General features: G+C 40.0%; 4 protein-coding genes, 1 long non-coding RNA gene and 1 other non-coding gene across 42 annotated transcripts; 3 read left to right on the forward strand and 3 right to left on the reverse strand.

Moving 5' to 3' along the window:
- Positions 1 to 1,821: 1,821 nt before the first annotated feature.
- On the reverse strand, positions 1,822 to 113,486 carry LOC113891607 (multidrug resistance protein 1-like). 5 transcript variants are annotated; one of them, XM_027539862.1, is made up of 28 exons: positions 113,242 to 113,481; positions 112,599 to 112,672; positions 107,221 to 107,281; positions 93,716 to 93,887; positions 81,910 to 81,970; positions 79,422 to 79,613; positions 78,819 to 78,990; positions 70,752 to 70,876; positions 58,161 to 58,332; positions 57,023 to 57,136; positions 56,769 to 56,879; positions 56,556 to 56,681; positions 56,246 to 56,449; positions 55,234 to 55,404; positions 53,078 to 53,239; positions 51,853 to 52,029; positions 49,890 to 50,036; positions 48,585 to 48,692; positions 44,943 to 45,020; positions 42,166 to 42,249; positions 39,092 to 39,295; positions 30,390 to 30,490; positions 28,825 to 28,965; positions 25,684 to 25,840; positions 25,003 to 25,200; positions 17,064 to 17,270; positions 12,426 to 12,572; positions 10,951 to 11,565 (listed from the first exon to the last, which is right to left on the reverse strand). In XM_027539862.1, exons 2-28 carry the CDS (start codon positions 112,664 to 112,666, stop codon positions 11,344 to 11,346), a joined length of 3,882 nt encoding a protein of 1,293 aa, XP_027395663.1. In that variant the 5' UTR covers positions 112,667 to 112,672; positions 113,242 to 113,481; the 3' UTR covers positions 10,951 to 11,343. The 5 variants fall into 5 exon arrangements, 4 of the variants coding, with proteins under 4 accessions (XP_027395664.1, XP_027395666.1, XP_027395667.1 ...); XM_027539863.1 differs by lacking the exons at positions 10,951 to 11,565; positions 12,426 to 12,572 and adding an exon at positions 1,822 to 2,024 and having other exon boundaries at positions 113,242 to 113,483; XR_003510806.1 differs by lacking the exons at positions 10,951 to 11,565; positions 12,426 to 12,572; positions 28,825 to 28,965; positions 30,390 to 30,490 and having other exon boundaries at positions 17,132 to 17,270; positions 113,242 to 113,486.
- On the forward strand, positions 2,997 to 22,343 carry LOC113891611. Of its 3 annotated transcripts, XR_003510817.1 has the most exons (3): positions 2,997 to 3,442; positions 3,549 to 3,637; positions 21,688 to 22,343. It is a non-coding gene; the product is annotated as an uncharacterized LOC113891611 (long non-coding RNA). The 3 variants fall into 3 exon arrangements; XR_003510815.1 differs by having other exon boundaries at positions 2,997 to 3,637; XR_003510816.1 differs by having other exon boundaries at positions 2,997 to 3,637; positions 21,717 to 22,343.
- A 40,089-nt stretch (positions 113,487 to 153,575) lies between the features above and the next one.
- LOC113891609 (phosphatidylcholine translocator ABCB4-like) lies at positions 153,576 to 257,807 on the forward strand. 15 transcript variants are annotated; one of them, XR_003510807.1, is made up of 16 exons: positions 153,576 to 154,084; positions 182,725 to 182,810; positions 184,844 to 184,894; positions 194,662 to 194,795; positions 204,947 to 205,060; positions 207,587 to 207,697; positions 207,912 to 208,037; positions 211,132 to 211,335; positions 211,692 to 211,862; positions 219,077 to 219,238; positions 244,167 to 244,234; positions 246,281 to 246,405; positions 247,021 to 247,194; positions 253,834 to 253,914; positions 254,253 to 254,423; positions 257,541 to 257,807. XR_003510807.1 is itself a non-coding variant. In XM_027539878.1 (14 exons), the coding sequence occupies exons 1-14, from the start codon at positions 182,741 to 182,743 to the stop codon at positions 254,363 to 254,365; spliced, it is 1,704 nt and encodes a 567-aa protein (XP_027395679.1). In that variant the 5' UTR covers positions 182,535 to 182,740; the 3' UTR covers positions 254,366 to 255,677. The 15 variants fall into 15 exon arrangements, 7 of the variants coding, with proteins under 7 accessions (XP_027395686.1, XP_027395685.1, XP_027395681.1 ...); XR_003510809.1 differs by lacking the exon at positions 182,725 to 182,810 and adding an exon at positions 187,620 to 187,782 and having other exon boundaries at positions 153,580 to 154,084; positions 184,844 to 184,972; XR_003510812.1 differs by lacking the exon at positions 182,725 to 182,810 and adding an exon at positions 187,620 to 187,782 and having other exon boundaries at positions 153,580 to 154,084.
- Positions 163,087 to 163,158, reverse strand: TRNAC-GCA. The gene has a single exon. It is a non-coding gene; the product is annotated as a tRNA-Cys (tRNA).
- A 362-nt stretch (positions 257,808 to 258,169) lies between the features above and the next one.
- Positions 258,170 to 425,926, reverse strand: RUNDC3B (RUN domain containing 3B). Of its 5 annotated transcripts, none has more exons than XM_027539886.1 (12): positions 425,364 to 425,903; positions 400,972 to 401,087; positions 360,636 to 360,686; positions 352,631 to 352,764; positions 343,091 to 343,176; positions 330,743 to 330,832; positions 328,518 to 328,598; positions 312,521 to 312,689; positions 304,493 to 304,650; positions 282,784 to 282,930; positions 275,222 to 275,343; positions 258,170 to 260,565 (listed from the first exon to the last, which is right to left on the reverse strand). In XM_027539886.1, exons 1-12 carry the CDS (start codon positions 425,480 to 425,482, stop codon positions 260,420 to 260,422), a joined length of 1,419 nt encoding a protein of 472 aa, XP_027395687.1. In that variant the 5' UTR covers positions 425,483 to 425,903; the 3' UTR covers positions 258,170 to 260,419. The 5 variants fall into 5 exon arrangements, with proteins under 5 accessions (XP_027395687.1, XP_027395688.1, XP_027395689.1 ...); XM_027539887.1 differs by lacking the exon at positions 425,364 to 425,903 and adding an exon at positions 423,632 to 423,770; XM_027539888.1 differs by lacking the exon at positions 360,636 to 360,686 and having other exon boundaries at positions 425,364 to 425,926.
- Positions 425,927 to 450,795: 24,869 nt separating this feature from the next.
- LOC113891612 (multidrug resistance protein 1) lies at positions 450,796 to 553,600 on the forward strand. 13 transcript variants are annotated; one of them, XM_027539892.1, is made up of 26 exons: positions 450,796 to 450,950; positions 451,512 to 451,582; positions 457,298 to 457,358; positions 470,638 to 470,809; positions 482,588 to 482,647; positions 484,942 to 485,130; positions 485,529 to 485,700; positions 494,351 to 494,475; positions 506,923 to 507,094; positions 508,031 to 508,144; positions 508,288 to 508,398; positions 508,486 to 508,611; positions 508,718 to 508,921; positions 509,765 to 509,935; positions 514,419 to 514,565; positions 515,769 to 515,876; positions 519,518 to 519,595; positions 522,296 to 522,379; positions 526,105 to 526,308; positions 535,794 to 535,894; positions 537,814 to 537,954; positions 540,544 to 540,700; positions 541,184 to 541,381; positions 549,080 to 549,286; positions 551,861 to 552,007; positions 552,859 to 553,600. In XM_027539892.1, exons 5-26 carry the CDS (start codon positions 482,640 to 482,642, stop codon positions 553,063 to 553,065), a joined length of 3,171 nt encoding a protein of 1,056 aa, XP_027395693.1. In that variant the 5' UTR covers positions 450,796 to 450,950; positions 451,512 to 451,582; positions 457,298 to 457,358; positions 470,638 to 470,809; positions 482,588 to 482,639; the 3' UTR covers positions 553,066 to 553,600. The 13 variants fall into 13 exon arrangements, 12 of the variants coding, with proteins under 12 accessions (XP_027395693.1, XP_027395696.1, XP_027395695.1 ...); XM_027539895.1 differs by lacking the exon at positions 552,859 to 553,600 and adding an exon at positions 550,521 to 550,573 and having other exon boundaries at positions 551,861 to 551,942; XR_003510818.1 differs by lacking the exons at positions 535,794 to 535,894; positions 552,859 to 553,600 and adding an exon at positions 550,521 to 550,573 and having other exon boundaries at positions 551,861 to 551,941.
- The last annotated feature ends 14,287 nt before the right edge of the window (positions 553,601 to 567,887 follow it).

Genomic DNA, 567,887 nt, shown 5'->3' on the forward strand with positions numbered 1-567,887 from the left:
GTATGGATAGGACGTATGTTGGGGCCATGCAAATGGGTGGGGGGCTGTTGCCCAGGCCAGCATGGGTGAGGGGAGGGAGAAGGTACCAGGTCACTTATGAATGTCACGTAGAGAAAACTGCTTTGAGAAGGGCAGTGATCCCCTCCAACCATACCCAGGTCTTCCTTTAGCTGAACCCACAGAAGTCAGTCTCCCAGGGTGGAAAGCCATGTAGAGAGAAGGGAGGACAGCTAACACACAAGGGCGGAGGGAAGATATCTGGCGCTCGTCTCATGCGGAAGAATCTGGAGACTGGTGACTCTGCCATCTCCTGCCCAGCTGTGTCTATCACGATTCACACAGTGCTTTTGCAGAAGGCACGTACTAGGCCAAGCTCCTGCATCGAGCACAGAGATGTGCAGACGACAAGATCAAGCGCTGGCTGTCAGATATGTTAAAAACTGATAACCAGAGAAGGAAAGAAAGCAAACAATTAAAATATATTGTGAAACACAGAAAGGTGTAGAAAGCATATGGTAGTTTGATGCCAAGAATTTGCCAAGCTAACCTGTGACCTTGTCCTTGATATGCAATGCTAGTATGTAAAACTGTCAGCCAACGTGGACTTTCTGGCATAAATGCAAATTTTGAGAATCGAAAAGGTACTTGAAATTTAATTCCGTTCATTAATAGCCAATAAAAATTTTAGCTTCTCCAAAAAATTGCCTTCAGAATTGAAGTACATGCAAAAGATTTATTCATGAATTTGAACTTTCATGAAATGTCCAGTATTTTGTATTGAGCTTCTGACACTCTTAAGTATTTGTTCTCACAGAGGAAATCCAAAAAATTGTTTTTTTCACTTTAACCCAACCATTTCCCTTTAGCATATTGCTCTCCAGGTTCTATTTACATGTACAAGTTCCAGACCTGGGCTCCCTGATTCCAAACAATTTCACACCATTTTTTAAATTAATTAATTTTTATTGAAGGATAATTGCTTTACAGAATTTTGCTGTTTTCCATCAAACCTCAACACAAATCAGCCATAGGTATACATATATCCCCTCCCTTTTGAAGCTCCTTCCCATCTCCCTCACCATCCCACTCCTCTAGGTTGATACAGAGCCCCTTTTTGAGTTTCCTGAGCCATACAGCAAATTCCCATTGGCTGTCTATTTTACATGTGGTAATATAAATTTCCACGTTAGAGTATAAGGAAGCAGATTATTGTGCCCTTAGTGTTTCCCAAATAATTCAGGTAGGTTTAGCCATAGCCTGGCAAGAACTGCCAGTCTTCCAGGCAACACAGACCATCCATGGAAAAAATGACTTATTGCCTGAGTCATTTATTTAAAGTCTAAAAAGAGTGGGAGCAACAGGGTCATTGCCACACTGACAGACATGTTTTGCATAAGAGGGGATTGGATAGGGACAATGAACTCTTTGAAGTGTTAGTCACTCAGTCGTGTCCGATAATTTGCGACCCCATGGACTGTAGCCAGCCAGGCTCCTCTGTCCATGGAATTCTCTAGGCAGTAATCCTGGAATGGGTTGACATTTTCTTCTCCAGGGGATCTTCCCAACCCAGGGAGTGAACACAGGTCTCCCTCATTTCGGGCAGATTCTTTACCATCTGCGCCACCAGGGAAGCCCAATGCACTCTTTAGGAAATGCAAAAACTGTCATACTCAAATTCTGATAGAAGAGAAAAGCTTCAAATGCCATTGTTTAATGATAAAAATAAATATTAGAAGTATGATCTTGATAACAGTGTTTAGTTTTTCTACCTCTTCACTAAAATGGAAAAAAAAAAAAAAAAAGCCCTCTTCCCCTCACCTTGCCTTTCCCCTTCTTCCCAAAGAGAACACTGTGATTTTTGGCTTGCGATGCTAGAATGCTGTGGCTCCTGATGCTCACGGTTGAAATATTCCAATAGCAGAAGCAGTAGGTTACCCACATGTCCAAGGGTAGCAAGCCAGGTCTCTACAGTGTGTTCTTTCCTTCCTTTAGGTAAGGCATTTGTAAAAGGGTGATACGTCCATCTGCATAACAGAAAGCAAAGAAGTTAAATCTGATTTATTTCATAAAATCTCACTGCACAGGTACCCTTGTAGGAATGTGGACACCTGAAAGTAAGGCATATCTCAACACTCTATTTTAAACAAACTACAGCAAGAATAAAAATATATCCGTTTTGGGACTTCCCTGGTGGAGCAGTGGGTGGGAATCTACCTGTCAATGGAGGGGACATGGGTTCAATCTCTGGTCCGGGAAGATCCCACATGCCGTGGAGCAGTTAAGCCCCTGCCCACAACTACTGAAGTCTGTGTGCCAAGAGCCTGCGAACCGCAACAAGAGGAGGCCCTGCAATCATAAGTCTACACACCACAAATAGAGAGTAGCCCCTGTGAGCCGCAACTAGAGAAAGCCTGCACACAGCGACAAAGACCCAGCACAGACAAAAATTAAAAAACAAACAAATAAATAATAGCAATTGTGTCATTAAAAAAAATTACACCTTTGCTGGCACACCTGGCCCTTCAGGCTGTTTCTGGCTTCCTAGCCTCACCCCTGTGGTGGCCACCACCCACTCCTCCCAAGCCAGCACCTGAAACTGACCATGAGTCACTTCTGATGCAGTCTTCTGGGATGTTTACACACTCTCCCTGTGCACAGATTTCCTCTAGCATCCATCTGACAAGTTGACACTCAGTTCTCCAAGAAACGTTTTTAACCCTCAGAGCACTCCCAAGAGAAGTGCTGGCGTTCTGTTTAGTTTCCCCAAGTCTTGTGTGATGGCACGTACACATTACTAACCTTATTTCTTGTCTCCTTAAACCGTGAGCTCCTTATCATCGTGCTCCTAATATCTAGCCCATAGGCACTTAAGTAGTTGTTAGGTGAAGAAACACAAAACAGAACTTTTCATGCAAGAGAACAGGTGGCCTTGAAGAGCATGAAGTGAAGGCAACCAACATTATTATTATTGTTTTTGCAATATTCTATCTGATAAGCATTGTCCTAAATATTATAATATCCAGTGTTCAAGTAATCCAGTGAGGTAGCTATTGAAATTCCATAAGGTCCAATGAGGAAATAAAGACTTAGAGACAATCAGTAACTTGCCCAAAGAATGACATATGTAACAAACAGCCAGCCAGGAGAGAAACCCAGGTTTTCTGGCTGGAGAACTTTGATGGTTCTCCACAGAACAACCGACAATCAATAAGAGGGAAAACATTTAAATTGAGCTGCCTAGCACAGAAAGCAAAAATGTTCCATTTCCAATTCAAAGGTCACTTTTCCTTATGACCCAAACTGGCTCTTTTGAAAGAGTCCTGGTGAAAACATTTCATCATGTATCTTTGCCTCTTGCACACATCAGTGAGCATTCCCGCTTTTCTCTTTGCTCTCCTGATTCCTCCCGAAGCCAAGAGCAGAGGTCTTTCACCTTGGTGTTGTAAGTTCCAAGTGGGACAAAGGACTACAGTTACAGATGGCTCCTGAAAATCTCATCTGATCTCTTTCCTAAGATCAACAGATCTTTTGTTGTTTTCACTTAACAGATGTTCTTAGTGAGGACTTCCAACGTGCAAGATGCTGACTGGGGTGTGTTACAGCCTACAGGATACTTTTGAAGTTTTCAAGAGTTAAGGTAAGTGAAAGTCCTTTATAGGCTTTCCAACTCAGAGGGCTATTACTTGCTCTAGTTATCAACTGGCTTAAAATACTGGATTTTTATGACTCATGGTTCTGTGGATTGACTGGGCATAGCACTGGGTCTCATCTCATGAAGATGCAGTTAGGTGCTAGCTGGAGCTGGTCATCTAAAGGCTTGAATGGGTTGAAGTCTGTGGTACCCCCTCACGTGGCTGCCACTTGATACTGGCTGTGGGCTGTGCTGAGTCAAGTCATGTGGCCAGCCCACATATCTCAGGCTGCTTCCTATGGCACGCTGGCTAGGTTCTGAGAGGGAAAGGCAATCATAGCTCAAGATCTGATCCTCAGCTTACAACTCCCAAACTGCATTTTGTCAGTAGGGCTTCCAGAGGAAGCAGGCCAGCGCTTCCTGCCTTCATGCCACTCTCTGCCTAGCTCAGCCAGCTCCAACCACAACATCTTTCTGTGTGTACTTCAACTACTTTTAAGTAGGCGCTGAAAGGCTCTACTGAAATGAGAGCCGAGGCTGAAATTTCTCCACCTGAAATGCTGTCCCTTCATCCCTAGGGCCTGTCTTCTCCAGTCACACCACTTCTTAGGTAACTCATTTTTCGTTTTAGCCCACATAATTAGCACTTGAAGAGCAGCAGATCTTTAAGTTTCACCATATGATTCTATCTTTAACCTTTTGTTGTTAAATAATCATAGACCCACAGCAAGTTGCAAAAATTGCAGAGTCCTGTGTACCCCTCATCCAGCCTCCCTAAATGACAGCAGGTAACAACTATTACAGGGCTTCCCTGGTGGCTCAGACAATTAGGAATCTGCTCGCAACGCAGAAGACCCAGGTTCAATCCCTGGGTCATAAAGATCCCCTGGGGAATACAAATCAAACCCGGGACGTTGATATTGGTATGATACTGTTATTAGACTACTCTCACTTCATAAAGATATTTTTTCTTTTACAAAATTATGGACATAACTCCTAAAAGGCTTCCCCTTTTATTTGGTAGAGTAGATAAAGCTGGGTCACAGGTCTTATGATAACGATGGGCTTTCCTACTTATTTTTTATGTAAAACTATATGGCCTTACATAAGACTACTCTTAATATATGTTATATTAACAAATCACTTTTCAGATCCTAATTTTTGATAAAACAAAACTAATAGAGAGGAGGTACATACTAGATTTTTAAAAAAGCTTAGCAGAAGAGCAGACACTTACTGAACCTGACTGAGTATATACTAAAGACACCGCCAGACAAAAGAACAAAGTGATGCAAAGACACAATCCTTTCCTCAAAAGGTTCATAAACTAGAAGCAGGCATCTGAAATGAAGATGTGAGTAAGAAAAAGGAATCAAAAACACTTCTTCTTACTGAGACCTGGGAACAAACGGCTGCTGTGTGCATCAGGAAACAGAAACAGAAACACAAAAATCATCATCACTGTTTAAAGTTGGACAGAGCTGGGTAATCCTAGGATGGAATTAAGAAAATAAAAGAGCTGATTTCAAGCAAACAGCACACAGTGGGACCCATCTGGGTTTAGTTAGTACCAGGGGCCACACTCTAAAACACCTTCTACTATGATGTCACCTTCAAGCCATGCGAACAAACTACCTTCCTCCTAAGAGAGCTGTTCACCTCCACCCGTGTCACGGCATTCTCCTAGCCAGTTTCTTCCCCTCCCTCCACCGCTCACATCTAGACTCTGGATATTTCTCATAGCCACTCGTTCTTCTCTCTTCTCACTCATCTCAGAGCCTCATTACCCTTCTTTTTAAAAAGTAAAATAAAATAAAAGCATCATGTTTAGCTCCCCCATCTGAGGTTTCTATTAGTTCCCCAAGGCTACTGTGACCAATTAACACAACTTTGGTGGCTTCAAATTAGGGAAAACAATGTGAAGGTTTCTCAAAGATATAAAACCAGGGCCTTCCCTGGTGGCCTGGTGGTGAAGAAGCCACCCTCCAACGCAAGGGGCGTGGTTTCGATCCTGGTCGGGGAACAAAGATCCCACGTGCTTCGGGGCCACTAAGCCCGTGCACCACAACTAGAGAAAGCCTGAGCGCTGCAGTGAAGACCCAGGGCAGCCAGAAAACACATTTTTTTAAAAAATTAAAACTAGAACTACCACGTGATACAGCAATGGCACTTCTGGGTATGCACCTGAAAGAAACAAAATCAGCACTGTATATTCACTGTCACATTACTCACAACAGCCAAAATACAGAAACGTTAAGTATCCACCAAAGGACGACCGGATAAAGAAAACACAGTAAATACTTAGAATGGAATACTGTTCAGCCATAGGAAGGAAATCCTGCCGTTTGTGGCAACACAGATGAATCTGGAGGGCATTATGCTACATGAAAGAGGCCATGGAGAGAAAGACATTTTTTGGTAGAATCCGTAGGATTTTCTGTATATGTATACGATCATATCATCTGCAAAGACAACCTAACTTCTTCCTTTCTGATATGGATGCCTTTTATTTTCTTGCCAGATTACTCTGGTTAGAATGCCCAGTACTATGTTGACTAGGAGTCAAGAATGGGGACTCTTATCTCATTCCTGATCTTAGAGAAAAAGCTTTCAATCTTTCACCAATGAGTATGATGTTAGCTGTAGGCTTACAACATATGGCCTTTATTCTGTTAAGGTATGTTCCCTCTACGGCTTCCCTGGTGGCGCAGAGGTAAAGAATATGCCTGGAATGCAGGAGACATGGGAGATGCAGGTTCAATCCATGGCTCAGGAAGATGCCCTGGAGAAGGAAATGGCAACCCACTCCAGTATTCTTGCCTGGAAAATCCCATGGACAGAGGAGCCTGGCAGGCTACAGTCCATGGGGTCACAGACTCAGACACAACTTAGTGACTGAACAACATATTCCCTCTATATACAGTTTGTTGAAAAATTTTTATTATGAAAGGATGTTGTATTTTCTCAAATTCTTTTCTACATCTCTTAAGATTATCTGATTCTTATTCTCCATTTTATTCATCTTATTTAATAGAATTAATTTATTAATAAACTATTGATTTGCCTATGTTGAACTATCCTTGTATTCTAGGGATAAACCCCCTTGATCATGCTGTATGATCCCTATATTGTGCTGCTAAATTCAGTTTGCAAGTATTTTGTCAAGAATTTTTGCACCTATATTGATCACCCATATTCATCTGTAGTTTTCTTATAATGTTTTTATTTGACTTTTTAATCAGGACAATGCTGGCCTCATAAAATGACTTTGGAAGTGCTCCCTCTGCCTCCATTTCTTGAAAGAGTTTGAGAAGATTGGTGTTATTCTTTAAATATTTGGTAGAATTCACCAAGGAAGCCATCTGGTTCTGGGCCTTTCTTTGTTGGGAGGTTCTGGTTTACTGACTTAATCTCCTTACTCATTATTGGTCTATTCAGATTTTTGATTTCTGATCCGATCTTAATATGGTGTATGTTTCTAAGCATTTATCAGTTTATCCTAACGTTATTCAACTTGTTGGTGTATAGCCGTTGATAGTAATCTCTTATGAACCTCTTTCTGTGGTATCAGCTGTCATTTCTCCTCTTTCATTTCCAATTTATTTGATTCCTCTGCTTTTATTTCTAGCTAAAGTTCTGTCAACATTGTCACCCTTTGGTGGTATCATGTTTCCTTAATTTTTCACGTCCCTTGAAGTCTGCATTGCAGTCCTCCCATCTGAACTATATTCACCTTCTCCTGTCTTTATTAACTGGTTCAGGAGAGAAGTATCTTCCTTCAGCCCTGCCAGTGATTCTGAGGCTTTCTGACTTCCTCTGATTGTACCTCATCCACACTTCTTGCTCCCTCTTGTGGCAGAACCCTTAGGCTTATATGCCTTCTCTTGATCAGCAGTGCATCTGGCCACGTACTGGCTGTCTTCCTCCTGTTTTGCCAAGTGAAGTTGTTTGTGTCTGACTCTTTGCAACCCCATGGACTGTAGCCCACCAGGTTCCTCTGTCCATGGGATTTCCCAGGCAAGAATACTGGAGTGGGTTGCCATTTCCTTCTCCAGGGGATTTTCCTGACCCAGGGATCAAACCCAGGTCTCCGGCACTACGGGCAGACGCTCTACCATCTGAGCCACCAGGGAATCCCAGAGGTGGCACTAAAGCTCAAGTTTGCAATTTCTCCCTAGCCGGTAGATTTGGCTCAGCCGTCTGTGTGTGCTCACCAGTCATCAGCCAGGTCCTGCTCTTGCCACTGCTGTCGGGAGCACACAGGGAGCCGGCCACAGGGTCAGGGGCTATTTGTGGGTAAGGTATCCTGAGCGCTTATGGCCCAGATAGTAAAGAATCCGCCTGCAATGCAGGAGACCTGGGTTTGAGCCCTGGGTCAGGAAGATCCTCTGGAGGAGGAAATAGCAACCCACTCCAGTATTCTTCCCGTGAGAATCCCATGAACATAAGAGCCTGGCAGGCTACAGTCCATGGGGTTGCAAAGAGTCAGACATGACTGGGCGACTAAGCACAGCACAGCATATGCTGAGCACTGCAGGTGAGGCATCCCCTGCAGCTTCAGGACAAGCTTGTTGAGTGCAGTCAGCTGGACCCGTGTGCCTTCAATGCCCTGAGGGGGCTCCCTGCCATCTCCATCTCTTCCTGCCTCCCAGTCATGCAGTCCATGTTTCAGGACACCGGATGTGGGGAGAGAGAAAGAAGCTTCTTTGACAGCCTCCCGCATGGGCTGGGAAGCCACGTGTCACCCACAAGCTCTCACTTTCCCTGAGAGAAACTGCAGGATGAGATCTCTCCTGGCCCTAAGCTGGGTCCCCTTGGGGGCAGGGTGAAGCTGCACCTCCCGCTCTCTCAGTGCATCCAAACTCAGTTTTGGGCTCCAAAGGCGGGCTGAAACTTCTCTTCTGGAAGCCCGGACTTCTCAAAGGCTCTCTGGTCGGTGGGTGACTGTTTCAGACAGTGTTTTCCAGGGGCTCCTGGACCAAGGCTGGTGGCGGGGGGAGGGGGCGCTGCTCGAGCCAGCTCACAGGCTATTTCAGGGTCCAGTCAGGGCCAAGTCTGTATCCCTACCAGTCGACTTGCAGGGAAGCAAGACTCCTTCCTCTCAGGGCCCCTTGGCACAGGGTGTTGGATGCCACAGCTCCCAGACGGTACTCCTGTTCGTGGTTCAATGCCAAATTACTGTCGCTGAGGGCAAAACAAAGAGGGCAGATGCCTTATTCTGTCGCAAGGCTGATGTCACTCCTCAAGGGCTTGTCATTTTAATCTGCATTTCTTTGGGACTGTGCACTTTCTTTCTCCAGCGTTTCTTCTTTGGGAGTTTCTGGACCATGTTCTCTTCCCATTTTTCCTTGGAGGGGATGGCATTTTTGTTCCTTTTAAAATTCTTCGTATTTTCAGGATGCCAATTGTTCATAATAAATATGTCAAATATTGCTCCCAGCTTGTGCCTTTCAGTCATGTTTATAGTGCTTTTTGGCTTGTCTTTTTGTAGTCGGAGCACCATTTTCTGATTGTATTTAAACTTACAGCACATTTTAATCATCTGCCACCAGAAGGATCAATTTGGAAGAGACCAGTTTACTGGGAAAAGTGATTCAATATCAAAACAGAAGAAGAATTTTATTGTGAAAAGTGCAAAAAGGAACTTCTTGGTGGTCCAGTGGCTAAGACTCTGTGCTCCCAAGACAAAGGGGCCAGGGTTTGATCCCTGGTCTGGGAATTGGATCCCACATGCCACAACTGAGAGTGGGAATGCCGCAAACAGAGATCCCGCATGCCGCAGTGAAGATCGAAGGCCCCATGTGCTGCAACCAAGACCCAGGGCAGCCAAATAAATACATGCAAATGTTTTTCAAAAGTACAAAAAGATGAAAATTCTGTAAAAGCCCTCATAACAACAATGCAACACAGTCAACACACATGACAGTATGTGCTTCACAGCTTCCATCCTCTGCCCCCAAAACCCTGTACTGATCCATGTGAGTGGTCAGAGTCAGCATAATGCGGAAATACAAGAATCAACAGGATCAAGTTCAAGAAGAAGCCACATGGCTTTGTAGAATAGAACCCAATGTGAAAAGACATGTACAACAGGAATTAATATACAGCTTAACCATTCTTACAAAATTAATGGGCGTTTTTTTTTTTTTTCTAATTTTATTTTATTTTTAAACTTTACATAATTGTATTAGTTTTGCCAAATATCAAAATGAATCCGCCACAGGTATACATGTGTTCCCCATCCCGAACCCTCCTCCCTCCTCCCTCCCCATACCATCCCTCTGGGCCGTCCAGTGCACCAGCCCCAAGCATCCAGCATCGTGCATCGAACCTGGACTGGCAACTCCTTTCCTACATGATATTTTACATGTTTCAATGCCATTCTCCCAAATCTTCCCACCCTCTCCCTCTCCCACAGAGTCCATAAGACTGTTCTATACATCAGTGTCTCTTTTGCTGTCTCGTATACAGAGTTATTGTTACCATCTTTCTAAATTCCATATATATGCGTTAGTATACTGTATTTATGTTTTTCCTTCTGGCTTACTTCACTCTGTATAATAGGCTCCAGTTTCATCCACCTCATTAGAGCTGATTCAAATGTATTCTTTTTAATGGCTGAGTAATACTCCATTGTGTATATGTACCACAGCTTTCTTATCCATTCATCTGCTGATGGGCATCTAGGTTGCTTCCATGTCCTGGCTATTATAAACAGTGCTGCAATGAACATTGGGGTACACGTGTCTCTTTCCCTTCTGGTTTCCTCAGTGTGTATGCCTAGCAGTGGGATTGCTGGATCATAAGGCAGTTCTATTTCCAGTTTTTTAAGGAATCTCCACACTGTTCTCCATAGTGGCTGTACTAGGTTGCATTCCCACCAACAGTGTAAGAGGGTTCCCTTTTCTCCACACCCTCTCCAGCATTTATTATTTGTAGACTTTTGGATCGCAGCCATTCTGACTGGTGTGAAATGTTACCTCATAGTGGTTTTGATTTGCATTTCTCTGATAATGAGTGATGTTGAGCATCTTTTCATGTGTTTGTTAGCCATCTGTATGTCTTCTTTGGAGAAATGTCTATTTAGTTCTTTGGCCCATTTTTTGATTGGGTCATTTATTTTTCTGGAGTTGAGCTGTAGGAGTTGCTTATATATTTTTGAGATTAGTTGTTTGTCGGTTGCTTCATTTGCTATTATTTTCTCCCATTCTGAAATGGGCGTTTTTAAAGAATTCCTTTTTTTTAAGTGCAGAAATGATCTTCAATAGTCCAGGTGAGAGATGACAGATTTACAGGCACTTCAGACAAGATGACTCCAGTCATATAAAAGTTTAGTTTTATTATAGGCACTACATGCAAACATTCAGTACTTTTTGCTACTTCTGTAATCTTTTAGCAGGGCAGTCAGTTACAGTTCGAATAAGAAAATATAAATAAAAATTATACACTTTATTAACAAAAGCTACTTTGAATGATTCTATAACCTTTTTAATGCAATCATATCCACTGATTTACTCCTGTCGATGATGCTTCTTTCTGTTCTTTCAATTATAAAGTCTCTGAAGACCCAGAACAGAGTGCGATGGATCTTCCACTGTGGCAGGAAATGTTAAATAAGTAACTCTACATAGTTTCTCTGTTAAGTGTTTGCTTTTTAATTTTGATTAAATGCCATATTTTAACACAAATACTATAAGACAATATTTGACAGCTTATACAGTCACTGTTGATTGGCGCTTTGTCCCAGCCTGGACACTGACCATGGTGAAATAGATGCCTTTCTGTGCCAGCAGCTGCTGGTGTGTGCCACGCTCCTTGATTCTGCCATTCTGAAACACCACTATCAAGTCTGCGTTCTGGATGGTGGACAGCCGGTGAGCGATCACGATGCAGGTGCGGCCTTCTCGGGCTTTGTCCAGGGCTTCTTGGACAACCTGTTCAATAATCACACAAATTACCTCTGGTCATGATAATCCTCCCCCTTGAATTCCTCCTTCATAACAAGCCTCACCGTTAATGTATCCAACGATAAGTGCTTCTTTAACAGTGTCAGTGGAATACAACACATATTTCACAAAGCAAGGGATCTGTTATACGGAAGATACCGAATCCTAGTTTGGGTTAGTTCTCGGGTAGGGGCTATCTCCAAGTTGTGACTATAAATACAGCCCCTGCGATCATTTAAAAGCATTCAGTAGTGGGCTTATCCAAGCAGCATCCTTCTGGTCTAGCACCACAGTTAAGTCAGGAAGCCTAGGCACGGGCCAAACACAGCTTCTCTGAATTTTGGTATTTTTAAAATTAAAAAATAATTCTCAGTATAACATTATAAAACAACTATATTCCAATAAAAGATTAAAAAAAAAAACCTCAGAATGAGTTTATCATTCAGATACCTGAATACTCAACTTTTTCTCAAACTAAAAACAATAGCTAGTATTTACCTAAGGAACAGCCAGGTTTAAACATTTTTCTGTGCTTCCACTTTTTGCTATAGTTGTTGAGGAGATGCTGTCAGTAGAGATGGGACCATGCCTCCTGAATGCAGCTTCTTGGATCAATACAAAGTGATCCAGGGCTATTTTTTGGAGCACACGTGCTATAAGACTAATCTGCCTCATTTCATCTTAGATCTCTTGAATGACAGCTACAGAAAGTGTTTAAATTCCACTGAAAGTAACAAAGTTTGTTATCAGCCTGAATTTTGTTCTTTACCGTAGAAGACAGTAGTGTGAATTTAAACCGTCTAAGGACAGCTGCTTCAAGTGTGAATGAGACCAATTTAAATTCTCACCTTTTCACTTTCCGTGTCCAGAGCCGAGGTAGCTTCATCCAGAAGCAAGATGCGAGGCTGCCTAACAAGGGCGCGAGCTATGGCAATGCGCTGTTTCTGGCCACCAGAGAGCTGAGTTCCTTTGTCCCCTACTCTGGTGTTGTATTTCTGTAAACAGGGGTTTGTTATTATGAAAAGCAGAACTGATAAAGCTGTGAGAAAGAGTCTGCTTGCAGAAAATAGGATAACCACTTCCATATACACAAAAAGGTTGAGGTTCAGAAGCTAAGAATGGGTTGATGAGTTTAACAGCAAATTCATAGCTCTAAATGGCAGGATTAATTTCTCTTCTTGAAAATAGACATTTGTGTCTTAAAAATTATGTTTTAGTGTGGACAAATTAACCTGAGGAAGACTACTGCTGCAATGTTAGTCTCTTCAAGCCTTCTGGTTTCACTATATTTGGGACAAAGACTGGTCAGAGGAAGGAAATTTGATTTTAACAGGCTATGCAGAATAATATAATTGAAGCTCATTTTATTTATGACCAGTAGGTGATGCTCTCTGCATTATTTCAAAAAGTGAGGAAGGGAAGATTCTTAGAACGCTAACCTTTTGCTGTCTGTTTTTATAAGACTATTTCCAAAGCGTCAACAATTTTAATGGATGCCAAGAAATTCTATCTTGGTATCTAACTTGAAAAGCTGAAATCTCCTGATTTACTTTTGTTTTTAGAATTCTCCTGACAGTAGATAATTAAGTATTAAATATGACGATAAGGACTGGAATTAATAGGGTAAATAAGTGAGAGCAGAAATGCAACGTATAACCTAGAAAACCACATTATCCTTTTTCATTCTCAGATTCTTGCCAGGCTGAAACTTTGTAAACTGTGGGCTCTGATTCTGACATGCAGAGTTTGATTTTAAATCATGTCCTACCTCCTACTCTGCTGGTGAGAACGTAAGCTGGTGCAGCCACTATGGAAATTCCTCAGAAAACTAAAAATAGAATTACCATATGATCTAGCAACACCACTCCTGGGCACACATCCAGACAAAACTCTAACTCAAAAAGATACGCGCACCCTATGTTCATAGTAGCACTGTTCACAACAGCGAGACATGGGAGCAATCTAAACATTCACCAGCAGATGAACAGTTACCAAAGGTGTGGTGCGTACATACGATGGAATACCACGCAGCCGTAAAAGAGAATGAAATAATACCATCTGCAGCCACGTGGATGCAACTAGAGATTATCACACTAAGTGAAGTAAGTCAGAAAGAGAAAGACAAATATCATATGGTATCACTCATGTGCAACCTACAATATGACACAAGTGAACTGAGCTGCAAGACAGACTCGCGGACACAGAGAACAGACTTGTGTCGCCAAGGGGAGCGAGGTGGGGAGCGATGGAGAGGGAGGCTGGGGTAAAGCAGAAGTAATTACTGTATACAGGATGGATCCACAGCAAAGTCTAGTGTGAACCACAAAGGTGAAGAAGTAGGTCCTTGGGGCAAGATACACTTCATAAGCTAGATGATAATCACTCTCAGTATTTGTCTTTGTTAACCCCTATCCCAGTGGTTCTCTAACTGTACCTGCATCCCTTATCACCTGGGGTACCAGAACACAGATTCCTAGACCCCAGTTCCAAGTTTCTGGTGCAGCAGGTCTGGGGTAGGGCCTGAAAATCTGCATTTCTCACAGGATCCCAGGTGATACTGAGGTGCTGGCCCATGCCCAGACTAACTGACCTCATCATTAGTGAAGGGGATTAAAGTTATGCACTGAATGTTCCAGCCTTGGGAAGGGCCCATTATCCACAGATGGGCTAGAAGGTTAAAGCAGGGGAGAGAGGGGACACTGCTTCTTCCTGGAGGACTGTGATGTGTGGTGCCGGCAGTGATCCAGAGAAGAGCCTCAAGCAAAGGCAGTCTCGGGAGCGGCCTAGGGCCATAAGGCATTGTCATCTTTCCCCACGAGGAGAGGACCTTCTCTGCTGGCTTGAAGCTGACCTTTGTTTTCAGGGGGCAATTCCTTATAATAAAGAACATAACTTGTGATAATGGGGGGGCATGAGATAAGACAGGTCTAGTGTATATGTGTTCTCGTGTCTGAGTCTTGCAACCCTGTAGACTGTAGCCCGCCAGGCTCCCTTATCCATGGGATTTTTCCGGGCAAGAATACTGGAGTGGGTTGCCATTTCCAACTCCAGACAGTCTAGATGCACTTAAAATACAGGACCTAAGCAGCTTAAGAGAGGTAAGAGGCTCCATTTATCTAATTTCCTAGGAGGAATTCGGAAGGCATCCATGGGACAACAGCCCAGGGCGGGCTTCAATATCAGTCCGGCAAGTGGAGCGTGGGACCCATGTGAGAGATGACACCATACCACGGACACTCCAATAACTCACCCTTGCTCAGAGCCTTTTTTATGAATGGGTTCAGTCCCCTGGCCTGGCCTGACTCCACAGAGAGAGGCTCAAGGCTTGGGGCAGAGCTGCAAGGAGGCAGAGGGAAGGAAGGTTGGGAGAGAAATGATGGGGAGGGTCACACCTGCTTCTGTGGGCTCCGTGCCCTGATGTGGAGGGCAAGGCCTCCCAGACGTGTACTTTTTAGTCAGACTGCTCACAGGGAGTCAGGCAGGTGGTTGGGTAAACATGACATAGGATGGGGAGGGGAAGTGTCGGAAACATGACACAGACGGGGACAGGAAGTGTCCTGCAAACATGACATAGACAGGGATGGGAAGTGTCCTGTAACCATGACATAGACGGGGATGGGAAGTGTCAGAAACATGACACAGACAGGGACGGGAACTGCCCTGCAAACATGACATAGACGGGGATGGGAAGTGTCATATAAACATGACATAAGACGGGGACAGGAAGTGTCAGAAACATGACACAGATGGGGACGGGAAGTGTCCTGTAACCATGACATAGACGGGGATGGGAAGTGTCATATAAACATGACATAGACAGGGACAGGAAGTGTCAGAAACATGACACAGACGGGGACAGGAAGTGTCCTGTAACCATGACACAGATGGGGATGGGAAGTGTCCTGTAACCATGACATAGACGGGGATGGGAAGTGTCCTGTAACCATGACATAGATGGGGACGGGAAGTGTCCTGTAACCATGACATAGACGGGGATGGGAAGTGTCCTGTAACCATGACATAGACGGGGACGGGAAGTGTCCTGTAACCATGACACAGATGGGGATGGGAAGTGTCCTGTAACCATGACATAGACGGGGACGGGAAGTGTCCTGTAAACATGACATAGACGGGGACGGGAAGTGTCCTGTAAACATGACATAGACGGGGACGGGAAGTGTCCTGTAACCATGACATAGACGGGGACGGGAAGTGTCCTGTAAACATGACATAGACGGGGACGGGAAGTGTCCTGTAACCATGACATAGACGGGGACGGGAAGTGTCCTGTAAACATGACAGACGGGGACGGGAAGTGTCTTGTAACCATGACATAGATGGGGACGGGAAGTGTCCTGTAACCATGACATAGACGGGGACGGGAAGTGTCCTGTAACCATGACAGACGGGGACGGGAAGTGTCCTGTAACCATGACAGACGGGGACGGGAAGTGTCCTGTAACCATGACATAGATGGGGACGGGAAGTGTCCTGTAACCATGACAGACGGGGACGGGAAGTGTCCTGTAACCATGACATAGATGGGGACGGGAAGTGTCCTGTAACCATGACAGACGGGGACGGGAAGTGTCCTGTAACCATGACATAGACGGGGACGGGAAGTGTCCTGTAACCATGACACAGATGAGGACGGGAAGTGTCCTATAACCATGACACAGACGGGGATGGGAAGTGTCCTGTAACCATGACATAGACGGGGACGGGAAGTGTCCTGTAAACATGACATAGACGGGGACGGGAAGTGTCCTGTAAACATGACAGACGGGGACGGGAAGTGTCCTGTAAACATGACATAGACGGGGACGGGAAGTGTCCTGTAACCATGACAGACGGGGACGGGAAGTGTCCTGTAAACATGACACAGACGGGGACGGGAAGTGTCCTGTAAACATGACAGACGGGGACGGGAAGTGTCCTGTAACCATGACATAGATGGGGACGGGAAGTGTCCTGTAACCATGACAGACGGGGACGGGAAGTGTCCTGTAAACATGACATAGACGGGGACAGGAAGTGTCCTGTAAACATGACAGACGGGGACGGGAAGTGTCCTGTAACCATGACAGACGGGGACGGGAAGTGTCCTGTAACCATGACACAGACGGGGACGGGAAGTGTCCTGTAACCATGACATAGACGGGGACGGGAAGTGTCCTGTAAACATGACATAGACGGGGACGGGAAGTGTCCTGTAAACATGACAGACGGGGACGGGAAGTGTCCTGTAAACATGACATAGACGGGGACGGGAAGTGTCCTGTAAACATGACAGACGGGGACGGGAAGTGTCCTGTAACCATGACAGACGGGGACGGGAAGTGTTCTGTAACCATGACATAGATGGGAAGATGCTTGTCCACAGCAGGGGTGTGTTTTGGTTGCTCAATTCTCTTCACCTTTGGGATCCAGCCCTTTACAAATCACAACCACAGGCTCCCAGGCACTGCAACTGGTGAGAGACTTACGTCTGGCAGCATCTCGATGAAGGGGTGGATGTTGGCCTCCTTGGCCGCGCGCTCAATCTCCTCCTGGGACACGACCCGGCTGTTGTCTCCGTAGGCGATGTTCTCGCCGATGCTGCAGTCAAACAGAATGGGCTCCTGGGACACGATGCCCATGTGTGCACGCAGCCACTGGACATTCAGCTGCTTTATTTCCTTGCCATCGATTAACTGAAAACAAGAGATCATGGATCAGCCTCAGAACCAGAACATTTTTGAATTTAGCAAAATTAATGTTGTTATTTCCTACATTAAGACTGCAAGTTGTTATGAGACTGTTGTTGTTGCTTTATTTTGGACTGTCGAGGTTAACTGAATCAGGTTATAACTGCATGCTTTGGGGAACTGTCATGTTTCTTGCATTTTAACTCTAGCTTCTGATATATGCATCTCGAAGGCAGAATAATTGCTGTCCCTTGGACCGCAAGATCAAATTAGTCAGTCTTAAGGGAAATCAACCCTGGATCAACCCCCCACCGCCATTGGAAGGACTGATGAAGCTGAAGCTCCAGTATGTTGGTCATCTGATGTGAAGAACCGACTCACTGGAAAAGTCCCTGATGCTAGGAAAGATTGAGGGCAAGAGGAGAAGGGGGTGACAGAGGATAAGATATTGGATGACATCACCGATGCAATGGACATGAACTTGGGCAAACTTCGGGAGACAGCGAGGGACAGGGAGGCCTGGCATGCTGCAGTCCGTGGGGTCACAAAGTCGGACACAACTGGGTGACTAAACAACAGCAACAAGGCATAATAATGCCCGAGTCCTCCATCCCAGATATCCACATTCTAGTTCACGAAACCTGCTCATATTATTCACATGCAGAGAGAATTATGATGGGAGGCTGCTCATCAGCTGAGCTCAAGATGAGGAGCTTATCTTGGATTATCCAGGTGGACCCAACATAATCATAAGGGTCCTTAACTGTGGGGGGTGGAGGGCAGGAGACGGGATCACAGTGAAGCAACACGAGGAGGACTCGATCAGTCGTTGCTGGCTTTGAAGATGGAAGAAGGGGCCATGAGCCAGAAAAGATAAGCAAGCAGACTCTCCCTGAGGGCCTGCAGAAGGCGCACAGCCCCGCCGACACCGTGCGGTCCACTTCGGACATCTGACTTCCAGAATGCATAAGATAGACCTGTGGGGTTTTACTCCCCTAAACTGGCTGTAATTTGTTGTAGCAGCCACCAGAAACTAATAAAACATATTCTATTTCTGGAATGTATTCTGGCATTCTTTTTTTTTTTTTTAAATAAGATGACTTTTTAATTTTAGTTTTCTGGCCATACCATGTGGCACACAGGATCCCAGTTCCCCAACCAGGGGCTGAACCCTAGTTCAACTGGAGTCTTAACCACTGGACCAGCCAGGGAAGTCCCCCATCCTTACCGCTCTGTATCGATTTTTCACAGGAAAAGCATCCACAATTCGATTGGAAATAACTAACTGCTATCACCACATAACAGGCCTGGAGGTCACATTTCTGATCTGACCTGTTAGTCAGGATCAGCTTTTTGAGGACTCAAGTGAAACAGAAGTGAGCGTGGGAGGATGCCGCTATCTCTCTAAATAGTTGTTGACCTTAGGAAAGTGAGTTAGTACCTCTGTTTCTTTGCACATAAAATGGGAATGATTATAATCCCTAAACTCCGGAATTGAGGATTCAGCGACGTCAGCAGGGACCCCACTGAGCACAGTGCTGGGCACAGAGTGTGTGAAGGACTGTCTGTGGTTTGGAACGGTGCCTGTGTGATGCACTTGGAACCACAGCAGAGGGACAGATGTCTGAGGGGATGAAAGGATGGACAGACATCTATAGCTTACCCAGAGCAGCAGGAGGGAGAGCCTGGCCTTTCTCTAGGAACCTGGTTCCCCTTGGATCACTCTGCAGAAGCCTGGGCATGCCCATTACAGCCTCGCAGATAAAAATCCTTCCTTTCTGATGGAGATGTATCTGCCCCAAAGATCTACTTTGCAAGAGAACGCTGGCATTCAAGTGAGAGCTGCCATAACCGCGGAAGAAGACATCAGTGACTCAGCTTCGAGCTTTTCTAATACTGATGAGTATATCCCAAGCTATAAATATACTCTGAATCCCATGTGCCCAGCTGCCCGCCTCTGGGAGACAGCTGGCCAAGGACAGGGTACATACGGGCTTTGCTGCAGGAAGGTAGCTTCTATTCGTGAAACTAGCAGGTGCAAAGATGGATGGAAAACACAGCCATGACCTTATTAGCACCCAGCCCAGTTGCCATGGAGACTATTCCAAGCATCTATGCTCCAGGCTTCCTCGTGGTGTTAAGTGAAAGTGGAAAGTAGAGGCTGAAGAGAGGAAGGAAAAACCACACAAGGATGGTTACAAACCATATAGCAGGTCAGGCTAGATGGAAGACTGCGCACTTCAGAAATGGAGAACTGAGGGAAGAAAAAGAATTTTTTTCCAGACTTATACCCCTAGGGGGCTTCCCTGGTGGCTCAGATGGTAAAGAATCTGCCTGCAATGCAGGAGACCCAGGTTCAATCTCTGGGTTGGGAAGATCCCCTGGAGAAGAGAATGGCAACCCACTCCAGTATTCTTGCCTGGAGAATTCTATGGACAGAGAAGCCTGGGGGCTACAGTCCACGGGGTTGCAAAGAGTCATACACAACTGAGCAACACACACACACAGACAGACAGACAGACAGACATGCACACACACACACACACACTACTAGGAGAAAAAAAGACAGTTTAATATAATCAGATGAATATGACTGATCCCTGCAAGCTTCAATGAGTTTTTCCACCAGACATATAATAAGATGCTTAGAGCTCCTCATCCCCACACTATACACAGCTACTGCTAACTATTTAAAACTTGTGTTTCCTAAAGGATCCTTTCCTGAGGGAAAATATGTTTAAACGTCCAAATGTAAAAAGATCAATGCACATCTTCTTTGGCTGAGGCACGGGTGGTGATCTGAGGAAGACCAAGGAAATCCAGTGAGTCTGTGAACACTGCTCAAAAGATCCTGGCCTAAGTGAAAATCTCAAGTAACACACTGACAGTAACAATGAAAGGCTAAATTAAAATGATGAGCTATCCCTATTCTAGACTTAAATCTACTGCCTGATTTCAGTAGCACAATCAAATGTTAAATATGTATCATTTTCCTGTATGTATTTACTCTGAAATAATCATTTTAGACAAGTTATTGAGCACTGATTATATTATAGGTCCTGTGTTGAAGTATGCCTCATGCACTCTCTCATTTAATCTTGACAAAACTTGCAAGATCGGTGTGATTTTAATCCCCATTTTACTGATGAGGACATGAGCAGAGTTCCGTCGCTTGTGCAGGGTCACGTTCTTAGTGGCTAAGGGAGCTCAGGTCTGCACACTACAGGTTAGATTTTGGCTACACAATGGTTGAGAATTGAAAAATACTTTCTGTCTTCTTTCAAAGGAACAATGTGTCCATCTTAGCCCAGGCACCCAGTGGGTAACAGCCAGACGACAGGCTTCTAGCTGTGTCCTAAGAGGGAGAGAGGACTCTGATGGTGGTGTGAAGGATGGGCAAGGAGAGAAAGGAAAGGTCAGGGGAAGACCAAAGACTCGAGTGAGTCTCAGTGAAGCTAATGAATGTAAGATTCAAGGACCCTCATCTGCAGGCAAATGCTAGGAGTTACACAATGTCCTGGGTGAGGGGAGGCCAGGCTGCAGTCAGGGGGTTTTCTGGCTAAGCCTTTAGGATAACTTGCCTAAAAAGGAGAGGGACCAGAATCCTTAAGGCTTTAATATTTTGTTGTGAAATTTTTTCATTAGAAGTAAATATTTACGCTTGTGACTAATTCTGTGTTCCTAACTCTTTCAAGTATAGTCCCTGAAACTGTACAACTTTCGGGCCCCACGAAACTCAGAGCCTCTACTCTCTGAACAATCCCATAGCTTCATTTTGTAAGACTCGCCACAGTGTGACCTGAAACTTGCAAAGTTACCAGTTCAGTGGTCCTCAAAGTCTGGTTGGCATCAGAATCATCTGGGAAAGTTTAAAAAATGAAAAGGCCGGGTCCTAACCTGTGTGAATGAGCCAGGGTGGCTGCATTCTTTGTGAGCTCTCCAGACCATTCGGACCCACACCAGTCTGAGAACCAGCACTCAGGTCAACGTTGCTAAGTGTGACTTGAGGCTTGCTGATGGTCACGAGCATTTCCTGACCTCAGGGTCAAGTCCTTGCTTCAGTTCTTACAATCAAATGACGCTCCGGTCCCCAGACTCATTTTTTTTTTTTCATGGCAGTAAGAACTAATTGCTAATAACCTATTGACTTAGTCTTTATGATCACCAACTGATGTTCATAAACAGAACCTGGCACATTTACTAGCCTTTACTGGGGCACTTCCACTAAGAAGGCCGGCCGCTGTGTAGCACTTGGTGGCATCTCAAAGCTCTAGCGCAAACACACAGAGCAGATCATCGTGTTCCTCCAACAGATGAGGGCGCTTTGTTTGCAGTGTATCATCACTGTAGTCCTGAGAGGGTTATTCTACGCACTCAGCACTCATTTCCATATTCTTGTGTGTCTGTCCTTTCACCTATCAAGGGACTGCAGGACTAAAATCTATTTCCTAGGCTCCCTTCTGCCGCCAGCAGTAACTGAGGTTCTACCAGTGAGATGCCCGGTGCAAAACCTGGAAACCAGAAGCTGTGGTAAACCGTCACCCGTGTTCCGGCAGAAAGGAGCTTTTGCAGCAGCGAGACTCTGTCCTTGTGTCTTCAGGCTTGGAGCAGCTGTGACATGGGCACCAGTCCCGGCAACTTCCTGGCCACAGGATCCCAGCTGCGGCGCTGATTTGAACGCTGGGAGCGCTGATTCTGACTCCCCTCTGCCAGTGATGATGTGAGCGCTGAACCCCCTTATTAAACGAGCAGCTGCTTGGATGCCCACAGAGCTTTGTTTCCTATGCTGAACCATAACTGGTACGGTTCATGCCTTTAATTTTGCTCCCCTGTGTTAATGGATGTGGAGAATAACCATTTATTTCTTTACTTTCTTGTAGTCTGATTATTTTACTGTTACCATTATTGCTGTTTTCAACTCCAACGTTTTGTTATTACCAAGAGTTTTTCCCACTACAGAGACTATGAGAGCAGTTGTGGGGGCAGGCTGGGGAATGAAATTTTTTGCCTTTCCTAAATGGGTTATAATCAAACAAGTTTGAGAGTCATTATTCTAATTAAATCTGCTATTTCAGCCAACTTGTGCTGCATGTGTGCATGATTAGTTGCTTTTGTTGTGTCCCACTCTTTGTGACCCCGTGGACAGTAGCCCGCCAGGCTGCTCTGTCCATGGGGATTCTCCAGGCAAGAATACTGGAGCGGGTTGCCATACCCTCCTCCAGGGGATCTCCCCGATCCATGGACTTTGCTCATGTCTCCTGAGCCTCCTACATTGGCAGGCGGGTTTTTTACCCACTTGGGAAACCCAACTTATCTTATGCTACATTAGGGACAAATCACTTATCAGCCACAGCTCATATTATCTTTCATCAAACAACATCTTGACTGCACATTCGTATAGCCTTATGCCTCTAGTTCTAGTTTTCCTTTAAGAATCAACTCTAGATTTATCATCTGTTTTAAAAAATTTTTTGACCACACCAGGTGTCATGTGGGATCTTACTTCCCCCACTAGGGATCAAACCCACGTCCCCTACATTGGAAGCATGGAGTCTTAACCAATGGACCCCGGCGACGTCCCAAAGTCTATCTTCTTTAACTCATGGAAGGATGTGCCCTATCTCTTCAGTTAAATTCTTTAACTGGAAGATGGTTAAAATTTTTAATCATCCTCTATAATTCATTAGAGATTAGCATATAACATGCTGCTTAATAAATGTCTCTTAAGGACCATGATCATTGTCTCAGAGTCAACATTTCCTCCTCTGATGGCTTCATTTGTCAGGAAGGTCTTCACTGAGAGTTCTCTGTCCAAACCTTGAACATAAAACTGAAGCATAAAGTCAGAATTCACAGAAGATATGTGATGAAGTAGTAAAAATAAGGAACCAAGCTTAAAGAAGAACAAAGCGTACATAACTGTCACAGAATAGACTCACTAAAGGCACAACTGTCTTTGGATACAGTAAGAGATATTTATGATCACTGTGATTACTGTGAGGAAGTGCAAAGAGCCCTCACCTACAGGTAGAAAATGCTATTTCCATGTCAACCATTAATACAAGCAGGACCCATAAGGAGCTGGCGGGCATCACCTCACTGTACAAAGCAGGTGTCCATCCTGGTTGGGCAGTGCCCAGGCCATTCCAGTTGTTGAATATTTTGAATGTCACCCCTGAGTATAACCGATAACTCAAGGCCTACATAATGGAAATGTTTTGCTATAAACTTCACTCCTTCCTAATATGATTCTTTTCTAGTCCCCATTACAGTCATTTCAAAATTTACTATTTTGGGGAAATCTCTGGTGGTCCAGTGGTTACAACTTCGTAATTTCAGTGCAATGGCCCAGGTTCCATCCCTGGTCAGGGAACTAAGATCCCACAAGCTGCACAGTGCGACCAAAAAATAACAATAAATAATGTCCCTACTCCCTTCACAACGCCTATCTCATTCCCAGTGCCTAAGATAGTCCCTGACAGGCACTCATTGACAGTTTACTGAATGTCCCACGAATCAATCTGACCCTTCACTTACCCTTTTAGTTTAGAAAGAAAAGAGAATCCCTCTATGTTCTTTATTTACTTCCCAAATTTGCTGATATTGCTTTTTTTTTTTTCCTTAGAAGGTCTCTGAATTTCCTTTCTCCATCAATGGTTTTATCCCATCTTCAGCCATAAAAATGTTCAAGATTCCCCGTGATGAAGGTCTTCCCTGGGTTCTGCCCAGTCGTATTTTCCTTCCCTCTCCTTTGATCTGCTGCTAATCTCCACACACCTCGTCTCCGTTTCCCTCCTAACCACACCTCAGCCACGCTCAACTGTTTTCTCCCACCATCACTTCACTCAGGAGACTGTGAAAGGTCAGAAGCAGCCCATTAACTGCCAGCCCCTCCCACGTCTTTTCAGTCTTCACCGTACCCCGTCTCTCCACGGCGTCTGCCACTGGGGACCGCCTTCTCCTTGCCATCCCGGGCTTCCATCTGGCTTCTCTCAGCGCCCCTCCTCTGCCTTTCTGGATGTCCACCCCCCCACCCCCCAGCCCCCACTGATCCTCTCATGTAACTGAGACCAAGGGAAGGGGGACGGCAGGCAAAAAGGCTGCCTGTCGAGGAGGGGAAGGTAGTAGAGTTGAGGGAAAAGTTGGACAAATTGGCTGGAACAGTGGACACAGCTTTGAGACTATGTCAAGGAGGTCAGGCCATTGTTTAAAGGTTTATAAAGCCATGGCTTATGGTCGAGAATTAAATACATCTAGGCATTAAGAAGACAAAAAATTTGGAATGAGCTGAACAAGAAAGGATGCTCAGAAGGACCTAGAGATTATTATACTAAATGAAGTAATTCACACAGAGAAAGGCAAATATCATATGCTATCACTCACGTGGAATCTAATTTTTTAAAATTATACAAATGAACTTTACAAAACAGAAAGAAGACTCTCAGATTTCGAAAACACACTTATGGTTACCAAAGGGGAAACATGTTGGAGAAGGATAAATAAGGAGCGTGGGATTAGCACACACAATCCTCTATATATAAAACAGATAGCTGACAAGGACCTCCTGTTGAGGGAACTCCACTCAATATTCTGTAACAACCTGCATGGGTAAAGAATCTGAAAAAAGCGTGGATATATGTATATGTGTAACCGAACTGCTTTGTCGTACACCTGAAACTAACACAATATTGTAAATCAACTACATTCCACAAAAAAATAAAGAAAATAGTGCGCTCACCACTGTGCCAGCCAAGGGGTCATAGAACCGCTCCAGGAGCTGGACGACTGTGCTCTTCCCGCAGCCGCTGCTGCCCACCAGGGCCAGCGTCTGGCCCTTCTTCACCTCCAGGCTCAGCCCCCGAAGCACCGGGATGTCTGGTCGAGTGGGGTAGTTGAACACGACGTCATTAAATGCCACGTTTCCTTCCACTGTACTCTAAAATCAGGACAGTAACAGTAAATTTCATTGCTGCAATCCTGAAAACTGACTTTAGAGCCAATCCTCTGTACTGCCAGGTATCAGAGGGCAGCGACCTTGGATTGCAATCAAGCTTCAGTTGTAACTGCTAGAAAGTAATACAGATCTAAAAGGGTCAGCGTTTCCACAGCATGTCTCATTAACATAATACAAACGTGATAACCCAAAGCTATAACAGAATTACCTACACATAATAAAACCTGATTCGCAGGATTTGTGTATAAAATGGGCAGTATTCCTATATCCCTGTGGCTCTGTTATATAGAAGTACTAGATGTTAACATGTATCAATATTATCAGCATTTATTAAAATGAACCCCTGATCAAGAAAGTTTCATTCTACTACCAGCAAGTAAAAGCACAGATTTTATTAAAGTTCCACTTAGAATACATTCATTCATCAGTTAGGAGCAGGTCACGTAATCAAAACACGAAACTGACCGGCTTTAGGCCTTCTGTGCTGTAGCTGTCGATCAGAGGAATTTTTTCAATGATATTGATGACGTGGGCTGCTGACACTTTGGCCTTGGCATAGTCAGGAGCAAATGAACTGACCTGTCCCACAGCCATGGCACCAAAGACAATAGCTGAGAACACTCTGCCAACAACAAAGACAAAATGTGTCAAGAGTTAACGACTGCAATGCCCAAAGGGTGGCACTTCTACAACCTGAGAGCGCTACCTCGAAGAATCCCAACACATTAGTCAAAAAATAAAACAACCGTTTCCTTATAAGTTCACATCAGTGTGGTTAACTGATTGTAAAATGACCCCACGTTTCACCTCTCTCTGGGTTTTCGCCTTCTTATAATGTGACCTTGCAGCCTCTCCATGGAAGAAGTGGAATTTGTCTTCCTACCCTTGGAATCTGGGTTGGCCTTGGGACTTGCTCTGGCCAACAGGATGTGGTGGAAGTGACCGTTTCCAGCTCCAAGCCTACAATTCAGTGCTCCTGTCTCTCTCATTCCGCCACAACCACAAGCCCGGCTGGCTGGCTGGAGGACAAGGCACGGACAGAAGAGTGTTGTGTGGGCCCCACTGCTCACTGCACACACGCGTGAGCCCAGCTGAGATCTCCTCTGCCTAGGCCAGACAGCAGAACTGCCTGGCTGACCCCAGACTTCAGAGCCAAGAACAGATGTTCACTATTGTACATTCCTGGGGGCTAGCGGGTGGCTGTCTTGCAGCAGTATCTGTGGCCATCAATAATGGATATAGGCAGTTTTGCTGGAATTGGATCAGAGTCTTAGAAAAGCCGTGAGCCATGCAGCAAACAAGAGAGTTCCTTAAACAGCCACATAGTGTGCTGGTCTCAAGATGCACTGAGTTCTTTTTGGGTTTTTTTTGGCCATGCTGCAGCTTCTGAAATCTTAGCTCCCCCTAGGGATCGAACCCAGGCCACAGTATAGAAAGCAACCGAGTCCTAACCACTGGACCACCAAGGAAGTCCCTGCATCGCCATTCTTAATCTACATCATGGGAATCATAGCAGCTTCAAGTCGGGAAGGACTTCACAGGATGTCAAGTCCAGCTCTCCAAGTTTGTGCCAGGGCGCACACCCCAGGCCAGCTCCCATCCTTTGTTTCAGGAAGGAGGAAGTTTGCTAGAGGAAGTCTTTTGTTAATCAAAGAGAAATGTACATCCTTTTGCCTAATACTGCCCTTCAAAGAACTGGAATATTATTTAAAAAGCCCTTTGCATCTTTGGTAACTCCTTTCACTCCCAACATTCCAGGGGCCCTTCTCTGGACACACTGATCAAAATGTCTTTTTAAACAGTAGGCCTAGAACCAATACAACACTGGGGATCTTCCCAGGATCATACCATGAGTCCATCAGGTCTGTTTCTTTGGGCTCTATGCCTGAGCCAACGGAGCCCACAGCGCTGTTTCTACACACCTCTGAACAAATCACTCAGATGGTTCATTTGGTCTGCTTATCTAGACCTGTGGGATCTTTTTCAAACAGATAACTCTTCAGACAGGTCTCCCCTATCCCTTACTCAGAAGACTGATTTTCTGAATCTAACAATCCAAGAGTCAGTAACTTCCATCAGTTGAATACCTTAACCTCAGAGTAAAGCACTAATTTGGATTCTCTGGTGACTTAGACAGTTAAGAGTCTTCCTGCAATGCTTGTGAACTGTGGTGTTGGAGAAGACTCTTCAGAGTTCCTTGGGCTGCAAGGAGATCCAACCAGTCCAACCTAAAGGAGATCAGTCCTGGGTGTTCATTGGAAGGACTGATGTTGAAGCTGAAACTCCAATACTTTGGCCACCTGATGCGAAGAGCTGACCCTGATGTTGGGAAAGATTGAGGGCAGGAGAAGGGGACGACAGAGGATGAGATGGTTGGATGGTATCACCGACTCAATGGACATGGGTTTGGGTGGACTCCAGGAGTTGGTGATGGACAGGGAGGCCTGCGGTTCATGGGGTCGCAAAGAGTCGGACATGACTGAGCGACTGAACTGAACTGAGTTCAATCCCTGAGTCCGGAAGATACCCTGGAGATGGACATGGCAACCCACTCCAGTATTCTTGCCTGGAAAATCCCATGGACAGAGAAGCCTGGTGGGCTACAGTCCATAGGATTGCAAAGAGTCGGACACGACTGAGAGACTACACTTTCACTTTCAAAGAAATAATTATAAAATAATTATCTAATCGAAGCACCAATACCAGTGAAGCCTGATTACAATCCTTTGGCCATAGTTATAAAGAGCACCTGCATATCATGTGTCAGACAAAGGTTGAGTGGAAATTTTACAATCTTCTGTTGGGGTCATCCTGAGAAACCTGGAATGCATGCACAAATCAATGCCTAAATGGGATGTAAATATACTGACACATCCTTCCAAGTTTCAATGATGCTGGTTTAACTATAAAACTGTGTCACCACTGATTATGGTAGCTATCAAAAGGCAGCTCAGACATCACCAAATGAAGACACTCAGAAAAATTACACTCACTTTTCACTACCAAACCACATATTTTAGTTTAACTGTATATTCAGTATTTTAGAAGGAAGTCCAGGCCTGTCTTCTGACTCAGGTACAATCTTCTGCATTTCACAGTGATGAGCCAGATATTTCCATAGAGCTTTCCTTTTTCATTCCTCAATTTCTCCAGCTCTTACCTTCTAATTCCTTTTCTCTTATTAAGCAAAGCAAATGTATCCTAGAATATTCCAGAGCTCTCAGAACTCAGTGCTCCACATCTATTCTTTAGCTGCCCTGTTCAGAATCTTCTCAAAGGAACTAGGTACTTGACTCTGGGTGAGGCTTCTTCCCAAACACCCAGACCTGCTGGAAACCCCTTGATGAATCACAACCCCACCAAGCCATGGATTTGAGAAGGTCAAATGTGTGAGTCAGTACTGGGGAGAAGGGCAGATGCCAATTCTCCAAATGAAATGGGATGCTTTCAGAGTAACACACGGAAACTCAAAGGCAAAACGCCAACTTCTGAATCACCAAAATCTCTTCATGAAGCTCCACAGTAAGGCTTCCTATCCAGGCATGAAGCACATGCACCTTGGTTTCATTTCTAGAGCCCGACTGTCAATAGGAGCCCCGTACTTACAAGAGAACATCCTGAAACTCCATGATGCCTTGTGCCACCAAGTAGGCACCAAACCGGAAACAGCCAGCATAGGAGAAATACATCATTGCCTGGGTGAAGGCAAATGTAATTCCAAAGACATGTGCTTTCCTCAAAGAGTTTCTGAAAAGAAGACATTCTGACATTTACTTGACTTTCATTTCTCAGTCCTTAAAACATAATCTTTGATGCGTTAGCAGTAGAGGATGGTGGCATAGCAGACAAAATGGGTTTCATTTCCAAAACACTAAGTTTGGTCATCACATCTCCACTTTAATGGAGAACTAACCACACCTCGAAGTGTTGAGGTCAAGGTAAAATAAGCCAAGGACAAGAAGAGTTTGTTAGGGGTTAGTGCACTCCTTCCCTCCTCCCCACCCATGGACATGTAACATGTACGTACTCTACACTGAACAATTGCTCAACACGTGTTGACCCAACACCCATGAGCTGCAGGGACGTGAAGGGCCACGCAGAGGTGCCAGCTGTGTTCTTGACCTTGGGGACCCAGGAGCTGAGCTGGATGATTCATGCAGTGGAAGTTTCCCTTGTAACATGTTACAGCAAGAAATGAGGAGGCACCAGTGGCACTCCACTCCAGTGCTCTTGCCTGGAGAATCCCATGGATGGAGGAACCTGGTAGGCTGCAGTCCATGGGGTCGCTAAGAGTCGGACACGACTGAGCGACTTCACTTTCACTTTTCACTTTCATGCATTGGAGAAGGAAATGGCAACCCACTCCAGTGTTCTTGCCTGGAGAATCCTAGGGACGGGGAGCCTGGTGGGCTGCCATCTATGCGGTCCCACAGAGTCGGAGAGGACTGAAGCGAATTAGCAGCAGCAACCCTCTGGGGGTTTAGGGAAGGCGCCCCCAGGGAGTTAACACGTGTGGTTTTGAGCCACATGGAGCTGGGTGGTGTGGGCGCAGACTGGTGAGTGGGCCTGTTTCAAGCAGAGCAGCTCAGCTTCTGTTTTGAGGACTGGGCTTTAAACAATTTTTTTCCTATAAAAAGGGTCTACTATAAAACCCAAATCTGTTCATTGTATAAGAAACAAAAGAGTCAAAGAGGTCGGGCCTGCTCGTATCCACGTCACTTTTTAGAGCACTCACCGTGAGTTCATTAAAGGACAAAGGGTCTGCACTGGAGACAGGTACAGAGAACAAGGAAGGGAGGGTGTCCTCAGGAAGCACCACACCCTCAAGCCTCACAGACACCCCAAATTTCACGTTCCACAAAGAACTCATTCCCAGCAGGATCATGTAGTAGGGTCATCACGCAAACACAGGGTCAGAGCCATTCTCAGTATCCTGGCTCCCTCCCCTGCCCTCGGTTACCTGTTCTCACTGGATCTACCTCAGAGATGTCCTTGCCTTAGGTCAGGTCCTGTGATTCCTCTCTTGGAGAATTACAACTGCTTCCCAATTGGTTCCCTTTTAGAAGTCTCTCCACTAACTCCCTACCTTCTGTCAAACTAATTTTCCTGAAAACAAACCTGATGATTGAAAAAGTCCCCATACTCCCCTCCTACTCGTCAGTGGCTATTACCTGTATGGTACCTGCAAACTCTGGGCATACATATATTCAAACCTCTCCTCCCGAGTCAAAGAAACAACAGTCCGGAAGTTTTCTATCGCTTCAGTGGCAATCTGTAACAGAGAACACTCCGTCACTAAAGGTACAAAAGCCAGCAGTGGCAACGAGTTGGAATTCCACTAGAGAGATTAATATTATATATTAAATAATATTTATTATGACCTCTGAGTTTCTTTGCTATGGAAAGAGATACTAAGTACGTTATCAAATTGAGTTTTAGATCTGGAAAGAACATGAGCTAATTTAAACTCCTCTCTGCAGAAAGAGATTCTCAAGCGTCAACAGATGAAGGCCCTTACCTAAAGCCACACAGCTTTACAGGAGCGAAAGTAACCTGAGAACTCAGTATTTTACCTCTATTGAAGTGCTCTTTCTTCTATGATGGTCACATTTTCAGTTCATAATTATTATATATAAATTATTATAGTATCATTATAATTGCTATTATTAAAAATATATAATGTTTATATTTTTCTCTGCATAATTGTCATTTGAGACAACTAAAGAATATTTGGAAAATATTGAAAAGATAAAGAAGGTAATGAAAAATTACGTATTAGTGTATTTTACATAATACCTTACATGCTGTTATTTTCTAAAAATATACCTGTTTAACAAAACTGGGCTGAGGTTCTATGTTTGGCTTTACAGCCTTATTTTTTACTTTAACAAATATCAAGAGCCTTTTCCAAGGTTATTAAATATATATATTAACAATGAGTTGTTTAAAGGACCACTGAACAAAGCTTTTACTGAACTAAGTTTTCAATTCTTACTAAAAAGAATGCTGTGAAAACATCCTTGCACATTTATGTCCATATTAAATTATTGTCTTAGACATTCTTAAAAGTGAGTTAACAAGATCAAAGAAAATAAACTAATTTTTAAGGAGTACAGCACATATTAACACTTTGTTTTCCAGAAAGTTACTATCATTCGATTATGTTTTAGTTGAAAGTTAACTTCTAACAAGGCTATCTCATTAGGACACAAACATCATTTACCACTTTTTAGAGTCTGGGTAAAAAGGCTATAGAAAATACAGAAAACACCAGTATACAATACAAAATGATACTTCAGCCTGCTTTAGCGTGGGACCTTAAAACATCTCTCTGTCTGCAAAATGAGGGTAGACAAGAGGGTCTCTGGAGTCCCTTTTAACTCTAATTTTAAGAGAAATAAGTTTCAGATTGTAAGTCTAAATTATAAATCACTATGAGAAATTACCCATATTAAGATGTTCTTCCTTTCTCTGGCCTCTTCCCTGATCAGAACTGACTCTAATACAGACAAATTCAATTATATTATAGTGATTTATGGCAAAACAAAAATCACAAACCTAAACTCTCACTGATTCTTTACTGAATCCTACACCAATACCTACCTTTAAAGATAATAGTGAATATTTGATATGATGTTGTTGGTTTTAAAGACTAATGCAAAAGGCTACTAGAAGAAAGAAATTAATACCATATTCTTAAAAACAAAAAAAGTATTTTAAAAATAAAGTTAAAATTATTATGTTCTGACCCAGCAGGCCAACAAGAATGAACTAAGTTTACCATAAGCTACTAACAAATACAGGGAAATGTCCAGATTCAACTTATGTTAAAATATTTTATGCAATTATTTACATATTATAAAAATTATACTTATTTTAGAAAACACTAACACTGCAGAAAGCAAAAAGTTAGAAGAAAAAAATCCACCTCCAGTCAAACCCTCAGTGATGACCTCAGAGTAGAAATATTTTCATTTATGAGGCTTCAAACAAAGAAAAGAGGCTTTTTTTGCATTAGTTAAGAAAATTCAGCAAACTTTATAACTGTCTGCTGGAAAAAAACAGACTTTACTGTGAATTTCAATGTAATGATTTTAAGAAATACTTATTTCTGGGCACATTTTTTTCTAACGCCAGTGTGTGTATTGTTTGGTTTGTAACGTCATCACTTTATAGTGTGTGGAGAGCCCAATAAAAGTGAGAGTTCATGAGCTGCACACCTTGAATAGTGAGTAAAATAATATAATCACTGCAAAATCATCTTCATCTTGTCACACAAGAAGAAATTAGGAAAAGGCTTAATTACTATTCTGTACCCTCGCAGGTTCATTTACTCCAAATTTTACATAGAGATTCAGTAACCACTATGAGGAAAGGGATGTTGTAATTCAAGAGGAGGAAATATCAATAGCACTGGGTTTCCCTCAGAAACCATCATGTACTAAATGATTTTTAGGAATGCAAAAAATATGCACAGGTTTCCTGAAAAACCTCACACTTCTCCTCCTACCCTTGTAGAAACTCAAGTGTGATTACAGCTTTTATTTCTAAAAAAGAAAAAGCATCTATTCTATAAAAATGTTCATTCGTGAATAATATGACAGAAATCAATGGAGCAGAGACCACGAGCAGTGTAGTGGTTTTAGGAGCCGGCTCTGACATCACACAGTCCTGCTCTGTAATCCTGGCCCTGCTCCATCCTTTTAAGGGGAACAACAGATATGATACTGGTCCCCACCTTAGTAGGGAAGACGGTCATTAATCAATAAACAAGTGGGAAAGAAACATTAAGTGCAGAAAAGTGTCAGTAATGAATTCGAATGTCAGGAGAGACCTCTCAGAAGAGCTATGAAGACCAGAGGGAACCAGCTTGGAATTTTGTAGGACCGGAAAGAAGGCCCATGAGGCCAGGGCAGGTGGATGAGGGAGACAGCAGAGCAACACAGGGTCAGAGAAGTCATCATGGGCTGAGTCATGCAGAGTTTAATAATCCAGGGTTGATTCTATTGCCAGTGTGATCAGAAGTCACTGGAGGGGTGGAGGTTCAGTTCAGTTCAGTCGCTCAGTTGTGTCCAACTCTTTGCTACCCCATGAACCACAGCACGCAGGCCTCCCTATCCATCAACAACTCCCGGAGTTCACCAAAACGCATGGCCATCGAGTCAGTGATGCCACCCAACCATCTCCTCCTCTGTCATCCCCTTCTCCTCCTGCCCTCAATCTTTCCCAGCATCAGGGTCTTTTCAAATGAGTCAGCTCTCCGCATCAGGTGGCCAAACTATCAAAGTTTGAGCTTCAGCATCAGTCCTTCCAATGAATGTTCAGGACCTCTTTCCTTTAGGATGGACTGGTTGGATCTCCTTGCAGCCCAGGGGACTCTAAAGAGTCTGCTCGAACACCACAGTTCAAAAGCATCAATTCTTTGGTGCTCAGCTTTCTTTATAGTCCAACTCACATCCATACATAACTACTGGAAAAACCATAGCCTTGACTACACGGACCTTTGTTGACAAAGTAATGTCTCTGCTTTTCAATATGCTATCTAGGTTGGTCATGACCTTCCTTCTAAGGAGCAAGTGTCTTTTAATTTCATGGCTGCAATCACCATCTGCAGTGATTCTGGAGTCCCCCAAAATAAAGTCAGTCACTGTTTCCACTGTTTCCCCATCTCTTTCAATGAAGTGATGGGACCAGATGCCATGATCTTAGTTTTCGGAATGTTGGGCTTTAAACCAACTTTTTCATTCTCCTCTTTCACTTTCAGCAACGGGCTCTTCAGTTCCTCTTCACTTTCTGCCATAAGGGTGGTGTCATCTGCATCTCTGAGGTTATTTATATTTCTCCCGATAATCTTGATTCCTGCCTGTGCTTCCTCCAGCCCAGCTTTTCTCATGATGTACTCTGCATATAAGTTAAATAAGTAGGGTGACAATACACAGCCTTGACATACTCCTTTTCCTATTCGGAACCAGTCTGTTGTTCCATGTCCGGTTCTAACTGTTGCTTCCTGACCTGCATACAGCTTTCTCAAGAGGCAGGTCAGGTGGTCTGGTATTCCCATCTCTTTCAGAATTTTCCACAATTTATTGTGATCCACACAGTGAAAGGCTTTGGTATAGTCAATAAAGCAGAAATAGATGTTTTTCTGAACTCTCTTGCTTTTTCCATGATCCAGCGGATGTTGGCAATTTGATCTCTGCTTCCTCTGCCTTTTCTAAAACCAGCTTGAACATCTGGAAGTTCATGATTCACGTATTGCTGAAGCCTGGCTTGGAGAATTTTGAGCATTACTTAAATTGTGTGAGATGAGTGCAATTGTGCGGTGGTTTGAGCATTCTTTGGCATTGCCTTTCTTTGGGATTGGAATAAAAACTGACCTTTTCCAGTCCTGTGGCCACTGCTGAGTTTTCCAAATTTGCTGGCATATTGAGTGCAGTACTTTCACAGCACCATCTTTTAGGATTTGAACTACCTCAACTGGAATTCTATCACCTCCACTAGCTTTGTTTGTAGTGATGCTTTCTAAGGCCCACTTGACTTCACATTCCAGGATGTCTGGCTCTAGGTGAGTGATCACACCATCATGATTATCTGGGTCGTGAAGATCTTTTTTGTACAGTTCTTCTGTGTATTCTTGCCACCTCTTCTTGATATCTTCTGCTTCTGTTAGGTCCCTACCATTTCTGTCTTTTCTTGAGCCCATCTTTGCATGAAATGTTCCCTTGGTATCTCTAATTTTCTTGAAGAGATCTCCAGTCTTTCCCATTCTATTGTCTTCCTCTATTTCTTTGCACTGATCACTGAGGAAGGCTTTCTTATCTCTCCTTGCTATTTTCTGGAACTCAAATGCATTCAATGGGTATTGAATGCTATTCTTTGGAACTCAAATGCATTCAAATGGGTATATCTCTCCTTTTCTCCTTTGCTTTTCGCTTCCCTTCTTTCACAGCCTCCTCAGACAGCCATTTTGCTTTTTTGCATTTCTTTTTTTTTGGAGATTGTCTTTATTCCTGTCTCTTTACAATGTCAGGAACTTCCATCCATAGTGCATCAGGCACTCTGTCTATCAGATCTAGTCCCTTGAATCTATTTCTCACTTCCACTGTATAATCATAAGGAATTTGATTTAGGTCATATCTGAATGGTCTAGTGGTTTTCTCTACTTTCTTCAATTTAAGTCTGAATTTGGCAATAAAGAGTTTATGATCTGAGCCACAGTCAGCTCCCGGTTTTGTGACTGTATAGAGCTTCTCCATCTTTGGCAGCAAAGAATATAATCAATCTGATTTCATTGTTGACCATCTGATTATGTCCATGTTAGACTCTTCTCTTGTGTTGCTGAAGAGGGCGTTTGCTATGACCAGTGCGTTCTCTTGGCAGAACTCTATTAGCCTTTGCTCTGCTTCATTCCGTATTCCAAGGCCAAATTTGCCTGTTACTCCAGGTGTTTCTTGACTTCCTACTTTTGCATTCCAGTCCCCTATAATGAAAAGGACATCTTTTTTGGGTGTTAGTTCTAGAAGGTCTTGTAGGTCTTCATAGAACTGTTCAATTTCAGCTTCTTCAGCATTACTGGTTGGGGCATAGACTTGGATTATCATGATATTCAATGGTTTGCTTTGGAAACGAACAGAGATCATTCTGTCATTTTTGAGATTGCATCTAATACTGCATTTCAGACTCTTTTGTTGACTAGGATGGCTACTCCATTTCTTCTAAGGGATTCCTGCCCACAGTAGTAGATGTACAATGGTCATATGAGTTAAATTCACCCATTCCAGTCCATCTTAGTTCACTGATTGCTAGAATGTTGATCTTCACTCTTGCCATCTCCTGTTTGACCACTTTCGATTTGCCTTGATTCATGGACCTGACATTCCAGGTTCCTATGCAATATTGCTCTTTCCAGCATTGGACCTTGCTTCTATCACCAGTCACATCCACAACTGGGTGTTGTTTTGCTTTGGCTCCATTCCCTCATTCTTTCTGGAGTTATTTCTCCACTGATCTCCAGTAGCATATTGGGCACCTAGCAACTTGGGGAGTTCATCTTTCAGTGTCCTATCTTTTTGCCTTTTCATACTGTTCACGGGGTTCTCAAGGCAAGAATACTGAAGTGGTTTGCCATTTCCTTCTCCAGTGGACCACATTCTGTCAGATTTTATTGCCAGTGTGATCACAAGTCACTGGACGGGTGGAGGTTAGCAAGATCTTATTTATGTTTATAAGAGATGACTGTGGCCTCTGTCAGACAAATATAAAAAGTGGACAGACAGACCAATTAGGCTGCTGCTATGCGACTTTGGGCAAGTTACCTGACTCCTCTGAACCCTGAGTTTTATGATCTAACAGAGTAATTCAAAAGGGTTACTGAGAGTATCAAGTGAGAACATGTAGCATTCTTAGCATGATGCCTGGTATATAATAAACCATCAACAAGTGGTAGCCTGAGAATGACGATCAGATGGGAGCTGACTTTTACTATTTCATAGACTGGTTGGTGCAGCAATCACTTCCCTTATCTGCTTTTATCTCTCTCTCATGAACCACCGATTTAGAGCATTTACCCCACTCCCGACCTTTATCCAGAAAACCTGCTATTCTCAAACATATGTTTCCATCTGCACCCCTTCACCCCCCCCACTTCCAACAAATGACCAGAGTTTTAAAGCTAATGCAATACCTCGAAGGTGAAAACCTGTGGCTTGCAATGAATCAGCTTCCGACTGGTCATCTTCCTACAAACAACCTAAACCTCCGCTCTGGGACACTCTGAACACCTCCATAAACGATGACACTAGAAACAGTAATGCACTTGCTTTGTATGCACATTTTTTCATCTTCTCATTAGATGAATCAACACCATAGGGGAAAATCCCACAAAGTACAGGATTAAATGAAGTGACTGGTCACAGGACGGACTCCCTGCCAGGGGCTGACGTCACCTGGGCCTGACCACAGCCAACGTCTGAGGGCCAGCACCATGCTGCTGAACTTCAGGACCAAAGGAAACCTCACATGAGGACTTTCTCCCCCAGACAATCACTGAGAAGCACTAAAGCTGATCCAAAGAAGTTTCCTGAAGGAATCCCAAGGACACAGGGTACAAAAAGTCAGAGGAGATAGCAGAGAGGCAACGGAAACAGTGAGAGTGCTGATAACCAACCAAAGGACCCTTTTCATCATCCTTATTGGTGAGGTGCCTGGTCCAGAGACAAAGGACCCAAGGCCACTGGATCTGCCCAGGTCGCTGCCTTGAATCTTAGGCACCTTGGAGGGTCCACGGGTAGATGTCACCCTATCCTAGACGGTAGGCCTAGTTCTGAGGGAGCTCGGCTCTGACCGCTCGTTTCTGCAATGATACAGATCATGTGATATCAGACTATGCCCCACCATCAGCAGACCTCTGTTTTATTTTTCTTTAGTGGAGGATAACTGCTTTACCACCTTTCTTCTGAGCCTCCGCTTCCCCCCTGTCCTACTCCTCTAGGTCAGCACAGGGCACTGCTGTGTTAAACAGCAGCTTCCTACCAGCTATGTATTTTACACATGGTAGTCTGTATATGTCAAAGACCTCTTTGTTTCTTAACTGAGGTACAACTTGGGAGCATGACTGTCTGCGTTTGAATCGTGGCTCTGAAACTTATGAGCTCTGAGGCACTGTGGCATTACCTGCCTGTGCCTCAGCCTCACCTGCGAAAGGAGCTAATAGAAGAACCTATCACACAGGCCTCCCTGAGGAGTAGAGCAACTGCCATACATGCATCTGTTCAAAACAACAACTCTACTCAAAACTCGGTAATAACCTAAATGAAGAAAGAATTTGACAAAGAACAGATACATGTGTAACTGAATCACTTTGTTGCACACCTCAAACTAACACAACAGTGTTAATCAACTATACTCCAATATAAAGTAAAACTTTTTGGGAAAAAAAGGGGAGATTCAAAATGCAAATCAAGCAACAATAACAAATAGGCAAGCACGCAACATGGTTCCTCCACCCCCAGCAAAATATGTTAGGATAAAGGGTAAATGGGGCTTCCCAGGTGATTCAGTCAGTAGTAAAGAATTCGCTTGCCAATACAGGAAGCATAGGAGACGCAGGTTAGATCCCTGGGTTGGGAAGACCTCCTGGAGAAGAAAATGACAACCCACTCCAGTTATTCTTGCCTGGGAAATCCCATGGACAGAGAAGCTTGGCAGACTATAGTCCATGGGGTTGCAAACAGTTGGACATGAGTGAGTGACTAAAAACAACATTAACAGATGGCAAACACAAGTAACGTGAAGGGAGGAGGTGTAATGAAAGGGAAAGAGGGATGATATTTTAGCCAGTTAGAGTGAATACCTTTAAGACTTTTCAAGTTTTTAAAATCTCCCCTCCCCACATCTAATTAAATAGGCCTCCTTTCCTCAATAAAGCAATGGATTTCTGGAGAAAGGGGAAGGAAGGAGAAAAAGTGATATGAAAACAATTGTAACTAGAAAAGTCCAACAAAATTAGTCTTCAGTCTGTGAGTCTAAGAATTTGTTTTGCTACTTTTCTTCAGTTTGCAATCTGCTGAACAAGTGTCAAATAAGACTGCTTTGAGAAATGGTTATAAAAACATTCTCAGGGACTTCCCTGGTGGTCCAGTGGTTAAGACCCCTGTGCTCCTAATGCCAGGGGCCAAGGTTCAATCCCTGGTCCAGGGACTAAGATCCCACACGCTGCAACTAAGTTCACAGGCCACAACGAAGACTCAGCACAGCCAAATAAACAAAAACAAAAGCCATCCTCAGAGCACAGAAAGTAGCCACGACTAACAGAACAACACTGCTTAGAATATTTTACTTACCCAGGTCAGAAATGTTATCTCATTTGACTCACCTTCCCAGCACCTTCTAGTTCTTTCTTATCTTTCAGGGCTTGTCCAGACAACATTTTCATTTCAATAACTCCTGCTACTGCAATGATGGGTACAATTGCTAACAGGAGAAGTGTTAACTGCCAGCCATAGATGAGGGATATAATAATGCCTGTGCCAAGATTTGCAATATTCTGGGTAATTATAGCAAGCCTGGAGCCTATAGCCTGCAAAACAAACAGAAAACACTGTTAGAGAGACACCTTCCGATCATCTCTAAAATCCACGCTTATGCATTTTCTTAGGGATTGTGAAAATTCAGCTTTGTGAAAATCTCATCTCCTCGGTTATGATCTAATAAGTTAGTAGTAAAAGTTTACATGTAACTTTATTTGGTTTCCCAGATGAGGATTTTCATGACCTCCGAATAAATATTGAAAGTAGGTCAATAATTCAGAGTTCAATTACATATTTCTATCTCATTTGATTTTTTAAGACCACAAAACTTTTCATTAAAAAATGACACCATGATCCCTAATGCAAGCTCTGCAAATTAGCAAGATTATTTTATCTTGCTGACAATTACGTTCAACTGGGACTGTTGGAAATTTCCAATGTTAGATGTATAACTACCCATAATTTAAACCTAATATTGATCATTGAGGGTATCCAGATATTTTGTGGCTTATTTGAGATGCTTATTGTGTTTACAGGGCTTCCCAGGTGGTACAGTGGTCAAGAATCCACCTGTCAATGCAGGAGACTGCGGTTTCATCCCTGGGTCGGGAAGATACCCTGGAGTAGGAAATGGTAACCTGCTCCAGTATCCTTGCCTGGAGAATCCCATGGACAGAGGAGCCTGGTGAGCTATAGTCCATGGGGTCGCAAAAGAGTTGGACACGACTGAGCTAGAGCTAGAGAGACTATGTTCAGAAAAAATACACAGAGCTGAATGTTATGGAATTTAAATTTACGATACTAAGCAGGCATCAGAACCTTCCGTTTACATGCCAGGAGGAGTCTGAAGCACAACTGTCAGAAGCATTCAGTTATTTCCAACTGAAAAGTCAGAAGTCAAAATACAAAGTCAATTCACTTCACTGCTCTACACTTCTCTTCCTTACCCTGGAAATGCCCCACAACCTCAAGCCTTTCCAAATTCCTGCTCTGGCCCATGTCTTATCAACTTTCCAAATTTCCTCTGCTTGAGTGGGGCCATTCTCAGGGAAAGATTAATGATGGAGAACAGTCTAGAGTGGTCATTTCCACCTCTGGGGCCCTGGTCAAATTTTTCCCAACCCCAAAATGACTAGGTACATTGATTAATAACCAAAGCTTCTGGCGACTCTGAGTTTTAAGACAGAATTCTTTCCCAGCCCCCTGCCTCAATGTCAACCTTCTGAAATCATTTGAAACTTATGTTGATACAAACACCAAACCAGTAACTAGGGGGAAATAGTATTACAAAACTACCAATAGCTCTAGAATTAAATTCCATACCAAGGAATTGCACCAGGGCTGCAAGAAACGGCATATATAACAGAGCATTTATTTTTATCTGATGCCATCACTGAGCTTATATAAAGGGAGGTTTAGCCGTATCTGGCATAAGTCAGAGTGGAGTGGCCTTTCAAATCAGCTCTGTATTTGCACATTTTCAATTTCAAAGTCAAGGGTTATAATCTGGAAAGAGTCTGTGGCACAGGCAAGATGGAGACTGTTCCTTTTTCAGTATCCACAAGCCCTACTCAGAACTCATTTCCCACAGCACCCAACTGCAAGAAGCACTCAGAACATCCCCCAAGTTCACAGCAGACAAATTACTCCAGTACCTAAGCTTCCATACACATAAACGTTTCACTGAGGATGGCAGCCAAGGCCACGGAAATAAGTAAAATGGATTAAAGTGCTTCTTTAATGTACATGAAAGATGATCCAAAAAAACCTAGAACCTTAAGCTGGCGGGGAAGTAAGCCCCTTGGCATAGTATGATTAAATGCTTTTGGTGACTTTGCACTGGTTACTGTTCTTTATTCTAATGACACATTCACCATCCCAATATCTATTCCTCATACAGAAAAAGAGTCTCTAGAACACTCCATGGGAGAGCATAGATTACTAGAAGCCAGAAGTTTTTCAACGAGGAGGAGGGTAGGTAACATTCTAAAGCCAGAGCCCAAGAGTGCAACAAGGTTAAGACAAAATCCATCATCCTGTGGATTTTTGTCATAAATAGACCAGGTGGCACTAGTGGTAAAGAACCCGCCTGCCAAGGCAGGAGACGTAACAGACGTGGGCTCAGTCCCTGGGTCAGGAAGATCCTCTGGAGGAGGGCATGGAAACCCACTCCAGTATTCTTGCCTGGAGAATCCTCATGGACAGAGGAGCCTGGCGGGCCACAGTCCATAGGGTCGCAAAGACTCAGACACGACTGAAGCAACTTAGTTTGCACACATGGTGCAGTTAAAGAAGAAATTATCACTTTACCCACCAATCAAAACCTGCTGGTCTAATAGTTTCTAGTTATATTAATTAAAGAGATTCATGTAGCAGCAGAATTTAAGTTTTATAGTCTGATACAATTGTTCCTTTTACCCTTGTTTTAATTTTTTCATACTCGTTTCATTTCTTTCAACCTTTGTCTAAATTTTCTTCCCTCCCCTCTGAATTCAGTGCCCCTAAATTTTCTTACAGCAACTACACACACTTTTTTTCAGTAGCAATTACAATTTTCTGGGGATTAGCAAAGCATTAAAACAGACTGAAAAGATTAAAAAAAAAAAGACTGGGCTTGCATGATACACTGATAAATAATTCCTTTTTAAATAATTATCCTTCTACATATATTTAGATTATGCCATGAATAAGATGGAAAATAACAAAACAAAGCTCAAAATTCATCACTGTTATAGTGATACAGCATATGATATTTAAACAGATAATATTTTTTCCATAAGACACATGCTATATCGCATAGGTTAAAGGTTTGACATTTTCTAAATGATGATGAGAATTAACTGTAGCGAGAGAATTAGTTTCATGCTCAAATTCTAAATGGCCCATTAGGACAATCACAGCAGAAAGGAGGCAGTCATACCCCTTTAACTTGAGCGGCGTCATTGGCAAGCCTGGTCGTCAATGCTCCCGTGGTGTTTTTAGGGTCATCGAACCAGCTCACATCCTGTGGCAGAGAAACTCATTTCATTATCTCAAAGCCTGACGCATGAGACCTTCAGCTCAAGAGACTCACAGGGTGCCCTTATCCCCTACATTAAGCACTTAGGATTTGACACTGAATAGATAAGAAAAGGACTTAATAAAGTCATAAACAGAACATTTCTCAAATAAAAATTTTTGAGTGCCTACTCTGTTCCAAACATAATTGCCAGGTGTTGGACCTATTCAACAGTGAACAAAAATGACAGACTTGCTGCTTTCATGAAGCAGATTCCAGGGACAGACGCCACAAATTAATATACACCATGCCAAGGGGTAATAATGCTAGGGAGAAAACCAGAATGGGGTAAGAAGGGAAAAGAAGAGGGGGCGGCACCATTTTATAGACTGGGGAGGTGAGCGAGAAGGCCTTCTCAGGTGACCTTTGAGCAGAGACCTGAGTACGGAGAGGGATGAGAGTATCTGGACAAGGAAGGGACAGCACGTGCAAAAGCCCCGAGGCAGAGGCATTTTTGATCTGCTCACATACAAGCAAGAAAGCGTAAAGGTCGTCACCAGCCTTAAAAGCACCTCCATGTAAATGTACAGAAGCTGCCTCTTCCTCAGGACAGACATCCATGCTCACTGGGCTCTCCCTCTTCCCTACCCCCATATCCACTTACGTCAGCCAAAGTGTAGAGAGTAGACTGTATATGGGGAAGGAGGTGAAGCTCTAGGAGGTGAGGTCTGGGGAGGTAGTGGGGACACAGAGTTTGTGACTTTACTGGCAAATGCAAAGATTCCAAATTTGGGGAATTCCCTGGTGGTCCAGTGGCTAGGACTCCACGCTTTCACTGCTGAGGGCCTGGGTTCAATCCCTAGTCAGAGAACTAAGATCCCACAAGCTGCATCACATGGACAAAAAAAACAAGATACCAGATTTTACCCTGAGAGATATGGGCAACTTTCAGCAGCTTTTAAGCAGAGGGATGTGATTTAACTTTTATTTTAGAAGAATGATTCTGGTTCTTGGGCAATGAATGAGTGAACTAGGATAACGATTGAGGCAGTGAGACAGGTTAGGAGGCTGTTGTAATATCGGACAAAGAAGAGGAGACAAGGACAACTCCTAGGACTTTAACCTGAGCAACTGGCAGAATGGAGGGGCCATTTACTGATATTGGGGAGGTCTAGGTGAGGAGTAAGCCCTTTGGCAAAGGGTGGGAGGGGTGTCCAAAGCTGTTTTGGAGACATTTGGTATGAAATTCTTAATAGACATTCAAATAGAGAAGTCAAATAAACAGCTGACTATAGTTTATGGCCAAATAAATGAATCGGGTTAAAAAAAAAAAATAAACCAAAGAAGTCTAGATTAAAGTTTAACACTCAACATAAAACAGGATTTTCTTTATAAAACCACTTACACTTTTAAATACAAAAACACTAAAAATATTGTGAGTGTCTCAGTTTTTGTCTGTTACAAAAATAACTAAGGTCCTAAGAACTTACCTTAACTGTGATTTGCAGTTAAAGCAGCATTTATCAAATATTTAAGAAAAAATGAATTATAATGCATTATAATTTATTATAGTACATATCCATTTGGTTTTTTAAAATTGTTAAGTGCTTAAGTATCTCCCCCATTGGAACACAGCTGCCACATACACAGGCACCACTCTGACTTGAAGACCTTACAATACCTAGTATTATGCCTTGTAAGCAGAAGGCACTTAATGCATGATGGCCGGACTGAATAATTGGTAGAGACGGTATGACACAAATCCTCAGCTCAAATCCAAAGTATAAGGGGCCTAGGAGTCGGCCTACGGCCTGGCAGGGGAATGGGGCATTTTAGCCCTGGGCCCAGGCCCTGAGTCTAGTTCGGATCTGTTATAAATACCGTCTGACTGAAAATCCTGACAAGAGGCCCTACACCAAACAGTGCTCTCTCACTCACCGGACTTGGTCCTGGCTCTGTCAGTCCCAAGCCAGCAATCCCCATAAACAGGGCTTGTTTTTAAGCAGCAGGGGGTCATTATACTTATGAGCCAGGGTTTAAACCCTGCCCCATCTCCCCAGGTATATCTGAGGCATTCTTCTGAAGTATCACCGTATTAGTGCTTTTAAAATGTAAAGTTACAAAGTCACAGGCAAAATGTGCGTGATTGTTAAAGACCCTTTGAACTGATCTGCTTTGAGTGACATGTGTAGGACCCCTCTCCCCCTTCCCCTGAGAAACATTCACATCCACGTGCTGTCAGGGCCTGGGAGGTGCCCAGTGTGGGAGACCTAAGTCACTATCCGCTAGTAACAGTGCAGCTGGAACGAGTCTATCAGCCAAGCCCCAGCACAGAAACCAAGCAGCAGCAAGTGGGCCGCGGGGCTGACTTTTGATCTGTGGAAACAAAGGGTTCAGAGGGCACCTCTTGGCAGGAATAAACACGAGCATCACGGGTCTCCCGGGGAGAGAAGGAAAGAAGGAGAGGAGAGGGATGTGGGGGCACGGAATATTGCTTCCATCTCCTACGCCTGCAGCTGCTGAGGCGGAGGGTGGAGGGGAGCCCGCCTGGGAGACGCCATCTGGCGCGCGGGGACCCTGGTCCCGAGCCCATCCCCAGCAGAGCACCCCGGGCTCGCTCTGCGGCCCCAACAGCAATCCCAGCGCCTGCCCACAGGGCACAGTGCACACTCCCCGGGCGCCATCCCCGGCAGACCTACCTGCCTCAGCATCGACCTGAAAACCAGGTACCGCAGCCGCCTGGTGAGGATCTCGCCCGCTTTGCCGAAAGTGAAGCCCTGTGGGGAGGGACACGCCACAGGGAGAAGGCTGGTCAGAGGCCCGGCCGCCGGCGACACCGCGGGAAAGGGACGTGGGGTCAGCGCCGGGGCAGGACACCAAAGTCGGAAGCCCGGTTTCAAGGCTTGGCGGCCCTGCTCCTCAAACAGCGACCACGAGAGCGTGGCACACCACCAGCAGAGCTGGGAGGATCTGGTTCTGACATCGACACTGCCGCGCCCCAACCAGCCGGCGGGCCCATTGCGGATCTACAGGAAAGTGGTTCCTCTGTCTCCCTTCCCACTCCCGCTTCTCTCTCTCAGGAACCATGGCCTGCCACTGAGGAAGTTGGGGAGTTGTTCCCATGGCAAGGGGAATTCGACCCTAACCCAGGGGTTTATATTATGAATCATCCCAAGCAGGAAAATTTTTGAGAGTGAATTGCGGGGGGTGAGGGGCGGGCACTGGTCACAATTACACCAGACCTGAGGTGCAACCTGGAAAAACAGGAATCTGCAGCCGCTCCAGCCATACAAGATGCAGAGAACAAAGATATCAAATGCTTTGTTTCCAAGTCAAAAGAAAAGGCAAAGTCTAGGAAAGAAATAGGTTGGAAAGGAAGGCTTACTGGAGACAGAGTTTTCTGCACTGATCTCCCCCCTTTCCCAAGGATATGACCTATGCCTGGGAGGAGAGACGAGCATAAGATGTGATTGTATGGCCATGCTGGGCCACATCTGGGGAGGAAGGAGGACAGACCCTCGTCCTGGGAGCTTGGGGATATACAGAGCCAGACTGAGGCACTGCGCCACTTTCTCTCTGGAGCTCCGGGAAGGGAATTTCACAGATGGAGCCTGCCACACAATGGCCCAGGGAGAACAGAATGGAAATGGCTGGATGGTGCTTTGGAAGATGGGAAGCCCTAAGAAGAGCCCAGAGTCTCCTGCAGCATCTGAGACACGATGGAAGGCAACCGTAGCTCCTCCACACTCCCAGGGGGCAGGCTGGACATCATCGAGAGAGAGACAGAGAGAGAGAGAGAGAGAGAGAGAGAGAGAGAGAGAGAGAGAGAGGAGAAACACAGGCAAAGAGCCCAAGTGGAGAGAAAGCGAACTCTTCCTCGTGGTCCTGATCAAGGGGGACAGCCAGGCTGGACCATGTAACTGCAGGCCACCAGCCCCTCCGGTCACCAGTGTGAAGCGGGGGGCAGGGGAGGTGCACAGACCAGCGCCCCCCACCCAGTGCTGCAATACTGCGTACCCTCTCTGCTAGTACACACCACCAGGGACAAGGGGGAGAGAAAGAGACCCTGGATTAACTGAGTTGAAGCCTGTCGTTACCAAAATGATTAACTTTACTAGGAAATGACCAGATGAAGGTTTCTGCTTTAAACTGAATGCAACCTCAACTATCTTGCCCACTATGAGAATACTACTCTTGTCATTTGGTTGAGAACTAGCCAGAGAAGGCAATGGCACCCCACTCCAGTACTCTTGCCTGGAAAATCCCATGGACAGAGGAGCCTGGTGGGCTACAGTTCATGGGGTCGAGAAGAGTCGGACACGACTGAGCGACTTCACTTTCACTTTTCATTTTCATGTATTGGAGAAGGAAATGGCAACCCACTCCAGTGTTCTTGCCTGGAGAATCCCAGGGTCGGGGGAGCCTGGTGGGCTGCTGTCTATGGGGGTCGCACAGAGTAGGACAAGACTGAAGTGACTTAGCAGTAGCAGCCATTGTAAGTATGTCAGGAACATTATCTCTACAAGTCCTCAGGACAAACCTATAATTACCACTTTACAGAAGAAATGGAGGTTGAGGGAGGCTGGGAAGTGGCCAGAGGCTACAGTTCTAAGGTGGCAGAGCTGGAATCTGATGTGCATCTAAAGAATCTTAACCAGAATGAGCACCCAGAGCCTGGACTATCCCCCAGTGAGCTCCTTCCTTGCTTTTCTAAATGAGGGGCTAACACCATGTTCTAATCCCATTGTTGGCACAGTGCCACCTCTGCACTTCTGAGGTCCTGGAATTCAGAGCCTTTGTTCTCACCCCGGTTTGCCAGGCAAGCCAGGCTCCACTCTCCCTGGGCATCACTGTGTGACAAAGGTACCACTTTGTCTGCCTTTGCGTCACCAATTCAGATTTCCAGCTCAAAGCCTATTCTGCTCCCAACTCCTTAACCAACTGCACCCTCAGCAACCTCTACATTCTCCCAACTTCTCTGGCGTTAATACTTAGTATGACAATCTGTATACAAGTTAGAGTGTCACATTTATTCTCGTTTGATCAGATTCCCCAAAGAGACTTGAAGGACTCAGTAACAAAACAGTCCAGGATTTGGGATCTCCTATCATGTCCAGAAAAGTGTCCTGTCTATTCAAAATATATAAACATACTCACACCATGCAAAATAGAGTTCTATCTTTAAAAATTACATGTGACTAACCACTCATTCTGGAGAAGGAAATGGCAACCCACTTCAGTATTCTTGCCTAGAGAATCCCATGGACAGAGGAGCCTGGAGGGCTGCTGTCCATAGGGTCGCACAGAGTCAGACATAACTGAAGTGACTTAGCATGCAGGCATGCATTGGAGAAGGAAATGGCAACCCACTCCAGTATTCTTGCCTGGAGAATCCCAGGGACAGAGGAGCCTGATGGGCTGCCATCTATGGGGTCACACAGAGTCAGACACGACTGAAGCAACTTAGCAGCAGCTGCAACCACTCATTCATTTAATAAGTGATTATGTTTATAATCATCTCACACACAAGTAGGACCTTACCTCTTTTCATCATCAAGAGTCAGCTGCCATTCTCCCCATTCTAACAGATGAGGGAACCGAGGCTTACACAGTTTCAGTTATTTACTTGCCCAAGGACACAGAATTAGGAACTGGTGCAACTCATACCTGACCCTACACCTAACACCAAAGCCCATACTGCCTTACGATGCGGAGCATCTAGAGTGCTTAAACTCCTGGCAATTTCATTTCAGCCAAATGATCTGCAATCTGTAAAAGCATACTTTGAATATGCTTACTACAGTTTTTGTTTGAAGACTGACATTCTTCCATCATTAGAAAGGTTCCTTCTTCAGGAAAAGAATGACAAACTCTTCAGATATTTTTAAAATCAGCATGACTGGCTTATGGGGCTCTGAGGTTTGTTCTTGCTTTTAGAACACTGGAAGATACTTGAGTATCAGAACTGGATGGCAGTACTTATATATCCAAACATGCGTCCACAGCTCCCCTTAGCTTCCATTTCTAAGACCCCTGCTTTTACTTCCAATCATTGTGTTAGATCAAACACTCCGTTCCCTCTGACTTCATGAACATTTCCAGTCAGGGGAGAAGGTGGGGAGAAGGAAGGAAGCAAGGGTTCCTTCCCTTGGGGTGTAAGAGGAAGCCACAGGAAGAAAACATCTTTGATTTAAGTCAAGGAAACTGACTGCTAAGAGCCCAGTGACTAGAGGAACGACTCTACTAAACAGCAAATCACACAGATGTTTAATAAATCCTGCCAGTTGGGTAATGATACATTTCTCCAAATGGAAAAAGAAAATGAAAATGTGGACACTTACCTGAAGGAAAAATGTAATAAAAGAAATAATTCCAAGGATTAGAAACAACAGTGAAAACAAGTTACTGTTCTGTCGTTTGGTTTCATTATCCACATTTCTGGTGAAGATCTGGCAAAGAAAATATTTAAGGGTTTCAGTACCACTGACGAAATCATTCACAGTCTGACCCATTTTACACCTAGTTATAGTACTTGGGGTCAAGAGGGCCTTAGCATGTGGAGCTCAGGCAGGCTTCCCGAAGGCCAGACTTCAATGGGGCGGTATCGTGCCTTCCCTAGGGCCCAAGGCCTGTCACTCATTCATTGATCCATCCAACTCTTCCTCTGCTCATACTCCTTCTTGAAGTAATGGGTGCTTCAAGTCAGCACCAAACCCACTACCGCAGAACTGGGAACAAATACTGTCTTATTCCTCTGATGGAAACTACACTGTATGGCAGTCTGTTGTTTCACACGGCGACATTTCCAACTGTCTCAAGGTGTCTGCAGACACATCTGCTGATGTGGTTTTGGAGAGCCCAGGAAGTGAGCTCATATATTCAGCCCAGGTCTCTCTGAAGAAAGGAGGCTTCTTCAGCCAGCCTTCTTTGTAGGGTGGCCTGTTAGACAGACAGTGGGGAACTACAGCCAGCTCACCCGGAACCACACTGGGAGACCTTGGTTAAAAGAGCTAAACAGGATGCCTTGGGCTCAAAAAGCATGCAGAGAACAACCACTTCACAGAGAAAGAAAACCATCTTCCTTCACACTGCACCAAAATCTGACTTGTGAGATTGTAACTTTATGGTTGAAAATGACACCATGAAAAGCAGGGCGACCAGTATCTGTCAGCCTGAGTCTTTTCAAGCCGTCCCATTTGTTTTCATCTTAATACGTGGGATGGACATCCCACAGAGGCCAAGTGCTCAGCCCCATCACGTCCTGACAAGTACACGAGTCAGAGACTGGCTCTTCCTTGAGCTGGTGAGATGAATACACGAGGAACCCTATACACCAGTCACAGAACTGTTGCTGAGGCTGACTCAGAGTCCAGCGATGGCAGGTAGGGGACAGTCACCTGGTCAGTTTCATGGACTGATTTACAGGACCTCATTCCCAGGGCCCTGGGATAGAAACCAACTGCCACGACAAAGTAAGTTTTGAAAAATCAGTTTTCCTAACACAAATAAAACTTCTACATCTTCAAGCTGTTATATGAAGGTACAATGCACGTTTTTGTGGCTTTTATATAAATTTACAAATACAAACAGTTCATTCTTTAGTCAGGACTCACAGGTAAGTCGCCAAAATGAACATAAACACTTACTCCTATAATCCTTGAAAATATGACTGAGAATGCTGGTTGCAGAGCTCCATTTATAATGGCGCAAAATACACCAACCACAAAATAAGGCCATTCAGTTATATTCAGCTTCAGAATCCTCCAAAAGGAAACTGGAGGTACACTTTCATCCTGGAAAACACAAAATATTACAACAAACCTGTTAGGAAAATAACTGATCTTAATGGATTGAACTGATATACAGTTTTTCTCTATGAAACAATTTGTAAACAAATAGATCTTATTCCTACTTCCTTATCAACTGACGGCTATATAAATCTTTTTTAAAGAGTACAGACAGATTCTGTTACATTGTGCCTTCATTTTTAAAGAAATACATGATGATTCCATAAATATTTAAGTCTGACCGTACATCTGGATCCAAGGTAAGAGAAACCCAAGTAAGATGGCAGGTGTTGCAAGAGGGCATCAGAGAGCAAACACACTGAAACCATAATCAAAGAAAACTAGTCACTCTAATCACACTAGGACCACAGCCTTGTCTAATTCAATGAAACTAAGCCATGCCCGTGGGGCCACCCAAGATGGGCGGGTCATGGTGGAGAGATCTGACAGACTGTGCTCTATTTCTGCTTTATTGACTATGCCAAAGCCTTTGACTGTGTGGATCACAATAAACTGTGGAAAATTCTGAAAGAGATGGGAATACCAGACCACCTGACCTGACTCTTGAGAAACCTGTATGCAGGTCAGGAAGCAACAGTTAGAACTGGACATGGAACAACAGACTGGTTCCAAATAGGAAAAGGAGTACATCAAGGCTGTATATTGTCACCCTGCTTATTTAACTTATATGCACAGTACATCATGAGAAACGCTGGGCTAGAAGAAGCACAAGCTGGAATCTAGATTGCCGGGAGAAATATCAATAACCTCAGATATGCAGATGACACCACCCTTATGGCAGAAAGTGAAGAGCAACTAAAAAGCCTCTTGACAAAAGTGAAAGAGAGAGTGAAAAAGTTGGCTTAAAGCTCAACATTCAGAAAACTAAGATCATGGCATCTGGTCCCATCACTTCATGGGAAGTAGATGGGGAAACAATGGAAACAGTGTTCAGACTTTATTTTTTTGGGCTCCAAAATCACTGCAGATAGTGACTGCAGCCATGAAATTAAAAGACGCTTACTCCTTGGAAGGAAAGTTATGACCAACCTAGAAAGCATATTCAAAAGCAGAGACATTACTTTGCCAACAAAGGTCCCTCTAGTCAATGCTATGGTTTTTCCTGTGGTCATGTATGCATGTGAGAGTTGGACTGTGAAGAAAGCTGAGCGCTGAAGAATTGATGCTTTTGAACTGTGGTGTTGGAGAAGACTCTTGAGAGTCCCTTGGACTGCAAGGAGATCCAACCGGTCCATTCTGAAGGAGATCATCCCTGGGATGTCTTTGGAAGGCATGATGCTAAAGCTGAAACTCCAGTAGTTTGGCCACCTCATGCGAAGAGTTGACTCATTGGAAAAGACTCTGATGCTGGAGGGGTAGGGGGCAGGAGGAGAAGGGGACGACAGAGGATGAGATGGCTGGATGGCATCACTGACTCGATGGACATGAGTCTGAGTGAACTCCGGGAGCTGGTGATAGACAGGGAGGCCTGGCGTGCTGCGATTCATGGGGTCGCAAAGAGTCAGACGCGACTGAGCGACTGAACTGAACATGACAAACATATTTGTAACGATGAAAGAACAAAAATGTCTGTATTTGAAAACTCACTATTATCTCTTTACATTATAAACTCTAATTCTAAAGTTCTTATCCTATAAATTATCATTCATAAATTCCACCTTAGAGTTAACACGTTGAGATTTGGGTCTGTGGACCAAGCTAAGGGATAGGACAGGGAATTCTGGATAACCCTTTCTTGCTCCCACCCCTATCCCAGCCTTAGCCCACTCTTAAAGACATCAGTCTGCAGCCTCCTTTGTACCAAAGTTTCTTCTGAACTGAGCTTTCTGTCCCGGCTTTGGGATCCACGGATACTCCTGCGAGTTGATTTTCTTCTGATTAGACTGGATCTTGAATCTTGGGAGGACGTGTACAAGTCCTCAATTTTACTTAGGGATTCACCAGGGGTATTTTCTAATTCAAGTTCATTTCCTTTTGTCTAAAATAAACAAGAAATATGCATAAGTTGGTTAGGCGGAGTTAACCAATGAAATCTAATTGCTCAACAGCAGATATCAAGGAAAATGGTAATTTAAGTCCCTTTGGGAAAGGATGAAGTGGAACTGCCATTTTTTTGGTGTGATTATATTTGAAAATTGAAACCATTAAATAAGGATCCCCATAAACTATGCTGAAACAATCTGGCATCCATTCCGAGTATCTTATCTAGTCACCTCCTGTGTGTGAGTGATTTTGGCTCAATCAGATTTGCTTTGGACCAGTGACATCACACAAATAACGGTGCAAGTCATACTGTGAGACACAATGTTTTCAGTAGACATGTCAAAAAAAAGTGATAGGTAAAGTTAGTTTTAATTATATATTTTATCTAACCTTTAATGTATCTAAGATATTAGATTAACATGTAATCAGTGTAAAAACTTTTTGAGATAGCTTGCATTTTTCTTTGGACCAAGTCTTTGGACTCTGGTATGCATTTTCGACTTACAAACACTTCGATTCAGATTACCCACCACTAATGTGCTCAACAGCCACGTGTGGCTAGCAGCTGCTAGAGTGGATACTGCTGCGGCAGCTGGTTAGCCACTCAGTCGGGTCCTACTCTTTTTGCAATCCCATAGAACGTAACCTGCCAGGCTCCTCTGGCTGTGCAATTTTCCCAGCAAGAATACTGGAGTGGGTTGCCATTTCCTTCTCCAGGGGATCTTCCTGACCTAGGGATTGAACTCATGTCTCTTGCTTGGCAGGCAGATTCTTTACCACTGGGCCTCTAAGAAGCCCTTGCTAGAGTGGATAGCTCACTTTTAAGCCTTTTTAACTTTACCTTTCTCTATCCTTCTTCATTTCTCTCCTTTCAAGAGGGAAAAAAAAAATCTAAAACCTGGTGTGATCCTCACTCCCTCTGCTTCCTACCCAAAAATTTTTTCCCTCTTCTCAAGATAATCAATAGTAACATTTATTTATAGCACCAAATACAGAAAAATCAGCTCATGCCTGAGATACTTGAGGAAACTGCTAGACTATACCTGCATTGTGACAAGTTTGAAGTAAATGCCTCTCTTCCCCATGAGCTCATTGTGATTGCCTTCCTCCACAATGACTCCATCATCAAGACCAGCGATGACATCAGCATTACGAACCGTGGACAGACGATGTGCTATCACAATGGTGGTCCGGCCTTCTCTGGCCTAAAGGGAAAAAAATCTCATTTTTGAATACATGAATGATTATATGAAAAAAATTCAGTAATTCAATGTATATTTACTGACCACCAATGCCCTGAACATTGCAAAACTGTGTAAGCTATATGAGGCAGTCTCTGGCTTCAGTAAATGTATTGTTAATGGTTTAAAATGATGTTTTAATAAGTATAAACACAAATATGATAGTCTCATATTAATACTATGTAAGCCTCTAAGATTCTACTCCATCTCTACTAGCCTAAGTTTACGTAATAATCAAGGTACAACACTCGAGAGCCCAGGAATCAGTCGATCGGAGCAGATACAGGCCTGCTGCGATCTGTGCAAGGCAGCCAGCACCAAGTCCCCCAGGAGGTCACCCTGTGCTCTCTCAGACATCCGGATGACCAAGACAAACAACAGATGTGAGGCAGCAAAGGCCGGACTTCAGGGTTACACTGATGTGAACTCAAATCTTAGCTCTGCTCTATATGCATTCCAGGATCTTACACAAGTCTTTAAACCTGTGTGAGGTTCAACTTATTCACATATCCAATGGGGATATTAATAGTACAAGGCTACTTTCTGGAGTGGTTGTGCTATACAATAATGCACAGGTAGCACTGTGATGTACACAGTAAGTGCTTAATAAATGATGCTTATTTCTAGGGAGAAGCATTATGGAAAAAACTAAGGAGTTAAGTAAATGTCTTAAACACCCAATCTCATTTTTATTTTCATATGGAACAAAGCCAGATAACCAGCACTTGTCTGAGATTTTTTTAACCTTTGTAACTTTCCCAATGCTTATAATTTTTCTTATTCATATTTCTCTTCGGGAACTAGCAATAAAATTCTCAGAATAAGCTAGCAAAAAGAGGTATAACGATCAGTTTGAAAAAGAGAAGCGAGAAAAAGTCCTGGAAGAAAAAGAAATGCACATCAGAAAAATCAGGTGGAAACAACTAGAAAGCAGAGAAGACGATCAAGTCTTTGGACGTTTTCAAAGGATGAGATGTGGAATGCCCCTTCTAAATGTGCATGAACAGGAAAAGGTCTTTTTAAATGCAACCTTTCTAAATTCATTTTATTAATAATTTAATACATAGTAACACCGTAGAATAGAAAGAAAACACAGATAAGCAAAGAGAAGAGGAAAAAGCAGACTCAGTCGCATCTCCATCTATTCTGGTCCACAAAATTGTTCAGGATTTTTTTTCTTTTTCTTGTCTCAACAATCTGTTACGCACTCTGACAGGATGTTTAGAGAAACAGAGTTGTTTTGTTATTAGAAGAGGGGGATAGTTGGAGCATAAATGAGTTTATCTTTCAGTTCTGCCAGGAGCACTTCAACTCACAGCACTTACGGGTTAAAAGGTTTCCGCGCTCCGTGTCCTCACAGAGCGAGCCTACTTATCATCAGACACCGGAGACCAAGCACACGGTAACGGGCGTGGCCACACACTCACGTCTAGCCAATGAATGAGTCACACGGACTCAGGTACTGCAGGAAGGTCGAACTCTGTTGACGGTCAAGGACATTTCATTTCATTCCCAGCGTCATCAACTCTCTGGCACTCTCCTCAAGATAAGAGGTCTCTCATTTCCCATTGTCTTTGATAGGCATCTGACCTCTTAAGAACTAGATGTAAACCTTCCTCGTGTTGACAACAGTAAAAACTCATAAAACCTAAGTATCAGGGTGATCTCTAAGGCTAAGTTTTTAAGAGCACAATGAAGACCAACTTTCATCTGAGTCTATATTTCTCATTGTTTAACTTAAAAAAATGTACAAGTATCTTTCAATGAAAGTTTATTCATCTCTACCTAAAAATATACCAGAGAGATAGAAGTTATACAGATCCAGAGAGGCCTGATGGTTTTAATAGCTTAAAGAATTACTTTAGGAGAGATTTCTTTAAAAATATTCTTATGAAGAATTAACAATGGAATGTTCTTATGCTTACAAACCAGCTAGGATTGAACTGAGGTTCACCCACCTTATCCAGGGCCGCCTGAACCACTGCTTCACTCTCCGTGTCCAGAGCTGAGGTGGCCTCGTCCAGCAGGAGGATCTTGGGGTTGCGAACCAGGGCCCGGGCGATGGCGATTCTCTGCTTCTGTCCACCGCTTAGCTGGGCTCCTCTCTCTCCAACCAGGGTGTCAAATTTCTACAACACCAAAAACACAGGAGGATTAAACAACAGAATAAGCTATCTCAGCTCAGATTTTTAAGATGGGACGTAATCCTATAAACAACCCAAACCTCACAAGCAGTATGGTCCAGTTGCGTGTGTGTGTGTGTGTGTGTGTGGTCGCTTCAGTCGTGTTGAACTCTACAACTCTGTATGGACTGAAGCCCACCAGGCTCCTCTGTCCATGGAATTCACCAGGCAAGAATACTGGAGTGGGTTGCCACGCCCTCCTGCAGGGATCTTCCCAACCAGGGAGCATCTCTCATATCTCCTGCGTTAGGAGGTGAGTTCTTCACCACTGGCACCACCTGGGAGGCCTCAAACTTAGCAATCACCACCCGAATTAAAAAAACACATCAGGTCTTCCCTCACGGGCCAGTGGTTAAGAATCTCCTTGCAATGCAGGGGACACCTGTGTGAACCCTGGTCCAGAAAGATCCCACATGCCATGGAGCAACTAATCCATGTGCCACAACTACTGAGCCTGTGCTCCAGAGCCCCGGAGCCACAACCACTGGCACCTGGGTGCCTAGAGCCCGAGCTCTGCAACCAGAGAAGCCACCACAGTGAGCAGCCCTCGCCCGCAACTAGAGAAGCCCGGCTGGCAGCAATGAAGACCCAGAGTAGTCAAAAAATAAGTAAATATTTTTAAAAGTGTGTCTACTACTAGTTGATGCTACTAGAGCTGTAAAATCTGGAGTCATCTTGATCTGCCACCTTGGGAAGTTCCCCCAGTTTTTATTCCTTTCCTGACTTCCGATGCGTCAGGCCAGCACGCCATGACCCTCCAGCACAACGAAGATGGAGAAGGACTTACATTAGGCAGTTTCATGATAAAGTCATAGGCGTTGGCTTCCTTTACAGCTTTCTGAATCTCATCCATGGTGACATCTTCACGGCCATAGCGAATGTTCTCAGCTATCGTGGTGGCAAACAGCACCGGCTCCTGACTCACCACCCCGATAATCTCCCGCAGATACCTTACGTTGATGGTCCTGATATCCTGTCCGTCGATACTGACCTAAAATAAAAAGGAGCTGTGATATCCACATAGCGCAGATTTGTGATGTGCGATCTGCTAAGGTAAGTCAGTGCTGCAGCATCTGGCTGAACAAGAGTCATCTCACCATGCCCTCCGTAGGGTCATACAGCCTCTGCATCAGCTGGACGGTGGTGCTCTTCCCACAGCCGCTGTTCCCGACCAGGGCCACCGTCTGCCCACTCCCTACCTTCAAGTTGAGGCCCTTCAAGATCTATGAGAACGCACGAGAAATAAACTTAAACCACAGATTTCAGGACTACATACATTGTTGAACTGTTGAGTAATCATTTCATTGTACCTTAACTTCGTTTCGAGATGGATAATGGAAGTGAACATTTCTGAATTCCAGATTTCCTTTAATATTGTCGGGTTTGTGCCCAGTGTTTGAATAGCTGTCGATGCTTGGTTTCTAAACAGAATAAAATGTCAGAAGGTTACAGCAACTACTAGGTTACAATAAATACTTTCAATTACATTTGTGGAGAGCTGAATAAAAGTGATAAAGAAATAGACTGTTTTAGACAGATAGATAAATGGCCAGCCCAGACTTACGTGATCAATGATCTTGAAGACTTCATAAGCTGCTCCTCTTGCGTTTGCAAATGCCTCAATGTTTGGAGATGCCTGTCCAATACTAAAAGCTCCAATTAATACAGAAAAGAAGACCTGAGGAATGTGAAGTAAAAGCATTGAGTTACTTAGTATTTAGCATGCTTTTTTCATACTTTTAACATCGTTAAATTTTTACATGGCAAGATAACATAAGAATACTGACTATTAAAACTATTATTTTTGGGAGGGAGGAGGGTTCAGGATGGGGAGCACGTGTATACCTGAAATTAAAAAAAAAAGGGAAAAAAAAAAAAAAAACTATTATTTTTAAAATTGAAGTACTTTTCAGTTGAGAATGCTGAATTAGTCTTACTGGATCCGTGAAATAATAAATTCCATATGACTGGAATATTTTCATATGTCTTCAAAGACCAAGAATTTTTTGAGAACATCAGTAGGGTATAGTGGAGATAAACCCTATTATGAGACTCAGAAACCTGAGGTCTGAACCCTGGATTAAGCACTAAATGGTTGTATGTCTTCAGGTGATTCTTCGACAGTCTGAACTTCAATTTCTTTATTTGCAGAAAAAGACAAGATTCTGTTTTCCCTACCAAGCAATCTTAGTGTTGTTGTATCAAGTGGAACAGTACATAGGAAAATATTTTGTAAATATTTTGCCCAAATCAGTTTCTTATCATACATTTGACGCTGTTTCTCTACAGGTGTTAAAGAGGACTAAAGTCACTGTTCACTTCTTTGTAAATCACACAGTAGTTATATTATCCAACAACTTACAGAGAAGAAATTTTGCTAAGAGTTTCTATATTCACTTTCTCGATTAGCCCTTACAACAACACTAAAAGTTATGGCGTCTTACTCCCGTCATTTCCATTTTTCAGAAGATGTAACAGAGTCTTCAAAAGTCTAGGTGGCTGAACCAAATCATACAGTCAGTAAGTGGCACAGCCAGAATTTGAATCAGATTGTCCTGATATCAAATCCCAGGCTCTCACTCGCTCTTATTGGCCATTATTTAATAATTCTTCTAAAATATATTCTCCAACAGTCAAACCAACACCACTAAATTTCATTGACATTTTAAAGGTGATTCATCTCTTACTATGATATCACTTACCGTGAGCACTTGTCCAATGGAATATTCTCCTGAGAGGACCAAGGAGGTCCCGTACCAGAATGCCAGGGCGTAGGACGCATAGATCAACAGAAAAGCAGCACCCATAGAGATGTTGGCCGTGATGGCTTTCTTTATTCCAATTCTCTTGGCTTCTTCCAAATTTTTGTTGTACCTGGGAGAAGTAACAAATTATCACACATGCTTGTAACGTCTTACAAAATGGGTCAATACAGCATGATGGTTGTTGAGTACTCAAGATGCACCAAGGCCTCTGATGGGCGCTTCGCATGTATTTTCTCCCTTTTTCCCACAGGTTGACCCTATGATGTTAGTACTATTTTAATCTCTTTGTGCAGAAAAGGAAACTGAGGCCTTATGGAAATTAAGTAATTTGTGGAGGCATGTTCTAAAAGCACCTTCTCTGGCCTTAGCAATAGTGAAATAAAAGAAGTAATACTTAGCAAACTTACAGCACTTGCAATGTTTCATAGAAGACAAAACACAAGCTATGAAAACACTTGTGTTTTCCCTTTAAAATCTGCATGCATTTTAAATGTATCAATAAAATGAAGATGTAATGCTAGAAAGTACTCAATACAGACGTGTGTGGGGATGTGGACCTAGAGACTGTCGTACAGAGCGAAGTCAGTCAGAAGAAAACAAGTATCATATATTAACACAGATATGGAATTGAGAAAAGTAGTGCAGACGATCTTATTTGCAAAACAGAAATAAAGACACAGACGTAGAGAACATGCAGACACCAAGGTGGGGAAGAGATGGGGTGGGATGAATTCGGAGGTTTGGACTGACACATACACAACTGATACTTGCGTAAAACAGATAACTAATGAGCACAGGGAACTCTACTCAGTGCTCTGCGGTGACCTAAATGGGAAAGAAATTCAAAAAAGAGGGGATACAGGGGTGTGTGTGTGTGTGTATACATATATATATCTGATTCTCTCTGCTGTATGACAGACACTAGCACAACATTATAAAGTAACTATACTCCAATAAAAATTAATTTTAAAAAAAGAAAGTACTCAATACAAGTAAGTCCTTGAAACCTCTGCACATCAAGGATGAAGGCAGTTTGCTCCCTGCCCTGCCTCCTTCTGGGCCTGCTGGAAGGACCAAATGAGAAAAACACATGTGTAGGAGCAATCTGAGTGCTCTGAACTGCCATCTAAGACTTTTTACATGTGAATAAACCGTGTCCTGTGCTAAGTCCTGTCCGACTCTTTGCAACGCTAAGGATTGTAGCTCTCCAAGCTCCTCTGTCCATGGGATTTCCCAAGCAAGAATACTGGAGTGGGCTGCCATGCCCTCCCCTCCAGAGGGGATCTTCCTGACCCAGGGATCGAACTCAGGTTCCTGTATTGCAGGCGGATTCTTTACCATATGAGTAAAGAATTAATCATTCTTTACTCATATGGTAAAGCAAATACAGGGGATTACACAAAAAAGGGCTAAACCAAGGAAGCAAACAAAAACCAAAGCAATGTTGGAGCCCATTGAGACACATTTCCCTCTCATTCTAATGATTTAACATAATTTGAGCACTTTTTAAACCCTGGGGAAGTGGTTAATTTCTGATATTCAAATTAAAGAAGATAGGTGCATAGCAGACTGTTCCGCTTAAGAAGACAGATACAGAGATAAGTGAATGGGGATCAGATTCAAAGAAAAAGAAGGATCTTTGCAGATACAGAACGATGGTAAAACAATCAGACAGAACAGACTGTAACTGAGCCCTAAATCTGTCCTTATTCTCTTAAAACAACTCCCTACAGGACATCAGAACATTGCCTTGCAGACAGAGGAGCTCATAATTGCGGAAATGAAAGAGTTTATTTCTAATAGGATGTATATTTTGAGTTCTTTGATCCATAAACACATGATGTTATAAACATTATACACTATTATATTAATTTTTTGGAGGATTTGTTCCATTTGAGAATGTACAAGCAGAGGTCAAGCCCTGCTCAGATATGAACACGTATTCTTTCATGACCTCATGACATTTAAAAACTACCTCACCAATAACCAGTTACCAAAGCATGGCATGGCCCAATGAAATTTACATGATTACTTCCTAAAGAGTAAATTTAAATGGAACTTTATAGTGATAAAATGGTAATACATTATGAAAGTTTCTCCCTCCAAAAAATGTAAATCTCCAACTAGCCAGTTATAACACTTGACCAGGAAATTATTTTTGAGAAATGTGCTTCAATGGTTGAATATACATGTCTCCCACTTTATGAGCTGATGTGATATGAAAGTACCACTGGGCATAAATTATACACGATTACACTTAAGGAACTTTAATGCTTATGACTCACACTTTGTTTTGCCTTTATTTCAGTTCTTGCTTACCGAGACTAACGTAGAAATCACTGTGATATGCTGTGTCCCAAGCAGCCAGAGGAAACTTTTGCACAGGAAGAAGCAACAAGGAAGAAAATCACTTAGATGCCAGAAAAGATAAATGAAAAAAAAGAAGTGGGTAAGGAAGGAGGAGAACCAAACACTACTCCTTTTGCAAAGGCTTTCTCATTAGCTTGTCAACAAAAATGTCACATGTACAAAATTAGATATTAAAATCATCAATTCATTAAAAACTATAGTATCAAAATGGCAAAGTAGGATTTCCTAAAAGGGGTCAAAGTTACATAACAAAACACTAACAATTAGAAAAAACTATTCTTCTTAAGTAATATGAACACATTTATCAATGATGCAAATAGCCACCTTTGAGAGCAAGGAAAAATTTCTGCTGTGTGTGCGTGTGTGTTAGTCACTCAGCTGTGTCCGACTCCTTGCAACCCCATGGACTCTAGCCAGCCAGGCTCCTCTGTCCATGGGATTCTCCAGGAAAGAATACTGGTGTGGATAGCTACTCCCTTCTCCAAGGGATCTTTGCAACCCATGGATCAAATCCAGGTCTTCTGCATTCCAAGCAAATTCTTTACCATCTGGGCCACCAGGGAAGCCCCACTGTATGCTACTGAATTAAATTCCCCAATTCTGAAAGAATTTGAGAGATCTTACTGTACCTGCTAATTTGAAGAGAAAATCAGAGTAAGACCCTAATTACCTGTCTATGTGGAAGCAGCAAAGGGAAGGGTAAGAACTAGAAGGAAAACTGAAGAATTATATTTGGTCTAAGAATAGCTTTAATAATTCTATTATTGCTGTTGTTCAGCCACTAAGTCGTGTCTAACTCTTCTGCCATCCCATGGACTGTAGCCCACCAGGCTCCTCTGTCCATTGGATTCTCCAGGCAAGAATACTGGAATAGGCTGCCATTTCCTTCTCCAGGGGATCTTCCTGACCAATGGATCAAACCTGCATCTCTCACATTTCATGAATTGGCAGGCGAATTCTTTACCACTGAGTCACCTGGGAAGCCCCTTAATAATTCTACTTCCAAATTAAATCCCAAATCCAGGGACTTATCATCCTTCTCCTGGAACACTTCAACAGTTTTCTGAGCAGTTCAAATTTTTGACAGCTCTCATCCATTCACCTCTCCGCCCTCCTGCGCCCGCGCAGCTGCCGCTCCTTGGACATGGGGTTGCTCTTCTCGGCCACCACCCCTGACCTCGGGCGTGGCGAAACTCCTCTTGGTCACCGCGCCTGACCTCCGGAGAGGGTTAGCTCAGGAGAGTTACTCCATGTTCAAGGTCAGGACAGGAGGCCCTGAGGAGATACCCCTCGTCCAAGGTAAGAGAAACACAAGTAAGACAGTAGGTGTTGCGAGAGGGTTTCAGAGGGCAGACACACTGAAACCATACTCACAGAAAACTAGTCAATCTGATCACACGGACCACAGCCTTGTCTAATTCAATGAAACTAAGCCATGCCGGGTGGGGCCACCCAAGACGGGCGGGTCACGGTGGAGAGGTCTGACAGAATGTGGTCCACTGGAGAAGGGAATGGCAAACCACTTCAGTAATCTTGCCTTGAGAACCCCACCAAAGTATGAAAAGGCAAAATGATATGCTACAGAAAGAGGAGCTCCCCTGGTTGGTAGGTGTCCAATATGCTACTGGAGATCAGTGGACAAATGACTCCAGAAAGAATGAAGGGAGAGAGCCAAAGCAAAAACAATACCCAGTTGTGGATGTGACTGGTGACAGAAGCAAGGTCCGATGCTGTAAAGAGCAATATTGCATAGGAACCTGGAATGTTAGGTCCATGAATCAAGGCAAATTGGAAGTGGTGAAACAGGAGATGGCAAGAGTGAACATCGACATTCTATGAATCAGTGAACTAAAATGGACTGGAATGGGTGAATTTCACTCAGACGACCATTATATCTACTACTGTGGGCAGGAATCCCTTAGAAGAAATGGAGTAGCCATCATGGTCAACAAGAGTCCGAAATGCAGTACTTGGAGGCAATCTCAAAAATGACAGAATGAACTCTGTTTGTTTCCAAGGCAAACCATTCAATATCACAGTGATCCAAGCCTATGCCCCAACCAGTAACGCTGAAGAAGCTGAACGGTTCTATGAAGACCTACAAGATCTTTTAGAACTAAAACCCCAAAAAAAGATGTCCTTTTCATTACAGGGGACTGGAATGCAAAAGGAGGAAGTCAAGAAACACCTGGGGTAACAGGCAAATTTGGCCTTGGAATACGGAATGAAGCAGGGCAAAGGCTATTTGCTAAGAGAATGCACTGGTCATAGCAAACACCCTCTTCCAAAAACACAAAAGACGACTCTACACGTGAACATCACCAGATGGTTGACACTCAAATCAGATTGATTATATTCTTTGCAGCCAAAGATGGAGAAGCTCTATACAGTCAGCAAAAACAAGATGGGGAGCTGACTGTGGCTCAGATCATGAACTCCTTATTGCCAAATTCAGACTTAAATAGAAGAAAGTAGGGAAAACCACTAGACCATTGAGGTATTACCTAAATCAAATCCCTTATGATTATACAGTGGAAGTGAGAAAAAGATTTAAGGGACTAGATCTGACAGAATGCCTGATGACATATGGACAGAGGTTCGTGACATTGTACAGGACACAGGGGATCAAGACCATCCCCATGGAAAAGAAATGCAAAAAAGCAAAATGGCTGTCTGGGGAGGCCTTACAAATAGCTGTGAAAAGAAGAGAAGTGAAAAGCAAAGGAGAAAAGGAAAGATATAAGCATCTGAATGCAGAGCTCCAAAGAACAGCAAGGAAAGATAAGAAAGCCTTCCTCAGCAATCAATGCAAAGAAATAGAGGAAAACAACAGAATGGGAAAGACTACAGATCTCTTCAAGAAAATTAGAGATACCAAGGGAATATTTCATGCAAAGATGAGCTCGATAAAGGACAGAAATGGTGGGGACCTAAGAGAAGCAGAAGATATTAAGAAGAGATGGCAAGAATACACAGAAGAACTGTACAAAAAAGATCTTCACGACCAAGATAATCACGATGGTGTGATCACTCACCTAGAGCCAGACATCTTGGAATGTGAAGTCAAGTGGGCCTTAGAAAGCATCACTACGAACAAAGCCAGTGGAGGTGTCAGAATTCCAGTTGAGCTATTTCAAATCCTGAAAGATGATGCTGTGAAAGTGCTGCACTCCATATACCAGCAAATGTGGAAAACTCTGCAGTGGCCACAGGACTGGAAAAGGTCAGTTTTAATTCCAATCCAAAGAAAGGCAATGCCAAAGAATGCTCAAACTACCGCACAATTGCACTCATCTTACACACTATTAAAGTAATGCTTAAAATTCTCCAAGCCAGGCTTCAGCAGTACGTGAACCATAAACTTCCAGATGTTCAAGCTGGTTTTAGAAAAGGCAGAGGAACAAGAGATCAAATTGCCAACATCAGCTGGATCATCAAAAAAGCAAGAAAGTTCTGAAAAACATCTATTTCTGCTTTAATGACTATGCCAAAGCCTTTGACTGTGTGGATCACAATAAACTGTGGAACATTCTGAGATGGGAATACCAGACCACCTGACCTGCCTCTTGAGAAACCTATATGCAGGTCAGGAAGCAACAGTTAAAACTGGACAAGGAACAACAGACTGGTTCCAAATAGGAAAAGGAGTACGTCAAGGCTGCATATTGTCATCCTGCTTATTTAACTTGTATGCAGAGTACATCATGAGAAACGTGGGGCTGGAAGAAGCACAAGCTGGAATCAAGATTGCCAAGAGAAATATCAAGAACCTCAGATATACAGATGACACCACCCTTATGGCAGAAAGTGAAGAGGAACTAAAAAGCCTCTTGCTGAAAGTGAAAGAGAGTGAAAGTGTTGGCTTAAAGCTCAACATTCCGAAAAATAAAATCATGGCATCCGGTCCCACCACTTCACGGGAAAGAGATGGGGAAATAGTGGAAACAGTGTCAGACTTTATTTTTCTGGGCTCCAAAATCACTGCAGATGGTGATTGCAGCCGTGAAATTAAAAGACACTTACTCCTTGGAAGGAAAGTTATGTCCAAGCTAGATAGCATATTCAAAAGCAGAGACATTACTTTGCCAACAAAAGTCCGTCTAGTCAAGGCTATGGTTTTTCCAGTGGTCATGTATGGATGCGAGAGTTGGACTGTAAAGAAAGCTGAGTGCTGAAGTATTGATGCTTTTGAACTGTGGTGTTGGAGAAGACTCTTGAGAGTCCCTTGGACTGCAAGGAGATCCAACCAGTCCATCATAAAGGAGATCAGTCCTGGGTGTTCATTGGAGGGACTGATGTTGAAGCTGAAACTCCAGTACTTTGGCCACCTCATGCGAAGAGTTGACTCATTGGAAAAGACCCTGATGCTGGGAGGGATTGGGGGCAGGAGGAGAAGGGGACGGCAGAGGATGAGATGGCTGGATGGCATCACCAACTCGATGGATGTGAGTCTGAGTGAACTCAGGGAGTTGGTGATGGACAGGGAGGCCTGGCGTGCTGCATTTCATGGGGTTGCAAAGAGTTGGACACAACTGAGTGACTGAACTGAACTGAACTGATCCACTCACCAGACCAATTATAGACAGAAAAACGATTTTAAAACATAAACTAGACATCATTCCTTTGTTTAAATGCCTCAACTGCTTCCCTGTGCCCTTGGAGTTAAATCCTGACTCCTTACCAGGACATGTAAATCCCCATGTTCTGGCCCCCACTCACCCTCAATAGCCCCTCTTCACTTCAATCTCCTCTGACTCAACCGAGCTCCAGTCACACAAGCCTTAGGATATTTTCTAGAATATACCAAAGTCTCTGCCATCTCGGGAAACCTGGAAGACTCTTGTGTCCCTACCCGACTACAGCAGGCTTTTTCTTTTCCCTCAAGTACCAGCCTCCAGGAAACCTCAAATATCCAACACGCGTGCCTTCCGTGACCACCATGGTTAAAGTAAACTTGTTCTGCTCACCCTCATCAGCACATTCTTTGATTCCTTCAAAACACATTTAAACAATTCATGATTTAATTCATGTCTTTGATGATTTTTTTCTTCCTTCCTGCTCTCCTCCCTCCCTTCCTTCTCTTTTCTTCCACCTTATTATTTTGACCAGGGATCATATGAGGGCAAAAAAGGCAAAGATAAAGCAGCATATCAAGATGTCCAAGACATACAGACTTCCTACAACTCACTGCCTGAGGAACTGTGCTAATTCTTTTACAAGGTTCGCATCAACAGGGAAGGTAAGTGTAGTGTTCTAAATACAAACTGATGAAGCATTAGGAATTATCTGAAAACTTAAACCGAGGAATATGATTATGACCTGAAACTTCCTTTTCTTAGGTTTTTAACTGTTCAAAACACTTTTACATTTACTTTTTGAATAATCATTATAAGAATAGTTAATAAAAACAGCTTTTCAAGGAAATTCTGATACGAATACCAAACATCATCACCTAATGCATAAGAAAATTAAAATTGAATAAAATTCAGAAAAGTATTTCTGTCATATTCTGCAGGGTTTAACATAATTATATTCATATTTGAGAAAACATTTCTAAATTTTAATTTTGTTTAACAGATAATTGATTTTTAAGCTTCTTGATGTTAAAAAAAAAAAAAAAACACCAGTGAGGGCTACTTTGGGTTTTTCAAAATTTATTATAATTTTTGAAGACCTGGTTACTTATTTGTATCAACTTAAAAAAAAAACACTGCTTAATTGAATCAGTTTAATACCAGAATTAAAACTCTATAAGAATGTCAGCATTTAATATATGAATAATGCTAGAATGTATAAAGAAATCAGCCTGAGCACTGATTTTAACAAAGATATTTTTCTTGCTATTTTTTATTCAAAGATGGGAGAAGGAAATGGCAACCCACTCCAGTATTCTTGCCTGGAAAATTCCACGGACAGAGGAGGCTGGCAGGCTATAGTCCACGGGGTCACAAAGAGTCTGACATGACTAGGCAACTTTCACTCACTGCCAACACACAAGTGAAAACCCAGAGCCTAGCACAGTGCTTTGCATGTGGTAGATGCTGAACAAATTTGCCAAATGAACTGAACGTTCCGGAAATGGCCAAGCTGGAGAGAACCTTAGGCCATCAGGTTGTAGTCTTGAGTCTACTCCTGATATTCACGAAAAAGTAATTTCCAATAATTTCCAATTTTCTAGGGGACCTTTCAAAGACAGAGTCCAGTAAATAACATCTTCTGAAGAAATAATTCTACACATAAAATGAATCTTTGAATATAACTGTGTAAGCCCATTTGCTTGTTAAAAAGTTGATCACTATCTTCTATAAAAAACAGAACAAAAAAATCTGTATCTAATTACTTCAGTTCAGTTGCTCAGTCGTGTCCGACTCTTTGTGACTCCATGAACTGCGGCACGCCAGGCCTCCCTGTCAATTACAACTCCTGGAGTCTACCCAAACCCATGTCCATTGAGTCAGTGATGCCATCCAACCATCTCATCCTCTGTCGTCCCCTTCTCCTCCTGCCCCCTATCCTTCCCAGCATCAGGGTCTTTTCCAATGAGTCAGCTCTTCGCATCAGGTGGCCAAAGTATTGGAGTTTCAGCTTCAACATCAGTCCTTCCAATGAACACCCAGGACTGATCTCCTTTATGATGGACTGGTTGGATCTCCTTGCAGTCCAAGGGACTCTCAAGAGTCTTCTCCAACACCACAGTTCAAAAGCATCAATTCTTCGGTGCTCAGCTTTCTTTATAGTCTAACTCTCACATCTATACATGACTACTGGAAAAACCATAGCCTTGACTTGACGGACCTTTGTTGACAAAGTAATGTCTCTGGTTTTTAACATGCTATCTAGGTTGGTCATAATTTTCCTTCCAAGGAATAAGCGTCTTTTAATTTCATGGCTGCAATCACCATCTAATTACTTAGATCTAATTACCTCAATCACTGCATTAAAAAAATACTTTCAATTCCTTTCAACTTTCAGTGAACTAAAATAAGATTTATCTAAGTTTTGAATATTGGACTTGACACCTTTCCCTCCTTACACCCAGGTTATACATCATTATAGTTTTTCATTGCTAATAATATCTTCTAAAATTATCATGTTCTTCAAATTTTGGATGCCATTAATCTAAGAAGTATTATAATCGTGTTATTCTATGCAACATTAATAAAGGAGTTTAACAGAACTCTCCATATACAGCAGGGACCCAAAAGGCTACAGCCTGAATATAATAAGCATGTACACCATGGAAAGTGACAGCAGGAGAGCCTGCTTGTCTCAACCTTGACAACAGATGAAGGGTCGGGGGGAAAACATGTGCCCTGGGAACCGGAACCATAAAAGGCAATGCTTATACAGCATTCACCCTTCAGATGAAGGGTGAGGGGAAAACATGTCCCCTGGGAACTGGAACCATAAAAGGCAATGCTTATCCAGGTCTGAAAAATATGAATTCACTAGTGCGGTTCAAAAACTCCTAGACAAAGAATATAATGTACACGGGCTCAGGTTAATAGTGCCCCCAGTGAGTGGCAGAAGCAAACACAAATCCTTCTTGCAAGAACTCAGCTTCTCAATCCAGACCCACAGCAATTGTAAGATGGCTCTGATTGTAGGATTTGTCTCAATTTCAGAGTTGATGAATTGTAAGAGAAAAATGTGCATCCTAGAATTGACGGAACACTACATGTTCTCTAACTGTTCACTGCTGGTCACAGGAATGCCATTTTTACCCCTGAACTGTCAGCAGGTACCCAGAGGCCTTCCCGTACATTGTTGGTCTGCAGACCTTATTACACTGTTACTAGAGTTGCTGTGTAGACAATCACATATTCTATACAGAATGACAGTTTTGCTTTTTGTTTACCAACCTAATAACTTTTCTTTTTTATTATTCTTACTCTTATTTTTTCCTTAATTTTATTATCTTGTACCAATACAACTCTAAATAGAAATGGTGCTAGCAGACTTGTTTCATTATTTTAAAGGAATGCTATTATTTTACCATTTAATAAAATTTCCTGTAGGTATCTGGTACATACTCTTTATTAAATTAAGAAAGTTTTTGTCATGAATCATCTATAATTAATACTTTTACCTCATCCATCAAAACAAAATGTCTTTCTTCCAATCAACTACTGTGGTTAATTATATTCATGGATTTTAAATCATCTTTGTACTTATGGGATCAAGCCAACAGGTTCAGAAATTTTTTTTAATCTGATGATAGTTTTCACATTGATTCATTTAGCAAATACTATCTAGACTTTCTGCATCTATGTTTTAGATGAAACTGTCTTATAATTTTCCTCTCTCATATACCTGCTATCTTGTTATGATGTCAAGGTTATACTAGCCTCATAAAATGAACTCACTCTATATATATGTTTTTTTTTGTTCTCTTGAACAATCTGTGTAAGATGGGGTTATCTTTCTTGAAGTTTTGGTAAAATCTGTCTGGAAAATTATCTGGACCTGGTGGGTTTTTGCGTGTTTATGTGTGTATGTATATGAAAGGCAAAAGACGGAGATTTTAAGCTGGATTCAATTTCTTTAATGATTATGGTTCTACTCAAGTTAGTGTCTTAAGTGAGAATTTTAACCTATATTTTTCTGGGACATCATCTATTTCATCAGGGATTTTTAATTACTGGTATAAAACTGTAATTCTTAAAATAAATTTTAAAAAATCTATAGCAACGTTTTTCCTTGTTCTCCTTCATTTTGTTTCTGCTTTAACCTGCAAAATACTACTTCATTATTTATCCATATTTTCATAAAAATTAATGATTTTTTGTCAGCCCTTTGCTTCTTTATCTTATTTTCTATTAAAATGTTTTTGCTGTTAATCCTTTATCTTTCTTATACTTCCTTTCTCTGTTATTCTTTTTCTAACTTCTTAATTTAGCTGCTTAGTTCACGAATTTTCAGCAACTTTTAAATTTCTTCTACCCAACACCCTAGTGCTACCACTGGACTCGGATTGATTTTTAATGTGAAACCCTCAGCTTTAGGAAGAGAGAGCTCCCTGGTCCTCAGAGTATTATAAATTCAAACTCTAGCAGCACATGAAGGTGAGGCTTGCAATTTTGATTTCTACAGAGAGATGCTTTCCCTTGGTGCGATAACTAGGCAGAATCAGATAAGATTTGTCGCCCCATGTTGGTAAAGAGATTCTTTTTCTGATACACCTCTCCATTGAGAAAAACTGAAAATGAATGCCAAGTTCAAAATTTCATTCTGTCTCTACTCAGACATTTATTCAGAAAATACTTGGCTGAATACACTCTTGAAACAGTATCCTCCATGACTCTAACAGAGTATTTAACTTCCCCAAACAATATTTACCCCAACTAGTACATTAGATATGTTGTTGACCTGTGGTTGTTTGTATCTGTCCCCTCCCCACGCCAGAATTAAAGCTCCAAGAGAAGAGGGGGTTCATTTGACTGGGTATTTGCAAGGCAATGAAGCAAGACTTTCCATTTTTTAGTCAGACTCATGTTAAGGCAAAAGCAAAAACCTTCGCAAAAAATGAGATAGAGCACAGATCCTGCTTTCCTCTGAACTATGATAGGTACACGGCCATCACAAATCTCTCAGAGGACATCTTTATGGGTATGAAATGTATCATCTGAGAAAAGTACCCTGCAAACACAGTGTGTACAGCTGAAAGAGTATACAGTGAGCACTCATGTAAGCACAGCTGAGGTCATGAAATACAACAATGTCAGAATCAAGATGCCCCTGCCATGTGCCCCACTTTTATCACCAACCCCTCACCTCCCCCAGAAGTAACCATTATTTTGACTTAATGACCCCATCCATCTACCACAAAATACTCATTCTTAGAGAAACAAAAATTAACTTGATGGAGAAAAATTATCATCAGAGATATTAATTATGTTTCAGCCTTAAGAAACTATTTTATCTCACTACCCACCTAGGAGACTCTAGAAAACACTTTCAATTAGCAGATATAAGAAAACTACAACAATTAGAATCACAACTTTTCCAGAATATTAACTATGCTATAATATATCCAAGAAGCTGTTTAAGGAAACATATACATCAGAGAATACCCTTATAATCATCACCAGCAACCTGAAGGGCATTTAAGATGACAGGATTTAACATCTCTACCAACTTAAAAAAGGAGACTCAAACCTTTCAAGTTCTTTCTTTTGTCCTCCAAATGCAATCACAGTTCTAATAGCCGCTAAGACCTCTTCAGCTACTGCTCCAGCTTTTGCATATGCCAAAAGTTCTTTATCAGTAAATGAAGACAGTATCTGTTTAAAAATGCAATTGCAGATAATTTAAATTTTTTAACAATTTTACCTTTTGTACACAAATGCTGCTGGTACATAGTATACTGTACTGTATATAAATCTTTTACTCGTCTTTTGTTATGAAGCCCTATTTTTTAGTACACATATTGTAGCCATTTCTTTTTGGACTGAGATGGTATATAATAAAGTAAAATTTCAACTTTCTCACTATACTCCATGGATTCTCATACAAATAAATAAATCTGGGCCTTTGGGGGAGATTTTACATTTTAAAAAGAAGTGTATATGCTAAACATCAATAAATACAGAAAATGGGGCAGTATATCAAAAAAAATAGGTGTACTCAACATAGCAGTTGCTAATTATACTCTGGTTCAGAAATGCCAAAGTAGGAGGCCAGGAGAACACAGGGGACCCAGCCCTGTGCAGTGACAGGACCTCGAGGAGGTTTCCAATGGCAGGGAAGCAGAGCTCCTTCTACCAGGGCTTCTGAGCATGACACTGGGCCACCGTGGAGGTCTCTTTCATGGACGCGCTTTGATTTTTCTGTTTGGGCCCTGAGCATCTGTTCTCTGGAAGGAACAGTACTGGGTCCTTTATATACACAGGATCTCCTTCACTGATTCTTCTCAATTGTACCAAGAAGTAGGCATTATTTTCCCCCCTCAATACATGAGGAAATGGAACGAGAAAGAGGTCAAGTCATTTGCTAGTAAGTGAAATATCCAGGATTTAAGGCTTCACAGCATGAATCAACGGCCACCGGAGGCAATCTCTCTCTAAAACCAGCCACTGATATGTGTGGAATCCTAGAGGGCTTTGTGATTAAAACGGAATCAACTGGCATGGGCAAAGAACCACTATTTTTACCTGAAATGCTTGACTAGTCAGCCATCTAAATATTGCACACAAGAATTCAAATCAAATTCTGAGTAAATATATTATCCTCTTTCAATAAATAATTTATAGCATCTGTGGACTCATTTGTATAAGTAATAACAGCCTATTCCTTCTTGTCATAAAAAGTTCAAAGCTGTTTTGATTTTAAGAGTGCATTTCTTCCTCTGCTTGTGCGAAAGTAAAAGGAGCTACGACAGATGTAAGAACGGGTGGGTGAAGGCAAACGAGCCTTTACTAACCAGGTTCTATGTGCAGATGTTGTACTCTATGCGCCTTCTTCTTTGGTACCCAAACAACAACCCACTGATGCTCTAGACCTTCCTGACCTCTCAAAATGACCTGCCTAGGGCTGCCCTATCACATCTGCCAGAACTGCTCACAGCGCTGGGCCTGACCCAGGGAGATCACTGTCATCCCTGAACAAACAGGTCTGCATAAGGCAAGAGGTGCATACAATACAGTTTAGCTCTGTTTCTCTGCTCTTGTTGAAAACCTCAACCATCAACCACACCAGAAACAGCTGACAACAGAAGATTAGCAGAACTATTTTTGACTGAGGAGTTTCAAAACATGCTATTCTAATTTATTGTTGAACTATCAAGTACCATTCCAACTGATTCAGTAAACCTGGCTTCTCTATGACCTTCCATAATGATAAGCATATCCTTAGGCAAGAATACAGTAGAATGTTAATGAAGTGTTTTGTTTTTTAACAGATCATGTCTATTGAAAGAAAAAAAACACTTTCAAATACTCTCAGGAATGTTAAAAGTCAACTTTACTATTCCTCTAATATAAAATAACAGAATGCTGATACTTCCGATATTACAATCACCCACCCAAACGATATCAAATTTCACTAACTCATCCCTTCTTCCAAAGGCTGCTAATTTTTTTTTAACAAAGCCTAATTGTACTAGTGCCAGACACATGAAATTGTTATTCCTCTTAAGTTAAAAGCCAACACAGGCCACTTTATATTGTTCAAACTAATACATTCAGAAGCAATAGTTTTGACCATAACAGATGTTTTGGCCTTCATCTTTGTCCCTTTTGTCCAGTGCTCAGTGTAGGTTTTTATTTCATTTTGTTTGGGATAATTTATACATGCTTTATTTTTTTTAACTTGGTATTCTGAGATAATTGTAGACACAAAGGCAGACAGTGTAGACACAAAAGAAGACACTAAGGAAGACAGTCAGATCCCATAAACCCTTTATCTGGTGTTCCCCAAAAAACATCTTCAACATCTCTTCAGAACAAGATCCCAGCCAAAAATTTAACACTTAGCATTAATTCAACGTTATTCAGATTTACCAGTTTTACATGCACTCGTGAGTGTGTGTTCAGTTCAGTTCAGTCGTGTCCAAATCTTTGCGACCCCATGAATCGCAGCACGCCAGGCCTTCCTGTCCATCACCATCTCCCAGAGTTCACTCAAACTCACGTCTATCCAGTCGGTGATGCCATCCAGCCATCTCATCCTCTGCCGTCCCCTTCTCCTCCTGCCTCCAATCCCTCCCAGCATCAGGGTCTTTTCCAATGATTCAACTCTTCACATGAGGTGGCCAAAGTACTGGAGTTTCAGCTTTAGCATCATTCCTTCCAAAGAAATCCCAGGACTGATCTCCTTTAGAATGGACTGGTTGGATCTCCTTGCAGTCGAAGAGACTCTCAAGAGTCTTCTCCAACACCACAGTTCAAAAGCATCAATTCTTCGGTGCTCAGCTTTCTTCACAGTCCAATTCTCGCATCCATACACGACCACTGGAAAAACCATAGCCTTGACTAGACGGACCTTTGTTGACAAAGTAATGTCTCTGCTTTTGAATATGCTATCTAGGTTGGTCATAACTTTCCTTCCAAGGAGTAAGCGTCTTTTAATTTCATGGCTGCAGTCACCATCTGCAGTGATTTTGGAGCCCAAGAAAAGAAAGTCTGACACTGTTTCCATTGTTTCCCCATCTATTTCCCATGAAGTGATGTTAGTTCCAAGCAATGTTATCCTGTTAGATTCACGTGACGACGATCACAATACAGAACAATTCCATCACAAGGATCCCTCAGTCCTGCTTTCTGTAGTCACAGCCACCTCCTTTCCTACTCCTCGTTTCTCCCCTCCACACCATCCCTAACACCTGAAAACCACTAAACTGTTCTGCCTGTTATTTTGTCATTTCAAAAATATTATATAAATGGAGCATAAGGTACGTGACCTTTTGGGACTGGCCTTTTTCACCAAGTACAGATCTCTAGAGACTCATCCAGGTTGTGTGTGATCAGTACCGCTTTCCTTTTATCACTGGATGTACCACAGCTGCTCAATCAGTAACCTATTCAAGAGTGTCGGGGGTTGTTTCAGTTTGGGGCTATTACCGATACAGCTGCTATGAACACCTGAATACAGATTGAGTGAATACACGAACATAGTTTCTCTTAGATAAATGTCCAATACAACTGCTGGACTGTACGGTAACTGCATGTTTAGTTTTATAAGAAATCGCAGACTATTTTTTCAGGTTGAATACCATTTTACACTCCCACCAATAATGAGTGACCCTGCTTCTCTGCATCTCAGCAGCATTTGGGGTTTCACTTTTATTTTAGCCATTCTGGTAGATGTATAATGGTATCTCATTGAAGTTTAATTTGCTTTTCACTGACGACTAACATTGTTAAACAACCTTTCATGTGCTGACCTGCCACCTGTATAACCTCTCTGATGACGTTTGTTTCCCTCTCCTGCCCATCCCTAACTGGTTCATTTGGGTTGTTTTTCTCCTTTATATATATATATATATTATTGAATATAGCTGACTTCAGTGTCTCAGGTGCACAGCAAGGTGATGCAGTTATACATAAACACACATTATTTTTCAGATTATTTTCCATTACAGGTTATTACAGGATATTGCCTATAGTTCCCTGTGCTATACGGTAAACCTTTGTTGCTTGTGGCATATTTATTTTTTAGTTAGAAATCTAGCATTCTATTTATACTACGTCAAACAAGTAAAATCAAAATGTCATAAATTTTTTCAATTAGGCAAAAGTTTGTAAGTTTTCTAAAAAATATATATTATCCATACTATTTATATATATGTAGACAAAAGCTTTTCTACTATGCCGAAAAAGGCTTGAGAAAGAACATCAAAAAAAGAGAGAGATGGAGAAATTGGAAAAGATAAACTAAATGAAATGCCAGCACTGAGTAAGAAATAGAAAATGAAACAAACTGAATAAAATTAAAGATTATACAGTCCAGTGGTTTTGAAACATGGTTGCTTAAAAAAAAAAAGAAAGAAAAGAAACATATCTGGAACTCTGGAGGAAAAAAGCAATACCTGAGCATTGGTATTTTTCAAAAAATTCCAAGATAATTCTAATATGCATCTTGATTTTAAAAAGTGATTACAGGTATTTCTATTAAATAGTAGTTTTGGTGATTTTTTTTTAACTATCAAATTTTGAGAATTCCTTATATATTAGATAAAGACTAATCCTTTTTCAGATATACGACTTGCATGTTACTTTTTTCCCAGCTTTTAGCTTGTTTTTTCATCTCCTTTACATGGTTTTCACAGAGTAAGAGTTCCCGCTTTGGGGGGAAAGCAGATAAAGTCTTCTTTCTTCTAGGGGAGGTTGTATAAAATTGGTGTCAATTCCTCTTTAAATGTCCAGTAAATTTTTCCAGTAAAAGTTGCCTGTGCCTGGAGAATTCTTTTTCAGGAGCTCAGAACTTACAGAATAGATTTCTTTAATCACTATTTCATCTTAGTTGTTCTGGATATCACAATATTCATAGGTGACATAAAAATCTACTGGTATCAACATTTTACCACTTATAATTCTGGGTTCAATCACCAAATATGATTTAGAAATCTCCTGGGAAAAGAGAGGCCCAAATTCCTGCTCTTTCTGTTGTTCCTTTTCCCTTCCTGATGCTCCAATATGCCTTGTATCACTTTCCTTCTGTTTGAAGAATTTCATTTAGCCAGTTTTTAATAGGAGGTATGCTAATGGAAAGTTCCTCTATAGTCTTCCATGATCTGGGAATGTTTTTATCTCCCCCATCATTCCTAAAAAATACTTTAACCAAGTATCCACAGTTGACAGGTCTTTTCTTTAAGCACTTAAAAAATAATTTGCCACTTCTTTCTGGTCTTTATGGTTTCAGATAAGAAATATATTGTCATTCAAATTGGTGTTCCCTGTAGGTAATGTGTGCTGTTCATCTTTAGTCAATTTCAACTTTTTTCTTTGTCTTTAGTTTTCAATGATTTAACTATGATGTGCTTTAGCATGGATTTCTTTGGGTTTATCCTGTTTGAGGTTAGCTTAGCTTCTCGGACCTGAAGGTTTGTCTTTCACAAACCTTGCACATTCTCAGCAATTATTTCTTCCAATATTCCTTCAGCCTCACTTCTCTCCTTTCTTTTGGGACTCTGGTGGTCACAAATGTTCTATATCGTACTACTGTCCCACAGGTCCCTGAGGCTCTTTTCATTTTCTGTTTCGTGCTGGGTGACTTGTATTGTTCTATTTCCAGTCCACTGACTCTATCCCGTCCTCTCCACTCAACAAGAGTAGCCCCTCCATCGTGACTTCTGTTCTACGGCTGTACCTTTCAGTTATCTAATTCCATTCTATCCTTTTTTCTTAATTTCTTTTTCACTGCTGATATTTTCTATTTCCTTTTGTTTTAGGATAATTTGTAATTGATTAGTGAAGCATTTTTCTGGTGACTATTCCAAAATCCATGCCAAACAATACTGACATAGGAATTGTATCAGCACTTGTCAGTTAAGTGTTTTTTTCTCATTGAAGTTGTGATTTTCGTAGTTCTTGGTATGACAAGTGGTCTTCTTTTAACTATTTTGGGTGTGATATCTATTATGTTAGGAGACTCTGGGTCCTATTTTAAAGTCTTTTATTTTAGCAAGCAGTTACCCTTTGGGGATTTAGCATATAATTCTTAACCTACTTCTGTGAGTTGTGGGTCAAGCAGCAGTTTTACATTCACTGTCTGTGGTATTACTTTCGTCAGCATGGTTTGTCTGCAGTTGCTGGGGCCCCTGCTTCTGCTACCTGAGGGAGTGAAAGTGTTCTTAAGGTTGGACCACCTCATGTAGGAGTAGGAGTAGTTTCCCCTCCCTTTGCTCCTTAGCTGACCCAGTGTCTCTGGGCGGGGTTAGAGAATTGCGTGCAAAGATCAAAAGAGGCTTTTTGGAGTAGGAAGCTTGCTGGGGCCAAGCCTCTTCCTGTTCTGCCTTCTTGCCCCGGTGCCTCTGAGTTACAGAACAGAGCCTCAGAATCACAAGGATAAAGCAACTTCCTCCACCAGGCCTCATTTCTTTTTTAATAAGACTGACGACCAGACAATTGAAGCCTCCATTTATTAAATAGTATCTGAAGTAATGCACAATTAATTATTAAAAGATTAACTTACTGCTTTTCCCCCTAACTTAACTAGAACAAACATCAATACATTTTAGAACAGTTTTTTAGCAAATACTAATACGAAGAATCTGCCTAACCTTCTAGTAAACAGAAAAATCAATTAACACAAAGGCTTTTGCCAAATATTTCAACAGAGATGCAGTTTAGCCACCAAGAACACCATTCAAACATTGTGTTAGTCTGAACAATAAATTAATAAGAGTTCTCAGAACTTCAATTTCTTCCTCTGTTAAATGAGATAATGTCTACACTTTACAAGAACATGTATTTCGTGCCTTTGAGGAAGAAGATAATATGATGGAATGAGGGGAAAAATATTCTGTAATATTCTACAAACTTCTATTTCATATATAGAAAATATTATAGCTAAATGCTGCAAAAAGTGTAACTAACATTTACTAATTTCGGGGGAGATTAAGATATGTTGTTATTTTATACTCTGAAATTCCCTGGGATTTTTTAACCTAAAAAAAGTGGAATCTGGGTAACAAGGTCCTATTATATAGCACAGGAAATGGTATTCAATAGCCTGTGATAAACCATAATGGAAAATAATATGAAAAATAATGTATATATATGTATATCTGAATTACTTTGCTGAGCAGCAGAAATTAACATTGTAAACTAACTGCATTTCAACAAATTTTTTTAAAAAGAGAAAAAATATGTATCTGCCTGACACAGTAGATACTTTAAAAAATGGCGGTTACTGTTTATAACAGCAAAACAATATCCATCCCACAGGGTTAAATTTTTTAATTTCTTAATACAGCCTGATTTGTTTTGTGTTAGGCTTGGGTTTGCTTGGCCCTCCGTTATTCTACATCCTTTTGCCATGTGAATGTGTAGCGCTGTCTCTCATTTCTCTTCTTCTCTAAGAAACTACATACCAGGCCAATCTCTCCATGGCCACCTACACTTACAGGAAATCAATTTAGAATGAACACCACACCCAGTCTCAAGAGAAAGGCCTCCCTGCGGAGGTACGGAGGGCCATTTGCATTGCTTTGCTTTCGTGACAGAGAGGGAACCACAGACCTCAGACGTACATGCATAAGGGGCTAGAAAAAACCTCTTTTTAAAAAACTGTCTTCACACCAATGGACTTAAGTATGTATAAACACAGAGCCATTGATAATGCTGACAAAACTGTTCTGCCAACAAAATAAATAAAATCTACAAAAACACTGACATCAGTAATGGTAACTGAGTGGGACTTACGCGTTAGTCACTGAACTTGAAGCTCTACTTGTGAACATGGAACTGTCTACCGGGAAACACAGCTCTCCGAGAGCCGAGCATGCCTTTTGCATGAAGGCAGAGAAGGAGATGGGAGAGCTCCATCTTTCCGTCCCCCAGTAACAGCACAGAGTCTGGGTGGGGACAACTCAGGGAGTTCACAACTGCCTATTCCCACTGATTATGAACAGATTTAACACCAAGATTTATCAGAAGATTTAATGTCATCGTCAGTGTCAGGGTCATCAATGTAACAAAAACAGCCTTCTACTGGAGGAGTTGTGGAGTGTTTTTTGAGGGTGGAGACAGTTTAATAGCCTGGATTCATAGGCTTCACACCTACCTTTGCCCAGATAGCAGCTGACAGGCCAAGAACAGGACTGATGGCCAGAATCACAAGGGTGAGCTTCCAACCTTCTGTAAATCCTATTATAAAACCGGTGAAGAATGTTGCCATTGCCTGAAAGAACATTCCGATTTTGTCACCAATTCCTTCATTAATTTTGGAGACATCACTGAAAGAACAGTGTTAGAAATAAACATCAGGATTATGAACACCAGAACCTTTTTCCTGAAGCTAGTTGAGTGTTTGTTTGTTTCAGTGGGGGGTAAATCAGTTTACATCTAGGATTTTGCTCAGGAACGTCCCCAGCAAGTATCATGTCACCGCCCTAATGCTCACTCCCACAGGATGTCTTGGGTCTGGCAAGTCCAACCCCTCATTCACTACCAGTCATGCGGGACCTCTTCATGCCCTGTCAGGGTTGTGGGAACGAAAAGACGCATGAGGCACGATCAAGACTCAGAAGGAATTTAGTTTCAGAATTACTTCTGAGGGATGGGCATTGCCTCCAGGGATTACCTCCTGACAGATTTTATGACCTCACTTCCATTTTAAAAGAATAAGAAGCACACGTCAGAGTTCAACACACACCCAGGTACTTACTCTGTGAGGCGGGTGTTAAGTTCTCCAACGTCATGCACGTCAAACCAGCCTATCTCCTGTTTCATGATGGCATGAAAAAACTGTTTTCTGATTCTGTGTACTTGTCTTCCAGCGGCCAGACACCAGAACGAGACCTGGATGTAAGCGGCAATAAGCACGCCAGCGCCAATTCCAGAGTAATAGTAGGCGTACCTGAAAAGCAACAAGAAAGCTGCACACACGCCACTTTCTCATCCATGCACTATTCCCAGCAGACCACCCGCCCTGCCTTTCAGTCATCTGGCAATCTTGCCCTCCTTCAAAGCAGAGCTGATGGTCAGCATCCAACTACGGCCACCCTGGTAGAATGTCATGGTGAAGTGTGCTTACTGTTTTGGCTCAAATCCCAGCTCTTAACTGCAATACAGGCTGACTTCACCTTTCCAAGTCCCAGTTTTCTAACTGGCAAAATGGAGATAAGAACTGTAACACAGTGGGACTTCCCTGCGGTCCAGCAGTTAAGACTCCATGCTTTCATTGCCAAGGGCATGGGTTCAATCCCTGATTGGGGAACTAAGATCCCGTATGCCTCGTACCATGGCCAAGAAAAAGAACTGTGACACAGTAATATATAAAAACACTTGCCTCTGTGCCTGGCATGCAATTAGCATGTAGAGAACGCCAGTTATTGTGAAAGACGTGAGTGGTGCCTAAAAGCATCACAGCATTAGGTGAGGTCTACCAGTGTCATCCCGCACACCTGGATTACCCCAGTATCAGCTGATGAACACTGGGATGGTTTCTGCACACTGGGGAATGGAAAGAAGGGACAGAACTTGCCAGAAAGTGAAACCAAGAACCAAAAGGTCACCTGACCTTTTGGGTTATTAATCTGCCAACAGACAACTGAGAATAAAAAATGTTTTTATATCATCTGCCCAACTGGCCATCATGAGTTATCCTGAAATGCTTAATGAATCAAGTAGCAGGCCCCCCAGTTTAAATTCTAATGATAAAAAGAATGAGTATTTTCTAAAACCAGACCCTTGATCAACTAGAAATGCCAAATTTGTATTTCCTTATCTGAGTCTTCATATAGAAAAAAGCAAACAACATACGTCCTTCACTAAGAAATTACTTTTTAGGTAAAAACAAACATTCAAAAATGAAATACAGGATTCCAATATTCCTGCTTTTAAAAGTTCACAACTTGCCACCCTCAAAGAAAAAACGTATATGAATCATGCAGAAACTATAAAAATGGTGATGTAATAACCAGATAGTTGCTGATATCAATGTTCACAGCCTGATGTAAACGTTATCTTCCCCAAGTTATACCTGGTAATGTACAATGTATTTATCAGGGAAGATAGAATTAGAATACTAAATTTTAGTTAATAGATGACTCAATATTTTTTATCCAAGTGTTAATGATACAGCAAGAGATAGCTAAAAAGAAGCCTCATTTAACAAGTGGAATGTGCTTTGAAAATGAGCTAAAATATTGTAAGCCACCAGTCTACGTTTACTCAGAAAAAAATACCTGTGTTTAAGTATTTATAAGATGATTACGGGCTTCCAGAGTGGTTCAAATGGTAAAGAATCCACCTGCTATGCGGGAGACCTGGGTTCGATCCCTGGGTTGGGAAGATTCCCTGGAGAAGCTAACAGCTACCCTCTCCAGTGTTCTGGCCTGGAGAATTCCATGGACAGAGGAGCCTGGCAGGTTACAGTCCATGGGGTCACAAAGAGTTGGACATGACTGAGAAACTTTCACTTTCAAGATGGTTATAAGACACTGTTTTTCATCAATATTAAAAAAGTGCCTCTCCATAAGAGTATCTGGAGGTGTTTGCTTCTCAACTTTCAAAATATGGTCAAATATGTCCATTTTCTTCAAACCTTCTAGAGTAGGATTAGGATTAGGATTACAGGATAATGTGCAATCATTTTCTTGTGAATCACCAACTCATACCTTTGGACATGTTTTATAAGCTGTTCTGAGAGCAAACTTCAAGGTAAATAAATCATTAATGAAAGCTTCCAAAGTAAGTTGAGGTTAAAAGGACTATATTTATTCTGGAATGTCTTGTTTCATTGTTCAGAATAAGATGCTATATTTAAAAAAATCCTGTTAACTGATCTCATTACATCATGACTAAAGCCAGCCAAGAAGGAAACTAATAATACAAAGCCATTGCAAATAATGTGATTCTTAACTGCATTTTAAACAAGCCCACTTTGAACCCCTCTAATTTCCCTGCAGATGATATTCTATATTTACCAATGCATACATCAGTCTGATCCAGGCTCAGCCTTCACCTTAGAGTGTCTTATGCAGCAAATGCTTTTAAGAAAAAAACCTACATTGTATCCTCCTAAAAAATGAACAATGATGTTGCTCCCCTCAAAATTTTGAATCTTTATTATAATAGTGCAAAAATTTTAACCACATTACAATTGGATTAAGACAGAAAGATTTAACAATAGTAGAAAAATGTCTACTTACGTGGTCATTTCCTTCTCCAGCTTCTTGCCATACTCTGTTCTGACTATAGTACCTAGTTCACCTCAAAACAAACACACACTGTTATGTCTCTTTATTTTCCATTAAAAATATGCATATAAATAGAACTTCCTCCACAGTCCAGTATTAATAATCTGCCTTCCAATGCAGAGGATGTGGGTTCAATCCTTGGTCAAGGAACTAAGATCCCATATGCTGTGCATGACAACTAAGCCCTCACGCTCTGGAGCAGGCATGCCACAACTGGAGAAGCCCACGTCCCCAACAGGAAAAGCCCACGCACCCCCCAAAAAAATCCCACATGCCGCAACTCAGACCCGGCACCGACAAATGAGGAAATTTCAAAAAGATAAGCATATAAAAATGAATCAAACTTGTGTCACTTAACAACTTACACAAAAATGGGTCGAACTAATTTAATTGCAATTATCTATAAGCATCAGGGCATCTGTGCAAATCCTTTACTACTGGATGTGTGCAACCACACACAAAGTTCAGCGAAGCTTATTTGCACGAAGAAAGCTGCATTGATTAAGAAGGAGTCTGTCACCTGAGATACTAGTGACCCCTGGATTAAAATGTTTTATGAAATACCACTCCAAGAGGACATGGAGAAAAATCTTTTCTGTGGGCTTTGTCCTGATAAATATCAGTGCAGACTTGACCCTAAACCCATTTAGTATTTCAAACTGAACACCACATTTCTTCAGTTTTTATTTTAAAAATGTAAGATACAAAGAAGAATGTAATAAACACCAGTATTATGCAGTATTAGCAGATGTTAACGTTTTGGGACAAGGTACATTAAAACTCTAACACCTCCCTCCAAACACACACACGCACACGCACACACACACACACACACACACACGCACTAGCCACTATTCCTATTCTGGTGTGAATTTTTTTCAGATTTTATTTTCTATATGCAATTTTACACATACATCAATACACATACATGCTTATTTTAAAAGACAGAATCACAGTTCACATTCAGTGGCCAATTTTCCATGTCAGTACGTGTGTATATGGGGCCTCCCGGTGGCTCAGTTAGTGAAGAATATCTCTGCAATGTGGGAGACCTGCGTTTGATCCCAGAGTTGGGAAGATCCCCTGGAGAAGGGAATGGCTACCCACTCCAGTATTCTGGTCTGGAGAATTCCATGGAAAAAGGAGACTGGCAGGCTATAGATCGTGGGGTCGCAAAGAGTCAGACACGACTGAGTGACTTTCACATGTGTGTGTATGTGTTATCTTTGTTTTTTCAAAGTTGCATCTATTTCAGTTGCTTCCAGGCTTACTGTTACATGCAATGCCACATTAAACATACCTGTCCACATACATGGTGAATATTTTTGTAGTATACATTGTCATAATCAAGATGGCTGGATCAATGCAGAGAGCACACTTTAAATCTTGTAATCATTTCAAAAGTTACAATGCAACATAAGAGGGCCTAGTTCAGCTGAGTGTGCTCTTGACAGGTATGGGAAAGAAGAGGAAAAGTTTTTCTGGCAAAGAGAACACCACTGCATGTGTGAAGAATGAGTAAGCTGCTTTGGCAGGAGTATGGGTGTGTTGTGTGGATGGAAGGAGGTAGATACATGATTGAAAAGATCATCTAGGTTCCCAAGGTATGGTATATAAAAACTAGTAGACATTATGTGTATATGAGTGTACATGTATATATATGTACATGTATATGTGTGTATATATTTACCTATATATACTTTTCTTCAGATTCTCCAACAGATTGAGTAGAGTTCCCTGTGCTACACAGTAGATCCTTGTTGGTTATCTATTTTATATCATACATGATAATCCCAACCTCCTAATTAATCCCTCCCCAACAAGAAAAGTCAAATATTTAAGTGTAGCTTTTATTTTAATAAAATACTTGCTTAGATTCTTGACCACTTTCTCCTCTGGCTTCCAGCACCTCATCCTCCTCGTCCTCCCATAACTCTGATCCCTCTCTCTTAGTCTTATCCACCAGTTCCTCATGCCCTCTTCTCCCTCCATGCTGCTGCCTCTGAGAATTTTACACTCACTCCCAGGGTGGCCTCTACCACTTGCGCAGCTTCAGTGACTCCTGCATCTGTCTGGGCGCCACTCAAATCCTCTCCTTCCTCATAGCTAATGTCTGGTTCAGGTCCCCATTACCTCTTACATCTGCTCTAACAAGAGCCTCCTAACTGGCTTTTCTAATCCCATCAAGTCTTTATCTTGCCACCACATCTTCTATTTGGGAACAAAAATATAATTATATTGCCTCTGTTAATAACCTTAAATGACAGTCCACTGGATAAAGGACAAAGTCCAAGAGCCATACATGCCCTATTAATTCCTTTACAATCTTACCACAATAAGCCACACAATGACTTTCCAGATTTTTTTTTATCCCCACCCTTTCTCCTCATCCCAGTAGCTAGGGCACTGTGCAGCCACCATCTGGGGTTGGGGGTAAGGGGCGAGGATACCACAGCATAAAAGGAAACAGAGCCCAGGTCTGCTTGATCATCACATTCCTGAAGCCTTTGCCCTTGGGATTAGAGAGGAAACAGGGCATGACAAAAGATGCTGCTTCAATTTCATGAGACCAAGCTCTGTCCTTTCAGACGAAAAGCTACTGTCCACATACTGAGATGAAATGGAGGGGAGAAGTGCTGACAGCTTTCCTCCTCTAAGCCCTCCTTCATTCTCCTCTCTCTACCTGGACTGCCTTTTCCTAGTCTTTCTCCTGGAAAAGACTGGTCCTTCACGCATGAGCTCAGTATGACCTCTTCCTAAGTGGCTTATCTCCAGCAGGGTGACTCACAGGGTTCCAGAGTAACTGACACACGATTCAGCTGACTAAGTCAACCCTAGAACAGACACGCCACGGTTCATACCCAACTCCTCCTGCCGTTTCCACGGGTGTGAGCGCCTGAGAACACGACTGTGTCATTTACCTTTGTACCCTTGGTGCACAGCCTGCTGCTCTGTCTGCTGTACCTGCACCTGTTCCAAAGACGTTCAAGGATTTCACAGAGCCAGCAACACGCAGACCATTTATAAGAATATGCCAACAATCCTTCTATTTCGTACATGTGTCTTGCATATTGTGGGGTTAAACAGAGATACAGCAGACCACCACCTTACTACCTGGGGTAAGGAAGGCCTTTTCTAAAACCAAGCAAGACTGCAAAGAAACCTACCACTGCACAGGCTTCTGCCTGCAATGCAGGAGACTCAGGTTCAATTCCTGGCTCAGGAAGTTCCCCTGGAGAAGGAAATGGCAACCCACTCCAAAATCTTGTCTGGGAAATCCCATGGACAAAGGAGCCTGGCGGGCTACAGTCCATGGGGTTAGGGTTACAAGAGTCAGACACGACTTAATGACTAAACCACCAAACAGTGTCCAGCACCACAACTAAAGACTTCATACCATTTTGGAATCACATTTAATTACATTTTTATCTGACCCAAATATCTCAATAAGTTTAGTAGTTTTAACTACTGAACGCTTAATAACAGTGTAAAGACAAGTATGTGACATGGATACATCTGTGATTTCCTAACTGGTAAAATTAGATTATGTTATAAAGGGGTTTTCAAACCACTTTGCACAGCAGGCTCTGTTCTGGATACTCTGGACACAACCCAGAACAAGAGCGCCTCTTTTTCTAATCTCACTGGATTCTGTGCGAGTAGGAAACCCTTTCACTATCAGACCCCAAACTGCATGTGACAGGGTACCACTGCTGAAATAGTAAGACAGTTAACTTAAGACAGGAACTTTTTTCTGTTACACCTTTCTTCCCATTTGAGAAGCTGTAATAGCCTGGCAGGCTGCAGTCCATGGGGTTCGCAAAGAGTCAGACATGACTGTGCGACTGAACTGAACTGGATAAACAAGTAACTCAATAAATCAACAAGATAAGTGTACTAACTCATAAAAGGGAAATAAAGCAGTGATGCTACAGTAACTTTGGAGTGGACTGGGGACGAAGGTCTTTCTGTGGGAGAAATGAATGATAAGAAGCTGGGGCAGGTTCTACACGGCCCCTAGCCAGGGAGGAAATGAGAGTGTTCATGGAACAGTGAGAAGGTCACTGTGGGTGGGCTGTACTCAGAAAGCAACAACCAATGAGACTGACGAGGCAGGAGGGGGACATCAGGTGGGCCAGGTGGGCCAATGGAAGACGGATTTATTCCAGGCTATGGAAAACCATCGAGGATAGATGTGACCTGTCATATGTCTGTAAGAGCTCATTCTTAGGGACTTCCCTCGTGGTGCAGTGGCTAGGACTCAGCAATCCAATGCAGGAAGCCTGGGTTCAATCCCTGGCCAAGGAACTAGTTCTCACATGCAGCAACTAAGAGTCAGCATGTTGCAACTAAAATCCAGAACAGCCAAACACATTTTTTATTTTAAAGCTCCTCCTGAGAGTGTGTGGAGAACCGGATACTAGAGGGCGGGGGTGAGTGGAAGCACAGAGAGGAATTGGGAAGAAAAAGGATGACTCAGCACGGGCTGCAGCCGGGACAAATGTGGTGGCAACACATGCAGTGACTTCAGCACTGCTGCCGGGTGGTCGGAGAGACAGTTAGCAGAGGTCCTCCCCTCCACCACTTTCAACCAAGGAAGCCTCTCTTGGAGCTGATTTCCCCGGGCAGCATCTACGACAGATATCATTCACACAGGAGGATTCTCTGATCAAAGACATGAGGGAACCACTGCCTTCAGTGGCCTGTCAGGTCCGTTCTAGCCCCGTTCTAGCCCAAGAATGCTGTGACTCAATTATTCCCATCATCTGTGCAGGAAGCTCCATCAGACACAAGCAAGAGCGACTTGGACCTTCTGCTTAGATGATCACTCCCCTCTGGCACTTGCCTGACACTCAGGGTGGCTGGGCTCATTGCAGGTGACCGAGGTGCCTCTGGGAGCCACCGTCACTCCTGGCCTGAAGAGCGGTACCTCGGGGCTGCCCTGCCTGATACACTAATATGTAAGTCCACAGGATGGCATCTTAGGGAGAGAAAAGACCAAATGAAAAGTTGGGTTTGAAGTGTTTGCTTCAATTTTAGGCAGAATTTGAAACTACCAATAGAGTAGGGAAAATACCAGAATAAAAGGCAGGATTCCTGGCCCAGGAATTCAGCAATGCCCACTAGCAAGCAATTCCCTTCTGGCCTCCACTGGTTTCTACATCTACAAAATTATGGGTTTGGGCCAGATGATTCTCTGGGCTCTTTTTCACCTATAAAATCTGTGATTTGGTCTCTCGTTTATTCATCTCACTTCTTAAACACCTAGAACGAGTCAGGTATTATCTATTTTCATTTTTGCTACTTTTTATAGAGTTTACACTGTAACTAACCTACTTTTTAAAAAAGCATCTCCCCCATAGTAACAACAACAACAAAAAAATCTGACTATTTTACACTACAACTACTATTCTAGAAAAATTAAACATATTTTAAGTTTTTACTCAAACTTAAAAATTAAACTGCCACACTAAACAATATACTGCAAAATACTTTGCCATTATTTGGTATTTGATTTTTCCAGAAATTTATCTCTAAGAATTTTTCCAATGAAATAGTTGAGAGCAGAAGAAATCCTTGAGCAAATGAAAAAAACAACCATCATGGAAATTTTTAAGAAGTACTTAGAACTGAAATATCAGCTATCATTCTAGTCGGAAGCACACTCATCACGCTGGCCTTGACGACACTGACGGCAGTGTTTTCTATCTTTTCAACACCAAGGGCACACACCCAAGACCTGCATATTCTTTGTATGTTCATAGTTTAAGCAGCAGAATATAAACATTATTTTGATTATTGGCATTTCACAAATAGTTTTCATATTCCTCACGAGTTTTGGTGAAGTAAGAGTAGAAATGGTAAAAGATAAATAGAAAAGTAAGTTATTTCTACTTTTTTTTCCTGTTTCCCTGAATTATTAACTTCTCTTAGCAGTTGAATGTCTCCTTTTCTCCCTTCCTCAGCCCACAGTCTGGTAGGAGACTAAACAGAACCAACCAAGACATATATAGTTATGGAGAAAAAGAAAAATCATCCATGTACCATCAATTGAACCCCTAGAGACAAATAATCAAGAGTTTATTTTCAGGGTACCTCTGGGTGACACTCACACCATGAGACATGGCAGATCTCCCCCAGTACTTTCATTTCTGGATTAACATGTAATCCTCAGTGTCTTCCTTTCTGGGTCTCCCTCTGTCTACTTGATTCCTTGGACTTGGGGCTGGTCTGCATGGGTTCAAATAGTGAGTAACTCTATAACCTTAGTCAATTAAATATACTCAATCCTCTGAGCCCTGGTTTCCTCATCTGTAATGTATAGATAATAACAGTATCAACCTCATGCCCATGAAGAAATAAAGGCGTTAATACACACAAAGCACTAAGAAGAGTGCCCAGAAGATATTAAATGCCCAATGAATCTTGGCCCAGGAGATTTATCATCCCTTCAACTCAAATGATGCCAAATCTCTAGGCCTACTCTTTGTGCCAAGATTCAGTCTCTTACCTTCAACTGCCTGGATATCGTTTACACTTGTCCCCAACCTGTCACCTTTAACACAACATGTCTAAAAATGACAATCACCTTTACTCAGGCTCATTTTCCGGCAGTGCATAGTCTTATGAGGAAGATGAGAACTCACAGAAGACTACAGAACTTCAGCACTGGTGAAGCTCTGTCCACACAAGTGGACCAGAGTTCGCAAGGCCCAAGTCAACAGAGATTTTAAAGCAAAGGCAAAATCTAACAAGATGGAGATACAAGGGAGGATATCAGGATATCAGGTCCACAACAAAAAGATGGTTAGAGAAAGGTGTTACAAGAAGGAAAGATGATAATGGGTCTATTACGGCAGCAGAGAAGGACATGCTCACTCAAAAGTTTTTACGACTGTCTAGTTAAAGCCTATGTTTACTGTAAAACTCCCAGACTTTCAAGAGCCTTAGCAAATCCAAGCTTCCTTAAGCAAGGAATACTTCCTGCCCAACAAGGAGGCTCTGGTACCTAGTCTGCCCCCATGAAGAGGTCACGAGGTTCTACCTGGAGAAGGACAAGAAGAAAGGTCTGAGGGTGTCTGGGGTTCCAAAAGGCTGATTCTCCCACCAGAAGCATCAGAAAGCTTTCTTGCCCTCATCTCCAGGACCAACATCAAAACCTTTGAAATCCTTCCCGTCCAGGCAAACTTCAGGACATTTGGAAGTCTGAATCTGCAAACAGGTTTATAACAGAATACTGACTGTCCTTGGGTAAAAATTACTGTAGAGATAAATCATAAAGACACAGAAGAATATATGACAGGGGAGAGGCAATCAGGAGTAGTGGTGAGAGAAGGGTATTAGCTTTGTTTTTTATTTAACATTTGTTTTTAAATGTTTTCACTTGTTACACAGAACATGTCTACTTTGTGCATGAGAGAGATACCAACTGACCAAACTTGGTTATCACCTCCTCCTGGAAGCCTCCCATGATTCCTAAATGGAGCCAAACACCCATCCTTCCCTTCCCAAGTATTTTGTGTATCTCTGTATCATAGCACTACTCACATCCAGTGCATTGGTTGGCTCCCGCTACATTCCACCCATTATACCAAGTTTCCTGGGGGCTGGAAATGCTTCTTTAGGACACATACTATTGCTGGTACATAGAGCACTCGGTCAACTTTTTAAAAAACGCACGAGAGCTGTGAGCTAAGTTTTATTTTAGGCAAAATGAGGGTTATAGTCTGGGAGATAGCACCTCATATAGCTCTGAGAAACTGCTCCAAACAAGTGGCGAGGGAAGGACAGTATATATTCAATTTTGGTGAAGGGGGAGTTCTCGCAAACAAGCACTTATCTTTGCAAAGGTTTTCTGCTAGTCAAGAGAAACTAATGTCCCCATGAAGGAAATAAGTGCTTTTCTAGATATGAGGAGATGCAAGAACTGGCCTCCTAAGATCAAATCCTGAAAACATCTATCTGAAGACCTGTTCTGCCAGTTCTCCAGAGCACAGAGTGCCTCATTTCTGATCTGCATCCTAAACTCCCCTAAAGGGAGTAGCCATAAATAGTATAACAACGTCTGTGGCTTCCATGAAAGCAGCCATAGATAATATGCAAACAAGTGGGCATGTCTGTGTTCCACTAAAACTTTATGTATAGATACTGAAATTTCAATTTCAAATTATTTTATGTGTCACAAAATATTTTTCTTTCATTTTTTCCCAGTGATTTAAAAATGCAAAAATCATTCTAAGCTCACAGATGGCGTAAAAAGAGGCAATAGGCCAGATACGGCCCACGGGCCATAGTTTGAGGCCCTTGCCTTCCCTGAAAGGCATGGCTAGCAGTCCATAGTTACTAAGGAAACGCACCTGAGAAGGACGGCTTCACATTCATAACAGGTACTGAGTGACTTGCAGTCTGCCTTTCAACAACTATAAAAACTGAGTTAGTATCACAGAGTTCTGAAAAGATGAAAGGAGATAAGGAGCCATATCATTGCAAGTTATGTAGGTTCATTTGTGAGGAGCATGGAAGCATGAGCTTCTTGTTGATAATTATTACAAATATTAACAATTATTGAGCACTTTTTTTATGACTAATCCCTCTTCTGTGAGCCTTAAGTGAGGAATCCATTTAATTCTCATAATCATTCTATGAAGTAGGTCCTACTGCTATCTAACTGTTCCAAAGATGAGGAGATTAAGGTATGAAAATAATCCCCCAATCGTCTTAACTAAAAACTGACAAAGGTGGAGTTTCAGAGCCAGGCGTCCTACGCTCCAGAGCCAGCACTGTAACTAGTGAATACAGCATCTCTTCAGAAGGTAGCAGAGACAGAGACCAAACGTCCAAATAGTTCTCTAGGTTTCCCCAAGACTGGAAGAGGGAGCTGAACGGGAAGGACTGGCAAGGAATGCAACATGAACTACCTCCCCAGGTGGAAACTCCGCGATCCGAACATCTATGACGATGCGTGCCGAGGAGGAGCAAGTCTCCACAGCCGGACCATTGTGAGGACTTACTACGCTACTAGGTAACTAGGTCAGGTTACTGTCCGTCTCACACGTAAATACAGACCAGGCAAAGCCAAGACACAGCAATGGTTAGGACTCCTACGTAAAGAGCTCGATTATTTTCTTATGAAAGTAAGGGCCAAGTAATTTTTCAGTGATCAAGATAAAATGTATATAAATGTTAATGCAGTTTTAAAAAAAAGACCAGTTGAACACACATCCCAATGTTCATAGCAGCATTATTTGCAGTTGCCCAAGATATGGAAGCAACCTAAGTGTCCACTGACAGATAAATGGTTAAAGAAGATGTGGTGTATATATACATATACAATCGATCACTACTGAGCCACAAAAAAGAACAAAATTTTGGCACTGGCAGCAACATGTGTGAACTTCTACAGCATCATGCTAAGTGAAATAAGTCAAAAACAAAGACAAATACTGTATGATATTATCAATCATATGTGGAACCTAAAAAAAACCCAACAAACTAGTGAACATAATGAGAGACACAGACTCACAGATACAAAGAACAAACCAGGGTCAGCAGTGGAGAGGGGGGAGCGCAGCGGAGGGGCAGCACAGGGCCTGGAGGGGAAGGTACAAAACTGCTGGGTATAAGACGGGCTACAAGGGATGTACTGTACAACACAAGGACTACAGTCAGCACTTTATAATAACTGGAAATGGAAAACAACCTCTAAACATTATACACAATAAACTTATACAAAACATTTTTAAAAATAAAGTTTGAAACAGACCGATCCACACGGCTCAAGGTGCGTTTCCTTTGGCCCATGAGAGCTCAGCTCTGCTAGCTGCAGGGAGCCATGTGATAGTCCACTCTTCCCAGACTGGGCCAACCTTCAACAGCTGTGTTAACAGCCCGGTATTTCCTGACTAACACAGCTGGGTTCAGCACTGGCCCTCCATGGAGTACATGCAGGTATATAGCGGGGTAAGTAGAAACCTCCCACAGTTAGATCAATGTGTGTGTCTGGACTGAATTAAAAAATGAGTAAGATCAAAATGGGTCACAGATATACATATAAAGTCGGCTGAGCTACCACAGAGCACTGAAAGATTCTTGCATTGTAAGGTGGTAACACAACTCCAAAGAATATTGCTAAATTACAGCATACATGGGAACCAATGAACACATTGGTTAAAAACAAAGCTAAACATTTCCTTTTGCTGACTGGTGTGAAAGAAAGGTGCCAGTCCAAATGCGGTGCAACATCTTCTGGCCGGTCCCTTTGAAGGGGCTTAACAAATACATGAGAATTTTACAGAACTCAGACACACAGTAAGATTCTCTAGCCAAACTCATTACCGGCATTCACATAATTTGAAGCAGTCCTGCCGCAGGGTAAAGAACGTGCTCTTCAGCATCACACACACACAAAAAGTTCCTAGGATCCACAGACAGGTATCAGAGGATCCATAAAGACCCCCAAATGGCATGCACATCTGTGTGCATATTTCTGGGGGAAAGGATTCACAGCAATCATCAGAGACTTATAGGTCCTGAAAAATCTATGTCACTAAATTCTGGAGTGCACAAAAGGCCTCTTCAAGGTTTCCATGACTTGAGTGCACATCAGGCTGTAAGTCTCTGTGCGGTTTAGTCGAAATCAATGTACACTTGACCAAAGGTGACTTGGGAGCTCAGTTATGAGCCAGTTTCTCCTCAATCAAGTTCAAGGATGTGAAAGTGTGTGACACCCTAGTCCACTCACTTTCTCACTCTGCTAAGAAACTTATTTTAGTTTTTTTTTTGGTGATGCCATGCAGTTTAGGAGATTTTTCTTAGTTCCTGACCAAGGATTAAATCTGGGCCCTCAGCAGAGGGTGGAGTCCTAACCACTAGATGGCCAGGGAATTCCCAAAACTTATTTTAGGTTTCCTTTCTTGATCAGCCAAATGTCTTGCTTCCTATTTGACTGAGAAGACAAGTTCTACAAGTCCTCGTGTCCAAGTATACCAACCTTTGAGCACTAACATTCAAATACTCTGTCTTCTCACCCGTTACTGTTGGTGAACTATTCATGCCTGTACTTCAAGCAAGTATTTCCTCTTAAGCATAAGTTTCCTTCCTTTCTCAAGGACAGCACTCAAATGAATCTCTCCATCTCTCCCAAAACATCACTTTCTCTTCTATCTTGGATAATTTCTATCAGCATACAAACAAGCTGTTATTCTCCCATCCTAAACACACACACAGCTTCTCTTGTCCCCATTTCTCCATTTCCATGTTTCAAAAAAGCCCAACCTGTGACGATGCCCAAAATTAAATTTTTGGTATTTACTGCCAAAACTGATCTCCCTCTATCTTCCTCATCTCAATTGTTAGTAACTGCATCCAACTTATGCAGTTTCTCAGACTAAAAACTTTAGAATCATCTTGGATTCCTGTCTCTTATATCCATAATCAATATGTCACGGAACTGTGTAACTGATTTCTACTTAAAATTCAAATACCAGATTAGGTTCCAACACCTTTTCCTGAAACTGCCTGGGATATTTCTGACTTCATAGAGCTCTCTCTTTTCCCATCTATCTCTACCAGCACTTTCACTGTATGTTCTAATGACTGTGAATATCATCTTCTCAAATTCATTACAGATATGACCCCTTCATCTCACGCAGCACTAAACACACTAATGCATACTTAGTGAAGACTCCACAAACTTCACTTTGAGTCAATGATTTTTCATCAAGCTTTCAAAAAAATCAGTACCACAAACAACACTTACTTCCATTAGTTGTGTTTAGAAAAGTTATGTTTCCGAAACTTCCAGCAGCTGCAAAGCTATCCGTCATGTCTCCAAACACTAGCATCATGAGGGGGAGTCCAGCTCCGTGGATGATGGCAGCCAAAGTCCCCAGCACCATATACAACCTATCAAGCCAATTTGAATAGCGAAACTAAAAAAGGAGAAAATACAGACAATAGGAACAATTAGCACGATGTCATGGATGGTTAACTCTACTTTCCAAATGTATCCAAAATCTAAATAGTTAGCTGTAGACTACTATTGCAACCACCTTGGCCTAATAACTTAAGAGAAACAGGCAATTGCTTCTTCTTCCTTTTTGAGTTTTGACCTTCTTCTTTATATTGGACTCAATCTATTCACTTTATAAAAATTAAACTATAGTTGACTTACAATATATTAGCTTCAGGTGTACAACAGTTACTCAATAATTTAATGGATTATACTCTAAAGTTATTATAAAATAATGGCTATATTCCTTATGCTGTACAATACATCCTTGTAGCTTATTTATTTTATAGTTGGTTTATACCTCTTAATCTCTACCCCTATCTTGCCCCTCCTACCTTTCCTCTCCCCACAGATAATACTCTTGATCTCTGTATCTGTGAGTCTGTTTCTGTTTTGTTATATTCATTTATTTTATTTTTCAGATTACATATATGATAACATACAGCGCTGGTCTTTCTCTGACTTACTTCACTAAGCACAGTACACTCTAGGTCCACTCACGTTGCTGCAAAAGGCATAACTTCATTCTTTCTATGGCTCAATACTATTCCGTTGTATGCATATGTGTGTGTATACCACATCTTTTTCACCCATCTGTCAATGGACAATTAAGTTGCTTCCACATCTTGGCAATTGTAAATACTGTTATTAAGAACTCTGGGGTGCAGAGAGCTTTTTAAATTAATGTTTTCATTTTCTTTGGATCTATACCCAAGAGTAGAAGTGTGGTTCTATTTTTATTTTTTCGAGGAACCTCTATACTGTTTTCCACGGCTGTACCAATTTACAGCCATACCACCTTGAACGTGCCTAATTTCATCTTCCTTCTTCTCTTACATACGAGGGATTCATGAGATGCACAGGACATTCTGGAACATTACAGAGATCTATAACACATGTTCAAGCTGGTTTTAGAAAAGGCAGAAGAACCAGAGATCAAATTGCCAACATCCACTGGATCATGGAAAAAGCAAGAGAGTTCCAGAAAAACATCTATTTTGACTTTGACTCTGTGGATCACAACAAACTGTGGAAAATTCTGAAAGAGATGGGAATACTAGACCATCTGACCTGCCTCTTGAGAAACCTGTATGCAGGTCAGGAACTAACAGTTAGAACTGGACATGGAACAACAAACTGGTTCCAAATAGGAAAAGGAGTACGTCAAGGCTGTATATTGTCACCCTGCTTATTTAACTTCTATGCAGAGTACATCATGAGAAATGCTGGGCTGGAAGAAGTACAAGCTGGAATCAAGACTGCCAAGAGAAATATCAATAACCTCAGATATGTAGATGACACCACCCTTATGGCAGAAAGTGAAGAGGAACTAAAAAGCCTCTTGATGAAAGTCAAAGAGGAGAGTGAAAAAGTTGCCTTAAAACTCAACATTCAGAAAACTAAGATCATGGCATCTGGTCCCATCTCTTCATGGCAAATAGATGGGGAAACAGTGGCTGACTTTATTTTTTGGGGCTCCAAAATCACTGCAGATGGTGATTGCAGCCATGAAATTAAAAGATGCTTACTCCTTGGAAGGCAAGTTATGACCAACCTAGAAAGCATATTCAAAAGCAGAGACATTACTTTGCCAACAAAGGCTATGGTTTTTCCAGTGGCCATGTTTGGATGTGAAAGTTGGACTATGAAGAAAGCTGAGCACCGAAGAATTGATGCTTTTGAACTGTGGTGTTGGAGAAGACTCTTGAGAGTCCCTTGGACTGCAAGGAGATCCAACCAGTCCATTCTAAAGGAGATCAGTCCTGGGTGTTCTTTGGAAGGACTGATGCTAAAGCTGTAACTCCAGTACTTTGGCCACCTCACGCAAAGAGTTGACTCATTGGAAAAGACTCTGATGCTGGGAGGGATTGGGGGCAGGAGGAGAAGGGGACGACAGAGGATGAGATGGCTGGATGGCATCACCGACTCGATGGATGTGAGTCTGAGTGAACTCCGGGAGTTGGTGATGGACAGGGATGCCTGGCATGCTGCGATTCATGGGGTCGCAAAGAGTTGGACATGACTGAGTGACTGAACTGATAACAGCTCAATGTAAGAAATATAGTATTTGTGACTCTGATTCCCACGAGTGGAAGCCACTTTTCAGCTCAAGATTTTTCTTGGTTAAAACACCATGATTGCCAAAGGTCCCTCTGAGGACACCATTGAGGAAATATGTTTTGCTGCTTTCAGAAAGTGGCTTGGGTCAAACATCTGCTGCCTAACAGCACTGGCATAAATGTTAAGCGGTATTAATGTAATTAGGCCTCCATGCCTGCGTGCATTCTCAGTCATGTTTGACTCTTTGCAACCTCAGCCCACCAGGCTCCTCTGTCCATGGAATTCTTTAAGCAAGAATACTGGAGTGCGTGGCCATTTCCTCCTACAGGGAATCTTCCCAACAGAGGAATCGAACCTGCATCTCCTGCAGCAGCAGGCGGATCCTTTACCACTGAACCACCTGGGAAACCAATTAGGCCTCCATAGTGAGAAGGAAAGGGAAAGCAACAAGTTAGATACATGCCTCCCAAAGAGCAGAGCAGATCTGCATAAACTCTTTAATTGCAGGCAAATCACAAGAAAGAAAGAGTAAGCTCCTGAGACGCAAACCTGATGAGAAGAGGACACAGTAAGGGGAGTGGGCTTGGGGCTGTGACAGGCCCACTTGGGAAGCGATTAATACTTCTCCCATTCGGGAGGATCTTCCTAACCCAGGGGTCAAACCCACATCTCCTGCACTGGCAGGTGGATTTACCTTCTATTAAAAGCTATAAAGTGGAAAAGTATCGAATTCCTCAATAGATGAAGCAAAGATAATTGATATACAAGGATTTCCCTCATCACCACTCCCAAAGTACTGTCCACCTCAAAAACTAATCACTGACTGGAATAAAAGAAAGTGGGCCATGAATATAAACATTTACTAAATGCTATTCAATGACTGAAGAAATCCAGTAATAAATACCAAAAATACAATTCAAATGGAAAAAAAAAAAAAAAGGATATTCCATATATATTCTGCATGCCTTGACAGCATGGTATACAGAGCAGAGAAGACACAAACTTGAGCGAATGGGTCATTCTGTCCTTTGCGGAAAAGCTTCATAAAGAAGGTAATGGTTCCTCCCAGATCCGAAAGTTTACCACAGGTTGAAAAGCAAGGAGGGGGACTTCCCTGGCGGTCCAGTAGTCTAGCAAGAAATAATGGGTGTGACTAAGAATAATTTGGAGACCGAGTAATGTAGATAGCACATGGACCATTCTTTTATGACCTTAAGACAAAAGCAAGAGAGATGATGGTTACTAGAGATGGTTGTAATGCCAAGGGATAACTATTTAAAGAAATCTTCTACATGTTTGTAGGTAAATGAGTCAAAGAGAGCATTGGTGAAAATACAGGAGGGAAACTGAGGTGCAACAATGTCCTAGAAAATAAGAGAAATCACTATTTTGAGAACCTGGAGTGAGGGATCATCAGCAGGCAAGACACAGTAATTATTAGGAGACACAAGATATTCCCTGATGCCCCAAGACCCCTCATATCTGCAAGAGGATAGAGCTCCTTCCACAATGGAGGAATCCAATCTGCCATCACTTTTATCAAGCGATCAAACTCGGTACCACAGAAAAGTAAAATACACTGACATGTGATGTTTCCAGGTGTGATGACACATGACACAGCATTCCCTATGCAATTTTCTTACCAAAAATATTTAGCAGGAATGTATTAAAATCTTTAGACTTAACTCTCAGTATATAGGGCTTCTCTGGTGGCTCAGATGGTAAAGAATCTGGCTACGCTTCAGGAGACGGGTTCGATCCCTGAGTCGGGAAGATCCTTTGGGGAAGGAAATGGCAACCCACTCCAGTATTCTTGCCTGCGAAATCCCATGGATAGAAGAGCCTGGTGGGCTACAGTCTATCAGTTACAACAGAGTTGGAGATAACTGAAAGACTTTTACTTTTTTTAGCATATAAGAAACGCAAGATGTGGAATAATAAGTTAAATGATACCAGAACAAAGTAATAGAAATTGTCCAGAGGGTGAAGCATTCTATAGGAAAATTGGTACCATATTTTCAACAGGTCAATGTTATTTAAAAAGAGAAGAAAACAGAACAAATCAACTGTTAGACACACTTACGGGAGCTAATTGTGAAAGTTCAAATACAAACTACTAGATAATACTGAGGAATTAACATTCACTTTGTTAAATATAATCACTGTATTATGTTTTAGAGGAAAATGTTTGGTAGGAAAATTAAGAGACAGAAACGGAAGTACTTAGAAAATATCATGAAATCTATAATTCCAGGTGAAATGTATGTAAAAAAATGTTAAAAACTACTAATTATAGACAATGGTTATATGAGTATATAGGTTATATTTTTTATTCCACCCTTCTATGTGGTTGAAAAATCAAAATAAAACTTTTTAAAAGGAGAAAAGGTTCTCCAATAGGGAAAGGTATGTCTCTTCATCTCAGGCTAGAAGGAATGAGCTAAAAGTGAGCACAGATACAAACAAGTGTCTGAGAATGAGGACAAATTTGAAAAAGTACAAAACCTCATAGTTATTTGTGACGTGAGGCAAGACTGATTTCTGGAGGGATGTGGTAAGAAGATTTTGAGAGGGTAACAGGCAGGAAGGCCAGGGGTCTCCAAATGGAAGAATCAGGCTGCAAGTGTCGGACATTTTTTCTCTCTCTCTCAAGCAGCAGGAGGAAACAAACAAGTGTTAGATTTTTCCCCTTTCTCTATACAAATTTAAAAAGAGGTTTCTCTTAAAATTTGGTGTTGCCCTGATGACACCTGGTTCCACCTAAGCTTAACTTTTCTCAAACCTTGAGCTAACCAATGCGGTTTTTCTTAAGGAACTGTTTGTCTTAAGCTATGTTAATGGCCTATGCATTTACCCTAGACTCCATCTTCCAGTCTGTTCTGCCTAAGCCTCAGAAGGACTTGACAGACTCATGCAAATGTTCTCTTAAGCTGTGTTAATGAGACTGTATTTGCTTGGAAACCTGTCTTTCTTCAAGATTCATGTCAATCTTTTTATGGCCCTGGACAACTCACCTTGTGCCAGTGTTATCTCAAAATGCACATTGTAGGTGAGGGGCCTGGTGCCAGTCTCTGAGTTTTGAGACATTTCCTTTCTCTAATTAGCAGACTGCTAGTAGCAATATAACATCTGGCTAAAGACTAGCAGGGGGGCACTCTTTCTGCCCCCTTCTGATGCCTATGTCAGAAGCTTTCTATCTCATTTATTCCTTAATAAAACTTTATTACACAAAAGCTCTGAGTGATTAAGCCTCGTCATTGGCCCCGGATTGAATTCCGGCATCTTTCACGGCTCAGCAACAACCTTTCAATTTGAGGGCAGTAGTAACACCGCTGAATAGGACAAAAGCCTCAGGGCAACATCCCACCTCTGTCATCTACTCAAAAGGAGACTTTGGAGGGAAAAAAATCTCTTAATAACCTTCACCTTCAGTTTCTACACTTAAAAATGAGGAAAATATTCATATACAGAAAGTTTCACAAAGCTGTTATGAGGCTAAAAACGGTACTTCATAATAGAAACCTTTATTAGCCATACGATATAATACTAATATGCAATATAAGCAGGTACTGTCATCAGTTTTAGAAACATAAAATAAGATTCTTCAGGAGCTTACGGTAAGGGATCAAGTAGACAAAAAACATGTAATACATAGGGTGAAATGTAAGAAAGTGAAAGTGAAGCTCAGTCGTGTCCGACTCTTAGCAACCCTGTGGACTGTAGCCTACCAGGCTCCTCCGTCCATGGGATTCTCCAGGCAAGAATACTGGAGTGGGTTGCCATTTCCTTCTCCAGGGAAATGTAATACAGAAGTTTATTTACAATTACAGCCCTTTAAATACAAGGAAATGAAAACTGTTTGGTCAGATACTTACAGGGAAGAGAGAGGGGATGAACCAGAACCATACAGGAGACAGGGTGATCAGGACTGAAAGTCAAGGGGTAGACTTCCCAGGGCAAAGCAGAAGGTGCTGGCAGGGGAGAGGCTTAGGTAATATCCAGCAGGCAAGATGGCGCACATGATCTTACCATGGTACCTGGCTGGAGGCCAAAGTCAATGATTTCATTCATTTATGCATGCATTCATTCAACATTTGAAACATATTTATTAAGCACCTAGTAAGGAGTACGTCAAGACTGTATATTGTCACCCTGCTTATTTAACTTATATGCAGAGTACATCATGAGAAACACTGGGCTGGAAGAAGCACAAGGTGGAATCAAGACTGCTGGGAGAAATATCAATAACCTCAGATATGCAGATGACACCACCCTTATGGCAGAAAGTAATGAGGAACTCAAAAGCCTCTTGATGAAAGTGAAAGAGGAGAGTTCCAAAAGGTTGGCTTAAAGTTCAACATTCAGAAAACGAAGATCATGGCATCTGATCCCATCACTTCATGGCAAATAGATGAGGAAACAATGGAAACAGTGGCTGACTATTTTTGGGGGCTCCAAAATCACTGCAGATGGTGACTTCAGCCATGAAATTAAAAGACGCTTACTCCTTGGAAGGAAAGTTATGACCAACCTAGATAGCATATTCAAAAGCAGAGACATTACTTTGCCAACAAAGGTCCATCTAGTCAAGGCTATGGTTTTTCCAGTGGTCACGTATGGATGTAAGAATTGGACTGTGAAGAAAGCTGAGTGCCGAAGAATTGATGCTTTTGAACTGTGGTGTTGGAGAAGACTCTTGAGAGTCCCTTGGACTGCAAGGAGAACCAACAAGTCCATTCTGAAGGAGATCAGTCCTGGGTGTTCTTTGGAAGGACTGATGCTAAAGCTGAAACTCCAATATTTTGGCCACCTCATACGAAGAGCTGACTCACTGGAAAAGACTCTGATGCTGGGAGGGATTGGGGGCAGGAGGAGAAGGGGACGACAGAGGATGAGATGGCTGGATGGCATCACCAACTTGATGGACATCAGTTTGAGTGAACTCTGGGAGTTGGTGATGGACAGGGAGGCCTGGCGTGCTATGTGATTCATGGGGTCGCAAAGAGTCAGACACGACTGAGCGACTGAACTGAACTAAAGGATCAAGCATGGTTCTAGTTAGTAGCTACAATGACTAAGAAAGGCTATCACTCCTCATAAAGCTTATATTTTACTAACATGCAAATAAAGAGAAAATAGACATTTAACAATCATTCACAATATTCAACATTCATTCAGTATGCAAGTCCCTATTAAAGTTCCAGGCACTGTTCTAGGATCCTGGAGCACAGCAATGAAGAAAACACACCAAACCCCTCTGCCCTAAGGCAGAATCCCAGGCAGAAAGAACAAACGCAAAGATCCTGGGGTGAATACAAGCCCTGTGTGTTTCAAGGACCAGACATGACGACCACTGTGGCCAGAAGAAGGTGAAGGAGACCTGTCTGAAATGAAATTAGAGATGAGACAGAGGTCAGGCTATAGATGGCCTTTGATGGCCAGAGGAGGGAGTTTGTTGTTATGCTAAACCTCCCATCTGAGTGTAAAAGAAAGGCCTTCCTTAGAGGGTTTTCAGGCAGGAACTGAGGTGACTTGATGTGACTACTATAGGTAAGATAATTTGTAGAGGAGCTAACGTGGAGGAGGGGGACGAGGAGGTAGAGAGTGGTTGACAGAACCAAGTCCAGAGCAGGAGTGGGAGGCAGAACAATGCCCCACCTCCCAGGCTTGACCACATCCTAATCGCAGGAACCTGAGAATATGCTTCCTTATGTGATAAAAAGGACTTTGAAGACATTAAGGATATTGAGATGGGGAAATTATCCTGGATTATCCCAGTGGGCTCAATGTCATCATAAGGAGCCTTATAAGAGGGAGCCACGGGGATCAGAGTCAGTAGTTGGAGAAATGATGAGGGAAGTAAGGAAGGGGCCAGGAGTCCAAGAAGGCAGGAAGCCTGAAGAAGCTGAAAAAGGAGGGAAACATTCCCTCTTGGAGCCACGAGGAGAATCCAGCCCTGATGGCACCTTGACTTTAGCCCAGTGAGACTTGGGGCCACAGAACTATACGATAATACATTTGTGTTGTTTTAAGCCACTATTGCTAACAGCAATAGAAAATAAATACTCAAAAAACAAAACAAAAAAAAAAAGGATACTAAGGAAGAATGGCCAAGCAAGAAGGATCAGAAGTAGTTGGGGGAAGCAGGGGGAAGAGGTTCATCTGAGTTTACAGCAGCGGAGATGGGAGTCCACCTAGATGATAAACCAAAGGTCTTTGTTCATAGTGCAATTTACTAAAGGAAGGTAGGGATGAAGGCTGTTGGAACTGAAGAGGTCAAAGAATGTGGCACCTAGTAGACTTTAATAAGGTGACAAAAATAAAAGAATGTGGAGCCCACAGATGAACAAAGGAGAAGCAATCAAATGCCAAGGTTCTCAGTGGAGAAGCAGAAGTGACTAGAAATTAGAAGGTATATCGCTGCCAATGGATAGACGCTATTATAACTGTGCAGAATGAAACAAATACGAAAGGAGTTCTGCATGAAAATGATTTAGAAATGGCCATGTGAAACTAGAGAAAGGCCAACAATACCACTGACTCCAAGGATTGGGGGTGGAGGAGCTCTAAGTTCACAGGCAAAGGTGACACAAGAAAAGAACCAAAGAACCGGGAGGAAAATGAGCAGACTCTGGCATTGCAGAAGCAAACAGGAGGAATGAATATGGCGAACAGCGTCAAGTGCCACTTAAAAGTCAGCAGAGACTGTCCACTGAATTCGGTGAGTGGTGGAGACAGAGCCAAATTAGAATGTAAGAAGTGATACAGACAGAAAGCAAAGTCACCTCCTATTTGTGAAGCAAGCTATAGGAGGCTTAGTGAAATGAAGGAAGGCATTAGTGAATAAGATAGGTGACATGTAAATACCAATCAGAAAGACCCAGTTGAGAGGGAGAGATGGAGGATACAGAAGAGAAAGGATAATGATAATAATGTAAGGTCCTTGAGAAAGTAGAGGATACAGGAGCCAAAGCACAGTGTACAAGAGGGTGATTAAAGAACCAAATGCTTCCTCTGTTAAAACAGGAGGGAAGGAGGAAGCAATTGACCTGGGTACTGGTGTGTTTGTAGACTGAGAGAAGAGCTGAGGAACTTCTGTCATGGGACTTCCATTTGGTTTGTGAAATTAAAAAAAAAGGGGGGGGGGTCATTCACGAAGAGCTGGGGCTTGTGGGGAGACATGGGAAATTCGTAAAGGGCTTAACATACTCAGCGAGAAGAGGAAGAGTAGCATTTCTGTGTGGGATACATGCTGCCATGAGGCTTTTCTCCAGCACCCATCAGATGCAGGGGTTCAGGCACCAAGAAAACAGATGGTCCATCTGACTGTCAAGCTGGGCTTGACAGGTGACAGGTGAAAGGAAGTCTGCAGCTTAGGCAGGAGCATAACAAAGTGATGATCGTTGCTCTAAGGTGATAAGAGAAGGGAAACAAGAAGGGGCTGATGGGAAATTGACAGGTCAGGGGACTCAGGATCCAAGGGAAACAGTGAGCAGATTGAAGACAGAGGAGATAGCTGGCTAGTTCTATCTAACTGCTTCCTAACAGCACTTTGGATGTAGAACAGTTTCAAATAACAAATCTAGGATCTAAGTGTGTGCATGGGTGGCTGGAATAAAGGGGAGGGAAAGAGTGGTTATCCTTATAACACCATAAAAGTCACCCAAGATAGTAGGAGCACCAGGGGCGGAGAGGGAGACACCGAGCCAGATGGTAAAGTCTCCAATGAGGAATGACCATGTGGCCACAAGGTAACTGCATCAAAGAACCTTTCAATTCCAAGCAAATAAAAATTTAACCAATCACATACTATCATAAATGATTAAAGCTGTTAAAGGCTCTGGCTCTAATGTAAGCAAGGCAACCCACTCCAGTATTCTTGCCTGGAGAATCCCACGGACAGAGGAACCTGGCGGGCTATAGTCCATGGGGTTGCAAAAGAGTCGGGAGGGACTGAGTGACTAAACAACAACAAAATGTTGCAACAAAGCCTGATAGAAAATAGAGGCCAGTAGAAAAAATTTGAATCTATTTCTTACCTCTTTGTCATCATTTTCTCAAGACTGCTAGAAAGAAGTCTTCTACTAGAAAAAAGTTAACAGGGCTGGTATACAGAAAGCAGTTAACATTGCAAGCCTGAGCCTGCATTCAAGGCTAGCCCTCGGCTGGCATCTAGAATTTGGCTTTTGGGAAGAGTAACCATCACCCTAACTGATAGAAGTGGCCGAACGATTTGTACAAACAACATGCTTTATGTGAGTGTCTGCCTTCCTTCTGTCAGTCTGGAATTTTGGTACATGCTGTGCCTACATCATCAGCTCCCAGAAACCCTGGGGCACTGAGTCCCTACTGAGCTTCCCCAACAGCATCTCACACAGTGAGTCGGCACAACTCACTGCTGGAGGAATCAAGTCGGCTCCACTAGACAGGACGCGTGGCGCTTCTCTTGGACCTTTCCCGCCTCCTTTGCCCACTGCTGATCTTGCTTTCTGTCCTCTTTCTGTACTAAATCTTAGCCATGAGTATGGCAATACGCTGAGTCCTGTGAGTCCCCCAAGTGAATCATCGAACCCGGGACTCTTGGAAACTCCCAACACACACGAGTTTTCATCTTAGCTGGAAATTTTTATTAATCAGCAATGCTAATGAAAGGTTGTTGCTGAACCACGAAAGACACCGGGATTCTCGGCCTCTAGGGGAGAAGAATTCAATTCGGGGCCAGAGACGAGGCTTGATTGCTCAGAGCTTTTGTATAATACAGTTCTATTAAAGTATAAAAGGAACAGAGAAAGCTTCTGACATCGACATCAGAAGGGGGATGGAGTGCCCCCTCATTAGTGTTAGCAATGGAGTTATATACCTTTTAATTAGTTATTACAATGGATCAAAAGAACGTCTGGAGGTTGTAAAGATCTTACTAGACCTACTCTCATAATTCACATTTTAAGATAACAGGATTAGCCAGAAGGTTTTCAGGAAGGAGAAACTGTCCTCAAGCAGGATACACTGTTGTTGTATAATCCCTAGTACAGAGTTTAAACTGAGTTGTGCAATTGACTAAGACTAAGGAATGTAGACAAAAAAAGTTTGTCCTCTCCTCCTCCTTGAGAATTCCAGACCCCTCTCTCCTTGGGGACCCCCGGATTTCTTATCAACCTGCCTAGGAATTGACTCTCTCACTAAGAGCATCAGCATTTTACTGTCAAACATTCTGAATATGTCCCTGTCTATATAGATTTTATACACAAGTTCAGTTTTCTGTGTCAACTCCTTTAAGAGAAAGGCATGAGGAAAAGCCACATAAACATTCAGTATAGCTTTCCATCAAAAAGCTAAGAATATATTCCTTCCTTCATATGCCAACCTGAGCACTATGATTTAGTGTGAATTTCTCAGGTCTGAACCTTGGCCCTGACGACTATTCCTGGGCAAGTTAGTAAGTCTCACCTCCCTTTCTTCATCTACAAAATTAAAACAGTAACAGTATCTATCTCCAAGGAAGTTGTAAAGATTAATGCATTCACATAGAAAGTATTTATTGCAACACTTGGCATAAAAAGCTGTGTTTGTGTTTTAATTATCACCTGGACTTCAAACTCCAGATTTTTATTCTTTGGTGGCCTGAATTGGTTTAATAGTCTTACCTCTATATATTAGGTCTGATAAATTTTCTAAAAACATAAGACTAATTTTTAAAATTTAACTTACTTATAAAAACTGAAATTACAAAAGAGAAATATTCTAGTCTCAAAATGACAGAATTGGAAATTAAATCTTGGGAATAAACCCTATTTTAACACCAAAGGTTCTTTTAATATAAGAATATAAAATGAAATGTAAAACAAAAACTGTCACTTGGTTATTTCTGAGAATAACCCAAGTACACAGTCTCATTTCCCCAAAATTCCAAAGAGAGTAAAGACAGACTCAAAGGTGGAATTTTATCAAGAACAACTGGAGTGCAAGAAGATGTGCATATAAGATCACTGGAGTGTAAAAGGCAGCTCTTTTTTATGCTTGTAACCATACTTAATATTCACTTTTACAAATATTCATTTTCTAAGATAGCCTGCCCCACACACATACACAAATTTTACAAGTGTCTGGTGCGTTCTGTCTGAATTACAAAGTGTGTACTGCTGCTGCTGCTAAGTCACTTCAGTCGTGTCCGACTCTGTGTGACCCCATAGACGGCAGCCCACCAGGCTCCCTTGTCCCTGGAATTCTCCAGGCAGAAACACTGGAGTGGGTTGCCATTTCCTTCTCCAATGCATGAAAGTGAAAAGTGAAAGTGAAGTCGCTCAGTCGTGTCAGACTCTTAGCGACCCCATGGACTGCAGCCCACCAGGCTCCTCTGTCCATGGGGTTTTCCAGGCAAGAGTACTGGAGTGGGGTGTACTACAAGACTTAATTGGTTCAGTAAGTCTTCCAGGTTCTAACTGCAAGTTCCCCTAAATCTGCATTCTCAGGGAAAAAAACAAAAACGGATACAGGTAAAGAGGGCTCATCAACCAGCCTGTCTTATTCCACATCTGATTAAAGAAAAGCTTCAAAGTGGCCACCATGAAACCAGAAAATAAGACAAAGAAGTATAATAAGGTTTTCAAATTCCAGATTTTCAGTTATTCAGCACAGAAGCACAGTGACAGGTACTAAGCCATAGTAATTAACAACCCATTGCTAACTTCTATTATGAGTGCCCGGGACTTTGACCTCAAACCTGCCAGGATTAGAGCCCTTGGCGACAGGGTACCCCAGGTTTTGTTTGAACCACACTCCGTGAGGCTGGTTTCCTCTGTCTAGGACTGAGACCAGCAATGGGAGAGTGCTTGTGTAGTTGACATATCACTGGTGACATAACTGGTTAGGAGAATACTGAAACCCAGGCCAGGACAGGGGACTCTGGAGGCTCACTGCACACAGCAAGTGTGTGTCCAATGCTCATCATTCCCTGAAAACAAGCTGAATTAAATGAGTTCATTTTACCTCTTCACTAACATACTCCCCAAGAAAATATTATACCAGATCAAATACCTCTTTTTTAGATCAAGAGAAGCACAGCCCTTTTCCTTTTGTTTCGCTTTGATTTCACTGGAGTGAGACTGGTTTACAACCTTTTGCTAGTATCTGCTGTGCAAAGTGAATCAGCTGTGTGTGTGTATAGATAGAACAGTGAACACATTCAAACTCACCATTGCAAAAGTACTGACAGTTGGTCTCTTTTCTTTCTTCTCATCTTTTTTACTGAAAAACCTAGCAACAGAATGACATAAAACTTTAAAAACTATGTAAATCTATATCCAATCAACATAGAGCTTATATTGAGCAACAACCAGGACAAACAAACATGTCTACAGTGTCATTAAAAAAACAGTGTCATTATAAAAAACATTTATAATATGACCGCATTTATAAAGTTTGAGTATGTTTACATATACCTAGAAATCTATACAGGGGGTTATCACTGGGTGTTGAGACTTCTGTCAAGATTTCAATTATTTTCTTCCTTGTGCCTTTGGTATTTCCTAATTTTCTATGATGAATACACAGAGACACACAAATTTGGAATTACAAAACTAACACTAAAAAAAGAGAGCTTCCTGTCTTTCTTCTACTTAGAACTCACTCATGCTCCCCAGAATTAATCCCTTTAATTATCATCTCAGGGATTTTAGCAACAGATAGTCTATCCTTCTATCTATCTAGATATTATCCTTCATCTACCTAGATATTATTCCTTTACCTCAGGGAGAGTAGTGGCAAACATGCAGGGCATAAATTATCCTAAGAAAGAAACATAATTCAATCACTCTCCATGAGCAAATCTAATTCTGAAAAGATGTCTGGAGCCATTGTGGCAATACACACAACCAAGAAAATGCACCATCAAAAAAGAGGGTTTGTAAACTAAAAAAAAAAAAAAAAAAAAAGCTGTCCTCAGGCAGAGAAAGGTCAATTATTTCGAGCGCAGATTCAAAACTCTCTAACTGGTGTTCTACTCTAACTGCCATCCAGCGTATGAGAGCAACCTCCACATCTGTATTTTCCTATTTCTAAAAGAAAGACTATCTCAGGGAAGAAGTACATTCTTTTTACACAGCTTTTCAAGTTCAAAAAGTAAATTCATCTGTGTCTTTGTTCTTTATGCTAAGCAAGGTCAAAGAGTCGAAGAAACTTCTAAAGCAAAAAAACCCAGAGTCTACTCCATATTTGGCTCTGGAGCGACGTTCCACTACTGAGAAACACACAAAATACACAAACATAACTCTTCAGATTCGGTTCCACCCTATTCCCAGTACAGGCACGGTTTCAGTACCCCTGGAATCAGGATGAGAGGAGAAAACTAGCCATACAGAATTGAGTTTTAGCTCTAAGCTTTTTATTTATTTTTTCATTCTCCAAAACTGCAGCTACTCTGAAGAATTTATAATGTTCCAGACACTGGCTAAGTAAACACTTTCCATACAAGACCTCATTTCATCTTAATCTCTAAGGCAGGCACATTTTTATCCTTCCTTTACAGACAAGAGAACTGCAGTGAGAAGAGTTAACTCACTTGTCCAAGGTCACACATTTAGAACAAAGCCAAGCTTTCCACGGAGAAGTCTAACTCCCAGACACCAGGCTATCTGGTGCAGGGTCAGACTTCTGAGACACTGCCCTGCCGGGAACACTCACTGTCACCCCTCTTAGAAGATTCATTTATCCCCATTTGCTCCAACACAGTGCTGACAAGTAGGAAGTTGCTTATCAAATTGCATTTTAATAAAGAATCTTTACAAATACAAATATGCCAAAGGGTACTATTACCCAAGCATTATACCTATTCACATTATCAGCAAGTCACATGCTTCTTTATGACTCTGAATTAGAATATACAGTTTAAAAAACAAACTCATAGAAAAAGAAAAAAGATTTGTGGTTTCTAGAGGGGGAAGACAGGATGAGAGAAAGCTGGTCCAAAGGTACAAACCTTCAGTTATAAGACAAGAGTGCTAGAGACGCAATGTGCCACAAGATGCCTACAGTTAACAGTGCTGTACGATATAGAAGAATCAGATGTTAAGAGGGTGGATCCTAAAATTTCTCATCACAATATTTGTAATTCAAACCATTATGCTATACAGTCTAAACTTGCAAGGTATTGTAGGTCAATTATAACTCAATAAAATTGGAAAAATACACAGCTTTATAAAACACAGATTCACATCAATAATGGTGCTGCTACTGCTAAGTCACTTCAGCCGTGTCCAACTCTGCGCGACCCCACAGACGGCAGCCACCAGGCTCCCCCGACCCTGGGGTTCTCCAGGCAAGAACACTGGAGTGGGTTGCAATTTCCTTCTCCAAAGCATGAGAAAAGTGAAAGTGAAGTCGCTCAGTCATGTCCGACTCTTAGCAACCACATGGACTGCAGCCTACCAGGCTCCTCCATCCATGGGATTTTCGAGGCAAAGTACTGGAGTGGGGTGCCATTGCCTTCTCCGCCAACAATGGTGAGCACAATTTAATAAGAGTTACCTAACTAAAAAAAAAAAAATTCTAGTTTGAAAAAAAAGTTTGTAGACCATGACAGCAATCAACAATAAAATGACAGTATATGCAAGTTTAAAAGAAATATTGTTTCCAAAATATGGGCTCTTACAGAAGAATAAATAAGTAAATGTCCCACAAATATTTATTGAACACCTTTTTCAAAAAGGTTCGAGAGGGAGGGGACACATGTATACCTATGGGTGATTCATGTTTATGTCTGGCAGAAACCAACACAATACTGTAAAGCAATTGTCCTTCAATTGAAAATAAATATTTAAAAACTGAGGTATAAGTGACATACACTGTATCAGTTTCAGGTGTACAAGAGAATGATTTGATATTTGTAAATACTGGGAAATCATCACGAGTCTAGTTAACATCTGTCGTCATACAAAAATCACAGAATTTTCTTCCTTGTGATGAGAACTTTCAAGATTTACTCTTAGCAACTTTCCAATATGCAATACAGTGTTATTAACTGGAGTCACACTGCTGTACATTACACCTCCATGACTTATTCTATAACCGGCACTTTGGACCTTTTGACCCCCTTCCCCCGTTTTGTCCCCCTTTCCTCCACCTCTGGAAACCACCAATCTGTCAAATACATTTCTTTCCTTCCACAGAGCCTTAATACTTATTTCAATGTCCCTACGTGTTTGCGTCAAAAAATACGTATTTGTTTAAGGTACCAAGTTTAAAAACTTAAAAACAAAAAGGGATGTATCTACCTTCCACTCGATATAATCTATTTTATGAAAATTTATCATGAAAACCTTCAAACAAAAAGAATATTAATAATGACTACCCATTAAAAATTCACCTCGATTCAACAACTGTGAACATTTTGACCATATTTTCTTTAATGCATAAGGAAGTTTATAACTGTTAATCGCCAAACTGTTTGAAAATAAGCTGCAAATATCTTGGCACTTCACATGTTTTCCTACCATTATCACATACAATAAAATTAACAGCAATTTTGATATCAATCCACATTCAAAATTTCCAAGAATGTTTTCTATAGGTTTTTCCTTTTTAGAACTCTGATGTAATTAAGGCCCATGTATTATACGTGGTGGTTTTGTTTCTTTGTTGTTGTTTAGTCACTAAGTCGTGTCTGACTCTTTTGCCACTCCATGGAGTGTAGCCCTCCAGGCTCCTCTGTCCATGGGATTGCCTAGGCAAAAATACTGGAGTGGGCAGGCTGCCATTTCCTTCTCTATTTGTCTCTTTAGTCTCTTTTAAATCTAGAAATTCTTCTCCCTACCTACCTCCCATCAAATATTGACTTTTTACAGAAACAAAAACAGGTGTCTTATAGGATGTCCCACATCTTAGATATGTCTGTTTCAATCTTTGTCCAAATTGTGCAGTAAGTATGAAATACAGATTTGAGGATGCATTGTAAAAGAGAATGCAAACTATCTCATTAATAATCCTCATTACATGTAGAAATGATAATAGGTTGAATATACTTGGATCCTTAAAATGTATTTCCAACATTAATTTCACCTGTTTCTTTTTACTTTTTAGAAGTTGGTATTAGGAAATTAATAATTACAAATGTGGTTTACATCGTATGTGGTTCACATTATATTTCTATTGGACAGCATTAGTCTGAAAGCTTGATAAGTTAGATTCACTAAATGAGATTTTGCAAACATACTTCCTAGGTGGTGCCATGTCACTAATGCAGTCTATTCCAAGAGCCAGGCCAGGTATGATCACTTGGTTACGGTGACTAACTGCACTATCTTTTCACTGTAAAAAAAAAATCACATTTTCCTTTTTCCAATTAAGAATTGTGGCTAATTCGTAGATTCAACCTTTCTCTGAGTGGTTTAGGATCCATTAAAAATCCTTGCCTGAACCAATTATATCAATGCAGGTTTCAACATTTTTCTGTGAAGAAGGTTCTCCTTCCCTCTGTCTCCCTCCTTCTCTCTCCCTTAGTTTTCCTTCCCCTCTCAGAATTTTATTAAAAATTAATTTACTCAGTATTTCACAATCAAGTTCTTCACCTCACAATCAAGTACAGTCATTATTCTTGATGCTCAAACTATCTCTGATGTGGGCCAGTGAAAGCCCCTTCAAGCCAGCTCCTGTGTCCTTTTTTCATAATCGCCCTCCGCCTCTTGTTTTCAGGTACTCCAAGATACTCCAAGCTCAGCCTCAACTGACATTAACCCTTTCTCTGTTGGGTGCAGATTTCCTTTTTGTAAGGAACCATACTGAGAAACCAAGATTTACATTGAGTGTGCTCTCAAAGGACAGAAACTGCCCTATTAAAAAAAAAATCATGAAATCATATTCAGATTCAACATTGTTTTTAAAAAGTCTACTTAATGTCCACACTTGTATTTCTTTTCTCTTACACTGAAAAGCTTGGTTTCTAATAATATTCATAACTTTACTAATTTAAGTTTACCATTTATTACTAACAGAGCTGAGTGAAATTAAAAATTTCCTGTACAGATACTGCACTGTGATCAAAATTTACTTAAGATAATTATTTTTCCTATGTGATTACAGAACCAATTCTATACACAGGATAATTTTACACCATTCTAATAATTCTTTGATAGTACACTCGTCTTACAATTACTTCTACCAGAGTCAGATACCCATTGCCTTAAAAAGAAAAAAAGAACATTTAAAAGTAGTCGTGGCCTTCTGTCCCATCTGCTGCGTGCCACAAACATGCAATGTTTAAGTGACTGTTTTACCAGAAGGAACAGACTGGACCACAAAGCAGGCTCGCGGACGATCAACATCACACGTAAAGCAGAAGGTTATAAAACACAGGAAAGGAAATGAGCCTTGGCCTGTGTGGGACCAAAAAGCTGAGGAAGAAGCTCACCATGCAAAAGCTGGGCTCAACTCAAGCCAGCGAACCTCCACAACTGCCTGCATTTAAGATACAAAAACCCATCACCACCACCATCAGCAGCTCATTTAATTCAGTTAGAGGCCGGAAACAAATCTCCCAAGTTTCTCAAGCCACGTAAAGTATGAAAGTGAAACAAACTACCTTTTTTTGTCCCTTTTCAAGAAATTCTTCCCCCCTGCTCTTCCATTGCGGCCGTCTTCAAGATCCATCGCGACCTGAGGAGAAACCACAGCCAATCAGTCAAATCACCTCAGAAGGCTAAGATGAAACTGAACTTTACTACAGCGCGCCGGGCAGAAGGGCGGAGCGCTCGCCCTGATGCTCCAGCGGCTCGTGGCCGCGAGGGTCGCCGCAGGGACATTACTCAGCGCCAGGCATCCAGCCTCCGCACGCGAGCCGAGGGGCAGGGCGGCGGCCCGGCCCGGACTTTGCCCGCCTCCACCGCGGCTCTGCCTCCTGGTTCCCCACGCCATCCATCTGCCCGCGGGCTCAGAGCCGGCTGCCCGCACAGCGCTGGCTCTGCAGGCTCGGGGCAGCAGACTCCAGGACGGATAACTATCTCAAAAAAAAAAAAAAAAAAAAACCTAGAGACAGGTGCCTCAAGAGCTCCCCAACTGAGAATAAGTCTCACCCCTTTTAGTCCCCTTGGACTTGCCAATTGGCATCACCCCTTCCCTCTCCTCCGAAGCCCTCCGCCCCAGGAGACCCAACTCAGGAAATTAGAGAGCCCACCCATCCTCCCCCCGAACCTTCTCCGTCTAGTCCCCAGCTTCCCGCGCCCTACCTCGGGCTTTCCCTCGGAATGTACACTAAGGCGTGAATCTTTGAAGAAGAGAGTCAGACTCCAGCGGAAAGACGCGGCGGATGCGAACAGCGGCCTCGGCTCCACTGAGTCTTGAAGAGCCGCTGCTCGTACGCGCCCCCGCTTCCCGTGGCCCTGGGAGCAGGGAGCGGAGAACTTGCGCAAAGCCCACGCCCGGTGCTCTGCGCTCGGCCAATCACCCGCAGGCTCGGGACAGCTCCCGGCCGGTTCTATTGAATTCTGATTGCGCGAAATTACGAAACAGGTTGGAATTATGTGGGAGGAATGTCCTCGCTTCTGTTGCCCCTCAGCAGAAGGGCGAGCAGGGAAACGCTAATCAGCTGAATCACCTAGGGCTTTTACGTTTAGAGAGCCCTTGTCTGTACAAGTCCACGAAATTATGAATATATAGATAGATATAAATGTCACTGTACAATTCGCTTCTTGTGACTCGATTAGATAAGGGAAATTTTCTTTGATATCACATCCAATATATTCTAATAAAACAATATCCGGCTTTGCCCATTCTGTAGTTAAAATTCCCTTCCGCTCTCTTATATTTTGTTTTTCATTAGATTACACATCGTTTGTTACTTTTTTTTTTTAAGTCATATATTTTTGTCTTTATAACAACAAATTAAAGATATGGTGAAAAAATAAAGTTCCCTTCCAAGCAGCATTTTTTAAAAGGCCAGGTGAAATTTTTCTGCAAGTGTTCTCTTCAGTTGTTTGACAGTTTCTAAGGTATATATGTTTATCCTTTATTTGAAGAGACATACAAATAAATGGTCTTCCCTGGTGGCTCAGATGGGAAAGAACCTATCTGCAATGCAGGAGCTGGGGTTCGAATCCTGGATGGGGAAGATCCCCTCGAGAAGAAAATGCCAACCTACTCCAGTATTCTTGCCTAGAGTATTCCCTGGACAGAGGAGCCTGGTTGACTGCAGCCCATGGGTTGCAGAGTCAGACATGACTGAGCGATTAACACTGTGCTTCAAGAAATATATGGGAAGATATTTTCTTAAACATAAATCGAAACGGACATTTCAAGGTAGAAATTTATGTAAAAGAGTGTAATATTTTGGGGTTTTAGCCATCAGATGAATGCCCTGTTTTTCTCAAGACATTTTAAAACATATTTTTATTTGGATTCTAAAAGTATCCTGTATTTTAACATGTTGCTTTAGTTGTAATTTAATGCCATATCTACTGTTGCCGTTTACAGGTTTTTCTGGTCCTCTCTTCCTCAAATTGATGAAAAGTAAGTGCAGTTGTGAAGACAATTCAAATTCATAAAGCAGCATTACCACATCAGAGCTTTTCATACTTGTCAACCCAGGGGAAATGGATGCTTTTATAACCTTTTGTCTGCGTTCTCTGACTTAGAGGAGTTACCTCTCAGCTCACTGCAAAAGTTTAAAAGAAGAAAATCTTTTTAGTTTTTACTGCATAGTGTATTTTCTGTACTTCAAGTAACTCATATTTCAAAGCCATAATTTTCTTTCCATCTTTTATTCCAGATTTTCTTTGCCTTGATTTTTTTTTTTACTTAGCTATACAATTAGGTTTCTTTCTTTACAAACTGTTAATTAGTCTTTCTAACAGACCACTCACAGTCTCTGTGTTCTAGTTGGAAATGTGTGTGTACAGCATCAGCCCAACCGTTTAAAGGCTTAACACCAACCCTTTGTTCCACCTGGGGCAAATGTATAAGGCGTTCCCCTTTCTCCCATGTGTTTTTAATCTGATTCATGCTTCTGCTCTTTTTTTCCACTTTTGTTTTACCTTGTCCCTCATTTAGTTATGTGATCTTGTCATATATTCAGTATTTTATGTATCCTTGAAAAATGCCCTATATCCCCTCTAAAACAATGCAGGATTTTTTTTTTTAATTCAAGTATAGTTGATTGTCAATGTTGTGTTGGTTTCAGGTGTGCAGCAAAGTGATTCAGTTTTATATATTTTTTTCTTTTTTAGATTTTTTCATTATGGATTATTACAAGATATAGAATACAGTTCCCTATGCTACACAGTAATTCCTCGTTATTTATTTTATATATAGTACTGTGTATATGCGATTCCCAAACTCTTAATTATCTCCTGCTCCCTTTCCCCTTTGTTAACTAAAAGTTTGTTTTCTATGTCTGCAACTCTATTTCTGTTTTGTAAATAAGTTCACTTTTATCAGTTTTTTAGATTCCACTTAAAATTGATGTCATATATTTGTCTTTCTCCCTCTGACTTAGTATGATCATCTCTAGGTCCATCCATATTGCTGCAAATGGCATTATTTCATTCTTTTTATGGCTGAGTAACAGGATTTTAGTAGAACATATATTTTGTTGTTTCCACTATTTCTACCGGCTTGAGCTTCAGGTGATAATCTCCATCAAGGAGTATGTGGTTTAAGGATCAGAATAGCCCACAGAATTTTCAATAACACACACACATGTATATATCTAAGTTGTTTTGCTCCACTGGCATGAAGATATGGTTATAAAATACAATGGATCTAAAACAATGGATGGTTCTAGCTACTCCCAAGCCATAACATAAGTCTTGATTTTAAAGACTCTGACTCCTGTCTCACATTACTGCCAGCCACTCCTGGTAATATTGAACAGCTGGACTAACCACTTCCACTATGAACCTCATTAACTTCCAGTGAAACCCTTTGGAAAGCAACCCCTTTGCAAGTCTTGACTCATACCCCTTCATTCAAGCAGCCATTTTTCCTTTTGAAGTGTGCTTCCCCATAATCCGTACCTTCCTGTCTTCCACGGGCACGTAGTCCTTTCACAGGCTTTAATGCACTCTCCCAACATTCAAGATTAGCATCCCTGCCACAGTTTATTACATACCTGCGGGAATAATAATACATACCTACGGGAGTAATAATAACTAGCATTGACTAAGCACTGGCTGTGTGCCAGGAATTATCCCAAGTATTTGAAAGAGATTAAATCATTTAATCCTCACAATTATCCTCTGACATGTGTAATTTTATTGTTACTCCCATTTTACAGTCACAGAAACTGAGGTTTGACATCACGTGCCCAAAGTCACACAGCTGGTACGCAGCCGACCCAGGACTTGAAAGCAATCCAGCTCCCAGCCCTCATAACTACACTCTTAACCACTTGCCTACAATGCTATTATAGTACACTCTCCTACACTGCCTTTTCAAGCCCCATGAAACATTTTCATCTTATGACTCTATCTTAGAAATCATGCAATGGCTCCTTACCACCAACTGTGTCTATCGTATCTGAGAGTTCCCACTTGACTTTTAAGGGCTGTTACACATAATATCTCTCTGACCGTCTTCATCCACCTCACTTCCTTACACTCTCTCTCTCAACCCCAACACATATATGAATGTTCACTCCATTTTGGCCCAACTCACCTCTCAGATGATTTGCTTTTTTTCCCCTCTGTGCCTTTCCACATGTAAATCTTTAATTTACAGCAATTTTCTTTTATGGTACCAAACTCCACAAACAACTTCAACTTAGATTCAACTACTGCATGCATGCTAAGTCGCTTCGGTCTCGCGTTACTCTTAAGCGACTGTATGGACTGTTGCCTGCCAGACTCCTCAGTCCATGGGATTTCTCAGGCAAGAATACTGGAGTGGGTTGCCATGCTCTCCTCCAGGGGATCTTCACAACCCAATGGAACCTACATCTTGAGTCTCCTGCATTGGCAGGTGGGTTCTTTACCACTAGCACCACCTGGGAAGCCCTTTCGCTGTCTAAGTTGGAACAATTCATAAGTTACTTAACTTTCCAGTCCTTGAGTTGTCCCTTTGGTAAAAGGAGATAATAATGGTACCTTATAGAGTTATTGCAAGATTAAGTGATTTGTGTATTGAAAGGGCTTGTACAGTGCCTGAAACACATTAAGCACTCAATGCTGCTGCTAAGTCACTTCAGTCGTGTCCCACTCTGTGTGACCCCATAGACCGCAGCCCACCAGGCTCCCCCGTCCCTGGGATTCTCCAGGCAAGAACACTGGAGTGGGTTGCCATTTCCTTCTCCAATGCATGAAAGTGAAAGTGAAGTCGCTCAGTCGTGTCCAACTCTTAGCAACCCCATGGACTGCAGCCTACTAGGCTCCTCCATCCATGGGATTTTCCAGGCAAGAGTACTGGAGTGGGGTGCCATTGCCTTCTCCATAGCACTCAATAATTGTTATATATTAGTAATAAAACCCCGTTCTCAGTCTATTTTTGCCCTTTCTTGCTATTCTTCACCATTCATGTATGTAGCTACATGCATGTATTCTCTGTTACTTTCAACAAGCTTTCCAGGTGACTCAGTGTTAAAAACCTGCCTGCCAATGCAGGAGACACGGGTTTGATCCCTGGGTTAGGAAGATCTCCTGGAGAAGGAAATGGTAACCCACTCCAGTATTGTTGCCTGGGAAATTCCATGGACAGAGGAGCCCAGTGGGCTACATTCCCCGGGGTCACAAAAGAGTAGGACACGACCAAGCCACTAAACAGTAACAAGACTTTCAACAGTCATAGAGGCGCTAAATGATAGTGACAGACGGTATAAACATTAAATTCTGCCTTCAGGGAGATTGCAGACTGTTTTATTCATAGAAGTTCTTCTGGCCCAAATAGACTGGGATTGTGTGTTTTATTATTTGGTTGTGTTGCAGTTCATATAGTGCTGAAAAGTACACTTCATATAGTACTGTACTGTCTGTGGTAGAGATATCATAAATGCCATTGTCAGCATCAGTTCAGTTCAGTCGCTCAGTCATGTCTGACTCTTTGCGACCCCATGAATCGCAGCACGCCAGGCATCCCTGTCCATCACCAACTCCCGGAGTTCACCCAGACTCATGTCCATCGAGTCAGTGATGCCATCCAGCCATCTCATCCTCTGTCATCCCCTTCTCCTCCTGCCCTCAATCCCTCCCAGCATCAGTCTTTTCCAATGAGTAAACTCTTTGCATGAGGTGGCCAAAGTATTGGAGTTTCAGCTTCAGCATCAGTCCTTCCAAAGAACACCCAGGACTGATCTCCTTTAGAATGGACTGGTTGGACCTCCTTACAGTCCAAGGGACTCTCAAGAGTCTTCTCCAACACCACAGTTCAAAAGCATCAATTCTTTGGCTCTCAGCTTTCTTCACAGTCCAACTTTCACATCCATACATGACCACTGGAAAAACCATAGCCTTGACTACATGGACCTTTGTGGACAAAGTACTGTCTCTGCTTTTGAATATGCTATCTAGATTGGTCATAACTTTCCTTCCAAGGAGTAAGCGTCTTTTAATTTCATGGCTGAAGTCACCATCTGCAGTGATTTTGGAGCCCAAAACAGTAAAGTCTGACACTGTTTCCACTGTTTCCCCATCTATTTCCCATGAAGTGATGGGACCGGATGCCATGATCTTAATTTTCTGGATGTTGAGCTTCAAGCCAACTTTTTACTCTCCTCTTTCACTTTCATCAAGAGGCTATTTAGTTCCTCTTCACTTTCTGCCATAAGGGTGGTGTCATCTGCATATCTGAGGTTATTGATATTTCTCCCAGCAATCTTGATTCCAGCTTGTACTTCTTCCAGCCCAGCGTTTCTCATGATGTACTCTGCATAGAAGTTAAATAAGCAGGGTGACAATATACAGCCTTGACGTACTCCTTTTCCTATTTGGAACCAGTCTGTTGTTCCATGTCCAGTTCTAACTGTTGCTTCCTGACCTGCATATATGTTTCTCAAGAGGCAGGTGAGGTGGTCTGTTATTCCCCTCTCTTTCAGAATTTTCCACAGTCTATTGTGATCCACACAGTCAAAGGCTTTGGCATAGTCAATAAAGCAGAAGTAGATGTTTTTCTGGAACTCTCTTGCTTTTTCCATGATCCAATGGATGTCGGCAATTTGATCTCTGGTTCCTCTGCCTTTTCTAAAACCAGCTTGAACATCTGGAAATTCATGGTTCACGTATTGCTGAAGCCTGGCTTGGAGAATTTTGAGCATTACTTTACTAGTGTGTAAGATGAGTGCAATTGTGCGGTGGTTTGAGCATTCTTTGGCATTGCCTTTCTTTGGGATTGGAATGAAAACTGACCTTTTCCAGTCCTGTGGCCACTGCTGAGTTTTCCAAATTTGCTGGCATATTGAGTACAGCACTTTCACAGCATCATCTTTCAGGATTTGAAATAGCTCAACTGGAATTCCATCACCTCCACTAGCTTTGTTCATAATGATGCTTTCAGTTTCCCTATTTTCTTTGAAACTGTTTGCCATTCAAAATAACATTAACCTCTCCTGAAACACACCTTTCCACCCAATGTCAAGCAAAACTAGTATGCAAAGCTCTGCCAAAAAACTCTGAAATATAATTTCAAAAAACTATTGATTTATAATTCATACACATTATTGTAGTAGTTTGGGGCTTCCCTGGTGACTCAAATGATAAAGAATCTGCCGGCAATGTGGTAGACCTGGGTTCGATCCCTGGGTTGGATTACTGTGATATTGAATGGTTTGCCTTGGAAATTAACAGAGATCATTCTGTCGTTTCTGAGATTGCATCCAAGTACTGTATTTCGGACTCGTTTGTTGACTGTGATGGCTACTCCATTTCTCCTAAGGGATTCTTGCCCACAGTAGTAGATATAATGGTCATCTGAGTTAAATTCACCATTCCAGTCCATTTTAGTTCACTGATTCCTAGAATGTCAATGTTCACTCTTGTCATGTCCTGTTTGACCACTTCCAATTTGCCTTGATTCATGGACCTGACATTCCAGGTTCCTATGCAATATTGCTCTTTACAGCACTGAACCCTGCTTCCATTACCAGTCCCATTCACAACTGGGTGTTGTTTTTGCTTTGGCCCCATCCCTTCATTCTTTCTGGAGTTCTTTCTCCACTGATCTCCAGTAGCATATTGGGCACCTACTGACCTGGGGAGTTCATCTTTCAGCATCCTATCTTTTTGCCTTTTCATACTGTTCACAGGGTTCTCAAGGCAAGAGTACTGAAGTGGTTTGCCATTCCCTTCTCCAGTGGACCACATTCTGTCAGACCTCTCCACCATGACCCATCCATCTTGGGTGGCCCCATACGGCATGGCTTAGTTTCACTGAGTTAGACAAGGCTGTGGTCCATGTGATCAGATTGGCTAGTTGTCTGTGACTGTGGTTTCAGTCTGTCTGCCCTCTGATCCCCTCTCTCATGCCTACCGTCTTACTTGGGTTTCTCTTACCTTGGATGTGGGGTTTCTCTTCACCGCTGCTCCAGCAAAGCACAGCCGCTGCTCCTTACCTCTGATGCGGGGTACCTCTCGGCTGCCACCCCTGCCCTCAGGCCAGGATAGCTCTTCTTGGACCGTCACAGCCGACACTTTATAAGCAACTTTCAAATATGTTATTTAGTATTGCCTGGAGAATCCCATGGATGGAGGAGCCTGGTGGACTGCAGTCCATGGGGTCTCAAAGAGTCGGACACGACTGAGTGACTTCACTTTCACTTTCATGCATTGGAGAAGGAAATGGCAATCCACTCCAGTGTTCTTGCCTGGAGAGTCTCAGGGACGGGGGAGCCTGGGGGGCTGCCGTCTATGGGGTCACACAGAGTCGGACCCAAGTGAAGCGACTTAGCAGCAGCAGCAGCATTGTTAACTTCATACTACATTACATCTTCATGACATTTATTTTATAACTGAAAAGTTGTACCTTTGACTCTCTGCAGCCATTTGTCCCACTCCCACTTCCCACCTCTGGCTACCACCAGTCTATTCTCTGGATCTATGAGCTTGTTTTGCTTTTGTTTTTAAGAGTCCACATATAAGTGAGATCAGATTGTATGTGTCTTTCTCTGTCTGACTCAGTTCACTTAGCATAACACCCTCAATAACGCCCTAGCGTAACATCCATCCATGTTGTTGGAAATAGTCAGAGTCATTCTTTTTATGGCTAAACAATATTCATTTCATGTGTACATGCCACATGTTCTTTATTCAATGGTCAGTGGACACTTATGTTGGTTCCATGTCTTTGCTCTTGTAAAGTTTCAATGAACATGAGCAAGCGTATGTCTTTTAGTGTGAGTGTTTTTGTTTTCTTCAGGTGAATGCCCAGAAATGGAATTGCTGGACCATATAGAGCTTCTGTTTTTAATTTTTTGAGGAAACCTCCATACTGTTTTCCATAATGATAGTACTAATTTACATTCCAGCAAGTAGTGCACAATACTTCCCTTTTCTCCATGTCCTCACCAATATGTTCAGATGACTCAATCTTAAATGTAAAGAGTATTTGCCTTGTAAGTCCCATAAGTGATGAGTTTCACTCAGTGCATTGAAAAATTAGATATTAGATGTGGCACCACCAACATTTTAGCTACTTTTATTTAGTTGGCTTTATCTTACAGCCTATTAAACTATTCACAAATGAACCTTAATTCCCACTGCTTACATTTTAATTTCTGTAAATGTGTTATTAATAAATGTTTTTATTTCTTTAATGTAGAATTTCAGAAGTTTTAAATTCTGCCATTAATAGAAAATCCATTACATGTGTTTTTATCAATCACCAAGCACCGACTAAAAATGGATTCCGAGGAATGTCCAGGCTCTCTGGTTGTATATTTAGATGCCTATTTATATCCTAGCTCCCTCAACCCTTCATTACCTTTTCAAGCCACTATTACAATTTATTTTTTGTGCTTTCACCTACTTTCCTTCTTCTCCTAAGAAGAGAATTTTTTATTCTTCAGGAGGTTCTTCTTCCCATGACTCTTTTGTGGTAAATCCTATGTATTTCTTTCCCTGGTCTCTCCAATAATTCATTTTCCTTATTTCTCCTACTTCTATTTAGCCAATCTGAGTGTGAATTGAAGATTCAATATTCTAAAAAAAGGAATGCAAAATCACACTGATGAACTCTGCTGACCTGAGCCAAAGAAAGAACACACCGGAAGTTTCAGTCCAAAGAGCAAGACAGATGACAGCTGTGGCAACAACAGTCAAGGATCCACACACCCTCCACCCATTTATGTGTAATTAATTTTATGTACAAAAGATGTATGACTATCTTGATGACAGGGCTGAATTCACGTTGGATTACATCAGATTGCTTCCATGCACACATGCACTTTAAAAAAAGAAAAACTCTTCATGTAAGCATATTGCTCCCCAAAGATGTTATTTCTCTTGACATTGTTTAACCAATGGATGCAACAGCCTTGACTTGGGTGAAATGCTGATCAGAAGATAACAAATTGACTTATTCTAAAACTAAGTGATTAAGCCATGTATCCAAAGTGAAAGTCGCTCAGTCATGTCTGACTCCTTGTGACCCCATGGACTATACAGTCCCTGGAATTCTCCAGGCCAGAATTCTGGAGTGGTAGCCATTCCCTTCTCCAGGGAATCTTCCCAACCCTGAGGTGGAACACAGGTCTCCTGCATTGCAGGCGGATCCTTTACCAGCTGAGCCACCAGGGAAGCCCAAGCCATGTATCCAAGTCAATGATAAATAGAAGTCTGAATTCTACTCTTCTGGGTATCCTTCTCTGTCTATCCTAGCAAGAAGTGACTCTTACCCACCCCCATCCTACTGCTAATTATCTGTGTCCCTCTTTTGGTATTTATTGTTACTTTTTATATGATTAGGAATTTCTTTCTCTCTCTCTCTTTTTTTTTTTTTTTTGCCACACTATAAGTCATGTAGGATCTTAGTTCCCCAAACAGGGACAGAACCAGTGCCCCCTGCAGTGGAAGCACAGAGGCTTCCCCTGGACCACCAAGAAAGTCCCAGAAATTTCTGTTTATATTTTAATAACACAGCACCTTAGATAAAGATTTAACACAAGCTTGTTGAATCTGTTAAGTACAGAGTCTGATCTCAGAGACAGCTTTATAGAAATTAGACCAGTAGGCCAATTGCTCAAGTCAGTGCTTTGAGAGTTCTATAACCTTTATCCACCTCTCGTAGCAGCTTGAGTACTCCCTCTGAGTAAATCACTGTCTTCTATGAAAATAAATCTATCTATAAATCTATAAATCTGTGCTATTCATAATAGCACAAGAAGATTTTTAAAGTAAATCACAGAATTAATAGGAGAGAGAATAAGACAGTAAGAACAAGGGAAAGATGAGAATGAAGTGAAGCTTGGTGGTGGGTGGTTTAGTTGCTAAGTCGTATCTGACTCTTGTGACCGCATGGACTGTAGCCCACCAGGCTCCTCCATCCATGGGATTTCCCAGTCAAGAATACTAGAGTCAGTTGCCATTTCCTTTGCCAGGGGATTCTTTACCACTGAACCACAAAGGAAGCCCTGAAGTGAAGCTTAGAAGGGTTTGAATTTTAATTGCATCATTTATTGACTGAATCGTTTTGGACAGGTTACTCCACCCTTGATTTGCGCATTGTTAAAATTGAGACAATAGTAGAATCCACCTAAGGTTTTTGTAAGAAGTAGATTGGGTAAGACTTGAAAAGTGTTTGGTGTTGAGTAAGTAGTATGGTTACCCAGATAGCCTAGTAAAGATGATGAATGGAATGTCAGGAATAAAAATTAAATACAAGAATAAAAGTGTTTGAAAAGGACTAGTGATAGTCATTGAAAGTAAATAATCATATGGAAAATAGAAATAATTATTTGAAATAAAGCTAAAAAGAAGGCAAAAGTTATCTTGAATAATTTAGATTTAGAGGCAACAACTAATTAAATAGTTCTTCATTGTAAATATCATGATGGATTAATATTCTTAATATTTAAATGGTTCTTGTAAGTGTAGAAGAAAATTCAAAAGCCCAAATAGAACTGGGCAAAGTACACAAATAGATAATTCACACACAAAAAAAGCAATAGTACTCTGGTCAAGAAAGTAGGATATAGTGAAATGTTCACACTCACAGTACAAAGAAATTCAAATTAAAACAGCAAAGACATTTTGAAAAATGAGACTATCAAGTGTTCACAAGAGTGAAGTAAAATAGGTGAGAAGTGAAAATTATTAAGATGAATAAGGAAACAATGCTTGGCAATATATACTGTAAATGTTTGACTCAATCCAATTTTAGGAATTCTGTTCTAAAAATATAGTCCAAAGAACAGGAAAAATGTCAGGCACAAAGATGTTCATTGCTGCCTTATTTGATAACAGTGAAAAATGAGAGGTAACCTAAATACATAGCCACATATAAATGGCTGAGAAAATTATGATGCATTCATTCAAAGAAAATAGATAAAATGTACTGTGAACTTCATACTCAACAGTAAAAAGCTAAAGGTATTTCCTCTAAGATCAGGAACAAGACAAGGATGCCCACTCAGACAGAAAGACAAATACTGTATGATATATGGAATCACATATCTTGTAATTCTAAAAAAATCACATGTGGAATCTAAAAAATATAACAAACCAGTGAATATAACAAAAATGAAGCCAACTCACAGATAATAAGAGAACAAACTAGTGGTTACCAATGTGGGGAGGAGTATAGCAATATGGGATGAAGAAGAACAAACTATTAGGTATAGGATGAGCCACAAGGGTGTATTTGAACAACACATGGAATATAGCCAATATTTTATAATTACTATAATCTTTGAAATTGTGAATCACTATATTGTACACCTATAATATGGTACAGCAACTATACTTCAATGAAAGTAATTTTTTTTAAAAGGAAAAATGTACCTTCAAAGAATTTGCAATAACACTGGAAAAAAACCTACGTTAATATGCAAGGAAAAGGACAGGGGAAAATTATGACAGCATGATTTAACTAGGGTAAAAGAAATGAATTGATATAATATTAGAAAGAAATACATCAAAAGGTGAAGAATGGTTTGTTTTTCAGTGACGAAAGTTATGTCAGTTTTTTCTTTAAGGTTTTCTGTATTTTACAAATTTCCTATAATATAAGTGTAGAGAATTCCCAGGTTGTCCAATAGCTGGGATTCTGTACTTCCACTGCATGGGGGTTCTGGTCAATTTCTGATCCAGAGGAGAACCAAGATCCCATAAGCTGCTTGGTGCAGCTAAAAATAAAGTGTATTATTTTTACAATAGAAAAAGTGGTGTTTTGTATAGAACATAGAGATGGCCATAAGAAAAAAGTTTCAGGATCCCAGTTACTGTTATCCACATTTCAGTTTCAGTGGGGTTTGCTGCTTATTAAGGCACAAACGGCTATATTTAGTGATGGGCAAAATTAACTGGCTAAAGCAGGTAACATGGAGAACTGACAATATTCTACATTTCTTCAAAAATTTGTATTTCTGAAAATTCCTTTAACATGTTTTTTTCAAAGAAGAGAGACAGGAGCAAGGGAGAAAGACAGAGGTAAAAATAGAGATATATCTCTTTTAAGTGATAAGAAAACATATAGTAGACTGAAATACCAATTTTTTAGTTTTGCCAATTCACTGTCTGGGTGACATGGCTACATTTATCTCATTGCTGCTTCCCTATCAATGCCAAAGCATCATGGAATAGATCAAAGACTAGAAGTACTTCTCCTGAATAACTATGCCATACCTCCCCCTGAGGAAAGTGAAAAGGAGGAGGAAAGACCGATTAGGCACTTCATTGTCATTCCCCTGAAGAGTAGAGCTCCATGATGGTAGAAGTCTTGTGTCTTTTTTTTAACTGAAGTGTAGCTGATTTACTACGTTGTGCCGCTGTCTACTGTACAGCAAAGTAATTCAGTTATACACATATATACATTCTTTTCATGTATTCTTTTCCATTATGGTTTATGAGAGGATATTGAATATTGTTTTACACCATGCTGTTGGTGCCTAGCACAAAGCACAGTGCAAGATCTTCGGTACTCAATTTCTGCCTGTTGAATGGACTTGGAGAAAACCCCATTCACAGCATTATTTGACTTTTTGGTTTTGTTTTTTGTCGTTTTTAATTTTTGGCTGTACCCCGTAGCCTGTGGGATCCCATTTTCCTGACCAGGGATTAAACTCGTGTCCCCTGAAGTGGAAGGGCAGAGTCATAACCACTGAACTGCCAGGGAAGTCCCTATTTTTCATTTTAAAGTATATCCAAACAAAAATGGATTTTACCAGAACAAAGGTCTTTCTTGAGTTTTCTTTTCTTAAAATTTGTATTGAGCACTGTGTGGCCAGGCATCCGCTAAATGCTGGCAATGGGAAGAGGAAGGAGCACAAAGTCCCTCAAGTTGTGTGCATGTGTTTCCAGGGGTGAAAATTATTAGTGTAACTTTAGTATACACAACAGATATTTTGTTTGTGTTTTTTAAAAACAAAACTCAGCTTTTACGTATAAAATGATCACTATCCTCTTCAAAGTAAATACCCAAGAAAACTATGAAACAATTTCAATGGTGCCAAGAAATAAGGTTGTTAGAACTTTGGCGGGGATTTGTCCTCAGATTCTACTGACATATGCTTTGAACGTCCTCAGTGTTAGCAAGTATTGCCTTATGTTCATAAATTTAAGTATTAGGAATAGGTCACTTGATATTAGACAATGTATTTATTCTTACTGCAACAGAAATGTCTCATTTTTAAAATTAGTGAATGTAGAACAGTTAGCTTAGTATCTGGATATCTAAGCTTTGAACATTTACTTCTGTTTTTTCATTATTAGTAGTAGGCTAGTGGCTGACTTCCTTGAGAGAAGTTTCAGCTAAAAATGAAATATGGCTAGAACGTAACAAGCCCAATTTTCTTGTGGGCTTAGCAAATTTGTTCTGAAGATTATTCCTAGAGGGAAATCCCTTCAATGTTCAATGTTTATTTGCTTGAATCACTCCTAGTATATATCCATTTAATCATTTTTTTACTTTACAGCCAAACCTTTTGCCCTCAGACATCGGGAGTGAGGAATTCCTAACACAATAACAATGTTACCTTAAATGGTTTTTGAACTTGCATAGTTCATAAAAAAAAATAACACTTCCTTTTGGTTTTTAATTGCTTTATGATTCATAGACTTTGAACTTGCCCGATCTTAAATGAACTCTTTCCTCAGAACAAGGTCAAATCAGTTCACCAAGCTGACGTTTGCTCACTTATCTTTTCAAAAAGGTTTTGTATTATTTCAAAAAACAAATCTACTTAAAATATGCTTCCGTGTGGAAAAAACATTGTGCTAATAGACTGACGCGTAGTCGTTAGATCTGATTTTATGATTATAACTCAGGTTAGGAAATGCTTCACTTTATATTGGAATTCATTCATGCATCCAGTCAACAATATTAATTGCGCACCTTCTCTATGTCATGTGTTATTATATGTCCATTGGCATTTATCCATGAACAACAACAATATCTCTGCCCAGGTAAAACTTACATTTGGTGGTGGGGTAGACAGATCAACAAAAGCATAGAAAATCAGTGATTTAGTATGTTAAAAAGTGGAGCGTGCTCTGGGGAAAATAGAGCAGAGGAAGGGGACTGTGCCAGTCAGGAAAAGATTGCAATTTTAAGTAGGATGACCCCATGTGACCAAGACAGGATGAAGCTGAGGAAGGTTATCAGTGATGCAGTTAAGATCTTGGGAATCTGAGATCGTGTCTCAGTCACATGAGGTCATCCTACTCAAAACTGAATATAAATGCTCTTAAAATTATTTCTGTAAAATGGTTTCTGCTGTAGGGTAATTCTCACACTCCAGTGTTTCCTTCTAGATTCATGGATGTGTACGCTTGTGTGAGAATTTAGAGGTCAGTGTATGCAGGTCTTTTATTACACCAAGTCTCTGAAATGCTTAGTCACTTGACTGAAGGCCACATATCAGCAAGGGTCGAGTTAACAACATAGATTTTCTGACACTGAGTTTGTTGTTCTTTCTATCATGTTGAGAGGGATCCTAATGGTGAAGATTTCAGATTGGCTACTGTAGGGTGTGCGTTAGGGGCACAGGTGCAGTCAGACTCTCTAGCTGTTTTACTTCACCTTTGTGGCAAGTTTCTCTCACTTGATTTTGTTTTTGCCCTTGATCAGTTACATTACTGACTAGCGTTCTCGGCCTCCTTAATCAATCGAAATTGATGAGAGGCCAGTCAAGAAATTTAGACAAGGCATTATTACTGGGGCTCGTGCTGCAGCAAAGAGGAGGGAAAACAAATAACAGGTTCCCTTGCTTGCTCGCTTGCTCCCAAGGTGGGGCAAGTTGGTTCCTTATATGGGGTGACAGCAGAGGTGTCAGGAAGATCTGGAGAAGAAAGTGTCAGTCCACTCCAGTGTTTGTTGCCTGGGAAATTCCATGGACAGAGGAGCCTGGTGGGCTGGGCTATTGTCTGTTGGGTCGCAGAGAGTCAGACAGGACTTGAAGGACTTGTTGTGACTAAACAACAACAAGGCGGGGCCCAGGGCTCACCTGGAGGGTGGCTGAGGTGGTTTGCCCGCGTCTTTGGTGATACTGTGTGCAGGGGGCGCGCACAGTGCCTTGCTTTTGCCTCCTGCTCTTCAAAAGTGGCAGTTAGGATTTTGGTCTCTTCATGTCACGTTGTCCATAATTTGCCCCAACCGCACCTGCACATGATTATTTTTAGTTTCTTGTACTTTGTTTTTATTTTGTTACTCGAGGGGATATTTGTCCAGATGCAAGCACTGCAGCAAATGGTCCCGGTCGTAGGTCCTAGCCTGCCTCATTGAGACTTGCCTGTTTTAATCACCATTTTTCAGGACCAGGAGAAGGGCTATAGTTCGAGGGCACACTGCCTTAGTAGTGTCTGAAGTCCAATTATCTGGGATTCTAAAGCTGGCCAACTGAGACCTGGGGTTTATTTTGTTGCACATACTTGAAAATGCTTGAAAGAAATATTGCTCATTACAAGTTGCATTTTTTTGTAGCTCAAAATTAAATTATGTATTAAAATACCTTAAATGATATCTTAAATGATTTCTCACGTTATTAGAAAATGAGGACATACTGCTAACCACAGTAGTGTAAAAGAAATTGCGAAATTTGTCATTTACTGCATGACCCTTTCTTGAGACACTGATGAATTCTGATTCTTATCTTTAGTTGGTTTCTCTTGTGTTAGTCCTTCCCAGTAAGGGATTCTGTAGTTCGACGGAATTTTTGACTGCATTGTCTTTGTTACTTGACATAACCTGCCATGATCTTGTAGCTCTTGTGTTGCTTCTAATCACTGTCCTATTGCATGTTCTTTTCCAGGAATTTGAAATTTAGTTTGCAATTAACATTCTGCTATCACTTCTAAATTTATTCCTTTTATTTTGCTGATTATTATGCATTACAAATAGTGCTCCCTCAAGCCAAGTATATTGGGGCTTCCCAGGTGGCGCTAGTGGTAAAGAACCTGCCTGTCAGTTCAGGAGATGCTAAGGGATGTGGATTTGATCCCTAGGTCAGGAAGATCCCCTGGATGAGGGCATGGCAACCCACTCCAGTATTTTTGCCTGGAGAATGCCATGGACAGAGGATCCTGGAGGGCTACAGTCCATGGGGTCACAAAGAGTCAGACACAACTAAAGCGACTACAAGCCAATTATATTATTACCATTTCATCACACGACAAAGATGAACCTTCTTGCTATTCTACAGTGTAGTTTTTCTCACTCTCTGTCATCTTTGTTACTGTAAATACAGTAAATTCCAAAGATCATGCTTTAAAATTGCCACCTGGGTGGCTCAAAACATCTCACATTGAGTATTGGACTTGTTTTTGCTTTCTTTCTTTTTATTATTTATTTTTTTATCTGACTGTGCCGGCTCTTAGTTATGGCGTGTGGGATCTTTAGCTGGGCGTGTGAACTCTTAGTTGCAACATGTGGGATCTAGTACCCTGACCAGGGTTTGAACCTGTGCCCTCTGCATTGCGAGTGTGGAGTCTTGGCCACTGGACCACCAGGGAAGTCCCCAGGCCTGAACTTCTGATCCTGTCGCCAGATTGGCTTCTCTTTCAGTTGCATATCTGAGTCAGCACCATCATTTACTTCATATCAGAAACCTGGGGAAAGGGGCAGTCAACCTCGGCACCTGCTTCTCCCCTACTTTCTGTGTCAGACTTGAATCCATTTTCTCCTCAACAGTGATAATCGCCTTGTAATCCCTGGAGAAGGGAAGGTCAACCCACCCCAGTATCCTTGCCTGGAGGATCTCACGGACAGAGGGTCGGACATGACTGAAGCGACTTAGCACACAGGCACGCACGCAATTTTGTCAAACCATAATAACTACTGTCCTCTCTTACCTGGGTTACTATCAGAGCTTCCTACCTGGCTTCTCCATATCCATTCGAGAACGCTTCTAATGCACTCTCCACATCAGGCAAAGTAACTTGTAAAAATGCACATATGGCCATGTCACACCCCCATGTAAAGACTTGCAATGCCTTTCCGTTGTTCTCAGGTTCAATTCCCAATTCATCTCTGTAGCTACAGGCTGCTTCCTTCTCTCTTTGCTCCTTCATGATCCAGGCGCGCTGGCCTCTGTGAGCTCTTGGAGCTTTACTGTGCACGGTGTTCCTCTTGCCCACCCTCCTGGAGTGATCTTTCTCTACCCGCTACCCTCTCCTACCCCTTACAACTGGCCAACAAGCATTTGCATGGAAACACACACACACACACACACTCTTTTGGTTCAAACATCAGTTCCTCAGAGAAATATTCCCTATGCTTCTGGGTTAGATTTTGTCATCTTGATAGTAGTTCACAGAGTATATTGCACTTCTCCTTCCTATTAAACATCACAATTGCAATTTTTGCTCATTACAAAATGTGTCTTTTCCCACTGAGATATAAACCCGGTAAGGGCAGCCCATTTCTGCTTTGTTTTTCTGTTTCCCAACAAAGGAAGGATAGTGAACACAGTAAATATTTACTGAGTGAAGGAATGGCTAAATTAATATTGTTGTTCATCCCCTTGCTTTTTCTCTCTTTATACTGGGCCTTCCTTGTTTTGAATCATCATTCCACATTTGTAGAACAAGTTTGAAATATCTTAGCTGATTAACATCTCTACATTCATTTAACATTCTTAGATTCCTTTAAAGATGAGGAAACTAAGACTCAGTGAAGCTGAAAGATCCCCGTCTTTCTGAACCCAGGAAAAAAAGACACGTGTGCTAATGTGCTCAGTCGTGTCTGACTCTTTGTGACCCCATGAAATGTAACCCACCAGGCTTCCCTGTCCATGGGATTTCCCAGGCAAGAATACTGGAGTGGGTTGCCATTTCCTCCTCCAAGGGATCTTCCCGACCCAGGGATTGAACTTGAGTCTCCTGTGGCACCTACATTGCAGGCAGACTTTTTATCTACCAAGTCATCAGAGAAGCCTTTATGAAGAAAATAGGGCATTAATACATTTTTAAACATGCTTAGGGCATGTCTGAAATTCTTTGAACTATGTATTAAAATCAATAGATTTGATTTTCAGTTTTGTGTACATATAGCAAATAAAAATCAGGACATATTATATTCATTTACTTATAAATAAATAAAATAATTATTCACAAAAGAATAATTTTTGATTTAAGGCTTTTTGTATTAAAAAACAAAAACAAACAAACAAACAAAAACATTATAAAAGGGGAATTCCCTGATGGTCCAGTGCTTATGACTCAGCACTTTCACTGCTGTGGCCTGAGTTCAATCCCTGGTCGGGGAATTAAGATCCCACGAGCTATGTGGTGTGGAAAAAAAAAAAAAGTTTAGTTAAGCATAGAGCAAATCACCTTTACTGAAGAGAAAGACTGGGAAATTTCTGGAGACTGTTAAATATTCGAGATTTGTGACTAGCATTGGAAAGAATTTTCTGCTCTTTGTCACTACCTGCTTTACCCTGGTAATCTGGTGCCACAAGAAATACGTTATTTACAAAATTCTTTATAGCAGTGCTCCAGATGGTTCTATCAGACCTAAGAATCCCATAACAACAAAACTTAACAAATATTTATTGAGCGATTGTACTGAACACTCTAGGTGTAAAGAGACATGAGTTAACCCTTGCCCTCCAAAGAGCTCCTAATGTATCAGAGGAAAGAAGGTAAAAATAATGACTAGTATTTATTGAGCTGTAAATCAGATGTTTTTACACAATGCTGACACAATTGCTGCTGCCAAGTCACTTCAGTCGTGTCCGACTCTGTGTGACCCCAGGGGCTATCATTATATTTATTTTAAAGAAAACTAAGACTCAGTGATGTCTAAAAAAGCTGTAAAATAACACCCAGTCAGTGACCAATAGGACAGAAATTTGCATTCAAGATCCCATACAGCAATCTGAACTTTGGAACCCGCATCTTTAACCACTTCTCTGTTTCCTCAGGTTCAAAATGACAGAATGTTTAAAAAGCAGAACTGAGATCTTTTCTCAGGCCTCTATTGTGCTACTTAAAGACATCCTTTTTTTTTTTTTTTTTTTTTTGAGAGCCTATATATATGGCACCCCACTCCAGTACTCTTGCCTGGAAAATCCCATGGACCTAGGAGCCTGGTAGGCTGCAGTCCATGGGGTCGCTAAGAGTCGGACACGACTGAGCGACTTCACTTTCACTTTTCACTTTCATGCATTGGAGAAGGAAATGGCAACCCACTCCAGTGTTCTTGCCTGGAGAATCCCAGGGACGGGGCAGCCTGATGGGTGGCCGTCTATGGGGTCGCACAAAGTTGGACAGGACTGCAGCGACTTAGCAGCAGCATATCCATATTTGAACTTTTCCCTAAAAAAAAAATCACATAGATTAATGCTAAATGCAGCTCTATTAGAAAGGATGAATATGTGAGGTGCATATTTTGTTGTTGAAAGGATAGTTAAAATAGTCTCCATCTGTGTGCCAAGGAAAGCAATTCAAATTCATGAAAATGTATTGAATCAATCTGAATCAACAATTGTTATATATTTTCAACAGTTTTTTATAAGTAAATTCAGGCCTGTTAAAACTACTGAGCTGGAGTATGTTTGAATGATTTAATAGGCAGTTTTCAGAGCTGGTTTCTGAATGAGAGCTCTCAGTGTAGCCTTGAGACATGGGGAGATTGGTAATCAAATCCAGAAGGGTGTTGTCATGGGCTCTATGGGTGGAATGTGTGTGAGAAGAGTTTTTTAGTATTCACAACTGCTATCAGCTTGGGCGTGACAGCAGGAAGCCTAGTTTACATGTCTGGATGGTGTAACTCCACGTGTTCCTTGATTTTTTTCTCTTCCATTATGGTTTAAAGGATATTGAATACAGTTCCCTATGCTAGACAGTAGAACCTTGCTGTTTACCTGTTTTTTTTTTTAATTTATTTTTCATTGGAGGATAATTGCTTTACAATGTTGTATTGGTTTCTGCCAAAAAGAATGCAAATCAGCCAGAAGTGTACATCTGTCCCCTCCCTCCTGAGCCTCCCTCCAATGACCCCCTCTCCTATCCCACCCCTCTAGGTTGTCAGAGCACCAGGTCTGAGCTCCATGCGTCATGCAGTAACTTCCCACTAGCTATCTGTTTTAATATGGTAATGTGTATGTTCCAAAGCTACTCTCAGTTCATCCCACCCTCGCCTTCCCTTGCTGCGCCCACAAGTCTGTTCTCTGTCTGCGTCTCTATTCCTGCAAATGGGTTCATCAGTACCATTTCCCTTGCTGTTGTCATTTAGTTGCTAAGTCGTGCCCGACTTTTTGTGACTCCATGGACTATAGCCTGCCAGGTTCATCTGTCCATGGAATTTCACAGGCAAGAAGACTGGAATGGGGTGCTATTTCCATCTCCAGGGGATCTTCCTAACCCAGGGACTGAACCCACATCTCCTGCATTGGCAGGTGGATTCTTTATCACTAAGCCACCTGGGAAGCCCACCATTTTTCTAGATTCCATATGTACATGTTAATGTATGAGATTTGTTTTTCTCTTTCCGACTTACTTCACTCTGTGTAACCAGTTTTAGGTTCATCTAACTCGCTAGAACTGACAGATGTGCTCCTTTTTAGGGCTGAGTAATATTCCATAGTGTATATGTACCACAACTTCCTTGTCTATTCATCTGTCAATGGACATCTAGGTTGGTCTCATGTCCTAGCTATTGTAAATAGTGCTGCAATGGACACTGGGGTCTTTTTCAATTATAGTTTTCTCAGGGCATATGCCCAGTAGTGGGACTGCTGGGGCATGTGGTAGTTTTATTCCCAGTTTTTTAAGGAATCTCTATACTGTTCTCCATAATGGCTGTATGAACTTACATTCCCACCAACAGTGCGAGAGGATTCCCTTTTCTCCACACCCTCTCCAGCATTTATTATTTGTAGTTTTTTGATGATGGCCATTCAGACCGGTATGAGTATAGTAGTTTGTATCTGTTAATCCCATTTTAGAATTTCAGGATTTTAGAATTTATGTAGTTAATTCCTTTAGAGGAAGCAAAGGAAGTATCCAGGGAAATGGGGATAATTGGAAGAATGAATAAAAATATGGAATGGGAAAGCAAGGCTGCATAATATTAAGATCTTTTCTTTTTTTTCAACATTTTCTTTTTCCCTCAACATTCAGACATTCCTTAAGCCCATAATTTTCACTTATAAATTGGTGGAAAACAATGTTTTTACATAATACAGTGAAGATTATCACTGTCCTAAGCATGTTGTATAGTAAGAAGGAAAATTCCAGCCAAATGTGTAGATCTTTTCTCAAGATATGTGTACACACACACACACACACACACACTCATGTTTGTGGGCTTCCCTAGTGGTAAAGAACCCTCGTGCCAATGTGGGAGATGTAAAAGATGTGGGTTTGATCCCTGGGTCAGGAAGATCACCTGAAGGAGGGCATAGCAATCCATTCCAGTATTCTTGCCTGGAGAATCCCATTGACAGAGGACCCTGGTGGGCTACAGGCCATATGGTCACAAAGAGTCGGACATGACTGAAGGAACTTAACACACGCACACACACACATATATATGACTTCTCTGAGAGCTCGGTGATAAAGAAACTGCCTGCCAATGCAGGAGATGTGGGTTCAATCTCTGGTCCTGGAAGATCCCCTGGACAAGGAAATCGCAATCCACTCTAGTATTCTTGCCTGGAGAATCCCACAGACAGAGGAGCCTGGCGTGCTACAGTCCATGGGGTCGTAAAGAGTCAGACACAGCTCAGTGACTGAGCGACAACAACAACATATACTCCTGGGAACTGGTCTTAGAAAAGTAATTCTAAATACAAAAAGCTTTATGACAGACTTGATTATTACAATGTTGTTTGAAATACAAATAATTATCCAACAGTATAGGAACAAAAGTAAATTATGATTTCTGACTAATTTCATATGTAAGAGGAAATTCCCACACTCTTGTCTATTCTCTATGTTTCCTTTTGGATAGAAAATAATGACACAGTCAACCAAAATTAAATGAGGACTGTATGTCAAGTAGGGATTCCTGTATATCATAAGGAGAGCGTTTGTAACAACAACCTCATTTACCGTGTTGATGGTTAGGAAACACTCAAGAATGACAACGTGTAGTTTTCTCATATGAAGCAAAACCACGGCAACATACCCTGCCCCCGCACCCCACCCCTACAAAAGTGAAATGTTTTTGTTTTTCTTCTACAAAGTACAAGTTGTCTCAGGACATGAAAGTGCACAGTACTGGCACCTGTTATCAGGAACCTACTAAGGCATGAAAGAAAGAACTAGAGTTTTCAATCAGAAAGTGTATGAAACCCTAAGTCATTAGGGAAACTAATGAAACGTTGCTGCTGCTAAGTCGCTTCAGTCGTGCCCGACTCTGTGCGACCCCATAGATGGCAGCCCACCAGGCTCCCCGTCCCTGTGATTCTCCAGGCAAGAACACTGGAGTGGGTTGCCATTTCCTTCTCCAGTGCATGAACATGAAAAGTGAAAGTGAAGTCGCTCAGTCGTGTCTGACTCCTAGCGACCCCATGGACTGCAGCCTACTAGGCTCCTCTGTCCATGGGATTTTCCAGGCAAGAGTACTGGAGTGGGGTGCCATTGCCTTCTCCGCTCTAACTCCTGAGATGGAGGGAAAAACACGAAGACGCCTTTGAATTTTTTATTTATTCCAACTTTTCTTTATAAACTAGTGAATTTTATATTGTAATATCTGATTAATGACTAAGTTTAGAAAGTGAAGCTAGATCTCATGTTCTGTCTGTCTGGATATGTATGTCTTGGTATGTGTCTTTGTCTCTGGATAATACCGTTGAGATTAATTTGTAAATGAGTTCTATTTAACTTGCTGAAGGAAAAGTAAGTGCTTACAAATGAAACAATTCCAGATTAAGCTAAATAAATTCCGGGTTCATGTGAATGGGAAATATAGACATGTCTATAATATAGACATGTCTTTAGAACCATCAATAAGTATAATACTTCTGTTGTACCTAGGATTACTAGAGGTCAAATGAGACTGTATTCTATCTATTACAAATTTGTCAAAAAGAAAAGAAACTCCATGGGAGAAAAGTTTTAAGGGAAGTGTTTTCACTAAAAGAAGGTGTAAGAAATGAAACTGTACTGAAATGAGTGAGTTATGCATGATCAGGATTTTCTAAAATTAGATTATAATTAATTGGGTAAATGGATTTTGTTAGAAATGACTCATTCATAGGAAAACTGGTTAGAACCAACTAGGTCCAAGATTTCACTAGACCTTGAGTTTTGGTATATGCACCCATTATAAAATATCAGCAAGTTAAGTGATATATCCACTCAGTTCAGTTCAGTCACTCAGTCGTGTCCGACTCTTTGCGACCCCATGAATCGAAGCACACCAGGCCTTCCTGTCCATCATCAACTTCCGGAGTTCACTCAAACTCATGTCTATCGAGTCGGTGATGCCATCCAGCCATCTCATCCTCTGTCGTCCCCTTCTCCTCCTGCCCTCAATCCCTCCCAGCATCAGAGTCTTTTCCAATAAGTCAACTCTTCGCATGAGGTGGCCAAAGTACTGGAGTTTCAGCTTTAGCATCAGTCCTTCCAAGGAATACCCAGAACTGATCTCCTTTAGAATGGACTGGTTGGATCTCCTTGCAGTCCAAGGGACTCTCAAGAGTCTTCTCCAACACCACAGTTCAAAACCATCAATTATTCAGCACTCTGCTTTCTTTATGGTCCAACTCTCACATCCATACAGGACCACTGGAAAAACCATAGCCTTGACCAGATGGACCTTTGTTGGCGAAGTGATCTCTCTGCTTTTTAATATGCTATCTAGGTTGGTCATAACTAGTTTTGGCTAAATCTAAGTGTTTTAGATCCTTCTGATTTTTTGGACAAAATTTCCTAAATAAAATTCTATTAAAGTTCTTTTGATTTCAACTAACTTTGGGATGCTACAAAGGGCCCCTGAAACACTCCAAAGAAAGATACTAAGCTAAGTAGGTTCATTTGGTATATAAAATTACATGGGAAATATTATATTATCAATATCATCCTATTATCCTTTCCTTTTAGGTTATATTTTATGGTACATGTTACTAATATATATATATCCTAGAAATTACATGGAGTTCCTAAAATTCTGATATGTCCTGGTATTCTAATGGGAAAACTGATGACTTAACAAAGGTTAACAAAAGGACTGAATTAATTAGTGAATATGCTTGTAACTTCTATGGTTTCTATCTAAAAAAATTACTAGTTTGAAAGTGTGTTTTCAAGGAGTATGGAAAACCTTCCCTTCAAACTAATTATGACAGTAATATGGTAAAATTATACTGTATAGACAAATTAAAATATTTGTCTTTTCTCTCTATCTGACCCCTCCAAAAATTAGAAACTCTTAGGTTTCCATTAACTTTATCAGATAAATTAGGAAGATTATCTCACTAACAGGTACAGAAGTCTCAAGGAATTTTTGAGACCTTGAGAAGAGAGGAAATTCACCTAGACTTATTAGGAAAAATCTATGATAAGCCTTTGGCATGACTTTCTTATCTGTGAAATATTTTATTTTAAAAGTTCAGTCTGACGAATGGATAAGGAAGTTGTGGTACATATACACAACGGAATATTACTAAGCTATAAAAAAGAATGTGTTTGAGTCCGTTCTAAGGAGGTGGATGAAACTGGAGCCTATTACATAGAGTGAAGTAAGTCAGAAAGAGAAACACCAACACAGTATATTAAGCATGTATATGGAGTTTAGAAAGACGGTAACAACGACCCTATATGCAAGACGGCAAAAGAAACATAGATGTAAAGAACAGACTTTTGGACTATGTGGGAGAAGGCAAGGGTGAGATGATTTGACACAATAGCTTTGAAACATGTATATTACCATATGTAAAACTGATGACCAGTACAAGTTCCTTGCATGAAGTAGAGCACTCAAGGCTGATTCTCTGGGACAACCAAGAAGGATGGGGTAGGGAAGGATGTAGGAGGGGGGTTCAGATGCGGGAATACATGTACACCCATGGCTGATTCATGTTGATGTATGTCAAAAACCACCACAATATTGTAAAGTAATTAGCCTCCAATTAAAATAAATGAATTTTTTTAAAAAGTTCCGTTTGAGACTCTATAAAAGTTTCAGCAAAGCAAAAAGTCTATGATCAATTATGGTTGTATAAATCATCAGGCCAAGTTTATTGAGACCAGACCTATTTCATCAACAAACTAGTCTTAATTTGGTTATATTTGGTAAAAATGAGGGTGATTTTAGGGAGAAAATGATGTTTCAATGAACGCTAAATCCCAGTTTGTTAATGAAAGTCTGTATTTACTAAGACTCATTTCCTGGATAGTTCTTTGCTGTTAGGGTATAGTAATGTAAAATATAATTAAATTATTAGAAGACACCCTAAGTTTGTTTCTGAAGCTTATCTCAGTAATCTGTCTTTGAACGAAGATCAGGTGCCTCACGACCTGCAACCAGAGCTGGAAAATGACATAAGGTGCTGTTTCCAACATGGATGGAAGAGCCTTTTTATCAGGTACTCTTAAATAGCTCATGCACAGTGAAATTAAAGGGGAAAGATTAATTTCCACTTCCAAAGGCCCCTACACTGGACTAGTCTATAGAGAGGACTGCTGACCTGAATTCACCTTAAAACGGTGCTCAGAGGAAACTGCACTGTACTAGGATGAGAAGAAGATGACATCAGAAGTAGTCAACTTGCCCAAGATGCTGGACCTGATTCATATGATCATTTATAATGCTTTCTTAACTTCTTGGACCTTTACATATAAATCAAATGTTTTTCTATTATAGACATGATCCTATGCTAGTTTTAGAAATCAATCCAATTGTTGGGTTTGTGGCCAATTACCTATATCTAGCTCTGGGTTACCTTGGTGAATTTCTCTATTCCAAGGCTCTAACTGGTTGGATGTGAGCAAATTTACTTTAAAATGAAGTCATGTTCAGGTCACTATTGATATTACTAGATAGAATCACCTCACCTGGCCAATTAATAATGCCTGCTCTGACTCTGGCCATAGGTTGAAATTTTTTTTCAGGGTCACTCAGATTCATTCAGAATGATGAGCTAAGTCTCAACCAAATCCTCTAGTCTATTAAAAGGAAATCTCCCACAAGTATGGAATGGGTTTATGTAGATAACACCAGGCTATGATAATGTAAGTTTAAAATACCCTCTAAATGGTCATGAAATGCCCCCCATAACAGTCAAGTTTATGACCATGAGGGCACTCTGCCAACTAGAAACTGGTACTTGCCACCTACCTCTACAAAGATTAAATCATGGCCACTGCAGCTGTTGACCTTTAACACTCCCGAAAGGAGTGCAGGGTGGAGATTAGGAGCGAGGTACTCTGTGCTCTGGGAAAAACTGGCAGAACAGGCCTTCAGAGAGTTAGATACTTTCAGGAGGAGATTTTATGAGTCCCAATTCTTGCATCTTCTCATGCCTAGAGAAATATTAACATCATTATTAACCATGACATCTACTTCGGCTATTAAGGAGAATATTACAATTAAAAGTAAAAAAAAAAAAAAAAGATTGAATAGCTATGGTTCAGACATTCAAAGAAATAACTAGGTGATGCTATGGGTATAATTACAGACTAGTCTTTGTATTGCTAAGAACTTGAGCTTTCTGAGTTGGGTCAGATTTGGATGCCACTAGACATTCTCAAACAATGTCTGTAGGCAGCTAGTAACTGCAAACTTTGGATAAAACCAAACAACTGGCTACCAGGCTACAAGTCTCCTCAAAGTGCCAGGTCCAGATTGGGTTTCAGGCCTATTTTTCTGAAAAGATATGAGATTTTATTTTGTCTATTAAAATTCCAGTTGTCACTCCTCCAACTACCTCTGAGTCTGTTACATCAAAATGACAGACCAAGGGATTGAGATTTTAATCATACAAGACTCAGATCTAGGACTTGGAACTCAGAAATGCTTCCAGTTCAGTGTCTATTCTCCAAACTGAGGTGGCTCTATGCCCTATTTTGACAGGAAGCTATCAGAGCCATAGTTGCCCAGTTCCCTGAATTAAAATTGAGCGGGAGTCTGGGGTCTTGGGGTCTTTCTGTGCCTCCTGCTTCCTGTTTGTAGGATATAGGCTTTATTCAGCCTCCTTGAACTTCCCTGAGTTCCAAAGGGCAGAGTCAAATAGTAGATAATAGAGGAAGGGAGGGAATAGTGGCTTAGTGAGCGGTAAAGAATCTGCCCAACTAAGCAGAAGACTCAGGTTCATTACTGGGTCGGGAAGATCCCTGGAGAAGGAGACGGCGACCCACTTCAATATTCTTGCCTGAAGAATCCCATGGACAGAGCAGTCTGGGAGACACAGTTTATGGGGTCGCATAGAGTTGGACGTGACTTAGTGACTACATAGCAGCAGCAGGGAAGGCAGAAACAAAGGAGGAACACTCCAGAAATAATAGTACAGCAATAAAGCAGGGTCCTGGCTCCTCCTCAAAGGGTATTAACAATACCATTGAGTTTTTCTGCAGGAACTAAGCCCTCCACTCAAGTGGAGGATGATGACTTCATGCTAAGCACAAGATTCTTAGAACTTCACCCTGTTACTTCACCCCCAACCAATCAGAAGAAAGTCTGCATAGAGTGGAGAATAATGAAGACCCCCTCCCCAAATGATTCTCTTTTAAAAAACTTTTGTTGTTGAGCTGGATCTTCAGTGTTGGTTTTTGGACACAAGTCTGCCTTCTCCCCAGGTTGCCAGGGTATAAAGCAAATTTCTTTCCTAACCAACACTTGTCTCCTTAGTATTGGCTTTTGAGTTGGTAAGCAGTCAAACCTGAGTTCCTTAACAATATGATTAATTTTACCCTGAAAATTCAAGGGGGCAGTCATTACTATCATGGTCTTTTTGATATATTTTAAACATGTACATGCAAAATTCAACTATGGGCATAGTCAAGTGATACCAAATGTATTTTAATTCTCTTGAGTTAAAGAATCTCTCTAGAAGAATTTTCTTGAACATTGTTTTAAGCTTAAGAAGTTCATTTAGTCTATCTGCAGAAAGAATTTAAGCAATATATATATATATGTATGTATATACATATATATATACACACACATACTCTTCTTGACATCATGGCTTAAAATCCTTTTTGGAAGTTTGTGAGTAACCCATTTCGCACTGATGTTTAACTTTTGCCAAATATCCCCAAGATGATTATTTTGAAAAACTTTACATTTGAATAAGTTGGCTAAGATAACTTACAGAAAATTACTTTGTAGAATTGGCAGTCACCCAGTTATAGCTATAAAAATGAATTCATGATGTTAAAGAGATTTGTGTGTTACTTTACTAACTTCATTATTAATCTTTCTGTTTTTGAACTAGGATGTTACTGTTCTATAATATGTTTTTGTATACTTTACAATAGATTTTATTATCTGATAAAGCAAGTCTTCTCTTGTTGCTCTTGCTTTACCTGGTGATCTAGGCTACATTTGCATGTTTATATGACTAACAGATGAAATTTAGAATAATTTTTCCAAGACCCCCAAATGTAAACCTACTTACTTCATCATGGACAATTTAATCATTCTAATAACCAATATACATAATAATAATTATTGTATCTAATGCTCATTGCATACTTACCAAGTATCTGTCAATATTATAAGCACTACAGGAGTAAACTCAAGGGATATAATTGTTTACTTGAAAACTAAGAAAATCGACTGAAAATATATTAATAACAATGTGTGTGTGTGTGCTAAGTCACTTCAGTCATGTCTGACTCTTTGTGAATGCATGGACTGTAGACCTCTAGGCTCCTCTGTCCATGGGATTCTCCCGACAAGAATACTGTAGTAGGTTGCCATGCCCTCCTTCAGGAGGTCTTCCTGACCCAGGGATCAAACCCACATCTCTTGTCTCCTGCATCGGCAAGCAGCTTCTTTACCACTACCACCCCCTGGGAAGCCCATTAATAACAATGCTGCTGCTACTGCTGCTAAGTCGTTTCAGTCCTGTCCGATCTGTACGGTCCCATAGACGGCAGCCCACCAGGCTCCCCCATCCCTGGGATTCTCCAGGCAAGAACACTGGAGTGGGTTGCCATTTCCTTCTCCAATGCATAAAAGTGAAAAGTGAAAGTGAAGTCACTTGGTCGTGTCTGACTCTGCGACCCCATGAATTGCAACATGCCAGGCCTCTCTGTCCATCACCAACTCCCGGAGTTCAGTCAAACTCCCGTCCATCAAGTTGGTGATGCCATCCAGCCATCTTATCCTCTGTTGTCCCCTTCTCCTCCTGCCCTCAATCCTTCCCAGCATCAGAGTCTTTTCCAATGAGTCAACTCTTCGCATGAGGTGGCCAAAGTACTGGAGTTTCAGCTTTAGCATCATTCCTTCCAAAGAAATCCCAGGGCTGATCTTCAGAATGGACTGGTTGGATCTCCTTGCAGTCCAAGGGACTCTCAAGAGTCTTCTCCAACACCACAGTTCAAAAGCATCAATTCTTTGGCACTCAGCTTTCTTCACAGTCCAATTCTTACATCCATACATGACCACTGGAAAAACCATAGCCTTGACTAGACGGACCTTTGTTGGCAAAGTAATGTCTCTGCTTTTTAATATGCTATCTAGGTTGGTCATGACTTTCCTTCCAAGGAGTAAGCGTCTTTTAATTTCATGGCTGCAATCACCATCTACAGCAATTAAGCCCTACTAGATAGTTAAAATTATAAGGCTTAATTCAATACTTATCAGATTTTGGTACCACTAGCTTACAAATGATAAATCACTGGATCAGAATAGAAAATCCAGCAATAGACTCAAATATACATCAATATTTAGAGCCTAATAAAGGTAGCGTTTCATATCCATGGAAAGGAATGCATTATTTAATACCAATGTTAAAGCATTAGTTACTCGGAAAAGTTAGGCTTTTTCATCAATTGTTTCTTACAGCAAGATAAGACCTATAAGTACCAAATATACAAATGCAAAAAACAAAAAGGAAAAACGCATTACAAAATATTAATCATTTTTATAATCTAAGCATAAATAAGTTTTTCTAAGAATGAAAACACACAAAAAACATAAAAATAAAAACATAAATTTGCATAAAAATACAAAGCTTTTGGAAGGCAGAAAATGTAAACAAACACAAATAGTGAGAGGTATTGAAAATACATATTGACTGTGTATAGCATGAGACCATCTGGATAAAGTTAAGTACATATATCTTTATTTTGTGTCTGGAGAGATATCGCGAAAAAAGTTGCTGTGATACATTTATGTTCATTATCTCTGTGGATTTATTATCATGAGCACATATATTTATTGCAAATGTAAAATTACTATTAAAAGTATTCAGTTCAGTTCAGTCACTAAGTCATATCTGACTCTTTGTGACCCCATGGACTGCAGCATGCCTGGCTTCCCTGTCCATCACTAACTCCTGGAGTTTACTCAAACTCATGTCCAATGAGTCGGTGGTGACATACAAACATCTCATCTGTCGTCCCCTTCTCCTCCCTCCTTTAATCTTTCCCAGCATCATGATCTTTTCCAATGAGTCAGTTCTTTGCATCATGTGGCCAAAGGACTGGAGTTTCAGCTTCACCACCAGTCCTTCCAGTGAATATTCAGGACTGATTTCCTTTAGGATGGACTGGTTGGATCTCCTTGCAGTCCAAGGGACTCTCAAGAGACTTTTGCAACACTACAGTTCAAAAGCATCAATTCTTCAGTGCTCAGCTTTCTTTATAGTCCAACTCTCACATCCATACATGAATACTGGAAAAACCATAGCCTTGACTAGACAGATGGACCTTTGTTGGCAAAGTAATGTCTCTGCTTTTTAATATGCTGTCTAGGTTGGTCATAGCTTTTCTTCCAAGGAGCAAGAGTTTTTTTAATTTCATGGCTGCAGTTACCATCTGGAGTGATTGGAACCCCCCAAAATAAAGTATCTCACTGTTTCCATTGTTTCTCCATCTACTTGCCATGAAGTGATGGGACCAGGTGCCATAATCTTGGTTTTCTGAATGTTGAGTTTTAAGCCAACTTTTTCACTCTCCTCTTTCACTTTCATCAAGAGGCTCTTTAGCTCCTCTTTACTTTCTGCTATAAGGATGGTATCATCTGAGTATCTGAGGTTATTGATATTTCTCCCAGCAATCTGATTCCAGCTTGTGCTTCATCCAGCCCAGCATTTTTCATGATGTACTCTGCATGGAAGTTAAATAAGCAGGGTGACAATATACAGCCTTGATGTACTCCTTTCCCTATTTGGAACCAGTCTGTTGTTCCATGTCCAGTTCTAACTGTTGTTTCTTGACCTGCATACAGATTTCTCAGGAGGCAGGTCAGGTGGTCTGGTATTCCCATCTCTTGTAGAATTTTCCACAGTTTGTTGTGATCCACACAGTTAAAGCTTTGGCATAGTCAATAAAGCAGAAGTAGATGTTGGCAAATTTAACATTTCAAACCACTAGGGAAAAGATTAATCATTTAATAAGTAAACTTAGACAAATGGCTAATAATTTGGAAAAATAAACACATATCCTAATTTCATACATTCTTATATTCCATATAGATGAACTTTTTATTAAAAAACATTTTATGATATTAAAAACAATGTGCTAGATGCTAAATGTAATGAAAGTGCTTTCTGTCTTCCTGGAGCCACAGCACCTATAAATTTTTACAAAAATAAGTTTTGAAATGAAAAAAAAAATAGATGGACCATTTTTTATATAAAAAAGAAACCATAAAATTTCTGTATATTCTTGGGAGTGGCAAAGGCCTTTCTAGAACAACCCAGGGAAAGCCCAATAAGGGAAAATAATGATGAATATAATTTGAATAAAACATTTTCAATATCTCTCTATACTATAACTCTATAGGCACTATAAACAGGGCCAGAACAAGCTAAAAAAAGATCATCCAGTCCTTTGATCTTTCTTTTCTACCCCAACCCATCATTTCTCTTTTCATCTTTCCCTCTGTGTCTGGTGTAAAATGCTTTAAAAATCTCTTTAGAATCATACTGTTAATATCCCAAATTTCCTTGTATTTCTGTCTTTTCCTCTTACTCTCTCATAAAAATCTCATTCCTGCATAAAATCAGCATTTCCCTTATTTCTTCCATGCTAGGAGCCTAATCATCTGGGTGAATGTTGTGTTCCCCAAGACTCATACACTGAGACCCTACCCTCCCAGTGTGACAGTATTTGGAGATGGAGCCTCTAGGAAGTTATTAGGGTTAGATGAGGTCATGAGGATGGGCCCTAATGATGGATTAGTGCCCTTCTTTAGAAGAGACACCACCAAAGAATTTGCTCTCCCTCTCATTCGCTACCCCGCCTTCAGGACACAAAGAGGTCTTGTGAGCACACGGAGATGGCGCCATCTACAGCCAAAAAGAATTTTCAGATCAGATCAGATCAGTCGCTCAGTCGTGTCCGACTCTTTGCGACCCCATGAAGGAGCCCTGGCTGCGCGGGCGCAGAAGGACCTAGAGGAGCTATCACACGTTGAAGGTCAGGAAGGGCGGCGGTGAGGAGATACCCCTCATCCAAGGTAAGGAGCAATGGCTGCACTTTGCTGGAGCAGCCGTGAAGAGATACCCCATGCCCAAGGTAAGAGAAACCCAAGTAAGATGGTAGGTGTTGCAAGAGGGCATCAGAGGGCAAACACACTGAAACCATACTCACAGAAAACTAGTCAATCTAATCACACTAGGACCACAGCCTTGTCTAACTCAGTGAAACTAAGCCATGCCCATGGGGCAACCCAAGATGGGCAGGTCATGGTGGAGAGATCTGACAGAATGTGGTCGACTGGAGAAGGGAATGGCAAACTACTTCAGTATTCTTGCCTTGAGAACCCCATGAACGGTATGAAAAGGCAAAATGATAGGATACTGAAAGAGGAACTCCCCAGGTCAGTAGGTGCCCATTATGCTACTGGAGATCAGTGGAGAAATAACTCCAGAAAGAATGAAGGGATGGAGCCAAAGCAAAAAGAATACCCAGCTGTGGATGTGACTGGTGATAGAAGCAAGGTCCGTTGCTGTAAAGAGCAATATTGCATAGGAACCTGGAATGTCAGGTCCATGAATCAAGGCAAATTGGAAGCGGTCAAACAAGAGATGGCAAGAGTGAATGTCAACATTCTAGGAATCAGCGAACTGAAATGGACTGGAAAGGGTGAATTTAACTCAGATGACCATTATATCTACTAGTGTGGGCAGGAATCCCTCAGAAGAAATGGAGTGGCCATCATGGTCAACAGAAGAGTTCGAAATGCAGTAATTGGATGCAATCTCAAAAACGACAGAATGATCTCTGTTCGTTTCCAAGGCAAACCATTCAATATCACAGTAATCCAAGTCTATGCCCCAACCAGTAACGCTGAAGAAGCTGAAGTTGAATGGTTCTATGAAGACCTACAAGACCTTTTAGAACTAACACCCAAAAAAGATGTCCTTTTCATTATAGGGGACTGGAATGCAAAAGTAGGAAGTCAAAAAACACCTGGGGTAACAGGCAAATTTGGTCTTGGAATACGGAATGAAGCAGGGCAAAGACTAATAGAGTTTTGCCAAGAAAATGCACTGGTCATAACAAACACCCTCTTCCAACAACACGAGAGAAGACTCTACACATGGACATCACCAGATGGTCAACACCGAAATCAGATTGATTATATTCTTTGCAGCCAAAGATGGAGAAGCTCTATACAGTCAGCAAAAACAAGACCAGGAGCTGACTGTGGCTCAGACCATGAACTCCTTATTGCCAAATTCAGGCTGAAATTGAAGAAAGTAGGGAAAACCACTAGACCATTCAGGTATGACCTAAATCATATCCCTTATGATTATACAGTGGAAGTGAGAAATAGATTTAAGGGCCTAGATCTGATAGATAGAGTGCCTGATGATCTATGGACTGAGGTTCGTGACATTGTACAGGAGACAGGGATCAAGACCATCCCCATGGAAAAGAAATGCAAAAAAGCAAAATGGCTGTCTGGGGAGGCCTTACAAATAGCTGTGAAAAGAAGAGAAGCAAAAAGCAAAGGAGAAAAGGAAAGATATAAACATCTGAATGCAGAGTTCCAAAGAATAGCAAGAAGAGATAAGAAAACCTTCTTCAGCGATCAACGCAAAGAATAGAGGAAAACAACAGAATGGAAAAGACTAGAGATCTCTTCAAGAAAATCAGAGATACCAAGGGAACATTTCCTGCAAAGATGGGCTCGATAAAGGACAGAAATGGTATGGACCTAACAGAAGCAGAAGATATTAAGAAGAGATGGCAAGAATACACAGAAGAACTGTACAAAAAAGATCTTCACGACCCAGATAATCACGATGGTGTGATCACTCACCTAGAGCCAGACATCCTGGAATGTGAAGTCAAGTGGGCCTTAGAAAGCATCACTACGAACAAAGCTAGTGGAGGTGATGGAATTCCAGTTGAGCTATTTCAAATCCTTAAAGATGATGCTGTGAAAGTGCTGCACTCAATATCCCAGCAAATTTGGAAAACTCAGCAGTGGCCACAGGACTGGAAAAGGTCAGTTTTCATTCCAATCCCAAAGAAAGGCAATTCCAAAGAATGCTCAAACTACCGCACAATTGCACTCATCTCATACGCTAGTAATGCTCAAAATTCTCCAAGCCAGGCTTCAGCAGTATGTGAAATGTGAACTTCCAGATGTTCAAGCTGGTTTTAGAAAAGGCAGAGGAATCAGAGACCAAATTGCCAACATCTGCTGGATCATGGAAAAAGCAAGAGAGTTGCAGAAAAACATCTATTTCTGCTTTATTGACTATGCCAAAGCCTTTGACTGTGTGGATCACAATACACTGTGGAAAATTCTGAAAGAGATGGGAATACCAGACCACCTGATCTGCCTCTTGAGAAATTTGTATGCAGTTCAGGAAGCAACACTTAGAACTGGACATGGAACAACAGACTGGTTCCAAATAGGAAAAGGAGTACGTCAAGGCTGTATATTGTCACCCTGCTTATTTAACTTCTATGCAGAGTACATCATGAGAAATGCTGGGCTGGAAGAAGCACAAGCTGGAATCAAGATTGCCTGGAGAAATATCAATAACCTCAGATATGCAGATGACACCACCCATATGGCAGCAAAGTGAAGAGGAACTCATAAGCCTCTTGATGAAAGTGAAAGAGGAGAGTGAAAAAGTTGGCTTAAGGCTCAACATTCAGAAAACGAAGATCATGGCATCCAGTCCCATCACTTCATGGGAAATAGATGGGGAAACTGTGGAAACAGTGGCAGACTTTATTTTTCTGGGCTCCAAAATCACTACAGATGGTGACTGCAGCCATGAAGTTAAAAGACACTTTCTCCTTGGAAGGAAAGTTATGACCAACCTAGATAGCATATTCAAAAGCAGAGACATTACTTTGCCAAGAAAGGTTCGTCTAGTCAAGGCTATGGTTTTTCTTGTGGTCATGTATGGATGTGAGAGTTGGACTGTGAAGAAGGCTGATCGCCGAAGAATTGATGCTTTTGAACTGTGGTGTTGGAGAAGACTCTTGAGAGCCCTTTGGACTGCAAGGAGATCCAACCAGTCCATTCTGAAGCAGATCAGCCCTGGGATTTCTTTGGAAGGAATGATGCTAAAGCTGAAACTCCAGTACTTTGGCCACCTCATGCGAAGAGTTGACTCATTGGAAAAGACCCTGATGCAGGGAGGGATTGGGGGCAGGAGGAGAAGGGGACGACAGAGGATGAGATGGCTGGATGTCATCACTGACTCGATAGACGCGAGTCTCAGTCAACTCCGGGAGTTGGTGATGGACAGGGAGGCCTAGCGTGCTGTGATTCATGGGGTCGCAAGGAGTTGGACACGACTGAGTGACTGATCTGATCTGATCTGATCTGAATCGCAGCACGCCAGGCCTCCCTGTCCATCACCAACTCCCAGAGTTCACTCAGACTCACGTCCATCGAGTCGGTGATGCCATCCAGCCATCTCATCCTCTGTCGCCCCCTTCTCCTCTTGCCCCCAATCCCTCCCAGCACCAGGAACCAAACTGGCTGGTACTTTGATCTTGGACTTCTTAGCCTCTGTAACTTTGAGAAAATAGATCTGCATCATTTAAGCCTTCCAGACTATGGTGTTATGGCAGCCTGAGATGACTACAACACCAAAAATATCAAGGAAAATCATGCAATAGGATAGATAGGGCTCACTATAAATTCATCATCATGAACCTTAAAAGAAAATATATTAGTCATTCAGTTGTGCCCGGTTTTGTGTCCCCATGGACTGTAGCCTGCCAGGCTCCTCTATACATGGAATTCTCCAGGCAAGAATAGTGGAGTGGGTTGCCATTCCCTTCTCCAGGGGATTTTCCCAATCCAGGGATCCAACTGGGTCTCCTGCACTGCTGGAGATTCATTACCGTCTGAGCCATCAGGGAAGCCCTCATCAATCTTAAATTGGTCCTCTGACCCTGACGAGGAGTCCTAAATTTCATTAGTCAACTTATTTCACCATTCACTGTTAAGATGGACTGTTGGAATTTTTCAACCAGTGGCTTTGTCTTCTATTTTGAAGTTAAAACAGAAGTTACCAGATAGGAACTTCCTCATCTTTCTAATAATAAAAGCTTAAAATTACTTATGTTTGCACCTGGGCTCCCACATTTCTCTATGGTTACAACTGAGAATTAGTATCTTGAACCAAAGCTCAATCCATCTACCTATGCGTTGGATCCCATTGCTTTTCCATATTCTCACTTCTAATCATTTTTCCTCTCTTGCATTACTAACATTTCCTTACCGGTGGATTCATTCCATCAGCTTTAAAATGTGCTCACGTCATTTCTTTGGAAACAAACAACACAACAGTAGGGATAGAATACCAACATCCCTTTACTCAACATTTCCCTATGTCACTCCCCCCTTTTCTCCCCCTTTATAATAAACTTTAAAAAGAGTTGTGTGATTCTCAATTCCCACTCTTTTAGTCTCCTACTTGGCTTCCACTTTCGTTATTCTACTGAAACAGTGCTTATTGATCTGCAGGAACGTTGTGTATAAAAGGAAATCAGCTTTTTGTCCATGATGTGAATTTCAAATATGTTTTCTCAGTCTGTTACTTTTCCTTTGTGTTTATGATGAAACTTGCTTCATAGATTAAAAAAAGTGTGTCTTCAGTTTTATCAATCTTTTCTGTATGGCTGCTGGGCTTGGGTATACATAGAAAGTCCACTTCTTTGAGATTATAAATGATGATTTGGTAGTCTCTCTGGCTTATTTTAGATTTGAGGACATTTTATGTATTACAATTGGAATTTTGTCTTCTTAAATTTTTTGTCTTTTTTGATGGGGAAAACAAGGAGATTGGGGAAACGGTGAATGAGTATAATCTACCCACTGAGTTCTATGGAGTCCGTGTAGGTGAAATTTGGCATTTACTGTTCTCATTATTTTTACTGTGTCTTTTTACATCCCTGAATAACCTTTGTGCCTCTTGGATTAATAAAGAATTGCAATAGGTGCCAAAATAGTTCAAAACATAATGTGAAAACTCATGTGCTTCTATAGTACTATTGTACTTTGCACTGGAATATAATTGATTTATTATCTCCCAGGTTAGTGATCTGAAGAAAGAATGAGACCCACAACATATAGTTCAAGGTAATTAAGAAAAAAGCTTTATCAAATAAGGCCCACATGTGGCGGTTTAATGACACGCTGTGCATAGAAAAGAAGGTTTAAGCGAAATCTTGTGCAGCAAGTGCCAACAACTGAATCCCAGTAAAAGTATCTTTTGAAAAATAACATTAAAAAAAAAAAAAGAAAAATAACATTATTACCTAATCATGTAAGATGGAGTTTTACTAAGTCTTCAGTCATAACTGTAAATTCGTAGTACAAGTAACATGAAAATGTACTTGAAAGGTTAGGAAGCCAATTTTAAGAATAACAACATCTCGCTTTTCTCTATTTGACATGACCACTCAGTTTTGTCTTTCTGATAAGGGTTTCAGACATGTGTGTTCTCTCCCTCCTGCAGGACAAACCAGTATGGAATTTTCTTGATAACTGATAGCTTCCCATTCTTTTCTCTATGCAGTTTTCATCTGTATTTAAATAACAATTTTGATTTGAGTAGGATAAACTTCCTTACAATTCTCTATGTCATTCATCACAGAGCAGACAAGAAATGTTTGGCAACCAGTGCACTGACCTGGAAAAACCTCCTACTTTTATGTGAAAGATCGTGTTTAAAGTTTACATTGTTTATTATAATTTTAATGTCTTAATATTTATTGTAATAAATTAGTTGTGACAGTTTTTTTTCTATACGGTCTTTTCATTCTATTAATACTGTGATTAGGCTGAGTGGATGAAAGGGCTCAGTCTTTGCCCTGACGATTTCAAATAGAGATTAAACATTTTTTACAAACTTGGAAATTAATAATTTACAGCTTTAATATACAAAGCTCTGTTTTAAAAGCACTCAACATACAGTAACAGTACCTCCTGTAGTACTTTGTATAATATACAAGAAGTACAGAGATACCTACACTATATCTATTTTATAATATTCTTTGACAGGAATGTCAACATCAGAGCTGAAAGTTTAATGGTTTTTGGAGCCACCAAAACTGTAAAATCAGAGCATATTAATGTCAAATGTGACTTCAAGTTACATTTAACGAACATTTATTGAAAACCAGTTTTCTGCACAGCAGCGAGCTAGGTCTCATAGGGACAGCTGTGAGTAAGGACTTCACTCTAAAATCCGGGCATACTGATGCAAAGAGAGATGAATGGCCAACCTAGATGAGCGCCCGAGAACTCGGGGTCAAAGCCAGGACCTCCCTGTTGGTAAGGTCAGGGGTGGAGAACCTCTGGAAAGTGGGCGCTAGGTCCCCAACGGTCGCGCTGTGGATAGCACTCCTTGCCTCATCTCTGGGAAGCAGCCCAGCCGAGCCAAGGCCGAACTGCCCGGAGGCTCGCCGCTCCCCGCTCCTAATTCCGGGGTCACTGCCCAGGACTGGAGAAGGGCGAAAGGTGCAGTGTACACTTGCGGCGCACTTCTTCTGTGGGCGGTCACTCCGGGCTGCAGGCCATGCTGGGGGCTAAGACAGGAGCGAAGTGACATCAAAATCTCACCAAGACGCCCCAGGAGGGATGTTCTGCGGGCAATTTCCCTCCTTGTGCTACTTGTAGTTGTCTATCAGGCCAGGGGAGGGCGTTAGCGCGCGCTCGCACACACACACCCACACCCACACACACCCCCACCACATACACACACACATACACACACACACACACACCACCACCACCCACCCACCCACACACACACACCACCACCACCACCCACATACACACACACCACCACCACCACCACCACCCCCCCCCCCACACACACACACCACCACCACACACACACACACACCACCACCACCACCAAAACCCCTGCACGCGCACACACACACCACCACCAACAAAATCCGCTCCCTTCCTGGAAGTCAGGCCCTGGGTCAGGTGAGGGAGCGGGAGCTAGGGCAGGCTCGGCGTTGTAGCTACGGATGCCCCTAGGCTGGGGAGTCGGATTCCGGCAATAGGGTCAGCCGTTAGAGCTAGCGATCCCAGCCATTAGTTGGGCTCCGGGAAAGGGTTGGCAATATTCCCGGGGCACTCATGAGCGCCGAATCCCACAATCCCCAAGCCAGCTGCGGCGCTGCTCCCCAGTGTGCAGACTGTCTGTAGCACCAGGGTGGCGAGCGCTAGCCCGGCCTCTTGACAGCTGCCCATGTGCCCGGGCGGGCTCTAGCAGGTAGCTTTAAAGGTCCGCGCGGTAGCCCCGCCCCTCGCGCGCGGCGATTGGCTCCAGCTGGGGCCGCATTGGCTCGAGAGGTGCAGAGAGGGCGGGGCTGCGCGCGCGAGGCCCGTGGCTCCCCGTGGCGTCCGCTGCTGGGGCGCGAGTGGAGGCTGAGTGCGGGTGGTTGGGCGTGCGGGGCTAGCGGGCACGCGCGTGCGCGGCGCCGAGATCTCTGGGGAAGTAGGGGAGCGGCCGACGCCGAACCGCAAGCGCAGCCCGGCTCCTGGCGGTGCGCGCGAGAGCGGGGGTGGTGCGTTCGTGTGCGCTCGTGAGTGTGTGTATTTGTGTAGAGCTCTGGTGCGGTGCGCCAGCCGCCAGTGCCCGGGTACGAGTCCTCCATCGTCTTCCACACCCTCCCTCCGTCCGCCTTCCTTCCCTGCCACCCTCCCGCGTCCCCACGGCCGCAAGCCGAGCAAAAGCCCAGGGAAGCAGGTGGGGGGTGGGGGGGCGAGCGGAGTCGCACGAGACAAAAGGGTCCGGGGGTCAGCCCGCCATGGCCCTTCCGGAGCCTGGGGGGCCTGGGACGGAGCCTCGCCAAGGGGGGCGGCGGTCCGGAAGAGCCTGAGCGCCCACAACGCCGCGGTGGAGAGGAGGAACCTGATCACGGTGTGCAGGTACGGCGCGGCCCGCCGCTCGGGGACAGAGGAGGGGGCCGCCGGCGCCGCGGGCTGGGGAGAGCGCTAGCCCCTGGAGGTCCCGGAGACAACCGGCTGGAGCCCCGGCTGCCGCCGTCTCCCCGGGCGTGTCCGCGACCAGAGCGTCCTGTGTGGGGCCGGTCTGGGCTCCGCCAAGGCCCCGGACTTTCCGTCAGTTTCAGTGCTGGGAACCGCTTGAGGGTAGGGCTTGGGGCGGGGCTCGGGGAGGATTTGTTTTCAATGTACAATCTAGCGTCTGAGTGAAAGAGGAGGGCAGGGAGGAGGAGCCGTTTCCTTTTAGTACGCGTTAAGCTGTCAGGCAGCTTTTCGTCAAGTATTTGTTGACTGTGTTGCCTCAAAATCGGAGTGCGTTTTGTTTTCTGTTTTTGATTGTTTGCACATTGTCGTTTCGTGCCACAGATAGTGAGTGCCTACTATATGCTAGCCGCGTGTGTATGTGTTTCCTTGTCCTCTGCACTCTAAATTGCAGTGTTACTGATATTTCTGCAATTGATACCAAGAGTAGGACTGTGGAGGATACCTAGTCGGTGATTTATTTCAAGTTTTGCCTTTCTTTGTTTTGTAACTATAATCGTAATATTCCCTTACTTTAAAAAATGTATTTAGAAATTACTTTCAACCAGCCTTGTATTCAGAAATAACTGACTTTTAGCATGCTGACATTTTGTTTAAGTCTTGTTTCTGGGTATTAAATCCAAGGTAGTCCTAAGCATCCGTTTCTTAGGAAGGTCATTGAGCCATCAAGTTGTTGTAAAAGTAGTTTGTTGCATGAAACTCTTCCTTAGCCATCAAAAATCCTGTAAGAATAAGAGAATGAGGAGACCTTTCCCTCCTTTACAATTTACATGTTTTTTTTCTTTTCCTTATGTAAAGATGTGTCTAAAAAAAAAAGATGTGTCTAGCGTGTTAAGCAGAATATAGATATTTATACTCGGGCTTATATTCAGTAACTTTGAGCAGGTTTGTTGTTTTTTTTTTTTTAATTGCATTGTACTTAACAGCTGTTCACCCCTCTGGTAGGAAGACCTGCCTCACTGACTTTTATGGCACTTGGAGTTATAAACAGTAAAATATTAACATGGAATCTTTTGAATTGACATTTGTGCTGTTTAGGATGCAACCTTTTGAGGAAGATAGGTGTATGAAATTTTTTTTACATCTAGGCAGTGTTTTTAAGTTAGGTAAATAGAACAGTAAACAAGGCTAACTTTCTTACAGTTTTTGTTTGGGAGAGTTTTGTTACCTACTAGTGGCTGCTGCTGCTGCTAAGTCACTTCAGTCGTGTCCGACTCAGTGTGACCCGGTAGACTGCAGCCCACCAGGCTCCCCCATCCCTGGGATTCTCCAGGCAAGAACACTGGAGTGGGTTGCCATTTCCTTCTCCAATGCGTGAAAGTGAAGTCGCTCAGTCGTGTCTGACTCTTCGCGACCTCATGGTCTGCAGCCTACTAGTGGCAGCTGAAGTGATTTTGAGTGTTTGTAGGATAATGTTAATTACCCAAATATTTCAGCCTGGAACTTTAAACACCTGGGCTGACATAAATTGCTCTCAATCATTGTGGCAGTCTTCAGAACAGTGGGTGTTGAAGATTTGGGGTAAAACACTGTGAGACGTTTTATACTCTACTAATTTTTAAAGACAATAAAAACCGATGAATAAAAAAATCAGTGGAGGATACTGTTTTGCATCTCCATTTTTGTCATGGCAGCAGAGGCAGTGCAGGAAAAGAAAGGGACACATCTAAACCTTATTTAAGTTACATGTTTAAGAAATTTCAGTCACTGATTTGTGTGGGCAGTTGTCTGGGATAGCAGAATTTTTGTTGTGTTTGTCTAATTATTCTTTTCTACTCTGGAATGAGCATACATGCTGACTTTAGTTGCAGTTTATGATAAATTTAGTATTGTAGCTAAAAGAAATTTCATTATTGTAGCTATAATAAATTTCAGTTTCTGGCTTAGATTTCAACTTGTATATTTATTTATGTGGATAATGTTACTAACACTGTTCTTCATGTTCAAATAGTTGGTGGATATCAATTATTATCCTTTTCTAGTAATGAAATCTATTTGATAGATTTTGTCTAAAGGCTTTCAGTTTTGGGGGAAAAGTCATTGTAGGCTGCCGGGGTCCTGTCCCGGCTGATCCAGGGTATTCGAAGCGGGGACAGTGTCGGCGACCTATTTATTTAAATATTTTATCAAAGATATAAAGAGTAATAGGATGAGGATAGCTCAGTAGGAAAATTCAGTGGAGAAAAGAGGCTGAGTAGCTTGGTTTACTCGGGAGACCAATAAAACTTCAAGACAAGAAGTTCGCACCACTTACGTAGGCTGCAGGCGTCCTTCCGTTCTCCCGAAGGAGAGGAGACACTGAGGCCTCCCCGGTCGGATCTTAGAAGCCCAGGCATAATTAGTAAGCATGGCGGGTTCCGCGCTCCAGATGGAGACTCAGCCAGAGTGGGAGAGAGACATGGGGAGACCAGTATTTCGAGAAACTGATCCCAATTCTTTATTTTCCATGGTCTACTTTTATACACTGAGATGTTATGCAAAAGTCACGCGGGGTCAGCAGTCCTGACTTTTATCAAAGTCAGGTGCTTCATACAAATGTATACAGAGGTCTTAGGGGTGTTATATCATCTTCTGGCCAGGGGGGCCTGCTGACAATTTATGACCCTCTCCTTGTGACAATGGTCAGTCAACCAGGACACTTATTTCTCCAGGGGTGATTATTCTTAAAACAGACACCACCCAAATAAAGTTACATTCCTATAGGATGAGGGTGTAGTGGGTTTTAGTTAAGGAAAGAATTTACTTAGCCTAAGGTATAATGTGATTAATATCAAAGGTTAATACTTATTTCTTCTATATATTCATTAATGTGTGTAAGGGCAGGGGATGTGGAGACTTAGCAACAAACATTGGCTCAACAAATGAAAAACCCTTCACCAATACAATTTCTAATCAGCCCATTATACTTATACTAATAGTTTTCTAACTTTTCTAAGGAACCTGTTTTTAGAAGGTTTAAAACATCTCGTGCCTCTCACGGTTGGGAGGCTGTGAGCAATCACATGTGGCCGGACAAGCCTGTCAGGCAGGCTAGAGAACCTTCAGAGGAGTTTGTAGGTTAAAACACTCTTATCACACCCAGGAATTATTATTAACTGGAGCTCTAAGTTAACTCCTCCGAAAGAGGTGGTGGGGGACAGCCCCCCGTAAAGTCAGAGGTGTAGGTGAGCACAAAGTAGTAAAGTAGGCAGGCTCTGGTTATCGGGGTAGATGCTCGAGGAGTTCCAGGGGGACTCCTGAGGCTCGATCCCGCCTTTGCGTATGTCGAGCCTCCTTCCTCATGACCTTTGTCACGGGCGGAGTACCTCACTCTGGCCCCCAACAGTAGGCCATTTGGGTGTTTTAAGTATCCCCACCTTGAATTCTGCAAAAGAAAGAAATCAGTATTTGTGAATTTCTTTTGCTTTTCTCTCTTTCAGAATTATCAGAACCTGGGTATCTCACCCACATCTGTTAAATAATTTATTTTTAAATTTTTATGTAGCAGATCAGACGTGATTTCGTATTTAAGTTGGGAAGAAGCTGGTTTAGTGAAATATAATTGAGTTCTAAGTTTACTTTGTCATTAATTGTGTCCTTTAACAAATCTGTTTTCAGTTTTCTCATCTGTAAAATAATATTGGACAGAATCATTGGTAATTTTGGTAGACATATGCTGAATGGTAGCTAGATGAGGCATGTGCTTTTTCTCTGCAAACAAAAACATTTTGAATTGTGCCTTCTATGTTGTGATACCTTGATTCTCTACTGGTATTCTGGAAACTCCCCCCACCCCTGACTAGCATTCTGGCATATGTGTTAGTTGAGGGTGGGAAGATATTTTAACCTGCTTCTTTGCAGGTTAATTAGTACAGGTGATATGCATCAATACTTAGACAGTAATGCTTTTCATTAGCCCTTACACAGTTTAGGCATACTCTCAGTTTAGGTTTACAGCCCTATTACATAACCACACAATTCTTTTGGTTTGAAAATGCCTCATATTAAGAACTATGTTACAGTTCGAACTTTGGAAGTGAGTTATTTGGTTAGGTAGGATAGTCAGGAATTGAATTTTGGTTCATTGTGATTGTGTGTGTAATTATTTCATCAGTTTTTTCATGAACATTGATATATTGTAGACTGAAAACACTTAGTACTTACTTCAGCAAATAAGTAGTCTTTAATCATTTTTTTTAACAGATTGTGATAGAAAATAGATCATTCAAAGTCTCTAAATGTTCCACATTCAACTCTAAAAGATTCATAAACTGACTTATTTCCATGTACAAACTAGTATTTTCTCTGCATATTCTCTACCATTTACAAAAATTGTTAAATTCCTTGAGGATTTTTTAACCTGCATTTTTCATCCTAGAAAATCAGGTACTAGTTACATTTTTAAGCTTCATAGGTTATTGAAAAAACTTACATATTCCTTTAATTTTAGTTCTGGTGACAAGGAGAATTAAAATATAAGTTCTTTTTCCATGGGTCAATAATAGTTTATTGCAGTTTATTGCAATAGTTTATTGCAGTGCTTTACTCAGCATTTTTTGTGGAGTAAAGTCTTCTGTTTAACTGAAGCTTACAATCTTAAGTGTTCAGATTTATATTACAATAAAGAATACTATTTAAAGCGTTGTGGATAAACTGCTTTTTAAAAAGCGTTATATGTTTCCCTACCTTATTAAAAAGACTCAGCATAGAATCCCTAAAAGTGACTTTACTCTGGATCTGTTTCTGTGAATGTACCCTGTGTGGTGGTTGCCCTTGGAGACTCCTGAGGCACACAGAGCTGTTTGCTACATGGCCCCATGGTGTGTTTGGTGTTCTTGGTCTGCTTTTGCTTTGCTGGCTCTTCCTACCAAGTTAGCAGTTATTTCCTGCACCTCTGCCTGTTTCTACCAGCTCTTTCCTCTGTGCTTCCCATCCTGACATGCTCATTATAGTTGGTTGTGAACTAGAAAAGCAGATAAGTAAATTTATCCAGTGTTTTAAAAAAAAAAAAGCACTGAGACACCTAAGTTCAGTGAGTGAGCTTTTGCACTCTGAACCTCTTAACGTCTGGTGCTGAATAATCAGGGGAAAAAAAGATATATTCCTGTACTTGAACAAGGTGGTTAAAATGCAGATATGTGAAATGTTACCAAATATCATTGGTGATATAATCCTCTAAATAACTTTAAATGCAGTGACTTACTTTCCTTGTTACTTTTTGCTTGAGAATGCTTTAGCAGACTGTTCATACCTTGCCTATCGTGATTATATTTTTGGCTGAAGCACTTTTTATCAATGCTATACATAGTAGAACTTTGGGTTGGGACTTTGATCAACATTATTTGTTACTGTACGGCTTTGGAGAAGATTCAGTATCATTTCTAAAGAGTCTTAGAGCCCTAATCATAGGTGATCCCAGTGGAGGTAGGATGATCATCTTAATAGTCAGAGGTCAGCTTCTCAGCATTCACAGAAGATCCTTATCCCTTCCCCTAGCTTAACTGGCTTCATATTCAACTGATAATGGAAAATTGCTGTCCACTACACATTTATTAGAGGGTATTGTGTTAATCTCACTGCTGATTGATAAATGTCAGAACTTGGTTGAGAGATGCGATATTCAGGGGGAAATATGTGAAGCTTATCCACTATTGTATTAGTCTTATAGGTTTATAAACTATATCCCTGGGTCCGCCTGGAGAGCAGCTGAGTGTGTAGGTTGCATCGCTTTGCCCTGTCCTGTCTCCACTTGCTTTTGCCCCTGTCTTGCTTTGGTAAGATTCCAGCAGCCTACATTGAGTGTCAGCATTAGAAGCCATCACAGTGGATCTTCTTGAAATTGTTGTCAAGAACTTTGTTTATTATGTCAAAAAATGTCTTCTTTTTGTGAAGATGTCTATGAGAAATATCTGTCTTTTTTTTTTTAGTGCCAAGAGTTGTATCTTTAGGCAGTTGATCTACTTATATCTACTGGGCACAAATGAATGTGTAGCTGGCAACTTCTCTTTTTCTCATAAAGCTATTAGAAATCTTAATGTTAAATCGGGAGAAAGAAATGGCAACCCACTCCAGTATTCTTGCCTGGAGAATCCTGTGGACAGAGGAGCGTGGAGGGCTGCTGTCCATAGGGTTGCACAGAGTCAGACAAGACTGAAGAGACTTAGCAGCAGCATGCATTGGAGAAGGAAATGGCAGCCCACTCCAGTATTCTTGCCTGGAGAATCCCAGGGACAGAGGAGCCTGGTGGGCTGCCGTCTTTGGGGTTGCACAGAGTTGGACACTACTGACGTGACTTAAAAGCAGCAACAGCAATGTTAAATCTGTGGCCAACCTCTGACACATATGTAGAACACCATACTGATGTATTTAGCCTTGTTTCTAGCTACACTTTGCTTCCATATTTTAATATAGATTTTCATTGATTTATCATATGCGTATAGAAAAGTACACACAGCATAGGTGTACAATGATTTTTTTTTTTTTTGCAAAAAGAACACAGCTTTATATCCAGCACCCAGTTCAAGAAAAAAGTGCATTACCCAAAGGAAACAAAATCATTGTTTCAGAAAGGTACCTGTACTTGCATGATGATCGCAGCATTACTTGGAATAGTCAAGACATGGAAAGAACTTAAGTGCCCATCAGTGATGAATGCATAAAGAAAATGTGATGTGTATACACAATTGAAAATTATTCAGCCATGAAAAGGGGGGAATCCTGCCGTTTGCCACAACTTGGATAGACCTTGAGGGCATTATGCTACGTGAAGTAAGTCAGGGAAAGACAAGTACTATGTGATCCCACTTATATGTGGAATCTTAAAGAAACCGTACCCACGAATACAGAGAACAGGTTGGTGGGAGGTTAGCAAAAAGGTGAAGGTGACAAAAGGTACAAGCTTCCAGTTTAAAGATAATTAAGTTCTGGGAATACAGTATTACTAATAAAAGAGAACACTACCCAAAGCCGCAGAAATCTCTTCCTTCCCTTCCTTCAGTTACTACATGCTCCTAGCTTTCAACACCATTAGTTTTGCCTCTTTTTGAATTTGATACAGCACTGAACATTAAATTACAGCTATGTGTCCAAAAAATGGTGCTAGTGGAGGTGATGGAATTCCAGTTGAGCTATTCCAAATCCTGAAAGATGGTGCTATGAAAGTGCTGCACTCAGTATGCCAGCAAATTTGGAAAACTCAGCAGTGGCCACAGGACTGGAAAAGGTCAGTTTTCATTCCAATGCCAAAGAATGCTCAAACTACTGCACAATTGCACTCATCTCACATGCTATTAATGCTCAAAATTCTCCCAAGCCAGGCTTCAGCAATACATGAAGCATGAACTTCCAGATGTTCATGCTGGTTTTAGAAAAGGCAGAGAAAGCAGAGATCAAATTGCCAACATCCACTGGATCATGGAAAAAGCAAGAGAATTCCAGAAAAACATCTATTTGTGCTTCATTGACTATGCCAAAACCTTTGACTGTGTGGATCACAACAAACTGTGGAAAGTTCTTTAAGAGATGGGAATTCTAGACCACCTGACTTGCCTCCTGAGAAATCTGCAAGCAAGTCAAGAAGCAACAGTTAGAATTGGACATGGAAAAACAGACTGGTTCCACATTGGGAAAGGAGTTCATCAAGGCTGTATATTGTCACCCTGCTTATTTAACTTCTATGCAGAGTACATCATGAGAAATGGGCTGGAGGAAGCACAGGCTGAAATCAAGATTTCTGGGAGAAATATCAATAACCTCAGATATGCAGATGATACTACTCTTAGGGCAGAAAGTGAAGTAGAACTAAAGAGCCTCTTGATGAAAGTGAAAGTAGAGAGTGAAAAAGTTGGATTAAAGCTCAACATTCAGAAAACGAAGATCATCGCATCCGGTCCCATCACCTCATGGCAAATAGATGGGGAAACAGTGGAAACAGTGTCAGACTTTATTTTTCTGGGCTCCAAAATCACTGTAGATGGTGATTGCAGCCATGAAATTAAAAGACGCTTACTCCTTGGAAGGAAAGTTAAGAGCAACCTAGACAGCATATTGAAAAGCAAAGATATTACTCTGCCAACAAAGGTCCATCTAGTGAAGGCTGTGGTTTTCCAGTGGTCATGTATGGATGTGAGAGTTGGACTATGAAGAAAGCTGAACACCGAAGAATTGATGCTTTTGAACTATGGTGTTGGAGAAGACTCTTGAGAGTCCCTTGGACTGCAAGGAGATCCAACCAGTCCATCCTAAAGGAAATCAGTCCTGGGTGTTCCTTGGAAGGACTGATGCTAAAGCTGAAACTCCAATACTTTGGCCACCTGATGCAAAGAGCTGACTCATTTGAAAAGACCCTGATGCTGGGAAAGATTTAAGGCAGGAGGAGAAGGGGATGACAGAGAATGAGATAGTTGGATGGCATCACCGACTGGATGGACATGGGTTTGGGTGGACTCCAGGAGTTGGTGATGGACAGGGAAGACTGGTGTGCTGTGGTTCATGGGTCGCAAAGAGTCAGACACGACTGAGCGACTGAACTGAAATGAACTGGCATTTCTGGGTGATATGGTATATAGATGTTTGGCTTCAGTGGATACAACAGTTTTCCAAAGGCATTGTACCAGGCTGCATGGTAGTCAGCAGTGTACAGTTGACTCCTGAACAGTGGAGTAGGGTTAGGGGTGCTGATTCTGAACATGGCCTAAAATCTGCATGTAACTTCACAGTGGGCTGCATCAGCATGTACTCTCAGATTGTACCAACCACTGACTGTGTAGTACTGTGAAAAGTGAAGTTGCTCAGTCATGTCTGACTCTTTGTACACCCATGGACTATAGCCTAGCAGGCTCCTCTGTCCATGGAATTTTCCAGAAAAGAGTACTGGAGTGGGTTGCCATTTCTTTCTCCAGGGGATCATCCCAACCCAGGGATTGAACCTGGGTCTCCTGCATTGCAGGCAGACGCTTTACCGTCTGAGCCAACTGGGAAACCCGTGTAGTACTGTATTCAGTGAAAAAAGCCTGCATTAAGTGGACCCATGCAATTCAAACTCATGTTACTCAAGGGTCAACTGTATGAGAATTCCAGTTTCTCTAATCCTCACTAACACTTGAAATTTTTCTGTCTTCACTTAAGCGATTCTAGTGGTTTGATGGGGTGTCACATGGGGATTTATATAATTTGTATTTCCCTGATCTCTGTTGAAGTTAAGCACCTTTCCATAAGTCTGTTGGCCATCTGGAGAGTCTCTTTTGTGACATGCCAGTTCAAGTGGTTTATCATTTGCAATGTCTGATGTTTTGTTTGTGTAATTCTTTGTACATTCTGTGTGGATCTTTGCTGAGTCTATGTGATGTAAGTATCTTTCCCCATTTGGTGGCTTGATTTTCCATTCTCTTTATGTTGTGATAAATAGAAACTCATAATTGTGAAGTAGTCCATCATAAAGTTCCGTCTTGGTTTGTGCTTATTGTGGCCTGCCTAAGAAATTGGTCTAGTACTCCAAGGTAATGAAAATATTCTTCTGTTTTCTTCTAGAAGATTTAGTTTTGTCCTTTACATTTATATCAACAGTCCACCTGTACTTTATTTTTTGTATATGCTGTGAAATATAGGAGTCAAGATTAAATATTTTCCTTAGGAAATCAGTTTGAGGTGTGCTAACTAGCTTCAGTCCTGTCTGACTCTTTGCTACCCTGTGGACAGAAGCGCTTCAGGCCCCTCTGTCCATGGGATTCTCCAGGCAAGAATTCTGGAGTGGGTGGCCCTGGCCTCCTCCGGGGGATCTTCCCTAGTACCATTTATTAAAAAAGACCGTGCTTTCCTCACTACACTCAAGTGTCACATTTGTCATAAGTCAGGTGACTGAGAGACTGAACAACGACAAGGTGATGGCATCATTTGTGTGTGTGCTTCCGGACTCCCTCTTCTGTCCCATTAGTCTCTTTGTTCTTGAGCTAATATCATATTGGTTTTATAACTATATCTTTATAGTATATCGTGTTTGGAAATTAAGTTCTCCAGCTTTGTGTTCGAGACTGTCTTGGCTATTCTTGGGCTTTGCAAACTAGATATTAGGATCAGCTTGTCAATTTCCATTTAAAAAATCTGCTGGAATTTTTTTAAGATTGCATTTAATCTATACATCATCTGCCATCTTGACAAGACTTAAATGCAACCCTTGAGTAAAAAATCTCCATCCCTTCATGTATTTGTAGCTATTCTGAAATTTTTCTCAAAGATGTTTCGTAGTTTTGAATATATAGATTTTATCTTTTTAGATTTGTTCTTCCATATTTAATATCTCTGTATTACAATAATTTAAAAACTTTTTTCTTTTTTGTTGATATATAGACATTAAATTGCTTTTAAAAATATTGTTCTTGTAATTAGCAATTTTACCAGATGTGCTTATTCATTCTAATAGATTTTCTGCAGTTTTGTGTGTGTGTGTGTGTGTGTTTAGCATTCTGAAAACATTGTCGTGTCTTCTACCTATTTTATTTCTTCCCTTTTTAAACTTTATGGCTTTTCTTTTTTATCTTACTGCACTGCCTAGGACCACAGTGTTGCAGAAAGCATTAACAGTTTTACCACTAAATATGATGTTTGCAGTAGGTTTTTCTTAGTTCTTTTTACTAATAGATTGCTGAGAATTTTGTGAGTGGATGCTGAATGAGTTTGAGCAAACTCCAGGAGATAGTGAAGGATAGGGAAGCTGGCGAGCTACAATTCATGGGGTCGCAAAGAGTCAGACATGACTTAGCAACTAAACAACAACAAATGTTGTCAAATACTTTTTCTATCAAGATGATCATATGATTTCTCTCCTTTTGTCTCTTTATGTAGTTAATCACACTAATTGAGTTTTTGATGCTAACCCACCCTGGAATAAATAAACTGGGTTGTGCTGTATTATCTTTTTTACGTATCTTTACATTAAGTGAGGTGATACTGTATTTGGGATTTTTGCACATTCATGAAAGTGATTGGTCTGTGATTGTTCTTATAGTGTCCTTGTCTAGATTTGTCAGTAAGATTATCTGACTTTACAAGTTGGGAAATGTTCTTTTATTCTGTTTTGTAGAAGAATTTGTGTACAGTTAATATTATTTCTTTCTTAAACTTTTGGAAGAATTCACCAGGGAAGAAATCTGAACCACAAATTGTCTTTGTGGGAAGTTTTTTAGTAATAGACTCAATTTATTTAATAGATACCGAACAATTCAGATTTCCTGTTTATTCTTTTATCAGTTTCAGTGAGTTTTTCAAGGAATACACCCATTCCTGTATGTTACCAAATTTAAAGCTTCTCTCAATATCCTCTGAATATCTTTTTATCATTTAAAAATCTGGTCATTTCCCATTTTTCTCTCCTGATTTTGGTAATTTCTGTTTTTCCCATTTTTTTTCTTGCTGGGAGTATATAAATTTTATTAATATGTTCAGAGAACCAGCCTTTAGCTTTGTTAATTTCCTCTCTGTATATTTCTTAATTTGTTGCTTTCTCTTTCTCTCAGTATTTCCTTCCTTCCACTTTTTTTTTTAAGTTCCTGTTCTTTTTCTAATTCTTGGAGATGGAAGTTTAGATCATTGTTTTTAAGCCTTTCTTCTTTCGTATCTTTGCATTATTAGACCACAGATTGCCTTGTTTGACATTGCTTTGGGATAGCAAACAAGGGGCTTCCCTGGGGCTTTACTTTTCAGACACTAAAGAATCTGCTTGCAATGCAGGAGGTCCCCGGTTTGATCTCTGGGTTGGGAAGATCTCCTGGAGAAGGGAATGGCAATCCACTCCAGTAGTCTTGCCTGGAGAATTCCACAAACAGAGGACCCCCGTGGGCTACAGTCCATGGGGTCGCAGAGTCAGACACAGATTTAAAATTTGTGTCTTCATTATTAATTAATTTAAAATGTTTTCTACTTTCTGTTGGGATTTCTTCTTTGACTCATTGTTTATTTTAAAAGGTACCGTTTAACTTTCAGGCAGTTGAGGATTTTCTGTTTTTAGTTATTGAGTTCTAACTTAATTCCACTGTGCAGAGAGTATTCGAAAAGATTTTAAAGTTTTGCATTTTTATCTATGCTTGCTTTACAATGCAACATTTGGTCAATTGTAGTAACACTTTCGTATACTTTTGAAAAGAAGATAAACAGTCCTCTGTATTCACCTGTTCCACATCCAGCAATGTGGAGGGCCAGCTCTAAGGAACTTGAGCATCTGTGGATTTTGGTTTCTTCAGGGTTCCTGGAAGCAATTCCCTGCAGGTATCAAGGGAGGACTGTGTTCTGTCATTGTTGATTCCATGTTTTATAGATGCCGTTGTGTTCCTAATTTCACTATCCCTCCTAGTTTGTTGTACGCTTAGCTTGATGTTAAGAGACATGTGTTAGATCTGTCAGATCTGTCTGAGTGTAGATTTGTCTGTTCCTCTGTTTAGTTCTGTCATTTATTTGCTAAAATATTTTGTTGTTTGATTACCAGGTGGGTACGGATTGAGAACTGTGGTCTCTTCCTAGTGATTTCATTCCTCTGTTATCATGAAACGTCCTTCTTTATCTCTAATAGTGTTCCTACCTTAAAGTCTAGTTTTTTCTGCTATTAGCATAGTTAAAATAGCTTTCTTTTAGTTAATGTTTATATGATACACTTTTTATTCTTAACTTTCAGTATTTCTGGGTCCTTAAAAGTGTCTCTTTGTAGGCAGGATAGAATTGAATTTTACATTTTATCTAGTTTTTTATTTAGAGCATTTAGCCCAGTTATATTTAATGTTATTACATTTGGGTTTATGACTACCAATTTACTATTTATGTTCACTTTTTAATCTTATGTATCATTTTTTTATTTCATTTATTCCATTTAGTTTTCTCGGTATGAACTTGTTGGTTATATATTCTTTTTCATTTTCTATACAGTTTACCCTTGAATAGTGTGAGGCTTAGGGGTGCTTACCTTCCGCAAGTCAGAAATCCATGTTTAACAGTCATGTGTATGCTGTCAGCCCTCCAAACTGTGACTGCGTTTACAGATTCAACCAACTGGAATCATATAGCACTGTAACATAAATGGGAAATAAATGGACCATGTATAAGTGGACTTACGCACTTCAAACTTGGGTTGTTCAAGGGTCAACTCTTTATATATTTGATTTCTATCCTTTTGACCCTTGATTTATTACAGTAAGTCCAAATTTAACTGTTACTGCTTTTCCAGTAATGTTAGAACCATTTATCCCCCCTCATCCCAAAATACTTTTTAATAAATATGGTGCTCATTATGCTGTAATCTAATTATCTTTTTGTCTTCTGTTGGAATGTGCATTTCTCAAGTCCAGGAATCATAGTTTATTGAGCATCTATTTTATTCCCAGTATCTAGTAAGGAAATGGCAACCCACTCCAGTATTCTTGCCTGGAGAATCCCAGGGACAGAGGAGCCTGGTGAGCTGCTGTCTATGGGGTCGCACAGAGTCGGACATGACTGACGCGACTTAGCAGCAGCAGCGGTACATAGTAGGGATGTTTGTCAAATGAGGTAATTATGTTCAACTAGTGAAGAATAGTAGCAGTGGATATTTCTAAAACAAGGTTGAAGGTAAACTAAAGAAGCATTCTCACTTCTTAAAAAAAAAAAGCCACCCTTATGAATAATCTCTAATGAGGGGGTTTTAAACATCATATAGCTTTGCTACTGCTGCTGCTGCTAAGTCGCTTCAGTCGTGTCTGACTCTGTGTGACCCCATAGATGGCAGCCCACCAGGCTCCCCCGTCCTTTAGATTCACAGATACAGAGAGCAAACCAGTGGTTACCAGTTGTGGGGAGGACTGGGGGAGGAGTAGTGTAAGGGTAGGAGATTAAGAGGTACATGCTTAAAAAAAATTTTTTTATATAGTTTATACTAGATATAAAACAAACTACAAGGATATATTGTACAGCATGAGGAATATAGCAAATATTTTCTAGTAATTATCAGTGGATATAACCTTTAAAAACTGTGAAAAAAATAAGCATTGAAATTAAAACATCTAATAGCTTCAGTAGTAGAACTGTCTGTCTAGATTACTAGCTAGCTTGTCGCTGTTATTGTTTAGTTCAAAGTCATTTCTCACTCTTTTTGTGATGCTGTGGGCCTTCCAGGCACCTCTCTCCATAGAATTTCCCAGGCAAGGATACTGGAGTGAGTTGCCATTGCCTTCTCCAGGGGATCTTCCCAATCCAGAGATTGAACCCTCATCTCCTGTGTTGGCAGACAGATTCTTTACCACTGAGCCACCTGGGAAGCCTCGATAGCTTACTTATGTTAAAATACATTACTTGTCCTTGTCTTTGGACAAGGAAAAATTGAATTCCAAAGTGATATGTGATACAGGTGTCCAGTGAAAGTATTCTTTATTAAGCTGATTTTAATTGGAAATTATTTCATATAAGAAATCAAATGAATTAATTTAAGATGGGAAATTGTTTTTTGTTTGAATACTTTCTAATTTTAAACAAGTTGTAAAAAATTTGTTTTGTCCTACACATACTAGTGAAACTAACGAAGACTAAACACAAAGAAAGAATATTAAAAAGGCAAGGGAGAAGCAACAAGTAACATACAAAGGAAACTCCATACCTTTAACAGCTGATCTTTCAGCAGAAACTCTGCAGGTCAGAAGGGAATGGCAGGATATATTTAAAGTACTGAAAGGGAAAAACCGACAACCAAGATTATTGTACCCGGGAAGGATCTCATTCAGAATTGATGGAGAAATAAAAAGCTTTTCAGACAAGCAAAAGTTAAGAGAATTCAGTACCACCAAACCAGCTTTAAAACAAATGTTAAAGGGACATATATAGTCAAGAAATACAACAGAAGAAAAAAGATCTACAAAATCAGTTCAGTTCAGTCGTGTCCAACTCTTTGCAACCCCATGAACTGCAGCACACCAGGCTTCCCTGTCCATCACCAGCTCTCGGAGTCCACCCAAACCCATGTCCATCGAGTTGGTGATGCCATCCAGCCATCTCATCCTCTGTCGTCCCCTTCTCCTCCTGCCTTCAATCTTTCCCAGTATCAGGGTCTTTTCAAAAGAGTCAGCTCTTCGCACCAGGTGGCCAAAGTATTGGAGTTTCAGCTACAACATCAGTTCTTCCAATGAACACCCAAGACTGATCTCCTTTATGATATGCTGGTTGGATCTCCTTGCAGTCCAGGGGACTCTCAAAAGTCTTTGCCAACACCACAGTTCAAAAGCATCAATTCTTTGGTGCTCAGCTTTCTTTATAGTCCAACTCTCACATCCATACATGACACTGGAAAAACCATAGCCTTGACTAGACAAACCTTTGTTAGCAAAGTAATATCTCTGCTTTTCAATATGCTGCCTCAGTTCATTTCAGTTGCTCAGTCGTGTCCGACTCTTTGCAACGCCATGAATCACAGCATGCCAGGCCTCCCTGTCCATTACCAACTCCCAGAGTTCACTCAAACTCATGTCCATCGAGTCGGTGATGCCATCCAGCCATCTCATCCTCTGTCATCCTCTTCTCCTCCTGCCCCCAATCCCTCCCAGCATCAGGGTCTTTTCCAATGAGTCAACTCTTCGCGTGAGGTGGCCAAAGTACTGGAGTTTCAGCTTTAGCATCAGTCCTTCCAAGGAATACCCAGGACTGATCTCCTTCAGAATGGACTGGTTGGATCTCCTTGCAGTCCAAGGGACTCTCAAGAGTCTTTTCCAACACCATAGTTCAAAAGCATCAATTCTTCGGTGCTCAGCCTTCTTCACAGTCCAACTCTCACATCCATACATGACCACTGGAAAAACCATAGCCTTGACTAGACGAACCTTTGTTGGCAAAGTAATGTCTCTGCTTTTCAATATGCTATCTAGGTTGGTCATAACTTTCCTTCCAAGGGAGTAAGTGTCTTTTAATTTCATGGGTGCAGTCACCATCTGCAGTGATTTTGGAGCCCCCCAAAATAAAGTCTGTCACTGTTTCCATCATTTCCCCATCACATGAAAGGCTAGTTGTTTTAAAACATTAATACATTTTAATTTTATTAACTCTTGGTCCAGAGTGAGCAAGAAAGAGAAGACAAACTACCAGTATCAGGAGTGAAAGTGGGCATATCATTATAGATCCTACATTCAAAGGATAAGTAAATACTATGAACCACTCTTAACATAAATTTGACAGCATGGATGAAATGGATCAATTTCTTCAAAGACAAATCCTAACAAGACTTAACAGAGAAATAGATAACTTGCCTAGCCCTGCATCTATTAAAGAGATTGAATCAGTAGTTGAAAACCTTCCAACAAATGAAACAAATGCTTTCTTTTATAAGGGCCCTAACCCCATTCATGAGGGCTTATGATGTGATAACCTCCCCAAAGCCCCACTTTCAAACACCATCACACTGGGGATTAGGTTTCAGTGTTGGAGAGACACAAACATTCAGTGTGTAGCCGGGATCTACAGAAGTCTACAGCAGGATTTCTTAGCCTTAGGATTAGTAACATTTTGGACCTGATAATTTCTCTAAAACTCAATATTGTTAAGATGTCAGTTCTCTCTACATTGACTATAGATGCAGTGTCCTCTCAAAATGTTAGCAGGCTTTTTTTGTAGATATTAAACTGATTCTGTAAATGGCTAGCCTAGGTAACTAGAATAGGCAAAACAGTTTCACAAGGGAAGAACAAAGTTGGATGCTCAAAGTCTCTGATTTTGAGAACTTTCAGGAAATAGTGATTAAAGGGTGTGTTATTGGTAAATTACAATTTCAATTAAATATTAAAGTAAATTAAATATTAGGACTTCCCTGTAGCTCAAACGCTAAAGAAGCTGCCTGTAATGCAGGAGACCTGGATTCAGGGTCAGAAAGATCCTCTGGAAAAGGAAATGGCAACCCATTCCTGTATTCTTGCTTGGAGAATCCCATAGACAGAGAAACCTAGAGGGCTACAGTTCATGGGGTGCCAAAGAGTCGGACACGACTGAGCGACTAACACTTACTTACACTTACTTATTGGTAAAAGCTTTTGTATATACATACATATATAAGTGGCTAAGTAATATCTGACTCTGTGATTCTATGAACTGGCTTCTCTGTGCATAGGATTTCCCAAGGCAAGAATTCTGGAGTGGGTTGCTATTTCCTTCTCAGGGAATCTTCCCAACCCAGCAATCAAAACTGGGTCTCTGGGTTGGAGGACAGATTGTTTACCACTGAGCCACCTGGAAAGTAGAATGGAGTAGAGTCCAGAAATCAGAGGCACACAGATATGCTTGATTGGTTTTTTACTAAGAAGAAAAGGCATTTCACTGGTGAATTGATCATCTTTTCCAAAAAATGGTGCTAGAACAATGGGATTCAGGTCAGTTCCTTCACTCAGTTGTGTCCAACTCTTTGCCACCCCATGGACTGCAGCACGCCAGGCCTCCCTGTCCATCACCAACTCCCAGAGTTTACTCAAACTCATGTCCATTGAGTCGGTGATGCCATCCAACCATTTCATCCTCTGTTGTCCCCTTCTTCTCCCGCTTTCAATCTTTCCCAGCATCAGGGTCTTTTCAAATGAGTTAGTTCTACGCATCAGATAGCCAAACTATTGGAGTTTCAGCTTCGGCTTCAGTTCTTCCAAGGAATATTCAGGACTGATTTCCTTTAGGATTGACAGGTTTGATCTCCTTGGAGTCCAAGAGACTCTCAAGAGACTTCTCCAACACCACAGTTCAAAAACGTCAATTCTTCAACACTCAGCTTGCTTTATGGTCAAACTCTCACATCCATACAAGAATACTGGAAAAACCATAGCCTTGACTAGATGGACCTTTGTTGGCAAACTAATGTCTCTGCTTTTTAATATGGTGTCTAGGTTGTTCATAGCTTTTCGTTCAAGGAACAAGCGTCTTTTAATTTCATGGCTGCAGTCACCATTTGCAGTGATTTTGGAGCCCCCCAAAATAAAGTCTGTCACTGTTTCCATCAATTCCTCATCTGTTTGCTATGTGATGGGACCGGATGCCATGATCTTCGTATTTGAATGTTGAGTTTTAAGCCAACTTTTTCACTCTCCTCTTTCACTTTCATCAAGAGGCTCTTCAGTTCTTTGCTTTCTGCCCTAAGGGTGGTATCATCTGCATATCTGAGTTTATTGATATTTCTCCTGGCAATCTTGATTCCAGCTGGTGCTTCCTCTAGCCTGGCGTTTCGCATGATGTTCTCTGTATATAAGTTAAATAAGCAGGGTGATAATATACAGCCTTGATGCACTCCTTTTCTGATTTGGAACCAGTCTGTTGTTCCATGTCCAGTTCTAACTGTTGCTTCTTGACCTGCATACAGATTTCTCAGGAGGCAGGTCAGGTGGTCTGGTATTCCCATCTCTTAAAGAATTTTCCACAGTTTGTTTTGTTCCACACAGTCAAAGGCTTTGGCATAGTCAATAAAGCAGAAATAGATGTTTTTCTGGACCTCTCTTGCTTTTTCCATGATCCAGCGGATGTTGGCAATTTGATCTCTGGTTCCTCTGCCTTTTCTAAATCCAGCTTGAATATCTGGAAGTTCACGGTTCATGTACTGCTGAAGCCTGGCTTGGAGAATTTTGAGCATTATTTTACTAGCATGTGCGATGAGTGCAATTGTTCTGTAGTTTGAGCATTCTTTGGCATTGCCTTTCTTTGAGATTGGAATGAAAACTGACCTTTTTCAGTCCTGTGGCCACTGCTGAGATTCCCAAATTTGCTGACATATTGAGTGCGCACTTTCATGGCATCATCTTTTAGGATTTGGAATAGCTCAACTGGAATTCTGTCACCTCCACTACCTTTGTTCGTAGTGATGCTTTTTAAGGCCCACTTGACTTCACATTCCAGGATGTCTGACTCTAGGTGAGTGATCACACCATAGTGATTATCTGGGTCATGAAGATCTTTTTTGTACAGTTCTTCAGTGTATTCTTGCCACCTCTTCTTAATATCTTCTGCTTTTGTTAGGTCCATACCATTTCTGTCCTTTATTGTGCCCATCTTTGCATGAATGTTCCCTTGGTATCTCTGATTTTCTTGAAGAGATCTCTAGTTTTTCCCATTCTATTGTTTTCCTCTATTTCTTTGCATTGATCGCGGAGGAAGGCTTTCTTATCTCTCCTTGTTATTCTTTGGAACTCTGCATTCAAATGGGTATATCTTTCCTTTTCTCCTTTGCCTTTCACTTCTCTTCTTTTCTCAGCTATTTGTAAGGCCTCCTCAGACCACCATTTTGCCTTTTTGCATTTCTTTTTCTTGGAGGTGGTCTTGATCCCTGCCTCCTGTACACTGTCACAAACCTCCGTCCATAGTTCTGTATGCAAAAAATGAACTTGAGTTCTACCTCACACCACCTACAAGAATTAATTCGAAATGGATCATAGACTAAATGTAAAAACAAAGAACCATTAAAAACATAAAACATCTTTGTTATGTTTAATTAGGCAAACATTTTAGGTAAAACAACAGAAGTGTAATCCATGAAGCAAAAAATAATGACGTGTAGACCTCAGGAAAATTACTGACTTTTGTCCTCCAAAAGACATTGTTAAGAGAATAACACAAGCCATAGGCTGGGATAAAATAGTTGCTAACTACATGTTTGACAAAGGGCTTGTATCCAAAATATGCTAAGAACTATGAGAATATAATAATTTGAAAACATCTAACCCAATTTAAGGCAATGGCACCCCACTCCAGTATTCTTGCCTGGAAAATCCCATGGGTGGAGGAGCCTGGTAGGCTGCAGTCCATGGGGTCGCTAAGAGTCGGAAATGACTGAGAGACTTCACTTTCACTTTTCCCTTTCATGCATTGGAGAAGGAAATGGCACCCCACTCCAGTGTTCTTGCCTGGAGAATCCCAGGGATGAGGGAGCCTATGGGGTCGCACAGAGTCGGACATGACTGAAGTGACTTAGCAGTAGCAGCAACTCAATATAATAATGGGCAAAAGATTTGAACAGACCCTTCACCAATGAAAATATGCAAAAGGCATGTAAAACACATGAAAACATGTTCAGTATCGTTAGTCACTTGGGAAGTGCAATTACAACTACAGGCACTGCTGGACTCTATACCCATTTCTAGTAGGGATGTGGGGAAGTTGAAATATTGATGTGTTACCTGTGGGAATGCAAAATGGTTTCCCAAAAGCTAATTCCTTTACTCAAGAGAAATGGAAACTTATCTTTACACAAAGATCTGTTTATAACAGCCATATTCATAATCACTAAAAACTAGAAACAGCCCAATGTCCTTCATGTGATGACTAGGTAAATCAACACAATCCATACAAACTGAGAAAAAAAGGGAAAAAACATCTCTGTATGCAACAACCTTTATGAATCTCAGATGTATTTTGCTAAGTGAGAGAAGTGAGACCCTGAAGGTCAGATACTGTATGCTTCCATTTGTATGACATTCTAGCAAAGACCAGACTGTCATGTCAGAGAAGAGGTTCAGGGGTTATCAGGGGTTAGTGATTAGAGATGTTGATTATATACTGTCAGCACGAAGGAGTTTTTTTGGGTTGTAGAACTGTTATGTATCTTGTGATCATGGTTACATGATTGCTTGCATTTAAAAAATGCACAGAACTCGGCTTGCCAGGTGGTGCTAGTGGTAGAAGGCACCTGCCAGTGCAGAAGGTGCAAGAGATGCAGGTTCGATCCTGGAATTGGGGGAATTGGCACCCCACCAAGTATTCTTGCCTGGAAAATTCCATGGGCAAAGGAGCCTGGCAGGCTACAGTCCATGAGGTCACAAGCAGTCGGACACAACTGAGAGACTGAGCACTCTGAATGCCAACAGCAAACTTATTGTACATTAAAATATATGTTTATAACTTCCTCTAGTTCTGTCAGTTCCCATTAAAACATTTTAAAATGGCAAAGATCCCACTCTTTCGTTGTAATACTTAAAATTACCATTCCTTGATTCTTGGTTACCTTAGGAAGTTGAGTAAGTTTCGTAACATAGTAGAAAGAAACCCCAAGGAAGATAGCCATCACCCCTTCACATTTTTCTTGGCTAAATATAACTCTATATTGTTCCTCTGCTTTGGCAACAAGTCATAGTGTGAGTTCCCTATACTTTTCCTGGAGCACATGGCTTTAACCTTGACATTGCACATATGCCTTCCTCTTTTTTTTTTCCCCTAATCTTCACTCACACACACACACACACACACACACATATACACACACACGCACACCCTATTTATACCATTCATTCTCTTATTTAACAATCCATCTAGATCCTCTGCTACCGTATGGGATACAAAGATTAAGAAGGCATGCTTTCACATGAAATCACTTCCGGAGGGCAAAGGGAAGGTACATGAACAAAGATGTTGATTATTGTCGTTGAGTCATAGTAGAAGTATCAACGAGCGTGATGTAGCACAAAAGAGTCAATAATCCTTTCTGCCTCATTGGGTCAGAGAGGAGTCCACACAAGAAAGACATAAAAGTGCCTCAAATAAAAATGTAAAATTTCATTTTTAAAATGTAGTAGTGTATTGTAGACCGGATAGTTTAAGAAAAATACGAAATTTAGCAGTAAATTGGTCAGAAACAATCTTGAAAAAGCATCTTGAAAACTTCAACTAGGTGATATGGAAATGGGATATAATGGTGAATTTTGTAAAGGTTATATGAAAAATACCTGATTAAAATGAAAAAGCTCTGAGTATCATAGAGGACTAAAGCCTACTAATTAGTAATATACTATTAATTAAAGAAAACAGGAACAAATATAATGAGATACTATTGATATATCAAATGGCCAAATATAATAAGATACTACTGATGTAACAAATTTCCTATGGATTAATCTGCTAATTAAACTTCCTAACTTTGGGCTTGCTGACTCACTTTGAGTTTAGATTTTGCCTCAGTTCTCAACATATTCTCTAGTTATACTATGCACAGAGAATCCTCTTTCTGTTTTTAAATTGCTGTGCTCTAGCCTTATTGGCGGAGAAGCCAATGGCACCCCACTCCAGTACTCTTGCCTGGAAAATCCCATGGATGGAGGAGCCTGGTAGCCTGCAGTCCATGGGGTCGCTAGGAGTCAGATATGACTGAGCGACTTCACTTTCACTTTTCACTTTCATGCATTGGAGAAGGAAATGGCAACCCACTCCAGTGTTCTTGCCTGGAGAATCCCAGGGCCGGGGGCGCCTGGTGGGCTGCCGTCTATGGGGTCGCACAGAGTCGGACACGACTGAAGCGACTTAGCAGCAGCAGCAGCAGCCTTATTGGTCTTCTCCTTTTTCTTGAGTAACCAGACACTGCTATCATAGAACACCATTGCACATCTCCATCTGAATGGTTAACTCCCCATCTGTTTCAAAACTGTTCATTGAAGTGTAAACCCTTCCAGCATATTTTAAATTAGAACTCACCTCACCTCCTTTCACCTGAAGCATTCCTGACCTCTTTTCCCTGTCCTGCTTATTTTTTAAAGTCTTAACTTCTGACATATGTGATTTACTCATTATGATTATTGTTTATTGTATTCCTTTACCTCTACTAAAGTATAAGCTTTGTTAGGGTAAAGATCTTTGTTTCGTTCATTGACGTCGCCTAGATTTCTGGAACAGTGCTTGGAATATGGTAGGCACATAGTGAATATTTGTTGGAAAACAGAACTGTTTAGAAATTTCCACTTCTTGATCCCCTGAGTACTAATCTCTGGGCTGGTTTTTTGTGGGGGGTTTTTTGTTTGTTTGTTTGTTTTTTCTCTGATAGCATCTGGATTCAGACTCTTAAAATAAGGTAGAATGTCTGTGACTTGACATTTTAGAATTTCTGCAATCCAGTTGAACTGTTATGATACCTAACCATTGTTCAGGAACACTGGCTTGAACCTCAAAGCTCTTCCTGACTTAAATAATAAATAGTTACCTCCCCATGAGGCCACCTTTTGAAGTGTGGTGTAAACACTGTTAGAAACAATGGTAAAGATAAACCTCTCCATTTACCACTTGAATTTTCTTTGTTCATTTTTGAATGTTTTCCAACTTTTGATTCTTAGTTTGCACATAAAATGAGACTTGAATTGTTTATGCAGTAACATTTGAACACAACTCACCCAATAAAACTCACCTACTCAGGCCAAAAAAAACATGATACAATAGAAAAGAAAGTGGCTCTGAAGGTTGCCAGAGTTTGGCTTTTAGACAATGGACAAGGCCACTCTGTTCTTGGAATGTACTTCCATGATATGCTTGGAAATGCAGGAAACCTTCAGCAGATTTTGTGTCTCAGAAAATAATAATATTCAAACATTCTTGAAACATCCAGGATTATATGTAGATAGTTATTTTCGTTCAGCGTCTTAAATTGTGTGTTTTAGTTGCTAAGTCGTATCCTGCTCTTGCAACTCCATGGACTGTAGCCCGCCAGGCTCCTCTGTCCATGGGATTTCCCAGGCAAGAATACTGGAGTGGGTTGCCATTTCCTTCTCCAGGGGATCTTCCTGACCCAGGGTTTGAACCTGCATTGACAGGCAGATTCTTTACCACTGAGCCATGGGGGAAACCCCTTAAATTGTATAGGAAATAAAATTAACCTCTATGTAGTATAGTAAATTTAAAGTTCAAGTAGTAAATAAGCAGCTATGTAGATTCTAAAAACAGAAGACTTCAGTTTATAAGGCAAGTATGGTTAAAAACATGTAACTGGAAACATTGAAGTATCATTCAAGTTTCCTTTTCTTCATATATCTTTTTTGATTAAAATCATATACCTATACTTTTATATATTCCTAAGCTTATAGCCCTTATCATTTCTTGTTTTGCGAATGCTTTTTGAAAAACCTCTTTTTCATTTTAAGATTTTATCCCATAAAGGCCATGTGGACTATTTGACTTTGTTCATATTCTTGTTAATGTTCTACTGTGTTTTTATTTTTATTTTATTTTTTTCTTTATTAAGAAATGAAAATATTAATTTATTTTCATTCTGATAGTGTCTAAAATTAGAGCTGATAGTCTGCTGATTGTTGGTAGAGCTCTTTTATTTTTACTGTGTTTTTAAAAAAAGGAAAGAAAGGAAGAAAATGATAAAGCTCTAGCACGATTCCTTAATTTAACCCCTTCCTGTATATGTATACTTTCATCTTCATGGACTATCAGTTGTTCTCTGCCTTCCCTTTTACTCCTACTTCATGTAAAAATGATGAGAGGTTCACATATAAAACCTTAGAAGTATTAATAAAACCTTCCAGAAATCCCAGATATAATTGCAGCTAGCAACTTTCTGTATATCTATCACATCTGAATATGTATACATAGACAATATGTGTGGAGAAGGCAATGGCACCCCACTCCAGTACTCTTGCCTGGAAAATCCCATGGATGGAGGAGCCTTGTAGGCTGCAGTCCATGGGGTCTCTAGGAGTCGGACACGACTGAGCGACTTCACTTTCACTTTTCACTTTCATGCATTGGAGAAGGAAATGGCAACCCACTCCAGTGTTCTTGCCTGGAGAATCCCAGGGACGGGGGCGCCTGGTGGGCTGCCGTCTATGGGGTCGCACAGAGTCGTACACGACTGAAGCAACTTAGCAGCAGTAGCAGACAATATGTGTATTTTCTTTGTTATGACCTGTGTTTTCCCATTAGTCATATTTTTCCACGTCATTTGTTTTATTAGCATTTTAAGACTTGAGATTAAATTCATATAACATAAAGTTCACTATTTTAACCATTGTAAAGTGTGCAATACACTGGATTTTAGTGTATGCACAGTGTTGAATGACTATCACTGCTGTCAGTTCTAGGACATTTTCATTATATTATAAAAGAACCTCTGTATCCACTGAGCAGGTACTTCCTTTTCTCTCCCCACCCCATTGCCTAGAAACCACTAATACACTTTTGGTCCTTACGGATTTACTTCTGAACATTTCATGTAAATGAAGTTGTAAAATATGTGGCTTTTATGTTTGGCTTCTTTAATTTAGCATATTTTCAAGGCTAATCCTTCTTGTACAGCTACTAGAACTTCATTCCTTTTAAAGGCTGAATAATGTTCCATTCTATAGACACACCACATTTTGTGTATTCATTATTCATTTAATAGACATTTAGATTGTTTCCCTTTTTTTCTACAGCAACAGTACTATTATAATAGTACTGTTATGAAAAGTCACATACAGGTTTTTGAGCATCTATCTTCTCTTGTTTATATTGCCATTTCATTTTAAACAAATATATAATATTCGATTGTATAAATGAACCATAATTGTCATGTTTACTTATCAAAATTTTTTACCAAATTTGTCTTTCATAAACATGCTGTCATATATCACTGAAAAAATTTTTTCACAGTTTTCTAATTCTTTAAAATTGTTTTCTATTAATGATAGTAGCTAATGAATTCTTAGAATTGTAGTTACTGAAATTAAAGGGTATGCACATTATGATATATATGTACTATGTTATGTTTAATGTATGTTGCTATATTATCATCTATCAGGTTGTACCAACAATAGTATATATGGTTATTTTCTCATATGCTCATTATATTATTATATTACTATTTTTAATTTTGTAAGTGGAAAGTATTTTTGGTCTTCTATTAATATGAAATATATACAACATTTTGTTATTTTAATTTGTTTTTATTTACAAATGAGATTGAATGTATGTTCATGTTTATTCATCTGTTTTCCTAACTTCCAGATTATGACTTTGTTTATTTGTTTTGTAGATTGAATTTTTTAAATTAGAATAAAAAAGAATTAATTAGGTACATTATGTGGAACTCATTATTTTATAGCCCATTTTGGTCAATGACTTTTTTCTTCCTTGATATTAGTCTTCTTACATAAATATTATTGGTAGTTTATTATTTTATTCTTATGTTTCACTTGAAAGTTCATTTCTGTTTTGAAACATCTGAAATATCTTTCTTGTCTTAGTTTCACATTGTATATGGTTCTGAATGTTTAAAATTCTGAAACACACAATGGCCACATACTTGGTGATTTGCTCCTGTTTGAAGTATGTGATTGTCATACAATCACACTAACACTTAATTAGTGTTATTTGTTGTAGGCATTTTTAGGTGAAAAGCAAGAAAAATATCAAGTTTTTACATTTTATTTGGAGATAGGAGCAAAACAGTTTTTATATTTTCGAACCAAACCGTAATTTTCAAGGAATTTTTAACCTTCACATTTAAGCATTTTCTTACTTACAGAAGGAGAGGTTTATTAATGGTTTTAAACCTGGTTACCCCTGGAGAGTTTTTCAAGTTTTTTTTTTTTTGGTGAACTTCCTTCAAAAGTCCTTCAAATGAAAGAATTACAATTTAGAGTTGAGTTCTGAGAAGGGAGTACTACATGGAAGAAAACATTATGAAAAAACTTATTCAATAATAGCTACCATTGATAGAATTGCCTATGATATTTTGTGTGTGTTTTTTTTTGGTAAATATAGGATAGAGTTAAAAAACTTTGTGATTCTATTAGGTAATCCAGTTCTTGGAGTTAGCAGGAAATGATGGTTTCTGATGGTAATTGATGTTTGTGTTGTTTACCTGTGTCTGTAGTCCTTTGAGTCTCTGCCAGAAAAATAATAGGACATTCCCAGTTTGATCTTATGATTTTTGCAAATTAGCATAGAGCTACTTACAGTACGTGTAATTATCAGATGATATTTGGTTTATTTTCAGTAATGTAAAGTTTTTTCTTGGTAAAATTTTTGTTACATAACTTCAACAGTTTAGATCACTTAATGCTCAAATATTGCTCATTTAAAGAAAGTAAATATTTCTCATAGTATAGAACAGGGAAAAGATTGCACAATTTAATGGACTTTCATTTTTTTTGGAGAGCATCATAATTTCAGTTCCTACATTTTTCTGATTTTCTAATTTCAATGAGTTGTTCATGCATATAATCTAATATTTTTATTTGGTTAAAATTCTTCCTATATTCTTTTTCTTTAAAGTCACTATGACTTATCAGATGTAAAGTATTTGCATAATTTTGGTGCTCAGTTTTTAAAAATTGTTCAAATAGCCAAATACTATTTCAATGTACCTACATTTACCTGTAAATGGCATTTTAAAGCAAACTTTTAAGAAGTTTAAGATAAGTTATATATAATATTTTAATTTTAGAAGCTACTAAAAAGTGGAAAATGGCTACATAGAAAAGATACTTTTTCACTGTTAGCTGAATTACAGTGCATATTGCAGTTGTAAATATTGCTTCACTGAGTGATTTTTCTCTTACATACAAATACATGGTTAAAGATTCAAAATTTCAAGCAATACAAACTTGAACATTATTAGTATTAATGACAGAATAGAATATATTCTATCTGGTATTCCCAGTTTAAAAAGAAAACTTGTGAAAATTCTGACTTACTGTCTGATCATTGATTATCAGACTTGTTATTTGCCTTAAAAATGGCAATCAATTTACAAATATATCTAGGGATCTTTTCAGGAATCCATCTTTAATTACATAAAAGTAAAATCATCTACTTGTAGGCTTATTAGAAAAGTATACACGCACAAAGAGAAAATAAGACTAAATACAACAGAGGCTAAAGGTTCACGTTTTATAGTTGTTAGCATTTATCAGACTTTATCAATCAGGATAATGTAGCTCAGTCATCAAAGCAATCAAAATAAATAGAAAGCTAAAGTTGTAACAAGGGCTAACATGAAAAAAAGGGAAGAATAAATGTATTTATGGATTGGTATTACATTCAGTCTTATCACCAGGGCTGATTGATTTGTTTAAAGCAGTCTTTTCTGTATGGTGGCCATTTTCCACATTAATATAAAGATTATAAAGTTTACTTACTTAGTTACTTGTTTTTGAAAATTATCTACTTTCCAAGTCAGGAAATACTATATCTTCAGTATAATTAAGCATTCTTTTATTGTATATCCATTTCTGAGTAGATTCTTGTTTTGGATAAAATTTTAGAAACTAGCACCTAGTATCACCATATATTATATAATTATAATGGTCCATTTGAATGACTTTTTTTCTTGAACAAAACATTTTCGGTTTGTTTGGTTTAAATACTTGGTCTTGTCTCATCTGTCCTAACTTTATATGTGTAATGTTAAATATATAACATTATATATATGTAATAGATTTGGATATATAATATTACATATTACATATGAAATGTGTAACATAAATTACATATGAAATGTGTAAGTAAATGTTAAGTATTTACATATTAATATACCTATATTCTTGTTCAGGTATATTGTGTATGTATTATATCTTTTATATATTATAAATAATTTAAACAAAATATATAAATAACTATTATTGTATACTTTAAAACAAAAAGTTTTAATTTCAATTGAAAATGAGAATGTTTTCTACTAACAAGCCACTCCTTGAGCCACTTTGAAATAATGTAAGCTTTGCCATTCATATATATATATATTTTGGCACCATCTAAGCTAAGGATTTAAATTTTATATGAAAATATTTACCCCATTCACACTGCGTGTTTACTGCCCCGTTATTTTTCCCATTTATGAGACTGTAGTAAGAACTCATGTTCAACCAGGAAAGCCAGTCGACTGATTCTCTCATCTGTCAGATCTTGTCTACGGCCGAAGGAGTAGGTGAGCATGAGGATGCGGGGAACAGAGGTGCTGGGTCCAGGTGGGTGCTCTCTGGGCCTCACCTTTCCATCTACAGAACGAGAGGGGTGCTGAACTGTGACCACAGATCATTGGAATCTGGTGGATTTTCTTTTGGTCTGGACACTTCTGGTTGCTTATAACTGACCTCAACTGAGATATTAAATTATGATCAAAACAGTTAATGCCTACAAATAAGTGGAAATGTTTTAGTTCTTAAAATTTTCAGATGGTGTTCCACAGCCAGAATCAAAATATTACACATAACCAGGTCATAAAGGCTAACATGTTAACAGCTGGAAAAAACCCTAAAGTATAAATTGAGCTTCATAATAGATTCAGTAGTTGTTTCCCATTTTGTACCAGGTATTGATTAAACCATGATGTAAATCTGAACATGATGAATCTTACTCGAGACTTTTTTTTTTTTAAGTAAAATTACTTTAACCACAGTTTTCCTGAAAATTGTTTTTACTTTGATAACTTTTTGATTATGTGAATGACTACAGGTAAGATACACTACTTTCAAGGCAGAGCTAGTAAACGTGGTTTAAACATTAAAAACTGGTGTTCTTAACATTTTCAATGAAAAGCATTCTGTTCTGATTTACATTTAATGCAGAGAGATTTTCATTCTGTTTGTTGTAGAAAGAGCATTCATTTTTAATATGGGCTTCAACTAGGGTACCTTTGGTTATAGATCCTTTTGGATATGTTTCCAAATTTAATATTTGTTTGTAATGATGCAAATGGATGTAGGAGGATAGAGCTGAATAGCAGAGACATAGACATAGCCAATAGCACAACTATATATAGCTCCTTTTACTTTTTTATACATTACTCACCGTGTTTGGTTGCTTCTGTTTAGTTTCATAAAAGGTCTAAGTATTTGGAAAGGTGTGGGACCATGTCCTGTTGGAATTTCAGTGTTTGCTTATGAAAGAAGATACCATCTGTGGGGAGTATGACTTCAGAAATTTGACTTTGGAGTGTTCCTGTATAATTCTACTGGGAATTGCCAAAAAACATAGTCAAGAATTAATAGTACTTTTCCAGATGGTGATTGTTAAACAATAATTGGAAGCTGCAGGAAAAACAGTGTTTTTGCATAAAGTAGGCATTTAGTCAACATTGGTTAAACTAAGGATTATTTTACTAAATAATTAAGTGCTGTTCTCATGATTCAGAAAAAAATATGCAAACTTTATCTCTTCTTAAACCAATAAAAGAGAGAACTGCTCCTTAAAATGAATTTTATAACTTTTTGAAAAGTTTAACAGTAAAAAAGAACATTTATTTTTAAAGTTAACTTTCTGAGTCATATATTTCAATAAGTGAGCAACTTTCCTAGCCATTTGTATACATTCTGAGGTGCAAGGCTAGCAAATTCAGCAGGCTTCTTGTTCATTTTGGAGAAGGCAATGGCACCCTACTCCAGTACTCTTGCCTGGAAAATCCCTTGGGTGGAGGAGCCTGGTAGGCTGCAGTCCATGGGGTCGCTAGGAGTTGGACACGACTGAGCGACTTCACTTTCACTTTTCACTTTCCTGCATTGGAGAAGGAAATGGCAACCCACTCCAGTGTTCTTGCCTGGAGAATCCCAGGGAAGGGGGAGCCTGGTGGGCTGCCGTCTCTGGGGTCACACAGAGTCGGACACGACTGAAGTGACTTAGCAGCAGCAGCAGCTTGTTCATTTTGCATTCTTTCATTATCAGCTTGTTATGTTTGGGGAGCAGTATGGAGATGAAAATAAACAGGGAACAGTAGCTTCTCTCTTGTGTAACTTAGACAACCCAGCCTCTCCAAAAGAATAGGCTACAAAGAGACCAGTTTGATTTCCACGCTGAGTAGAGCCCATGTTCATCTTAATTGAGTTCATCTTATATAATAGATGTAAGCAGTGTTTACTGCATCAAGATTATTTGTAGCTATCTTATTGGGGCTGTTCAGTTTGCTTTTGTAAACTTCATGTCAGGTTTCTCAAATATCTCTGTGTTGTTGTTTATTTTTTTTAGAGAGTTCCCAAAGTTGCCGATGGCTGTCTCATCTGCAAATACCTCTTCAAGGTACTCTATGCTGCTGATGTCTCCAAGCACTGAGCTGCACGGGAGCATGGAATTGACTTACTGGGGAGGACTGTATCAGTTAAGTGATCTTTCTTAGTACACTGCATGGGTTTTGCAAAGCTTTCTGCTTTTGTTAATCCAGAGGGCAGAACTATGCTTACGCTGATTTTTAAATGAAAAGCTTTTTGTTAACCCACACAATATAATACTCCATTTACTCTCCTACATGACCCCTTCTATATTTCTATTAAGTTTCCTGGTTTTAAGCACAATTTTATTAACCATGTGTGTCTGTGTTATTTATATTTTACTATAACTCACTAAGAAATGCAAAAAAGCAAAATGGCTGTCTGGGGAGGCCTTACAAATATCTGTGAAAAGAAGAGAAGTGAAAAGCAAAGGAGAAAAGGAAAGATACAAGCATCTGAATGCAGAGTTCCAAAGAATAGCAAGGAGAGATAAGAAAGCTTTCCTCAGCGATCAATGCAAAGAAATAGAGGAAAACAAAAGAATGGGAAAGACTAGAGATCTCTTCAAGAAAATCAGAGATACCAAGGGAACATTTCATGCAAAGATGGGCTCGATAAAGGACAGAAATGGTATGGACCTAACAGAAGCAGAAGATATTAAGAAAAGGTGGCAAGAATACACAGAAGAACTGTACAAAAAAGATCTTCATGACCCAGATAATCACAATGGTGTGATCACTCACCTAGAGCCAGACATCCTGGAATGTGAAGTCAAGTGGGCCTTAGAAAGCATCACTACGAACAAAGGTAGTGGAGGTGATGGAATTCCAGTTGAGCTCTTTCAAATCCTGAAAGATGATGCTGTGAAAGTGCTGCACTCAATATGCCAGCAAATTTGGAAAACTCAACAGTGGCCACAGGCCTGGAAAAGGTCAGTTTTCATTCCAATCCCAAAGAAAGGCAATGCCAAAGAATGCTCAAACTACCACACAATTGCACTCATCTCATACGCTAGTAAAATAATGCTCAAAATTCTCCAAGCCAGGCTTCAGCAATACGTGAATCGTGAACTTCCAGATGTTCAAGCTGGTTTTAGAAAAGGCAGAGGAACCAGAGATCAAATTGCCAACATCTGCTGGATCATCGAGAAAGCAAGAGTGTTCCAGAAAAACATCTATTTCTGCTTTATTGACTATGCCAAAGCCTTTGACTGTGTGGATCACAATAAACTGTGGAAAATTCTTTAAGAGATGGGAATACCAGACCACCTGACCTGCCTCTTGAGAAACCTATATGCAGTCAGGAAGCAACAGTTAGAACTGGACATGGAAAACAGACTGGTTCCAAATAGGAAAAGGAGTACGTCAAGGCTGTATATTGTCACCCTGCTTATTTAACTTCTGTGCAGAGGACATCATGAGAAACGCTGGGCTGGAAGAAGCACAAGCTGGAATCAAGATTGCCAGGAGAAATATCAGTAACTTCAGATATGCTGATGACACCATCCTTATGGCAGAAAGTGAAGAGAAACTAAAAAGCCTCTTGATGAAAGTGAAAAAGGAGAGTAAAAAAGATGGCTTCAAGCTCAACATTCAGAAAATTAAGATCATGACATCTGGTCCCATCACTTCATGGGAAATAGATGGGGAAACAGTGGAAACAGTGTCAGACTTTATTTTTTGGGGCTCCAAAATCACTGCAGATGGTGACTGCAGCCATGAAATGAAAAGATGCTTACTCCTTGGAAGGAAAGTTATGACCAACCTAGATAGCATATTGAAAAGCAGAGACATTACCTTGCCAACAAAGGTCCATGTAGTCAAGGCTATGGTTTTTCCAGTGGTCATGTATGGATGTGAGAGTTGGACTGTGAAGAAGGCTGAGCGCTGAAGAATTGATGCTTTTGAACTGTGGTGTTGGAGAAGACTCTTGAGAGTTGCTTGGACTGCAAGGAGATCCAACCAGTCCATTCTAAAGGAGATCAGCCCTGGGCATTCCTTGGAGGACTGATGCTAAAGCTGAAACTCCAATACTTTGGCCACCTCATGCAAAGAGTTGACTCATTGGGAAAGACTCTGATGCTGGGAAGGATTGGGGGCAGGAGAAGAAGGGGACGACAGAGGATGAGATGGCTGGATGGCATCACCGACTCGATGGACAGGAATTTGGGTGGACTCGGGGAATTGGTGATGGACAGGGAGGCCTGGTGTGCTGCTATTCATGGGGTCGCAAAGAATCGGACACGACTGAGTGACTGAACTGAACTAATAACTCACCAATATGAGACTTACTGGTTATTTTCTCAGTTTGTAAGTGCTGTGTAGTAATATTTGAATTACATGCAAACTGGGGCTCAGGGAAGCTGTGAATTTTCCAAAGTTACTCAGTAAAACATACATGGGTGCTATCAGCAGTCACTGCTGGTCTTAAACCACTAGTGGGACTATATTCCTTAGTTTCCTTTCTTCAAGGTAGAATATATGCCTTAACTCACTTATTTGAATTTTTTTTTATTGTATTCCTGCTGTATACAAAGCACTGCTAGGCCTCATGCTAATGCCTTTTATTATATTTTTGACTTAGAAAAGAAGTACATAGTTGTTATTTTTAAAGATCACTTATAGTAAGACAGGTAGAAATAGAAAAACAGTATGTTCTCGTTTCCTCAATCCTGATCCCCACAATCACTTTAAACAATTTAGGTCCCTTGTATATAACCTTAGTCACTGCTAAAACATTACACTTCATTTCTTCAGGCCTGTGCTTTGATATGTGACTCTGTGTGGATGTCAGCCTTCATGCTCTTAATTCAGTCTACCAGTGTTCTAAGCCTTATATTAAAAATGCGGGTGGAAGAAGAACGCAAAACCTTTGTACTCTGCTTCAAAAGATGGCAAAATTACTAGGATAAAAAAGCCTGTAAGTCAAATTCAGTTTTCAGATTTCTGGTGAACCTGATTATCTTCATTTTCTTTGTTGGTTTGGGAGATTAAGAATTGGCTAAGTTTTATGGTATAAACTGTGGTATGGTTTAGAAGTTTGTGATAAGTTCCTTACCAGTGAACAAGACATTGTCAGCACCAAAGGATAATGATTACATGTTATAGATTGGTAATGATTACATTTTATAGATTGGTAACTGTGATTCATAGTTGCTGAATGATTTACTTGAGGCATCTTATAAGTAATATAGAGCTAGCGGTGTAAGTACAGTTGAGTCTCTCATCTAGACTCAGAGTTATTCACATCAGCTGGAAGTGTAATTAAAGTTAGTTTAAGTGTTTATATTCTTTTTTTTTTAGAACATTAACATGAAACTTTATCTAGAAAATTAAGGTCACGATTGTACTTTCAGCACTGGGTGGTCTAATAAATGTGAACTTCAACTAAAAGTGCCTTTTTTTTTTAAAGGACAAGATTCTGATCTTTTTTCAGAAATGGGAATTTTCTCTCTTTAGAAAAATTTAAACTAATTTTCATAAGTTAGCAGGAAGAAATGTAAGATTCCTGCTTCCCTGGCAACTCAGTGGTAAAGAATCCGCCTGCAGTGCAAGAGACACAGGAGACGTGGGTTCAATCTCTGAGTTGGGAAGATCCCCCCAGTAGGGGGAAATGGCAACTCACTCCAATGTTCTTGACAGGAAAATCCCATGGACAAAGGAGCCTGTGGTGGGCTACGGTCCATAGGGTCACAAAGAGTCTGACACAACTGAAGCAACTGCACACGCACACACACACTATAAAATTGACAGTGCAAAGTTAAACAATCTAAATATATTGGCAACAATATAAATCCACAAGTAATTAGTTTCCTTGAAGTATCTGAAACTTTTGCAGTGGTATTTTGTTGTTGAGTTGCTCAATCGTGCTTGTTGTGACCCCATGGACTCTAGCACGCCAGGCTTCCCTGTCCTTCACTGTCTCCCAAAGTTTGCTCAAACTCATGTCCATTGAGTCAGTGATGCCATCCAACCATCTCATCTTCTGTTGTCCCCTTCTCCTCCTGCCTTCAGTCTTTCCAGTGTCAGGGTCTTTTCCAATGAGTCAACTCTTCGCATCAGGTAGCCAGTGAATATCAGCTTCAGCGTCAGTTCTTCCAATGAATATTCAGGCTTGATTTCCTTTAGGATTGAGTGGTTTGATGTCCTGCTGTCCAAGGGACTCTCAAGAGTCTTCTCCAGCACCACAGTTCAAAAGCATCAATTCTTTAGCATGCAGCCTTCTGTATGGTCCAGCTCTCACATCCGTACATGACTACTGGAAAAACCATACCTTTGACTATGTGGACCTTTGTTGGCAAAGTGATGTCTCTGCCTTTTGAAACACTGTCTAGTTTTGTCATAGCTTTTCTTCCAAGGGGCAGTGATATTAGAGTGGCTTTTTAAAATTTGATGGCGCTGTCTTTTATCGCTTGTCTAGATAAATGGCAGGTCCAAGTCTTTGGACTATACATAGTCTTTGATGTTGTCATCCAGGTGATGTATTGTGGCACTAACAAAACTTCAGTCAGCTCTTCACAAAACTAAGCACAATACAAAGAGTGGAGAAAGAAAGTCATTTAACAGATTAATTTATATATTACCAAAAGATGACGTGTTGTCATCCACTACTAAATAGAGAACCACTTAGGAAATTTCAGTTTTTAGAAGGTCTCATCTGGCCATAAAATAACATAAGAACAAAACACAAATGTTCTGCATGACGTGAACATCTATATTATTCAAGTGAGGTAATATGAAAGAGCAATTTAAAATAATGTTAGACCTTAGTGATCACAGGCCATTTTAAGGTGCTTGAAAATAGGCAGTTTAGTGGGAAAGACATCATGTAGCTGGTTAGTAGCAGATCACCTTTTAGTCTAGCAAACTTTCACCTCTTATTTCTGTGCCTGAAATGAATTAGAGTCAGATCAATGGGTTGGAAATAAGTATTGAAAAGTTACTTTGGTAAAAAGTCAACTTCTAAAAATACATATAAAATTGAAAGCACTTTATAAATCTGTACTTGTTGCCAACATTAAAAAGAGAATTCAATTAGTGATAGCATGTTTCTTCTCCTGAATAAAATGTCTTCAAAATATAGGCTAGTTGGTTCCTTGCTATGTGATTGCTTTTGTGGCTATTTTTAAAGGAAATGAGAATGTCTTTGGAGTGATTGTTCATTACCTCAGCAATTTTTAAAGGCATGGTCAGCTTGTAACTTTTTAAATTTTCCTGTTGAATATAGGTTTTACAGACTAATAACCCCAAGTACATCTTTTGCTAACAGTTAATCTATATTTAAGTACAAGCGATGTTCAAGTAATAATAATTCAAATAACCAATTTAACACTTCTGTTGTTCTTAACCTCAACCATTTTCATAGATGCAGAAATTACTTACTTAAAATCCTAGGATACATGGACAATTTACATGAGAGTTCATTCGGAGTTTCTAACAAAGACCCCCACCTTCTCCTAACCAAAGCACATCATTCTGAATGTGAAAAATTCAGGGTCTTGATTTAACAAATTCATTTTGAAAACAATGCACATGAAAGAGTAAGGCAGGCAGAATCAAGCCAGTCATGCTCTCATCTCATTTCTCGAGTAGGTGGAAGTGTTGTGAAGATGCTGTGACTGGTATACTTTGTTGTTCAGTCGCTCAGTCGTGTCCAACTCTTTGCAACCCCATGGACTGCAGCACGCCAGGCTTCCCTGTCCTTCACCACCTCCCAGAGCTTGCTCAACCTCATGTGCATTGAGTTGGTGATGCCATCCAACTGTCTCATCCTCTGTCATCCTCTTCTCCTGCCTTCAGTCTTTCCCAGCATCAGGGTCTTTTCTAATGAGTCAGCTCTTTGCATCAGGTGGCCAGCATATTGGAGCTTCAGCTTCAGCGTAAGGCCCTGCAAGTCATGGTGATGTGTCATGCTGTTAGTTGGTTAGTTTCTCAGTTTCTTTAGTTTCTTATCTAGGAAATCTTGTCATTGTCTCGTGGGTGAAAGTCCTGTAGACAGCATATCATTCACACAGCAGGAGTCTGAAGGATTTAGCATCCATTCCTTCTCTGTATAACCTAAGCCTAGATATTTAGTTTTTCCGTATCTTTGTTTCCTCTCCTCCAAAAGGGGACTCTGTTTCTTTAAGGTGATTTTTACTGGAGTGTAGTTGCTTCACAATGCTGTGTTAGTTTCCTCTGTGCAGCAAAGAGAATCAGCTGTACGTTTACATATATCCCCTCGTTTGGGGATTTCCTTCCCATTTAGGTGGCCCCAGAGCACTGAGTAGAGTTCCCTGAGCTATTTATTAAGTCTTCACCACTTATCTATTTTATACATATTACCAGTAGTGTATATATGTCAATCCCAAACTCCCACTTCATCCCACCCCACTTCTTCCCCCCTTGGCTCCATATGTTTGTTCTCTGTGTCTGTGTCTCTGTTTCTGTTTTGCAAATAAGATCATCTATACCATTTTTCTAGATTCCACGTATATGTATTAATATATGATATTTTTCTCTTTGTAACTTACCTTACTCGGTATGATAGCCTCTAGGTCCATACATGTCTCTACAGATGATCCAGTTTCATTCCTTTTTATGGTTGGTAATATTCAGTTCTATATATGTACCACAGCTTCTCTGTCCATTCCCCTATTGCTGGACATTTAGGTTGCTTCCATGTCCTGCCTATTGTAAGTAGTGCTACAGGGAACATTGGGGTGCGTGTGTTGTTTTGAATTATGGTTCTCTCTGGAAATATGCCCAGTAGTGGGATTACTGAGTCATCCCTACCCATCGATAGGGGACTTTGTTACATTTAAAAATTTTTTCAACGGCTCTACTTTTAAATTTCTCATAAATTATTTTCCTCAACCACATCAAATTTATGAGAATGTTTAAAATAAAGTTACCAGAGAAACCTTGTGATTCTCCCTTTAAGATTGCTTCCAGTGTATGGTACTCCATTTATTGAGAGAAGTGTGGTTGGTAGTCCTCATTTTTAAACTGTGGGATGATCTCAATTAATAGAGGCTAAAGAAATTAACCAAGACTAGATTTTAGGGAGGTCAATTTAGGATGGTTGATATGGGAAAAGGTTGGATTAGGGAGTAAATTTTAAAGATTTTTCTAGATTCTAAGCAAGTCATGGGAAAAACTTCACTATGCGTTTCATTGCTATTTTGTAATGCAAGGGGAGCTTGGATCTCTGAACTGTTTGTATGATAATAATAAAAGTAATAATGGTTATTAACATCTGTATTAGGCTATATAGTAATTGCTGCACATTATCTAATCCTCACAACAGTGTTATCATGTAGATACTACCATTATTATCAGTTCATAGAAGAAACTCAGGTTGGTAGAATGAAAAGTCATTTGCTTAAGACTGCACGTCTAGAAAGTGCTCTGTTCTGGTCTTGACTCAAAAGCCCATATTCTTAACATTAGACATCCTGTCTCTTCTCCAAATGGCTAACAAATTAATAACATGAAAATTGCCCTAAAAACAAACTATGCTAACATCCTGTTCTGGGAACTTTTTTTAAAGAGGAGAAGGAGCAAAGAGAAGCGATGGGGAGAGACTGAAAGAAAGAAGGAAGATTCTAAATATTCCTATAGATTTCTACTTTTGGCAGTAAGATTTCATTACTGAAGACACATTTGAGTTATATAATGATGTTTGAGTAGGGATGTGTCAATGCTTTTGTATTTTTATAAAGGTAAATATTTTTGTCAGAATATTTGATGTTTGCAATGTAGCATGCAGACATCTTGATACCAGATTGTCACTGAGTTGTTACTGTTAAAAGATCCTAATTACATTTTTAAGATTCAAATTTTTATATGTGTTGCAGTTAAGATCTGGCTAGTGTGAATTAACCAGTCGATTTGTTTTCATAAATATTTATTAAATGCCTGCTGTGAGACAAGCACTGTGTCAAGTGCTGGAGATAGAATTAAAGACAAATAAGATATAGTCTCTGCCTTAGTGACCTTACCATCTCATGTGTGAGACAATCAAGTAAGCAGGTGACTATAAGTGTAAGCTCAGGGTGTTAGGCCAGCTCGTAGGGAGAAGTGACTTGCTGTAGAGATCACATGCGGCTTACAAAAAAAGGAGGCCTTTGAAATGTCCTGCATGATGAATAGGGATTACCTATTGTGACATATGAGCTTTCCCTTGGTTGATTAACTATAGTATTAGAAATACCAGAGGGATCTTTTAACAATAGCAATGCCTAGGCCCACCCCCAAAGATTCTGATTATTTAGTTTGGGTGGAGCCCAGACATGAGTACTTTTTAAAAGAAGCCTAGTTATTCTTAGGTGTTGCCATGGTTGGACACCACTCAGATATTTCAGACATTGTTCCTAAAATGCTGCATGTGGACAAGAACACTTTTATACTTCTTGATGTTGCTTAGAGAGAACATGTTACTAGGGAAAAGAAAATTGAGATAAATAAATGTTACTTCAAAATAAAGAAGCAGAGGTTTTAAAATATAAAAGCTACTCTTTCTTAAAATTGAACAGCTTCCCTAGGTAAGAATAATTATTTCAGAAAACTGAAGAAATACTAAGATGTCTCTCATATCCCATTTAAACATATTCAGAGTACAAAATTGGTCCCATGGACTTATTACCCAAAGTCCTGCATTGAAATATTAATACGCACAAAAGAACATTTGTTCTTGAACACAGACATAGTTATCCAGGTCTGGAAGATTAGAATGGTAAGTGCCTAAGGACTTGTCATGGGTTGTTGACTAGAAGTGAGCAGGTGAATGACGGATGAAAGTTTGGGTAGAATGGTAGTGAATGGGTGGTAATGGTTAGTCAGTGTACGGTTCCCGCTGTTGATAGGTACTTATGGGCTACACGTTGTTTCGTTTCTTCGAAGTATCCCTCTGAAGAGGAGAAAAAGTGTTGCCTTTTACATTTTTTTCTGTTTTTCCAAGAAGAGAAAGGTTTAGGATGCAAGAGGTAACATTTTTTTCCTTTTTTATTATCTTTTTTACAGTACTTTTATGTGCCAAGTCCTATGCTCAGGAGTACTCAGGCATTACTCAGGCATTGTTGTATTTGATTCAGAGAATACTATACCCTGAATACTCAGGCATTACTCAATACTCATTACTCATACTCATTACTCAGGCATTACTCAGGACTACTCAGGCATTACTCAGGCATTGTTGTATTTGATTCAGAGAATACTCATAAAGTGGTTACTCCAACTAGTCCCCTTTTAGAGTCAAGAAAAGTGGTGTTCAGAAAGGTTAATTAACTTGCCTGGTGTCACACAGCCAGTAAATGGTGAAAGTGAAAGTGAAGTCGCTCAGTCGTGTCCGACTCTTAGCGACCCCATGGACTGCAGCCTACCAGGCTCCTCCGTCCATGGGATTTTCCAGGCAAGAGTACTGGAGTGGGGTGCCATTGCCTTCTCCATAAACCGCAAAGGTGCGATTTAAATGAAAGCTTAACTGGAAGCACAGGGAAAGCTAACTGTGTGCTCTCTGGAAGACTGTGTTAGAACGATAGGATATTAACCTGCAGACAATTGTGTTTAGTGTCTAGGCCCTTTTTGCTTCATTCACTCTGATTGTATTGTTGAGAAAACTGCTATCCAGATCCATTAAATAAATTGCCCCAAATCACACAAGTAGGTAAAGTTAGAAAGGGACCAGACTTAAGGCTTTTTGACCCCCAAATCAGTGTCCTTTCCACAATTGCACACTCTCCTGCCCTTTATTTTGTTGTTCTTGCATTTTGAGTTACTAGCCTGGTTTTCTTTTTGTGTTACAATTTGTCTCCTGAAGGTCAAGTAACCTGGTTTGGTTACGGAAGTCCTCGTAGCTTCTGGGACTGTATCAGAGTGGCTTGCCGGAAGGTTTCACACAACTGTATCTGCAGCATTGAGAATATGGAACATGTCAGTTCCTCCAGAGCTAAGGTAAGACCTCAGTAGGAATGTGCAGGGTATGCGTGTGCTCTCTGCCTGAGCATTTGACCCAAACAGAGAACTCAAGCTCCTTGCTGTATACAATATTTCCTTTCTTTGTTGAAATTAAGCACTTGACCATATTTAACATCTTTCAGAAGTTAATTTTTTTTCTTACTGGTTATTTTAGAGTGCTCTTGAATCTTCTCTGTTGCCTTATAAGTAGCAAGAAGGCATGAAGCTAGTCACTGTGAGTTTCTTTTTTGAGAAGCATGGTGAAATATTTCCCAGTCTGTGAAGTTTCAGCAGCTCTTCGTGTCCTGCACTGGCAGTCCACGTGTCAGACTGTGTTCACATAATTCCAGATGTGATTTGCCTGTTGCACCGGGTTGCTATCGCATTACTGGTGCAGAAGCAGTGGTAGGTAAAATTGCTGCTGCCTTGGCACAAAGTAAAACAGTGGCAACAAACTATTCTACTAGTCACTGAGTTCTTCCCCATCATGCACTCTGTCTTAAAAAAAAAAAGCCACTTTCACTTAATGTTTGTAATGGTAGACATTATTAATTTAATTAAATCTCAGCCTTTGGAAGCCTTTCTTCTTAGTATTTTGATTGACACAGTGGGGAGCATGCATAAAGCACTTCCGCAGCATACTGAAACACAGTGGTCGTCTCGAAGAAAAGTGCTCCTGCAACCGTTTGAATTGTTAGCTGAACTAGATGCTTTTGTTGTGTAATAGTATTTTTACTTGAAAGAAAAACATTCAAACTATAGCTTTTTTGACTTAGACATTTGTAGACAGTCCTTAAATAAAGATGAATGAAGTAAGTCTGTTCCGACAAGAAGAACAGCTTGACAGTATTTGTTGCCAATGTTAAAATTAAAGCTTTCAGGTAAAAATGAGAATTTGGGAAAACTTAGAGTGTATTCACAAGCTTGATAGCTTCCTAGGACTTAAAAGACTTTTCTGATAACATTAATATTAACAAAAATGTATTTATCTTGTTTAATAGAATGTGTAATATTTTTAAGTTAGTGTGTTAGTCATGTCTGACTTTTTGCAACTCCATGGATTGGAGACCACCAGGCTCCTCCGTCCATGGGATTTTCCAGGCAGGAATACTGGAGTGGGGTTGCCATTCCCTTCTCTAGGGATCTTCCCGACCTAGGGATCAAACCCGAGTCTCCTGTATTGCAGGCAAACTCTTTACTGTCTGAGCCAATAGGGGATACATTGAAGTCAATAAATGTCTTCATTTCTAAGTCAACTGTGACTAGTTTTTTTGTAAAAATTTTTTTCTCATAGATGTTTAAATCTCTTTTGTTTCTTTTTTACTTTAGCAGATTTCATTTTTGTCACAATTGTTATCTTAGTGGTCTTTTGGCCTCCGTTTTCTTTAACTATTAAATTTATTCATTTATTTACTTTCTAATTGTCTGATTGAATACAGGTTTTTAAAATGTGCAATTTGAATTCTCTTTTGCATCTTAACTGAGTTTGTATCTTGGCTTCTGTAGGTTAAGGTGAAAAGACTTGTTCAGTCACTCAGTCATGTCCGGCTGTTTGTGACCCCATGGACTATAGCATGCCAAGCTTCCCTGTCCTTCACTCTCTCCCAGAGTTTGTCAGACTCATGTCCATTGAATCAATGATGCCATCCACCCATTTCATTCTTTGTTGCGCTCTTCTCCTTCTGCCCTCAGTTTCCCCAGCATCAGGGACTTTTCCAGTGAGCTGGCTCTTCACATCATATGGCCAAAATTTTGGAGCATCAGCATCAGCCCTTCCAGTGAATATTTGGGTTTGATTTCCTTTCAGAGTGACGGGTTTGATCTCCTTGCTGTCCAAGGGACTCTCAAGAGACTTCTCTAGCATCAAGGTTCAAAAGCATCAATTCTTAAGCGCTCATCCTTTTTTATGGTTGAACTCTCACATCCATACATGACTGTTGAAAAAACCATAGCTTTAATTATACAGACCTTTGTTGACAAGGTGATGTGTCTGCTTTTTAAAACACTGCCTAGGTTTGTCGTAGCTTTTCTTTCAAGGAGCAAGTGCCTTTAGTTTCATGGCTGCAGTCACTGTCCACAGTGATTCTGGAGCCCAAGAAAATAAAGTCTGTCGCTGTTTCCATTGTTTCCCCATCTATTTGCCATGAAGTGATGGGACCAGATGCCATGAGATTAGTTTTTTGAAAATGTTGTGTTTTAAGCCAGCTTTTTCGCTCTCCTCTTTCACCTTCATCAAGAGACTCTTTAGTTCCTCTTCGCTTTCTGCCATTAGGGTGGTGTCATCTACATATCTGAAGTTATGGATATTTCCCCTGGCAGTCTTGATTCCAGCCTGTGATTCATCTAGCCTGGCATTTCACATAATGTACTCTGCATATAAGTTAAACAAGCAGGGTACAGTATACAGCCTTGAAGTACTCCTTTCCCAATTTGGAGCCAGCCTGTTGTTCCATGTCTGGTTCTAGCTGTTGCTTCTTCCTGCATGCAGGTTTCTCAGGAGGCAGGTCAGGTGGTCTGGTATTCCCATCTCTTTCAGAATTTTCCACAGTTGTTGTGATGCACACAGTCAAAGCCTTTAGCATAGTCAATGAAGCAGATGTTTTTCTGAAATTCTCTTGCTTTTTCTGTGATTCAGTGGATGTTGGCAATTTGATCTCTGGTTCCTCTGCCTTTTCTAAGTCCAGCGTGTACATCTGAAAGTTCTCGGTTCATGTAATGTTGTAGCCTAGCTTGAAGGATTTGAGCATTACCTTGCTAACATGTGAAATGAGCGCAACTGTATGGTAGCTTGAGCATTCTTTGGCATTGCCCTTCTTTGGGATTGGAATGAAAACTGACCTTTTCCAGTCCTGTAGCCACTGCTGACTTTTCCAAATTTGCTTCTGTATTGAGTACAGCACTTTCACAGCGTCATCTTTTAGGGTTTGAAATATCTCAGCTGGAATTCCATCACTTCCCCTAGCTTTGTTTGTAGCAATACTTCCTAAGGCCCACTTGACTTCACATTGCAAGATGTCTGACTCTAGGTGAGTGATCACACCATCGTGGTTATCTGGGTCATGAACATCTTTCTTGTATAGTTCTTCTTCTGTGTATTCTTGCCACCTATAATATCTTCTGCTAGGTCCATCCCATTTCTGTCCTTTATTGTGCCCATCTTTGCATGAAATGTTCCCTTGGTATCTCTGATTTTCCTGAAGAGATCTCTAGTCTTTCCCATTCTGTTGTTTTCCTCTCTTTCTTTGCAGTGTTCACTTAATAAGGCTTTCTTATCTCTCCTTGGTGTTCTTTGGAACTCTGCATTCAGATGGATGTATCTTTCCCTTTCTCCTTTGCCTGTAGCTTCTCTTCTTTAAGGCCTCCTCAGACGACCATTTTGCCTTGTTGCATTTCTTTTTCTTGGGGATGGTTTTTGTCACCGCCTCCTGTACAATGCTAGGAACCTCCATCCATAGTTCTTCAGGCACTGTCTATTAGATCTAATCCCTTGAATCTATGTGTCACTTCCTCTATATAATCATAAGGGATTATATTAATAGAAGTTACCCCAGTGATACAGAAACTTTATTTTCTTATTTTCAAATTAAAAGCAGGAGAGATTAACATGACAAGTGTATTCTAAACCCCTTCAATATAGGGGAGAATGTATTTATATAACTAGCATTTACCAAAATACAAAAGGTTGACCTGGGAAGACCAAAGAATCCGAAACTCCAGCTGACCAGCTCTCTTAAGAAGCCTTGGGAGTAGGCCCTACACAGCAAGATGCTGCCCAGCAGAGATGGGTTAATATTTATTCTGTAAAAAACTGGTATTGAGTATCAAAACACCACAGAACAATCACCTTCTAAATCCTGTTTTTATATCTTTGTTTTGCTCAGGCCTCAAACAGAGTCCATCCCCAGGCAAGGATCCTGGAGTGTGTTGCCATTTCCTTTTCCAGGGGATTTTCCCAACCCTGGGATTGAACTCAGGTCTGCCTCATTGCAGGCAGACTCTTTACCATCTGAGCCACCAGAGAAGCCTCCATTTATTCATACTTGTAGGGGAAGAAAGATCTACTACTTGTCTGGAAAAGTCTGCAGGCAAAGATTACACCTGTCTTTCTTCACTGTAGTGCAAAGAGCAAAGTACTTAATCTACTCAGTGCATCACATCTGCCAGGTGTCAGGATTGAAGGATTAAACAGATATCTCAGGGGGCAGGTCTACTGAGCCTTTGAACTGCAGTTCGGAGTGACTGCTAGCATGTATAACACTCTTATCCAGCCTTGATACTTGGGAAACCGTACCAGAACCTGAGCACCAAACTTAGGTTTTAAACAGTGTGTAACTCAGTAGGCTTGGGACCAAAACTAAGATATTCATTTTTGACTTCTATTTAAGAAACCAGATTCATTCTGATTACACTTTTAGGGTTATGTGAACATTTTAAATAGTGGAAGACAGGATGCCCTGTGGCCCAAAGATTAATTCAGCCCAGAGACATTCTCTAAATTGATTGATTGAATCAGGATTGCGTGTGTCTTCGTATCACTGAACAGCTGAGATTCACAATGTAGAAACTTGCTGCCACAAGAGATGTGACCTTAGTCACCATAATCTGAGACCTGTAAAATGTAGACATTCCCTTTCTTTGCTTACTCTGTGACTAGTTGACCTCATTTTCCAGGGCCTGTTCATAACCTGTCAATGAAATGGAATATTTGAATTGAAGATTGTGACTGTAATCTTTACATTGCAGCCGTATTTGCAGCTCTTCTTTCTATAGTATACAAGGGATCTCCCCTGATAGTCCAGTGGTTACCACTCTGTTTCCACTGCAGACGGCATGCGTTTGATCCCTGGTCAAAGAACGAAGATCCCGCAGGCCCACCAGTGCAGCCAAAAATAAAAAGTATAATATGCAGGAATTTGGGGACATAGGATTTCTGTACATCAGCTTATTTAGCTGTCAGGCTAGAATTAGCTTTCTGAGAAAAATAACTTCATATCAACAGGTACCTATTTTGCTTGCTTCTGAACTCGTCCATCTTCCCTATCTGCTAAGGTGGGCCAATTACTTGTAAGCATAATATTAATACATGACCTTTGACATAAGGTCCACTGAAATTGGATCCTTAGTTACTATTATTGTTTATCTTGCAGATCTTTCCATTGGATTTTCTTAGTATCCCAGCTGAATTCAAGTTCAAGATAGCCTTCTTCCCCTTTAGTTAGTCTCTGGCCTGAAAGTATGAACTCTCTACTGTCGTTGAGTTCTTCCTTCTTCCTGCATATGTTGTGTGGATTTTTTGTTTGTTTGTTTTTAAGAGCGTTCTTATTTTTAAAATTCTTATTTAAGGCTGTGTTAGGCTTTCCTAATTTGTGGTTCCTTACCCTATGTATTCTTTGCGGCCAAAGATGGAGAAGCTCTATACAGTCAGCAAAAACAAGACCAGGAGCTGACTGTGGCTCAGATCATGAACTCCTTATTGCTAAAATCAGATTGAAATTGAAGAAAGTGGAGAAAACCACTAGATCATTCACGTATGACCTAAATCAAATCCCTTATGACTATACAGTAGAAGTGAGAAATAGATTTAAGGGACTAGATCTGATAGACAGAATGCCTGATGAACTATGTTCGGAGGTTCGTGACATTGTACAAGAGACAGTAATAAAGACCATCCCCAAAAAAAGAAATGCAAAAAAGCAAAATGGCTGTCTGGGGAGGCCTTACAAATAGCTGTGAAAAGAAGGGAAGTGAAAAGCAAAGGATAAAAGGAAAGATAAATGCATTTGAATGCAGAGTTCCAAAGAATAGCAAGGAGAGGTAAGAAAGCCTTACTCAGTGATCAGTGCAAAGAAATAGAGGAAAACGACAGAATGGGAAAGACTAGAGATCTCTTCAAGAAAATCAGAGATACAAAGGGAACATTTTATGCAAAGATGGGCTCAATAAAGGACAGAAATGGTAGCGACCTGACAGAAGCAGAAGATACTAAGAAAAGGTGGCAAGAATACACAGGAGAACTGTACAAAAAAGATCTTCATGACCCAGATAATCACGATGGTGTGATCACTCACCTAGAGCCAGACATCCTGGAATGAGAAGTCAAGTGGGCCTTAGCAAACATCACTATGAACAAAGCTAGTGGAGGTGATGGAATTCCAGTTGAGCTAGTTCAAATCCTGAAAGACGATGCTGTGGAAGTGCTGCACTCAATATGCCAGCAAATGTGGAAAACTCAGCAGTGGCCACAGGACTGGAAAAGGTCAGTTTTCATTCTAATCCCAAAGAAAGGCAATGCCAAAGAATGCTCAAACTACTGCACAATTGCACTCATCTCACACGCTAGTAAAGTATTGCTTAAAATTCTCCAAGCCAGGCTTCAGCAATACGTGAACCGTGAACTTCTAGATGTTCAAGCTGGAAAGAAAGCTGAGCGCTGAAGAATTGATGCTTTTTAACTATACTGTTGGAGAAGACTCTTGAGAGTCCCTTGGACTGCAAGGAAATCCTACCAGTCCATCCTAAAGGAGATCAGTCCTGGGTGTTCATTGGAAGGACTAATGCTGAAGCTGAAACTCCAATCCTTTGGCCACCTGATGTGAAGAGCTGACTCATTGGAAAAGACCCTGATCCTGGGAAAGATTGAGGGCAGGAGAAGGGGACAACAGAGGATAAGATGGTTGGATGGCATCACTGACTTGATGGACATGGGTTTGGGTGGACTCTGGGAGTTGGTGATGGACAGGGAGGCCTGGCATGCTGTGGTTCATGGGGTCACCAAGAGTTGGACACAACTGAGCGACTGAACTGAACTGAAATCCATGCCTCTATTTTTAACCCATTGAATATCAATAACTAACTATAGGTCTAATACCTACTGTAATTCGAAGTAGGTCTGTGGGTAAAATGTGTTTCCAGAAATCTGTAAAAGTAGAACATGATATGAAAGTGATCTGGGATTGCTATTGGCAACACATTCACAGTTACTGCTGACCCTACAGAGGCTTGTTGCCTGCACTGATAATCGAAGGAAATCCTGAATTTTGGTTAGGGGTTAGCAAAGTTAAAAGTGTAAGTTTTTCCCTGGTCAAATTCCTTAACCAGGGATTCCAGGTCGAGTGCCTCTGCTCTAAGGGGAGTTGATAGACAAAAATGTATGGGCCAGAACAAACCCCCTAATAAAGGCTATTCAATTCTCCAACCAGTTTTCTTTAAATAATAACATACCCTAATATAACTGAAGTATGACTCCATGTAAAATATTTTCTTTTGCCATTCTGCGGGACTCCTGATACCCCCGACTCTATGAAAGGGAAATTCTCTGGAAATTCTCCAGCCTTGAAAGCAAAGGTTCCCCACTCCCCTCTTTTTCATTTTCTGTTTTTCTATTCCTTAAGTCCTCTTGACAGCCAACCTGTGCCTGGTTCTCTAACCTCTTCCTTTTTCTCTCTCACTGCTGCTTCCTGCACATAATAGCCCACACACCTCAGGATGTGAGTGTAATCAGTGCCGCTCCATTAGCTGCAAAAGGCAAGCCATCTAAGCGAAGGTAATTACAGCATGTCCATCCTTTTCCCCGGAATCCGTGTCACATTGGGGCTGATGTAAACCTCCCTGCCCGCACCTTGCAGCCGGGCCACCTGGGATTTAGCGCTGGGCGTGGGGTGCCAGCTGTCTCCCCAGGGATGCAGCTCTGCTAAGTCAGGCTGGCCATGAAGGTTGATGGTGAGGTTCTCCCAGGGTTGGGAGTTCAGTCCTGAATCAGCTATGGGAACACTGGTGGGACTGGTGGGGACCGAGGGAGATGGGTCCAGGCCAGTAGAGAAAAGGCTCAGATGGGTTCTGGTCCAGGCTGACCCTGCACTGGTTCAATTCCTGGGAAGCTGGGTATCTCCACAGGTTACTTGTTTGATGGGTTTTGTCCCTTAAACCTCTGGCTGTCCAGGAGGGGAATATAGCTAAGATTATGGATTCTTTTTATATTTCCCTCTTAATTTTCTGGTAGGTGTCAGAAACATCTAGAAAATGCCAAAAAGATTGAAATTAAAAAAGCTATTTCAGCAAACATTTCTATGGGCATTGCCTTCCTGCTAATATATGCATTGTACGCACCGGCCTTCTGGTATGGATCCCCTCTAGATATAGCCAAAGAATACACTATTGGAAATGCAATTACAATAAGTTGTTTTCCTAATATTTGTGACAAATCTAAAAATATTATTTATCTATCTACTTCTTCTTTCATTTTCCTCCTTTTTGAAGAATGAACCGTGGTTGTAACCTTTTTACTGTGGCATATCTTTGCTCAGTCCTGTGGGCAGAGCTGGGCTTCTAGAATACACAGAGCATCACAAATGGTTAGACCAATTTAGAAACATATGGAGCATATAAAGAAAGATGGAAAGAATTTATGAAAGAACAAATATCAATTGGCATAGTATGTCTCTCATAGTATGAGAGAACATTAAATTTGTATCATATTGGCTATTGAAATACAAGGTGAAAAGTGATTTTAGTTTTTTTTCCTTTATAAAATGAAAATAAGTTCATTTATTGATTAGAAAAATTATACATACTAGTTATACAAAAGATTAGAATACTTTTAAAAATTAGAAATTACTTAGAATTACTTATGATTTTAAAATCCATATACACTTAATGATAACTTTTGGTGTATATCTTACAGATTATTTTCTGTATATGGGTTTTTTTCTCTTGAAACCTAAATTGCATTATGCATATCTTTTTGTAAATTTTTTTATAAACTAGCAACATATTGTGACCTTCTTTCCATGTCAGTGGTGGTCAGGACAACACGTAACCATTCAACTAGCCATGTTTTAAAACCTGCACTTCCCTGTCTTTCTAAACAGAGGACATGGAACACAGTTTGACCCCTTGATGATGACTTAGGGGCATTATGGAAATTTATCATTTCAGAATGTTCTCTAGAGTGGTACCTTCAGACCCCCATTGAAGTGTTGAGGGCTGTTTGGCTGGATGAGGTTTCATCGCTGCAGAGTCTGTTTTTTCTCATGTTGGTCCCCTCTCCTTGTCAGCTTAGAAGCACTCCGCCTCTCTTTACTTCCTCATTTGCTAAATTTTACAAAGCAGGGAGATTGAGAATGACTCTGGCAGTCATCCTCTCTGGCCTGGTCTCCCCATTTGTTGGGTGTAGACAGTGACTTCTCCCAAATAGGGGAGCAGAGTGACTCCCATGATGCAGGGAGCCCAGTGATGGCCTCTTCATAAAGACCAAGAACTCGAGTGTGTTAACTTTCTAGCATTGCTTCTGGTAGGGACTTTTTTTTTGCTCTTGCTGGTCCTTCTCTGTATTGCAGATAGTAGATAGATATTTGAGTTCTGGTATGTTAAGCATTATTGTTATTTGTCATCTTCTGAGAAAAGCCAAACTATAAGTAGATGTTTCACCATGCCCAGAGAGAAAGGAGTCATTTCTCTTCATTTAGGTTTTTCTCAGTTAATGTATGCTAATAACCTGGATTCCTGAAACTACAGTCTTGACTTTTCTGTATCAATTTGTTTTCCTAGTGAAAAAAAGATGAAGGGAAATGTGTTAAGTTTGTGTGCTATAGTACAGACTAATTGTGTAGAGGAATTATTAATTAATGCACACAGATGTGATTTATAATGCATGAACTATTACTTTTTAATGTTAAAAATCTTATCAAAATGTGTGTATATATATATAACATGGCACTTTTTAAGGAAAGTTATATGGGGTCAAAATCTACTTTGTTGCATCTTGAACATTCTATGTAATTCCATGCATAGTTAGAGAAAGTAATTTAGTACTGAATAATACTGACGGAAAATAGTTTCCTCTGGTGGCAATGGCTTCAGAATCAAGGCAACATCTTTGAAAAATCATTGTCATTTTGTCTAAGCCCAGGAGAAGAACAACCAGTAGTTTGACAAGATAGATGAAAAAATATTTTTGAGGTTAAAGAAACTCATTTGTGCAACAAAATTCTGTAGTTACCTTGTAAATTTTGCTCTTGTGCTGAAAAAAATTTTCAAGGGATAGACCTAATCTTGACACTTTGGTGGCCTGTGTTCCAAACACATGTGTGTGAGATGACAGTGGACACTGGAATGGGACATGTGACTTTCCCTTGTGTTCTTTTGCTCAGGTCTTTTTCTCAATCCTGATCGGCGCCTTCAGCATTGGACAGGCTGCTCCCTGTATTGATGCTTTTGCCAATGCGAGAGGAGCAGCAAATGCGATCTTTGCTATTATTGATAGCGTGAGTCATTTATTATTTTTAATGCTGAAAATTTTTTTAAGGCCTGGATAATTAGATCTGGCTTTATGTTAAATGTCCTGTAAAAATTAAGTGACATGAAAAATTTCTGCTTATTAATGAATAAAACCAAATGCCTCTTTTGAATATTTGTGAAAGTTTGAAAAAAAATACCTCTTTTTCAAGGTTAATAATTTGCATTATATTCTGAGTCTGAGAACTCACAGGATCCCAAGATCAGTAATCAAAACCAGCTCTAAATGATGAGGAAACTTTTTTTGGTTAAGCCTAGACTTGACTATTTGTAACATTCACACTGGTTCCAAATTAAAGAATCAAAACCAAAATAATAATAAAGAATAGAAATGGGATTTCAAGTGAGGAATAAATGAGGTTAGGAGTGCTTATTACTGTGCCTGCCTTAAGTTGCTGCTGCTGCTAAGTAGCTTCAGTCATGTCCAACTCTGCGTGACCCCATAGACGGCAGCCCACCAGGCTCTGCCATCCCTGGGATTCTCCAGGCAAGAACACTGGAGTGGGTTGCCATTTCCTCCTCCAATGCATGAAAGTGAAAAGTGAAAGTGAAGTCGCTCAATCGTGTCCGACTCTTCGCAACCTCATGGACTGCAGCCTACCAGGCTCCTCTGCCCATGGGATTTTCCAGGCAAGAGTACTGGAGTAGGGTGCCATTGCCTTCTCCTGCCTTAAGTTAGGGTTTAATAAATTTTAAGTTTTGAGTTAGCCAATTGGTGAATAAAAGGCAGAATGTGCTAAGAACTTTTATAAAGGAGAACAGGTTTTTTTTTTTTAAAGAATTCTGTCTCCAATAAACTTTATTTTAAAGAAAAAATATTTCTGAATGCTTATCTTTAATCAAACAGCACTGATCTCATTTGGGAAAGTGCATCTGAACTAGTGTGTTATTATTAGAGTTCAAAGCAAAGATGTTTGTCTTCCTAGTTTTTCTCCTTTTCTCTTTGATTTTGTAGCCAGACTGAGAACATTATGCTTTGTAGACAGGATGAGTGGATGGAAAAATGATTGGTGGGAACAAAATTGATAGTATGTTTTGCTGTGGGTTGCCCTCTCCCTCTGGAGAAGGCAATGGCACCCCACTCCAGTACTCTTGCCTGGAAAATCCCATGGATGGAGGAGCCTGGTTGGCTGCAGTCCATGGGGTCGCTAAGAGTCAGACACGACTGAGCGACTTCACTTTCACTTTTCACTTTCATGCATTGGAGAAGGAAATGGCAACCCACTCCAGTGTTCTTGCCTGGAGAATCCCAGGGATGGCAGAGCCTGGTCGGCTGCTGTCTATGGGGTCACACAGAGTCGGACATGACCCAAGCGACTTAGCAGCAGCCCTCTCCCTCAAAAAAAAAAAATCACTTTGTATGTCATATAATTTTGAATCAATTGTATTGCATAAGTTATCCTGACTGAAGTGAAATAAAGAAAATCATTTTGACACATTAAAGGTGGTCTCTGCATTTACACAAAGAAAATGCTAACTAGCTAACTGAAATGTAATTGTGTGTCCAAGCAATTGCTGTTTCATTAATCTAAGTCATGAGAAAATTGGTCAGCTTCTGCATGTATTGAAAATTTACATCATTCCAAACTAAGTTGTCCCTGACCAATTTTTCAATCTTCTCAATCCAGTCCGTCACACTTATTGTTTAGGAATAAGCTAATTTTCACTAAATGCTGAAATACCTGGATATATCAGTTCAGTTCAGTTCAGTTAAGTCGCTCAGTCGTGTCCGACTCTTTGCGACCCCATTAATCGCAGCACGCCAGGCCTCCCTGTCCATCACCAACTCCCAGAGTTCACTCAAACTCACATCCATCGAGTCGGTGATGCCATCCAACCATCTCATCCTCTGTCATCCCCTTCTCTTCCTGCTCCCAATCCCTCCCAGCATCAGAGTCTTTTCCAATGAGTCAACTCTTCGCATGAGGTGGCCAAAGTACTGGAGTTTCAGCTTTAGCATCATTCCCTCCAAAGAACACCCAGGGCTGATGTCCTTTAGAATGGACTGGTTGAATCTCCTTGCAGTCCAAGGGACTCTCAAGAGCCTTCTCCAACACAACGGTTCAAAAGCATCAATTCTTTGGCGCTCAGCTTTCTTTACAGTCCAACTCTCACATCCATACATGACTACTGGAAAAACCTGGATATATCAATTATAGTATATTTTGTAATTACAGTTGTAGGAATGTACATTTTGAAAATTTATGAGGATATGCCAGAAACTTAAAGTGAAATATCATATGAAATGAAAAGAATATGTCCCTTATGTACTTTTTAAGAAAAACCTATTTTCAGAGAAGGAATACTTCCTTAAACACATAAACATAAACATACAGACACACACACACACACACAGTCTTCAACTTTGGGTTCTGACTCATGTGAAGGGAATTATGCTTTTCTGGGTCCTGTTTTTGGCATTGCTGAGGCCTATTCCTTAAAAATGCAATTGTTTGTCCTATGATGGAATAGCCATTGAATTTTGTTTTGTTTAGGATCCTAAAATTGACAGTTTTTCAGAGAGAGGACACAAACCAGACAACATCAAAGGGAATTTGGAGTTCAGAGATGTTCATTTCTCTTATCCTGCTCGGCCTGATGTCCAGGTATTATAAGTTATATTTATAGGGATTCCTAATTTAGATTGTTAATCATCTTCAGGAATCCACAGTCTCTATTATTTTGATATGTATGTGCCTTTTCCTTTGGGGATTATAGTCCCTTATTTAATACTATTTTTCCAAATTTAAAATTGAGTCAGATTACTTCTCTTTCAGGCTTTTGATGTGAAGTGCACTCTTTTTCTCTCTTCCCTTAAAGATCTTGAAGGGCCTCAACCTGAAGGTAGAGAGCGGGCAGACGGTGGCCCTGGTTGGGAATAGCGGCTGTGGGAAGAGCACAGTAGTCCAGCTGGTGCAGAGGCTGTATGACCCTGATGTGGGGAGTGTAAGTGGGAAGAACCCCGCTCTTCAAAATGGGAAGCTGGGTATCAAATAGCCCTTAGAAAAATTTTTTGGTAGCATATTTGCATGTGAATCCAATTTTGGTTAAAAAAAGAAAAAGGCTATGGAATTGCAATGCATCTGGATAAGACCTTCAAACCCTTGGGATATTTTGACAAAAGTAGTCAAGATGATAAAACTCAAAGAAGCTAGACAGTGCTCTCCTCTGTTCCAACTAAGCTTTTCATAGTCTACTATGTCACCAGAAAATAGTCATCCAAACCACTGAGAGGATTATTTTCAATGACTGACTTAGTTTGGTTAAAAATGTTCCACATTAGTAATTGTCAATAAGCTTGTGTTCGGGGTCACAAGGAATCTTAGGGCAGTAATTAAATTCATCAAAGACAGTTGAGTTTTCTTCAGTGTTGGAATATCTGAAGGGGAAAGTGGAACAGTCTCCATGAAACTGGGGACGTGAGAAACAGTAACGGCCTAGGGTATAGTTTTTTGATCTTTTAAAATTTTTATTATAAATTGAAACTTACCGAAAAGTTGCAAGTAAGGAACTCACATATACTCTTCACCCAGATTTATTCATTGTTTTTATTTTGACCTACTTGCCTTATTATCATCTCTTTCTTACTGCATGTTTGTGTGTATGTATAAGACCAACACAAACATACATACCAGTTTTTTTCTGAACCTTTGAGAATAAGTTAAAGATGTTATGCCCTTTGATCCTTACGTACATTAGAATATAATTTCTTTTTTTAAATAATGTTATTGGATTATAGGTTGTTTTACAATGTGTGTTCGTTTCAGGCGTATAGCAAAGCAGAATGTATTTTCTGAGAAGACAACATGCTTTTACTTCATCACAAAACAATTATCAAAATCAGTAAATTTAACATTAATACAATAGGGGCCCACAGTAAATATTCAAATTTGCTCAGTTGTACTGACTTGTGAACATTGAGTTTACCTGACATTGAAATGTACTATAATTATGAAAACAGAAGTTTACAAGTTACACAAAAAAACAAAAACAATAAGGCATTAATACAGGACAGAGATTCTAGGATATGCGAATTATTTACTTTCTTTAATAAAAGTAACAAAATTTCTTTGAAAAATCTGATACACCAAGTAGGAACATGGACCCCTTCTCATTTCCTAAAGCAAACTCTAGGTTGGTTGAAGTATAAACAGTTGTCTTCATTTTTCAAAAAGAACCTAGTAAATACTTACATTGAGGATAAGCATTTGAAAACATTAAAAAAATTACTATTGGAGTAATGCATTTTTAAAAGAAAATACATGTCAGCAGGAAAAAAAAGTCTTCAGAAATTCTGAACTCAGAGATATTCACTGTTCACATTGTAATTTAAGTTTGCTTACTGCTGAAATAATGGAAAAAATGCCCAGTGATACAGCTGATTGATTCAATTTTCCCTTAAACCTCTCTTCAATAAAAATCAGTAAAGCTATAGTTTAAGAAAGAAAGAAATTGGAATGAAAAATTTATGATACATGGTAAAACTATTATATTACTATTTTATAAATTAATATGAATCTATCAGAGGCTATGAACATGCATATCTTTTGAGAATAAATGTAGATTTGTAAAAAGTCAAGAAATGCTCAATTTCACTTATATATGGATTACATATAAGCTACATCATACACTTATTAATTAGAAAAGACAGATTAATATGATAAAAGCCAGTAAATTACAGTGAAGCAAATATATATTTATATATTCCTGCTCCCACTGTGAATTATTAAAAATCTTTTTAGAGAGTTTGTTCAACCTTTATTCAGCAAATAATAAATACCCAACATGTGCCAGTCATTGTATGAGTTGAGCAATTATTACTGGAGAAGAAAAAATAAAACATACTCTTCAGTCTGGTAATTCTGTCCTTCTACTATGATTGTCCCTCATTGTTTGCACGAAGCCAAATACTCAGCAGGTGGGAAATGCTGAAGTACATTATGGTATTGATATATTATGTAGAGTAAAACATCATAATGCCATCAAAGTGATATGTAGACTAGGTAGGCAAATGGACACTTTAATTCAGATTTAATAATGGTAAGCAAAATTCATAGTTATGCCAAAATACATAACTCAATATGTAGTCATTTATGGAGAATATTCCATCCATGAAAAACAGTATACATAATAAAATCAAAAGAGAGAATAGACTTTATTTTTAGCCTTGCACATTGCTCTTTATTTCCGATTCCCATTTCTAACCACTGAAATATGTTAAATATTAGCTAAGGTTGTTTTTTTTTGTTTTTTGTCTTGTCAGCAAACAGATTTTATTGAGCTATATTCTAAAAATAATATGTAAAGTTTTGATAAAGATTATTTAAAAGATGGTTTTACCAATGTTGAAAACATCCCAATTAAAATAATAGATTCCAGTGTATAAATTGAATGGTAATAATTTAAATAAAAGATTAATGGGGAACACATGTATACCTGTGGTGGATTCATTTTGATATTTGGCAAAACTAATACAATTATGTAAAGTTTAAAAATTAAATAAAATTTAAAAAAAAGATTAAAGCATTTAAAATATAAGATCTCTGTAAACACAGCAAGCAGAAATAGCTGATAATCCCATTAAAAGTGTCTTTTAAAGGAATAAAGATATAAATTACTGGTGCTGACTTTTAATATTATGTGAGTGCTAATGAAGAAACTTTATTATCAGGAATTCCCTGGCCGTCCAGTGGTTATCACTCAGCACTTTGACTGCAGTGGGCCTGGATTTGATTCCTTGCTTGAGAACCAGGATCACGCCAGCCAAGTGGCATGGCCAAAAAAAGGAAAGAAAAACTTTTATTAGCACCATTTTACTTACATGTCATGTGGTAAAATAATAAATAGCTCACTCAGTTTGTATGGATCCATTGCATTTATTGTTATTTTTTTTTAATTGGTGGATAATTCCTTTACAATGGTGTCTTGGTTTCTGCTGTACAACTTGAATCACATATTAGCTAAGGCTTTTTTGGTAACAAATGCTTTCAACGTCAGATGGCTTATTAAAATATTTAATGGAAGTATCTTGTTTCTTCAGATTATCATCGATGGCCAGGATATTAGGACATTTAATGTAAAGTATCTGAGGGAAATAATTGGAGTGGTGAGTCAGGAGCTGGTGCTCTTTGCTACCACCGTTGCTGAAAATATCCGTTACGGCCGTGGAAATGTCACCATGGATGAAATACAGCAAGCTGTGAAGGAAGCCAATGCCTATGAGTTTATCATGCGGTTACCACAGGTAAAGCCTCTGTTAATTTGAGCGCCCTCGAACTTCACTTCATGCCACCGAGTTCTTTCTTCAAAGCTTAAATAAGCTAATAATGTTTGAGGTTCCAGGTTGTCCAACTTTGCTAGGTAAGTCCCTTGAATTATCCATTTGGAGGGTCAAGGAGTGTAGCTTGGTACAATGACTCATAGGAAATTTTATACAGAGTTTGTGTTACTAGTTTTTTAGAATGTGAAATGATTTATTATGATTTGTGACTCATTACGCTAGTCAAAATGAAGCACCCTGTTGTCTTCCATGAATTCCTAGACTCCATAGCTTTTTCTGTTTGAAATATTTCAAGAGCTCTACCACGCTTTCTGTTGTAGAAATTTGACACCCTGGTTGGAGAGAGAGGAGCCCAGCTGAGCGGTGGACAGAAGCAGAGAATCGCCATCGCCCGGGCCCTGGTTCGCAACCCCAAGATCCTCCTGCTGGACGAGGCCACCTCAGCGCTGGACACGGAGAGTGAAGCCGAGGTTCAGGCGGCCCTGGATAAGGTCAGTGGGTCCTCAACGCCTGAAGGACCAGCCAACTGAAACTGTATTGAAATTCTTACCAGTGCTTTGCGAGCCTAGGCTGAAAAACATGGACCTGAGAGCAGATGCAGCTCTCCCGTGGGCTTTTTTTTTTTTTAACGTGTTACTCCATGTGGAGTGCAGTCGGTTAACAATGTTGTGGTAGGTTCAGGTGTGCAGCAGAGCGACTCAGCACTTACGTATCCATGCATCCATTCTCCCCCAAACTCGCCTCCCATCCAGGCTGCCACATAACACTGAGCAGAGTTCCCTGTGCTATACAGTGGGCTGGTTATCCATTTTAAATACAGCAGTGTGTACAGGTCAGTGCCATGGGGCTTTCTTTCAGGGCACATTGCAGAGAGAGGTGGGCAGCCCATTTGCTGGCTTGCTTTCTTGGACCAAGATGCAATTATCCCCAGGTCCAGGCCTGTGCAGTGAACTGCTTAGCTTTGGGGGTTTTGTTTGTTTACATATAGGTTAGGACTTTGATCAAAAGTTCTTGCGGTAAAATGTACAAAGAAAATTCTGATGACTTACCCAGTGGTCCATCTGAAAAGCAGTTCAAAATACTTGCCTTATTTTGTAGCAGTACATCATCTTTATCTGTTCATAAAAGTGAATGGGTCCTTCTCTGGAAATAAAGTTCAATTTGTGTGTTTCTTTTTTTTTTAATTTAAATTTATTATTTTAATTAGAAGCTAATTACTTTACAGTATTGTATTGGTTTTGCCATACATCAACATGCATCTGCCATGGGTGTACACATGTTCCCCATCCTGAACACATGTTCCCCGCTCCCACCTCCCTCCCCATACCATCCCTCTGGGTCATCCCAGTGCACCAGCCCCGAGCTTCCTGTATCTGGCATTGAAACTGGACTGGCGATTAGTTTCTTATATGATATTATACATGTTTCAATGCCATTCTCCCAAATCATCCCCCCTTCCCTCTCCCACAGAGTCCAAAAGACTGTTCTATACATCTGTGTCTCTTTTGCTGTGTCTTGCAGGGTTATCGTTACCATCTTTCTAAATTCCATATATATGCATTAGTATACTGTATTGGTGTTTTTCTTTCTGGCTTACTTCACTCTGTATAATCGGCTCCAGTTTCATCCACCTCATTAGAACTAATTCAAATGTATTCTTTTTAATGGCTGAGTAATACTCCATTGTGTATATGTACCACAGCTTTCTTATCCATTCATCTGCTGATGGGCATCTAGGTTGCTTCCATGTCCTGGCTATTATAAACAGTGCTGTGATGAACATTGGGGTACATGTGTCTCTTTCCCTTCTGGTTTCCTCAGTGTGTATGCCCAGCAGTGGGATTGCTGGATCATAAGGCAGTTCTATTTCCAGTTTTTTAAGGAATCTCCACACTGTTCTCCATAGTGGCTGTACTAGTTTGCATTCCCACCAACAGTGTAAGAGGGCTCCCTTTTCTCCACATCCTCTCCAGCATTTATTGCTTGTAGACTTTTAGATAGCAGCCATTCTGACTGGCGTGAAATGGTACCTCATAGTGGTTTTGATTTGCATTTCTCTGATAATGAGTGATGTTGTGTGTTTCTTTAAGCATATAAATAAGGAAGATATTTCAAGGCCGCTGAACTCATGGGCCTGGCTCAGTGTTTCTAAATCTCTCACTATCGTCTTTACTAAGCTGAAGCTTCGCAGCATGAACCTTATCTTGGGACACTTTCAAGGTTAGTGCTGATGTCATCTGTCATAACAACACAGTATAAAAACTGGAGTCAGATGACACTATGTAAATAGATTTCAAACACATAAATATCATAAACATTTTTGACTTCATAAAGTTTAGTAATAAAATGTGCAAATTACTTAACAGTCCATCCAAATTGCCTCTTGAAATTTTGTTTTTTTGAATTGACCTACTTTATTTTTCAGTTTTTATTGAAATATAGTTGGTTTACAATGTGGCATTAGTTTCAGGTGTACAGCAAAATGATTCAGTCGTACATATATATGTGTGTGTATATATATTATATATCAGATATATATATATATATGTCCTCTTGAAATTATACAGATGAGCTGTATAACCTTATTTTCTCAGGAAAATGTATACTTGAATCCTAAGTGAACACAACTGCCGTGTGTGCTATAAACTGTAGTTAATTCAGGCTTCGTGGTTTATCATGTTAACATTTTGGCTTATTTTATATAATGGAATTTAATAATTAATGAGAAAGAATATGATATAAGAGAATTATAAGAGAGAATTATGAGAGAATATGATATTCTCTCATAAATTATTCCTCATAAATTTTTGTACTGAATTACCCTGCTTTCATGTATATTAAGTCTCAAGGAACCAAAATATAATACATAGGGGACTTATATTTGGTTGGTTAATTAGAAGTGACTTAAATCAGGAAATCATAAAAACAAATACATGCATTCATTAAATAATTGATTTAAAATGTGTCAGAATAGATTTTTTTAGCATACAGTTATGTACGATAAGAGAGATTTATGGAACAAAGTCCTAGTCAGCCCTAGGACACAGATCCTAAAACTTTCTAGGGTGTGTACATTCAGGACAGTAGCCCTTGCTGTGCTAAACAAACAGAATTACTGACAAGTTTTTTCATGATGTGAATTCTGTCAGCAAAAGTTGTATCCTTGCAAGTTTTAGTTCATATTTGGATACATTACTTCTTTGAATTTTAGCAATTTGTGTTGGCAGACACAGAAGCTATAAGGCCTCTTGAAGTCTATGCTTCAGACATTGAACAAGCATTCATTCCTTCACAGCTTTTGCTCAAAACTAGTCACGTGGCCTGCCCAAATTTGAGGAGGTGGAAAAATACAGTCCATCTCTGAAGGGAATAGCCCTAAGGTGTTTGTGGCCAATTTTTATCTACCATAGTTGCTACAGATGGTTTATAATCTACCGAATCGACTCCATACATTGCAAGATAACTGATATGTTTTTCAGACAATAAACTATGTCTTGAAGAGGGAAGTCCTTCATTATTGCATTCTCCCCAGTGATACTGGTCAGTCAGTTGGCTGGTCCATCTGGTTAAAAACCAACTGTCTTAACAATGAAAGTTGAGTTTTGTAATTCTCTGTCCTTGAGGAGCATAAGGATGTAACACTGTTACTGTTTTTCCTCTCTGATTACCTAGCCTGGAAGCAGAACATTTTCCTTCTGTAGCCCCTTTCCACATTCATCACTGTCTCTTGTCCAGCACCATGCTGTTGTACTTAGCTATTTATTTATATGCTTTCTCTCTCTCTCCCCTAAGAGGCAGAACTAACAAAAGGCTCATGTTTACTCTATAACACCCACTCCAGTGCCTGCACGTAGTAAAGCCTGAATAAATTTTTACTGAATTGATTTCCATGGTCTAGCTCATTGAATAATGCAGTTCTACATTAGAAAAAAATAATTAATGACCATATCCGCTTTTGGCTCAATAGATAGCAACTGTTCTTCAAAATAAATAATAGGTTTTTCAGTATAAAATCTTAAAGAAGACTAGAAAAGCAGACTTGATATTTTGATTTTTTAAAGAAAGTCAATAACACAAAGTTTTATACCTATGTCCCTCTTCTACTTATAGTGTTTCCATACTGGAGGGGCAGGAAAAGAATGAAAATAGTGATTTAATGAAATGATCCCTGAAAGTTTCATTTGTGCTCCCCCCCACCCCCCCCCACCTAGAAGTCAAGAAGCCTAATAGATGAGCGCTTCCTCTGTTTGGGCCTACCTTTCATTCCTGTGCTGTGAGCTTAATCACACAGTCGTGTCCAGCTCTCTGTGACCCCAGGCACTGCAGCCCGCCAAGCCCCTCTGTCTGTGGGATTCTCCAGGCAGGAATACTGGAGGGGGTTGCCAAGCTGTCCTCCAGGAGATCTTCCCAACCCAGGGATTGAACCTAGGTTTCCCGCATTGCAATGGGATTCTTCACCATCAGAGCCACCAGGGAAGCCCACCTGCACATCCAAAATTAGAAGTTTCAAATTTCTTAATAGTTGTTCTCCTTGAATCCAGGATATTTGTTTGCCAGTGTCTTGTCATCGTGGGGGTGTTTGAAAATACCCTTTTGTGTCAAATCTCCTCTACCCTAGCCAAAATTCTTTGGTCAAGGGTGACAGTGGCTAACTTTGAAATTCACAAATACAGACTTTGTTGCTCCTGCACACCAGTCATGTACTCACGAGTCTGACTCCCAATTCCTTTGTTTTTAAAGTTGACATAGCATTAACCTATTGTTATCATAATGATAAACCCAGCCACTGTTAGCAGTTACTCATCACTGTTAGTATATAATTAGATTGATCAAATTATTTCCTATATACCTTATCATACATGGACAAAGCTGTGCAACTTCCTTATTAGTATATCAGTAAAGATTTATGAAGGTTTCTTTGGGGCCCAATTGCTAAAAATAAAAGAATAGTCTTAAGTGTTGTCCAGTAGAGTTGTGCTCTACTACTGCTAAGTCGCTTCAGTCGTGTCCGACTCTGTGTGACCCCATAGATGGAAGCCCACCAGGCTCCCCCATCCGTGGGATTCTCCAGGCAAAAACACTGGAGTGGGGTGCCATTGCCTTCTCCGTTGTGCTCTAGTCTGTCTTCTTATGCTTTCATGTGTGTTAGTGTGGGTGTGTGCGTGTTAGTCACTCAGTTGTGTCTGACTCTGCAACCCCATCAATGGTAACCCGCCAGGCTCTTCTGTCCATGGGATTTTCCAGGCAAGAATACTGGAGTGGGTTGCCATTTCCTTCTCCAGGGGATCTTCCTGACCCAGGGATCAAACCTGGGTTTTTCCCATTGCTGGCAGATTCTTTACAATCTGAGCTTGGTAGCTCAGTGGCTGAGCTTGGTAGCCTGGTGGCTGTTTTATATGTATTGAAATATAATTGATTCATCTGGTTATTAGTATAAGGCCTGAGGAAGAAAGACCACATTATTTTTTTTCCAGGTGGCTACACAATTGACTCAGTACCATTAATCACATAGTCTGCCTTTTCTCTACTGATAGACAATGCGTATTTATCACACACTAATTCTTAAAGGAGATCAGTCCTGGGTGTTCTTTGGAAGGACTGATGCTAAAGCTGAAACTCCAATACTTTGGCCACCTCACACGAAGAGTTGACTCACTGGAAAAGATTCTGATTCTGGGAGGGATTGGGGGCAGGAGGAGAAGGGAACGACAGAGGATGAGATGGCTGGGTGGCATCACCGACTCGATGGACGTGAGTTTGAGTGAACTCTGGGAGTTGGTGATGGACAGGGAGGCCTGGCGTGCTGCGATTCATGGGGTTGCAAAGAGTCGGACATGAGTGAGCAACTGAACTGAATCATTTTAGATAAGTTATTGAGCACTGATTATATTATAGGTCCTGTGATTAAGTATGCCTCATGCACTCTCTCATTTCATCTTGACAAAACTTGCAAGATAGGTGTGATTTTACTCCCCATTTTACTGATGAGGACATGAGCAGAGTTCAGTTGCTCATGGTGGTCTGGTATTCCCATCTCTTTAAGAATTTTCCAGAGTTTGTTGTGATCCACACAGTCAGAGGATGAGATGGTTGGATGGCATCACTGACTCGTTGGACATGAGTTTGAATGAACTCCTGGAGTTGGTGATGGACAGGGAGGCCTGGCGTGCTGCATTCCATGGGGTCGCAAAGAGTTGGACACGACTGAGTGACTGAACTGAACTGAATTCTTAAAAATGTATGTCTTTTCTGGACTCTCTGTATGATTCTGTTGATCAAATTGTCTGTTCATGTGATAGCTTCCCCTGGATTTTATTGTTTTAATTGCTGTAGCTTTTTATGTTTTAGTATCTAGTGGAGCTATTACCCAGATACTTATTAACTTTTTCAGAATTTTTGTGGATGCTCTTTTTAAAAAGATTCATATACCATGAAGTTCACCCTTTTTAAATGCACAGTCATTTGTTTTTAGTATTAATATATTCACAAGATTTTGTAACCATCTGCATGATCTCACTGAAGAATATTTTCATCATTCAAAAAAAAAAAAAAAAACCCTTGTACCCCATAGTACTCACTCTCTATTCTACCCTCACCCTTGAGCTTGGCAATCGCTAATCTTTCTCTCTCTCTGGATTTTCCCATTCTGGACATTTCCTATAAATAGAATCATACAAGGCATGGTCTGTTTTAACTGACTTCTTTAACTTAGCATCATATTTTTAAGGTCCATCCATATTGAAACCCGTATCAGAATCTCATTTCCTTTCCTGGCCCAGTGCTATTCCATTGTATGGATATACCACCTTTTGTTTCTCTTTTGATCAACTGAATGTTTGGATTGTTCTCACTTTTTGGCTATTATGAATCTAGCCTCGCATTTTTATGTTTTTACCTGCTTAGGTGATTTGGGCCACGCCCTAAATACCATCCTAACAATGTGGTTTTATTGCCTCAGAGTAGGTAGGTAGTGGTCTTAAGAAGTTGTTAATCTAATAGGGTAATGAATATTAAAAAGAATAACTATTGTTAATGACATAACGTGAATAATTTGATGGACATTTTCCAGTCCTTTCATTAACCCATCAAGCTAATGACATGTGAGCTCACTGAACTACTTAGGGGGTGATTTGTAGATTTCAGTATCCATAAAAACCACCCAAAGTATTTGTTAAAAATCACAGTTACTGGCCCCACTCCAGAGTTTGTGACTGAGATGGTCTTTGAACCATAACTTAAACCATCCAGACCTCAGGATATGTTTTCGCCTAAGGTACCTGCACATAGTCCATCAGAATTACAATCACACTAATTACAGAATTGCAGGCAGTTCAGAAGAAATCATACAGAAGTGCTCTGGAGAAGGCCTTATGTGGCAACAACTTCTGAACATGCTTCTGCTAAAGTCTTTAGCATATCGTATAACTCAGAAGCAGGGCTCCTCACGATGGTATGAAAACATTAGAGAAGCTCCGGAGTTCTCCATCTTCATCCTGGGGGATTGGCCTCCTGTCTGGTCCAGAATTTAAGTCCCTTGTGTCCATTCACATGTGAGAGATGCCTTTGTGCCCTGATCACACAGGGATGGTGAGCTGCTCTGCATCAACCACAGACACCCCCGTCTGCCTGCTTCATTGTGTGTTAATCAACAGTGCAAGGACGGTGTAACCCTGCTCCCCTTCATGCCTGTCCTTTTCCCCTCTAGGCCAGGGAAGGCCAGACCACCATAGTGATAGCTCACCGACTGTCTACAATCCGAAATGCAGATGTCATCGCTGGGTTTGACGATGGAGTCATTGTGGAGCAAGGAAGCCACGGAGAACTAATGAAGAAGGAAGGGGTATACTTCAGGCTTGTAAACACGCAGGTATCTGCTTCTTGGGAAGTTTTTCTGTTGTTTTTTCCTTAATATAATATTCTTTCTTTATTAAAATATCACATAGCTAATGCTGTACTGAGAAATCAGAAGTATCAGAAAGATGCCACGCATACATCTGAGACTTTAATTCAGAGTCGTTGAAAGAATCTTGAAAGAGAGAGGTGGGGAGGGGGGAAATAAAAGAAAACACCAAAAACATTTTGAACTTGTCGTTTAGGACAGTGATTCTTAATTGCCTGTTCAAACTAATGGGTCCTTCCCCCAGTAGATTAGAGATGTTCAGAGTGGTGGTCGGGGTAAGAGACTGATGCCAGGATCTCTGGTAGTTGGGAGAGGTCCTATGAGACCTTAAAATACTTCCCAGATCATCCTGATGAAGCCAACAGCAAGATTCATGGCTCTTGGAAGTGAATAGTTCAGTGTTTTGTTTTTTGTTTTTGGCTTGCGAGATCCTAGTTCCCTGACTGGGGATCAAACCCTGGGCCCACAGGAGTGAAAGTGCCAAGTCTTAACCTCTGGGCCTCCAGGGAATTCCTGAGTTTGGTTTTCCTTTAAAACAACAACTATTCACTCTATTTCCTAGAGCAGGTTCTATTGAAAATTCTTGATTTGCCTTATTATTGAAATTAGTCACAAGCAATTTTGCAAAATAAATAATTGAAAAATATTTATCCTGTAAACACAGTTCTTATATTCATTAAAGTTTATACATTTGCTTTGATAACTGTAACTAATATGTACATATTTTTGTTATTTTTCCTCACATTTCAAATACATACACTCCAAATACTATCATTTTATATGTCCTCAGCAGTAATTACATTAATGTGTAATAAACTGCTCAAATCATTTCTCTAAAGTTGACTACATGGCTTGTTTCTAATAATTCTCTGTTCTAAATATTGCCCTTGGGAGCACGTGGCAGGGAGGGGGTTGAGGGTGGGTTCCAAAAAGGTTAAGGCAAAAATTTGTTTTGTTTTCTGGCAAGTAATTTAATTTAACTCCTCTGAGTCTCAGTTTCCACATTTGAAATACAAAACCTACCATGTGAGGCTGCTGTAAGGTTAAGAAATAAGCACCTGTTTAGTTCAGTTCAGTCGCTGAGTCGTGTCCAACTGTTTGCAACCCCATGGACTGCAGCACACCAGGCCTCCCTGTCCATCACCAACTCCCGGAGCTTATTCAAACTCATGTGCATTGAGTCAGTGATGCCATCCAGCCATCTCATCCTCTGTTGTCCCCTTCTCCTCCTGCCTTCGATCTTTCCCAGCATCAGGGTCTTTTCCAATGAGTCAGCTCTTCACATTAGGTAGCCAAAGTATTGGAGTTTCAGCTTCAGCATCAGTCCTTCCAATGAACATTCAGGACTGATTTACTTTAGGATAGACTAGTTTGATCTCCTTGCAGTCAAGGGACTCTCAAGAGTCTCCTCCAACACCACAGTTCAAAAGCATCAATTCTTTGGTGCTAAGCTTTCTTTATAGTCCAACTCTCACCTCCATACATGACTACTGGATAAACCATAGCCTTGACTAGATGGACCTTTGTTAGCAAAGTAATGTTTCTGCTTTTTAATATGCTCTCTAGGTTGGTCATATCTTTTCTTCCAAAGAGCAAGCGTCTTTTAATTTCATGGCTGCAATCACCATCTGTAGTGATTTTGGAGCCCCCCAAAATAAAGTCAGCCACTGTTTCCTCATCTTTTTCCCATGAAGTGATGCGACCAAATGCCATGATCTTAATTTTCTGAATGTTGAGCATTAAGCCAACTTTTTCACTCTCCTCTTTCTCTTTCATCAAGAGGCTTTTTAGTTCTTCACTTTCTGCCATAAGGGTGGTGTCATCTGCATATCTGTGGTTATTGATATTTCTCCCAGCAATCTTGATTCCAGCTTGTGCTTCTTCTAGTCCAGCATTTCTCATGATGTACTCTGCATAGAAGTTAAATAAGTGGGGTGACAATATACAGTGTTGACATATGCCTTTCCTTATTTGGAACCAGTCTGTTGTTCCATGTCCAGTTCTAACTCTTGCTTCCTAACCTGCATACAGATTTCTCAGGCAGGTCAGGTGGTCTGGTATTCCCATCTCTTTCAGAATTTTCCACAGTTTGTTGTGATCCACAGTCAAAGGCTTTGGCATCGTTGATAAAGCAGAAGTAGTTGTTTTTATGAAACTCTCTTGCTTTTTTAATGATGCAGCGGATGTTGGCAATTTGATCTCTGGTTCCACTGCCTTTTCTAAAACCAGATTGAACATCTGGATGTTCACGATTCATGTACTGCTGAAGCCTGGCTTGGAGAATTTTGAGCATTACTTTGCTAGCATGTGAGATGAGTGCAGTTGTACCATAGTTTGAGCATTCTTTGGCATTGCCTTTCTTTGGGATTGGAATGAAAACTGACCTTTTCCAGTCCTGTGGCCACTGCTGAGTTCTCCACATTTGCTGGCATATTGAGTGCAGCACTTTCATAGCATCATCTTTTAGGATTTGAAATAGCTCAACTGGAATTCCATCACCTCCACTAGTTTTGTTCATAGTGATGAGCACCACCTGAATATACTAGAAAAAAACACTTTAAAAGGGTGAATTTCATGATATGTGAATTTTGTCTCAATAAAGCTGTTATATCATTTTTTTTTTGAAAAGCACCTAACACAAAATAGATGCCTGACAAATGATAGTTACTGGTTCTAAACCTGAAGGTTACATCCATCTGGACACACAGCTCAGCATTTTGTTCTTCCAGATTTCAGGAAACCAGCTCCAGTCAGAAGAATTTAAAGTCGCTGATCAATGGCCTGCTGTGTGTTTGACTCATCCCATAGTTAGGTGTTCTCTTCGTAAAAGCCTGAGGAGTTCCTGACAGTATCAAAATGGCTTTGATGTGGAAACCAGTGAACTTGTAAGTTGTTTTTCAATTATCTTTCATTGTTTAGTTTTGCTGGTGAAGTCCATAGCCTTGCAAGTACATTGTAGGCACAGAAGATTCCCACCATGAGCCATACTCTTATTAAAAGAAGGGAATATTCAACATTAATTGTACTTATCAAAAATTGAAATCAATTCCAATTAACAATGAATTTTCAATGCAAAGGGATCCCAAAACATAGCCTTTGTGCTTAGATGCTTAAAATTAAAACAAGATATTCCATTCATTTTTGAGATCCAGAGTAATACAAGGCTGGTCTAAAGCAAGAGGCTCTAATATTTGCATAATCTATTATGTAGGATTACTTTTGATTGTCTATGCTAGGAAACCCAAAGTAATATCAGTTTAAGAAAAATAAGCTTTTATTTCTCTTTCACATTAAAAAAAAAAAAAGCTTAGAGGTGAGAAACCCAGGGTTACAATGGTAACTCCACCATGGTTACCATGGACTCAGGCTCGTTTCATACTTATTCTCGTAATCCTGGCATGTAGCTTTCATTCTCAATAATCTAGAACGACTCCAGAAGCTCCAGCCATCACATTTATGTTCCAAGCAGCAAGAAAAAACAAAGATTTTCCAGACATCTCATACAATACTTAAAAAAAAAAAAAAAAAACTATGTCATTGGCCATAACTTAATCACATGCCCATACTTAGCTACAAGGGCGAGTAGAAAACTGAACCCTTTTGCTATATGCATTGCTACCCTGAGTAAAACTGGAATTTTCTTACTAGGAAACAGGACAAAATAACCAGAAATAGCCAAAGTGTACATTCTTTAATATTTCTCACCTGAAACCTTGAGATTTTTTTTTTAGATCAACATCTTACACTTTATAATACAAATTTTTACACAAATCACATGTTTACAGTACAAAAGGCAAAGGACCTCAAGAGAAGTAACTGGGATGATATTAATTCAAGTTAACAGAAGCTTTTATAATATAAAGGGAACACATTCCAAGAAAAGATATTTTATGATTTTAAGAAACGATTTAGGAGTGTATTTTGATGTTATTCCCTGATAACTCGGTTGGTAAAGAATCTGCCTACAATGCAGGAGACCCTGGCTCGATTCCTGGGTCAGGAAGATCCCCTGGAGAAGGGATAGGGTACCCACTCCAGTATTTTTGTGCTTCCCTTGTGGTTCAGCTGGTAAAGAATCTGCCTGCAATGCAGGAGACGTGGGTTCGATCCTTGGGTTGGGAAGATCCCGTGGAGAAGGGAAAACGTACCCACTCCAGTATTCTTATCTGGATACTCCCATGGACAGAGGAGCCTGGTGGACTACATCCAGTCCAGGGGGTCACAAAAGAGTTAGACTTGCCTTAGCAACTAAACAACAGTTAATAAAAGCTGAGTGTATTTTACCTCTTGTGTAGGTCTGAAGAAACTGATCCTCCTGAGAGTTTATTGTGTCTGTTTTTCCTGCCCACGATGTTATTCACTGCAGAGATAAGAAGGGCTCTTTTAGCAGTCTCAATCTTGGTGTATTTATGGAAAGAGAATAACATTGTATTATTGTGGTGCAATATTATTGTAAGTAAGATAAACAGTTTCTCCCTTTTTGCTTCTCATTTTCTCATTTGTCTGGATAGTTACACTGTTACATCTTTAGAGTCTGGTATTTTAGAGGAGCACTTCTCTTGGAGAAATGCAAAGAGGGGTAGGCAGAAAATGCCACAATTAATACGGCTGTCCTTGGTGCCATCATAGAGGGATAAATGGTGTGCCCAGTGAGAGGGGGAGATTAAATCCGATTAGAAGGACTGTTTGCTTGTGAAAAGCACCCTGAGCTCCTTTATCAGCCTGGAGGCCAGGTCTAAAAGATAGTGCTAACTAGGGAGGAAAAAAGCCCCTAAAATGCAGAGGAGAGGGGTGGTTTGAAAGCAAAGGGCTGAATAGAAGCTATTCCCATGTTCTCTATTTTATAGGGACACAAACGTGACCTATTTAGATAACTGTAAGGCCATGGGTTTCCATAGGCACACGTGGTATCTAGTTTACTGTGAAACCACCTCTATAATTCAGAATATTCTCCTTTTTATTTTTATTTTTGGGCACCCCACACAGCCTGTGCAATCTTAGTTCCCTGACCAGGGATTGAACACGGGGCCCTTGGCAGTGAAGGTGTTGAGAGAGTCTTAACCACTGGACTGCCAAGGAATTCCCTAGAATATTCTCCTTTATGTGACTTAAATCCCTCATGTTTGACCAAAGAAGCTGGTATGTGCCAGGCATTGGGCCGTTTCTAAGGAGATAAAGTGTTGGTCATTCAGTTAGTCTCTCAGTTGTATCCAACTCTTTGTGACCCCATGGACTGTAACTTACCAGGCTCCTCTGTTCATGGGATTTCCAAGCAAGAATTACTGGAGTGGGTTGCCATATCCTTCTGCAGGGGATCTTCCTAATCCAGGGATCAAACCTGGGTCTCCTGCATTGCAGGCAGAGTCTTTTCCATCTGAGCCATAGTGAAAGCCAAGACATGAGCCAAGACATCTTAAAACAAAGTCACAGAGATGTGTAAACAAATGGGGGGAAAGTCACAAAACAAGCTATGAAGCAGAAGTCTGTAGGGAATGCAGAGTAAAGTTAGTCTGCCCTACCGTTAGTAGTGGTGAAAGAAAGGCGCGTGGGTACTTTAGTTTTGTGAGTTAGGACATGACAAGGATAAGATGCGAAGCAGGGTTCTGGGCTGAGGAGACCAGGCCCAGGTCCTCAGATGAATCACGGTGTCTTGTGTTGGTGAGGACGCTTAACCGGTCTATTCGTGGGTCTTACCTTGTGTGACCCCAACATCATGACTTGAATTTTAGGGCATCTGGTGCCCAGATCCTGCCTCCGCTCATTGCTGAGGCTGGGATAGGGAGAGGCTGGTCACACTGTGAGGACTGCTTCTCGGGTGATGGACTCCCCCAGCTCAGACTGTGCAGTCCATTTGCTGCCGTTCAGTCACTCGGTCATGTCCATCTCTTTGCAATCCTGTGGACTCCAGCACGCTAGGCTCCCCTGTCCCTCACTATCTTCTGGACTTTGCTCAAATGCACATCCATTAAGTCAGCAATGCCATCCAACCATCTCATCCTCTGTCGTCCCCTTCTCCTCCTGCCTCCAGTCTTTCCCAGCATCAGGGTCTTTTCCAATGAGTAGACTCTTCACATGAGGTGGTCAAAGTATTGGGGCTTCAGCTTCAGTCCTTCCACTGAATATTCAGAGTTGATTTCGTTTAGGATTGACAGGGACATAGTTGACATCTTGTCACATCCTGTCTGACCCTCCCGTGGTCTGCTGTGGTCTAGTCATTTCCTCCACCCAACTTGTAAGTTCCTGGAGGGCAGGCCAGGCCCTCTCTGGGTCCACACTCTGGTGCCTGTGATGTTGCTGCCTGTCTGTCTTGATGTGTGTGTGTTCTAAGATGAATCTGTGCCACCAGTGTCTTTTCTGAAGATCCTGAAACTGAACAAGACAGAGTGGCCCTACTTAGTGGTGGGAACCCTGTGTGCCGTTGCCAATGGGGCGCTCCAGCCGGCCTTCTCGGTCATCTTCTCAGAAATGATAGCGGTGAGTGTGGAAATACCACTGGATGGCCTGAGTGAAATCACTCAACCACGAAATCAGTTCTCATGCCAACCCGGTCCACTCTGCAGTAAGGCAGCCTCCAATGAACCTAAGCCAAAGGCTTTAATTCTCTGTTGAGGAAAGCCGTGAGGCAAAAGAAAATGTCAGCCAGTTATGCTTTCAAGGAAATTGGAAGCTGTAAGATCCCTGAAGGAGACATTCTGTTCACTCTCTTCATTCGGGTGAACTGGTGTCATGCTGTGATCCCCACCCTGCTTGTGGAGAGGAGATGCTCACCTTACAGGGTGGTTGGGTGGTGGGGATGGGGGAAGAGTTCACATCTCAAGGGTTTAAGAGGCCAGGCTCTGGGCTCAGACTGGCCTCGCCATTTAATTGCTGTGCTAAGTCGCTTCAGTCATGTCTGACTCTTTGCAGCCCTTGGAGCCCAGCAGGCCCCTCTGTCCATGGGATTCCCCAGGAAAGAATACTGGAGTAGGTTGCCATGCCCTCCTCCAGGGCACCTTCCTGACCCAAGGATAGAACTTAGGTCTCTTACGTCTCCTGCCTCTTAAGTGGGTTCTTTGCCATTAGCGCCACCTGGGAAGCCCCAGCTGCTGTGCAAATGCTTCACCTTGCGGCACCTCAGCTGTTCATCTGTAAAATGAACCTACCTCCTCGAATGGCTGATGATTAAGAGACGATAAAAACCATACTCCAATAAAAATTTTTAAAAAGGGAGATAAGTAACGATTAATATACAGAAAGCATTTAAGAGTGTCTACCTCAAAGTGAGTATTGAAAAGTGCTATCTACTACATCATTGTTCAGTAATCCATACAAGGCTTGGAGAGGCTGAGACACAGGAGGAAAACTCCTACAATCCAATTATTAAATTCCCTGAGGGATGTTTATCAGAAGTGATCAGAAATATCTAAGGCTCCATAAAATCCAACATTTATATTTTATGTCCTTAGTTAATCTCTAATGTTATTGGATAGAATTTTTGTTAGAGTTGAATTATTCCCCATCATATGAAGACTTTATTATGCTTCTGAATTGGAATGTTGGTCTACAATTAAGACCACAAATTTAAAAATAAATGAATTAGGGAGAACCCACCAACTGTTTTTACAGTACAGAATAAGGCAATCCCTGACTCTCTTGCAATTCAAAAACAGTGTGGGCTGTATTTATATGGGGGACCTCTCCTTGGTGTCAAATGGAGCTTTTGGAGATTGAGTATAAAACAAAATAAACCAAGTCCTGCCCCCAAACAGTTTACTTTCTATTGGGACAGACGCATAACACACACACAAACAAAACAAGTATATTACATGTCACGGGATCGCAGGCATTTTAAAAGCACAGTCAGGCAGTGGAGGGGCCTGCAGTGGGGGTGCGGTTTCCTGCAGTTTGGTCAGGACAGACCTCTTTGGGCCAAGGCCCTGTGGGGTCGGGGGAGGCAGGTGAGGGGCAGAAGGAGTTCGGGCAGAGGGAGCAGCAGGTGCAGAAGAGGAGGAATAAACATGGCGGTGTGCAGCCACACACATCCACGTGTAGTGCTCCAGCCATGGCAGTAACCACGCACAGTGAGTCCTCTACATACGAACCTTCAGGTTGTGAATTTGCAAAGATGCAAACTCACATGCCAGGCCCTGTATGCCAGCTGTTGCACTATGTACTTTACAGGGTTCTGTACTATAAGATTAAAAATATTTCCTTTATTTTTTGTGTTTATGTTTTATGTATGCATTATTTGTACAGTAAATATTATAAACGTGTTACTATGTAGCTTATCATGTTTGTTGGGGTATCTAGGCTAACTTTGTTGGATTTTCAAAAAAAAAAAACAAGTAATTTGATTTAAAAATGGATAGAAGACCTTAATAAACATTTTTCAAAGATGAGGTACAAATGACCAACAGTATGTGAAAAGACACTGAGTGTGACTAATCACCAAGCAGATGAAATCAAAATCCTAAGGTTATCACTTGATACTCTTGTTCAGTCTCTCAGTCATGTCCAGCTTTGCAAGCCCATGGACTGCAGCATGTCAGGCTTCCCTGTCCTTCACTATCTCCAGGAGTTTACTTAAATTCATGTCCACTGGGTCCATGCACTGAGTCAGTCCATCGTCCATCCAACTATCTCATCCTCTGTCTTCCTCTTCTCCTGCCCTCAGTCGTTCCCAGGATCAGGGTCTTTTCCAGTGAATTGGCTCTTTGCATCAGATGGCCAAAGTATTGGAGCTTCAGCTTCAGCATCATTCCTTCCAATGAATATTCAGGGCTGATTTCCTTTAGGATTGACTGGTTTGATCTCCTTGCTGTCCAAGGGACTCTCAAGAGTCTTCTCCAGCACCATAGTTTGAAAGCATCAATACTTCAGTGCTCAGCCTTCTTTATGGTCCAACTCTCACATCACATCTGTACATGACTATTGGAAAAGCCATAGCTTTGACTATTTGGACCTTTGTTGACAAAGTGATGTCTCTGCTTTTTAATATGCCAAGTTTGTCATAGCTTTTCTTCAAGGAGCAAACATCTTTTCATTTCAAGGCTGCAGTCACCATCTGCAGTGATTTTGGTGCCCAAGAAAATAGTCTGTCATTGTTTCCATTGTTTCCCCATCAACTTGCCATGAGGTGGTGGGACCGGATGCTGTGATCTTAGTTTTTTGAATGGTGAGTTTCAAGCCAGCTTTTTCATTCTCCTCTTTTACCTTCATGAGGAGGCTCTTTAGGTCCTCTTCGCTGTCTGCCATTAAGGTGCATCTGCATATGTGAGGTTATTGCTGTTTCTCCTGGCAATCTTGTTACTACCTTGTGATTCATCCAGCCCAGTATTTCACATGATGTACTCTGCATGTAAGTTAAATAAGCAGGGTGACAGTATACAGCCTTGACACATTCCTTTCCAATTTTGAACCAGTCCTATGTTCCATGTATCCGTTTCTGACTGTTGCTTCTTGACCTGCATACAGGTTTCTCAGGAGGCAGGAAAGGTAGTCTGGTATTCCCATGTCTTTAAGAATTTACCACAGTTTGTTGTGATACACACAGTTGAAGGCTTTCGCATAGTCAATGAAGCAGAAGTAGATGTTTTTCTGAAATTCCCTTGCTTTTTCTATGATCCAGCAGATGTTGGCAATTTGATCTCTGATTCCTCTGCCTTTTCTAAATCTAGCTTGTATGCCTGGAAATTCTCGGTTCACGTTCTGTTGAAGCCTACCTTGAAGGATTTTGAGTGTTACCTTGTTAGCATGTGAAATGAGTACAGTAGTGTGGTAGTTTGAACTATTATTTGGCATTGCCCTTCTGTGGGATTGGATTGAGAACTGACCTTTTCCAGTCCTGTGGCCATTGCTGAGTTTTCCAAATTTCCTGGCATATTGAGTGCAGCACTTTCACAGTATCATCCTTTAGGATTTGAAATAGCTCAGCTGGAAGTCCATCACCTCCACTAGCTTTGTTCTTAATAATGCTTCCTAAGGCCCACTTGACTTTACACTCCAGGATGTCCTAGGTGAGTGACCACACCATCGTGATTGTCTGGGTCATTAAGGGCTTTTTTGTATAGTTCTGTGTATTCCTGCCACCTCTTCTTAATCGCTTCTGCTAGGGCCATACCATTTCTGTCCTTTATTGTGCCCATCTTTTCATGAAATGTTCCCTTCGTATCTCTAATTTTCTTGGAGATCTCTAGTCTTCCCTATACTTGTTATGATGGCCATAGTTAAACAACCAAACAAGTGCTAGTGAGGCTGTGGAGAAATCAGAACCCTGTGCTTTGTTGGTGGGAATGTAGAATGACATACTATGGAAAACAGTGTAGAGATGCTCAGAAAATTTAAAATAGAATAGCTATATGATCTAGCAGTCCCTCTTCTGGATATTTATCTAGAAGAACTGAAATCAAGATGTTGAGATTTGTACTCCTGTGTTCATTGTAGCCATCTGCACAGTTCCAGAGGTGGAAACAACGTAGATGTCCCTTGATGGGGAAATGGATATTAAAATGTGGTATATACATACGATAGGATATCATATACTCCTCCTGAAAGAGGGAAATCCTGTCAGATGCTGCAACATGAATGACCTTGGAGGGCATTATACTGGGCAGAATAAGCCAGTCATAGAAGGAGCAGCACTTCATGATTCTAATCATAGAAGGTTCTGAAGTAGTCATATTCTTAGAAGATTAAAGTGGAATGGTGGTTGCCAGGGACTGAAGAAAAGGGGAAAGAGTTGTTAGTAATGAGTATAGAATTTCAGTCACAAGATGGAAAAGTTCTAGGGATGTGTAAAATAATGTGCATATGGTTAGCAGTGCTGTATTGTACACTTAAAAGTTTGTTAAGGTAGAGTTCATGTTGTGTTTTTTACCATAAAAAATAATGAAGAACTTTATCAAAAAGATGCTGTAAAGAATGTAGAAAGATAAATCATAGACTCTGAGAAGAGAGAAGTCACACAACCTGCAAATAATTTGTACTAAGAATAAAAAAGTCCTTAAACCAGTAAAAAATGTAAATATACCAAGAGAAAAGTGGACAAATGGGACTTCCCTGCTGATCCAGTGCAAGGGGTGTGGTTTCAATCCTTGGTTGGGAACTAAGATCCCACATGCCATGCGGGCGGCAGTCAATCAATCAGTAAGGGAATAAGACAAAAGATATGAATGGACATATTACAGAAGAGGCGATACATACTACTAATGTTAATAATATGGAGATGTTAAGCATCATTAATTATCAGAAAACATAAGACGGTAATAAGATAGCATTTAGCACACATTTGAGGAAAATTTTTAAAGTTCTGATGATACTAAGTATATATTGATTTACTATCTTCTGACTTGGATATTGCTATAATCTTTTTACTAAATCATCTCCATTTATTGCTTGGTTGAATAGATGTTGTTATCAGGTAGCTTTCATTTCTTCCCCCAAGAGGAGTTCATTGAGTACTCATGTTTGAGAATGTTTACCATTTATACTTGAAGACCACCTTGACCAGGTAGAGTAAATCATTAATACTAACTTGAGTACAGAATGCAGGAAAAGTATAGAAAAGAGCATTTTTATAGGGAGTTGAGGAAGGAAGCTATTCCTGTAGAACATTTGTTTGTGACCCCATAAGTTAAAGGAGATATTAATGTCATCTTTCCCACTAGTCCCTGTGCCCCTGGAAAAGGGATGGTACCTGCCATGTAGAAAAGCAGGTACAATGAAAACTGTAAGCAGGTGGATTAGACTGGAGGAATTTACAGCACTAGAGAATACATTTTGAGTTCTTGACAATCCACTAAGATTATATTAATAACTTCCCATTTTTTCTTCATATTTCCCTAATCTTTGGTTTGTTATCCATTTGACCCCTAGTATTTTGAAAAGGAGACTGATTTTTCAGATATCATAAGTAGATTCATGTTATGATCTTTAGAGATGGTTGATAATGACCTTTTTCTGAAATATATATATATATATATGTGTGTGTGTGTGTGTGTGTGTTAAGAAATGAAAGTTCAAAGACTTTAATTTTTGGTTCTAAAAAGTTACGTCTAAATTTTGGATTTTTTTCCCCCTTACATTCTAAACAATTGGTAGAAATATATAAATTATTTTGGCTTTAATTTCAGGTGAGAACATGCAGGTTGCCATCTTGCAGGATGGGTATTAAAGCATATAGGTCTTTTAACCTTTCAGGAGGAGGTGTATACCCGAATTTTAGCATATGTATGTTATTTTTCTACTTAAAAGACCTGTCTTCAATGTTAGAAATAGATTCTTAGATTTGAAGATTCTACATACATTTTGGGAATTAAAAAAAATTTGTTGTGTGATACTTAAGACAAATTATCTTAAGGTATCAAGTACTTAAACTTAAGATACTTAAGCACTTAAACCTAGACTTAACAGATTATTAACATGTTAATATACTTATTTTTTCTGAAGTAGTGTAAGCCACACCTGTTACAACATTTTAGCCCTTGATATGTCACTGAGAACCTCTTTAAAAAGTTTCTTTTTTAATATTTGAATATCTTCTTGTTATTGGATTATAATTGCTTTACAATGTTGTGTAGTTTCTTCTGTACAATAAAGTGAATCAGCTATATGTGTACATACATCCAGACCCTCCTGGACTTCGCTCCTCCTCGCCTCTTTCCCACCCATTTACGCATCACAGAGCTCAGCTTCCTGTGGTTTATAGCAGGTTCCTACTAGCTATCCATTTTACACATCTGTTGTTGACGTTCAGTCGCTCAGTTGTATCTGACTCTTTTCAACCCCCTGGACTGCAGCACACCAAGCTTCCCTGTCCTTCACCATCTCCTGGAGCTTGCTCAAACTCATGTCCATTGAGCCGGTGATGCCATCCAACCACCTCATCCTCTCTTGTCCCCTTCTCCTTCTGCCTTCAATCTTTCTCAGAGTCAGTGTATTTTCCAGTGAGTCAGGAAAAGACTCACTTTGACCACTTTGCATCAGGTGGTCAAAGTATTGGAGCTTCAGTTTCAGTCCTTCCAGTGAATATTCAGGATAGATTTCCTTTAGGATGGACTGGATTGATCCCCTTGCAGTCCAAGAGACTCTCAAGAGTCTTCTCCAACACCACAGTTCAAAAGCATCAATTCTTCGGCACTCAGCTTTCTTTATGGTCCAATTCTCACATCCATAGACGACCACTGAAAAACCATATCTTTGATTATACAGAGATTTGTTGGCAGAGTAATGTCTCTGCTTTTTAATATGGTATCTAGATTGGTCATGACTTTTCTTCCAAGGAGCTTTTCTTTTCATTTCATGGCTGCAGCCACCATCTGCAGCAGTTTTGGAACCCAGGAAGATAAAGTCTCACTGTTTCCACTGTTTCCCCATCTGTTTGCCATGAAGTGATGGGACCAGTTGCCATGATCTTAGTTTTTCGAAAGTTGAGTTTTAAGCCACCTTTTTCACTCTCCTCTTTCACTTTTTCAAGAGGCTCTTTACTTCCTCTTTGCTTTCTGCTACAAGGATAGTGTCATCTGCATTTCTGAGGTTATTGATATTTTGCCTGGCAATCTTGATTCCAGCTTGTGCTTCATCCAGCCTGGCATTTCGCATGATGTTCTCTGAATATAAGTTAAATAAGCATGGTGATGATATGCAGCCTAATGTACTCCTTCCCCAATTTTGAACCAGTCCATTGTTCCATGTCTGATTCTAACTGTTGCTTCTTAACCTGCATACAGATATCTCAGGAGGCAGTTGAGGTGGTCTGGTATTCCCATCTCTTTAAGAATTTTCCAGAGTTTGTTGTGATCTACACAGTCAGAGGATGAGATGGTTGGATGGCATCACTGACTCAATGGACATGAGTTTGAGTAAACTCCAGGCGATGGACAGGGAGGCCTGGCATGCTGCAGTCCGTGGGGTCGCAAAGAGTTGGACGTGACTGAGCGACTGAACTGAAGTGAACACAGTCAAAAGATTTAGCATAGTCAATGAAGCAGAAGTAGTTGTTTTCTGGAATTTCTCTTGCTTTTCTTGCCGGCAGTTGTTGGCAATTTGATCTCTGCTTCCTCTTCCTTTTCTAAAACCACCTTGAACATCTGGAAGTTCACAGTCACGTATTGCTGAAGCCTGGATTGGAGAATTTTGAGCATTACTTTACTAGCGTGTGAGATGAGTGCAATTTTGCAATAGTTTGAACATTCTTTATTATTGCCTTTCTTTGGGATTGGAATGAAAACTGACCTTTTCCAGTCCTGTGGCCACTGCTCTGTTTTCCAAATTTCCGACGTATTGAGTGCAGCACTTTCACAGCATCATCTTTTAGGATTTGAACTAGCTCAACTGGAATTGCATCACCTCCACTAGCTTTGTTCATAGTGATGCTTCCTAAGGCCCACTTGATTTCACATTCCAGGATGTCTGGCTCTAGATGAGTGATCACACTGTCGTGGTTATCTGGGTCGTGAAGCTCTTTTTTGTACAGTTCTTCTTGCCACCTCTTCTTAATCTCTTCTGCTTCTTTTAGGTCCATACAGTTTCTGTCCTTTATTGTGCCCATCTTTGCATGAAATGTTTTCTTGATATTTCTAATTTTGTTGAAGAGATCTCTAGTCTTTCCCATTCTATTGTTTTCCTCTATTCACTTAGGAAGGCTCTTTTATCTCTCCTTGCTCTTTGGAACTCTGCATTCAGATGGGTATATCTTTCCTTTTCTCCTTTGCCTTTAGCTTCTCTTCTTTTCTCAGCTATTTGTAAGGCCTCCCCAGACAACCATTTTGCCGTTTGCATTTCTTTTTCTTGGAGATGATTTTGATCACCACCTCCTATACAGTGTTACAACCTCCATCCATAGTTCTTCAGGCACTCTATCAGATCTAATCCCTTGAATCTATTTGTCATTTCTACTGTATAATCGTAAGGAGTTTGATTTACGTCATTTCTGAATGGTCTAGTGGTTTTCCCTGCTACTGCTGCTGCTGCTAAGTCACTTCAGTCGTGTCCGACTCTGTGTGACCCCATGGACTTTCTTCAATTTAAGTCTGTATTTTGCAATAAGGAGTTCATGATCTGAGCCACAATCAGCTCCCACTCTTGTTTTTGCTGACTCTGTAGAGCTTCTTCATCTTTGGCTGCAAAGAATATAATCAATCTGATTTCAGTAATGACCATCTGGTGATGTCCATGTGTAGAGTCATCTCTTATGTTGTTGGAAGTGAGTGTTTGCTATGACCAGTGTGTTCTCTTGGCAAAACTCTGTTAGCCTCTCCCCTGCTTCATTTTGTACTCCAAGGCCAAACTTGCCTGTTACTCCAGGTACCTCTTAACTAACTACTTTTGCATTCCAGTCCCCTTTGATGAAAAGGACATCTTTTTTGGTGTTAGTTCTGGAAGGCCTTGTGTTCACAGAACTATTCAACCTCAGCTTCTTTGGCATTGGTCGTTGGGGTATAGACTTGGATTACTGTGATATTGAATGCTTTGCCTTGGAAACAAAACGAGATCATTCTGTCGTTTTTGAGATTGCACCCAAGTACTTCATTTCAGAGTTTTTTTTTTTTTTTAGTGTGAGGGCTACTCCATTTCTTCTAAGGGATTCTTGCCCACAGCAGTAGATATAATGGTCATCTGAATTAAATTTGTCTATTCCAGTCCATTTTAGTTCACTGATTCCTAAAATGTCAATGTTCACTCTTGCCATCTTCTGTTTGACCACTTCCAGTTTACCTTGATTCATGGATGCAGTATTGTTCTTTGTAGCATCGGACTTTACCTCCATCACCAGTCACATCTGCAAGTGGGCATTGTTTTTACTTTGGCTCTTCACTCTTTCTGGAGCTATTTCCCCACTCTTCTTCAGTAACAGTTGGGCACCTACAAACCTGGGGAGTTCATCTTTCACTGTCATACCTTTTTGCCTTTTCATGCTGTTCATGGGGTTCTCAAGGCAAGAATATTTAAGTGGTTTGCCATTCTCTTCCCAGTGGACCATGTTTTGTCAGAATTCTCCACCATGACCCGTCTGTCTTGGGTGGTCTTACATGGCATGGCTCATAGTATCATTGAGTTAGAGAAGGCTGTGATCCATGTGATCAGTGAGTTAGTTTTCTGTGATTGTGGTTTTCAGTCTGTCTGCCCTCTGATGGATAAAGGTAAGAGGCTTGTGGAAGGTTTCTGACTGGCAGTGGGTGAATCTGGATCTTGCTGTGATGGGCGGGTCAGTAAATCTTTAATCCAATTTTCTGCTGATGGGTGGGACTGTGTTCCCTCCCTTTCAGTGCTGTGACCCCACAGCAGGACACTGTGGACCCACGCCTCTGCCGTACACTCTGGGACACTCCTAGGCAAGTCTGGCTCAGAGTCTTATGTGATAGCTGCTCCTTTCTCCTGGGTGCTGGTGCACACAAGTTTTTGTTGTACCCTCCAAGAGTTTTGTCCCCAGTCCTGTGGAAGTTCTGTAATCAAATCCCACTGGCCTTCAAAGTCAAGTTCCCTGGGGATTCTCAGTCCCTTTGCCAGATCCCCAGGTTGAGAAATCTGCTTTGGGCCTTAGAACTTTTGCAACAGTGCGAGAACTTCTTTGGTTCTCCAGCTTGTGGGTCATCTGCTCAATGGCTCTGCTACTGCTAAGTCACTTCAGTCGTGTCCGACTCTGCGACCCCATTAGACGGCAGCCCACCAGGCTCCCCCGTCCCTGGGATTCTCCAGGCAAGAACACTGGAGTGGGTTGCCATTTCCTTCTCCAGTGCATGAAAGTGAAAAGTGAAAGTGAAGTTGCTCAGTCGTATCCGATTCTTTGTGACCCCATGGACTGCAGCTTACCAGGCTTCTCCGTCCCAGGAATTATCCAGGCAAGAGTACTGGAGTGGGGTGCCATTGCCTTCTCCACTCGATGGCTTTATGGTTGGGCTAATGGCAACCTCCTCCAAGAGGACTTATCCCACATGCTGTGCCTCCCAGTTTTGCTGCAGCCAGAGCCCCTGTCCCCACACAGGCCACTGTTGACCCATGCCTCCGCAGGAGACACTCAAACACTCAAAGGCATGGCTCGGTCTCTTGTGGGGTCTCTGGGTCCTGGTGCGCACAAGGTTTTGTTTGAGCCCTCTGAGCATCTCTGGCGAGTATGGGGATTGATTCTAAACGTGATTTCGCCCCTCCTACCATCTTGTTGGGGCTTCTCCTTTGCCCTTGGATGTGGGGTATCTTTTTTTGGTGGGATCCAATATTCTCCTTTCAATGGTTGCTCAGCAGCTGGTTGCAATTTTGGAGTTCTCACAGGAGAAGATGAGCCCATGTCCTTCAACTCTGCCATCCTAGAGGTCTGTTTTGATGCCTACAGTTTTATAATGTGGTTTGGAATCAGGGATAATGATAACCTCTAGTTTTGTTTTCTTTCTCAAGATTGTTTTGACAATGCAGGATCTTTTGTGTTTCCATACGAATTTTAGAATTTATTTGTTCTAGTTCAGTAAAAAATGCCATTGTCATTTTGATAGGAATTGTATTTAATCTATAGATTGCTTTGTGTAGTATGGTCATTTTAACATTATTCTTCCAATCAAAAAACATCTGTTTGAGTCACCTTCAATTTCTGGTCTTATAATTTTCTGAATTCAGTATTAATATTTTACCTCCTTGTTGAGTTAGATTTATTCCTAGGTATTTCATTCCTTCTGATATGATTGTGAAGGGGATAATTTCCGTAGTTTTCCATGTTGATAGTTTTTAGTGTTTAGAAATGCAGTAGATTTCTGTATATTAATTTAACATCTTGCAACTTCACTGAACTCATGAGGAGCTCCAGTAGTTTTCTGCTGGCATCTTCAGGATTTACTGCATTTAATAGCATGTCATCTGTAAATGGTGACAATTTTACTTCCTCCTTTCCAGTTTGGAATCCTTGTATTTTTTTCTTCTCTTCTGTGGCTAGGACTTTGAAAACTATGTTGAATAAACCATGTTGAGTGATGAGAGTAAGTGTATCCTTGTCTTGTTCCTGATCTTAGAGGAGATGCTTTCAGCTTTTCACTGTTGACTATGATGTTAGCTGTGGTTGTGTATGGCTTTTGTGTGTTGAGGTATATTCCCTCTGTAACCATATATCCACTTTGAGGGTTTTTATCATGAAACAATGTTGAATTGTGTCAAAAGCTTTTTCTGTACCTATTGAGATGATCATGTGGATTTATTTTTAGCTGAATTATTTTATTTTTATATATTTATTTATAAACTTTATTTTCTTTTTGGCGGTGCTGGGGCTTCGTTGCTATGCAGGCTTTTTTTCCGTCTAGTTGCCGGGAGTGGTGGCTACTCTGTAGCTAGTGGTGCACGGGCTTCTCTTTACGGGGCTTCTCTTGTGGAGCACAGGCTGTGGGTGGCACAGGCTTCAGTAGTTGGAGCTCACAGGCTCAGTAGTGGTGGCTCTTGGGCTCTAGAGCACAGGCTTAGTTCCTCCTTGGCATGTGGGATCTTCCTGATCAGGGATCAAGCTCGTGTTTCCTGCATTGGCAGGCAGATTCTTTACCACTGAGCCACCAGGGAAGTCCTCCTCATATGGTTTTATTCTTCAGTCTGTTAATATGGTGTGTCATTGATTGATTTATTGATACTGAACTGTTCTTTCATCCCTGGGATAAATCTCACTTGATCCTGGTGTGTGACCCCTTTTGATCAGTGTTTATCTTATTATTAAAGTTGGTTTGCTAAGATTTTGTTGAGGATTTTTGCATATCAGTGATGCTGGCCTGCCATTTTCTTTTTGTGTGTGACATCTTTGCCTGCTTTTGGTATCAGGGTGATGCTGGCCTCATAGAATGAGTTTGGAATGAGTTTTTCTTCCTGTACAGTTTTTTGGAATAGTTTCAGAAGGATAGGCATTAACTCTTCTCTGAGTATTTGTTGGCTTCCCTGGTGGCTCAGAGGTTAGAGCATCGGCCTGCAATGCAGGAGACCTGGGTTTGATCCCTGGGTCAGGAAGATTTGTTAGAAGAGTATTTGTTAGAATTCACCTGTGAAGCCATCTGGTCATGGACTTTTGTCTGTTGGAAGTTGTTAAATTACTGATTTAATTTCATTTCTGGTAATTCATTTATTCATATTTTCTATTTCTTTCTGGTTTAGGAATTTTTCCATTTTTTTCCTGGTCATCCATTTTACTGGCAGGTAGTTATTAATCTGTTAGGATCCTTTGTATTTCCGTGGTGTCAGTTGTAAAATTCCATTTTGATATATAGGTTTTTGTGTATATATTCCTTTGCTGAGCTGTTCTAATGTTTCATTTGTTTCAGACATCTTTGTAAGTGATGGTCAGTGGTTTATATGTTGATTGCTGTAAAACCTTTGTCAGATAATCCTGTCAGTCTCACTGCCGGTGTCTGTTTATTGTCTCCGTTCATTCAGGTTGGCATCTTTCTTCCTGTTTATTTTTTATTGGCTGCACCATGTGGTTTGCAGCATCTTAGTTCCCCAACCGGGGATCGAACCTGGCACCCTGGCAGTGAGAGCGCCAGTTTCTAACCACTGGACCACCAGGGAATTTCCTCTTCCTGCTTCTTAAAATGACAAGTGATTTTTTTTTAAATTGGAACCAGGAAATTTTGGGTATTATGAGTCTCTGAATCTCATTTAAATATCCCAGTTGGCTGTTTTGACACTGTCAGCTCAGGAAGAGGGCGCCACCTTGTTAATGGGCTGGCAGAGCTAGAAGTCCGTGTTCCTCACTCAGCCTCCATGGACACACGGAGTGGGGGTCGGGGCTTTCACTTTGGGACGCTGTGGTCTGAGTGTGTTCCCTCCAGAATTCACTGTAGAAATCCTAATGCCTGATGCAGTCGTTTTAGGACCTGGAGCCTTTGGGAGTTGATTAGGTCACGAGGGCAGAGACCTCATGAATGAGATTATTGCCCTTAGAAGAGAGACTGCAGAGCTTCCTTGCCCCTCTGCCTTGTGACGATACAATGAGAAGTGTGAAATCCAGAACAGGGCCCTCATTTGACCTGGATCTTGGACTTCCGGCCTTGAGAACTGAGAAATAAATTAGTGTTGTTCATAAGCTACCCACTCTGTCGTGTTTCGTTATAGCAGCGTTAACAGACTAAGGCAGTGGGAGTGGAATTTCTGACTGCCCTGGTGATTTCCGTTGCCTCTGGCGAGGCGGCCTTATCACTGTCTCCACTACTAGCCCTCTGATACTACTAAGCGCCCTTGACATACTCATCATTGTTACTGAAAGTCCCCAGGCTGGTAATTTTAAAATCTCTGCCATATCTGAGTCTGATTTTGATGTTTGGTTTGTTTCTTCAGACTACATTTTTTGCCTTTTGGTATGCTTTGTAATTCTTTTTGTTGAAAGCTGGGCATGATGTATTGGGTTAAAAGACAGACCTTGAATGTGAAGTGTTATCCAGCGAGATGCTGGGCTTTGTTTACTTCTGGATAGCTGTGTTGTAGAGACTGAAATTTCCTCCACTGTCCCAGCTGTTGTCTTACCTGTTGTCTTTTCCTGGAGATTCCTCAGATAGTAAGATAGTTGCCCTTGAGTGTTTCTCCTTCTTTAAAAAAAGGAGAATAGAGATTTGGGGCATATTTGTAAAGTGATTTCTTTTCCCCTTACCCTGCTGGAAACAGGAGGGGGTTTCTCTTTGATTTTACCAGTGAGGATCTGGTAGGGCTCAGGGGCTGAAAGTCATGAAAGCGTGAAGGCCCTCTCAGAGTAGCGCCTCAGAGGTTTTGATTCTCCGGTTAGTCTACACTGAGCTTCCAGCCATTGGTCAGTTGTAGCTCATAGCATTCCTGTTGGTGCTGGTTCTAACTGCGGGCTTCTGCTCTACTGTGCTGTGAGTCTCTGTATTTGACGGTCTCTCCAGGCTCAGACAGTAAAGCGTCTGCCTACAACGTGGGAGACCCTACAACCAGGTTCAATCCCTGGGTTGGGAATATCCTCTGGAGATCGAGATGGCAACCCACTCCAGTACTCTTGCCTGGAAAATCCCATGGATGGAGGAGCCTGGTAGGCTACAGTCCATGGGGTCGCAAAGAGTCAGACACGACTGAGCAACTTCACTCTCACTTACCAGTGTTCAAGGTAGCAGTTTGACCGGTGACCTCAATTCTCTGATTATCCTAAGAGGAATTGATTTTTCAGTTTGTTCAGGTTTTTTTCTTGTTGTGAGGATGGAAGTGATGCTTTCAAGTTCTTTACATGCAGAACCAGAAATCAGAATTATTCTTTGGATTTATTTTGGTCATTGCATTGTACTTTCTTAGGTGGAAACATGAATTATTGATTTTAAGCCTTTCTTTCCTCAACTCCACATTTAAATTTCCTTCAAAGTACTAAATTAGATATGTTCCAAAGATTTTGATGATGTGTTTTCATTATCAGTTGAAATATTTTCTGATTTTCTTTGTAATTTCTTTTGCCATGGATTATTAATTTTCCAATAATTGGATATTTTCCTAGATACCTTGTTGTTCCTGATTTCTAATTTAATTCCAATCTGGTCAAAGGAATATACTCTTAAGTTTTCAGATTTTTTTAATGTATTGAGTCTTGTGTAATGGCCCTGTGTATGATCTTGGTGACTATTTTGTGCTCTTTAAAGTCTATATTCTGCAGTTGTTGGGTATAGCATTCTATAAGCCATTAGGTCAAGGTGGCTGATGTTTTATTTGGATCTGCTGAAGTCTTACAGAGTTTTTAAAATTATTCTATTATTCTCTGATAGAGGATATAATAATCTTTAGATAGGATTGAGGATATGTCTGTTTTCCTTTTTAGTTCTCTCTGGTCTGCCTCATAGGGTTTTGAACCTCAGTTATTAGGAACATACACATTCACTTGATATGTTTTTCTGATACATCTGTATTATCTTGAAGTCTTTTATCTGAATGTAGTATAGCCAACTTTCAGCTTGCAGCTTTTAGCTTTCTCATAATAGTGTTTATGTAGGCTATCTTTTTCCATTCTTTTACTCCAAGATGGTGATACAGTTCTGTCTTGTTCTGTCACCCTCTGTGACCCCATGAACTGCCAGGCTCTTCTGTCCATGGGATTCTCCAGGCAAGAATATTGGAGCCGGTTGCCATTTCCTACTCAGGGGATCTTCCGGACCCAGGGATCGAACCTGCATTGGCAGGTGGATTCTTAACCGCTAGCGCCACCTGGGAAGCCCTAGAAACTCCACAGATAGGATGCAGATGGCTGTTGATGTAGTGACTTTTAATCGGAAAGTTTAGTCCTTTAATATAATTTTTCATATGGTTGGAGTATTAATCTGTTTTTGTATATTTTTCTAATTTTTCCCCCTTTCTTGTTATTGGTTTGAATTTTAGTAACATTATATTGATTCTGCAATTCCCGTTTCTAGGCAAACTGTTCAAAAGTGTTTCATGTTGGGCATATCTCATGTGCGTCGCATTGTCTGTCCTTTGTTCCTGGTCATCTTTTCAAGGCTGTTTGGAGAGTGAATGACCTTGGAAGATACAAGCATCCTTACTCCCCGTTGTAAATGGTTTGGTCCCCTGAGGTCGGTTTTCCTCCCCTGTAGCGCATCCACCGTGTGTTCAGGTGTCATCCACTATCTTCACACGCCTGTGGAAACTGGGGCTCAGGATACAGGGATCAGAATGCCGGTACTCTGGCTGCTGCTGTTGCTGTGACGATGAGCTTTATGTCTCACCCCAGAGAGTTTCATCTCTACCTGGGCTCTCATGATGCCATGCAGGCCGACTTGCTGACTTGCAAGTAAAGTGGATCTCGGGCCCCCATGTCCTGGCACCCTTACCCCCTCCTCTTTGTTTGTGCTGCTGCCTCACGGATGACACATCCTAGTTCTTTACAGATGCCAAGGTTCATAGAATTTTCAATTTAAATAGTCTTATGTCTTTTAAATAGTTAAAAAGAAATACATATTTTACCTGTAACCATATATTCATCACCTCTTTTGTCCTTCCTGCCTTTCTGAAGATGGGAGTTATGTTGGGCCACCATGACCCTTGATCCTAAAGAACTTCTTTCAGCATTTCTTTAATGAAGGTATTTTGGCAGTGTATCTCTAAGTTTCGGTTCTGTACAAGTGTCTTTATAAAGCATTTTTGACATGTGTTTGGCAGCATACAGAATTCTGGCTTGCTCTTTTTTAGCACCTTAAATGTGTCATTACATTGTCTTTGGCCTTTCGTGTGTCTGCTGAGAAGCTGATCTTCATTTAATCATCCTTTCCCGATATGTATTTTGTCATTTTCCTCTACTGTTTTTTGTTTTTTATTCACTTGGGTTTTTTTTTTGGGGGGGGGGGGGGCGGGGACCCTGTCAATTGATATCTTTCACTAATTTAGGGAGATTTTTGTTCATCATTTCATCAGGTAATTTCCTATTCTGTTTTCTTTCCTTTTCTCTATGACCCCACATAAACCAGTGCCGTACTGCTTGATATTTCCCCTCAGGTCTCTGAGCCTCTGGTCATTTTTCTAAAGTTTTGGGTTTTTTAATTCGGCCATGCCACATGGGTTGCTGGATCACAGTTCCCTGACCAGGGATTGAACTGGACCCTCGCAGTGAAAGCATAGAGTCTTAACCACTGGACCACGGAGAAGTTCCCATTTTTCTTCATTCGTTTTCTCTTCCTTCTTCCGATTTAATTTTAGATTTGTCTTCAGTGACTCCTTGCTGTCTCCTTTCTGCTGTGAAGCCCACTGAAATTTTTCATTTCAGGTTCAGAATTTTCACTTGGCAGTTTGAGTAGTAATTATTTCCTTGCTGAATTCCAAATTTGTCCATGCACTATGGACCCATCATCTTTGTAACCCTTGCACATGTTTATTATAGGTGTTTTGGAGTTCTTATCTGCAGATAGCATCATCTTAATCATCTCAGTGCTGGTTTCTGATGACTACTTTTTCTTTTGTTTCTTTTTATGTCTCATGAATTTTGACTGGATAGTGATCATTATGAAGAATGCTCTGTAAAGACTCTGGGTTCTGTTATATTCTTCCCAAGAGTCAGTTCTGTTCTAATAGGCAGTTAACTTTGGCTAGATTCAGACTATACTCAGGCACCACTGTGGTGGGCTGCAGCTGAAATTCCCACCCCGTCTGCCATCCACGGGGTGTCTGGTTTGTTTTTGTTGTTTTCTTCTGGGGCTGCACAATTGAGTTGTGAGCCACATCTTGTGGCTGACTTTGTTGCTAAATTCAAGGGCTTACGTCCTTTGTCTGGAGAAGAAAATGGCAAGCCACCCCAGTGTTCTTGCCTGGAGAATTCCATGGACAGAGGAGCCTGGAGGGCTAACAGTCCGTGGGGTCACAGAGTCAGACGTGACTGAGCGACTAAAAGGGCAACAACAACATGTCCTCTGTGGCCTCTCTTCCTGGGATTTCCCTTCTAACGTTCCGATTAGTCTACGAGCCTAAACTCTGGTGTTTGCTATCTCAAGCAAGTAAATGTGCTGTTCCTTGCAGCTCCCACGGGCGAAAAGCTGTAAATGTGCAAACCTCATTCATGGGACTTTGACTTTTAACAGTAAGCTTCCCTCTAGCTTCTACTTGCTTTTTGTTCTTCCTCCGAGGTTTCAAATATTGGGTTTAAATAATGTTTTCTCAGATCTCATAATGGGAGAGGAGAGTTATTCTAACTTTCTGCCATCCCTCCACTTCCTTTTTATAATAATCTTCAAAAAACTTCTCAGCCCTAAGTAGAACCATCCCAAGCTGAGTGATGTAGGTTTATTTTGTAAGCAGGAACTGTCATTTAGAAATGCTTCATTTGTGTCTGGAAGTTGAGAAAAATTCTTTTTTCCTTTTTAAAGAATGGGTGTATATAAATCTGGGAAGCTTTTATTTTAGAAATAAATGCTTAAAAGAATCAAATACCAATTATCACTGTAAGATTTTTGGATATTTTGACCACTTTTTTCTATTACAATTTTAGGATGCTTTTTTGAAAATCATTCTAAATGAGGGCATTAAATCCCTGTGGAGTGGCCTTCCTCATATGTTGTAAGTTGAAATTTAGTATTTTTCTTACTTAGTGATGGTGGTGGTTTTGTTTTGCCTTATCAGTATGATGGGACATCATCATGCATTTTTAATATCAAAACTTTTTATTTTCTAGAGCATTGTTTTGTGACTCTCACAACTACCCCACATTTGATGATTTGCTAGAAGGACTCACAGGATATATACTAATGTCTGTGGTTTATTACTGCAAAAGGCATGAAGGGGAATCAGTGAGGAGAAAAGGCATGAAGCGGAATCAGTGAGGAGAAAAGGCATGGAGCGGGATCAGTGAGGGGAGAGGCTTGGAGTGGGATCAGTGAGGGGAGAGGCATGGAGCAGGATCAGTGAGGGTAAAGACACAACAGGACCTGGCCAGGCGGAGTCCTCCTGAGACCCCGCTTGTGACACGCAGGGCGCAGCTGCCTCTCCCAGCCCCGGGCTGCCGCGGCAAGTGCAGGGGTTCAGCCTTACTGGCACTTGAATCTGAATCTAGGGTTTGCACTGGGGGCTGATGATATAACATGCTGTGTTCATGACTGGCTGTGGTTACTGAAACTCCAGCCCCCCGAGAAAGAGCAGATATTTACCAAAACTCACATCATGTGCACAAATCAATGCAGGCAAGCTGGTTTAGTGCTCTAGACATACAGAAAAGCCTTGTTACAGGGAGTTTTTCGAGGGCTAAATTCCTTGAAGATGACCCAAGGTCGAGTAGACAAATAGGCCCTGCTGAAGACACTGGATTTGGGGCACAAACATACTTTATTTTTTCATGTTCAGAAATTAAGAAATTAGTGTTCATTTTAGTTTTTATTTTACTAAAATAATGAGAAGTATTGTGCTATTTATACTTCTTTTCCAGATAATTAAATTCTGTGCTAACTAGCTATTACGTGCATTCATATGACAAGCTGCTGCTGCTAAGTTGCTTCAGTCGTGTCCCACTCTGAGTGACCCCATAGACGGCAGCAAGCTAGTAAGGCTGAATGTAAAAATTCCAATTAATACCTTGCCTTTCTCTGCCTCGTTTCTTTCTGATTTATCTTGTTACGGAGCACATTAGTTTTGAGGCACCTACTCTAAACAGTGCCTAAGGTTATAAGGTTGGCGATAGATCCAGGAGCAGCAGTCAGTCCTGTTCCTAAGTTCTCATCACCACGCTTCACTGTCGAGTGTTAGGCGTTCCCACGTGTGGTCTGTGATAGTCCGTTGGTTAGACCAGAAACAGAGACTGGTTTCTTGTTGGGTTAAATCTTTATGACATGATAGTACCTTCAATTTTGTATTTAGTTAATGACTCCCTCTTGATATTTTCATTTGAAAGAATGTCATTGGAATTTCCTTTGAGTATATATAATTCTGGTGACGTTATTTTCAGTTATAAGCAGGTAAGACATGGTCCACAGTTCAAAAGTATTTTATAATTGTGCTTGTACTTTTTTACAAGTAATTTTTACGAGTTTTACTTTAGTGATTTTCATGTTACCGTAATGTATGTAGTTGGGAATGAAGACCAGACACAGAATAAGTCAAGACGACTTATTTGTCTTTTCTTATTTATGACCTGACTGGGTGCTCTAAACTTACCTTCTCTGCTACATTACAAATCTCTGGAGAGCAGAAACCTACTTTACATCTTTTGTTGTCTAAGTTAAACACTGCTAATTCTTAAAGAAAAACTGATCTCACAGCTGATTTGCTGTGGTTTTCAGCTTCTGTAAAATAGGAGGATCTTCATTTTTACTTCCCAGGTGGTGCGGTTGGTAAAGAACCCACCTGCCAGTGCGGGAGACACAAGAGGTGTGGGTTTGATACCTGGGTCAGGAAGGCCCCCTGGAGAAGGAAGTGTCAACCCACTCTGGTGTACTTGCCTGGGAAGTCCCATGGACAGAGGAGCGTGGCAGGCTGCAGTCCATGGGGTCTCAGAGAGTCTGATATGACTGAGCACACATGCTCTGTGCACTGTGTCTTGTGTTTCATAATAATGTAAGAATATGTTTCAGCCTTTTGATAGTGCTGTACCAATCTTTTCGTTTGTTCTAACAGAGTGATGGCAGTTCCTGCCACAGTTATTTATTTTACCTGCTATGATCAATTAACTGCTCTTCTGAGATCTAAATTAGGAGAAAATGAAAGCCGCATACCAATTGTTGCTGGAATCGTGGCCAGACGTAAGTAATAAATTCACAATGTTTTCATTCTGATTTCTACTTAAAGCTTGCTTTAAAATGTTTACATTCATAGAGAATTTCAAGTAGTGTATTGCTAATGGTTTATTTTCCATCATAGTTTGTCCTCATATGTCAACACGCTCTAGCGGTCATATTGTGTGGTGACTGCCATCAGAATGGGACGGGATCAGCCTATCCTGTTAATTCTTGGACAGAGGTTTTAGATTTGAGATTGTAGACCTTAGATTCTAGATTTTAGGATAATAACACAGAGTCTAATTAATGCCAGAGTCTTTCATCATTTTCTGTATACACTTTGCGATTCAGAGTTTAATCAGAAGGACATTTTTATCTGTGTAGTGGAAGTGAGGTTTATAATAGTCCTGGTTGATGTATAATGGCTGTGGAACTGCTCTTGAAAGAGTAAGGTGTGTGAAATACCTTTATCAGGGAAAAAATCTGAGCCAGGATGTTGCCATCATTAGATACTAGATACAGTTTGCAGACATTTCAGAATAAAATTTAAAATACAAAAATGCATGAAATACTCATTTCTGCACGCATGTTTTCATAATGCATGGCTTTGCTTTTGTTGTATTCGCTTGTTTTGTACAGTTGGTGCAGTGACTGTAATAAGTCCACTGGAATTGATCAGAACCAAGATGCAATCTAAGAAGTTTTCTTACGAGGAACTGCATCGATTTGTCAGCAAGAAAGTATCTGAAGATGGTTGGATTTCCCTCTGGAGGGGCTGGGCTCCTACCATTCTTAGAGATGTACCATTCTCAGGTAGGATTTATCTGCTACATTTTAAGTAGCTTTGTATGTACCACTTTTAAATGAAGGAAATTCTAGACTCTTTAAGGCTAAAGGTACGTTACTGTCTTAGGTGACCACACACACCTCGTTCAGCATGGCTCTCTCAGATCTTGATGAGTATTTATTTAATGAACGGTTTCTGTTTCAAGCCTGGTTTTCTTTTCTCTTTGTTTTCTTTCTTTTTAAATATCAATTGGTGAGTACTCATATGTAGGTAATGAAGCTACCTTTAAAATTATTGTAAAGAAGTCATAATTAGCAAGATATGTAAAGTACTACAAATCAAAATATCATAACATTTAAGACCACCTGTGAATTATATTGACTCCTACTTTTTTCAGTTATTAAAAATCTCCCGCACTTAAGTGTCTTGTAGGGACTATTATAAATCAGATTCAAGATTGTGCTAATCATTGAAATATGAAGAAGGAGAAAATCATGAAGAAATACAAAATTAACAACTTATAGAATATGCATACTTCAGTACTACTTCTCTTGTGAAACTGATGTTTCCATTTAAAACCTGGAAGAAATAATTATTGAGAACCGTTGTATTAACATTCCACATTCTTTCTCCCTTTGATTCAATCCTTTGCTTGGACTCCTGTTTACAGTCCTATATCTTTCCCTTTCAATTAGTATTTTTCTTCAACTTTTGTGTTCAGCTATGCTTTTTAGAAACACCATGAATTCCTAGACCAATACTTTTTCATTTTTTGATGTTTTATACATAAAAAGTCAGATCAGATCAGATCAGTCGCTCAGTCGTGTCCAACTCTTTGTGACCCCATGAATCGCAGCATGCCAGGCCTCCCTGTCCATCTCCAACTCCCGGAGTTCACTCAGACTCACGTCCATCAAGTCAGTGATGCCATCCAGCCATCTCATCCTCTGTCACCCCTTCTCCTCCTGCCCCCAATCCCTCCCAGCATCAGGGTCTTTTCCAATGAGTCAACTCTTCGCATGAGGTGGCCAAAGTACTGGAGTTTCAGCTTTAGCATCATTCCTTCCAAAGAAATCCCAGGGCTGATCCCGTTTAGAATGGACTGGTTGGATCTCCTTGCAGTCCAAGGGACTCTCAAGAGTCTTCTCCAACACCACACTTCAAAAGCATCAATTCTTCGGCGCTCAGCCTTCTTCACAGTCCAACTCTCACATCCATATGTGACCACTGGAAAAACTATAGCCTTGACTAGACGGACCTTTGTTGGCAAAGTAATGTCTCTGCTTTTGAATATGCTATCTAGGTTGGTCATAACTTTCCTTCCAAGGAGTAAGCGTCTTTTAATTTCATGGCTGCAGTCACCATCTGCAGTGATTTTGGAGCCCCGAAAAATAAAGTCTGACACTGTTTCCACTGTTTCCCCATCTATTTCCCAAGAAGTGATGGGACCAGATGCCATGATCTTCGTTTTCTGAATGTTGAGCTTTAAGCCAACTTTTTCACTCTCCACTTTCACTTTCATCAAGAGGCTTTTGAGTTCCTCTTCGCTTTCTGCCATAAGGTTGGTGTCATCTGCATATCTGAGGTTATTGATATTTCTCCGGGCAATCTTGATTCCAGCTTGTGTTTCTTCCAGTCCAGCGTTTCTCATGATGTACTCTGCATATAAGTTAAATAAACAGGGTGACAATATACAGCCTTGACGTACTCCTTTTCCTATTTGGAACCAATCTGTTGTTCCATGTCCAGTTCTAACTGTTGCTTCCTGACCTGCATACAAATTTCTCAAGAGGCAGATCAGGTGGTCTGGTATTCCCATCTCTTTCAGAATTTTCCACAGTTTATTGTGATCCACACAGTCAAGGGCTTTGGCATAGTCAATAAAGCAGAAATAGATGTTTTTCTGGAATTCTCTTGCTTTTTCCATGATCCAGTGGATGTTGGCAATTTGATCTCTGGTTCCTCTGCCTTTTCTAAAACCCTCTTGAACATCAGGAAGTTCACGGTTCACATATTGCTGAAGCCTGGCTTGGAGAATTTTAAGCATTACTTTACTAGCATGTGAGATGAGTGCAATTGTGCGGTAGCTTGAGCATTCTTTGGCATTGCCTTTCGGATATAAATTACCAAGTGCACTAATAAACACCTGTGACATCACCACCTCTGTATATGAATTAGAACACTGCAGTTTTTAAAATCATGAAACCACGTATGTCCACCTCCACTGTCACATCCTTAGTGGTAACCTCTTACCTGAATTTTTATCATTTGATTTAAAAAAAGCAGTTTTACCACATATGTATTATTGCTAAACAATGGTATTCAGTTTTGCCTATTTTTGAGGTATAAAATTTATTTTACTTGGAAATATTCCTTAAGTTTTATTTTATATGTGCAACTATTGTTTCCACTCATTTATACATGAATAAACAAGTAAACCACCCTTACGGCAGGAAGTGAAGAGGAACTAAAAAGCCTCTTGATGAAACTGAAAGTGGAGAGTGAAAAAGTTGGCTTAAAGCTCAACATTCAAAAACGAAGATCATGGCATCTGGTCCCATCACTTCATGGGAGATAGATGGGGAAACAGTGGAAACAGTGTCAGACTTTATTTTTGGGGGGGCTCCAAAATCACTGCAGATGGTGATTGCAGCCATGAAATTAAAAGACGCTTACTCCTTGGAAGGAAAGTTATGACCAACCTAGATAGCATATTCAAAAGCAGAGACATTACTTTGTCAACAAAGGTCCATCTAGTCAAGGCTATGGTTTTTCCAGTGGTCATGTATGGATGCGAGAGCTGGACTGTGAAGAAAGCTGAGCACCGAAGAATTGATGCTTTTGAACTGTGGTGTTGGAGAAGACTCTTGAGAGTCCCTTGGACTGCAAGGAGATCCAACCAGTCCATTCTAAAGGGGATCAGCCCTGGGATTTCTTTGGAAGGACTGATGCTAAAGCTGAAATTCCAGTACTTTGGTCACTTCATGTGAAGAGTTGACTCATTGGAAAAGACCCTGATGCTGGGAGGGATTGGGGGCAGGAGGAGAAGGGGATGACAGAGGATGAGATGGCTGGATGGCATCACTAACTCAATGGGCGTTGAGTCTGAGTGAACTCCGGGAGTTGGTGATGGACAGGGAGGCCTGGCGTGCTTCGATTCATGGGGTCGCAAAGAGTTCAGTTGAACTGAACTGAACTGAACTGAACCAAGTACGCAATGCTGTGAACACTTTTTAAGTCTGTTGCTGGGTATGCACAAGAATCTGCAGCTTTAAGTGCCTATTTAAAAAAATCTGAGTGTAAAAAAACATTAATTCTAAAAAGAGACAACACTGTTTTCAACCCCCCTCAGAGGTACCCAAAGGTTCAGGTACTTTCAACTCTGCTGATTCTCACATTACTTACCTCTGTATCATTAAATAACTTGCTTTATTTTGAAAACAAAAACAAAAACAAAAAAAAATCTGTTTAAAAATGTTTTCCAGGTGTTTGTGGATGTTGCAATATGAGTTGATTTTTGTCTGTTAGCTTATATTCAGCTTCTTCTAAAACTTATAAATTCTAATTTGTCTGCCTTTTTTCTATGTAGACAATAATGTGTTAATTATAACTATTTCATTTTTAAGTTCGTTTCCCCAGTGTGTATGCCCAGCAATGGGATTGCTGGGTCGTATGGCAGTTTTATTTCCAGTTTTTTAAGGAATCTCCACACTGTTCTCCATAGTGGCTGTACTACTTTGCATTCCCATCAACAGTGTAAGATGGTTCCCTTTTCTCTGCACCCTCTCCAGCATTTATTGTTTGTAGACTTTTTGGTAGCAGCCATTCTGACTGGCATGAGATGGTACCTCATTGTGGTTTTGATTTGCATGAAATGTGTTTTTAAAAATGATTTGTGAACTACATTTGAAACCCATAAAGAAAACATATGTAGCACTAAAAGTTCAAATGTCCATTTCCTTTAATTTTTTTTTAACAATTTTAAAAACATTTGGAAAATTTTAAATGCTAATTACTAGGTACTTTAATTTCTGCTTTAAAATACACATTATACCTTCATCTGTAGTAAAGGAATAATGGAACACACAGGAGCATCAGAAATTGTGAATACTGGTTTTGCAGTCAGAGGTCTGGTTGGAATTCTGACTGCCAGCTAGTGTAGTGTGACCTCAGGAATATAGGGGGACTGTTCTCTTAGTCCTGAACTTTGGGAGGAATACATAAGACTTTATCTGTTCTCTTCAATAGGAGCTTCTCTTTAAACATCTCTGGTTTTACTTTATGTTTCAGTTATGATTTTATTAAGTAATATACTAATTAGAGTATAAAATACTTTGGGAAAATTTAATCAATTTTATTGTTAGTTTGCGGCTGTTGTAACTTTGCCATTTGATGTGGTAAAAACACAAAAGCAGACCCAACTTTGGATATATGAAAGCCAGAAAAGTAAGTTTAATTAATTTAAAACATGTCTAAGGTGCCATGAAAAATATTTTCTTTCTAGATAGTTAGGAATATCTAAGGTACGGAAGACAAGATTCCCCCTGCCCCTTGGTTGCCTTCCTCTCTACTTAACTCAAACTAATGTATTGTTAGAATGGAGTACCCAGAAAAACTTCTAAACCTAAACAAAAAATTTAAGAAATTTTAAAGACTATATTAGTATGCATATACATATTCTTTTTTCTTTTCTATTTTTTAGCTTCCCTTCTGATGTGTTTTTTTTCCCCCTGCCTGTTATCCCATCTACTTCTTTATAACCTGTAATTTCTTCTAGAACAAAACTGTCCTGGGGCCTTCCCCTTTAATGCAGAAGGTGCAGGTTTGATCCCTGGTTGGGGAGCTAAGATCCCACATGCCTCCTGGCCAAAACACCAAAACATAAAACAGAAGCAATACTGAAAAACCACAATAAAGAATTTAACAATGGTCCGTATTTATAAAAAAGTACTATTAGTTGCTTCTACTAGATTCATTCTGTTATTATTACAGAAAGTGTAGCAAGCCCACTGGAAATAGGGCTTTGTTTCTGAAACATAAAATTGTTAGGATTTGATCATTTGGATGGTCAGTAGAGGAGTGTTTATTGTTGTCTGTGCTTGAAATATTAATAACCACAGTGTTTCCTTACAGTGTATGGAGTTGTTTTTCCCCTGTAGAAAGAGCTCTGGGACGTTGGATCTTTAGGCAGGGCTCTGCTTCCCTCCAGTTGAGAAGTCTTCTTGTTCGTCGTCTTTTACATTCATCTCACCCTACTATTAAAATAGAGACCAGTTTGAAACTTGAGCTCCGTAAGATTAGAAATACCCAGCTACTTAGCCTCCTTTCTTTACTAGTTGTTTCTAAAGTTGAAAACATTTAAACAAGGAGTATAAGTTGTCAACTTGTAGTATAAAGCTTTTGTCACTGACTGTTTTTAGAGAGTTAAATTTCAGTCATAAATACTTTGTTCTTGGTTTAAAAATGTATCCTTTCTGTTTGGTTGCTGTAATTACTGTAGTTATACTTACACTATTTATACAGATAGTTTAGCTTCTTAAATGACAAGGCCTCATTTATCTTCATAGAGAATCTGATATTATATAGAAGACATTTTGAGATAATGAGCCCCTCTTCATTAAGTTGCAGATTCTACAGAGCTGTTACTGAATGATGCCTTTCCCTAATTTTCCCTTTTTCCCTAGGCATACGTACTGAAATGTACTTTAACCCTAATGACTCAGAGTAGTCCTCACTGTACACACTGATCACTGTAGTTTCATAGCGCAGCTCTCAGAAGCCAGTGAGACCATTAGGAGTGTCTGCCTAGCACGCACTGGTCTGGGAAGACTGAAATCCTCAGCTGTCACAGTGGTAGGATGCCCACCTTTTAGCAGATTTTTTTTCACCTTTAGCGTCTGTAGTCTGGGGGTAAGCCAGCTGCTTAGAATCACTGTGTACAACGAAGGTCAGTGAACTTTGTGTATGTACAGCACATTCATGAGGTTTATGTTTGAATCTGAGTAACATCTATTTTTGCTGTTTTCAAAAGATGTATAAATCTGTTTCTTTACTGTGTTCCAGACACTTGAGCAGTTGCAAATAAGTGAGATGTTACTGTTAGTTACAGGAAAACTTCCCTTCAGAGGAGACAGGACGGATTTATTTCAAGGCTAGCACATCTATTCAGAAAGAGTCGAGTAAGGTGGAGCCTCCCTAGGGAGAATAAGCTATTTTTCCTTAAAGCTTCTCTTTGGGGAAAAAAGTTTTTTTAATGTATGCACTAAAAGTACAATGAAAAATGGTTATCATGGCTTCACTTGGGGAACCCCATGAAAATTCCTGTACATCTTTAAAATTTTTCCATTATGAAAGATCTTTAAAATACAGAAAAAAGTATAAAGGACACACATCACCAAGCTTAAACATCAGTTCAGGAGAGGCTTTCTGTATATTCCTCCTTGATTGCATGTGGTCCTATATACCTTAAAAGTGCCTTCAAAATTTCTTTTTTAATGAATCCAACTATTAAAAATAAGATTTAAAATAGTTCTTTATGTAAACAGATCTGTTCTTATTATACTGAAATGATATATCCCAAAGCCCATAAACACTCTTTTATGTGTATTTATCTATATTAGAAATTAAGTGGTAATTTATAATAGCATCGTTTCTTTAACATTTAGTTTCTATGCCTTTGCAAATGTCAACCTGGACTATAATGAAGAACATTGTTGCTAAGAATGGATTTTCTGGATTATTTACAGGTAAAAATATTTCCTTTACCAAACTGTTGACTAAAATGTTTACTTTTCCTTTTAAATTAATTGCCTTTCAGCAGAAAATTTTTGAAAATATTCCTCATTTACTATTTCCTCCTAAATATCTTTGCTGTAAGTTTAAAAATTTTAAATACCAGTTGCTTTTGAAGTAATTTGGAATCAAAGTGAGGAGTGAACAGTTGGCTTGTTCTTTGACACCAGTTATGGGACAGTGTTTTATATGTTACCTCACTTAATTTGATAACTGTCAGAATGAAACCAAATAAATTACATTTTAAAATGTATGGTAAAATTTGGTCTGAACTTTTCTCTTCCCTTTTTAGGACTGATTCCTCGTTTAATTAAAATTGCTCCTGCTTGTGCTGTTATGATCAGTACATATGAATTTGGGAAGTCTGTTTTCCAGAAACAAAATGCTCAAAGACAGCGATACTAGACATGCTGTTTCAACCTGAAATAACAGCCATGACCAAATAATAAGAGGAGACTCTTAGGCAAGAGCTTTTTTCACTTTTTTTTGCTATTATCTTACAGTGGTTTTCTATCATTCTTATCTATAATTTAAACAAATAGTAAATCTCTACTTTGCATTTAATCATTCTAATTTCAAATTTTTATCCTAATTTTTGAGAATTAGAAAAAGATATTCCAGAAGTCATAACCATTGAGCATTCTTGTAAAGAAGAGAAAAATTATTCTACACTGAAAGCAATAATCTCAGAGTTTGGTACAGATTTCTGTGTAACTTCATCCTGTTGGGAGTGTCAGAGTCGTCAAACATTTTTGCAGTTGTGTGCTGAATGATGTACAGAGTCTAAAAGAATTCCCAAGTCTTTTATACACGTTTAAATCATGGACGTAGATACTTAAGTGTTTCAACAAAGTAGATAACGGAAAGCAGTCTTTAAATATTATTATTCACATCATTTACCAAATATTGCCTATCAGTTATTTTCTTTAATTCATATGTATTTGGGTGTTTCCCCTGCTACCCCGCCCTGTTACTATTTTAAGGCCTCATGTGTATTAAGATTTCTCTGATCCGAGGTATGGCTATCTTACATTCATGAACCAAAAATATAACTTGTGTGATATTGATGCTGCTATTTTTGATGTCTAAAGACCCCGTATTATCTACTGTTTCTGTGAGAGAGAGCGTTCACTGACCGTATTCAATGTTCACTTCAAACTTGGGTGTGCAGTGGAAAAGCACATTGCATTCAGGCAGTGAGAAGGCTGTTTCAGCACAAGAAAGGCCTCTGGTTTCAGCTGTCTTGCCATCAGGTATTACCGTTTGTGAAGTTCTCTAGGTCACGTCTGTTCGCTTGTTCTAACATCACTGAGACAGAGTATGTTCAAGATGTCCCTTGACTTTACACATCTCACACAAGTGTGCTAGATCAAGAACTACCAAGGCAGTTTCCTTGAAGAAGAGCTTTTGGTCACTGGAGGCTAATGCCTAAGAAGTTTAGTTTATGAATGTAAGAATGAAAAAGAATATGATTTCAAGACAAACAATATTTTTAAATATTTTTGTTTTTCTCAGGATCTGTATACTCTTAAGAAAAAGCACTTTATTGCAGTCTATCTGTATTTTATGAAAATGTGAAACATTTTTTCCCTAAAATGGAGTAATGTATATTTAAGTGACAAATCTCTAGTGTTGGTAGGAATTAATGTATTTTCTAATATAGTAGAAAACTATTTAATGTTTCACCTGAAATAAACTATATAGGGTTTGTATTTAAGCTTTTTGTGTTTATTTTATCCTGTGTTGATTTACCTTAAGTTTTCAACATATATATCCATAAAAATATATTTTCATTGCAATATTTTGTGCTTTCTTAAAGCTACCACTGTGCTTCTAGCTAAATACTTTCATATGAAATTATGTTAATGCTATACTATCAACATATATATAAAACACACATGGAAGTTTATCTTGAACACTGAATTTAACAGTATTCAATTTAAATTTACCTTTGTTCTGCTGTGCTTCTTTTGGGTAACTGGCAGAAAAAGGCAGAAAAAATTTAGGTTTTTAACAACAGTCTCAAAAAACAGTTATGTATTTCAAGTTAATGTCACTTATAAACAAACAGAAGGGAAACTTTCATCCTCTCCTTGCCCCACTATTGACTGCATTGTGGAAAATTCTTATAACTGCTGCTGCTGCTGCTAAGTTGCTTCAGTCGTGTCCGACTCTGTGCAACCCCATGACGGCAGCCCGTCAGGCTCCCCCGTCCCTGGGATTCTCCAGGCAAGACACTGGAGTGGGTTGCCATTTCCTTCTCCAATGCATGAAAGTTGAAAGTGAAGTCGCTCAGTCGTGTCCTACTCTTAGTGACCCCATGGACTGCAGCCCACCACCTCCTCTGTCCATGGGATTTTCCAAGCAAGAGTACTGGAGTGGGGTGCTGTTGCCTTCTCCGATTTTATAACTAAAAGAACTTAAATAAACCTAATTCCCTGTAGTTTTTGTAACATACATTACATGCAAAGTATCTGAAAGAAAAGAAGTCTGAATTTAGGCTTTGTCTATACTTAAGTGGTAAAAAAGCATTACTAGTAGGAACCAAAAACGGTTTGGCTACAATCTGTATTCTTGGTAATGTTTCTAAATGCATTCTGTTAATGTTAAAATTTCTAACATACACATTTAATTTCTTATGTGTAAGTTTTTTAAGAAACATGTCTTATTCAAGTATTACATGCTTGCTGCTTTTCATATAATTCCATATTACTTTTCAAAAATAAAGTTATTTCTAGGAAAACTAATCAATTACTATGTTTATTTAGCCACATTTGACTCCTTTAATTCTAGCCTTTTTATTCCCTGGGGCATAAATTCCAGGGATATGGGAAAGCTTAGTGTATTACTTTTTAATTTTTGTCCAAAATGAACTTTTAAAAGTAAATTACTGTTATTATGTTTTAATCCATCACTCAACACTTACTGTGGTAGGCAGTATAAAAAGCACTGGAGGTAAGACATTGCAGCTACTCTCACTGGTCTTAAGGTTTCAGCTGTGATTGTTAGAAATAAACAAAAGAAGTGATGGAAAAGCTGAAGAATTCTGCGCGGCCTGGGGTGCAGAGGCTGGTTGGGAAATGGTTCTTAGGACAGGCAGTCCAAGGCAACATACCTGGAGGCTGGGAGTCTTCAGGCAGGCAGTGGTACTTAGCACCAGCGGCTTGAGCAGAGTGTACATGCCCCCTGGTAGATCAGATGGGAAAGGAGTCCAGGGGGCCTGGTCTGCCAACGAGCAACAAGAAGGCAAGAGAAAACCCAGGAAGTATTTTGGGCCCAGTTCTGAAAAGTTACAGAGTTGTGTTTTGTTTTTCTCTCAAGACCTATTTTTTTTTAACTGAAAGAAAATAGGATAGCATAGGTTAGCCTTGAATAAAACAGAAAACACCAAAATGTGTCACGTATTAAGACCAAGCGTTGTACCGTGAAGCTGGTTTTAGAAAAATGACTGGCAGGATGAAAAATGGGACTTATGATCAGGTGACCTATTTAAAAACAAAAGTTTTGGTTTATACTAAAGTATATTTTTAAAAGGTACCACCATGGCATTGGTATAATTTTATCCTCCCCCTCCTTTCAGTGGAGGAAAAAGCTAAAGCAAAATAGAAGTTGCTTTGCTTACTAAAGAGCAAAGTGGACCAGATAAAAGAAATTAAGAGCCCTGATGGTCAAAGCAGTCATGTGACGTTTCCAGAGTAATCCAGTGTTGAGCTTATCAAAACCAGAAACTGTAACCGACAGTGGGAAATTTAACAAAGAATTTACGTAAGTTGTAAATTTGAGAAACATTTTTAACCACTTGAAAACTTGTATGTACATCTAATAAAGATGACTTAAAACCAACTTAGTCTACTTGGATGTTTAAGGTTCCTGTCAGTCACAGTTAATAGTAGTTTGCATTTGGTACTTAACCGCTTCAGGACTTAAAATTTTATTTAATGTTGACTTTATCCTGGTGCCATCACATAGGTGCTGAGAGGATGGTGGTGGGTCCATTTTACATGTCAGTGAGTGAATGTTGTCAATTTTAAAGCATATTATGTCATTTTTTAGAAAATAAAAATTTGAAACAAAATGAAGATTTCTCCAAAATAATTTTCATATTAGTATTTGAGGTGTTAATATACACTCACCAAATTTGTCGAAACAAAAATTCAGTGTATACCTTGAATCAAATAACATTTGTCAAAGAAAAAATAAGACTACTACTTCATGGTACAAAATGTTTAATACACATGCAACAAGTATCGTACATCAAGGCAACGAAATACACATGGAAATAGTAGCATGTAGCTCAGCATTCTGTTTAGGGGAGGGTGTGTGAACAATGAACACTGCTGAAGATCGAGACACACCTCATGCAAACACTAACAAACTATCTCTATAACTAGCGGGAAATGAACTGTGTAGAAACCTGAAGTCACATTAGCAGATCAAGTTTATACCAAGAGCTCCAAGAAAGGAGGGAAAGTCACTGTCCTCAGATGTCGTGTTTCAGTCTGCGTTCAGCAGCGTGGTAAGATGCACAAGATTCGGTACACATTAGAACAAATCCGAAAATTCTGATCAATTACGGAATCCTGTATTTCCTTTCTATATTATAAAAATGTATGGAAAATGTAACAATGATTTTCTTAAATTACTAAAGGATAATGTCGTTTGAGAGTGGACCATGAATGAAAGCATTGAAATAGTCTGACTGTTGTTAGGAAAGCAGCAGCAACAGTGCTTAAGGCCAAAAGCCTAAAATTTTCAAAGGTCCCCCCACCCCACCCTTAATCGTCTCTCATTCGCTCCTCCCAAGGTTTCCAGTAACCTTGTTTTAACCTTCCTTCCATTCCCCATGCAGAATTACAAATTGCTGTAGATACATCATTCACAATAAGGTATACAGAATTAAGACGAGATTGATGGTACCATTTCTCAAGAATATTTGCATTACTACAAGTACCAAAGACTTAAGCTAAAGGAAGAAAGCTCTGAGTATGTTCTGATACATCTAAATAACTTAAGGGCTTCTTTGTCCCGGAAATGACATTGTTTGAACTGTCTTAACACACGACTAGCCTTGTTACTGTTTATTATCTTAAATTCCGAATAATGAGAGTCAAGTATTGCAGAGAACCACCACACTCCCACATTTCTAATACAAAGAATGACTGTGGTAAGTGCTGCTTTTCTCTCAATATTTTAGGAGGAATGTTCTTTCAATAGTCAAAGTTACTAAGTTTGAATGTACTGTTTTATTAACAAATAAAAAATAGCATACAAAGTCCCGGATAAGTATTGTAGTAGCCTCTTCATGTAAACAAGGTATAAAACATCTTTGGCACAACTGACCATGTTTTCCTCATCTAACTCTAGAAAATGTACTTCATACATTTCCTTTTTCAATATGGTGGAATCTGGGGGGGCCAAATGTACAATTGTTTCAAAATTTGCAAAAATTTAAAAGACAGCTCAGATTTTTAAGAAAACTAATTTTTAACTAGTAATTTTTAAGGTCAGTTTTAAAATGAGATTATGGCTGTTAAAGCACGTAGGACACAATTCATTCCTGCACACGAGAGAAAAACAGCACTGGGTGTCAGACATGCTGTTCAGTATGGTGATGAGCCTACTGATCCTTATTTTAAAACTTCTCAAATCCTTAAATGAACTTGAAATCTTTCCCGATAAAATTGTTTCAACATCTGTTCTACATTTTTAAGTTTTTCCAATTTATGGGACATAAATGTGATCAATTTTAGAATTGGTAAACTTTAAAGGAAATTTTGGAAAACAAAATGTTACTCATTTTACCTAAATGGCCTAAAATACTGTAAAATATTTTCCTTGTGACCCGAACAAATTTAGTAACTACCTAAAGGTATGTCCTACAAAATTTATAAAATGCTGAATGGAATGTTAGGTTGATGCTAAATGGTAACTGTTACAGACAAACTGAATAAATTGCTGTGAAACTGCAGCTGAGAACCTTTCTCCTCACTTCAAAGACAAGGCATTTAAACATCAGAACCTGGGAAGGAGTTCATGAAATATGAAATAAGTCATTTTTAGAAAATGTAATCATTGAATAAGAGAGCAAAAGAAAATACTTAAATATCTAGAATAAAACCTTGAACTCAGTCTCTGGCAACTATAATACATTTAAATATATGAAAATCAGCTGAATAATAAATATGTACAATTTGCAATGGATTATTAGAGGATATCTGAAAGTTTTTTAAGCCTATTTTTAAACTTCAGTGACAAATATAATCATTTTAAAATGAAAAATGGCAGCATTTTTTTTTCACCCAGAAGTTTACATGGAGTGGACTGAATTCTCTAATACAAGCAACAGAATTCCAGACATGTCCCAGAACAATATAAAATTCCAAAGATTTTCCCAGCAGTCAAACTTACGTATATGGAATATTTGCAACATAAAAACTTCTGGCTTTTACATACAATTTTTCAGGATGGAGTCAGACCTGGACTTGTCATCTCTGTTGTAGGACTTGCAAGGTAGTCATTCGATTTTAGGCTTGTTAGAGATTTGTAACTTGCCACTGACGTTAGAGACCCACAGAGGCCAAGTAATGAGGGAGTATCTTCTTTACCTGAAAATCAGGATAAGATAACAAATATTTAATTGCTCTTGAAGCTTGATACTAGTAAGATCCTAAAACCATTAAACTTTACATACTGTATGAAACAGTGTAAAATCAAATGTGTATGTTGACGTTTGATCTTCCAGTAGTTTCAATGCTGCCCCTTATAGAAACATTACAGTGGGATTATTTGTGCTTCTTTTAAGCTTCTAGATATGGAAGCTTGAGATATTCTGGAACAAAAATGGAATTTACCTTTTTGGGGGAGAATATGTACTCTTGCCTGGAAAATCCCATGGACGGAGGAGCCTGGTGGGCTGCAGTCCATGGGGTCGCTAAGAGTCGGACACGACTGAGCGACTTCACTTTCACTTTTCACTTTCATGCATTGGAGAAGGAAATGGCGACCCACTCCAGTGTTCTTGCCTGGAGAATCCCAGGGACAGGGGAGCCTGATGGGCTGCCGTCTATGGGGTCGCACAGAGTCGGACACGACTGAAGCGACTTAGCAGCAACAGGAGCAGCATGGTCATATCCAATTAGTAAAGAATAACAAAAAACTATAGCAACAATACAAGTGCCCAGGTGACAGAAATACAGGAAGTCCGTATGTGGGTAAAGGTAAAGTGATGCAGAAGCAGCAGAACTGCTTCAGTTCAGTTGGAGGCTGGACCTAGGGAACCTTTGTCCACTGACTGAATAACTGAATAAACTTATTCAGCACCTACTCTGCACCAGGAATACCTGCTAGAAGTCAGTCGGTCCCTGAAGGAGGAGTGGCAGAGCTCTGTGTCCATGCCTGGGGAAAACATGTTCTTTCCCGGGCAGAACAAGTTTCAACCCCCACTGTGCACACGCCTGCTCTAAGAGGCTGGCCTAAGGCTGTGAAAGGCTAGTAAGGTGAAAATCAGTTTTCCAGAGAAGATGGAAAGCTTAGGCTTTACTCACCTGGTTACAGAAATGTAAACTGACCCAGATGTCAGAGGTTTCTGAATATCATGCATTGTTTCAAACAGCCCCTCTGCAGTGCCTTCACTGTCATGCTATATGATCATTGTGGGGCACTCTCCTTCATTAAAAAATCACAGACTGAGAAAGGACATGGAGTTTTTTGTGGTCATCGTCATATTCCCAGTGCTAGCACACAGGAGACCAACGTTACATAATTACGTAATGAATGATTCAGTAAGAACTCTGCTGGGACATGAAACAATGCCTGTGTTCTTTACAGCCGTGTGACCTGGGGAAAGGCATCTTCTCTGAGCCTACTCCTTCCTTTGTAAAATGAGAACAGACACCAAAAGATGACTATGTTCACTTCATGGTTTCACTGACTAATAAAATATAGGAAGATACAACACTGTTAGGAAAACATATGGAAGAATAATTGTTACATTCGGGTTTTAAATGTTATCATGTTTTGATGAAGGACTTCCCTGGTGGCTTAGATGGTAAAGCATCTGCCTACAATGCAGGAGATCCAGGTTCAATACCTGAGTTGGGAAGATCCTTTGGAGAAGGAAATGGCACCCCACCCACTCCAGGACTCTTGCCTGGAAAGTCCCATGGATGGAGGAGCGTGGTAGGCTACAGTCCACGGGGTTGCAGGAGTCGGACACGACTGAGCGACTTCACTTTATCTTGATGATAACATTTGTTATCATCAAAAGATACAGATGCTCCTTTTAAGGTCTAAGCTTACAGACCTATTTCAGGCCATTTAGAGTTCTTGCTAAATGCTCCAGAAACTCAAATGCTTGACTGGTTTCTCCCAAATTCCTAATTTGTCATTGACCTATAATATTTCAAAGAGCTTTACTGCTAATTACATACACACACAAAGGTACAATTTAGTGGCATTAATCACATTCACACTATGTGCAACCATCACCAACCACGATTTCAAAACCTTTTCATCATGCCAAACAAAAACTCCCTACCTCTTTAAACAGTAACTTTCCTTTCTCCCCTTCCCCTCAGTCTCTGGAAACCTCTAACCTACTTGCTGTGAATTTGCCCTTCCTAGAGTCATTCTTAAAAGTGGAATCATACAGCATTTGCCCTTTTGTGTCTGGCTTATTTCACTTAATGTAATTTTTTTTTCAAGGCCCATGCATGTGGCATGTATTCCTTTTCCATGGCTCAGTAACATTCCATGGTGTGTATATATATGACATTTTGTTACTCCACTCATCTGTATGGACATCTGGGTTGTTTCCACCTATCAACTACTGAAAATAATTCTGCTGTGAACACTGGCATCCAAGTATCTGTTTGAGTCCTATTTTCAATTCTTTGAGTGTATATACTTAGATTACACATATTTTTAAAACATATAGATTATAACACAGTAATTGCAAAGACTAAAAGTCTAACATACACACTGGAGTAATATGCAGGTGTAAAAGAGAATGAGAAAGACCTCTATAATTTCCAGGATATACTATGTAGTGGACAAAGCAAAGCGCATAAATGTGATCTTTTATATTGAGGAACATGAATTTATTTTAATTTGCATATGTTTTTAAAGAACAATAGGTAATTAAACTAATAAGATAGTTACTTATGATGTAGAAGTTAGCAGAGTTGAGATGAACTTTAAGCACAGTACTCTGACTCTAGGATATATTCACAAGATAATTAAAAACGAATCTTAATCTATTTTACTTACCCTATTTTAGTAATAGAGATAATATTACTTTGAAATTAAAACAAATAATAAGGAAAAGCAAATAATCATGTTCCTATAAACTAGGGACCAATATTTTCCTCATAAGAAAGATATAAAAATACAAAATCAAGTACATGGAAACCTTTTATGTATGAATTACAAAGTAAAATAAATTTAAGGTATATTTTTCTTTTATGGAATTTAGAAAGATGGTAACGATAACCCTGTATGCGAGACAGCAAAAGAGACACAGATGTATAGAAGAGTCTTTTGGACTCTGTGGGAGAGGGAGTGGGTGGGATGATTTGGGAGAATAGCATTGAAACATGTATAATATCATATATGAAATGAATCGCCAGTCCAAATTCGATGCATGATACTGGTTGCTTGGGGCTGGTGCACTGGGATGACCCAGAGAGATGGTACGGGGAAGAAGGTGGGAGGGGGGTTCGGGATGGGGAACATGTGTACATCTGTGGCGGATTCATGTTGATGTATGGCAAAACCAATACAATATTGTAAAGTAATTAACCTCCAATTAAAATAAATAAATTTATATTTAAAAAAATAAAATATAAATGCATTTATCTATTAAAAAAAAAAAACTTCCTAGCTTGCTAGTGAAGAGGCTAGAAACAGTGACCAGTCCAGTCATAACAGACACCTCTATGGCCCAGATTATGTTCTCCGGTATCATTTTCTAGTGTAAACAGGACTTCTTGAAGAAACAGTTGATCCTGGGTATGGGCATGAAATGTACCAAAGAAACTCAGAACATCTTGTTTTCCACAAAGCAAGGAAGCTGTGACAGACTACCGGGATGTCGAACGGAACTGTCTTTTAAAGGGTCTCTCAGTGTGCAAAAAGGTCAGTGACCTCCTAATGAGTGTACTAAAAAATTTGCATTATTTATACTATATTCTTCCTGATGAAATTAAAAGACGCTTGCTCCCTGGAAAAGTTATGACCAACCTAGACAGCATATTGAAAAGCAGAGACATCACTTTGCCAACAAAGGTCCGTCTAGTCAAGGCTATGGTTTTTCCAGTAGTCATGTATGGATATGAGAGTTGGACTATAAAGAAAGCTGAGCACAGAAGAATTGATGCTTTTGAACTGTAGTGTTGGAGAAGACTCTTGAGAATCCCTTGGACTGCAAAGAGATCCAAACAGTCCATCCTAAAGGAAATCAGTCCTGAATATTCATTGGAAGGACTGATGCTGAAGCTGAAACTCCAATACTTTGGCCACCTGATGCGAAGAGCTGACTCACTGGAAAAGACCCTGATGCTGGAAAAGATTGAAGGCAGGAGAAGGGGACAACAGAGGATGAGATGGTTGGATGGCATCACCGACTCAAAGAACATGAGTTTGAGTAAACTCAGAGTTGGTGATGGACGGGGAGGCCTGGCATGCAGCAGTCCATTGGGTCGCAAAGAGTTGGAGACGACTGAGCGACTGAACTGAACTGACTGATTCTTCCCAAATATGTGTAACCAGAATATACTAAGAATGAACGACTAGAGAAATCTAAATTGTCAGGGATTTAACAAAACAATTGGCTCGGTGCATAAAATACATAAATTTCAAATGAGAGAAAAAGTTGGGGGGAGGGGCACGGTGCTCTGCTAGATGAAAGGACACCAAAGAGATTGAAAACTAAATGCTCTGTGTGATCCTTGACTGGATCAAAAAAAAAAAAAAAGCAATGAACAATCAGAAAATTAAACATTTCCAGTTACAATAGCATCTAAAAAAGTAAAATATTTAGGAATAAACTTAAGCAAAAGTATGAAAGTGTGTACACTGACAACTACAAAATAGTGCTGTAAGAAAGTTGAGGTTAAAATAAATGGGAAAACATCCCTTATTTTAATGGATTGGAAGATAATATTGTTAAGATGGCAATGTTTCCCTAATTGATCTAAAAATTCAATGTAATCCCCATCAAAATTCTAACTGCCTTTTTTTAGAAATGACAAGTTGATTCTAAAATTCATATGGCGGCTTCCCTGGGGGTCCCCAGTGGTAAAGCATCTGCCTGCCAATTCTGGAGACATGGGTTCCCTCCTCCAGGAAGATCCCACGAAATGACTGAGCCCAGGCACCACAACCACTGAGCCTGAGCTCTAGAGCTTGGGAAACACAACTCCTGGAGCCTGAGCTCCCTAGAGCCCGTGGTCCACAGCGAGAGAAGCCGCTGCAGTGAGAAGCCCGAGCATTGCAACTCGGCAGTACCCCCACTCACCCAAGCTAGAGAAAGCCTGCACGCAGCAATCAAGACCCAGTAGGGTCAAAAATGAGTAAGTGAGAACAAATTATATGTGAAATAAAGTCATAGGAAATGCAAAGGATCCCAAACTGAAACAATCTTAAAAAAGAACAAATTCGTAGGACTCACATGTCCTGATTTCAAGCTCACTGCAAAGCTACAGTAATTTAAGGCAGTGTCATCTGGACTAAGGATGATGTGGCACCATCATAGACACACAGACCATCAGAACAGAACTGAGAATCCAGAAATGAATACACACACGTATGGGTAATGGATTTCAACAAGAGTTCTAGGACCATTCAGTGACGGAAAGAAGAGTCTCTTCAACAAATGGTCCAGGGACAACTGACTACATACAAAAAGAATGAGGTTGGAACCTTAGTTCCCACCACATACAAAAATACATATACCTTGGATACATATACCTACACTTAATACATATACCTGTACTTAATACATATACCTTGGATTAGGCAGCATTTTCTTAGATGTGACACCAAACAAAAACACAAGCAACCCAAAGAAAAACTAGATAAATTGGACTTTGTCAAAATCGACAACTTTATAACTTAAGGAACATTAGCAAGAAAGTGAAAACACACACCTCAGAAAGGGAGAAAATACTTGCAATTTGTATTATCTGATACAGGTCTACAATCCAAAATAAACATAAAGAATTATCACAACTCAACAATAAAAAGACAATGCAATTTTCAAATGGTCAAAGGATCTGAGTAGACATTTCTCTGAAGGTGATATACAAATGGCCAATAAGCACATGAAAGAAAAAATGTTCAACATTATTATGCATCAGTGCAGTCCATGTCAAAACCATAAAATTCCACATCATACCTATTAGATGGCTATTTCAAAAGACAGACAATAAATAGTGTTGGTGTGGGTGAGGAGAAAATGAAACCCTCCCTGCTGGTGAGACTGTAAAATGCAACCGTCTGTTCAAAAAAAAAACCATAAGTTTGGCAGCTCCTCAAATGGTCAAACATATGATCCAGCCAATTCTGTTCTTAGTTATATACCCAAGAGAAAAACATAAGTTCACTCAAAAACTTGTACATGAATGTTCACAGCAGCAGCCTTCATCAAAGCCCCAAAGTGGAAACAACCCAAATGCTCAGATGGCGAACGCACACTCCGTGGTGCAGCCGTACAATGGAATGCTATGTGAGCATAAAAGGAAACGAAGCAACTGATGGATGCTGCGGCGCGGAAGAACTGTGAAAACACGCTAAGTCAAAAAACCAGGCCCAAAAGAAGCTACACTTTGTATGATTTCATTTTATGAAATGTTCAGAACAGAAAAATTCAAAGAGAAGATAGGTTAGTAGTCACCAGGAGGAGGGGAAGGAGGAATGGGGACTGAACCCCAGTAGGTACAGCAGGGCTTCTCGACTAGGTGATGGCCATGTTCCGAAATAGACAGCGGTGATGGTTACACAACGCTGAATATGCCAAATACCACTGAAATGTATGCTTTAATATGGTGAGTTCAAAAATTTTGTTTTATAAAATGATGGATTTTATGTTATAAGAATTATAATGAAGGTTTTTTTTTAAGTCTAAAAGAACTTTAAAAATAAAAGTGCTAATAAATATGGACAAATGTGTTATAGTTTAATTGTTGGCATTCTCTTTTTTTCGGGGGTTTTTATTTTTTTTGGTTAGACTTGATGCAATATGTAGCTGTTAGCATAGTAGCAGTCACATATGAAAGGCTTAATACATGCTTCCTAAAAAAAAGACAACTTTTCAATCTTCCTATCAACAACTGTGGTACATTTTAACTTATAAAATTTTTTAAAAATTTAATCAGTAGGAATGTAGAATTTCCTTTTATTTTATACCTCTTTACTATATCATTCATTAAAATAAATCCTTGAGGAATGTAGGGGCCTATATAAAGGCATAAAAGGTTTTTCTGTTTGAATCAAATTTTAGAATACAAGCACATAATTCTTTTCTTCAAGTAATAAGTAACAAATCTCTATTTCTTAAGACTTGTCATATACAGATGTTAATACTTTTATCTAAAAATGTGAAAAATATGTAAAAGTAATGGTCATTTACAGTTCCATCATTAAATTCACCACTTCAAACAATACATTTGATGTATTTAATTTCCAGTATTTGTTTTTAGAAGGGAAAAACATTTATTATGTTTGTAAAAATGACATATTCATTATAAAAATTTAATCAGTGCAGTAAAGCACAAAAGAAATTTCAATGAACTTACCATCCAGCTTACATTCAACAAGAAAAGTAGGTATAAAGTACATTATAAAATTGGGATGATGTCATGAAAGTCTTTAAATTAAAATTTTTTCATTTTTACTGTGATGCAATGTAAGAAACAGCCAGGAAAGGAAATGCTGAACTTCCGAGACATTTTTCTTCCTGAAGAGTCAGTATTTTTTGAAAGAGTAATCTATGTTGAGAAAGCATTAAAATGTATAGCTACCCATCAAGTTTAAGTGTTTTCTAACATGTATCAATTCTAGAATTATCTATTGAACTCTTAAAATTCAACAGTTAAAAAAAAAAGGAATTCAAGTCGAGAATAGACTAAGACAGGAAGAGATATTTCACTGGAGGATATTGATGGCAAGTAAGTTCACAAAAATGAACGTCACTTGCCATCATGCATGCTCAGTGGCTCAGTTGTATCCGACTCTTTGTGACCCCATGGACTTTAGCCCAGGAGGCTCCTCTGTCCACGTAATTTCCCAGACAAGAATACTGTAGTGGGTTGCCATTTCCTCCTCTAGGGGATCTTCTTGACCCAGGAATCGAACCCATGTCTCCTGTGTCTTCCTTCACTGGGAGGCAGATTCTTTACCACTGAGCCACCTGGGAAGCCCATCAGGAAATGCAGATTAAACCCATGGTGAGATAGTACTGCACACCTATAATAATGCTAAAATAAAAAACCGTGACAACACCGAAAGGTGGCAAGGATGTGGACAAATGGATTGCTCATACATTGCTGGTGGGAATACAAAACGGAACAGTCACTCTGAAGAATAGTTGGGCAGATTCTTAAAAACCTAAACATGCAACTACCATACAGCCTAGCAGCTGCACTCCTAGGTATTTATCCCAGAGAAATTAGGACTTAGGCTCACACAAAACCTGTAAATAAAGGTTCATAGCAGCTTAGTCCATTTCAGCTGCTGTACCAGAAATACCATAAACTGGGTGGCTTATAAACAACAGAAATTTGTTTCTCATGGTTCTGGAAACTAGGAAATCCAAGATCAAGGTCACTGCAAATTCGGTCTCTGGTTATAGTCTGTCTCCTGGTTTCTATACAGTAGTCTTCTCATTCTGTCCTAACAAGACTAAAGGGGGAAAGGAGCTCTCTGGGGTCTCTCTTTAAGGGCACTAATCCTATTCATGAAGCCTCCATCCTCATACTTAATCATCTCCCAACGCCCACGTTCTAATATTCTCATACTAGACATCTGGTTTCGACAGATGAATCTAGGGGAACACAAATGTTCAGTCAACGGTAGCAGCTTTACAGTCTTCAAGTGTAAACCAACCCAAACGTCTCTCAATGACTGGTTTCAAAACAAAACAAAAATGATATAGCACATCCATACCATGGAATATTCTTAGCAATAAAAAAAGCAAAAATAAAAATTCAAAAAGCAATAAAAAAAACAGACACATAACAACTGGGACAGATCTCAGGGGAATTATGCTGAGTGAAAAAATCCAATCCAAAGAGTCCATGTACTATCTTAATACTCTTCAAAGAGTCCATGTACTATCTTAATACTCTTCATGATTTTATTATACAATATTATTCATAATTTCATGACAAATTATAGTAACAGAGAACAGATTAGTGCTTGCTGTGAGTTAGGGAAGGGGCAGAGGCAGGGCATGGCTGGGAGGGAGGTGGGTATGGTTATAAAGGGCAGCATAAGGGATCCCTTATGTGAAGGAACGGTCCACGTCTGAACGGTGGTGTGTATACATGGACCGACACATGTAAAATGGCATAAACTAAAAACACACACGACTGAGTACATGTAAATCTGAGTGAAATCAGGGGATTATGCTGTCAATTTCATAGATGTGATATTGTACAGTTTTGTAAGATGTTGCCCAGGAGGAAAACTGAGTGAAGGGTATATGGAGATCTCTGTATTATATATTAAGCTGCATGTGAATCTATAATTACTTCAAAATAAAAAGTTAAATTTTAAAAAGAGGGTAGCTAGAGAAATTCTTCAAAGTGATAAGCATTCAGGGAAAAGTACAGAATGTAAACAAGTATTAAGTGGACAGAATAACCTTGGATATACATAGTTTTGTGCTACTTAAGTATATCTCCAGGATAAATTTACTGGATTAGAAAATAAAAGCATATGCAGGATTGTGTCAACTTTACATTAACTTGGAGAAAACTCGAAAGTATTTCTTTCCATTCACTTGAGTCTGCTTTTATATTTCTTAAAAATGGTTAGTGCTCTCCTGAGATAGGAAAAAATTTAACAAGAAATGTACAATGCCTAAATGTTTTATCTTCTCTGCTATTTAAAAAGTTTTTCTTTTTCCCTACTAAGAGAGTCACTGGTTATCTGTACCACATGTGAAGGCTACTGATTTCTGTATAATTTGATATCCTGTTACTTTAGAAGACTTTGCTTTTTAAACTTTGCAGTTCATCTTTGAGTTTTCTATTTCTGGCTGTGCTGGGCCTTTGCTGCTGCACACAGGTTTTCTCTCATTGCAGCCAGCAGGGGCTCCTCTGTTACAGAGCCAGAGTACACAGGCTCGAGGAATGCGGGCTTCAGGAGCCTGCAGCTGTGGGCGCAGTACTTGTGGCACACGGGCTTAGTTACTCTGTGGCGTGTGGGGTCTTCCCGGACTAGGGATCAAACCCGTGTCCCCTGAAGGTGGATTCTTAACCACAGAGAAGCTCCAAGGCTTTTTTTTATTGTCTAAATTAGTGTTATTTATCTGTGCTTCCCAGATTCATGCTATAAATTCTAATATCCAGTTCTCATGTCCCTAGAAGTTTCTTCTTTAAATGCACTGGCTAAACCTCCAGTATAATGTTAAATAGTGGTAGAAACAATGGGTATCTCAGCATTTCCCCATTAGGATGCTGGTTTTAGGACAGACATACACACATATATACATATTCATGTAAGGTAAGTATTACTTAGGTCTTCTGTCTTGAATGTTTGTCACGCAAGTGTTGAATTCTGCCCAGGGTATTCTGGCATCTGTGGATGATAAATCTTTTCTATCTCAGATCTATTAATATGGTGTATCATATTAATAGATTTCCTAATACTGAATCAATCTTATGTTCCTGATCATGGTGTATCATTTCCTTATGTGGTGCTAGATTCTGTTCACGAATACATTATTTAAAATTTTTATAAGTGGTATTGACCTATCATTTTTTTATTTTTTATACTGTATTTATCAGGTTATACTTATTCCCTTAATTTTTATTTGCTTTCCTCCCTTTATGGTTGAATTATCTGGGTCTCTTTTAATTAAAAAGGTTTCTTGATTTATTAAGTAAATATCTTTTCTATCCTCTATCTCATTAACTTGTGATTTTATCTTTATTATTTTATTCTTTGTGCTTTTTTATTTACTTTTTGGTTCTTTTTCTAGTTTTAGGGGCTGGGAAAACTCATTTATTTTCTTCCCTTTTTCAGTTCAGTTGCTCAGTCATGTTCAACTCTTTGCGACCCCATGAACCGCAGCAAGCCAGGTCTCCTTGTCCATCACCAACTCCCGGAGTCCACCCAAACCCATGTCCATTGAGTCAGTGATGCCATCCAACCATCTCATCCTCTGTCGTCCCCTTCTCCTCCTGCCCTCAATCTTTCCCAGCATCAGGGTCTTTTCAAATGAGTCAGCTCTTCGCATCAGGTGGCCAAAGTACTGGAGTTTCAGCTTCAGCATCAGTCCTTCCAATGAACACCCAAGACTGATCTTTAGGATGGACTGGTTGGATATCCTTGCAGTCCAAGGGACTCTCAAGAGTCTTCTCCAACACCACAGTTCAAAAGCATCGATTCTTCTGCGCTCAGCTTTCTTTATAGTCCAACTCTCACATCCATACGAGACCACTGGAAAAACCACAGCCTTGACTAGACGGACCACTGTGGACAAAGTAATGTCTCTGCTTTTTAATGTGCTGTCTAGGTTGGTCACAGACAAGTAAATCTCACAAAGTCTGCTATGCAGAGTCTTCATTGGCATTTTTTAGAAATACGTACTTTCAACTTATATTTCTCTTTCACCCAAGAGCTGTTCAATAGATGGTTTATTTACCCCCAGGTGAAAGGCCCCTTTAAAGAAAAAATTAACAAATTCTATGACTCTTTTGCATTTTGATCAGAGTACTACCTGTAATGTATGTACGTCCAGCAGGGATGCTGGCCTGTCATTTTCTTTTTTGTGTGATATCTTTGTCTGGTTTTGGTATCAGGGTGATGCGGATCTCACAGAATGAGTTCAGAAGTGTCCCTTCCTCTGCAGTTTTTTGGAATAGTTTCAGAAGGAGAGGTGGTGACTCTTCTCTAAATGTTTGGTAGAATTCACCTGTGAAGCCATCTGGTCCTGGACTTTGGTTTGCTGGAAGTTTTTAAATTATTGATTCGATTTTATTACTGGTAATGCATCAGTTCGTATTTTCTATTTCTTCCTGGTTCTGCCTTGGGAGATTGTACATTGAGGACTCTGTCCATTTTTTCCCTTGCTCATCCATTTTACTAGCTTCCGTAATCTATTATGATCCTTTGCATTTCTGTGGTATCAGCTGTGACTTCTCCTTTTCCATTTCTGATTTTATGGATTTGGGTCTCATCTTTTTTTCCTTGATGAGTCTAGCTGAAGGTTTATCAGTTTTGTTTATCTTTTCAAAGCGCTACCTTGAATTCTTAAAACCAATGCAGTATTCTTTAGGGTAATTAGGTTCACAGAGAAACTGAGCGTGAAGGTACAGAGACTGTTCACATGCCTCCTACCCCCTCACGTGCACAGGCTCCCACTATTAACCTCCCCCACTAGACTGCACATTGTTACAACGGAGGAACCTACGCGAACACATAATCATCACCCAGAGTCCACAGTTAGTATCAGGGTTCACTCCTAACACTGACCACCCTATGGGCTGCACAGTGGATAATGACACGTATCTACCATTTTAGTATCACTGGAGCCATTTCATGGCCCTAAAAGTCCTGTATGTGCCACCCATTCATTCCTCCCTCCTCCTCCACTCATTTCTATTTTTGTCCTTAACAAATTTCACTTTATTATTATTTTTGGCCACACCACACAGCATGCAGGATCTTAGTTCCCTGACAAGGGATCGCACTTCACACTCCCAGCAGTGGAGGAGCAAAGTCTTAATCACTGGACCACTAGGGAAGTCTCACATTCGTTTTAATAGTATAAAAATATTCATTATTAATATAGTCTTCCTGATATTAAAATGCCTAAAATTAGAAATTAGATTAAAAGTTTGAACAAATGTATTTTTATATGAAAAATCATCATAAAGAAATCCACTCATAGTATTCATTAGGCTTTTAAAACATACACACTCTAAATAATGACAGTTTACTCTTTTCCATCGACATTAGTGCCACTACGACCCTCTAATATGCTACCTTTATTGTTCAGATCATCAAAGAAAGATCCGTTTGTATTTAATATACACTGTTTACTAAACTAGCAAAACAGACTAAGGCCCTTTGAGAACATGTCAACAACTATCTTAAAAGAAGCAGGAAATTCATTTTATCACAATTTTCCCATTGCCTGAGACTTCTGGTTAACTGAATTTTTACTTTATACTACCAGTAATTTGTTCCTCACAGTCTATGACACTTATTTATTATATATACTTATTCTATCAACTAATATTTAATGAATATCTATAATTCATCAGACTCTAGCAATATACTGGTGAAAATATGGATAAGATACCGCACCCTCATGTGTGGTGAAAGCATTTGTCACCCAGTCGTGTCTGACTTTTTTGACTCCATGGACTGCAGCAAGCCAGGCTCCTCTGTCCATGCAATTCTCCAGGCAAAAATACTGGAGTGGGTTACCATACCCTTCTCCAAGGGATCTTCCCAACCCAGGGATCGAACCCAGGTCTCCCACATTGCAGGCAGATTCTTTACTGTCTGAGCCACCAGGAAGCTACCCTTAAAAGCTTACATCTTAGTGGGGAGCTACAGATAAGAATCATACCATAATGTATAGCAATATGTACAGTAAAGTGCCTGGGATGGGGTGGACATGGAGACAGGTGGTGAATTAAGGTATGGTAGCCAATGAAAACTACTTTAAAGAGCTGATATTTGTCCAGAGACCTGATAAACAAGTTGCCATGGGAAAACTTTAAGAAAGGAGTTTCAGGGCAGTGGGCAAAGGAAGTGTTAAGATAGCTGAGGCAGAAGCCAGCCTGGAGGGACAATCTGGAGGTCAGTTTGCTATGGTGCGGAGAACAAACCAAAGAATGGACCGACACGAGGCAGAAGCTGGCAAGGACCAGATCACGAGGAAGCCACAAAAAGCAGTTTGGATTTGACTCTGACTGGCACTGAGAGCAGTTACAGAATTTCAAGGAGGGTGGCAAATAGATTCCAATTTATGTTCTTAATGGTTAAGGAAAGCAGTCCATCCCAGAGGCTTGATTCAGGTGGCCTAGACCACAGGAGTAGTAATGGGGAGGCTGAATCAACACACGCAGCACGCGTCGCGTGGGAAGCGGACAGAACTTGCCAACAAACTGACTTGCAGTTGGAGGGCAAAGAGCAGCGTCTAGGATAACGCCTGTGGTGGTGTCATTTACTGCAACAAAGACGACAAAGAAGAGAGGAGGCACAGAAGAAAACAGTTCCTCTGAAGTAAGGAAGGGTCTGTTTTTCCCTAGCCCTCACCCATCACCAAGCCTGGAACTGAGAAGAGTAAGAGTAGAGGAAAAATATGTGAGCATCAGATTATTCCAGCACCAGCTATCCAATCCAAAGTGTTAGAGTCACACACCTAGCCTATACTTGAGGGGTGGGAGTGGGAAAGGAAAGAATTTCAAACCAGCTATTCTACTGAAGTTTAAAAGCAAGCAGACTGTGTCTCAGAAACTGAAATGTGATCATACGATTGAAAGTGGCCTCAAAAGTTATGAAACTGGATCAACATGTTGCTCATGAAGATGCAACTCAATGGAAAGAGGGGTACTTAGAACACAGCTGAAAGCAGGCAGGAAAGAAGACTCTTCTATGTTTATCCCCCAAGTTTTTCAGCATATTCAGAAAATGAAGTACCAAAAGGAACTCAAGAATGAGTAATCATCAGCTGGATCAAAAACTGCTGATGACAAAGGACTGATGTCAACAATATGGCAGCGGTTGATCACCTTCATAAAATGCATTTTGGTAAGTAGCAGAGACTCAAAAGCCAAATTGGGGAAAAAAAGGCAAATTGGAGTGGGTAAAAAAGAACATAGGAAGTGAGGAAATAAAGGTTAACAGCTACAGAATATCTTTTGAGAAGTTTAGCTACAAACACATGAGATAAAAACAAGAGTTGACCCTTTTTAATCATAATGGCAGTTTAGCTTCACAGAAATGTCACTATTATTCTTTAGCAATTAAAACATGTACAGTGCAGGAAATCATAATTTTCAAGCAGGTTTTTTTTCTTACCTTCACTGATTAAATTTAACGTGTCTTGTTTTCCGTCTCCTTCTTGTGACTGACCTGGATCCAGTGAAGTCTGAGAAAGGCTAACCTCAGCTGATAACTGGTCAAGGCTCTGATAACTTTTTCTGTAAGACAAAGGTGAAATACTACTTTAACTTCTTCCCACAATAAAAAAATTTCTAGAGATATTCTTTAATGGTTTTCTCCAATTTACTGAATTTCAGGTTCATTTCTCCCCATCTGCCCCCAAAACTTCATCTGTATCACGGCGGCAATAGAAACTGTTGTACTTTTCCCTCCGCCCTCTTTGGAGGTTGTTAAATCCACTAAAACAGGAAAAGAGAAACAACCTGTCAAACAAATTCAATTCCTTACATCAATTTTTGATGATCAAGTTAGTAAAGAAACAGGCACTTCTGGTCATTATCAGTTGTCAAAGGTGCAGAAAGTCTCAAGTCTCTCAATACACAAATGAAACTGAAACTGGCCTAACTTTTGTTGTGAGGACTGTCTCCTAAGCACAATACCTTGGGACTGTTACAGATGATTTTTACATAAAAATAACAAATTATTGTCATCAATTCCTGTCACTGAGAAATTTAAAAAATGTTGGGTAGTAAAATACCTGTTTGTTAATACACTTGCAAGATGATTAACCTCCTTCCATCATCTGTTGACACCTGTGAGCCCATTTTCTTTTTTTTTAAATTTATTTATTTTTAATTGAAGGATAATTGCTTTACAGTATTGTGTTGGTTTCTGCCAAACATCAACTTGAATGAGCCCATTTTCTATTAAACAAATTCACTGGAAATAAATTATAACAGATGAAAATTCAGTTATGAATGGAAAGTTAATGAATGTAAATGTTCAAATCTTCCTCATATTTGTTTTGTCAACATAAAACCAACTCAAAGAGATACATGCAGCTGTGGTATTACTGACATTTCAGGTATGTGACAAAATTCAGTATTATTTCTAAATATAAATGATCCAGGAAGAGGAACACATTTTTTGGGTTTAACATTTATTTCCAAAGGCAGTCAAACCCTATCTAATTTCCTAGAAGTGTTATAATAATATTGTAGAAAATATATATAATCTAAGTGATCTATTACATAGCTCTTCTCTGTTCATACATACAAGAGGAGGCTCAGAGATTTAGCTGGTGTGTGTGTATTAAGTATGAGGGGCATACACCTGGCACCCATTTGTTTTATCCTTTAAGAAATGAGGTGAAGGATGAGGTGATAGAATAGCTTCCTAGCTTACAATGTGAGCACTTTCTCACTTTACACAGTGATGACTTTTCAAATGTTGAGAGTATAAAAGTTCTTACTCATAATTTTAAATAGCAAGACAGTCTCTGTAGGAAACTTCAGAGATAACTATAACAGATAACACACATATATAACATGTAACAAAAAATGATACCCGATATTTATATAGCACTTACCAAATGGTAGGTGCTGTTCTACATGTACATATATATTAACTTCCTTAATGCTCATGGCTACCAGAAGAGGTTGGAATCATTATCATGCCCACTTTATAGAAGAGGACTGGGACACAGGAGATGAGATTTGCACCTGGTAGCCTGGCTCTAATTCTCTCCCCATAATTACTACACTATCTCCTCTCTAGTGTAAGAAGAAAAGACTTGGCTTCCTATCAGAAGCCCTTCTTAAACAGCAGCTCAGTTTGCTTAGACAGATCATGGAAACTATACTGTATTTAATCAAAGCACTGACAATTTCCCTTGATTTCCAGTAAAATTTTATTTCTTTAGCTATGGCAGAAAGCAGGAATGGAAGAATTTAATAAAGGAAGGTATAAATAAGTTTCTTTTCCAAGTTATTTTTCTGTGTCTAACTGGTAGAAGACTTGCCTTTTAAAATGAAAGGCTTAGGATGTTTCTGATGCTGCTATTTCACTATAGGAAACTTGTTCATATTGATATTATTCAACTAAAAATGTATGCATGGAAATATTTACAAACAACGGAATACCCAGAATTAAAAAGTCTCTGTGACTAAGGACTGAGAACTCGGTGGCACACATTTACAGGCTCTCCAGGACTGGGTCACCCAATGAGGGGGAAAAGTGCAGGAAGACATCCTGTGAGGGGTGTGCTTCCTGAGTGACCTGCTGAAGTACTTTCAGAGAATCGCACTTCCACATCCAAAGTGACTTCAGGACCTCTCTACCCTTTCGGGAATAATCCTTGAGTTTACAGGCTTTATGTGCTTCACCAAATGCCAATGGAAATAAAAACAGAATTTGGGAGACAATGATATTGTGAAGCAAAAATTAAAACTCCAAGCCAAAACTAAGCACCTTATTCATAAGATATTATGAATAAGACATGAATATGAATAAGATATTATGAATATCTTATCAGTACTATACAATATCTTCCTTGCATGAAACTATTTCTCAGCATCTGACAGGAATCTAGTTCAGCTACTTTCAGTAATGACAAAGAATGGCTTTGGTTACCACTGTTTTTTGTTTTTTTTTTTTTTTAACCATTTTTGCAATGTAACCAGCAACTCCATCTGACAAACATTTTGTCATGGAGTAAACTGTCTATTGGAGTTCTGTCTTTAAAAGTCTTATCTTGGAATCCTATACTCACTAAAACCACACTGTAAGATTTAAGGGTATCCCATAGCTAAGTCAGGCTTCCCTGGTGGCCTCAGATGGTAAACTGTCTGCCCGCAATGCAGGAGACCTGGGTTCAATCCCTGGGTTGGGAAGATCCCTGAAGAACGAAATGGCAACCCATTCCCGTATTCTTGACTGGAAAATTCCATGGACAGAGGGCCCTGGTAGGCTACAGTCCATGGGGTCACGAGGAGTCGGACACGACTGAACAATTTCACTTTCTCTCTTTCTTTTGTAGCTAAGTTGGTAAAGAATCTGCCTGCAATGTAGAAGACCCAGGTTCAATCCCTGGATTGGGAAGATCCTCTGGAGATGGAAATAGTAACCCAGTCCAGTATTCTTGCCTGGAGAATCCCATGGACACAGGAGCCTGGCAGGCTACAGTCCATGGGGTCGCAAGAGTCGGACACGACTTCGTGACTAAACCACCACCATCACCAGATACACCAAACCAGGTAACAGTCTGCTGCTATTTCTCAGAGTTGAATTTTTTAAACAGCAAGAGCTTAATCAAAATAAGAACCCAGATAGTAAGAGTCATGCATTAACTATATAAAAGTTCACAGTTTTATGCCATTACATTGTTAAATATAATTTAAAATTGTAAGAACTGTTGTGAGCACTTGAGACATAATAAAATTCACAGCATTCAATTTCTTACTATAGGAACATTTAAAAACCACTCAAATTCAAACTTCTATATATAGAACTGGGTATCAAAATAAAGGCAAATTAAAGGAAACTGAGTGATAAGTCAATTCAATGATAAGTAAATTTTTCTACAACCTTATACTTCATATCAATGCAGACACAATGTCGTGGCTAATCTACATTACTTATTTGCCCATTAGACATCTTGAGGTCAGTAATAATTTACATTATCTGGTAGTCACTGAACAATAGAGAGTGTGATAAACAGAAGAATAAACTATCCACATGTAGAAAATAGAAATATATGCACCCAATCTATACACAGAGGCGCATCACCGTGCATGGAAACTGTTCTTTTTATTCTTGGTTTAATTTCCACAGACGTATGTTTAAGGAACAAAGTAAGCATTTGTTATAGCAGAACATCTATAAACTTTTAATTTACTAAAAATGCAAGGGAGCTTAAAAGAGGACAAAATGTGAGTCAGGTCAATACAAAATGTAATTTGTAAAAGATTTCCACAACCTCGGTGCTTTAGACACACATGAGAAGGAGAACCTGGAATACACATGAAGTGATTATATCTAATGCACTGGAAATCATTAAGAAAAATAGGCCTAAGTAGTAGATCATGAAGGGCATAAAGACTTCATAATTCTTAATAATTTTGTGAATGGCAGCCAAATTGGGAGACAATGATAAATTTAGAAGACTAAAAAAAAGTGTAAGTGGAAAATATCTATATGGTGATGATGGATCTGATCTGGGATGGGAATAATCTAACAAAGTTATGCAACAGGTAATCTAACAAGTTATATACCAGATACTTAACAAGCTCATGTGACCTAGACTTTGCATATAAAGATATATATTAAAACAGAACTTAGTGGGGAAAAAAAAAGAATCAATTGCTCAGTGTGTGTGTTAGGGAGTGCGCGTTATATATTTATTTATTGTTGAGCTTTTACAGTAATGCCTTAAATGCCTGTAATGCTTTAAAAAATTTTAACATGATTTGCCTATGTCTGAAATAAAGGAAGAGATATAATAAAATCCTGCATAACTAACCTTGTCAGTCTAAATAATCTAGAAATAAATTTGAAATGATATGTTTAAAGCTTTATAAACAGTGTAGTAAATGGAAATAAATTTAAGATCTCTTGTGAAAGGGGTCCTTCCATGACAAGGTGATCACAGCCAAGTTACCCAACGGGTCATTTTACCACAAAATTCATTACATCAAACAGCACACTCTCTTTCTTCTAAAACCCAAGTGGGCAAATACATTTACAGAGCCTCTGGAGAAGTTAACTATAGACCTTCCATATCTTTAGCATGAAATTTCAATGACTCATTACAGCGTCAGTTTCTTTCTCCATATTATTAAGAGAGCTAATATTCCCTGTTAAGGAGGCTCTGGCTACCTCCTTCATGATTTGCAGTTTCTCACAAATGTTTGTTGGACTTATTTAAGACACTGATAAAATGAAGAGGAACTGGTGATCAGGTCAGTTCGATAGCTTTGGCCTGTATTATAAATTTGAGAACAAAAACTGTATCTTGATGCAAAGCTATGATGTGTCTCAAACATGATTTATATACAGCACTACTCTGTTCTGAAAATCCATTTCTACATGAAAATCTCCATTTCTACATGAAAAAGTTGGTATTATTTATTTCAAACAACTGGGAATTTGTTGGTCATTTTAAATTTAGATAGGGCTTTAAGAGCTCTCTAAGAAATAGCAGGATATCAAGTAAGTGGATACTGTCCAAACATGAAAGATGTAAGGCTATACAAGAGTCCAAACAGAAAAGGTTATATAGACTATAAATAAATAAAGACTTATCAGAAAGGGATTAGGTGCCAGGCAACTTACTACCTCCGATGACTCTTACCACAGTTCCATTTAAATAAGCATTACCCCCACCCCAGTATTACATGTGCAGAAACAAAAAGCAAGGAGTCACGCTTAGTGTTCAACAGCAAGGAAGCAACAGAAATACGTTCAAATCCTGACTTTAAACTCTAGGTACGGGCATCTCAGCACCGCCCCGAGTGTGTACTTTTGTTCAGGGATATCAGTTTGGCAACAGGGTCACAGGAAAGCAGTGCCAACATCAGAGGCCTGGCGAGATTAAAGACTGATGGTGCCAGGAAGGAAAGGGCATCCTTTCTTAACCTAACGGAGAAACCAAGTCAAGAGGGACAAAACCTGGATCCATTCTAAACAGCCAGTTTTGCTGCCTTTTTTTCTGAGACTGCAATTACTCTTGCTGCTACTACAATATTTTGTAGGAGACAGCCACTATAACTACATGCGGAGGCAACCCAGAAATAAATCTTCCACTTGGATGCCCTCACTGGTTCCCCAGTGGGCAGCTCTAGGGGCAGGCAGTGGTATGTACATGTCTTTCTGCTAAAATATTTTACCACCCACTATATAAAGTGACAACATAGATATTGCACTAAAAAGCACAGTTACTAGTATTTTGTTAGGATATAGTAATATTTTTGCAGTTATAAAAGCAGGAGCATCTTACATTATAGATAAGCATACCAAGTATTGCTATAAATTCAGGTTTTCAATTATAAATCAGAAATACAAATAAATATTTTTGCATACATTAAATGTGTCACAGAAAGATAAAATTATATACTAGCATAATAAGATGTATTGTAGTTATTTATACCTTTCAGAGGATATAAGGGAACTAGGTTCCAATCCATGAAAGACCCAGTCAACACCCTGACTCATACTCAGTGTGGTGCAGGAGGTGATGAAGAGAGTTCTACTGATTGATTTTGTAAATAACTGGCTCATATTTCCCTATTTATCTCTAACAATCAATGAAACTAACAGGCAAGTAAACATAAAAGCCTCCAGCAATCTTTTTTAAACAACAAAAGGTAAAAATTTATTTTGAGTTCTATCTCTGAAGTGAGAAAAATCACAGAGGAAAGCAGGCAGAAATAGGTCTGTGCTAAGACATCCCTTGTAGAAATGCCAGGCCACTAATTACCTAGTGAAAGGTGGCCTACGAAGCACAAAAATATATTGCTCTACCAGTGAAGGGCTTCCCAGGTGGTTCAGTGGTAAAGAACCTGCCTGCCAATGCAGGAGATGCAGGATACGTGGGTTCAATCCCTGGTTTGGGAAGATCCCCTAGAAGAGGAAATAGCAACCACTCCAGTACTCTTGCCTGGTTAAATTCCATGGACAGAGGAGCCTGTAAGGCTACAGACCGCGGGGTTGCAAAGAGCTGGGCACGACTGAGTATGCATGTACTACCAGTGAAATTTTAAAAAGGGCTCTTAAAAAAAAAAAAAAAAAAAAACAGAGAAAAAAAAACAAAAAGACAGAGGGGGAAGAAAAAAAGGAAGAGAAAAGAGGAGAAGAGAGGGAAGCAGAGGAAGGAGGGACGAAGGTAAAGGGAGAGAGAACCGAAGGAGATGGAGGGCGAGCAGGAAAAACTATCAGAAAAATCAGCTGAAGATATGACAATAAAGACACTGAAAATAATTACCACGATGGGAAAGTGACTAAAAGCCAAAAGAAGGTAACGCGATTTACAAGTTCTGAAATGAAGAAAGAAAACTTAAAAAAAGAGAGGAAAAAAAAAAAAACCCTAAAGAAAGAGAGCCTAAGATTTTGTAGCTCTCAACAGGGGAAACAGTAGCTAAGTGAAACAGTCCTGAATCCTGGGACAAAGAAATAGGAAAAGGATCTTGTGGCCATGGGTGGAGTGATTTTATCTTCAATATCCCCCCAAAATTAGATTTATTGAAAAATGAACCAAGCTCTTTCAGACCCACCAAGAACAAGTAAATTTCTTTCTATCCTTTTATGACATGGAATTTTGTGTTCAAGCATGAAAATTAGTTCTAACGTAAAAACAACCACCACAGCTAGAATTCAAATATAGATGGCTCATTAAATACAAGCTCACTGACGTAACTGAAGGACTGGCTGAAGATTCAGTAGAGAAGTAGCTAGCTAATGTAATACTACATAAGCGTTTCTCAACGTCTTTACTTCTCCAGGGTGCCTTGGCTTTGTAACATTACCACATTCACTGCCTTAATATAACCTTACCAAGCCAAAATAGTCTTAAATCCCACTTTTGCTCTGAGCTAATAATGAATTCAGAAAAGTATTAGAAACCAAAGTGGACAGTCATATGTTTCGGTACGACTAAGTTTGTAATTAGTTGGGGGAAAAAAAAAAAAAAGTGTTACACTTACTCATACCACTGTTTATTGTGTTTTCGGTAAAGCAACGTATCCAAGGCAACAGCATTGACATCCAGAGCTCCTGGGGAAGGCCACTGGTTGGTGAGGTGGGCAGTTAACTCTTGTCTCGATCTTAAATCATTATTCTTTAGCACAGTCCTGTGAATATTAAGATGGTGAGTGCTTTTGTCTTCACTGTTCTGCAATGGCAGAGGAACCTAACGGTATCAATTTAGGCCCCCAAATTCACCTTTTGAAAATGGTATGTTAACAGACTGGGGACAGAACTACAGGAAGGCTGCTTGGGCTATGACTGTTCTGTCTCCTGCAGTATGTGTTTCTCATTGTTTCTCTACCTGCTGTAACAAATTGCTACCTGTGAAATTCAGGCTTCCTATCTTTTCCCCAGAGATATTACTGAAGGACTAAGGGACCCAAGCTGCACTTGACATCTTAACTAAAAATAATGGTGATATCCTAAAAGTTACAGGTGATCAGATGCCAATAAAAACATAAAAGAGAGTGGAGATTCCATCTGTATGATTATCTAGCTTCAAAATTCACAATGTTGAATAGTAAACAAAAGAATTAAATAAAAATAAAACATGGAAAAATATAAAATAAAAACTATGAGGCTCCTGTAACTGTTTTTGATAGAAATGACTACCAGCAAATATTCATGAAAATAATTTCCTCAATGACAACTGCATTGAACCATATACTCTACTGGAAATTTTCTACAGAATGAAGCCACTGTAACAACTCATGGTTTTATTTTCATCTTTTGTAAAGCCATTATTCATTAATACAACTTGGAAAAGAACTAGCTTTCTGCCAAAATTTCAATTTCACAAAACTAATTCAATATTTGAACTGTTAGTTCAATTAAAAGCATAATTCATTTTGCAAAGCTCTAATTCTACCTCTAAAATATCTTAAAATATCACCTAGGCAACCTGCATTCTCAAGCAGGAGTCCAAGACTTTAGTGTCCCAAGGTTCTGAGCAATCAGCTCAGAAGCAGGAAGTAAAATGTGCTTGCCACTAACTTTCAGAGACCACAGTCCTGTTGTGGGTGGCAGACAGTCAGCAGTGTACTAGCTAGCAAGACAATCCTGCACTAGAGAAGGCCAATCTGCACACCACGACTGGCTATTAACCATGATTCTAATGGAGTAATCCCACTTTTAAATGTCTCTACAAGCTACAAACAAATATTCTGATTTTATAGAGATCTTATTTTATCTGTGTGCATTTAAAATATTTGTTCCACTATGCCCATAAAGAAACATTACCTGATGTAAACAACAGACTTTCTCCTAAAATTGGAATACTAGAAATGAAATAGGCAGAGTTGAGTGAGAATGTCTCCCATTAAGATACTACCTTAGGCAAGGTTCAACTATTTCATTTCCCTAGAGAAGGAATGAAACATTTTAAAAAGACTTCTAGGGTACTTTAACATTAGTTTTTACAAAAACAGTAAAGAGGGATTAGAAAACTTCTAAGATTGACAGAAAAATTGTGTAAAGCAGAAATGGTGGTTACTGGCCAGAGAATCTGTTCAAATAAACTATCTTTATTTTGGGCTCTATTACTACATTTTTCTCTTTCACATACTCCTCTTTAGGGTTTCCAGTGGATGTCACTGGAGAACAGAATCTCGAAGTCGTAACTGGCCCACAGGAAATATTCACAGCAGAATGCAAGAAAGGCACACAGGCATCTGAGGAAGGACACTGGTTAAACTCAGTTAACGAAAAGTTGGTGCACCACCTCCACTTCAGAATATGTTGTGGAAAGTGAAAACTTTTACACCATGTAGGATGGAAAAAGGGACTGAATTTTCACAGAACTTTTTACACACGATTCGCCCGTGGATAATTTTTGCCCATTGATGAACTAGGTATTGTCTTTTTCTGTGGGAGCCTGCCTGGTCCTCTGGAACTGGATATAAGAGATTTCAGTGTATTGACCAGGCCTAGTTTTTCATCCACGCCACACCTGGTTCCCACCATCTGTGAGGAATGTGGACAGAGGAAATCCTAGCGCTTGCCCTGTGGCTGTGGAAAGGAAAGCTTCTGGAGGATCCTGGTAAGGGGGCCCTTGCTCTTACCACCCCCGTACACTAGGGGGCAGGCAAGTGGACTGGTTAGGTTGAGAACCCCACCCCTGAATTCTGAATCTTGACCAGAGTTCTCTTAGGGTGATAAATGACAAGCAGTTTATTTGTTCTAGCAGTGAGAGCCTGACCAAAATGTGCCAATAAAGAGACATTCCTATTTCCCAACCGTCTGAAGGAGCTCGGCCTGCTGCTAACATTTAAGGTTAATAATTCTACAGAAAGATGCACTAAGAGAAAATTGTTTAATTTACTAAGAAAGTAGAAATAATATATGTATTCCAGCTAATTTTTAATAGCTTTCCTGTAGTATCTACCTCTGAATTGGTAGATAACTAATTTCTCTTTAGATTCTCAGTAGGAATTATTTAGGAATTTGGCCACACCCACACAATTCAGTCTTATCCTCCTCAGCTTTACTGAAGTATAATTGATAATTTAAAATTGTATACATTTAAAGTAAACAACTTGATGATTTGATATACAATGTGAAATAATAATCACACTCATGCTAATTAGCACATCCAACGCCTAACATGGTTAACTTCTTTTTTTTGTGATGAGAACACTTAAGATCTACCCTCTTAGAAAATTTCAAGTATACAATAATGTTAACTGCAGTCACTTTGTCATGCATTAGATCTCCAGAATTTATTCATCTTGTATAATAGAAACTTTGTACTCCTGAACTTTATCTCCCTAAATCCCTGCCTCTCCAGGCTCTGATAACAATCATTTTATTCCATTTCTGTGAATTGACTTCTTTAGAGTCCACATATAAGTGGGATCATACAGTTTTTGTCTTTCTGCATCTAGTTTATTTCACTTAGCATAATGTCATCCATGTTGTCATGAATGGTAGGATTTCCTTCATTTTTAAGGCTGCATTATCATCCATTGTATATGTTTGTATATAGATGCAGAGTCTTTATATATCACATATTCTTTGTCCATTCATCCATGGACACATGGACACTGAAATTACCTCTACTTCTTGGTTACTAACGCTGAAATCAACATGACAGTGTGCTATCGCTTCAAGAGAAAGGCTTTAATCTCCTAGGCCTTCCCTGGGTTTCAAAGAAGAGACTCAAGCAGTTTTGAATTTAGGGAAATGAGGGAATGCAGACACAAAGGAAAAGCAGTCAAGAAACAATAGCTCACGTAAACAGAAAATCATAGCAGACTGACAAAAGAAATCAAAGATGATGTAAACAATTGGGGAGATATATCATGTTCCTGGATTGGGAGAAATGGACACTGTGAAAATGACAATCCTACCAGAAGCAATCTACAGATTCAATGCAATCTCTATCAAATTACCAACGGCATTTTTCACAAAACTAAAACAAAAAAATTTCACCATTTGTATGGAAACACAAAAGACCCCAAAAAGGCAAAGCAATTTTGAGGAAAAAGAATGGAGCTGGAGGAATCAACCTCCTAACTTCAGACTATACTACAAAGCTACAATCACCAAGACAATATAGTACTGGCACAAAAGCAGAAATATAGACCAAGACAGAACAAGACAGAACACCCAGAGATAAATCACACACCCATGGGCACCTTGTCCTTGACAAAGGGGGCAAGAACATACAATGGAGAAAAGACAGCCTCTTCAATAAGTGGCGCTGCGAAAACTGACAGCTACATGTAAAAGAATGAAATTAGAACGCTTCCTAATACCACACACAAATATAAACTCAAAATGGATTAAAGACCAAATGTTAAGACCAGAAACTATAAAATTCTTAGAGGAAAACATAGGCAGAACTCTTTTCGACAAAAATCACACCAAGATCCTCTATGAGCCACCTTCTAGAGTAATGGAAATAAAAATAAACAAATGGGACCTAATTAAAAAGTTTTTGGACAGCAAAGGAAACTATAAACAAGGTGAAACTACCCTCAGAATGGGAGAAAATAACATCAAATAAAACAGCTGACAAAAGATTAATCTCCAAAATATACAAGTAGCTCATGCAGCTCAATACCAGAAAAACAAACAACCCAATCAAAAAGTGGGCAGAGGACCTAAACAGACATTTCTCCAAAGAGGACATACAGATGGCCAATAGTCACATAGAAAAATGCTCAACATTGCTCATTATTAGAGAAATGAAAATCAAAACTACAATGAGGTATTACATCATACTAGTCAGAATGGCCATCATCAAAAAATCTACAAATAATAAATGCTGGAGAGGGTGTGGAGAAAAGGAAACACCCTTGAACTGTTGGTGGGAATGTAAATTCATACAGCCACTATGTGTAACAGTATTATTGTTGTTGTTCTTCAGTCACTCGGTTGTGTCCGACCCTCTGTAACCCCTCTGGACTGTAGCCTGCTGGGTTCCTCTGTCCATGGGATTCTCCAGGCAAGAATACTGGAGTCGGTTGCCATTTCCTTCTCCAGTATAACAGTATGGAGATTCCTTAAAAAACTAGGAATAAAACTACCATATGACCCAACAATCCTACTATTGGGCATATATTCCAAAAAAACAGTAACTGAAAAAAACACATACCCCAGTGTTCACTGCAGTACTATTTACAATAGCTAGGACATGGAAGAAACCTAGATACCCATCAACAGATGAACGGATAAAGAAGCTGTGGTACATATACAAAATGGAATACTAAGCCATAAAAACAAATGCATTTGAGTCAGTTCTAATGAGGTGGATAAACTGAGAGCCTATCAAACAGAGAAGTCAGAAAGAAAAAAACAAACATCTTATATTCATATATTAGGGAATATAGAAGGGTGGTACTGATAAGCCTACTTTCAGGGAGCAAGTGGAGACACAGCCACAGAGAAAAGACTTGTGGACACAGTGGGGGAAGGAGACGGTGGACCAATTGAGAGTAACATGGAAACATGTATGTTACCATATGTAAAATAGACAGTCAGTGGGAATATGCTGTATGATGCAGGGAGCCCAAATCTGGCGCTCCTTGACAACGTAGAGGGATGAGATGGGGTGGGACGTGAGAGGAAGGTTCAAGAATGTTGATGTATGGCAGAAACCAACGCAATATTATAAAGTAATTATCTTCCAATTAAAAATACAACACTAAAAAAAATAGCTCAGTGATAAAAGAATCTTAATTCCTCCTCAAGGGATATACCTAACAACCTGCCACATATTTTTGAGTTGTTCTGTAAGACCCCCACCCAGGTGGGGGATGGGGATAACGTGCTAGGCACAAGCACTGGACCTCAGACTGGCTGAATGGTTGATGATTAAGATTCCTGAAATACCACCCTGTTACATTACCACTAACCAATGAGAAGAAGGGCATGGCCCCTGCAACCCTCATCCCAACTGTTGCTTTTAAGAACACTGTGCCCTGGCCAGCCAGTAAGATGGATCTGAGACAAACCTTTGTCTTCCATCTTCTTGGTCAGCACCCTTTTGATCAACAAACCTTTCTTTGCTCCCAAGTCTGACTGTTCCGTTTGTTTGGGCTCACTGTGCATGGGGCACATGAACTTGGGTTTGATAACAATCCTAATTTCCCTCCCTTTGGGTAAATACTCAGAAGTGGGGCTGATGGACCATACAGTAGTTCTACTTTTAATTTTTTCCCGGATGATTAGTGAAGTTGAACACCTTTCCACACATACCTGCTGGGTCATTCCTATGCCTTCTTTGGAGAAATGTCTATTCAAGTCCTTCACCTATTTAAAAAAAAGTTATTTTTGCTACTGAGTTGTATAAGTTCCTTAAATATTCTGGATATTAATTCTGTAAGGCAGCAATATCTGCCACCCTAAAAATGTGCCTCTTTGGCATGAGAATTAATTTAGGCTGATTGTTTTCAAGGAGGAAAAAATGGCTCAAAAGTCTTTCTTTTTACATTCCTCTTAGCTACCTAAAGAATTTAGATTCTGTTGCAGGAATAGAGCTATTACTGAAAATACATACAAAGAATATGTACTCCAAGTCCATGTTCCAACCACTGATGCCAAAGAATCTGAAATTGAACAGTTCTATGAAGACCTACAACATCTTCTAGAACTAATACCAAAAAAAAGACATCCTTTTCATCACAGGGATTGGAATGCCAATGTAGAAGTCAAGAGATAGCTGGAATAACAGGTAAGTTTGCTGTCAGAGTACAAAATGAAGTAAGGCGAAGGCTAACGGAGTTTTTCCAAGAACACACTGGTCATAGTAAACAACCTCTTCCAACAACACAAGAGATGACACTGCACATGGACATTCTTGTCTTTCAGTCGCTAATTCACGTCCGACTCTTTGTGACCCTGTGGACTACAGCACTGCCAAGGCTTCCCTGTCCCTCACCATCTTCTGGAGCTCACCCAAGTTCATGTCCATTGAATTGGTGGTGTTATCCAATGATCTCATCCTCTGCTGTCTCTTCTGCTTTGCCTTCAATCTTTCCCAGCATCAGAGTCTTTTCCAGTAAGTCGGCTCTTCCCATTATGTGGCCAAAGTATTGGAGCTTCAGCATCAGTCCTTTCAATGAATATTCAGGGTTGATTTCCCTTAGGATTGACCAGTTTGATCTCCTTGCTGTGCAAAGGGCTCTTAAGAGTCTTCTCCAACACCACAGTTTGAAAGCATCAATTCTTCAGCACTCAGCCTTCTTTATGGTCCACTCAAACATCTGCACATGACTACTAGAAAAACCAGAACTTTGACTATACAGACCTATGTCAGCAAAGTTACGTCTTTGCTTTTTAATAAGCTATTTAGGTTTGTCAAAGCCTTCTTTCCAAGAAGCAAGTGTCTTCTATTTCATGGCTGCAGTCACCATCCCAAGTGATTTGGGAGTCCAAGAGAAAACTTGTCACTGCTTCCATGTTTTCGACTTCTATTTGCCTTGAAGTGATGGAACCAGATGCCATGATCTGGGTTTTTTAGTGCTGAGTTTTAAGCCAGCTTTTCCACCCTCTTTTACCTTCATCAAGAGGCTCTTTAGTTCCTCTTTTCTTCTGGCCATTAGAGTGGCATCATCTGCATATCTGAAGTTGTTAATATTCCTCCCAGCAATCTTGATTCCAGCTTATACCTCATCCAGCCCAGCATTTCACATGATGTACTCTGCATAGAAGTTAAATAAACAGGGTGACAATATACAGCCTTGCCGTACTTCTTTCCCAATTTTGAACCAGTCAGTTGTTCCATATAAGGTTCTAATGGTTGCTTCTTGACCTGCATACAGGTTTCTCAGGATGCAGGTTAGGCGGTCTGGTGTTCCCGTTTCTTTAAAAATTTTCCACAGTTTGTTGCAATCCACACAGTCAGAGGCTTTTGCAGAGCCTAAGTTCCACTTGACTTCACATTCCAGGATGTGTGGTTTTAGGTGAGTCATCACACCATCATGGTTATCCAGGTCCTCAAGACCTTTTCTGTATAGTTCTTCTGTGTATTCTTGCCACCTCTTCTTAATCTCTTCTGCCTCTGTTAAGTCTTTACTGTTTTTGTCCTTTATCATGCCCCATCCTTGCATGAAATGTTTCTTTGGTATCTCCAACTTTCTTGAAGAGATCTCTAGTCTTTCCTATTCTATTGTTTTCTTCTATTTCTTTGCATTGTTCATTAAAGAAACCCTTCTTATCTCTCCTTGCTATTCTCTGGAACTCTGCATTCAGCTGGGTCTATTTTTCTCTTTCTCCCTTGCTTTTCACTTCTTTTCTTTCCTCGACTATTTGGAAAGCCTCCTCAGACAACCACTTTTCCTTCTTGTATTTCTTTTTCTTTGGGATGGTTTTAGTCACTGCTACTGTACCATGTCATGAACCTCTGTCCATAGTACTGTCCAGGTACTGTCTACCGGATCTAATCTCTTGAACCTATTCATCACCTCTACTGTATAATCATAAGGGATTTGATTTAGGTTATATCTGAATGGACTAGTGGTTTTCTCGATTTTTTTTTTATTTTAAGCCTGAATTTTGCTATAAGGAGCTGATGATCTGAGCCACAGTCAGCTCCAGGCCTTGTTTTTGCTGACTGTATAGAGCTTCTCCATTTTCGGCTGCAAAGAATGTAATCATCACTCTGATTTTGGTATTGACCATCTGGTAATGTCAATTTGTAAAGTCATCCCTAGTGTTACTGGAAGAGGGTGTTTGCTACGACCAGTGTGTTCTCTTGGCAAAACTTTGTTAGCCTTTGCCCTGCTTCATTTTGTACTCCAAGGCCAAACTTGCTTATTACTCCAGGTATCTTCTGACTTCCTACTTTAATGTTCCGATTCCTATGATGAAAAGGACATCTATTTTTTTGTGTGTTAGTTCTAGAAGGTGTTGTAGGTCTTCATAAAATTGGTCAACTTCAGATTCCTTGGCATTAGTGGTTGGGGCACAGACTTGGATTACTGTGATGTTGAATGGTTTGCCTTGGAAACCAACTGAGATCATCCTGTCATTTTTGAGACTGCACCCAAGTACTGCATTTCAGACTCTTTTGTTGACGATGAGGGCTACTCCATTTCTTCTAAGGGACTCCTGTCCACAGTAGTAGACATAATGCATGAATGCTTAATTCCTTCAGTTGTGTCTGACTCTTTGTGACCCCATGGATTATAGCCCAGCAGGTTCCTCGGTCTATGGGATTTTTCAGGCAAGAATACTGGAGTGGGTTGCCATTTTCTTCTGCAGGGGATCTCCCTGACCCAGGGGTCAAACCTGTGTCTCCTGCATTGCAGGCAGATTCTTTACCACTGAAGGTTATGGTAGATATAATGGTCATCTGAATTAAATTTGCCCATTCCCATCCATTTTGGTTCACTGATTCCTAAGAAGTTGACGTTCACTCTTGCCATCTCCTGCTTGACCACATCCAATTTACCTTGATTCATGGACCTAACATTCCAGGTTCCTATGCCATATTGTTCTTTACAGCACTGGATTTTACTCTCACCACCAGACACATCTAGAACTGGGCATTGTTTCTGCTTTGGCTCAGCCTCTTCATTCTTTTTGGGGCTATTCCTCCTTTCTTCCTCAGTAGTATACTGGACACCTTTCAACTTGGGGAAGTCTCTTCTTTCTGTGTCATATTTTTTTGCCTCTTTATATAGTTCATGGGGTTCTATCGGCAAGAATACTGGAGTGGTTTGCCATTCCCTCCTCTGGTGGACCATGTTTTGTCAGAACTCTCCACTATGACCATTACCATCACATGGACATCACCAAGTGGTTAATACAGAAATCAGATTAATTATGTTCTTTGCAGCCAAAGATGGAGAAGCTCTATTCAGTCAGCAAAAAACAAGACCTGGAGCTGAATGTGGCTCAGATCATCAGCTCCTTATAGTAAAATTCAGGCTTAAATCGAAGAAAGTAGGGAAAAACCACTTGGCCATTCAGGTATGACCTAAATCAAATTCTTTATGATTATACAGTGGAGGTAATTAATAGATTCAAGGGATGAGATCTGGTAGACAGAGTGCCAGACAAATTATGGACAGAGGTTCATAACACTGTACAGGAGGCAGTGACTAAAACCATCCAAAAGAAAAAGAAATGCTAGAAGGAAAAGTGGTTCTCTGAGGAGGCTTTACAAATAGCTGAAGAAAGAAGAGAAGCAAAAGGCAAAGGAGAAAGGGAAAGATGCAGAGTTCCAGAGAATAGCAAGGAGAGATAAGAAGGCCTTCTTAAATGAACAATGCAAAGAAATAGATAGAATGGGAAAGACTAGAGATCTCTTCAAGGAAATTAGAGATACCAAGGGAACAGTTCATGCATGGATGGGCTTGTTAAATGACAGAAATTGTAAGGACCTAATAGAAGCAGAAGAGATTAAGTGTTAAAGTGCTGCACGCAGTATGGCATCAAATTTGGAAAACTCAGTAGTCAGAGGACTTGAAAATTTCATTTGTCATTCCAATCCCAAAGAAGGGCAATGTCAAAGATTGTTCAAACTACCATATAACTACACTCATTTCACGTGATATTCAGGTTATACTCAAAATCCTTCAAGCTAGGCTTTAGCAGCACGTGAACCAAGAACTTCCAGATGTACAAGCTGGGTTTAGAAAAGGTAGAGGAACCAGAGATCAAATTGCCAGCATTCACTGGATCATAGAGAAATCAAGGGAATTCCAGAAAAACACCTACTTCTGCTTCATTGACTACACAAAAGCCTTTGACTATGTGGATCACAACAAACTGTGGAAAATTCTGAAAGAGATGGGAGCACCAGACCACCTTACCTGTCTCTCAAGAAACCTGTATGAGGGTCAAGAAGCAACAGTTAGAAACAGACATGAAACAATGGACTGGTTCAAAATTGAGAAAGCAGTAAGACAAGTCTGTATATTGTCACCCTGTTTATTTAACTTCTATGCAGAGTATATCATGAAAAATGCTGGGCTGGATGAATCACACACTGGAATCAAGATTGCTGGCAGCGGGATGGGATTGGAAGTGGGAGGGAGGTTCAAGACAGAGGGGACATATGTATACCTATGGTTGATTCATGTTGATATTTGGGAGAAGCCAACACAATATTGTAAAGCAATTACCCTTCAATTATAAATAAAAGGATTTTTAAATACATCTCAACAATTAAAAAAAAAAGATTACCAGAAGAAATTTTTCACAACCTCAGATATGCAGATCACCACTCTAATGGCATGAAGAGAAGAGAAACTTAAGAGCCTCTTTATGAAGGTGAAAGAGAATAATAAAAAAACTGGCTTGAAACTCAACATTAAAAAAACTAAGATCATGGCATCCAATCCCATCACTTCATGGCAAACAGGAGGGCAAAAAATGGAAACAGTGGCGGGTTTTATTTTCTTGGACTCCAAAATCACTGCAGATGGTGACTACAGCCATGAAATTAAGACACTTCCTCCTTGGAAGGAAAGCTAGGCAAAGACACCACTTTGCACTTTGCTGACAAAGTCTGTATAGTCAAAGGTATGGTTTTTCCAGTAGTCATGTGAGATTTGGACCATAAAGAAGACTGAGAGCCAAAGCACTGATGCTCATGAATTGTGGTGTTGGAGAAGACTGTTCGAGAGTCCCTTGGACAATAAGAAGATCGGTCAATCCTAAAGGAAATCAACCCTAACTATTCAATGGAAGGATTAATGCTGAAGCTGAAGCTCCAATACTTTGACCACCTGATGCGAAGAGACAACTCCTTGGAAAAGCCCCTGATGCTGGGAAAGACTGAGGGCAGGAGGAGAAAGGGGCAACAGAGGATGAGATGGTTGGATGTTGTCACTGACTCAAAGGACATGAGTTTGAGCAAACTCTGGGAGATATTTGAGGATGATGGAGACTGGTGTGCTATATATACTTCAGGGGGCTGCAAAGAGTTGGACACAACTTAGCGACTGAACAACAACAACCAGGAATAGAGCTATCACTGAAGACACCTAAAAAGAACACGGGCCAGGTGTGTGAGGGGGAGATCAGGGTTGACCATGTCCCACTATTTCTGCACGGTCAAGCAAACATCATTTACCAATGTTTTCCTTCTTGCTGCTGCTGCTGCTGCTAAGTCGCTTCAGTCGTGTCTGACTCTGTGCGACCCCATGGACTGCAGCCTACCAGGCTTCTCCGTCCATGGGATTTTCCAGGCAAGAACACTGGAGTGGGTTGCCATTTTCCTTCTTATCTGAATGTAAATTTCATCCCTCCTCTTAGCATTTCCAAACCACTACTCCCAACAAATCACCTTCTTTTGTCTTTAGCTGCAAATGGCATTTAAAGCAAGGGTTTCAGCCAGAGTACCCAGGTTGTCAAAAATGAAATTGCACATTTTTTTTGCACCCTCAATATTACACTCATTATTCTAAATGAAAGACAAAAAGAAAATTTCCAGTTTGGTCTCTTTCCTTCCTTTCAGAGATTAGGCTCAAGTCTACTGTTACTTACAACCTCTTTTAAAAGATGTAGAATCCCATACTCTATATTTTGATAGCAGTGCTCAGTCAATTCAAAGCTATTATTCTGTTCATTTATTTGATTCCTTATTCTGTGTCTCCATACTTCAGGGTTATCCTTACACCCTCATTTTGCTCCTTTCCCCACTCACCTCAGATGCTGTGCTGATGTTCATGATGAAGTTTTACTTTCAGCCTCTAGTTATACATAAGGCATATAACACTTGGAACTTACCATTTAATATCTGTGACTCCAAATATTCCTAAGTAAATCCAAAGGTCCATGATATGAGGCAATTTTTAATGTTGATAAGCTAACACATTTGAAGCCAATGTCCAAAAGGCAAGTTCTGATGGCAAGTCCACCAAACGCCCAAAACCCCTGCTGCACACCTTTGCTCTTTTCTATGTATTATTTATTTCCTGATGTACTATAATTCTCAGCATATAGTCCAGTGCTATTTGTGACAGGGCACACTGAGAAAATCTTAGGCTATAATCTTCATGAAGATAAAGGATCTAATCTAGCATGAGTAAGGGGCTTCCCTGGTGGCTCAGTGGTAAAGAACTTGCCTGCAATGCCAGAGATGCAGGTTCACTCCCTGGGTCAGGAAGATCCCCTGGAGGGGAACATGGCAATCCACTCCAGTACTGGACTGACTGAAGCGACTGAGCACACACACATGCGCAGCACAAGTACAGTAATTCAGAATTTTACTCAAATGAGCGGAATGACTAGGGTAGAGAGACTGACGTTCCAGACAGGGAAAGCCACCAAACATGAGGTGTGGATACACTTCTCTTTTCCTCTCCTAGGAACACAGGATAAGAGCTACCTCCTTACGGATGAAACAGGAAGGCACCTTTAAAATAATGACACAGCCTGAGGACATGACATAAACCGATCAGAACCAAACAGGTCCAAGATGGCAGATGGTTCAACTTCTACTAGACCTTAAGCCTCAATATACGTTCATTGTAACACATCATCAAGCTAAATGACTCACCTTCAGGCACCATGACAGTTCTAAGGCCGATCATCAAAGACCAAAAAGTGAGTGGTGGCCCAGTTCCTGGAAATCTCTGCCCTTGCCCCAAATAGTTGGAATAATCCTCCCATTTAGCCTATGAAACTACCCAGCCCATAAAATCTAACCACAGCAGTATTATGAGGCTGCTCTTACCTTCTGAGATGGCCCACACTCTGTGGAGTGTGTTTGTCTCTAAATAAATCCACTTTTTACCTATCCCTCTGTCTTTCACTGAATTCCTTCTGCAACAAAACATCAAGAACCAGAGCTTCATTAGGTCCTGAAACCAGGTGTCTGATCTCAGTTGGAAGAGAGTGGGTTTTGGCCAGGTTTCAGTCCTGGCCACGTGGGTTAGAGTTCCAAACTGAACAGTTTCACAGCCTCTCTCAGCTCCTTTGGAAGAGGAACAGGACCATCACTCAGGCGCTGTTTGTTACTGCTGGTGTTGGTGACTGCCGACCGCCTAAGGTACACTCTATGAGGGCAGGGACCCTGTTTTATTCACTCCAGAATCACTAGCACCCAGGACAGAGCCTGGATCTTCATGGCATTCTCAGCATTTGTCAAATGAATGAATATAAATGCCAGAGAAGTTACAAAAGCAGTTTTGTACCAAAAGAAGTAAAAAGAATTTACTCTTTATTCATTAAAGTTTACCAGAATTGGAAAATTTACATAGCATTTTGAAAATCCTAACTTCTTCATAATTTCAATATAAAATTTTCTTTAGTCATGTGTTTTGCTTTTTGTTAAATTTAGACGCAGACATAGGATAAAGATCACTTTACAGTTATTCAAAAATTATAAATTATCTATTTTTGTAAATTTTTTGTAAAGTGACTCTTTGCATCACTTTACAGTTATTTCCCCTTGAATAAAACAATGAAAGAAAAAGCCTAGTAAGGAGCCAGGTATTCAAAAATTATTATCTATCTATGAAGTATTCTTGCCCAAAAAGTTAATCCCAAATCTAAAAAGGGTCTCCTAAATGCGTTTCAATGTTTACATTTTTAAAAGAAACTGAAATACAACTGATTTCCAATACTCTATTAGCTTCAGTTATACAGCATAGTGAATAACTATTCACTATTTTTTGAATTATACTCCATCTATAATTATTTAAAGTATTGGCTATATTCCCTGTGCTATACATTACATCCTTGTATCTTATTTATCCTAGTTGGACTTTAGACATTTACTTGAGAGTATCCTTTGAAAAGAAACATTAATGAGTAATTTAGAACCTCAAAAAACCCTCAAATGCCTCCTTATTTTTCTGGTTGTGTTAGGTTCAAAACCAGGCCCCCTGGAGTGGAAACATGGCGTCTTAACCACTGGACCACCAGCAAAGTTCCTAACCTCCTTTTTTATAGTAATTATTTCCTTGTTGTTCTTTGCCGTCTTAACTACCGGAACCACCAGGGAATTCCCTCAAATGCCTCCTTTTCCCTTTCATTGTAAAATATAAGATAAACTCTGGATCCTTAGAGGAATGACTGATTCCAGGACCAGAATTATCCAAGATCAGCCTGTGGTATCTTGTACCAGAAAGCAAGAAAGTTAGCAATGACAAATGTATCTTGTCAGAAGTAAACAGGAAATAACATAAAGGCATTTCCATTAGTAAAGACTGGACAATCTGAGCTTCAAAAAGAAAAATAAATTTAAGTGATAGAAGGACATTGAATATATGCATTTCTGCTGTAATCCAGAAACAAAACAAAACTGTGTTTTTCAATCACACGATGAAAATAACTAGCCTGATGGGGAAAGGGCTTCACTGGTGGCTCAAATGGTAAAGAATCTGCCTGCAATGCAGGAGACTTGTGTTCAATCCCTGGGTCGGGAAGATCCCCTGGAAAAGGGAATGGCTACCCACTCCAGTATTCTTGCCTGGAGAATCCCCATGGACAGAGTCTACAGTCCAAGGGGTCACAAAGAGTTGGGTATGACTGAGCAACTTTCACTCACTTATGGGGAGAACAGGGCTATGGGATGACAACTCAAAGCCTATTCAACCTGCTGACTAAACCACTAAGACTGTGACAATCCTAACTAAACTTCAAACCTAGTGTAAAATATTTGTTAAATTCCTATTAATTAAAGAAATATTACAATAACTTTACGACAACAGCTTTAACAACGACAAACAAGTAAGAGCTACTTGATGGAAGATGGTCGAGGCTCCTGAGGTTGAGGTTTGCCATGAAGGCAAGGAAAAACCGCACAAAGCTGCATTGCTGCTGCTGCTAAGTCGTTTCAATCGTGCCCGATTCTGTGCGACCCCATAGACAGCAGCCCACCAGGCTCCCCAGTCCCTGGGATTCTCCAGGCAAGAACACTGGAGTGGGTTGCCATTTCCTTCTCCAATGCATGAAAGTGAAAAGTGGAAGTGAAGTCGCACAGTCGAGTACGACTCTTCGTGACCCCATGGACTGCAGCCTACCAGGCTCCTCTGTCCATGGGATTTTCCAAGCAAGAGTACTGGAGTGGGGTGCCGTTGCTGCATTACTACAGGTCAATCATCTCCAAGTCCTAGCTAGAGAGGAGGGTAAGAATGTATTATGTACAGTGAGAGAGCGCCATCTATTGGTGGCCTGAAGTATTTGCCTGTATTCAGTTCAGTTCAGTCACTCAGTCATGTCTGTCTCTTTGGGACCCATGGACTACAGCACCACAGGCTTCCCTGTCCATCATCAACTCCCGGAGTTTACTTAAACTCATGTCCATTGAGTTGGTGACACCATCCATCCATCTCGCCCTCTGTCATCCCCTTCTCCTCCCGCCTTCAGTCTTTGCCAGCAACTGGGTCTTTTCCAATGAGTCAGTTTTTCCCATCAGGTGGCCAAGGCATTGGAATTTCAGCTTCAGAATCAGTCCTTTCAATGAATATTCAGGACTGATCTCCTTTAGGACGGACTGGTTGGATCTCCTTGCAGTCCAAGGGACTCTCAAGAGTCTTCTCCAACACTACAGTTCAAAATCATCAATTCTATGGCACTCAGCTTTCTTTATAGTCCAACTCTCACATCCATAAATGACCAATGGAAAAACAATAGCTTTGACTAGATGGACCTTTGTTGGCAAAGTAATGTCTCTGCTTTTTAATATGCTATCTAGGTTGGTCATAACTTTTCTTCCAAGGAGAAAGCGTCTTTTAATTTCATGGCTGTAATCACCATCTGCAGTGATTTCAGAGCCGCCCAAAATAAAGTCTGTCACTTTTTCCATTGTTTCCCCATCTATTTGCCATGAAGTGATGGGACCAGATGCCATGATCTTAGTTTTCTGAATGTTGACCTTAAGCCAACTTTTTCACTCTCCTCCTTGACTTTCATCAAGAGGATCTTTAGTTCTTCGCTTTCTGCCATAAGGGTGGTGACATCTACATATCTGAAGTTATTGATATTTCTCCAGGCAATCTTGATTCCAGCTTGTGCTTCCTCCAGCCCAGCATTTGTCATGATGTACTCTTCATGTAAGTTAAATAAACAGGGTGACAATATACAGCCTTGACGTACTCCTTTTCCTATTTGGAACCAGTCTGTTGTTCCATGTCCAATTCTAACTGTTGCTTCCTGACCTGCATACAGGTTTCTCAAGAGGTGGGTCAAGTGGTCTGGTAGTCCCATCTCTTTCAGAAGTTTCCACAGTTTGTTGTGATCCACACAGTCAAAGGCTTTGGCATAGTCAATAAAGCAGAAAAAGATGTTTTTCTGGAACTCTTTTGCTTTTTCGATGATCCAGTGGATGTTGGCAATTTGATCTCTGGTTCCTCTGCCTTTTCTAAAACCAGCTTGAACATCTGGAAGTCCACGGTTCACGTATTGCTGAAGCCTAGCTTGGAGAATTTTGAGCATTACCTTACTAGTGTGTGAGATGAGTGCAATTGTGCAGTAGTTTGAGCATTCTTTGGCATTGCCTTTCTTCAGGACTGGAATGCAAACTGACCTTTTCCAGCTTTGTGGCCACTGCTGAGTTTTCCAAATTTTCTGGCATATTGAGTGCAGCACTTTCACAGCATCATCTTTCAGGATTTCAAATAGCTCAACTGGAATTCCATCACCTCCACTAGCTTCATTCGTAGTGATGTTTCCTAAGGCCCATTTGACTTCACATTCCAGGATGTCTGGCTCTAGGTGAGTGATCACACCATCGTGATTATCTGGGTCGTGAAGATGTTTTTTGTACAGTTCTTCTATGTGTAATATATGTCGGCCTAATTGTAATTTGATATTTTAATAGCTGTTACCTGCCAAAAATATATACAACCAGGAACTGCCATGATTTTCCCATTTTTAACTCGGCTATGATGACATCATTGCACTCTGTTAGAATCCACACCAGTCATCCTAAAAGTTGTGAGCCAGGGTGCCAAAACATCAATGACTTCTGGTTTTCAGGCCAACAGATCACACCATTACTACTCACCGTGAACTACACCATTATGCAATATACAGCCTTGAACTGGAGCAGTGTTGAACCAGAACAGTGGCCTAGTTTTAGCAATGCATGATTCTTCACTCTGCTAGTCAAGACTCTTCACTCCCTTCTCTTGGGAGCCCTCTAAAACATTTTACTACTCCTATTTTTCAAATCACGAATAGAAAAATTTCATCAACTAGAAAAAAATCATTTTACCTTTTATCGATAATTATTATGACAAGGTGTTTAGCTCTTGTATCCTGTTATGAGACTGTTCTCAAAGTCTGCAATGAGTGTTTCACTAAGAATCACTTGTACAGCAGACAGAACATCTCTCTGAATGCCTATCACAGATCTATAATATTATCATAAATATTCATCCAACTACCATTGAGCCTGGCTGCCAACGCAGGAGACTTTAGAGACGCAGGTTCAATCCCTGGGTAGGGAAGATCTCCTGGAGGAGGGCATGGCAACCCACTCCAGTATTTCTGCCTACAGAATCCCCTTGGACAGAGGAGTCAAATAGGCTACAGCCCACAGGGTCGCAAAGAGTCGGACGAGACTGAAGTGACTTAGCGTAGCATAGCACACCATTTAGAAACTCAATCTCAAAAGTGAATTCCTTGATACTCAGGGATAATACAATCAAGTCCAAACTCACTGTCTGACCTGTACCATTTAGGCATGTTAAAGTAAAACATTTTAAACTCAATATTCATCTGAGTGAATATATTAAGGCGATCTTATGGTTTCTACAAGCCAAAACAGACTAATAATCTTGATTACCTTCTTTGTCCTAACAGTATTAAAGATGATATGACTTAATACTTATAATAACCCACAACACAAATATTATCCCCATGTTACAAATAAGGCAACAGAGGCTCCAAGAAAATAATTCAACTGAGATTGAGCTCATAATAGGCAAGGACAGAGCCAGTATCTGAGCACAGTCCTGATCTGCGATGAAGCTGTGGAATGCTCCTCTATGATATCATCTACTGCCCAAACTACACAATGTTCAGATTTCATGAGTATTTAAAGACATTATTAAAGCATATTTTAATGGTAATTAAAAAACACATCTAACCTTTGAGAAACATATAAAAAGTTAAGTGGCAAATTATCTTAATCACCCAGGAAAAGATAATCAACATAATGTAGAAGCAAATATTTCATACTTCATATTCCATTTAATGCTCCTCTTCTAACCTTTTTCCTTATATGTTATATCTTTGACTGCAGACCTTCCTGTTGGAAAAAAATCTCAGTGACATAGGGAAGAAAAAATGTCTACTCTCTCCCTACAGTTTCAAAAATGCCAGAGATTATCTGTACCTTAAATGTGATTCTGATAACGTAGCAAATCGTAAACATTCTAGAAGACACCTTACTCTTCTATTAAGTGTTCTGTAATGTTTTCTGTATAAAGGGATCTTGTAAGGCACCAATTTACAACCCATCCTGAGACTGCAACCATGTTATGTGAAAATAAATCTTTAATCTCTAAATTCAATAACCTAATTCTCATCAGTGACTTTAACTTTTTATTTTTTGCTCTAATAACTTAAAGAGATTAACTAGATTAATCTAGTAACTTAAAGAGATTAAAACTTAAATTGATTAGTATTTGATTAGTAACTAATCAATTAGTAATTGATTAGTATTGAGATTAGTAACTTAAAGAGATTAAAAACAATTGTAAGGTTTCTTTGCAAAACCAGAAAGATCAAGGACACTTCTATTATAGCAATAAGATAAAACCTAACTCACAAATTCTTTTTTAAACTAAAAAGTTTGAGACTTTCCTTTAAATTATCAGAAGTAAAATAAATGTGATGCATTCAAATTTAATTCTTCAAATGGAAATAGCTCTGTGATGAAATAAAAACCGACTACATAATTATTTTTAGGTTAAAAGCATTTAGAAAAACTACCAGTATTACTTGCAAAAGAAAAATTACTTTCTTAATCTTTTAATTGTAAAGAAATAACCAGAAATCTCTATTGTTTGCTTCATGATATTTTTCTCCCTGCTTATAGTAGTGAGGGACACCATAGGATTAGTAGTATTAATGTGCTCCTCAGTGAGAGAGAGCCCACAGGACACATTCTCTTTAAAATATTTTTTAAAAATCTTAAGAAACAATAAGTGAACGTAATTCTTATCAAGACACAAATTCCTAGAAACACTAAATTTTTATGTCCCTTAATAAAACTTTTTTACTTAAAAAAAGCATTTAATTTTCTTGGTTGCAAAGTATCTCCATGCAAATTATGTGTTAATTACAGAAGGAACAGCAGTAACTATACAGAAGAGAAAAACATCTTAACCAAATGATTAAAATTAACATCACTAATAAAAGGCCAACAGACTTCATGGACCTCTGGATGTGACACCCTGAGAACACACTGCTTGCTTACTATTCCAGCCCCAAATGGATAAGCTCATTCTAATTACAAGAAAAAGTAAACAAACTCAAACTGAGGGACAGTCTATAAAATTTCTAGCTTGTGTTCTCAGAAATTCCAATCTCAATTGAGATAACCACTGAAATGCTAACATTAAAACTAACTGAAGATACTGAGAGTCAATGCAAAATGTGATCCTGGATTAGATCCTGTACCAAAAAAACGAAAGCAATATGAAACATTACTTGGACAACTGATGAAAGTGAAATATGAGATACAGGTAAAATGGAAGTATTCTACTGATTTAAATTTCTTACAATGAGAGCGGAACTGTGAGTGTGTAGGGTAATGTTATTGTTCTTGGAAAAACACACTGAAGTGCTCTGAGGTATGCAACCTTTCAGGTAGTTCAAAAAAACATGTCCACATATACAAGGAGGAGAGAATCATGACATGTGGAAAATGCTGAAAATTGATGAAGCTAGGAAAGAGCATATAGACATTATTTTGTACTATCTTTGCAACCTTTCTGAAAGTTTGAAATTATTTCCACTGCTATGCATATACACTGAGGAAACCAGAACTGAAAGAGACACGTGTACCCCAGTGTTCATCGCAGCACTGTTTACAATAGCCAGGACATGGAAGCAACCTAGATGTCCATCAGCAGATGAATGGATAAGAAAGCTGTGGTACATATACACAATGGAGTATTACTCAGCTATTAAAAAGAATGCATTTGAATCAGTACTAATGAGGTGGATGAAACTGGAGCCTATTATACAGAGTGAAGTAAGTCAGAAAGAAAACACCAATACAGTATACTAATGCATATATATGGAATTTAGAAAGATGATAACGACGACCCTATATATGAGACAGCAAAAGAGACAGATATAAAGAACAGACTTTTGGACTCTGTGGGAGAGGGCGAGGGGGGGATGATTTGAGAGAATAGCACTGAAACATGTATATTACCATATGTGAAATAGATGACCAGTCCAAGTTCAATGCATGAAACAGGGCCCTCAAAGCTGGTGCACTGGGACAACCCAGAGGGATGGGATGGGGAGGGAGGTGGGAGGAGGGTTCAGGACATAGGTACACCCGTGGCTGATTCATGTCAATGTACAGCAAAAAACACCACAATATTGTAAAGTAATTAGTCTCCAATTAAAATAAATTAATTTTAAAGAAGAAAAAAATTTAAAACCATCCTTAACATTAAGTAAATATTAACATGAGGAGGTTTTCACTATAAACAACTAATTGATAAAATTGTTTGACAAAACGGTATGGCTAGTAAAAGTGCTTTAAACTAGTACTTTAAACACTACTCTAAGGAGCTGTGCCAGATTGTAGATCAATACACAGTTTTCAACAACAAAAAACTTTCTATGAAAAAAATGTCAGCTCTACTAAACTGCACTCAGTGCATTCTGGCACATCCTGGTAACAAACAGTTTATGTTTGTTCAGTATGTTCAGTGGCACTGTATGTTCAGTAGTAGAGTACTTTGAATGGATGCTCTTATATGCCATCTTTTTGCAATCACTAAAACCTGAAAATTATGCATATGCATTTGGAATAACACACACCATATTATCACAGTTAACTCTGGGTAATACAACCGAAGGTGCTTTTTATCTTCTTCCCATATTTTGGAATGTTTCTACAGGGAACATGGATTAGTTTTACAAGAAAAAAGGAAACTTTTTTAAAAAGACTAAGTGAAAAAGACCTAAATAGCAGGCAAATGGATTTCTTGGAAATTGAATCCTACACCAAACATGACATTTTTCTTAACTTTACATACTGCCCAAACTTTTCCAAAAGGACTCACTTACAGCTGATCTTGAAGCTCCACAATTATATATTCTAATTGTTCCTTCTCCAGTTTATGAGCCAGGTCAGAATCTTCAATCCTCTGTAGTAGTATTTTATTCTGAGCGACAGATTCAGACAGCTGGTTCTCTCGAAGTTGTAAGAGTTCTTCAAGATAACCCTGGAAATAACAAGTACAAAATTCTAATACGTATCTTGAAGATAAATGCTGAGTAGATTAAATGTTATTCTTAGCTATGTTGTAATGAAATTATTTCAAAGTATCACTGAAGAAATGGTAAATAAAACGGTTTTAACTGAATTAAAAATTTAACATATGTTCTCCATTATTTAAAGTTCTGTAAAGTTCAATGAGATGGCTGGATGAGATGAGATGGCTGGATGGCATCACCGACTCGATGGACATGAGTTTGAGGGAACTCCGGGAGTTGGTGATGGACAGGGAGGCCTGGCGTGCTTCAATTCACGGGGTCGCAAAGAGTTGGACACGACAGAGCAACTGAACTGAACTGAAAGTTCAATGAAGTATGTTTATAATTTAACATAAACCTGAGTTAAAATATTATAATTTCTAAGCTCTGCAACAGTGATAAACACTCTTAAATGCCTTCAGGCTTCAAAACAGACTTAATTATAGAATTATTAATTAAAAATCTGCCTCTCAGTGATTATTTTTCAAAAACAGTTATTAACATTTTAGCATTAGCATATTACAGGAAAGCAGCATAATGTCTAGGTTAGGCCTACAGCATAAGGGACTGTCTCGTGTCATACTCCAGTTCTACTACTTATAAACTAAGTGTGCTTGGGTAAATTATTTAATCTCTCTGGGTCTTTGTTTCATCATCTAAAAATGTGGAAACAAAAAGGGTATCCAGCTGAGAAGATTAAATGAAAGGTAAAGTGTTTAGAATACTATTAATACCTGGTACCCTGCATGCAATGTATAATTCGTGGCTAAAATTATTAGCAGACACTTAAAGACAGATTCTCCCTTATCTTTTAACTCACTTATTGGTTCTTTGTCCTTTTGCCCTGCTTTCTAGGAGTGTTCATTTAATTTATTCTCCAAATCCTTATACTAAATTTCTGAACTCAAGAAATCTTATTTTTAATTTCCAAATTTTTTTTCATGTTTTCTGCTGTTCCCTTCTCATGGCATTCTATAATTTTTAGATACAATGTGCTTTCTTCTTAGGATATTCATTAGACTTTTTTTTCTTAAAGTGTTCTTCTATTCCATTTCTTATCCTTTTTACGTGCTTAACTTTAGCTATTCTGGCTTCATAATACGTATTAATAGCAACTAGTACTATTCCTAATACGTATTCATAATACGTATTAATAGCAACTAGTACTATTCTTTTTCAGATTTTTTTCCTGTCAATTTTCAAATATTTGGTTTTCTCCATAATAAAATCTCAAAAATTAAAAATAAATTTGATTTTTACAAATGAAACTGTTATATGTGTACACAGCTTAGTTTAAGCTATGCATGATTATTTTTAAACATCAGTAATTAAACAACACAAATTCCCAGCACCTGGATTCACTGCCAGTACTTTCAGAGTCACACCGTGTCTTTCTGATCACATCCCCTGTTCTCTGGAGGGATGACAACATCCTGAGATTTGTGTTTATCACCCCCTTGCTTTTCCTCCAGCATCACCACAAATGTGTCTTCTTAAACAATATACTGTTTAGTTTGGCTGAGTTTTACCCATATTCTTTTGCAACTTGCTTTTTCGTCTAGTGATGAGTCTCACTACAGTTGCTGCCTTTACTCTCAACAGTGCACAGTATTCTGTTGTATGAATACTGTGGCTTATTTACTCACTCTCCTATCAATGGCCATTTAGATTATTTTCCATATTTCTTAATATAAACAACATTACCGTGAACAGTCCGTTATATGATATCTGGTACAGACATCTGAGAGTTTCTGGGACACATGACTAGGAGTAGAGTTGCTGGGTCATAGGCCTTAGATATCCGTGCACTTATTAGATAATGCTGAACTGTTCATACCACAGGTTTTAACACTAACCATATCCCATTTGAATTCATGTGACTTTATATTCAGTATCAAATATATACTGAATATATCAGATATATTCAGTATCCAAGTTATACTGAATTCATAAAATCAATTGGAAATGATTCCTTCTTTTTCCTATTCTCAAAAACAGCCAGTAGAAAACAGGAATTACTGCCTCCTGAACATTTGGTAGCATCTACCTCAGAAACCAAACAGGTCTGGTGATTTGAGGCGAAGGAGGGAACAGATTTTAAGCTAGTTGTTTAATTTCTTCAATGATTATAGGTCTGTAAGTTTTGAGAAGTAGTATTTATAAAAACTCATCTAAATTTTCTAAGGTACTGACATAAAATTGATAAAATTATTAATAATTATGGGAGGGCTCTCCCTGGCATTTATAGTTATACTGTCTATTCTCTTTTAATTCTTAAAATCGTCTATCTGTGCCTCAACTCTTTTAAATTTAATTATGGCTGATTCTATTTAATTGGTTTGTACAGATAATTAGCTTTTGGTTTAACTGATTATGTACTTCTGGTTATTTCATTAACACCTGCTTTTATTTTTATTATTTTGAACTGGTTTGTTGTTTCTGCTTACTCTTGGATGCTTCGCTCTTTAATTTTCATTCTTTTCTAGGATAAGTAGTTCTCCGAGTGCTGTGCAAGTTGCAACTTAGTACTATCGGTGTCCATTGTTTTCATTCCTGTTCATTTCTAAGTATCGTCTCATTTCTTTTTGACCCATAACTTAGAAGACTTTATTTTTTTAAAATCTCCATTGGTGTACTTTAGGTGGTGGTAACCTTTTTCTATTGAATCTAATTTTATTGTATTGTGGTCACTATTGTATCATTTTTTGTATTTGCTTTGTGACCTAGTATAGCCCATAAAAAATGGAATAGTTGTCCCATGTATGCTTTAAAAGAATGTGTATTCTAATTGTTAGCATTTACCATATTAAAAAAAATAAATTTATTTATTTATTTTTGGCTGGGCGGAGTCTTCATTGCTGCGTGGGCTCTCCTCCAGGCGTAGAATGTGGGGGGTACTCTCCAGCTGTGGTGCATGGGCTTCTCACCAGAAGGTGCAATTGCTTCTCTTGCTGTGCAGCCCGGGCTCTAGGGCACGCAGGTTTCAGTGGTTACCCACCAGGCTTTAGAGCACAGACTTAATAGCTGAGGTACATGGACTCAGTTGCTCTGAGGCATGTGGGATATTCCTGGATCAGGGATCGAATCCAGATCTTATGCACTGGCAGTCCACTAATAAAAATTGTAAATAATGCATTCATTGACCAGCAGGTGGATTCTTTACCACTGAGCCACCAGAGAAGTCCCTACCATAATTTACTTCAAGCTTACTAGTTGCATTGCTCAAGGTCATTACATCCTTACCAAGTTTTTGTCTGTTTAATCTGTAATTATTGGGAAGTAAAAATTTTCTACTATTATTATGGATTTATTCATTTTTCCTAGATATTCTATTAATTTCTATTTCATATTTTTCATGGCTGAATTTTTAAATGCATGTAAGTTCAGTACTGTTACAGATTGCTGGTAAATTCTTCTCTTTTAAAAAGGCAATATCTTTCTTTAGTCTTAATAATACTTTTTGCCTTGATGTCTAGTGTGAATTATACTGATATAGAATTATTTTGGTTAATATTTGCCTACTCTATTTTATCCTCCTAGTTTCAACGTTTTTTGAGTCACTATTTTATGCATGCCTTTTACAGATGGACAGCATGTCACTAAAACTTATGATTTAAAAAATAAATATAAGGCAAAAACCATTACAATATTGTAAAGTAATTAGCCTCCAATTAAAATAAATAAATTTAATTTAAAAAAACAAAAAATAAATTTAAGAGTTTGTCTTTTTTTTTTAATTAATTTTTAAGATTATTATTTTTTCGGCTTCTCCGTTTTAGCTTGTGGGATCTTAGTTGCCTGAACAGTGGTTGAACCAGAGCCTTGGGCAGTGAGAGCACACAGGCTTAACCACTGGACCACCAGGCATTCTCAAGAGTTTGTCTTAATTGTCAAGCTTATACCTTTCCCTTTTATGGCGATGTTGACTCTTGGCTGTATTGAGATTTCTGTTATTTTGTGTTTATTTTTTTAAATACTATCTTCATTTTTTTCTCATTTGCTCTTTTCTATTGTAATGATCACATTTTCTTTATTTCTTCTCTTTCTTATTATCAGTTTAAAAGCTAAATATTCTGTTTCTTTAACTGTAATTTTGGAAACAGTCATATACCTTAAAAAGGGTGTCTACACTCCTTTTACACTACACTACTTATAATACATAGATCCTAAGAGGCTTTAACTTCAATCACCCTTTCTCACCCTTTCTGATACTATTACATAGTGTTTAGTTCCATTTTAATTCCCAGGGAGGTCTGAAGCCAGACCTAAATGTTAAGCTTCTGATATTTTGTAATTCAGTCGTTAAAACACTGCTATTATTAACAATTAAATTATATAAACTCAGTTAAGTAAATTCTATTGAAAAACAAGGATTAAGTAAACTGTATTTAAAAACTACTCAAAATAACTACTACTTAAAATAACTACTACTCAAATAGTAGTAGTTGAGTAAAAATAACTACTCAAAATCCATCACTTCCCAAATATTTTACAACAGTATATTATTGCTATCTGTGCTCTTCAAGTCACAGTCATTGTATTTCTCTTGGAGAAAAACATCTCCCCCTTATCTTGCATTCAGTAACATCAAACAGGTAGTTTTAAGTTGGCCATGATGGGAGTATTTATCCCAGAGAAATCGGCAAATGAAAGCAAATCAGAGCTCATCGACTTCCCCTGCAAAGAAGGGGAACTTCTCCAGTTCTTAAGCATATTCCAGATCATCACTGCTGCCCCATACTGGCATTACTACTGCTGCTGCTATCTCATGTAGTCAAGGTTTACCAATTTCTGTGCTTACTCTGCCACTGTGAGTCTCATTCCTGTCTTCGAGGTTCAGTTTCCAACTTGAATGATAGTGGGCCTAGATTTGCTGTGTCCTGTTGGTATTAAAACACAGGTACCTAGGTTAAGGGAATGGCCCCTCACCACCACCCCAGGAGTTCGCAATGCCTTTAACTCAATATGCCCCACTTGTTTTTAGGCCCTTCCTTGTTTATAGAGTCCTTCAGCTCAGTTCAGTCACTCAGTTGTGTCCGAGTCTTTGTGACCCCATGGACTGCAGCACACCAGGCTTCCCTGTCCAGGATCAACTGCTGGAGCTTATTCAAACTCATGTTCATTCAGTCAGTGATGCCATCCAACCATCCTGTCCTCTGTCATCCCCTTCTCCTCCTGCCTTCAATCTTTCCCAGTGTCAGAGTCTTTTCAAATGAGTCAATTCTTCCCATCAGGTGGCCAAAGTATTGGAGCTTCACCTTCAGCATCAGTCCTTCCAGTGAATATTCAGGATTAATTTCCTTTAGGATGCACTGATTGGATCGCCTTGCTGTCCAAGGGACTCTCAAGAGTCTTCTCCAACACCACAGTTCAAAAGCATTAATTCTTCGGCACACAGCTCTCTTTATAGTCCAACTCTCCCATCCATACATGACTACTGAAAAAATCATAGCTTTGACTAGACAGATCTGTGTTGGCAAATTAATGTCTCTGCTTTTTAATATTCTGTCTAGGTTGGTCTTAGCTTTTCTTCCAAGGAGCAAGCGTCTTTTAATTTCATGGCTACAGTCACCATCTGCAGTGATTCTGGAGCCCCCAAAAAATAATGCCCCACTGTCTGTACTGTTTCCCCATCTATTTCCCATGAAGTGATGGAACCAGATACCATGATCTTAGTTTCCTGAATGTTGAGTTTTGAGCCAACTTTTCCACTCTCCTCTTGTACTTTCATCAAGAGGTTCTTTAGTTCTTCGCTTTCTGCCATAAGGGTGGTGTCATCTGCATATCTGAGGTTATTGATATTTTTCCCAGCAATCTTGATTCCAGCTTGTGCTTCATCCAGTCCAGCATTTCTCATGATGTACTCTGCATATAAGTTAAATAAGGAGGGTGACAATATACAGCCTTGATGTACTCCTTTTTCAGTGTGGAACCAGTCTGTTGTTCCATGTCCAGTTCTAACTGTTGCTTCTTGACCTGCATAAAGATTTCTCAAGAGGCAGGTCAGGTGATCTGGTATTCCCATCCCTTTCAGAATTTTCCAAAGTTGGTTGTGATCCACATAGTCAAAGGCTTTGGCATAGTCAATAAAGCAGAAGTAGATACTTTTCTGGAACTCTCTTGCTTTTTTGATGGTCCAACCAATGTTGGCAATTTGATCTCTGGTTCCTCTGCCTTTTCTAAATCCAGCTTGAACATCTGCAAGTTCACGGTTCACATACTGTTGAAGCCTGGCTTGAATAATTTTGAGCATTACTTTGCTAGTGTATGAAATGAGTATAATTATGCTATAGTTTGAGCATTCTTTGGCATTGCCTTTCTTCAGAACTGTAATGAAAACTGACCTTTTCCAGTCCTGTGGCCACTGCTGAGTTTTCCACATTTGCTGGCATATTGAGTGCAGCACTTTAACAGCATCATCTTTTAGGATTTGAAACAGCTCAACTGGAATTCCATCACCTCCACGAGCTTTGTTCGTAGTGATGCTTCCTAAGGCCCACTTGACTTCACATTCCAGGATGACTGGCTCTAGGTGAATGATCACACCATCGCGGTTATCTGGGTCATGAAGACCTTTTTTGTATAGTTCTTCTGTGTATTCTTGCCACCTCTTCTTAATATCTTCTGCTTCTGATAGGTCCCTACCATTTATGTCCTTTATTGTGCCCATGTTTCCATGAAGTGTTCCCTTGGTACCTCTAATTTTGTTGAAGAGATCTCTAGTCTTTCCTATTCTATTGTTTTCCTCTGTTTCTTTTCAGTGTTCACTTAGGAAGCCTTTTTTATCTCTCCTTGCTATTCTTTGGAACTCTGCCTTCAAATGGGTACATCTTTCCTTTTCTCCTTTGCCTTTTATGTCTTTTCTCAGCTATTTGTAAGGCCTCCTCAGATAACCATTTTGCTGTTTTGCATTTCTTTTGCGGTGGGGTGGTGGTGGGGGCGGGGGGTGGGGGTGGGGGGGGATGGTCTTGATCACTGATTCCTGGACAATGTCTTTAGTGAGCTCTTACTCTTTGAGAGAGAAGTTCTGTATGAAACTGTTTCAAAATTTTATTCTACTTGGCATTTTCAGATTTTTACAGTGTAAAGGCTTTTAGTTATCTTAGTCTGACTTCTTGCTGGTATCTGGAACCGGAATTCTTCTTTCACAAGGTATTAAAGCTTTCTTTGTATATCTTAACTAGCAGTTGTTTATCTACAGGAAATCTCTTCATATTTGTAAATTTCCTTTGTAACCATTTTCCTCAGTGTATTTTTTATTGTTCTAATATTTCTATTGATAATTCCACTAAGGCTTTTCCTAAGTAGCTCATCTATGAATAACAGTAATTTGAAAGGAAGGGAAGAAAGGAAAATAAACAATACATGAAAATTAAGAGTTAAGATGCTAGTTGGTATCCCAGTCTGCTATGTACTCCCCTTTGCCTACTATAGTGCTTAACACACAAAAGCTGCTAAAATACCTGATTTTTAAAAAAGGAGACAGACACACATATATGGAATTTCTTAAGCAATCACTATTACTACATTTTCATAAACCAAATAATCTTTTATAAAATTAATCCTAGAAATTAATACTTCAAACATATAAATGAAACTGCATACAGGAGAATAAATGGGTCAGCGTTATATTAAAATGTAAAATTAGAAAAAGTTTAGCAAACAAAAGCCTCTCCTAAAATTGGGCCTGATTTTTAATTTAGAGGAGGACAATCCAAGAACAGAAAGGAAGTAGCAATAGGTAAATACTTGTGTTTAGCTAAAAGATCTTTTGGTAGTGACAGTCTAAAGGTAGTAACTAGAGTCGAAATGAAATGACTTCTGATGACTGATACACACCTTCTGTTCCAGGGTGAGCTGATACTTCTGTTTGACTCTCTTACACTTGTTGAACCAACTGTTCTCATCCATGATGACTGGAGGCCCGGCCTTCTCTGGAGTGCTGCTCTCACTGTCACTGCTTCCCAGAGTTCTCAGCTCTTCCTCGTCGCTGCTGATACTATCAGAACTGAGAAGATCAACATTTTTAAAGAAATAAAGTTCACAGTATGTTCCATGTTGTTTTTTTAGAAATACTTCAGCATTTGCAAGTTACTGGTAAGTAAGCTCCAAAATGTTCAGCACTAACTATACAATAATGATGATATTATCATCAGGCCTACAGATGCTACAGAAGTTCAAGTGAGGTTTACAGATCTCAGATCTCAGGCATTAACACAGAAAACTATGAGAATGTCCCGAAAAGAGGCAAAAAAACTTCCAAAGAAGAGAGCCAGAAACTCCACATGTGCTGAGAAGAGTTTTCTCGCTGGGCTGTTCTCACTGACTGTTCAATCTCCATTGTAAGGCAGACAGCACATCTCCAGTGTGCTGCCAGTGGGGGTATAATATCAGCACAATGCTCACGATCAGCTTGGCTTTGACTGAAAACAAGAGGTTCAGAAAACCAGTTATACCTAAACACTTTCTACGGGGGGAAGAAGGAGAGACATAGGTGAAGCAGAGAAAAAAATCTATTACAATCCATATGTAAAATTCCTTACGACATCAGTATGGTAGAAAACACAGAACAAGGTGAGGAAAAAGTAGGAGAGAAGCTAAATAATGGAGAGAAAGGTGTGCTAACATGATTGTCTAGTTTAGAAGAAAAATACACTTTAAAAGGAACAGGGAAAATAAATTTTAGAATACCAGCAATGATATTAACATTTAAGAAACAGCATAAAAATAGTCTCTATAACCCTCGAAGTATACAAAAAATTCTAATCTATCAAACAGAGGAACAAAATTAAAAAATACAGACAGTTTAAAACAAAAAATAAGGTGGCAGAATAAGCACTAATACAAAAGAAATTACAAAAATCTTAAATAGGTTAAACTTAACAGCCAAGTCAGATGCTCTGGTTTGATTAAGGCAAGTAAGTGCCAACAGTAAGCTATCTATAAAATACATATGAATACAGAAAAATTAAAATTAAAAAGATGGAAACACACCTAGAAAATATGAACCCAAGGAACTCCAGGTCAGAAATTATAATTTTGTAAGTTAATATAGCTGTAATGGTAGAAAATACAAGGATCAAAGAAAGATCTTCTATTTCTTTATCCTCCACTATCAGCATTTGCATCTGTTGGGTTCCTGAGTCAGGTCCAAGCCCATTGCAGACGTGAATTAGAGACTGCTACATAAAAGTTCAACCCAGGTGATGTTCTTAGCTAATGATCTCAGAAACAAACCAATGAGCAAACATGCCAAATGAAGTCTGCCTGTCACATCTGTGGCTCTGGGAAACTGATAATAAGGTTTCAGTTTTGAAAAAGAGACAAGCAGAGCTCTTAAATGATGGTATTTGACATTAAAAATTAAATGAATTAGCTAAAAAGCAGATAAACTTAAGAGAATTAGTAACATTTAAGGTAGATATGAAGAAATTACAGTATTAAAGATTGTCAAAATGCTAAGAAAAAATAACTGCTGAGACAGGCTAGCAAGTACAGCATAATTATCCTTCCAGAAGGAGGGCAATATAAGCATATTTTGAGAAAACTAAAATTTAAGGGATTTACCAACAAATTCTCACTAAAACAAACTTCCTAATCATTGTAATTTAGGAAAAGGGAAACTGAGTTAAGAAGCACTAAGCAAAGAAAATAGTGAACTTGTGGGTAAACCTAAACAAGTTGAGTATAGAACACTGACAACAATGCCTAGTTTTATGGAGTTTTAAATAAACCAACAGCAAACTTACAATTCTGGACAGTAACAGCATATGTCAAGCATGAGATGATTATAGAGTTAAAACAATACAAGGTCCTCAGTCATCTGGATAAGTGTAAAGATACTAAATTTAGCCTTTGTTAAGGTTTAGATATGCATAGTAAAACTAGTAAAAGTACCACCAGTAAAAAAAAAAAGCCTATAAAAGAAGCCTAGTAAAAGAAGAGTCTATAAATTAAAAATGAATAAGGAATAAAATGGCAGAAGAAAAGTTAACCCCCCCCCAAAAAAAAGAATCATAAGACAGAAAGAGTAGAGAAGAATGTAGGGCAAACAGAAAGTAAGAATGTGTTGTGTGCTGTGCTAAGTCACTTCAGTCGTGTCCGACTTTGTGCAACCCCATGGTGTCAGGAAGCATTTAACAGGAGGCTTCCTGTGTGCTGTTTTGGGTCCGTCATGAATCCTCTGTCCCTTATTAATTCCTGAATATTCAGGAATTAAGTGGAGTAGCAAACTACTCCCGGGGGTTTAAGAATGCATGCATTTCCTTCCTTAGTTTTTCCATACAGTGATAAGTAACTATTTACGACCCTCTTCCTTTTTATGAACCATATGGCAAAAGTGATTATTTACAACCCTCTCTCTTTGATATGGATCGCCTTATGTTTCCTTGATAATTTGTAAGTCTGGACTTTTGATTTTTATCTTTGCTGAAAACAGCTACCTTGAAAGACAGTATATATACTCACACGATGTTGAGTAAAACACCTTTGCTCCATCAGAGCTTGGGTCCCCGTGTCTTTCTTTCTCTGTGTGTGTGTGTCTCTCTCTCTCTCAGGCTAATTCTCTGGAGCACAGAGGCTCACTAGGCTCACTCTCCTGCCTGGGCTTCTAAGACCCTCTCAAGAAGGCGCTCTGTGCCTTCACCCCCTCAACAGGGTGCCTGGTGCCTTTGTGAGCAGTGCAAGCCCCATACCAGGGGGTTTATTGGTTTTCTGTGTAAACCAAGGAATAGCAGCCTCTTTCTCTCTCCTTTACTTTCTTATCATCGACTCCGGACCACCAGGTTCCGGTCCATTAAAGGACCTCAACACCATGGACTATAGCCTGCCAGGCTCCTCTGTTCATGGGATTCTCTAGGCATGAATACTGGTGGGTTGCCGTGCCCTCTTCCAGGGGATCTTCCTGACCCAGGGATCGAACCTGCATCTCTTATATCTCTTGCATTGGCAGGTGGGTTCTTTACCACTAGTGCCACCTGGGAAGCCCTAAGAAAGCAATAGAGTGGATATCAACCCAAAAATATCAGTAAATACCCTAAGCACCTCAGTTAAAACATAAAGCCCATTAAACTAGAGTTTTTAAACTCAAGTACTATTTTTAAAATGTGTGTGTGTGTATACTTTAAGAACACAAAGGCATGAATCATTAAGTGAACTCTATTTTATCAGTTCTTACTGTACATTTTTTCACATATTAACACACTTGAAATCAGGGTACAACTTACAACTAATGACATATTACTACAGCTGTCAAACCAATTTCTCACATACTAAATGGAAGGTATGTCAGACTAAATATAGTTTTTAAAAAAAGACACTAGAAAAATATTAATCTAAACAAAACTGGTTAGACTCCAGTAATATCGACTAAGTAAACTTCAAGGAATTTTTTTAAATTACTACATATTACATCAGGATGAATAAAGAATTCTAAACTTGTATGCATCTGACAAGTTATTTTAAAAAATATGCAGTAAAAATCAAAGGACCTCAAGGAAAAATCGACAAATCAAATATCATAGTGAAGAACTTAATACATTTAAATAATTAAAAAGATGAAAAAAGGATAAGTGATAAAGGACATAAAATACCATTAACAAGCATAATCTATTGAATACTGGACCCACTCACTGGAATACCACTGATTCTAGATCATTTCTCAATAAATTTCAAGGAACTATTATAATAACTATAATATTATGTAGACCACATTCACTAATTATAACCAAAACAAATTCACTGAAAATATCTGAAAATTAAAAATTATATTCCAAATAACCTTTGGTCAAAAAAATTATAATGGAAACTGTACTTTAAACAACAAAAATAAAAAATAACATCAAACTTTTAGGATGCAGCTGAAGTAGTAGTTCAAGGGATGTTTATAAGCCTTATTTACTTATAAGAAAAGAAGTAAATTTAAGTTTTGAGAAAGAAAAAAAAGATCATAAAAGCTCTCAACAAACTGGGCATAGGGAATATACTTCAACATAATATTGGTTATTTTCATTGAGCCCACAGCTAAGACCATATTCAACGCTAAAAAGCTGAAACCTTTTCTTCTAAGATTAGGAATAAGACAAGACTGCCCACTCTCATCACTTATATTTGACATTGGAAGTTCTAATGAGAAAAGGAAGAAAAGGCAAGAAAAGGAAATAAAAGGCATCCAAGTAAAAAAGGAAGAAATATAACTGTCATTATTCACATATCACATTACATATCAAAATCCTGAAGACTACCAAAAGAACTGTTAGAACCAATAAACAAATTCAGTAAAGTTGCAGGATAAATACCAATATACAAAAATCAGTTGCATTTCCATATACTAATGATCAACTATCAGAAAGAGAAATTATGAGAACAATGTCATTTTCAGTTGCATCAAAAAAGAATAAAATATCTACAAAAAATTTAACTATGAAGGTGGACAACCTATACACTAAACACTATAAGATGTTGATGAAAAACTGCAGAAGACACTTAAATGGAAAGATAATTTTGTGTTCACAAATTGAAAGGCTTAATATTGTTAAAATGTCAATACTACCTAAATCAATCTACATATTTAATGTGATGCCTACAAAAATTTCAATGCATTTTTCACAGAAATAAAATGAACAATTCTAAAATTTGTGTGGAACCGTAACATACACCCAACAGCCAAAGCTATTTAGAGGAAGAAGAACAAAACTGGAGGCATCACACTTCCTGCTTTCAAAATATATTACAAACCTACAGTAATCAAAACAGTATAATACTGGCATAAATACAGATACATAGATTAATAAAACAGAACAGAGAGCCCAGAAATAAACTCATGTATATATTTACGACAAAGGAGTTAAGAACATACAATGGGGAAAGATAGTTTTTCCAACAAATGGTGCTGAGAAAACTAGTCAGCCACACACAAAGAATGAAACTAGACCTTATATCTTATACCATATGCATATCGTATATCTTGTATTGTATACCATATGTGTATCTTATACCATATGCAAAAATCAAGTCTGAATTGATTAAAGATTTGAATACAAGACCCAAAACTGTAAAAAAATTCTAGAAGAAAACACAGTGGGTTTTGTGACACAGTGGGTTTTTTGACATCATTATTGACAATGATTTTTGGATTTGACAGACACACACACAAAGTCAAAAAAAAAGCAAAAGCAAAAACTAAGAAGTGGGTCTACATCAGACTAAAAGTCTCCTGCATAGCAAAGGAAGCCAGTGACAGAATGAAAAGGCAACCTCCTGAAAGGGAGGAAATATTGGCAAATCATATATCTGATAATGAGTTAATATCCAAGAGAACTCAACTGCAAAAAAAAAAGAAAAAGAAAAAAAAACAATGTGACTGAAAAACAGGAAAGGAATGGAGTAAATATTTTTCCAAAAAAGACACAGAAAGACAGTCAACAGGTACATGAAAAGGTACTCAACATCACTTATCATCAGGAAAATGAAAATCAAAATCACAAGGTATCACTTAACATTTATCAGAACGCATGCATGCTAAGTTACTTTAGTCGTGCCCAACTCTTTGGGACCCCATGGACTGTAGCCCGCCAGGTTCCTCTGTCCATGGGATTCTCCAGGCGAGAATACTGGAGTGGGTTGCCATTTCCTTCTCCAGAGGATCTTCCCCATCTAGGGATCAAACCTGCACCTCTTAAGTCTCCTAAATTGGCAGGTGGGTTCTTTACCACTAGCGCTATCTGTCAAGAAGGGCCATCTTAAAAAAAAAAGAATGGCTATAATCAAAAAGATAAGTGAGGACAAGGATGTGGATGTGGAGAAAAGGGAACCCGTGTCAACTGATTATGGAAAATCAATTGGATTTTTGGAGAACAGTAGGAAGGTTCCTCAAAAAAATTGAAAATAAAACTACTGTATGGTCCAGCAATCCCACTTCTAGGTATGTATCAAAAGGAAATAAAAACAGAATCTTGAAGAGATATCTGTACTCTCTTCTTTACTGAAGTGTAAGTAATCAATATATGGACGGGACCTAAGTGTCCATCAACAAATGAATGGATAAAGAAGATGTGGTGTGTACATGCATACAATGGAACCCTGTTCAGCCGCAAGAGGTTAGGAAATCCTGCCATTGGCAACAACATGAAGAATCTTGAGGGCGTTATACTAAGTGAGATAAGTCAATGACAAATATTGAAGGTTATCACTTACATGTGAAATCTTAAAAGTAAAACTTATAAAAATAGTGAGTAGAAAAGTGGTTCCCAGAGGGTAGTGAAGACTAGGGAGAGGTTGGTAAAAGGGTACAAACTTTCAGCTGTAAGATTAATAAAGTCTGAGGATCTAATGTTAAACATAGTGATAATAGTTGATAACACTATTGAATAACTGAAATTAGTTACAAAAGTAGAACTTAAATGTTATCCCACACACATAAAAAGTTAAATATGTGAGATGATGGATATGTTAGTTAATGAGATGGGGAAAATCCTTCCACAAGGTGTACATTATCAGAGGTAGGAAGAATGTATTCAGTTGTGTCTGACTTATTGTCATCCCAGGGACTGTAGCCTGCCAGGCTCCTCTTCCATGGGGCTTCCAGGCAAGAATATTGCATTGGGTTGCCATTTCCTTCTCCAGGGGATCTTCCCAATCTCAGGGATGGCAGGTGGATTCTTTACCACTGAGCTATCTGGGAAGCCATATATTATCAGAATATGGTACCAAATCATCATGATGTACACTTTAAATATCTTAAAATTTTACCTGTCAATGATATCTCAATAGACCTTATTTTATAAAAAGGTAAGAAAAGACCATCACAAACCCAAAGAAGGTAGAACAAAATATTATATAATAACAACATAAATAATGTATAATTTTAAACCACCCAGGAGTACAAAGGAAGAACTGATAATAAGGAAGTTCCTTGTGAGGACTAGGAGGAAAATAAATACTAACTATAGGGATCCAAGGAACTGTATGAACACTTCATGTACATTACCTCATTAGTCCTCATGATAACCCCATGAAGTATTGCTGTACTATCTAATAAGTTCATTCAACAAAGGAAGAAAATGAGAATAAGAGATGAAAAATAGTTGCTTGAGGTCACCCCAGTCAGGGGAACTGGTATCACTCTTTTAGGGAGAATGTTCCATGCAGGCTTCCTGACTATGATGGTACTAAGCAGACTTTTAGAAAAGATAAGGGAAGTAGCCATGCCAATATCTTGAGAGTGATTACGTTCCTAGTAGAGAAAACAGAAAGACGCATATGTGGGCTGGGTGTGCTCAAGGAAAACAAGGTGACCAGTGTCACTGAAGCACAGTGAGTAAGAAGGCAGGGAATAGGATGTGAGATCAGAGAGGAACTGGAGGCCGAGTAAACCTAGGAATTTTGTCTTTCACTTTGAGTCAGAAGGAAAGCAACTACTGGAAAGTTTTGAACAGAGGAATGAAATTATTTGACATATTCCTAAAGGATCACTCTGGCTGTCCTATGGAGAAAAAATGACAGGAGTCAGAGGTGGAGCTTGAAGACTCTTGCAAATTTCCATATTTAAGTTTAGGAGGTGATAGCGGTGGTGCAAATTTTACTGATGGGTTATGGAAGACAGAATTCAACACTGACCCCAAAGTTTTTGAGCATAAGCAACTGGCATGCTAGAACTACGATACAAGGAATGGCAAAGACTAAAGGAAGAAGTGTGGTTTTTTTCCAGAGGTGGCGGTGGTGGGATTAGGAGTTCTTCACTGTACATGCTTCATCTGAGGTGCTTATTACACATCCAGGTGGAGAAGTCAAGTTGGCAGCTGCGTGTATGAGTCCAGAGTTCAGAGTAGTGTTCTAGGTGGAAGCATATATACGGAAAGAGCAGTATGGTGTTTAAAGCCGTGAACCTGGATGCAACTACTTAGTATAGACAGAGATTCAAAACTGAGCTCGGAAATTGTCCAACATTTAGAGGTTAGGGAAGTGAGAAGAAAGCAGTCAAAGAGAGTAAGAAGGAGCAAATAGGATGAAAAGTAGCAAAGTGCTGAGAGGAGGAGTTGTGAGTATCCAATACTGCTCAAAGGTCAAGTAAGGTGAGGAACCTGACCTCTGGCTTTGGCAAGGAGACATTCCTGCTGACTCTGAAAAAGAGTACTGTCAGTGGTAGTTATTAAAAGCTCATTTGACTAGTTCAAGAGACGTGAAAGTGTTAGTCGCTCAGTCGTGTCCGACTCTTTGCACCCCATGGACTGTGGCCCTCCAGGCTTCTCTGTCTGTGGGACTCTGCAGCCAAGAATACTGGAGTGGGTTGCCATTCCCTTTTCCACGGGATCTTTCCAACCCAGGGATCGAACCTGGGTCTCCTGCATTGCAGGCAGATTCTTTACCATCTCAGCCATCAAGAGAGAAAGGAGGCAAAAAAAAAAAAGGAGGCACAGTTCTGTCATAAAAGAAAGGGAACTAAGGAATAGCTTAGAAGTGTTGAATGCAGGGTTCGGAAAATTACTTGGTTCCCTTTTTTAAGAAGGGAAAAATAACAACATGCTTATACGTTATGACATGCTGGAAGATCTAGAAAAAGGAAGGTCAATGGAAAGGGACAACTGTCAGAGCTAAGACCGTAACAGAAGAGAGAGGATGGGGTGCAGTACACAGGCCAAAAGACTGGCCTTTGATAGAAAACTCCTTAGCTTATCCCTCCTAAGAAGGGAAAAGACAAGGTCAAGAGGTCCCTCAATATCCAGGAAGGACTGTTTCCAGGAGCCCCCCAAGACAGCAGAGTCCATGGAAGCTCAAGTCTCTTACATGTCCGGGTCCTGTATACATTTGATCCACAGTTGGTTGATTCACAGATGTGAACCCTGCAGATATGGACAGCCAACTATACATGAAAAGCTACAGCTAAACTATATATGAAAAGCAATTTAACAGCATACTTGATCATTTACAATCTTTTAAAATCAGCAATTCTGTCTGTAGAAATTTGCCTCTTTAGGAAATAATCATTCTAAATACAAATACTTAACTATAAGCATGCTATATTTAAAAGTGAAAAACTGAAGGCATTATAAAAGACCAACAATCATCAGCTACTGCTAGACTTTTTTGGCCTAAAATCCATTTATGAAAAGATGTTTAAAGTTATATCAAGCAGTAACTCAGAAAAATTTATATCTTATCACTGATACACAATTTAAAACTTAATTAAACCAATTTTAAATATGAAATATATTTTAGGATGTTTTATATTAACATATTTCACATATTTAGCTTCAGAAGCATAAAACTCTATTTTAAAAGACTAATAACTAATATTTTTAAAGTTCAACTTCACCAGCAATCAAATAAATGCAAACCAAAAACAACAATAGGATATTTTCTATTTAGAGCATTAGCCACACCTTTAAGATTAATTGTAAATGACAGAGGAAGGCCCAGTCACATACTGCTGATAGGATCTAAACTGGTAGGGCCTCTCTGGTGGGCGGTTTGATAACAAGCTTCAAAAGTTTTAATAACATATATACTATTTACCCAAGAAATTCTACTTCAAGGTTTTAACCTAAAGAAATAATGATGGTTCTGCATAAAAAGATGCAGTGCAAGGCCATTAACTGCAATACTGTATATGACAGGGAACTGAACGCACTTGAAAAGTTGAACAATAACTGAGTTAACATACTATATAAAGAATGAAATTCTATTCATGTTAGGAAATGATGCTACAGAATGATCGCTAAGAACATGCAAAAGTGTTCATTATATAGTATTAAGGGAAAGAGATACATGTATATCATGATTCCATTTTAATCAAAGAAAAAATATTTCTATGCACAGAAAAGGCTGAAAGTGATCCATCAAAATGTTAACAATGCTAGTGGCTGCTCTGTAAACATAAGATTATGAGTTACTTAAGCTTTCTTCTACTTTCTACGTTTCTGTATTTTCTAATTTTTCTACAATAAATACCTACACTTTTCAAATAAGTTAAAAAGAGTAATATGGGGAGGAATAGACGCTTATACCAGACCCTGGAATATTAGGTCCATGAATCAAGGCAAATTGGAAGTGGTCAAACTGGAGACGGTAAGAATGAACATTGACATTTTAGGAATCAATGAACTAAAATGGACTAGAATGGGTGTATTTAACTCAGATGACCATTATATCTACTATTGTGGGCAAGAATCACTTAGAAGAAATAGAGTAGCTATCATAGACAACAAAAGAGTCCGAAATGCAGTACTTGGATTCAATCTCAAAAACAACAGAATGATCTCTGTTCGTTTCCAAGGCAAACCATTCAATATCACAGTAATCCAAGTCTATGCCCCAACCAGTAAAGCTGAAGAAGCTGAAATTGAACAGTTCTATGAAGACGTACAAGACCTTCCAGAACTAAACCCAAAAAAGATGTCCTTTTCATTACAGGGGATTGGAATGCAAAAGTAGGAAGTCAAGAGATCCGTGGAATAACAGGCAAATTTGGCCTTGGAGTACAGAATGAAGCAGGGCAAAGACTAATAGAGTTTTGCCAACAGAACACATTGATCATAGCAAACACCCTCTTCCAACAATACAAGAGAAGACTCCACACAGGGACATCACCAAATGGTCAATACCGAAATCAGACTGATAATATTCTTTGCAGCCAAAGATGAAGAAGCTCTATACAGTCAGCAAAAACAAGACCAGGTGCTGACTGTGGCTCAGATCATGAACTCCTTATTGCCAAATTCAGACTTAAATTGAAGAAAGTAGGGCAAACCACTAGATCATTCAGGTATGACCTAAATCAAATCCCTTATGATTATACAGTGGAAGTGAGAAATAGATTCAAGGGATTAGATTTGATAGAATGCCTGAAGAACTAAGGACAGAGGTTTGTGACACTGTCCAGGAGGCAGTGATTAAGACCACCCCCAAGAAAAAGAAAAGCATAAAGGCAAAATGGCTGTCTGAGGAGGCCTTACTAATAGTTAAAAAGAGAAGAGACGTGAAAGGCAAAGGAGAAAAGGAAAGATATACCCATTTGAAGGCAGAGTTCCAAAGAATAGCAAGCAGAGATAAGAAAGCCTTCCTAAGTGAACACTGCAAAGAAACAGAGGAAAACAATAGAATGGGAAAGACTAGAGATCTCGTCAAGAAAATTAGAGATATCAAGGGAACATTTCATGCAAAGATGGGTAAAATAAAGGACAGAAATGGTATGGATCTAACAGAAGCAGGAGATATTAAGAAGAGATGGCAAGAATACACAGAAGAAATGTACAAAAAAGATCTTCATGACCCAGATAATCACAATGGTGTGATCACTCACCTAGAGCCAGTCATCCTGGAATGTGAAGTCAAGTGGGCCTTAGGAAGCATCACTACGAACAAAGCTAGTAGAAGTGACAGAATTCCAGTTGAGCTATTTGAAATCCTAAAAGATGATGCTGTGAAAGTGCTGCACTCAATATGCCAGCAAATGTGGAAAACTCAGCAGTGGCCACAGGACTGGAAAAGGTCAGTTTTCATTCCAATCCCAAAGAAAGGCAATGCCAAAGAATGCTCAAACTACCGCACAATTGCACTCATCTCACACGCTAGTAAAGTCATGCTCAAAATTCTCCAAGCCAGGCTTCAGCAATACGTGAACCGTGAACTTGCAGATGTTCAAGCTGGTTTTAGAAAAGGCAGAGGAACCAGAGATCAAATTGCCAACATCCACTGGATCATCAAAAAAGCAGAAGGGTTCCAGAAAATATCTACTTCTACTTTACTGACTATGCCAAAGCCTTTGACTATGTGGATCACAACAAACTCTGGAAAGTTCTTAAAGGGATGGGAATACCAGACCACCTGACTTGCCTCCTAAGAAATCTGCATGCAGGTCAAGAACCAACAGTTAGAACTGGACATGCAACAACAGACTGGTTCCACACTGAGAAAGGAGTACGTCAAGGCTGTATATTGTCACCCTGCTTATTTAACTTATATGCAGAGTACATCCTGAGAAATTCTGGGCTGGATGAAGCATTAAGCTGGAATCAAGATTGCTGGGAGAAATATCAATAAGCTCAGATATGCAGATGACACTACCCTTATGGCAGAAAGCAAAGAAAAACCAAAGAGCCTCTTGATGAAAGTGAAAGAGGAGAGTGACAACGTTGGCTTAAAGCTCAACATTCAGAAAACTAAGAACATGGCATCTGGTCCCATCATTTCATGTCAAATAGATGGAGAAATAGTGGCAGACTTTATTTTTGGGGGCTCCAAAATCACAGCAGATGGTGACTGCAGCCATGGAATAAAAAGACACTTACTCCTTGGAAGAAAAGTTATCACCAACCTAGACAGCATATTAAAAAGCAGAGACATTTTGCCAACAAAGGCCCGTCTAGTCAAAGCTATGGTTTTCCCAGTAGTCGTGTATGGATGTGAGAGTTGGACTATAAAGAAAGCTGAGCACCGAAGAATAGATGCTTTTGAACTGTGGTGTTGGAGAAGACTCTTGAGAGTCCCTTGGACTGCAAGGAGATCCAATCAGTCCATCTTAAAGGAAATCAGTCCTGAATATTCATTGGAAGGACTGATGTTGAAGCTGAAACTCCAATCCTTTGGCCACCTGATGTGAAGAACTGACTCATTGGAAAAGACCTTGATGCTAGGAAAGATTGAAGGCGGGAGGAGAAGGGGACAACAGAGGGTAAGATGGTTGGATGGCATCACCGACTCAACGGACATGAGTTTGAGTAAACACTGGGAGTTCATGATGGACAGGGAAGCCTGGCTGGTTGCAGTCCATGGGGTCACAAAGAGTCGGCCATGACTGAGCGACTGAACTGAACTGAGGCTCTTATAATTAGGCATCAAATAGAATTTTAAAAAATGTGTCTAATATAGGTGTATTTGGGTGGATGTCATTCAATTTTTAAAATATTGGTTCTTTATGACTATTAGGATAGTTTAAATCTTTCTAAAAAGAAAACCTTCATGGTCAGTAATCTAGCTGGGTTATGACTAGGTTGAATTGATATTTCTCTTCTTGTTCTTGTATCCTTTATATAACAAGATGGCAGGAATCCTCTGTTATATATTGACTACAAAGGAATAAATATATATTTGGATTACTTCATAGAAAGAGGAAATTGCAAAAAAACTGGACAAATGGTGACTAAGCAGCTGGAGACACAGAATACAGATCATTAAGTTCAGGGTACCAGGTGAGAAGGTTCCATGACTGCATCTTTTTAAAAGCACTGTAATAATCACTACATTCTCTTATTTAAGAAGAGAGGAAAATTTGCATTTATGATTATCTTCATATTTTAATTTAAATTTCCTAAATCACTAAAAACTGCCTTTCTATCCGCATGCTGATGACCAAACTCCTGTCTCCGTCATTTTGCTCTCTAATTTCAGATCTGTGGCCCACTCTGCACAAATCTGCTGTGTCTATGGACAAGCTACTTAACCTCTCTCTGTTTCAGTTTTTCACTTAAAAATAAGGACAGTGGTGCTGACCTCACTGATTTTTTAGGAGATTAATGAGTTAACAGACGTAAAGCACTTAACACAATGCCTGATAAATATGCAATAAGTAGTATTACTCATATTTACTAGTATTGTTTTGAACTGTTAGTTATCTCCACAAAGTGTCCTATAATCCAATAAATCTCCAAACAGTGTTAATTTCATGCCTGTTCCAAACATCTTGGTGTGTTTCTTTTCTAGATCTAATGTAACAGAATTATCCATTTCCCAAGGGATCCTAACTTAAGTTAGAAATCTCTGTACCATAATACTCTATTTCTCCTTCTCCTTCACCATCTAAAAAATGTTCACACTCCTAGCTCTGAAATCATAGTGACTTCTCTTATTAGATGGTGATTATTTTGGGTACAGGGATTGTATTCCTTTACAGAAGTTTACAAAGTTCCTATACTCTTGACATCTAGGAAGAAACCTAGGAAAGTTTTTTTCCTGCCTTCAGTTCAGTTCAGTTAATTTCAATCGCTCAGTCATGTCTGACTCTTTGCCACCCCATGGACTGCAGTACACCAGGCCTCACTGTCCATCACCAACTCCCGGCAATTACTCAAACTCGTGTCCACTGAGTCAGTGATGCCATCCAACCATCTCATCCTCTGTCATCCCCTTCTCCTCTCACCTTCAATCTTTCCCAGCATCAGGGTCTTTTCCAATGAGTCAGCTCTTCGCATCAGGTGGCCAAGGTATTGGAGTTTCAGCTTCAACATCAGTCCTTGCAATGAATATTCAGGACTGGTCTCCTTTAGGACGGACTGGTTGGATCTCTTTGCAGTCCAAGGGACTCTCAAGAGTCTTCTCCAACACTGCAGTTCAAAAGCATTAATTCTTCGGCGCTCAGCTTTCTTTATAGTCCAACTCTCACATCCATACATGACCACTGGAAAAACACTGCCTTGACTAGATGGACCTTTGTTGGCAAAGTAACGACTCTGTTTTTTAATATGCTGTCTAGGTTGGTGGTAACTTTTCTTCCAAGGAGTAAGAGTCTTTTAATTTCATGGCTGCAATCAACATCTGCAGTGATTTTGGAGCCCCCAAAAATAAAGTCTGCCACTGTTTCCAATGTTTCTCCATCTATTTGCCATGAAGTGATGGGACCAGATGCCATGATCTTAGTTTTCTGAATGTTGAGTTTTAAGCCAACTTTTTCACTCTCCTCTTTCACCTTCATTAAGAGGCTCTTTAGTTCTTCTTCACTTTCTGCCATAAGGGTAGTGTCATCTGCATATCTGAGCTTATTGATATTTCTCCCGACAATCTTGATTCCAGCTTAATGCTTCATCCAGCCCAGCATTTCTCATGATGTACTCTGCATATAAATTAAATAAGCAGGGTGACAATATACAGCCTTGACGTACTCCTTTCTCAGTGTGGAACCAGTCTGTTGTTCCATGTCCAGTTCTAACTGTTGCTTCCTGACCTGGATACAGATTTCTCAAGAGGCAGGTCAGGTAGTCTGGTATTCCCATCTCTTGAAGAATTTTCCACAGTTTATTGTGATCCACACAGTCAAAGGCTTTGGCATAGTCAATAAAGCAGAAATAGATATTTTTCTGGAACTCTCTTGCTTTTTCAAATATCCAGCAGATGCTGGCAATTTGATCTCTGGTTCCTCTGCCTTTCCTGCCTTAGCACTCAATAAATGCATCTTCTGTGTATGTATACACATACATCTATTACTTACAGACATATATTACTCACTCTCTCTCCCTTACAGTTTTGCCTGATCATAACATTTCAGAAGTATATAATTATTCAGGAAATAAATTATGCAAGCAGATCTTAAGAAAAGTTTTAGATTTCATCTGATTAATTTTTAATACTGATGAGATTATGGGAAACCTCTAACTCTCACACAATGTTGGTAGTAGGATAAATTGATACAACTCTAAGAACAGACTTTAAGAGTCACAAAATTTTTCATTGTATTTACCTAAATAACTCTATAAATTCACAAAAGAAACAAAATAAAATTATTTGCACGAAAATGTTCATTATTATTTTCATTTTAATGGAGATAACATGAAAACCAATCTAAATAATGAATTATAGTTTTGAAATCTCAATGGATTAGTATAGAGCTATTAAGGCTATTATATTAACTACAGAAGTAAAAACAGATGCTGTTTTTAAAAACTATATTTATGTCACGGTTATAATTATATAAAAACTATATATATATGTACTAAAAATGCAACTGGAGTTTATATTTTTGAATGATTTCTGGTATGGAAATAAATGTTCTATAAAAGGTAATTTTAATCAGATGAATATATTACATAAGACATTCAACTATAAATTAAGATTTCAAAATATCAAATACCTTTGGGTAAACCTCAAATATGGTATATAGTCTATTACAGCAGGAAGGTTGCCATCCAATCTTTCTCCCTTTAGGCAGAAGCTAAGACAACAGATAATAAATATATTAATACATAAAAATTTAAATCACAGTGTTATAAACAATCTCTTGTTAGAAACATTTGTTTCATCAATGATAAAAAGATGAATTTTTTATTTGTAATTTAAATGTAACTTGTTATAATCACCTCAATAAAGACAATTCTACCTTCAATATCAAAGGCTTACAAAAATTAATAACACTATTACATACATACATCATGCAAAAGTAAAGTTTACTGAGAAATCTGTACAAATACTATTTACATAGTTCATTTTATCTTGGTCTTAATTAGACTTCAAAGACGTCACTGGAGTATTTTCATATGAAGAGCTGTTGTTCTCATTTACATACAAATTCTCAGGTGACACTGAATATTTCCTAAAAAGGTCTGACTGATTAGAAAAATCTTCATATATGAACTACTACCTTTTGGTTCCTCTGGGAAGTTTTCCTGCTAAAATACTTACTCTAATATATTAATATCAAGGGTGAGGGATGTATTTTTCCAGACTTGAATAAGGAGAGAATCAAAGTGGCCGTATTTCATATGGGCTTTCCTTTATTTACAAAAACATTACTAATGTGTCAGTAAGATATTTGCTTTCTACACAATATCAATGGGCTACAACAAACCAAGAGTTTATATTATTATCCCAGTTTTGTTTTCAACCAAAAAATAATTTTAAAGGATTTAGACAGGGCCAGCAGCATACGGTAAAAAGTTAACACCCTTAGAGAAATCATGAAGACAGCCTTCATGCTGTAGTCACCACATTCATCCCAAACAATTAAGTTAATTAACCTAATCCCGCTTTATCAAATTTCAAATAGAGGAAAGTTATACTTATAAAGAGAAAAGTATTTTGAAAAAGAAGTGATTTACTAGAAAAAAGTAACTTGAGTGAAACTGAAGAACTTAAGGAAGAATTGATGCTTTTGAACTGTGGTGAAGTTCAAAACTTGGAGAAGACTCTTGAGAGTCCCCTGGACTGCAAGGAGATCCAACCAGTCCATCCTAAAGGAAATCAGTCCTGAATATTCATTGGAGGTACTAATGCTGAAACTGAAACTCTGATACTTTGGCCACCTCATGCAGAGTTGACTCATTGGAAAAGACTCTGATGCTGGGAGGGATTGGGGGCAGGAGGAAAAGGGGACGACAGAGGATGAGATGGTTGGATGGCATCACCGACTCGATGGACCTGAGTTTGAGTGAACTCCGGGAGCTGGTGATGGACAGGGAGTCCTGGCATGCTGCGATTCATGGGGTCGCAAAGAGTCGGACACGACTGAGCGACTGAACTGAACTGAACTGAACCCTTCCTCAGTTAATTTCTTAAGTTTAAGACAGTCTCTTTTTCGAGAGCATTATTTTTTAGTTCAAGATCTAAAAGCAGATTTTTAAGTTTTATGCTTATTTGTTAACAGTGGATTTTTAAGTGATCTATTTCAATGAAAATATAATCCTTAATTCTCAGGTTTGAATTCTTATTATAGACAACCCTTTTACTTTTAGTACAATGTAAAATCTTAGATCAGTAAATGAAATGCAGAAGGATGCTCCCAACAACCTACGGAGAACTTAGAATGTCCATTTTTAGTACTTGCAATCTTAGTTTGGAATCAGCTCACCTTGTTGATAATAAAAGCAAATATTAACAAAATTTTTAGTACTCCAGAAACAAAATAAGAAACATAAGGTATCTAAGACAGCCTGTCAAGAGCCTCTTTATCTCACCACATGAGAAAATGAAAATCTTTCTGGCTATGAATCAATATTAGTATATTTCTTTTTCATTTTAAAACAGTAGTGGAAAAATACTAAGCGATACGATCTAAAACCTTCCTTCAGTGCTACCAGAATATATGATTTTTCTGGTCGGGGGGGATGTGGTCCAAGCTTTCTTTTTCCCAAGCCAGAAAGCAAATAAGTTTCGTCAATTAATTCCTTAAGTTTAAGACAGCCTCTTTTTTTAGAGCAAACCTATTTATAAAACTGATCTCATTATAAAGGGAACAACACAAATCAAATCAATATCCAACTGCATGCTTTACTTAGAAAACTGAAAGAAAAGAATCATAAGCAGAAATTATTATGAGGTAGAATAATTTTAAATCAGAATACATACAGTTAGATGAAGTACCTGAAATCAATAGCATTGAGTCCAAGGAGCATGCCAGCAAGCATATTTGCTTCCTCACCCAAGACAATTGCTCCATCTTCATAAAACCTCCTAAAAAATGAAATGGGTGAATATGTATTAAAAACAGACTGAAGCTTCAGCTACAGAAATCAGTTAAAGCCCAAGCTAGAGTAGAAAGAACTAAAATTTATTTAATTTGTCAAAACAAGAACATACCTGGATCACTTAAATCTTGCATATACTTAGCAGAATAAAAAAGCTGCCATTGTAACAAGGAAAAAAACCATTCTAAGTGTTTACATCTCTCTTAAAAAGAATCTTCAAAGTGACTCGTTTAGTAGGCCTACAGTGTCTAGCATTTTTCCAAGCCTGAATGAAGCAATATATACGTAAACCGAAAGGTAGTAAACAGTCGTTTAAACTGGTCTCCTTTCGAAACTATGTAGATTATTTTCTATTAATATACAGAACAAACACAAACATACATCGTTTTTCTGTAATTCCAAGGGTTATTAACCAAACTAAGAACTAGGAAGATGTGATTAATAATAATTTATGCTAACCTTTAACACTACAATACTAATAGGGCAGATGGGCTACCTAGGTGGCCGCATATGAAAAAGAAAGTGTTCACTGTATCTCTGACAAAATGTAAATATGAATCTATCTTTGTTAATTCTTGTAAAGCCTTCTGTTTTGGTTAATGTTAATTTTTATAATATTAAAGTCTATTTTAAAATATTTAAAATAAATATTTTGAAAAAATATCATTTAATATGGGCTTAAGGTATTTTTCCACAAAAGAATCTAAAGATTATTGAATTCATTTTCAAATAGTATCAAAAACTTGCTTATGTTCAGTAACAGGGATAATAAAATTGTTATAACTCTTTATGCTATACAATGGCAAGGAACACCACTCTATAACCCCACTAATTAAAAGGAAAGCATCTTCATGATGCTGGATGCTTGGGGCTGGTGCACTGGGACGGCCCAGAGGGATGGTATGGGGAGGGAGGAGGGAGGAGGGTTCGGGATGGGGAGCGCATGTATACCTGTGGCGGATTCATTTTGATATTTGGCAAAACTAATACAATTATGTAAAGTTTAAAAATAAAATAAAATTGGAAGAAAAAAAAAAAAAAAGGAAAGCATCTTAGTAAATGAAATTTGTCTTGCTCTTTTCCATATTCTTTTCCATATTCTTGAGAAGGCAATGGCAACCCACTCCAGTACTCTTGCCTGGAAAATCCCATGGATGGAGGAACCTGGTGGCTGCCGTCTATGGGGTGGCACAGAGTCGGACACAACTGAAGCGACTTAGCAGCAGCAGCAGAGCTTATAAAGTCTGCATATAAAGTCTATATTCTTATATTACTATCATCAATTTTGAATAGTCCACAGTTTACCAAATACTTTTATAATCATATTATTTGACACTTGCAAAGCTGATGAAATAAATGCAGAAGCAATTGTCATTCGTTTCAATTTCATTATCAAGAAGAGAGACAGGTTTAAACAGTTTGCCCAAGATGATGTTGATAAACTTATCAAGGAAGAAAACCAATTTTTACTTAAGTTCTACATCTTTTCTACTGAACCATGATACTTCCTGTAAAATAAAAATATTTAAAGAGAATTTAACCTCTGTTATGGTCTGTAAGAAATTTTACATGAATAAAAAGTACAAAGGAAAATACCACTATTTTCCCTCTGACAGATGTAAGGCTATAAACAAACATGATGGGAAGACTAGCTTGGATTAAATGCTCTTTCTTGGAAATATGTAAATTTATACCTCTTGAAAATGTAAATGAAGTTACCATTTACATAAAAGGAGAAAAACTTAAAGTTTCAGCCTAACAAAGATCAGTAAAATAAATGGAAGAAATTCCTACATATTCAACTGAGGTGTTCCACAAAATGGTAAAGATATTTAGACAAAACTAAACATCTGAGATTTTGTCACTGCCTCAATGGCTAAATTGGCTGTTGACAGAATATTTGATCAGCTCCTTGAACAACTATGATTCCAATGGTTCTAGACCACCACTTCCTATGGGACACATGCATTTATTCTGGTGTTTGACATCAGCAATCACCCATAATTCCCAGTACTTCCCTATATAAGAATAGGTCTATTTTTATTTGCCACCTTGAGCTTATCATGTTTAAAAGTACATTCCAAGAGTCACATCAAAACTATTTTTGCTTGCTTTCCAATGTTAATATTATACTAGGAACTAATGAAAAATACCTAAAACAAAGACTAAATGGTTTTAGAACCATTTGTAATCAAGCTTAAAGGTAATTTATATACACTATGTTTTATATATCATTTTGTTTTACTGAGTTTTTCTGGCCTTTGTTTTAATATTGATTTTTTAAGCTAACCTAGGGGCTTCCCTGATAGCTCAGTTGGTAAAGAATCCACCTGCAGGGCAGGAAGCCCCGATTCGATTCCCGGGGCAGGACGATCTGCTGGAGAAGGGAAAGGCTACCCACTCCAGTATTCTGACCTGGAGAATTCCATGGACTACAGTCCACGGGGTTGCAAAGAATCGGACACGACTGAGCGACTTTCACTGTCCCTGTCATGTAATACACTAAATGTGAAATCAATTAATTCCACGTAAAACCATATCTGAAATATAATATTGCATAGACCTGATTTAATACGCCTTTACTGTAGCAGACGGGAGGGGAGGACAAGCAGAAGAGGAAAGGCTAGTTAAGAGAATTGTCCACTGCATGTTGAACTTTTCATTATTAAATCTGATTAAGAAAATAAAATAAATGCACTTAAAGAAATCTATCAACATTTAGGTTTCATTTATAATACACTATTTTATGTCACTTGGCATTTTATATACTATCATTTAATCAAAGATACAAGTCATTCGTGTGTATTAAAGAGGCAGAAGCTATTACAAAAAATTGTTTTATTCCCTTAATCAAGCCAATATATCAATAATTCTGACTGAAAATTTGATTCTTGTTATCAATATTTTCAAAGACTTCTAAAGACTGCAGACTTTCAAGCTCTTCATTTTACCTCACAGAAAAATTGGAACACTAATATGTTTGTTTATATAACCAAGATTATGTAACCAATGAGCCAAGAGTAAAGGCTAAGATGACTAATAAAAGTAAGGTACACACTAAAAAAATTCCCTTTTGTTGAAAATATTTTTGTCCTAAGGAAAATATTTTTATGAGAAGGATCTAAACCAAAACAGCGTATTGGCTTGCAAAAATGGATTATAAATATTGAAAGTAGCAAGATGAAAAATAAATTTAAAACTTCTGTTTAAAGAGTTATATGTTCGATGGTATCTTTCAAGTTTTGTATTTTAGAAACAAAGGAAAATCGTCAGCAACTATTTGATATTACTGTGATCTGGAAGAAAAGTCCCCACTTTCCATCAGGTGTACTCTTTCCAATTATTTGTATGTTGACTAGAAAAATACTAGACACTAGAAAGGTACTTAAAATAACACTCGAATAATCATCTTTTTCTCAACACATATAATTTAATTCCAACTGAAATACGTCTACAATGCCATCTTTAGTGTTTATTCTGAAGGACTATTTTAAAACCTTTCAGGTACTTCAGTAACAAATATCCTTTGGATGGGAAGTGAACCACCAGAATAGATGATGTTGATACTGAACAATATCATGCTTCAAAATTTATTTTGAGAGCCGTAAGTTATTCTACACACTAAAAGTGCAATACTCAAATATGAGAAAGCTTATTTTATAAGCCAAAGAAATTCCATTATCAATATCTTGTTCTCTTCCCCAGTTTAGTCTTTATTTAAGAAGCTTGAAGTGGTGGGAGATAAAATTCTCCCTCATGACATACAAAACAAATTACAGCATTACAAAGAAATGTTCTATTCTATTCAAAGACAAGGTGAATCAGAAAGAAAAGCTAGCCAAAAAAAAAAAAAAAATCAATCTCCAAACAGTCTTGCTAAGAATGTGAGATTCTCTGTTTTATCAACAAATACATCATGTAGCAAGAACTGTATTATGTACGAGAGATAAAATGATAAAGAAGGTAAATAAGACCCCTCTTTATGAAACTTACAGTCTAGGGGAGAGGACAGGCAATAAACAGAAGGAGGAGACAATCAGAGATGGCAAGCAGTATAAAATAAGGAACTAGGTTGCTGAGGTGGAGAAAAAGTAAAGATGAATCCAACTTTGAAGAAGGGCATTGGGAAAGATATTCTCGAGTAAGTGTTTATTCTGGGACCTTAGGCCCAAAGAAGTCTGAAAACAGGGCTTTGGAGGTCATATAACAATTAATAATAATTGTGAACATGTCCTGAGTGCCAGGCATAGTTATAAGAGCTTTACATGAATTATCTTGCTTAACTTTACCAACAATTATTATGCCACAAGAGGGAGTAAGAAATTTACCCATGATTCCACAGCTACAAAGTGGTGAAACCAGGATCTGACTCCAGGAAATGTGTTTGCAGAGCCTGCTGGCTAAAGTAATGAGAAAGCATTTCAGTGTTTAAAGTAGGAATTGACAGGATCCCTTTTACAATACTTTTTAAGCAGAGTGTCTGGATGCTGGGTGGCTACTGGCAGGGGGCAAACAGGAATCAGCTGGGAGGCTAACAGGGGAGGAGGTAGGCAAGAGATGAGAGAGGTGCGCATTACTGCTGCAGCCGAAATGGTAAAGGTAAACGGGTGGATTCGAAATAGACTCTGTAAACAGGATCAAAGACTTGCTAACGGAATGGCTGTAATGAATGAAGGAGAAAAAGGAATCAATATGAATTTAGATTGTTACTTCACCAGCCATTTAGGTAAGGCAATGAAACGACTTTCAAGAATGGGGTGAACAGGGTTAGAGGGGAGAAGAATCAAGAAATCTGAACTAGTTAAGAGATTTAAATGTGGTGTCATGACCACTCAGGTGGTATTTAAAACTCCAGAGATACAATGAGATATCACGTAACACTGGTCAGAATGGCCACCATAAAAAAAAAAAATCTACAAATGCTGGAGAGGAGGTGGAGAAGAGGGAAAAACCCTCTTGCATTGTTGGTGGGAATGTAAATTGATACAGCCACTATGAAAGAAGTATGGAGATTCCTAAAAAAAAACGAGGAATAAAACTACCATATGACCCAACAATCCCACTACTGGGTATATACCCTGAGGAAACCAGAACTGGAAAAGACACATGTACCCCAATATTCACTGCAGCACTATTTATAAAAGTTAGTACATGCACGCAACCTAGATGTCCATCAACAGATGAACAGATAAAGAAGCTGTGGTACATATATACAATGGAATTTTACTCAGTCATAAAAAGGAATGCATTTGAGTCAGTTCTAATGATGTGGACGAACCTACAGCCTATTAAACAGAGTCAAGTAAGTCAGAAAGAGAAAACAAATACCGTATATTACCACATACATGGAATCTAGAAGGATGGTACTCATGAACCTATTTGCAGGGCAGCAATGGAGATGCATGAAATGTTCCCTTGGTATCTCTGATTTTCTTGAAGAGATCTCTAGTCTTTCCCATTCTGTTGTTTTCCTCTATTTCTTTGCATTGATCACTGAGGAAGGCTTTCTTATCTCTCCTTGCTATTCTTTGGAACTCTGCATTCAGTTGCTTATATCTTTCCTTTTCTCCTTTGCTTTCTGCTTCTCTTCTTTTCACAGCTATTTGTAAGGCCTCCCCAGATGGCCATTTTGCTTTTTTGCATTTCTTTTCCATGGGGATGGTCTTGATCCCTGTCTCCTGTACAGTGTCACAAACCTCCATCCATAGTTCATCAGGCACTCTATCTATCAGATCCAGTCCCTTAAATCTATTTCTCACTTCTACTGTATAATCGTAAGGGATTTGATTTAGGTCATACCTAAATGGTCTAGTGGTTTTCCCTACTTTCTTCAATTTCAGTCTGAATTTGGCAATAAGGAGTTCATGATCTGAGCCACAGTCAGCTCCCAGTCTTGTTTTTGCTGACTGTATAGAGCTTCTCCATCTTTGGCTGCAAAGAATATAATCAATCTGATTTCAGTGTTGACCATCTGGTGATGTCCATGTGTAGAGTCTTCTCTTCTGTTGTTGGAAGAGGGTGTTTGCTATGACCACCGCGTAATCCTGGCAGAACTCTATTAGTCTTCGCCCTGCTTCATTCCGTAGTCCAAGGCCAAATTTGCCTGTTACACCAGGTGTTTCTTCATTACTACTTTTGCATTCCAGTCCCCTATAAAGAAAAGGACATCTTTTTTGGGTGTTAGTTCTAAAAGGTCTTGTAGGTCTTCATAGCAGAAGACATTCTTTGCCAACAAAGGTCCATTTAGTCAAGGCTATGGTTTTTCCAGTGGTCACATATGGATGTGAGAGTTGGGACTGTGAAGAAAGCTGAGCACCGAAGAATTGATGGTTTTGAACTGTGGTGTTGGAGAAGACTCTTGAGAGTCCCTTGGACTGCAAGGAGATCCAACCAGTCCATCCTAAAGGAGATCAGTCATGGGTGTTCATTGGAAGGACTGATGCTGAAGCTGAAACTCCAGTACTTTGGCCACCTCACGCGAAGAGTTGACTCATTGAAAAAGACCCTGATGCTTGGAGGGATTGGAGGCAGGAGGAGAAGGGGACGACAGAGGATGAGATGGCTGGATGGCATCACCAACTCGATGGACATGAGTTTGGGTAAACTCCGGGAGTTGGTGATGGACAGGGAGGCCTGGTGTGCTGCAATGCATGGGGTCACAAAGAGTCGGACACAACTGAGCGACTGAACTGAACTGAACTGAATGGAGATGCAGACACAGAGAACAGACTTATGGACGTGGGGTCGGGGGAAAGCAGTGGTGGGATGAATGGACAGAGTAGTATGGAAACATATACACTACCATATGTAAAACAGATAGTGGGAATTTGCTGAATGACTCAGGGAACTTAAAGTGGGGTCTGTGACAACTTAGAGGGGTGGGATGGGGTGGGAGGTGGAAGGGAGGTTCAGGAGAGAGGGGACATTATGTGTACCTACGGCTGATTCATACTGACGTATTGCAGAAATCCACACAATATTGTGAAGCAATTAGCCTTCAATTAAAAATAAATAAATTTTAAAAAAATCTCCAGAGACAGGTGCAGTTGTAAGGAGAGAAAGAACAGCAGACAAAGAAGACTGAGCACAGAGAATACTGACACGAAGAAGCTGTGAACAGCAAAAGAAGCCTGAGAAAGATCAAATACTGAGGGAGACAGAAAAGCCAGGAGTGTTATATAAGTAAAAAAACAAAGAGGTTTTTCAAGAAAGAAAAAGGTTTCAACTCTTTTAGCTGGACTGTGGAGTACAATGGGGACAGAGAAATGTTCATTACATTTGGGTAGCTTGTGCATTATTGGTATTCTTTTAAAAACCATCTTTGGTGGAGTGGTAGAGGCAGAGACTAGACAAGAATGAAGAGTGACTCTGAGGAAAGGAGATGACAACAATGTGTATAAAGATTTGTGAGAAGTTTGGTGATGAAGCAGAACATGGAAATGAGCCATACGAGAGGGAAATACAGGTGCAAGGGAGAAAGGTTTTCCTTTTAAGATAGGGGATACCAGTACCTGCTTCTGCAGGGGTGGGAATGATTCAGAAACGGCAAGAGATGGAGGACGAGGAGTGAGAGAGGTGGTGATAACGAAAGGAAAAGGTGAATGCGGGACAGGGCCTAGAAGAAAGACTGACAGGAGAGACCCCCGTTGCAACAAAGAACAGAGAGAACGTGGGTAAGGTGTGCTTAGCGACAGGAATGACAGCTTTAATTTACGCCAAGTTCAATTTTCTAATGAAAGGAGGCCTTGTACTAGTAAGTTAATGGAAATATCTAGTTCTCTCTAAATTTTAAAATGGCACTTAGAATTGTTTTTACTCTCAGGTCACAAGTCTGTATGAATGACCAGGAAGATTCTTATTGTAGTCTTGTCTTTACTATGCTGCTGCTGCTAAGTCGCTTCAGTCGTGTCCGACTCTGTGCGACCCCAGAGACGGCAGCCCACCAGGCTCCCCCATCCCTGGGATTTACTATAGACTAATACCAAATATACTCTGAAGCTTTTTCTTCTTTCCAGGAATACGTGGAATTATTTCTTGAAAACAAATTTAAAATGAACACATCTTTGAAACAAAATTTATTAAAAGAGAGCTTGTGGGTATTTAATAACCAAAGTATTTTATAGACAAAACAAAAAGCTGCGGCAGCAGTCCACAAGCACCTTTTAATAATTATTTTTTTCATCTTAATAATGTAAAACTTTTAAACAGATTAAAATTCCTAAGGTCTTTCTTAGTTCTTGAAAGATTTGGTAATTTATCACTATCTTATCTACCTTTCTATAATTAAAAAAAGTGTTTGGCCAACTGTTTTTTTTTTTTTTTTTTCCACTTTGTGATAGCTGAGTAATTTTTGAAGTTTTTATACTTTACTCCTTCTCTTACTCCTACTATAATAATGAGAAGATTAGTATTACACTTGAACATCACTTTCGTTATAAATGAAGCATTGTGGTGCAATTGCAAAGTAATAAACAGGACTTGATAAAGTAATTTTATCTCTATATTTTCCACAGTTATTACTTCATACTCTTACCAGAATATTTTCGGTCCTGTTTTAAATGTCACATGTGTATTCTTTAGCTTAACTTTTCTAATTATTTTAAGGCTGTGGGTGGGGAGAAATGAAAATTTTGAGCAAATTATTCAGTTTCTACCTTACTTCTCTATCTCTAGCCTTCCCCACCTCTTCTTTTTTTGTTTTAGCTTTGATTCTCTTCTTTAGTCTGTCAACTTCCCATCACTGGCTATTTCCCAATAACACCCCAATTCCTAAACTGTGAAACTCTTCAAGGGTTTTTTCAATTGCTCACCAAGATATCCTCCACCGTAGCAAAAAGGTCACATGAATTTCTCTAATACTTTGGAGCCATCGTCATGCATTTCAGAAGACCTACTGTAGTTCTGCTCCCCACAGTTCCTCCTCCCAATCTTATCCTTAGATTATCACTAATTAGTACTTTCAAGCTTGCCTGTCTTAACCCATGTAGCTCCTCCTTATGTTGATAAGGAGGATATGATAAGGAGGATAACACTTGTTATCACCATTTTAAAGGACCCCATTACTCTTTATCTGTGAAGAGTAGAAGAAGAAGAAATCACTTGATTCACGCACTCTTGAAATTCCTAAAGAATTAGAGACCATTTTTCATTGTTCTACAAGCACTTATGTCAGGGAGCACTCAGACAAAAGGTAAGGTATAATTATTCTTTCCAAAAGTACGCTTGTAATTTTACAAACCTAACCTTCCAAATTCCAGAGAAGGCAATGGCACCCCACTCCAGTACTCTTGCCTGGAAAATCTCAGGGATGGGGGAGCCTGGTGGGCTGCCGTCTATGGGGTCGCACAGAGTTGGACATGACTGAAGAACTTAGCAGCAGCAGCAACCTTCCAAATACATATGTTTCACTAGGGGTTCACAATCAAATGTATTTATAATTAAGAATTTTCGCTGGTTTGATTTTGGTTTAAAAAAAAAAAGCTAGTGTAAATAGTTTTAAAAAAGACTGTCATTTTGCAACTGCATTTTAAAGTTAACTTAAGGACAGGAATTTTGAAATAACTCCTTACATCATTTTTTTATAACTGCAGAGCCATTATCGTCACATCTAAATACTGTGTGATGTGTATATAGAAACATGATATATTTCTCTGTGTGTGTATAAACATACACTAAGCCACGTTTCTATGTGAATAACACATGTTTATATATTGTTACAAGGATATTTTTACTTCATGAACTTTTTAGAGCTGAATCACTTCCTTTTTCTGCCGAACACAAGGCAAAAAGCATTTTCCTTAAAAAATTTAAACTACTCACTCTAAAAATAGTCTATTCAAGTACTATTTCTACCCCACCCAACTGTATAAACTGAGAAACAAGGCTAACAACTTAGATTTAGATCAGATCAGTTGCTCAGTTGTGTCTGACTCTTTGCAACCCAATGAATCGCAGCACGCCAGGCCTGCCTGTCCATCACCAACTCCCGGAGTTCACTCAAACTCACATCCATCGAGTCAGTGATGCCATCCAGCCATCTCATCCTCTGTCGTCCCCTTCTCCTCCTGCCCCCAATCCCTCCAAGCATCAGGGTCTTTTCCAATGAGTCAACTCTTCACATGAGGTGGCCAAAGTACTGGAGTTTCAGCTTTAGCATCATTCCTTCCAAAGAAATCCCAGGGGTGATCTCCTTTAGAATGGACTGGTTGGATCTCCTTGCAGTCCAAGGGACTCTCAAGAGTCTTCTCCAACACCACAGTTCAAAAGCATCAATTCTTTGGTGCTCAGCCTTCTAAACAGTCCAACTCTCACATCCATACATGACCACAGGAAAAACCATAGCCTTGACTAGTCAAACCTTTGTTGGCAAAGTAATGTCTCTGCTTTTGAATATGCTATCTAGGTTGGTCATAACTTTCCTTCCAAAAAGTAAGTGTCTTTTAATTTCATGGCTGCAGTCACCATCTGTAGTGATTTTGGAGCTCAGAAAAATAAAGTCTGACACTGTTTCCCCATCTATTTCCCATGAAGTGGTGGGACCGGATGCCATGATCTTCGTTTTCTGAATGTTGAGCTTTAAGCCAACTTTTTCACTCTCCTCTTTCACTTTCATCAAAAAGCTATTTAGTTGCTCTTCACTTTCTTCCTTAAGAGTGGTGTCATCTGCATACCTGAGGTTATTGATATTTCTCCCGGCAATCTTGATTCCAGCTTGTGCTTCTTCCAGCCCAGCATTTTTCATGAAGTACTCTGCATATAAGTTAAATAAGCAGGGTGACAATATACAGTCTTGACGTACTCCTTTCCCGATTTGGAACCAGTCTGTTGTTCCATGTCCAGTTTTAACTGTTGCCTCTTGACCTGTATACAGATTTCTCAAGAGGCAGGTAACGTGGTCTGGTATTCCCATCTCTTTCAGAATTTTCCAGAGTTTTTTGTGATTCACACAAAGACTTTGGCATAGTCAATAAAGCAGAAATAGATGTTTTTCTGGAACTCTCTTGCTTTTTCCATGATCCAACAGATGCAGGCAACACCTAAGCAAAGATACTGTCATCTGTACCAGCTAGTCAGCTAAAACAATGTGTAACATTAAAGACCCAGATTTTCTAAAAATCCAAAATGTCAAACATGCCATCAGGACATGGAAATTAAGATTTTAGATATATGATTTCTGTATATATATATATATATGCCTAATTTTCTCTGTCAGAACTGGCCTACAGTCACTCTCTTCCTTCAGAAATATGATTAACAAGGTAGAAATATGTATGGTAATTTAAAAGTGTCAAAGTCAGTGACGTCTGATAGAACCCTGTGCCATGAAGCACTGTTTTCCGTCCGTGCTGTCCAATTTGGTAGCCATTAACCACACAGGGCCAGTGAACACCTAAAGTGTGATAAAGCAACTGAAGAACTGAATCCGTAGTTTAATTTCTATTTTAATTTACTCAGTGGCATGTGGTTAGTGGCTACTATACTGAACAATACATATGTAGGATACTGAAATTATTTAATATTTTCATTTACAAATACTTTTGAAATGGAAAAAAGTGATTGCTTTAACAAAAGCCTTAAATATAGATTAGCAGAGCAGAGCTGAGTGGGCATAACTGTTGTCCTTATATGAATCTTTTCTCTATCATCATAAAGTGAAAGTCACTCAGTCATGTCTGACTCTTTGCAACCCCATGGACTTTACAGTCCATGAAATTCTCCAGGCCAGAATACTGGAGTGAGTAGCCTTTCCCTTTTCCAGGAAGAATCGTCATAAAAAGTTAATAAAGTCCTGTTTTGCACAATGTACTATCTCATAAATCTATACAACCTAAGGACAACATTGGTATAGACTGCCCCAAAAACACAACTGAGCAATCATTAATTATATAAGAATTAAAGAAGTGAATGAAATAAATGTTGTGGTGTGGAAAGAGGAAGAAAGCAATAGGAAAAGTCTGTGGTCAGAATGAAACTTCAAGTGCTGAAAAAGTAAGAATCAAAACTTTTCAAAAAAAAGATATTCCAGGCATAATGTGAGGCCTGAAAAGATAAACCAAGGTGGAAGTATGTTTAGTTGAAAAACTGTATTTCCCTGAGAAGACAGTGGATTTATCTGAGAATTATAAAAAGGGAAAATAAAATAGGTGAGGACTTGAAAAACAAATAAGTCTTTATTCTATTTTTACTTCTAAGTCTTCAGGTGACTCTCTTAATATATATTTGAAAATTAAAAGGACTTTTAAACCTGGTTGTTTTGAAGTCTCTCAGAGCTGTAGAGATGTATTCAGACAAATGTTTTTCCATGAGTGCTACTCTGATCCAGGCTCTACCCTAAAAGGAAGAAGAAAGAATCAAACGTAAAGAAAAAATTAGAAATTAAAAAATTTTGTGTTCACTATGTCATCAAAAATATAAGCATTTAACATGCAAAGAATAACTCACTCAAACTGTGTATTTCATAAGATGAGGTAAATTTTAATTATATATAGTCTATACTTTGTTTCTCTAAAGGGGTAGGGTAGAGCATGTCCAATTAACTTTCTAGCTTCTGAAGGGACAGAACCATCAAAATTGAGGTACTTGGTTAGAGACTTCTTGTGAATTATATAAGGAAATCAAAAGACTCATCTCTTTACTTCAGTGCCGAAATCAACATGCTAATTGAAATGAGTCCCCTTATAAAACAAGAGGAAAGAGTCCGTTCTCATTAATAAAAATAATCCTCACACCACTTATTTAGTCTTTCCAGAGGGAAGTTTACACAACAAATAGTAATAAAATTTCATTATTTATCATTTATCCAAATCATGAGTCACTGAATTTGGTGCCTCCAGAGCATTCTAAAAGATATTACCAGAAATTTAAACCAGAAAAAGCAAACACACAACAAAAAATATCCCAGAAGCATATTCTAGAATAAAATGACAGAAACACACAATTCTAACAAAATATGAATAATCTTACTTTTGAAAAGGGGTTAACAGCATTCAGTAGTTGGGACTAGTCAGTAAAGTTTTTTTAATAAGCCAAAGCATTTATTCTGAACTTTTTGTTTAGAATGAAAGAATACTTGTTAGTGAGAATTTTATAATCCCATTATGTTCACTTCACTCAACCCTTTCACACCTCTCCAGAAAATCTATGAAGACTGACTATATAAAAAATCAAACCACTGTAATAGTAGCTAAGAATAAAGATGACACTAACCAATATATACATGATGGTCAACTACCAGTATAGAAAAAAAGCATTGAAATGCCTACACTTACAGAAATGTCTACAGTTCTAGTGATTTCCTCAAACTGTTGGACAGGAAGGATTGAAAACAAGTTAATCCAGACAGTGGTAAAACCTGGCAGGCTAGAAACTGCAGGACTGTTTGGAACATGGGCGTGGTTAGCACGCCAGCCAATCACCCACCAACCTCCAAACCCCTTAGCTTGCCCTTGTGCTCAGTCAACTGCTTCTGCTGAGTAAGCCGAGGGGAATCTACAATTAGTTGTAGCTGATTGGAACAGAGGAAGGGAAGAGGCACACAACAGCCCTCGGTCTCAAGTTTCTTAAAATTTCATCTAAAAGACAGAGACTAGCAGTAGTGGCTTGAATCAAAAAGCTACATTCTAAAGCAGAAGCAAGGAAAGTTGCTCTGGAGAAAGTGTGCTATTGTTAGATAAGAAACGTGGGGGAAAGCCTTGCTTCCTGATTTACTCATTTCAAGCCATACAAAGCTGGGCTGCACCTCGTTTCCCCTCTTTGGATGTTTGTGCAATTCTGTTACACTGTCATAAGAAATGGTGCTGATTTTTAATGGTTTCTTTTCTTTCAACAAAAACAACAGAATACTTAAATCTTGTTGGAATCCTCAACAGGGAAAAGCTGAAAAGCAGGTATAGGATTTTAGACCACATCAGTTAGGTAACGGTGAACCGCTGTAGGCTGTTGCTATTGTTTGGGAGACACAAATATTAGCCTGTTTGCCACTAAAGGTTTTGGGAAAAAAAAATTAATAAAAGTAGTCAACACTCCTTAAGAATGTAATTAATAAATGCTTGCCTCTGTATTAGACACATTAAGATATTTAATCCTCCTGAGAACTCCGTCAGTTACAATACTGTCCCTACTTTACTATATGAGGAAACAAAAACAGACACAACGAGAAGACAGGGGACTCATCTCACCACCAAACTGACCAACCTAAGAGAGTTACTATCCCTCCTACTTCAGGGGGTGGACTGCAACTGTGTGAGAGAGGAAAAAGGCAAATCACAGAGTGGACAGAAGTATCTGCATTATATGTAACTGACAAAAGACTCTCATCTGTAAAATGCAAAGAATTCTTACAAATCTATAAGAAAAAGATAAATCCATTTAAAAATGGCCTGTAAGGGGAAGAGTTTAAACCAGAGTCAATTTCTTTAGTAGACATCAGAATATTTAGAAGTTTTCTTCTTTTTGTGTTAATTTTTATAAGTGGCATTTTTCAAAGAATTTGCTCATTTCATTTAAATTTTTTAATTTACAGGTGTGAAGTTATTTATACCTTGTCTTACAATTTTTAATGTTTGTAGAGTCTATGGGGTTCATCACTTCTTCTTACAGATATGGGTAATACATAACCTCTCTTTTGTTCCTTCTGGAGAGGGCACTGGCACCCCACTCCAGTACTCTTGCCTGGAAACTCCCATGGACGGAGGAGCTCGGTGGGCTGCAGTCCATGGGGTCGCTGAGGGTCAGACACGACTGAGCGACTTCACTTTCACTTTTCACTTTCATCTATTGAAGGAAATGGCAACCCCCTCCAGTGTTCTTGCCTGGAGAATCCCAGGGACGGGGGAGCCTGGTGGGCTGCCCTCTGTGGGGTCGCGCAGAGGCGGGGACACGACTGAAGCGACGCAGCAGCAGCAGCAGCTTTTGTTCCTTCTAGTAGCCTTGCTAGCAACTTAGCAGTTATAGTAACCTTTTAAAAACACCAACTTTTGGTTTTGTTGATTTTCTTCTAGTGTACAATTGTTTCAGTTTAATTGAATTTTTATTCTTCATTACTTCTTTCCTTCTACTTTGGGTTTATTACTTTTTAAAAAAGTTTCTTGAGATGAAAGCTTTGATAACAGATTTTCTGCCTTTTTCTTAAAATACATAAAAGCCTACTTAAACTTCTCCTTTAAGTACAATTTTTATATGTTATATTTTCATTATCATTACTAAGTATGTTTTAATTTCATGTGTAATTTCTTCTTTCATTCATCAGTTATTTAGAAAGTCTTCCCAACTTCAACTTAAATAAGCCTAGTTAATTCTTTGTTATGGATTCTACTGTGGTTAGAGAACATTATATTTATATTTGTTTATATTTCAATCCTCTGAAATTCACTGATGTGCATTAGAACTTAGCAAACAACTGATTACTGTACAAGTTCATTAAGAATGAATATTCTGTAGTTTCCGATTTTGATTTTCTTATATACTCCAGTTCTCTAGTATTAATTTTTATTTATATTTTCTTCATATTATAATAACTTAAAAGTCCATTATCTGCATCTCCCACAAGTCTGTTTCAATTTTATTTTTTACATTTCTTAGTTTTGTTCATTCAACCTTGTTTCCTGATATGCTGGGTGATTTTTGATTAAATATTAGACATTGCGGAAGAAAATTTGCAGCAACTTTAATGCTACCTTTCTCTACAGTAGATTTACTTTTCTTCTGGTAGACAGAGTGTATTTGAAAACCACCTTGTACCACTTAAGGCACCACTTTTAGGGTTCTGGGGTGCTGGTTTTCATCTGAATTTCCCTAACTCCCAAGGAACAGCCTTTCTGGGGTCTCAAAGGCCTGGAGTGTTTACAGGGCCCCTTCAATTTGTTTCACTTCCAGGTTTTGGGCCATCACAGTAAAGAATTAGGGATAGGAAAAGTGGAGTGGTAGTTAAAAGAGGAGGCAGATTTATGAATCAGTAAGAGAAAATGAACATAAAAGTGGCCTCTTTGCAATACTGTATCTTACTGTAAAGTTCCAGTATTTGGTAACTCTGGTGTATCTATGATTAACACCCTCTCTCTCTGCCTCTGCCTCTTTCAGTAGAAAATCTGGCTAACCACCATCTAGGACAAAACACTGACAAGGTAAGCTTCTGAACAAGGAAAAAGTAAGAAGAAGATGAGACCAGGAAAAACTAGGCAGAATTAGGGACATAAATCATCATAATGTATTAAGGGCTACACTCACAGTTCTGTCACAGTATAGGTGCTCAATGAAAATTTATCAGCTGGAGGGATGCATGGGTATATGAGTGGTATATTCAGAAGTTATAATATGTTACAATCATATTGAATAGAAGGAATACATAGGGTAAGCAACCACAAATTAGGAAAGCCTAACACAGCCTTAAATAAGAATTTAAAAAATGAGAACGCTCTTAAAAATAAAGGAAAAGAAAATTCACACAAGATATGTAGGAAGAAGGAAGAACTCAACAACAATAGAGAGTTCATACTTTTAGGCCAGAGACTATCTAAAGAGGAAGAAGGCTATCTTGAACTTGAAATCAGCTGGGATACTAAGAAAATCCAATGGAAATATCTGCAAAATAACCAACAATAGTAACTAAGGATCCAATTTCAGTGGACCTTCTGTCAAAGGTCATGTATTAATATTATGCTTACAAGTAACTGGCCCACATTAGCAGATGGATAAGTTCAGAAGCAAGCAAAATAGGTACCTGTTGATATGAAGTTATTTTTTTCACAAAGCTAATTCTAGCCTGACACCTAAATAAGCTGATGTACAGAAATCCTTTGTCCCCAAATTCCTGCATATTATACTTTTTATTTTTGGCTGCACTGGTGGGCCAGCGGGATCTTCTTTCCCTAACCAGGGATCAAACCCATGCCGTCTGCAGTGGAAACAGAGTGGTAACCACTGAACTGCCAGGGAAGATCCCTTGTATGCTGTAGAAAGAAGAGCTGCAAATACGGCTGCAATGTAAAGATTACAGTCACAATCTTCAATTCAAATATTCTACTTCACTGACAGGCTATGGATAGGCCCTGTGGAAAATGAGGTCAACTAGTCACAGACTAAGCAAAGAAAGGGAATGTCTACATTTTACAGGTCTCAGATTACGGTGACTAAGGTCACATCTCTTATGGCAGCAAGTTTCTACAATGTGAATCTCAGCTGTTCAGTGATACGAAGACACAGGCAATCCTGATTCAATCAATCAATTTAGAGAATGTCTCTGGCCTGAATTAATCTTTGGGCCACAGGGCATCCTGTCTTCCACTATTTAAAATGTTCATATAACCCTAAAAGTGTAATCAGAATGAATCTGGTTTCTTAAATAGAAATCAAAAATGAATATCTTAGTTTTGGTCCCAAGCCTACTGAGTTACACACTGTTTAAAATATAAGTTTGGTGCTCAGGTTCTGGTACGGTTTCCCAAGTATCAAGGCTGGATAAGAGTGTTATACATGCTAGCAGTCACTCCGAACTGTAGTTCAAAGGCTCAGTAAACCTGCCCCCTGAGATATCTGTTTAATCCTTCCAATCCTGACACCTGGCAGATGTGATTCACTGAGTAGATTAAGTACTTTGCTCTTTGCACTACAATGAAGAAAGACAGGTGTAATCTTTGCCTGCAGACTTTTCCAGACAAGTAGTAGATCTTTCTTCCCCCACAAGTATGAATAAATGGAGGCTTCTCTGGTGGCTCAGATGGTAAAGAGTCTGCCTGCAATGAGGCAGACCTGAGTTCGATCCCAGGGTTGGGAAAATCCCCTGGAGGAGGAAATGGCAACACACTCCAGGATCCTTGCCTGGGGATGGACTCTGTTTGAGGCCTGAGCAAAATAAAGATATAAAAACAGGATTTAGAAGGTGATTGTTCTGTGGTGTTTTGATACTCAATACCAGTTTTTTACAGAATAAATATTAACCCATCTCTGCTGGGCAGCATCTTGCTGTGTAGGGCCTACTCCCAAGGCTTATTAAGAGAGCTGGTCAGCTGGAGTTTCGGATTCTTTGGTCCACCCAGGTCAAGAGCACTACATTTCCAGTGTTTCTTACCTTCTCAATTATCTTTTGTATTTTGGTATATGCTAGTTATAGAAATATATTCTCCCCTATACTGAAGGGGTATAGAATACACTTGTCATGTTAATCTCTCCTGCTTTTAATTTGAAAATAAGAAAATAAAGTTTCTGTATCACTGGGGTAACTTCTATTAATATAATCCCTTATGATTATACAGTGGAAGTGACACATAGATTCAAGGGATTAGATCTAATAGACAGTGCCTGAAGAACTATGGGTGGAGGTTCCTAGCATTGTACAGGAGGTGGTGACAAAAACCATCCACAAGAAGAAGAAATGCAACAAGGCACAATGGTCGTCTGAGGAGGCCTTATAAATAGCTGAGAAAAGAAGAGACGCTAAAGGCAAAGGAGAAAGGGAAAGATACACCCATCTGAATGCAGAGTTTCAAAGAATAGCAAGAAGAGATAAGAAAGCCTTCTTAAGTGAATACTGCAAAGAAACAAAGGAAAACAACAGAATGGGAAAGACTAGGGAACATTTCATGCAAAGATGGGCACAATAAAGGACAGAAATGGGATGGACCTAGCAGAAGATATTATAGGTGGCAAGAATACACAGAAGAAGAACTATACAAGAAAGATGTTCATGGCCCAGATAACCACGATGGTGTGATCACTCACCTAGAGTCAGACATCTTGCAATGTGAAGTCAAGTGGGCCTTAGGAAGTATTGCTACAAACAAAGCTAGGGGAAGTGATGGAATTCCAGCTGAGATATTTCAAACGCTAAAAGATGACGCTGTGAAAGTGCTGTACTCAATACAGAAGCAAATTTGGAAAAGTCAGCAGTGGCTACAGGACTGGAAAAGGTCAGTTTTCATTCCAATCCCAAAGAAGGGCAATGCCAAAGAATGCTCAAGCTACCATACAGTTGCGATCATTTCACATGTTAGCAAGGTAATGCTCAAATCCTTCAAGCTAGGCTACAACATTACATGAACCGAGAACTTTCAGATGTACACACTGGACTTAGAAAAGGCAGATGAACCAGAGATCAAATTGCCAACATCCACTGAATCACAGAAAAAGCAAGAGAATTTCAGAAAAACATCTACTTCTGCTTTATTGACTATGCCAAAGCCTTTGACTGTGTGGATCACAACAACTGTGGAAAATTCTGAAAGACATGGGAATACCAGACCACCTGACCTGCCTCCTGAGAAACCTGTATGCAGGAAGAAGCAACAGCTAGAACCAGACATGGAACAACAGGCTGGCTCCAAATTGGGAAAGGAGTACTTCAAGGCTGTATACTGTACCCTGCTTGTTTAACTTACATGCAGAGTACATTATGTGAAATGCCAGGCTAGATGAATCACAGGCTGGAATCAAGACTGCCAGGGGAAGTATCCATAACTTCAGATATGTAGATGACACCACCCTAATGGCAGAAAGCGAAGAGGAACTAAAGAGTCTCTTGATGAAGGTGAAAGAGGAGAGCGAAAAAGCTGGCTTAAAACGCAACATTTTCAAAAAACTAATCTCATGGCATCTGGTCCCATCACTTCATGGCAAATAGATGGGGAAACAATGGAAACAGCGACAGACTTTATTTTCTTGGGCTCCAGAATCACTGTGGACAGTGACTGCAGCCATGAAACTAAAGGCACTCGCTCCGTGAAAGAAAAGCTACGACAAACCTAGGCAGTGTTTTAAAAAGCAGACACATCACCTTGTCGACAAAGGTCTGTATAATTAAAGCTATGGTTTTTTCAACAGTCATGTATGGATGTGAGAGTTCAACCATAAAAAAGGATGAGCGCTTAAGAATTGATGCTTTTGAACCCTGATGCTAGAGAAGTCTCCTGAGAGTCCCTTGGACAGCAAGGAGATCAAACCAGTCACTTCAAAAGGAAATCAAGCCCGAATATTCACTGGAAGAACTGATGTTGATGCTGAAGCTCCAATATTTTGGCCATATAATGTGAAGAGCCAGCTCACTGGAAAAGACCCTGATGCTAGGAAAAAAAGACCCTGATGCTGGAAAAAAAAGAGGGCAGGAGGAAAAGGGGGCAACTAAGCATGAAATGGGTGGATGGCATCATTGAGTCAATGGACATGAGTCTGAGCAAACTCTGGGAGAGAGTGAAGGACAGGGAAGCTTGGCATGCTGTAGTCCATGGGGTCACAAACAGCCGGACATGACTGAGCAACTGAACAAGTCTTTTCACCTTAACTTACAGAAGCCAAGATACAAACTCAGTTAAGATGCAAAAGAGAATTCAAATTGCACATTTTAAAAACCTGTATTCAATCAGACAATTAGAAAGTAAATAAATGAATAAATTTAATAGTTCAAGAAAATGGAGGCCAAAAGACCACTAAGATAACAATTGTGACAAAAATGAAATCTGCTAAAGTAAAAAAGAAACAAAAGAGATTTAAACATCTATGAGAAAAAAATTTTTACAAAAAAACTAGTCATCATAGTTGACTTAGAAATAAAGACATTTATTGACTTCAATGTATCCCCTATTGGCTCAGACAGTAAAGAGTTTGCCTGCAATACAGGAGACTTGGGTTTGATCCCTAGGTCGGGAAGATCCCTAGAGGAGGGAATGGCAACCTCACTTCAGTATTCCTGCCTGGAAAATCCCATGGACGGAGGAGCCTGGAGGGCCCCAATCCATGGAGTTGCAAAAAGTCAGACGTGACTAACACACTAACTTAAAAATATTACACATTCTATTAAACAAGAGAAATACATTTTTGTTAATATTAACATTATCAGAAAAGTCTTTTAAGTCCTAGGAAGCTATCAAGCTTGTGAATTACACTCTAAGTTTTCCCAAATTCTCGTTTTTACCTGAAAGCTTTAATTTTAATGTTGGCAACAAATATTGTCAAGCTGTTCTTGTCAGAACAGACTTACTTCATTCATCTTTATTTAAGGACTGTCTACAAATGCCTAAGTCAAGAAAGCTATAGTTTGAATGTTTTTCTTTCAAGTAAAAATACTATTACACAACAAGAGCATCTAGTTCAGCTAACAATTCAAACAATTGCACGAGCACTTTTCCTTGAGACGACCACCGTGTTTCAGTATGCTGCAGAAATGCTTTATGCATGCTCCCCACTGTGTCAATCAAAATACTAAAAAGAAAGGTTTCCAAAGGTTGAGATTTAATTAAATTAATAATGTCTACCATTACAAACATTAAGTGAAAGTGGCTTTTTTTTTTTAAGACTGAGTGCATGACGAGGAAGAACTCAATGACTACTAGAATAGTTTGATGCCACTGTTTTACTTGGTGCCAAGGCAGCAGCAATTTTAACTACCACTGCTTCTGCACCAGTAATGCGATAGCAACCCGGTGCAACAGGCAAATCACATCTGGAATTACGTGAACACAGTCTGACACGTGGACTGCCAGTGCAGGACACGAAGAGCTGCTGAAACTTCACAGACTGGGAAATATTTCACCGTGCTTCTCAAAAAAGAAACTCACAGTGACCAGCTTCATGCCTTCTTGCTACTTATAAGGCAACAGAGAAGATTCAAGAGCACTCTAAAATAACTAGTAAAAAACAAAAAAATTAAGCCTCTGAAAGATGTTCAATTTGGTCAAGTGCTTAATTTCAACAAAGAAAGGAAATATTGTATACAGCAGGGAGCTTGAGTTCTCTGTTTGGGTCAAATGCTCAGGCAAAGAGCACACGCACACCCTGCACATTCCTACTGAGGTCTTACCTTAGCTCTGGAGGAACTGACATGTTCCATATTCTCAATGCTGCAGATACAGTTCTGTGAAACTTTCCGGCAAGCCACTCTGATATAGTCCCAGAAGCTACGAGGACTTCCGTAACCAAACCAGGTTACTTGACCTTCAGGAGACAAATTGTAACACAAAATAAAAAGAAAACCAGACTAGTAACTCAAAATGCAAGAGCAACAAAATAAAGGGCAGTAGAGTGTGAGATTGTTGAAAGGACACTGATTTGGGGGTCAAAAAGCCTTAAGTCTGGTCCCTTTCTAACTTTACCTACTTGTGTGATTTTGGGCCATCTATTTAATGGATCTGGATCGTAGTTTTCTCAACAATACAATCAGAGTAAATGAAGCAAAAAGGGCCTAGACACTAAACACAATTGTCTGCAGGTTAATATCCTATTATTCTAACACAGTCTTCCAGAGAGCACACAGTTAGCCTTCCTTGTGCTTTCAGTTAAGCTTTCATTTAAATTGCACCTTTGCCATTTACTGGCTGTGTGACCCCAGGCAAGTTAATTAACCTTTCTGAACACTTTTCTTGACTCTAAAAGGGGACTAGTTGGAGTAACCACTTTATGAGTATTCTCTAAATCAAATACAACAATGCCTGAGTAACACATGAGTAATCCTGAGTAATGCCTGATTAATGAGTATTGAGTACGAGTAATGAGTATTGAGTAATGCCTGAGTATTCAGGGTATAGTATTCTCTGAATCAAATACAACAATGCCTGAGTAATGCCCGAGTAGTCCTGAGCATAGGACTTGGCACATAAAAGTACTGTACAAAAAGAAAGATAATAAAAAAGGAAAAAAATGTTACCTCTTGCATCCTAAACCTTTCTCTTCTTGGAAAAACAGAAAAAAATTTAAAAGGCGACACTTTTTCTCCTCTTCAGAGGGATACTTCCAAGAAATGAAACAACATGTAGCCTGTAAGTACCTATCAACAGCAGGAACCATACACTGACTAACCATTACCACCCATTCACTACCATTCTACCCAAACCTTCATCCGTCATTCACCTGCTCACTTCTAGTCAACAACCCATGACAAGTCCTTAGGCACTTACCATTCTAATCTTCCAGACCTGGATAACTACGTCTGTGTTCAAGAACAAATGTTCTTTTGTGTGTATTAATATTTCAATGCAGGACTTTGGGTAATAAGTCCATGGGACCAATTTTGTACTCTGAATATGTTTAAATGGGATATGAGAGACATCTTAGTATTTCTTCAGTTTTCTGAAATAATTATTCTTACCTAGGGAAGCTGTTCAATCTTAAGAAATAGTAGCTTTTATATTTTAAAACCTCTGCTTCTTTATTTTGAAGTAACATTTATTGATCTCAATTTTCTTTTCCCCAGTAACATGTTCTCTCTAAGCAACATTAAGAAGTATAAAAGTGTTCTTGTCCACATGCAGCATTTTAGGAACAATGTCTGAAATATCTGAGTGGTGTCCAACCACGGCAACACCTAAGAATAACTAGGCTTCTTTTAAAAAGTACTCATGTCTGGGCTCCACCCAAACTAAATAATCAGAATCTTTGGGGGTGGGCCTAGGCATTGCTATTGTTAAAAGATTCCTCTGGTATTTCTAATAATATAGTTAATCAACCAAGGGAAAGATCACATGTCACGATAGGTAATCCCTATTCCTCATGCAGGACATTTCAAAGGCCTCCTCTTTTTGTAAGCCGCATGTGATCTCTACAGCAAGTCACTCCTCCCTACGAGCTGGCCTAACATCCTGAGCTTACACTTATAGTTACCTGCTTACTTGATTGCCTCACACATGAGATGGTAAGGTCACTAAGGCAGAGACTATATCTTATTTGTCTTTAATTCTATCTCTAGCACTTGACACAGTGCTTGTCTCACAGCAGGCATTTAATAAATATTTATTAAAACAAATCGACTGGTTAATCCACACTGCTGCTGTTGCTAAGTCGCTTCAGTTGTGTCCGACTGTGTGTGACCCCATAGATGGCAGCCCACCAGGTTCCCCCGTCCCTGGGATTCTCCAGGCAAGAACACTGGAGTGGGTTGCCATTTCCTTCTCCAATGCATGAAAGTGAAAAGTGAAAGTGAAGTCGCTCAGTCATGTCCGACTCTTAGCGACCCCATGGACTGCAGCCTACCAGGCTCCTCCATTCATGGGATTTTCCAGGCAAGAGTACTGAAGTCGGGTGCCATTAACCAGATCTTAATTGCAAATCATATAAAAATTTGAATCTTAAAAATCTAATTAGGATCTTTTTACAGTAACAGCTCAGTGACAATCTGGTATCAAGATGTCTGCATACTACATTACAAACATCAAATATTCTGGACAAAAATATTTACCTTTATAAAAATACAAAACCATGGACACATCCCTACTCAAACATCATTATATAACTCAAATGTCTCTTCAGTAATGAAATCTTGCTGGCAAAAGATAGAAATCTATAGGAATGTTTTAGGGCAATTTTCATGTTATCAATTTGTTAGCCATTTGGAGAAGAGACAGGATGTCTAATGTTAAGAATGTGGGCTTTTGAGTCAAGACCAGAACAGAGCACTTTCTAGACGTGCAATCTTAAGCAAATGACTTTTCATTCTACCAACTTGAGTTTCTTCTATGAACTGATAATAATGGTAGTATCTACATGATAACACTGTCATGAGGATTAGATAATGTATGTGCAGCAATTACTATATAGCCTAATACAGATGTTAATAATCATTATTACTTTTATTACTATCATACAAAGAGTTAAGAGATCCAAGCTCCCCTTGCATTACAAAATAGCAATGAAACACATAGTGAAGTTTTTCCCTTTACTTGCTTAGAATCTAGAAAAATCTTTAAAATTTACTCCCTAATCCAACCTTTTCCCAGATCAACCATCCTAAATTGACCTCCCTAAAGTCTAGTCTTGGTTAATTTCTTTAGCTTCTACTAATGGAGATCATCCCACAATTTAAAAATGAGGACTACCAACCACACTTCTCTCAATAAATGGACTACCATACACTGGAAGCAATCTTGAAGGGAGAATCACAAGGCTTCTCTGGTAACTTTATTTTAAACCTTCTCATAAGTTTGATGGGGCTGAGGAAAAAATTATGAGAAATTTCAAAGTAGAGCTGTTGAAAATTTAAAAAAAGTAACAAAGTCCCTTATCGATGGGTAGGTAGGGATGACTCAGTAATCCCACTACTGGGCATATTTCCAGACATTCTCTCTTTTTCAGAGAGAACCATAATTCAAAACAACACACGCACCCCAATGTTCCCTGTAGCACTACTTACAACAGGCAGGACATGGAAGCAACCTAAATGTCCAGCAATAGGGGAATGGACAGAGAAGCTGTGGTACATATATAGAACGGAATATTACCAACCATAAAAAGGAATGAAACTGGACCATCTGTAGAGACATGTGTGGACCTAGAGGCTATCATACCGAGTAAGGTAAGTTACAAAGAGAAAAAAATAATATATTAACGCATATGTGTAGAATCCAGAAAAATGGTATAGATGATCTTATTTGCAAAACAGAAACAGAGACACAGACACAGAGAACAAACATATGGAGCCAAGGGGGGAAGAAGTGGGGTGGGATGAAGTGGGAGTTTGGGATTGACATATATACACTACTGGTAATATGTATAAAATAGATAAGTGGTGAAAACTTAATAAATAGCTCAGGGAACTCTACTCAGTGCTCTGGGGCCACCTAAATGGGAAGGAAATCCCCAAACGAGGGGATATATGTAAACGTACAGCTGATTCTCTCTGCTGCACAGAGGAAACTAACACAGCATTGTGAAGCAACTACACTCCAGTAAAAATTACCTTAAAGAAACAGAGTCCCCTTTTGGAGGAGAGGAAACAAAGATACGGAAAAACTAAATATCTAGGCTTAGGTTATACAGGGAAGGAATGGATGCTAAATCCTTCAGACTCCTGCTGTGTGTATGATATGCTGTCTACAGGACTTTCACCCACGAGACAATGACAAGATTTCCTAGATAAGAAACTAAAGAAACCGAGAAACTAACCAACTAACAGCATGACGCGTCACCATGACTCGCAGGGCCTTACGCTGAAGCTGAAGCTCCAATATGCTGGCCACCTGATGCAAAGAGCTGATTCATTAGAAAAGACCCTGATGCTGGGAAAGACTGAAGGCAGGAGAAGAGGATGACAGAGGATGAGACAGTTGGATGGCATCACCAACTCAATGCACATGAGGTTGAGCAAGCTCCAGGAGGTGGTGAAGGACAGGGAAGCCTGGCATGCTGCAGTCCATGGGGTTGCAAAGAATTGGACACAACTTTGCGACTGAACAACAACAAAGTATACCAGTCACAGCATCTTCACAACACTTCCACCTACTCGAGAAATGAGATGAGAGCATGACTGGCTTGATTCTGCCTGCCTTACTCTTTCATGTGCATTGTTTTCAAAATGAATTTGTTAAATCAAGACCCTGAATTTTTCACATTCAGAATGATGTGCTTTGGTTAAAAGAAGGTGGGGTCTTTGTTAGAAACTCCAAATGAACTCTCATGTAAATTGTCCATATATCCTAGGATTTTAAGTACATAATTTCTGCATCTATGAAAACGGTTGAGGTTAATTAAGAATAACAGAAGTGTTCAATTGGTTATTTGAATTATTACTACTTGAACATTGCTTGTACTTACATACAGATTAACTGTTAGCAAAAGATGTACTTGGGGTTATTAGTCTGTAAAACCTATATTCAACAGGAAAATTTAAAAAGTTACAAGCTGACCATGCCTTTAAAAATAATTGCTGAGGTAATAAATAATCACTCCAAAGATATTCTTATTTCCTTTAAAAATAGCCACAAAAGCAAATCACATAGCAAGGAACCGACTAGCCTATATTTTGAAGAAATTTTATTCAGGAGAAGAAACATGCTATCACTAACTGAATTCTCTTTTTAATGTTGGCAACAAGTACAGATGTATAAAGTGCTTTCAATTTTATATGTATTTTTAGAAGTTGACTTTTTATCAAAGTTACACAAACTTTTCAATACTTATTTCCAACCCATTGATATGACTCTAATTCATTTCAGGCACAGAAATAAGAGGTGAAAGTTTGCTAGACTAAAAGGTGATCTGCTACTAACCAGCTACATGATGTCTTTCCCACTAAACTGCTACCTATTTTCAAACACCTTAAAATGGCCTGTGATCACTAAGGTCTAACATGATTTTAAATTGCTCTTTTATATTACCTCACTTGAATAATGTAGATATTCACGTCATGCAGAGTATTTGTGTTTTGTTCTTATGTTATTTTATGGCCAGATGAGACCTTCTAAAAACTGAAATTTCCTAAGTGGTTCTCTATTTAGTAGTGGATGACAACACGTCATCTTTTGGTAATATATAAATTAATCTGTTAAATGACTTTCTTTCTCCACTCTTTGTATTGTGCTTAGTTATGTGAAGAGCTGACTGAAGTTTTGTTAGTGCCACAATACATCACCTGGATGACAACATCAAAGACTATTACCTTGGACCTGCCATTTATCTAGACGAGCAATAAAAGACAGCACCATCAAATTTTAAAAAGCCACTCTAATATCACTGCCCCTTGGAAGAAAAGCTATGACAAAACTAGACAGTGTTTTAAAAGGCAGAGACATCACTTTGCCAACAAAGGTCCACATAGTCAAAGGTATGGTTTTTCCAGTAGTCATGTACGGATGTGAGAGCTGGACCATAAAGAAGGCTGCATGCTAAAGAACTGATGCTTTCGAACTGTGGTGCTAGAGAAGACTCTTGAGAGTCCCTTGGACAGCAGGACATCAAACCACTCAATCCTAAAGGAAATCAAGCCTGAATATTCATTGGAAGAACTGACACTGAAGCTGATATTCACTGGCTACCTGATGCGAAGAGTTGACTCATTGGAAAAGACCCTGACACTGGAAAGACTGAAGGCAGGAGGAGAAGGGGACAACAGAAGATGAGATGGTTGGATGGCATCACTGACTCAATGGACATGAGTTTGAGCAAACTTTGGGAGACAGTGAAGGACAGGGAAGCCTGGCGTGCTAGAGTCCATGGGGTCGCAAAGAGTCGGACACGACTGAGCAACTGAACAACAAAAATATCACTGCAAAAGCTTCAGATACTTCAAGGAAACTAATTACTTGTGGATTTATATTGTTGCCAACATATTTAGATTGTTTAACTTTGCACTGTCAATTCTATAGTGTGTGTGTGCGTGTGCAGTTGCTTCAGTTGTGTCAGACTCTTTGCAACCCTATGGACCATAGCCCACCACAGGCTCCTTTGTCCATGGGATTTTCCTGGCAAGAACACTGGAGTGAGTTGCCATTTCCTCCTACTGGGGGGATCTTCCCAACTCAGAGATTGAACCCACGTCTCCTGTGTCTCTTGCACTGCAGGCGGATTTTATACCACTGAGTTGCCGGGGAAGCAGGAATCTTACATTTCTTCCTGCTAATTTATGAAAATTAGTTTAAAATTTTCTAAACAGAGAAAATTCCCATTTCTGCAAAAGATCAGAATCTTGTCCTTTAAAAAAAAGGCACTACTATTAGCTGAAGTTCACATTTACTAGACCACCCAGTGCTGAAAGTACAATGGTGACCTTGATTAATTTTCTAGATAAAGTTTCATGTTAATGTTCTAAAAAAAAAAGAATATAAACACTTGAACTAACTTTAATTACACTTTCAGCTGATGTGAATAACTCTGAGTCTAGATGAGATACTCAACTGTACTTATACAGCTACTCTATGTTACTTATGCCTCAAATCGTTCAGCAACTATGAATCACAGTTACCAATCTATAAAATGTAATCATTATCCTTTGGTACTGACGATGTCTTGTTCATTGGTAAGGAATTTATCACAAACGAACTTCTAAACCATACCACAGTTTATACCATAAAACTTAGCCAATTCTTAATCTCCCAAAACAACAAAGAAAATGAAGATAATCAGGTTCACCAGAAATCTGAAAACTGAATTTGACTTATAGGCTTTTTTATCCTAGTAATTTTGCCATCTTTCGAAGCAGAATACAAAGGTTTTGCGTTCTTCTTCCACCCGCATTTTTAATATAAAGCTTAGAACACTGGTAGACGGAATTAAGACCATGAAGGCTGACATCCACACAGAGTCACATATCAAAGCACAGGCCTGAAGAAAAGGAGTGTAATGTTTCAGCAGTGACTAAGGTTATATACAAGGGACCTAAATTGTTTAAAGTGATTGTGGGTATCAGGTTGAGGAAATGAGAACATACTGTTTCGCTATTTCTACCTGTCTTACTATAAGTGATCTTTAAAAATAACAACTATGTACTTCTTTTCTAAGTCAAAAATATAATAAAAGGCATTAGCATGAGGCCTAGCAGTGCTTTGTATACAGCAGGAATACAATAAAAAAAAAATTCAAATAAGTGAGTTAAGGCATATATTCTACCTTGAAGAAAGGAAACTAAGGAATATAGTCCCACTAGTGGTTTAAGACCAGCAGTGGCTGTTGATAGCACCCATGTATGTTTTACTGAGTAACTTTGGAAAATTCACAGCTTCCCTGAGCCCCAGTTTGCATGTAATTCAAATATTACTACACAGCACTTACAAACTGAGAAAATAACCAGTAAGTCTTATATTAGTGATTGTATAGTAAAATACAAATAACACAGATACAGATGATTAATAAAATTGTGCTTAAAACCAGGAAACTTAATAGAAACACAGAGGGGGTCATGTAGAAGAATAAATGGAGTATTATATTGTGTGGGTTAACAAAAGGCTTTTAATTTAAAAATCAGCATAAGCATAGTTCTGCCCTCTGGATTAACAAAAGCAGAAAGCTTTGCAAAACCCATGCAATGTACTAAGAAAGATCACTTAACTGATACAGCCCTCCCCAGTAAGTCAGTGGCGGGAGACATCACCAGCATAGAGTACCTTGAAGAGGTATTTGCAGATGAGACAGCCATCGGCAACTTTGGGAACTCTCTTTAAAAAAATAAACAACAACACAGAAATATTTCAGAAACCTGACATCAAGTTTACAAAAGCAAACTGAACAGCCCCAATAAGATAGCTACAAATAATCTTGATGCAGTAAACATCACTTACATCTATTACATAAGATGAACTCAATTAAGATGAACATGGGCTCTACTCAGCATGGAAATCAAACTGGTCTCTTTGTAGCCTATTCTGTTGGAGAGGCTGGGGCGGATAAGTTACAAAAGAGAGAAGCTACTGTTCCCTGTTTATTTTCATCTCCATTACTGCTCCCCAAAATTAACAAGCTGATAATGAACGAATGCAAAATGAACAAGCTGCTGCTGCTGCTGCTAAGTCGCTTCAGTCGTGTCCGATTCTGTGAGACCCCATAGACTGCAGCCCACCAGGCCCTGCCCTCGTCCCTGGGATTCTCCAGACAAGAACACTGGAGTGGGTTGCCATTTCCTTCTCGAATGCAGGAAAGTGAAAAGTGAAAGTGAAGTCGCTCAGTCGTGTCCAACTCCTAGTGACCCCATGCACTGCAGCCCTCCAGGCTCCTCCATCCATGGGATTTTCCAGGCAAGAGTACTGGAGTGAGCCTTCTCCAAAATGAACAAGAAGCCTGATGAATTTGCTAGCCTTGCACCTCAGAATGTATACAAATGGCTAGGAAAGTTGCTCACTTATTGAACTACATGACTCAGAAAGTTAACTTTACAAATAACTGTTCTTTTTTACTGTTAAACTTTTCAAAAAGTTATAAAATTCATTTTAAGGAGCAGTTCTCTCTTTTATCAGTTTAAGAAGAGATAAAGTTTACATATTTTTTCTGAATCATGAGAACAGCACTTAATTATTTAGTAAAATAATCCTTAGTTTAACCAATGTTGACTAAATGCCTACTTTATGCAAAAGCACTGTTTTTCCTACAGCTTCAAATTATTGTTTAACAATCACCATTTGGAAAAGTACTATAAATTCTTGCCTATGTTTTTTGGCATTTGGTAGAATTATACAGGAACACTCCAAAGTCAAATTTCTGAAGACATACTCCCCACAGATGGTATCTTCTTTCATAAGCAAACACTGAAATTTCAATAGGACATGGTCCCAGTTCAGTTCAGTCGCTAAGTCGTGTCCGACTCTTTGCGACCCCATGAATCGCAGCAGGCCAGGCCTCCCCGGCATTCACCAACTCCCAAAGTTCACCTGAGTGAACTCAGTGAGTTCATATAGTGAACTCAGGTCCATTGAGTCGGTGATGCCATCCAGCAATCTCATCCTCTGTCGTCCCCTTCTCCTCCTGCCCCCAATCCCTCCCAGCATCAGAGTCTTTTCCAATGAGTCAACTCTTCGCATGAGGTGGCCAAAGTACTGGAGTTTCAGCTTTAGCATCATTCCTTCCAAAGAAATCCCAGGGCTGATCTCCTTCAGAATGGACTGGTAGGATCTCCTTGCAGTCCAAGGGACTCTCAAGAGTCTTCTCCAACACCACAGTTCAAAAGCATCAATTCTTGGGTGCTCAGCCTTCTTCACAGTCCAACTCTCACATCCATACACGACCACAGGAAAAACCATAGCCTTGACTAGACGAACCTTTGTGGCAAAGTAATGTCTCTGCTTTTCAATATGCTATCTAGGTTGGACATAACTTTCCTTCCAAGAAGTAAGCGTCTTTTAATTTCCTGGCTGCAGTCACCATCTGCAGTGATTTTGGAGCCCCCAAAAATAGTCTGACACTGTTTCCACTGTTTCCCCATCTATTTCCCATGAAGTGATGGGACCAGATGCCATGATCTTCGTTTCCTGAATGTTGAGCTTTAAGGCAACTTTTTCACTCTCCACTTTCACTTCTGAGTTCCTCTTCACTTTCTGCCATAAGGGTGGTGTCATCTGCATATCTCAGGTTATTGATATTTCTCCCGGCAACCTTGATTCCAGCTTGTGTTTCTTCCAGTCCAGCGTTTCTCAGGATGTACTCTGCATATAAGTTAAATAAGCAGGGTGACAATATACAACCTTGACGTACTCCTTTTCCTATTTGGAACCAGTCTGTTGTTCCATGTCCAGTTCTAACTGTTGCTTCCTGACCTGCATACAAATTTCTCAAGAGGCAGATCAGGTGGTCTGGTATTCCCATCTCTTGAAGAATTTTCCACAGTTTATTGTGATCCACACACTCAAAGGCTTTGGCATAGTCAATAAAACAGAAATAGATGTTTTTCTGGAACTCTCTTGCTTTTTCCATGATCCAGCGGATGTTGGCAATTTGATCTCTGGTTCCTCTGCCTTTTCTAAAACCAGCCTGAACATCTGGAAGTTCACGGTTCACGTATTGCTGAAGCCTGGCTTGGAGAATTTTGAGCATTACGGACATGGTCCCACACCTTTCCAAATACTTAGACCTTTTATGAAACTAAACAGAAGCAACCAAACACGGTGAGTAATGTATAAAAAAATAAAAGGAAGGAGCTATATATAGTTGTACTATTGGCTACATCTATGTCTCTGCTATTCAGCTCTATCCTCCTACATCCATTTGCATCATTACAAACAAATATTAAATTTGGAAACATATCCAAAAGGATCTATAACCAAAGGTACCCTAGTTGAAGCCCATATTAAAAATGAATGCTCTTTCTACAACAAACAAAATGAAAATCTCTCTGCATTAAATATAAATCAGAACAGAATGCTTTTCGTTGAAAATGTTAAGAACACCAATTTTTAATGTTTAAACCATTTGTACTAGCTCTGCCTTGAAAGTAGTGTGTCTTATCTGTAGTCACTTACATAATCAAAAAGTTATCAAAGTAAAAACAATTTTTAGGAAAACTGTGGTTAAAGTAATTTTACTTAAAAAAAAAAGTCTCAAGTAAGATTCATCATGTTCAGATTTATGTCATGGTTTAATCAATACCTGGTACAAAATGGGAAACAACTACTGAATCTATTATGAAGCTCAATTTATACTTTAGGGTTTTTTCCAGCTGTTAACATGTTAGCCTTTATGACCTGGTTATGTGTAATATTTTGATTCTGGCTGTGGAACAACATCTGAAAATTTTAAGAACTAAAACATTTCCACTTATTTGTAGGCATTAACTGTTTTGATCATTATTTAATATCTCACTTGAGGTCAGTTATAAGCAACCAGAAGTGTCCAGACCAAAAGAAAATCCACCAGATTCCAATGATCTGTAGTCACAGTTCAGCACCCCTCTCGTTCTGTAGATGGAAAGGTGAGGCCCAGAGAGCGCCCACCTGGACCCAGCACCTCTGTTCCCCGCATCCTCATGCTCACCTACTCCTTTGGCCATAGACAAGATCTGACAGATGAGAGAATCAGTCGATTGGCTTTCCTGGTTGAACATGAGTTCTTACTACAGTCTCATAAATGGGAAAAATAACGGGGCAGTAAACACGCAGTGTGAATGGGGTAAATATTTTCATATAAAATTTAAATCCTTAGCTTAGATGGTGCCTATATATATACATATATATGAATGGCAAAGCTTACATTATTTCAAAGTGGCTCAAGGAGTGGCTTGTTAGTAGAAAACATTCTCATTTTCAATTGAAATTAAAACGTTTTGTTTTAAAGTATACAATAATAGTTATTTATATATTTTGTTTAAATTATTTATAATATATAAATGACATAATACATATATGATATACCTGAACAAGAATATAGGTATATTAATACACAAATACTTGAAATGTACTTACATAGTTCATATGTAATTTATGTTACACATTTCATATGAAATTAATATGTAACATTATATATTCAAATCTATTACATATATATAATGTTATATATTTAACATTAAACATATAATGTTAGGACAGATGAGACAAGACCAAATATTTAAACCAAACAAACCGAAAATGTTTTGTTCAAGAACAAAAGTCATTCAAATGGACCATTATAATTATATAATATATGGTGATACTAGGTGCTAGTTTCTAAAATTTTATCCAAATGAAGAATCTACTCAGAAATGGATATACAATAAAAGAATGCTTAATTATACTGAAGATATAGTATTTCCTGACTTCGAAAGTAGATAATTTTCAAAAACAAATAACTAAGTAAATCAACTTTATCATCTTTATATTAACATGGAAAATGGCCACTATACAGAAAAGACTACTGTTTTAAACCAATCAATCAGCCTTGGTGATAAGACTGAATGTAACAGCAATCCATAAATACATTTATTCTTCCCTTTTTTTCATGTTAGCCCTTGTTACAACTTTAGCTTTCTATTTATTTTGATTCCTTTGATGACTGAGCTACATTATCCTGATTGATAAAGTCTGATAAATGCTAACAACTATAAAACGTGAACCTTTAGCCTCTGTTGTATTTAGTCTTATTTTCTCTTTGTGCGTGTATACTTTTCTAATAAGCCTACAAGTAGATGATTTTACTTTTATGTAATTAAAGATGGATTCCTGAAAAAATCCCTAGATTTGTAAATTGATTGCCATTTATAAGGCATATAACAAGACTGATAATCAATGATCAGACAGTAAGTCAGAATTTTCACAAGTTTTCTTTTTAAACTGGGAATACCAGATAGAATATACTCTGTTCTGTCATTAATATTAATAATGTTCAAGTTTGTACTGCTTGAAATTTTGAATCTTTAACCATTTATTTGTATGTAAGAGAAAAACCACTCAGTGAAGCAATATTTACAACTGCAATATGCACTGTAATTCAGCTAACAGTGAAACAGTATCTTTTCTACGTAGCCATTTTCCACTTTTTAGTAGCTTCTAAAATTAAAATATTATATATAACTTATCTTACACTTCTTAAAAGTTTGCTTTAGAATGCCATTTACAGGTAAATGTAGGTACACTGAAATAGTATTTGGTTATTTGATTGAACAATTTTTAAAAACTGAGCACCAAAATTATGCAAATACTCTACATTTGATAAGTCATAGTGACTTTAAAGAAAAAGAATATAGGAAGAATTTTAACCAAATAAAAATATTAGATCATATGCAAGAACAACTCATGGAAATTAGAAAATCAGAAAAATGTAGGAACTGAAATTATGATGCTTTCCAAAAATGAACGAAAGTCCATTGTGCAATCTTTTCCCTGTTCTACAATATGAGAAATATTTACTTCCTTTAAATGAGCAATATTTGAGCACTAAGTGATCTAAACTGTTGAAGTTATGTAACAAAAATTTTACTAAGAAAAAACTTTCCATTACTGAAAATAACCCAAATACGATTTGATAATTACAAGTACAAATTAGCTCTACGCTAATTTGCAAAAATCATAAGATCAAACTGGGAATGTCCTATTATTTTTCTGGCAGGGACTCAAAAGGCTACAGACACAGGTAAACAAACACAAATATGAATTACCATCAGAAACCATCATTTCCTGCTAACTCCCAGAACTGGATTACCTACTAGACTCACAAAGTTTTTTAACTCTATCCTATATTTACAAAAAACACACACACACAAAATATCCTAGGCAATTCTATCAATGGTAGCTATTATTTAATAAGTCTTTCTTAATGCTTTCTTCCATGTTGTACTCCCTTCTCAGAACTTAACTCTAAATTGTAATTCTTTCATTTGAAGGACTTTTGAAGGGACGTTCACAAAAAATAAACCTGAAAAACTCTCCAGGGGTAACCAGGTTTAAAACCATTAATAAACCTCTCCTTCCGTAAGTAAGAAAATGCTTAAATGTGAAGGTTAAAAATTCCTTGAAAATTACGGTTTGGTTCTAAAATATAAAAACTGATTTGTTCCTATCTCCAAATAAAATATAAAAATTGAGATATCTTTCTTGCTCTTCACCTAAAAACACCTACAACAAATAACACTAATTAAGTGTTAGTGTGATTGTATGACAATCACATACTTCAAACAGGAGCAAATCACCAAGTATGTGGCCATTGTGTGTTTCAGAATTTTAAACATTAAAAACCATATATAATGTGAAACTAAGACAAGAAAAATATTTCAGATGTTTCAAAACAGAAATAAACTTTCAAGTGAAACATAAAAATAAAATAATGAACTACCAATAATAATTATGTAAGAAGACTAGTATCAAGGGAGAAAAAAGTCATAGATCAAAACTCAAAATAATGAGTTCCACATGATGTACATGATTAATTCTCTTTTATTCTAGATTAATTTAAAAAATTCATTCCACAAAACAAATAAAGTCATAATCTGGAAGTTAGGAAATGAGACGAATAAACATGAACATTCAATCTCATTTGTAAATAAAAACAAATTAAAATAACAAAATGTTGTATATATTTCATATTAATAGAAGACCAAAAATATTTTCCCCTTACCAAATTAAAAATAGTAAAATAATAGTATAATGAGCATATGAGAAAATAACCATATATACTATTGTTGGTAAAACCTGATAGATGATAGATAATATAGCAATATACATTAAACATAATACATATATATCATAATATGCATACCCTTTAATTTCAGTAATTACAATTCTAAGAATGCATTAGCTACTATCATTAATAGAAAACAATTTTAAAGAATTAGAAAACTGAAAATTTTTTTCAGTGATATATGACAGCATGTTTATGAAAGAGAAATTTGGTAAAAAATTTTGATAAGTAAATATGACATTAACTATGGTTCATTTATACAATTGAATATTATATATATGTTTAAAATGAAATGGCAATATAAACAAGAGAAGATAGATGCTCAAAAACCTGTACATGACTTTTCATAACAGTACTATTATAATAGTAATGTTGCTGTAGAAAAAAACGGAAACAATCTAAATGTCCATTAAATGATTAATGAATACACAAAATGTGGTATATTTATAGAATGGAACATTATTCAGCCTTTAAAAGGAATGAAGTTCTAGTAGCTGTACAAGAAGGATTAGCCTTGAAAACATGCTAAATTAAAGAAGCCAAACATAAAAGCCACATATTTTACAGCTTCATTTACATGAAGTGTGCAGAAGTAAATCCATAAGGACCAAAATTATATTAGTGGTTTCTAGGAAATGGGGTAGGGGGAGAAAAGGAAGTGCCTGCTCAGTGGATACAGAGGTTCTTTTATAATATAATGAAAATGTCCTAGAACTGACAGCAGGGATAGTCATACAACACTGTGCATATACTAAAATCCAGTGTATTGCACACTTTACAATGGTTAAAATAGTGAACTTTATGTTATATGAATTTAATCTCAAGTCTTAAAATGCTAATAAAACAAAATGATGTGGAAAAATATAGTATGACTAATGGCAAAACACAGGTCATAACAAAGAAAATACACATATTGTCTATGTATACATATTCAGATGTGATAGATATACGGAAAGTTGCTAGCTGCAACTGATTCTGGGATTTCTGGAAGGTTTTATTAATATTTCTAAGGTTTTATATGTGAACCTCTCATTATTTTTACATGAAGTAGGAGTAAAAGGGAAGGCAGAGAACAACTGATAGTCCAAGATGATGAAAGCATACATATACAGAAAGGGGTTAAATTAAGGAATCGTGCTAGAGCTTTACCATTTTCTCCCTTTCTTTCCTTTTTTTAAAAACACAGTAGAACATTAACAAGAATATAAACAGTCAAATAGTCCACATGGCCTTTATGGGATAAAATCTTGAGGAAAGAGGTTTTTCAAAAGGCATCAGAAAAACAAGAAATGATAAGGGCTATAGGCTTCAATTCAGTTCAGTCGCTCAGTCGTGTCTGACTCTTTGTGACCCCATGAATCGCAGCACACCAGGCCTCCCTGTCCATCACCAACTCCCAGAGTTCACTCAGACTCACGTCCATTGTGTCAATGATGCCATCCAGCCATCTCATCCTCTGCCGTCCCCTTCTCCTCCTGCCCCCAATCCCTCCCAGCATCACAGTCTTTTCCAGTGAGTCAACTCTTCGCATGAGGTGGCCAAAGTACTGGAGTTTCAGCTTTAGCATCATTCCTTCCAAAGAAATCCCAGGGCTGATCTCCTTCAGAATGGACTGGTTGGATCTCCTTGCAGTCCAAGGGACTCTCAAGAGTCTTATTCTCCAACACCACAGTTCAAAAGCATCAATTCTTGGGTGCTCAGCCTTCTTCACAGTCCAACTCTCACATCCATACATGACCACTGGAAAAAACCATAGCCTTGACTAGACAGGCCTTTGTTGGCAAAGTAATGTATCTGCTTTTGAATATGCTATCTAGCTTGGACATAACTTTCCTTCCAAGGAGTAAGCGTCTTTTAATTTCATGGCTGCAGTCACCATCTGCAGTGATTTTGGAGCCCAGAAAAATAAAGTCTGACACTGTTTCCACTGTTTCCCCATCTATTTCCCATGAAGTGATGGGACCGGATGCCATGATCTTCGTTTCCTGAATGTTGAGCTTTAAGCCAATTTTTCCACTCTCCACTTTCACTTTCATCAAGAGGCTTTTGAGTTCCTCTTCACTTTCTGCCATAAGGGTGGTGTCATCTGCATATCTCAGGTTATTGATATTTCTCCCAGCAATCTTGATACCAGCTTGTGCTTTTTCCAGCCCAGCATTTCTCATGATGTACTCTGCATAGAAGTTAAATAAGCAGGGTGACAATATATAGCCTTGACGTACTCCTTTTCCTATTTGGAACCAGTCTGTTGTGCCATGTGCAGTTCTAACTGTTGCTTCCTGACCTGCATACAGATTTCTCAAGAGGCAGATCAGGTGGTCTGGTATTCCCATCTCTTGAAGAATTTTCCACAGTTTATTGTGATCCACACAGTCAAAGGCTTTTGCATAGTCAATAAAGCAGAAATAGATGTTTTTCTGCAACTCACTTGCTTTTTCCATGATCCAGTGGATGTTGGCAATTTGATCTTAGGTTCCTCTGCCTTTTCTAAAACCAGCTTGAACATCAGGAAGTTCATGGTTCACGTACTCCTGAATCCTGGCTTGGAGAATTTTGAGCATTACTTTACTAGTGTGTGAGATGAGTCCAATTGTGCGGTAGTTTGAGCATTCTTTGGTATTGCCTTTCTTTGGGAATGGAAGGAAAACTGACCTTTTCCAGTCCTGTGGCCACTGCTGAGTTTTCCAAATTTGCTGGCATATTGAGTGCAGCACTTTCACAGCATCATCTTTCAGGATTTGAAATAGCTTAACTGGAATTCCATCACCTCCACTAGCTTTGTTCGTAGTGATGCTTTCTAAGGCCCACTTGACTTTACATGCCAGGATGTCTGGCTCTAGGCCAGTGATCACACCATTGTGATTATCTGGGTCGTGAAGATCTTTTTTGTACAGTTCTTCTATGTATTCTTGCCACCTCTTCTTAAGATCTTCTGCTTCTGTTAGGTCCATACCATTTCTGTCCTTTATCGAGCCCATCTTTGCATGAAATGTTCCCTTAGTATCTCTAATTTTCTTGAAGAGATCTCTAATCTTTCCCATTCTGTTGTTTTCCTCTATTTCTTTGCATTGATCGCTGAGGAAGGCTTTCTTATCTCCTTGCTATTCTTTGAACTCTGCATTCAGATGCTTATATCTTTCCTTTTCTCCTTTGCTTTTCACTTCTCTTCTTTTCACAGCTATTTGTAAGGCCTCCCCAGACAACCATTTTGCTTTTTTGCATTTCTTTTCATTGGGATGGTCTTGATCCCTGTCTCCTGTACAATGTCACAAACCTCATTCCATAGTTCATCAGGCAGTCTATCTATCAGATCTAGGCCCTTAAGTCTATTTCTCACTTCCACTGTATAATCATAAGGATTTGATTTAGGTCATACCTGAATGATCTAGTGGTTTTCCCTACTTTCTTCAATTTAAGTCTGAATTTGATAATAAGGAGTTCATGATCTGAGCCACAGTCAGCTCCTGGTCTTGTTTTTGTTGACTGTATAGAGCTTCTCCATCTTTGGCTGCAAAGAACATAATCAATCTGATTTCGGTGTTGACCATCTGGTGATGTCCATGTGTAGAGTCTTCTCTTGTGTTGTTGGAAGAGGGTGTTTGCTATGACCAGTGCATTTTCTTTTCAAAACTCTATTAGTCTTTGCCCTGCTTAATTCCATATTCCAAGGCCAATACATATGTATTTATGTATTTAGGAATACATAAAAGTATAGGAATATGATTTTAATCAAAAAAGATTTATGAAGAAGAGGAAACTTGAGTGACACTTCAATGTTTCCAGTTACATTTTTTTAACCATACTTACAAACTGAAGTTCTCTGTGTTTAGACTCTACATAGCTGCTTATTTACTACTTGAACTTTAAATGTACTATCCTACATAGAGGTTAATTTTATTTCCTATACAATTTAAGGGCCTTCCCCATGGCTCCATGGTAAAGAATTTGCCTGTCAATGCAGGTTCAAACCCCGGGTCAGGAAGATCCCCTGGGGAAGGAAATGGCAACCCACTCCAGTATTCTTGCCTGGGAAATCCCATGGACAGAGGAGTCTGGTGGGCTACAGTCCATGGAGTCACAAGAGCACAATACAACTTAGCAACTAAAACATACAATTTAAGACGTTGAACAAAAATAACCATCTACACATAACCCTGGATGTTTCAAGAATGTTTGAATATTATGATTTTCTGAGATTCAAAATCTGCTAAAGTTTTCCTACATTTACAAGTATATCATGGAAGTACATTCCAAGAACAGAGTGGCCTTGTCCATTGTCTAAAAGCCAAACTCTGGCAACCTTCAGAGCCACTTTCTTTTCTATTGTATCATGTTTTTTTGGCCTGAGTAGGTGAGTTTTTTTGGGTGAGTTGTGTTCAAATGTTACTGCAGAAACAATTCAAGTCTCATTTTATGTGCGAACTAAGAATCAAAAGTTGGAAAACATTCAAAAATGAACAAAGAAAATTCAAAAGCCAAATGAAGAGGTTTATCTCTACCACTGTTTCTAACAGTGTTTACACCACACTTCAAAAGGTGGCCTCATGGGGAGGTAACTATTTATTATTTAAGTCAGGAAGAGCTTTGAGGTTCAAGCCAGTGTTCCTGAACAATGCTTAGGTATCATAACAGTTCAACTGGATAGCAGAAATTCTAAAATGTCAAGTCACAGACATTCTACCTTATTTTAAGAGTCTGAATCCAGATGCTATCACAAAAAAAAATAAACCAAAAAAACCCCACCAAAAAACAGCCCAGAGATTAGTACTCAGGGGATCAGGAAGTGGAAATTTCTCAAGAGTTCTGTTTTTCAACAAATATTCACTATGTGCCTACCATATCCCAAGCACTGTTCCAGAAATCTAGGTGATGTCAATGAACGAAACAAAGATCTTTACCCTAATGAAGCTTATACTTTAGCAGAGGTAAAGGAATACAATAAACAATAATCATGAAGATGGAGGAGGAATAGGACGGGGAGACCACTTTCTGCCCCACAAATTCATCAAAAGAACATTTGAACGCTAAGAAAATTCCACAAAACAACTTCTGAATGCCGGCAGAGGACATCAGGCACCCAGAAAAGCAGCCCATGGTCTTCAAAAGGAGGTAGGAAAAATATAAGAGACAAAGGAGGTAGGGACAGAGCTCCGACCCGGGAAGGGAGTCTTAAAAAAGAGAGAAGTTTCCAAACACCAGGAAACACTCTCACTGCCAAGTCTGTGTCGAGCCTTGGAACCACAGAGGGCAACATAACAGGGAGGAAAAATAAATAAATAATTAAAACCCACAGATTATGTGTCCAACAGTAACTCCCCCAGCGGAGAAGCAGCGCAGATGCCTGCATTCACCACTAGCAAGCCGGGGCTGGGCAAGGAGGCGCAGGCTGCACTGCTTAGCGTAAGGACCGGGCCTGAATGCCCCGAGGGCAATCTGAGGGAACTATCTTGGGATAGCAAACCAAACTGTGGGATAGCTACCATGCGAAAAGCCCTAACCTAAGACACTGCCACGCCCACTCACAGAACAAAGGACTGAGCAGAGCTAGCCTGCTGCAGACCATCCCCCTTCCGTGACAGGCAGCCAGAGCCGGAAGGGGGCAATCGAGGCCCCAGAGAGGCATTATCTACCAAACTGCAAGCAGCTTGGCTGCTAACCAAGACTTCTTGGGATTCTGGACGGTCAACATCCGCCTGAGAAGGTATCCAAGTTGTACACCCAGAAAACCGAGCGGCAGGGACGGGGCAGGTGATAAGTTACCTCTACCGCGCTCGCCAAACACCTCATCACCTGAGCTGCTCAGACCTGGGAAGGGCACAAAACGCAGGCCCAACCGAGTCTGCGCCTCTGAGGACTACCCAACTGCCTGAACCTGAGCAGCTTAGACCTGGGAAGTGCATACAACCCGGGGCCGGCCTCAGACAGTTCCCAGCAGGGCAACCTAGAGCCTGAGCAGTGTGGACAGGGAGGGCACATGCGCGGTGAGCTGGGGCAGGCCCAGTGTGGCTGAGGCACTGCGAGCACACGCCAGTGTTATTTGTTTGCAGCGTCCCTCCCTCCCACAGTGTGACTGAACAAGTGAGCCTAAAAAAGTGTCCACCACCACCTCCTTGGGCCAGGGTGGAAATCAAACACTGAAGAGATCAGCAAACAGAAGAAGCTAAAACAGAGGGAACCGCCTTGGAAGTGACAGATGCAATAGATTAAAACCCTGTAGTTAGTACCGACTACATAGGAAGGGGCCTACAGATCTTGAGAAATATAAGACAGATCAAGGAACTATCCAAAAATGAACTGACCCCACACTGCCCACACCACCACCAGAGAAAGTCCTAGATATATTTTTACTATTTTTACAATCATTCTTTAATTTTAAATTTTTTTAAGTCCTCTATTACTCCTTTAATTTTCATTTTTATAACCTACTACTACTTTGCAAAAAAAAAAAAGAGAGATGCTATTTTTTAAAGCAAACTTCATATATATATATTTTATAACTTTTGTGACTTTGTTTTTTTTTTTTCTTTTTCTTCAATATTGTGTTTTTGAAAATCCAACCTCTACTCTAGATTTTTAATCTTTGCTTTTTGGTATTTATTTTCAATTTTGTACCTTTACGAACCAAATCTTCAGTACCCATTTTTACTTGGGAGTGAGATTACTGGCTGACTGCTCTCTCCCACTTTGGACTCTCCTTTTTCTCCACCAGGTCACCTTTATCTCCTCCCTCTCCCTTCTCTTCTCTACCCAACTCTGTGAATCTCTTTGTGTGTTCCAGACGGTGGAGAACACTTAGGGAATTCATTACTGGCTGGATCTGTCTCTCTCCTTTTGATTCCCTCCTTTATCCTCCTGGCCACCTCTGTCTCCTTCCTCCCTGTTCTCTTCTCTGTGTAACTCTGTGAACATCTCTGAGTGGGCCAGACTGTGGAGCGCACATAAGGAAGTGATTACTGGCTAGCTTGCTCTCTCCTCTTTTCATTCCACCTCATCTCATCCTGGCCACCTCTCTCTCCCTCCTCCCTCTTCTCTTCTCCATGTAACTCTGTGAACCTCTCTGGGTATCCCTCACTGTGGAGAAACTTTTCATCTTTAACCTAGATGTTTTATCAATGGTGCTGTATAGATGGAGAATTCTTGAGGCTACTGTAAAAATAAGACTGAAAACCAGAAGCAAGAGGCTTAAGTCCAAATCCTGAGAACACCAGAGAACTCCTAACTCCAGGGAAAAATAATTGACAGGAGCTCATCAAACGCCTCCATAACTACACTGAAACCAAGCACCACCCAAGGGCCAACAAGTTCCAGAGCAAGACACACCATGCAAATTCTCCAGCAACACAGGAACAGAGCCCTGAGCTACAATATACAGGCTGCACAAAGTAACTCCAAACCCACTAACATCTCATAACTCATTACTGGACACTGCATTGCACTCCAGAGAGAAGAAATCCAGCTCCACCCACCAGAACACTGACACAAGCTTCTCTAACCAGGAAATTTTGATAAGCCACCCATGCAACCCTACCCACAGTGAGGCAACTCCACAATAAAGAGAATTCCACAAACTGCCAGAATACAGAAAGGCCACCCCAAACACAGCAATATTAACAAGATGAAGAGACAGAGGAATACCCAGCAGGTAAAGGAACAGGATAAATGCCCACCAAACCAAAAAAAAGAGGAAGAGACAGGGAATCTACCTGATAAAGAATTCCGAATAATGATAGTGAAAATAATCCAAAATCTTGAAAACAAAATGCAATCACAGATAAATAGCCTGGAGATAAGGAATAAGAAGATGCAAGAAAGTTTTAACAAGGACCTAGAAGAAATAAAAAAGAGTCAATATATAATGAATAATGCAATAAATGATATCAAAAACACTCTGCTGATGCTGGCTAAGTCGTTTCACTCGTGTCCGACTCTGTGTGACCCCATAGACGGCAGCCTACCAGGCTCCCCTGTCCCTGGGATTCTCCAGGCAAGAACACTGGAGTGGGTTGCCATTTCCTTCTCCAATGTAGGAAAGTGAAAGTCAAGTTACTCAGTCGTGTCCGACTCTTCGCGACCCCATGGACTGTAGCCCACCAGGCTCCTCCGTCCGTGGGAAACACTCTAGAGGGAACAAATAGTAGAATAATGGAGGCAGAAGATAGGATTAGTGAGGTAGAAGATAAGATGGTAGAAATAAATAAATCAGAGAGAAAAAAGAAAAACGAATTAAAAGAAATTAGGACAATCTCAGAGACCCCTGGGACAATGTTAAACGCCCCAACATTCTAATCATAGGAGTCCCAGAAGAAGACACAAAGAAAGACCATGAGAAAATACTTGAGGAGATAATAGTTGAAAACTTCCTTAAAATGGGGAAGGAAATAATCACCCAAGTCCAAGAAACACAGTGTCCCAAATAGGATAAACCCAAGGCGAAACACCCCAAGACACATATTAATCAAATTAACAAAGATCAAACACAAAGAACAAATATTAAAAGCAGCAAGGGGAAAACAACAAATAATACACAAGGGGATTCCCATAAGGATAACAGCTGATCTTTCAATAGAAACTCTTCAGGCCAGGAGGAAATGTCAGGACATACTTAAAGTGATGAAAGAAAATAACCTACAGCCCAGATTAGTGTACCCAGCAAGGATCTCATTCAAATATGAAGGAGAAATCAAAAGCTTTACAGACAAGCAAAAGCTGAGAGAATTCAGTACCATCAAACCAGCTCTCCAACAAATGCTTAATGGTGTATAAACTCGAACCCAAAACAATAAAGTAAATGGCAACAGGATCATACTTATCAATAATTACCTTAAATGTAAATGGGTTGAATGCCCCAACCAAAAGATAAAGACTGGCTGAATGGATACAAAAACAAGACCCCTATATATGTTGTCTACAGAGACCCACCTCAAAACAAGGGACACATACAGACTGAAAGTGAAGAGCTGGAAAAAGATATTCCATGCAAATAGAGACCAAAAGAAAGCAGGAGTAGCAATACTCATAGCAGATAAAATAGACTTTAAAACAAAGGCTGTGAAAAGAGACAAAGAAGGACACTACATAATGATCAAAGGATCGATCCAAGAAGAAGATATAACAATTATAAATATACATGCACCCAACATAGGAGCACCGCAATATGTAAGACAAATGCTAATGAGTATGAAAGGGGAAATTAACAATAACACAATAATAGTGGGAGACTTTAATATCCCACTCACACCTATGGATAGATCAACTAAACAGAAAATTAACAAGGAAACACAAACTTTAACAGATGCAATAGACATGTTAGACCTAATTGATATCTATAGGATATTTCACCCCAAAACAATGAATTTCACCTTTTTCTCAAGCACACATGGAACATTCTCCAGGATAGATCACATCCTAGGCCATAAATCTAGCCTTGGTAAATTCAAAAAAATTGAAGTCATTCCAAGCATCTTTTCTGACCACAATGCAGTAAGATTAGATGTCAATTACAGGAGAAAAACTATTAAAAATTCCAACATATGGAAGCTGAACAACACGCTGCTGAATAACCAACAAATCACAAAAGAAATCAAAATATGCATAGAAACAAATGAAAATGAAAACACAACAACCCAAAACCTGTGGGACACTGTAAAAGCAGTGCTAAGGGAAAGGTTCATAGCAATACAGACATACCTCAAAAAACAAGAAAAAAGTCAAATAAATAACCTAACTCTACACCTAAAGCAACTAGAAAAGGAAGAAATGAAGAATCCCAGGGTTAGTAGAAGGAAAGAAATCTTAAAAATTAGGGCAGAAATAAATGCAAAAGAAACAAATGAGACCATAGCAAAAATCAACAAAGCCAAAAGCTGGTTCTTTGAGAAAATAAATAAAACTGACAAACCATTAGCCAGACTCATCAAGAAACAAAGGGCGAAAAATCAAATCAACAAAATTAGAAATGAAAATGGAGAGATCACAACAGACAACACAGAAATACAAAGGATCATAAGAGACTACTATCTGCAACTATATGCAAATAAAATGGATAACTTGGAAGAAATGGACAAATTCTTAGAAAAGTACAACATTCAAAACTGAACCAGGAAGAAATAGAAAATCTTAACAGACCAATCACAAGCACAGAACTTGAAACTGTAATCAGAAGTCATCCAGCAAACAAAACCTCAGGACCAGATGGCTTTACAGCTGAATTCTATCAAAAATTTAGAGAAGAGCTAACACCTATCCTACTCAAACTCTTCTATAAAATTGCAGAGGAAGGTAAACTTCCAAACTCATTCTATGAGGCCACCATTACCCTAATACCAAAATCAGACAAAGATGCCACAAAAAAAGAAAACTACAGGTCAATATCACTGATGAACATAAATGCAAAAATCTTTAACAAAATTCTAGCAATCAGAATCCAACAACACATTAAAAAGATCATAAATCATGACCAAAAGGGCTTTATCCCAGGGATGCAAGGATTCTTTAATATCCGCAAATCAACCAATGTAATACACCACATTAACAAATTGAGAAATAAAAACCATATGATTATCTCAATAGATGCAGAGAAAGCCTTTGACAAAATTCAACATCCATTTATGATAAAAACTCTCCAGAAAGCAGGAATAGAAGGAACATACCTCAACATAATAAAAGCTATATATGACAAACCCACAGCAAACATTATCCTCAATGGTGAAAAACTGAAAGCATTTCCTCTAAAGTCAGGAACAAGACAAGGGTGCCCACTTTCACACTACTATTCAACATAGTTTTGGAATTTTGGCCACAGCAATCAGAGCAGAAAAAGAAATAAAAGGAATCCAGATTGGAGAAGAAGTAAAACTCTCACTGTTTGCAAATGACATGATCCTCTACATAGATAACCCTAAAGACTCCACCAGAAAATTACTAGAGCTAATCAATGAATAAAGTAAAGTTGCAGGATATAAAATCAACACACAGAAATCCCCTGCATTCCTACATACTAATAATGAGAAAATAGAAAGAGAAATTAAGGAAACAATTCCATTCACCATTGCAACGAAAAGAAGAAAATACTTAGGAATATATCTATCTAAAGAAACTAAAGACCTATATATAGAAAACTATAAAACACTGGTGAAAGAAATCAAAGAGGACACTAATAGATGGAGAAATATATACCATGTTCATGGATCGGAAGAATCAATATAGTGAAAATGAGTATACTACCCAAAACAATCTATAGATTCAATGCAATCCCTATCAAGCTACCAATGGTATTTTTCACAGAGCTAGAACAAATAATTTCACAATTTGCATGGAAATACAAAAAACCTCAAATAGCCAAAGCAATCTTGAGAAAGAAGAATGGAACTGGAGGAATAAACCTGCCTGACTTCAGGCTATACTACAAAGCCACAGTCAAAAAGACAGTATGGTACTGCCACAAAGACAGAAACACAGATCAATGGAATAGATCTGAATATGGATCTATAGGAATGGATCTAATGGAATAGAAAGCCCAGAGATAAATCCATGCACCTATGGACACCTTATCTTTGACAAAGGAGGCAAGAATATACAATGGAGAAAAGACAATCTCTTTAACAAGTGGTGCTGGGAAAAGTGGTCAGCCACTTGTAAAAGAATGAAAGTAGAACACTTTCTAACACCATACACAAAAATAAACTCAAAATGGATTAAAGATCTAAACGTAAGACCAGAAACTATAAAACTCCTAGAGGAGAACATAGGCAAAACACTCTCCAACATACATCACAGCAGGATCCTCTATGACCCACCTCCCAGAATATTGGAAATGAAAGCAAAAATAAACAAATGGGACCTAATTAAACTTAAAAGCTTCTGCACAACAAAGGAAACTATAGGCAAGGTGAAAAGACAGCCTTCAGAATGGGAGAAAATAATAGCAAATGAAGCAACTGACAAACAACTAATCTCAAAAATATACAAGCAACTCCTACAGCTCAATTCCAGAAAAATAAATGACCCAATCAAAAAATGGGCCAAAGAACTAAATAGACATTTCTCCAAAGAAGACATACAGATGGCTAACAAACACATGAAAAGATGCTCAACATCACTCATTATCAGAGAAATGCAATCAAAACCACAATGAGGTACCACTTCACACCAGTCAGAATGGCTGCGACCCAAAAGTCTACGAGCAATAAATGCTGGAGAGGGTGTGGAGAAAAGGGAACCCTCTTACACTGTTGGTGGGAATGCAAACTAGTACAGCCACTATGGAGAACAGTGTGGAGATTCCTTAAAAAACTGGAAATAGAACTGCCATACGACCCAGCAATCCCACTGCTGGGCATACACACCAAGGAAACCAGAATGGAAAGAGACACGTGTACCCCAATGTTCATCACAGCACTGTTTATAATAGCCAGGACATGGAAGCAACCTAGATGTCCATCAGCATACGAATGGATAAGAAAGCTGTGGTACATATACACAATGGAGTATTACTCAGCCATTAAAAAGAATATATTTGAATCAATTCTCATGAGGTGGATGAAATTGGAGCCTATTCTACAAAGTGAAGTAAGCCAGAAAGAAAAACACCAATACAGCATACTAACACATATATATGGAATTTAGAAAGATGGTAACAATAACCCTGTATGCGAGACAGCAAGAGAGACACAGATGTATAGAACGGTCTTTTGGACTCTGTTGGAGAGGGCAAGGGTGGGATGATTTGGGAGAATGGCATTGAAACATGTATAATTTCATATGTGAAACGAATCGCCAGTCCAGGTTCGATGCAGGATACAGGATGCTTGGGCTGGTGCACTGGGATGACCCAGAGGGATGGTACGGGGAGGGAGTTGGGAGGGGGGTTCAGGATGGGGAACACGTGTACACCCGTGGCAGATTCATGTTGATGTATGGCAAAATCAATACAATATTGTAAAGTAATTAGCCTCCAATTAAAATAAATAAATTTATATTTAAAGAACGACAACAAAAAGGTTAAAAAAAAAAAAAAGAATCCCTTACTTTTAATCAGAGGTGTTTAGTAATTTGCCCAAGGTCACAGAATTTATAATGGGTGGAGCCAAAGCTAACAGCCAATTTTGCTTGACTCTATTCTAATACTTTTATCATAGCTTTGCTTTCTCTTTCAGAATCCCTTTAATCATACACCTAATAACCTGAAATACAGTTTTGTGTAACATACTTTATCAGGAGGGGGGTTCAGGATGGGGAACACGTGTATACCCGTGGTGGACTCATGTTGATGTATGGCAAAACCAATACAATATTGTAAATTGGCCTCCAATTAAAATAAATAAATGTGTTAATATCACATATGTCAGAAGTTAAGACTTTAGAAAATAAGCAGGACAGGGAAAAGAGGTCAGGAATGCTTCAGGTGAAAGGAGGTGAGGTGAGTTCTAATTTAAAATACGCTAGAAGGGTTTACACTTCAATGAACAGTTTTGAAACAGATGGGGATTTAACCATTCAGATGGAGATGTGCAACGGTGTTCTATGATAGCAGTGTCTGGTTACTCAAGAAAAAGGAGAAGACCAATAAGGCTAGAGCACAGCAATTTAAAAACAGAGAGAGGATTCTCTGTGCATAGTGTAACTAGAGAACAATGTTGAGAACTGAGGCAAAATCTAAACTCAAAGTGAGTCAGGAAGCCCAAAGTTAGGAAGTTTAATTAGCAGATTAATTCATAGGAAATTTGATACATCAATAGTATCTTATATTTGGCCATTTGATATATCAATAGTATCTCATTATATTTGTTCCTGTTTTCTTTAATTAGTAGTGTATTACTAATTAATAGGCTTTAGTCTTCTATGATACTCAGAGCTTTTTCATTTTAATCAGCTATTTTTCATATAACCTTTACAAAATTCACCACTATATCCCATCTCTATATCACCCAGTTGAAGTTTTCAAGATGTTTTTTTCAAGATTGTTTCTGACCACTTTACTGCTAAATTTCATATTTTTCTTAAACTGTCTGGTCTTGACTACTACGGTCAAAGTTACACATGACATTTTAAAACTGAAATTTAAATTTTTATTTGAGGCACTTTTATGTCTTTCTTGTGTGGACTCCTCTCTGACCCAAGAAGGCAGAAAGGATTATTCACTCTTTTGTGCTACATCACACTCGTTAATACTTCTACTATAACTCAACGACAATAATCTACATCATTGTTTGTTAATGTACCTTCCCTTTGCCCTCCGGAACTGATTTCATGCAAAAGCATGCCTTATTAATCCTTGTATCCCATATGGTAGCAGAGGATCTAGATAGATTGTTAAATAAGAGAATGAATGGTATAAATATGGTGTGTGTGTGTGTGAAGATTAGGGGATAAAAGAAAAAAAGGAAGGCATATGTGCAATGTCAAGGTTAAAGCCATGTGCTCCAGGAAAAGTATAGGGAACTCATACTATGACTTGTTGCCAAAGCAGAGGAACAATATAGAGTTATATTAAGCCAAGAAAAATGTGAAGGAGTGATGGCTATCTTCCTTGGGGTTTCTTTCTATTATGTTAGGAAACTTACTCAACTTCCTAAGGTAACCAAGAATCAAGGAATGGTAATTTTAAGTATTACAACGAAAGAGTGGGATCTTTGCCATTTTAAAATGTTTTAATGGGAACTGACAGAACTAGAGGAAGTTATAAACATATATTTTAATGTACAATAAGTTTGCTGTTGGCATTCAGAGTGCTCAGTCTCTCAGTTGTGTCCGACTGCTTGTGACCTCATGGACTGTAGCCTGCCAGGCTCCTTTGCCCATGGAATTTTCCAGGCAAGAATACTTGGTGGGGTGCCAATTCCCACTCCAGGATCGAACCTGCATCTCTTGCACCTTCTGCACTGGCAGGTGCCTTCTACCACTAGCACCACCTGGCAAGCCGAGTTCTGTGCATTTTTTAAATGCAAGCAATCATGTAACCATGATCACAAGATACATAACAGTTCTACAACGCAAAAAAACTCCTTCGTGCTGACAGTATATAATCAACATCTCTAATCACTAACCCCTGATAACCCCTGAACCTCTTCTCTAACTTGACAGTCTGGTCTTTTCTAGAATGTCATACAAATGGAAGCATACAGTATCTGACCTTCAGAGTCTCACTTCTCTCACTTAGCATAATACATCTGAGATTCATAAAGGTTGTTGCGTACAGAGAAGATGTTTTTTCCCTTTTTTTCTCAGTTTGTATGGATTGTGTTGGTTTATCTAGTCATCACATGAAGGACATTTGGGCTGTTTTTAGTTTTTAGTGATTATGAACACGGCTGTTTTAAACAGATCTTTGTGTAAAGGTAAGTTTTCATTTCTCATGAGTAAAGGAATTAGCTTTTGGGAAACCATTTTGCACTCCCACAGGTAACACATCAATATTTCAACTTCCCCACATCCCTACTAGAAATGGGTATAGAGTCCAGCAGTGCCTGTGGTTGTAATTGCACTTCCCAAATGACTAACGATACTGAACCAGTTTTCATGTGTTTTACGTGCCTTTTGCGTATTTTCATTGGTGAAGGGTCTGTTCAAATCTTTTGCCCATTATTAAATTGGGTTAGATGTTTTAATATTATTAATTTTCATAGTTCTTAGCATATTTTGGATATAAGCCCTTTATCAAATATGTGATTAGCAACTATTTTCTCCAGCCTATGGCTTGTGCTATTCTTTTAAAAATGTCTTTTGGAGGACAAAAGTTAGTAATTTTCCTGAGGTCTACATGTCATTATTTTTTGCTTCACAGATTACACTTTTGTTGTTTTACCTAAAATCTGTTTGCCTAATTAAACATAATAAAGATGTTTTATGGTTTTAACGGTTTTTATGTTTTTACATTTAGTCTGATCCATTTGGAATTATTTCTTGTACGTGGTGTGAGGCAAAACTCAAAGTTCATTTTTTGCATATAGAACAATGGACGGAGGTTTGTGACACTGTACAGGAGGCAGGGATCAAAATCACCTCCAAGAAAAAGAAATGCAAAAAAGCAAAATGGCCATCTGGGGAGGCCTTACAAATAGCTGAGAAAAGAAGAGAAGTGAAAGGCAAAGGAGAAAAGGAAAGATATACCCATTTGAATGCAGAGTTCCAAAGAATAGCAAGGAGAGGTAAGAAAGCCTTCCTCAGTGATCAGTGCAAAGAAATAGAAGAAAACAACAGAATGGGAAAGACTAGAGATCTCCTCAAGAAAATCAGAGATACCAAGGGAACATTTCATGTAAAGATGGGCACAATAAAGGACAGAAATGTTATGGACCTAACAGAAGTGGAAGATATTAAGAAGAGGTGGCAAGAATACACAAAAGAGCTATACAAAAAAGGTCTTCATAACCCAGATAACCATGATGGTGTGATCACTCACCTACAGCCAGTCATCCTGGAATGTGAAGTCAAGTGGGCCTTAGCAAGAATCACTACAAACAAAGCTAGTGGAGGTGATGGAATTCCAGTTGACCTATTCCAAATCCTGAAAGATGATGCTGTGAAAGTGCTGCACTCAATATGTTAGCAAATTTGGAAAACTTAGCAGTGGCCACAGGGCTGAAAAAGGTCAGTTTTCATTCCAATCCCAAAGAAAGGCAATGCCAAAGAATGCTCAAACTACCGTACAATTGCACTCATCTCACACGCTAGTAAAGTAATGCTCAAAATTCTACAAGCCAGGCTTCAACAGTACATGAACTGTGAACTTCCAGATGTTCAAGCTGAATTTAGAAAAGGCAGAGGAACCAGAGATCAAATTGCCAACATCCGTTGGATTATCAAAAAAGCAAGAGAGTTCCATCAAAGCATCTACTTCTGCTTTATTGACTATGCCAAAGCCTTTGACTGTGTGGATCACAATAAACTGTGGAAAATTCTTCAAGAGATGGGAATACCAGACCACCTGACCTGCCTCCTGAGAATTCTGTATGCAGGTCAAGAAGCAACAGTTAGAACTGGACATGGAACAACAGACTGGTACCAAATCAGGAAAGGAGTATATATATCTGTATATTATCATATATATTATGTATATTATCACCCTGCTTATTTAATTTATATGCAGAGAACATCATGTGAAATGTCAGGCTGGATGAAGCACAGCTGGAATCAAGATTGCCGGGAAAAATATCAATAACCTCAGATATGCAGATGATGCCACCCTTATGGCAGAAAGCGAAGAAGTAAAGAGTCTCTTGATGAAAGTGAAAGAGGAGAGTGAAAAAGTTGGCTTAAAACTCAACATTCAAAATACGAAGATCATGGAATCCGGTCCCATCACTTCATAGCACACAGAAGGGAAAACAATGGAAACAGTGCAGAGTTTATTTCTGGGGGCTCCAAAATCACTGCAGATGGTGACTGAAGCCGTGAAATTAAAAGATGTTTGCTCCTAGAAAGAAAAGCTATGAACAACCTAGACATCATATTAAAAAGCAGAGACATTACTTTGCCAACAAAGGTCCATCTAGTCAGAACTATGGTTTTTCCCGTAGTCGTGTATGGATGTGAGAATTGGACCATAAAGAAAGCTGAGCACTGAAGAATTGATGCTTTTGAGCTGTGGTGTTGGAGAAGACTGTTGAGAGTCCCTTGGACTGCAAGGAGATCAAACCTATCAATCCTAAAGGAAATCAGTCCTGAATATTCCTTGAAGGAACAGATGCTGAAGCTGAAATTCCAATAGTTTGGCCAACTGATGCAAAGAACTGACTCATTTGAAAAGACTCTGACACTGGGAAAGATTGAAGGCGGGAGAAGGGGATGATAGAGAATGAGATGGCATCATTGACTCAATGGACGTGAGTTTGAGCAAGCTCTGGGCGTTGGAGATGGACAGGGAAGCCTGGTGTGCTGCAGTCCATGGGGTGGCAAAGAGTCAGAGACAACTGAGTGACTGAAATGAGCTGAATCCCATTGTTCTAGCACCATTTGTTGGAAAAGATGATCAATTTACCAGTGAAATGCCTTTTCATCTTAGTAAAAAAACAATCAACCATATCTGTGTGCCTCTATTTCTGGACTCTACTCCATTCTACTTCCCAGGCGGCTCAGTGGTAAACAATCTGTCTACCAAGCCAGAGACCCAGGTTCAATAGCTGGGTTGGGAAGATCCCCTGAGAAGGGAATAGCAACCCACTCCAGAATTCTTGCCTTGGGAAATCCGATACACAGAGGAGCCAGTTCATGGAATCGCAAAGAGTTGGACACGACTTAGCAACTTATGTATTTATGTATATATAAAAGCTTTTACTAATAAGTGTAAGTAAGTGTTAGTCGCTCAGTCTTGTCCAACTCTTTGCCACCCCATGAACTGTAGCCCTCCAGGCTTCTCTGTCTATGAGATTCTCCAAGCAACAATACAGGAATGGATTGCCATTCCCTTCTCCAGAGGATCTTCTCGATCCAGGGATTGAATCCAGGTCTCCTGCATTGCAGGCAGCTTCTTTAGCGTTTGAGCTACAGGGGAGTCCTAATATTTATTTTACTTTAATATTTAATTGAAATTGTAATTTACCAATAACACACCCTTTAATAACTATTTCCTCAAAGTTTTCAAAATCAGAGATTTGAGCATCCAACTTTATTCTTCCCTTGTGAAATTGTTTTGCCTATTCTAGTTACCTAATCTAGTCATTTACAGAGTCAGTTTAATATCTACCAAATAAGCCTGCTAACATTTTGAGAGGACACTGGATCTATAGTCAATGTAGAGAGAACTGACATCTTAACAATATTGAGTTTTAGAGAAATTATCAGGTCCAAAATCTCACTAATCCTAAGGCTAAGAAACCCTGCTGTAGACTTCTGTAGATCCCGGCTACACACTGAATGTCTGTGTCTCTTCAACACTGAAACCTAATCCCCAGTGTGATGGTGTTTGAAAGTGGAGCTTAGGGGAGGTTATCACATCATAAGCCCTCATGAATGGGATTAGGGCCCTTATAAAAGAGAGCATTTGTTTCATTCGTTGGAAGGTTTTCAACTACTTATTCAATCTCTTTAATAGATGCAGGACTAGGCAAGTTATCTATTTCTCTGTTAAGTCTTGTTAGGATTTGTCTTTGAAGAAATTGATCCATTTCATCCATGCTGTCAAATTTATGTTAAGAATGGTTCATAGTATTTACTTATCCTTTGAATGTAGGATCTATAATGATATGCCCACTTTCACTCCTGATATTGGTAGTTTATGTCTTCTCTTTTTCTTACTCACTCTGGACCAAGAGTTAATAAAATTAAAATGTATTAATGTTTTAAAACAACTAGCCTTTCATGTGATTGGTTTTATTTATTATTTTTAGGTTTTTAATTTCATCAATTTCTGCCTTTATCTTTATTATTTTGATCTTTCTACCTGCTTTGGGTTTAATTTTCTCTTGTTTTTTTAGTTTCTTCAGGTGGACTCTTGAATTATTGGCTTTAAACCTTTCTTCTTTTCTAATACAAGCTTCCTTATTTAATGCCTTAAATATCCCTCTAACACTGCTTTAACTTCATTCCATAAATGGTATGATGCATTTAATTTTTCATTCAGTTCAAAATACTGTCTAATTTTCCCTAAGACTTCCTCTTTGAAATACGAATTACTTATGATTTTTTTAGAATTCCAAAACAGTTGGTGATTTTTCAGATCCTTCTGTTCTTAATTTCTGGTTTAATTTTGTTAGAGTCAGAGAACATAGTTTGTATGATTTTAATTCTTTTAAATTTGTTAAGGTCTGTGTTATGGCTCAGAATAAGATCTTTTCGAATGTTCCATTTGTCCTTGAAAAGAACATACAACCTACTGCTGTTGGGTGGAGTGTTTTATAAATGCCAATTAAGTCAGTTGGTTCAGATCTTCTATATTATTGCTGTTATAATATTTTTATATGCTATTTTATTTTTTATTCTTTATATGCTGTAATATTTTATGCTGTTTTATATTATTGCTGTTATGTTATGCTGTTCAGATCTTCTATATTACTAATATTCTGTCTAGCTGACCTACTGGTTATTATAAGAGTGCTGTAGTTAATGGGGCTTCCAGATGGTACAGTTGGTAAAGAATCCACCTGCCAAAGCAGGAGACTCAAGAGATGAAGTTTCAGTCCCTGGGCCAGGAAGATCCACTGGAGTAGGAAATGCAACCCAACCCAGTATTCTTGCCTGGAGAATTCCACGGACAGAGGAGCCTGGTGGGCGACAGTCCGTGGGGTCGCAAAGAGTCAAACACAAATGAACAATTGAGCATCCACACAGGCACACTGTAGTTGATAAGTACAACTGTAGATTTCTCTCTCTTTTTTTTTTTTTGGCCACATTGTGAGGCATGTGAGACCTTACTTTCCTGACTAGGGATCAAACCCATGCCCCCTGCAATGGTAGTATGGAGTCTTAACCACTGTACAAGCAGGGAAGTCCCTACTTGTAGATTTTTCTATCTTTAATTCTCTGGTCAGTCCATCAGCTTTTGCTTTTTGAAGCTATGTTAACTGTACGTATCTTAGGATTTTTTATGTCTTCTGAACAAATAGACTCTCTTTTTATTATGTAAATGTCCACATTCAATCACATCAATTTTCATTGTTCTGGAATTCACATTATCTGATATTAATACAGTCACTCCAACTCTCCTTCAATTAGTTTCTGCATGGAATATCTTATTATATCTTTTACTTTTAAACTATCTGTATTACTATAGTAAAGTTTTTTAAAATTTTATATGTTGAGTTTTTTCCCCAAAGGATCTCTTTTAATTGGTATGTCTAGGTCATTTACATTTAATGCAATTAATAATACAATTGGAGTTAGTTCTACCAGTTGACTGTATTTCTCTTAGCCTTTTTCCCCCCCTGCCTTCTTTTGGGTAATTTGAATATTTTCAGTATTCCATTTTAATTTAGCTATTAGGTTTTTTTCTAGATCTCTTACTATTTTTATAGTCACTGATTAAGGATTACAATGTAAAACCTAACCTTTGAGATATCTGGGACATTAAACACACCAACATTTACATTATAGGGGTCCCTGAAAGAGAAGAGAGAGAGAGGGCCCGAGAAAAATATTTTTAGAGATTATAGCTGAAAAATTGCCTAACATGAGAAAGGAAACACTGCCTCAAATTTGGGAAAGTACAGAGAGTCCCATACAGGATAAAGGCAAGGAGGAACACGCCAAGACACATATTAATCAAACTGAAAAAATTAAATACAGGGAACAAGGGAAAAGCAATACATAATTTACAAGTGGTGGTGGTTTAGTTGCTAAGTCATGTTCAACTCTTGTGACCCTGTGGACTGTAGCCCACCAGGATCCTCTGTCCATGGGATTTAATCAGAAGAGAAGCCAAGAAAAAGAGGAAGAGAAAAAAGATCTCCAAAATCAAATCCAAAATAATTAAGAAAATGGCAATAGGAACATTACTTTAAATGTAAATGGATTAAATGCTCCAACCAAAAGATACAGACTGCCTGAATGGATACAAAAACAGATCCATATTATGCTATCTACAAGAGACCCACTAGAGATCTAGGAACACATCCAGACTGAAAGTGAGGGGACAGAAAAAGGTATTCCATACAAATGGAAATCAAAAGAAAGCAACAATAGCAATATCCTTCTGAAACTCCTCCCAAAAACTGCTGAGGAAAGAACATTCTTAAGCTCATTTTAAGAGGTCATCATCACCCTGATATCAAAACCAGACAAAGATACCACAAAAAAAGAAAATTATAGGCCAATTATCACTAATGAACATAGATGCAAAAACCCTCAACGAAGTACTAGCAAACCAAATCCAACAATACATTAAAAGGATCACACACCATGGTCAAGTGGGATTTATCCTAGGGAAATAAGGATTCTTCAGTATATGAAAATCAATCAATGTGATACACCCCATTAGCAAACTGAAGAATAAAAACCATATGATCATCTCAATAGATGCAGAAAAAACTTTTAGCAAAATTCAACACCCATTTATGTTAAAAAAAAAAAAACACAAAAAACTCTCTAGAGAGTGAGTACAGAGGGAATCTACCTCAACAAACAAAGGTCATATACAACAAACCCACAGCTAACAACATTCTCAATGGTGAAAAAATAAAAGCATTTCCTCAAAGATCAGGAACAAGACAAGGGATGTTTACTCTCACCACATTTATTCAACATAATTTTGGATATCCTAGCCATGGCAATCAAGGAAGAAAATGAAATAAAAGGAATCAAAATTGGGAAAGAAGAAGTAAAACTGTCACTGTCTGTAGATGATATGATAGTATATACACAGAAAACCCTAAAGATACCACCAAACTACTAGAGCTCATCAATGAATTTGGTAAAGTCACAGGGCACAAAATTAGTAAAGAAATCTCTTGCATTCCTATATACTAACAATGAAACAGCAGAAAGAAAAATAAGGAAACAATCCCATTTACTGTCCCATCTGAAAGAATAAAATACCTAGGAATAAACCTATGTAAGGAGGCAAAAGACCTGTAGTCATAAAACTATGAAACACTAATGAAAGAAATCAAAGATGACAAGCAGACAGAAGATATACCATGTCCTTGGATTGGAAGAATGAAAATACTGTCAAAATAATTATGCTACCCAAAGCAATCTAGACATTCAATGCAATTCATATCAAATTACCAGTGGTATTTTTTCATAGAACTAGAACAAAAAAAAGTTTTCAATTTGTATGGAAATACAAAAGACCCTCAATAGCCAAAACAATCTTGAGAAAGAAAAACAGAGCTGGAGGAATCAGGCTCCCTGACTTCAGACTATACTACAAAGTATACTACAAAGTATTTGGTCATCAAAACAGTATGGGACTGGCACAAAAGCAGATAGATAGATTAATGGAACACAACAGAAAGTGGAGAGATAAACCTATGCACCATGGCCAGCTAATAAGACAAACAAGTCAAGAATAAAATCATGGAGAAAAGACAGTCTATAATAAGTGGTGCTGGGAAAACTGGACAGCATGTAAAAGAATAAAACTAGAACATTCTTTAACATCATACATAAAAATAAACTCAAAATGGGTCAAATACCTAAATATAAGATCCAGACACTATAAATCTCTTAGAGGAAAACAGGCAGAACACACTATAACATAAACTGGAACAATATCTTTTTGGATCCACCTCCTAAAGTAATAAAAACAAAAATTAACAAATGGGACCCATTTAAACTTAAAAGTTTTTGCACAAAAAAGAAAGTGTAAACAAAATGAAACCATTTTCACAAAATGGGAGAAAATATTTGCAAACAAAGAGACCAACAATGGATTAATCTCCAAAATACACAAACAGCTCATGCAGCTCAATATAAAAAAATAAACAACTCAACCAAAAAATAGGAGGAAGATCTAAACAGACATTTCTCCAAAGAGGACATATAGATGGCCAAAAGCACAGGAAAAGATCCTCAACATCACTAATTATTAGAGAAATGCAAATCAAAACTACAATGATAACCTCATACCAGTCAGAATGGCCAACAACAAAAAGTATACAAATAATAATGCTGGAGAGGATGTGGAGAAAAAGGAACCCTCCTGCACTGTTGGCAGGAACATAAACTGGTACAACTGGTCAACTGGAGAACACTATGGAGGTTCCTTAAAAGAATGAAATATAGAACTACCATATGATCCAGCAATTGCACTTTTTCCCACAAATCTGGAGAAAACCATACTTCCAAAAGATATATGCACCCCAATGTTCACTGCAGCACTATTTACAATGGCCAAGACATGGAAGCAACCTAATATCCACTGACAGACAAATGGATAAAGCAGATGTGGTACATATACAATGAAATATTACTCGGTCAAAGAATGAAATAATGCTGTTAATAGTTTCAATGAGTAATAACCAAGAACAGACTTCACTGCCAAGGAGAAAATAAACTTTGTATCTACAGGACCAAAAATGTATTTAAAAACCAGGGCTACAGGATGCAAATGGGTGAATTTATGTGTAAAAAAAGGGGAAACTTGGAAAAAGGGAGATCTAAACTTAAAAATATATACATAATATATGATATACTGTATTACCTAAATATGAATTTATTAAATAACAGTGATTATATATTATTATGTGTGATATAATATCCAGATATATATATACACACACACACACCCCTGAGTATTTTTCATTTTTAAGAAGTTTTATTGGCATATAGTTGATTTACAATGTTGTGTTAGTTTCTGTTTGTCCAGCAAAGTTAATCAGTTATACACAGAGCCACACTCTTTTAGATTCTTTTCCCATATAGGTCATTACAGAGTACTGGCACCACTGTTTCTTATTCATCTTTAATTGAAAACCATCTTTTCAACTCTCCAGTCTCATTACTACACATAAGCAACGCTCAAGTTCTATATATATATATATATATATATCCCTTTTTCCCCTACCATGACACACGGCTTGTGGGATCTTAGTTCCCCAACCACAGATCAAACCCAGGACAGTGGCAGTGAAAGCACGATGTCCTAAGCCCTGGACCACCAGTGAATTCTCCAGTCCTATAGATTCTGCTTGCACAGTACCTCTGTGTTTTCATTTCAATTCCCTTTGCCATCCAGTTCAGACTCTCATTACCTTTCAACCAGACTTATCTTAACAAACATTTCTGACTCCCTACCGCTAAGCTCTCCTAACTCTCAAAGTGTCTAGATATTGTTTCCAGATTAATGTTTTGATTCTGATATATTCTTCTGAAACACTTTGAATAACTTCTTACACTATTTTGTCCAACTTTGTAAACTTCAGGTAATTCAAAGTGGTTCAAAAAGTAATCCCAACTTATCTTTCTACCCTTATTTTGCCCTTCTACATACAGAATTTATCTGGGCAAAGCCAAAGAAACTCCTCAGTATTTCCTGGACATAACTCATTTCCTCTCTCCATGCTACCTATGATTTATTCCTTATATTCAAATGCCTGCATCTTGACCTAGACGTCTCAAATGAAATCTCTTTCAGAAGTTTTTTCTTGATCCCTGCCAACAGAGGAAGTCTTGCCATTTTTGACTCTTCTAGAGATCTGAGTATTTTTTAATTACATGACAATAGAAACTATCTAAGAGGAACTAATGAATACTTCCTACTGGTGCCAGACTTGTTTACATCACATCACACACTTTGACCATTAAGTTTAACTGCTCACTCAAATCAACAACAAAGGGTAACGATAACTTTCAAAGAAGAAGAGAAGAGAAAAGTTTGGAACTCTCTCTAGAGACAGCAAAACTTTGTCCTTGGAATGGAAAGCAGGAATTAAGGAAAATCTTCTCTCCTCCGAACACAAAAGTAGAAATACTAGATAAAATATAATAAATACACTTTTAAACATGGCAAACACAGAAAATAAGAGACTCTATAAAAACCCTAAAACTGAATGCATCAACATAGACTCAAAATACAGAAAGCAAAAATAGACATATCTATAAGAATAACTTAATAAATTCATCAGGATAATACTTTAAAACTTGTTATTAATAGATCAAACTGACAAAAATGTGACTAGTATTTGAAAAACATAATCAAGAACTGGAAAATACAAATTCTTCTCAATACAGAACATTTATTGAATCTAATAATACAACATTTATGGAAACTAATCATACACTAAGCCATTAAGCAAATCTTATAAATTTCAAAAATATCTGCCATCCAGACCAAATTCTCTAATCAGAAGTCAAGTAACATAGAAATAAAAGTGAAAATGTAAAAGCTATTTTCAGAAACATTAAAAATAAACTTCCAAATAACACAGATGCTAAAGAAGAAATAATAAAAAGTAAAAATTACCTGAAAATGAATATTAGTGAAAAGAAAACATATCCAAACTTCTAAATGTAGCCCAAGCAGCATTTGGAGAGAAGGTTAAAAATCAACATAGGCAAAAACAAAGTTATTTGTTTTATTAGTCTATTTGAAAGACATAAAATTAACAAATCTCTGGCAATAGTGCTCATGAAAAAAAAGAGAAAAAAACTAATAATCAATATTAGTGGTATAAAAGGGGACATCTGTGTAGAAATAATACCAGGTAGTCACTAACAGAGCTTTTGTTTATTCTTTAAAAGCAATCTGAATTAAATGCAGGTGGTGCTCTGTATCCATGGATTCAACAAACCGTGGATGGGAAAAAAAAAAAATTTAATTCCAGAAATTTCCAAAAAGCAAAATTTGAATTTACCAGGTGCTGACAACTATCTTGATGAAAGTGAAAGTGGAGAGTGAAAAAGTTGGCTTAAAGCTCAACATTCAGAAAACGAAGATCATGGCATCCGGTCCCTTCACTTCATGGGAAATACATGGGGAAACAGTGGAAACAGTGTCAGACTTTATTTTTCTGGGCTCCAAAATCACTGCAGATGGTGACTGCAGCCATGAAATTAAAAGACGCTTACTCCTTGGAAGGGAAGTTATGACCAACCTAGATAGCATATTCAAAAGCAGAGACATTGCTTTGCCGACAAAGGTCCGTCTGTCTAGTCAAGGCTATGGATTTTCCTGTGGTCATGTATGGATGTGAGAGTTGGACTGTGAAGAAGGCTGAGCGCCGAAGGATTTATGCTTTGAACTGTGGTGCTGGAGAAGACTCTTGAGAGTCCCTTGGACTGCAAGGAGATCCAACCAGTCCGTTCTGAAGGAGATCAGCCCTGGGATTTCTTTGGAAGGAATGATGCTAAAGCTGAAACTCCAATACTTTGGCCACCTCATGCGAAGAGCTGACTCATTGGAAAAGACTCTGATGCTGGGAGTGATTGGGGGCAGGAGGAGAAGGGGACGACAGAGGATGAGATGGCAAGATGGCATCACAGACTCGATGGACATGAGTTTGAGTGAACTATGGGAATTGGACAGGGAGGCCTGGCGTGCTGCAATTCATGGGGTCGCAGAGTCGGACACGACTGAGCGATTGAACAGAACTGACAACTATCTGCATAGCATTTACACTGTATTAGGCATCATAAGTAATCTACGGAAGATTCAAACTACACGGGAGGGTGTGTGTAGGTTATATGTAAATACTATGCCATTTTATATGAGGGACTTGGGCATCTGCTGATTTTGGTATCCAGGAGGTCCTCAGAACCAATCCTCCAAGGATATCTAGGAACAACTGTATACCATATCCTTCAGAGGAGGTAGATGGCTGGTAAACGATGAAGACAGGGAGAAGGTTTTTTTGAAAAAAAGAATCTTAGCTTTTAACAATGCCATAAGGATGAACATGTGACTTATCTTTAGATCTCTTCGGTGAGCTTTGACTTTTTTTAAACCATTCAGTTGAATTCATCTATTTTAAGTGCGTCACAATGAAAGGAAAAATGGCAACTAACTAGACGTTAAATAATTAAGAGGATATAGAGGAAACTGACAACTGTAGAAAAGAATATAGAAATCAACAACCTAACTAGAGTGATAAGCATTAAGCAAGTAAATTAGCCATTAAACTGCATTTGTGTATCCACACTGTCTTGTCCCTGCCCCACTCGACCCAGAGTTTCTACTGGCAAATTCTCCCTAATAGATTATTTCAAGATTATGCAAAATTCTTACAAGGATAATAAAAGATAAAACACCTTCATGTATTTAATGAGGTATATATAATCTTGATAACAAAAAAAGTACCAAGTATCAAACAGAAAAATGATAAATTTTGCTCATAAACTCAGAATCAAAGCTTACCACTAGGGCTGCCCTGGTGGCTCAGTGGTAAAGAATCTGCCTGCCAGTGCAGGAGACACAGGTTCGATCCCTGGTGTGCGAAGATTCCACATGCCGCAGAGCAACTAAGCCTGTGTACCACAACTACTGAGCGTGTGCTCCCGAGGCCAGGAGCCACACGTGCCACAACTACTGAAGCCTGCACCCTGGAGCCCACGAGAAGCCACTGCAATGAGAAGCCCACACACCGCAACTAAACAATAGCCCCTGCTTGCCACAACTAGAGAAAAGCCCACACAGCAACTGAGAATCAGCAGAGCCAAAAAGGAAAAAAAGAAAAATCCTAAATCTTACAAAGTATATTAAAATAATACATGAGGTCCAAATTAGATTGTTCCCAAGGATATATGGATGAATAAACATTAGAAAAACTACTGATGCAATTATTCACATTAAAAAATTAAAGACTACTGGTTCCAGAAACATAAAGTAGATGCTCTCCCCTGCTAAATACAACCCTAAACCCTGACATTATGTATAAAACAAAGCAAAGAAGATTCTGAAGGTGGAGAATTTTAAAAAAGGACCGACTAGGGACCTTGGAACTCAAGAAATGACACAGCAGTTAAGTCCCTCTGTAACCTGAAAAACAGACTTGCTTTCTCCTCTCAAATTTTCTCAATTAAATTTGATGGTGGAAAGAAACATTGTAACACTGTCTAATGTGGTTCTAAATATATGTACAAGAAACAGCTAAAATAATTTATAAATAGAGGAGAGTAATGCTCATGAAGAAAGGTAAAGTTTTTAAGTTTCAGATTGGAAAATGATGATACCAACAGACCGTGACAAGTTACGTATATATAATACCTAGAGCAATCACTACTATATATACACACACACACACAAAGAGATACACTCAAAAACACTATCGATTAATAAAGATGGAATTCTAAAAAGTTTTGAAACAATTCACAGGAAATAGGAAAAAGAGAAATCAAAAGCAGAGGAAACAAACAGAAAAGTACAAAATAAAAGGAAACTTTCTTGAGTCTATGTTTACATCTTTTGCCAAATTTCAGAAATTTTCAGTCATTATTTCTTTGAGTACATTTTCAGTCTTGTCCTCTTTCTCTCCTTCAAGGACTCTGATGGCAAGAATTTTAGACCTTTTGTTATGATCCCACAGATCCATGAGGCTTTTTGTTTAAGTATCTTCTTTCTAATTTTAGATTATTTTGAGTCTCTGTCATTTAACTAGGAAGTTTCGATTGCTTTGTCTTCCAGTTCACTGAGTCTTTCCTCTTCCCCCTTCACTTTCCTACTGAGCCTAACCATAGAACTTTCCATTTTGGTTTTGTACTTTTCTGTATCAAAATTTCAACTTGTTTCTTCTTTTTATCTTCTATTTCTTTGCAGTGTTTTTCTATTTTTTCACTTGTTTCAAGAATGTTTGTAATTGCTTCAGTGAAGCATTTTTGTCATGACTGATTTGTGATCTGTATCAGTAATTCTAACACCTTTTATCATCTCAGTGTTGACATCTATTGCCTTTTGTTACACATCTTCCTGGTTCTTGGTATGAAAAGCCATCTTTGAATGAAACCTGGATATGTTCATACTGTGTTATGAGACTATGGATCTTATTTAAACCTTCTGTTTTAACTGGCTTTCTGTGACACTGCTCCAGCAGGGGAAGGTCACGGGGTGGAAGGCACCACACTTCATTACTGACATGTAGAGGGAGAGGTTCAAGCTTCCTGGGGGCCTTCACTGACATTTCAGGGAGGAGTCCTCATTACGCTGGGGTGGAGGTGGGAGTATAGGCTGGCTGACAATGCACTGGGAGCAGCCTCATCACTGCTGGGTGATGGTCCAAAGACATAACTCTCTAATACACCTCATTGCTGCTGGGTAGGGATCAAAATCCATGGCAACCCACTCCAACACTCTTGCCTAGAAAATTCCATGGATGGAGGAGCCTGGTGGGCTACAGTCCATGGGGTCACAAAGAGTCGGACACGACTAAGTGACTTCACAACACAAGGGATCAAAATCCAGGCTCTCTATGAACACAGTATGGGAACAGGTGAGAAGACAAGGCTCACAACCAGTGAGGAGGGAAGAAGTGCCAGCTCTCTGCTTGGTCTTCTCTGATACCACACTGTGGTGCTGCTGAGATACTCTGTTCTCATGAGGATGGAATTCTAAGTTCTCCACTCAGCCTCTTCAGGTCTGGGTTGGGGTAATGCCAGTTTTTCTGTAGTATTTGGCTAAAATGGAGTAGACTGTGTCTAAAAAGTCTCCTATCTTGCCAGGGTGTTCTATTCCTTCTATTCCTGGTCTTTTAGCTAGAGACAGCAGATCTTTGTCAGACTGTGTGTGTATGGGCATCCTCCTGTTGATGCCCGCAGGCTACTGGCTTATCCAGTACTCAGTGTTGGATATAAAGCAAGCAGAGAATCCAAGAGACCTGCCACTATGCCATCCTTAAGGAACCAAAGGCCCTAGCCTTCTTCTCCCTACCTTTCCGAGTCTTGTGTTTTATAGGTCTAGAGTTTAATGGGAGAAGTAGGGGAAAGTATGTCCACTTTATCTTCCTGAAAGTAGAAATCCTCCAAAATTTTATTTTTATAGCCACTTCATCTATCTCTAGAGTGAATGATGAAGGGCACTTTCCTGGTGGGCCCACGGGCTAAGACTCCCAATGCAGGGAAGCCAGGGTCCACCCCTGGTCAAGGAACTAGATATCACATGCTGCAACTCAGAGTTTGCATGCCACAACTAAAATCCCACATGCCACAACTGAAAGATCTCGCAAAAGGCAAATGGCTCCCCTGATGGCTCAGACAGTAAAGAATCCGCCTGCAATGCCAGAGACCTGGGTTCGATCCCTGGGTGGGGAAGATCCCCTAGAGGACGGCATGGCAACCCACTCCAATATTCTTGCCTGGAGAATCCCGCGGACAGAGGAGCCTGGCGGGTCACAAAGAGTCGGACATGACTAAGCAACTAACACTTTCATACTTTCATATGGCAGCTAAGACCTGGTACAGCCAAATAAATAAATATTTTTAAAAAATAAATGAGAATGATTAGGAAAATAATACTTCATTTGTCCCTATCAAACTTGATTTCTAGCAACTGATTTAGAGAATCTAAAACATAAGACAAGCAACAGTTTAGCTTTTAGAAGCTTTGGGATTTTACTTGGCCTTTACTTAAACACAAACAAAAGTGTGATGTGGGAATCAGAAAGTCACTGTAATCTCAAACTCCAGCCAACACAGAAGTTAGCCTATCTGAAGCACTTTACTCAGCTCTGAGTACCAGATTTTAAGGTCCAGTAAACCACTGATAAACCCGAAGAATGAGACTATAGTGGTTCCAGAAGACTGAAAGAACTAGAGATACTTCACCTGAAGAAAGAAAAGGGGAACTAAGGAAAAAGGATTACGTAATAGCGACTTTTAATATGTATTAGGCTCGCAATTTTAAAAAGAGGCAGCAGAGCACGGTCACCTAAGCTGACTTCTTATATTATACATCAGAATTTTCTAACAATCTGAACTGCCCAAAAAATAATGAATAAGGCTGCTGTACTATCCTTTGTTCCCCGATATCAGAAGTATTCAAATGAAGACCGTATGTCCACCAGCTGGAAATATCGCTTGGTGGATTGCTTCAGTAGGAGACAGACTAGTGATTTTTAAGCTATGATTAATGGTGCTGCCTGAAGTGGTACTGTGGAGGTGGGGTGTGACTGCTGCTGAGCTGGAAAAATGCCTGATATTCCCACCCAGCTTCAACAAGACCTTCCACTTACATATCCAGCATCTGCAGTGACTTTTATTAAGGGAGGTAGAAGTGAGCTGGAGAAAAGGATTATGCTTTAGAGCAAAAGTTAAAAAATGACTGAAGTGAAGACATGAACTAAGGCTCCTTTGAACTTTCCATTCTGTGATCAATTCTTAGCTCACAGCTATATTCCAGAAAAGTAAGATCATCATCTCATTACAGCATTACTGCAGACGACATTAATATATGTGATTTTAAAAGTCTTGTTCTTTTGTTTATAATGGGCTGTTAGAATGAATGATGCTCCCTTTGCTACCTGTGTCAGTACAGCCTATAGTGGGCCTGGGGTGAGTTTTTGTTTTTCCTCTGAAAAAAAACTGATAAACTAAATGCCTTTTTATTAAAAAAATTAAAAGTAGCTACAGAAAAGTAAGCCTTGTAAACCCAGGAAATTATACATTTTAAACTTCTTCTATCAAGGAAAGAATAGAAAAAATTAGTTGTTACATTAACTAAATTATAAGTGAACACACTATATTATCAAAATAATTATATAACTTTTGCAAAACTAAAGGCAGTTTGCTACATATTAGAATAGCAAAAAATGGGCAATACTATATGAAACTTTCTAGACACGTGAATCTTTAATAAACTACCTCATCATGAAAGTTACAGATCATTTCATGATTCATATCCATACTAACAACAGAGACCACCATAGTTGATCTACAGGAACTTTTTTAAAAGCATGTTTTAAATTATTAATCTTACCAAGCTTAAAAAATTCACAGATTTCAGCATCATCATTCTTACTGTCATTCTAGTGGAATTCTTATCCATAAAATAACTAGAGATTGTATTCTCAACACAGCAGTCCACTGGCTTCTATAGAAACAACATTTATGGTGAAGAAGTCAGTCTAAAGGTCTACAAGGTGTATTTTGCTGAGAAATGATTCAGAAAATGGCAGAGAGATGTGCCACTTATATAGCAGTGAGTCTACCCCATCACTCAGCATGGCTAGATCAAGATGGTTTGTTTTCTTTGTAGTTTATGTATTTTGTAAACAAATTAAATGCTAAATGGTATACCAAATCAAGGGAATTGAGGTCTTATGATAAAACCTTTGTGGAACATTAAGATACCTCAAACATCACTGCATTTCACATGTTTTAAATACTATTTGTAAATTTACATATAAAGTTTTAAAAATGATAACACAATATAGTAACTATGAAAATATTTCAAAATATTTTCAGACACTTTGCTTTCATAAAAACTTATTTTCTCATAAAGGGTAACATGGAAAATTTAGAAAATATCAAATAGCAAAACTAAGAAAAATAAATAAACCTTTAAATATACAGAACAACGAACTTTAACAGAAAAGCACCAGTGATTTTTACGGATCCCATTTTAAGATGCAAAGGGCTGAATGAATTCAGATTTTGTTACCCCATTTAACATTTAATTAAATTCAACCATTTATCATAAGCCTACAGGACTGCTCAACTGATTTAAACAATTATAGTAAAAATTGATGCTTTCAGCACTAAAAAGCAAAAAACAGAATTAACTTTCAGATTAAATTTGAGATGCTCATAAATTATATCACCAAAACATTACTTATTTGAAATTACTATACCATTAAGATCATAAAGATAATAAAAACTTAAGTGAAACCATCTAATGATCAAATTTCCTTTAGGGAAAGTAGGCAACTGAATTAATGTGATAGAGTTATCATTTATTACTACTAAAATTTATATACTACATACTATTTCTTGATGTTATCAGCTATATTATACAGATGTATATTTTTAATTTAAAAGTATCATATGTCTGAAGGAACACAGTTTTCATTTTTTCTTTTAAATTTTAAGAGATTTATGTTTCTGACATAAATACATTTACCGATGTTTAAGTCCAGCATCTCTTTTACATAGCTCTTTTTTAATCTACTTACTGCTAAAAAATTTCCAGAGATTTTGAAATTTAATAAAGAAAAGATTAAGCTAACAACACCTGGTGCTCCTCTGTAAACTGATGAAAATACCAACTAGTAATCTTTGAAGATGAGTTACCTTTTAATTTAAGCTTTTATTTTAATTACATATAGAAAGTGAATCTGCTTCTTGTATGTGGCAATTAATATTCAACATTTTTAATGCATCCTGGAAATGGGTATAAATTCAAGAATAGATTCTTTACCAGGGACATAGCCAAAAGATTAGGTGTTCTAAAATCAGTTTTTTGTTTCTCAAGATGCTGCAGTCTAAATCACACTAAACCGTATAATTTCTAAAATCTCAAGCTTGTTAATAACAGAACTGTTGGAAGAATAAGTAATACATTAGCACTATTACCTTTCAGTCGGTGACTTAGAATCTGTTCCAAAATGGCTGCAAAGTTGTTAAATTCAGGAGAAGAATCATCAATTGTCTCAAAGCAGGACCGATCAATCAGGGTCTTCACAGAAAACCTATGGGGGGGGGGAAATTATTATTGCTTTTAAGTAAACATAATCCATTCACTGAGTAAGAAAAATGGGAGGAAAGCAATCTAGAGAAATATTACAGAAATGTTTTAAAAGATTATATGCTCTGAAAAACTCCATTTACTCAAATTCACTCTGTACACAGAAAATTTACAGAAATATCAGCCTTTTTGGCTTATATATTTACTTAGAAATAGTCCACTGTCCTCAGAGTCATTAAAATCAGAATAAACAAAATGACCTAAATTATTAAGTCCAGAGCCATAATACAACTTATGAGTTTAAGCATCAAACCAAAACGTTTTTAAGAGTTTTGGAGAAAAAAATCAATTAAGATAGGATTTGAGTATTCATGAAGTGTAGACCCCAAGTTTTTATGAACTACAACAGGAAAACTTATAACTCTGTAAAGTACACTGTATTTTTCCTTCTCTTCAGAATGCCCTTTGTCTCTATTTCTGACTGCCAAATACCAATGCATTTCCCAAGACTCAGCTTAAACACCATCTTCTCAATGAAGAATTATCCTCTACATATTCCTAGCTCAAAGTAGCATCTTGTTTGTATCTCCTTTAAGAGATGATTACAACTTGTCTTACTGCTATTACTTGTGTTGTCTATCTCTATCTTAAAGTGAAAGTGAGTGAATCACTCAGTCGTGTCCGACTTTTTGTGCCCCCATGGACTGTAGCCATGAGCGCGCACACACTCACCCACACACGCGTGCGCGCGGGAGATAAAGGAGTACAAACTGTTCCTTAGTTTTTAGGCTTAGTGGCAATGCTCATTCAACCAGGACAAAAAATACAACACATAAGTATAAAGGAAAATATAAAGATATTTGTTTATATGAGTTAAATAAAGGCAGTCCTCCCTTTGCATATGAAAATAGACTGTGCAAACTGAAATCATGCAGTGTGATCACAATAATCAATAGAATTACAATTATTCTCTTCCCTTCACAAATTTTTATCAAAACATTAAAAACTCTCTGCTGGCTATAATGCACAGGGAAATGGAAGAAACAGTCAAACATTATTTAGTACACTGTAATTTAAAACATGAGCAATATTGAGAATTAAGGGGTCTTCTTTGTAAAAAAAAAAAAAAAACTTATCTAGTACAGTTTGAAAAGTGTTTATTTTCTTCTCATTGTATAACTTAAAATATTCGTATGAAGAAAGTTGAGCGCCGAAGAATTGATGCTTTTGAACTGTGGTGTTGGAGAAGACTCTTGAGAGTCCCTTGGACTGCAAGGAGGTCCAACCAGTCTGTCCTAAAGGAGATCAGTCCTGGGTGTTCATTGGAAGGACTGATGTTGAAGCTGAAACTCCAATACTTTGGCCACCTGATGCGAAGAGCTGACTCACTGGAAAAGACCCTGATGCTGGGAGGGATTGGGGGCAGGAGGAGAAGGGGACGACAGAGGATGAGATGGCTGGGTGGCATCACCGACTTGATGGACATGAGTTTGGGTAAACTCCGGGAGGCCCAGGGACGGCGGGGCCTGGTGGGCTGCTGTCTATGGGGTCACACAGAGTGGGACACGACTGAAATGACTTAGCAGCAGTAGCAGCAGCATAGTACTATTTACAGCAACTGGAGCTCCATGGAGGAGCAACTATGTAAAAGGCACAGACAAAAAATAACTATGAAGTAATTAATGGAAGTTTGTCTCTTGTATCTAATAGACAAGTTAGATAAATACTACGTGTAATGCATGAATACCAAAAGAAATAAAAACAAAGTAAACCAAAATCAAATTAAAGCAGGGACTTGAAATCCACTTTTGTTTCCTCTGCCCTTTTCACTGACAATACACTAGAAAAGTGCTGTCAATCTTCAGCAAACTTTTAACAATAACAAAAAAGTTTAATGTTCTTATTTCATAAGAGAAAGAAATGCTAAGTGTTCCTAAAATGAATAAACAAAAGCCATATAGTCTCCACCTCCATCTTTGACCTGAAAAGAAGGAAACTTCTGAATGTTTCTCTCTAATCTTTAATAGAACAGAATGGAATATCTAACTCTGTAATCACATTCAAGGTAGCAGTAACCTACCTCAATTTCAAAAAAGTATAGCATTTAAAATAGTAAGCACACAGGTAAAATGAACTGAAAATGATATTTAAAGATAACAGAGTGCTTATTTCACCAAAAAGAGCTAGAACTCAATTTCCACCTGTAACAGCCTTGTAAGATTTCAGCCACTACTGTCCTCCAGGAATAACATAAAACTACCTAACAAATGCTCTTTGTAAAAGTGATAGGAAGGAAAAGTCATGGAGAGTAACATATATATTTTTGTAGCATCAAGAGCCCTGTACAGATCAATCAATAGTCAATAAAATATGAATCTATCATGTTGTTTTAGTAGATTATCTCCTACAGAAGACATTATGTGCATGACACAAATCTAAAATGGTGAACCTCGGAGCATCAGATTACTTGTAAGTCAACATGTGACTAAAAACCAAAACAAAAGCAAAGCGTAAATATCCTAAAGCATATCATTAGACACATTTTCTGTTATTTTCAAGCATGAAGATATTTTAAGGCTGAGAAAGCATTTCAAATAATTTCTATTATAACAAGGTTAAAATGAAGAAATTACTGTTTTCCAGCATTGCTTCATCATTTATAGCCTGCTCTCCTCCTGTCAACACAAATCAAAACTTCAGAAGGCAAATTAGTTCTTTAGAGTCCATGCTTTTACTTCTAGCTAGCCAAGTCTTCCCATTCAGCATTTACTTCTCCAGAATTATGCAGCTAGCTCCATTATGCCAGAATAGTGAGAATCTTTTCCTCCATAATCCAGTAACTAAGACATGTTATAAAAACCAAACCTGTAAAAAGAATTTCAGTACATCTAAAAAATATCACACAGATGCTGAGCTATTTCCTGATAATGATGACATTAATATTAGTCATCTATTTCCCAAAGAGTACTGATTTTAAAATAATGAAATGACAATTTGATGAATGTCTAAAAATACCAAATCAAGTCTAAGTAACAGCTTTCACATAAGAATTAAAAAGTAAAAAAATTTACATAAAAGGGTCTTTTAATTAAATCCTGTTTTTTGAAATGTCTGTCTTAAAAGATTCTCTTTCCTACCTTCAATGTTCAAATAAAATTTTGTTAGTTCAGAAATTTTAAAAATGAGTGTGACTAAAACCATCAAATTTAAGAAAGCAGGAACTACCTTTTTCCCTTTGGAAACATATCAAGATGTTTACCAAAACTGCATTTTTAAAAAAATCTTCACTACACCCATTTAAATTAATTCCTTCCACAGTAAACAGGTTTCTAACATAACAGTAACAACAAATAATTAAAGGCAAAAAAATGCGACAACAAAATCAAAAATAAAACAGCTTTTCCAGAAAAAACTAAAAACAGAGTTACTATATGATCCAGCAATCCCACTCCTGAGCATATATCCTCAGAAAACATAATTTGAAAAGATACATGCATCTTAATGTCCATAGAAGCACTATTTAAAATAGCCAAGATACGGAAGCAAGTAAATGTCCCTCAACAGATGAATGGATAAAGAAAATGTGGTACATATATACAATGGAATATTACTCAGCCATAGAAAAGAATGAAATAATGCTATCTGCAGTAATATGGATGGATCTAGAGATTATCATACTCAGTGAAGTAAGCCAGACAGAAAGACAAGTATCATACCATTGATATGTGCAATTTTTAAAAGAATGATACAAATGAACTTATTTGCAAAACAGAAAGAGACTCAGAGACATAGAAAACAAACAAGTTACTAAAGGGGAAAGATGGGGAAGTGATAAATTAAGAGTTTGGGATTAATAGATACATACTACTATATATAAAACAGATCACCAACAGGGACCTACTGTAGAGCACAGGGAACTATACTCAATATTTTGCAATAATCTATAAGGGAAAAGAATCTGAAAAGGAATATCTAATCCATATATCTGGATCACTGTGCTGTATACTTTAACAAGATATTATAAATCAACTATACTCAATAAAAAAAAAAAAGAATCTCATTGCAGGTCCCCGCAAAATGACTTCATGAAATATCTCACTCTTTATTAGAAAAGAAACTATTAAAAGTAGAAATTCATCTTTAATATTTAAAGGCCCTGTATTAGTAATATACAAAGACATATTCACATACACAGAGAAGAATCAAGTAGAAAAGAAATATATTTCCATCTCTTCAAAACAAGCTTACATAATCTTAACTATTTGTCAAACATGCATCAGAAAAATATTAATTTCACAAAATCAGATTTTCTTATCTATATTTTTATATTCCTTTATATGGAATTATACCTGAAGATAAACAAAGTACATTAAAGCATATAGAACCATTACATTTCAAAACCAAAAGGAGTTCAGAATAGCTATAATCATTTATGAGTGATATTTTAAAAAGTCACATAAGTATCTGAATTGTAAGAGAATTCTTTCCACTACTACGACACCAAATTTACAGGATTCCTTATAATATATTATTATTGCAAGTAGCCTTTACCAAGGGGTGAGGTAACTATCCTCTGCCATTGCTGTATCTATAATCAATAATCTACAAGGAGATGGCTGCCAAGAGACATGATACAATCCACCCCAAATGTAAAATAGTGACTATGGATGATAATGAGCACCGCATCCAGGTATCTATTCATTGGAAAGCCTATTTCTTTTATTTTATACCAGAAACCCCTCCCAAATCTATCTGAATCAGCAATTCACCTTATTTTCTTTTAAAGTCTCATGACAGTTAAGAATTCCCAACAGTCATGCGTTTTCCCCCTTCATCTTTCCTAAAATTTAAATCTCCTTTATAAGTAGAAAAAAACTTTCCACATACCCGTTTAGCAGGAGTCTCGGATTATCATCCACAGGCAAAAACCAACCAGTTGCCTGTTTCTATAAAGTTTTACTGAAACACAGAAGAAAAAAGTTCCAACCCTCTTCTCTGGAATATACACCCTGTAACTCAAAAGTCTCTTTTGACAGTTTACCACTTTTTTTTTTCCTTATAAATTTTGCTTAGTGTAAAAAAATGAGAGACAGAGAGAGAGAGGTATATTTTAAAATATTTTCCCCATGTGTACTATGAAAATTGCTTGTAAAACAGAACTGTGAACACCTAAGACTGAGATATCATATTAACATCTTGTATTGCTACATAAGCAGACTGACAACAGCAGATTGCAGCACATGAAAAATAACCTGAAGCACTATCTTTCAACAAAAGGACAAGACAATTTTTTAAACATTTTAAAAATTTATTCTGTTATTGAAGGATAATTGTTTTATAGAATTTTGTTGTTTTCTGTCAAACCTCAACATGAATCAGCCATAGGTATACATACACCCTTCCCTTTAGAAGCTCCCTCTCCATCCCACTCCTCTAGGTTGATAAAGAGCCCCTTTTTGAGCTTCCTGAGCCATACAGCAATTCCCCCTTGGCTATCTATTTTACATATGGTAATATAAGTTTCCATGTTACTCTTTCCATGCCTCTCACCCTCTCCTCCCCTCTCCCCATGTCCATAAGTCTATTCTCTATGTCTGTTTCTCCATGTAGCCCTGTAAATTAATTCAGTACCATTTTTCTAGATTCCATGTATACGCATTAGAATACAATATTTATCTCTTTCTGACTCACTTCACTCTCTATAATAGGTTCTAGGTTCATCCACCTCATCAGAACTGACTCAAATGCACTCCTTTTTATGGCTGTATATGTACAGCCATATGTACATTGTAAATATGTACCACAACTTCTGTATCCATTCATCTGTCAATGGACATTTAGGTGGCTTCCATGTTCTAGCTATTGTAATCAGTGCTGCAATGAATGAGATACATGTGTCTTTTTCAATTTTAGTTTCCTCAGAGTATAGGCCTAGGAGTGGGATTGCTGGGTCATATGGTGGTTTTAATCCTAGTTTTTTAAGGAATCTCCATACCATCTTTCACAGTGGCTGTATCAATTTACATTCCCACCAACAGCGCAACAGTATTCCCTTTTCTCCACACCCTCTCCAGTATTTACGGTTTGTAGACTTTTTGACGATGGCCATTCTGAGCAGCATGAGGTGATATCTCATTGTGGTTTTGATTTGCATTTCTCTAATAATGAGCGATGTTGAGCATCTTTTCATGTGTTTGTTAACCATTTGTATGTCTTCTTTGGAGAAATGTCTGTTTAGGTCTTTTTCCCACTTTTTGATTGGGTTGTTTGTTTTTCTGGTATTGAGTTCTATGAGCTGCTTTTATATTCTGGGCTTTTGTTTTGGGGGAGATTTTTGATCACAGTTTCAATTTCAGTGCTTATAATTGGGTTGTTCATAATTTCTATTTCTTCCTGTTCCGTCTTGGAAGATTGAACTTTTCTAAGAATCTGTCCCTTTCTTCCAGGTTATCCATTTTATTGCCATATGGTTGTTCATAATAGTCTCTTATAATCCTTTGCATTTCTGCATTGTCTATTGTAACCTCTCCTTTATCATTTCTATTTTTGTTGATTTGCTTCTTCTCTTTTTCTTGATGAGTCTGGCTCAAGGTTTGTCAATTTTGTTTATCTTCTCAAAGAACCAGCTTTTAGTTTTATTAATCTTTACTATTGTTTCTTTCATTTCTTTTTCATTTATTTCTGCTCAGATCTTGATGTTTCCTTCTACTGATTTTGAGGGTTTTTGGTTCTCCTTTTTCCAGTTGCTTTAGGTGAAAAGTTAGGTTGTCTATTTGACGTTTTCCTTGTTTCTTGAGGTAGGATTGCATTGCTATACATTTTTCTCTTAGGACTGCTTTTGCTGCATTCCATAGGTTTTGAGTTGTCATGTTTTCATTGTCATTTGTTTCTAGAAATTTTCTGACTTCCCTTTTGATTTCTTCAGAAACCTGTTGGTTATTTAGAAACGTGTTGTTTAATCTCCATGTGTTTGTGTTTTTTAGATTTTTTTCTTGTAATTGATATCTAGTCGCGTAGCACTGTGGTTGAAGATACTTGATATGATTTTAATTTTCTTAAATTTACTAAGGTTTGATTTGTGACCCAAGATGTGGTTGATTCTGGAGAATGTTCCATGTGCACATCAGAAGAAGGGGTATTCTTTTGCATTTGGATCGAATGTCCTGAAGATATCAATGAAATCCATTTCATCTAATGTATCATTTAAGACTTGTGTTTCCTTATTAATTTTGTTTTGATGATCTGTCCATTGGTGTGAGTGGGGTGTCAAAGTCTACTATTATTGTGTTATTGTCAATTTTTCCTTTTATGTTTGTTAGTGTTTGTCTTACGTATTGAGATGCTCCTACGTTGGGTGCATAGATATTTACAATTGTTATGTCTTCCTCTTGGATTGATCCCTTGGTCAATATGTAGTGTCCTTCCTTATCTCTTATATTGTTCTTTAGTTTAAGGTTTATTTTGTTTGATATGAGGATTGTTAAAAAAAAAAAAACAAACTTTCTTTTGAAAGTAAAAAAATACTTTCTTTTGCTTCCCATTTGCATGGAATGTATTTTTCCATCCTCTCACTTTCAGTCTATATGTGTCTTTAGGTCTGAAGTGGGTTTCTTGTAGACAGCGTATATATGGGTCTTGCTTTTCTATCCATTCAGCCAATCTGTTTCTTTTGGTTGGAGCACTTAATTTATTTATATTTAAAGTAATTATTGATATATATGTTCCTATTGCAATTTTCTTAGTTGTTTAGGGTTGATTTTGTAGATCTTTTTTCTTCTGTTGTATTTCTTGACTACATAAGTCCCTTTAACATTTGTTATAAAGCTGGTTTGGTGGTCCTGAATTCTCTTAACTTTTGCTTGTCTGAAAAGCTTTTTATTTCTCCATCAATTTTGAATGAGATCCTTACCAGGTACAGTAATCTTGGTTGTCGGTTTTTCCCTTTCAGTACTTTAAATATATCCTGCCATTCCCTTCTGACCTGCAGAGTTTCTGCTGAAAGATCAGCTGTTAAATGTATGGAGTTTCTTTTGTATGTTACTTGTTGCTTCTCCCTTGCTGCTTTTAATATTCTTTCTTTGTGTTTAGTCTTTGTTAGTTTCATTAGTATGTGTAGGACAAAACAATTTTTTACAACTTGTTTAAAATTAGAAAGTATTCAAACAAAAAAAATTTCCCATCTTAAATTAATTCATTTGATTTCTTATATGAAATAATTTCCAATTAAAATCAGCTTAATAAAGAATACTTTCACTGGACACCTGTATCACATATCACTTTGGAATTCAATTCTTCTTTGTCCAAAAACAAATGAAAATATTCAAGTAATGTATTTTAACATAAGTAAGCTATCAAGGCTTCCCAGGTGGCTCAGTGGTAAAGAATCTGTCTGCCAACACAGGAGATGAGGGTTCGATCCCTGGATTGGGAAGATCCCCTGGACAAGGCAATGGTAACTCACTCCAGTATCCTTGCCTGGGAAATTCTATGGAGAGAGGTGCCTGGAAGACTACAGCCCACAGGGTCACAAAAAGACTGGGACACTATTTTGCAACTGAACAATAACAATGACAAGTTATCTAGTAATCTAGATAGACAGTTCTACTACTGAAGTTATTAGATTTTTTAATTTCAATGCTTATTTTTTTCACAGTTTTTAAAGGTTTTCAGTTCAGTTCGTTCAGTCACTCAGTCATGTCCAACTCTTTGCGACCCCATGAATCACAGCACGCCAGGGCTCCCTGTCCATCACCAACTCCCGGAGTTCACTCAAACTCACGTCCATCGAGTCAGTGATGCCATCCAGCCATCTCATCCTCTGTCGTCCTATTCTCCTCCTGCCCCCAATCCCTCCCAGCATCAGAGTCTTTTCCAATGAGTCAACTCTTCGCATGAGGTGGCCAAAGTACTGGAGTTTCAGCTTTAGCATCATTCCTTCCAAAGAAATCCCAGAGCTGATCTCCTTCAGAATGGACTGGTTGGATCTCCTTGCAGTCCAAGGGCCTCTCAAGAGTCTTCCCCAACACCACAGTTACCTGACATTCCACTGATAATTACTAGAAATTATTTGCTATATTCCTCATGCTGTACAATATATCCCTGTAGCTTTATATCTAGTATAAAATATAGTAAAAAAAAAAAAATTGTTTTTAAGCATGTACCTCTTAATCTCCTACCCTTACACTACCCCTCCCCCAGTCATCCACCCACTGGTAACCACTGGTTTGCTCTCTGTATCTGTGAATCTAAAGCTATTCAATGTTTAAAACCCCTAATTAGAGATTATTCATAATGGTGGCTTTTTTTTTTAAGAAGTGAGAATGGTTCTTTAGTTTACCTTCAGTCTTGTTTTAGAACTATCCACTGCTACTATTATTCACTAGTTGGACATAATTACCTCATTTGACAAACATTCCTACTATGTACTAGATGCTGGGAATAAAATAGATGCTCAATAAACTATGATTTCTGGACTTGAGAAATGCACATTCCAATAGAAGACAAAAAGATAATTAGATTACAGCATAATGAGCACCATATTTATTAAAAAGTATTTTGGGATGAGGGGGGATAATGGTTCTAACATTACTGGAGAAGCAGTAAAAGTTAAATTTGGATTTAATGTAATAAATCAAGGGTCAAAAGGATAGAAATCAAAAATATAAAGAGTTGACCCTTGAACAACACAAGTTTGAACTGTGTTAAGTCCACTTATACATGTACCATTTATTTCCCATTTATGCTACAACAGTATATGTTTACAGTTGGTTGAATCTGTAAACGCAGTCACAGTTTGGAGGGCTGACTGCATACACATGACTGTTAAACGTGGATTTCTGACTTGTGGAAGGTAAGCACCCCTAAGCCTCACACTATTCAAGGGTAAACTGTATAGAAAATGTAAAGGATATATAATCAACAAGTTCATATGGAGAAAACTATAAGGAATAAATTACATAACAAAAAATAATGATACATAAGACAAGAAAAGAGAAAAAGTGAACATAAATAATAAAATGGTAGTCATAAACCCAAATGTAATAACATTAAATATAAATGGGCTAAATGCTCTAAATAAAACACTAGATAAAATGTAAAATTCAATTTTATCCTGCCTACAAAGAGACACTTTTAAGGACCCAAAAATACTTAAAGTTAAGAATAAAAAGTGTATCATATAAACATTAACTAAAAGAAAGCTATTTTAATTATGCTAATAGCAAAAAAAACTAGACTTTAAGGTAGGAACACTATTAGAGATAAAGAAGGACGTTTCATGATAACAGAGGAATGAAATCACTAGGAAGAGACCACAGTTCTCAATCCGTACCCACCTGGTAATCAAACAACAAAATATTTTAGTAAATAAATGACAGAACTAAACAGAGGAACAGACAAATCTACACTCAGACAGATCTGACAGATCTAACACATGTCTCTTAACATCAGGCTAAGCATACAACAAACTAGTAAGGATAGTGAAATTAGGAACACAACGGCATCTATAAAACATGAAATCAACAATGACAGAACACAGTCCTCCCTTGATACCTGCAGGGAATTGCTTCCAGGAACCCTGAAGAAACCAAAATCCACAGATGCTCAAGTTCCTTAGAGTTGGCCCTCCATATTGCTGGATGTGGAATTGGTAAATACAGAGGACTGTTTATATTCTTTTTAAATGCATATGAAAGAGTTACTAAAATTGATTGAATGTTGCATTGTAAAGCCAGCATAGATAAAAATTCAAAACTTTAAAATCTTTTCGAAGAATAAAATACTTAAGAATATATCTACCTAAAGAAACTAAAGACCTATATATAGAAAACTATAAAACACTGGTGAAAGAAATCAAAAAGGACACTAATAGATGGAGAAATATACCATGTTCATGGATCAGAAGAATCAATATAGTGAAAATGAGTATACTTCCCAAAGCAGTCTATAGATTCAATGCAATCCCTATTAAGCTACCAATGGTATTTTTCATAGAGCTAGAACAAATAATTTCACAATTTGTATGGAAATACAAAAAACTTTGAATAGCCAAAGCAATCTTGAGAAAGAAGGATGGAACTGGAGGAATCAACCAGCCTGACTTCAAGCTATCCTACAAAGCCACAGTCAAAAAGACAGTATGGTACTGGCACAAAGACAGAAATATAGATCAATGGAACAAAACAGAAAGCCCAGAGATAAATCCATGCACCTATGGACACCTTATCTTTGACAAAGGAGGCAAGAATATACAATTGAGAAAAGACAATCTCTTTAACAAGTGGTGCTGGGGAAACTGGTCAACCACTTGTAAAAGAATGAAACTAGAACACTTTCTAATACCATACACAAAAATAAACTCAAAATGGATTAAAGATCTAAACATAAGACCAGAAACTATAAAACTCCTAGAGGAGAACATAGGCAAAACACCCTCCGACATACATCACAGCAGGAACCTCTATGACCCACCTCCAAGAATATTAGAAATAAAAGCAAAAATAAACAAATGGGACCTAATTAAACTTAAAAGCTTCTGCACAACAAAGGAAACTATAAGCAAGGTGAAAAGACAGCCTTCAGAATGGGAGAAAATAATAGCAAATGAAGCAACTGACAAATAACTAATCTCAAAAATATACAAGCAACTCCTGCAGCTCAATTCCAGAAAAATAAACGACCCAATCAAAAAATGGGCCAAAGAACTAAACAGACATTTCTCCAAAGAAGACATACAGATGGCTAACAAACACATGAAAAGATGCTCAACATCACTCATTATCAGAGAAATGCAATCAAAACCACAATGAGGTACCATTCCACACCAGTCAGAATGACTGCGATCCAAAAGTCTACAAGCAATAAATGCTGGAGAGGGTGTGGAGAGAAGGGAACCCTCTTACACTGTTGGTGGGAATGCAAACTAGTACAGCCACTATGGAGAACAGTGTGGAGATTCCTTAAAAAACTGGAAATAGAACTGCCTTATGACCCAGTAATCCCACTGCTAGACATACACACCAAGGAAACCAGAATGGAAAGAGACACGTGTACCCCAATGTTCATCGCAGCACTGTTTATAATAGCCAGGACATGGAAGCAACCTAGATGTCCATCAGCAGATGAATGGATAAGAAAGCTGTGGCACATATACACAATGGAGTACTACTCAGCCATTAAAAAGAATACATTTGAATCAGTTCTGGTGAGGTGGATGAAACTGGAGCCTATTATACAGAGTGAAGTAAGCCAGAAAGAAAAACACCAATACAGTATACTAATGCATATACATGGAATTTAGAAAGATGGTAACGACAACCCTGTATGCGAGACAGCAAAAGAGACACAGATGTATAGGACAGTCTTTTGGACTCTGTGGGAGAGGGAGAGGGTGGGATGATTTGGAAGAATGGCATTGAAACATGTATAATATCATATATGAAACGAATTGCCAGTCCAAGCTCGATGCATGATACTGGATGCTTGGGGCTGGTTCACTGGGATGACCCATAGGGATGGTATGGGGAGGGAGGTGGGAGGAGGCTTCAGGATGGGGAACACGTGTACACCCGTGGCGGATTCATGTTGATGTATGGCAAAACCAATACAATACTGTAGTAATTAACCTCCAATTAAATAAATTTATATTTAAAAAAAACTAAAATCTTTTCAAATACTCTCTGCACAGTGGAATTAAGTTAGAACTCCATAACTAAAAACAGAAAGTCCTCAACTGTCTGAAAGTTAATCAGTACCTTTTAAAATAAACAATGAGTCAAAGAAGTAATCCCAACAGAAAGTAGAAAACATTTTAAATTAATTAATAATGAAGATACAAATTTTAAATCTGTGTCTGACTCTGCGACCCCATGGACTGTAGCCCACGTGGGTCCTCTGTTTGTGGAATTCTCCAGGCAAGACTACTGGAGTGGATTGCCATTCCCTTCTCCAGGGGATCTTCCCAACCCAGAGATCAAACCCGGGGCCTCCTGCATCGCAAGCAGATTCTTTACTGTCTGGGCCACCAGGGAAGCCCCTTGTTTGCTACTCCAAAGCAATGTCAAACATGGAAATCTGTGGTCTGAAAATGCAAAGATTGGAAAGAAGAAAGGCTGAAAACCAATGATCTAAACTTCCATCTCAAGCATTAGAAAAAGAACAGGAACTTAAAAAAAAAAAAAAAGCAGAAGGAAGGAAATACTAAATATGATAAAGAGAAAGCAACAAATTAAGAAATATACAGAGAGGAAATTAACAAAGCTAAAGGCTGGTTCTCTGAAGATATTAATAAAATTTATATACTCCCAGCAAGAAAAAAAAAAATGGGAAAAACAGAAATTACCAAAATCAGGAGAGAAAAATGGGAAATGACCAGACTTCTAAATGATAAAAAGATATTCAGAGGATATTGAGAGAAGCTTTAAATTTGGTAACATACAGGAATGGGTGTATTCCTTGAAAAACTCACTGAAACTGATAAAAGAATAAACAGGAAATCTGAATTGTTCAGTATCTATTAAATAAATTGAGTCTATTACTAAAAGACTTCCCACAAAGACAATTTCTGGTTCATATTTCTTCCCTGGTGAATTCTTCCAAAAGTTTAAGAAAGAAATAATATTAACTGTACACAAATTCTTCTACAAAACAGAATAAAAGAACATTTACCAACTTGTAAAGTCAGATAATCTTACTGACAAATCTAGACAAGGACCCTATAAGAACAATCACAGACCAACCACTTTCATGAATGTGCAAATTTCCCAAATAAAATATCACCTCACTTAATGTAAAGATATGTAAAAAAGATAAGACAGCACAACCCAGTTTATTTATTCCAGGGTTAGCATCAAAAAGTCAATCAATGTGATTAACTACATAAAGAGAAAAAAGGAGAGAAATCATATGTTCATCTTGATAGAAAAAGTATTTGACAGCATTTGTTGTTATTCAGTTGCTAAGTCGTGTCTGACTCTTTGCGACCCCATGAATTGTAGCTCACCAGTTTCCCTATCCTTCACTATCTCCTGGAATTTGCTCAAACTCATTCAGCATCCACTTACAATAAAAATTCTCAGCAATCTATTAGTAAAAAGAACTAAGAAAAACCTACTGCAAACATCATACTTAGTGGTAAAACTGTTAATACTTTCTACAACACTGTGGTCCTAGGCCGTGCAGTAAGACACAAAAGAAAAGCCATAAAGTTTAAAAAGGGAAGAAATAAAATAGGTAGAAGACACAACAATGTTTTCAGAATGCTTTGCACACATACAAAACTGCAAAAAATCTATTAGAATTAATAAGCACATCTGGTAAAATTGCTAATTACAAGAACAATATTTTTAAAAGTCAATTTAATGTCTATATATCAACAAAAAAGAAAAAAATTTTTAATTATAATACAGAGATATTAAATATGGAAGAACAAATCTAAAAAGATAAAATCTATATATTCAAAACTACGAAACATCTTTGAGAAAAATTTCAGAATAGCTACAAATACATGAAAGGATGGAGATTTTTTACTCATGGATTGCATTTAAGTCTTGTCAAGATGGCAGATGATGTATAGATTAAATGCAATCTTAAAAAAATTCCAACAGATTTTTTAAATGGAAATTGACAAACTGATCCTAATATCTAGTTTGCAAAGCCCAAGAATAGCCAAGACAGTCTTGAACACAAAGCTGGAGAACTTATATTTCCAAACACCACAACATACTATAAAGATATAGTTATTAAACCAATATGATATTAGCTCAAGGACAAACAGACTAATGGGACAGAAGAGGGAGTCTGGAAGCACACACACGAATGATGCCATCACCTTGTCATTGTTCAGTCTCTCAGTCACCTGACTTATGACAAATGTGACACTTGAGTGTAGTGAGGAAAGCACGGTCTTTTTTAATAAATGGTATTAGGGAAGATCCCCCAGAGGAGGCCATGGCCACCCACTCTAGTATTCTTGCCTGGAGAATCCCATGGAGGGAGGGGCCTGAAGCGCTTCTGTCCACAGGGTAGCAAAGAGTCAGACAGGACTGAAGCTAGTTAGCACACGTCAAACTGATTTTCCTAAGGAAAATATTTAATCTTGACTCCTATATTTCACAGCATGAACAAAAAATAAAGTACAGGTGGACTGTTGATATAAATGTAAAGGACAAAACTAAATCTTCTAGAAGAAAACAGAAGAATATTTTCATTACCTTGGAGTACTAGACCAATTTCTTAGGCAGGCCACAATAAGCACGAACCAAGATGGAACTTTATGATGGACTACTTCACAATTATGAGTTTCTATTTATCACAACATAAAGAGAATGGAAAATCAAGCCACCAAATGGGGAAAGATACTTACATCACATAGACTCAGCAAAGATCCACATAGAATGTACAAAGAATTACACAAACAAAACATCAGACATTGCAAATGATAAACCACTTGAACTGGCATGTCACAAAAGAGACTCTCCAGATGGCCAACAGACTTATGGAAAGGTGCTTAACTTCAACAGAGATCAGGGAAATACAAATTATATAAATCCCCATGTGACACCCCATCAAACCACTAGAATCGCTTAAGTGAAGACAGAAAAATTTCAAGTGTTAGTGAGGATTAGAGAAACTGGAATTCTCATACAGTTGACCCTTGAGCAACATGAGTTTGAATTGCATGGGTCCACTTAATGCAGGCTTTTTTCACTGAATCACACACACACACAACACAGTCAGCGGTTGGTAGAATCTCAGAGTGCAGAACTGCTGATGCAGCCCACTGTGAAGTTACATGCAGATTTTAGGCCATGTTCAGAGTCAGCACCCCTAACCCTACTCCACTGTTCAAGAGTTAACTACACTGCTCACTACTATGCAGCCTGGCACAATGCCTTTGGAAAACTGTTGTATCCACTGAAGCCACACATCTACATACCATATCACCCAGGAACTCCACTCCTAGGTATATATCTGAAAGAAGTAGGGACATATATTCACCAAAATACATATTCATGAATATTCAATTAGTAACAGTCAAAGAGTGAAAACAATGCAAGTGTCCTATTTAGGCAGAATGGATATACTGTGGTATATTCACATCACAGACTGGATTTGTTGAGTGTTGCCTCATTGTGAATTTGAAATGAATGGAAAAATACGTACCTTTTTCTATTTAGTTTATTTTGCTCAACATTATGTTTGTGAGATTCATCCTTTTTGTTGTACATAGCTGTAATTTAATGTTCAATGCTGTATCAAATTCAAAAAGAGGCAAAACTAATGGTGTTGAAAGCTAGGAGCATGTAGTAACTGAAAGAAGGGAAGGAAGAGATTTCTGCGGCTTTGGGTAGTGTTCTCTTTTATTCAGATTAGATCAGTCGCTCAGTCATGTCCGACTCTTTGCGACCCCATGAATCACAGCACGCCAGGGCTCCCTGTCCATCACCAACTCCCGGAGTTTACCCAGACTCACGTCCATCGAGTCAGTGATGCCATCCAGCCATCTCATCCTCTGTTGTCCCCTTCGCCTCTTGCCCCCAATCCCTCCCAGCATCAGAGTCTTTTCCAATGAGTCAACTCTTCGCATGAAGTGGCCAAAGTACTGGAGTTTCAGCTTTAGCATCATTCCTTCCAAAGAAATGCCAGGGCTGATCTCCTTCAGAACAGACTGGTTGGATCTCCTTGCAGTCCAAGGGACTCTCAAGAGTCTTCTCCAACACCACAGTTCAAAAGCATCAATTCTTTGGCGCTCAGCCTTCTTCACAGTCCAACTCTCACATCCATACATGACCACTGGAAAAACCATACCTTGACTAGATGGACCTTTGTCAGCAAAGCAATGTCTCTGCTTTTGAATATGCTATCTAGGTTGGTCATGACTTTCCTTCCAAGGAGTAAGCGTCTTTTAATTTCATGGCTGCAGTCACCATCTGCAGTGACTTTGGAGCCCCCAAAAATAAAGTCTGACACTGTTTCCACTGTTTCCCCATCTATTTCCCATGAAGTGATGGGACTGGATGCCATGATCTTCGTTTTCTGAATGTTGAGCTTTAAGCCAACTTTTTCACTCTCCACTTTCACTTTCATCAAGAGGCTTTTGAGCTCCTCTTCACTTTCTGCCTTAAGGCTGGTGTCATCTGCATATCTGAGGTTATTGATATTTCTCCCGACAATCTTGATTCCAGCTTGTGCTTCTTCCAGTCCAGTGTTTCTCATGATGTACTCTGCATATAAGTTAAATAAACAGGGTGATAATATACAGCCTTGACGTACTCCTTTTCCTATTTGGAACCAGTCTGTTGTTCCATGTCCAGTTCTAACTGTTGCTTCCTGACCTACATACAAATTTCTCAAGAGGCAGGTCAGGTGATCTGGTATTCCCATCTCTTGAAGAATTTTCCACAGTTTATTGTGATCCACACAGTCAAAGGCTTTCGCATAGTCAATAAAGCAGAAATAGATGTTTTTCTGCAACTCACTTGCTTTTTCCATGATCCAGTGGATGTTGGCAATTTGATCTTAGGTTCCTCTGCCTTTTCTAAAACCAGCTTGAACCAGGAAGTTCACAGTTCACATATTGCTGAAGCCTGGCTTGGAGAATTTTGAGGATTACTTTACTAGCATGTGAGATGAGTGCAACTGTGCGGTAGTTTGAGCATTCTTTGGCATTGCCTTTCTTTGGGATTGGAATGAAAACTGACCTTTTCCAGTCCTGTGGCCACTGCTGAGTTTTCCACATTTGCTGGCATTTTGAGTGCAGCACTTTCACAGCATCATCTTTCAGGATTTGGAATAGCTCAACTGGAATTCTATCACATCCACTAGCTTTGTTCGTAGTGATGCTTTCTAAGGCCCACTTGACTTCACATTCCAGGATGTCTGGCTCTAGGTCAGTGATCACACCATCGTGATTATCTGGGTCGTGAAGATCTTTTTTGTACAGTTCTGTGTATTCCTGCCATCTCTTCTTAATATCTTCTGCTTCTTTTAGGTCCATACCATTTCTGTCCTTTATCAAGCCCAACTTTGCATGAAATGTTCCTTTGGTATCTCTGATTTTCTTGAAGAGATCTCTAGTCTTTCCCATTCTGTTGTTTTCCTCTATTTCTTTGCATTGATCGCTGAAAAAGGTTTTCTTATCTCTTCTTGCTATTCTTTGGAACTCTGCATTCAGATGTTTATATCTTTCCTTTTCTCCTTTGCTTTTCGCTTCTCTTCTTTTCACAGCTGTTTGTAAGGCCTCCCCAGACAGCCATTTTGCTTTTTTGCATTTCTTTTCCATGGGGATGGTCTTGATCCCTGTCTCCTGTACAATGTCACAAACCTCATTCCATAGTTCATCAGGCACTCTATCAAATCTATCAGATCTATCAGATCTAGGCCCTTAAATCTATTTCTCACTTCCACTGTACAATCATAAGGGATTTGATTGAGGTCATACCTGAATGGTCTAGTGGTTTTCCCTACTTTCTTCAATTTAAGTCTGAATTTGGCAATAAGGAGTTCATGGTCTGAGCCACAGTCAGCTCCTGGTCTTGTTTTTGCTGACTGTATAGAGCTTCTCCATCTTTGGCTGCAAATAATATAATCAATCTGATTTCAGTGTTGACCATCTGGTGATGTGCATTTATAGAGTCTTCTCTTGTGTTGTTGGAAGAGGGTGTTTGCTATGACCAGTGCATTGTCTTGGCAAAACTCTATTAGTCTTTGCCCTGCTTCATTCCGTATTCCAAGGCCAAATTTGCCTGTTACTCCAGGTGTTTCTTGACTTCCTACTTTTGCATTCCAATCCCTTATAATGAAAAGGACATCTTTTTTGGGTGTTAGTTCTAAAAGGTCTTATAGGTCTTCACAGAACCGTTCAACTTCAGCTTATTCACAGTCCAACTCTCACATCCATACATGACCACCAGAAAAACCATAGCCTTGACTAGATGGACCTTTGTTGGCAAAGTAATGTCTCTGCTTTTGAATATGCTATCTAGGGTGGTCATAACTTTCCTCTCAAGGAATAAGCATCTTCTAATTTCATGGCTGCAATCAGCATCTGCACTGATTCTGGAGCCCAAAACAATGAAGTCTGACACTGTTTCCCCATCTATTTCACATGAAGGGATGGAACCAGATCCCATGATCTTCGTTTTCTGAATGTTGAGCTTTAAGCTAACCTCTTCACTCTCCTCTTTCACTTTCATCAAGAGGCTTTTTAGTTCCTCTTCACTTTCTGCCATAAGGCTGGTGTTATCTGCATATCTGAGGTTATTAATATTTCTCCCGACAATCTTGATTCCAGCTTGTGTTTCTTCCAGTCCAGCATTTCTCATGATGTACTCTGCATAGAAGTTAAATAAGCAGGGTGACAATATACATCTTTGACGTATTCCTTTTCCTATTTGGAACCAGTCTGTTGTTCCATGTCCAGTTCTAACTGTTGCTTCCTGATCTGCATATAGGTTTCTCAAGAGGCAGGTCAGGTGGTCTGGTATTCCCATCTCTTTCAGAATTTTCCACAGTTTATTGTGATCCACACAGTCTACTATGTATAGCATTGATTAAAACAGCTTCAGACTAAAATATAATCACGATAGGCAAGGTATGAACAGTCTGCTAAAGCATTCTCAAGGAAATAGTAACCAGGAAATAAGTCACTGCACTTAAAGTTATTTAGACGATTATATCACCAATGATATTCGGTAACATTTCACATATCTGCATTTTAACCACCTTGTTCAAGTACAGGAATATATCTTTTTTTCCTCTGATTATTCAGCACCAGACGTTAAGAGGTTCAGAGTGCAAAAGCTCACTCACTGAACTTAGGTGTCTCAGTGCTTTTTTTTTTTTTTTTTTAAACACTGGATAAATTTACTTATCTGCTTTCCTAGTTCACAACCAACTATAATGAGCATGTCAGGATGGGAAGCACAGAGGAAAGAGCTGGTAGAAACAAGCAGAGGTGCAGGAAATAACTGCTAACTTGGTAGGAAGAGCCAGCAAAGCAAAAGCAGACCAAGAACACCAAACACACCATGGGGCCACGTAGCAAACAGCTCTGTGTGCCTCAGGAGTCTCCAAGGGCAACCACCGCACAGGGTATATTCACAGAACAGATCCAGAGTAAAGTCACTTTTAAGGATTCTATGCCGAGTCTTTTTAATAAGGTAGAGAAACGTATAATGCTTTTTAAAAAGCAGTTTATCCATAATGCTTTAAATAGTATTCTTTATTGTAATATAAATCTGAACACTTAAGATTGTAAGCTTCAGTTAAACAGAAGACTTCACTCCACAAAAAATGCTGAGTAAAGCACTGCAGTTGACTGGAGAATTTTAACTCAAACACTAGTTACAAGAAAAATAGGAACATTTCATTTCCCAAATACATTGAGAAAATGAGGCACTATTCAAATGAGGTTATCTGAATTAACATTCAAGTTACGAAATAGTATCCTGACCTACAGAAAACTAAGAACTATGTACACATTATTAAAAGTACTTTAATTTTGAAAATCATCATTTGTCTCTACTGTGCTTACTTCCTCACACCATCTCCTTCAATCTTTCATTAGTCCTTTCCATACACCAGACAGGGAAGTTACGGCTTTATGTGGGAGTTTCTCATAATGTATTGGTTTAGAAGTTTGCCAAATTTTATTTTTAAATATATGCACCTATATTTAAATGTGTATCTTAATAATTTTTCACAAACTATTATTGACCCACGGAAAGAGAACTTATATTTTAATTCTCCTTGCCACCAGAACTAAAATCAAAAGAATATGTAAGTTTTTCAATAACTTATGAAGCTTAAAAATGTAACTAGTACCTGATTTTCTAGGATGAAAAATGCAGGTTAAAAAATCCTCAAGGATTTTAACAATTTTTATAAATGATAGAGAATATGCAGAGAAAATACTAGTTTGTACATAGAAATAAGTCAGTTTATGAATATTTTAGAGTTGAATGTGGAACATTTAGAGACTTTGAATGATCTATTTTCTATCACAATCTATTAAAAAAAATGATTAAAGACTACTTATTTGCTGAGATAAGTACTGTTTTCAGTCTACAATATATCGATGTTCATGAAAAAACTGATGAAATAATTACACAATCACAATGAACCAAAATTCAATTCCTGACTATCCTACCTAACCAAATAACTCACTTCCAAAATTCGAACTGTAACACTGTTCTTAATATGAGGCATTTTCAAACCAAAAGAATTGTGGTTATATAATAAGGCTGTAAACCTAAACTGAGAGTATGCCTAAACTGTGGAAGGGGTAACGAAAAGCATTACTGTCTAAGTATTGATGCATATCACCTGTACTGATTAACCTGCAAAGAACTTAAGCAGGTTAAAATATCTTCCCACCCTCAACTAACACATATACCAGAACGCTAGTCAGGGGTGGGGGGAGTTTGTTTTGGTTTGGTTTGGCTTTCTATACTATTTTATTTTTCCAGAATACCAGTAGAGAATCAAGGTATCACAATATAGAAGGCACAATTCAAAATGTTTTTGTTTACAGATAAAAAAGCACATACCTCATCTACCTACCATTCAGCATATATCTACTATTACCCTGCTCATGTTTGGAGAAATTCAAAACTAAGTATGAACCAACCCATTCTGCTGGAATGAGCTCTAGCTTTTTTTTTTTTTTTTTACTAGTTTTAGGGCTGTCAGCGAAAATTACCAATGATTCTGTCCAAAAATATTTTACAAATGAGAAAATTGAAAAACAGACTTGTTAAAGGACACAATTAATTAATGACAAAGTAAACTTAGAACTCAATTATATTTTCACTAAACCAGCTTCTTCCCAACTTAAATATGAAATCATGTCTGATCTGCTACATAAAGATTTCAAAATAAATTAACAGATGTGGGTGAGATACCCAGGTTCCTATAATTCTGAAAGAGAGAAAAGCAACAGAAATTCACAAATACTGATTTCTTTTGCAGAATTCATGGGGATACTTAAAACACCCAAATGGCCTACAATGACTTTTCCCCCAAAACTAAAAGCCTTTAGACAAAACCTATCAAATAGGTTTCATTATTAGAGAAGGATAATTGATATGCACCAACTATTTGAACATGAAGAACAGTATTAGTAACATTATCCACATAAATAAATACACGAGTTGAAATCTAAGCCAGAAACTGAAATTTATTATAGCTACAATAATGAAATTTCTTTTAGCTACAACACTAAATTTATTGTAAACTGTAACTAAAGTCAGCATGTATGCTCATTCCAGAGTAGAAAAGAATAATTAGACAAACACAACAAAAATTCTGCTATCCTAGACAACTGTCCACACAAATCAGTGTGATGTGACTGAAATTCCTTAAACATGTAACTTAAATAAGGTTTAGATATGTCCCTTTTTTCCCTGAACTGCCTCTGCTGCCATGACAAAAATGGAGACGCAAAACAGTATTCTCCACTGATTTTTTTATTCATGTTTTTATTGTCTTTAAACATTAGTAGAGTATAAAACCTCTCACAGTGTTTTACCCCAAATCTTCAACACCCACCGTTCTGAAGACTGCCACAATGATTGAGAGCAATTTATGTCAGCCCAGGTGTTTGAAGCTCCAGGTTGAAATATCTGGCTAACTAACATCATCCTGCTAAGTCACTTCAGTCGTGTCCGACTCTATGCGACCCCACAGACGGCAGCCCACCAGGCTCCCCTGTCCCTGGGATTCTCCAGGCAAGAACACTGGAGTGGGTTGCCATTTCCTTCTCCAAAGCATAAAAGTGAAAAGTGAAAGTGAAGTCTGTCAGTCGTGTCCGACCCTCAGCAACCCCATGGACTGCAGCCTTCCAGGCTCCTCCATCCATGGGATTTTCCAGGCAAGAGTACTGGAGTGGGGTGCCATTGCCTTCTCCGAACATCATCCTACAAACACTCAAAATCACTTCAGCTGCCACGACTAGGTAACAAAACTCTCCCAAACAAAAACTGTTTGTAAGAAAGTTAGCCTTGCTTACTGTTCTATTTACCTAACTTAAAAACACTGCCTCGATGTAAAAAAAATTTCATACAACCTATCTTCCTCAAAAAGTTGCATCCTAAACAGCACAAATGTCAATTCAAAAGATTCCGTATTAATATTTTACTGTTTATAACTCCAAGTGCCATAAAAGTCAGTGAGGCAGGTCTTCCTACCAGAGGGGTGAACAGCTGTTAAGTCAAAAGCAATTAAAAAAAAAAAACGCTCAAAGTTACTGAATATAAGTCCGAGTATAAATATCTATATTCTGCTTAACATGCTAGACAGAATATAAGTCCGAGTATAAATATCTATATTCTGCTTAACATGCTAGACACATCTTTATACAAGGAAAAGAAAAAAAAATGTAAATTGTAAAGGAAGGAAAGGTCTCCTCATTCTCTTATTCTTACAGGATTTTTGATGGCTAAGGAAGAGTTTCATGCAACAAACTACTTTTACAACAACTTGATGGCTCAATGACCTTCCTAAGAAATTAATGCTTAGGACTACCATGGATTTAATACCCAGAAACAAGACTTAAACAAAATGTCAGCATGCTAAAAGTCAGTTATTTCCGACTACAAGGCTGGTTGAAAGTAATTTCTAAATACATTTTTTAAAGTAAGGGAATACTACGATTATAGTTACAAAACAAAGAAAGGCAAAACTTGAAATAAATCACCGACTAGGTATCCTCCACAGTCCTACTCTTGGTATCAACTGCAGAAATATCAGTAACACTGCAATTTAGAGTGCAGAGGACAAGGAAACACATACACATGCGACTAGCATGGAGTAGGCACTCACTATCCGTGGCACGAAATGACAATATATGTGCAAATAATCAAAAACAGAAAACAAAACGCACTACGATTTTGAGGCAACACAGTCAACAATTACAGCGACAATTACTTGACGAAAAGCTGCCTGACAGCTTAACGCGCACTAAAAGGAAACGGCTCCTCCTCCCTGCCCTCCTCTTTCACTCAGACGCTCGATTGTGCATTGAAAACAAATCCTCCCCGAGCCCCGCCCCAAGCCCTACCCTCAAGCGGTTCCCAGCACTGAAACTGACGGAAAGTCCGGGGCCTTGGCGGAGCCCAGACCGGCCCCACACAGGACGCTCTGGCCGCGGACACGCCCGGGGCGGCGGCGGCAGCCGGGGCTCCAGCCGGTTGTCTCCGGGACCCCCAGGGTCTAGCGCTCTCCCCAGCCCGCGGCGCCGGCTGCCCCCTCCTCTGTCCCCGAGCGGCGGGCCGCGCCGTACCTGCACACCGTGATCAGGTTCCTCCTCTCCACGGCGGCGTTGCGGGCGCTCAGGCTCTTCTTGACGCCGCCGCCCCCGCCTCGGCTCCCTCCCAGGCCCCCCAGGCTCCGGGAGGCCATGACGGGCTGACCCCAGGGCCCCTTTGTCTCGTGCGACCCCGCCCGCCCCCCCACACCTGCTTCCCTGGGCTTTTGCTCGGCTTGCGGCCGTGGGGATGCGGGAGGGCGGCAGGGAAGGAACGGGGACGGAGGGAGGGTGTGGAAAACGATGGGGGACTGGCACCCGGGCACTGGCGGCTGGCGCACCGCACCAAAGCTCTACACACATACACACACTCACGCGCACACACGAACGCACCACCCCCGCTCTCGCGCGCGCCGCCAGCTGCCGGTCTGTGCGTGAGGTTCGGCGTCGGCCGCTCCCCTACTTCCCCAGGGATCTCGGCGCCGCGCACGCGCGTGCCCGCTGGCCCCGCACGCCCAACCACCCGCACTCAGCCTCCACTCGCGCCCCAGCAGCGGACGCCACGGGAGCCACGGGCCTCGCGCGCGCAGCCCCGCCCTCTCTGCACCTATCGAGCCAATGCCGCCCCAGCTGGAGCCAATCGCCGCGCGCGAGGGGCGGGGCTGCCGCGCGGACCTTTAAAGCTACCTGCTAGAGCCCGCCCCGGCGCGTGGGCAGCTGTCAGGAGGCCGGGCTCGAGCTCGCCACCCGTGTGCTGCAAGCAGTCTGCACACTGGGGAGCAGCGCCCCAGCTGGCCTGGGGATTGTGGGATGCGGTGCTCAGGAGTGCCCCGGGAACATTGCCGACCCTTTCCCGGAGCTCAGCTAATAGCTGGGATCGCTAGCTCTAAGGGCTGACCCTATTGCTGGAATCCGACTCCCCAGCCTAGTGGCATCCGTAGCTACAACGCCGAGCCTGCACTAGCTCCGGCTCCCTCACCTGACCCAGGGCCTGACTTCCAGGAAGGGAGCGGATTTTGTTGATGGTGTGCGTGTGTGCGTGCGGGGGTTTTGGTGGTGGTGGGGTGCGTGTGTGTGCGTGCGTGCGCGCGCGCTAACGCCCTCTCATGGCCTGATAGACAACTACAAATAGCCCTAGGAGGGAAATTGCCCGCAGAACATCCCTCCTGAGGCGTCTGATCGTGAGATTGACGCCACTTCGCTCCTGTCCTAGCCCCCAGCATGGCCTGCAGCCCGGAGTGACCGCCCACAGAAGTGCGCCGCAAGTGGACACTGCACCTTTCGCCCTTCTCCAGTCCTGGGCAGTGACCCCGGAATTAGGAGCTGGGGGCGGCGAGCCTCCCGGCAGTTCGGCCTTGGCTCGCCGGGCTGTTCCCAGAGATGAGGCAAGGAGTGCTATCCACAGCGCGACCGCTGGGAACCTAGCGCCCGCTTTCCAGAGGTTCTCCACCCCTGACCTTACCAACAGGGAGGTCCTGGCTTTGATCCCGAATTCTCGGGCGCTCATCTAGGTTGGCCATTGATTTCTCTTTGCATCAGTATGCCCAGATTTTAGAGTGAAGTCCTTACTCACAGCTGTCCCTATGAGACCTAGCTCGCTGCTGTGCAGAAAACTGGTTTGCAATAAATGTTCGTTAAATGTAACTTGAAGTCGCATTTGACATTATTTTACTCTAATTTTACAGTTTTGGTGGCTCCAAAATCCATTAAAATTTCAGCTCTGGTGTTGACATTTCTGTCAAAGAATATTATAGAGTAGATACATAGATATAGTGTAGGTATCTCTATACTTCTTGTATATTATACAAAGTACTACAGGGGGTACTGTTACTGTACTTTGAGCGCTTTTAAAACAGAGCTTTGTATATTAAAGCTGTAAATTACTAATTTCCAAGGTTGTAAAAAATTTTAAATCTCTATCTGAGATCATCAGGGCAAAGACTGAGCCCTTTCATCCACTCAGCCTAATCACAGTATTAATAGAATGAAAAGACCGTGTAGAAAAAACTGTCACAACTAATTTATTACAATAAATATTCAGACATTAAAATTATAATAAACAGTGTAGACTTTAAACATGATCTTTCACATAAAAGTAGGAGGTTTTTCCAGGTCAGTGCACTGGTTGCCAAACATTTCTTGTCTGCTCTGACAAGATGAATGACATAGAGGCTTGTAAGGAAGTTTATACTACTCAAATCGAAATTCTTATTTAAATACAGATGAAAACTGCATAGAGAAAAGAATGGGAAGTTATCAGTTATCAAGAAAATTCCATGCTGGTTTGTCCTGCAGGAGGGAGAGAACACACATGTCTGAAACCCTTATCAGGAAGACAAAATGAGTAGTCATGTCAAACAGAGAAAAGTGAGATGTTGTTATTCTTAAAATTGGCTTCCTAGCCTTTCAAGTACATTTTCATGTTACTTGTACTACGAATTTACAGTTACGACTGAAGACTTAGTAAAGTTCCATCTTACATGATTAGGTAATAATGTTATTTTTCAAAAGCTACTTTTACTGGGATTCAGTTGATGGCACTTGCTACACAAGATTTCGCTTAAACCTTCTTTTCTATGCACAGCGTGTCATTAAACTGCCACTTGGGGGCCTTATGTGATAAAGCTTTTTTCTTAATTACCTTGAACTATATGTTGTGGATCTCATTCTTTCTTTTGATCACTAACCTGGGAAATAATGAATCAATTATATTCCAGTGCAAAGTGCAATAGTACTATAGAAGCACATGAGTTTTCAGATTATGTTTTGAACTACTTTGGCACCTATTGCAATTCTTTATTAATCCAAGAATTGGCACAAAGGTTTTTCAGAGATGTAAAAAGACACAGTAAAAATAATGAGAACAGTAAATGCTGAATTTAACCTACGAGGACTCCATAGAACTCAGTGGGTAGAGTATACTCATTCATCGTTTCCATATCTCCTTGTTTTCCCCATCAAAAAAGACAAAAAAATATTTAGGAAGATAAAATTATAATTGTGACATATAAAATGTCCTCAAATCTAAAATATTATAAGCCAGAGAGATTACCAAATCATCATTTACAATCTCAAAGAAGTGGACTTTCTATGTATACCCAAGCCCAGCACATACAGAAAAGATTGATAAAACTGAAGACACACTTTTTTTAATCTATGAAGCAAGTTTCATCATAAACACAAAGGAAAAGTAACAGACTGAGAAAACATATTTGAAATTCACATCATGGACAAAAAGCTAATTTCCTTTTATACACAACGCTCCTGCAGATCAATAAGCACTGTTTCAGTAGAATAATGAAGGTGGAAGCCAAGTAGGAGACTAAAAGAGTGGGAACTGAGAATCACACAACTCTTTTTAAAGTTTATTATAAAGGGGGAGAAAAGGGGGGAGTGACATAGGGAAATGTTGAGTAAAGGGATGTTGGTATCCTATCCCTACTGTTGTGTTGTTTGTTTCCATGGAAATGACGTGAGCACATTTTAAAGCTGATGGAATGAATCCACCGGTAAGGAAATGTTAGTAATGCAAGAGAGGAAAAATGATCAGAAGTGAGAACATGGAAAAGCAATGGGATCCAACGCATAGGTAGATGGATTGAGCTTTGGTTCAAGATACTAATTCTCAGTTGTAACCATAGAGAAATGTGGGAGCCCAGGTGCAAACATAAGTAATTTTAAGCTTTTATTATCAGAAAGATGAGGAAGTTCCTATCTGGTAACTTCTGTTTTAACTTCAAAATAGAAGACAAAGCCACTGGGTGAAAAATTCAAAGAGTCCATCTTACACTGAATGGTGAAATAAGTTGACTAATGAAATTTAGGACTCCTCGTCAGAGAAGACAACGGCACCCCACTCCAGCACTCTTGCCTGGAAAATCCCATGGACGGAGGAGCCTGGAGGGCCGCAGTCCATGGCGTCGCTAAGAGTCAGACACAACTGAGCGACTTCACTTTCACTTTTCACTTTCATGCATTGGAGAAGGAAATGGCAACCCACTCCAGTGTTCTTGCCTGGAGAATCCCAGGGATGGGGGAGCCTGGTGTGCTGCCGTCTATGGGGTCACACAAAGTCGGACATGACTGAAGCAACTTAGCAGCAGCAGCAGCAGTCAGGGTCTGAGGACCAATTTAAGATTGATGAGGGCTTCCCTGATGGCTCAGATGGTAATGAATCTCCAGCAGTGCAGGAGACCCAGTTGGATCCCTAGGTTGGGAAAATCCCCTGGAGAAGGGAATGGCAACCCACTCCACTATTCTTGCCTGGAGAACTCTATGGATAGAGGAGCCTGGAGGGCTACACAGTCCATGGGGACGCAAAACCGGGCACAACTGAATGACCAATATATTTTCTTTTAAGGTTGCTGCTGCTAAGTCACTTCAGTCGTGTCCGACTCTGTGCGACCCCGTAGATGGCCTCCTACCAGGCTCCCCCGTCCCTGGGATTCTCTAGGCAAGAACACTGGAGTGGGTTGCCATTTCCTTCCCCAATGCATGAAAGTGAAAAGTGAAAGTGAAGTCGCTCAGTCGTGTCTGACTCTTAGCGACCTCACGGACTGCAGCCTACCAGGCTCCTTGGTCCATGGGATTTTCCAGGCAAGAGTACTGGAGTGGGGTGCCATTGCCTTCTCCGCTTTTAAGGTTAGTGATGATGAATTTATAGTGAGCCCTATCTATCCTATTGCGTGATTTTCCTTGATATTGTTAGTATCGTAGTCATCTGAGGCTGCCATAACAAACATGGAAGGCTTAAAAGATGCAGATCTATTTTCTCAAAGTTACAGAGGCTGAGAAGTCCAAGATCAAAGTACCAGTCAGTTTGGTGTCTGGTGAAAACTCTTTTTGGCTGTAGATGGCGCCATCTCCCTGTGTGCTCACAAGACCTCTTTGTGTCCTGAAGGCGAGGTAATGAATGAGAGGGAGAGCAAATGGGAGAGCAAATTCTTTGGTGGTGTCTTCTGGCTTCCTTGGTAGTTTGGACGGTAAAGCGTCTGCCTACAATGTGGGAGACCAGCTTTCGATCTCTGTGTCCAGAAGGTCCCTTGGAGAAGGAAATGGCAACCCACTCCAGTATTCATGCCTGGAAAATCCCATGGACCGAGGAGCCTGGTGGGCTACAGTCCATGGGATCGCAGAGTCGGACACGACTGAGTGACTTCTCTTCACTTCACTTCACTTCTCTACGCTGAGTCGTGTCCGTTGCGACCCCGTGGACTGTGACCTATCAGTGTCCTCCATCCATGGGATTCTCCAGGCAAGAATACTGGAGTGGGTTGCCATTTCCTTCTCCAGAAAAGGGCACTAATCCATTATTAGGGCCCATCCTCATGACCTCATCTAACCCTAATAACTTCCTAGAGGCTCCATCTCCAAATACTGTCACACTGGGAGGGTAGTGCCTCGGTGTATGAGTCTTGGGGAACACGACATTCAGCCCAGATGATTAGGCGCTGGCATGGAAGTAATAAGGGAACTGTTGATTTTATGCAGGAATGAGATTTTTCTGAGAGCATAGGAGGAAAGACAGAAATACAAGGAAATTTGGGATGTTAACAGTATGATTCTAAAGAGATTCTTAAAGCAAATTGGACACAGAGGGAAAGATGAAAAGAGAGAAACGACAGGCTGGGGTAGAAAAGAAAGATCAAAGGACTGGATGATCTTTTTTTAGCTTGTTCTTGCCCTGTTTATAGTCCTTATAGAGTGATAGTATAGAGATATGTTGAAAATGTTTTATTCAAATTATATTCATCATTATTTTCCATTATTGGTCTTTCCCTCAGTAGTTTTAGAAAGGCCTTTGCCACTCTCAAGATCATGCAAAAATTTTATGGTTTCTCTTTTATATAAAAAACAGTCCATATATTTTTTTTTATTTTAAAACTTATTTCTGTAAAATTTATAGGTGCTGTGGCTCCAGAAAGACAGATATCACTTTCACTACATCTAATATCTAGCACATTGTTTTTAATATCATAAAATATTTTTAATAAAAAGTCATCTATGTGGAATATATGAATGTGTGAAATTAGGATATATGTTTATTTTTTTCCAAATGGTTAGCCATATGTCTAAGTTTACTTATTAAATGATTAATCTTTTCCCTACCGATTTGAAATGTTAAATTTGCCATCTACTTCTGCTTTATTGACTATACCAAAGCTTTGACCTAGATAGAATATTCAAAAGCAGAAACATTACTTTGCCAACAAAGGTTCGTCTAGTCAAGGCTATGGTTTTTCCTGTGGTCATGTATGGATGTGAGAGTTGGACTGTGAAGAAGGCTGAGCGCCAAAGAATTGATGCTTTTGAACTGTGGTGTTGGAGAAGACTCTTGAGAGTCCCTTGGACTGCAAGGAGATCCAACCAGTCCATTCTGAAGGAGATCAGCCCTGGGATTTCTTTGGAAGGAATGATGCTAAAGCTGAAACTCCAGTACTTTGGCCACCTCATGCGAAGAGTTGACTCATTGGAAAAGACTCTGATGCTGGGAGGGATTGGGGGCAGGAGGAGAAGGGGACGACAGAGGATGAGATGGCTGGATGGCATCACTGACTCGATGGATGTGAGTCTGGGTGAACTCCAGGAGTTGGTGATGGACAGAGAGGCCTGGCGTGCTGTGATTCATGGGGTCGCAAAGAGTCAGACATGACTGAGTGACTGAACTGAACTGAAAGCTTTGACTGTGTGGATCACAACAAACTGTGGAAAATTCTTTAAGAGATGGGAATACCAGACCACCTGACCTGCCTCCTGAGAAATCTGTATGCAGATCCAGAAGCAACAGTTAGAACCTGACATGGAACAACAGACTGGTTCCAAATAGGGAAAGGAGTATGTAAAGGCTGTATATTGTCACCCTGCTTATTTAACTTCTATGCAGAGTTCAGTTCAGTTCAGTTCAGTTCAGCCGCTCAGTCATGTCCGACTCTTTGTGACCCCATGAATCGCAGCACACCAGGCCTCCCTGTCCATCACCAACTCCCAGAGTTTACTCAAACTCATGTCCATCAAGTTGGTGATACCATCCAGCCATCTCATCCTCTGTTGTCCCCTTCTCCTCCTGCCCCCAATCCCTCCCAGCATCAGGGTCTTTTCCAAAGAGTCAAATCTTCGAATGAGGTGGCCAAAGTATTGGAGTTTCAGCTTTAGCATCAGTCCTTCCAAAGAACACCCAGGACTGGTCTCCTTTAGGATGGACTGGTTGGACCTCCTTGCAGTCCAAGGGACTCTCAAGAGTCTTCTCCAACACCACAGTTCAAAAGCGTCAATTCTTTGGCGCTCAGCTCTCCTCACAGTCCAACTCTCACATCCATACATGACCACTGGAAAAACCATAGCCTTGACTAGACGGACCTTTGTTGGCAAAGTAATGTCTCTGCTTTTGAATATGCTATCTAGGTTGGTCATAACTTTCCTTTCAAGGAGTAAGCGTCTTTTAATTTCATGGCTGCAGTCACCATCTGCCGTGATTTTGGAGCCCAAAAAAATAAAGTCTGACACTGTTTCCACTGTTTCCCCACCTATTTCCCATGAAGTGATGGGACCAGATGCCATGATCTTTCTCATGATGTACTCTGCATATAAGTTAAATAAGCAGGGTATTTACAGTACTCCTTTTCCTATTTAGAACCAGCCTGTTGTTCCCCATCATGAGAAATGCTGGGCTGGATGAAGCACAAGCTGAAATCAAGATTGCTGGGAGAAGTTATCAATAATCTCAGATACTCAGATGATACCATCCTTATGGCAGACATTGAAGAGGAGCTAAAGAGACTCTTGATTCATCAAGTAAAAGAGGAGAGTGAAAAAGTTGGCTTAAAACTCAACATTCAGAAAACTAAGATCATGGCATCTGGTCCCATCACTTCATGACAAGTAGATGGAGAAACACTAGAAACAGTGAGAGACTTTATTTTGGGGGGCTCCAAAATCACTACAGATGGTGACTGCAGCCATGAAATTAAAAGACACTTACTCCTTGGAAGAAACGCTATGACCAACCTAGACAGCATATTAAAAAGCAGAGACATTACTTTGCCAATAAAGTTACATCTAGTCAAAGCTATGGTTTTTCCAGTGGTCATGTATGGATGTGAGAGTTGGACTATAAAGAAAGCTGACCACCGAAGAATTGATGCTTTTGAACTATAGTGTTGCAGAAGTCTCTTGAGAGTCCCTTGGACACCAAGAAGATCCAACCAGTCCATCCTAAAGGAAATCAGTCCTGAATATTCATTGGAAGGACTGATGTTGAAGCTGAAACTCCAATCCTTTGGCCACCTGATGTGAAGAACTGACTCATTTGAAAAGACCTTGATGCTGGGAAAGATCGAAGGAGGGAGGAGAAGGGGACGACAGGATGAGATGGTTGGATGGCATCACCGACTCAATGGACATGAGTTTGAGTAAACTCCAGGAGTGAGTGATGGACAGGGAAGCCTGTTTCATCAGCGGGCAAACTGGTCCCTGAGTACCCCAAATGATCAGGATGTCAGTCACAGTGAAGAAGAATCCCACCAGAGTCACCATTTGTTGCAGGAAGAGAGACCCCTTCCAGAGCCCAAGAGTGGGCTCTTGTCTAACACTCGGAAATGAATTGTCCAAGGAGACACATGTGTTGACAAAGCAAGAGACTTTATTGGGAAGAAGCGCCTGGGTGGAGAGGAGTAGGGTAGGGGAACCCAGGAGAACTGCTCTGCCACATGCTCACAGTCTCAGGTTTTACGGTAATGGGATTAGTTTCTGGGGTGTCTTTGGCCAATCATTCTGACTCAGAGTCCTTCCTGGTGGCACACGCATTGGCTCAGCCAAGATGGATGCCAGAGAGAAGGATTCTAGGAGGTGGTCAGAAACGTGGTGTCTCCTTTTGACCTTTTCTGAACTCTTCTGATTGATGGTGGCTTATTAGTTCCCTGTTTCTTACTAGGACTGCCTGTCATGAAACAACTCATGCAAATAGTTACTATGGTGCCTGGCCAGGGTGGGCGGTTTCAGTCAGTATGCTTCTCCTAACAGTTGCAGCAAGAGGGAGCTACTCTCTAATTGCAGTGCATGGGCTTCTCATTGTGGTGGCTTTTCTTGTTGCTGAGCACGGGCGCTAGGCTCACAGGCTTCAGTTGTTGCAGCACATGGGCTCAGTGGTTGCAGCTCACAGGCACTAGAGCACACGCTCAACAGTTGTGGCACACGGGCTTAGTTGGTCCACAGCATGTGGGATCCTCCTGGATCAGGGATCAAACCTGTGTCTCCTGCATTGGCAGGCAGATTCTTCCCACTAAGCCATCAGGGAAGTCCTGTTTCTGTATTCTTTTTTTCTTAAGATCATTAATTACTGAGAACAGTTCAAGGCCAAGCATTGTGACCAGGCTTAGATCACAAAATATTTTCGGCCCCAAATGGCTTCTCTTATGTCAAGAAAGCCATGCCTGAACCACTTTCTCCAGGGATGCCCGACTCTATTTGGTTTCAGGAATAGGACTCCAGAAAGTACTATTACCATAGAATATAATGTCAGCAGCGCCTCTGGAGTTGAACAACACTGTGTCCCTACAGGGATGTCAGGGAAGCAAGTAATGATTGAGCTGAGGTGTGAAGGAAGAACTGGGCTTCCCCAGTGACTCAGTGATAAACAATCTGCCTGCAGTGCAGCAGCTGTGGAAGACACAGTCTTGATCCCTGGGTCAGGAAGATCCCCTGGAGGATGGCATGGCAACCCGCTCCAGTATTCTTGCCTGGAGAATCCCATGGACAAAGAAGCCTGGCAGGTTGCAATCCATGGGGTTGCAAAGAGTTTGGACACGACTGAAGCCACTTAGCATGAACACACGTAAAGGAAGAATTAGGAATTAACTAGTTAAAGGAGCTTAAGATGAGAGAAGGAACGCAGGCTGAAGGAAGAGCATATACAAATGTCCCAGGGCTGGAGGAAATGCATTCTGCCTGAGGTCAGTGTGGCTGGAGCTCTCAGAATAAAGGGGAGTAGAGAGTATTTTTGGACAGAAGACCAGAAAGGAAGACAGCATTTGCTTTACACAAACTCCTTGATCTCAGGAAGCATTTTGATCTTTATCCTAAGAGTCCTGAGAAGCCCTAGGAACTGTATGTAGCAAAAGACTGACCAGAGCAGATTTGTATTTTGAAAGAACACCCTGGCTGCCTTGTGGAGAACGGTTGAAACAGCAAATAAGAAGTGCTGCCACATTATGATTTGGTGGCACTTAGCAACGTTTCATTAGTTTCCCTAATGACTTAGGGTTTCATACAGTTTCTGATTGAAAACTCTAGTTCTTTCTTTCATGCCTTAGTAGGTTCCTGATAATAGGTGCCAGTACTGTGCACTTTCATGTCCTGAGACAACTTGTACTTTGTAAAAGAAAAAAAAAAATTTTCACTTTTTTTTTTGGGGGGGTGGGGTATGTTGCTGTGGTTTTGCTTCATATGAGAAAACTACATGTTGTCATTCTTTAGTGTTTTCTAACCATCAACATGGTAAATGAGATTGTTGTTACAAATGCTGTCCTTTATGATATATAGGAATCCCTACTTGACATACAGTCCTCATTTAATTTTGGTTGATTGTGTCATTACCATTTTCTATCTAAAAGGAAAGATAGAGAACCGACAAGAGTGTAGGAATTTCCCATGCAATGGATAAATAATTTTTTAAGGCAAATGCCTGAATGCAGGATTGTCCTGGTGATGGCCAAGCCCCCTCCCCACTTAAGTGAAATTTAGCCATCAGACCAGTGTCTAAATCCACTTAACAGAACCCTAGGCCAGAAGAGCTAGATAATCTAATTTTTTGATTCCCTGTTTGCAGCGTCAAGCAGAACTGTAACTGATGGAATGGATTAAATAGAACATATAACCCAAATCAGCCCATATCCTGTTCCCATGGGCTTGTCCTCTGCTCTGCTTTGCCACCCATACATCTCCTTCCTGTATTAGGCAGGACTCTTGGGAGAATCAGAAATGATAGTGTGTGTTTGTGTGTGTGTGTGTGTATAGAACTGACTCACATAAACACGAAGGTTGAGAAGTCTCACAATCTATGCAAGCAGGAGACCCAGGGAAGCAAGTGATGTGATTCATTTCCCATCCAAAGGCCTGAGAACCAGGGGAGACAATAGTGTAAATCTCAGTCCGAGAACAGGAGAAGGTGAGATGAGAAGTCCCGGCTCATCTCTGAGGGAGGAAAAACAAGAAGTGACCTCCTCCTTTCTCCATCTTTTGTTTTGTTCAAGCCCTCAATGGATTGGATGGTTTCCACCCACATTGGAGATGGCAATACTTTACTGAATCTCCCAATTCAAATGTTAATCCCATCCAAAAGACCACACAGGCAGACCCAGAAATAATGTTTAATCTGGGAACCCTATAGTCAGTCAAGTGGACATACAAAATTAACCATTACATCACTCATTCCTCTTACAATATGTTTTGGTTTTCTTTCTTTCTTTTTAATTAAAGTATAGTTGATTTACAATATTATGTTAGTTTTAGGTATAGAGCAAAGTGATTCTGTTTTTATATTCTTTCTCATTATAGCTTCTTACAAGATACTGAATATAGTTCCCTGTGCTATACAGTAAATCCTTGTTGTTTATCTATGTTATACATAGTATATATCTGTTAGTGTGTATCTGTCAATCCCATACTCCCAATTTATCCCTCTACCCTGCCTTCCCATTTGGTAATCGCAAGTTTTTTTTCCATATCTGAGTCTATTTCTGCTTTATAAATTAGGTCATTTGTACTATTTTTTAGATTTCATATATAAGCAATATCATATAATATTTGTCTTTGACACTTCACTTAGTGCAATAATTTCTAGGTCCATCCATGTTGCTGCAAATGGCATTGTTTCATTCTTTCTTTAGGCTAATATTCCATATATAATATATATATATACACACACATACCATATATTCTTCATCAATTCACCTGTTGATGGATATTTAGGTTGCCTACATGTGGCTATTGTAAACAGTCCTGTTACGAACATTGGGGTGCACAAATTTTTTTGAATTAGAGCTTTCACCTTTTCCAGGTATATGCCCAGAAATGGGACTGCTGGATCATAAGGTAGCTCTATTTATAATTTTTAAAGGAACCTCCATACTATTTTCCATAATGGCTGCACCAATTTATGTTCACATCAACTATGTAGGTAGGAGGGTTCCCTTATCTCCATGCCTTCTCCAGAATTTACTATTTGTAGACTTTTTGATGATGGTCATACTGAACACTGCTACTTCATTATAGTTTTGATTCACATTTCTCTAATAATTGACAATGCTGAGCATCTTTTCATGTGCTTATTGTCCACCTGTAGTCTTTGACTATACCTCCCTGAAAGTGCTCAATCTCATCTATGCAATGTTTTTGGTTACCTTTTGAATGAAGGATGCAGTGAATATGGCCCACTGAACCTTTTTCAAACAATTTGACTTTACCATCAAGTTATGGGATAGCTCTTGACATGGTCCTTAATGTATTAATACTATGTGACTTATGAAAATTACATGATTTCTAAATACTTCTATTCTCTGATTTCTAAACATGGGATGATTATGACAGCACTTTTTTCATAGGGTTTGGGGGAAGATTAAATGGAAAACAAGAGAAGCTCTTAAAACAGGGTGTGGTGTTTAGTAATTGTTCAACAAGTATAAGCTATTATTATTAATGGTTCTTCCTAGAGTAGGTACCAGAACATCAAATCTGGATTCAGCCAGTTTCTCCAAAATTCTGTTACATGGCTTGGCAAGAGTTTTATAAATTTGACTTTAACATTGATGTGTTTTCCAACACAGAATTGTATCAGTTCCGTATTGAACAGAACATCTATCTTTCTTTATCAGACAAATTCATTATCTGAATTGTCCATAATATAACAATCTGTGCTAAATTTAACTATAAAAATGTTATTGTATGGCAAGACTATATTTATTAAATTATCGTGAATTTCTTCACACCAAGGACAAATTTTCATTCCTTGTTATCTGCCGCAGAAGCTGTGCCACATAGCACAATGGCTTGCACATAACATACAATCAAATATTTAAACAGAAAATGACATTATCATACAAATTCTTCATTCTAAATGACAATTCCTTGTAATCTGATAAAACTCTATAGAAGTCAAAAACCAAAGACACAAGTTTTATTTTCAATAAAGTTTGTAAAACAAAAAAGTGTCACACTTACAGAAATACATCATGCTACTTACAGAATAATAGAACATATATATTTGTAAATTTTGGAAATAATAATTCACATTTTCTTCACCCCAATATTCAGGGCCTTTCATTATGTGCAAGCAGTATTATACAATGGTAATCATATGGTAAAAACAGTCCTGTATCCTGTGTTTTTACTTATTTACATGATAAACTCTTGCTATGTTACTCCATGGTCCTCTTACATATGAAAGTAGTCACAAATCAAATTTACTTTTGTTCCTATACTGTTGGATAATTATTTTCCAGCGTATCATTTGTATTTCAAACAACATTGTAATAATCAAGTCTGTCATAAAGCTTTTAGGATTTAGAATTATTTTTCTAACACCAGTTTCCAGGAGTATATGTTGTTATTGTTCAGTTGCTGAGTTGTGTCTGACTCTTTGCAACCCCATGAACTGTGTAGCACGCCAGGCTCCTCTGTCCATGGGATTCTGGAGAATACTGGAGTGGATTGCCATTTCCTTGTCCAGGGGATCTTCCCAGACCAGAGATTGAACCCACATCTCTTGCATTGGCAGGCACTTTCTTTATCACCGAGCTCTCAGAGAAGTCATATATATGTGTGTGTGTGCATGTGTTAAGTTCCTTCAGTCGTGTCCGACTCTTTGTGACCATATGGCCTATAGCCCACCAGGGTCCTCTGTCAATGGGATTCTCCAGGCAAGAATACTGGAATGGATTGCTATGCCCTCCTTCAGGTGATCTTCCTGACCCAGGGATCAAACCCACATCTTTTACGTCTCCCACATTGGCACGAGGGTTCTTTACCACTAGTGCCACCTGGGAAGCCCACATACATGAGTGTGTGTGTGTGTGTGTGTGTGTGTACACATATCTTGAGAAAAGATCTACACTTTTGGCTGGAATTTTCTTTCTTACTATACAACATGCTTAGGACAGTGATAATCTTCACTGTATTATGTAAAAACATTGTCTTCCACCAACTTATAAGTGAAAATTATGGGCTTAAGGAATGTCTGAACGTTGAGGGGGAAAAAAAAGAAAAGATCTTAATATTATGCAGCCTTGCTTTCCCATTCCATATTTTTATTCATTCTTCCAACTATCCCCATTTCCCTAGATACTTCCTTTGCTTCCTTTAAAGGAAATTATATAAATTCTAAAATCCTGAAATTCTGAAATGGGATTAACAGATACAAACTACTATACTCATACTGGTCAGAATGGCCATCATGAAAAAAATTACAAATAATAAATGCTGGAGAGGGGTGAAGAGAAGGGAACCCTCTTGCACTGTTGGTGAGAATGTAAATTCATACAGCCATTATGGAGAGTTGTATGGAGATTCCTTAAAAAACTAGGAACAAAACTACCACATGCCCCAGCAATCCCACTACTGGGCATATGCCCTGAGAAAACAATCATTGAAAAAGACCCTAATGTTCATTGCAGCACTATTTACAGTAGCTAGGACATGAGACGAACCTAGATGTCCATCAACAGATGAATAGACAAGGAAGTTGTGGTACATACACACAATGGAATATTACTCAGCCATAAAAGGAGCATTTGAGTCAGTTCTAGTGAGGTAGATGAATTTAAAGCCTGTTACACAGAGTGAAGTCAGAAAGAAAAAAACAAATCTCATACATTAACATGTATATATGGAATCTAGAAAAATGGTGGGCTTCCCAGGTGGCTTAGTGATAAACAATCCACCTGCCAATGCAGGAGATGTGGGTTCAGTCCCTGGGTTAGGAAGATCCCCTGGAGATGGAAATAGCACCCCATTCCAGTCTTCTTGCCTGTGAAATTCCATGGACAGATGAACCTGGCAGGCTATAGTCCATGGAGTCACAAAAAGTCGGGCACGACTTAGCAACTAAATGACAACAGCAAGGGAAATGGTACTGATGAACCCATTTGCAGGAATAGAGACGCAGACAGAGAACAGACTTGTGGGCGCAGCAAGGGAAGGCGAGGGTGGGATGAACAGAGAGCAGCTTTGGAACATATACATTACCATATTAAAACAGATAGCTAGTGGGAAGTTACTGCATGACGCATGGAGCTCAGACCTGGTGCTCTGACAACCTAGAGGGGTGGGATAGGAGAGGGGGGTCATTGGAGGGAGGCTCAAGAGGGAGGGGACAGATGTACACTTCTGGCTGATTCGCGTTCTTTTTGGCAGAAACCAATACAACATTGTAAAGCAATTTACCTCCAATGAAAAATAAATTAAAAAAAAAACAGGTAAACAGTGAGGTTCTACTGTCTAGCATAGGGAACTGTATTCAATATCCTTTAAACCATAATGGAAGAGGAAAAAAATCAAGGAACACATGGAGTTACACCATGCAGATACATAAACTAGGGTTCCTGCTGTCACGCCCAAGCTGATAGCAGTTGTGAATACTAAAAAACTCTTCTCACACACATTCCACCCATAGAGCCCACGACAACATCTTTCTGGATTTAATTACCAATCTTCCCATGTCTCAAGGCTATGCTGAAAGCTATCTCATTCAGAAACTAGCTCTGAAAACTGCCTATTAAATCGTTCAAACATACTCCAGCTCAGTAGTTTTAACAGGCCTGAACTTACTTATGAGAAACTGTTGAAAATATATAACAATTGTTGATGCAGTTTGGTTTTACATTTTCATAAATTTGAATTGCTTTCCTTGGCACACGGATGGAGACTATTTTAAGTACCCTTTCAACAACAAAACACGCACCTCAAATATTCATCATCTCTAATAGAGCTGCATTTAGCATTAATCTATGTGATTTTGGGGGGGGGGGCGAAGGTCAAATGTGGATATATAGGCTCTCAAAAAAAAAAAAAAGGATGTCTTTAAGTAGCTCAATAGATGCCTGAGAAAAGATCTCAGTTCTGCTTTTTAAACACTGTAACATTTTGAACCTGAGGAAACATAGAGAAGTGGTTAAAGATGTGGGTTCCAAAGTTCAGATTGCTGTATGGGATCTTGAATGCAAATTTCTGTCCTATTGGTCACTGACTGGGTGTTATTTTACAGCTTTTTTAAACATCACTGAGTCTTAGTTTTCTTTAAAATAAATATAATGATAGACCTAATTGTGTCAGCATTGTGTAAAAACATCTGCTGCTACTGCTAAGTCACTTCAGTCATGTCCGACTCTGTGCGACCCCATAGACGGCAGCCCACCGGGCTCCCCCGTCCCTGGGATTCTCCAGGCAAGAACACTGGAGTGGGGTGCCATTGCCTTCTCCAGTAAAAACATCTGATTTACAGCTTAATAAATATTAGTCATTATTTTTACCTTCTTTCCTCTGATACATTAGGAGCTCTTTTGAGGGCAAGAGTTAACTCATTTCTCTTTATACCTAGAGTGTTCAGTACAATCACTCAATAAATATTTGTAAAGTTTTGTTGTTATGGGATTCTTAGGTCTGAGAGAACTATCTGGAGCACTGCTATAAAAAATTTTGTAAATAATGTATTTCTTGTGGCACCAGATTAGCAGGGTAAAGCAGGTAGTGACAAAGAGCAGAAAATTCTTTCCAATGCTAGTCACAAATCTCGAACATTTAACAGTCTCCAGAAATTTCCCAGTCTTTCTCTTCAGTAAAGGTGATTTGCTCTATGCATAACTAAGCTTTTTTTTTTTTTTTGGCCACACCACATGGCTCGTGAGATCTTAATTCCCTGACCAGGGATTGAACTCAGGCCACAGCAGTGAAAGTGCTGAGTCATAAGCACTGGACCATCAGGGAATTCCCCTTTTATAATTTTTTTTTATATACAAAAAGTTGTAAATCAAAAATTATTCTTTTGTGAATAATTGTTTTATTTATTTAAAGTAAATAAATATAATATGTCCTGATTTTTATTTGCAATATGTACACAAAACTGAAAATCATATCTATTGATTTTGATACATAGTTCAAAGAATTTCAGACATGTCCTAAGCATTTTTAAAAATGTATTAATGCCCTATTTTCTTCATAAAGGCTTCTCAGATGACTTGGTGGGTAAAAAGTCTGTCTGCAATATAGGCAACACAGGAGACTCGACTTTGATCCCTGGGTCAGGAAGATCCCTTGGAGGACGAAATGGCAACCCACTCCAGTATTCTTGCCTGGGAAATCCCATGGACAGGGAAGCCTGGTGGGTTACATTTCATGGGGTCGCAAAGAGTCAGACTCGACCGAGCACATTAGCACACGTGTCTTTTCCTTCCTGGTCTCAGAAAGATGGGAATCTTTCAGCTTCACTGAGTCTTAGTTTCCTCATCTTTAAAGGAATCTTTCTAAGAATGTTAAATGAAGGTAGAGATGTTAATCAGCTAAGATCTTTCAAATTTGTTCTACAAATGTGGAATGATGATTCAAAACAAGGAAGGCCCAGTATAAAGAGAGAAAAAGCAAGGGGATGAACAACAATATTAACTTAGCCATTCCTTCATTCAGTAAATATTTACCGTGTTCAGTATCTTTCCTTTGTTGGGAAACAGAAGAACAAAGCAGAAATGGGCTGCCCTTACCCGGTTTATATCTCAGTGGAAAAGACACATTTTGTAATGAGCAAAAATTGCAATTGTGATGTTTAATAGGAAGGAGAACTACTATCAGGATGACAAAATCTAACCCAGAAGCATAGGGAATATTTCTCTGAGGAACTGATGTTTGAACCAAAAGAGTGTGTGTATGTGTGTGTGTGTGTTTCCACGCAAATGCTTGTTGGCCAGTTGTAAGGGGTAGGAGAGGGTAGCGGGTAGAGAAAGATCACTCCAGGAGGGTGGGCAAGAGGAACACCGTGCACAGTAAAGCTCCAAGGAGCTCACAGAGGCCAGCGCGCCTGGATCATGAAGGAGCAAAGAGAGAAGCAGCCTGTAGCTACAGAGATGAATTGGGAATTGAACCTGAGAGCAATGGAAAAGCACTGCAAGTTTTTACATGGGTATGTGACATGGCCATATGTGCATTTTTACGTTACTTTGCCTGATGTGGAGAGTGCATTAGAAGCGTTCTAGAATGGATATGGAGAAGCCAGGTAGGAAGCTCTGATAGTAACCCAGGTAAGAGAGGACAGTAGTTATTATGGTTTGACAAAATTGCGTGCGTGCCTGTGTGCTAAGTCGCTTCAGTCATGTCCGACCCTCTGTCCGTGAGATCCTCCAGGCAAGGATACTGGAGTGGGTTGACCTTCCCTTCTCCAGGCTATTATCACTGTTGAGGAGAAAATGGATTCAAGTCTGACACAGAAAGTAGGGGAGAAGCAGGTGCCGAGGTTGACTGCCCCTTTCCCCAGGTTTCTGATATGAAGTAAATGATGGTGCTGACTCAGATATGCAACTGAAAGAGAAGCCAATCTGGCGACAGGATCAGAAGTTCAGGCCTGGGGACTTCCCTGGTGGTCCAGTGGCCAAGACTCCACACTCCCAATGCAGAGGGCCCAGGTTCCAACCCTGGTCAGGGTACTAGATCCCACATGTTGCAACTAAGAGTTCACACGCCCAGCTAAAGATCCCACATGCCATAACTAAGAGCCGGCACAGTCAGATAAAAAAATAAATAATAAAAAGAAAGAAAGCAAAAACAAGTCCAATACTCAATGTGAGATGTTTTGAGCCACCCAGGTGGCAATTTTAAAGCATGATCTTTGGAATTTACTGTATTTACAGTAACAAAGATAACAGAGAGTGAGAAAAACTAGACTGTAGAATAGCAAGAGGTTCATCTTTGTCGTGTGATGAAATGGTAATAAGATAATATAGTTGGCTTGTAGTCGCTTTAGTTGTGTCTGACTCTTCGTGACCCCATGGACTGTAGCCCTCCAGGATCCTCTGTCCATGGCATTCTCCAGGCAAAAATACTGAAGTGGGTTGCCGTGCCCTCATCCAGGGGATCTTCCTGACCTAGGGATCAAATCCACATCCCTTAGCATCTCCTGAACTGACAGGCAGGTTCTTTAGCACTAGCACCACCTGGGAAGCCCCAATATACTTGGCTTGAGGGAGGACTGTTTGACTGTAATGCATAATAATCAGCAAAATAAAAGGAATAAAATTAGAAGTGATAGCAGAATATTAATTGCAGACTAAATTTCCAGTTCCTGGAAAAGAACATGCAATATAACAGTGATTAGGAGCAACACAAGAGCTACAAGATCATGGCAGGCTGTCAAGTAACAGAGACAATGCAGTCAAAAATTCGGTCGAACTACAGAATCCCTCATTGGGAAGGACTAACACAAGAGAAACCAACTAAAGATAAGAATCAGAATTCATCAGTGTCTCAAGAAAGGGTCATGAAGTAAATGACAAATTTTGCAATTTCTTTTACACTTCTGTGGTTAGCAGTATGTCCTCATTTTCTAATAACGTGAGAAATCATTTAAGATATCATTTAAGGTATTTTAATACATAATTTAATTTTGAGCTACAACAGAAATGCAACTTATAATGAGCAATATTTCTTTCAAGCATTTTCAAGTATGTGCAACAAAATAAACCCCAGGTCTCAGTTGGCCAGCTTTAGAATCCCAGATAATTGGACTTCAGACACTTCTAAGGCAGTGTACCCTCGAACTATAGCCCTTCTCCTGGTCCTGACAAATGGTGATTAAAACAGGCAAGTCTCAATGAGGCAGGCTAGGACCTACGACCGGGACCATTTGCTGCAGTGCTTGCATCTGGACAAATATCCCCTCGAGTAACAAAATGAAAACAAAGTACAAGAAACTAAAAATAATCATGTGCAGGTGCGGTTGGGGCAAATTATGGACAACGTGACATGAAGAGACCAAAATCCTAACTGCCACTTTTGAAGAGCAGGAGGCAAAAGCAAGGCACTGTGCGCGCCCCCTGCACACAGTATCACCAAAGAAGCGGGCAAACCACCTCAGCCACCCCTCCAGGTGAGCCCTGGGCCCCGCCTTGTTGTTGTTTAGTCACAACAAGTCCTTCAAGTCCTGTCTGACTCTCTGCGACCCAACAGACAATAGCCCAGCCCACCAGGCTCCTCTATCCACGGAATTTCCCAGGCAACAAACACTGGAGTGGACTGACACTTTCTTCTCCAGATCTTCCTGACACCTCTGCTGTCACCCCATATAAGGAACCAACTTGCCCCACCTCGGGGAGCAAGCGAGCAAGCAAGGGAACCTGTTATTTGTTTTCCCTCCTCTTTGCTACAGCATGAGCCCCAGTAATAATGCCTTGTCTAAATTTCTTGACTGGCCTCTCATCAATTTCGATTGATTAAGGAGGCTGAGAACCCTAGTCAGTAATGTAACTGATCAAGGGCAAAAACAAAATCAAGTGAGAGAAACTTGCCACTGCTGCTGCTGCTGCTGCTAAGTCGCTTCAGTCATGTCCGACTCTGTGTGACCCCATGGACTGCAGCCTATCAGGCTTCTCCGTCCCTGGGATTCTCCAGGCAAGAACATTGGAGTGGTTGCCATTTCTTCCTCCAGGGGATCTTCCCAACCCAGGGATCGAACCTAGGTCTACCACATTGCCAGCAGATTCTCTATCATTTGAATCACCAGGGAAGCCCAAAACTAATACAATAATGTATATTAATTATATCTCAATAAAAAGAGTTTTTGGTAGAGCTTCACATACTAATTTTGCTTGACATTGGGTAGAAATGTGTGTTTCAGAAGAGGTTAATGTTATTTTGAATGGCAAACAGTTTCAAAGAAAGTAGAGAAACTATCCTGACCATGGCATTTATGGTATCTCTGCCACAGACAGTACAGTACTATATGAAGTGTACTTTTCAGCACTATATGAACTGCAACACAACCAAATAATAAAACACACAATCCCAGTCTATTTCGGCCAGAAGAACTTCTGTGAATAAAACAATCTGCAATCTCCCTGAAGGCAGAATTTAATGTTTATACCGTCTGTCACTATCATTTAGCGCCTCTATGACTGTTGAAAATCTTGTTACTGTTTAGTGGCTCAGTCGTATCCTACTCTTCCGTGGCCCCGGGGAATGTAGCCCACTGGGCTCCTCTGTCCATGGGATTTCCCAGGCAACAATACGGAGTGGGTTACCATTTCCTTTTCCAGGGGATCTTCCTAACCCAGGGATCAAACCCGTGTCTCCTGCATTGGCAGGCAGGTTTTTACCACTGAGTCACCTGGAAAGCTTGTTGAAAGTAACAGAGAATACATACATGTAGCTACATACATGAGGTGAAGAATAGCAAGGAAGGGCAAAAATAGACTGAGAAGGGGGTTTTATTACTAACATATAACAATTACTGAGTGCTTAATGTGTTTCAGGCACTGTACAAGCCTTTTCAATACACAAATCACTTAATCTTGCAGTAACTTTTTAAGGTATCGTTATTATCTCCTTTTACCAAAGGGACAACTCAAGGACTGGAAAGTTGAGTAACTTATGAATTGTTCCAACTTAGCAAAAGGGCTTCCCAGGTGGTGCTAGTGGTAAAGAACCCACCTGCCAATGCAGGAGACTCAAGATGTAGGTTCCCTCAGGTTGTGAAGATCCCCTGGAGGAAGGCATGGCAACCCACTCCAGCATTCTTGCCCGAGAAATCCCATGGACTGAGGAGTCTGGCAGGCAACAGTCCATACGGTCGCTTAAGAGTAACTCGAGACTGAAGCGACTTAGCATGCATGCAGTAGTTGAATCTAAGTTGAAGTTGTTTGTGGAGTTTGGTACCATAAAAGAAAATTGCTGTAAATTAAAGATTTACATGTGGAAAGGCACAGAGGGGAAAAAAAGCAAATCATCTGAGAGGTGAGTTGGGCCAAAATGGAGTGAACACTCATATATGTGTTGGGGTTGAGAGAGAGAGAGTGTAAGGAAGTGAGGTGGATGAAGACGGTCAGAGAGACATTATGTGTTAGAGCCCTTAAAAGTCAAGTGGGAACTCTCAGATTCGATAGATACGGTTGGTGGTAAGGAGCCACTGCATGATTTCTAAGATAGAGTCATAAGATGAAAATGTTTCACGGGGCTTGAAAAGGCAGTGTAGGAGAGTGTACTATAATAGCATTGTAGGCAAGTGGTTAAGAGTGTAGTTATGAGGGCTGGGAGCTGGATTGCTTTCAAGTCCTGGGTCAGCTGCGTACCAGTTGTGTGACTTTGGGCATGTGATGTCAAACCTCAGTTTCTGTGACTGTAAAATGGGAGTAACAATAAAATTACACATGTCAGAGGATAATTGTGAGGATTAAATGATTTAATCTCTTTCAAATACTTGGGATAATTCCTGGCACACAGCCAGTGCTTAGTCAATGCTAGTTATTATTACTCCCGTAGGTATGTATTATTATTCCCGCAGGTATGTAATAAACTGTGGCAGGGATGCTAATCTTGAATGTTGGGAGAGTGCATTAAAGCCTGTGAAAGGACTACATGCCCGTGGAAGACAGGAAGGTACGGATTATGGGGAAGCACACTTCAAAAGGAAAAATGGCTGCTTGAATGAAGGGATATGAGTCCTGACTTGCAAAGGGGTTACTTTCCAAAGAGTTTCACCGGAAGTTAATGAGGTTCATAGTGGAAGTGGTTAGTCCAGCTGTTCAGTATTACCAGGAGTGGCTGGCAGTAATGTGAGACAGGAGTCAGAATCTTTAAAATCAACGGTCATGGCTTGGAAGTAGCTAGAACCATCCATTGTTTTAGGTCCATTGTATTTTATATCCATATCTTCATGCCAGTGGAGCAAAACAACTAATACATATATATATATAAGAGCTTTATTGAAAATTCTGTGGGCTATTCTGATCCTTAAACCATGTACTCCTTGATAGAGATTATCACTTGAAGCTCAAGCCTGTAGAAATAGTGCAATCAACATAATATATGTTCTACTTTAAAAAATATCCTGTAACTCAGCCATAAAAAGAATGAAATAATGCCATTTGCAGCAACATGGATGGACCTAGAGATGATCATACTAAGTCAGTCAGAGGGAGAAAGACAAATATCATATGACATCAATTTTATGTGGAATCTAAAAAACTGATAAAAGTGAACTTATTTACAAAACAGAAATAGAGTTGCAGACATAGAAAACAAACTTTTAGTTACCGAAGGGGAAAGGGCGAGGGAGATAATTAGGAGTTTGGGAATCGCATATACACAGTACTATATATAAAATAAATAATGCGGAATTACTGTGTAGCACAGGGAACTGTATTCTATATCTTGTAATAATCCATAATGAAAAAGAATCTAAAAAAGAAAAAATATATATATAAAACTGAATTACTTTGCTGCATACCTGAAACTAACACAACATTGACAATCAACTATACTTGAATTAAAAAAAAATCCTGCATTGTTTTAGGGAGGATATAGGGCATTTTTCAAGGATACGTAAAATATTGAATATATGACAAGATCACATAAAGTAAATGAGGGACAGGGTAAAACAAAAGTGGAAAAAAAGAGCAGAAGCATGAATCAGATTAAAAACACATGGGAGAAAGGGGAACGCCTTATACATTTGCCCCAGGTGGAACAAAGGGTTGGTGTTAAGCCTTTAAATGGTTGGGCTGATGCTATACACACACATTTCCAGTTAGAACACAGAGAATATGAGTGGTCTGTTAGAAAGGCTAATTAACAGTTTGTAAAGAAACCTGATTGTATAGCTAAGTGAAAAAAAAAAAATCAAGGCAAAGAAAATCTGGAATAAAAGATAGCAAATTATGGCTTTGAAATATGAGTTACTTAAAGTACAGAAAATACACTATGCTGTAAAAACTAAAAAGATTTTCTTCTTTTAAACTTTTGCAGCGATCTGAGAGGTAACTCCTCTGTCAGTGAACAAAGACAAAAGGTTACAAAAACATCCATTTCCCCTGGGTTGACAAGTATGAAAAGCTCTGATGTGAGTTAACGCTGCTTTATGAATTTAATTGTCTTCACAATTGCACTTACTTTTCATCAATTTGAGGAAAAGAGAGGACCAGAAAAACCTGTAAATGGTAACAGTAGATATGGCATTAAATTACAACTAAAGGAACATGTTAAAATACACGATACTTTTAGAAGCCAAATAAAAATATAGGAGTTTTAAAACACCTTGAGAAAAACAGGGCATTCACCGGATGGCTAAAACCCAAAAATATCCGTTTCGACTTACATATTTAAGAAAAAAATCTTCCTATTTATTTCTTGAAGCAGAAAGTATTAGTCGCTCAGTCATGTCTGACTCTGCAACCCATGGGCTGCAGTCAATCAGGCTCCTCTGTCCATGGAATTCTCTAGGCAAGAATACTGGAGTGGGTTGCCATTCTCTTCTCCAGGGGATCTTCCCTACCCAGGGTTCAAACCCCATCTCCTGCATTGCAGGTAGGTTCTTTCCCATCTGAGCCACCAGGGAAGACCATTTATTTGTATGTCCCTTCAAACAAAGGTGTATACCTTAGAAACTGTCTAACATACTGAAAAAAACACTTGCAGAAAAATTTCACCTGGCCTTTTAAATAATACTGCTTGGAAGGGAATTTTATCTTTTCACCATATCTTTAATTTGTTGTTATAAAGAAAAAAATATATGACTGTAAAAAAAAAAAAAAAAAAACAAGTACCAAACTGTGTGTACTCTAATGAAAAACAAAATATGAGAGCGGAAGGGAATTTTAACTACAGAATGGACAAAGCTGGAGATTGTTTTATTAGAATATACTGGATGCGATATCAAAGAAAATTTCCCTTGTCTACTCGAGTAACAAGAAGCGAATTGTATAGTGATATTTTTATCTCAGTTCAGTTCAGTCACTCAGTCATGTCCAACTCTTTGCGACCCCATGAACTGCAGCACGCCAGGCCTCCCTGTCCATCACCAACTCCCGGAGTTCACCCAAACTCATGTCCATCGAGTCGGTGATGCCATCCAGCCATCTCATTCTCTGTCGTCCCCTTCTCCTCCTGTCCCCAATCCCTCCCAGCATCAGAGTCTTTTCCAATGAGTAAACTCTTCGCATCAGGTGGCCAAAGTATTGGAGTATCTATATACTCATAATTTCGTGGACTTGTACAGACAAGGGCTCTATAAACATAAAAGTCCTCGCTGATAAGCGTTCCGCTGCTCGCCCTTTTGCTGAGGGGCAACAGAAGCGAGGCCATTCCTCCCATAATTCCAACCTGTTTAGTAACTTGGCGCAATCAGGATTCAATAGAACCGGCCGGGAGCTGTCCCGAGCCTGCGGCTGATTGGCCGAGCGCAGAGCACCGGGCGTGGGCTTTGCGCAAGTTCTCTGCTCCCTGCTCCCAGCTCCCAGGGGAATCCAGGGCTTGTTGGACCAGCGGCTCTTCAAGGCTCAGAGGTGCCGAGACCGCTGTTCGCATCCGCCGCGCTTTTCCCCTGGAGTATGAATCTACTTCCAAGATTCACGCCTTAGTGAACATTAAGAGGGAAAGCCCGAGGTAGGGCGCGGGAAGCTGGGGACTAGACGGAGAACGTTCGGGGGGAGGATGGGTGGGCTCTCTAATTTCCTGAGTTGGGTTTCAGAGGAGAGGGAAAGGGAGATTCCAATTGGCAAGTCCAAGAGGACCCAAAAGGGTGAGACTTATTCTCAGTCGGGGAGCTCTGAGGCACCCCAGCCTCTAGTTTGGTGGGTTTTTTTGTTGTTGTTTTTTGCGCTAGTTATGCGTCCTGGAGTCTGCTGCCCCGAGCCCACAGAGCCAGCGCTGTGCGGGCAGCCGGGCTCTGAGCCCGCGGGCAGATGGATGGCGTGGGGAATCGGGAGGCAAAAGCCGCGGTAGAGGCGGGCAAAGTTTGGGCCGGGCCGCCGCCCTGCCCCTGTACTCGCGTGCGGAGGCTGGATGCGTGGCGCTGAGGCATGCCCCTGCGGCGACCCTCGCGGCCACGAGCCGCTGGAGCATCAGGGCGAGCGCTCCGCCCTTCTGCCGGCGCGCTGTAGTAAAGTTCAGTTTCACCTTAGCCTTCTGAGGTGATTTGACTGATTGGCTGGAGTTTCTCCTCAGGTCGCGATGGATCTTGACGGCCGCAATGGAAGAGCAGGGGGGAAGAACTTCTTGAAAAGGGACAAAAAAAGGTAGTTTGTTTCACTTTCTTACTTTACATGGCTTGAGAAACTTGGGAGATTTGTTTCTGGCCTCCAACTCTGAATTAAATGAGCTGATGATGGTGGTGGTGATGGGGTGTTTTTGTTTTTGTTTTATCTTAAATACAGGCAATTGCGGAGGTTCGCTGGCTTGAGTTGAGCCCAGCATTTGCACGGTGAGCTTCTTCCTCAGCTTTCTGGTCCCACACAGACCAAGGCTCATTTCCTTTCCTGTGTTTTATAACCTTCTGCTTTACGTGTGATGTTGATCGTGCATGAGCCTGAACCGTGCGCTGCTTGTCTTCTGCTTTGTGGTCCAGTCTGTTCCTTCTGGTAAAACAGTCACATAAACATTGCATGTTTGTGGCACGCAGCAGATGGGGCAGAAGGCCACGACTACTTTTAAGTATTCTTTTTTTCTTTTTAAGGCAATGAGTATCTGACTCTGGTAGAAGTAATTGTGAGACGAATGTACCACCAAAGAATTATTAGAATGGTGTAAAATTATCCTGACTGGGTATAGAATTGGTTCTGTAATCACATAGGAAAAATAATTATCTTTAGTAAATTTTGATCACAGTGCAGTATCTGTACAGGAAATTTTTAATTTCATTCAGTAAGCTCTTTGTTAGTAATAAATGGTAAAATTAGTAAATATATTAATATTATTAGAAACCAAGCTTTTCAGTGGAAGAGAAAAGAAATACAAGTGTGGACATTAAGTAGACTTTTTGAAAACAATGTTGAATTTGAATGTGATTTCATGGTTTTTTTAATAGATCAGTTTCTGTCCATTGAAATGGATAGTGAGTGGCAGAGAGCACACTCAATGTCAATCTTGGTTTCTCAGTATCCTTCCTTACAAAAAAGGAATCTGCACCCCATAGAGAAAGGGTTAATGCCAGTTGAGCCTGAGCTTGGAGTATCTTGTGGTACCTGAAAACAAGAGGTGGAGGGCGATTATCAGAAAGGACACAGGAGCTGGCTTGAAGGGGCTTTCACTGGTCCACATCTGGGACAGTTTGAGCATCAACAAGAATAATGACTGCATTTGATTGTGAAATACTGAGTAAATTAATTTTTAATAAAATTCTGAGAGGAGGAGGAAAACAAAGGGGGAGAGAGGGAGAACCTTCTTCTCCCTCTCCCAACAGAAAAATGTTGACACCTGCATTGTTGTAATTGGTTCAGGCAAGGGTTGTTAATGGATCCTAAACCACTCAGAGAAAGTTTATGAATTAGCCATAATTCTTAATTGGAAAAAGGAAAATGTGATTTTTCCAGTGAAAAGATACCTCAGTTCTCCACCTTACCCAAGTGATCATACCTGGCCTGGCTCCTGGTGGAATAGACTGCCTTAATGACATGACACCACCTAAGAAGTATGTTTGCAAAATCATTTAGTGAATCTAACTTATCAAGCTTTCAGACTAATGCTGTCCAATAGAAATATAATGTGGACCACATTTGCAATTATTAATTTTCTAATACCAACTTTTAAAAAGTAAAAAAAAAAAAGTAAAAAGAAACAGGTGAAATTAATGTTGGAAATACATTTTAAGGATCCAAGTATATTCAACCTATTATCATTTCTACATGTAATGAGGATTACTACTGAGATAGTTTGCATTCTCTTTTACAATGCATCTTCAAATCTGTATTTCACACTTACTGCACAATTTGGACAAAGTTTGAAACAGACATATCCAAGATGTGGGACATTCTATAAGACACCTGTTTTTGTTCCTATGAAAAGTCAATGTTTGGTGAGAGGTCGGTGGGAAGGAGAATTTCTAGATTTGAAAGAGACTAAAGAGACAAATGGAGAAGAAAATGGCAGCCTGCCCACTCCTGTATTCTTGCCTAGGCAATCCCATGGACAGAGGAGCCTGGAGGGCTACACTCCATGGGGTGGCAAAAGAGTCAGACACGACTTAGTGACTAAACAACAACAAAGAAACAAAACCACCACGTATAATACGTGAGCCTTAATTACATCAGAGTTCTAAAAAGGAAAAACCTATAGAAAACATTCTTGGAAATTTTGAATGTGGATTGATATCAAAATTGCTGTTAATTTTATTGTATGTGATAATGGTAGGAAAACATGTGAAGTGCCATGATCTTTGCAGCTTATTTTCAAATAGTTTGATGATTAACAGTTATAATACAAACTTCCTTATGTATTAAAATATGGTCAAAATGTTGACAGTTGTTGAATCCAGGTGAATTTTTAATGGGTAGTCATTATTAGTATTCTTTTTTTTGTTTGAAGGTTTTCATAATAAATTCTCATAAAATAGATTATATAGAGTAGAAGGTAGATACATCCCTTTTTAAGTTTTTAAACTTGGTACATTAAACAAATATGTATTTTTTGATGCAAACACTTAGGGACATTGAAATAAGACTTTGTGGAAGGAAAGAACTTTGTTTGACAGATTGGTGGTTTCCAGAGGTGGAGGAAAGGGGGACAAAACGGGGGAAGGGGGTCAAAAGGTCCAAAGTGCTGGTTATAGAATAAGTCATGGAGGTGTAATGTACAGCAGTGTGACTCCAGTTAATAACACTGTATTGCATATTGGAAAGTTGCTAAGAGTAAATCTTGAAAGTTCTCATCACAAGGAAGAAAATTCTGTGACTGTGTATGATGACAGATGTTAACTAGACTCGTGATGGTTTCCCAATATATATAAATATCAAATCATTCTCTTGTACACCTGAAACTAATACAGTGTATATCACTTATACTTCAGGTTTTAAAAATTTCATTGAAGGACAATTGCTTTACAGTATTGTGTTGGTTTCTGCCAAACATCAACATGATTCACCCATAGGTATACATATGTCCCCTTCCTCTTGAACGTTTTTGAAAAAGGTGTTCAATAAATATTTGTGGGATATTTACTTATTTATTCTTCTTTAAGAGCCCATATTTTGAAAACAGTATTTCTTTTGAGCTTGCACATACCTTCATTTTATTGTTGATTGGTCTACAAACTTTTTTTTCAAACTAGAAATTTTTTTTTAGTTAAGAAACTCTTATTAAACTGTGCTCACCATTATTGATGTGATTCTGTTTTTTATAAAGCTATGTATTTTTCCAGTTTTATTGAGTTATAATTGACGTATGATACTGAAAGGTTGTTACTGAACCACGAAAAGATGCTGGGATTCTCGGCCTCTGGAGGAGAAGAATTCAATCTGGGGCCAGATGCTCAGAGCTTTTGTGTAATAAAATTTTATTAAAATATGAAACAGACAGAGAAAGCTTCTGACATAGACATCAGAAGGGGGCAGAAACAGTACCCCCTTGCTGGTGTTAGCAATGGAGTTATATACCTTTTAATTAGTTATTACAATGAATCAAAAGAATGTCTCAAGTTTGTGAAAATTTTACCAGACCCACTCCCACAATTTACATTTTAGGATAACAAGATTAGAATTTAACAATAGAAGGATCCTACCAGACCCACTTGCATAATACATTCTAAAATATCAGGATTAGTCAGAAGGTTTTCCGGAAGGAGAAACAGTCTTCCAACCGGATACATTGTTGTTGCATAATCCCTAGTACAGAGTTTAAACTGAGTTGTGTAATTGACCAAGACTAAGGAATGTAGAGGAAAAAGACTTTTTTCATTTCCTCCTCCTTGAGAATTACAGACCCCCATCTCCCCTTCAAGAGCCCCACACGCCTTTCTCCTCCTTGGGAACCCTGAACTTGTTATCAATCTGCCTAGGAATTGACTCTCTCAATACCTTGTAAGTTTAAAGTGTATAGCATAATGGTTTGAATTATAAATATTGTGATACACTACCACAACAAGTTTAGCTAACGTCCTTCATCTTATACAGATAAAAAGAAAAAAGATTTCTTATTGTGATGAGAACTTTTAGGATCCACCCTCTTAACAGCTGATTCATCTGTATCATACAGCACTGTTAACTGTAGGCATCTTGTGGCACATTGCGTCTCTAGCACTCTTTTATAAGTGAAAGTTGGTGCCGTTGGACCAGCTTTCTCTCATCCTGTCTTCCCCCTCTAGAAACCACAAATCTTTTTTCTTTTTCTATGAGTTTGTTTTTTAAACTGTATATTCTAATTCAGTCATAAAGAAGCATGTGACTTGCTGATAATGTGAATAGGTATAATGCTTGGGTAATAGTACCCTGTGGCATATTTGTGTTTGTAAAGATTCTTTATTAAAATGTGAGTTGATAAGCAACTTCCTATTTGTCAGCACTGTGTTGGAGCAAATGGGGATAAATGAATCTTCGAAGAGGGGTGGCAGTGAGTGTTCCCCGCAGGGCAGCGTCTCAGAAGTCTGACCCTGCACCACATAGCCTGGTGTCTGGGAGTTAGACTTCTCCGTGGAAAGCTTGGCTTTGTTCTAAATGTGTGACCTTGGACAAGTGAGTTAACTCTTCTCGCCTGCAGTTCTCTTGTCTGTAAAGGAAGGATAAAAATGTGCCTGCCTCACAGAGATTAAGATGAAACGGTCTTGTATGGGAAGTGTTTACTTAGCCAGTGTCTGAAACATTATAAATTCTTCAGAGTAGCTGCAGTTTTGGAGAATGAAAAAATAAATAAAAAGCTTAGAGCTAAAACTCAATTCTGTATGGCTAGTTTTCTCCTCTCATCCTGATTCCAGGGGTACTGAAACCGTGCCTTTACTGGGAATAGGGTGGAACCAAATCTGAAGAGTTATGTTTGTGTATTTTGTGTGTTTCTCAGTAGTGGAACGTCGCTCCAGAGCCAAATATGGAGTAGACTCTGGGTTTTTTTGCTTTAGAAGTTTCTTCGACTCTTTGACCTTGCTTAGCATAAAGAACAAAGACACAGATGAATTTACTTTTTGAACTTGAAAAGCTGTGTAAAAAGAATGTACTTCTTCCCTGAGATAGTCTTTCTTTTAGAAATAGGAAAATACAGATGCGGAGGTTGCTCTCAAAAGCTGGATGGCAGTTAGAGTAGAACACCAGTTAGAGAGTTTTGAATCTGCGCTCGAAATAATTGACCTTTCTCTGCCTGAGGACAGCTTTTTTTTTTTTGCAGTTTACAAACCATCTTTTTTGATGGTGCATTTTCTAGGTTGTGTGTATTGCCACCATGGCCCATTTAGGGCTCCAGACATCTTTTCAGAATTAGATTTGCTCATGGAGAGTGATTGAATTATGTTTCTTTCTTAGGATAATTTATGCCCTGCATGTTTGCCACTACTCTCCCTGAGGAAAAGGAATAATATCTAGGTAGATGAAGGATAATATCTAGGTAGATAGAAGGATAGACTATCTGTTGCTAAAATCACTGAGATGATAATTAAAGGGATTAACTCTGGGGAGCATGAGTGAGTTCTAAGTAGAAGAAAGACAGGAAGCTCTCTTTTTTTAGTGTTAGTTTTGTAATTCCAAATTTGTGTGTCTCTGTGTATTCATCATAGAAAATTAGGAAATACCAAAGGCACAAGGAAGAAAATAATTGAAATTTCGACAGAAGTCTCAACACCCAGTGATAACCCCGTGTATAGATTTCTAGGTATATGTAAACCTACTCAAACTTTATAAATGGGGTCATATTATAAATGTTTTTGTAATGACACTGTAGACATGTTTCTTTGTCCTGTTTGTTTCTAAATATAAGCTCTACATTGATTGGATATAGATTTACATAGTTTTTAAAGTTTTATGTCATTCTGTTGCTAGGTTTTTCAGTAAAAAAGATGAGAAGAAAGAAAAGAGACCAACTGTCAGTACTTTTGCAATGGTGAGTTTGAATGTGTTCACTATTCTATCTATACACACGCACACAGCTGATTCACTTTGTACAGCGGAAACTAACACAAGGTTGTAAACCAGTCTCACTCCAGTGAAATCAAAGCGAAACAAAAGGAAGTGCTGTGCTTCTCTTGATCTAAAAAAGAGGTATTTGATCTGGTATAATATTTTCTTGGGGAGTATGTTAGTGAAGAGGTAAAACGAACTCATTTAATTCAGCTTGTTTTCAGGGAATGATGAGCATTGGACACACACTTGCTGTGTGCAGTGAGCCTCCAGAGTCCCCTGTCCTGGCCTGGGTTTCAGTATTCTCCTAACCAGTTATGTCACCAGTGATATGTCAACTACACAAGCACTCTCCCATTGGCGGTCTCAGTCCTAGACGGAGGAAACCAGCCTCACGGAGTGTGGTTCAAACAAAACCTGGGGTACCCTGTCGCCAAGGGCTCTAATCCTGGCAGGTTTGAGGTCAAAGTCCCAGGCACTCATAATAGAAGTTAGCAATGGGTTATTAATTACTATGGCTTAGTACCTGTCACTGTGCTTCTGTGCTGAATAACTGAAAATCTGGAATTTGAAAACCTTATTATACTTCTTTGTCTTATTTTCTGGTTTCATGGTGGCCACTGAGAAGCTTTTCTTTAATCAGATTTGGAATAAGACAGGCTGGTTGATGAGCCCTCTTTACCTGTATCTGTTTCTGTTTTTTTCCCTGAGAATGCAGATTTAGGGAAACTGTGCAGTTAGAACCTGGAAGACTTACTGAACCAATTAAGTCTTGTAGTACACCCCACTCCAGTACTCTTGCCTGGAAAACCCCATGGACGGAGGAGCCTGGTGGGCTGCAGTCCATGGGGTCGCTAAGAGTCTGACACGACTGAGCGACTTCACTTTCACTTTTCACTTTCATGCATTGGAGAAGGAAATGGCAACCCACTCCAGTGTTTCTGCCTGGAGAATCCCAGGGACAAGGGAGCCTGGTGGGCTGCCGTCTATGGGGTCGTACAGAGTTGGACATGACTGAAGTGACTTAGCAGCAGCAGCAGTACACACTTTGTAATTCAGACATAACGCACCAGACACTTGTAAAATTTGTGTATGTGTGTGGGGCAGGCTATCTTATAAAATGAATATTTGTAAAATTGAATATTAAGTATGGTTACAAGCATAAAAAAGAGCTGCCTTTTACACTCCAGTGATCTTATATGCACATCTTCTTGCACTCCAGTTGTTCTTGATAAAATTCCACCTTTGAGTCTGTCTTTACTCTCTTTGGAATTTTGGGGAAATGAGACTGTGTACTTGGGTTATTCTCAGAAATAACCAAGTGACAGTTTTTGTTTTACATTTCATTTTATATTCTTATATTAAAAGAACCTTTGGTGTTAAAATAGGGTTTATTCCCAAGATTTAATTTCCAATTCTGTTATTTTGAGACTAGAATATTTGTCTTATTTAATTTCATTTTTTATAAGTAAGTTAAATTTAAAAAATTAGTCTTATGTTTTAGAAAATTTATCAGACCTAATATATATAGAGGTAAGACTATTAAACCAATTCAGGCCACCAAAGAATAAAAATCTGGAGTTTGAAGGCCAGGTGATAATTAAAACACAAATACAGCTTTTTATGCCATGTGTTGCAATAAATACTTTCTATGTGAATGCATTAATCTTTACAACTTCCTTGGAGATAGATACTGTTATTGTTTTAATTTTGTAGATGAAGAAAGGGAGGTGAGACTTACTAACTTGCCCAGGAATAGTCATCAGGGCCAAGGTTCAGACCTGAGAAATTCACACTAAATCATAGTGCTCAGGTTGGCATAGGAAGGAAGGAATATATTCTTAGCTTTTTGTTGGAAAGCTATACTGAATGTTTATGTGGCTTTTCCTCATGCCTTTCTCTTAAAGGAGTTGACACAGAAAACTGAACTTCTGTATAAAATCTATATAGACAGGGACATATTCAGAATGTTTGACAGTAAAATGCTGGTGCTATTAGTGAGAGAGTCAATTCCTAGGCAGGTTGATAAGAAATCCGGGGGTCCGCAAGGAGAGAGGGGTCTAGAATTCTCAGGGAGAAGGAAAGGACAAACTTTTTTTGTCTACATTCCTTAGTCTTAGTCAATTGCACAACTCAGTTTAAACTCTGTACTAGGGATTATACAACAACAGTGTATCCTGCTTGAGGACAGTTTCTCCTTCCTGAAAACCTTCTGGCTAATCCTGTTATCTTAAAATGTGAATTATGAGAGTAGGTCTAGTAAGATCTTTACAACCTCCAGACGTTCTTTTGATTCATTGTAATAACTAATTAAAAGGTATATAATTCCATTGCTAACACTAGTGAGGGGGCACTCCATCCCCCTTCTGATGTCGATGTCAGAAGCTTTCTCTGTTCCTCTTATACTTTAATAAAACTCTATTACACAAAAGCTCTGAGCAATCAAGCCTCGTCTCTGGCCCCGAATTGAATTCTTCTCCCCTAGAGGCCGAGAATCCCGGTGTCTTTCGTGGTTCAGCAACAACCTTTCATTAGCATTGCTGATTAATAAAAATTTCCAGCTAAGATAAAAACTCATGGGAGTTTCCAAGAGTCCCGGGTTCGATGATTCACCTGGGGGACTCACAGGACTCAGCGTATTGCCATACTCATGGCTAAGATTTAATACAGAAAGAGGACAGAAAGCAAAATCAGCAGTGGGCAAAGGAAGGCGGGAAAGGTCCAAGAGAAGCGCCACGCGTCCTGTCTAGTGGAGTCGACTTGATTGCTCCAGCAGTGAGTTGTGCCGACTCACTGTGTGAGATGCTGTCGGGGAAGCTCAGTAGAGACTCAGTGCCCCAGGGTTTCTGGGAGCTGATGATGTAGGCACAGCATGTACCAAAATTCCAGACTGACAGAAGGAGGACAGACACTCAGCATAAAGCATGTTGTTTGTACAAATCATTCGGCCACTTCTATCAGTTAGGGTGATGGTTACTCTTCCCAAAAGCCAAATTCTGGATGCCAGCCAAGGGCTAGCCTTGAATGCAGGCTCAGGCTTGCAATGTTAACCGTTTTCTGTACACCAGCCCTGTTAACTTTTTTCTAGTAGAAGACTTCTTTCTAGCAGTCTTGAGAAAATGATGACAAAGAGGTAAGAAATAGATTCAAATTTTTTCTACTGGCCTTTATTTTCTATCAGGCTTTGTTGCAACATTTTGTTGTTGTTTAGTCACTCAGTCATGCCCGACTCTTTTGCAACCCCATGGACTATAGCCCGCCAGGTTCCTCTGTCCGTGGGATTCTCCAGGCAAGAATACTGGAATGGGTTGCCTTGCTTACATTAGAGCCAGAGCCTTTAACAGCTTTAATCATTTATGATAGTATGTGATTGGTTAAATTTTTATTTGCTTGGAATTGAAAGGTTCTTTGATGCAGTTACCTTGTGGCCACCTGGTCATTCCTCATTGGAGACTTTACCATCTGGCTCGGTGTCTCCCTCTCCGCCCCTGGTGCTCCTACTATCTTGGGTGACTTTTATGGTGTTATAAGGATAACCACTCTTTCCCTCCCCTTTATTCCAGCCACCCATGCACACACTTAGATCCTAGATTTGTTATTTGAAACTGTTCTACATCCAAAGTGCTGTTATGAAGCAGTTAGATAGAACTAGCCAGCTACTCCTCTGTCTTCAATCTGCTGACTGTTTCCCTCGGATCCTGAGTCCCCTGACCTGTCAATTTCCCATCAGCCCCTTCTTGTTTCCCTTCTCTTATCACCTTAGAGCAACGATCATCACTTTGTTATGCTCCTGCCTGAGCTGCAGACTTGCTTTCACCTGTCGCTTGTCAAGCCCAGCCCAGGCAGATGGACCATCTGTTTTCTTGGTGCCTGAACCCGTACATCTGATGGGTGCTGGAGAAAAGCCTCATGGCAGCATGTATCCCACACAGAAATGCTACTCTTCCTCTTCTTGCTGAGTATGTTAAGCCCTTTACGAATTTCCCACGTCTCCCCACAAGCCCCAGCTCTTCGTGGATGACCCCCCCTTTTTTTTTTAATTTCACAAACCAAATGGAAGCCCCCTGACAGAAGTTCCTCAGCTCTTCTCTCAGTCTACAAACACACCAGTACCCAGGTCAATTGCTTCCTCCTTCCCTCCTGTTTTAACAGAGGAAGCATTTGGTTCTTTAATCACCCTCTTGTACACTGTGCTTTGGCTCCTGTATCCTCTACTTTCTCAAGGACCTTACATTATTATCATTATCCTTTCTCTTCTGTATCCTCCATCTCTCCCTCTCAACTGGGTCTTTCTGATTGGTATTTACATGTCACCTATCTTTAATTTCACTAATGCCCTCCTTCATTTCACTAAGCCTCCTCTAGCTTACTTCACAAATAGGAGGAGACTTTGCTTTCTGTCTGTTTCATCTCCAAATCACTTCTTACATTCTAATTTGGCTCTGTCTCCACCACTCACTGAATTCAGTGGACAGTCTCTGCTGACTTTTAAGTAGCACTTGACGCTGTTCGCCATATTCATTCCTCCTGTTTGCTTCTGCAATGCCAGAGTCTGCTCATTTTCCTCCCGGTTCTTTGGTTCTTTTCTTGTGTCACCTTTGTCTGTGAACTTAGAGCTCCTCCACCCCCAATCCTTGGAGTCAGTGGTATTGTTGGCCTTTCTCTAGTTTCACATGGCCATTTCTAAATCATTTTCATGCAGAACTCCTTTCGTATTTGTTTCATTCTGCACAGTTATAATAGCGTCTATCCATTGGCAGCGATATACCTTCTAATTTCTAGTCACTTCTGCTTCTCCATTGAGAACCTTGGCATTTGATTGCTTCTCCTTTGTTCATCTGTGGGCTCCACATTCTTTTATTTTTGTCACCTTATTAAAGTCTACTAGGTGCCACATTCTTTGACCTCTTCAGTTCCAACAGCCTTCATCCCTACCTTCCTTTAGTAAATTGCACTATGAACAAAGACCTTTGGTTTATCATCTGGGTGGACTCCCATCTCCGCTGCTGTAAACTCAGATGAACCTCTTCCCCCTGCTTCCCCCAACTACTTCTGATCCTTCTTGCTTGGCCATTCTTCCTTAGTATCCTTTTTTTTTTTTTGAGTATTTATTTTCTATTGCTGTTAGCAATAGTGGCTTAACACAAATGTATTATCGTATAGTTCTGGGGCCCCAAGTCTCACTGGGCTAAAGTCAAGGTGCCATCAGGGCTGGATTCTCCTCGTGGCTCCAAGAGGGAATGTTTCCCTCTTTTTTTCAGCTTCTTCAGGCTTCCTGCCTTCTTGGACTCCTGGCCCCTTCCTTACTTCCCTCATCATTTCTCCAACTACTGACTCTGATCCCCGTGGCTCCCTCTTATAAGGCTCCTTATGATGACATTGAGCCCACTGGGATAATCCAGGATATAATTTCCCCATCTCAATATCCTTAATGTCTGCAAAGTCCTTTTTATCACATAAGGAAGCATATTCACAGGTTCCTGCGATTAGGATGTGGTCAAGCCCGGGAGGTGGGGCACTGTTCTGCCTCCCACTCCTGCTCTGGACTTGGTTCTGTCAACCACTCTCTACCTCCTCGTCCCCCTCCTCCACGTTAGCTCCTCTACAAATTATCTTACCCATAGTAGTCACATCAAGTCACCTCAGTTCCTGCCTGAAAACCCTCTAAGGAAGGCCTTTCTTTTACACTTAGATGGGAGGTTGAGCATAAAAACAAACTCCCTCCTCTGGCCATCAAAGGCCATCTATAGCCTGACCTCTCTCATCTCTAATTTCACGTCAGACAGGTCTCCACCTTCTTCTGGCCACACTGGTTGTCATGTCTGGTCCTTGAAACACACAGGGCTTGTATTCACCCCAGGATCTTTGTGTTTGTTCTTTCTGCCTGGGATTCTGCCTTAGGGCAGAGGGGTTTCATGTGTTTTCTTCATTACTGTGCTCCAGGATCCTAGAACAGTGCCTGGAACTTTAATAGGGACTTGCATACTGAATGAATGTTGAATATTGTGAATGATTGTTAAATGTCTATTTTCTCTTTATTTGCATATTAGTAAAATATAAGCTTTATGAGGAGTGATAGCTTGTCTTAGTCACTGTAGCTAGTAACTAGAACCATGCTTGATCCTTCAGTTCAGTTCAGTTACTCAGTCATGTCTGACTCTTTGCGACCCCATGAATCACATAGCACGCCAGGCCTCCCTGTCCATCACCAACTCCCGGAGTTCACTCAAACTCATGTCCATCGAGTTGGTGATGCCATCCAGCCATCTCATCCTCTGTCGTCCCCTTCTCCTCCTGCCCCCAATCAGGGTCTTTTCCAATGAGTCAGCTCTTCGTATGAGGTGGCCAAAATATTGGAGTTTCAGCTTTAGCATCAGTCCTTCCAAAGAACACCCAGGACTGATCTCCTTTAGAATGGACTTGTTGGTTCTCCTTACAGTCCAAGGGACTCTCAAGAGTCTTCTCCAACACCACAGTTCAAAAGCATCAATTCTTCGGCACTCAGCTTTCTTCACAGTCCAACTCTTACATCCATACATGACCACTGGAGAAACCATAGCCTTGACTAGACAGACCTTTGTTGGCAAAGTAATGTCTGTGCTTTTGAATATGCTCTCTAGGTTGGTCATAACTGTCCAAGGAGTAAGCGTCTTTTAATTTCCTGGCTGCAATCACCATCTGCAGTGATTTTGGAGCCCTAAAAAATAAAGTCAGCCACTGTTTCTACTGGTTCCCCATCTATTTCCCATGAAGTGATGGGACCAGATGCCATGATCTTAGTTTTCTGAATGTTGAGCTTTAAGCCAACTTTTTCACTCTCTCTTTCACTTTCGTCAAGAGGCTTTTTAGTTCCTCTTCACTTTCTGCCGTAAGGCTGGTGTCATCTGCATATCTGAGCTTATTGATGTTTCTCCCAGCAATCTTGATTCCAGCTTGTGCTTCTTCCAGCCCAGCGTTTCTCATGATGTACTCTGCATATAAGTTAAATAAGCAGGGTGACAATATACAGCCTTGACGTACTCCTTACTAGGTGCTTAATAAATATGTTTCGAATGTTGAATGAATGCATGCATAAATGAATGAAATCATTGACTTTGGCCTCCAGCCAGGTATCATGGTAAGATCATGTTCGCCATCTTGCCTGCTGGATATTACCTAAGCCTCTCCCCTGCCAGCACCTTCTGCTTTGCCCTGGGAAGTCTACCCCTTGACTTTCAGTCCTGATCACCCTGTCTCCTGTACGGTTCTGGTTCATCCCCTCTCTCTTCCCTGTAAGTATCTGACCAAACAGTTTTCATTTCCTTGTATTTAAAGGGCTCTAATTGTAAATAAACTTCTGTATTACATTTCCCTGGAGAAGGAAATGGCAACCCACTCCAGTATTCTTGCCTGGAGAATCCCATGGACGGAGGAGCCTGGTAGGCTACAGTCCACAGGGTTGCTAAGAGTCGGACACGACTGAGCTTCACTTTCACTTTCTTACATTTCACCCTATGTATTACATTTTTTTTGTCTACTTGATCCCTTACCGTAAGCTCCTGAAGAATCTTTTTTTATATTTCTAAAACCAATGACAGTACCTGCTTATATTGCATATTAGTATTATATCATATGGCTAATAAAGGTTTCTATTATGAAGTACCATTTTTAGCCTCATAACAGCTTTGTGAAACTTTCTGTATATGAGTATTTTCCTCATTTTATAAGTGTAGAAACTGAAGGTCAAGGTTATTAAGAGATTTTTTTCCCCTCCAAAGTCTCCTTTTGACTAGATGACAGAGGTGGGATGTTGCCCTGAGGCTTTTGTCCTATTCAGCGGTGTTACTACTGCCCTCAAATTGAAAGGTTGTTGCTGAGCCGTGAAAGATGCCGGAATTCAATCCGGGGCCAATGACGAGGCTTAATCACTCAGAGCTTCTGTGTAATAAAGTTTTATTAAGGAATAAATGAGATAGAAAGCTTCTGACATAGGCATCAGAAGGGGGCAGAAAGAGTGCCCCCCTGCTAGTCTTTAGCCAGATGTTATATTGCTACTAGCAGTCTGCTAATTAGAGAAAGGAAATGTCTCAAAACTCAGAGACTGGCACCAGGCCCCTCACCTACAGTGTGCATTTTGAGATAACACTGGCACAAGGTGAGTTGTCCAAGGCCATAAAATGATTGACATGAATCTTGAAGAAAGACAGGTTTCCAAGCAAATACAGTCTCATTAACACAGCTTAAGAGAACATTTGCATGAGTCTGTCAAGTCCTTCTGAGGCTTAGGCAGAACAGACTGGAAGATGGAGTCTAGGGTAAATGCATAGGCCATTAACATAGCTTAAGACAAACAGTTCCTTAAGAAAAACCGCATTGGTTAGCTCAGGGTTTGAGAAAAGTTAAGCTTAGGTGGAACCAGGTGTCATCAGGGCAACACCAAATTTTAAGAGAAACCTCTTTTTAAATTTGTGTCGAGAAGGGGGAAAAATCTAACACTTGTTTGTTTCCTCCTGCTGCTTAAGAGAGAGAGAAAAAATGTCCGACACTTGCAGCCTGATTCCTCCATTTGGAGACCCCTGGCCTTCCTGCCTGTTACCCTCTCAAAATCTTCTTACCACATCCCTCCAGAAATCAGTCTTGCCTCACGTCACAAATAACTACGAGGTTTTGTACTTTTTCAAATTTGTCCTCATTCTCAGACACTTGTTTGTATCTGTGCTCACTTTAGCTCATTCCTTCTAGCCTGAGATGAAGAGACATACCTTTCCCTATTGGAGAACCTTTTCTCCTTTTATTTTGATTTTTCAACCACATAGAAAGGTGGAATAAAAAATATAACCTATATACTCATATAACCATTGTCTATAATTAGTAGTTTTTAACATTTTTTTACATACATTTCACCTGGAATTATAGATTTCATGATATTTTCTAAGTACCTCCTTTTCTGTCTCCTACCAAACATTTTCCTCTAAAACATAATACAGTGATTATATTTAACAAAGTGAATGTTAATTCCTCAGTATTATCTAGTAGTTCGTATTTGAACTTTCACAATTAGCTCCCCTAAGTGTGTCTTACAGTTGATTTGTTCTGTTTTCTTCTCTTTTTAAATAACATTGACCTGTTGAAAATATGGTACCAATTTTCCTATAGAATGCTTCACCCTCTGGACAATTTCTATTACTTTGTTCTGGTGTCATTTAACTTATTATTCCACATCTTGCGTTTCTTATATGCTAAAAAAAGTAAAAGTCTTTCAGTTATCTCCAACTCCGTTGTAACTGATAGACTGTAGCCCACCAGGCTCTTCTATCCATGGGATTTCTCAGGCAAGAATACTGGAGTGGGTTGCCATTTCCTTCTCCAAAGGATCTTCCCGACTCAGGGATCGAACCCAAGTCTCCTGAAGCGTAGCCAGATTCTTTACCATTTGAGCCACCAGAGAAGCCCTATATACTGAGAGTTAAGTCCAAAGCTTTTAATACATTCCTGCTAAATATTTTTGGTAAGAAAATTGCATAGGGAATGCTGTGTCATGTGTCATCACACCTGGAAACATCACATGTCAGTGTATTTTACTTTTCTGTGGTACCGAGTTTGATCGCTTGATAAAAGTGATGGCAGATTGGATTCGTCCATTGTAGAAGGAGCTCTACCCCGCTGCAGATATGAGGGGTCTTGGGGCATCAGGGAATATCTTGTGTCTCCTAATAATTATTGTGTCTTGCCTGCTGATGATCCCTCACTCCAGGTTCTCAAAATAGTGATTTCTCTTATTTTCTAGGACATTGTTGCACCTCAGTTTCCCTCCTGTATTTTCAGAAATGCTCTCTTTGACTCATTTACCTACAAACATGTAGAAGATTTCTTTAAATAGTTATCCCTTGGCATTACAACCGTCTCTAGTAACCATCATCTCTCTTGCTTTTGTCTTAAGGTCATAAAAGAATGGTCAACGTGCTATCTACATTACTCGGTCTCCAAATTATTCTTAGTCACACTCATTATTTCTTGCTAGACTACTGGACCGCTAGGGAAGTCCCCCTCCTTGCTTTTCAACCCGTGGTAAACTTTCGAATCTGGGAGGAACCATCATCTTCTTTATGAAGCTTTTCCGCAAAGGACAGAATGACCCATTCGCTCAAGTTTGTGTCTTCTCTACTCTGTATACCATGCTGTCAAGGCATGCAGAATATATATTGAATATCCTTTTTTTTTTTTCCATTTGAATTGTATTTTCGGTATTTATTACTGGATTTCTTCAGTCATTGAATAGCATTTAGTAAATGTTTATATTCATGGACCACTTTTTTTATTCAAGTCAGTGATTAGTTTTTGAGGTGGACAGTACTTTGGGAGTGGTGATGAGGGAAATCCTTGTATATCAATTATCTTTGCTTCATCTATTGAGGAATTCGATACTTTTCCACTTTATAGCTTTTAATAGAAGGTAAATCCACCTGCCAATGCAGGAGATGCGAGTTTGACCCCTGGGTTAGGAAGATCCTCCCGAATGGGAGAAGTATTAATCGCTTCCCAAGTGGGCCTATCACAGCCCCAAACCCACTCCCCTTACCGTGTCCTCTTCTCATCAGGTTTGCGTCTCAGGAGCTCACTCTTTCTTTCTTGTGATTTGCCTGCAATTAAAGAGTTTATGCAGATCTGCTCTGCTCTTTGGGAAGCATGTATCTAACTCATTGCTTTCCCTTTCCTTCTCACTATGGAGGCCTAATTGGTTTCCCAGGTGGTTCAATGGTAAAGGATCCACCTGCTGCTGCAGGAGATGCAGGTTCGATTCCTCTGTTGGGAAGATTCCCAGGAGGAAATGGCCACCCACTCCAGTATTCTTGCTTGAAGAATTCCATGGACAGAGGAGCCTGGTGGGCTGAGGTTGCAAAGAGTCAAACGTGACTGAGAATGCACGCCAGCATGGAGGCCTAATTACATTAATACCACTTAACATTTATGCCAGTGCTGTTAGGCAGCAGATGTTTGACCCAAGCCACTTTCTGAAAGCAGCAAAACATATTTCCTCAATGGTGTCCTCAGAGGGACCTTTGGCAATCATGGTGTTTTAACCAAGAAAAATCTTCAGCTGAAAAGTGGCTTCCAATCTTGGGAATCAGAGTCACAAATACTATATTTCTTACATTGAGCTGTCATCAGTTCAGTCACTCAGTCATGTCCGACTCTTTGCGACCCCATGAATCGCAGCATGCCAGGCCTCCCTGTCCATCACCAACTCCCAGAGTTCACTCAGACTCACGTCCATCGAGTCGGTGATGCCATCCAGCCATCTCATCCTCTGTCGTCCCCTTCTCCTCCTGCCCCCAATCCCTCCCAGCATCAGAGTCTTTTCCAATGAGTCAACTCTTTGCATGAGGTGGCCAAAGTACTGGAGTTTCAGCTTTAGCATCAGTCCTTCCAAAGAACACCCAGGACTGATCTCCTTTAGAATGGACTGGTTGGTTCTCCTTGAAGTCCAAGGGACTCTCAAGAGTCTTCTCCAACACCACAGTTCAAAAGCATCAATTCTTTGGTGCTCAGCTTTCTTCATAGTCCAACTTTCACATCCATACATGGCCACTGGAAAAACCATAGCCTTTGTTGGCAAAGTAATGTCTCTGCTTTTGAATATGCTTTCTAGGTTGGTCATAACTTTCCTTCCAAGGAGTAAGCGTCTTTTAATTTCATGGCTGCAATCACTGTATGCAGTGATTTTGGAGCCCCCCAAAATAAAATCAGCCACTGTTTCCCCATCTATTTGCCATGAAGAGATGGGACCAGATGCCATGATCTTAGTTTTCTGAATGTTGAGTTTTAAGGCAACTTTTTCACTCTCCTCTTTGACTTTCATCAAGAGGCTTTTGAGTTCCTCTTCACTTTCTGCCATAAGGGTGGTGTCATCAACATATCTGAGGTTATTGATATTTCTCCCAGCAATCTTAATTCCAGCTTGTACTTCTTCCAGCCCAGCGGTTCTCACGATGTACTCTGCATAGAAGTTAAACAAGCAGGGTGACAATATACAGCCTTGACGTACTCCTTTTCCTATTTGGAACCAGTTTGTTGTTCCATGTCCAGTTCTAACTGTTGCTTCCTGACCTGCATATAGGTTTCTCAAGAGGCAGGTCAGGTGGTCTGGTATTCCCATCTTTTGAAGAATTTTCCACAGTTTGTTGTGATCCACAGAGTCAAAGTCAAAATAGATGTTTTTCTGGAACTCTCTTGCTTTTTCCATGATCCAGCAGATGTTGGCAATTTGATCTATGGTTCTTCTGCCTTTTCTAAAACCAGCTTGAACATCTGTTATAGATCTCTGTAATGTTCCAGAATGTCCTGTGCATCTCATGAAGCCCTCGTATGTAAGAGAAGAAGGAAGATGAAATTAGGCACGTTCAAAGTGGTATAGCTGTAAATTGGTACAGCCATGGAAAACAGTATAGAGGTTCCTCAAAAAAATAAAAATAGAACCACACTTCTACTCTTGGGTATAGATCCAAAGAAAATGAAAACATTAATTTAAAAAGCTCTCTGCACCCCAGAGTTCTTAATAACAGTATTTACAATTGCCAAGATGTGGAAGCAACTTAATTGTCCATTGACAGATGGATAAAGAAGATGTGGTGTACACACACATATGCATACAATGGAATACTATTGAGCCATAGAAAGAATGAAGTTATGCCTTTTGCAGCAACATGAGTGGACCTAGAGTGTACTGTGCTTAGTGAAGTAAGTCAGAGAAAGACCAGCACTGTGTGTTATCATATGTGTAATCTGAAAAATAAATGAATATAACAAAACAGAAACAGACTCACAGATACAGAGATCAGGAGTATTATCTGTGGGGAAAGGGAAGATAGGAGGGGCAAGATAGGGGTATAGATTAAGAGGTATAAACCAACTGTATAAAATAAATAAGCTACAAGGATGTATTGTACAGCATAAGGAACATAGCCATTATTTTATAATAACTTTAGAGTATAATCCATTAAATTATTGAGTAACTGTTGTACACCTGAAGCTAATATATTGTAAATCAGCTATAGTTTAATTTTTTATAAAGTGGATAGACTAAGTCCAATATAAAGAAGAAAGTCAAAACTCAAAAAAAAAAAGAAGCAAATGCCTGCTTCTCTTACGTTATTAGGCCAAGGTGGTTGCAATAGTAGTCTGAGAGCTAACTATTTAGATTTTGGATACATTTGGAAAGTAGAGTTAACCATCCATGACATCGTGCTAATTGTTCCTATTGTCTGTATTTTCTCCTTTTTTAGTTTCGCTATTCAGATTGGCTCGATAGGTTGTATATCGTGCTGGGGACTTTGGCTGCCATCATCCATGGAACTGGATTCCCCCTCATAATGCTGGTGTTTGGAGACATGACGGATAGCTTTGCAGGTGCTGGAAATTTCGGAAACATAACTTTTTCAAACATGACTAATGAAAGTAAGTGTTGTTTGTGGAACTGATTTTTTTGAAAGCTTGATGAAAAATCATTGACTCACAGTGAAGTTTGTGGAGTCTTCACTAAGTATGCATTAGTGTTTTTAGTGCTGTGAGAGATGGAGGGGTCTGAGCTATAGTTCATATCTATAATGAATTTGAGAGGATGATATTCACAATCATTAGAACATACAGTGAAAGTGCTGGTAGAGATAGATGGGAAAAGAGAGAGCTCTATGAAGTCAGAAATATCCCAGGCAGTTTCAGGAAAAGGTATTGGAACCTAATCTGGTATTTTAATATTAAGCGGGAATCAGTTACGCAGTTCCCTGACATATTGATTATGGGTACAAGAGACAGGAATCCAAGATGATTCTAAAGTTTTTAGTCTGAGAAACTGCATAAGCTGGATGCAGTTACTAACAATTGAGATGAGGAAGATAGAGGGAAATCAGTTTTGGCAGTAAATACCAGAAATTTAATTTTGGGCATCGTCACAGGTTGGGCTTTTTGGAAACATGGAAATGGAAAAATGGGGACAAGAGAAGCTGTGTGTGTGTTTAGGATGGGAGATTAACAGCTTGTTTGTATGCTGATAGAAATTATCCAAGATAGAAGAGAAAGTGATGCTTTGGGAGAGACAGAGAGATTCGTTTGAGTGCTGTCCTTGAGAAAGGAAGGAAACTTATGCTTAAGGGGAAATACTTATTTCAAGTACAGGCATGAATAGTTCACCAACAATAACGGGTGAAAAGACAGAGTATTTGAATGTTAGTGCTCAAAGGTTGGTATACTTGGACATGAGGACTTGTAGAACTTGTCTTCTCAGTCAAATAGGAAGCAAGACATTTGGCTGATCAAGAAAGGAAACCTAAATTAAGTTCTAGGAATTCCCTGGCCATCTAGTGGTTAGGACTCCACACTCTCTGTGCTGAGGGCCCAGATTTAATCCTTGGTCAGGAAACTAAAAAAAATCTCCTAAACTGCATGGCATCACCAAAAAAAAACCAAAACAAGTTTCTTAGCAGAGTGAGAAAGTGAGTGGACTAGGGTGTCACACACTTTCACATCCTTGAACTTGATTGAGGAGAAACTGGCTCATAACTGTGAGCTCCCAAACCACCTTTGGTCAAGTGTACATTGATTTCGACTAAACCGCACAGAGACTTACAGCCTGATGTGCACTCAAGTCATGGAAACCTTGAAGAGGCCTTTTGTGCACTCCAGGATTTAGTGACATAGATTTTTCAGGACCTTAAGTCTCTGATGATTGCTGTGAATCCTTTCCCCCAGAAATATGCACGCAGATGTGCATGCAATTTGGGGGTCTTTATGGATCCTCTGATACCTGTCTGTGGATCCTAGGAACTTTGTGTGTGTGTGTGATGCTGAAGAGCACGTTCTTTACCCTGCGGCAGGACTGCTTCAAATTATGTGAATGCCGGTAATGAGTTTGGCTAGAGAATCTTACTGTGTGTCTGAGTTCTGTAAAATTCTCATGTGTTTGTTAAGCCCCTTCAAGAGGACCGGCCAGAAGATGTTGCACCGCATTTGGACTGGCACCTTTCTTTCACACCAGTCAGCAAAAGGAAATGTTTAAGGTTTTCTGTGTTCATTGGTTCCCATGCATGCTGTAATTTAGCAATATTCTTTGGAGTTGTGTTACCACCTTACAATGCAAGAATCTTTCAGTGCTCTGTGGTAGCTCAGCCGACTTTATATGTACATCTGTGACCCATTTTGATCTTACTCATTTTTTAATTCAGTCCAGACACACACACATTGATCTAACTGTGGGAGGTTTCTACTTACCCCCCTGTATACCTGCATGTACTCCATGGAGGGCCAGTACTGAACCCAGCTGTGTTAGTCAGGAAATACCGGGCTGTTAACGCAGCTGTTGAAGGTTGGCCCAGTCTGGGAAGAGTGGACTATCACATGGCTCCCTGCAGCTAGCAGAGCTGAGCTCACATGGGCCACAGGAAACGCACCTTGAGCTGTGTGGATCGGTCTTTTTCAAACTTTATTTTTAAAAATGTTTTGTATAAGTTTATTGTGTATAATGTTTAGAGGTTGTTTTCCGTTTCCAGTTATTATAAAGTGCGGACTGGAGTCCTTGTGTTGTACAGTACATCCCTTGTAGCCCGTCTTATACCCAGCAGTTTTGTACCTTCCCCTCCAGGCCCTGTGCTGCCCCTCCGCTGCGCTCCCCCCTCTCCACTGCTGACCCTGGTTTGTTCTTTGTATCTGTGAGTCTGTGTCTCTCATTATGTTCACTAGTTTGTTGGGTTTTTTTTAGGTTCCACATATGATTGATAATATCATACAGTATTTGTCTTTGTTTTTGACTTATTTCACTTAGCATGATGCTGTAGAAGTTCACACATGGTGCTGCCAGTGCCAAAATTTTGTTCTTTTTTGTGGCTCAGTAGTGGTCTATTGTATATGTATATATACACCACATCTTTAACCATTTATCTGTCAGTGGACACTTAGGTTGCTTCCATATCTTGGGCAACTGCAAATAATGCTGCTATGAACATTGGGATGTGTGTTCAACTGGTCTTTTTTTTAAACTGCATTAACATTTACATACATTTTATCTTGATCACTGAAAAATTACTCGGCCCTTACTTTCATAAGAAAATAATCGAGCTCTTTAAGTAGGAGTCTGAACCATTGCTGTGTCTTGGCTTTGCCTGGTCCGTATTTACGTGTGAGACGGACAGTAACCTGACCTAGTTACCTAGTAGCGTAGTAAGTTCTCACAATGGTCCGGCTGTGGAGACTTGCTCCTCCTCGGCACGCATCGTCATAGATGTCCGGATCACGGAGTTTCCACCTGGGGAGGTAGTTCATGTTGCATTCCTTGCCAGTCCTTCCCGTTCAGCTCCCTCTTCCAGTCTTGGGGAAACCTAGAGAACTATTTGGACGTTTGGTCTCTGTCTCTGCTACCTTCTGAAGAGATGCTGTATTCAGTAGTTACAGTGCTGGCTCTGGAGCGTAGGACGCCTGGCTCTGAAACTCCACCTTTGTCACTTTTTAGTTAAGACGATTGGGGGATTATTTTCATACCTTAATCTCCTCATCTTTGGAACAGTTAGATAGCGGTAGAACCTACTTCATAGAATGATTGTGAGAATTAAATGGATTCCTCACTTAAGACTCACAGAAGAGGGATTAGTCATAAAAAAAGTGCTCAATAATTGTTAATATTTGTAATAATTATCAACAAGAAGCTCATGCTTCCATGCTCCTCACAAATGAACCTACATAACTTGCAATGATATGGCTCCTTATCTCCTTTCATCTTTTCAGAACTCTGTGATACTAACTCAGTTTTTATAGTTGTTGAAAGGCAGACTGCAAGTCACTCAGTACCTGTTATGAATGTGAAGCCGTCCTTCTCAGGTGCGTTTCCTTAGTAACTATGGACTGCTAGCCATGCCCTTCAGGGAAGGCAAGGGCCTCAAACTATGGCCCGTGGGCCATATCTGGCCTATTGCCTCTTTTTACGCCATCTGTGAGCGTAGAATGATTTTTGCATTTTTAAATCACTGGGAAAAAATGAAAGAAAAATATTTTGTGACACATTATAAAATAATTTGAAATTGAAATTTCAGTATCTGTACATAAAGTTTTAGTGGAACACAGACATGCCCACTTGTTTGCATATTATCTATGGCTGCTTTCATGGAAGCCACAGACATTATTATACTATTTATGGCTACTTCCTTTAGGGGAGTTTAGGATGGGGATTAGAAATGAGGCACTCTGTGCTCTGGAGAACTGGCAGAACAGGTCTTCAGATAGATGTTTTCAGGATTGGATCTTAGGAGGCCAGTTCTTGCATCTCCTCATATCTAGAAAAGCACTTATTTCCTTTATGGGGACATTAGTTTCTCTTGACTAGCAGAAAACCTTTGCAAAGATAAGTGCTTAATTGCGTGAACTCCCCCTTTATCAAAATTGAATATATACTGTCCTTCCCTCGCCACTTGTTTGGAGCAGTTTCTCAGAGCTATATGAGGTGCTATCTCCCAGACTATAACCCTCATTTTGCCTAAAATAAAACTTAGCTCACAGCTCTCGTGCATTTTTTAAAAAGTTGACCAAGTGCTCTATGTACCAGCAATAGTATGTGTCCTAAAGAAGCATTTCCAGCCCCCAGGAAACTTGGTATAATGGGTGGAATGGACAGGGAGCCAACCAATGCAGTGGATGTGAGTAGTGCTGTGATACAGAGATACACAAAATACTTGGGAAGGGAAGGATAGGTGTTTGGCTCCATTTAGGAATCATGGGAGGCTTCCAGGAGGAGGTGATAACCAAGTTTGGTCAGTTGGTATCTTTCTCATGCACAAAGTAGACATGTTCTGTGTAACAAGTGAAAACATTTAAAAACAAATGTTAAATAAAAAACAAAGCTAATACCCTTCTCTCACCACTACTCCTGATTGCCTCTCCCCTGTCATACATCCTTCTGTGTCTTTATGATTTATCTCTACAGTAATTTTTACCCAAGGACAGTCAGTATTCTGTTATAAACCTGTTTGCAGATTCAGACTTCCAAATGTCCTGAAGTTTGCCTGGACGGGAAGGATTTCAAAGGTTTTGATGTTGGTCCTGGAGACGAAGGCAAGAAAGCTTTCTGATGCTTCTGGTGGGAGAATCAGCCTTTTGGAACCCCAGACACTCTCAGACCTTTCTTCTTGTCCTTCTCCAGGTAGAACCTCGTGACCTCTTCATGGGGGCAGACTAGGTACCAGAGCCTCCTTGTTGGACAGGAAGTATTCCTTGCTTAAGGAAGCTTGGATTTGCTAAGGCTCTTGAAAGTCTGGGAGTTTTACAAAAAACGTAGGCTTTAACTAGATAGTCATAAAAACTTTTGAGTGAACATGTCCTTCTCTGCTGCTGTAATAGACCCATTATCATCTTTCCTTCTTGTAACACCTTTCTCTAATCATCTTTTTGTTGTGGACCTGATATCCTGATATCCTACTCCCTTGTATCTCCATCTTGTTAGATTTTGCCTTTGCTTTAAAATCTCTATTGAGTTGGGCCTTGCGAACTCTGGTCCACTTGTGTGGACAGAGCTTCACCAGTGCTGAAGTTCTGTAGTCTTCTGTGAGTTCTCATCTTCCTCATAAGACTATGCACTGCCGGAAAATGAGCCTGAGTAAAGGTGATTGTCATTTTTAGACATGTTGTGTTAAAGGTGACAGGTTGGGGACAAGTGTAAACGATATCCAGGCAGTTGAAGGTAAGAGACTGAATCTTGGCACAAAGAGTAGGCCTAGAGATTTGGCATCATTTGAGTTGAAGGGATGATAAATCTCCTGGGCCAAGATTCATTGGGCATTTAATATCTTCTGGGCACTCTTCTTAGTGCTTTGTGTGTATTAACGCCTTTATTTCTTCATGGGCATGAGGTTGATACTGTTATTATCTATACATTACAGATGAGGAAACCAGGGCTCAGAGGATTGAGTATATTTAATTGACTAAGGTTATAGAGTTACTCGCTATTTGAACCCATGCAGACCAGCCCCAAGTCCAAGGAATCAGGTAGACAGAGGGAGACCCAGAAAGGAAGACAGTGAGGATTACATGTTAATCCAGAAATGAAAGTACTGGGGGAGATCTGCCATGTCTCATGGTGTGAGTGTCACCCAGAGGTACCCTGAAAATAAACTCTTGATTATTTGTCTCTAGGGGTTCAATTGATGGTACGTGGATGACTTTTCTTTTTCTCCATAACTATATCTTGGTTGGTTCTGTTTAGTCTCCTACCAGACTGTGGGCTGAGGAAGGGAGAAAAGGAGACACTCAACTTATAAGACAAGTTAATAATTCAGGGAAAAAGGGAAAAAAAGGTAGAAATAACTTACTTTTCTATTTATCTTTTACCATTTCTACTCTTACCTCACTAAAACTCATATGAGGAACATGAAAAGTATTTGTGAAATGCCAGTAATCAAAATAATGTCCATATTCTGCTGCTTAAACTATGAACATATAAAGAATATGCAGATCTTGGGTGTGTGTCCTTGGTGTTGAAAAGATAGAAAACACTGCCGTCAGTGTCGTCAAGGCCAGCGTGATGAGTGTGCTTCGACTAGAATGATAGCTGATATTTCAGTTCTAAGTACTTCGTAAAAATTTCCATGATGGTGTTTTTTTTTATTTGCTCAAGGATTTCCTCTGCTCTCAACTATTTCTTTGCAAAAATTCTTAGAGATAAATTTCTGGAAAAATCAAATACCAACTAATGGCAAAGTATTTTGCAGTATATTGTTTAGTGTGGCAGTTTATTTTTTAAGTTTGAGTAAAAACTTAAAATACGTCTAATTTTTCTGGAATAGTAGTGGTAGTGTAGAATAGTCAGATTTTTTTTGTTACTATGGGGGAGATGCTTTTTTAAAAACTAGGTTAGTTACAATGTAAACTGTATAATATTATAAAAAGCAGCAAAAAATGAAAATAGATAATACCTGACCCACTCTAGGTGCTTAAGAAGGGAGATGAATAAGTGAGAGACCAAATCACAGAATTTTATAGGTGAAAAAGAGCCCAGAGAATCATCTGGCTCAAACCCATAATTTTGTAGATGTAAAAACCAGTGCTCAGGAAGCTGAGCCAACATGGCCAGAATGGAATTGCTTGCTAGTGGGCATTGCTGAATTCCTGGGCCAGGAATCCTGCCTTTTATTCTGGTATTTTCCCCACTCTGTTGGTGGTTTCAAATTCTGCCTAAAATGGAAGCAAACACTTCAAACCCAACTTTTCATTTGGTCTTTTCTCTCCCTAAGATGCCATCCTGTGGACTTACATATTAGTGTATCAGGCAGGGCAGCCCCAAGGTACCACTGTTCAGGCCAGGAGTGACTGTGCCTCCCAGAGGCACCTCGGTCACCTGTGATGAGCCCAGCCACTCTGAATGGCAGGCAAGTGCCAGAGGGGAGTGATCATCTAAGCAGAAGGTCCAAGTTCCTCTTGCTTGTGTCTGATGGAGCTCCCTGCACAGATGACGGGAACAATTGAGTCACAGCATTCTTGGGCTAGAACGGACCTGACAGGCCACTGAAGGCAGTGGTTCCCTCATGTCTTTGATCAGAGAATCCTGCTGTGTGAATGATGTCTGTCGTAGATGCTGCCCGGGGAAATCAGCTTCCAGAGAGGCTTCCTTGGTTGAAAGTGGTGGAGGGGAGGACCTCTGCTAACTGTCTCTCTGACCACCCAGCAGCAGTGCTGAAGTCACTGCATATGTTGCCACCACATTTGTCCTGGCTGCAGCCCGTGCTGAGTCATCCTTTTTCTTCCCAATTCCTCTCTGTGTTTCCACTCACCTGCGCCCACTAGTATCCAGTTCTCCACACACTCTCAGGAGGAGCTTTAAAATATTTTTTTGAAAAAATGTGTTTGGCCATTCTGTATTTTAGTTGCAACATGCTGACTCTTAGTTGCTGCATGTGAGAACCAGTTCCTTGGCCAGGGATTGAACCCAGGCTTCCTGCATTGGATTGCTGAGTCCTAGCCACTGCACCACGATGGAAGTCCCTAAGAATGAGCTCTTACAGACATATGACAGGTCACATCTATCCTCGATGGTTTTCCATAGCCTGGAATAAATCCGTCTTCCATTGGCCTACCTGGCCCACCTAATGTCCCCCTCCTGCCTCGTCAGTCTCATTGGTTGTTGCTTTCTGAGTACAGCCCACCCACAGTGACCTTCTCACTGTTCCATGAACACTCTCATTTCCTCCCTGGCTAGGGGCCGTGTAGAACCTGCCCCAGCTTCTTATCATTCATTTCTCCCACAGAAAGACCTTCGTCCCCAGTCCACTCCAAAGCTACTGTAGCATCACTGCTTTATTTCCCTTTTATGAGTTAGTACACTTATTTTGTTGATTTATTGAGTCACTTGTTTATCCAGTTCAGTTCAGTCGCACAGTCATGTCTGACTCTTTGCGAACCCCATGGACTGCAGCCTGCCAGGCTATTACAGCTTCTCAAATGGGAAGAAAGGTGTAACAGAAAAAAGTTCCTGTCTTAAGTTAACTGTCTTACTATTTCAGCAGTGGTACCCTGTCACATGCAGTTTGGGGTCTGATAGTGAAAGGGTTTCCTACTCGCACAGAATCCAGTGAGATTAGAAAAAGCGGCGCTCTCGTTCTGAGTTGTGTCCAGAGTATCCAGAACAGAGCCTGCTGTGCAAAGTGGTTTGAAAACCCCTTTATAACATAATCTAATTTTACCAGTTAGGAAATCACAGATGTATCCATGTCACATACTTGTCTTTACACTGTTATTAAGCGTTCAGTAGTTAAAACTACTAAACTTATTGAGATATTTGGGTCAGACAAAAATGTAATTAAATGTGATTCCAAAATGGTATGAAGTCTTTAGTTGTGGTGCTGGACACTGTTTGGTGGTTTAGTCATTAAGTCGTGTCTGACTCTTGTAACTCTAATCCCATGGACTGTAGCCCGCCAGGCTCCTTTGTCCATGGGATTTCCCAGACAAGAATTTTGGAGTGGGTTGCCATTTCCTTCTCCAGGGGAACTTCCTGACCCAGGAACTGAACCTGAGTCTCCTGCACTGCAGGCAGAAGCCTGTTCAGTGGCAGGTTTCTTTGCGGTCTTGCTTGGTTTTAGAAAAGGCCTTCCTTACCCCAGGTAGTAAGGTGGTGGTCTGCTGTATCTCTGTTTAACCCCACAATATGCAAGACACATGTACGAAACAGAATGATTGTTGGCATATTCTTACAAATGGTCTGCGTGTTGCTGGCTCTGTGAAATCCTTGAACGTCTTTTGAACAGGTGCAGGTACAGCAGACAGAGCAGCAGGCTGTGCACCAAGGATACAAAGGTAAATGACACAGTCGTGTTCTCAGGCGCTCACACCCGTGGAAACGGCAGGAGGAGATGGGTATGAACCATGGCGTGTCTGTTCTAGGGTTGACTTAGTCAGCTGAATCGTGTGTCAGTTACTCTGGGACCCTGTGAGTCACCCTGCTGGAGATAAGCCACTTAGGAAGAGGTCATACTGAGCTCATGCGTGAAGGACCAGTCTTTTCCAGGAGAAAGACTAGGAAAAGGCAGTCCAGGTAGAGAGAGGAGAATGAAGAAAGGCTTAGAGGAGGAAAGCTGTCAGCACTTCTCCCCTCCATCTCATCTCAGTATGTGGACAGTAGCTTTTCATCTGAAAGGATAGAGCTTAGTCTCATGAAATTGAAGCAGCATCTTTTGTCATGCCCTGTTTCCTCTCCAATCCCAAGGGCAAAGGCTTCAGGAATGTGATGATCAAGCAGACCTGGGCTCTGTTTCCTTTTATGCTGTGGTATCCTCGCCCCCTACCCCCAACCCCAGATGGTGGCTGCACAGTGCCCTAGCTACTGGGATGAGGAGAAAGGGTGGGGATAAAAAAAAATCTGGAAAGTCATTGTGTGGCTTATTGTGGTAAGATTGTAAAGGAATTAATAGGGCATGTATGGCTCTTGGACTTTGTCCTTTATCCAGTGGACTGTCATTTAAGGTTATTAACAGAGGCAATATAATTATATTTTTGTTCCCAAAAAGAAGATCTGGTGGCAAGATAAAGACTTGATGGGATTAGAAAAGCCAGTTAGGAGGCTCTTGTTAGAGCAGATGTAAGAGGTGATGGGGACCTCTTGGCTGTGAGGAAGGAGAGGATTTGAGTGGCTCCCAGACAGATGCAGGAGTCACTGAAGCTGCCCAAGTGGTAGAGGCCACCCTGGGAGTGAGTGTAAAATTCTCAGAGGCAGCAGCATGGAGGGAGGAGAGGGCATGAGGAACTGGTGGATAAGACTAAGAGAGAGGGATCAGAGTTATGGGAGGACGAGGAGGATGAGGTGCTGGAAGCCAGAGGAGAAAGTGGTCAAGAATCTAAGCAAGTATTTTATTAAAATAAAAGCTACACTTAAATATTTGACTTTTCTTGTTTGGGGAGGGATTAATTAGGAGGTTGGGATTATCATGAATGCACTACTGGATATAAAATAGATAACCAACAAGGATCTACTGTGTAGCACAGGGAACTCTATTCAATCTGTTGGAGAATCTGAAGAAAAGTATATATAGGTAAATATATACACACATATACATGTACATATATATACATGTACACTCATATACACATAATGTCTACTAGTTTTTATATACCATACCTAGGGAGCTTAGATGATCTTTTCAACCATGTATCTACCTCCTTCCTTCCACACAACACACCCATACTCCTGCCAAAGCAGCTTACTCATTCTTCACACATGCAGTGTTGTTCTCTTTTCCAGAAAAACTTTTCCTCTTCTTTCCCATACCTGTCAAGAGCACACTCACCTGAACTAGGCCCTCTTAGGTTGCATCGTAACTTTTGAAATGACTACAAGATTTAAGGCATGCTCCCCGCATTGATCCGGCCATCTTGATTATGATAATGTATCCTACAAAAATATTCACCATATATAATGTATGTGGACAGATATGTTTAATGCGGCATTGCATGTAACAGTAAGACTGGAAGCAACTGAAATAGATGAAACTTTGAAAAAACAAAGATACACATATACACACATGTGAAAGTCACTCAGTCGTGTCTGACTCTTTGTGACCCCCCACGGTCTATAGCCTGCCAGTCTCCTCTTTCCATGAAATTCTCCAGACCAGAATACTGGAGTGGGTAGCCATTCCCTTCTCCAGGGGATCTTCCCAACTTAGGGATCAAACACAGGTCTCCCACATTGCAGACATATTCACTAACTGAGCCACCGGGGAGGCCCCATATACACATGTACTGACATGGAAAATTGGCCACTGAATGTAAACTGTGATTCTGTCTTTTGAAATGAGCATGTCTGTGTATACTTGCATATAGAAAATAAAATCTGAAAAAAAATTCACACCAGAATATGAACAGTGGCTAGCGCATGCGCGCGCGTGTGTGTGTGTGTGTGTGTGTGTGTGTGTGTGTGTGGAGGGAGGTGTTAGAGTTTTAATGTACCTTGTCCTAAAATGTTAACATTTGCTAACACTGCATAATGAGCTCACTGGTGTTTATTACATTCTTCTTTGTATCTTACGTTTTTAAAATAAAAACTGAAGAAATGTGGTGTTCAGTTTGAAATACTAAGTGGTTTAGGGTCAAGTCTGCACTGATATTTATCAGGACAAAGCCCACAGAAAATATTTTTCTCCATGTCCTCTTGGAGTGGTATTTCATAAAACATTTTAATCCAAGGACACTAGTATCTCTCCTGACAGACTCCTTAATCAATGCAGCTTTCTTCTTGCAAATAAGCTTCACTGAACTTAGTGTGTGTGTGGTTGCATACAGCCAGTAGTAAAGGATTTGCACAGATGCCCTGATGCTCATAGATAATTACAATTAAATTAGTTCGACCTATTTTTGTGTAAGTTGGTAAGTGAGACAAGTTTGATTCATTTTTTTTTGCTTATCTTTTTGAAATTTCCTCATTTGTCTGTGTCAGGTCTTAGTTGCGGCATGTGGGATTTTTTTGGGGGGTGCGTGGGCTTTTCCTGTTGGGGCACATGGTCTTCTCCAGTTGTGGCATGCCTGCTCCAGAGCGTGAGGGCTTAGTTGTCATGCACAGCATATGGGATCTTACTTCCTTGACCAGGGATTGAACCCACGTCCCCTGCATTGGAAGGCAGATTATTAATACTGGACTGTGGAGGAAGTTCTATTTATATGCATATTTTTAATGGAAAATAAAGAGACATAACAGGGTATGTTTGTTTTGAGGTGAACTAGTACTATAGACGGAACAGAGTATGGCAAGAAGCTGGAGAAGGAAATGACCACGTAAGTAGACATTTTTCTACTATTGTTAAGTCTTTCTGTCTTAATCCAATTGTAATACGGTTAAAATTTTTGCACTATTATAATAAAGATTCCAAGTTTGGAGGGGAGCAACATCATTGTTCGTTTTTTAGGAGGATACAATGTAGGTTTTTTTCTTAAAAGAATTTGCTGCATAAGACACTCTAAGGTGAAGGCTGAGCCTGGATCAGACTGATGTATGCGTTGGTAAATATAGAATATCATCTGCAGGGAAATTAGAGGGGTTCAAAGTGAGCTTGTTTAAAATGCAGTTAAGAATCACATTATTTGCAATGGCTTTGTATTATTAGTTTCCTTCTTGGCTGGCTTTAGTCATGATATAATGAGATCAGTTAACAGGATTTTTTAAAATATAGCATCTTATTCTGAACAAGGAAACAAGGCATTCAGAATAAATATAGCCCTTTTAACCTTAATTCACTTTGGAAGCTTTCATTAATGATTTACTTACCTTGAAGTTTGCTCTCAGAACAGCTTATAAAACATGTCCAAAGGTATGAGTTGGTGATTCACAAGAAAATGATTGCACATTATCCTGTAATCCTAATCCTAATCCTACTCTAGAAGGTTTGAAGAAAATGGACATATTTGACCATATTTTGAAAGTTGAGAAGCAAACACCTCCAGATACTCTTATGGAGAGGCACTTTTTTAATATTGATGAAAAACAGTGTCTTATAACCATCTTGAAAGTGAAAGTTTCTCAGTCATGTCCAACTCTTTGTGACCCCATGGGCTGTAACCTGCCAGGCTCCTCTGTCCATGGAATTCTCCAGGCCAGAACACTGGAGTGGGTAGCTGTTAGCTTCTCCAGGGAATCTTCCCAACCCAGGGATCGAACCCAGGTCTCCCGCATAGCAGGTGGATTCTTTACCATTTGAACCGCCCGGGGAGCTGGTAATCATCTTATAAATGCTTAAATACAGGTATTTTTTCCTGAGTAAACGTAGACTGGTGGCTTACAATATTTTAGCTCATTTTCAAAGCACACGTTCCACTTGTTAAATGAGGCATCTTTTTAGCTATCTCTTGCTGCATCATTAACACTTGGATAATAAATACTGAGTTATCTATTAACTAAAATTTAGTATTCTAATTCTATCTTCCCTGATAAATACTTTGTACATTACCGGGTATAATTGGGGAAGATAACGTTTACATCAGGCTGAGCATTGACATCAGCAACTATCTGATTATTACATCACCATTTTTATAGTTTTTGCATGATTCATACAAGTTTTTTCTTTGAGGGTGGCAAGTTGTGAATTTTTAAAAGTGGGAATATTGGAATCCTGTATTTCATTTTTGAATGTTTGTTTTTACCTAAAAAGTAATTGCTTAGTGAAGCACATGAGTTGTTCACTTTTTTCTGTATGAAGACTCAGATAAGGAAATACAAATTTGGCATTTCTAGTTGATCAAGGGTCTGGTTTTAGAAGATGCTCATTCTTTTTATCATTAGAATTTAAACTAGGGGCCTGCTACTTGGTTCATTAAGCATTTCAGGATAACTCATGATGGCCAGTTGGGCAGATGGTATAAAAACATTTTTTGTTCTCAGTTGTCTCTTGGCAGATTAATAACCCAAAAGGTCAGGTGACCATCTCCGTCTCTTGGTTTCACTTTCTGGCAAGTTCTGTCCCTTCTTTCCATTCCCCAGTGTGCAGAAACCATCCCAGTGTTCATCAGCTGATACCGGGGTAATCCAGGTGTGCGGATGACACTGGTAGACCTCACCTAATGCTGTGATGCTTTTAGGCACCACTCACGTCTTTCACAATAACTGGCGTTCTCTCCATGCTAATTGCGTGCCAGGCACAGAGGCAAGTGTTTTTATATATTACTGTGTCACAGTTCTTTTTCTTGGCCATGGTACGAGGCATACGGGATCTTAGTTCCCCAATCAGGGATTGAACCCATGCCCTTGGCAATGAAAGCATGGAGTCTTAAGCTGGACCGCAGGGAAGTCCCACTGTGTTACAGTTCTTATCTCCATTTTGCCAGTTAGAAAACTGGGACTTGGAAAGGTGAAGTCAGCCTGTATAGCAGTTAAGAACTGGGATTTGAGCCAAAACAGTAAGCACACTCTTCACCACGACATTCTACCAGGGTGGCCGTAGTTGGATGCTGACCATCAGCTCTGCTTTGAAGGAGGGCAAGATTGCCAGATGACTGAAAGGCAGGGCGGGTGGTCTGCTGGGGACAGTGCATGGATGAGAAAGTGGCGTGTGTGCAGCTTTCTTGTTGCTTTTCAGGTACGCCTACTATTACTCTGGAATTGGCGCTGGCGTGCTTATTGCCGCTTACATCCAGGTCTCGTTCTGGTGTCTGGCCGCTGGAAGACAAGTACACAGAATCAGAAAACAGTTTTTTCATGCCATCATGCAACAGGAGATAGGCTGGTTTGACGTGCATGACGGAGAACTTAACACCCGCCTCACAAAGTAAGTACCTGGGTGTGTGTTGAACTCTGATGTGTGCTTCTTATTCTTTTAAAATGGAAGTGAGGTCATAAAATCTGAAAGTAATTCTGAAACTAAAGTCCTTCTGAGTCTTGATCGTGCCTCATGCGTCTTTTCGTTCCCAGAACCCTGACAGGGCATGAAGAGGTCCCGCATGACTGGTAGTGAATGAGGGGTTGGACTTGCCAGACCCAAGACATCTTGTGGGAGTGAGCATTAGGGCGGTGACATGATACTTGCTGGGGATGTTCCTGAGCAAAATCCTAGATGTAAACTGATTTACCCCACACTGAGACAAACAAACAAACACTCAACTAGCTTCAGGAAAAAAGTTCTGGTGTTCATAATCCTGATGTTTATTTCTAACACTGTTCTTTCAGTGACATCTCCAAAATTAATGAAGGAATTGGTGACAAAATCGGAATGTTCTTTCAGGCAATGGCAACATTCTTCACCGGTTTTATAATAGGATTTACAGAAGGTTGGAAGCTCACCCTTGTGATTCTGGCCATCAGTCCTGTTCTTGGCCTGTCAGCTGCTGTCTGGGCAAAGGTAGGTGTGAAGCCTATGAATCCAGGCTATTAAACTGTCTCCACCCTCAAAAAACACTCCACAACTCCTCCAGTAGAAGGCTGTTTTTGTTACATTGATGACCCTGACACTGACGATGACGTTAAATCTTCTGATAAATCTTGGTGTTAAATCTGTTCACAATCAGTGGGAATAGGCAGTTGTGAGCTCACTGAGTTGTCCCCACCCAGACTCTGTGCTGTTACTGGGGGAAGGGAAAGATGGAGCTCTCCCATCTCCTTCTCTGCCTTCATGCAAAAGGCATGCTCGACTCTCAGAGAGCTGTGTTCTCGGTAGATAGTTCCCTGTTCACAAGTAGAGCTTCAAGTTCAGTGACTAACACGTAAGTCCCACTCAGTTACCATTACTGATGTCAGTGTTTTTGTAGATTTTATTTATTTTGTTGGCAGAACAGTTTTGTCAGCATTATAAATGGCTTTGTGTTTATACATACTTAAGTCCATTGGTGTGAAGACAGTTTTTTAAAAAGAGGTTTTTTCTAGCCCCTTATGCATGTACCTCTGAGGTCTGTGGTTCCCTCTTTGTCACGAAAGCAAAGCAATGCAAATGGCCCTCCCCACCTCCGCAGGGAGGCCTTTCTCTTGAGACTGGGTGTGGTGTTCATTCTAAATTGATTTCCTGTAAGTGTAGGTGGCCATGGAGAGATTGGCCTGGTATGTAGTTTCTTAGAGAAAAAGAGAAATGAGAGACAGCACTACACATTCACATGGCAAAAGGATGTAGAATAACGGAGGGCCAAGCAAACCGAAGCCTAACACAAAACAAATCAGGCTGTATTAAGAAATTAAAAAATTTAACCCTGTGGGATGGATATTGTTTTCTGTTATAAATGGTAACTGCCATTTTTTAAAGTATCTACTGTGTCAGGGAAATACATATTTTTTCTCTTTTTTAAAAAAATTTGTTGACATGCAGTTAGTTTACAGTGTTGTGTTAATTTCTGCTGCTCAGCAAAGTAATGCAGATATACATATATATACATTATTTTTCATATTCTTTTCCATTATGGTTTATCACAGGCTATTGAATACCATTTCCTGTGCTATACAGTAGGACCTTGTTACCCAGATTCCACTTTTTTTAGGTTAAAAAATCCCAGGAAATTTCAGAGTATAAAATAACAACATATCTTAATCTCCCCCCAAATTAGTAAATGTTAGTTACACTTTTTGCAATATTTAGCTATAATATTTTCTACATGTGAACTAGAAGTTTGTAGAATATTACAGAATATTTTCCCCCTCGTTCCATCATATTATCTTCTTCTTCAAAGGCATGAAATACATGTTGTAAAGTTTAGACATTATCTCATTTAACAGAGGAAGAAATTGAAGTTCTGAGAACTCTTATTAATTTATTGTTCAGATTAACACAATGTTTGAATGGTGTTCTTGGTGGCTAAACTGCATCTCTGTTGAAATATTTGGCAAAAGCCTTTGTGTTAATTGATTTTTCTGTTTACTAGTATTTAGGCAAGTCAGGTGGCAGATTCTTCATATCAGTATTTGCTGAAAAACTGTTCTAAAATATATTGATGTTTGTTCTAGTTAAGTTAGGGGGAAAAGCAGTAAGTTAATCTTTTGATAATTAATTGTGCATTACTTCAGATACTATTTAATATTTTCTTTAAAAAAATTTTTAATATAAATTTATTTATTTTAATTGGAGGCTAATTACTTTACAATATTGTTTGGTTTTGTCGTACATTGACATGAATCCGCCACGAGTGTACATGTGTTCCCTCCCCATCCTGAGCCCCCCTCCCACCTCCCTCCCCATACCATCCCTCTGGGTCATCCCAGTGCACCAGCCCCGAGCTCCCTGTATCATACATTGAACCTGGACTGGCGATTCATTTCACATATGATAATATACATGTTTCAATGCCATCCTTCCAAATCATCCCACCCTCTCCCTCTCCCACAGAGTCCAAAAGACTGTTCTATACATCTGTGTCTCTTTTGCAGTCTCACATACAGTGTTATAGTTACCATCTTTCTAAATTCCATATATATGCATTAGTACACTGTATTGGTGTTTTTCTTTCTGGCTTACCTCACTCTGTATAATAGGCTCCAGTTTCATCCACCTCATTAGAACTGATTCAAATGTATTCTTTGTAATAGCTGAGTAATATTCCATTGTGTATATGTACCGCAGCTTTCTTATCCATTCGTCTGCTGATGGACATCTAGGTTAATGGTCTGATTGTCAGTCTTACTAAAAAAGAAATGAGGCCTGGTGGAGGAAGCTGCTTTGTCCTTGTGGTTCTGAGGCTCTCTTCTGTAACTCAGAGGCACCAGGGCAAGAAGGCAGACCAGGAAGAGGCTTGGCCCCAGCAAGCTTCCTACTCCAGAAAGCCTCTTTTGATCTTTGCATGCAATTCTCTAACCCCGCCCAGAGATACTGGGTCCGCTAGGGGGCAAAGGGAGGGAAAACTACCATATCCTACTCCTACTGAGGTGGTCCAACCTTAAGAACACTTTCACTCCCTCAGGTAGCAGAAGCAGAGGCCCCAGCAACTGCAGACAAACCATGCTGACGAAAGTAATACCACAAACACTCTGAATGTAAAACTGCTGCTTGGCCCATAACTCACAGAAGTAGGTTAAGAAAGTGAAAGTGAAAGTGAAGTCGCTCAGTCCTGTCCCATTCTTTGCGACCCCGTGGAGTGTAGCCTACCAGGCTCCTCTGTCCATGGGATTCTCCAGGCAAGAATACTGGAGTGGGTTGCCATTTCCTTCTCTAGTAGGTTAAGAATTATATGCTAAATCCCCAAAGGGTAACAGCTTGCTAAAATAAAAGACTTTAAATAGGACCCAGAGTCTCCTAACATAATAGACACCACGCCCAGAATATAGTTAAAAAAAGACCACTTGTCATACCACGAAAATCACAACTTGAATGAGAAAAAAACACTTAACTGACAAGTGCTGATACAATTCCTATGTCAGTATTGTTTGGCATGGATTTTGGAATAGTCACCAGAAAAATGCTTCACTAATCAATTACAAATTATCCTAAAACAAAAGGAAATAGAAAATATCAGCAGTGAAAAAGAAATTAAGAAAAAAGGACAGAATGGAATTAGATAACTGAAAGGTACAGCCGTAGAACAGAAGTCACGATGGAGGGGCTACTCTTGTTGAGTGGAGAGGACGGGATAGAGTCAGTGGACTGGAAATAGAACAATACAAGTCGCCCAGCACGAAACAGAAAATGAAAAGAGCCTCAGGGACCTGTGGGACAGTAGTACGATATAGAACATTTGTGACCACCAGAGTCCCAAAAGAAAGGAGAGAAGTGAGGCTAAAGGAATATTGGAAGAAATAATTGCTGAGAATGTGCAAGGTTTGTGAAAGACAAATCTTCAGGTCCGAGAAGCTAACCTAACCTCAAACAGGATAAACCCAAAGAAATCCATGCTAAAGCACATCATAGTTAAATCATTGAAAACTAAAGACAAAGAGAAAAGTTGAAATTGGCTAAAGATGAACAGCACATTACCTACAGGGAACACCAATTTGAATGACAATATATTTCTTATCTGAAACCATAAAGACCAGAAAGAAGTGGCAAATTATTTTTCAAGTGCTTAAAGAAAAGACCTGTCAACTGTGGATACTTGGTTAAAGTATTTTTTAGGAATGATGGGGGAGATAAAAACATTCCCAGATCATGGAAGACTATAGAGGAACTTTCCATTAGCATACCTCCTATTAAAAACTGGCTAAATGAAATTCTTCAAACAGAAGGAAAGTGATACAAGGCATATTGGAGCATCAGGAAGGGAAAAGGAACAACAGAAAGAGCAGGAATTTGGGCCTCTCTTTTCCCAGGAGATTTCTAAATCATATTTGGTGATTGAACCCAGAATTATAAGTGGTAAAATGTTGATACCAGTAGATTTTTATGTCACCTATGAATATTGTGATATCCAGAACAACTAAGATGAAATAGTGGTTAAAGAAATCTATTCTGTAAGTTCTGAGCTCCTGAAAAAGAATTCTCCAGGCACAGGCAACTTCTACTGGAAAAATTTACTGGACATTTAAAGAGGAATTGACACCAATTTTATACAACCTCCCCTAGAAGAAAGAAGACTTTATCTGCTTTCCCCCCAAAGCGGGAACTCTTACTCTGTGAAAACCATGTAAAGGAGATGAAAAAACAAGCTAAAAGCTGGGAAAAAAGTAACATGCAAGTCGTATATCTGACAAAGGATTAGTCTTTATCTAATATATAAGGAATTCTCAAAATTTGATAGTTAAAAAAAAAATCATCAAAACTACTATTTAATAGAAATACCTGTAATCACTTTTTAAAATCAAGATGCATATTAGAATTATCTTGGAATTTTTTGAAAAATACCAATGCTCAGGTATTGCTTTTTTCCTCCAGAGTTCCAGATATGTTTCTTTTCTTTTCTTTTTTTTTTTTAAGCAACCATGTTTCAAAACCACTGGACTGTATAATCTTTAATTTTATTCAGTTTGTTTCATTTTCTATTTCTTACTCAGTGCTGGCATTTCATTTAGTTTATCTTTTCCAATTTCTCCATCTCTCTCTTTTTTTGATGTTCTTTCTCAAGCCTTTTTTGGCATAGTAGAAAAGCTTTTGTCTACATATATGTAAATAGTATGGATAATATATATTTTTTAGAAAACTTACAAACTTTTGCCTAATTGAAAAAATTTATGACATTTTGATTTTACTTGTTTGACGTAGTATAAATAGAATGCTAGATTTCTAACTGAAAAATAAATATGCCACAAGCAACAAAGGTTTACCGTATAGCACAGGGAACTATAGGCAATATCCTGTAATAACCTGTAATGGAAAATAATCTGAAAAATAATGTGTGTTTATGTATAACTGCATCACCTTGCTGTGCACCTGAGACACTGAAGTCAGCTATATTCAATAATATATATATATATATAAAGGAGAAAAACAACCCAAATGAACCAGTTAGGGATGGGCAGGAGAGGGAAACAAACGTCATCAGAGAGGTTATACAGGTGGCAGGTCAGCACATGAAAGGTTGTTTAACAATGTTAGTCGTCAGTGAAAAGCAAATTAAACTTCAATGAGATACCATTATACATCTACCAGAATGGCTAAAATAAAAGTGAAACCCCAAATGCTGCTGAGATGCAGAGAACCAGGGTCACTCATTATTGGTGGGAGTGTAAAATGGTATTCAGCCTGAAAAAATAGTCTGCGATTTCTTATAAAACTAAACATGCAGTTACCGTACAATCCAGCAGTTGTATTGGACATTTATCTAAGAGAAACTATGTTCGTGTATTCACTCAATCTGTATTCAGGTGTTCATAGCAGCTGTATCGGTAATAGCCCCAAACTGAAACAACCCCCGACACTCTTGAATAGGTTACTGGTTGAGCAGCTGTGGTACATCCAGTGATAAAAGGAAAGCAGTACTGATCACACACAGCCTGGATGAGTCTCTAGAGATCTGTACTTGATGAAAAAGGCCAGTCCCGAAAGGTCACATACGTTATGCTCCATTTATATAATATTTTTGAAATGACAAAATAACAGGCAGAACAGTTTAGTGGTTTTCAGGTGTTAGGGATGGTGTGGAGGGGAGAAACGAGGAGTAGGAAAGGAGGTGGCTGTGACTACAGAAGGCAGGACTGAGGGATCCTTGTGATGGAATTGTTCTGTATTGTGATCGTCGTCACGTGAATCTAACAGGATAACATTGCTTGGAACTAACATCACTTCATGGGAAATAGATGGAGAAACAATGGAAACAGTGTCAGACTTTCTTTTGTTGGGCTCCAAAATCACTGCAGATGGTGACTGCAGCCATGAAATTAAAAGACGCTTACTCCTTGGAAGGACAGTTATGACCAACCTAGATAGCATATTCAAAAGCAGAGGCATTACTTTGCCAACAAAGGTCCATTTAGTCAAGGCTATGGTTTTTCCAGTGGTCATGTATGGATGCGAGAATTGGACTGTGAAGAAAGCTGAGCACTGAAGAATTGATGCTTTTGAACTGTGGTGTTGGAGAAGACTCTTGAGAGTCTCTTGGACTGCAAGGAGATCCAACCAGTCCATTCTAAAGGAGATCAGTCCTGGGATTTCTTTGGAAGGAATGATGCTAAAGCTGAAACTCCAGTACTTTGGCCACCTCGTGTGAAGACTTGAATCACTGGAAAAGAACCTGATGCTGGGAGGGATTGGAGGCAGGAGAAGGGGACGACAGAGGATGAGATGGCTGGATGGCATCACCGACTGGATAGACGTGAGTTTGAGTGAACTCTGGGAGATGGTGATGGACAGGGAGGCCTGGCATGCTGCGATTCATGGGGTCGCAAAGAGTTGGACACGACTGAACTGAACTGAACACACACTCATGAGTGCATGTAAAACTGGTAAATCTGAATAACGTTGAATTAATGCTAAGTGTTAAATTTTTGGCTGGGATCTTGTTCTGAAGAGATCTTGGAGATGTTGTTTGGGGAACACCAGATAAAGGGTTTATGGGATGTGACTGTCTTCCTTAGTGTCTTCTTTTGTGTCTACACTGTCTGCCTTTGTGTCTACAATTATCTCAGAATACCAAGTTAAAAAAAATAAAGCATGTATAAATTATCCCAAACAAAATGAAATAAAAACCTACACTGAGCACTGGACAAAAGGGACAAAGATGAAGGCCAAAACATCTGTCATGGTCAAAACTATTGCTTCTGAATGTATTAGTTTGAACAATATAAAGTGGCCTGTGTTGGCTTTTAACTTAAGAGGAATAACAATTTCATGTGTCTGGCACTAGTACAATTAGGCTTTGTTAAAAAAAATTAGCGGCCTTTGGAAGAAGGGATGAGTTAGTGAAATTTGATATCGTTTGGGTGGGTGATTGTAATATCAGAAGTATCAGCATTCTGTTATTTTATATTAGAGGAATAGTAAAGTTGACTTTTAACATTCCTGAGAGTTTTTGAAAGTGTTTTTTTTCTTTCAATAGACATGATCTATTAAAAAACAAAACACTTCATGAACGTTCTACTGTATTCTTGCCTAAGGATATGCTTATCATTATGGAAGGTCATAGAGAAGCCAGGTTTACTGAATCAGTTGGAATGGTACTTGATATTTCAACAATAAATTAGAATAGCATGTTTTGAAACTCCTCAGTCAAAAATAGTTCTGCTAATCTTCTGTTGTCAGCTGCTTCTGGTGTGGTTGATGGTTGAGGTTTTCAACAAGAGCAGAGAAACAGAGCTAAACTGTATTGTATGCACCTCTTGCCTTATGCAGACCTGTTTGGTCAGGGATGACAGTGATCTCCCTGGGTCAGGCCCAGCGCTGTGAGCAGTTCTGGCAGATGTGATAGGGCAGCCCTAGGCAGGTCATTTTGAGAGGTCAGGAAGGTCTAGAGCATCAGTGGGTTGTTGTTTGGGTACCAAAGAAGAAGGTGCATAGAGTACAACATCTGCACATAGAACCTGGTTAGTAAAGGCTCGTTTGCCTTCACCCACCCGTTCTTACATCTGTCGTAGCTCCTTTTACTTTCGCACAAGCAGAGGAAGAAATGCACTCTTAAAATCAAAACAGCTTTGAACTTTTTATGACAAGAAGGAATAGGCTGTTATTACTTATACAAATGCTATAAATTATTTATTGAAAGAGGATAATATATTTACTCAGAATTTGATTTGAATTCTTGTGTGCAATATTTAGATGGCTGACTAGTCAAGCATTTCAGGTAAAAATAGTGGTTCTTTGCCCATGCCAGTTGATTCCATTTTAATTACAAAGCCCTCTAGGATTCCACACATATCAATGGCTGGTTTTAGAGAGAGATTGCCTCCGGTGGCCGTTGATTCATGCTGTGAAGCCTTAAATCCTGAATATTTCACTTACTAGCAAATGACTTGACCTCTTTCTCGTTCCATTTCCTCATGTATTGAGGGGGGAAAATAATGCCTACTTCTTGGTACAATTGAGAAGAATCGGTGAAGGAGATCCTGTGTATATAAAGGACCCAGTACTGTTCCTTCCAGAGAACAGATGCTCAGGGCCCAAACAGAAAAATCAAAGCGCGTCCATGAAAGAGACCTCCACGGTGGCCCAATGTCATGCTCAGAAGCCCTGGTAGAAGGAGCTCTGCTTCCCTGCCATTGGAAACCTCCTCGAGGTCCTGTCACTGCACAGGGCTGGGTCCCCTGTGTTCTCCTGGCCTCCTACTTTGGCATTTCTCAACCAGAGTATAATTAGCAACTGCTATGTTGAGTACACCTATTTTTTTTGATATACTGCCCCATTTTCTGTATTTATTGATGTTTAGCATATACACTTCTTTTTAAAATGTAAAATCTCCCCCAAAGGCCCAGATTTATTTATTTGTATGAGAATCCATGGAGTATAGTGAGAAAGTTGAAATTTTACTTTATTATATACCATCTCAGTCCAAAAAGAAATGGCTACAATATGTATACTAAAAAATAGGGCTTCATAACAAAAGACGAGTAAAATATTTATATACAGTACAGTATACTATGTATCAGCAGCATTTGTGTACAAAAGGTAAAATTGTTAAAAAATTTAAATTATCTGCAATTGCATTTTTAAACAGATAGTGTCTTCATTTACTGATAAAGAACTTTTGGCATATGCAAAAGCTGGAGCAGTAGCTGAAGAGGTCTTAGCAGCTATTAGAACTGTGACTGCATTTGGAGGACAAAAGAAAGAACTTGAAAGGTTTGAGTCTCCTTTTTTAAGTTGGTAGAGATGTTAAATTCTGTCATCTTAAATGCCCTCAGGTTGCTGGTGATGATTCTAAGGGTATTCTCTGATGTTTCCTTAAACAGCTTCTTGGCTATATTATAGCATAGTTAATATTCTGGAAAAGTTGTGATTCTAATTGTTGTAATTTTCTTATATCTGCTAATTCAAAGTGTTTTCTAGAGTCTCCTAGGTGGGTAGTGAGATAAAATAGTTTCTTAAGGCTGAAACATAATTAATATCTCTGATGATAATTTTTCTCCATCAAGTTAATTTTTGTTTCTCTAAGAATGAGTATTTTGTGGTAGATGGATGGGGTCATTAAGTCAAAATAATGGTTACTTCTGGGGGAGATGAGGGGTTGGTGATAAAAGTGGGGCACAGGGCAGGGGCATCTTGATTCTGACATTGTTGTATTTCATGACCTCAGCTGTGCTTACATGAGTACTCACTGTATACTCTTTCAGCTGTACACACTGTGTTTGCAGGGTACTTTTCTCAGATGATACATTTCATACCCATAAAGATGTCCTCTGAGAGATTTGTGATGGCCATGTACCTATCATAGTTCAGAGGAAAGCAGTATCTGTGCTCTATCTCATTTTTTGCGAAGGTTTTTGCTTTTGCCTTAACATGAGTCTGACTAAAAAATGGGAAGTCTTGCTTCATTGCCTTGCAAATACCCAGTCAAATGAAGCCCCTCTTCTCTTGGAGCTTTAATTCTGGCGGGGGCAGGGGACAGATACAAACAACCACAGGTCAACAACATATCTAATGTACTAGTTGGGGTAAATATTGTTTGGGGAAGTTAAATACTCCGTTAGAGTCATGGAGGATACTGTTTCAAGAGTGTATTCAGCCAAGTACTTTCTGAATAGATGTCTGAGTAGAGACAGAATGAAATTTTGAACTTGGCGTTCATTTTCAGTTTTTCTCAATGGAGAGGTGTATCAGAAAAAGAATCTCTTTACCAACATGGGGCGACAAATCTTATCTGATTCTGCCTAGTTATCGCACCAAGGGAAAGCATCTCTCTGTAGAAATCAAAATTGCAAGCCTCACCTTCATATGCTGCTAGAGTTTGAATTTATAATACTCTGAGGACCAGGGAGCTCTCTCTTCCTAAAGCTGAGGGTTTCACATTAAAAATCAATCCGAGTCCAGTGGTAGCACTAGGGTGTTGGGTAGAAGAAATTTAAAAGTTGCTGAAAATTCGTGAACTAAGCAGCTAAATTAAGAAGTTAGAAAAAGAATAACAGAGAAAGGAAGTATAAGAAAGATAAAGGATTAACAGCAAAAACATTTTAATAGAAAATAAGATAAAGAAGCAAAGGGCTGACAAAAAATCATTAATTTTTATGAAAATATGGATAAATAATGAAGTAGTATTTTGCAGGTTAAAGCAGAAACAAAATGAAGGAGAACAAGGAAAAACGTTGCTATAGATTTTTTAAAATTTATTTTAAGAATTACAGTTTTATACCAGTAATTAAAAATCCCTGATGAGATAGATGATGTCCCAGAAAAATATAGGTTAAAATTCTCACTTAAGACACTAACTTGAGTAGAACCATAATCATTAAAGAAATTGAATCCAGCTTAAAATCTCCGTCTTTTGCCTTTCATATACATACACACATAAACACACAAAAACCCACCAGGTCCGGATAATTTTCCAGACAGATTTTACCAAAACTTCAAGAAAGATAACCCCATCTTACACAGATTGTTCAAGAGAACAAAAAAAACATATATATAGAGTGAGTTCATTTTATGAGGCTAGTATAACCTTGACATCATAACAAGATAGCAGATATATGAGAGAGGAAAATTATAAGACAGTTTCATCTAAAACATAGATGCAGAAAGTCTAGATAGTATTTGCTAAATGAATCAATGTGAAAACTATCATCAGATTAAAAAAAAATTTCTGAACCTGTTGGCTTGATCCCATAAGTACAAAGATGATTTAAAATCCATGAATATAATTAACCACAGTAGTTGATTGGAAGAAAGACATTTTGTTTTGATGGATGAGATTACAGATGAATCATGACAAAAACTTTCTTAATTTAATAGAGTATGTACCAGATACCTACAAGAAATTTTATTAAATGGTAAAATAATAGCATTCCTTTAAAATAATGAAACAAGTCTGCTAGCACCATTTCTATTTAGAGTTGTATTGGTACAAGATAATAAAATTAAGGAAAAAATAAGAGTAAGAATAATAAAAAAGAAAAGTTATTAGGTTGGTAAACAAAAAGCAAAACTGTCATTCTGTATAGAATATGTGATTGTCTACACAGCAACTCTAGTAACAGTGTAATAAGGTCTGCAGACCAACAATGTACGGGAAGGCCTCTGGGTACCTGCTGACAGTTCAGGGCTAAAAATGGCATTCCTGTGAACAGCAGTGAACAGTTAAGAACATGTAGTGTTCCGTCAATTCTAGGATGCACATTTTTCTCTTGCAATTCATCAACTCTGAAATTGAGACAAATCCTACAATCAGAGTCATCTTACAATTGCTGTGGGTCTGGATTGAGAAGCTGAGATCTTGCAAGAAGGATTTGTGTTTGCTTCTGCCACTCACTGGGGGCACTATTAACCTGAGCCCGTGTACATTATATTCTTTGTCTAGGAGTTTTTGAACCGCACTAGTGAATTCATATTTTTCAGACCTGGATAAGCATTGCCTTTTATGGTTCCAGTTCCCAGGGGACATGTTTTCCCCTCACCCTTCATCTGAAGGGTGAATGCTGTATAAGCATTGCCTTTTATGGTTCCAGTTCCCAGGGCACATGTTTTCCCCCCGACCCTTCATCTGTTGTCAAGGTTGAGACAAGCAGGCTCTCCTGCTGTCACTTTCCATGGTGTACATGCTTATTATATTCAGGCTGTAGCCTTTTGGGTCCCTGCTGTATATGGAGAGTTCTGTTAAACTCCTTTATTAATGTTGCATAGAATAACACGATTATAATACTTCTTAGATTAATGGCATCCAAAATTTGAAGAACATGATAATTTTAGAAGATATTATTAGCAATGAAAAACTATAATGATGTATAACCTGGGTGTAAGGAGGGAAAGGTGTCAAGTCCAATATTCAAAACTTAGATAAATCTTATTTTAGTTCACTGAAAGTTGAAAGGAATTGAAAGTATTTTTTTAATGCAGTGATTGAAGTAATTAGATCTAAGTAATTAGATGGTGATTGCAGCCATGAAATTAAAAGACGCTTATTCCTTGGAAGGAAAATTATGACCAACCTAGATAGCATGTTAAAAACCAGAGACATTACTTTGTCAACAAAGGTCCGTCTAGTCAAGGCTGTGGTTTTTCCAGTAGTCATGTATAGATGTGAGAGTTAGACTATAAAGAAAGCTGAGCACCGAAGAATTGATGCTTTTGAACTGTGGTGTTGGAGAAGTCCCTTGGACTGCAAGGAGATCCAACCAGTCCATCCTAAAGGAGATCAGTCCTGGGTGTTCATTGGAAGGACTGATGTTGAAGCTGAAACTCTAATACTTTGGCCACCTGATGCGAAGAGCTGACTCATTGGAAAAGACCCTGATGCTGGGAAGGATAGGGGGCAGGAGGAGAAGGGGACGACAGAGGATGAGATGGTTGGATGGCATCACTGACTCAATGGACATGGGTTTGGGTAGACTCCAGGAGTTGTAATTGACAGGGAGGCCTGGCGTGCCGCAGTTCATGGAGTCACAAAGAGTCGGACACGACTGAGCAACTGAACTGAAGTAATTAGATACAGATTTTTTTGTTTTGTTTTTTATAGAAGATAGTAATCAACTTTTTAACAAGCAAATGGGCTTACACAGTTATATTCAAAGATTCATTTTATGTGTAGAATTATTTCTTCAGAAGATGTTATTTACTGGACTCTGTCTTTGAAAGGTCCCCTAGAAAATTGGAAATTATTGGAAATTACTTTTTCGTGAATATCAGGAGTAGACTCAAGACTACAACCTGATGGCCTAAGGTTCTCTCCAGCTTGGCCATTTCCGGAACGTTCAGTTCATTTGGCAAATTTATTCAGCATCTACCACATGCAAAGCACTGTGCTGGGCTCTGGGTTTTCACTTGTGTATTGGCAGTGAGTGAAAGTCGCCTAGTCATGTCAGACTCTCTGTGACCCCGTGGACTATAGCCTGCCAGGCTCCTCTGTCCATGGAATTTTCCAGGCAAGAATACTGGAGTGGGTTGCCATTTCCTTCTCCCATCTTTGAATAAAAAATAGCAAGAAAAATATCTTTGTTAAAATCAGTGCTCAGGCTGATTTCTTTATACATTCTAGCATTATTCATATATTAAATGCTGACATTCTTATAGAGTTTTAATTCTGGTATTAAACTGATTCAATTAAGCAGTGTTTTTTTTTTAAGTTGATACAAATAAGTAACCGGGTCTTCAAAAATTATAATAAATTTTGAAAAACCAAAGTAGCCCTCACTGGTGTTTTTTTTTTTTTTTTAACATCAAGAAGCTTAAAAATCAATTATCTGTTAAACAAAATTAAAATTTAGAAATGTTTTCTCAAATATGGATATAATTATGTTAAACCCTCCAGAATATGACAGAAATACTTTTCTGAATTTTATTCAATTTTAATTTTCTTATGCATTAGGTGATGTTGTTTGGTATTCGTATCAGAATTTCCTTGAAAAGCTGTTTTTATTAACTATTCTTATAATGATTATTCAAAAAGTAAATGTAAAAGTGTTTTGAACAGTTAAAAACCTAAGAAAAGGAAGTTTCAGGTCATAATCATATTCCTCGGTTTAAGTTTTCAGATAATTCCTAATGCTTCATCGGTTTGTATTTAGAACACTACACTTACCTTCCCTGTTGATGCGAACCTTGTAAAAGAATTAGCACAGTTCCTCAGGCAGTGAGTTGTAGGAAGTCTGTATGTCTTGGACATCTTGATATGCTGCTTTATCTTTGCCTTTTTTGCCCTCATATGATCCCTGGTCAAAATAATAAGGTGGAAGAAAAGAGAAGGAAGGGAGGGAGGAGAGCAGGAAGGAAGAAAAAAATCATCAGAGACATGAATTAAATCATGAATTGTTTAAATGTGTTTTGAAGGAATCAAAGAATGTGCTGATGAGGGTGAGCAGGACAAGTTTACTTTAACCATGGTGGTCACGGAAGGCACGCGTGTTGGATATTTGAGGTTTCCTGGAGGCTGGTACTTGAGGGAAAAGAAAAAGCCTGCTGTAGTCGGGTAGGGACACAAGAGTCTTCCAGGTTTCCCGAGATGGCAGAGACTTTGGTATATTCTAGAAAATATCCTAAGGCTTGTGTGACTGGAGCTCGGTTGAGTCAGAGGAGATTGAAGTGAAGAGGGGCTATTGAGGGTGAGTGGGGGCCAGAACATGGGGATTTACATGTCCTGGTAAGGAGTCAGGATTTAACTCCAAGGACACAGGGAAGCAGTTGAGGGATTTAAACAAGGGAATGATGTCTAGTTTATGTTTTAAAATCGTTTTTCTGTCTATAATTGGTCTGGTGAGTGGATCAGTTCAGTTCAGTTCAGTCACTCAGTTGTGTCCAACTCTTTGCAACCCCATGAAATGCAGCACGCCAGGCCTCCCTGTCCATCACCAACTCCCTGAGTTCATTCACACTCACGTCCATCGAGTTGGTGATGCCATACAGCCATCTCATCCTCTGCCATCCCCTTCTCCTCCTGCTCCCAATCCCTCCCAGCATCAGGGTCTTTTCCAATGAGTCAATTCTTCGCATGAGGTGGCCAAAGTACCGGACTTTCAGCTTCAACATCAGTCCCTCCAATGAACACCCAGGACTGATCTCCTTTAGGATGCACTGGTTGGATCTCCTTGCAGTCCAAGGGACTCTCAAGAGTCTTCTCCAACACCACAGTTCAAAAGCATCAATAGTTCAGCACTCAGGTTTCTTCACAGTCCAACTCTCACATCCATACATGACCACTGGAAAAACCATAGCCTTGACTAGATGGACCTTTGTTGGCAAAGTAATGTCTCTGCTTTTGAATATGCTATCTAGCTTGGACATAACTTTCCTTCCAAGGAGTAAGCGTCTTTTAATTTCACGGCTGCAATCACCATCTGCAGTGATTTTGGAGCCCAGAAAAATAAAGTCTGACACTGTTTCCACTATTTCCCCATCTCTTTCCCGTGAAGTGGTGGGACCGGATGCCATGATTTTATTTTTCGGAATGTTGAGCTTTAAGCCAACACTTTCACTCTCTTTCACTTTCAGCAAGAGGCTTTTTAGTTCCTCTTCACTTTGCTGCCATAAGGGTGGTGTCATCTGTATATCTGAGGTTCTTGGTATTTCTCCTGGCAATCTTGATTCCAGCTTGTGCTTCTTCCAGCCCCACGTTTCTCTTGATGTACTCTGCATAAAAGTTAAATAAGCAGGATGACAATATGCAGCCTTGACGTACTCCTTTTCCTATTTGGAACCAGTCTGTTGTTCCTTGTCCAGTTTTAACTGTTGCTTCCTGACCTGCATACAGGTTTCTCAAGAGGCAGATCAGGTGGTCTGGTATTCCCATCTCAGAATGTTCCACAGTTTATTGTGATCCACACAGTCAAAGGCTTTGGCATAGTCAGTAAAGCAGAAATAGATGTTTTTCTGAACTTTCTTGCTTTTTTGATGATCCAGCTGATGTTGGCAATTTGATCTCTTGTTCCTCTGCCTTTTCTAAAACCAGCTTGAACATCTGGAAGTTTATGGTTCACGTACTGCTGAAGCCTGGCTTGGAGAATCTTAAGCATTACTTTAATAGTGTGTAAGATGAGTGCAATTGTGCGGTAGTTTGAGCATTCTTTGGCATTGCCTTTCTTTGGATTGGAATGAAAACTGACCTTTTCCAGTCCTGTGGCCACTGCAGAGTTTTCCACATTTGCTGGTATATGGAGTGCAGCACTTTCACAGCATCATCTTTCAGGATTTGAAATAGCTCAACTGGAATTCTGACACCTCCACTGGCTTTGTTCGTAGTGATGCTTTCTAAGGCCTACTTGACTTCACATTCCAAGATGTCTGGCTCTAGGTGAGTGATCACACCATCGTGATTATCTTGGTCGTGAAGATCTTTTTTGTACAGTTCTTCTGTGTATTCTTGCCATCTCTTCTTAATATCTTCTGCTTCTCTTAGATCCCCACCATTTCTGTCCTTTATCGAGCCCATCTTTGCATGAAATATTCCCTTGGTATCTCTAATTTTCTTGAAGAGATCTGTAGTCTTTCCCATTCTGTTGTTTTCCTCTATTTCTTTGCATTGATTGCTGAGGAAGGCTTTCTTATCTTTCCTTGCTGTTCTTTGGAGCTCTGCATTCAGATGTTTATATCTTTCCTTTTCTCCTTTGCTTTTCACTTCTCTTCTTTTCACAGCTATTTGTAAGGCCTCCCCAGACAGCCATTTTGCTTTTTTGCATTTCTTTTCCATGGGGATGGTCTTGATCCCCTGTCTCCTGTACAATGTCACGAACCTCTGTCCATATTTCATCAGGCACTCTGTCAGATCTAGTCCCTTAAATCTTTTTCTCACTTCCACTGTATAATCATAAGGGATTTGATTTAGGTAATACCTCAATGGTCTAGTGGTTTTCCCTACTTTCTTCTATTTAAGTCTGAATTTGGCAATAAGGAGTTCATGATCTGAGCCACAGTCAGCTCCTGGTCTTGTTTTTGCTGACTGTATAGAGCTTCTCCATCTTTGGCTGCAAAGAATATAATCAATCTGATTTCAGTGTCAGCCATCTGGTGATGTTCACGTGTAGAGTCGTCTTTTGTGTTTTTGGAAGAGGGTGTTTGCTATGACCAGTGCATTCTCTTAGCAAATAGCCTTTGCCCTGCTTCATTCCGTATTCCAAGGCCAAATTTGCCTGTTACCCCAGGTGTTTCTTGACTTCCTCCTTTTGCATTCCAGTCCCCTGTAATGAAAAGGACATCTTTTTTGGGGGTGTTAGTTCTAAAAGATCTTGTAGGTCTTCATAGAACCGTTCAGCTTCTTCAGCGTTACTGGTTGGGGCATAGGCTTGGATTACTGTGATATTGAATGGTTTGCCTTGGAAACAAACAGAGTTCATTCTGTCATTTTTGAGATTGCCTCCAAGTACTGCATTTCGGACTCTTGTTGACCATGATGGCTACTCCATTTCTTCTAAGGGATTCCTGCCCACAGTAGTAGATATAATGGTCGTCTGAGTGAAATTCACCCATTCCAGTCCATTTTAGTTCACTGATTCATAGAATGTCGATGTTCACTCTTGCCATCTCCTGTTTCACCACTTCCAATTTGCCTTGATTCATGGACCTAACATTCCAGGTTCCTATGCAATATTGCTCTTTACAGCATCGGACCTTGCTTCTGTCACCAGTCACATCCACAACTGGGTATTGTTTTTGCTTTGGCTCTCTCCCTTCATTCTTTCTGGAGTCATTTGTCCACTGATCTCCAGTAGCATATTGGACACGTACCAACCAGGGGAGCTCCTCTTTCTGTAGCATATCATTTTGCCTTTTCATACTTTGGTGGGGTTCTCAAGGCAAGATTACTGAAGTGGTTTGCCATTCCCTTCTCCAGTGGACCACATTCTGTCAGACCTCTCCACCGTGACCCGCCCGTCTTGGGTGGCCCCACCTGGCATGGCTTAGTTTCATTGAATTAGACAAGGCTGTGGTCCGTGTGATCAGATTGGCTAGTTTTCTGTGAGTATGGTTTCAGTGTGTCTGCCCTCTGATGCCCTCTCGCAACACCTACTGTCTTACTTGTGTTTCTCTTACTTTGGACGTGGGGTATCTCTTCACGGCTGCTCCAGCAAAGCGCAGCCGCTGCTCCTTACCTTGGACGAGGGGTATCTCCTCAGGGCCTCCTGTCCTGACCTTGAACGTGGAGTAACTCTCCTGAGCTAACCCTCTCCGGAGGTCAGGGGCGGTGACCAAGAGGAGTTTCGCCACGCCCGAGGTCAGGGGTGGTGGCCGAGAAGAGCAACCCCATGTCCAAGGAGCGGCAGCTGCGCGGGCGCAGGAGGGCGGAGAGGTGAATGGATGAGAGCTGTCAAAAATTTGAACTGCTCAGAAAACTGTTGAAGTGTTCCAGGAGAAGGATGATAAGTCCCTGGATTTGGGATTTAATTTGGAAGTAGAATTATTAAGGGGCTTCCCAGGTGACTCAGTGGTAAAGAATTCGCCTGCCAATTCATGAAATGTGAGAGACGCAGGTTTGATCCATTGGTCAGGAAGATCCCCTGGAGAAGGAAATGGCAGCCCATTCCAGTATTCTTGCCTGGAGAATCCAATGGACAGAGGAGCCTGGTGGGCAAAAGTCCATGGAATGGCAGAAGAGTTAGACACGACTTAGTGACTGAACAATAGCAATAATAGAATTATTAAAGCTATTCTTAGACCAAATATAATTCTTCAGTTTTCCTTCTAGTTCTTACCCTTCCCTTTGCTGCTTCCACATAGACAGGTAATTAGGGTCTTACTCTGATTTTCTCTTCAAATTAGCAGGTACAGTAATATCTCTCAAATTCTCTCAGAATTGGGGAATTTAATTCAGTAGTATACAGTGGGGCTTCCCTGGTGGCCCAGACGGTAAAGAATTTGCTTGGAATGCAGGAGACCTGGGTTTGATCCGTGGGTTGGAAAGATCCCTTGGAGAAGGGAGTAGCTGTCCACTACCAGTATTCTTTCCTGGAGAATCCCATGGACAGAGGAGCCTGGCGGGCTAGAGTCCATGGGGTTGCAAGGAGTCGGACACAGCTGAGTGACTAACACACACATGCACACACAGCAGAAATTTTTCCTTGCTCTCAAAGGTCGCTATTTGCATCATTGATAAATGAGTTCGTATTACTTAAGAAGAATAGTTTTTTCTAATTGTTAGTGTTTTGTTATGTAACTTTGACCCCTTTTAGGAAATCCTACTTTACCATTTTGATACTACAGTTTTTAATGAATTGATGATTTTAATATCTAATTTTGTACATGTGACATTTTTGTTGACAAGCTAATGAGAAAGCCTATGCAAAAGGAGTAGTGTTTGGTTCTCCTCCTTCCTTACCCACTTCTTTTTTTTCATTTATCTTTTCTGGCATCTAAGTGATTTTCTTCCTTGTTGCTTCTTCCTGTGCAAAAGTTTCCTCTGGCTGCTTGGGACACAGCATATCACAGTGATTTCTACGTTAGTCTCGGTAAGCAAGAACTGAAATAAAGGCAAAACAAAGTGTGAGTCATAAGCGTTAAAGTTCCTTAAGTGTAATCGTGTATAATTTATGCCCAGTGGTACCTTCATATCACATCAGCTCATAAAGTGGGAGACATGTACATTCAACCATTGAAGCACATTTCTCAAAAATAATTTTCTGTTCAAGGGTTATAACTGGCTAGTTGGAGATTTACATTTTTTGGAGGGAGAAACTTTCATAATGTATTACCATTTTATCACTATAAAGTTCCATTTAAATTTACTCTTTAGGAAGTAATCATGTAAATTTCATTGGGCCATGCCATGCTTTGGTAACTGGTTATTGGTGAGGTAGTTTTTAAATGTCATGAGGTCATGAAAGAATACGTGTTCATATCTGAGCAGGGCTTGACCTCTGCTTGTACATTCTCAAATGGAACAAATCCTCCAAAAAATTAATATAATAGTGTATAATGTTTATAACATCATGTGTTTATGGATCAAAGAACTCAAAATATACATCCTATTAGAAATAAACTCTTTCATTTCCGCAATTATGAGCTCCTCTGTCTGCAAGGCAATGTTCTGATGTCCTGTAGGGAGTTGTATTAAGAGAATAAGGACAGATTTAGGGCTCAATTACAGTCTGTTCTCTCTGATTGTTTTACCATCGTTCTGTATCTGCAAAGATCCTTCTTTTTCTTTAAATCTGATCCCCATTCACTTATCTCCATATCTGTCTTCTTAAGCGGAACAGTCTGCTATGCACCTATCTTCTTTAATTTGAATATCAGAAATTAACCACTTCCCCAGGGTTTAAAAAGTGCTCAAATTATGTTAAATCATTAGAATGAGAGAGGGAAATGTGTCTCAATGGGCTCCAACATTGCTTTGGTTTTTGTTTGCTTCCTTGGTTTAGCCCTTTTTTGTGTAATGCCCTGTATTTGCTTTACCATATGAGTAAAGAATGATTAATTCTTTACTCATATGGTAAAGAATCCGCCTGCAATACAGGGACCTGAGTTCGATCCCTGGGTCAGGAAGATCCCCTCTGAAGGGGAGGGCATGGCAGCCCACTCCAGTATTCTTGTTTGGGAAATCGCATGGACAGAGGAGCTTGGAGAGCTACAATCCTTAGCGTTGCAAAGAGTTGGACAGGACTTAGCACAGGACACGGTTTATTCACATGTAAAAAGTCTTAGATGGCAGTTCAGAGCACTCAGATTGCTCCTACACATGTGTTTTTCTCATTTGGTCCTTGCAGCAGGCCCAGAAGGAGGCAGGGCAGGGAGCAAACTGCCTTCATCCTTGATGTGCAGAGGTTTCAAGGACTTACTTGTATTGAGTACTTTCTTTTTTTAAAATTAATTTTTATTGGAGTATAGTTACTTTATAATGTTGTGCTAGTGTCTGTCATACAGCAGAGAGAATCAGATATATATATACACACACACACACACACCCCTGTATCCCCTCTTTTTTGAATTTCTTTCCCATTTAGGTCACCGCAGAGCACTGAGTAGAGTTCCCTGTGCTCATTAGTTATCTGTTTTACGCAAGTATCAGTAGTTGTGTATGTGTCAGTCCAAACCTCCGAATTCATCCCACCCCATCTCTTCCCCACCTTGGTGTCTGCATGTTCTCTACGTCTGTGTCTTTATTTCTGTTTTGCAAATAAGATCGTCTGCACTACTTTTCTCGATTCCATATCTATGTTAATATATGATACTTGTTTTCTTCTGACTGACTTCACTCTGTACGACAGTCTCTAGGTCCACATCCCCACACACGTCTGTATTGAGTACTTTCTAGCATTACATCTTCATTTTGTTGATACATTTAAAATGCATGCAGATTTTAAAGGGAAAACACAAGTGTTTTCGTAGCTTGTGTTTTGTCTTCTATGAAACAGTGCAAGTGCTGTAGTCTGCTAAGTATTACTTCTTTTATTTCACTATTGCTAAGGCCAGAGAAGGTGCTTTTAGAACATGCCTCCAATTACTTAATTTCCATAAGGCCTCAGTTTCCTTTTCTGCACAAAGAGATTAAAATAGTACTAACATCATAGGGTCAACCTGTGGGAAAAAGGGAGAAAATACATGCGAAGTGCCCATCAGAGGCCTTGGTGCATCTTGAGTACTCAACAGCCATCATGCTGTACTGACCCATTTTGTAAGATGTTACAAGCATGTGTGATAATTTGTTACTTCTCCCAGGTACAACAAAAATTTGGAAGAAGCCAAGAGAATTGGAATAAAGAAAGCTATCACGGCCAACATCTCTATGGGTGCTGCTTTTCTGTTGATCTATGCGTCCTACGCCCTGGCATTCTGGTACGGGACCTCCTTGGTCCTCTCAGGAGAATATTCCATTGGACACGTGCTCACGGTAAGTGATATCATAGTAAGAGATGAATCACCTTTAAAATGTCAATGAAATTTAGTGGTGTTGGTTTGACTGTTGGAGAATATATTTTAGAAGAATTATTAAATAATGGCCAAGAAGAGTGAGTGAGAGCCTGGGATTTGATATCAGGACAATCTGATTCAAATTCTGGCTGTGCCACTTACTGACTGTATGATTTGGTTCAGCCACCTAGACTTATGAAGAGTCTGTTACGTCTTCTGCAAAATGGAAATGACAGGAGTAAGATGCCATAACTTTTAGTGTTGTTGTAAGGACTAATCGAGAAAGTGAATGTAGAAACACTTAGCAAAATTTCTTCTCTGTAAGTTGTTGGATAATATAACTACTGTGTGATTTACAAAGAAGTGAACAGTGACTTTAGTCCTCTCTAACACCTGTAGAGAAACAGCGTCAAATGTATGATAAGAAACTGATTTGGGCAAAATATTTACAAAATATTTTCCTATGTACTGTTCCACTTGATACAACAACACTAAGATTGCTTGGTAGGGAAAATAGAATCTTGTCTCTTTTTGCAAATAAAGAAATTGAAGTTCAGACTGTCGAAGAATCACCTGAAGATATACAGCCATTTAGTGCTTAATCCAGGGTTCAGATCTCAGGTTTCTGAGTCTCATAATAGGGTTTATCTCCACTATACCCTACTGATGCTCTCAAAAAATTCTTGGTCTTTGAAGACATATGAAAATATTCCAGTCATATGGAATTTATTATTTCACAGATCCAGTAAGACTAATTCAGCATTCTCAACTGAAAAGTACTTCAATTTTAAAAATAATAGTTTTAATAGTCAGTATTCATATGTTATCTTGCCATGTAAAATTTTAACGATGTTAAAAGTATGAAAAAAGCATGCTAAATACTAAGTAACTCAATGTTTTACTTCACATTCCTCAGGTCTTCTTTTCTGTATTAATTGGAGCTTTTAGTGTTGGACAGGCATCTCCAAACATTGAGGCATTTGCAAACGCAAGAGGAGCAGCTTATGAAGTCTTCAAGATCATTGATCACGTAAGTCTGGGCTGGCCATTTATCTATCTGTCTAAAACAGTCTATTTCTTTATCACTTTTATTCAGCTCTCCACAAATGTAATTGAAAGTATTTATTGTAACCTAGTAGTTGCTGTAACCTTCTGACATTTTATTCTGTTTAGAAACCAAGCATCGACAGCTATTCAAACACTGGGCACAAACCCGACAATATTAAAGGAAATCTGGAATTCAGAAATGTTCACTTCCATTATCCATCTCGAAACGAAGTTAAGGTACAATGAAATGATTACTCAACAGTTCAACCATGTATGTAGTCCTGAAATCTGTGGTTTAAGTTTATTTCTCGTGCGTTCTCATAGATCTTGAAGGGCCTCAACTTGAAGGTAGGGAGTGGGCAGACGGTGGCCCTGGTCGGGAACAGCGGCTGTGGGAAGAGCACCACCGTCCAGCTGATGCAGAGGCTGTATGACCCTACGGAGGGCATGGTGAGATGACTCTTGTTCAGCCAGATGCTGCAGCACTGACTTACCTTAGCAGATCGCACATCACAAATCTGCGCTATGTGGATATCACAGCTCGTTTTTATTTTAGGTCAGTATCGACGGACAGGATATCAGGACCATCAACGTAAGGTATCTGCGGGAGATTATCGGGGTGGTGAGTCAGGAGCCGGTGCTGTTTGCCACCACGATAGCTGAGAACATTCGCTATGGCCGTGAAGATGTCACCATGGATGAGATTCAGAAAGCTGTGAAGGAAGCCAACGCCTATGACTTTATCATGAAACTGCCTAATGTAAGTCCTTCTCCATCTTCGTTGTGCTGGAGGGTCATGGCATGCTGGCCTGACGCATCGGAAGTCAGGAAAGGAATAAAAACTGGGGGAACTTCCCAAGGTGGCAGATCAAGATGACTCCAGATTTTACAGCTCTAGTAGCATCAACTAGTAGTAGACACACTTTTAAAAATATTTACTTATTTTTTGACTACTCTGGGCCTTCATTGCTGCCAGCCGGGTTTCTCTAGTTGCGGGCGAGGGCTGCTCACTGTGGTGGCTTCTCTGGTTGCAGAGCTCGGGCTCTAGGCACCCAGGTGCCAGTGGTTGTGGCTCCGGGGCTCTGGAGCACAGGCTCAGTAGTTGTGGCACATGGGTTAGTTGCTCCGTGGCATGTGGGATCTTTCTGGACCAGGGTTCACACAGGTGTCCCCTGCATTGCAAGGAGATTCTTAACCACTGGCCCGTGAGGGAAGACCTGATGTGTTTTTTTAATTCGGGTGGTGATTGCTAAGTTTGAGGCCTCCCAGGTGGTGCCAGTGGTGAAGAACTCACCTCCTAACGCAGGAGATATGAGAGACGCTCCCTGGTTGGGAAGATCCCTGCAGGAGGGCGTGGCAACCCACTCCAGTATTCTTGCCTGGTGAATTCCATGGACAGAGGAGCCTGGTGGGCTTCAGTCCATACAGAGTTGTAGAGTTCGACACGACTGAAGCGACCACACACACACACACACACACACACGCAACTGGACCATACTGCTTGTGAGGTTTGGGTTGTTTATAGGATTACGTCCCATCTTAAAAATCTGAGCTGAGATAGCTTATTCTGTTGTTTAATCCTCCTGTGTTTTTGGTGTTGTAGAAATTTGACACCCTGGTTGGAGAGAGAGGAGCCCAGCTAAGCGGTGGACAGAAGCAGAGAATCGCCATCGCCCAGGCCCTGGTTCGCAACCCCAAGATCCTCCTGCTGGACGAGGCCACCTCAGCTCTGGACACGGAGAGTGAAGCAGTGGTTCAGGCGGCCCTGGATAAGGTGGGTGAACCTCAGTTCAATCCTAGCTGGTTTGTAAGCATAAGAACATTCCATTGTTAATTCTTCATAAGATTATTTTTAAAGAAATCGCTCCTAAAGTAATTCTTTAAGCTATTAAAACCATCAGGCCTCTCTGGATCTGTATAACTTCTATCTCTCTGGTATATTTTTAGGTAGAGATGAATAAACTTTCATTGAAAGATACTTGTACATTTTTTTAAGTTAAACAATGAGAAATATAGACTCAGATGAAAGTTGGTCTTCATTGTGCTCTTAAAAACTTAGCCTTAGAGATCACCCTGATACTTAGGTTTTATGAGTTTTTACTGTTGTCAACACGAGGAAGGTTTACATCTAGTTCTTAAGAGGTCAGATGCCTATCAAAGACAATGGGAAATGAGAGACCTCTTATCTTGAGGAGAGTGCCAGAGAGTTGATGACGCTGGGAATGAAATGAAATGTCCTTGACCGTCAACAGAGTTCGACCTTCCTGCAGTACCTGAGTCCGTGTGACTCATTCATTGGCTAGACGTGAGTGTGTGGCCACGCCCGTTGCCGTGTGCTTGGTCTCCGGTGTCTGATGATAAGTAGGCTCGCTCTGTGAGGACACGGAGCGCGGAAACCTTTTAACCCGTAAGTGCTGTGAGTTGAAGTGCTCCTGGCAGAACTGAAAGATAAACTCATTTATGCTCCAACTATCCCCCTCTTCTAATAACAAAACAACTCTGTTTCTCTAAACATCCTGTCAGAGTGCGTAACAGATTGTTGAGACAAGAAAAAGAAAAAAGATCCCGAACAATTTTGTGGACCAGAATAGATGGAGATGCGACTGAGTCTGCTTTTTCCTCTTCTCTTTGCTTATCTGTGTTTTCTTTCTATTCTACGGTGTTACTATGTATTAAATTATTAATAAAATGAATTTAGAAAGGTTGCATTTAAAAATACCTTTTCCTGTTCATGCACATTTAGAAGGGGCATTCCACATCTCATCCTTTGAAAACATCCAAAGACTTGATCGTCTTCTCTGCTTTCTAGTTGTTTCCACCTAATTTTTCTGATGTGCATTTCTTTTTCTTCCAGGACTTTTTCTCGCTTCTCTTTTTCAAACTGATCGTTATACCTCTTTTTGCTAGCTTATTCTGAGAATTTTATTGCTAGTTCCCGAAGAGAAATATGAATAAGAAAAATTATAAGCATTGGGAAAGTTACAAAGGTTAAAAAAATCTCAGACAAGTGCTGGTTATCTGGCTTTGTTCCATATGAAAATAAAAATGAGATTGGGTGTTTAAGACATTTACTTAACTCCTTAGTTTTTTCCATAATGCTTCTCCCTAGAAATAAGCATCATTTATTAAGCACTTACTGTGTACATCACAGTGCTACCTGTGCATTATTGTATAGCACAACCACTCCAGAAAGTAGCCTTGTACTATTAATATCCCCATTGGATATGTGAATAAGTTGAACCTCACACAGGTTTAAAGACTTGTGTAAGATCCTGGAATGTATATAGAGCAGAGCTAAGATTTGAGTTCACATCAGTGTAACCCTGAAGTCCGGCCTTTGCTGCCTCACATCTGTTGTTTGTCTTGGTCATCCGGATGTCTGAGAGAGCACAGGGTGACCTCCTTGGGCACTTGGTGCTGGCTGCCTTGCACAGATCGCAGCAGGCCTGTATCTGCTCCGATCGACTGATTCCTGGGCTCTCGAGTGTTGTACCTCTGTATAAGCCCTTGATTATTACGTAAACTTAGGCTGGTAGAGATTGAGTAAAATCTTAGAGGCTTACATAGTACTAATATGAGACTATCATATGTGTGTTTATACTTATTAAAACATCATTTTAAACCATTAATGATACATTTACTGAAGCCAGAGACTGCCTCATATAGCTTACACAGTTTTGCAATGTTTAGGGCATTGGTGGTCAGTAAATATACATTGAATTACTGAATTTTTTTTAATATAATAGTTCATGTATTCAAAAATGAGATTTTTTTCCCTTTAGGCCAGAGAAGGCCAGACCACCATTGTGATAGCGCATCATCTGTCCACAGTTCGTAATGCTGATGTCATCGCTGGTCTTGATGATGGAGTCATTGTGGAGGAAGGCAATCACGATGAGCTCATGGGGAAGAGAGGCATTTACTTCAAACTTGTCACAATGCAAGTATAGTCTAACTCTAGCAGTTTCCTCAAGTATCTCAGGCATGAGCTGATTTTGCTGTATTTGGTACTATAAATAAATGTTACTATTGATTATCTTGAGAAGAGGGAAAAAAATTTGGGGTGGAAGCAGGGGGATTGAGGATCACATCAGGTTTTAGATTTTTTTTTTTCCCCTCTTAAAAGGAGAGAAATGAAGAAGGATAGAGAAAGGTAAAGTTAAAAAGGCTTAAAAGTGAGCTATCCACTCTAGCAAGGGCTTTGTAGAGGCCCAGTGGTAAAGAATCTGCCTGCTAAGCAAAAGACGTGGGTTCAATCCCTAGGTCAGGAAAATCCCCTGGAGAAGGAAATGGCAACCCAATCCAGTATTCTTGCTGGGAAAACTCCACAGACAGAGGAGCCTGGCAGGTTACAGTCCATGGGGTGGCAAAAAGAGTAGGACCCGAGTGAGCGCCTTACCAGCTGCCGTAGCAGTATCCACTCCAGCAGCTGCTAGCCACACGTAGCTGTTGAGCATGTTAGTGGTGAGTAATCTGAATCGAAGTGTTTGTAAGTTGAAAATGCATACCAGAGTCCAAAGACTTAGTCCAAAGAAAAATGCAAGCTATCTCAAAAAGTTTTTACACTGATTACATGTTAATCTAATATCTTAGATAGAGTATAGGTTAGATAAAATATATAATTAAAGTTAATCTTACCTATCAGTTTCTTTGACATGTCTACTGAAAACATTGTGTCTCACAGTATGACCTGCACCGTTACTTGTGTGATGCCACTGGTCCAACGGAGAAGGCAATGGCACCCCACTCCAGTACTCTTGCCTGGAAAATCCCATGGACGGAGGAGCCTCGTAGGCTGCAGTCCATGGGGTCGCTGAGGGTCGGACACGACTCAGCGACTTCACTTTCACTTTTCACTTTCATGCATTGGAGAAGGAAATGGCAACCCACTCCAGTGTTCTTGCCTGGAGAATCCCAGGGACGGGAAGCCTGGTGGGCTGCCGTCTATGGGGTCACACAGAGTCGGACACGACTGAAGCGACTTAGCAGCAGCACAGCACTGGTCCAAAGCAAATCTGATTGAGCCAAAAACACTCACACAAAGGAGGTGACTAGATAAGATACTTGGAATGGATGCCATATTGTTTCAGCATAGTTTATGGGGATCCCTTATCTAATGGTTTTAATTTTCAAATATAATCACACCAAAAAAATGGCAGTTCCACTTCATCCTTTCCCATAAGAATTTAAATTACCATTTTCCTTGATATCTGCTGTTGAGCAATTAGATTTCATTGGTTAACTCCGCCTAACCAACTTATGCATATTTCTTGTTTATTTTAGACAAAAGGAAATGAACTTGAATTAGAAAATACCCCTAAGTAAAACTGATGACTTGTACACGTCCTCCCAAGATTCAGGATCCAGTCTATGCTATGCTATGCTAAGTCACTTCAGTCGTGTCCGACTCTGTGTGACCCCATAGACGGCAGCCACCAGGCTCCCCCGTCCCTGGGATTCTCCAGGCAAGAACACTGGAGTGGGTTGCCATTTCCTTCTCCAATGCATGAAAGTGAAAAGTGAAAGCGAAGTCGCTCAGTCGTGTCCGACTCTTAGCGACCCCATGGACTGCAGCCTACCAGGCTCCTCCATCCATGGGATTTTCCAGGCAAGAGTACTGGAGTGGGGTGCCATTGCCTTCTCAGAGGATCCAGTCTAATCAGAAGAAAATCAACTCACAGGAGTATCATTGGATCCCAAAGCCAGGACAGAAAGCTCAGTACAGAAGAAACTTGGGTACAAAGGAGGCTGCAGACTGATGTCTTTAAGAGTGGGCTAAGGCTGGGATAGGCGTGGGAGCAAGAAAGGGTTATCCAGAATTACCTGTCCTATCCCTTAGCTTGGTCCACAGACCCAAATCTCAACATGTTAACTCTAAGGTGGAATTTATGAATGATAATTTATAGGATAAGAATTTTAGAATTAGAGTTTATAATGTAAAGAGATAATAGTGAGTTTTCAAATACAAACATTTTTGTTCTTTCATCCTTACAAATATGTTTGTCACATTCCAGATGTCCAGTCAGACTTAAATATTTATGGAATCATCATGTATTTCTTTAAAAATGAAGGCACAATGTAACAGAATCTGTCAGCACTCTTTAAAAAAGTTACATAGCCATCAATTGATAAGGAAGTAGGAATAAGATCTATTTGTTTAAAACCTGTTGTGCATACAGAACAACTGTACATCAGTTCAATCCATTAAGATCAGTTATTTTCCTAACAGGTTTGTTGTAATATTTTGTGTTCTCCAGGATGAAAGCGTACCTCCAGTTTCCTTTTGGAGGATTCTGAAGCTGAATATAACTGAATGGCCTTATTTTGTGGTTGGTGTATGTTGCGCCATTATAAATGGAGCTCTGCAACCAGGATTCTCAGTCATACTTTCAAGGATTATAGGAGTAAGTGTTTATGTTCATTTTGGGGACTTACCTGTGAGTCCTGACTAAAGAATGAACTGTTTGTATTTGTAAATTTATATAAAAGCCACAACAACATGCGTTGCACCTTCATATTAACAGCTTGAAGATGTTGGAGTGGAAGTTTTATTTGTGATAGGAAAACTGATTTTTCAAAACTTACTTTGTCGTGGCAGTTGGTTTCTATCCTAGGGCCCTGGAATGAGATCCTGGAAAACAGTCCATGAAACTGACCAGGTGACTGTCCCCTACCTGCCATCGCTGGACTCTGAGTCAGCCTCAGCAACAGTTCTGTGACTGGTGTACAGGGTTCCTCACGTATTCATCTCACCAGCTCAAGGAAGAGCCACTCTCTGACTCGGATGCTTGTCAGGACGTGATGGGGCTGAGCACTTGGCCTCTGTGGGATGTCCGTCCTTCGTATTAAGATGAAAACAAATGGGACGGCTTGAAAAGATTCAGGTTGACAGATACTGGTCGCCCTGCTTTTCATGATGGCATTTCCAACCATAAAGTTACAATCTCACAAGTCAGATTTTGGCCCAGAGTGAAGGAGGATGGTTTTCTTTCCCTGTGAAGTGGTTGTTCTCTGCATGCGTTTTGAGCCCAAGGCATCCTGTTTAGCTCTTTTAACCAGGGTCTCCTAGTGTGGTTCCAGGTGAGCTGGCTGTAGTTCCCCACTGTCTGTCTAACAGGCCACCCTACAAAGAAGGCTGGCTGAAGAAGCCTCCTTTCTTCAGAGAGACCTGGGCTGAATATATGAGCTCACCTCCTGGGCTCTCCAAAACCACATCAGCAAATGTGTCTCCAGACACCTTGGGACAGTTGGAAATGTCGCCGTGTGAAACAACAGACTGCCATACAGTGTAGTTTCCATCAGAGGAATAAAATAGTATTTGTCCTCAGTTCTGCGGTAGTGGGTTTGGTGCTGACTTGAAGCACCCATTACTTCAAAAAGGAGTATGAGTGGAGAAAGAGTTGGATGGATCAATGAATGAGTGACAGGCCTTGGCCCCTAGGGAAGGCACGATATCGCCCCATTGAAGTCTGGCCTTCGGGAAGCCTGCCTGAGCTCCACATGCTAAGGCCCTCTTGACCCCAAGTACTATAACTAGATGTAAAATGGGTCAGACTGTGAATTATTTTGTCAGTGGTACTGAAACCCTTAAATATTTTCTTTGCCAGATCTTCACCAGAGATAAGGATGATGAAACCAAACGACAGAACAGTAACTTGTTTTCACTGTTGTTTCTAATCCTTGGAATTATTTCTTTTATTACATTTTTCCTTCAGGTAAGTGTCCACATTTTCATTTTCTTTTTCCATTTGGAGAAATGTATCATTACCCAACTGGCGGGATTTATTAAACATCTGTGTGATTTGCTGTTTAGTAGAGTCGTTCCTCTAGTCACTGGGCTCTTAGCAGTCAGTTTCCTTGACTTAAATCAAAGATGTTTTCTTCCTGTGGCTTCCTCTTACACCCCAAGGGAAGGAACCCTTGCTTCCTTCCTTCTCCCAACCTTCTCCCCTGACTGGAAATGTTCATGAAGTCAGAGGGAACGGAGAGGGTTTGATCTAACACAATGATTGGAAGTAAAAGCAGGGGTCTTAGAAATGGAAGCTAGGGGAGCTGTGGACACATGTTTGGATATATAAGTACTGCCATCCAGTTCTGATACTCAAGTATCTTCCAGTGTTCTAAAAGCAAGAACAAACCTCAGAGCCCCACAAGCCAGTCATGCTGATTTTAAAAATATTTGAAGAGTTTGTCATTCTTTTCCTAAAGAAGAAGGAACCTTTCTAATTATGGAAGAATGTCAGTTTTCAAACAAAAACTGTAGTAAGCATATGTGGAGTATCAGATTTTACAGATTGCAGATCATTTGGCTGAAATGAAATTGCCAGGAGTTTAAGCACTCTAGACGTTCCGCATGGTAAGGCAGTATGGGCTTTGGTGTTAGGTGTAGGGTCAGGTATGAGTTGCACCAGTTCCTAATTCTGTGTCCTTGGGCAAGTAAATAACTGAAACTGTGTAAGCCTCAGTTCCCTCATCTGTTAGAATGGGGAGAATGGCAGCAGACTCTTGATGATGAAAAGAGGTAAGATCCTAGTTGTGTGTGAGATGATTATAAACATAATCACTTATTAAATGAATGAGTGGTTGCTGCTGCTAAGTTGCTTCAGTCGTGTCTGACTCTGTGTGACCCCGTAGATGGCAGCTCACCAGGCTCCTCTGTCTCTGGAATTCTCCAGGTAAGAATACTGGAGTGGGTTGGCATTTCCTTCTCCAATGCATGCATACATGCTAAGTCACTTCAGTCGTGTCTATCTCTGTGTGACCCTACGGACAGCAGCCCACCAGGCTCCTCTGTCCACGGAATTCTCTAGGCAAGAATACTGGAGTGGGTTGCCATTTCCTTCTCCAGAATGAATGGTTAGTCACATGTAATTTTTTAAGATAGAACTCTCAATAGATCTCTTTAAATTTTATTTTATTTTTAAACTTTACAATATTGTATTAGTTTTGCCAAATATCGAAATGAATCCGCCACAGGTATACCTGTGTTCCCCATCCTGAACCCTCCTCCCTCCTCCCTCCCCATTTCCTCCCTCTGGGTCGTCCCAGTGCACCAGCCCCAAGCATCCAGTATCGTGCATCGAACCTGGACTGGCGACTCGTTTCAATTTTGCATGGTGTGAGCATGTTTATGTATTTTGAATAGATACGACACTTTTCTGGACATGATAGAAGTGAAGTCACTCAGTCGTCTCCGACTCTTTGCGACCCCATGGACTGTAGCCTGCCAGGCTCCTCCATCCATGGGATTCTCCAGGCAAGAGTACTGGAGTGGGTTGCCATTTCATTCTCCAGGGGATCTTCCCGACCCCAGGATCGAACCCGGGTCTCCTGCATTGTAGGCAGACGCTTTACCATCTGAGCCACCAGGAGATCCCAAACCCTGGAATCTTTTGTTACTGAGTCCTTCAAGTCTCTTTGGGGAATCTGATCATACGAGAATAAATGTGACACTCTAACTTGTATACAGATTGTCGTACCAAGTATTAACACCAGAGAAGTTGGGAGAATGTAGAGGTTGCTGAGGGTGCAGTTGGTTAAGGAGTTGGGACCAGGATAGGCTTTGAGCTGGAAATCTGAATTGGTGACGCAAAGCCAGACAAAGTGGTACCTTTGTCACACAGTGATACCCAGGGAGAGTGGAGCCTGGCTTGCCTGGCAAACTGAGGTGAGAACAAAGGCTCTGAATTCCAGGACCTCAGAAGTGCAGAGGTGGCACTGTGCCAACAATGGGATTAGAACATGGTGTTAGCCCCTCATTTAGAAAAGCAAGGAAGAAGTCCAGGCTCTGGGTGCTCATTCTGGTTAAGATTCTTTAGATGCACATCAGATTCCAGCTCTGCCACCTTAGAACTGTAGCCTCTGGCCACTTCCCAGCCTCCCTCAACCTCCATTTCTTCTGTAAAGTGGTAATTATAGGTTTGTCCTGAGGACTTGTGGAGATGATGTTCCTGACATACTTATCAATGGCTGGTTCTCAACCAAATGACAAGAGTAGTATTCTCATAGTGGGCAGGACAGTTCAGGTTTCATTCAGTTTAAAGCAGAAAACTTCATCTGGTCATTTCCTAGTAAAGTTAATCATTTTGGTAATGGCAGGCTTCAACTCAGTTAATCCAGGGTCTCTTTATCTCCCCATTGTCCCTGGCTTGGTGTGTATTAGCAGAGAGGGTACACAGAGTTGCAGCACTGGGTGGGGGGCGCTGGTCTGTGCACCTCCCCTGCCCCCCGCTTCACACTGGTGACCGGAGGGGCTGGTGGCTTGCAGTTACACGGTCCAGCCTGGCTGTCCCCCTTGATCAGGACCATGAGGAAGAGTTTGTCTCTCCACTTGGGCTCTTTGCCCGAGTTTCTTCTCTCTCTCTCTCTTGATGATGTCCAGCCTGCCCCCTGGGAGTGTGGAGGAGCTACGGTTGCCTTTCATCATGTCTCAGATGCTGCTGGAGACTCTTGGCTCTTACTAGGGCTTTCCTTCTTCCAAAGCACCATCCAGCCATTTCCATTGTGTGGCAGGCAGGCTCCATCTGTGAACTTCCCCTTCCCAGAGCTCCAGAGAGAAAGTGGTGCAGTGCCTCAGTCTGGCCCTATATATCGCCAAGCTCCCGGGATGAGGGTCTGTCCTCCTTCCTCCCCAGATGTGGCCCAGTATGGCCATACAATCACATCTTACGCTCTTCTCTCCTACCAGGCATAGGTCATATCCTTGGGGAAGGGGGGAGATCAGTGCAGAAAACTCTGTCTCCAGTAAGCCTTCCTTTCCAACCTATTTCTCTTCCAGACTTTGGCTTTTCTTTTGACTTGGAAACAAAGCATTTGATATCTTTGTTCTCTGCATCTTTTATGGCTGCAGCGGCTACAGATTCCTGTTTTTCCAGGTTGCACCTTAGGTCTGGTGTAACTGTGACCAGTGCCCACCCCCCACCCCCCCACTCTCCAATTCACTCTCAAAATTTTCCTGCTTGGGATGATTCATAATATAAAGCCCTGGGTTAGAGTCAAATTCCCCTTGCCTTGGGAACAACTCTCCAGCTTCCTCAGTGGCAGGCCCTGGTTCCTGAGAGAGAGAAGCGGGAGTGGGAAGGGAGACAGAGGAACCACTTTCCTGTAGATCCGCAATGGGCCCGCCGGCTGGTTGGGGCGCGGCAGTGTCGATGTCAGAACCAGATCCTCCCAGCTCTGCTGGTGGTGTGCCACGCTCTCGTGGTCGCTGTTTGAGGAGCAGGGCCGCCAAGCCTTGAAACCGGGCTTCCGACTTTGGTGTCCTGCCCCGGCGCTGACCCCACGTCCCTTTCCCGCGGTGTCGCCGGCGGCCGGGCCTCTGACCAGCCTTCTCCCTGTGGCGTGTCCCTCCCCACAGGGCTTCACTTTCGGCAAAGCGGGCGAGATCCTCACCAGGCGGCTGCGGTACCTGGTTTTCAGGTCGATGCTGAGGCAGGTAGGTCTGCCGGGGATGGCGCCCGGGGGGTGTGCACTGTGCCCTGTGGGCAGGCGCTGGGATTGCTGTTGGGGCCGCAGAGCGAGCCCGGGGTGCTCTGCTGGGGATGGGCTCGGGACCAGGGTCCCCGCGCGCCAGATGGCGTCTCCCAGGCGGGCTCCCCTCCGCCCTCCGCCTCAGCAGCTGCAGGCGGAGGAGATGGAAGCAATATTCCGTGCCCCCACATCCCTCTCCTCTCCTTCTTTCCTTCTCTCCCTGGGAGACCCGTGATGTTCGTGTTTATTCCTGCCAAGAGGTGCCCTCTGAACCCTTTGTTTCCACAGATCAAAAGTCAGCCCCGCGGCCCACTTGCTGCTGCTTGGTTTCTGTGCAGGGGCTTGGCTGATAGACTCGTTCCAGCTGCACTGTTACTAGCGGATAGTGACTTAGGTCTCCCACACTGGGCACCTCCCAGGCCCTGACAGCACGTGGATGTGAATGTTTCTCAGGGGAAGGGGGAGAGGGGTCCTACACATGTCACTCAAAGCAGATCAGTTCAAAGGGTCTTTAACAATCACACACATTTTGCCTGTGACTTTGTAACTTTACATTTTAAAAGCACTAATACGGTGATACTTCAGAAGAATGCCTCAGATATACCTGGGGAGATGGGGCAGGGTTTAAACCCTGGCTCATAAGTATAATGACCCCCTGCTGCTTAAAAACAAGCCGTGTTTATGGGGATTGCTGGCTTGGGACTGACAGAGCCAGGACCAAGTCCAGTGAGTGAGAGAGCACTGTTTGGTGTAGGGCCTCTTGTCAGGATTTTCAGTCAGACGGTATTTATAACAGATCCGAACTAGACTCAGGGCCTGGGCCCAGGGCTAAAATGCCCCATTCCCCTGCCAGGCCGTAGGCCGACTCCTAGGCCCCTTATACTTTGGCTTTGAGCTGAGGATTTGTGTCATACCCTCTCCACCAATTATTCAGTCCGGCCATCATGCATTAAGTGCCTTCTGCTTACAAGGCATAATACTAGGTATTGTAAGGTCTTCAAGTCAGAGTGGTGCCTGTATATGTGGCAGTTATGTTCCATTGGGGAGACACTTAAGCACTTAACAATTTTTAAAAAGCAAATGGATATGTATTATAATAAATTATAATGCATTATAATTAGTTTTTTCTTGAATATTTGATAAATGCTGCTTTAACTGCAATCACAGTTGACATAACTTCTTAGGACCTTAGTTATTTTTGTAACAGATACAGACTGAGACTTCAAACTCACAATATTTTTAGTATTTTTGTATTTAAAAGTGTAAGTGGTTTTATAAAGAAAATCCTATTTTATGTTGAATGTTAAACTTTAATCTAGATTTCTTTGGTTGATTTTTTTTAAAACCCAATTCATTTATTCGGCCATAAACCATAGTCAGCTGTTTATTTGACTTCTCTATTTGAATGTCTATTAAGAATTTCATACCAAATGTCTCTAAAACTGAGCTTTGGACACCCCTCCCACCCTTTGCCAAAGGGCTTACTCCTCACCTAGACCTCCCCAATATCAGTAAACGGCCCCTCCATTCTGCCAGTTGCTCAGGTTAAAGTCCTAGGAGTTATCCTTGTCTCCTCTTCTTTGTCCGATATTACAACAGCCTCCTAACCTGTCTCACTGCCTCAATCCTTATCCTAGTTCACTCATTCATTGCCCAAGAACCAGAATCATTCTTCTAAGATAAAAGTTAAATCACATCCCTGTGCTTAAAAGCTGCTGAAAGTTGCCCATATCTCTCAGGGTAAAATCTGGAATCTTGTTTTTTTTTTTGTCCACGTGATGCAGCTTGTGGGATCTTAGTTCTCTGACCAGGGATTGAACCCAGGCCCTCAGCAGTGAAAGCGTGGAGTCCTAGCCACTGGACCACCAGGGAATTCCCCAAATTTGGAATCTTTGCATTTGCCAGTAAAGTCACAAACTCTGTGTCCCCACTACCTCCCCAGACCTCATCTCCTAGAGCTTCACCTCCTTCCCCATACACAGTCTACTCTCTACACATTGGCTGACGTAAGTGGATATGGGGTAGGGAAGAGGGAGAGCCCAGTGAGCATGGATGTCTGTCCTGAGGAAGAGGCAGCTTCTGTACATTTACATGGAGGTGCTTTTAAGGCTGGTGATGACCTTTACGCTTTCTTGCTTGTATGTGAGCAGATCAAAAATGCCTCTGCCTCGGGGCTTTTGCATGTGCTGTCCCTTCCTTGTCCAGATACTCTCATCCCTCTCCGTCCTCAGGTCTCTGCTCAAAGGTCACCTGAGAAGGCCTTCTCACTCACCTCCCCAGTCTATAAAATGGTGCTGCCCCCTCTTCTTTTCCCTTCTTACCCCATTCTGGTTTTCTTCCTAGCATTATTACCCCTTGGCATGGTGTATATTAATTTGTGGCATCTGTCCCTGGAATCTGCTTCATGAAAGCAGCAAGTCTGTCATTTTTGTTCACTGTTGAATAGGTCCAACACCTGGCAATTATGTTTGGAACAGAGTAGGCACTCAAAAAAATTTTTATTTGAGAAATGTTCTCTTTATGACTTTATTAAGTCCTTTTCTTATCTATTCAGTGTCAAATCCTAAGTGCTTAATGTAGGAGATAAGGGCACCCTGTCAGTCTCTTGAGCTGAAGGTCTCATGCATCAGGCTTTAAGATAATGAAATGAGTTTCTCTGCCACAGGATGTGAGCTGGTTCGATGACCCTAAAAACACCACAGGAGCATTGACGACCAGGCTTGCCAGTGACGCTGCTCAAGTTAAAGGGGTATGACTACCTTATTTCTGCTGTGATTGTCCTAATGGGCCATTTAGAATTTGAGCACAAAACTAATTCTCTCGCTACAGTTAATTCTCATCATCATTTAGAAAATGTCAAACCTTTAACCTATGCAATATATCATGTGTCTTATGGAAAAAAATATTATCTATTTAAATATCATATGCTGTATCACTATAACAGTGATGAATTTTGAGCTTTGTTTTGTTATTTTCCATCTTATTCATGCTATTATCTAAATACATGTAGAAGGATAATTATTTAAAAAGGAAGTATTTATCAGTGTATCATGCAAGTCCAGTCTTTTTTTATTTTATCTTTTCAGTCCATTTTAATGCTTTGCTAATCCCCAGAAAATTGTAATTGCTACTGAAAAAAGGTGTGTGTAGTTGCTGTAAGAAAGTTTGCTTTCTTTGTCCGACTCTTTGTGACCCCATAGACGGCAGCCCACCAGGCTCCCCCGTCTCTGAATTCAGAGGGGAGGGAAGAAAATCTAGACAAAGGTTGAAAGAAATGAAAAGAGTATGAAAAAATTAAAACAAGGGTAAAAGGAACAATTGTATCAGACTATAAAACTTAAATTCTGCTGCTACATGAATCTCTTTAATTAATATAACTAGAAACTATTAGACCAGCAGGTTTTGATTGGTGGGTAAAGTGATAATTTCTTCTTTAACTGCACCATGTGTGCAAACTAAGTTGCTTCAGTTGTGTCTGAGTCTTTGCGACCCTATGGACTGCGGCCCGCCAGGCTCCTCTGTCCATGAGGATTCTCCAGGCAAGAATACTGGAGTGGGTTTCCATGCCCTCCTCCAGGGGATCTTCCTGACCCAGGGACTGAGCCCACGTCTGGTACGTCTCCTGCCTTGGCAGGCGGGTTCTTTACCACTAGTGCCACCTGGTCTATTTATGACAAAAATCCACAGGATGATGGAGTTTGTCTTAACCTTGTTGCACTCTTGGGCTCTGGCTTTAGAATGTTACCTACCCTCCTCCTCGTTGAAAAACTTCCGGCTTCTAGTAATCTATGCTCTCCCATGGAGTGTTCTAGAGACTCTTTTTCTGTATGAGGAATAGATATTGGGATGGTGAGTGTGTCATTAGAATAAAGAACAGTAACAGTAACCAGTGCAATGTCACCAGAAGCATTTAATCATACTATGCCAAGGGGCTTACTTCCCCGCCAGCTTAAGGTTCTAGGTTGTTTGGATCATCTTTCATGTACCTTAAAGAAGCATCTTTGATTCATTTTACTTATTTCTGTGGCCTTGGCTGCCATCCTCAGTGAAACATTTATGTGTATGGAAGCTTAGGTACTGGAGTAATTTGTCTGCTGTGAACTTGGAGGATGTTCTGAGTGCTTATTGCAGTCGGGTGCTGTGGGAAATGAGTTCTGAGTAGGGCTTGTGGATACTGAAAAAGGAACAGTCTCTATCTTGCCTGTGCCACAGACTCTTTTCAGATTATAACCCTTGACTTTGAAATTGAAAATGTCCAAATACAGAGCTGATTCGAAAGGCCACTCCACTCTGACTTATGCCAGATACGGCTAAACCTCCCTTTATATAAGCTCAGTGATGGCATCAGATAAAAATAAATGCTCTGTTATATATGCCATTTCTTGCAGCCCTGGTGCAATTCCTTGGTATGAAATTTAATTATAGAGCTATTGGTAGTTTTTTAATACTGTTTCCCCCTAGTTACTGGCTTGGTGTTTATACCAACATGAGTTTCAAATGATTTCAGAAGGTTGAATTGAGGCAGGGGGCTAGGAAAGAATTCTGTCTTAAAACTCGGAGCCGACAGAAGCTTTGGTTATTAATCAGTGTACCTAGTCATTTTAGGGTTGGGAAAAAATTTGACCAAGGCCCCAGACGTGGAAATGACCATTCTGGACTGTTCTCCATCATTAATCTTTCCCTGAGAATGGCCCTACTCAGGCAGAGGAAATTTGGAGAGTTAATAAGACATGGGCCAGAGCAGGAGTTTGGAAAGGCTTGAGGTCGTGGGGCATTTCCAGGGTAAGGGAAAGAAGTGTAGAGCAGTGAAGTGAATTGACTTTGTATTTTGACTTCTGACTTTTCAGTTGGAAATAACTGAATGCCTCTGACAGTTGTGCTTCAGGCTCCTTCTGGCATGTAAACTGAAGGTTCTGATGCCTGCTTAGTCTCTTAAATTTAAATTCCATAACATTCATCTCTGTGTATTTTTCCTGAACACAGTCTCTCTAGCTCTAGCTCAGTCATGTCCCACTCTTTCGCGACCCCATGGACTGTAGCTCACCAGGCTCCTCTGTCCATGGGATTCTCCAGGCAAGGATACTGGAGTGGGTTGCCATTTCCTGCTCCAGGGTATCTTCCTGACCCAGGGATGAAACCTGCATCTCCTGCATTGGCAGGTGGATTCTTGACCACTGTACCACGTGTGAAGCCCTCTAAACACAATAAGCATCTCAAATAAGCCACAAAATATCTGGATACCCTCAATGATCAATATTAGGCTCAAGATTGCCAGGAGAAATATCAATAACCTCAGATATGCAGATGACATCACCCTTATGGCAGAAAGTGAAGAGGAACTAAAAAGCCTCTTGATGAAAGTGAAAGAGGAGAGCTAAAAAGTTGGCTTAAAGTTCAACATTCAGAAAATGAAGATCATGGCATCTGGTCCCATCACTTCATGGGAAATAGATGGGGAAACAGTGAAAACAATGTCAGATTTTATTTTGGGGGCTCCAAAATCACTGCAGATGGTGACTGCAGCCATGAAATTAAAAGACGCTTACTCCTTGGAAGAAAAGTTATGACCAACCTAGATAGCATATTCAAAAGCAGAGACATTACTTTGCCAACAAAGATCTGTCTAGTCAAGGCTATGGTTTTTCCAATGGTCATGTAAAAATGCGAGAGTTGGACTGTGAAGAAAGCCGAGCGCCGAAGAATTGATGCTTTTTGGATTCTCAAGAGTCCCTTGGAGTGCAAGGCGATCCAACTAGTCCATTCTGAAGGAGATCAGGCCTGGGTGTTCTTTGGAAGGAATGATGCTAAAGCTGAAACTCCAACACTTTGGCCACCTCATGAGAAGAGCTGACTCATTGGAAAAGACTCTGATGCTGGGAGGGATTGGGGGCAGGAGGAAAAGGGAACGACAGAGCATGAGATGGCTGGATGGCATCACCGATTCGATGGACGTGAGTTTGAGTGAATTCCGAGAGATGGTGATGGACAGGGAGGCCTGGCATGCTGTGGTTCATGGGGTCGCAAAGAGTCGGACACGACAGAGCGACTGAACTGAACTGAACTGATGGGTAGTTATGCATCTAACGTTGGAAGTTTCCAACAGTCCCAGTTCAACATAATTGTCAGACTGTTTTATCTTGCTAATTTGCAGAGCTTGCTTTATGGATCATGGTGTCATTGTTTAATGAAAAGTTTTGTGGTATTAAAAAGTCAAATGAGATAGAAATATATAATTGAACTCTGAATTATTGACCTACTTTCAGTATTTATTCTGAAGTCATGAAAATCCTCATCTGGGAAACCAAATAAAGTTACATGTAAACTTTTTCTACTAACTTAATTATTAGCTTATAACTGAGGAGATGAGATTTTCACAAAGCTGAATTTTCACAATCCCTAAGAAAATACCTAAGCGTGGACTTTAGAGATGATCGGACGGTGTCTCTCTAACAGTGTTTTCTGTTTGTTTTGCAGGCTATAGGCTCCAGGCTTGCTGTAATTACCCAGAATATTGCAAATCTTGGCACAGGCATTATTATGTCCCTCATCTATGGCTGGCAGTTAACACTTCTCCTGTTAGCAATTGTACCCATCCTTGAAGTAACAGGAGTTCTTGAAATGAAAATGCTGTCTGGACAAGCCCTGAAAGATAAGAAAGAACTAGAAGGTGCTGGGAAGGTGAGTCAAATGAGATAACATTTCTGACCTGGGTAAGTAAAATATTCTAAGCAGTGTTGTTCTGTTAGTCGTGGCTACTTTCTGTGCTCTGAGGATGGCTTTTGTTTTTGTTTATTTGGCTGTGCTGAGTCTTCCTTGTGGTCTGTGAACTTAGTTGCAGCGTGTGGGATCTTAGTCCCTGGACCAGGATTGAACCTTGGCCCCTGGCGTTAGGAGCACAGGGGTCTTAAGCACTGGACCATCAGGGAAGTCCCTGAGAATGTTTTTGTAACCATTCCTCAAAGCAGTCTTATTTGACACTTATTCAGCAGATTGCAAACTGAAGAAAAGTAGCAAAACAAAGTCTTAGACTCACAGACTGAAGACTAATTTTGTTGGACTTTTCTAGTTACAATTGTTTTCATATCACTTTTTCTCCTTCCTTCCCCTTTCTCCAGAAATCCATTGCTTTATTGAGGAAAGGAGGCCTATTTAATTAGATGTGGGGAGGGGAGATTTTAAAAACTTGAAAAGCCTTAAAGGTATTCACTCTAACTGGCCAAAATATCATCCCTCTTTCCCTTTCATTACGCCTCCTCCCTTCATGTTACTTGTGTTTGCCATCTGTTAATGTTGTTTTTAGTCACTCACTCATGTCCGACTGTTTGCAACTCCATGGACTATAGCCTGCCAAGCTCCTCTGTCCATGGGATTTCCCAGGCAAGAATAACTGGAGTGGGTTGTCATTTTCTTCTCCAGGAGGTCTTCCCAGCCCAGGGATCGAACCTGCATCTCCCATGTTTCCTGTATTGGCAAGCGAATTCTTTACCACTGACGGAACCACCTGGGAAGCCCCGTTTACCCTTTATCCTAATACATTTTTCTGGGAGTGGGGGAACCATGTTGCGTGCTTGCCTGTTTGTTATTGTTGCTTGATTTGCATTTTGAATCTCCCCTTTTTTTCCCAAAAAGTTTTACTTTATATTGGAGTATAGTTGATTAACACTGTTGTGTTAGTTTGAGGTGTGCAACAAAGTGATTCAGTTACACATGTATCTGTTCTTTGTCAAATTCTTTCTTCATTTAGGTTATTACCGAGTTTTGAGTAGAGTTGTTGTTTTGAACAGATGCGTGTATGGCAGTTGCTCTACTCCCCAGGGGTACCTGTGAGATAGGTTCTTCTATTAGCTCCTTTCGCAGATGAGGCTGAGGCACAGGCAGGTAATGCCACAGTGCCTCAGAGCTCATAAGTTTCAGAGCCACTATTCAAACGCAGACAGTCATGCTCGCAAGTTGTACCTCAGTTAAGAAACAAAGAGGTCTTTGACATATACAGACTTGGTTCAGTTAAGTTCAGTCGCTGAGTTGTGTCTGACTCTTTGCAACCCCATGAATCGCAGCACGCCAGGCCTCCCTGTCCATCACCAACTCCCAGAGTTCACTCAAACTCACGTCCATTGAATCGGTGATGCCATCCAGCCATCTCATCCTCTGTTGTCCCCTTTTCCTCCTGCCCCCAATCCCTCCCAGCATCAGAGTCTTTTCCAATGAGTCAGCTCTTCACATGAGGTCGCCAAAGTACTGGACTTTAAGCTTTAGCATTAGTCCTTCCAATGAACACCCAGGCCTGATCTTCTTTAGAATGGACTGGTTGGATCTCCTTGCAGTCCAAGGGACTCTCAAGAGTCTTCTCCAACACCACAGTTCTTTGGCGCTCAGCTTTCTTCACAGTCCAACGCTCGCATCCACACGTGACCACTGGAAAAACCATAGCCTTGACTAGATGGACCTTTGTTGGCAAAGTAATGTCTCTGCTTTTCAATATGCTATCTAGGTTGGTCATAACTTTTCTTCCAAGGAGTAAGCGTCTTTTAATTTCATGGCTGCAGTCACCATCTGCAGTGATTTTGGAGCCCCAAAAAATAAAGTCTGACACTGTTCCCACTGTTTTCCCATCTGTTTCCCATGAAGTGATGGGACCAGATGCCATGATCTTCGTTTTCTAAATGTTGAGCTTTAAGCCAACTTTTTCACTCTTCTCTTTTACCTTCATCAAGAGGCTTTTTAGTTCCTCTTCACTTTCTGCCATAAGGGTGGTGTCATCTGCATATCTGAGGTTATTGATATTTCTCCCGGCAGTCTTGATTCCAGCCCAGCGTTTCTCATGATGTACTCTGCATATAAGTTAAATAAACAGGGTGACAATATACAGCCTTGACAAACTCCTTTTCCTATTTGGAACCAGTCTGTTGTTCCATGTCCAGTTCTAACTGTTGCTTCCTGACCTGCGTATAGGTTTCTCAGGAGGCAGGTCAGGTTGTCTGGTATTCCCATCTCTTGAAGAATTTTCCACAGTTTATTGTGATCCACACAGTCAAAGTCTTTAGCATAGTCAGTAAAGCAGAAATAGATGTTTTTCTGGAACTCTCTTGCTTTTTCAGTGATCCAGCGGATGTTGGCAATTTGATCTCCACTTCCTCTGCCTTTTCTAAAACCAGCTTGAACATCAGGAAGTTCAAGGTTCACGTATTGCTGAAGCCTGGCTTGGAGAATTTTGAGCATTACTTTACTAGCATGTGAGATGAGTGCAATTGTGCAGTAGTTTGAGCACTCTTTGGCATTGCCTTTCTTTGGGATTGGAATGAAAACTGACCTTTTCCAGTCCTGTGGCCACTGCTGAGTTTTCCAAATTTGCTGGCATATTGAGGGCAGCACTTTCACAGCATCATCTTTCAGGATTTGAAATAGCTCAACTGGAATTCTGTCACCTCCACTAGCTTTGTTCATAATGATGCTTCCTAAGGCCCACTTGACTTCACATTCCAGGATGTCTGGCTGTAGGTCAGTGATCACACCATCGTGATTATCTGGATTGTGAAGATCTTTTTTGTACAGTTCTGTGTATTCTTGTCACCTCTTCTTAATATCTTCTGCTTCTGTTAGGTCCATACCATTTCTGTCCTTTATTGAGCTCATCTTTGCATGAAATGTTCCCTTGGTATCTCTTTTTCTTGAAGAGATCTCTAGTCTTTCCCATTCTGTTGTTTTCCTCTATTTGCATTGATCGCTGAAGAAGGCTTTCTTATGTCTTCTTGCTATTCTTTGGAACTCTGCTGCTGCTGCTGCTAAGTCGCTTCAGTCGTGTCCGACTCTGTGCGACCCCGTAGACGGCAGCCCACTAGGCTCCCCCGTCCCTGGGATTCTCCAGGCAAGAACACTGGACTGGGTTGCCATTTCCTTCTCCAATGCATGAAAGTGAAAAGTGAAAGTGAAGTCTCTCAGTCGTGTCCGACTCTTCGAGACCCCATGGATTGCAGCCTACCAGGCTCCTCCGTCCATGGGATTTTCTAGGCAAGAGTACTGGAGTGGGGTGCCATCGCCTTCTCCGTGGAACTCTGCATTCAGATGCTTATATCTTTCCTTTTCTCCTTTGCTTTCCACTTCTCTTCTTTTCACAGCTATTTGTAAGGCTTCCCCAGATAGCCATTTTGCTTTTTTGCATTTCTTTTCCATGGGGATGGTCTTGATCTCTGTCTCCTGTACAGTGTCACGAACCTCATTCCATAGTTCATCAGGCACTCTATCTATCAGATCCAGTCCCTTAAATCTATTTCTCACTTCCACTGTATAATCATAAGGGATTTGATTTAGGTCATACCTGAATGGTCTAGTGGTTTTCCCTACTTTCTTCAATTTCAGTCTGAATTTGGCAATAAGGAGTTCATGGTCTGAGCCACAGTCAGCTCCTGGTTTTGTTTTTGTTGACTGTATAGAGCTTCTCCATCTTTGGCTGCAAAGAATATAATCAATCTGATTTTGGTGTTGACCATCTGGTGATGTCCATGTATAGAGTCTTCTCTTGTGTTGTTGGAAGAGGGTGTTTGCTATGACCAGTGCGTTCTCTTGGCAAAACTCTATTAGCCTTTGCCCTGCTTCATTCCATATTCCAAGGCCAAATTTGCCTGTTACTCCAGGTGTTTCTTGACTTCCTACTTTTGCATTCCAATCTCCTATAATGAAAAGGACATCATTTTGGGGTGTTAGTTCTAAAAGGTCTTGTAGGTCTTCATAGAACTGTTCAGCTTCTCCAGCATTACTGGTTGTGGCATAAACTTGGATTACTGTGATATTGAATGGTTTGCATCGGGAATGAACAGAGATCATTCTGTCATTTTGAGATTGCTTCCATGTACTGCATTTCAGACTCTTTTGTTGACCATGATGGCTACTCCATTTCTTCTGAGGGATTCCTGCCTGCAGTAGTAGATATAATGGTCATCTGAGTTAAATTCACCCATTCCAGTCCATTTCAGTTTGCTGATTCCTAGAATGTCAACATTCACTCCTGCCATCTCTTGTTTGACCACTTCCAATTTGCCTTGATTCATGGACCTGACATTCCAGGTTCCTATGCAATATTGCTCTTTCCAGCATTGGACCTTGCTTCTATCACCAGTCACATCCACAACTGGGTATTGTTTTTGCTTTGGCTCCATCCCTTCATTCTTTCTGGAGTTATTTCTCCACTGATCTCCAGTAGCATATTGGGCACCTACCGACCTGGGGAGTTCCTCTTTCAGTATCCTATCATTTTGCCTTTTTATACTGTTCATGGGGTTCTCAAGGCAAGGATACTGAAGTGGTTTGCCATTCCCTTCTCCAGTGGACCACATTCCATCAGACCTCCCCACCATGACCTGCCCGTCTTGGGTGGCCCCACACGGCATGGCTTAGTTTCATTGAGTTAGAAAAGGCTATGGTCCATGTGATCAGATTGACTAGTTTTCTGTGATTATGGTTTCAGTGTCTGCCCTCTGATGCCCTCTCGCAACACCTACCATCTTACTTGGGTTTCTCTTGGACATGGGGTATCTCTTCATGCCTCCTCCAGCAAAGTGCAGCTGCTGCTCCTTACCTTGGACGAAGGGTATCTCCTCACCGCCGCCCCTCCTGGCCTTGAACGTGGAGTAGCTCCTCTTGGCTCTCCTGCGCCCGCACAGCCACCACTCCTTGGATGTGTAAACTACATAGCTGGTGGGAAGCTGCTGTTTAACACAGGTAACTCAACTCAGTGCCCTGTGCTGACCTAGAGGTGTAGGATGGAGGGTAAGTGAGAGGCTCAGAAGGAAGGTGGTATACGTACACTTAGAGCTGATTCACATTGTTGTACAGAAGAAACCAACACAACATTGTAAAGCAGTTATCCTCCATTTAAAAAAAATAAAACAGAGGTCTGCTGATGGTGGGGCATAGTCTGATATCACATGATCTGTATCATTGCAGAAACGAGCAGTCAGAGCCGAGCTCCCTCAGAACTAGGCCTACCGTCTAGGATAGGGTGACATCTACCCGTGGACCCTCCAAGGTGCCTAAGATTCAAGGCAGCGACCTGGGCAGATCCAGTGGCCTTGGGTCCTTTGTCTCTGGACCAGGCACCTCACCAATAAGGATGATGAAGAGGGTCCTTTGGTTGGTTATCAGCACTCTCACTGTTTCCGTTGCCTCCCTGCTATCTCCTCTGACTTTTTGTACCCTCTGTCCTTGGGATTCCTTCAGGAAACTTCTTTGGATCAGCTTTAGTGCTTCTCAGTGATTGTCTGGGGGAGAAAGTCCTCATGTGAGGTTTCCCTTTGGTGCTGAAGTCCAGCAGCATGGTGCTGGCCCTCAGACGTTGGCTGTGGTCAGGCCCAGGTGACGTTGGCCTCTGGCAGGGAGTCCGTCCTGTGACCAGTCACTTCGTTTAATCCTGTACTTTGTGGGATTTTCCCCTATGGTGTTGATTCATCTAATGAGAAGATGAAAAAACGTGCATACAAAGCAAGTGCATTACTGTTTCTAGTGTCATCGTTTATGGAGGTGTTCAGAGTGTCCCAGAGCGGAGGTTTAGGTTGTTTGTAGGAAGATGACCAGTCGGAAGCTGGTTCATTGTAAGCCACAGGTTTTCACCTTCGAGGTATTGCATTAGCTTTAAAACTCTGGTAACTTGTTGGAAGTGGGGGAGGTGAAAGGGTGCAGATGGAAACAGATATGTTTGAGTATAGCAGGTTTTCTGGATAAAGGTCGGGAATGAGGTAAATGCTCTAAATCAGTGGTGGTTTGTGAGAAAGATAAAAGCAGGTAGGGGAAGTGATTGCTGCACCAACCAGTCTGCTGCTGCTGCTGCTGCTACTGCTAAGTCACTTCAGTCGTGTCCGACTCTGTGCGACCCCATAGACGGTAGCCCACGAGGGTCCCCCATCCCTGGGATTCTCCAGGCAAGAACACTGGAGTGGGTTGCCATTTCCTTCTCCAATGCATGAAAGTGAAAAGTGAAAGTGAAGTAGCTCTCAGTCATGTCTGACTCCTATCGACCCCACGGACTGCAGCCTACTAGGCTCCTCCGTCCATGGGGTTTTCCAGGCAAGAGTACTGGAGTGGGGTGCCATTGCCTTCTCCGACCTACCAGTCTATGAAATAGTAAAAGTCAGCTCCCATCTGATCGTCATTCTCAGGCTACAATCAATTTATTGATGTTTATTATATACCAGGCATCATGCTAAGAATGCTACATGTTCTCACTTGATACTCTCAATAACCCTTTTGAATTACCCTATTAGATCATAAAACTCAGGGTTCAGAAGAGTCAGGTAACTTGCCCAAAGTCACATAGCAGCAGCCTAATTGGGCTGTCTGTCCACTTTTTATATTTGTCTGACAGAGGCCACAGTCATCTCTTATAAACATAAATAAGATCTTGCTAACCTCCACCCGTCTGGTGACTTGTGATCACACTGGCAAGAAAATCAACCCTGGATTATTAAACTCTGCATGAGCCAGCCCATGATGACTTCTCTGACCCTGTCTTGCGCTGCTGTCTCCCTCATCCACCCTGCCCTGGCCTCATGGGCCTTCTTTCAGTTCCTACAAAACTCCAAGCTGGTTCCCTCTGGTCTTCATAGCTCTTCTGAGAGGTCTCTCCTGACATTCGAGTTCATTCCTGACACTTTTCAGCACTTGATGTTTCTTTCCCACTTGTTTATTGATTGATGACCGTCTTCCCTACTAAGGTGGGGACCAGTATCATATCTATTGGTTTCCCTAGAAGGACGGAGCAGGGCCAGGATTGCAGAGCAGGACTGTGTGATGTCAGAGCCGGCTCCTAAAACCTCTACGCTGTTCGTGATCCCTGCTCCATTGATTTCTGTCACATTATTCACGAATGAATATTTTTGTAGAATAGATGCTTTTTCTTTTTTAGAAATAAAAGCCGTAATCACACTTGAGTTTCTACAAGGGTAGGAAGAGAAGTGTGAGGTTTTTCAGGAAACCTGTGCATATTTTTTGCATTCCTAAAAATGATTTAGTACATGATGGTTTCTGAGGGAAACCCAGTGCTATTGATATTTCCTCTTCTTATAAATTACAACATCCCTTTCCTCATAGTGGTTACTGAGTCTCTATGTAAAATTTGGAGTAAATGAAGCTGCGAGGATGCAATACTAATTAAGGCTTTTTCTAATTTCTTCTTGTGTGACAAGATGAAGATGATTGTGCAGTGATTATATTATTTTACTCACTATTCAAGGTGTGCAGTTCATGAACTCTCACTTTTATTGGGCTCTCCACACACTGTATAAAGTGATGACGTTACAAACCGAACAATACACAGTGACGTTAGAAAAAATGTGCCCAGAAATAAGTATTTCTTAAAATCATTACATTGAAATTCACAGTAAAGTCTGTTTTGTTTCAGCAGACAGTTTTAAAGTTTGCTGAATTTTCTTAACTAATGCAAAAAAAGCCTCTTTTCTGTGTTTGAAGCCTCATAAATGAAAATATTTCTACCAACTATTATCTCTGAGGGTTTGACTGGAGGTAGATTTTTTTCCTCTAACTTTTTGCTTTCTGCACTGTTAGTAATTTATAAAATAAGTATAATTTTTATAATATGTAAATAATTGCATAAAATATTTTAATATAAATTGAATCTGGACATTTCCCTGTATTTGCTAGTAGCTTATGGTAAACTTAGTTCAGTCTTGTTGGCCTGCTGGGTCAGAACATAATATTTTTAACTATATTTTTAAAATAATTTTTGTGTTTTTAAGAATATGGTATTAATTTCTTTCTTCTAGTAGCCTTTTGCATTAGTCTTTAAAACTAACAATGTCCTATCAAATATTCACTATTATCTTTGAAGTTAGGTATTGGTGTAGGATTCAGTAAAGAATCAGTGAGGTTTTGGATTTGTGATTTTTGTGCCATAAATCACTCTCATATAATTGAATTTGTCTGTATTAGAGTCAATTCTGACTAGGGAAGAGGCCAGAGAAAGGAAGAACATCTTAATATGGGTAATTTCTCTTAGTGATTTATAATTTAGACTTACAATCTAAAAATTATTTATTTGTCTTAAAATTAGAGTTAAAAGGGACTCCAGAGACCCTCTTTTCTACCCTCATTTTATAGACGAAGAGAACAAGACAGAGGTTTTAAGGTCCCACGCTGAAGCAGGCTGAAATATCATTTTGTATTGTACACTGGTGTTTTCTGTATTTTCTATAGCCTTTTTACCCAGACTCTAAAAAGTGGTAAATGATGTATTTGTCCTAATGAGATAGCCTTGATGGAAGTTAACTTTCAACTAAAACATAATCAAATGATAGAAACTTTCTGGAAAACAAATTGTTAATATGTGCTGTACTCCTTAAAAATTAGTTTATTTTCTTTGACTTTGTTAATTCACTTTTAAGAATATCTAAGAGAATAATTTAATAGGGACATAAATGTGCAAGGATGTTTTCACAGCATTCTTTTTAATAAGAACGGAAAACTTTGTTCAGTAAAAGCTTTGTTCAGTGGCCCTTTAAACAACCCATTGTTAATATATATATTTAATAACCTTGGAAAAAGCTCTTGATGTTTGTTAAGGTAAAAAATAAGGCTATAAAGCCAAACATAAAACTGCAGCCCAATTTTGTTAAACAGGTATATTTTTAGAAAATAACAGCATGTAAGCTATTATGTAAAACACACCAATATGTAACTTTCCATTACCTTCTTTATCTTTTCAATATTTTCCAAATATTCTTTAGTTGTCTCAAATGACAGTTATACAGAGAAAAATATAAACATTATATATTTTTAATAATAGCAATTATAATGATATTATAATAATTATGAACTGAAAATGTGACCATCATAGAAGAAAGAGCACTTCAATAGAGGTAAATACTGATTTCTCAGGTTACTTTCGGTCCTATAAAGCTATGTGGCTTTAGATAAGGGTCTTCATCTGTTGACACTTGAGAATCTCTTTCTGCAGAGAGGAGTTTAAAGTAGCTCATGTTCTTTCCAGATCTAAAACTCAATTTGATAACGTACTTAGTATCTCTTTCCATAGCAAAGAAACTCAGAGGTCATAATAAATATTATTTAATATATAATATTAATCTCTCTAGTGGAATTCCAACTCGTTGCCACTGCTGGCTTTTGTACCTTTAGTGACGGAGTGTTCTCTGTTACAGATTGCCACTGAAGCGATAGAAAACTTCCGGACTGTTGTTTCTTTGACTTGGGAGGAGAGGTTTGAATATATATATGCCCAGAGTTTGCAGGTACCATACAGGTAATAGCCACTGATGAGTAGGAGGGGAGTATGGGGACTTTTTCAATCATCAGGTTTGTTTTCAGGAAAATTACTTTGACCAGAAGGTAGGGAGTAAGTGGAGAGACTTCTAGAAGGGAACCAATTGGGAAGCAGTTGTAATTCTCCTACTTTTGCATTCCAGTCCCGTATAATGAAAAAGACATCTTTTGGGGGTGTTAGTTCTAGAAGGACTTGTAGGTCTTCATAGAACCGTTCAGCTTCTGGTCCCATCACTTCATGGCAAATAGATGGGGAAACAGTGGAAACACTGGCTGACTTTATTTTTCTGGGCTCCAAAATCACTGTGGATGGTGATTGCAGCCATGAAATTAAAAGACACTTGCTCCTTGGAAAGAAAGTTATGACCAACCTAGATAGCATATTAAAAAGCAGAGACCTTACTTTGCCAACAAAGGTCTGTCTAGTCAAGGCTATGGTTTTTCCAGTGGTCATGTATGGATGTGAGAGTTGGACTATAAAGAAGGCTGAGTGCAGAAGAATTGATGCTTTTGAACTGTGGTGTTGGAGAAGACTCTTGAGAGTCCCTTGGACTGCAAGGAGATCCAGCCAGTCCTTTCTAAAGGAGATCAGTCCTGGGTGTTCATCGGAGGGCCTGATGTTGAAGCTGAAACTCCAATACTTTGGCCACCTCATGCAAAGAGCTAACTCATTTGGAAAGACCCTGATGCTGGGAAAGATTGAGGGCAGGAGGAGAAGGGGACGACAGAGGATGAGATGGTTGGATGGCATCACCGACACAATGGATATGGGTTTGAGTGTAGTTCGGGAGTTGGTGATGGACAGGGAGGCCTGGCGTGCTGCGGTTCATGGGGTCGCAAAGAGTTGGACACGACTGAGCGACTGAACTAAACTGTAATTCTCCAAGAGAGGAATCACAGGACCTGACCTAAGGCAAGGACGTCTCTGAAGTAGAACCTGTGAGAGCAGGTAACCGAGGGCAGGGGAGGGAGCAAGGATACTGAGAATGGCTCTGACCCTGTGTTTGAGTGATGACCCTACTACATGATCCTGCTGGGAATGAGTTCTTTGTGGAACGTGAAATTTGGGGTGTCTGTGAGGCTTGAGGGTGTGGTGCTTCCTGAGGACACCCTCCCTTCCTTGTTCTCTTTACCTGTCTCCAGTGCAGACCCTTTGTCCTTTAATGAACTCACGGTGAGTGCTCTAAAAAGTGACGTGGATACGAGCAGGCCCGACCTCTTTGACTCTTGTTTCTTATACAATGAAAGGAACAGATTTGGGTTTTATAGTAGACCCTTTTTATAGGAAAAAAATTGTTTAAATCCCAGTCCTTGAAACAGAGGCTGAGCTGCTCTGCTTGAAACAGGCCCACTCACCAGTCTGTGCCAACACCAGCCAGCTCCATGTGGCTCAAAACCACACGTGTTAACTCCCTGGGGGCACCTTCCCTAAACCCCCAGAGGGTTAGTGCCTCCTCTCTCGCTGTAACGTGTTACAAGGGAAACTTCCACTTCATGAATAATCCAGCTCAGCTCCTGGGTCCCCAAGGTCAAGAACACAGCTGGCACCTCTGCATGGCCCTTCACGTCCCTGAAGCTCATGGGTTTTGGGTCAACACGTGTTGAGCGATCAGTGTAGAGTACGTATATGTTACATGTCCACGGGTGGGGGAAAGGGAAGGAGTGCACTAACCCCTAACAAACTCTTCTTGTCCTTGGCTTATTTTACCTTGACCTCAACACTTCGAGGTGTGGTTAGTTCTCCATTAAAGTGGAGATGTGATGACCAAACTTAGTGTTTTGGAAATGAAACCCATTTTGTCTGCTATGCCACCATCCCCTACTGCTAACGCATCAAAGATTATGTTTTAAGGACTGAGAAATGAAAGTCAAGTAAATGTCAGAATGTCTTCTTTTCAGAAACTCTTTGAGGAAAGCACATGTCTTTGGAATTACATTTGCCTTCACCCAGGCAATGATGTATTTCTCCTATGCTGGCTGTTTCCGGTTTGGTGCCTACTTGGTGGCACAAGGCATCATGGAGTTTCAGGATGTTCTCTTGTAAGTACGGGGCTCCTATTGACAGTCGGGCTCTAGAAATGAAACCAAGGTGCATGTGCTTCATGCCTGGATAGGAAGCCTTACTGTGAAGCTTCATGAAGAGATTTTGGTGATTCAGAAGTTGGCATTTTTGCCTCTGAGTCCCCATGTTACTCAGAAAGCATCCCATTCCATTTGGGGAATTGGTATCTGCCCTTCTCTCCAGTACTGGCTGACACATTTGACATTCTCAAATCCATGGCTCGGTGACTCATCAAGGGGTTTCCAGCAGGCCTAGGTGATTGGGAAGAAGCCTCACCCAGAGTCAAGCACCTGGTTCCTTTGAGAAGATTCTGAACAGGGCAGCTAAAGAATAGATGTGGAGCACTGAGGTCTGAGAGCCCTGGAATATTCTAGGATACATTTGCTTTGCTTGATAAGAGAAAAGGAATTAGAAGGTAAGAGCTGGAGAAATTGAGGAATGAAAAAGGAAAGCTCTATGGGAATATCTGGCTCATCACCGTGAAATGCAGAAGATTGTACCTGAGTCAGAAGACAGGCCTGGACTTCCTTCTAAAGTACTGAATATACAGTTAAACTAAAATACGTGGTTTGGTAGTGAAAAGTGAGTGTAATTTTTCTGAGTGTCTTGATTTGGTGATGTGTGAGCTGCCCTTTAATAGCTACCATAATCAGTGGTGACACAGTTTTATAGTTAAACCAGCATCATTGAAACTTGGAAGTATGTGTCAGTGTAACATTTACATCCTATTTAGACATCGATTTGTGCATGCATTCCAGTTTTCCCAGGATGACCCCAACAGAAGATTGTAAAATTTCCACTCAACCTCTGACCGATGATATGCAGGTGCTCTTTATAACTATGACCAAAAGATTGTAATCAGGCTTCACTGGTATTGGTGCTTGATTAGATAATTATTTGATAATTATTGCTTTGAAAGTGAAAGTGTAGTCACTCAGTCCCATCCGACTCTTTGCAATCCTATGGACTGTAGCCCACCAGGCTTCTCTGTCCATGGGATTTTCCAGGCAAGAATACTGGAGTGGATTGCCATTTCCTTCTCCAGGGGATCTTCTGGACCCAGGGATTGAACTCAGGTCTCCCAAACTGCAGGCAGACTCGTTACCTTCTGAGTCACCAGAGAATCTGAATTAGTGCTTTACTCTGAGGTTAAGGTATTCAACTGATGGAAGTTGCTGACTCTTAGATTGTTAGATTCGGAAAATAAGTCTTCTGAGTAAGAGATAGGGGAGACCTGTCTGAAGAGCTATCTGTTTGAAAAAGATGCCACAGGTCTAGATAAGAAGACCAAATGAACCATCTGAGTGATTTGTTCATGGACTCACGGTATTATCCTGGGAAGATCCCCAATGTTGTATCGGTTCTAGGCCCACTGTTTAAAAAGACATTTTGATCAATGTGTCCAGAAAAAGGTGGCTGGAATGTTGGGAGTGAAAGGAGTTACCAAAGATGCAAAGGGCTTTTTAAATAATATTCCAGTTCTTTGAAGGGCTGTATTAGGCAAAAGGATGTACATTTCTCTTTGATTAACAAAAGACTTCCTTTAGCAAACTTCCTCCTTCCTGAAACAAAGGATGGGAGCTGGCCTGGGGTGTGCGCCCTGGCACAAACTTGGAGAGCTGGACTTGACATCCTGTGAAGTCCTTCCCGACCTGAAGCTGCTATGATTCCCATGATGTAGATTAAGAATGGCGATGCAGGGACTTCCTTGGTGGTCCAGTGGTTAGGACTCGGTTGCTTTCTATACTGTGGCCTAAGTTCGATCCTTAAGGGGAACTAAGATCTCAGAAGCTGCAGCATGGCCAAAAAAAAACCCAAAAGAACTCAGAGCATCTTGAGACCAGCACACTATCTGGCTGTTTAAGGAACTCTCTTGTTTGCTGCATGGCTCACGGGTTTTCTAAGACTCTGATCCAATTCCAGCAAAACTGCCTGTATCTGTTATTGATGGCCACAGATACTGCTGCAAGACAGCCACCCGCTAGCCCCCAGGAATGTACAATAGTGAACATCTGTTCTTGGCTCTGAAGTCTGGGGTCAGCCAGGCAGTTCTGCTATCTGGCCTAGGCAGAGGAGATCTCAGCTGGGCTCACGCGTGTGTGCAGTGAGCAGTGGGGCCCACACAACACTCTTCTGTCTGTGCCTTGTCCTCCAGCCAGCCAGCCAGCCGGGCTTGTGGTTGTGGCGGAATGAGAGAGACAGGAGCACACAAGGCCCCCTGAATCGTAGGCTTGGAGCTGGAAACCGTCACTTCCACCACATCCTGTTGGCCAGAGCAAGTCCCAAGGCCAACCCAGATTCCAAGGGTAGGAAGACAAATTCCACTTCTTCCATGGAGAGGCTGCAAGGTCACATTATAAGAAGGTGAAAACCCAGAGAGAGGTGAAACGTGGGGTCATTTTACAATCAGTTAACCACACTGATATGAACTTATAAGGAAACGGTTGTTTTATTTTTTGACTAATGTGTTGGGATTCTTCGAGGTAGCGCTCTCAGGTTGTAGAAGTGCCACCCTTTGGGCATTGCAGTCGTTAACTCTTGACACATTTTGTCTTTGTTGTTGGCAGAGTGTTCTCAGCTATTGTCTTTGGTGCCATGGCTGTGGGACAGGTCAGTTCATTTGCTCCTGACTATGCCAAGGCCAAAGCGTCAGCAGCCCACGTCATCAATATCATTGAAAAAATTCCTCTGATCGACAGCTACAGCACAGAAGGCCTAAAGCCGGTCAGTTTCATGTTTTGATTACGTGACCTGCTCCTAACTGATGAATGAATGTATTCTAAGTGGAAGTTTAATAAAATCTGTGCTTTTACTTGCTGGTAGTAAAATGAAACTTCCTTGATCATGGGTTCATTTTAATAAATGCTGATAATATTGATACATGTTAACATCTAGTACTTTTATATAACAGAGCCACAGGGATATAGGAATACTGCCCATTTTATACACAAATCCTGCGAATCAGGTTTTATTATGTGTAGGTAATTCTGTTATAGCTTTGGGTTATCACGTTTGTATTGTGTTAATGAGACATGCTGTGGAAATGCTGACCCTTTTAGATCTGTATTACTTTCTAGCAGTTACAACTGAAGCTTGATTGCAATCCAAGGTCGCTGCCCTCTGATACCTGGCAGTACAGAGGATTGGCTGTAAAGTCAGTTTTCAGGATTGCAGCAATGAAATTTACTGTTACTGTCCTGATTTTAGAGTACAGTGGAAGGAAATGTGGCATTTAATGACGTCGTGTTCAACTACCCCACTCGACCAGACATCCCGGTGCTACGGGGGCTGAGCCTGGAGGTGAAGAAGGGCCAGACGCTGGCCCTGGTGGGCAACAGCTGCTGCGGGAAGGGCACGGTCATCCAGCTCCTGGAGCGGTTCTATGACCCCTTGGCTGGCACAGTGGTGAGCGCACTATTTTCTTTATTTTTTTGTGGAATGTAGTTGATTTACAATATTGTGTTAGTTTCAGGTGTACGACAAAGCAGTTCGGTTACACATATACATATATCCACGCTTTTTTCAGATTCTTTACCCATGCAGGTTGTTACAGAATATTGAGTGGAGTTCCCTCAACAGGAGGTCCTTGTCAGCTATCTGTATTATATATAGAGGATTGTGTGTGCTAATCCCACGCTCCTTATTTATCCTTCTCCCAACATGTTTCCCCTTTGGTAACCATAAGTGTGTTTTCGAAATCTGAGAGTCTTTTTTCTGTTTTGTAAAGTTCATTTGTATAATTTTAAAAAATTAGATTCCTCATTTGTATAATTTTAAAAAATTAGATTCCACGTGAGTGATAGCATATGATATTTGCCTTTCTCTGTCTGAATTACTTCATTTAGTATAATAATCTCTAGGTCTTTCTGAGCATCCTTTCTTGTTCAGCTCATTCCAAATTTTTCATCTTCTTAATGCCTATTTAATTCTCGACTATAAGCCATGGCTTTGCAAACCTTTGAACAATGATTCCACTTAAAGCCTGACCTCCTTGACACAGTCTCAAAGCTGTGTCCACTGTTCCAGCCAATTTGTCCAACCCTTCCTTCAACTCTACTACCCTCCCCTCCTCGACAAGCAGCCTTTTTGCCTGCCATCCCCCTTCCCTTGGTCTCAGTTACATGAGAGGATCCGGGGGGTGGAAATCCAGAAAGGCAGAGGAGGGGCACTGAGAGAAGCCAGATGGAAGCCAGGGATGGCAAGGAGAAGGCGGTCCCCAGTGGCAGACGCTGTGGAGAAACGGGGTACGGTGAAGACTGAAAAGACATGGGAGGGGCTGGCCGTTAATGTGCTGCTTCTGACATTTCAGTCTCCTCAGTGAAGTGGTGGCGGGAGAAGACAGCTGCACGTGGCTGAGGCATGGTTAGGAGGGAAACGGAGACGAGGTGTGTGGAGACTAGCGGCAGATCAAAGGAGAGGGAAGGAAAATACCACTGGGCAGAACCCAGGGAAGATGTTCATCATGGGGAATCCTGAACATTTTTATGGCTGAAGATGGGATAAAACAATTGATGGAGAAAGGAAATTCAGACACCTTCTAAGGAAAAAAAAAGCGATATCAACAAATTTGGGAAACAGATAAAGAACATAGAGGGATTCTCTTTTCTTTCTAAACTAAAAGGGTAAGTGAAGGGTCAGATTGATTCATGGGACATTCAGTAAACTGTCAATGAGTGCCTGTCAGGGACTATCTTAGGCACTGGGAATGAGATAGGCGTTGTGAAGGGAGTAGGGACATTTTTGATTGTTATTTTTTGGTCACACTGTGCAGCTTGTGGGATCTTAGTTCCCTGACCAGGGGTGGAACCTGGGCCATTGCAGTGAAATTATGAAGTTGTAACCACTGGACTGCCAGGGAACTCCCCCAAATAGTGAATTTTGAAATGACTGTAATGGGGACTAGAAAAGAATCAAATTAGGAAGGAGTGAAATTTATAGCAAAACATTTCCATTATGTAGGCCTTGAGTTATCAGTTATACTCAGGGGTGACATTCAAAATATTCAACAACTGGAATGGCCTGGGCACTGCCCAACCAGGATGGACACCTGCTTTGTACAGTGAGGTGATGCCCGCCAGCTCCTTATGGGTCCTGCTTGTATTAATGGTTGACATGGAAATAGCATTTTCTACCTGTAGGTGAGGGCTCTTTGCACTTCCTCACAGTAATCACAGTGATCATAAATATCTCTTACTGTATCCAAAGACAGTTGTGCCTTTAGTGAGTCTATTCTGTGACAGTTATGTACGCTTTGTTCTTCTTTAAGCTTGGTTCCTTATTTTTACTACTTCATCACATATTTTCTGTGAATTCTGACTTTATGCTTCAGTTTTATGTTTAAGGTTTGGACAGAGAACTCTCAGTGAAGACCTTCCTGACAAATGAAGCCATCAGAGGAGGAAAAGTTGTCTCTCAGACAGTGATCATGGTCCTTAAGAGACATTTATTAAGCAGCATATATGTTAATCTCTAATGAATTATAGGGGATGGTTCAAGATTTTAACTGAAGAGATAGGGCATATCCTTCCATGAGTTAAAGAAGATAGACTTTGGGGCTTCCCCAGTGGTCCATTGGTTAAGACTCCCTGCTTTCAATGTAGGGGACATGGGTTTGATCCCTAGTGGGGGAACTAAGATCCCGCATGTCACTCAGCGTGGCCAAAATTTTTTTTAAAATGGATGATAGATCTAGAGTTGATTCTTAAGGGAAAACTAGAACTAGAGGCATAAGGCTATAAGGGTGTGCAATCAAGATGTTGTTTGATGAAAGAGATAATGTGAGCTGTGGCTGATGAGTGATTTTTTCCTAATGTAGCATAAGTTGGGCTTCCCAGGTGGGTAAAGAACCCACCTGCCAATGTAGGAGGCTCAGGAGACATGAGTTCAGTCCATGGATTGGGGGGATCCCCTGGAGGAGGGCATGGCAACCTGTTCCAGTATTCTTGCCTGGAGAATCCCCATGGACAGAGCAGCCTGGCAGGCTACTGTCCACAGGGTCACAAAGAGTTGGACACAACAAAAGCAACTAATCATGCACGCATGCAGCATAAGTTGGCTGAAATAGCAGATTTAATTAGAATAATGACTCTCGAACTTGTTTGATTATAACCCAGTTAGGAAAGGCAAAAAATTTTCATTCCCCAGCCTGCCCCCACAACTGCACATGTAGTCACTGTAGTGGGAAAAACTCTTGGTGATAACAGAGTGTTGGAGTTGAAAACAGCAATAATGGTAACAGTAAAATAATCAGACTACAAGAAAGTAAAGAAATAAATGGTTATTCTCCACATCCATTAACGCAGGGGAGCAAAATTAAAGGCATGAACCATACCAGTTTTGGTTCGGCATAGGAAACAAAGCGCTGTGGGCATCCGAGCAGCTGCTCGTTTAATAAGGGGGTTCAGCGCTCACATCATCACTGGCAGAGGGGAGTCAGAGTCAGCGCTCCCAGCATTCAAATCAGCGCCGCAGCTGGGATCCTGTGGCCAGGAAGTTGCCGGGACTGGTGCCCATGTCACAGCTGCTCCAAGCCTGAAGACACAAGGACAGAGTCTCGCTGCTGCAAAAGCTCCTTTCTGCCGGAACATGGGTGACGGTTTACCACAGCTTCTGGTTTCCAGGTTTTGCACCAGGCATCTCACTGGTAGAACCTCAGTTACTTCCGGCGGCAGAAGGGAGCCTAGGAAATAGATTTTAGTCCTGCAGTCCCTTGATAGGTGAAAGGACAGACACACAAGAATATGGAAATGAGTGCTGAGTGCGTAGAATAACCCTCTCAGGACTACAGTGATGATGCACTGCAAACAAAGCGCCCTCATCTTTTGGAGGAACACGATGATCTGCTCTGTGTGTTTGCACTAGAGCTTTGAAATGCCACCAAGTGCTACACAGCGGCCGGCCTTCTTAATGGAAGTGCCCCAATAAAGGCTAGTAAATGTGCCAAGTTCTGTTTATGAACATCAATTGGTGATCATAAAGACTAAGTCTTAAAGACTAAGTCAATAGGTTATTAGCAATTAGTTCTTACTGCCATGAAAAAAAAAAATGAGTCTGGGGACCGGAGCGTCATTTGATTGTAAGAACTGAAGCAAGGACTTGACCCTGAGGTCAGGAAATGCTCGTGACCATCAGCAAGCCTCAAGTCACACTTAGCAACGTTGACCTGAGTGCTGGTTCTCAGACTGGTGTGGGTCCGAATGGTCTGGAGAGCTCACAAAGAATGCAGCCACCCTGGCTCATTCACACAGGTTAGGACCCGGCCTTTTCATTTTTTAAACTTTCCCAGATGATTCTGATGCCAACCAGACTTTGAGGACCACTGAACTGGTAACTTTGCAAGTTTCAGGTCACACTGTGGCGAGTCTTACAAAATGAAGCTATGGGATTGTTCAGAGAGTAGAGGTTCTGAGTTTCGTGGGGCCCGAAAGTTGTACAGGTTCAGGGACTATACTTGAAAGAGTTAGGAACACAGAATTAGTCACAAGCGTAAATATTTACTTCTAATGAAAAAAATTCACAACAAAATATTAAAGCCTTAAGGATTCTGGTCCCTCTCCTTTTTAGGCAAGTTATCCTAAAGGCTTAGCCAGAAAACCCCCTGACTACAGCCTGGCCTCCCCTCATCCAGGACATTGTGTAACTCCCAGCATTTGCCTGCAGATGAGGGTCCTTGAATCTTACATTCATTAGCTTCACTGAGACTCACTCGAGTCTTTGGTCTTCCCCTGACCTTTCCTTTCTCCCCTTGCCCATCCTTCACACCACCATCAGAGTCCTCTCTCCCTCTTAGGACACAGCTAAAAGCCTGTCGTCTGGCCGTTACCCAGTGGGTACCTGGGCTAAGATGGACACATTGTTCCTTTGAGGGAAGACAGAAAGTATTTTTCAATTCTCAACCACTGTGTAGCCAAAATCTAACCTGTAGTGTGCAGACCTGAGCTCCCTTAGCCACTAAGAACGTGACCCTGCACAAACGACCAAACTCTGCTCGTGTCCTCATCAGTAAAATGGGGATTAAAATCACACCAATCTTGCAAGCTTTGTCAAGATGAAATGAGAGAGTGCATGAGGCATACTTCAACACAGGACCTATAATATAATCAGTGCTCAATAACTTGTCTAAAATGATTATTTCAGAGTAAATACATACAGGAAAATGATACATATTTAACATTTGATTGTGCTACTGAAATCAGGCAGTAGATTTAAGTCTAGAATGGGGATAGCTCATCATTTTAATTTAGCCTTTCATTGTTACTGTCAGTGTGTTACTTGAGATTTTCACTTAGGCCAGGATCTTTTGAGCAGTGTAAACAGACTCACTGAATTTCCTTGGTCTTCCTCAGACCACCACCCGTGCCTCAGCCAAAGAAGATGTGCATTGATCTTTTTACATTTGGACTTTTAAACATATTTTCCCTCAGGAAAGGATCCTTTAGGAAACACAAGTTTTAAATAGTTAGCAGTAGCTGTGTATAGTGTGGGGATGAGGAGCTCTAAGCATCTTATTATATGTCTGATGGAAAAACTCACTGAAGCTTGCAGGGATCAGTCATATTCATCTGATTATATTAGTTAAACAGTGTCTTTTTTTCTCCTAGTAGTGTGTGTGTGTGTGTGTGTGTGTGTGTGTGTGTTGCTCAGTTGTGTATGACTCTTTGCAACCCCGTGGACTGTAGCCCCCAGGTTTCTCTGTCCATGGGATTCTCCAGGCAAGAATACTGGAGTGGGTTGCCATTCTCTTCTCCAGGGGATCTTCCCAACCCAGAGATTGAACCTGGGTCTCCTGCATTGCAGGCAGATTCTTTACCATCTGAGCCACCAGGGAAGCCCCCTAGGGGTATAAGTCTGGAAAAAAATTCTTTTTCTTCCCTCAGTTCTCCATTTCTCAAGTGCGCAGTGTTCCATCTAGCCTGACCTGCTATATGGTTTGTAACCATCCTTGTGTGGTTTTTCTTTCCTCTCTTCAGCCTCTACTTTCCACTTTCACTTAACACCACGAGGAAGCCTGGAGCATAGATGCTTGGAATAGTCTCCATGGCAACTGGGCTGGGTACTAATAAGGTCATGGCTATGTTTTCCATCCATCTTTGCACCTGTTAGTTTCACGAATAGAAGCTACCTTCCTGCAGCAAAGCCCGTATGTACCCTGTCCTTGGCCAGCTGTCTCCCAGAGGCGGGCAGCCGGGCACATGGGATTCAGAGTATATTTATAGCTCGGGATATACTCATCAGTATTAGAAAAGCTCGAAGCTGAGTCACTGATGTCTTCTTCCACGATTATGGCAGCTCTCACTTGAATGCCAGCGTTCTCTTGCAAAGTAGATCTTTGGGGCAGATACGTCTCCATCAGAGAGGAAGGATTTTTATCTGCGAGGCTGTAATGGGCACGCCCAGGCTTCTGCAGAGGGATCCAAGGGGAGCCAGGTTCCTAGAGAAAGGCCAGGCTCTCCCTCCTGCTGCTCTGGGTAAGCTATAGATGTCTGTCCATCCTTTTATCCCCTCAGACATCTGTCCCTCTGCTGTGGTTCCAAGTGCATCACACAGGCACCGTTCCAAACCACAGACAGTCCTTCACACACTCTGTGCCCAGCACTGTGCTCAGTGGGGTCCCTGCTGACGTCGCTGAATCCTCAATTCTGGAGTTTAGGGATTATAATCATTCCCATTTTACGTGCAAAGAAACTGAGGTACTAACTCACTTTCCTATGGTCAACAACTATTTAGAGAGATAGCGGCATCCTCCCACGCTCACTTCTGTTTCACTTGAGTCCTCAAAAAGCTGATCCTGACTAACAGGTCAGATCAGAAATGTGACCTCCAGGCCTGTTATGTGGTGATAGCAGTTAGTTATTTCCAATCGAACCGTGGAAGCTTTTCCTGTGAAAAATCGATACAGAGCGGTAAGGATGGGGGACTTCCCTGGCTGGTCCAGTGGTTAAGACTCCAGTTGAACTAGGGTTCAGCCCCTGGTTGGGGAACTGGGATCCTGTGTGCCACATGGTACAGCCAGAAAACTAAAAAAGTCATCTTATTTTTAAAAAATGCCACAGAAATAGAATATGTTTTATTAGTTTCTGGTGGCTGCTACAACAAATTACAGCCAGTTTAGGGGAGTAAAACCCCACAGGTCTAGCTTATGCATTCTGGAAGTCAGATGTCCGAAGTGGACCGCACGGTGTCAGCGGGGCTGTGCGCCTTCTGCAGGCCCTCAGGGAGAGTCTGCTTGCTTATCTTTTCTGGCTCATGGCCCCTTCCTCCATCTTCAAAGCCAGCAACGACTGATCGAGTCGTCCTCGTGTTGCTTCACTGTGATCCCCAGTCTGCTGCCCTCCACCCCCCACAGTTAAGGACCCTTATAATTATTTTGGTTCCACCTGGATAATCCAAGATAAGCTCCTCATCTTGAACTCGGCTGATGAGCAGCCTTCCATCGTAATTCTCCCTGCGTGTGAATAGCATGAGCAGGTTTCGTGAACTAGAACGTGGATATCTGGGATGGAGGAGATGGGTATTATTATACCTTGTTGCTGTTGTTCAGTCACCCAGTTGTGTCCGACTTTGTGACCCCACGGACTGCAGCATGCCAGGCCTCCCTGTCCCTCGCTGTCTCCCGAAGTTTGCCCAAGTTCATGTCCATTGCATCAGTGATGTCATCCAACATCTTATCCTCTGTCACCCCCTTCTCCTCTTGCCCTCAATCTTTCCTAGCATCAGGGACTTTTCCAGTGAGTCGGTTCTTCACATCAGATGACCAACATACTGGAGCTTCAGCTTCATCAGTCCTTCCAATGGCGGTGGGGGGTTGATTCAGGGTTGATTTCCCTTAAGATTGACTAATTTGATCTTGTGGTCCAAGGGACAGCAATTATTCTGCCTTCGAGATGCATATATCAGAAGCTAGAGTTAAAATGCAAGAAACATGACAGTTCCCCAAAGCATGCAGTTATAACCTGATTCAGTTAACCTCGACAGTCCAAACTAAAAGCAACAACAACAGTCTCATAACAACTTGCAGTCTTAACGTAGGAAATAACAACATTAATTTTGCTAAATTCAAAAATGTTCCGGTTCTGAGGCTGATCCATGATCTCTTGTCTTCAGTTAATCGATGGCAAGGAAATAAAGCAGCTGAATGTCCAGTGGCTGCGTGCGCACATGGGCATCGTGTCCCAGGAGCCCATTCTGTTTGACTGCAGCATCGGCGAGAACATCGCCTACGGAGACAACAGCCGGGTCGTGTCCCAGGAGGAGATTGAGCGCGCGGCCAAGGAGGCCAACATCCACCCCTTCATCGAGATGCTGCCAGACGTAAGTCTCTCACCAGATGCGGTGCCTGGGAGCCTGTGGTTGTGATTTGTAAAGGGCTGGATCCCAACGGTGAAGAGAAATGAGCAACCAAAACACACCCAATGTAGACAAGAGTCTTCCCATCCCCGTCTATGTCATGTTTACCCAACCACCTGCCTGACTCCCTGTGAGCAGTCTGACTAAAAAGTACATGTCTGGGAGGCCTTTCCCTCCACATCAGGGCATGGGGCCCACAGAAGCAGGTGTGACCGTCCCCATCATTTCTCTCCCAACCTTCTCTCCCCTCCTTTAACCTTCTAGCCCATCTGTGGATATTGGGCCCTTCCTAAGGCTGGAATATTTAATGCATAACTTTAATCCCCTTCACTAATGATGAGGTCAGTTAGTCTGGGCATGGGCCAGCACCTCAGTGTCACCTGGGATCTTGTGAGAAATGCCCTACCCCAGACCTGCTGGACCAGAAACTTGGAACTGGGGTCTAGGAATCTGTGTTCTGGTACCCCAGGTGGTAACTGATGCAGGTACAGTTAGAGAACCACTGGGCTAGGGGTTAACAAAGACAAATACTGAGAGTGATTATCATCGAGCTTATGAAGTGTATCTTGCCCCCCTCACTTTGTCTGCCACAGAGCCCTGTCTTCCTGGGCTCTGGGCTGCGTCCACAGAACACGCCTGTACACATCAGAATTCTTTTCCTCAGTGTCTACATGTGGAAAGAAAAGGCAAAACCCCTTAAGTCCTACATTCTGTCCAAGGACCTACTTCTTCACCTCTGTTGTTCACACTAGGATTTACCTCATCCTGCAGCGGGACTGGTCTAGCTTCCTTCTCTCGGGGTTTACAGTCCTGCCTTTATCTGCCTCAGTGGGATCTGTATTGTGGCCATACAGCCTGGAAACCCCTCCACCTGCGTGGGACTCACTTCAGTGCATCGGCCTCCCTGGTGGCTGCAGCTCTGGGGTGGGCCTGTTGCAACCGTCTGACCAAACCTCCCCGAGCTCGCTCACACCATCAGCAGGTGGAGAGCTCTATGCTGAGTGCCACAGAGTTAGGGTTGCTAGAAATAGCAAGCAAAAAACAGGCAACCCTACATAGCACATGTGTCTTTTTTAATTGAAGTACAGTTGAACACAACAATTTACAGTGTTAAGTTCTGCCATACAGCAGAGTTGTTCAGTAACCTATATATGTACACATTCTTTTTTAATATTCTTTTTCATTATGGTTTTTATAGGATACTAAATGTGCCAAACAGTAAGACTTGGCTGTGGATCCATCCTGTATACAGTAATTACTTCTGCTTTACCCCAGCCTCCCTCTCCATCGCTCCCCACCTCGCTCCCCTTGGCGACATGAGTCTGTTCTCTGTGTCCGCGAGTCTGTCTCGCAGCTAAGCTCACTTGTGTCATATTGTAGGTTGCACATGAGTGATACCATATGATATTTGTCTTTCTCTTTCTGACTTGCTTCACTTAGTATGATAACCTCTAGTTGCATCCACGTGGCTGCAGATGGTATTATTTCATTGTCTTTTACGGCTGCGTGACATTCCATCGTATGTGTGCACCACACCTTTGGTAACTGTTCATCTGCCGGTGAATGTTTAGATTGCGTCCATGTCTTGCTACTGTGAATAGTGCTACTATGAATGTAGGGTGCACGTATCTTTTTGAATTAGAGTTTTGTCTGGATGTGTGCCCAGGACTGGGGTTGCTGGATCATATGGTAATTCTATTTTTAGTTTTCTGAGGAATTTCCATAGTGGCTGCACCAGCTTACGTTCTCACCAGCAGAGTAGGAGGTAGGACATGATTTAAAATCAAACTTTGCATGTCAGAATCAGAGCCCACAGTTTACAAAATTTCAGCCTGGTAAGAATCTGAGAATGAAAAAGGATAATGTGGTTTTCTAGGTTATACATTGCATTTCTGCTCTCACTTATTTACCCTATTAATTCCAGTCCTTATTGTCATATTTAATACTTAATTATCTACTGTCAGGAGAATTCTAAAAACAAAAGTAAATCAGAAGATTTCAGCTTTTCAAGTTAGATACCAAGATAGAATTTCTTGGCATCCATTAAAATTGTTGACGCTTTGGAAATAGTCTTATAAAAACAGACAGCAAAAGGTTAGCGTTCTAAGAATCTTCCCTTCCTCACTTTTTGAAATAATGCAGAGAGCATCACCTACTGGTCATAAATAAAATGAGCTTCAATTATATTATTCTGCATAGCCTGTTAAAATCAAATTTCCTTCCTCTGACCAGTCTTTGTCCCAAATATAGTGAAACCAGAAGGCTTGAAGAGACTAACATTGCAGCAGTAGTCTTCCTCAGGTTAATTTGTCCACACTAAAACATAATTTTTAAGACACAAATGTCTATTTTCAAGAAGACAAATTAATCCTGCCATTTAGAGCTATGAATTTTCTGTTAAACTCATCAACCCATTCTTAGCTTCTGAACCTCAACCTTTTTGTGTATATGGAAGTGGTTATCCTATTTTCTGCAAGCAGACTCTTTCTCACAGCTTTATCAGTTCTGCTTTTCATAATAACAAAACCCTGTTTACAGAAATACAACACCAGAGTAGGGGACAAAGGAACTCAGCTCTCTGGTGGCCAGAAACAGCGCATTGCCATAGCTCGCGCCCTTGTTAGACAGCCTCACATCTTGCTTCTGGATGAAGCTACCTCGGCTCTGGACACGGAAAGTGAAAAGGTGAGAATTTAAATTGGTCTCATTCACACTTGAAGCAGCTGTCCTTAGACGGTTTAAATTCGCACTACTGTCTTCTACGGTAAAGAACAAAATTCAGGCTGATAACAAACTTTGTTACTTTCAGTGGAATTTAAACACTTTCTGTAGCTGTCATTCAAGAGATCCAAGATGAAATGAGGCAGATTAGTCTTATAGCACGTGTGCTCCAAAAAATAGCCCTGGATCACTTTGTATTGATCCAAGAAGCTGCATTCAGGAGGCATGGTCCCATCTCTACTGACAGCATCTCCTCAACAACTATAGCAAAAAGTGGAAGCACAGAAAAATGTTTAAACCTGGCTGTTCCTTAGGTAGATACTAGCTATTGTTTTTAGTTTGAGAAAAAGTTGAGTATTCAGGTATCTGAATGATAAGCTCATTCTGAGATTTTTTTTTAATCTTTTATTGGAATATAGTTGTTTTATAATGTTGTACTGAGAATTATTTTTTAATCTTAAAAATACCAAAATTCAAAAAGCTGGCCCATGCCTAGGCTTCCTGACTTAACTGTGGTGCTAGACCAGAAGGATGCTGCTTGGATAAGCCCACTACTGAATGCTTTTAAATGATCACAGGGACTGTATTTATAGTCACAACTTGGAGATAGCCCCTACCCAAGAACTAACCCAAACTAGGATTCGGTATCTTCCGTATAACAGATCCCTTGCTTTGTGAAATATGTGTTGTATTCCACTGACACTGTTAAAGAAGCACTTATTGTTGGATACATTAATGGTGAGGCTTGTTATGAAGGAGGAACTCAAGGGGGAGGATTATCATGACCAGAGGTAATTTGTGTGATTATTGAACAGGTTGTCCAAGAAGCCCTGGACAAAGCCCGAGAAGGCCGCACCTGCATCGTGATCGCTCACCGGCTGTCCACCATCCAGAACGCAGACTTGATAGTGGTGTTTCAGAATGGCAGAATCAAGGAACACGGCACACACCAGCAGCTGCTGACACAGAAAGGCATCTATTTCACCATGGTCAGTGTCCAGGCTGGGACAAAGCACCAATGAACGGTGACCATATAAGCTGTCAAATATTGTCTTATAGTATTTGTGTTAAAATATGGCATTTAATCAAAATTAAAAAGCAAACACTTACCAGAGAAACTATGTAGAGTTACTTATTTAACATTTCCTGCCGCAGTGGAAGATCCATCACACTCTGTTCTGGGTCTTCAGAGACTTTACAATTGAAAGAACAGAAAGAAGCATCATCAACGGGAGTAAATCAGTGGGTTTGATTGCATTAGAAAGGTTATTCCTTCCTTCCTTTCCTTTTTGTCACTCAGTCATGTCTGACTCCTTGTGACCCCATGGATTGCAGCCCACCAGGCTCCTCCATCCATGGAATTTTCTAGGCAAGAGTACTGGAGTGGGTTGCCATTTCCTTCTCCAAGAAAGGTTATAGAATAATTCAAAGTAGCTTTTGTTAATAAAGTGTATAATTGTTATTTATAGTTTCTTATTCAAACTGTAACTGACTGCCCTGCTAAAAGATTACAGAAGTAGCAAAAAGTACTGAATATAATAAAACTAAACTTTTCTATGACTGGAGTCATCTTGTCTGAAGTGCCTGTAAATCTGTCATCTCTCAGCTGGACTATTGAAGATCATTTCTGCACTTTAAAAAAAGGAATTCTTTTAAAACACCCATTAATTTTGTAAGAATGGTTAAGCTGTATATTAATTCCTGTTGTACATGTCTTTTCACATTGGGTTCTATTCTACAAAGCCATGTGGCTTCTTCTTGAACTTGATCCTGCTGATTCTTGTATTTCTGCATTATGCTGACTCAGACCACTCACATGGATCAGTACAGGGTTTTGGGGGCAGAGGATGGAAGCTGTGAAGCACATACTGTCATGTGTGTTGACTGTGTTGCATTGTTGTTATGAAGGGCTTTTACAGATTTTTCATCTTTTTGTACTTTTGAAAAACATTTGCATGTATTTATTTGGCTGCCCTGGGTCTTGGTTGCAGCACATGGGGCCTTCGATCTTCACTGCGGCATGCGGGATCTCTGTTTGCGGCATTCCCACTCTCAGTTGTGGCATGTGGGATCCAGTTCCCAGATCAGGGATCAAACCCTGGCCCCTTTGTCTTGGGAGCACAGAGTCTTAGCCACTGGACCAACAAGAAGTTCCTTTTTGCACGTTTCACAATAAAATTCTTCTTCTGTTTTGATATTGAATCACTTTTCCCAGTAAACTGGTCTCTTCCAAATTGATCCTTCTGGTGGCAGATGATTAAAATGTGCCATAAGTTTAAATACAATCAGAAAATGGTGCTCCAACTACAAAAAGACAAGCCAAAAAGCACTATAAACATGACTGAAAGGCACAAGCTGGGAGCAATATTTGCCACATTTATTATGAACAATTGGTATCCTGAAAATATGAAGAATTTTAAAAGGAACAAAAATGCCATCCCCTCCAAGGAAAAATGGGAAGAGAACATGGTCCAGAAATTCCCAAAGAAGAAACGCTGGAGAAAGAAAGTGCACGGTCCCAAAGAAATGCAGATTAAAATGACAAGCCCTTGAGGAGTGACATCAGCCTTGTGGCAGAATAAGGCATCTGCCCTCTTTGTTTTGCCCTCAGCGACAGTAATTTGGCATTGAACCACGAACAGGAGTACCGTCTGGGAGCTGTGGCATCCAATACCCTGTGCCAAGGGGCCCTGAGAGGAAGGAGTCTTGCTTCCCTGCAAGTCGACTGATAGGGATACAGACTTGGCCCTGGCTGGACCCTGAAATAGCCTGTGAGCTGGCTCGAGCAGCGCCCCCTCCCCCTGCCACCAGCCTTGGTCCAGGAGCCCCTGGAAAACACTGTCTGAAACAGTCACCCACCGACCAGAGAGCCTTTGAGAAGTCCGGGCTTCCAGAAGAGAAGTTTCAGCCTGCCTTTGGAGCCCAAAACTGAGTTTGGATGCACTGAGAGAGCGGGAGGTGCAGCTTCACCCTGCCCCCAAGGGGACCCAGCTCAGGGCCAGGAGAGATCTCATCCTGCAGTTTCTCTCAGGGAAAGTGAGAGCTTGTGGGTGACACGTGGCTTCCCAGTCCATGTGGGAGGCTGCCAAAGAAGCTCCTTTCTCTCTCCCCACTTCCGGAGTCCAGAAACATGGACTGCATGACTGGGAGGCAGGAAGAGATTGAGATGGCTGGTAGCCCCCTCGGCATTGAAGGCACACGGGTCCAGCTGACTGCACTCGAGAAGCTTGTCCTGAAGCTGCAGGGGATGCTTCACCTGCAGTGCTCAGCATATGCTGTGCTGTGCTTAGTCGCCCAGTCATGTCCAACTCTTTGCAACCCTATGGACTGTAGCCTGCCAGGCTCTTCTGTTCATGGGATTCTCCTGGGAAGAATACTGGAGTGGGTTGCCATTTCCTCCAAGGTATCTTCCTGACCCAGGGCTCAAACCCAGGTCTCCTGCATTGCAGGCGGATTCTTTACCATCTGAGCCATAAGTGCTCAGGATACCTCACCCACAAATAGCCCCTGACCCTGTGGCCGGCTCCCTGCGTGCTCCCGACAGCAGTGGCAAGAGCAGGATCTGGCTGATGACTGGTGAGCACACACAGACTGCTGAGCCAAATCTACCGGCTAGGGAAAAAACTGCAAACTGAGCTTTAGTGCCACCTCTGGCAAAACAGGAGGAAGACAGCCAGTACGTAGCCGGCTGCACTGTTGATCAAGAGAAGGCATATAAGCCTAAGGGTTCTGCCACAAGAGGGAGCAAGAAGTGTGGATGAGGTACAATCAGAGGAAGTCAGAAAGCCTCAGAATCACTGGCAGAGCTGATGGAAGATACTTCTCTCCTGAACCAGTTAATAAAGACAGGAGAAGGTGAATATAGTTCAGATGGGAGGACTGCAATGCAGACTTCAAGGGACGTGAAAAATTAAGGAAACATGATACCACCAAAGGGTGACAATGTTGACAAAACTTTAGAAATAAAAGCAGAGGAATCAAATAAATTGGAAATGAAAGGGGAGAAACAACAGTTGATACCACAGAAATAAGAGATTACTATCAACAACTATACACCAACAAGTTGAATAACCTTAGGATAAACTGATAAATTCTTAGAAACATACACCATATCAAGACTGAATCAGAAATCAAAACTCTGAATAGACCAATAATGAGTAAGGAGATTAAGTCAGTAAACCAGAACCTCCCAACAAAGAAAGGCCCAGAACCAGATGGCATCATTGGTGAGTCCTACCAAACATTTAAAGAATAACACCAATCTTTCTCAAACTCTTTCAAAAAATGGAGGAGGGAACACTTCCAAAGTCATTTTACAAAGCCAGCATTGTCCTGATTAAAAAGTCAAATAAAAACATTACAAGAAAACTACAGATGAATATGGGTGATCAATATAGGTGCAAAAATTCTTGACAAAATACTTGCAAACTGAATTTAACAGCACATTATAGGAATCATACAGCATGATCAAGGGCGTTTATCCCTAGAATACAAGGATAGTTCAACATAGGCAAATCAATAGTTTATTAATAAATTAATTCTATTAAATAAGATGAATAAAATGGAAAATAAAAGTAAGATAATCTTAAGAGATGTAGAAAAGAATTTGAGAAAATACAACATCCTTTCATAATAAAAATTTTTCAACAAACTGTATATAGAGGGAATATGTTGTTCAGTCACTAAGTTGTGTCTGAGTCTGCGACCCCATGGACTGTAGCCTGCCAGGCTCCTCTGTCCATGGGATTTTCCAGGCAAGAAGACTGGAGTGGGTTGCCATTTCCTTCTCCAGGGCATCTTCCTGAGCCATGGATTGAACCTGCATCTCCCATGTCTCCTGCATTCCAGGCATATTCTTTACCTCTGCGCCACCAGGGAAGCTGTAGAGGGGACATACCTTAACAGAATAAAGGCCATATGTCGTGAGCCTACAGCTAACATCATACTCATTGGTGAAAGATTGAAAGCTTTTTCTCTAAGATCAGGAATGAGATAAGAGTCCCCACTCTTGTCTCCTAGTCAACATAGTACTGGGCATTCTAACCAGAGTAATCTGGCAAGAAAATAAATAAAAGGCATCCACATCAGAAAGGAAGAAGTTAGGTTGTCTTTGCAGATGATATGATCATATACACATACAGAAAACCCTACAGGTTCTACCAAAAAATGTCTTTTTCTCCATGGCCTCTTTCACGTAGCATAATGCCCTCCAGATTCATCTGTGTTGCCACAAACGGCAGGATTTCCTTCCTATGGCTGAACAGTATTCCATTGTAAGTATTTACTGTGTTTTCTTTATCCGGTCGTCCTTTGGTGGATACTTAACGTTTCTATATTTTGGCTATTGTGAGTAATGTGACAGTGAATATACAGTGCTGATTTTGTTTCTTTCAGGTGCATACCCAGAAGTGCCATTGCTGTATCACGTGGTAGTTCTAGTTTTAATTTTTTAAAAAAATGTGTTTTCTGGCTGCCCTGGGTCTTCACTGCGGCGCTCAGGCTTTCTCTAGTTGTGGTGCACGGGCTTAGTGGCCCCGAAGCACGTGGGATCTTTGTTCCCCGACCAGGATCGAAACCACGCCCCTTGCGTTGGAGGGTGGCTTCTTCGCCACCAGGCCACCAGGGAAGGCCCTGGTTTTATATCTTTGAGAAACCTTCACATTGTTTTCCCTAGTTTGAAGCCACCAAAGTTGTGTTAATTGGTCACAGTAGCCTTGGGGAACTAATAGAAACCTCAGACAGGGGGAGCTAAACATGATGCTTTTATTTTATTTTACTTTTTAAAAAGAAGGGTAATGAGGTCTGAGATGAGTGAGAAGAGAGAAGAACGAGTGGCTATGAGAAATATCCAGAGTCTAGATGTGAGCGGTGGAGGGAGGGGAAGAAACTGGCTAGGAGAACGCCGTGACACGGGTGGAGGTGAGCAGCTGTCTTAGGAGGAAGGTAGTTTGTTCGCATGGCTTGAAGGTGACATCATAGTAGAAGGTGTTTTACAGTGTGGCCCCTGGTTACTAACTAAACCCAGATGGGTCCCACTGTGTGCTGTTTGCTTGAAATCAGCTCTTTTATTTTCTTAATTCCATCCTAGGATTACCCAGCTCTGTCCAACTTTAAACAGTGATGATGATTTTTTTGTTCACCAGAACGAACTTCTGAATTTAGGCCAAAACGTGTTTCTGTTTCCTGATGCACACAGCAGCCGTTTGTTCCCAGGTCTCAGTAAGAAGAAGTGTTTTTGATTCCTTTTTCTTACTCATAACTTCATTTCAGATGCCTGCTTCTAGTTTATGAACCTTTTGAGGAAAGGATTGTGTCTTTGCATCACTTTGTTCTTTTGTCTGGCGGTGTCTTTAGTATATACTCAGTCAGGTTCAGTAAGTGTCTGCTCTTCTGCTAAGCATTTTTTTAAATCTAGTACGTACCTTCCTCTCTGTTACTTTTGTTTTATCAAAAATTAAGATCTGAAAAGTGATTTGTTAATATAAGATACATAGATGTTCAAGCTAGTTTTAGAAAAGGCAGAGTAACCAGCGACCAAATTGCCAACATCTGCTGGATCATCGAAAAAGCAAGAGAGTTCCAGAAAAACATCTATTTCTGCTTTATTGACTATGCCAAAGCCTTTGACTGTGGGGATCACAATAAACTGTGGAAAATTCTGAAAGAGATGGGAATACCAGACCACCTGACCTGCCTCTTGAGAAATTTGTATGCAGGTCAGGAAGCAACAGTTAGAACTGGACATGGAACAACAAACTGGTTCCAAATAGGAAAAGGAGTACGTCAAGGCTGTATATTGTCACCCTGCTTATTTAACTTCTATGCAGAGTACATCATGAGAAACGCTGGGCCGGAAGAAGCATAAGCTGGAATCAAGATTGCCGGGAAAAATATCAATAACCTCAGATATGCAGATGACACCACCCTTATGGCAGAAAGTGAAGAGGAACCGAAGAGCCTCTTGATGAAGGTGAAAGAGGAGAGTGAAAAAGTTGGCTTAAAACTGAACATTCAGAAAACGAAGATCATGGCATCTGGTCCCATCACTTCATGGGAAATAGATGGGGAAATAGTGGAAACAGTGTCAGACTTTATTTTTTTGGGCTCCAAAATCACTGCAGATGGTTACTGCAGCCATGAAATTAAAAGATGCTTACTCCTTGGAAGAAAAGTTATGACCAACCTAGATAGCATATTGAAAAGCAGAGACATTACTTTGCCAACAAAGGTCTGTCTAGTCAAGGCTATGGTTTTTCCAGTGGTCATGTATGGATGTGAGAGTTGGACTGTGAAGAAGGCTAAGCACCGAAGAATTGATGCTTTTGAACTGTGGTGTTGGAGAAGACTCTTGAGAGTCCCTTGGACTGCAAGGAGATCAGCCCTGGGATTTCTTTGGAGGGAATGATGCCAAAGCTGAAAGTCCAGTACTTTGGCCACCTCATGCAAAGAGTTGACTCATTGGAAAAGACTTTGATGCTGGGAGGGATTGGGGGCAGGAGAAAGGGACAACAGAGGATGAGATGGCTGGATGGCATCATTGACTCAATGGACTTGAGTCTGAGTGAACTCTGGGAGTTGGTGATGGATAGGGAGGCCTGGCGTGCTGCAGTCCATGGGGTCGCAAAGAGTTGGACATGACCGAGTGACTAAGCACAGCATAGCATGGGATTGGTAGATCATATGGTAACTAACTTTTAATTTTATTAAGGAGCCTCCGTACTGTTTTTCATAGTGACTGCAGCAATTTACATTCCCACCAATAGTGCAAGAGGATTCCCTTTCCTCCACACGCTCTCCAGCATTTATTACTTGTGGACTTTTTGATGATGGCCATTCCGGTGTGAGGTAATAACTCACTGTAGTTTTGATATGTATTTCTTTAATAATTAATGATGTTGAGCATCTTTTCATGTGCTCCTTAGCCATCTGTTTGTCTTCTTTGAAGAAATGTCTCTGTAGGTCTTTTGCCCATGTTTTGATTGGGTTGTTTGGTTTTTTTGTTATTGAGTTTTATTTGCTGTTTGTATGTTTCAGAAATTAATTACGCTCTTGTTGGTTGCATGGTTTAATCAACCAGTAATATTGTTGGTTTTATTAGCTGTTTATATGTTTTGGAAATTAAGTTTTATTAGCTGTTTATATGTTTTGAAAATTAAGCTCTTGTTTGTTGCATGGTTTAACCAACCAATAATAAAGTTTGCAACCATATTGCATGGTTGCAAATATTTTATCTCACTCCATAAGTTATCTTTTCATTTTGTTTATGATTTTCTTTGTTGAGCAAAGGCTTCTAAGTTTGATTAGGTTCCATTTGTTTAATTTTGCTTTATTTCTGTTGCCTTGGGAGACTGACATAAGAAAACATTGGTATGATTTATGTCTGAAAATGTTTTGCCTATGTTCTCTTCCAGAAGTTTTATGATGTAATGTCTTATATTTAAGTCTTTAAGCCATTTTGAGTTTATTTTTGTGTATGGTGTTAGGCTGTAGTCTAAATTCATTAATTGCAGCTCTTGGCTTTTGTAATACCACTTTCTAAGGGACTTTTTCCCACTTTATATTCTTGCCTCCTTTGTTGAAGATTAATTGAACTTAGGTGTGTGGGTTTATTCCTGGACTGTCTACTCTGTTCCGTAGATTTGCTTTGTTCTTTTTCCTCAGGATTGCTTTGGCAATTCTGGGCCTTTTGTGGTTCCAAATAAATTTTAGAATTATTTGTTTCCCGTTCTATGAAAAAAATGTCATGGGTAATTTGATAGGGATCACATTAAATCTGTAGAGTTCTTTGGATAGTATGGCCATTTTAACTATAAATATTAATTCTTCCAGTCCAAGAGCATGATTATTTTTCCATTTTCTTGATTCATATTTGATTTCCTTTATCAGTATCTTACAGTTCTCAGTGTATGAGTCTTTTACATCCTTGGTTAGATTTGTTCCTAGATATTTTTTTAATGGGATTTTAATGGGAGGTTTTTTTTTTTTTTTTTTTTGCTCTCTGGTAGTTCATATCACTGTAAAGAAATACAACCAATTTCTGCATATTAATCTTGAATCCTGATATCTTGCTGAATTCATTTATCAGTTCTAATAGTTTTCATGTAGAGTCTTTAGAGTTTTCTATATAGAGCATCGTATCATCTGTATGCTCTGATAATTTTACCTCTTACTTCCAATTTTGATATATTTTATTTCTCTTTTTTTTTTTTTGTCTGATGTTTTTATCTTGTTTTGCTTTATTCTTGCCTTATATATGTCAGCTTGGAGCTGAAGAAGATGAAAACCCAGAAATGCCAGTGTGTACAGACAAAAAAAGCCCCAACAAAAGCCAGCTCTCTCTGGCTAAAGGACCAGGAAAGAGACAGCCCAGCAAAACATAAAATGTGTAGATGGCAGCCTCTACTCTAGCCAGACAGCATAGGAAAAACGATGGTATGCTCCAGACCCATGCCTGGAAAGACTAAGTGGCAAACCTTGACTTCCACCCTCACGAGGCTGTACAAGTGCGCCCCAGCTTCACTGCCTGCCAGCAGGGAGCTGGCTTTTCATCCCTACCAGCAGCGATGAGGATTTGAGAAGAGGTGGCCTCGTGGAGGCTCAGGACTTTCATGTTGACAGTAACGAGGCTACCTCCCCATTGCAGTGTCAGTAGCGACCACGTGGAGAGCTGTAACAATGCACTCCCTCTCTGCCAAGCCAGGAGGGGATCAGTGGAGGCCTAGCAGGGAGTCAGCCCCGCTGCCTCTGCTCTACAGTAACAAGGAGCCCCTCCCACCTCAGTGTCTGTGGAAACCAAGTGAAGAATGACACCCTCTCTCTGGTGGGGCACTGTCCTCAAATCAAAGAGAACAAAAGGTTTCAGTGAGGTCTGGAATCTCACAACAGAACACCTCAGATGTCCAAGTTTCAGTGAAATATCACTCAGCAGACCAATATCCCTTATCAATTTACATACATAAAGTATATAACCATTGGGAAAACTAAGAAAAGTACAGCGAGTCTCTGTATTTGTCTTACAACCATATATGAATTAATAAGCATCTCAAAATTAAAAGTTTTAAAAGAGTAGCAAAGGTGTGAGACAAAGAGAGTTGTAGATTCTACCTAATATTAGTAGAGTTCCAAAAATATTGCACAGATGATTGCAAACCCCAATTATTTTGCTTCAGTAGATTTCTGAACATCTCACAACTCTCTCTAACGTGATTAAAGAACCCTTAAGATGCCACAATTTTAGGGCTAGGAAATAGTGCTGTGAGTAACAGAACTAACAACAAATGCAAACATAATGTTATTGTTCTTCTTTGTTATGTTATCCATAGGTATTTTAGTATGATATGAGCAAATATTATTAATCTGTTATGCAGTAAAGTATAATTTTTTGAAAATGTGCAGTTTTAGAATAAACTTAAGAGTCAACATTAATGACCCAAAGCATAGTGACCCTGCTGCTGCTGCTGCTAAGTCACTTCAGTTGTGTCTGACTCTGTGCGACCCCATAGATAGCAGCCCACCAGGCTCCCTCGTCCCTGGAATTCTCCAGGCAAGAACACTGGAGTGGGTTGCCATTTCCTTCTCCAATGCATGAAAGTGAAAAGTGAAAGTGAAGTCGCTCAGTCATGTCTGACTCTTCGAAATCCCAAGGACTGCAGCCTACCAGGCTCCTCCATCCATGGGATTTTCCAGGCAAGAGTACTGCAGTGGGGTGCCATTGCCTTCTCCTGGAGCTTATTCATTCACTCTCCAACCTTGGCACCCCGCACCCCTTCCTGTCTACCCAACTGTTACCATAATCCTCACAGGGCACAGAATTCCACGAGGCAGTGTGACCTTGGGATTCTCAGTGTGCCATTACTCTATCCTGGAGGAAATGATATGACATCGGTGATTAATAATGATGCTTCTTCCCAACTGCTTTAATTTTAACTTCTGTCATACCTTGGCAAGTCTACCCTGGTTTAAGAGGGTGTAAGGAAGAGTTCAGTCTTCTGAGGTGGCATCAGTGGTAAAGAATCCACCTCCCAGTGTAGGATACACAAGAGGTGCGGGTTAGATCTCTAGGTTGGGAAGATCCCCTGGATTAGGAAAGGACAACACACTCCAGTATTATTTCGCCTGGATAATTCCACAGCGAAAGGAGCCTGGCAGGCTACAGTTCATGGGTCCCAAAGAGTTGGACACGATTGAACACACACACAGTGGGCAAGGAAGAGATCATTGGAAATATCCATTAAAGCCAGTTACATTGGAAATCAGCATTACCCTTGTCCTTAACATTTTACAAATGCCTTCCAAAGTGCTGGAGCCGAGTTAGATGAATTTTATAATGAGCAAAGAAAAGTGAGACCCAAAGGGAAGGCTTTTCAGGAGATAAGAGGTCAGAGGTGGAGAGGAATTTTTGTTTTTCAAGCAGATAAGGTTTTTGAAAAGAATTTTGGGAGAAAATTGTAAGATTGAACATGGTTTAAAAGCAGTGAAGATAAGAGAAATTATGATCTATCAACTTGGAGAGGAAGATGCAAGATTTAAGCAGGGGTATTGGCGGCAGGAAATTTGGAAACAGAATGTAGCGAAGTGCTAAACTGTTAGTTGCTCAGTTGTGTCTGACTCTTTTGTGACCCCATGGACTGCAGCCTTCCAGGCTCCTCTGTCCATGGAACTCTCCAGGCAAGAATACTGGAGTGGGTAGCCTATCCCTTCTCCAGGGGATCTTCCTGACCCAGGAATTGAACCAGGGTCTGCTGCATTGCAGGCAGGCTGTTTAACAGCTACTAGTGAAGCACCAGTGCAGTATGGTGACATGCAAATATAACAGTCAAAGAAAACATCTAACAGTCTATCTTCAGAGATGAAAAGTCTGAGAATTGTTAGCCACAAAGACAATATAGCAGGAGAAACACTGCAGAGAATATTACCGTCAAGCTGAAAGTCCACTGGACAGAGAGCCGATTCCATCATTCTCTCTGCAGAGAAAACTGTTGCAAATTAGTACACATGTAAATATAAGATATATAAAATAGGATATTCAATTATTACAATGTAATATTTTGTAAAATATACAAAATTACAATGTAATATTATATTAAATATACAAAATATTAAGTATTTTAAAATACTTTGGTAGATGGAGTTTGTTCTTCCCTTTGGCTCTTAGTTATAAGACATTCTTTTTTGCATGTAAATCTTTTATGCCACAGCTTAAAGCTAGGGATCTATTCAGTACACATTTAATAACCTTCAAGTGCTTTGGGGACAGATACAGAGATAGGCATGACTCTGCTGGCACAAGTCTTCCCCAGGGAGTCCTAATTCCATTCACTTTTTAGGAATTGTGATTTCCTCACCGTTAAACTGAGAATAATACCACCTCACTTGTTTACCTTGAACGCGCTGCTTCTTTTGAGATTTCAATGAGGTGATAACCTGTGTTTGATGGCTTCATAATTTTATAAAAACTATAGAGATCTGATTTTTGTATTGGTATATTCTCAGTCCGTTTTGAGGCAGGAGCTGAGACCTGTTTTTCTTTATGTCCTCAAATCCTTGCACAAGGTCTGGTACTTAGTAAGTATGGGTAGCAAATGTTGGCCACCTCATTGAATAAAGCAGAGAAAAATACCTTTTTTTCCTTGGGTCTGATGTATTACTGAGGTGACAATAAATAGCAAGCATAGTCATTTCATAAATTGTATAGTAGACTAGGTGGTGGGGAATGATGTGGGGAGAAAAACTGAAGTAGAGTAAAGGGGAACTGGGAGTCCTGGGAGGAAGAGATGCGGTTTTCAAGCAGGTCAGGAGTGGTCTCATTGACAAGACGGGAATGGAGAGGAGACTTGTAGGAGGTGAAGGTTTTAGCCGTGTGAATATTTGGGGAAGAGACTTCGGGGCAGAGGGAACAACTAGCACGGACACCCTGAAGTGTAATTCCATCTTGTTTGAGGAGCATCCAAGAAGCCGGTGTGGCTGGCAAGGAGTGAGGGAGGGAGAGGCAGAAAGTGAGGCCAGAAACATTGCAGAGAGGGCAGCCACTGCAGGCCAAGGCTCCCAGTGGACTGGGGCCTCTGGGGAATTAGGACTTGAGGGATCACGTGATCGGACCCACTTTTCAGATGAATCACTCTGGCTTCTGCTTTGAGAATGAACAAAGGCAGGAGAGGAGGCAAAGACAGGAGCAGAGGAGACTGAAGAAGCTACTGCAGTCAGTCAGGTGAGAGATGAGAGCAGCTTGCACCATGCTGGTAGAACTGGGGAGAGACAGATAGTCAGACCCAGGCAGCGCAGTGATAAAGTACCCGCCTACCAATGCAAGAGACGAGGAGACCCGGGTTCGATCTCTGGGTCAGGATGATCCCCTGGAGAGGGAAATGCAACCCACTCCAGTATTCTTGCCTGGAGAATCCCATGGACAGAGAAGCCTAACAGGACCAATAGTCCAAGGGGTCCCAAAGAGTCGGACATGACTGAGCAACTGAGCATATATTTTGAAGCCAGAACCTATAAAATCTTCTCATGGAGTATGAGGTGGGGAAGAAAGAGAAGAATGCAGGATGACTCAATATTTTTGCTGGTCATCTGGATGGTGGAGCTGTCAACTGAGAAGGAGAGACACCTGTTGGAGAGGCCAGTTCAGGGGAAAGGTCAAGAGTCAAGGTTGGGCACGTTAAACATCGAAGTAGAGAGATCGAAGATGCACTTGTATATATGAGCCAGGAATTCAGGAAGGAAGTCTAGATTAGAAAAAAAAATTAGACATTATTGGGTACAGATAGTATTTAAAGCCATGAGACCGGCTGAGATCTCAGAGGGAGTGAGACTAGGCAGAGAAGATTCACCGTCAGCCTTGGAGCACTCCAGTGTCGGCTAAGAGGCAGAAAGAAGAGGCACAAGCTGAAGGACACTGAGAAAGAGTGACCAGTAAAGCCGAATAAAATCCAAGAAATATGTGGTGTCCTAGAATTCAAGTGAGGAAAATGTATCAAGGAAGAGAGAAAGATAAATCTGTCAGCTGCTTGAATTTGTTAAGTCAGATAAGGACAAAAAATTGACCTTTGGAGGTAGCACGGTAGAGGTTATCAGTGACTTAACCAGGGCAGTTTTGGTAGTGTGACAGGTCAAACTCCTGATGAGTGTGTTTCAGGGAGGACAGGAGGACAGGAAATGGAGAAAGTGATGGAACTCTTAGTAGCTTAGCTGCAAAGAGAAGGAGGGAAAGGCAGTGGCAGTTAGTAAGAAAAGCGGGGTCAAGAGAGTGTTTTTTAAGATGAAGAAACAGGGGTGGTCCAGCAGGGACAGAGAAGTTGACAAGGCAGGAGAGAGGAGGAATCATGTCTGCTGAAGAGCTCATTCCCGAGGGGCTGGGATCCACAGCATCCAAGTACAGATGAAAGGACCGGTTGCAGATAAGGGCACGCACGGGTAGTTCATTGGAGAAGCTGGTTCATTCAGGGAAGGCGGGTGCTGGGTGCAGATGCTGGGCAGTGGGTAGGTGTCACGGCGGGAGATTGTGGCAGTTCCCTTCCAAACACTGTGACTTTTATCAGTGAAATAAGAAGCATAGTACTTCAGCAGAATGTGAAGACATAAAATGACTGAAAGATATTTGAGGGAAAAGGAAGCATGAAGCAACGGTCTGACACAGTGGAAGAGTGAATAAGGAGACAGTCGCTATTGGGCAGCAAAGGCGGGAACACACCAGTGGATCAGACAGCAAAAACTGTTCTTATGAAGCTTGCATCCCTCAGAATGGACAATAAATAATAAGCATTGTAAATACATTACATATATAGTAAAGGATCACTTAGTTTCATGGTGGGACAAGTCAAATGGTTTTGTGTCTTTCTTTAGCCGTGCTCTGTTGCATGGTGGAAGCTTGCAGTATTTGGATAATTTAAATTAGCCAGAGTTGTGGTTTTACTAAGAAACCTGATAAAGAGAGAAGGCAAGGGGTTGTAGATGTCTGTAAGATGAGTGGAAGACAGCACACCAAAATAGGAACAGTTAAAATATGCTAAGATCAGTGAATTGGAGGAAGAAGATGTTTTAACCATCCACTACATTTGACCCATCTTCTCCATCCCCACTGCCCTGCACTAGTTAAAGTGGTGGCTAAGAATACAGGCAGGATTAGAATTCTGGCTCCATCAGTTATAAGATCTGTATTCTGTTTCACTTTAATTTTGTTTATCTCTGTCCAAAATGTATTGCCTTAATCACTATTGTTTCACAATAAAAGTCTTGATATCCAGTAAGGCAAATCTCTGTTGCAAAGAGCTGACTCACTGGGAAAGACCCCGATGCTGGGAAAGATTGAAGGCAGGAAGAGAAGGGGGCAACAGAGGATGAGAGGGTTGGATGGCATCACTGACTCAATGGACATAAGTTTGAGCAAACTCCAGGAGATAGTAAAGGACAGGGAAGCCTGGCGAGCTGCAGTCCATGGGGTCACAAAGAGTCCAACATGGCTTAGCAACTGAACAACAAAGGCAAATCTCTGAATAATTTTCCTAAATAAACGTGAAATAACTTCTCAGGAAAAAAGGTTGAGAAAAGTTATCACTGGCTAGAGGAAGCGTTCTTTAAGTAAAAGGAAAATGATCCAAGATAGTGGCTCTGAGGTGTAGGAAGAAATAAAGAGAAAGAAAAGGATAATACATGTATAGATAAATCTAAATGATAATGAATATAAAATAATTTCTCACAAGGGTCATAAAAGATAGAAAAAAATTAAAGTACATGATAATAGTAGTGTGTAAGAGGTGGATAAATGAGGTTTGAGAATTTTAAAGTCCTTGCATTGGCCTGGAAGAGGAAAAAGTACCACTGTTTAGTCAAAGATAGGTCATAA

The sequence above is a fragment of the Bos indicus x Bos taurus genome, chromosome 4, assembly GCF_003369695.1.
Source record: "Bos indicus x Bos taurus breed Angus x Brahman F1 hybrid chromosome 4, Bos_hybrid_MaternalHap_v2.0, whole genome shotgun sequence".
Lineage (NCBI taxonomy): Eukaryota > Metazoa > Chordata > Mammalia > Artiodactyla > Bovidae > Bos > Bos indicus x Bos taurus.

Excerpts from the sequence above, each read along its gene's own strand:
- LOC113891607 (XM_027539862.1), bottom strand. The coding sequence starts at position 112,666 with ATGGATCTTGAAGACGGCCGCAATGGAAGAGCAGGGGGGAAGAATTTC. Across the intron at positions 25,841-28,824 it reads GAGTTTCAGGATGTTCTCTT|AGTGTTCTCAGCTATTGTCT; the intron begins GTAAGTACGGGG and ends TGTTGTTGGCAG. Across the intron at positions 11,566-12,425 it reads TGGACACGGAAAGTGAAAAG|GTTGTCCAAGAAGCCCTGGA; the intron begins GTGAGAATTTAA and ends ATTATTGAACAG.
- RUNDC3B (XM_027539886.1), bottom strand. The coding sequence starts at position 425,482 with ATGGCCTCCCGGAGCCTGGGGGGCCTGGGAGGGAGCCGAGGCGGGGGC. Across the intron at positions 360,687-400,971 it reads TCTAAGTCACCGACTGAAAG|AGAGTTCCCAAAGTTGCCGA; the intron begins GTAATAGTGCTA and ends ATTTTTTTAAAG. Across the intron at positions 275,344-282,783 it reads CACAATAAACAGTGGTATGA|AAAAAGTTATCAGAGCCTTG; the intron begins GTAAGTGTAACA and ends TTTGTCTTACAG.
- LOC113891609 (XM_027539878.1), top strand. The coding sequence starts at position 182,741 with ATGTTCAACCAGGAAAGCCAGTCGACTGATTCTCTCATCTGTCAGATC. Across the intron at positions 182,811-184,843 it reads GTCTACGGCCGAAGGAGTAG|AGAGTTCCCAAAGTTGCCGA; the intron begins GTGAGCATGAGG and ends TATTTTTTTTAG. Across the intron at positions 219,239-244,166 it reads TCAGGCTTGTAAACACGCAG|GATGCTTTTTTGAAAATCAT; the intron begins GTATCTGCTTCT and ends TTACAATTTTAG.
- LOC113891612 (XM_027539892.1), top strand. Across the intron at positions 522,380-526,104 it reads ACGCTGCTCAAGTTAAAGGG|GCTATAGGCTCCAGGCTTGC; the intron begins GTATGACTACCT and ends TTTGTTTTGCAG. Across the intron at positions 540,701-541,183 it reads GCACAGAAGGCCTAAAGCCG|AGTACAGTGGAAGGAAATGT; the intron begins GTCAGTTTCATG and ends TCCTGATTTTAG.